The sequence below is a fragment of the Microcebus murinus genome, chromosome 10, assembly GCF_040939455.1.
Source record: "Microcebus murinus isolate Inina chromosome 10, M.murinus_Inina_mat1.0, whole genome shotgun sequence".
Taxonomy (NCBI): Eukaryota; Metazoa; Chordata; class Mammalia; order Primates; family Cheirogaleidae; genus Microcebus; species Microcebus murinus.
In genome coordinates this window covers 87,664,117-88,217,818 of record NC_134113.1, presented here as the reverse complement: position 1 = coordinate 88,217,818, position 553,702 = coordinate 87,664,117, and the positions used below count along the sequence as shown (strand labels likewise).

The following is a 553,702-nucleotide window of genomic DNA, read 5'->3' as shown; positions in this document are numbered from 1 at the left end:
TCACACCAAGTAGTTCCTCACCAGATGGCCAAACAGATGCCAGCATCATGTGCTTGTACTTCCCAGTCTCCAGAACCATGAGCCAAATAAATCGCTTTTCTTTAACAACTCCCTGGTCTGGGGTATTCCGTTATAGCAGCAGAAAGCAGACTAAGACACCTGTGCACCAGACTGTAAACTCCATGGAGCTTTTGTTCACTCCCATGCTGTATTTCTACTGTCCTAGTTCAGTGCCTGACACAAAATGCTCACTCAGGAAATTTTCGATGAATGAATGAGTGAATACATTTATAAGAGATAGAAATCTCAGTCAACAAATTCCAGTATACAAGAAATACCTCACTGTTTTATATTATATTCATCATTTTAACTTTAACTCTCAACCACAATCCTGCCAGAGTAAAAGTTCAACCCCAGTTATACTGTTGCTTTCACTCAGCGCAGAGTGGAGTCCTATATTCCAGTACCAGTCTGCAGGAGAGGGGCCGTGGGGCTGTGTGGCTGAGGGCTGAGCCAGCCCCTGAGAATCAATCATTTTTCTACACAGGGTACAGCTCAGATGTGCACAACTACTATCTTTTTTTTTTTTTTTTTTTTTTGAGACAGAGTCTCACTTTGCTGCCCTGGCTAGGGTGCCGTGGTATCAGCCTCGCTCACAGCAACCTCAAATTCCTGGGCTCAAGCAATCCTCCTGCCTCAGCCTCCTGAGTAGCTGGGGCTACAGGCATGTGCCACCATGCCCAGCTAATTTTTTTTCTATGTATTTTTAGTTGTCCAATTAATTTACTTCTATTTTTAGTAGAGACAGGGTCTTGCTCTTATTCAGGCTGGTTTCAAACTCCTGACCTTGAGTGATCTGCTTGCCTCGGCCTCCCAAAATGCTAGGATTACAGGCGTGAGCCACCGCACCCAGCCCAATCGGAGGTCTTAATGAAACATCTCATAGCTACATCATTAACTTGGTCTTTGTCCTGAAGCTAAATTGGCCTTTCTAGATAAAATAATTTCTCCTTTTATGTTTTACTAATTGAAGAGGAAGAAAGAGTAGTATCTTTTAACACAGTCTTAAAATTTTTGGATTCTCTCTTACTTTTTAATTCTCCTTGCAAATAGACTAATTTTTTTTTTTCTGAGCTCATTTGTTTCTGATAGTACTCTATGAAATGCAGCTGATATCAGCCCACCCATGCTGTATATACTGCTTTGGAACCTCTTCCCCAAAAGCCATACATTTATTATATAAAAGATCAGTGCAAAGTAGTAGGTTGTGAATGAATGACATGTTTAAGACCTTTTCCATAAAACAAAAAATTGAAGCTATGTTAAGTTTAAAAATTTTAAATAAATAAGCAATCTTGGCAAGCAAGGTGGCTCACACCTGGGAGTTATTAAATCCTAGCACTCTGGGAAGCCAAGGTGGGAGGATCACTTGAGGTTGGGAGTTCAAGACCAGCCTAAGCAAGAGCTAGATCCTGTCTCTATCAAAAATAGAAAAAATTAGCCAGGTGTGGTGGCATGCATCTGTAGTCCCAGCTACTCAGGAGGCTGAGGCAGGAGGATCACTTGAGCCCAGGAGTTTGAGGTTGCATTGAACTATGATGATACACTGCACTCTACCCAGGGTGACAGAGCGAGACTATGTCTCAAAAAAAGAATCTGCAGAACAATGTTTAGCATATGTTACAGTATATATAGGGGGTGAAAGTATGTGTGTGTGTTGTCAACCTACATAACGGACAGAAAGAGATTCTCCAAAGATAATGAGTTTACTGGGGAGTAAGCAGGGGCTTTGCAAATCTGGGATAAGTGGGCTATGGAGACCATAGTCACATCCAAAGAGGTTGAGGCAATGGAAAATTCTTAAAGGCAAAAGAAAAGAGTACTGGTAATTTGTTTTGAAACAAAGAGAACATTGGTTAAATAGGCTTATTGCAGGAGTTGACACCAATTCATTAGTGGAGGCAAAGTATCAGGAAATTATTCTTGTGGATCTGGCTAGGTATCCTTGTGATTCATGTAGCAAGCTGCAGCTTGGAAGTCTTGGCAAAAATTGTTGTTATAGGTATATGTGCATAGGAGCCCTCAGAGAGTCTTTATAATATTCATAATTCTTATCATAGGTGTGTGTGTGAGGGCTCTCTCTTAACCTCCCACCTTTTGTTGTTGTTGTTGTTATGGTTTGACATAGGTGACTCCATTTTGATTTTGACAACTTTCACAGTGTGTGTGTGTGTGTGTGTGTGTGTGTGTGTGTGTGTGTGTGTAAAATTTAATACATAGAATATCTCTGGAAAAATACTTAAGCAACTGAGAACGATAGTTGCTCTTGGGGAACCAGAAGATGGAAGTGGGAGGGAATTTTTCTTTTCACTATACACACACACACACACACATACACACACACATTCCTTTGTATGTTTTGAATTCTGTGCCATGTATGTACATTATAAATTCAAAGTAATTTGTTAGAAGTTGAAATATATGCACAATAACAAAAAGTGAAACTTTCTTCTAGGGTCTGCACAAAAAACACCACAAGTTTAGTAACAGTTTAATATACTGTTAAATATGTGTAAACTGTAGGATATAACACATTTACATTTCTGTGTGGTTTTTTAGTAGTTTGCATTGTTGGGTTTAGTGCTTCATAAATTGTTAAAGCTGTCTTCCAAGAATGAAATTCATATTAAATATTTACAATGAAGCACACCTCCACAGAAGGGGTTCCTTGGAACATGGTTTAGAAACCATTGCAACTCTATACCAACAGGGCAATTGTGGGCTTCTTAGAGACTAGATTGGATTTTGGAAAGATGTATTCAAATGGTCACAGATTGGATTCCCCAGAAAGCAAACTCTAGGGCAGAGATTGAGTGCAGAATGTTTCCTCCACAAGACCAAAACACAAGACCAAACCTCACAAGACCAAAACCTACGGGGACATGAAGAAAATAAAATTGGGCAGACAGAGAAATTGAACTGTGATGTAGTCACAAGAGAGGACTCAGCTAATCTTAAAGGGAGCTCTGGAGACAGGATGACACTTCAGAGTTGCAAGAGGACTGGGCCTTTATGTCCAAAAAACAAGCAGACATTGAGTATAAGCTACTCCTGGGAGCGGGGCAAGACTTTGGGCAAGGTGGCTCTTTGGCAAGGCCTGGAGAAGAACTCAGCTGAGAGCTATTGACTGACAACATGAGGACCTCAGTCCTGGAGGGGGAGCAGCAGAGAACCCACTATAGTCCACACCTGAGCCTCTTGTATACCCTTGCTTCATTTAAGTTCTGAGAGCAGCTCCTCTAGAATTATATAGGGCCTCGTGGAGGTGGAGGGGATGGGGAGAGACTTGTAAGAGAAAAATGAACTCACTTCATCATGTAGCTGATCTCAAGACCATAAATGATACTCATCACCATTGTCTCTTATAACTCTTTTAGACTCCCTTTACCTCTTCCAGCCTAGGTAGCCTACCTAGGTAGGGTTACCCAGATAGTCATCTCTGAGGGGTCTAAGACCCTGGTCATTTTCCCCTTCTCAGGATGTGCCTGTCATCCTTGTCCATTTACCATCACAGCTGGTATCAGTAGTATCACAGTAGTATCAAGAAATTAAGTGGATAGAGCTGTGGGTGCCAAACATATTCTTTCCTGATGATCATGGTTAATTACTTTTTCCAGGATGGTGAATCTCCTCCATGAACACTGCTGTTTTGGCCCAATTAGTCCAAAGTAAATAGGTGGCAGCCATAGTGTGAGGTTTAAGCAACGCTTTCTGTATCTCCTGATGGCAGCGTTCATTCTTTGGGATCAGGATCTGCAAATCTGCAGGTTTGCAGAGTCAGGAAATACAATTTCTCTTGTGAGTTACCAGGGAGTAATGGTTAGTGGAACTCCTGCCTTCATCCATTGGTTCAGATCCATATTTCCACTGCAAAGATTTCTCAAGTTCAGATATCTTAAAGGACTTACCACACTCACTTAAGGCTTTTATTTAAAGACAAATGATGCATTGCAGCAAGAGATGGAGAGTATAGGCAAGCGCTGGAGTCTGAGAGAGAGCGCATACACCACTCCCGGGGTCCTGATTTGTATACACTGCATTCTGAATCTAAGTCAAACCACCAAGATCTGTGCAAGGAACCTTAGCTGTGGGAGAGCTCAACCAGGAAGTTCCCAGTGGAGTTTTTACACCTGCTGGGCCAGACTTGTCAGACTAGTTAGGTCAGTTTAAGACCATCAGTATAGAAACTGGCCCTAGCAGTCAGGAGGGGAGTTTCAGACTTCAAACAGCACATCATAAATTCCACTGCCCTTATCTTGGCTAACAGTAAAAAAACAGACATCCAGGCATCCATAAAGACAAAGAAAGAGCTTTTCCAGTCTAGCTATAAAACAATTCTATCTACCATGCCTACTTATTGGAGATAAAACACCATATAACACTTGTTGATTTAAGATGTATACTGAACTGGGTGTGGTGGCGCATGCCTGTAGTCCCAGATACTCAGGGCAGGGGCTGAGGCAGGAGGATCACTTGAGCCCAGGAGTTCAAATCTAGCCTGGGCAACATAGCAAGACCCCACCTCTAGGGGGCAAAAATGATGTATACTGATTCTAGAGGATGATGACCTCATCTTCTCAGGGTGTTCTCCTACCTGGTACCTTAATAGGTTTCGTCAGAACCATTTTCTTCAAAGCTGTTTCGTCACTCTGTCAGACAGCAGCCTCTGGGTAGAATGGCATGTGACAGGACCAGCGGGTCCTAAGTCAGGTGTGAACTGCTGCATCTCCTATGCTGTTAAGTGGGTCCCTTTGTCCAAGGAGGTGTCAGACAGGATCCCATGTCAGTGGACCACATATTTTGTAAGTCCTCAGAAAGTGATTCTGGGTGAGGCCTTTCAGGCAGGAAACTGAAACCTGTACTTAGAATATGTGTCAATTCCAGTCAAGATAAAATTCCGAAAGGGATCTGTCTTAGCCCATTAGGGCTGCTCTAACAGAATAACATAGGCTGGGTGACTTATAAACAACAGAAATGTGTTTCTCCCGGTTCTGGCAGCTGAGAAGTCCAAGATCAAGATTCAGTGTCTGGTGAGGGCCTGCTGCCTGGCTCATAGAGCGCCTTTTTCTCACTATGTCCTCACGTGGCGGAAGGAACAACACACCCTCTTCTATAAGGACACTAATCCCATCCATGAGGAACCCACTCTTCTGGCCTAATCACTTCCCAAAGGCCCTACCACCTACCACCTTCACCTTAGGAGTTAGGATTTCAACATAATGACTAAGCGTTCAGTCCACTGTGGAATCCAATATAGTTCAGATGCCAGCAAGTGGCTGGTTAGTCTCCTTGAGGGATGGTGCTACATCGGGGGCGCGGGGCTGGTCTCAGCAGCATTCAACAGCAACAATAGCTAGATCAGCCTGGGTGGGTGGACACATGTGTAGACCCTATCCCTGACGCCACGACTGCTCTGTCCATGTACCCAGGGAACCAGCTGTGGAGCGGCCAATGACAGAAACTGCCTGACATCTACCGGATCAATCGTTGCCTACTTGCTTATTTAGGGGGAGAGTTTTCTGCTTGTCTGAAGGGGGAGAATTAGTCTTTGTAAGGGAGGAGTGGACTACTTCTGTAGAAGAATCTCAGGATCCAAGATTTTCAAGCTCATTGCCCCAGATGTCTCCATCCCCTGTCTCAGGAATCCACTTCTCCCCAATTAAAGCTCCTGGTCAGTGCAGGGAACACTTTCCATGGTTGAAAAACCTAAAGTTTTGGAGCTCTGCTTCTCTTATCATCCTGCAGGAGATGAGAGTATATTTTATGCTACCAAGAAGGCCCTCTTGCTCTCACACTTAGGCTTTAATTAATTGATAATAAATACTCCTTTCATTATTTTTCTACAGAATTCAAATGTCCCTCAGCACCACCCATCCAATTTTATAGTCCTTGTATTTACTATGTCCTTTGTCATTCTCAAATGACTGATACATTGTACCAACCAGCACATTCTTTCCATTGGTATATTATCCAAGTTCACTGCTAATGAAAGTTTTAAAAATTGTATAATACTGCTGCTGCCTGCCATGAACTACCTGCTATCTGTGTTCCACCTGCCACCATTGATGGGACCCTCATAGATATTTGGCCTATGAGTGACCCATTTCCAAAATCTGTCCTTAAAGTCTACATTTTCAGACACTCCTTGTACCAACTATTGCAGATTGGGTTCTCCATGAACCAAATTCTGTGGCAGATCCTTACAGTACTGATAGGAGCTTTACTGGGGAATGATCTTAGGATAAACTCCTGCTGGGAAACAAATAAACAAAACAAAATGAAAAAAACCAAGATTGTTTAGATAGAAAAGTTGAACCGGCTGGGCGGGGTGCCTCACACCTGTAATCCTAGCACTCTGGGTGGCCGAGATGGGCGGATTGCTCGAGGTCAGGAGTTTGAAACCAGCCTGAGCAAGAGCGAGACCCCGTCTCTACTATAAATAGAAAGAAATTAATTGGCCAACTAATATATAGAGAACAAATTAGCCGGGCATGGTGGCGCATGCCTGTAGTCCCAGCTACTCGGGAGGCTGAGGCAGGAGGATTGCTTGAGCCCAGGAGTTTGAGGTTGCTGTGAGCTGGGCTGACGCCACGGCACTCACTCTCGCCTGGGCAACAAAGTGAGACTCTGTCTCAAAAAAAAAAAAAGAAAAGTTGAACCATCATTCAGTGAAAACAAAGGCCTCAGCCCATCCTAGTGGGAGCTCTGGAGTTGGGGTGACCCTCCAGATTTGCCCCAATTGAAATAATGGAGCTAGGCTTTATGCCTCTGCATCTACCAGTCTTTGGGTATGAATTGTCTCTTGGGAGGAGGTACGAGCTGGGGCTCGGCAGCTCTCTTTAGCCAAGGACAATTCTAGAAGAGAGACTCAGCTGAGAGCTGCCAACTGCCGGTATTCCCACAGCTGGAGAAACTCTTTAAGACTTGGATGGAAAGCCATATCTGGACAGCACATCACTGCATCCACTAAACAGATTAAATCAGCGCCTCCTACACTGAACAAAGGCAGATTCAGTGTTTATTTTATTTATTTTTTTTGTCTGTGAGGAATCTTTGTGTTTTTTTTTTATTTCAGCATTTTATGGGGGTACAAATGTTTAGGTTACATATGTTGTCCTTGCCCCCCCCCGAGTCAGAGGTTCAAGTGTGTCCAACCCCCAGACGGTGCGTGTCGCACTCATTATGTGTGTATATACCCGTCCCCTCCACCCCCCTCCCATCTGCCCGACGCCTGATGAATGTTATTCCTATATGTCCACTTAGGTGTTGATCAGTGAAACCAATTTACTGGTGAGTACATGTGGTGCTGGTTTTTCCATTCTTGTGACACTTCACTTAGTAGAATGGGTTCCAACTCTATCCAGGAAAATACAAGAGGTGCTATATCACCATTGTTTCTTTTTTTTTGAGACAGAGTCTCGCTTTGTTGCCCAGGCTATAGTGAGTGCCGTGGCGTCAGCCTAGCTCACAGCAACCTCAATCTCCTGTGGGCTCAAGTGATCCTGCTGCCTCAGCCTCCCCAGTAGCTGGGACTACAGGCATGCACCACCATGCCCGGCTAATTTGTTCTATATATATTTTAGTTGGCCAATTAATTTCTTTCTATTTTTAGTAGAGACGGGGTCTCGCTCTTGCTCGAGCTGGTTTCGAACTCCTGACCTCGAGCAATCCGCCCGCCTCGGCCTCCCAGAGTGCTAGGATTACAGGTGTGAGGCACCGCACCGGGCCACCATTGTTTCTTAAAGCTGAATAGTACTCCATGGTATACATATATCACATTTTATTCCACTCATGTATTGATGGGCACTTGGATTATTTCCACAACTTTGCAATTGTGAATTGCACTGCTATAAACATTCGAGTGCAGGTATCTTTTTTGTAGAGTGTCATTTGATCTTTTGGGTAGATGCCCAGTATTTTATATACCCACAATTGCCTGTCTTTTATTCCTTAGCTTAACTCAGCTTTACTTAACATCATTATATTTGCTAGGCGCCAGGAATGTAACAACGAATAACATTTCTGTAACCAAAATACTAATTATTTTCTCCCTGTCTCCATGTCTCCTACAAGAGAATTGCCCACCTCCTGTCCCTAAGAGTCTGCTCCCATAATCCTTTCTAAGTGCTCAGCTGCTACATGTCTCCCATCCTCTTGGCCTCAGCTGCACCTGTCTGGTTTACTCTTCTGGGATTTGGGAACAGGCACATAGGAACCTAAGTCAGTCTTTTCCTAATTTGTTTTAATAGAAACCCATGTAAAGCCAACAGTGCAGTAGACATAACTGGCTCCTATGCCCTGATAAACAGATAAAACAAGTGAAAGAGCAGCACAAACTAGACTTGCAGAAAGGACCAAGGAAAGGAGACCAGGAATATCCTGTGTCAAGATGATTCTGGCTGCAAGTAATATAGAAAATCTCAACTCAATCTTCTTAAACAACAAGAAAATGTATTACCTTATATAAGAGGAAGTCCTCTTAGTGCAGTCCCAGGTACCACTCCATGATGGGATCAAGGTCTCAGGTGCTGTCTCTAGTCCAATCCTCTTGGCATTGGGCTCATCCTAACTGGTTCTCCTTATAGTTGAAAGATAACTACCAGTGGCAATTGGGATTATAGGCTTTCTTTTTAGGTCTGGCAGTAGAGAAAGATAACCTCTCCACCAAGTATGGAATATAAATCCCCCCCTTCAATGGGAGTGGGCAAATTTAGGTCACCATGCTTACCCCTAGACCCATAGTAGCAAGGAGAATGTCATAGAATGATTAGCTCGAGCTATTAAAGATCTACCTCCAGAAATGAGCATGTGGTCACCTACTCTTGGAGTTAGAAGGGAAAAGAATAATTACCTAAATATAATCAAGAATATATTCGGAAGAATCTGTTAGAAAGTGGGGGGAATGGATGCTGGGTAGTCCTGCTATCAAAGCTATAGCCATGAGAAAGAACCTCTAGTGAGGGCATGAAAAGGCAACAGAAACCTATATTACAGCTATTACCTGCCAGCACTTCATCTCTGTCCATTTGCACATCTAAATCAAATTTCACTTTTTATCCCTGTTTCTTTCACCTCTCTTTCCACACCCCTTTCCCCACCAACTTGCCAATGGTCCATAAGGCACCACTAAGGAAATATAAAGCAGCCCCCTCTTCCCCTCCACGGTAGAATTCAGTTTCTAGTGTTATTGAAATCACTAGTTTCTAGAATTCAGTTTCAGCGTTATTGAAAGCACACTAGAAAAGAAGCTTGATGTTTCATAACATGCGTTTTTTTTTTGGAGACAGGGTCTGCAGCCTCAAAGTTCTGAGCTCAAGCAATCCTCCTGCCTCAGCCTCCCTCCCAAGTTGCTGAGACTACAGGCGCATGCCACCATACCTGGCTAAGTTTTCTATTTTTTATAGAGGCGGGGGTGTCACTATGTTGCCAGGCTGGTCTCAAACTTCTGGCCTCAAGCAATCCTTCCACTTCAGCCTCCCAAAGTGTTAGGATTCCAGGCATGAGCCACTGCGCCCAGCCAGAACATGTGTTCTTTATGCTCTTTAGAGTTTTTCAAAGCTTTTGCCCTTCACAGAATTAGAAAAACACAATTCTAAAGTTCATATGGAACCAAAAAGCAGCCTGAATAGCCAAAGCAATCTGGAACAACAACAAAAAAACAAAGCTGGAGGCATCACACTGCCTGACTTCAAATTATAATACAAGCCTATAGTAAACAAAACAGTATGGTACTGGTATAAAATTAGACACATAGATCAACAGAACAGAATAGAGAACCCAGAAATAAAGCCATGTACATAAAGCCAACTAATCTCTGACAAAGTTGACAAGAACATACAGGGGGAAAGGACACCCTTTTCACCAAATAGTACTGGGAAACCTGGATTGCTATATGCAGAAGAATGAAACTAGATCTCTCACCATACACAAAAATCAACTCAACATGGATTAAAAATTTGAATGTATTCAAAGAGTGACCAAGGTTCTAAAAAAAGAAAATGAAAAAAAAAAAAAATTTGAATGTAAGATCTGAAACTATAAAAATATTAGGTTTGGGTGTGGTGGCTCACGCCTATAATCCTAGCACTATGGGAGGCTGAGGCAGGCGGATTGCTCAAGGTCAGGAGTTCCAAACCAGCCTGAGCAAGACCCCATCTCTACCAAAAATAGAAAGAAATTAATTGACCAACTAAAAATATATATACAAAAAATTAGCCGGGCATGGTGGCGCATGCCTGTAGTCCCAGCTACTTGGGAGGCTGAGACAGAAGGATCGCTTGAGCCCAGGAGTTTGAGGTTGCTGTGAGCTACGCTGACACCACAGCATTCACTCTATCCTGGACAACAAAGTGAGACTGTCTCAAAAAAAAATTAAAAATTAAAACAATTTTAAAAATTAAAATATTAGAAGAAAACTTAGAAAACACTCTTCTGGACATTGGTTTAGGCAAAGAATTTATGACTAAGACTTCAAAAGCACAGGCTATAGAAACAAAAATAGACAAGTGAGACTTAATTAAACTACAGAGGTTTTGAACAGCAAAAGAAATAATCAACAGAGCGAACATACAATCTGCAGAATGAGAGAGAAAATATTTGCAGACTATACATTCGACAGCATACTAAGAGCCAGAATTTACTAGGCAGAATTTACCAGGAATTCAAACAACTCAGCAACAATAACAAAAAAATAATAATAATTAAAAAGTGGACTAAGGACATAATGACATGAATAGACATTTTTCAAAAGAAGATAAACACAAATGACCAACAAGCATATGAAAATAATGTTTGACATCACTAATCATCAGAGAAATGCAAATTAAAATCACAATGACACACCATCTTACATCAATCAGATATAAAAAGACAAAAAATAGCAGATGTTGGCAAGGATGCAGAGAAGAAGGATCTCATATACTGTTGGTAGGAATACAAATTAGTGCAACATCTATGAAGAACAGTATGGAGATTTCTCAAAGAACCAAAGATTGAACTATCATTTGATCAAACAATCCCACTATTGGGTATCTAACCTAAAGAAAAAGAAATCAATGTATAAAAACGATACCTGCATTTATATGTTTATCGCAGCACTATTCACAATAGCAAAGACATAAAATCAACCTAAGTGTCCATCAGTGGACGACTGGATAAAGAAAATGTGGTATATATACACAATGGAGTACTATTCAGCCATAAAAAACATGAAATTATAAAAAAAATGAAATCATGTGTTTTGCAGTAGCATGTATGGAACTAGAGGCCACTATCTTTTTCTTTTTCTTTTTTTTTTTTTTAGACACAGTTTCATTCTGTTGCCTGGGCTACAATGCCGTGACATCAGCCTAGCTCACAGCAACCTCAAACTCCTGGGCTCAAGTGATCCTTTTGCTTCAGCCTCCTGAGTAGCTGGGACTACAGGCATGCTCCACCATGCCCGGCTAATTTTTTCTATATATTTTTAGTTGACCAATTAATTTCTTTCTTTCTATTTTTAGTAGAGACGGGTTCTCGCTCTTGCTCAGATTGGTTTCAAATTCCTGACCTTGAGCAATCCGCCTGCCTCGGCCTCCCAGAATGCTAGGATTACAGGCGTGAGCCACCACACCCACGCTAATTATATATATATACACATACATACACACACACATATATATATATATAAATTTTAGTTGTCCAGCTAATTTCTTTCTATTTTTTTACTAGGGATGGGGTCTCGCTCTTGCTCAGGCTGGTCTCAAACTCCTGAGCTCAAACAATCCGCCTGCCTCGGCCTCCCAGAGTGCTGGGATTACAGGCGTGAGCCACCGTGCCCAGCCGGGAGTCGATTATCTCGAGTGAAACAACTGAGACACAGAAAGACAGATACTGCATATTCTCACTTGTAAGTGGGAGCTAAATAATGTGTACACATAGGGACAGAGTATGGAATCGTGGACAATGGAGACTCAGAGAGGAGGAAGGCTGGGGGCGGTGGATGATGGGAGGTTACTTGGGGAGTACGGTGTGCATTGCTCCAGTGACCGCTGCACTGAAGGCCCTGACTCAGCCACAATGCAATATATCACCGTAGCAAAGTTGCACTTGAACCCCATGAATATATACAAATAAAAAATAAATGGGGGGAAAAAAGCTCTTGCCCAAATCCATAATAAATTAACAGGGAAAGCCAGATTTGGTATCACTGACCCTTAGTTCTTCTGGTAGTTGGTTCAGTTCTCCCTTTCCACTTAGCCACACTCCTTCTCATCACTGGTTGTGCCGGGCGCGGTGGCTCACGCCTGTAATCCTAGCACTCTAGGAGGCCGAGGTGGGCGGATCGCTTGAGATCAGGAGTTCGAAACCAGCCTGAGCAAGAGCGAGACCCTGTCTCTACTATAAATAAAAAGAAATTAATTGGCCAACTAATATATATATATAGAAAAAATGAGCCGGGCATGGTGGCGCATGCCTGTAGTCCCAGCTACTCGGGAGGCTGAGGCAGGAGGATTGCTTGAGCCCAGGAGTTTGAGGTTGCTGTGAGCTGGGCTGACACCATGGCACTCACTCTAACCTGGGCAACAAAGCGAAACTCTGTCTCAAAAAAAAAAAAAAAAAGAATCATTGGTTGTGTGTAGATAAGACTCTTGATTTCAGAAAACTGGGAGTCAGTATAAACCCAGATTTTCTTCTGCTCCTTAAAGAGGCACCTGTTCAACAATGAGCAGTATATTTACACTGGAAATATTAATGTATAAAATTAGGTTCCTCACTGGAGATCACATATTGTTAGGTTTAGAAATATTTTCTTTTTCTTTCTGGATGAAAATTTTAATAATCCCTAAATTTGTGTATACATGAGGACTTTTCCACATTTTTTCCAGCTATTGGCTAAAGATTAACTTTTCAGATCACCTTTGAAGCAAGACAGACTAAAGGTCTTTGTTCCTTTCTGAGCATTTGTGGCAATAAAATGTGTACTTTACATATTTAATTGGGTTTGAATGGAAGGGGAGCTCTACTGCAGGTGTGAATTGGCAAATATCAGAGATCACTTTGCTTTGTGCTGGGGACAGGAGTAGGGTTTTGAGGAACTAACATGGATATGAATCTGGATGTGAATGGAAAAAATCAGGGGACGTGACTGTAAACTGGGTCAGCACACGCCTCCATTCTTAAAGAGGCAAGTTGCTCTGCCGTTTTCCTAGTGACCTCAATACAGTCTGTTGAAAAGCTATTTGGCTTCTCATACCGCAGCCTCTGATTTCTATTCCAGAAACTCCTTTCTTTCAGCTTTCCTTGCCTAAGAACTCCCTGCCTTTTCCTTTTACTTCCATCTCAGTGAAGTCAAAGCCCTGCTCTGCTTCTACATGGCCCTAGAGCAGGTTTTGTATTTAGAAACCAGTGCAGAACAGTAGGAAAAGGGGAGGAACGAGGGGTGAGTGGCCAATACTTCCCTCCCCATACCTGACCTTCATCTGCCACTAACCAAGTCCACGTCAGCTTTCCTACTGCAATACACTCTGCAGTGCTCCGTGCCCAGCTCCAGGAGGCCCAGAAGAACCCCTAGATCTGGCTTTCCTCTAAATGCAAATAAATGTTACTCTAGTCCTTTCTTTGCCCAAAGAGTAACGCTCTTAAAACTGCCCTACTCAACCTAAGTAAAAACAAGGAACTGAGAATATAGGACAAAGTGTGTGTGTGTGTGTGTATGTTTCAACTTACTTGTTTTTCATTGTCATTAGCCATAAGATAAAATTATAAAATAATTTAAAAATTCAAATGAAAAATCCCAAAAGTGCTTCAGGATCAGGTGAACAAGGAGAAGGTTTTAGATTTGTTGTTGTTTTGTACCTTTCTGTGCCACAGTGAGCAAGTGAAAGATGCAATACCAGTGGAAGAGGAAAGCAAGGGGGCCGGTCCTTGAGCCCCCCAAAAAGGCTACAGACTGAAAACTATCACCAGGGCTTATATCAACCATTGGCCTAACATAGGCATTGGGATTGACTACCCAATCCATTATATACCAGATTGTAATGTTGTAAATCATGGGAATTCCATACTCTTTGCTACTGTTTCGCTCAGAAATGAACTAATGATCAAATTCTGGCCAATGAGACATAAGGGGAATTTTGCTGAGGGAATTCTGGAAAACTTTTCGTTTGTTTTGCTACCAGCTTAGAAATAAAGTCAATACCTGCAATAGCAGAGCATAAAAACTGAGAGTCTGGGTTCTTGTTAACATAATTAAGCCACTAGGGTAGTCCTTCCCTGGACTTACTGTTAGGTGAGATAATAAAATTTCTCCTTATTTAAGACCTCTGGAGGCATCCTAACAGATATGTGCTCCTTTCTCATAATGCCCTGGAACTCGCTACACACAAATCTGCCCTATTACCGCCATAAGAAGTATCACCAGGCTGGGCACAGTGGCTCACGCCTGTAATCCTAGCACTCTGGGAGGCCGAGGCAGGCGGATTGCTCAAGGTCAGGAGTTCAAGACCAGCCTGAGCAAGAGCGAGAACCCGTCTCTACTAAAAATAGAAAGAAATTAATTGGCCAACTAAAAATATATAGAAAAAATTAGCCAGACATGGTGGAGCGTGCCTGTAATCCCAGCTACTCAGGAGGCTGAGACAGGAAGATTGCTTGAGCCCAGGAGTTTGAGGTTGCTGTGAACTAGGCTGACGCCACGGCACTGTAACCTGAACAACAGAGTTAGACTCTGTCTCAAAAAAAAAGAAAACAACAACAAAAAAAACAACTACCACCATTGACTTAGAATTGGAAAGCGTCTCCTACCATGTCCCCAAAGATGAGCAAAGAATAAAAGGGAGTCCCAGGCTACATCAAGGGACAGTACACAGAACCAAGTTCGTCTATATTGGCAATAGTGCAAGACTATGTCAACTACAGTAATAACAAAACAAACTTTAAAAAATTGCTATTATATGACATGGTTTCCATGGAAAATAGATTTTCAGTTTGAAACCATGACTTAGAGAATACAACCAATGGCAAACTTGAGATTGTGTATGTGTTCTAGATTTCACTGAAATGCTTAAATGAAAAATAATCTAGCCTGACTTAGATGTTTGAAAATTCTTATTCTAATAGCACAGATTCAACTCCATGTCCTCCCTTGCCATTCCCTAGGCAGGGTTTCGCTTGGCCCAGTGTGTGTGCACACACGTGTGTGTGTGTGTGTGTGCACGTGTGTGTATGTAGGGAGTTGGAATGGGGGGGAAGCTGAGACCAATCTCATGGTGTTCCCCTGCATGCCAATGTTGTTATTCAAGCAAAATAAGGTTAAAAGGAACATCTGGGGCTGTCTCGAATGAGTCATTAAAGAGTCACAAAAGACCAGCTATACCCTGATGAAGGTCCACCTCCTACTACTGATGTGATAAAAGAGAGAGAGAGGCTAATTGCATGTATATAAATCTTAGATGTGTCTTTAGATTCAGGCAGAAAAATCTTTTCCTTCTTTGTCTGTCCTATCCCTACCCCAGGATAACAGTGCCCATGAGTAAGAGGAATAGTTTGTATGGCTGAGTGAACCAATTATCAGTCTACAGCAAGTAGACCAAGTCGAAAATAACCTAATTTCTTCCTAATCCTGAAGACAAGGATTTTCTCCCTCACTAAAATATGTCTCAATAATTTTTGGATTCCTCCACCCCTAACCCCAATGTGATAGTAATAGCTACCTTTCATTAAGTGCATGCCAGGCCCCTTTCTTACATTATCTGTTTAATCCTCACACCAACACTGTAATGTGGATGTTATTCTGCTAGTATTATTATGCAGAAATAGAGGAGCAATTTGATTGACTAACTTGATCAAGATCACACAACAAGCATTAGAGTCAGGTCTGAAACCTACTGTTGACAATCCCAAAGTCCATACCTTTATGAAACGACTGTGATGGGGCTTCCCGAGACCACCCTCAGGTTCTACAATTCACTAGAAGGATTCACATAACTCAAAAAAATCTGTCAAACTCACGTTGTTTACTGCAATGAAAGAATAAAGATTTAAACCAGCAAAAAAGTCTGGGAGAGTCTGGGAGAGACAGGAATGCACTTCTAGTTGTCCTTTCCCATTGGAGCCACACAGACAGCACTTAATTCTTCCAGCAGCAATGTGCGGCAACATAGATGGGGTATTGCTGACCAGAGAAGCTCACCTTGGTGCCCAGGGTTTCTATTAGGGATTGGTCATGCAGGCATAGAGCAGCCATATGAGTGACCTTACTCAGTTAAGGTCAGTCCCTCCAAAGGGCAAACCCATTCAGCATGGCCCGCAGCCCCCACCACAAATCACACTGTTGGCATAAACTATCCAGTGTGGCTCAAATGTTTGATAAATTGACTTGAATATCAATTGGGGATCAATAGACATTCCCAGGGCCATAGTCAATTAGGTGAACAATTATATTTCAGGGTCATTGGCAGTTCTTTGTCATTTACAATTCGGAGGCATAAATGAATTTTAAAAAGATATTACAGTCTTCTGAGTTCTGAATAATTGAGAAGAAAACAAAGCATTAGACAAAGAACAATGAAAACATTTTAATGCATGGATGATCAACACAAAAGAAGAAAGAAAGATGCATTTTAAATACCCTTGAAAACAAGTGTGCTTTTTAAAAATTGTAAGATACTCTGGATTTATGAGCTCTATGACTGTGGCATTAAATAAGCTTCAGTTTCCTCATTTATTGAAAAATAATGGGCCGGGCGCCGTGGCTCACGCCTGTAATCCTAGCACTCTGGAAGGCCGAGGCGGGCAGATTGCTTGAGGTCAGGAGTTTGAAACCAGCCTGAGCAAGAACAAGACCCTGTCTCTACTATAAATAGAAAGAAATTGATTGGCCAACTAATACATAGAAAAAATTAGCCAGGCATGGTGGCACATGCCTGTAGTCCCAGCTACTTGAGAGGCTGAGGCAGCAGGATTGCTTGAGCCCAGGAGTTTGAGGTTGCTGTGAGCTAGGCTGATGCCACAGCACTCACTCTAGCCTGGGCAATAAAGCTAGACTCTGTCTCAAAAAAAAAAGAAAAAAAAAAAGAATGATAATAAAATTATATGCACAGACACACACACACACCTTACTGGGATTTTTGCAGTTTAAATTACACAATATTTACCACCTGCCTGCTATGGTCTAGTTACTGAAATAGGCTATGAGAACTTCAGTAAACAAGTTTTCTGCTCTCAAGGAACTTGGTTTTATGGGAAAGATGGAAAATAATTGATTGATCACAGTGATGATTAATTATCAATTTAGATAAGTGTCTTAAAGTGAAGGAACATTATATGATAATATGAGAATGTATACCCATGACTTAAATTGTGGGGAAGGGAGGAGAGTACCAGGTCAGAAAAGGCTTTTATGGGGTAAGATCTAAAGAATGAGGAGGGCCAACTACCCAAGGGGAAGGGGAGGGGAGGAGTGGAGCATTCCAGGCAGTGGAACCTGCAGAGACTATCGAGGCTGGAAGAAGGTCAGTGAGGCTGCAGTAGAGAAAAGGAAGGCCAGTAGCCTTACCAGAGAAGAAGTCTGGAGAGGTAGACATAGCCAGATCATTCAGGTTATTAGAGACTAAGGAGAGAATTTTGGTCTTTCTCTTCAGAGCAATAGGAAGTCTTAGGATTTTAAGCAAAGAAGGGATTAATCAGATTTTCATTTTTAAAAAGTCATTTGGGTTATGGTTTGGAATCATTGGTTGGGGGAGAGAGAGAGAGATGTTGGCTGGAAGGATGCAAGAAAATGAGATCATATCATGAACATGCTAGTAGAGTTTCTAAAATATAGAAAAGAAAATTAAACTAACATTAACTAAATATTTGCTCTGTGCTAAGGGTTTTACATATAATAACTGGGATATTAACCCTCAGTGTGACTCCAACACCCATGTTCTTTCTATTCTATCATATACCCTCAGCAAGCATTATATGAATCCAATTTTTAAATAACAGGATCCTCATCCATAAACTTTTATAATATACTAAATTTTGACATAACACAGAATAGGGACAGAAGAAAAGGAAAAAAAAAAAATTCTAGTTGAGGTTTCCTAAAAGGAAATAGTTCTTCACCTAATTTATCTGACTACGGTAATGGGTCAAATATACTTTGTAGATAGGATATTGATAATTACCCATAAATTGTTAATGAACATGCTTCCATTTTTAAAAAGTCAGAATAATTAAATTTAAAAATCTTAGCACAACTTCTTGAAAGGAAGCTAAAATAACCAGAGTTATCCCGCAATATACTAAAGCAGCCAGGCCTTTATACCTCTACCTTATCACTGAAGGTGGGCTGCCCTGGGAAAGGTGTGACCTTGGTCACACGTACAGGTGACATGGTCCCTGAAGGCACTGGCAGTCCATTGGCAACACTCCCACTAGTTGGGGCAAGAAGCCTCTCACCAAAGGGGGGTCTGGACAGCACGCCCCCACACTACGTTCCCACAAAACATTATCCTTTTAGAGCTCCTTGATGCTATCCCTTTCTACTTGGAAGAGAAGGAATTCCCATAAATAAAAAGGTTTAAAGAAGATTATAGGATAAATTTGGAAGAGATGATAGACTTATTCAACAAGCATTTATTGAACACTTACTTGGTACACAGTGTTGGAACAAGACACAAAGGTATAGAAGATATAGAGTCCGAGTCAAGGCAGATGCACAAATATTTACATAAACACAGAATAGGCTTTTCTAAAACACTGAGGAAAGAGGAGAGGTGCAAGAAAAAAAGCCTTAATGGTAAACTACACTAAATTTATTCTGCCGTTCCTCCATCCCCTGCATCAATCCCCTTTCTGAAATTGTTGGAATAAATACTATCGATAAAGACGCTGCTGAAGTAAGCTTTACTTAGGCAGGATCTCAAAAAAACTTTTTCTAGTCTAACACTCCTAGGTTCTATTATTTTCCTAAATCCATAACAATACCCTTATTCTATGGAGGCCATGCCACGAATTACTGCCACTAACGGCATATTAGAGTGAGAGGAACCTGGGTTTAATATTCAGAGTTGGCCACTTGCTGAGGCAAATTACCCACTTCATATGCTGTGAAATGACAATATTTTTACCCGTATCATATCTTAGATGTATCAGATAAAAATATTTAATGGCTAAATATAGAAGCTCAGCAGAAATGTGTTCTCTTTCTTCCTCTTTCGCCAATTATACGCACTCCTCAGGAAGAGCTAGCCTATGACTAGAGTCCCCACAGACCGCAGTCTTCACAAATTGATCATTTATATAGGTTGTATTTTCGCATGCCTTGCTCATGCCAGTTACGGAATGCTGGGAGTACAAAGCTAAATGAGCCATGGTCCTGACTTCAAGCAGCTTACAGTTTGGTGGGGCGCCAGGGAAGGGGAGAATGAGGTGTGGGTGACAACCAGTATCTGGGTCATTGGAACAGAGCCCGAGTAGTGTTAGAGAGAGGTAAATCTGGAAAGGCGTTCAGAAGAGGAGTGTCAGAGAACAAGGGTGCTAAAATGCCCTAGAGAGCATTTGATTCATCCCATCCTTTAAACATAGCAAAGCTGATGCAAAATGAAGTTAAGTGATAACTCGACTTTGCACATTCACTTATTAGTAGAGTCTAGCTGAAACCAACGATGCCGAAACTCAGCCCAGTGCTCCTTTCCTATTTCTACACTATTCCATCCCCCCCAAAATATAAGGGTTTGTGGAAGGGTTTTCCCAAGTCAGATAATCTGTGTCTGAGGCACTGTCATCTGCAAGTGGTCAAAGACTTTCCCCGAATTTTTCCTCCTCAACACCATCTTGCTTTCATTCCCGCTACCAACACCAGTCCATATACCCGGATGAGAAAAACTCCCAACACATATACTCTTGAAGAAAGCACGTGTTGCAGGTCTTTATACTTTTGGCTTTGTAGCCCCTATGCTGGCCATCAATAAAATCAGTGGACTCAAGGAGTGAACTGTGATTTCCAAGCGTAGAATGTTAAAACCTCAAAAGACAGAGGCTTAATAAAACTTTAAAGAAGAAACACAAAGATCCATGATTTTTTTTCTTTGTTCAATTAGCTCTAAACAGTGGTGGTGCTCAGAGGGGTGTCTAGGACTGGGGTGGAGACTGAGATTCACAAGCACTCTGCTTCTCCACAAGAAGCCAGTGGCAAACCATCTTCCTTTATAACACAGTGAGTGACCACAGCATTACTGAGTTGTCCAGTTAGTTTAGTGCTACATATTTCATACATTATCAACACTAGATTGGGAGGTATTTACAAGTAGGTTACATAAATTAATTTCCTTCTACTTAAAAGTTAGGGCTTTTAGAATCCTCTTTGCAAATATATGTATGATAATAAAGACCAGATGTGTATGAATTCAAATATTTAGTTAAAGAATAAGATTACTCCCCCCACAACCACGCTTGACTAGCTTTAAAAAAATAAAAAAAATAAAAAAATAAAAAAGAATAAGATTAAAATAATGAGCTAATTGAAATTGTTGTGAAATTGGTACAGTGACTTTTGGTTCAAATGTTTACAACTGCTGAGGTTAGTTTTGGTACAGCTATTCTCAGGATTAAATTTATGGCTCTCCTCTAGACAAATTTAGTATACTGACTTTAACAGTGACCCACACAAAAACAAACTAGATTTTTTATGACTGTAATGTATTCTCACTGTAAGAAATGAAATATTTAAAAAGTTCAAAGGTAATATATTACCCATAATTATATGACCAAATAATAACCATTTTAATAGTGTAATATATATATTTATGTGTATATATACATATAAACATACATATTTAAATTATTGTTATACTCTACATAATTATTTCTAACTGTTTTTTATTATATCTTAAAATTCCCTGGGTGAATATCACAGATTAGTGCTAACATCAAAAATTTGAAAGATTCTAGGGTAGTGATTTCTAGTATATTACTATTTAACTTGCCTATGTGGCATGTTCAGAAGGCAGAAGTATTGTGGAGAATGACTATAGATTATCATAAAATGAATTAAGTGGGCTGGCATGATGTTCTGTGGTATTTTTATATAGTCAAGGTCTCTGTGAATTAGGTCAGAGGTTGGTTTTTCTCTTAAGAGCTAGATGGTGAAAATTTTAGGCTTTGTGAGCCAAATACTCTGTATTGTAACTATTCAACTATAGTGTGAAAACAGTCATAAATAATACATGAATAAATGAGTATGACTATGTTCTAATAACCACTGACAGAAAATGAAATTTGAATTTCATACAATTCTTACAGATCTTGAAATATTATTTATTGTTTGATTTTTGTCAACCATTTAAAAATATGAAAACCCCGAGGCGGGCGGATTGCTCAAGGTCAGGAGTTCAAAACCAGCCTGAGCGAGACCCCGTCTCTACTATAAAAAATAGAAAGAAATTAATTGGCCAACTAATATATATATATATATAAAAATTAGCCGGGCATGGTGGCACGTGCCTGTAGTCCCAGCTACTCGGGAGGCTGAGGCAGTAGGATTGCTTGAGCCCAGGAGATTGAGGTTGCTGTGAGCTAGGCTGACGCCACGGCACTCACTCTAGCCAGAGCAACAAAGCGAGACTCTGTCTCAAAAAAAAAAAAAAAAAAAAATATGAAAACCATTCTTAGCTTGTGCATAGTACAAAAATAAGCATCAGGATGAATTTGGTCTGTGGGTTGCTATTGGCTGGGACCTGGATTAGATTATGGCAGACAGCAGGAAAATTGACTTACACACCTGAGCGAAGACCATGAAAGTATATGGCTGGCTCTACCAGGAGGAAGCAAATTGTCCTTGGCGATTGATCCTTATACATTGTTATACAGGAATAAGCATGTAACACATCATTAGCTGCAGACTAGATGCCAGGGGCTGTATTGATTCTTTCCATTAAAGAAACCAGATCTGAGGCCGGGCGCTGTGGCTCACGCCTGTAATCCTAGCTCTTGGGAGGCCGAGGCGGGCGGATTGCTCAAGGTCAGGAGTTCAAAACCAGCCTGAGCAAGAGCGAGACCCCGTCTCTACTATAAATAGAAAGAAATTAATTGGCCAACTGATATATATATAAAAATTAGCCGGGCATGGTGGCGCATGCCTGTAGTCCCAGCTACCCGGGAGGCTGAGGCAGAAGGATCACTTGAGCCCAGGAGTTTGAGGTTGCTGTGAGCTAGGCTGACGCCACGGCACTCACTCTAGCCTGGGCAACAAAGCGAGACTCTGTCTCAAAAAAAAAAAAAAAAAAAAAAAAGAAACCAGATCTGAAACTGTTCCACTCAGCATGATAGATGACATCGCACTTGACACAGAGAAAAAGGAGACACAACATGTTTTGGGTCTTTCTTGACTTGGTGGGCAATAAATAGATATTTGAGTGTGCTGCCCGTATGAATGGGCCCACAAGGAACAAAAAGCTCTGCAGCAGGTCCTGGACAAAACTATTAATAAAAAACTGTACTGACCCATGGGCCTTATGACTGGGCAGACCCAATGACAGTTACCTTTTACAACAGACAGAATGCTATTCAGAGCCACTGGAAAGTGGCCGGAGATGAATCAAAGTGTAGTCATTTAAGGTTTTAGAGTAAAGCCATGCTTTCTTCTGCAGATAACATTTCTTCTTTGGAGAAACATGTCCTGGAGTTCTACTGAGTCCTGAAAAAGATTAAATGCCTGATCCTCAGTCCTCAAACGATCATGGGAACTGAACTGCCCATCACAAAGTGCATATTGAACAGACACAGCAGCCAGTTCATCACCAAGTGGAAATATTAATAGTATATATTATATTAGTCTCAAAAAGGTACTGAGGGCATAACTTGATTGCTTGAACAGGTGATGGCAGATTCTCAGGACACCTATTCCTGCTTCATTGCCTCCCCCAAATACACATGCATGGCCTCATGGAAAACTTTTTATGACCACTTACCTAAAAATACATTTATAGATGGTTTCACACTAAATGCTTGCATAAACTGTGAATTCATTGCTGCAGTATTACTGTGCAGTACAATGTTCCTAAAGACAACAGTTAAGGGAAATTCTGCTAGTGGGCAGAACTTCAAGCTGTACAACCAGTCATGTATCTTTTCTGGACAGAGAAATGGCTGCATCAATTCATGGGCAGTGACTGATGAAGAGAAAAGGATTAAAACATCATTCACAAGAAGCTACAGGAGAAAAGAGGCATGTGGAGGAACTTTTCAGAAAGAATACAAAGCATGAGTATTTTGGGGTCTCATGTAATTACTCACCAAAGGGCACCACATCGGGGAAAGCTCTCAACAACCAGCTGGACAAGTTGACACGATCTGTGAATTTCAGTCAGCCTCTTTCCCTGGGAACCCTCTTCCTTGCTCACTGAACTCACATACAAAGTGGCAAGAGTAGAGGGTATGTAAGGACTTAACCATATGAACATCCCTCTCACGAAGACTAATCCGGCTACTATCACTTCTAAGTGTTCAACCTATGGATAGATAGAGACTTACTTTAAGCCTCCAATGTGACATAGGGTAGCCTTCCTCAGAGGGTCACTTGGTGACAGATTGATTTTATTGTACTCCTTCTATCATGGGAAGAGAAGAAAACAATCTTCGCTGAAATATACTATTATTCAGGATGTGGATTTGCCCTCCTTGCTTGTAATTCTGCTAGAACCACCATTGTAGGCTTAAATGGTCTCCTATTCACCAAGATAATATCCATTTATGTTGCACTTTTCAATTGACTTTGGCTAAATGTTTTTAAACTCCCTTATTTTTAGTCACCTCATATTATTTTAATTGATACATAATAATTGTACATATTTATGGGGTACAGTGTGATATTTTGATACATGTATACAATGGGTAATGGCCAAATCAGAGTAATTAGCATATCCATTACTTCAAACATTTATCATTTCTTCGTGTCGGGGACATTCAAAATCCTTTCTTCTAGCTAATTAAAAATATGCAATAAATTATTGTTAACTATAGTCACCCTGCAATAGAGCATCAGAATGTATTCCTCCTATCTAACTCTAACATTGTACCCATTGGCCAACCTCTCCCCACTCTTTCCTCCTCCCCTCCTCCCCAGCTTGTGGTAACCACTATTCTATTCTCTACTTTTATCAGATCAAGTCTTTTAGATTCCACATGAGCGAGATTACGTGGGGTTTTTCCTTCTCTGCCTGGCTCATCTCAGTTAACATAATGTTCTCCAGGCTCGTCCATGTTGTTGAGAATAATAGGATTTCATTATTTTTTATGGCTGAATAGTATTCCATTGTGTACATATACCACAATTTCTATATTCATTCATCTGTTGATGAACACTTAGGTTGATTTTGTATCTTGGCTATTGTGAATAGTGCTGCAATAAACATGGGAGAGCAGATATCTCTTAAACATACTGATTTCCTTTCCTTTGGATATATACCCAGTAGTAGAATTGCTGTATCATATGGTAATTCTATTTTCAGTTTTTTGAAAACTTCCATACTGTTTTCCATAATGGAGGTACTAATTCACATTTCCAACAAAGTACGTAAGAGTTCCTTTTCCTGTGTATTCTTAACAGCATTTGATTTGGGGGTGGGGGTTGCGGGGGCAGGTGCTTTGTCTTTTTCGATAATAGCCATTCTAACTGGGGTGAGATGATATCTCATTGTGGTTTTATTTTTTTCACATTTTCTTTCTTTTTATTGAAAAAAAGTTTAGAAAATGGCAATTAACAAAGGGCATAAACAAATCAACAGGAAAACAGATAATATAAAAGTGAAAAATGCCATTGGCTTCTTTAATTGGTGAAGACCACAAAATATAACAGGCAGAAGGTCTATTCTAAACAAATTAAAAAGTTGTGCCTTTTTTTAATTCTCCCCAAGTCAGATATATACACACCCACAGAAATGGTGTGTGAAGGAAAGCTGCCATACACAAGAAGCTGTATCCTGAAATCTTCAGGGAAATTGTTGAAATATGAATGAACACAGAGTCGGCAACAGGTTAATAATTTCTTAAAAACTGAGTCTTTGAATGCTGCACGGCACAGTGCTATACTATGTAAAGTACTTCTAGGTATAAGGAAAAAGTCTGTACAGCTTTTAGCAAAAATGCTTTTCCAGAAAAGCAAATCAAAACAACACAATCAGCAGACGAAGGAGGATCCAGCTACACGTCAGAGCTACAACTTCTCATATCTGTGTTGGAAAATCCTTTTTATCCAGAATAGACTAAAATAGAGGACAAAAAAATTTCAGGACAAAATAGAGCTTTTTCTCCTTTTTATCCAGAATAGACTAAAATAGAGGATAAAATTTCAGGACAAAATAGAGCTCTTTTTAACATTTCTCACTTTATCCATTCTAAGTTCTGTTTCTTCCTCCCGCCCACCAAGTAATTCAGCACGATCCAGCAGGAAGAGGACTGCTTTTAGAATCGGCTATTTTTCTTTCTGTGGCGAGACTGTCATGGCCTGGATGTGTCAGGCTTGTACGAGTCCATGACCAGTGTCCCACTGCGGTCAAAAATCTTAACAACGGACTTGGTGAATTTGGCCTCCCGCTGCTGCTTTGTTCTCCCACGGATGAAGGTCACCTTCAGGGTGTATGTGTCACTGAACCTTTTCAGACTGGAGGACAGCTGCCAAATATGATCAGGCTCCATCCCTGAAGGATCTTCCCTGCAGGCCATGAGAAGGATGCGAGATATAAATGGTCAGAATCATCACAAAACAGGATATGATGCACAAAGCCGAAGCAGGCTTAGACTCTGGAAAGGGGTGCATATAATCCCAAATCAAAGCCACTATGGTAAAGAAACAGGAAATCATACCGATGGTGAGGTAACCATCCATTAGAATGAAATTCTCCACATACTTGTACTTTTCCAGAAGTATCTTTTTGGCAGAATCATCCAAAGAGTTTTTCATAGCTGATCCATCCCACTTGCCAATTTTGACAAGTTTATCATCAATCCTCCCTTCATCCGACAAGCCACTATGGCCACTGCCTGTTTGACAGCTGGGACCCCTGCCAGCCCCACCACTGCCTCCCACCACCAGCTTTTCCTGCCTTGTGTAGCCACTACCTGCTTGTCGGCCTCCACCCCATTGTGGTTTTAATTTGCATTTCCCTGATGATTACTGATGTTGAGTGCTTTTTCATATACTTGTTGACCATTTGTATGTCTTCTTTTGAGAAATATCTATTCAGATCATTTGCTCATTTTAAAATCAAATTATGTTTTTTTCCCTGTTGAGTTGCTTGAGTTCCTTATGTATTCTGGATGTCAATCTCTTGCTGCGTGAATAATTTGCAAGTATTTCCTCCCAGTCAACAGGTTGTTTCTTCACTTTTTTGATAGTTTCCTCTGTTGGGCAGAAGCTTTTTCATTTGATATAACACTATTTGTCTATGTTTGCTTTTGTTGCCTGTGCTTTTGAGATCTTATCCATAAAATCTTCACCCAGACCTATGTCCTGAACAATTTAACCTATTTTTTTCTCCCAGTAATTTCAAAGTTTTGGACCTTACATTTAAGTCTTAGTCCATTTTGAGTTGATTTTTCTATATGCTGAGAGATAGGGCTCCAGTTTCATTAATTTGCATATGGATATCCAGTTTGCCCAGCACAATTTATCAAAGAGATTGTCCTTCCCCCGATGTATGTTCTTGGTGTCTTTCTCAAAAATCAATAAGCTGTATTATCCAGGTGTGGTGGTGCATGCCTATAGTGCCAGCTACTCAGGAGGCTGAGGCAGGAGGATCACTTAAGCCCATGAGTTTGAGATTGCAGTGAGCTATGATGATGCCATCGCACTCTAGCTTAGGCAACAGAGTGAAACTCTGTCGAAAGAAAGAAAGAAAGAAAGAAAGAAAGAAAGAAAGAAAGAAAGAAGGAAGGAAGGAAGGAAGGAAGGAAGGAAGGAAGGAAGGAAGGAAGGAAGGAAGGAAGGAAGGAAGGAAGGAAGGAAGGAAGGAAGGAAGGAAGGAAGGAAGGAAGGAAGAAATTGGCTATAAATACATGGATTTATTTATTATTTTTGACAGAGTCTCACTCTGTTGCCCAGGCTAGAGTGCCATGGCGTCAACCTAGCTCACAGCAACTTCAAACTCTTGGGATCATGAGATCCTCCTGCAACAAGCCACGTGTTCAGCTAATTTTTTCTGTTTTTAGTAGAGACAGGGTCTCACTTTTGCTCAGGCTGGTCTCAAACTCCTGACCTCAAGTGATCCTCCTGCCTCGACCTCCCAGAGTGCTAAAATTACAGGCATGAGCCACCATGCCCGGCCAGTACACATGGATTTATTTCTAGGTTCTCTCTTCAGAGAGATATAGATCCTGTTTCATTCTTCTGCATGTGGCTAACCAGTTGTCCCAGCACCATTTATTAAACAGGAATTCTTTTCCCCAGTATATATTGTTGTCCTCTTTGTTACAGATCAGTTGGCTGTATGTGGATGGTTTTATGTTTGGAATTTCTGTTCTGCTTCATTGGTCTATGTCCCTATTTTTCTGTAAATACCATGCTGTTTTAGTTACTATAGCTTTGCAGTATAGATTACAGTCTGATAATGTGATGCCTCCAGTTTTGTTCCTTTTGCTTAAGATTGCTTTGGCTATTCAGGCTCTTTATGGTTCCAAACAAAGTGTAGAATTATTTTTTCTGGATCTGTGCAATATGACGTTGCTATTTTGATGGGGATTGCATTGAATCTGTAAATGACTTTGGGTAGTATGGACATTTTAATAATGTTGATTCTACTGATTAATGAGCATGAGATGTTTTTCCTTTTGTTTGTTTCATCAGTGATTTCTTTTGTCAGTGTTTCACAGCTCTCTTTATAGAGATTTTTCACCTCCTTGGTTAAATATATTCCTAGGTATTTTATTTTCTTTGTTGCTATTGTGAATGGTATTGAATCTTTGATATGACTCTAAACTTGACTGTTATTGGTGTATAGGAATGCTACTGATTTGTGTGCATTGATGTAACTTGAGACTTTGCTGAATGTATAAATTCCAGCAGTCTCTTGATGAAATCTTTGTGGTTTTCTAGATATAAGATCATATCATAAACAAAAAGCAATAGTGTAATCTCCTCTTTCCCAATTTGGATACCCTTAATTTCTTTCTCTGGCTTAATTGCTCTGGCAATTAACATTCAGCACTATGTCCAAAACAAGTGGTGATGGTGGGCATCCTTGTCTTGTTCCAGTTCTTAGTGAGAATGTTTTTAACTTTTCCCCATTCAGGATGATGTTGGCTGTGGGTTTGTCCTATGTGGCTTTTATCATTTTGAGATATGTTCCTTCTGTGCCTAGTTTGTTGAGGGTTTTTAATCATGAAAAGGTGCTGAATTTTGTCACATGCTTTTGCTCCATCTATTGAAATGATCATATGGTCTTTGTTTTTGCTTCTGTTTATGTGGTGAATGACATTTATTGATTTACATATGTTAAACCATCCTTGTATCCGTGAGATGAAGCCCACTTGGTCATGGTGGATTATTATTTTTTTGATTTGTTATTGAATTTGGTTTGATAGTATTTTATTGAGGATTTTTGCAACTATATTCATAGGGGATATTAGTCTGTAGTTTTCTTTCTTTTTTGTCCTTGGCTGGCTTTGGTATCAGGTGATACTGGCTTCATTAAATGAGTTGAGGGGGATTTTCTCCTTCTTGTTGTTATGGAATAATTTCTTCAGTATGGATAGCAGCTGTTCTTTGCAGGTCTGGTAAAATTTAGCTGTGAACCCATCTACTCCAGGGCTTTTCTTTGTTGTTGGAAGATTTTTTTTATACTGCTTCAATTTCACTACTCTTTGTTATTCTGATCAGGAGTTCTATTCTTCCTCATTGAATCTTAGGAGGTTGTGTGTTTCCAGGAATTTGTCTATATCCTCTACTTTTTTGAGTTTATGTGCATAGAGTTTTTCATAGCATTCACAGATGATATTTTGTATTTTCATGGTATCAGTTGTAAAATCTCCTTTTTGGCCGGGCGCAGTGGCTCACGCCTGTAATCCTAGCTCTCTGGGAGGCCGAGGCGAGCCGATTGCTCGAGGTCGGGAGTTCGAAACCAGCCTGAGCAAGAGCAAGACCTCGTCTCTACTATAAATAGAAAGAAACTAATTGGCCAACTAATATATATATAAAAAATTAGCCGGGCATGGTGGCTCATGCCTGTAGTCCCAGCTACTTGGGAGGCTGAGACAGAAGGATCGCTTGAGCCCAGGAGTTTGAGGTTGCTGTGAGCTAGGCTGATGCCACGGCACTCACTCTAGCCTAGGCAACAAAGCGAGACTCTGTCTCAAAAAAAAAAAAAAAATCTCCTTTTTCATTTCTGATTGAGCTTATTTGGGTCCTTTCTTTTCTATTTCTGGTTAATCTAGCAAGAGATCTATCTTTTTTTTTTTTTTTTTTTACCTTTTCAAAGAACCAAATTTTTGTTTCAATGATCCTTTGTATTTGTTGTTTGTTTGTTTGTTTTCCATTTCATTTAGTTCTGCTCTGACCATAGCTATTTCTTTTCTTCTGCTGCCTTTGGGTTTGGTGTGCTCTTACCTTTCTAGTTCCTTGAGACATGTCATTAGATTGTTAATTAGTGATCTTTCTTTCTTTCTGATGTAGGGATTTAAGGCTATAACATTTCCCCTTAGGACTACTTTTGTTGAATCCCATAGATTTTGATAGCTTGTGTCTGTTTTGTCATTCAGTTTGAGGAATCTTTTGATTTCCATTTCAATTTCATTGTTGATCCAATTATTGTTCAGGAGCAGCTTGTTTTATTTCCATAACTTTGTGTAGAATTGAATGTTTCTCTTGAAGTTGATTTCTAGTTTTATTCCACCGTGGTCTGAAAAGACATATTGTAATTTCTATTTTTCTGAATTTGTTGAGACATGTTTTGTGGCCTAAAAAATGATCAATCTTGAAGAATATTCCATATGCTGATTAGAAGAATATATATCCATTAGTTTTCAGGTAAAATATTCTGTAAATGTCTGTTAGGCCCCTTTGTTTTAGAGTTCCATTTTAGTCCAGTTTTTCTTCATTCATTTTCTTCTTGGATGATCTGTCGAGTTCTGTCAGTGAGGTGTTGAGGTCCCCACCAATTACAATGCTGCTGTTTATCTCTTTGCTTAGATCTAGTAGGGTTTGCTTTATGAATCTGGGCACCGTTGTGTTAGGTGCGTAAATACTTAGGATTGTTATGTCTTCTTCTTGAATTGCTCCCTGTATAATTAGATAATGACCATCTTTGTCTTTCCTTACTTTTCTTGATTTAAAGGCAATTTTATCTCATATGAAAATGGCTATACCTGCTTTCTTTTGGTTTCCATTTGCATGGAATATTTTTTTCTGGCCAGCCATGGTGGCTCATGCCAGTAATCCTAGCACTCTGGGAGGCCAAGGCAGAGAGATTGCTTGAGCTCAGGAGTTCAAGACCAACCTGAACAACAGCGAGACGCCTCTCTACCAAAACAAGAAAAATTAGTTGGCCATTGTGGCATGCACCTGTACACCAAGCTACTTGGGAGGCTGAAGCTGGAGAATGCCTTAGGCCCAAGAGTTGGAGGTTACAGTGAACTATGATGATGCTACTGTACTCTACCAAGGACAATAGAGTCAGATTCCATCTCAATAACAAAAACAAAAGGCTAGGCACAGTGGCTCACACCTGTAATCTCCTAGCACTCTGGGAGGCCAAGGCAGGTGGATCACTCAAGGTCAGGAGTTCAAAACCAGCCTGAGCAAGAGTGAGACCCCGTCTCTACTAAAAATAAAAAGAAATTAATTGGCCAGCTAAAAATATATAGAAAAAATTAGCTGGGTATGGTGGTGCATGCCTGTAGTTCCAGCTACTTAGGAAGCTGAGGCAGGAGGATCGCTTGAGCCCAGGAGTTTGAGGTTGCTGTGAGCTAGGCTGGTGCCACATGGCACTCTAGCCAGGGCAACAGAGTGAGACTCTGTCTAAATAAATAAATAACAATAACAACAACAAAGGAAACTGAGTAATTTTTTCCATCCCTTCACCTTGAGTCTATATGAATCCTTGTGGGTTAGATGTGTTTCCTGGAGACAACAGATACTTGGTTTGTATTTTTTATCAATTCAGCCAGCCCATGTCTCTTGAGTGGGGAATTCAAACAATTCATGTTGATTAATAGAATCGATATGTGGGATGTTGTTCTGTTCCTCCTGTTGGATAGCACCTTATTGCTTTGTTTTACCTCTTATGCTATCATTTTATCAATATATTAGCTCTGAGCTTTAGCTTTTGGGTGGTTTTACACTGAGGTGGATGATTCTTGTGCTGATCTATGTATAATTCAGATCTGAGTATTTCCCGCATGGCTGATCTGGTCTAGACAAATCGCCTCAGTGTTTGCTTGTCTGGAAAAGCCTTTATTTCTCCTTCATGTATGAAACTTAGTTTTGTAGGATACAAAATTCTAGGTTGGCAGTTGTTCTGTTTAAGAAGACTGAAGATGGGACCCCAATCCCTTCTGGCTTCTAAGGTCTCTGTTGAGAATTCTGCAATTAGACTGATTGGTTTTCCTTTGTAAATTACATGATGTTTTTGCCTCATGGCTTGCACGAGTTCCTCCTTCGTGTTGACTTTGACAAGTCTGCTAACTATATCTGATAACTTTATCTGATAACTATCCATATGTCTTGATGATTGTCACTTTGTGATGAATCTCCCAGATGTTCAGTTAGCTTGTTGTACTTGGAAATTTAAATCTCTAGCAAGACCAGAAAAGTTTTCCTCAATTATTCCCTCAAATATATTTTCCAGACCCTGTATGTTTTCTTCTTCACCCTCAAGGATGCCTATGATTCTTATATTTGGCCATTTTACATATTCCCTTATTTCTTGTAGGCTTTGTTCATTCCTCTTAATTTTTGGTTCTTTATTTTTGACTGTCTCCGTTAATTCAAGAGTTATCTTCAAGCTCTGAGAGTCTTTTTTCTGCCTCACTAGTCTATTCTTAAAAATTTTCACTGTGTTTTGTATTTCCTTAAATGAATTTTTCATTTCAAGAAGTTCTATTTGATTTTTTAAAAATATGTCACTCTAGTGAATTTTTTATTCATTTCCTGAATTGTTTTTCGAGTTCCTTTGAGTTGGTTTTCCATTTTTTCTTGGATTTTATTGAGCTTCCTTACAACCCATATTTGGAATTCTTTTTCTGTCATTACAATATTTTCAATTTTGTTGGTAGCCATTGCAGAGAGCTGGTGTTCCCTTTTGGGGGTTTCCTTTTCTCTGATTTTTCATACTTTCAGAGTTCTTTCACTGATTCCTTCTCATCTGGAACAGCTGTTGTTCTTATTTTTGGATTTTCTTTTATTTAGATAGGGCTTCCCACATACACACATACACACACACTCACATGGGTGAATGTACCATATGTTGGCTAAGAATCTTTGGCTTTGCTTGTGGCTGCTTCACTGGTGCTCTAGTTTCTGGATGGATGCCTTGGTTATAGATATCCTTAGTATGGTGGTTTTTGCAGTTGCTTGTTTGTAGGCTATAGAGTGATGAGCCATATGAATGGGCAGATTCCCTGTCTCTCTTTGATGAGGTAGAGTGGAGGTCTTTGAAATCCTTTCTCTTTCCCCAGCCCTGTGGTCTTCTTAACAATGTGAATTAGGCCAGGTGTGGTAGCTCACGCCTGTAATTCTAGCACTCTAGGAGGCCGAGGTGGGCGGATCGCTCAAGGTCAGGCGTTTGAAACCAGCCTGAGCAAGAGCGAGAACCCATCTCTACTAAAAATAGAAAGAAATGAATTGGCCAACTAAAAATATACAGAAAAAATTAGCCTGACATGGTGGTGCATGCCTGTAGTACCAGCTACTCGGGAGGCTGAGGCAGAAGGATTGCTTGAGCCCACGAGTTTGAGGTTGCTGTGAGCTAGGTTGACACCATGGCACTCTAGCCAGGGCAACAGAGTGAGACTCTGTCTCAAAAAAAAAAAAAAAAAAAGTGAATTATATTGGCATGCCCAGGTTAATCTCTGAGACAGTGGGTGGTGCTTGTGGGTGAGAATCAACCACACCCTGTATGACTGAGTCAATAAATGCTATAAAAGCTGTGCAGATTGACCTCCCTGTCAGTAGGTGGCACTTGCCAGAAGACACAAGCTGCAGCATCGTTTATGGGATCTGTGATCAGCTCTAGTCCCTCAAGGGAAGCACTTGAATGCTCCACGTGGTGGATGAACCCCTGGAACTTCCATGTGAGTCTTCATTCTCTACCACAGCAAAGGCAGGTAGTGGAGTGATGCTGGGTGGGGCTGGGATGGGTGAGCCCACCCTCAGGCTCCACAAAAGTTGGCAGTGTAGCCATTTTGGCAGGGGTCACAGGTCTGCTCCCAGCTTCTGGGGAAGCTGCTAGGGAGGGCTGAAATGGCCCCACCCAGCCAGAAAGTCTGCTTGTGAAGATGGGGCCTTCTGAGATTCACAGTCTGACTATCAGGAGTGAGTTTCACTCTTCTCTCTCCCCCTGCTCCACAGTTTCCTTCCAACTTCTGCTGGCAGGCAGGTGCTTGATCTAGCCAATCTCCCCCACAATTGCACTGCAGGCTGGGAGCTTTCTCACCCAGGATCCCACCCTGGGCTGAGAGAGCAGCCTTTCTGTGTGGGGAGAGGTGCTCCACAAGTACAGTGAATTTAGGACCCACACTGCACTCTCCTCTCAGTTCTGCCCATGTGGGCTTCCTTGCCTCCCAAGATTAGTTCACATATCTCCCCTCTGTGCCCCCAAGCAACACAATCAAGTCCTGGGGGTATGGGATTTGGCCTGCAAGCCTTCCCCTGCAGGGGAAGGTGAATCCCTCACCATGCCAGGGAGAAACATTCTGGGACAGAGTTGCCTATGGAGTGCTCGAGCAGGTCTGATGTCCCTCCACTTCAGGGTGTGCCCTGCTCTGATGGAGCCACCAGGCACACAGCACCAGAGAGGGCCAGTGAGCAGGGAGCTCACAGTCTACTGCAGGATTTTAAGAGGATAGGTTTAAGCCCCACTCTGTGGAAGCTTTGGTGTGGTAGCTCAATTGTCTCTCTTGGCAGCTCTGTGTGGGGGAGGGCAAGGAGATGAAGAGAGTCTGGATGGAGGACTGATTGTCTCTGTCCCTCTCTTTGGAAGGCAGCCCACCCAGAATGTCTAGGCTCTGGGATCACACAAATCCCCCAGGGCTCACAGGATCCTTGTGGCTCCCATAGTCTAGACCAGAGTTAGAAATTGGTGTGGGAATGAGCAAGCCAAAATCTGAGGGGCTGAAGCCCCCAGGAAAGGACAAAGGTGCAGAGTGGGTAGAGAAGCAATGTCACACCTCAGGGACTAGAAGCCTAGTGATTTGTCCACAAGAAGCTCCCACTTCACTGGTGGCATCAGCTTTTGGGCTTTTTTTTTTTTTTTTTTTTTTTTTTTTTTTTTTTTGAGACAGAGTCTCGCTTTGTTGCCCAGGCTAGAGTGAGTGCCGTGGCGTCAGCCTAGCTCACAGCAACCTCAAACTCCTGGGCTCCAGTGATCCTTCTGCCTCAGCCTCCCGGGTAGCTGGGACTACAGGCATGCGCCACCATGCCCGGCTAATTTTTTTTATATATATATCAGTTGGCCAATTAATTTCTTTCTATTTATAGTAGAGACGGGGTCTCGCTCTTGCTCAGGCTGGTTTTGAACTCCTGACCTTGAGCAATCCGCCCGCCTCGGCCTCCCAAGAGCTAGGATTACAGGCGTGAGCCACAGCGCCCGGCCAGCTTTTGGGCTTTTGAGGGTAGAAAGTCTCACCAGCTGCTCAGAAGCCCACTGACTGTCAGAGATCTGAGGGTGAGAGAAACAAACTGCTCCACCTACCCTTTTCACTGGACTCCAAGCCTCTCAGGAGATGATCTCTGCCAGTAACTTGCTCCTTGTTGTTCTGCTCCACAACTTCTTGCTGTGGAGTCTCTTGGAGGTCTGGCACTCTTTCCTCAGACTTCCACCCAATCTATGTTTGTTCATTTTTTTCTCTTTCATCTAAAATTTTTCCTTCTTACTGAGACACTTTGGCAGCTGGTGTCTCTGATCAGATATCTTGAATCTCTAATGATTTTTTATAATTCTGTAATATTAGTGATAATGTGTCCTTTTTCATCTCTGATTTTATTTGGGTCTTCTCTCTTTTTTTCTTAGTCTAGCTAAAAGTTGGTTGGTTTTGTTTATTTTATCAAAAAATTTTTGTTAATCTGTTTTTCAGTTTCTATTATGTTTATCTCTGCTCTTATCTTTATTATTTTTTATTCTACTAATTTTGAGTTTGATACCTTCTTGCTGTTCTAGTTTCCTGTTGTGTATCATTAAATTGTTTATTTGAAATCTTTAACTTTTTTGATGTAGGTGTTTATTGCTATATATTTTCCACTTATTATTGCTTTTGCTGTATCCTACAGGCTTTGGTATTTTGTGTTTCTATTTTCATTTGATCCAAAATTTTTTAAATTTCCTTCTTAATTTCTTCATTGACCTATTGGTTATTCAGGAGCATTTTGTTTAATTTCAATGTATTTGTACAGTTTCCAAAGTTTCTCTTGTTACTGATTTCTAGTTTTATTGCATTGCAGTCAGAAAAGATAACTATAATGATTCCAATTTCTTAAAAATATGTTGAGATTTGTTTTGTAGACTAACATATGGTCTGTCCTGGAGAATGTTCCATTTGCTGATGAGAATAATGTGTATTCTGTAGTCACTGGATGAAATGTTCTGTAAATGTCTACTAGATCTATTTGGTCTATAGTGCAGTTTAAATACTATGTTTCTTTGTTGATTTTGTGTCTAAATGATCTGTCCAATGCTAAGAGAGGAATGTTGTAGGCACCAACTCTTATTGTACTGGGGTCTATGTCTCCCTTTAGACCTAATAATATTTGCCTTATATATCTGGGTACTCTTGTATTGTGTGCATATATATTTAGAATTGTCATATCCTTTTACTAAATTTATCCTGTTATCATTATATAATGACCTTCTTTGTATTTCTTTATAGCTTTTGACTTGAAGTCTTTTTTGTCTGATGTAAGTATAGTTACTCCTGCTTGCTTTTGGTTTCTGTTTGCATGGAATATTTTTGTTTATCCCTTCACTTTCAGGCTGTGTGTCTTTACAGGTGAAGTGAGTATCTTGTAGGTAGCATATAATTGGGTCTTGATAGTTTATCCATTCAGCCAGTCTGTATCATTTCACTGGGGAATATAATCTGCTTACATTAAGGTTATTAATGATAGGTAAGGACTTACTTCTGTCATTTTGTTAATTGTTTTCTGGTTGTTTTGTATATCTTTTGTTACTTTCTTCCTCTCTTATTGTTTGTCTTTGTGATTTGGTAGTTTTCTACAGCAATAAAGTTGATTACTTTTTCTCTCTTATTTGCTATCTGCTCTATGTGCTATACCTGTGATTTTTATACTTGCACATGTTTTCATGATGGTAGTTATTGTCCTTTTGCTTTTAGATGTAGGACTTCCTTAAACATTTCTTATAAGGCCACTCCCTCAGTTTTTGCTTGCCTGGGGAAGACTTTATTTCTCCTTCATTTCTGAAGGATAATTGTGCTGGATAGAGTATTCTTGGCTGCCATGTTTTTTTGTTTTGTTTTGTTTTCCTTTCAGCACTTTTAATATACCATTCCATTCTCCCCTGGCTTGTAAGGTTCTGCCAAAAAATTTGCTATTAGTCTAATGGTAATTCCCTTATATGTGACTTGACAATTTTCTCTCACTGTCTTTAGAATTCTTTCTTTGTCTTTGACTTTTAACAGTTTGAATATAATGTGTCTCAAAGAGGACCTTTTTTGGATTGAATCTATTTAGAAAACTTAGAGCTTCCTGGATTTGGGTGTCCATATTGCTCACAAGGCTTGGGAAGTTTTCAGCTATTTCTTCATTAAATAGGTTTTCTATGCCTTTTCCCATTTCTTATCCTTAAATTCCAGTAGTATGAATGTTTGTTCACTCAGTGGTGTTGTCCCATAAGTCCCATAGGCTTTCTTAATTCTTTTTATTCTTTTTAATTTTTCTTTTCTTTTCTTTTTTTTTTCATCTAACTAGGTTATTTCAGAAGTCCTGTCTTCAAGTTCAGAAATTCTTTCTTCCACTTCATCTAGTCTATTGTTGAAGCTCTCTATTGTTTTGGGGTTTTGTGGGGTTTTTTTGTTTTGGGGTTTTTTTGTTTGTTTGTTTGTTGAGATGGGTCTCACTCTGTTACTCATGCTGGAGTGCAGTGGCATGATCATAGCTCACCATAGCACCAAACTCTTGGGCTCAGCTGATCCTCCTACCTCAGTAGCTGAGATTATAGGCATGAGCCACTGCACCCAGCTATATTATATTATTTTTATCTCATTCATTAAATTCTTTTTTATGATATTTCTCTTTATTGACTTTCTCATTCAGAACATGAATTATTTTCCTGATTTTTTGAATTGTCTATCTTTATTCTCTTATATCTTGGCGAGTTTCCTTAAGATCATTATTTCAAATTTCTTTTCAGGCATTTCACAGATTTCTTTCTTTTGGACAGTCTATTACTAAATAATTATTGTGTTCCTTTGGAGGTGGCATGTTTCCCTGCTTTTTCATGTTTCTTGTGTTTCTACATTGATATCTGTGTATGCAGTAGGACAGTTACCACTTCTAATTTTATGGAATAGATTCTATAGGGAAAAATTTTCTTCCTGTAGATGTGTCCTGTAGTGTCAGTTAGGTAGGGTGCTTTGGTTTTGATTCTGAGTGGGTGTAGTAGTATAGTCTCCGTGTGATTTCTTTGGCTATAATCAATGTCAGCAATTTCTGTGAGTGTTTTGGTGGTCTAGACTGTGAGCATGTGTGAAGGCAGTGGCACAGCTTTGCTGGAAGTGGGAGTCACTGGGCAGGCTAGTTCTCAGACCCTGGGGGTGGGGGATGTGCACCAGGTGCAAAGTCTTCACCAGTCAAGGGACACCAGCAATGGTGGGTGCCAGTCCTTGGTCTTTGAAGGACATACATGGTGGCTCCACCAGTCAAAGAGGTGGGTTGCCAGCAGTGGCAGGTACTGGATGGGTGAATCTCAGATCCTGGAAAACATGCATGTCAATTCCCCCAGTCTTGGAAGTGGCCTTCTGCTGTGCTGGGCTGCCTGTTCCTTGGGTGCTACATGGGCTCAAGTGCTAAGGTCATCATTTTAATGGTTTTATTTCTGGATCTAGCTGGGATTGTGGCATGTTTTGGCATTGCAGCCCTTTGTGTGGGCATGGTGGGATAATGGCTGGACCCCAGGGATGTCAAGATCCAGGGGCTATTGGGCCCCAGGACAGAATGCACTCTAGCAGTGACTCCATTCTCAAAATGGCACCATGCCATAGCAGCTTGGGTCCCAAGGAGTGTGAGTTCCCTCTCTGGAGCAATGCAGCTGTGTGGACTCCAGGAAGTTCCCTATACTGGGCTCAGGGTCTATGAGGCCTGTGGGGCTGTCCTGTTGCAGGGTTCTATTGTAGGCTTCTATTATGGTAATGGGAACTGCTAATGATCCCCCACTTTCCCTTCCCCTGCAATAGACAGTCTCTCTTGGCTTCAGTCTGATTCTGGTCAGGTGCTTCACTTCCCACTCTATGCTGCCATCCCAAGTTTTCTCCATATTACCCGTTACTAAGGAACTCATTTCACAATGGGGAAAAAAATTCAGCTATACACTTATGTCCATGGAATAGATTTGTCTTACCACATACCATATCACACAGAAACACCTAGACTGATTCATTCAGGTAACAGCAGGGGTTTTTATTTTTTTCCTGCTATAAATCATCCAATTCTTGAAGTTATTCAATCTATAAATACTTTTTTCCTGGCCTTATTTTGCATTTGCCCCCTCGGGATCTGACTTGGATTATTAGCCTAAAGACAAAGGGAAAAGGAACATGAGGAGAATTATCCACTTCTTCCCACAACACTGTCTAAATAGAAAACAGCAACTTAATGCAAGATAAGAAGAGTTTCTTTACACAGGGAGAGCCACTTCCTGGAGCAAGGGAGACGTATTATGTGAGTGTTGGAGGGAATGTTTAAGAGTTTGAACCGGGCGCGGTGGCTCACGCCTATAATCCTAGCTCTCTGGGGGGCCAAGGCGGGTGGATCGTTTGAGCTCAGGAGTTCGAAATCAACCTGAGCAAGATTGAGACCCCGTCTCTACTATAAATAGAAAGAAATTAATTGGCCAACTAATATATATAGAAAAAATTAGCTGGGCATGATGGCGCATGCCTGTAGTCCCAGCTACTCGGGAGGCTGAGGCAGGAGGATTGCTTGAGCCCAGGGAGGTTGCTGTGAGCTAGGTTGATGCCACGACACTCACTCAAGCCTGGGCAACAAAGCGAGACTCTGTCTCAAAAAAAAAAAAAAAAAAAAAGAGTTTGAAGGGTTGGCTCCTCTGAAGGCAGTGAGTTATCTCACTTGATTGTTGACAGTCAGTTACAGATTAAACTCCTTGCTCTACTACTTTTCCCCCTTCTCACTACTGCACTTGACTAGTCTTAAATTTTTTTTAATTAAGTAAAAAAAAAAGAGAGAGAGAGAGAGGCATCTGGGTGTTCCTTATCTTCCAAATTACCCCTGAAAGCACCACTCCCTATAGTGAAGGCCCACTCTGTGCCACACAATGCCTGTCTTACATAGAAGCTCTCTGGTAATGACAGGAATCCAGCAGCCCACAGAATCAAACTCTGGATTTCCATAATCTCAGCCCTACAAGAAATTTTTCATAAAAAATCACCATTGCCATAGAAAATTTCAAAATTTTAGTATATATCTTGTAACTAAAATGTAGGGTTTGACTTTATCTTCCTCTTAATGCTCTGGGGTAGTCTCATAAGTAGCCATCCTACTCCATGAACCTGAAATTTCACAGCCTCTTTATTGTTCCATTCCAACAGTTTCTACTCCTAATTTCTTTTGAGTTTGATACTTGCCTATTATTATTATTTGAAAAAAATGTCCTTGATGTGTCAGTTTACTAGGGCTGCCATAGCAAAGTACCACACTCTGGGTGGCTCAAACAACAGAAATTTAATTTCTCACAATTTTAGAAGCTAGGTGGCTGAGATCAAGGTGTTGGCAGGGTTGTTTCTTCTGAGACTGCTCTCCTTGACCTACGGACGGCCATCTTTTCCCTTTTTATTCACATCATCTTCCCTTTATACATGTCTGTGTCCAGATTTCCTCTTCTTACAAGGATACCAGTCATATTGGATTGGGGCCCGTCCTAATGACCTCAGTTTAAATTAATTACCCCTTTAAAGGCCCTATCTCCAAATGCAGACACTTTCTGAGGTATTGGGGGTATGGTTGAGACCTCAACAATGAATTTTAGGGGAACACAACTCAGCCCATGACAGCTGTGCTATCATGGTCAGAATATGTTCCCCCAAATTCACATGTTGAAAACTGAATCTCCAATATAACAATGTTGGCAGGTGGGACCTAAGGGAGGTGTTTAGATCATGAATGCTCTGCCTTCCTAAGTGGATTAATGGTGCTATAAAAAAGGCTAGTGGGCGTGGGCCTTTCCTCTACTCTTCTGCCAATGTGAGGACACAGTATTCTTCTCTCTTGCACTTCTGCCTTTTGCCATGTAAGGACACAGTAAAAAGATCTATACCCAAGGCCAGTGACTTGATCTTGCCCTTCCCAGTTTTCAGAACTGTGAGAGAATAAGTTTCTGTTCTTTATAAATTACCCAGTCTCAGGTATTCTGTTAGAGCAGAACTGAACAGACTAAGACAAGCTGGCTATAATTCTGTGTGAATACTCCTGTTTATTTGAGTGCATATTAACATAATGAAGCAATGTAGGCATAAACAAGTAGGGGGGAAATACACCCTATAAATTTTGGGTCTCTTTATCACAACCAAGAATGATATCCTTGCCAAATGGTACAAGCCTTTGACAAAAATCATGCCTTCAAATGAATTATTTAATTTACAAATTATAACTATTTTGTCATTTTACCAGGGATTTTCTAACATGTTTATAACTTATTTAATAAATATGTTTTCCCATTATGATAAAATATTCACTGGTGACCACAGATGGGTCACAGATTGTTAAGACTGCCTTGGAAATGACTACTGTGAAATATCATATTCTAGGCACTTTTTAATCAAAAAAATTTTTTTAATTAAGCAACATTTAAATCAAGAAATATTTGTCGGCCGGGCGCGGTGGCTCACGCCTGTAATCCTAGCTCTCTAGGAGGCCAAGGCGGGCGGATTGCTCAAGGTCAGGAGTTCAAAACCAGCCTGAGCAAGAGCGAGACCCCCGTCTCTATTATAAATAGAAAGAAATTAATTGGCCAACTAATATATATATACAAAAAATTAGCCGGGCATGGTGGTGAATGCCTGTAGTCCCAACTACTTGGGAGGCTGAGGCAGGAGGATTGCTTGAGCCCAGGAGTTTGAGGTTGCTGTGAGCTAGGCTGACGCCACGGCACTCACTCTAGCCTGGGCAATAAAGCGAGACTCTGTCTCAAAAAAAAATAAAAAAAATTAAAAAAAAGAAATATTTGTCTATAATCCTATATCATATTTTTTCCTTAGAACTTTGTAAACTTTGATGTCCTCTGGGATAAAATATTAGCATAAGGTCAATCTTTTATTGCCCCTCCTTTAAGGGGAGCTGTTTTGCTTAAAGAATTATTTTTTTTTCATCTCATGTCTTATTGCTCATTCTGTATCAATTTTTCCTTTGTAGCATGAAATTTTGATTCTGCTAATTCAGATATTCTCTTATATCAGAAATGTTTTTCTGTTTTATATTTTTAAATATTTTCTATAAAGATATTTCAATATAAGTATCCCATTTAGGGGGGCTTTTAACCCCTAAAGGAATAGCAATTATCCTAGTATTGGATCATCTTTGTCCTCTATCACTCATTTTCTTTCTAATTGCTTTCATTTGTATCTCTTTTCTTAGCCATTATTTAAGCACTAGTTAAGTTTTAATTTATTTAACCCTTATATAACAAGCCTGTGTGCTAACTGCTATCATTATTCTTATTGTTTTGGTCAGGGGCCCAATATGAAATATATTCAAGTTAGGTAATTTAAGGGCTATTTAATAAAAGAATTATTTACAAAGCTATGGGCAGAATGTGGGATAACCCCAGGAGACAATGAAGTGCTCTCGTTTTCTTAACAGCTAGGGACTGTTACCATTCTTGGCCCTGAAGGATACAAGGAGGAAGTGATTACTACTTCCCTGAGACAGAAGTGAGCTATTTCAGTAAGGGCCTTGCCAGGAGATATGCCCTTCAGTTGAGGGATTGAGCCCTGTGACTACATAGGAAAGGAGCTGAGCTGGAATAAATACTCCGGCTCTGCTCTCTTCTCTCCCTTTAATTTCCCCTTGAATGCTTCCCATTGCCCAGATACAACTTAAAGCTAAACGTCAAGGAAGTTTCTGGATGCATTCCACATAGGTCAGCCTCTGCCTCTTAGGGTACAAGGTAGAGTAGAGAAGAGTGAATATAGGTCTAGAGAGGCAAAATAAAGATATTTATCATACCCATCTTATACTCCAGCACTACACTATTCTGTCTTTGGCGGTAGGTCGTTAATAAAGTAAGTATATAGTATATCAACTACTTTCTGTGGGAAATATAAAAAAATGTATACAAAATATTAAAAATCTAGTTTTTCCAAACTAGATTTTAAAAAGAAAAAAAAGCAGAAAACAATGAAAGGATTTTTTTATATCATATTTATATTTATATCTTATTACTTTTGGAAACCACCATGAAGAACTGCAAGCTCTTTGACTGTTGCAGTGCTTAACAGCATCCAGGAGATGGCAGCATTGGTAAGGTATAGCACCATTTAGCAATCAAATGTTCAAAATATTTTTTCACAATTATCACTGATAGATAATAAACTTCCTAAATGGAAATAACTTTTTAAGGCATAGTTGGTCCTAAGTAATTAAAAATGAAGAAATACTAAATCACTGTCGAATAGCAGTATGGCTTTATGGAAGTGGTTACTCAAGAGTAAACGTGCATGGTCGCTGCAGTTTCGTCAACGACAGGACCGCAATACACAAGGGTGGTCCCCTAAGATTATAATGGAGCTGAAAAATTCTGATCGCCTAGTGACATCGTGATGATCCTGACCGTGTGTAGGTGTAGGATAACGTGTGTGTTTTTCGTTTTTATCAGAAATGCTTTAAAAAAATTTTTTTTTAATTTTTCATTTAAATATAGAAAAAAGCTTATAGAATAAGGATATGCAGAAAGATAATATTTTTCTATAGCTGTGCAATGTGTTTGTGTTTAAGGTTAAGTATTATTGCAAAAGAGTAAAAAGTTTTAAAATATTTTGATGTTTGTAATGTAAAAAATCTATAGTAAGCTAAGGTTCATTTCCTATTAAAGAAAGAAAAATAGTTTTTTATAAATTTACTGTAGCCTAAGTGTTTATAAAGTCGGCAGTAGAGTATGGTAATGCCCTAGGCCTCCACATTCACTCACCACTCACTCACTCACTCACTCACTCACTCACTCACTCACTCACTCACTCACCCAGAGCAACTTTCAGTCCTATAGGGAGCTCCGTTCATGGTAAGTCTCTATACAGATATACCACTTTTGATGTTTTACAAAATATTTTTACTGTACCTTTGCTACATTTAGATACACAAATGCTTACCATTGTATTACAGTTCCTGCAGTATTCAGTACAGTAGCATGCTGTGCAGGTTTGAACCCTAGGAGCAGTAGGCTATATCACATAGCCCAGGTGTGTACTGTGTTTCCCCGAAAATAAGACAGGGTCTTATATTTATTTTTCCCCAAGAAGACACCCTATGGCTTATTTTCATGAGATGTGTTATTTTCTTTAAGTATGGTACAACAGTCTATATTTATTCAAATATAGTTAAGTCATCTCCTTCTGGAACATTATCATCACTCTCCAAACGCCGAATTCCATCCTGAATTTCTTGCAACTCTATTTCCTTTAGAACCATTGGCCCCAGTCCCTCATGTCAAGCAATAAGAGGTCTCATGGGGCACATGAGAAGGGCTGCTCATCTTCTTTACCACTCCACAACAAAATGCATGGGTTGTGCAGATACGCTGTGCAGCCAGGCCCACCACTAGGTCTTATTTTCAATGTAGGGTTTATATTGCGCAAATGCTCAGAAATCCTGCTAGGGCTTATTTTATGGGTAGGTCTTATTTTCAGGGAAACATGGTAGTGGCCTATACCATCTAGGTTTGTGTAAGCACACTCTCTGATGTACCCACAATGACAAAATCCCTAACAACACATTTTGTGAAATGTACCCCCATCATTAATCGACTTATAACGGTACATATGTCCCACTACTTTCCTGATATAATCCTCAAATACAAAAGAGACGCACACCTATAAATATATGTAGTATTAAATGGTGTCTTTACAAAATTTGCATAAATCACCAGCCTGTATTCCCAGCTACTCTGGAGGCTGAGGCAGGAGGATCGCTTGAGCCCAGGAGTTGGAGGTTACGGTGAGGTATGATCAAGCCACTGCACTCCAGCCTGGGAGACAGAATGAGACCCTGTCTCAAAAAAGAAAAAAAAATTGCATAAATCATAAAGTGTTCAAATCTTCAGTTGTAGATAAGCAAGACATAATCTATAAACTGTAATCAAAAGCAAGTTTAATAACAAATCACATAAAAAGTATCATGTTTCTGATGCAATGACTAATTAAAACCTCACATTGACTATAGAAAAAACAATAGATCCACCTTTAAATATCATTTCTAAAGTGCTTCAGCCATATCTAACAATCAAACTTGTAAAATTTTAAAGATACACATAGATGTTGTCAATCTTCTTGGCCAGGTACTTTGTAGAAAGGACAAAATACTTTAAAAAACAAAAAAGTCTGCCCGGTTAATCTCAGTATGCTACGGAGACAGATCCCCCCAGTGAATTAGATACAATGGGATCTTGCTCTAACAAGGCTGGGAGGGCCAGCCTGTCTGACCTCATGTCAGGAGTCACAGAAGCTTCACCAAGGAGGGAGGACTGGCCAGACACTGGGAGATGAGCCCGCGTTTGCCAGGACGACCACGTGGAGAAGGTCACGGCCTGCAGAAAGTAGAGCCGGTTGAGCAAGAGTGGGAAGGCACACATGAAACCCACGCTCTATCCCAGTGGTTAACCACAAGCGATTTTGCTCCCCCCCCCCCCCGGAGATTTCGAAAAGTCTAGAAATATTTTTGGTTGTCACGACTGGAGGAGCACTACTGGCAGCTGGTGGGTTTAAAGGTCAGGGACGCAGCTAAACAGCCCAGAATGCACAGACAGCTGACCACAACAAATATATTACCTGACCCCCAAGAGTGGGGCTGTGGAGGAATTGCTCTAACCACAAACTGCATCTCTTAGAATGACAAGGGTACAGTGAGGGGGACAGGAAAGAGGCCAGCGATGAAGCCAAAAAGGTTGTTTTGTTTTTTTTTTTAAAGGGGCAGGTGGGGAGGACAACATTAGGGAAGACTTATTGACCAAACAAAAAAACGTTTAGATTTTATTCTAAAAGTGAGAGGAAGCTGAACACAGTCAGATCTGCACAGCAGAAGCACTGCTGCGGCTGCAGGAAGAGAATGGATTGGCGGGGACGTTGGGGTTGAGGATGACAAAGAAAATGGTGTTTTAACAATTTCACTTCTGCTTTCTTTATCAAGGGGATAGAATTCAGAATGAAAAACTAGCAGAGGACATTGCAACCCAAGATGGATGACAAGATGCTTAAGAGGGCAAGTATCTGCTCTGGTGATTTCAAGATGAATTCAACTGCCGCGTCTGCGCCTCATGTGCCTGGATCCGGCTCTCCCTCCCTTTGGCTCCATACCTTGGCTCCCGTCCTGTATTTATCCAGCTGGGCTGGCAACCCAGATTCGACTTGTTCTTCCAGTTCTGACTTAGAAACCACCCACTTGCCCTGTGTGCCAGTGAGGAGGAGGGAGGTGCCCCCTCAGGCGCAGGAGACTAACTCCTAAAGGGCGGTGGTTAGGGACAGAGAGGAGACTTTGTGTGAGATTAGCGAAATGCTTTTCTTAGTCCTGGGATCAGGGAAAGAGCCCCGTCGTTTCAGTTTCCTACAGTGTCGCTCCCCCAACCCTCCTCACCTCTGCCTCTGGGTCACTCGGCCTCATGCCTCAAAGAGTGTTCATTGTCTGTTCCACCTAGATGGAAAACAAGTCCTTAGGGAGCTTTCATAAGCGCCCCCAAGTGACCCTTAGCCCCTTTCGTGAGAGGAAGTTATATTTTCCCTTCCGGGTTTGGCTCCTTTTTCTTCTTTCCTTCCCTTTCGCCCACATCAGCACCTCCCCCCACACGGCCCATGTCCACAGCCTTCTCTGTATCTGTCTTATAATGCGTGCTTGCGTGGACTATTTAAGTAAATAAGAAAAAAACTAAGCAAAATAGAAACATGGATGGTACCCCAGCTTTGCTCTTCTCTGCCCCGTCTCCTCTGGGATGCCCGCCGCTAGCTGGCCCCAGGTGCAAGCCAGAGAACAAGGAAGCTCATGGGCGCAGTTCACACAGGGCAGCCTCTGCCTCCCGGGAGGCCTCGCAGGCGAGCTCGGAGGACCTTGAACCTAGAGAGGAAGAGTGAAGACGCTGAAGCCAGCCTTTTCCCAACCGCTAACACCTGCGCGCCACCACGCAACTTAAAGAAACAGAGCACCGCAGATATCACTGAAACTCCCAAGAGACTCCTCTCACATCTCATTTCCCTTTCTCCCTCTCCAAAAGCAACTACTGTCTTGAAGTATGGCTTCTCCTTCCCTGAAATATTTTATATTTATGCTACAAAACCACATAGCTAGACATTGGCAAGATGCTTTTATATGTTTGTAAACTTTATATAAATGGTTATGCGCAACAGTAATTTTTCTGCCGCTTCCTTTTTAGCTCCACTATGTTTTCGAGATGTAGCCACAGTATGCATATAGCTCCAGGTCCTTCATTTTCAAGGGAGTATATTATCTCTCTGTATAAATCGCCACAGTAATACTTAATTGTTTATAAGTGTTTACTATTACAAACAAGGCTATAATGAACATTCTTTTTTTTTTTTTTTTTTTTGAGACAGAGTCTCACTCTGTTGCCCAAGCAAGAATGCCATGGCATCAGCCTAGCTCACAGCAACATCAAACTCCTGGGCTCAAGCAATCCTCCTGCCTCAGCCTCCCGAGTAGCTGGGACTACAGGCATGTGCCACCATGCCCGGCTAATTTTTTCTATATACTTTTAGTTGCCCAATTAATTTTCTTTCTATTTTTAGTAGAGACGGGGTCTCGCTCTTGCTCAGGCTGGTTTTGAATTCCTGACCTTGAGCGACCCTTCTGCCTCGACCTCCAAGAGTGCTAGGATTATAGGCGTGAGCCACCGTAAACATTCTTATAGATAGCACCTTATGCAGCAGTCCCCAACCTTTTTGGCACCAGGGGCTGGTTTCACATAAGACAAATTTTTCCATGGATGGGGGGGGGGGAGGTGGAGCTCAGGCGGTGATGCGAGTGATGGGGAGTGGCTGTAAATACAGATGAAGCTTCCCTCACTTGTCTGCTGCTCACCTCCTGCTGTGCAGCTCAGTTCCTAAGTTTCATGGAAGACAATTTTTCCACGGATGGAGTGGCAGGGGGAGTTGGGAGGGTAGGCGGGGAGCCATCGGAGCTCAGATGGTGATGCACAGCCTGGTTCCTAAAAGGCTGGGACTGGTATTGGGTGTGGACCAGGGGTTAGGGACTGCAGTCCTTATGCATATGTATAAGAGTCACTCTAGGCAGGGGCGGTGACTGACGCCTGTAATCCTAGCACTCTGGGAGGCCAAGGTGGGCGGATTGCTCGAAATCAGGAGTTTGAACCAACCTGAGCAAGAACAAGACCCCATCTCTACTATAAGTAGAAAGAAATTAATTGGCCAACTAATACGTATAGAAAAAATTAGTCGGGCATGGTGGCGCACGCCTGTAGTCCCAGCTACTCCAGAGGGTGAGGCATGAGGATTGCTTGGGCCCAGGAGATTGAGGTTGCTGTGAGCTAGGATGACGCCACGGCACTCACTCTAGCCTGGGCAACAAAGGGAGACTCTGTCTCAAAAAAAAAAAAAAAAAAAAAACAGTCACTCTATAGTTTAGAACTAGGAGTAAAATTCTAAGTATCTTAGGCTGAACCCTCTAGAAAACAGAGCCTGAGGCAAGGATTAAGATGCTGACAATTTAGGAGGCAAAAGCCCAGCATAAGCATAAGGAAAAGGAGAACTGAGGCAAGAAAAGATACATAGCAGTACAATGCAATGCTTTACCGTGCAGGCCAATGCATCGCAGTAAGCCACAGAAAAATAGCTGTCACTCAGCAGATAGGGCCACACAACATGAAAATCTTTTACCAGAATGTCTGAAGGAGAAAGCCCATCACAGCATAATCTACAGAATGAGAAAGGGAGAGGAGACTCACCTGCCCATCTGTCTTCCCCTCTTACTCCTTCCCATAGGTCAAAGTTCACCCCACAAGGAGCTGACTACCTTTCTTAACCCTGCATTTCAGGGGTACACCATCTGGCTTCTTGGCAGCAACTTAAGAAGTCAAATCCCATAACCTGTGTTATACCCAAGTCTACAAGTGGAGAGACGATTTATTGTGAACAGGCTTAACATAAGCAGTACAAGAGCTGTGAAAATCTAGGCTTTCGACTCAAGATTCCAGCCAGCTCAGGGAGCCTGGCAAAGTCACTGGTAAAGGCAGCAATACCAGTGCAAGCTAGGAGGTGGACAGTGCCTTTAGGAAGGAGAAGGCAGTCATGAGAGTCTGAGGAACTGCACAGATTGGTGCCCAATACAGTATGTGTATTTTCAGCTTTCCCCGATGCTGCAAAATTGCTCTTCAAAGTAATTGTGCCAATTTACACTTCCACCAGCAGTGGGAATTCTAGTTGTTCCACATCATTGCCAACACTTACTATTATCATGCTTTGGAAATTTAATTAATTTGACAGATGTGTAATGGTACTTCACATTGTTTTATTTTATTTATTATTTATTTATTTTTTATTTTAGCATATTATGGGGGTACAAGTGTTAAGGTTACATATATTGCTCCCTCCCCCCTCAAGTAAGAGCTTCAAGCGTGTCCATCCCCCAAACGTTGCACATCTTACTCGTTGCTTCACATTGTTTTAATTTGCATTTAACTTATTAACAGTGGGACTGAATGTCTTTTCATTTGGTGAATTACCTGTTCATATCTTTTTCCAATTATTCTTCTGGAGTCTTTGTTTTTTGCACACTGATTTGTAGTTCTTTAAATCTTCTTCATATGAAAATATGAACATTTTTCATTATTGCACACTTTTTACCTCAGTCTGTAGATTATATTTTCATTTTGCATGTAGTATCTTTTGATGAAGAGAAGTTTTTAATTTTAATAGAGTCAAATGTGTCAATTCTTTACTTCAGAGTTTTATTAGGAATGGCTACTGAAGTTTATCAATTATCTCTTCAAAATCTATCAATAAGATTTTTAAAAACTTATTAACATAATTAATTATATTGATAGTTTTCTTGATATTGAACTATCCTTGAATTCCTATGATGAATCCTAATTGGGTATTCTTTATTATTAATATCTAATTCTTAACTACTGGGTTGTATTGATTCATATTTTTATATAATTTTTGCATCTATATTAATATGTGATAATATTCTCTGATTTTGTTTTTTTTTTTTTTGAGACAGAGTCTCCCTTTGTTGCCCAGGCTAGAGTGAATGCCGTGGCATCAGCCTGGCTCACAGCAACCTCAAACTCCTGGGCTCAGCAATCCTACTGCCTCAGCCTCCCGAGTAGCTGGGACTACAGGCATGCACCACCATGCCTGGCTAATTTTTTGTATATATATATATTTTTTTAGTTGGCCAATTAATTTCTTTCTATTTTGGTAGAGACCGGGTCTCGCTCAGGCTGGTTTCGAACTCCTGACTTTGAGCAATCCGCTCGTCTCGGCCTCCCAAAGTGCTAGGATTACAGGTGTGAGCCACCGCGCCCAGTTGATTTTGTTTTTTGTAGTGTCCTTATCAGTCATCAGTATTAAAATCCTCTGGATTCATAAAAATAATTACAGAGTTTTCCAACTTTTCCACATCTGCCTGATGCCAAAGGCCTTAGTTAAATTAAGTTTAACTATATAAAACTATGTTTCTAGAATTCTTTTTCCTGTAAATTTCCTTCCTTTTGCTTCAAATTCCTCAGCTCCAAAAACACTCTGTCTAGGACATACTTTGAAAACACTTCTTCTTGAGAGCCTTAGTAAAATATACCTCTCAATGTAGAAAAAGATATCCTTTCAATGGTAATGTATATGGTGACTATTGGCTATATGGCTAAACGGCTCTCAAAAACAAAGAACAACAACAAAAACCCATGATTTGCAACAATTGCCAATAAACCACCATGGTGAATTTCAGGCTACCAATGTGATATCACTGAATATGGAGTTGGGAAGAAATGCCCACAGCTGGTTCTTGGGAGCAAGGGAAAGCTGGCTTCAGCATACCACTGAATCAAGGTGCTTCTTCCACAACTGTTAAAGAGCTCTGTCAGATTGTGGAGGGATCCAATGTTAAAGAAGGATGAACTTTGCCTTGAAGCTAATAGAAAATCAGTGCCGCCCTAGACAGCAGCAAGTAGAGTTCTCTCCCAAACCCTGAGCCTCAGGGCCTCCCCTCTCTGTCTCCCTTCTTTGAAATACCTTTCTCAGATTTTTCCAAGGTTTGTCCAGTACCTGGGCCCAGGCAAGTAACATTGCTCAAGTGTCCATTTCTTCCCTCAGGGCAATTCTCTAACACCCTACCTGTCATTTCCTCCCTCTCATACCCTCCTCCAAGTGAGGTTGTCCAGATGGCCAGAGGAGTTCCTGTATTCATGATCCCCCTATAGGATCTTCCAGGGGCCCCATGGCTGTGGCCATGGCCAGCCAACTTCTGGAAAGGTCCCTGGTGAAAGTAATATTATTTTGTGGGATACCCACAAGATCGAGCTGCCAGAAAAGGTAGATATGCTGGTTTTTAGTCACTCAAATTGTTTATATGGATAGGGAAGCTCACATAAAAAATATTTGACCAGCCAGTCGAGGTGGCTCACGCCTGTAATCCTAGCACTCTGGGAGGCCAAGGCAGGTTGATTGCTCGAGGTCAGGAGTTCGAAACCAGCCTGAGCAACAGCGAGACCCCATTCTACTATAAATAGAAAGAAATTAATTGGCTAACTAATAAATATACAAAAAATTAGCCGGGCATGGTGGTGCATGCCTGTAGTCCCGGCTACTCAGGAGGCTGAGGCAGGAGGATTGCTTGAGCCCAGAAGTTTGAGGTTGCCATGAGCTAGGATGACACCACCACTCAGTCTAGCCTGGGCAACAAAGTGAGACTCTGTCTCAAAAAAAAATATTTGCTTGTTACAAGTAAGCCAGTTATAAAGCCATAGGGTCAGACTAGTATATATATATATTAAAAAAAAAAAGTAAAGAAGATGACTGAAATGAACTGTAGGGTTTAAGGATTGACTACTAAATGAGAGTGGAGTTAGGGAAGAGACACTTATTTAAGTCATCTATATAGAAGCAACATAAGACGCCCTGACAGCAAATAATTCTCTAAATGAGCTAGCATAAAGAAAGAAAGCAACAGAAGTTAAGGATCAATCTTAGAGGACAAATACATTTGAGAAATGGGAGAAAAGAAGAATTCAAAAAGGATATAAAGCATTGGCAGTTTCTTCTGAAAAGAGACTTAAAAAAGAAAACAAAATTGGTATTCAAAACATTGAGAATTGTTAAGGATATGGAGCAACCCACATCAATGATTGTTTTGTTTTAACTAAATCATCTTCATGATTTTATAAAAAAAACACCTTAGCATACAGTGTATAAAGCAAAATGATGAAAAACTATTCCTGGGAGCATTGTTTATAAAAACTAAAAACTGGAAACAATGAAAATAATAAATTGTGGTTATAATGCAAAACTATAAAGCAATGAATATGTGAGTACACACAACACTATAGATCATTCTGACAGATACAATGTTGTGTGAAAACAAGCCACACACAAGGAATAAAATTTACATAATGTTCCAAATCAGGCTGAATTAATCTATACTGTCAATATTCAGGGTCGTTGTCTCCTCTTGGGGAAGAGCGTCATGATCAGTAGTGTGCAAGGGCAGCTTGAGGTGCTTGGGGGTGGGCAGAGGAGTGTGTTCCCTTTGTGAAAACTCATAAAGCCATTGCTCTATGTACTTAAAAGTCTGTGTACTTTTGTAAGTGTAAACTATACTTTAAAGTATATTTTTTAATATAAAAGATAACTCCAACTTTCCAGGCCACCCTCAACTCTGGTATTAATTCCCAGAGGTGAACAGTTTATTAACAGTATATTGTCCATCATTTCTGTTCACAAATTGTTCTAGACAAAGTAGTGTTTAAGGAGCCATGCCAAATTTCATTCTATTCAATAGAAGTTAACTATCTTGTTACTCAATGTAGCTAGAGACAGAAAATAGGAAAAAATAATCCCCAAAACAAGGTTAGTTTCCTAAAATTTAATTAGGAGTGCATCCTTAATGGAGTACATCTTACTCAAGACACATAGCTCTTATTCTTACTTATGCAGAGAAGAGAAAGGAAGCGACCACACAGAAGTGAAAAGTAAGATTAGAGATTAAATTCATAACTAAGGAAAAGGAGATATTGTATGACACTAACAGCTCATGCTTTATGACAGGAAGTGTTTTATAAACCTTTGCCAAAACATGGGATCTTCTATGTAACTTATAGTTCTCAGGCCGGGTGTGGTGGCTCATGCCTGTAATCCTAGCACTCTGGGAGGCCGAGGCAGGATTGCTCAAGGTCAGGAGTTCAAAATCAGCCTGAGCAAGAGTGAGACCCCGTCTCTACTAAAAATAGAAAGAAATTAATTGGCCAACTAAAAAAAATATATAGATAAAAAAATTAGCCGGGCATGGTGGCACATGCCTGTAGTCCCAGCTACTTGGGAGGCTGAGGCAGAAGGATTGCTTGAGCCTAGGAGTTTGAGGTTGCTGTGAGCTAGGCAGACTTCACGGCACTCTAGCCCAGGCAACAGAGTGAGAATCTGCCTCAAAAATAAATAAATAAATGAATAAATAAAACTTACAGTTCTCAAAACCATTTCACCTCTATCTCATAGCTTACCCTACAGACAACCTAAGTGGTGAAAAGAATATATCCTAATTCCTGAATTTTAACCAACTGTGCTGATACGGCCATGAACAGCAGGAAAACAAATAGTTTATCAAAACAAAGAAGTAGAGTAGCAAATATCCACAGAATCTTTAACCAGAAATTGGAGCTGGAAAAAAAAAAAAAAAGAAATTGGAGCTGAAGAAAATAAAAAAAAGATTTACATGTATAAAGGAGTACAGAGATTTTTCAGAAAAACAGAGAAATAATTACTACTAGATCATCTCTGAATACAGAGATAGCAACATTAATATATTCTGATTAATAAATAAGTGCATTGTTCTTTCCTATGTGAGGGTTAGTGTTCTATTTAAGTGGCATTTGTATGTTTATCGAATTCTATTTTTATGGCTACCAACTGAGAACCATCTTAGAAAACAATCCTCTCAGAATGAGGATCCTTTACAATGATGTTCAACTTTGCACTTCTTAAGTTGAAAGTTTGTGCATGCTTCCTCTGAGGGTCCAATTTAGCATTTTCAGTAGAGGAAGGTACTTCAATACACTTCTGCACTTCAAATTAATTATATGTTTCTTTTACTCTTCCAAGGATTATGAAAGAACACTGAATTTTATATACAATGCCAGCGCTGTCCTGAAAAACAATGAACCAGTATGGCTCAAAATACTCAATGACTCAGGATTAAAGCATAGCATGTTGGCATTAGAAAGAAAATTTAGACATCACAGAGTAATGTTTGTTGGATTTTGCCTGCCATCATCTGTTCCTCATTCTCTTGATAGCAACCTCTTATTTTTCCTTCAGAAAAGTACCCTCTTCCCTATTCTGAGTTTCTGTGGTTCAAGTGGGGTGCTTTACCCCCTTACTGGAGTCCAGGAGTGGGCACATCACCCAAGATTGGACAATAAACTTATCCCCTTGCCCTGGATCTAGTGATTATTCTAAAGATGTGCACATGTCCCACCCCAAGCCAATAGGGGTCAACTGCCAAATTTTTTGCTAAACCATTGAGAAAGAGATGGTTTCGTTCCATTGGCAAGTTATTAGATTACAAGGAGATAACTTAGAGTTGTGAAAGACCAGCACATGGCAGCCTGCTTCAACATGAAACAAGCAGAGAAGTAGAGAGAAGAATTAGACAGTGTCTTAATGACCTCATTTTGGTCCTGAATCCAAATGCATCTCTGAAAATAGTGCTGGTGTAGACAATATTGCGCCTCCCTAAAATTCATATATTGAAGCCCTAATCCCCAATGTGAGTGTATTAGGAGACAGGGCATTTAAAGAGATAATTAAGGTTAAAGCCACAGGGTGGGGCCCTAATCCAATATGACTGGTGTCATAAGAAGAAAAACTCAGGACATACAGAGAAGCAAGGGGCATGTGCTCACAGAGGAAAGACAGGGTGAAGAGGCAAGAAGAGGGCAGCCATCTGCAAGCAGCGGAGAGAAGCCTCAGGAGAAACCAAACGTGCTGACACCTCGACCTTAGACTCCCGGCCTCCAGAGAAATAAATTCTCTCCCTGTGAGAAATAAATTTCTATTATTTAAGCCACCCAGTGTGTGGTATTTTGTTATGGCAGCCCTAGCAAACTAAGACAAGTGCCAGTCCTGGACATTCCAGTTACGAGGGTCAATATATTACCCTTTTTGTATAATACAAATTAGGCTGGGGTTTTGACTGTTTTATCATAGAGACATGATTACTTCCTGTGGTATCTGGAGTAAGGTAGTGAAAATAACAGACTCCTATCGCTCCTCGGCCTTTAGGCTAAGATCAAGTGTAAAAATAACAGACCCCAAACTGTGGAACCGTCTAATGGAAGTGAGGTGCAAGGTAGCAAGAATTCTTCGACCCTCCACATAGGAATGATTACCAATTTGTGAGCTTTGGTAGAAAATGTACCTGGGTATGGCCGGGCGCGGTGGCTCACACCTGTAATCCTAGCACTCTGGGAGGCCAAGGCGGGAGGATTGTTTAAGGTCAGGAGTTCGAAACCAGCCTGAGCAAGAGCGAGACCCTGTCTCTACTAAAAACAGACAGAAATTAATTGGTCAACTAAAAATATATAGAAAAACTTAGCCGGGCATGGTGGCGCATGCCCTGTAGTCCCAGCTACTCGGGAGGCTGAGGCAGAAGGATTGCTTGAGCCCAGGAGTTTGAGGTTGCTGTGAGCAAGGCTGATACCATAGCACTCTAGCCCAGGCAACAGAGTGAGACTCTGTCTCAAAAAAGAAAAGAAAAGAAAACATACCTGGGTAAATTGCTGACTATTTTATCTTAGGACTCTGCAGATATCAAACTAACAAGCTGGATGTTGAGAGACTCTATAGAAAATCCATTGTGTTGAGATGTTTACTTTTTGGTAAGGTCCCACAAGAAAGAGGCAAACTTTGAAGCCAGCTTGTCTGAAGCTGTGAATACTCAGCTTTGCCTCTGGCTACTAATCCAAGATGGCTGAGAGTCAGGCAGTCTTGGGTTTCCAGCAGTTAGAATGTCCAAATTCTATACCCCAAGCTAAAAAGAATGCTAACAAAGCCAGGATACTAATACCCACAGATCACTCCTAGTCACTTCCTGTTATTCATTCTCTGGCTGACAAAAGGGACAATTGTTCTAATTGCAAAGCGCCAGTCAAAGGAGTGTAGCCAGAGAAGAAGGGATTGCTTCACACTGTCTCCTCACCTCCCACAGGACCATGAAGGGAGCCAACAAGCTGCGAGGTAGTCGTGGCCCAAGCTCCAAAGTTCGTTCTCAGAGAGAAGAAAAAAGAAATTCTGGTTTTCGTCACAACCTCAGGGAATATGAATAATAATAATAATAAACCCACTAATATTATAAGTGAGTTGTACTGCCTTAGAAACCCTAAGATTAATAAACAAAGCTGAGATCACTCAACATCTAAGGCAATTAACACCCCAGTCCCTCAAATCTTTCCAAAAGGAATTTAACTGCTAAAGGGGGAAAAAAAGGAGGGAAGGGGACTTGACCCTAATGACCACCTCAGATGTGGTCAGATAGGACAATGGCTATGGAGAAGGGAAAGCTTTTCAGATGGTAGAGCCCATGGCAATCAGACTAGTTGACCAAGGAACTCACACTAGGGCAAGGATTCCTGCTATTCCTGTCCTTCAGCAAGTTCTACATACCATGGATCAGTAGCCATTACATATGGTCTCCCTTTCTTCTCATTTATTTATTTAGTTTGTGTGTTTTGCTTGCCACTGGCCAAACCCATCCCTTTCTTCTCTTTTGAAAACAGTAGTGTTTATTGTGGTAATCCTCTTTTCCCTTCATAATTATGTAATAGATGTATCAGGATGGTCAAATATATTATTTGGCTATAGGTTCCAAAATCATGACACCTCTGAGTCCAAACAAGAGGGATTCATAACACCTGGATATTGTGAACTTTGAGCTGAATAAGTTACTACATGGCAATTTGAGTTACTGTCCCTTGGAGATGTTGCTTTGTGTTTTATTTATGTGAATGGTTGCATTGTGTTATGTGGGGGGACCAGGATATCTTGAGCAGCCAACGATTGACCATTGTGAGCATCTGGTTCTTTTTTTTTTTATTTTTTTTTTGTCTTTTTTGCATCCTCCTACTCTACTCTCAGAACATGTACTTCAAGCGAGGCTGCCTCCACTTGGAGTCCTGCTCCACAGCAAGCTTTGATCTAAGTCTGGCCAAGAATATATTTCATCCACCCAGCTGTACTCATCATATTTGAGATATGCCTAGAATGAACTTTCACTCTAACAATATAGAAAGTAATCCAGGAACGATGGCTCACACCTGTAATCCTAGCACTCTGGGTGGCCGAGGCAGGCGGATTGCTCGAGGTCAGGAGTTCGAAACCAGCCTGAGCAAGAGCGAGACACATCTCTACTATAAATAGAAAGAAATCAATTGGCCAACTAATATATATAGAAAAAAATAGCCAGGCATGGTGGCACATGCCTGTAGTCCCAGCTACTCAGGAGGCTGAGACAGAAGGATTGCTTGAGCCTAGGAGTTTGAGGTTGCTGACGCCACGGCACTCACTCTAGCCTGGGCAACAAAGCGGGACTCTATCTCAAAAAGAAAAAAAAAGAAAAAAGAAAGTAAAGCTCTCCTTCTGCTACAGTGTTTAGCTGTGAGTCTAGAACTGCAGGCACCTGGAAACAGCCTGTTTCAGAAGGAAGCCATAAGGAGGAAAGCAGAGCCAAGAGCTGGAAGGACAGCTTGTCTTAATGAGGTCATTTCAGCTCAAAAATCTAGCTGTGCAATTCTACTCCTCAACTTGTCAGTTATTTTAACCAACATATTCTCTTTTTCTTTAGGTCCTGATGCTCGCAACTAAGAAGTGTTTTAGTTTATAGAGCCCTTTAGGTAGAGCTCCCAGCCAAGGTAGGAATACCTTCTAAACATCACCAAGGTAAGATTGATCAATGCTGCTCCAACTCATGAGCACTGAGACTCAAAGTCCACATGCCCAAAGTCAAAATGGAACTCCTTAAGCTGAGAGTTGGGAGATCAGCAGAGCATCACTAAGAGAAACTATAAGGGAAGGACCTAAATTCTAGTATTATGACTGGTCATTATTTCTAGTATTGGTTATTGGTCCATGAGATTCCCAAGAATCAAGTAAGCCAACAGTGTACTGAGCTTATATGGAGGTTATGTGCATGTTCCAAGTGTGGCAAATAAAAGCCAATGATTGTTCAACCCCTAAGATGATTCTCAAATCCCTATAACTGTGCTAACAAAAAGTGGGCTTCAAAATAATGCAGTCCTTGAAGAGAACTCATCCTTTATACCTCTCTCAGATGTAGTCGCAGAGGAAACAGGAGGCAGAACATGAAACGTCGAGATTTGAAGACCAAGAACAACTAAGGAAGAAAGTTCTTACTGCCCTTGTCCAGCAGTATATGTTTCGTGATATGATAAATATGTAACCATTATGAGCTTGCTCCCATTTTTCTATTTCTCATAGAAAGTTTTTATTGTTGTTATTCCATTTTCGCTTCTTCATTGTATATTTGGCATCTTGAGGAAAGTTAAACTTCCATTTAGCTTCAGGTCATCAGACTAGATGGACTGGCCTGGAGGAATGCACGTCATCCAGAAACCCTGTCTTGGAGCTGTTTGCAGCAACTGGTTATGAAGAGTAAGAAAATGTGCTTGGGCTGTATTGCAGTCGTTACATAATGTTAGATAAGAGCCTTTTGAATTGTACATATGACAAGCACACATGTACACGCTTACTCATATAGGACACCCAGGGGTGGTAATAGCAGAAAGTCATTGCCACTGGTTTTTCTATGCAGGCTGCTTTTCCACATTATTTCTTCTGGTCATAGCACGTCCTTCAGGAGACTCCTCCCTCACTCCATGGGCTCTGAGTAAGACTATCAGTTACAGCAGCGGCCCCCAAACTTTTTGGTGCCAGGGACTGTTTTATGGAAGACAATTTTTCCATGGACGGGAATGGGGGGTGAGAATCAGGCAGGCAGTGGTTTTGGGATGATTCAAGCACATTACATTTATTGTGCACTTTATTTCTATTGTTATTACATTGTAGTATATAATGAAATAATTATACAATTCACCATAATGTAGAATCAGTGGGCTCTGAGCTTGTTTTCCCTCAACTAGACAGTCCCATCTGGGGGTTATGGGAGACAGTGGTTTATTACGGTCTCTGTGCAGTCAAACCTCTCTGCTAATGATAATCTGTATTTGCAAATCTCCAGCGTGAGTATCGCCACCTCAGCTCCACCTCAGACCATCAGGCATTAGATGCTCATAAGGAGCGAGCAACCTAGATCCCTCGCATGCGCAGTTTACAGTAGGGCCCAAGCTCCTATGAGAATCTAATGCCACCGCTGATCTGCCAAGGGGCAGAGCTCAGGCAGTGATGTGATGGATGGGGAGTGGCTGTAAATACAGATGAAGCTTTGCTAGCTCACCTGCTGTCCACCTTCTGGTGTGCAGCCTAGTTCCTAACAGGCCAGGAACAAGTATGGGTCCACAGCCTGGGGGTTGGGGACTGCAGAATTATAGCATCCCTAAGGCCTGATGAGGTGGCTCATGCCTGTAATCCTAGCACTATGGGAGGCTGAGGCAGGAGGATTGCTTGAGAAAAGGCTTCCCGGATCTCCCAGTCTAAATAATATATCCCTTCCATTTTGATCTTAGTATCTCATTGTCATTTTGCTCTATTTTGTTTGTTTTCAGAGCATTCGCACTGTTTGTAATATACAATTATTTGTTTACTTTTTAATTATCTGTCTCCTTTTCTAGACTGCAGACTTCTATCCATATCAGTTTTGTTCATCACTCTTCTCTCAACCAAACACAGGCGCATAATAGGGGCTCAATAAACATTTATTGTATGACTATCACACTTTCTCAGAGAGGAATTTACACTCGCTGTGTCTTTTTTCACTTCTCTCACTATATCAGAGTTCAAACAAAGAAGTAGAACCACTGTGATAGATGAATAGATAGATATGTGTATGCACACACACATGCAATGTGGGATTTATTACAGGAATTTGACCTCATGTAATTGTGTTCTAGGTAAACAGCCTCTGTAAGGCTATTGTCTTCATCCAACGCTGGTGCATGACAGTTGCGGGTCAGGCAACTGGAAAGAGAAAATGGATATAGACTGAGGGAGAGCAAGGACAGGCTGGAACCCAGAGGCACAAACTGGCACTCTTGTCAGTACTCACTGCCTCCAACCTCGGGGATGTGCGTGTCCTGCAGGAGAAGTTGTCGCTCTTCATTACAGAGCTAAACACACACCCAGCATGAAGGAGTTGGGAGAAGTTGGAGCAGTTGCAGGCCTGGTGCTGCCCCACACCCATGAGGTGAACTAGCAGATAAGTGACAACTTACCTGCACTACACAAGTGCCTGCTGCCATCTTCTAAGCATTAAAAACCTCAAAACGGCTACCTTTTCATTTGAGCCTTCAAAATCTTCCAAGTTAATAATGCCTTGTGGCCCATCTTAAATGGAAACATACAGGGAAAAAAATTCTGAGAAATACAGTTCAGCCTAACCAAGCTGACAACATTGCTAAGCCACCGCAGTCATTTAGTCCAAAGTGGCTTCTGCCTGAAACAGTTCAATAACAACCTCCTGGCCGGGCGCGGTGGCTCACGCCTGTAATCCTAGCACTCTGGGAGGCCGAGGCGGGCAGGTTGCTTGAGCTCAGGAGTTCGACACCAGCCTGAGCAAGAGTGAGACCCCGTCTCTACTAATAAATGGAAAGAAATTAGCCAAACAACTAAAATAAGAAAAAAATTTAGCCGGGCATGGTGGCACATGCCTGTAGTCCCAGCTACTCTGGAGGCTGAGGCAGGAGGATGGCTTCAGCCCAGGAGTTTGAGGTTGCTGTGAGCTAGGCTGACACCACGGCACTCACTCTAGCCTGGGCAACACAGTGAGACTCTGCCTCAAAAATAAATAAATAAAATAAAAAAATAAAAATAAAAACAAGCTCCTAATACTATTAATAACTGCACTGATCTTTTCACAGTCCTCATTATGCTCAGCTTCGTCCACATTTGACACTTGGGACCATCCTTTCCTTCTTGAAATGACCTTTCCCATTTTCTTTGATCAAACTACGCTCTCCTGGCTTCCCTCTCCCTAACCCTCCATCTTGACTCCTCTCTCCCTCTCTCCTTCTGTCTCCTCTTGTGTCATATGGGATATGGCTCCTTTTTCGCTTCCCGTCCCTAAGTGTGGATATTCACTAGTATTCTGTGTTTTCTCTCTCTTCTTCCCCTAAGTTCTCATTCCTGCTATCATGTTTACACAGTTTTAATCATTAGTGTCTTCCTGCCTCTGGGGACCTCCCCCTGGATATAATAAACAGGACTGAGGCATTGGATTCAACCAGCCCCGGATCCGAATCCCAGTGGTGCCACTCACTGCTTCACGACCCTGGATAGATGACTTAAACCATCCAAGTTTCGGTTTCTCTGTTAGTGAGATAAGCAATGCCGAGTTAGAAGGCATACCAGGAAGGCATGGAGCACCCCTCTGGAACACAGAGTCGTGCGATAACTATTAGGTCCCTTGTGTTTTCCTTTCCTTTGCTTTCCCATTCCATTCTCCGAACTACCACTGGAGTCATTTTCATGCTAGATGTTAATTCCTGTCTAAAACTAGTGATCAACTCCTCCAAGTTTTAACACTGAAATCTCTTCATCCAGGGGCTCCCCTCCGTTCTAGGCAAACCTAAAACTCTTCAGTGGCTCCACTTTGCCTACTATAATTTTTATGCTATGTTAATTAAATCTCTAGGGTACTATGAGGATGCTTCCAGTGGCTTCTGTAAACAAATGTGTTGGAATTCTATGAAATGTCCATTCTTTGAAAGGAGTGCAATGCTAAAATCCCAGGCTTAGAGGAAGGAGTTCAAATGCCATTGCACAGCACCCGGGGCCTTTCGTAATCTCGTTCTCATGCCTCTCCAGCCTCACTTCCCTGGCTTGCCCCCTTCTACTCTATACTTATAAGGCTTTTTATAGTCCCCAGAGGCAGCATTCTATTTCAGATCTCTGTGCCTTTAATATTCCATTCCCTCTGACCCACATGTCCTTCTCCCTCTTGTTGTTGGCATAAACTCCTGCTCCACCTTCAATACCCAGCTCTAACAACACTTCTGTTCATGCAAAAACAAACAAAGCCCCGCACTTTGCACATTGTAAAAACTCTATGTTTTTTAGAGTATTGTTAAAATTGGGAACTTTCACTATCTGTGCCTAATCTATATTTTCAAACGTATCTCTCCTTATTACTCATCACGCATCCAGCTGTGCACTCCCACTTTCTGCTCCCTCCCCTTCCTCAAGTTTCAATTTAAATGAAACTGCTAAGGGGAAGAAGAAGAAGAAAAAAGAACTCAATTTCCTCTTCTGTGATAGAAAAAGAGCAAATTTCCTTTTAAGTTTATATTTTCTATGTTTACAGCATAACACTATATATTGTGGCTTTTTAGAATAGTGCTGTTCAAAGATTGCAAAGCTATGTTGCACTTTTGCAACCCTGGACATATATGTGACACTTCTGAGAATCTTTATTTATTTAAGCCAAACAAAATAAAGCAAAACACCATAGTCTCTTGAGCTTCGTCACTGTCACTTGTTCATGGCCAAGCCAACATTCTTTGAGAGGAGACAATAGGGAAGATAATATTTCATATAAAGGTGAGAAAATTATGGCTAGCACAGGCTAACTAAATTATGCAAAGGCATATATTGAGATAATCGCACAATGAAGACAGAAATTCAGGGCTTTTTCTTTGTGCATACAGGGGGAGGAAAGGACCAGGCAGCTACTGACAGCCTAGCTTAGTACCCTATCTTTGTGCAGGCTGAATTTTTATTAGGATGACACCAGCGATGGCTCTATACTCCTAGCCCAGGTGAGGGAAAAGAGAGTTGGAGCGAGAAACAAGTAGGGAAGAAGAGATCAAGACAGGAAAGAGAGAAAAAGTGAGTGCTAACTAATTTTCTCCTCTCCTCACTTTGGCAGTGGCCAACTCTTGCTCACTCCCCTTGTGTTCTCTGGCAGAGAAACAGCACATTCCATTTGGCTAAGTCCGTGCCAGTGCAACATGTGTTATTTAACACCATGCAAAAAACAAGGTGGGGATGAGAGTGAGATTCATCAAAGGGATGGTTTTTTTCTTTCTTTTCAAAAATGGCAAGAAACATACTCAAGAAAGGAAATGATGGAACTCATTAATATAGAGAATCATTATTCCCTCAGCGATTAGTCGCGAGAGCTAGAATCTAGTCCTATCTAGTCACACAACACAAATGGTTCAAGCTCTTTGGACTTCCATTTCCTCATCTGAAAAAGCAAGGGGTTGGGGTGGTTCTAAATTTCTACGGTTTTGTATTAAGATACTTCGAGGAAGTAACAAGGGAAGGAAAAAAAAACCTAACATTTATCAACATTTATCTTGTGCCACCCAAATGGCACAAGGGTTTCAAAAGCACAGACTCAAGCAGCCTCGTTTTGTGTGTGTGTTCTGCCACCTACTAGCTGTGTGACATTGGGCAAGTTACCTAACCTCTCTGTGTCTCCATGTCCCTAGCAGTAAAATGGGAACAATGGTACTTTCCCCAAAAGGTGGCTGTAAGGATTAAATGTTTTACACAATGTTGTTTATACATACAACACATACATACATATCAGAACAGTAACTGGCGCAAAGTTATTGCTCTATAAATACCATTATAATGATTATTACAACTCTGTAGAGTTCTCCTTTTTATAGATGAAAAAACAAAAGAGATGAGAAAACCCAGGCTTCAGAGCCTTAAGTTCATCTGATCTCCATATTCAGTCTCTTAACTATTTAATATTTATTACCCTATGCCAATTAAAAAGATGTTAAAGTCACAGCATTTTATAGACGGAAATTCTATCAGTTACACAACCATCAGTCGATTAAAACCATCAGTTACACAACCATCAGTCAATGAATCTAGAATAAAGCCACATCTGTAAAGTCCTTTAACCCCCAGCATAGCTTTTGAAACAGTGTACTGGTAGCTAATTTGCCTAGGTAAAGAAATGCCCCAAAGAGATTACTCTAGTGTTAGGCTGAAGTCCAGTGAACAAGCCTACTTGAAATTCAGGAACATTTAAATCTCTGCTTGGATAAGTCTGTCTCTGGTCAGGAGGAGGAGACTGTTTGGAAGGAGGAGTTGGTAAACTCTTCCTTCCTCCCTAGTCACAAGACAGTTTTGATAAAGGGTGGGAGATGGAACACCATGTGGCCAACTTCAGATTCAGAAATTGAAACCCAGGAAGAATCCCATTTCAGAGTAAAATCAAACACTACAGATGAGAAAACACAGACTGTAAGAATTATAGTACTATTTTATCTTTTTTTAGAGCATAAAATGTAAGAAACTGTGAAATTCCATTCTACTCACTAGCTCTCATTATGGGAAGAGGAACCTCAAAATAAATCAGTAGTTGCTGAGAGTTCCCAAGAGAACAAAAAACAGGCTGAATCTTAAAAGAGCTACGTGGTGTAAAAGAAGAATCCAAGAAGTGGTGAACTGGGACCACAGAAATGGTATTTGAGTTGAACTCATCAGTTCAACCAAGATTGGTTAGTTGCTAACTTTTTACCAGATACGCTGCCAAGAGCTGGTTTTACAGTTTTGATCAAACAGACATGGCCTCAGGGAATTTAGCATACTAGCTGGGGGAGGTAGATATACACGAAAATAAATATATGTAATTTGTAAATTATAGTGGTACTATAACAGGGAAAAAAGAGGATGCCTGTAAGAAGATAACCAAGTGGAAAGCTTGGTTGCTTGGCTCAGGAAGGCTTCTAAGGAAGGCTTGACCAGATTGTAGGGGGAGCTGGGGCCAGGAGGGGGCTGGGGGGGTAGGGGATTTCAAGCATGTGAAATAGAAGATGTGAAGGTCCAAAACTAAGAGCAGCTGTAACCATCACAGGGCAAGTCTGGATCACTTGCCTTCCACCCTTTTTTTCTGTTGTGTTTTTCCTTGAGACAAGGTCTTGCCCAGGCTGGAGTGCAATGGCACGATCACAGCTCACTGTAACCCCAAACTCCTAGGCTAAGCGATCCTCCTGCCTCAGCCTCTCAGGCAGCCAGAACTACAGGCATGCGCGACCAATCTGGCCAACCTCCACGCCTCTTAAATCCGCTCTGATACTGAACATTTTGGAAAATCCTATATAGCATATACTGTGTGTCTTCCCACAATAATAATTTATGATTCTTAAATGTCATAAAAACAATTTCAATGGATGGATTCACATCTTTTTTTTTTTACCTACAGTTTGACGACTTCCTTAGTCCAAACCTGCACTCGCATCTTTCTCAGAGCACTGACTAGACAAAGCCAATCTCTCCCTTCCTGCATGCAAAAATAGCTTTTCCAGATCGACTGTTGTAATTGGCTTTTTTCCAGGGCTTTATGCTCTACTGAAACCAAACACTTAACTAAGCAATTTCACTCTAAGTTTAAACCCAGGAGAAATGACGACGTTTTTTTTTTGTTTCTGTTTTGAGATTTGGGGGTGAATTCTGAAATCATTCATTTATAATTAATCCCCTGTAACATCGTCGAAGGAATACACCTGCGATCCTCTTTCACTACCACATGCGTGAGTTAAGACAAATAAAATGCACATGAAACAGGTACGTTAGAGTCTTAGCACAGCAGCCTCGTATTTGTCCTTCGACATAAATTTGGGACGTTCTGAAAAGGCCTTCCGACACGGTGACACGTTGCTCAGATCGGCCAGCAGAGGGCGACCAGGGCGCCGTGGAGCTCAGATGGAACCACGCCCAGGTTATGGTTGCTTATATCCAAGTGTCTCTTCTCTGAATTTTCGAAACACACAGAAGAAAATGAGAGTTTCTGGAAAAGAAACGCTTCCATTATTTTTATTGGGGTAAAACTCACACAACATAACATTAGCCACTTTAAAGTGTACAATTTAGTGGCACTTACTACAGTCACAATGCTCTGCGATCGTCGCCTCTATCTAGTTCCAAAACGTAAGAAATGTTTAAGTTTTCTAGTAAAAAAAAAAAAAGAACTTACAAAAAGCCCAGCCCTGTCCTACCCTCCTTATTCCGTGTCACCCCAGTTTTGTTTCCACCTGCGCTATGTCAGGAATGGGCCCTGCGCATTCCCCAAACAGCATTCCTCACCCCACAATGCACAGAATCTGAGCCAGGGTTTAAAACTACATGTTCGAAAACCAAAAAAACATCTCAGTTCTTTAGTTCTTTTTCTCTAGGAATTGCACAGTGACAACAATGGATAAGCCAGGATGTGGGTGACCGTTTAAAAAACAACCAAAAAAAAATTCTGTACATACCAGTTTGTCATTTCTCAGCAAAGAAATGAATACATTATTTTAATTGAAATATGGTTCCAAGACGGAAATGAACAAGGTGCTCCATCAAGGTGCTCCAGGTCCAGTCTTTGATGGGAAATTCACAGTTATTTCCACCCAGGGTGAAAATTTAAGTTATTTCTAGGTTAGACCCGGAGCCAAGATTTTGAGGGCACCATGTCAACTGGTTAGATGACAACTTTGAGGAAAGCAGGACTTAATAGTTCATGAAAGGAAAGCAGAAGGTTTGTGCAACCTAAATCCACTTTTTTATTAAAGAAAATTTAATCTACTTCTTGGGGTCTTGGCCCAGGGAAGGGTAAAAAAAAAAAAAAAAAAAAGCCAAACTGGGGGGGGAGGGGAATTGCTGGTGGTGACTCTGGGAAGACAGAAGGGAGGGAAACTGAAGCTCGAATGAGGCCGGATCCGCCCTAACAAAGAGGCAGAAACTGTGTCTCAACAGCCACCAGATCCAGTTCAGGGCGGTTTGAGCCAGTTTCTGAGCTGGATTGAGAACAACAGCCTCGGCTGAGACTTGACTAGGGTGAAACGGAAAACACAAAATGGACTTCCAAAGAAAGAACCGGGTTTGGCCTGGACTCGCTGGAGCCTGAAGCTGTTTCCTGGAGTAGCGAAGTCAGATAAAATGTCAGGCCTGGAGCCGGCGCGGTGGCCTGGGGACAGGAGGAGAACTTACGGAGCACTGCCTGTGTGCCACGATCCGGTCCGCATTTTCTCTCGTACTGCTCCTAATCGTGGCTGGTAAAGGGAAAAAGGGCCTCAGGGTATCAGTTTTCAGAGAGAGCTGGCTGCGGCGTTGGGGGAGGGGAGGATAGTGTGTCACCGGTAGTTCCGTGGGTGGTTTAAGGCGTGTGCGCTGGGGGGAGACGGGAGAGAGGGTCTGAGAGAAAGGGAGCAACACTTCACACCCTGCAGTTCACACCACCTCTGCTGCATTGTTGCTCAACCCCAAAGTGCACTGCGCATAGCTGCGGTGGGAGTGCCCTACCTGCGGTTGTCATCTGTACCCCAATTATCACACCTTCTCAAGCCCTGGGCGTTAAGGGGCAATCTGCCTACTCAAAACTGTCAACATACTCTCCTCATCTGTGTCCCAAAATACGTACAAGCTGTACCCAACCTTCTCGACTAAGAGGCGCAGCAGCGTTAGGTGACACTGGAGTGACAATCCTGCCCTCTGGCTCCCCTCCCCCCACGTGCCAGAACCCCCTGACATCTCGTCAGTCCCACCCTGAAGCGGCTCCTCTCACCGAATGTCTAATCTGAGCCGTGGTCCGCAGCTGTCGAGGGTGTGCACATCCTGCGGCCAAGTTCAGCGCAGAACTTTCCAGAGCTGGGGCATCCCTGCCCCACCCCCCCACCCTCCCCCCCAAAACCCCAAAAGCTTCCTGTGAGTCAAAGTCCAGGTCTGCCTGGTGGGATGGAGGCTGTGTGTGTGTGAGAACTCCCTCTGCCCTGAGTGGCCAAAGATGTTTAGAATCTTCCAGAGAGGCTCCCTCCACACCCCCAGGTCTTCTCTAACCGGAAGTGAGCCCTGGGGCTGGGGAGTGGCGGCCCATGGCGCTTACAGATCTCAGCGACACAGGCTCAACTAGGAATTGTCTGCAGGTTTCAGAAGCACCCTAAGAGATTGGGGGCGGGAGAAATCAGGCTGAAAGATGTCAAAAATGCCATTTTAGTCTTTTTTAGCATAGACACATCTAGAGACAACTGGACCGCAACGCACTCTGCGTTATTTATGTGCGAAAACCCAGCACACACAGAACTTGCTGGCACGTTCTATCTGGTGGTCATTACACAAATAAATAACTTACGAAGCACTTCTGCATGCATTTCATTAACTGTTAGACTCTGGGCTGCTACGGACTGTGCTGGAAGGTCTCTCTGTTGTTTGGGGGGTTTTTTGTTTTGGTAGGAGATGATACATTTACCCCCATGAAGAGAAGATGCAGCAGGCTAGAGAGGAGGTGATGGGAATAGTACTAATCACAGAGCTCCCTGCAAACCGGACACCTACCAAGTGTTTCGTATCTTAAAACGCCTTATTCAGTACTCGCCCTAACTCCCTAGGCTATGATCGGTCCCATTTCAGAGATGAGGAAAATGAAGTTCAGAAAGAGTAGGTATTTTACTGTAAGGTGTCACACGTGGCAGGCAAAGACACTGGCTCCGAAGCTTTTAAACCGGAGTCTACACCGCCACCTCACTGGCAAGCGGTTATATAAACCCTTCTCCAGATCCTACTAGGTGTCAGTGGTCACAGGGAGAGGGGAAGAATTGGTTCTCAGCGGTGAGAATACAGCCGGTTCCTGCCTTCAACGAGCTTTCAGTCTACTGGCTGTTTTTCTCAAGGACAATGCAGAACTGTCTGGCAAGGGATTATTTTTCTTCTGTCTCTGGGCCTCAGAGGCCATCTGGGAAAGGCAGTTTGGAATTTTCCTGCCATTTCCGCGCCGGCCGCGCGGGGAGGAGCGTCTGCACCCGGGCCGGGCTGGCGGCAGCCGGCGGCGCGGGCGGCTCGGGCGGGCGGGGCGGAAGGGGGCAGGGCGAGGCCCCCGGGGAGCCGTCGCCATGGCAACCGGCCTGCTCTGCAGAACGACGTCTCCAACCCGGAAAAACAGCCCGAGAGCGCTTTCCCTCCGCGATCCCCACGGCCTGCCGGGCCAGGGGACGCACACAGGGGGGTTCTTTCTCTGTAGAGAGTTGACTCTTTACTAGGCCAAGAACAAAGGGAGACATTTGTCGTCCGGGGTCTGTCTTTGTAAGGGGCCGGAATAAAACCAACAACGCGAGGTTCCTTAGTTCCTCTCCACCATCCACAGGAAATGAACGCTGTGTTGTCACGCAAGGTTCCTTTTTTGTTTTTTAAAAATGCATTTGTGGTGACTTTTATCCCCATTTTACAGATGAGGGATTAGTAAGCATGAACGGATCTGACGTCTGTAAAACTATCATTTAAAAAACCCGGGCGTCCTTTTCGAAGGGTTCCTGAAGGTGGCCCTGCCGTTGCCTATTTTGTGGTGATAATCCTGCCACAGAATGTGAAGAGGGCTCCTGCCCACGTGCTGGTGGCCTTGGGAGCCACCGGCGCTGGCTGGACTGGCCGCCCGCGCTCCGCTTCCCGCCGCGCGCCCCTCCCCCGCACCGCCGCCGGGGGCAGGAGGAGGAGGAGGAGGAGGAAGGCCGAGGGCATTCCAGCCCCACCCCCGCAAGCCTCCACCGCCACGAGCTCGGAAACTCCTGCTCAGCGGGGCTGAAAGAAGACTGTGAGCAGGCCGCCCCGTGACTGTGCTCCAGGCTTGCCGATGATACACCCCGACTACACCCTGCGCGTGGAAGGCTGTCCCCGCGCTCGGCGGCCCGGGTGTGGCCTCCCTGAAGAGGAGGGCAAGGGTCTCCGTCGTCAGTCCCCACCCGCAAGACTAGGACCAGAGCGGTTGCTGTGAGCGGAATGACAAATGATCTTCCATAAATGCCCGCACTTAACAAGGAATGTAATTTTTTTTTTTAATAGTTACAGGCACCAGAAAGGTTAAGCGTCCCGCGCCTGCGTCTAGGTGTCCTCGAGGAGCCCAATCCGTTATAAAAATCCGCGAGACCAAAATAAAATTGACCTGTACCTCGGCTGGAGTCCGTTTGTGCAGTGGTGACGGAGGGGACGACTATGTAGGAATGCCTGAGGCGCTTCTTCAAACCACACTTTCCACCGCACCCCTGGAGATTTTGTTGCCCTAAGGTACTTAGTGAAAGGAAATGTCACCTCCACTCCTCAGGAACAAAGCTGAGAACCACCGCCAGAGAACCTCTTTAAGGCGTGAATTGGATGAACCATTGATATGAAATGAAGGCCTAAATAGGTTGTCTTTGCCACAGTTATTTGTATTTCAATACTGTTAGCTTACCCTGCTTTAGGAAGTGAAAGCAATGAATCTTTATAGTGAATTTTTAAAGACCCTTACATTGTTATAATTCTCCTCCCCAAAGCTTGAACCTTGTAGTTTTCAATAGTAATTGGACATATCCTTTTTTTTTTTATTATTTGAGACAGAGCCTTGCTTTGTTGCCCAAGCTAGAGTGAGTGCTGCCTCAGCCTCCCCAGTAGCTGGGACTACAGGCATGTGCCACCATGCCCGGCTAATTTGTTCTATATGTATTAGTTGGCCAATTTCTTTCTATTTATAATAGAGACGGGTCTCGCTCTTGCTCAGGCTGGTTTCAAACTCCTGACCTCAAGCAATCTGCCGGCCTCGGCCTCCCAAAGTGCTGGGATTTAAGGCGTGAGCCACCACGCCCAGCCTGGACATAGCCTTGAAAACTCCCTAACAACCAGGGTTACAATACTAATCGCTATGCTAGACTGGTGAATTTTTTAAAAATCACATAAAGCATGGAATTTACTTTCAAATATCTTACAGGCTCAGAAGGAAGATTCACAGGAAATGAGCTATTGTAGAGTGACGTGGCCTGTGCTTTATACTCCTTTATAGGAACAAGAGGATCTGCTATGAGAGAAGAGAGGAGGGACATGGAAAACAAAATAAGGTTGGGGGAAGGAGTGAGATAGCCAGAGAGCTTCTCAGAAAGACTTGAAAAATTAATAAGGAAGACCTTCATCAACCTAATACGAACCTTTTTTTTTGTGAGGCAGAGTCTCACTCTGTTGCCCAGGCTAGAGTGCCATGGCGTCAGCCTAGCTCACAGCAACCTCAAACTCCTGGGCTCAAGCAATCCTTCTGCCTCAGCCTCCTGAGTAGCTGGGACTATAAGCATGCGCCACCATGTCCCACTAATTTTTTCTATATATTTTTAGTTGGCCAATTAATTTATTTCTATTTTTTTAGTAGAGACAGGGGTCTCCCACTTGCTCAGGCTGGTTTGAAACTCCTGACCTTGAGCGATCCTCCCACCTCAGCCTCCCAGAGTGCTACAATTACAGGTGTGAGCCACCACGCCTGGCCGACAAATATTTTATCATCTCAGTTTCAGTGAGTCTGGAATGCAGGAGCAGCTTGGCTAGGTGATCCTGGCTCAGGGTTTCTGATGAGGTTCCAGTCAAGACATTCGCTGGGGCTGCATTTGTTGCAATGAAGTCTTGAGTGGGGCTAGACAATCAGCTTCCAAGATGGCTCACTCACATAGCTGTTGGCAGAAGTTCTCAGTTCACTGCTGGCTCAGAGCAGGAGCCTGCAATCACTTGCCATGTGGGCCTCTCCATAGGGTTACCTGAACGCTCTTATGACATGGTAGCTGGCTTTCCCCAGAGTGATCCAAGGACTAAAACAAGGAGGAAACCATAATGACTTTATATCCTAATTTCAGGAGCAACACACTATCGTTTCTAACATGTTCTATTCATTTAAAAGTGAGTCACTAAGTAGAGCCCACATTTAAGAGGAGGGAAATTAGGCTTCAATTTTGCAGGGAGGGAGGAATATTAAAGAATTTGTGGACATATTTTAAACCAGCGCTGATGTGACGGCAGGAAGTGCTGTGTCCATATTAAGATAATTAGAGGATCCAGCCTAAGGGTAAGCCCTCACATAGAGTAAAGAGAAACAGCCATGGAAAGAATCTTGATGATATTATGAGCCACTGATCTTACCATTCCTGGAACCTACTGTTAGGGACCGACCTTTCACAGCCCCACCGGACAGAAAAGCAGAGACATCGAGGATGCAATCACACAAGAGGAGGTTTATTTTCTGGCTAGCCAGGGTCCAAGCCCCAGAGCACCAACGCAGTGGCCACTCTCGCAGGCAAGGACCCCGACCGGAACAAGGGCATGCCTTTTATCCCCATGGTGCACAAGCTGCCCACAAGCTGACTACGCATGGATCATGCGTTGACCTTTAAAATGATTGGTTGCCCACTATTGCCTTTTGAAATAATTGGCGGGTTGGTTGCCCTCTATTGCCTGATGGGCCAGTCGCCCGTGCTTCAATGACCTCATCCCATAATTCCCCATACAGCGGTGTAGCAACCAAGCAATGACCAGAAGCAAAAGTTTGCGGTTAGCTCATTGCCCCACCCAGGTAAATTCCCGACAATTGGAAAAATTCCTCTGCCCTTCCTCTGTCCTACAAATTCCTCTGCCCTTCCTCTGCCCTACACTACCCTGGGCTACTAGTTATGTAACAAGTAAATTTCTTCTCTTATCATTTCAGCCTATTTGAAATGGGATTGGCTAATATTTGCTGTTGGGGGTGATAGGCAACACATCTAATCATCAGTGTATGTTATAAATGAACCTATATATCTCTGTATAAATGCAAAAAGTTTTGAAAATATATTTCCCATTTCTAAATTATAAAAATTATATTCGTATAAAATTGTTTATTCAATTACATATATAGTTATGTATGTATATGAAACTGCTTACCATGTGATAAAAGTTTAGTGCAATTTTTTCTTCAAGTTATTCTAATAATTTCCAAATAATTTGATTTTTAGAAATCTTTGGTGTTACCTTTTAATGCAATTCTAACTAACTAAATGATGTGTCAGTTTAAGCCATTATTTCACAGAAAGAACTGCATAAAACTCTTCCAACATGTCAATTGAATCGATAGATTATTAGGTGGCTTATCATTTAAAGAAGTCTTCAATTATTCCTAACACCAGTGGTGTTATTCATGATGCTGATGTCTCAGTGTCCGCTGAAATAAAACCAACTCCATTCATAAATCTTCCAGTTAGTCATTATAATAATTGGGTTTTTATATACTCTATATCATCAACAATTAAATATAAAACATTATTGAGAAATTAAGACAAAGGTAATAATCCTTGCCTGGGTTCAAACGCTGGCTTGCCAGATATATTTTAAATATTTCTTTTGTGCCTCACTTTTCTCATTTGTAAAATAGAGTTGATGATGATAATTTTATTTTATTTTGTTTATTTATTGTTTTTGCTAGAAACAGGTTCTCACTCTGTTGCCCAGGCTGGAGTGCAGTGGCTTCATCATAGTTCACTGCAACCGCAAACTCGTGGGCTCAAGTGATTCCCCTGCCTCGACCTCCCAAAATGCTAGAATTATAGCATAAGCCATCATGCCCAGCCAATGATAATAATTTTAATTCTCAAATGCATTAATATACTTTTAGAATGGAACCTGACACAGAGAAAATGTTTGTAGGTGTTAATTTTTTTATTAATAAAATCAATGTTAATGTCTTTGATCAATGGACATTCAGTGACTTTTAACGAACTCATCAAATAGAAGTGAAATTCAACAATGATATTTAAGAGTTGTACCTATACTTCAGGTAACCCTTGGCTCCAAACTGCCCCCAAGATTACCTTATCGTTTCCTGCATCCCACCTCTTGTTTGGGGAGTGTCTGCAATGCCAGCAGCCAATACAGAGCTCTAGCCATGGCTGCACTTGCCCCTGCTAAGACCTGCCCAGCTGCAGTTTCTCTCCCTGTTTTGCACAAAGCCAAAATTAGATTGCAGTTTCCATAAGCAGTCATGTCACTCAGTGGGACGATCAGCAAAGGGTGGGTGACCCTAGCCCCTAAAGGCCAGGTGGCCCCTTGGTGTTTGATGCTCCAGCACCAGTACTGTATAAAAGCCCTGTGTTGTCCCTGAGGGGGCGGGGGGTTGGAGCCACTCTCACCAAGGCAGTGGAGGTGTAGGGAATGTGGAATACCTATTGGGGGCAGAACTCTGTCCCAGTAGTGGCTGGCATGGACATCAACCAATCAGAAAAGACACTGGTCACAGTACTGGAGCAGGTTTGTTAACCCTTAGTTGCTTGACTTTAGGAGGGTCTGAGAGGTGACAGGAATGTACCAGGATGGTTAAGGCTGCAGGAACAGGAGAGGGACTTAGGGCAATGGTTCTGTACTTATTGCCAAAGACGTATTTAAACACACACTAGTGCTTCCATGTCAGTACAGAACAGACCTTGATACAGAAGGACACTTGTGTTTGAGGACCATAGTTGTTAATTTACTTTTACAAATGCTTCAGCACACCTCAGATTGCTGATTGGGAAAAATGTGTGTCATGTGAGGTAGTTCAGAAGATCTCCACATGTAGCTTGCTCTGGTCATGCAATGATTTTTTTAAAAATTCATTTTATTATTTGTTTATATTTTTTAAATTTATAAAGAAAGAGTAATAAAGTATGGAGACTGTTATTTAATTTAATTTATTTATTTTGAGACAGGGTCTCCCTCTGTTGCCCGGGGCAGAGTGCAGTAGTATCATCATAGCTCACAGCAACCTCAAACGCCGGGCTCAAACGATCCTCCTGCCTCAGCCTCCCATGTCGCTGGGACTATAGGTGCAAGCCACCACACCTGGCTAATTTTTTCTATTTTTGGTAGAGATGAGGGGTGGGTCTCACTCTTGCTCAGGCTGTTCTTAAACTCCCCCTCTCGCCTCCACCTCCCAGAGTGCTAGGATTACAGGCGTGAGCCACTCTCACCCAGCTGTGACTGCTACTCTTAAGTAAAGTAGCTCAAGGTCACAGAGCCCTTTCTTGGAATTATTTGCATATCTATGCTAAGGGAGAATAAATAATCTATGCAAATCTACTGCCAGAGGCTCTTTCTCTAAGGCAGATATCTTCCCAAAGAAATAAAAAGAAAACGTGTCCCTTTATATTTCAAATAAAACAAAAGAGATCCAGCAAACTGGTATTAACTGAGTAGCACCTAAGTGGACACATAGGTACTACAGTAATAGGGTATTGGGCAGGGGGGAGGGGGCGGGTATATACATACTTAATGAGTGAGATGTGCACCATCTGGGGGATGGTCATGATGGAGACTCAGACTTGTGGGGGGAGGGGGGGAAATGGGCATTTATCGAAAGCTTTAAATCTGTACCCCTATAATATGCCAGGGGGGAGGGGGGGAGAGAGATGCCCTGAGATTCCACAAGGGTGGAATTTTAATTGGATTTCACCATGACAGGTTCCCCACCATTCAGTAAGCAGTGAGGGGAAAAAAACAAAACAAAACACTCTAGGTATTTCAAGCAGAAGAGATTTAAATGAAGGAATTGGTCGAAGCTGTTGGAAAGTCCGGAGAGGAAGGGAAGGTTACTGAATGAGCAGTAACTACTACCGATTCTAGACTGGGGAAGCAGGATCATTAAGCAGAGGCCAAGGGTGTGTGCAGCCAGGGCTTCTGTTGTCGGAGCCCAGCTGTCTGAGCTGGAGCCCGGGGGCTTGCGAGTGCAGGCTGCTGTCTGAGCCACTGTAGCTTCGTCTGCTCCAGATTTTCACGACCGGTGTTGTCTCTGCCACCAGTACTGTTGCTGCCTCCATTCTTTCATCACCGGTGTGTGCCGTACTGGAACTGGTGGAAATAACTGCTATTATAGCCGCTCAAAAGTGGGAAAAGAGTCACTTCTCCCTCCCTCTTGCCTTTAATTTCCTTCCATTGGCAAAAATCTGACCAAAAAAATCAGCTGGCGGCTATAGATTACAGAATCCAAACACTTTACAACACACAGCAGAGCACAGAAGGGTGAGAATGAGAGTAGAGAACAAATAATTAACCAGCCTAAGAGGTTGCAAGGATGTTGCATTGCATGGATCCTCAATTGGTGAAGACAGTCCCTCACCTTGGCGTGGAAAAGGGTCTCTATAGAGGCTCATTGGTAAACCTGCCAGCAGTCAAGCAGTCCCTCAAGAGTCTTTTCTTTCTTTTTTTAGAAACTGATTTCAATCAATCTTACTTCCATCTTGTTTAAGGGCTCCGGACATTCTGGGAATCCAGAACAACGCCGTATGGGCCCTTCTCTGGGTAGCGGGGAAAGGAAAAGCCCTCAAGAGTCTTCAACCTCAGGCACTGAGGGAACAGTGCTATGTCAGGGGACTAGGAAACTTCATTTTTTTTTTTTTTTTTTGACAGTTGTTGGAGACTAAGACCCTCCACATCCCAACGACTTGTCCTACCCATGGGCCTCGCCTGGAAAATAGCCTAAGACAAAAATAGCACCCAGCCCTCCAGCTATAGTTCCGAGAAGAATGCATTCCATGACATGCTTGCTTCAGGGCATGCTACCTGCAATTGTTCCCGACCCCCTGCCAGGTTGAGGTTGAGTGATCAATCACAAACAGCTTCCGATGCCGATGCCAATGAGAGCTGATTGGGGCTGATTGGCCCACACCCAAGCCTCATCATCCCCCCACTCTATTTTTCTGTTTCTACTTCCTTGTTTCTGTATATAAAACCTACTAAGAATCCAAGTAAAGTAGACCTTGACAACCATTTGCTTGGTCTCGTTCCTTTCTATCGCCCATCTCTTTCAGGCACGGTCCCCCTCGACCCCCGCGAGTAACAGAAGGTCCCGCGGGTCGGGACAGACAGTCTCATTTTGTTGCCCTGGCTAGAGTGCCATGGTGTCAGCCTAGCTCACAGCAACCTCAAATTCCTGGGCTCAAGCAATCCTGCTGCCTCAGCCTCCCGAGTAGCTGGGACTACAGGCACGAGCCACCATGCCCAGCTAATTTCTTCTACATATTTTTGGTTAGCCAATTAATTTCTTTCTATTTTTAGTAGACACGGGGTCTCACTCTTGCTCAGGCTGGTTTTGAACTCTTGACCTTGAGCGATCCTCCCGCTTCAACCTCCCAGAGTGCTAGGATTATAGGCATGAGCCACCACACCCGGCCCCCCTCTGGCCTTTTTCTCTTAGTGGCCTAAAACTTCTGTCTTATTGTTATTAAAATGATCAAAGTGCAATCCTGTCCAGTGATGAAAGGCTTCCTTACTTTTGGAACTCTAAAACAGTATGCAACTCATATTAGGACAATATGGCTGGAGAGGATAAGGTGTACTATCAAATACTAGTCTTAAATAGAATGTTACAAGGGTAGACAGTCTGGGGAAATAAGCTAAGACCAACCAAATGAGAACAAGCAAAGACTATTTATTCAGAGGTTGCTATAACAAAGGAATCAACCACTGTCACTTGTGCATTTGGCAGAGACTCAAAAGCAGGCAGAAGAGTAGGAAAGTTTTACAGTAGAAAAAAGGGAAAGTGTCAACTGTACCCCAATTAGAGGCTGTTGGCATGGAGAAGTTGTAGTCAGGTAAACTAGAAGTGGGGAATCCTATGTGATTCGTTACGGGTGCATATTTGGCTTTCTCTGATTGGTACTAAGTTGGAAGCAGGGACAAAAGTTAAGGAAGCTGTCAGTTATTAATCAAGTCCTGGCCATTTGGCTGTTGTCACAGGGAACAACCGTTAGGCCTCTTGGACTATCACTAGCAGACTGTCCTCCTAGGCAGGTATTATAAATAAGCTGGTTGCTGCACCTTATCAGTGAAGGAAGAAAAAAACCTTTCTCTACCCTCTTAGGTTTTGTACCTGGGGACTGCAAATTAAGCTGACAAGTGATAGATTAACAGGAGAAAAATATATAATTTTATTTGATGTTAATATTCTTACGTGGCAAAAAGGGTTTTATTGAGAAGAAGTGAAAACCTCAAAGACACAGTTAGACTCAGGAGCTTATATACCATTTTAACAAAGAGTGATAAATTGTGGAGATGTGACTAGATAACAGAAAGGTGTGTGGGCTTGTAAGGGTGGTAAACTGTGGGGAATTGAATAGGAAATATATGGGGAAATCTACTGGAAGGTAATGGTTATATTAGTAAGAGTTTGTGTGTGTGCGCAGACTCACGTCAACTCCTCATTTCCAGTGATAAGAATGTTTTCTTCCTGGTTATAGGAGGGCATCTTTCTCATGGAAAATGCATGCTCTGCTTTTAGGCAGAAGGGTGGAAGGCAGAGAGCTTTTGCTATTTCTCTATTGCCTGCATTTTAAAATAATCAATATCTAGCCGGGCGCGGTGGCTCACGCCTGTAATCCTAGCTCTCTGGGAGGCTGAGGCGGGCGGATTGCTCAAGGTCAGGAGTTCAAAACCAGCCTGAGCAAGAGCGAGACCCCGTCTCTACTATAAATAGAAAGAAATTAATTGGCCAACTGATGTATATATAAAAAAAATTAGCCGGGCATGGTGGCGCATGCCTGTAGTCCCAGCTACTCGGGAGGCTGAGGCAGAAGGATCGTTCGAGCCCAGGAGTTTGAGGTTGCTGTGAGCTAGGCTGACGCCATGGCACTCACTCTAGCCTGGACAACAAAGCGAAACTCTGTCTCAAAAAAAAAAAAAAATAAAATAAAATAATCAATATCTTAAAGCAGCATATTTTGGGGTGGTATGCTCTGATTTCTTTCATGGGTCAGAGTTCTATTTTTATATATGGCCTGGCCATTGTCCACTGATACATTCAGTCTTTCAACTCCAAATGCAGGCTTGAGATCACACTCTTCTGACATAGACAACTCTATTAAGCTGCTGCAGAATGAAGCAGTGGGAATTTACTTATTTCATGATGGTTAATGATTCTGTTGAGCAGCACTGTGGCCAGGGTGAATAGTAGTAAGAGGAAAACAATGTAACCAACTAATTTCCCCCAAGATATGAGGAAAAAAAATTATAGTTGCTTTACAACCTTACAGGGGGTATTTGAATTTCCCAAGTTAACACCTGACACCCCATTTGCAACTCTAATGGGTAGAATTTCAAACTTGAAAAAAATGGAGAATTTGGGGCAATTATTTTGGGGCAGGAGTGCTTTCCAGGTCGTTGGGCTCTTGGGCTAGATTTTTTCAGAAGTGTATCCTAAGCAAAAGATGTAAATGCAGGTAGTTTGAGAGGTAATCACAGGAAGCATTGCTGGGGAGAGAGGAAATAAGATGGGAAGGTAAAGGAAGCCTAGATCACTTGGGTTAATTAGCAAGTTACTGGTGGGGGCAATGAGGCTCAGTGATGCTTAGAACACTAGGAGTTGTCCCACTTTAGGGGAGAAGAAGCTAGGGTATTTATCCTCTAATTTTGGTCAGTCATGAATTTATGGTAGCTCCCAGGGCCGCTAATTCTCCAGCATTTAGGATTTGCTCTGCACCTGGGCTGAGAGAATGCCCTCAGGCAGACTGTGCTAGCAGTAGGACACTGTCTGCTTGTAAAAAACAGTGAGTGTTGTGAGTATGGTACTGACAGTATCTTCCACACTGAACAAGAATGAGGGCTCTGATTCCCTAGAAAGTATTGAGATCTAAGCGAATCCAAAAGTAGTAATACATTACAGCAACTGTTCACATCGCCTCCCTTCTTTCTCCCTTCCCTGTAGGTATACGTTTAGTAAATCCCAAAAATATGCCATAGGTCTGACTTCATTTTCATTTACACCCCAATATCAGGCTCTGACCTGTTCTTTAGTTCTTTCAGAATTAATTGTTGCCAACTGAGCATAATGTCTCCCGTGTAGTAGGCAATATGCTACGGGCGTATATCTTTCCTCAGCTTTTAAATACTCAATAAAAAACAAACAAAAACTGGGTCCTAGCCCTTTCCTGGAGTGGAGCTCTACCTGACCAGGGGTTTTGCTTTGGGGGAGCTCAAATGGAAATAGATAAATAGACTATCAATAAAACTAATACTCTCCAAAGCTGTTACCCTGGTGATACAATAGCAATCTTTATTGTTTGCTTTTCAAACATTATGGTTGCCTGATTAGGTAGCATGATTGACTTAAAACACAAAAACATTAAAGCAAGAATCAGAGTAGAATTTCTGAATAGTAAGTGCATATGTATTAAGGTATTGTGGTTAAGCTCTTGGGCTCTAGCAAGAGGCAGATTGGATTACAAACTTGCCTTCCCCACTTACCAGCTGCATGACAGTGAGACTGATACTTCTCTAAACCCATTTCTACGTCTATAAGATGGAGATCACAACGGTGCCACCTTCCCATAGTTCTTAGGTAGATTTAGCAGGATAATGCATGTGACGCTGGTGGAATAAAGGTGACTTACACAGGTCATAAACCCAATGTGTCAGTCAGGGTTCAGTGAGGGAACAGAGCCAGTATGAGGGCTATTAGGCAAGGGATTTATTACAGGGATCAGAGTTTACAAACTGTGGGAGGAGTTGAGAAAGTAAAGATCTGGAAGGGGAAGTTGGAGGAATTGTCACTAAGCAGGCCTCCTAAAGCCCTGGGGTGAGTAAACAAGTTGAAGCTTGCAAGAAAATCTGAGAGGCCCAATCGCCAAAGTGAGACTGCAAATGGGGAGCTTCCCAAGCACTTTATGGGAAGCTGTGCCTCTCTTAGGACACCTCCGTGTGTACACTGCTAAGTGTCTGGCAGTGGGACTGCAGCTACTGTTGGTCAGCAGGCCTAGCAATTGGGAGAAGAGCCTGCTGTAGGACCGAAGCTGAAGAACGCAGACAAATTAGACATGCTCTGCGCCTTGGCAACTCCCTGTCACCACATGGCAGGATGAAGATCCAGCTAAAACTTCCAAGAGGGAGAGAGAACATATCAGGGGACAAGGAGCAGTCCTTGCCACTGTCCTTTCCACATAGTGACCCCCTCCCTGGAAGAGATAACTCCAAAGTGTCACCTGGTTACTGCCTTAAGCTCAGAGTCTGGAAAATTCTGGGTGATATTCAGTCATCTCCATCTTGTCAGGATGTGGCTCTAGTGCTCCAGAAACTCATAACCCAAAGGTTTATTTGCCCTACCTCCTCACTCATACTCAAAATGCCGCATAACGGTGAAACAGGAAGAGAATAAATAACCTTAATTAAAATTTCAAAATTGGATCAGAGGAAAATAGGAAACAGACAATGCGCTCTGGTCCATAGAAATGATCAAACCCTGCTGAGCAGTAATTGCAGAAACTCCCAGGACTGACCATGGAGTTCCTTTATCAGCCTACCAGGCAGCCCCTGACTCTGTCCTCTGTGAGGAACTTTTTCATTTTACTGTCCTTGTGATGCCCTGAATTGTGTCCCACCTAAAATTCATATGTGGAAGCCCTAAACCCTAATGTGACTGGCTTTGGAGATGAGACCTTTAAGGAGGTAATTAAGATTAAATAGGGTCATAAGGGTAGGAGCCTAATCCAATATGACTGTTTCCTTATAAGCAGAGGAAGAGGCAGCAGGGATGTACATGCACACAGGAAGGGCCATGTGAAGACAAAACAAGAAGGTGGCCACCTGCAAGCCAAGGAGAGAGACCTCAAGAGAAACCAAACCTGCTGATAACCTGATCTTGGACTTCCAGCCTCCAGAACCATGAGAAAATAAACTTCTGTTGCATGAGCCACCAATCTGTGGCTATTTTGTTACAGCAGCCATAGAAGACTGATACAGTTCCTCATCGCCCCTAGCTTTTCTAACTCAATAGTTTCTCCTTGCGCGGCATCCTCTACGACCATATCTGACACTGGTTTTGAAGAGTGATGCATTTCTTGGGAGATACATTGTTTATCCAGCCCATTTCCTTTTTGTGCAGGCTTGGGGATCGCTTCAGGGATTGAATAGTCATGGATTTTGTAGGCAATATAATTCTTTCAAATAGGAATTCATTTTTTATTTACTTTATCAATTCCCTGTCCTTATAATCGTGTCTGGGCATAGTTGTTTTTTTTTTTTAAAGACTGAAGACTGGTCTTTTACCTATTGGTTCTAGTACTCTGTCCATTTGTTTATCTCTCAATTTAATGGCAGCTACCTTGGAGTCCTTTGAAAAAGACTTGGGTGGGAGAAAAATACCCCCCAAAATCTACTATTTGCCGGCAAGTTGATGCTTTTGTATGGAGTGGCACTAGTTTTCTCTCTTGCTAAGGTTGTAGGCTTTTAGCCACTACTTGTAACTGGTTCAATTTGGGGTGCAAAAGCAGTTGCCCTTCCATTGCTGCAAGGGACCAAATTGTCAACTCTGATTGCAGGCCTGAGACAGCATCCCTTTGAGCAAAGCTGTGGTCCCTACCATCTCTACTGCCTGCTTCTAACCTGTAAGCCTTTCTGAAAGCATCAAGAAGGACGCTTTCAGAAAAGTCATTAATCTCTCCTCTCACACCCCATAAATCTATAGCTTCTGCCAGCACGTGGTCTCCTTTTCAAGCTAAAGCAAGAAAATGTTTGCCACCAAATTACCAGCCTGCGACACTGAGTCTATACAACCTACCACCCGCCATCTAAGTCCAGTACCATGTGTTTAATTTTTATTAGGTACAGTACCTTACTTCCAAGTACTTAATCCTGTATCTATTAGGAATATATTTAGCATGAAACACAGAAACTTAAAGACACCTGATATTTAAACAAGATGAAAGTTTTCTCTCTTTGACGCATATTGATTTGGACGTCAACAGAGCAGAACCTGAAAGCAGTTCCACAGTCCTCAAGGACTCTGTTCTTTCTACTAACTAGAAGCTTCAGCAGATTTTGGAGGAAGATTTTTGAGGGTGGAAGAGCAATTAGATAGAGAAAAACTAAGTCATGAAGAACATGCCGCCTCCCTTTAAAGACAATTTTCCAAAAGTGGACGTGATTCTACTTTTGCTTACAGTTATTGGTTAGACTGTAATTCTGCGGCCACACCTAGCTGAAAGGGATGCTTTCAGCCAGTTGTGAGAATAGAGCTTAATTGCCAACCTATTAACAGGAAGAGGCCAAAAAAAAAAAGAAGAGTCTCTTTGAGTATACTGCCCAGAAAAAATACTCACCGATTCCAGTTGTGTCCTGTATCTGTGCCAGAAATTTAGTCACCTGGCACACCTACAGGCAAGAGTGGCTAGGAAATGAAGCATTTGTGCCAGTGAGCCAACTACCCAACTAAAAAGTGAGGGCTTTATTGCTAAGGGGAAGACAAGCACAAATATTTGTTGACAAATAGCAGTCTTGGCTCTAGCAGGTAAATCACATGGCACAGTATCTATCATTTTTTTTTCTTTTTTTTTTTTTTGAGACAGAGTCTCACTTTGTTGCCCAGGCTAGAGTGAGTGCTGTGGCGTCAGCCTAGCTCACAGCAACCTCAAACTCCTGGGCTTAATCGATCCTTCTGCCTCAGCCTCCCAAGTGGCTGGGACTACAGGCATGTGCCACCATGCATGGCTAAGTTTTTCTATATAGTTGGCCAATTAATTTCTTTCTATTTATAGTAGAGACGGGGTCTCACCATTGCTCAGGCTGGTTTCAAACTCCTGACCTGGAGCAATCTGCCCACCTCAGCCTCCCAGAGCGCTAGGATTCCAGGCGTGAGCCACCGCATCGCGCCCGGCCTATCAAATTGTTAACAACTCAATAAGCATTAAGTATTATTTGTGTCAAAATGTGGCCAAGGAAAGACTGTACACAGTCAATTCTTTGTTCTCTCACTCCGACTTGGGTAACTCTTTTTCTTAATAGACTTTTTTTTTTTAGAACAGTTTTAGGTTCACAGCAAAATTAAGCGGAAAGTACAGAGAGTTCCTTTGTACCTCCTGCCCCACGCACTCAAGCTCCCCACCTCCAGTGGATAACCTTTTACGTTAACCATATAGAAGTGAAACCTAACCTTCTACTTCTTAATAGTCCTTCACTGTCGTCACCAGCACAAAATCTCAGCTGACATTTTCAGTATGAAGTTACTTCAGTACGACTTGAAAAACTCTTAGGCTATAAATCATAGACATATAGAAAACTAGAGTGGGTTTTTAAGGAATTAAATCAATGTTCTTTCTACTTCCTTACGTTTATATCATTAGCATATTTCATGAATGCTAAGCAATAAAAGCCAAGCACAGCTCAATAGTGTATCTGTTGCAGTGTGAACAAGTATATTCTATATGCTAATTTTTCTATTTGGGGAGCAAATGAAAGTATTGCACTAATAATACAAAGAACAGCATGTTAAACTTGACCAATTCTTTGCTAATGGTAAAAGAGAAAATTTAATGAGTCTCAACCGGCTATCATCCTAGGGGCTGAGACAAGTAACATTTCAAGGTCCCTGGGAAGGTTATCCTATTCACTGCTCCACTCCTCAAACACTCCTCCTTGTCCCTTCGCACCGGAAATTCCTTTGAAAAGAGACAAAGCTTTTTATTTCACAAAGATGTTAAAGAAAAACATAAATCCTAGCACTCTGGGAGACCGAGGCCCGAAGATCGCTCAAGGTCAGGAGTTGGAAACCAGCTTGAGCAAGAGTGAGATCACGTCTCTACTAAAAATAGAAAGAAATTAATTGGCCAACTAAAAATATACAGAAAAAATGAGCCAGGCATGGTGGCACATGCCTGTAGTCCCAGGAGGATCGCTTAAGCCCAGGAGTTTGAGGTTGCTGTGAGCTAGGCTGACGCCACTGCACTCTAGCCCAGGCAACAGAGTCAGACTCTGTCTCAAAAAAAAAAAAAAGAAGAAGAAGAAGAAGAAGAAAAACATAAAGACGATTAAAGACCACAGATTGAGAGTTTAGGAAAAAGTGTTTGCTGCTAAACAGGAAACTCACTTAAGCACTCTAGGCAGGCTTTGGGGAATGAGGCTTTGGAGAGGAGAAATGGGCTAGTTTTTGAAGTCAAAATATGGTAAACTATATTCCGTATTAGAAAAGCAAAGACTGTGAGTGGCATCATTGGCTACTGATTTCCAGGTTTACCAGTTGTGTTAGCACAGGGCTGGTTGAAAGTGGCCTAGTGTGTGCCTTTGGTGCCTGTCTCAGGATTATGCTGTCAAACTACCTCTGCTGAGTACATGAGGTCTCTCCTGGGGTTAGCGTGTCCCCCTTTCATTTGATGTGAATCAGGATTATTTTACTCAGTCAAGTCTGAATCAAGGTCACCAAGGTAGGTGCCCAGGTCTGTTGAATGAAGGTTTATCAGAAACACAAGATGAAGGCATTTAAGTCCGAGAGTGGCAGAATAATGCGAATAAGTTTCAGTCAAGGTATAAATAACTAATCATAGATCCTGCTATATTTTGCTTAGAAGAAAAGAAACAAAGACAAGCACTTAACAAAATTTTTATAATTTATGCTGTAAATGAGCCAATAGCAATTGTGGAAGACTGTGTGCCAGTGGCTAAGCATCCCTCAATAGGAACCAGAAGCATACTAGAATCTGAGAGAGTCAGGCAGAGATAGCTCTTCTACAGGTTGCTGTGTTGCCTGAATTCTAGGACTACTCTTTCCTTTACCCCCTTAGGTGTTTTTGGTGTTTAAGGCTCCACTTTTAAATCATGAATAATTTAGAGAGGAATAACATTACTAGACATTAGCTAACTGAAAAGGACTTAAAAATTAGAGATGTTGGACAGTAGGGAGACATGAAAGGGATGAAAGCATTAGAAAGAGAAGAACATAGGCTTTACCTATTTCATGATGCAATCTACAGCTCTCCTGTATGCCAGGCCTTTGCATACAGACTTCTTCTAAATAACAAAATTTGCAATTCTAAATTTCTTTCTTTTTTTTCTTTCTGTCACCTGGGCTAGAGTGCAGTGGCATCATCATAGTTCACTGCAACCTCAAACTCTTGGGCTCCAGCAATCCTCCTGCCTCAGCCTTCCAAGTAGATGGGACTACAGGCATGGGCTGGGCTAATTTTTCTGTGTTTTGTAGAAATGGGGTCTCACTCTTACTCAAGCTAGTCTCAAAATTCCTGGCCTCAAGCAATCCTCCTGCCTCTTGGCCTCCCAAAAGTGCTGGGTTTACAGACATGAGCCCCGTTAACCAGTTTGCAATTCTAAATTTCAACTGCAACTGAGGTTTTTTTCTTCCACTCTTTCCAAAAGAAGGTAACTAGCTTACTTGAGATTCTTTTGGTCTCCATTTTGCACAGAATATTCTGCCGGGGAAGGAAAAGTTGTAAGGGTTCTGAAAGATATAAATTGTCACTTGTACTTAAGGGATACTTACTGTTGCACCAGTATTTTATCCTCAGGCCTAATTTACATCTAAATGTGGAGCAAGAAGAGAGTGACACAAAAGGAAAACTCACTTTTTCCTCTATTGAAAAAATAAAAGGAAAAGGAAAAATTTTAAAATTGTTTTCCACTTGTTATTTGCTTAGTCGGAAACTGGGTTCCTGTGAGACGGTTGCAACTTCCCTTTTTTCTGTCATGATTTTTCACGCTCATGTGGTTCCTGGTGGTGGTGAATAACAATAAAAGTCTTGAGGAGAAAAAACCCCCTGTCGTTGGTTTGTCTTTAGAGCCTGAAAGAAGAGTGAAGGATGAGGATGCAGGGGAGGAAAGATCATTTTTTTCCTCAACCCTCATAAATTCTTAGTTGGACTGGACCCTGGTAACAAAAAGATACATTAACTAGAGAAATCCAGTTTATCAACACATGCAGTGCACGTCCTGAAGGAGTAACTTCAATGAAAGTAACTCAAAATGCATCTTCAGGAAAGAACAATACATTTAGAGCGAAATGACAGGACAAAAGAAAGTGGTTTTAGGTTACCAAGGTCTGGGAACTATGGGAAGGTAAATATATGGGACAAAACTAATGAAGTGAGGTTCGTTTTCAGATTCCTCTGGTGCTGTCTCTGGGCTGATGGGCGTGTAGAGTTGTCTCTAGTAAATGAGAATTTATATCCAGTTTTCAGGCAGAAAAGCAGGAAAGAGAGACAGAGAGCTTTCTATCCGTTGGCTGCTTTATAATTGCCTTCAGCTCAACCATAATTTTTATGGTAAAGAAATGTATTTGGGGTGCGGTGGCTCACGCCTGTAATCCTAGCACTCTGGGAGGCCGAGGCAAGAGGATCGCTCAAGGTCAGGAGTTCGAAACCAGCCTAAGCAAGAGTGCGACCCCAGTCTCTACTAAAAATAGAAAGACATTAATTGGCCAACTAAAAATATAGAGAAAAAATTAGCCGAGCTTGGTGGCACATGCCTGTAGTCCCAGCTTCTTGGGAGGCTGAGGCAGGAGGATCGCTTGAGCCCAAGAGTTCAAGGTTGCTGTGAGCTAGGCTGACTTCACAGCACTCTAGCCCAGGCAACAGAGTAAGACTCTGTCTTAAAAAAAAAAGCAGCATATTTGAGGGTGACATATTCTAGTTTCCTTCCAAAATCTGTGTTTTCAGACCAGAAGAGAGAGCCACCAGGAGTCGTGTACGGTGGCAGCACCTAAGGGTGAAGAAGAAAGAAGGCTGCAGCCTACACAGCCGGGGAGGAGACCCTGAGACAGAGCCCTTGGCTGAGCAGTCCCAAGACCCGCGTGTGGCTTCTCGACTAGCCATCACAGCATTCTGAGTTTGTTATCTCTGGTCATTAGTCTTACATTTATCTCCCCGGCATGCCTAAGCGTTCACGTACGTAGCCGCTGAAGATGGGGGAAGCGTGGTTAGCAATTGGCCTCCTCGCTCAAACCCGGCCAGCTAACCTCTGGGGAGGACACGCTTTCCCGCCCCCAACAGGGAGCTCCCAGGAAGAGAACTCATTCTTAGCTGCATTGATGTGGGTGCTTAGCAGCCTCCGCTATCAGGTCTCTTTTATCATGTCATGCTAACTGTAGCTTCCTGGGACGGGGGAGAGGGATGGGAAATAGAAGGAAAATGATAGAATCAGCCCATTTTCCCTAGCATTTTTTTTTTTTTTTTTGAGAGAGTCTTACTTCGTCACCCAAGCTAGAGTGCAGTGGCATCATCATAGCTCGCTGCAACCTCCAGCTCTGGGCTCAAGTGATCCTCCTGCCTCAGTTTCCCGAGTAGCTAGGAGGAATACAGGTGTGTGCCGCCATGGGTGGCTAATTTTTTCTATTTTTGGTAGAGATGGGGTCTCACTCTTGCTCAGGCTGGTCTTGAACTCCTGACCTCAAGTGATCTTCCCACCTCAGCCTCTCAGAGCGCTAGGATTACAGGCGTGAACCCCTGCACCCAGCCTCTGCATCTGCGTTGTCTTAGTCCTTTTGGGCTCCTATAACAAAATACTTTAACCTGGGTACCTTATAAACAACAGCAATTTATTTCTCCTAGTTCTGGAGGCTAGGAAGTCCAAGAGCAAGGCACCAGCAGATTCAGTATCTGGTGAGGACTCTCTGCTTTGTAGACAGCACATTCTATGTGTCCTCCCAGGGCGGAAGGGGTGAACAAGCTCCCTTGAGCCTCTTTATAAGCACAGTAATTCCATTCATGAGGGCTCTGCTTTCAGGACTTGATCACCCCGTAAAATCCCCACCTCTTAATATTATTATATTGGGGTTAGGTTTTAACATATGAATTTTGAAGGAACACGAATATTCGAACCATAGCATGGTTCATTCTCTTCTCTTTCAGCAGATTAATTTCTCTGCTTTCCCATGTATGTGGGAGAAATGGCCATCAGAGCCCTAAAGTTACAGAAACTTCTCTCAATTACTCATTCGACAAAAATCTCCTGGGTACTTACTATGCCAGATACTGCTTGCTCTGGCACCACCAGCCAATAGATTAACGTTTCAGTATTCCCATACGCATCTCTGGAAGATAGAATCTTATTGACTCAGCTAGGCCACGTAGCCATTCTAATCAGCTGTGCCCAGGGAGAAATTTCTCTGTGGGAGAGAATTCCCGAGAAGATGTCTAGATAAAGCAGGCCAATGGAGAGATATGTTTTATTCATACATGACACATAAACTACTAACATAATACAGTATTAGATATGTACTGTGTTTTAATTCCAACCGGAGTATATTGCAATACAGTTCTGACACTAAGCACTTGGAATTAGCGCACATGCCACACGTTAAGGGCTCAGTCCTCCACTAGCCAGCCCTTACTTCAGATGCCAGCCACAAATTCCAGAGGTCCCCAGGCCACTCCTGCATCTAACTAACCTGGCTAAAAATTTGTGGTTTTCATAACCTCTTCAGATTATAGTAATTCACTAGAACAACTGAAGAAAATGATACACTTATGGTTAATTTTATTACAAAGGAGACATCTCAGGAACAGTCAGTTGAAGGCATATGTAGGAAAAGATTTGGGAGGAAATGCAGAGTTTCTGTGCCCTCTCCTCAAATAATTCACATGAGTTGCCCTTCTGGTACATCAATATTCACCAACCAGAAAGCTACAGTAAGCTCTGGTGTCCAGAGCTTTTATTGGAGGTTCATTATGTAGGCATGATTGATGAAGTAAATTACTGGCCACATGGTTGAACTCAATCTCCAGCCTCCTCTCACCTTCCTAGAGGTCAGGCTGGCTCAAAGTCACATCTAATCCTCTAATCACATGGTGACATCTTTCTGGTGACCAGTCCCCTTCTTGAGGCTGACTATAAGCCGACAGTGAGTCAACCCACTGGCGTGACAAAGACGCTTCTGTCGCTCAGGGAGTTCCAAGGGTTTTTAAAGCTCTGTGCCAAGAACTGGCACAAAACCCAGATATATTATTTATTATACAGCAGTATATCTTTATATTGTATTAAATATAATAAGAGTTCAGGCATCCACTTCCCATAGGGGATTACTGGCTGATATAAAACGAGCAGGCTTGAGGGAATAGAAATTCCATGAGAGGAAAAGGAAAGCATAAAATAAAATATATGCAGTCTTTTTGTTTGCTAAAGGAGAGTATGTGTGGAAAGTAAGGTGCTAAAGGTACTTGGAACTCAACAGTGAGGAGCGTGAATATCAGGCTAATGACTTTTGAAAATTTACCCTGTTGCTAAGAGGTGTCAGCAAGGAAGGGAGTTAGTGACATAAGTAGTATTTTTAGGAAGACCAGATTGACAGCAGTATGTAGGTTGAATTAAAATAGGGAAATCAGAGAAGCTATTAAGAAGTGTCAAAGTATAATTTTAAAAGTATGCAATTTTTTTAAAAGCATGGCTTTCATACAAATATAGAATGAACACATGTCAATGATTATTATTTAACTCATTAATGAGTTAGATGACAAGTTAGCTTAAAGAAGAATCACAGGAACAGAGGATATATAATAGTCCATCTGGGAAAACATGCAGAAATACATTTTCTAGGTTAGAGATAAAACTTTGGAGGTATTTTTTTCTATAGGAAAGAAAGCATTTGCATTTATCCCTGAAAAAATTCACAACTTAATCCGCAACTTCACAAAACCTGGGCCCTAATCAATGATCAATATTATATTACATAAAGGTACATTCCCTAGAAAATGAAATAATCCTTGGAGGGAATTGTTAGAATTAAAAGGTCATGTGGGCCAGGAGTGATGGCTCACGCCTGTAGTCCTAGCACTCTGGGAGACCGAGACAGGAGGATTGCTTGAGGTCAGGAGCTCAAGACCAGCCTAGGCAAGAGTGAGACTCCATCTCTACTAAAAATAGAAAGAAATTAGCTGGACAACTAAAAATATATAGGAAGAAAAAATTAGGCCAGGCGTGGTGGCTCACGCCTGTAATCCTAGCACTCTGGGAGGCCAAGGTGGGCGGATTGCTCAAGGTCAGGAGTTCAAAACTAGCCTGAGAGAGACCCTGTCTCTACTAAAAATAGAAAGAAATTAATTGACCAACTAAAAATATACATACAAAAAAATTAGCTGGGCATGGTGGTGCATGCCTGTAGTCACAGTTACTTGGGAGGCTGAGGCAGGAGGATTGCTTGAGCCCAGGAGATTGAGGTTGCTGTGAGCTAGGCTGATGCCACAGCACTCACTCTAGCCTGGGCAACAAAGTGAGACTCCGTCTCTAAAAAAATAAAAGATAAATAAATAATAAAAAAAAGAAAAAAGAAAAAATTAGCCAGGCATGGTGGCATATGCCTGTAGTCCCAGCTACTCTGGAGGCTGAGGCAGAAGGATCACTTGAGCCTATGAATTTGAGGTTACTGTGAGCTAGGATGACGCCACGGTACTCTAGCCCGAGCAACAGAGCGAGATTCTGTATCATACAAAAAAAAAGGTCATGTAGTCATTTTATTTTTTGGCTTGTTTCTGAGTTTGGACAATTTTTCTTAATAATTCTCCTTATAATCATAAAAAATTGTAAAGATTAGTCTTGATTTTATATATTTATAAAAGCTGGGCTTATGATATTTTGACCTGATTCATTTATGAGTATTGGTTCCACAGATTAAAAATATATACATGTTCCTTCATGGTAGACTTGTCATACTGGATGAAATGAGATGCATTTTCTAACATGACATTCTAGTATAGCCATGACAAAACAATTGATTTGTTTAATTGTATCTTGATAAAAAGTAGAACAGCTTTTTATTGAATGTATGCAAATTACTGTGTTGGCATTAAAAATAAAATGAAAGAGACTCAACAGTGGTATTTGTTCTTGAATGCTGAGAGGGCAAGGAGAACATAGTACAGTTTAAGGAATGTTTCATTTCAGTTTGTGAGAAGCATAGTGTACTACATTCAGAATTAGAGACAGACTTTGAAGGAAAATAAAGGGCTTCCTTATACATACATCAGAAAATAGAACATTAAGAATAATACAATAATATTCCTCATAAAATAAATGGCCACTATTAGATTATCCTTATCAATTCAATTCTACATAGACCTTGTTCCATAGGATCTTGGATTAGTGAGTTTCCACAAAATCATCTGCTTTCGATCTAAAATAATCTGGAAACCACAGTTTAGTCCCTTGGTACAGTAAGGTAAGATACAAGCAATGCTGGCTCGGAAGCCTGTAGCCATGAGTCTATTCAATGCAGTGCTAATAATTAGAGTATCTGGTACAGTCTTGCTCATAAGGCCCTAAAGCTGTCCTTTGTTGAAGACCCAACTTTTACTGGTAGCTTCTGACAGAGCCCTTAGGCAAGTATGAGAGAAAAGCAGAAACCATATGTTGGAGATAATTCCAAAAGGCTCTGATTAATTAGTAATAGTAGCCAATAATATCAGAATGGAGAATACAATTCTTTACAGGGCAAAATATATAATAATTTCATTAAATACTAATCTATGTTTTCCTGAAGATAAGATATTAGGGGCAATGAAAGCACTGGGCAAAGCTCCTTGCATATAAAGTGCACATAGTGTCTGAAACATAGTTATGTTGAAGATATTTCCCCTGTTCAAAATTAACCAAGGGAAACTTACACTTCCATTTTGATTTGACAGTTCTTACTGATCTGACAGTCTTTACTATACTTAAAATAGTCTTGAAATAATTGCAAAATGTAGAGCATACCAAACAAACTTCAATTTTGGCTTCCTCTTTTAATAGAGTAAAAGAATAAATCTTTGTGATTGCCAAGGGACTCTCTGGAAAACCCCTAAGACAGCAGAAGTGTAAAAGCCATCTTGAATTTCTTTTTTCTGAATTTAGGGTCTGATCTGGCGAAGGAAAACTATCAGAGTAGATTTGACCACTTAGTAAAGATAGGATCATATGTGCCTTTGAACATAAATAGTTATAGCTTGGTTGCTTATTACTAAATGTGACAATAAAATAATTTAAACATGGCAGAAGATAATGTAATTGCAAAGAACTTAGCTCTTTCAGAGTGGGTGTTTTAGTCCATTTTTTGTTGCTAACAACAGAATAGCACAGACTGGGTAATTTATAAAGAAAAGATATTTATTTGGCTAATGGTACTGGGGTCTGAGAACTCCAAAATCCAGAGGCTGCATCTAATGTGGGCTTTCTTGCTATGTCATAACATGGCAGAAAGTATCACATGGAAAGAAAGCACACATGACATGAGAGACTGAGAGATAAAAAGGAGACTTAACTCCAATAATAACTAAGCCACACCTATGATAATAGCATCAATCCATTTATGAAGGCAAAGCCCTCATGACCTAATTACCTCTTAAAGGTCCTACCTCTTACCTCTTAATACTGTCACAATGGCAACTGAATTTCAACATGACTTTTTTTTTTTTTTTTTGAGACAGAGTCTCGCTTTGTTGCCCAGGCTAGAGTGAGTGCCATGGCGTCAGCCTAGCTCACAGCAACCTCAAACTCCTGGGCTCCAGTGATCCTTCTGCCTCAGCCTCCCGGGTAGCTGGGACTACAGGCATGCGCCACCATGCCTGGCTAATTTTTTTTTTATATATATATCAGTTGGCCAATTAATTTCTTTCTATTTGTAGTAGAGACGGGGTCTCGCTCTTGCTCAGGCTGGTTTTGAACTCCTGACCTTGAGCAATCCGCCCGCCTCGGCCTCCCAAGAGCTAGGATTACAGGCGTGAGCCACAGCGCCCGGCCTCAACATGACTTTTGGCAAGGACATTTAAACCATAGCAGTGAGAAACTAAAATAACAACAACACCAACAATAATAATAAGATAGCACAAAACACAGAACAGGATTTTGGTGAGATACCAAATCTCTTCTAAGTGAACATCTCACAAAGAAGGTAAAAAAAAAATCACTTTATTTTTCAGAAATAGAAAAATCCATCCTAAAATTCACATGTAATGTCAAGGGACTCTGAATAGCCAAAATAATCTTGAAAAAGAACAAATGTGAAGGTCTCATACTTATCGATTTCAAAACGTATTACAAAGCTACAATAATCAAAACAGTGTGGTACAGGTTGAATATTTCTTATCTGAAATGCTTGGGACCAGAAGTGTTTTGGATTTCAGATTTTTTTCAGATTTTGGGATATTTGCATTATACTTACTAGTTTAGCATCTCTAATCCAAAAATGCAAAATCTGAAATGCATCATGGTGGTGCTTCAAATTAGGAATGCTCAATGTGTACCAACATAAAGGCAAACATAAAGACCAATAGAATAAAACAGAAAGCCCAGAAATAAAAACCCTTAAATATATGGTCAAATGATTTTCAACAAAAATGCCAAGATCATTCCATGGAGAAAAGACAGTCTTTTCAGCAAATGGTGTTGAGAAAACTGGATATCCACATGCAAAAGAAAAAAGTGGGGGCTGGGCAAAGTGGATCACACCTATAATCCTAGCACTTTGGGAGGCTGAGGCAGGAGAATTGCTTGAGTCCAGGAGTTTGAGGTTGGAGTGAGCTATGATGACAGCACTGCACTCTAGTCTGGGCAACAGAGTGAGGCACTTTTTCCCCCCATATCCCCCCCCAAGAAAGAAAGTTAGAACCTTACACCATATACAAAAATTAACTCAAATGTATTTAGTATCAAATATCTAAGAGCTAAAACTATAAAACTCTTAGAAGGAGTTGTAGGGGGAAAGCTTCAAATTATTGGATTTGGCAATGATTTTTGAGATATACACCAAAAGCACAGACAACGAGGAAAAAATAGATTCATGAAAGGAAATGATCAACAGATTGTAAAGGTCACCAGTGGAATTACAGCAAATATTTGCAAGTCATATACAGTCATGCATCACTTCATTATAGGGATATGTTTTGATAAATGCATCTTTATGCAATTTTATCATTGTTCAAACATCATAGAGTATACTTAAATAAACCTAGATGGGATAGACTACCACGCTCATAGGTTATGTGGTATAGCCTATTGCTCCTAGGCTACAAATCTCCTAGGCTCCTAGGCTACAGCATGCTACTGTACTGAATACTGTAGGCAATTGTAACACAATGGTAAGCATTTGTGTATCTAAACATAGAAAAGGTATAGTAAAAATACAGAATTACAATCTTATGGGACCATTGTTATATTAAATATATGCAGTCTATCATTGACTAAAATGTCATTATGTGGCATGTGACTGTATCTGATAAGGGGGTTAATATCCCAAATATATAAATAACTCCTACAACTCAACAGTAACAATAAAACCTAATTTAAAAATGGGCAAAGAACTTGAACAGACATTTCTCAGCAGAGGATATACGAATGGCCAACTAGTATATGAAAAGATGGTCAAAATCACTAATCATTAGGGGAATGCAAATGAAAACCACAGTGAGATATCACCTTATACCTATTAGGATGGTTACTATTAAAAAAAAAAGTAAAACCAGAAAATAACAAGTGTTGGCAAAAATTGGAATCCTTGTGTACTCTTGGTACACAATGAAGCAATTGGAACCCTTGTGTACTCTTGGTGGGAATGTAAAATGGTGCAGCTTCTATGGAGAACTCTATTTGGTGGTTTCTCTTTTTTATTTATTTATTTTCTTTTTTAATTTTTGAAAAAATATTTTAACTTTTTTTTCATTTTAATTTTTTTACCATGAGAAATTGGTTTGATATTTGGTGGTTTCTCAAAACATTAAAAGTAGAATTACCATATGATCCAGCAATTCCATGTCTGGCTATTTATCTAAAAAAACCTGATAGCAGAGTCTCAAACCCATGTCCATAGCAGCATTATTCACAATAACTAAAATGTAGAAGCAACACAAATGTCCATTGATAGATGAATTGATAAATAAAATGTGGTATACTCATACAATATAATGTTGTTATAATATATTATTATATTTTATATAATATAAAATTATAATATAAAATTATTATATTTTATATTATATAAAATAGCTGCAAAAAGGAAGGAAATTTGATGGCTATTGTCTGAATGTTTGTGTCCTTCCCAAAATGAATATATTGAAATCCTAATCCCCAACGTGATGGTATTAGGAAGTAGGGCCCTTTGGGAGATAATTAGGTCATGAAGGCAAAGCCCTTCTAAATGGAATTAGTGCCCTTATAAAGGAAGCACAAGGGAGTTTGTTCATCCCTTCCCCATGTGAGGACACAGCAAGAAGGTGCCAGCTATGAGAAAGTGGGTCCTCACCTGATACTGAATCTGCTGATATCTTGATCTTGGACTTCCCAGCCCTCAGAACTATGAGAAATAAATTTTGATGTTGATAAGCTACCTGGTTTATGGTATTTTATTAGAACAGCCCTAACAGACTAAGACATCAATACATGCTACAACATGGATGAACCTTGAGACTACTAAGTGAAATTACCCAGTCACAAAAAGACAAATATCATATGATTTCATGTGTGATATACATAGAGTAGTCAAATGCAGAAATAGAAAGGAAAATAGTGATTGCCAGGGGCTGGAGGAGGGAGTGAGGAGTTTCTTAACAGGTATAGAGTTTCAATTTTGTGCACTGCTGCTCTGTACACTCCTTCCCCCCAAAAGTTTCAATTTTGCATGATGAAAAAGTTCTAGAGATGGATGTATATTTTCTCACATTTTAAAAAAAATTTTAAAATAACATTTAACTACCTCTTAATTCTCTATGACTAAACTGTCTTTTTAACACAGAGAAAAATTTCTTTTTATCAATTTCATATTTAGTAGAAAAGGATTAACATGCTCCTTTTTAAAACTTTGTTATGGAGCGAACTTTGGAGACCTTTTGAAAAACACATTCACTGGTGTTTTCCAGATTCATTCCTTCTTTTCAGACATTACAGGTTTTAGAAGCCACAGCAAATAAAGTTCATGTTCTGCATATCATTTGCAATTTTATAACTATTTAAGTTTCATCCTTAGATCTCCTTTCACATTCTGGATCAATCAGGGATATTACTTTAGGACAAAACTATTCTCTCTTTCTCTTGATAAACACAAACACATCCCAATATCTTGCATGCCCAGTTATACTCCTTGGCCTCTATTCTCCTAGAATAGTGTGACAGTTATTAAATTATTGTCTCCCAACTCCAAAACTATCCTTCTATGTTTTGCTGTGTGATGTTAGAGCTGGTATTCTTCAAACCTTTCTGCTTTGCCAGATGGTTCCATTTTAGGCTCTGTCAATAGAAGGTGTTAGAGTATGACCTAGAGGAAGGAGAAGCAAGAGGAAGAAGAAAGGACCTACCCTTAGTGTCTGCTTGTGGTTCCTGTGAACACCGCCCCAGCAGTGCTTCTTCACCTTTGCAGCAGCAGTTCATTTTTATAGCAGCAGCTTAATCTAGCTTGCAGTTTTCCTACAAGTGACAGAATGAATTTCAGCATTTCTCCAATACCCTCAGAGACCCCAGCAACTGACTGGTACCCCCTCACCATCTCCTCCTCAAAAGTCTGAATTTTAGTTCCACAGAACCTTTCCTGTAATCTTCTGCACATTTAATGTGCACATTTTAAATGTGCAGTTCAGTAATGTTAAGTATATTCACATTGTTGTGAACCAGGTCTCCAGAACTTTTTTATCTTGCAATCATTGATTGATTATTAAGGTCATTTTCTTGGTTTTGGCTTGCACGATCATTTTTATGGTGCTTCACTACCATGCAAGGGAAGGGCTACCTTCATGTGTATCAGTTGGAGTCCAACAGGAGATAGAAAACTACCAGTTACTTTAACAAGTAGATCTAACATACAAAACTATTAATATAAATTTCTTAACTAGCCACTGAAAATGAAAAAAAAGAACTCTGAGATAACACGGAGGTAGGAATTGCAATAAGCAGCTAACACCTGGTATTAAAGCAACGAGGGGGCCGGGCGCTGTGGCTCATGCCTGTTGTAATCCTAGCACTCGGGGAGGCCGAGGTGGGAGGATCACTTGAGCTCAGGAGTTCTAGACCAGCCTGAGCAAGAGTGAGACCCCATCTCTACTAAAAAAAAAAAAAAAAAAAAAAAAAATATATATATATATATATATATATATATATATAAAATTAGCCGGGCATGGTGGCGCATGCCTGTAGTCCCAGCTACTCGGGAGGCTGAGGCAGGAGGATTGCTTGAGCCCAGGAGTTTGAGGTTGCTGTGAGCTAGGCTGATGCCATGGCACTCTAGCCCGGGCAACAGAGTGAGACTCTGTCTCAAAAACAATAAATAAATTAATTAATTTAATTAAATGACTATTGTGGGGAGGGAGTTCCGTGGCCAGCAAGGGTTCTGGGAATTGAAAGAAGAGCCAAATGGCAGCAGGTAGATGAGACATACTCTTTATTGTCAGGAAGATGCTGCAGCAGCGAGAATATGGTGAGCACTTGTATATGGCTCGGAACAATAGTAGCAACATGCCAAGCGAAGGCATGATCACTTGGGTTTTCCATAGGAGGTAACATCATGGTTAGCTGAATGTGCTGACTCATGCTTTGCTGGCAGTCATCTTGGTTTGGCCTAGGAAACCTATTACCTGTACAAATAGATTTCCCCTCACAATTATAATGGTAAATTTTATGTGTCTTTTAGCACAATAAAAAAATGGGAAAAATCGAAATTGTTTTTTCACCTTCAAAAAATTGTATTAAGACAATAAAAATTTTCTCACTGTCAATCATAAATGTATATACAGAAATAGGAAGCTAAAACATATATTTTTATTATGCTGTACTTTAAAACATTAGAAATGTTGAAAATTTAGTGTTTTATTTCTTTGTAAAAAAAACTTATCAAGAGCAGTTCGAACAGTGCTTATCTTCTTTTGTTGTATAACTTGCAACATGGAGGAGTATATTTTCTGTGACTTGGTGAATTGTCACGCACCTTTCTAAGTTTGGTAGGCTTCCAATATTTTATACTTTGTGCTTTCAATGTTATGAAATATCTCTGAAATTTCATTTTAATATGAAGATTTTTGGTAGCATCACTTCCTCTGAAACATCTTTATTCTTTTAAAATCACTCTCTTAATTTATGTGGATAAGCTCACATTTGCTAAGTTTCTCTGGCTGCATATCTAGAATCTCTCAAATGGTGGCAATGTCAACCTTCCTGTAGTCAGCTGTTTCTTCAATAACTCCATTATGTTTGATCAGCATTTCACTTCCAGCATCATCAATTTTAGTCTCTTTGCAGCACTTTTTTTTTTTTTTTTTTTTTTGAGACAGAGTCTTGCTCTGTTGCCTGGGCTAGAGTGCCGTGGCGTCCGCCTAGCTCACAGCAACCTCAAACTCCTGGGCTCAAGTGATCCTCCTGCCTCAGCCTATAGAGTAGGTGGGACTACAGGCAGGCGCCACAACCCTGGCTACTTTTTTTTTCTATTTTTAGTAGAGATGGTTCTCACTTTTCTCAGGCTGGTCTGGAACTCCTGAGCTCAAGTGGTCCTCCTGCCTCGGCCTCCCAGAGTGCTAGGATTACAGGCATGAGCCACCACACCTGGTCTGCACTTTCATTTTTGTTGGCCAGATCTCTTTTTTGATTATCTATTTTTTTTTTTTTTTTGAGACAGAGTCTCACTTGTTGCCCAGGCTAGAGTGAGTGCCGTGGCGTCAGCCTAGCTCACAGCAACCTCAAACTCCTGGGCTCAAGCGATCCTCCTGCCTCAGCCTCCTGAGTAGCTGGGACTACAGGCATGTGCCACCATGCCCGGCTAATTTTTTTTTTTCTATATATATTAGTTGGCCAATTAATTTCTTTCTATTTATAGTAGAGACGAGGTCTCGCTCTTGCTCAGGCTGGTTTCAAACTCCTTACCTTGAGCAATCCGCCCGTCTCGGCCTCCCAGAGAGCTAGGATTACAGGCGTGAGCCACTGCGCCCGGCCTTGATTATCTATTTTTGTAAAACACTACAAGGAGGCAAGTGGGAGAGAAGGCGGGAAAACAATTACATGCTTTGCTGTCTGTGCGTAAACTGAACAGAGGCATAGTGACCAAGCTCTGACAGATTTTGAAAGAAGTGACATGATGGATCACTGAACATGATGTGTGTCTGTTATTTACACAGTGATTTTTGGACTGAAGAGCTAGCAGCAAAATTTTTACTTTATGCAATTATTCATAGTTAATATACCACCATAACTGAAATTTAAGCCATGTTGTTGGGGGACTGGCATTATTTAACTAAACCTTGGTGTTATGGGTTGGATTGTGACTCTGGAAAGTAATTTGAGTCCTAACTCTCCATACCTCTGAGTGTGACCTTATTTGGGAATAGGGTCTTTGCAGGTGTCATTAGTTAAGATGAGGATATACTTGAGTAGAGTAATAAGCCCTTAAGCAAATATGACTAATGCCCTTATAAGAAAAGAATGTGAAAATCAGAGAGAAAACCATGCAAAGATGGGAGTCAGAGATTAGATTTATGCAGCTATAAGCGAAGGAACCGCTGGGGCTAAAATAAGTGGAAGAGAAAGGAAGGAGGGCCTTGACACAACCTTGATTTTGGACTTCTAGTATCTATGACTGTGAGAGAATAAGTTTTTATTGTTTTCAGTCACCCAGTTTGTGGTATTTTGTTACAGCAACCATGGGAAGCTAATACACATGGTAATTAAAATTCCTGCATATCAGAACTGCAGAAATCAAAGATTGCCTGTAGTCTCAATTACCCATATTATTATTACTACCATATTACATGTGCATATATATATATTTTTTTGAGACAGAGTCTCACTCTGTTGCCCCAGCTAGAGTGCTGTGATTTCAGCCTAGCTCACAGCAACCTCAATGTCCTGGGCTCAAGCAATCCTTCTGCCTCAGCCTTCCAAGTAGCTGGGACTACAAGCATGTGCCACCATGCCTGGCTATTTTTTCTATGTATTTTTGGTTGGCCAATTAATTTCTTTCTATATTTAGTAGAGACGAGGCGGGAGGGGTCTTGCTCTCACTCAGGCTAGTCTCGAACTCAGGAGCTCAAACAATCCACCCGCCTCATCCTCCCAGAGTGCTAGGATTACAGGCGTGAGCCACCACCCCCGGCATTTGCTCAGTATCTTAAAGTTCTTAGGGATCAGTCTCAAGACTAAGCATCTTGGAGATTAAGTTGACATATTATGGAACATAATGTTATTGATATGAAAAAGTTTGTCAGAATTATAATTCAAATTAGTTGAATCTATAATTTTACATATTTTCTAATCTTAAATGCTTGTATTATTCTCCCTACCAATTAAGTCAAGGATGAGACATATCTTTAAACCAAAATTATCAAATCAGTCCCATTCGTCCAAAGATTCACCATAGTCCTTTAAACTTGGGTTCTTATACAAAATGCTTCTGAGCTAATAGTTTTTATGAGAAGATTTTTTTTCTTCTTAAAGAGCCAGCATATTTAGAGAATTAGAAACTCAGGGGCTTTGCTTTTTTTTAAATTCTTGTGTTTCCTTATAGTTTGTAAGTTTTTTAGTATCTATGAACCAATCAAACTGGAGCTCCTTTAATATTAGAGACTTTATAATCTAATTCATTAACATAAACCAAAGGTAAAATATTCTTTCATATTCATGCAATGGGACATATGGGCTAGTTTAAATTGTACATACTGAGAGCTTGCAGATTCAGTTCCACAACGTCAGCCATGGTTAAAAGTTGTAAACTCAGAAAACAAAAATTCACCAGTCTAGATATTCAATTTTTCAGTGGGTACAAAATATTTGTTTAATTAATTTGAGTTCACAAATAGTTAGACAAGCAAACAGAAACATGGTTAACAAACGAAATTCTCTGCCTTATTACAATCAACAGAGAATAGATTCCCATCAAGTTGATAAAGATCAACAAATAGATCATAGAACCAGATTTCCAATAATTGCTGCCACCCATGTGAAAGAAGTTATCAGCCAATTGCAAACCAGAGCTGGAGCAAAACTTAACCAAGAACCAGAAATATAACAAGACACAATCAGAAAAATAAGAGGAACATGCCAGAACAGTCGGTAAACTTATACTGCTGCTTGGAATTTACTCTGAGGGTCAAAAAAGAGAAATACCTGAAATAAAGAAGGAGGTACACTTCTTAACCAATGCAATTTTTTTTTTCTTTTTTGAGATAGAGTCTCCTTCTGTTGCCTTAGGCTAGCGTGCCGTGATGTCAGCCTAGTTCACAGCAACCTCAAAGTCCTGGGCTCAAGCGATCCTCCTGCCTCAGCCTCCCGAGTAACTGGGACTATAGGCATGTACCACCATGCCTGGCTAATTTTTTCTATTTTAGTTGTCCAGTTAATTTTTTTCTATTTTTAGTAGAGATAGGGGGTCTCACTTTTGCCGAGACTGGTCTCAAACTCCTGACCTCAAGGGATCCTCCTACCTCGGTCTCTCTGAGGGCTAGGTTTACAGGTGTCAGCTACCACATCCAGACAGCAATGCAATTTAATGAGCTCCAGCAGGTAAGTGCACTTGGGCGTCTTGGTGGAAAACTTTCATAATTGTCAAATTTTATTTCCAAAAAGTTAAAAATGACTCAAACACAAATGACACTGTCAACAATTTATTTATTTTCATCAATGAGGAAAATAGAATTGTAAAGCTGATTTAAAGAAAAATTAGAGAAAGAAAAGACATAGTGAAATAAATTTAAGTTTGGAACAACAGTAGTTAATATCCTACTGGTCAATAATACTATAAGCTTTAATGTCATCTTTTCTACTGAACATTATTTGCAACTCTTCCAGGAAAAAAAAGTACCTCCACAGTGCTAAACCATAGCAATTAAATAATCCTAGCATTAGAAAGATCCTGTTACAAGGCTGAAATATAACATTGAGAGACCACGCAACCATTCTTTTGTCTTGGTTCCAAGTTTTGGATAATTTTTCTTAACAGGAGTGAGAACCAGGGTAATGTGTGAAAAAAAAATAGTTCAAATTTATTTCTTCTCTAGACTTTCATGTATTTCTTAGTTACTTCTATTACATTTTTGCCGGTTGCTAACATCCCAAGCCAGGTTGAGCTTGTAGATCATTGAAAATGGCTTTCAGTAAGAATTTTTTCTTAATTTGTTAACAAAGGCAAGAATTCTAACACATTTGATTTCTTTTTAAGCAGATAAATATCAATGTTTCCTTCTGTGGGAAAACTTTTAGCTGAGTTTCTTTTTTTTTTTTTTTTTTTGAGACAGAGTCTCACTTTGTTGTCCAGGCTAGAGTGAGTGCCGTGGCGTCAGCCTAGCTCACAGCAACCTCAATCTCCTGGACTCAAGCAATCCTCCTACCTCAGCCTCTCAAGTAGCTGGGACTACAGGCATGTGCCACCATGCCCAGCTAATTTTTTTCTATATATATTAGTTGGCCAATTAATTTATTTCTATTTATAGTAGAGACGGGGTCTCGCTCTTGCTCACGCTGGTTTCGAACTCCTGACCTCAAGCAATCCACCCACCTCAGCCTCCCAGAGTGCTAGTATTACAGGCGTGAGCCACCGCGCCCGGCCTTTTAGCTGAGTTTCTAAAGATGAAAATGGAATTTGAAGCAGATCAGGTTCTTTTTTTTTCCACTGCAAATCTAAAACAAATTTATTATCTTGCATATACATATCCTTTATAATCACATATTTCTTTGCATTTCTTTATTTTTTTAAATTTTTCATTTTTTCATATTATAGGGGTACAAATACTGTTAGGGTTACATATATTGCCCCTGCCATTCCTCCCCACGCCCACCCCCCTCCCTCGCCTTACCAAACCATCAAGCATTTATCCTCTGGTCTGCTCCAAGGTTCTATGTGGAAACACACAGGGTCTTGGAGCAGACCAGAGGATAAATATGTCACAACATGTAACTAAGTTGTAATTGAGCAGAGCAGCCAAAAATAAGTTTTGTATATGATCCAGGCACAAATAAACATAAAAAAGTATGCATCTGTATTTGTGGGGAGGGGGGGATGTGAGAGTTGTGTTAGAACCTGATCTGTACAGTTACATGTTGTGACATATTTATCCTCTGGTCTGCTCCAAGACCCTGTGTGTTTCCACATAGAACAGCAATTAAGAAGGTAGCAGTGATACTACTGGCTCAGCTCCTTCTAGCTCTGCGATCTTGGATAAGTACATTAACCCTTTTTGCCTCACTTTACCTGGTTTTATGCTGAAATATGTCTTAGTCTGGGCTGCCACAACAATGTACCACGGACTGGGTCTAAACAACAGAAAATTTTTTCTCATAGTTGCAAGGGATGGAAGTCCAAGACCAGAGTGCCAGCACGGTTGGGTTCTGGTGAGGACCCTCTTCTGAGCTGCAGACAGCTGACTTCTTCTTGTGTCCTCACATGGTGGAAAAGGAGCAAGCTAGCTTTCTGGCCTTTTCTTACAAGGGCACTAATTTCATTCATGAGGGCCCCACACTCATTATCTAATTAACTTCCAAAGTTCTCACCTCCAATATCTATATCTAATCACATTGGAGATTAGATGGCAACATATGAATTGAGGGGTGGGGGACAAACATTCATCCTATGACAAAAAAGAAATACAAAGTCTTCCCCAGGAAGGGGGAACCCATCCATCATGGTTCAATTATTCACCCATCTCTCTAGCCATTCATAGTCAATTGTTAAGGGATGCTAGCCAGGCAATGGTTCTTATTATGCATAAGAGTTACATAATGAACTTGTTAAAAATGAACATTCCTCGGGCTTGTACTCATGTACTCTGATTCTGTAGAATTGAGATTAGTTTAGAAGCCTACCTGTTTACCCAGACCTCCTAGGGAATTCTTATATACATGGTCCTTAGAAGACATTTGGAGAATAGAAATTTAAAGCTAGTTTTCTAAGCCAGCTGATATACACAGGCAGAAACCAAAATGTTATTATCATTAACGATAGTATTGGAAGGATTTGGTGTTTGCCTGGCCCGAGGGGCAACTATTAAGCGAACAAAATGGATGTAGTGATCTAGGCATAGGAGTTGCAGAGGTTAAAAGAAAAGCAGCAGATAACTAGGCACAGTAATCTGAATCCTGCCAAAAGATGCCTCAGTCCCAATATTAATGGTTTTAGCTTCAGAACAACGGGATTTGCAAGGAAAAAAAATTGACAACCAGCTTACTAAAATGTTGTTTAATGTATTTGCAGGTTCTGTGGATTAGACAATAAATATATTGAAGGGGGCATTTTTTTCCTACTACATTTCATAGAACTCTTCAAAAATGGGCAGAATGGAGCAGGAAGCTCTAGATTAGTCCTTATTGCTTCGCTAATACTATAAATTTGGATTACTGCTATAACTAGATACATGCATTCTTGAAAAACTCAGTTTGCAAAAATTGTGCACTAAAAATACTCAAAGCTTATGCAACATTTTAACAAAAGCAATAGCAAAAATGCTAATAATGATAGCACAATTTAAAAGATAGATTAAATTCCTAATAAATAAATGCAAAAACAATATATAGTTTAAAAAAAAAAAAAACAACAAAAACAACAAAACCATGAGTAAGTACCATGAAGGAAGAAGCCAAAAGGAAAAGTCCTAAAAGGTTAAATTATGGAGGCAAGGGAAGAGCTACATTGTTTTCAGAATTCCCAAGTGAAGCAGATTTTGCACAAAATGCAGCGATGCCAGAGACTTTGGCTCATTTTATTGTGTTTGTGTATTTGCACAAAGCCTGGGGAAAACATCACATTAAGCACTTTTAAGGCAGAGTCTGTGGCCAGAGAGAGCTAAACAGAACTTGTAACATATGGCCATCTTGTGCTATACACTTCCCTTGTGGCTGGATGCATTCCACTAAGTTAGTGTACTATGTATTAGCTCTTACCCCGTGGCCTAAAGTTAGGGTTGGATCAACTTCTGCTCATTAAAATTGAGAGCCTACCCAGAAGAAGTACCTCCCTCAACTCCATATACAAATACAAATTGAAGTGAAATATAAATAGAAAATAACGAATAAAAGTTATACCAACATTTACTGCAAAATCACTTTTAAAACTGTCCCTTGCATTAGTCCCGCAGAACTTCATTGCATTCCCTTGAAACCAAACATATTAACCCTAGTTTCTCTTTTATGAACCTCTTTAAACATTCCTTCACCTTTTCATTCTCGAAACCTTTTTTCTTAAGTAATTTAGCACAGTACTTTTAAGTGTATCTAAAGACAGACTTATTTATCTTTTTACACACAGTGACATATAGTTGATATATATACATATATGGCTTAAGAAATAAAGTGAATACTCATATACATAAAGCTTTCTTTATATTTGATTCAGCTGAACTGTGATAAAATATCACACATTATCTTTATTTTAAGCTCAAAGCCTGGAGGTAGTCCTGTAATTAATATTTTCATGCCAATTAACAACTTTTCTTTATCTCATTTTACTTTCCTTCTCTCTAGGTAACTGATATAAGGGACCATGATTGAAGGACTCTTTTGCCAATACGCCCATTCTTCAATTAACTATTTGTTTAGGTACCAGAAAAATAAAAATTAATGAACATTAATTAAATATGCTTGAAAAAATATATTATAGTTTCTTATAAGAAAAAGTTAAAAATATGTTTATTCAGTTGAAAAAAATGTTTGTATTTTTCTTAAAAATCATATCAAGACAGTATAAAACATTATGAAAATAAGTAAATAAATAAAATTTTTCATTTACCAAAACAGTAAGTACTGGTAATGTTGGCCTTAATCAAATTAGACTACAATCACTCTCCATATTATTTTCTCTTTCATTATTGAAATATTTGAAGAAAATATTTTTGCCAGACTTCTAAGAGGGTATATGTGGTTTGTATCAGGAATTTCTTATCTTTTTTTTCAATTGGTATATAATCTCTGTTTTGACCCCATTTGAAATAATGCTGTTCACTTCTTACCCAACTCTACTCTCTTCACCGTACCTCTACTTTCCACTAAAACTGCTATTGCTTACATTAGCAGTTCCCTGTGTACTTGGGGGACCAGTCGACTTCCCATGAGTTCAAAACTATTTCCTAATAAAACTAAGATTTTTATTTGCCTCTTTCATGCTCATTCTCTCACAAATAGAAAAGTTTTCCAGGGGCTACACAATGTATAATATCACAACAGATTGAATTCGTAAAAGCGGATATCAGAATCCAGCTGTTGTTTGTTATATTCAAGGGATTTGCAGAAATGTAAAACAATGCCATTTCTCTTAATTTTTTGTTTTGTTTTGGAAAATACAGTTATTTATCCTACTTGGTCATGAGCTAATTTTTTTTGTATATGGCTAGATTTCGTTTGATAATTTTTGTTAAGAAGTTTTTTTTAAAATTTACATTCCACATTTTGCAATTTTTTGGACAATGTTTTTAAAAGGTTTTGGTATTAAGGTTGTCCTGGCCTCATAACATGAATTGAGACATGTTCCTTCCTCCTCAGTGTTCTGAAGGGATTTGTATAATATCAGTATTAGTTCCTCCATAAATGTGTAATAGAATTCATTAGTCGTCTTGGTTTGAAGTTTTCTTTGTGACCTATTCAGATTTTCAATTTATAAAATTTTTTTCTTTTCTTTTTCTTTTTTTGAGACAGAGTCTTGGAGTCTTGTTCTGTTGCCTGGCTAGAGTGCAGTGGCGTCATCATAACTCACAGCAACCTCAAACTCCTGGGCTCAAGCTATCCTCCTGCCTTAGCCTCCCAGAGTGCTAGGATTACAGGCATGAGTCACCTCGCCCAGCCCATTTATAAAATTTTTATTTTTCTGACTATTGGTGATGCTGAGCATTTCTCCGTCTATGAATTACCTGTTCATATCTTTACCTATTTTTCTATTGGAGTTTCTGTCATTTTTTTATTGATTACTAGCACTTTCCTATGTATTCTATATATTAGTCCCTTATCAATTTTAATCATTGATAAATTCCTTACCCATCTGCCTCATATCTGTTTACTTTTTCTGTAGTACCCTTTGTTGATATAGTTTTTTTTTTTTTTTTTTGAGACAGAGTCTCGCTTTGTTGTCCAGGCTAGAGTGAGTGCCGTGGCGTCAGCCTAGCTCACAGCAACCTCAAACTCCTGGGCTCCAGTGATCCTTCTGCCTCAGCCTCCCGAGTAGCTGGGACTACAGGCATGCGCCACCATGCCCGGCTAATTTTTTCTATATATATCAGTTGGCCAATTAATTTCTTTCTATTTATAGTAGAGACGGGGTCTCGCTCTTGCTCAGGCTGGTTTTGAACTCCTGACCTTGAGTAATCCGCCCGCCTCGGCCTCCCAAGAGCTAGGATTACAGGCGTGAGCCACAGCGCCCGGCCGATATAGTTTTGATATTTTAAAAAATCCATCATTTTCCGCTTCAAAACATATATTTTGGGGTTCTTAAGAATCCTCTCTCCCTGTGTTAATGTCATGAATTATTTCTTAACCATTTTCTTTAATTATCCTGATAGCTTTGTTTTACACATTTAAGTTTTTGACTATCATGATTTTATTATTTTAATGATGCAAGATATTGATTCAACTTTTTCTCTTTATAATGAGTTATTTTCATAAAAATTTTTTTTAATTGTTTCCCCCCACCAATTGAACACTGATGCAATCTTAATATATATTAAATTCCTTTTTACATAAGCATCTGTTTCTGGGATCTTTATTTTGATTTATAGATCTATCAGTCTATTCCTATGCCAGTATAATACTGTTTTTATTACTGTAACTTTGCAAAATATCTTAATATCTGGAAAAACGGTATCCTTTCTTTGCTATTTCTTTTCCAAATTGACTTAGCTCTTTTTAGACATTATTTATTTTCCTATATTTCTTTTATAATAACTTTATTTAAATTCCTTAAACCATCTTTATGTGTTTTATTTTTCACATTTTATTATGGAAAATGTTAAACATGTACCAAAGTAGGAAGAATTGGTAAGGATATAATATAATGAAATCCCATGGATTTCATCACCAAACTTCCAAAATGATCAACACATGACCATACTTATCTCACATATTGCCCTCTCCTTTTCTTTACTCCATTGGATTATCTTAACTCAAATCTCAGACATGATATCATTTCTTTATATCAACAAATACTAAGTTATTCAAATTTTGTGTGTGTGTCACTTAAAAAAAAATTAGAGTTGATTTGTTTAAAGTAGCATCCAAATATGGCCCATATTTTTCTTTTGCTTCGTTATGTTCATGATTTTTAAAAGACCTATAATTCTTGTCTCTGTTTTGCTTGGGGGAAAGCACTTTATTGAAATTGTGGATAGACATTATAGAAATGACTTATATTTCATGTATAAAAACCATATTACCCTATTTTAAAGCTATGAACATGTTTATTTGTTCACAGATAACAAATGAACATTTTATTTCAAAGTTGAGCACTGAAGATTGAATATAATATTCCTTTTGGCTAGACTGTAAGTTCCTCTAGGTAAGGAAATATAGCTATTCAGCATTGAATCTCCAGTTTTCAACAGTGTTTTGTACTTAGTAGATCCCCAGCAAAGATTTGTTAAATGATGGACTCTTCCCTTCCATGCTACACTCAAATTTTCCTACTCACTGAAATGCCTATTCAATTGCAGAGAGTTATTTTATAAATGGAATTTACAATCCTATGTCATCATTGCCAAAGAATGTGGTTCTGAGGAGTGGACAAGTTTTGACACATTTTTATGAAGTGATCAGTAATGCTGCAACTCACATAAGGCTTTTTCAACATTACACATACATGTATGTATTTATACAGATATTTAAACACAAAACAGCCTAAAGAGTCTTTACTTTTTGACCCCGCTGATTTAAACAAAGATGATGAAATTCATTTTTATAATAGCCAAGCATTTGATAAGTAAGATTATAGGAGAAATATTTTCTTTTTTATGATAATATTCTTAAATATTTTAGATGCTCTGTTAGTAAACAATTCAAATGATCATTTGTATTATAAATGACCATTAAAAGAGGGTCAGGTTTTTAAAAATCTATTATTATTGACATATAACAATTGTACACCTTTATGGGGTACAGTGTGATATTTTCATACATTACCCATTACAATGGGTAATGATCAAATCAAGGTAATTATGTCCATCACCTCAAACGTTTATCATTTCTTTATGCTGAGAACATTCAAAATTTGTTCTAGCTATTTGAAAATACACAATCAATTGTTATTTATTATAGTCAAGCTATAGAACATTAGAATTATAGTGCTATAGAACACTAGAACTTATTCCTCCTAACTAGCTGTACTTTTGTATTCATTAACCAGCCTCTGACTATTCCCCCCCCACACACACACACACACCTTTCCCAGCCTCTACTATTCTGTGAGATCAACTTTTGTAGATTCCACACAAGTAAAATCTTGTGGTATTTGTTTTTCTGTGCTTGCTTATTTCACTTAACATAATGTCCTTTAGGTCCATCCATGTTGCCACAAATGATAGAATTTTGCTCTTTTTTAAATCACTAAATAGTATTTCATTGTGTATATATACTAAATTTTCTTTGTCCATTCATCTGTTGATGGACACTAAAGTTGATTCCATATCTTGACTATTGTGAATAGTGTTGCAATAAATATGGGTGTTTATTGCACTTCCATCTATAATCCTTGCCTCCCTTTCTCCTCTTTGTCATTTATTTGTTTGAAAAATGCAGTTTAGTTTGCATGTAGAATTTCTCATACTATGGATTTTGCTAATTGCAAACATTTTTTAGCCACTTTATTTCCTTTAAACTTGTTTAATCTAGAAAAATTTTATTAGATTGAGGTTCAATTTATTTGACAAAATTATTTCAGTAATAATGCTGTATATTTCATATTGCATCACATTGTGAGTCAAATTATGTTTCTTTCTTTTCTTTTTTTTTTCTTTTTTGAGAAAGAGTCTCACTCAGTTGCCCAGACTAGAGTGCCATGGTGTCAGCCTAGCTCACTAGCAACCTGAAACTCCTGGGTTCAAGTGATCTTCCTACCTCAGCCTCCTGAGTAGATGGGACTACAGGTGTATGCCACTATACCCAGATAATTTTTCTATTTTTTTTCTTTTTTGTAGGGATGGAGTCTTGCTCTTATTCAGGCTGGTCTTGAACTCCTGGCTTCAAAGCAATCCACCCACCTTGGCCTCCCAGAGTGCTAGGATTATAGGGGTAAGCCACCACGCCCGACCAACTGTGCAATTCTTAAGCTGTTCAGGTTGAAAAGCTAAAAAACAAAGTAGAACACTTCCAAAAACCAGAGTGGATTGTTTGACAGTCTCACGGTGCTGAAGAGGTAAGGATTAGAGTTTATGACTTTCCAGGAAAAGGCCCAAGTTAACACATCAGGCATTTAATTGGAAGCCCTGGAGAAATACATCTTAGATGCAGTGGAAAAACCAAGGGTAGACAGAGAACCTTACCAAAATGACATCCCATTGATTAAATGAGCACCCTTAATAATGTAAGGAAGGGTGAATCTCTCAAGGAAACAATATCAACTGGGGATTTTACAACTTTTATACATGATTCTTGGCTTCCAACCAAATATTACGAGGTTTACTGTGTGCCTGTAGTCCTAGCTACTTGGGAGGGTGAGATGGAGGGTCATTAGAGCCCAGTTTGAGGTTACAGTGAGCTATGATGACATCACTGCATTCCAGCCCAAGTGACAATGTGAGATCCTGACTCAAAAAAAAAAAAAAAATACTAGGTGTACTAAAAGACCATAAAGATAGATAAGTGGAGACAAAATAGAAGGCAAACATATATTCACAGGGCAGGTACAGTGGCTCACACCTGTAATCCCAGCACTCTGGAAGGCTAAGGTGGGCAGATTGCTTAAACTCAGGAGTTTGAGACCAGCCTGAGAAAGAGCAAGACCCTGTATCTACCAAAAATAGAAAAAATTAGCAGAGTATGGTGGTGGGCACCGATAGTCCTAGCTACTCAGGAAGCTGAGGCAGGAGGACACTTGAGCCCAGGAGTTTGAGGTTGCAGTGAGCTGTGATGAAGCCACTGTATATTACTAGGGGTGATGAAGTGAGACTGTCTCTCTCTCTCTCTAAATATATATATATATATATATATATATATATATATATATATATATATCTCCATAGCTGATTTAGACATTGAAAATGCAGACAAGGACTTTAAAATAATTAATAATCATAATATTATAAAATAATATGTTCAAAGAAATGAAAAAAATATATGAAAGAATGAAGAGTTTCATCACAAAACTGGAATCTATATAAAGGAATGGAATGGAAATTCTAATTCTAAACTGTAAAATACAATAACGGACCTCAACAATTCAGAAGGGTCTCACATCTAACAACAGATTAGATACAGAAGAGATCATTAGTGAACTGAATATAGAAGATTCATTCTAAAACACTGAAAGAAAAAAAAATAAAAATTCCAAAACGTTCATAAAAGAAATATGGACACAAATGAAAAGGTCTAACATACATCTAAATGGTGTTCCAGTAGGAGAGGAGAAAGAGTATGTGACAGAAGAAATATTTGAAAAGACAATGGCGGAGAATTTTCCTAAATTTTCTCAATTATTCCCTTCTCTTCCTCTTCCTCTACTTATTCTGACTCTCTCATCCCTTTCTCTTTTTTCCCTGTGATTCAGTTTAGATAATATATTTGGGTTGAGTATCCCTTATCTGAAATATTTGGGGTGAGAAGTGTTTTGGATTTTGGATTTTTTCTAATTTTGGAATATTTGCATATCCATAATGAAATATCATGAGGATAAGAAACAAGTGTAAACATGAAATTCATTTATGTTTCATATACACCATATACACATAGCCTGAAATGAATTTTATATAATATTTTAATTATATTTATGTGTGAAACAAAGTTTTGACTGCAACTCATCATACAAAGTCAGGAGTAAAATTTTCCACTGTGGCATTCTGTTATCACTCAAAAAGTTTTGAATTTTGAAGCATTTGGGATTTTAGGGTTTTGAATTAGAAATGCTCAAATTGTATCGACTTTTCTTCGAGTTCATGAATCCTTACCCTAGGTCTAGTTTGCTGTTAAACCTATATAGTAAGTTCTTAATTTCAGTTATTTTATCTTTCAATTCTAATTTCCCGTTTTCTTTTATTTTTTCTCCTTTTTGTTTTTTCTTATAATTTAATTTTATTTTCCCCTTTTTTAAAAAAAACACATTCATGATACTAATTTGGAAGCCTTTGTCTGCCAATCTGAACATCTAGGTCACTCTATTTGTTTTAATGAGTACATTTTCTCTTGATTACAAGTCATATTTTCCTACATATTTTCATGTCTTGTAATTTTTTATTATATGTTGAACATTCTATATCAAAAATACTATGAGAACTGAAATAGATATTATTTTATCTCAGAGAAAACATGCCTTTTCTACTATAAGTCAGTTAGTATAAGAGACATCTTTGATCCAATCAGGTATTGTGCTCTTTTAAGTTTGGGTTACAGATTTATTTTGAGTTCACCTCAGGTTTTAACCTTCTTGAGTGTGAAATCTAGAGTTCTTTTCTGTGTATATCACAGACCCAATTTTCTAGTAGGACTCTGAGACTGGACACTGTGAGACTGACTACATCATACTTGAAAGAAGAACTACTGCAAATTATTAACAAATTAATAACCTGTTCATGAAAGACAACTTGGAAAATAATCACAAATTTAAAAAGACAAAAATCAATAAATAACAATGCCATCAATAAAGTTCAATAAAGTTCCATCATTATTTTGATATGTTTTCTTACAGAAGTTTTCCCAGGACTAAATAGGTGTTTATAATTGCTTTAATATTTAATCGAGATTCTGAAATTAAGTATATAATTTGATTGAGGGTGAGGCTATGCAAGAAGCATTCTTTTGCCAGATCATAGGGAAAAATTATTTTCATAACACAACTGTTTGCTTCTATTGTTTTCCAAATTCCACTGAAAAGAAGGCATCCATACTTTTGTATTCTTGTGAGATCATTTTTGTGTTAAAATCAAGCTGGCATGGCTTCTTAAATTATTATTCTCAGAATTCTTTTTGGAATTTGTGTGTCGTGCCTATCAAGATCCAGAGGTTTTTTTTGTTTGTTTGTTTCTTTTGTGTGTGTGTGTGAGACAGAGTCTTGCTCTGTCACCCCAGGTAAAGTGCTGTGGCATCATCATAACTCAATGCAACCTCAAACTCCTGGGCTCAAGGGAGCCTCCTGCCTCTTGTTCAGGCTGGTCTTGAACTCCCTGAGCTCAAGCAATCTGCCTGCCTTGGCCTCCTAGAGTGGGTAGGATTACAAGCGTGAGCCTCGGCACCCAGCCAAGAGTTTTTATACATCTTTTTAATACCCAAACTTTTTCTTTCTGGAGGTATTGATTTAAGGAATCTTTTAGGTAAATAAAAGTATGTCTATCAGCAGCTTTTTTTTTTTTTTTTTTTTTGAGACAGAGTCTCGCTTTGTTGCCCAGGCTGGAGTGAGTGCCATGGCGTCAGCCTAGCTCACAGCAACCTCAAACTCCTGGGCTCAAGCAATCCTGCTGCCTCAGCCTCCCAAGTAGCTGGGACTACAGGCATATGCCACCATGCCCGGCTAATTTTTTCTATATATATTAGTTGGCCAATTAATTTCTTTCTATTTATAGTAGAGACAGGGTCTCGCTCTTGCTCAGGCTGGTTTTGAACTCCTGACCTCGAGCAATCCACCCGCCTTAGCCTCCCAGAGTGCTAGGATTACAGGCGTGAGCCACTGCGCCCGGCCAGCAGTTTTTCTAAAAGGATAGCAGGGTCATGTTTTTTCTGAGCCTTTGAGTACTAAGAATATATTTATTACTTTTCTATACGAAAGACAATTTAAATAAAAATTCTAATATCTCATCCTTTCCCTTCAAAATCCTTGTTATATCACCCAATAGTACCAGTAAGTATTTGGTTTTTAATATAACTGAGGAAAAGCTTATGTCAGTGTAATTTTTATTTCTTCAAATATAGCATGTTGGAGCTCCATCCCTCACTCACCCCACCAAATACCCAGCCAGAGCATATACACTCTTTTAACCCCATCTCTAGCTAAAACTCACAGGAGTTCTCTTTATGTCGCCTATTTAATTTAAACATGTTTCCAAGGCCGGGCGCTGTGGCTCACGCCTGTAATCCTAGCTCTTGGGAGGCCGAGGCGGGCGGATTGCTCAAGGTCAGGAGTTCAAAACCAGCCTGAGCAAGAGCGAGACCCCGTCTCTACTATAAATAGAAAGAAATTAATTGGCCAACTGATATATATATAAAAAAAAAAATTAGCCGGGCATGGTGGCGCATGCCTGTAGTCCCAGCTACTCGGGAGGCTGAGGCAGAAGGATCGCTCGAGCCCAGGAGTTTGAGGTTGCTGTGAGCTAGGCTGACGCCATGGCACTCACTCTAGCCTGGACAACAAAGGGAGACTCTGTCTCAAAAAAAAAAAAAATAAAAAAATAAACATGTTTCCAAATGTCATCTAATATAGGCCTCTTTTTTTATGAATACTATTTGAAATTCAGTGAGACTTATAGACTGATAGTCTGAAAACTAGTTCCTTTTTTTTTTATTGTGTTCTCATTTCTTCACCAGAAACATCTATTATTCAAAGATTGGGACTCTATTTTCTACTCTCTGTGACATTTTTCTTTCTTATTATTTTCATCACATTTTTCTTTTCCTCTGTATTCTTGAATGTTTTCTCAAGTTTGTCCTCCATATCACTGGGTGGTAGACTTTCCAGCGTACTCACTTAATTTTAATAATATAGTACTCTGGAGCCAGACTGTTTGATTTTCTTATTTTACCTCTACTATTAAATAGCTGTATGGCCTTGCGCAAGAAGCAAAATGGAGATAGTAGTAATTTCTTCCTCCTAGTGTTGTTGTGAAGATTAAATGCAAAAGGTAAAAGCTAAATAAATGTTAGCAAATAAAATGCAATCAACTTCTCTTTTACTTCTTCCTACTAGCTCATAAATGTTGGTATTTCCCAAGTTTACACGAAGACTTCTTTTATTATGCCCTATATCTCAGGGGATAACCTTGGTTTCAAATACCATCTATGCTAAAAACTACTAAATTTGTATCTCCAATTCAGATCTTTTTCATTTACTGCATCTTTTATGAAGGAAAGAAATTGAAGCCAGAGATGAATTTAGTGTTACAAGATATCCTATTGTAGTTAATGTTATACAATTCAGACTTTTTCAAAACCATGTAATTAGGTGGGGAGTGGCAGGGAAAATGTTTCGTAACATCCAGAGGATTTCTTGTTATTTATATCAAATATTTAAAGGAGCTATTTCTTTTTATAATAAATTACACATTTTCTTTTTTACAAAAAGTTGAGACCCTGTCTCTGGAAAAAAATTTGAAAATGCCTATTAGCAGCATGCTTCTTTATTATCTTTTTGGGGAATAAAACCAATTTGATCTGTCCTTCAAAGTAAGATAAGCTTTTAAAAATATGTGAGAATGTAGCAATATATTTTAAAAATGTGCTGTGGAAAGACATGTTGAAAATGAATGTATGGCCATTATTTCAGTTTGGAATGACTTTGTTGCTAAAAACAATGGCTGTACTCTATAAAGTGTTCATTTATGTATATTAAAAAAACTTGAAAATATAATTATTTAGGCTATTAAAAATTCTTACAAAAAGGAATTTCAATTGGCCTTAAATACATTTGTTAAATATATAAAAGCATAATACTTTTTAATTAGTTTGCATTAACATCTAATTGATACCTGGGAGAGACAGAAATGTGTTAGCCAGATGATGCAAAGAGTCAGCATTATGACTTAATAATACAGCCAATAATGTGCTGCTTATATTTGAATCAGCATATCCCTGTAAAGTCTCCCCTTCAGCTATGACAGCTATTAAAATCACAAACCAGGCCAGGCGCAGTGGCTCACGCCTGTAATCCCAGCACTCTGGGAGGCTGAGGCAGGTGGATTGCTCGAGGTCAGAAGTTCGAAATCAGCCTGAGCAAGAGCAAGACCCCGTCTCTACTATAAAGAGAAAGAAATTAATTGGCCAACTAATATATACAGAAAAAATTAGCCGGGCATGGTGGCGCATGCCTGTAGTCCCAGCTACTTGGGAGGCTGAGGCAGGAGGATTGCTTGAGCCCAGGAGTTTGAGGTTGCTGTGAGCTAGGCTGACGCCACGGCACTCAATCTAGCCTGGGCAACAAAGCGAGAATCTGTCTCAAAAAAAAAAAAAAAATTAATTAAAAAAAATAAAATCACAAACCAAATAATCTAAACTTCAAATTGCAATATCTCAATGTGTTAAAACCCAGCATATAGAATCACATTGTTCTCACTAAAATATGTGAGTGTGTGTATAATTTTAAATGCTTTTGAGCTAATAAATATAATTTTAGAAACTATTTAAAAATATTATGTCATGTTTATCTCGACATTCAAGAATATACTTTTTCCTGAAACTTAACTAATAGATTGTTAATAAACTGCCTGAGTTCAGCCCCTGTAATTTCTTTATAGCTTTGTTTTGCCAAAAGGATTTAGGTCATTCAGTAGCAAGTCCCTTAGTTAGTTTCTCTTCCTTCTTAGAATATTTTTGTTTCTTTATGTCTACATACATAATTGTGGGAAATGGTCATGGGCTTTCAAAATGATGGTCTCTTTGGATGCAAAGAACAGAGAGGCATCCTACTTTCTTCAAGAAAAAGTGATTTTGGCCGGGCGCTGTGGCTCATGCCTGTAATCCTAGCTCTTGGGAGGCCGAGGCGGGCGGATTGCTCAAGGTCAGGAGTTCAAAACCAGCCTGAGCAAGAGCGAGACCCCGTCTCTACTATAAATAGAAAGAAATTAATTGGCCAACTGATATATATATAAAAAATTAGCCGGGCATGGTGGCGCATGCCTGTAGTCCCAGCTACTCGGGAGGCTGAGGCAGAAGGATCACTCAAGCCCAGGAGTTTGAGGTTGCTGTGAGCTAGGCTGACGCCACGGCACTCACTCTGGCCTGGACAACAAAGCGAGACTCTGTCTCAAAAAAAAAAAAAAAAAAAGAAAAAGTGATTTCTTTTGAGGATACCCATGGCTGGAAATAGCTAGAAATCCAATAGAAACTGATCTTGCTCTAATGACCAGGTATTCCTATTGCTTGCCAAACGCCATGTGGTCTTCTTTCATTGTGTCTCTGCTTATCCACATGCATTTACTCTATTCTAGTCTCACCAAAGAATTGGTATATTTTTTCATTTTAGTCTTTTATCTACCTCACATTGCTCTTCCATAACTTGCACATGGCACCTAGTAACCTTACTGTAAAATCCTTCCAACTTTACCACCCACTATCAAATAACTTCACTCTTTAGGTATTTGTTAGTTTAAAACCAGAGCAATAAACATGCTTACCTTGGCTTACCTCATCTATTTGTGCTAGGTCTTATCTAGCACAAAATCATTGCTCATCCAAATGGATTGAATTCCTACCTCTGGTGTAATAGTCTTATGTGTGTGTGGAGGGCTAGAATGTGGACATGGTCCCTGTGGAGTAATCTTTTCAGCAGAAATATGAATGGGACAGTGTATTAATCTTTTGTGTATAAGTAATAGGTATTTAATTCAAACTTGCTTAACCAAAAAAAAAAAAGTATTGGTTCATTTATTTAAACATTCATCAAACACTGACTATCCAATATATTTCAAGCACTCTTCTCACATATTGAAAAATCCAAGGATGGATAAGACTTCATTTAGATCCAGTTGCTCAAATAATATTAGGTGTCCATCATTCTCCATTTTTTAGCTTTCTGGCTATTGGTTTTATTTCTAGGCAAGTAAAGATGGGCAGAAGCAACATTAATTATACATTCTGAAAGTTTATTGATAATGCCAGAGGAGAGAAAACTGTTTCTTTAGTAAATTTAGGAAAAGTTTCAGGGCTAAGATGAATTATATTTCCATTGCTGAACCAATCAATATAACTGTGGTTAGACAGGCCTGATTCAGATGTTAAGGCCCAAAGTCAGGCTAAGAATGAGGAGGAATGATACTCAAAAGGAAATGGAGGTACTTAGGGTGGTTGGACTGCATTCAACTTGTTTAATATGAAATTAATTTTTCATACTTTCTCTTCTCTGCATTTTTCTGTGCCAGTATTGGTCAAAAGAGGACCCCACACAATATTTGGAAAGCAGAAATAAAGCACTGGCCATTACTCTTTGAAGGTCATCCTAGTCAGATGTGGTGACGACCAAAGAGGTGGTTGGTAAATTCCAGATTGTCCTCATTCTCCGTCATTTCACCTCCAGCTTGTCTTTCTATCTACAAAATATGTTGACCAACAACAGCCCCAGCCCCACCAACAGACAATTGGTGTGGACTCACAAAGGTGATAACTATACAGAGGCAATAGATATCCTTCCTTTTGCAGTCCCACTCTGGCAATTGTATGTGCTTGACTTTTCAGATTAATTAGTTGATATTTCCTTCTCTGTTCCTCCAAAGAGCTCACCTAAATTAATACTTCCTCAGCTCTTGCTACAGGAATAGAAAGCTTAAATACTACAATAAATATCTTATCTCATAAGACTCATTAGGGTCTCCTCCTTTTTTTTTTTTTTTTTTTTTTTTACTAAATCCTAGCTGATACTGTTATTTTTATAGAAAGTGGGTCTGGAAGAATGGAAATATGATGATAGGATTCTAAAATTGGTTCTCTGATATGCCTAAATTTAAAGGATTAATGATACTATTGTCAGTAGTAAAATGATAGTTCATGGTACAAATTGGCAAAATTATAACCCATGGAAAACTAAATATTTACACACAGACAATGAAATTAGACCCTTATCTCACACCATACACAAAAATCAACTCAAAATTGATTAAATACTTAAACATAAGACCTGAAACTGTAAAACTACTAGAAGAAAACAGAGGAAAAGCTTCATGTCATTGGTTTTGGCAATGAATTCATGGATATGACACAAAAGGCACAGTCAACAAAACAAATAAGCAAGTGGGACAACATTAAACTAAAAGCTTCTGCACAGCAAAGAAATCAATCAACAGAGTAAAGAGACAACTTATGGAGTGGGAGAAAATATTTGCAAAACAAACATCTGATGAGGAGTTCATATCCAAAATATGTAAGGAACTTAAACAACTCAACAATAAAAGAAACCAAACAACACAATTAAAAAATTGGCAAGAGACCTGAATAGACATTTCTGAAAAGAAGACATACAAGTGATCAATAGGTATATGAAAAAAATGTACAATATCACTAATCTTCAGAAAACACAAATTAAAACTAAAATGAGTTATTACTTCACACCTGTTAGAATGGCCATTATCAAAAAGATGAAAGATAGTGTTGGAGAGAATGTGGAGAAAAGGGGACTCTTAAACATTGTTGGTGGGAATGTAAATTAGTACATCTAGTATGGGAAACAATATGGAGATTCCTCAAAAAATTAAAAATACAAGTACCATACGATCCAGCAATTCCAGTACTGAGTATATATCAAAAAGAAATGAAATCAGTATGTCAAAGAAATATCTGTACTCCCAAGTTTATTAAAGCATTATTCACAAGCCAAGATACGGAATTTTTGCTGAAAGCTCGGCCACTTGTCCACGAGGCGGAATCAGAAGGATGAAGACAAGTAATTTGAGGAGGAAGGAAATAGGTATTTTATTACTTTGCCAGCAAAGGGGGAAAAATAGTAGACCTTGTCTCAAAATCCAAATTTTCTGAACATGGGCAGAAATACAGAGCTTTTAAAGGATGGGTTTAGGCAATTACTTCAGGCAATTACTGTCCAAGTACAGTTGATGATTCTGATCATCCCTTCTCCAGTGAAGACAATCACATGACCTCTGCCCAGGACCTCCCTTTACCAGGTCTGGGCTGGGCCATCTCCTGTTGCACAAGTAAACAAAAGACTTACCCTGCCCCTCCCAACCGCTGGCCTGAGGCAGGGATGCAAGCTTTTGTTCTCAAAAAGGAGTGGAGGATGTTTGAAAGAGACCAAGTTTTTTTTTCCAGGACATTCCCTTTGTTGTATGTTTCCCACTCTCAATATTTCCCATCCATATCTATGGGAGGAGGGGTGACTACTCTGTTACAGAATCAACTTAAATGTCCATCAACAGCTGAATGAATGAAGAAAATGTGGTATAAATAGCCAATGAAATACTATTCATTTTTTTAAGAAGAAGAAAATCCTATCATGTTGATAATGTAGATGAACCTAGAGGATATTATATTAAGTGAAAAAAGCCAGGAACAGAAAGACAAAGACTACATAATCTCTCTGTCTTTATTCAGGACTGTTAAAAAATAAAATAGAATAATAAAATAAAATAGAAAGACTACAATGATCTCACTTATATGTGAAATCTAAAAAAGTTCAACATATAGAAGCTGAGAGTAGAATGGTAGATACCAGAGGCTACCAGGAAGGGAGGTTAGGGAGAGGGTGGTCAAAGGATATAAAATTTCAGTTAGGAGTAAATTCAAGAGCTCTGTTGTTCAACATAGTCGCTATAGCTAATAACAATGTATTGCACTCTTAAAAATTGCCAAGAGAGTAGATTTTAAGTGTTCACCACACACAAAAAAATGATAAGTATGCAAGGTAATGCATACATTAATTAACTTGATTTAGCCATTCCTGATGTATGCATATTTCAAAACTTCATGTTATGCGCCCAGCATGGTGGCTCACACCTGTAGTGCAAGAAATGGGATTATAAGAAAAGCTCAAAGCTAACAGCTTATTTTAGCTTCTGTCCCCTCAGCTTGCTTGCTTACAATATATAGCTTAAGTAAAGCCATGACAGGCTTCAGCAGGTGCTGGGCATCAGAAGGTGGTAACCGCAGGTCATTTCCTGATAAGAGGTTGAAAAGCCCCGGGACAGGGGGAGGGGGCCAAACACTGGATGACTCTGTAGTAAAATGCTGAAATAAAATGCAGAGGGAAAGCCCTAACGCCAGAACCAATCAGCTGGTAAGAGGAACCAACCAGAGCCAACCAGAAAAGAGATAAAATAAACTGCTGAAGAAGACTGCGAGAAGGGGGAGGGGGGAAAACTACTTAAGGGACACCCATAACCCAAGCTGGGGTCCTTGTCAGAATAGAGTCCACTTCGTTGGCACTCTGAGACTGGGACTCTAGCTTGAGCTAGTCATTAAAACTCCTTTTGATGATTTCAGCCTCAGTGACTCTGTCTCTTTGTTCTGTGATACTGCGGTTCCCGCTCTAACAGTAGTCGTAGTTACACAGGAGGATCCCTTGAGGCCCAGAGCTCTAGACGAGCCTGGGCAACATAGTGAGGCAGTGTCTCTAAAAATTATCAAGGTGTGGTGGTGCACCCGTACTCTCAGCTATTATACTCGGGAGGCTGAGGTGGGAGAATCCCTTGAGCCCAGGGGTTCTGGCTGCAACGAGCTCTGATGGCACCACTGTACTCCAGCCTGGGCAGCAAAGTGAAACTTTGTCTCTAAAATAAATAAATAAATAAAGTCATACCTGATAAATAGATCCAATTTACATTTGTCACTTAAAATAATTATTAATTTAAAAAATTATAATCCATGGTCCCAATATCAAGTGCCTAAAGAAATGGCTGTTGCTATCTATCATTTCTGGGTAAATACAAAAAATAATAGGGTTGCTTGCTTGCTTCTAAGTGCACTGTAGAAGTTTGAGAAGGAAATTAATGAGTTCAGAACTTTAAGTTCCGAGCTCTAGATCCAAGTAAAAAACCGGATGGCTTCTGTAAATGCCCTAAAATAAACCTTTAGCTCTGTTTTTTTTGTTGTTGTTGTTGTTGTTTTTGAGACAGAGCTCTGTTGCCCTGGCTAGAGTGCCGTGGCGTCAGCCTAGCTCACAGCAACCTCAAACTCCTGGGCTCAAGCAATCCTCCTGCCTCAGCCTCCCGAGTAGCTGGGACTACAGGCATGCACCACCATGCCTGGCTAATTTTTTCTATATATTTTTAGTTGGCCAATTAATTTCTTTCTATTTATAGTAGAGACGGGGTCTCGCTCTTGCTCAGGCTGGTTCAAACTCCTGACCTTGAGCAATCCTCCCCCCTCAGCCTTCCAGCGTGTTAGGATTACAGGCGTGAGCCACCGTCTCTGGCTAACCTTTAGCTCTTTTAGGTGCAGAGTGTAAAGATTTCTGACCAAGCCAGAAGTCTAATTATGTGGATGGCTAAGTTACAATGTAAATTGAATTTATGTCTCTTACACTCTTACACATAGTCTCTTACACTAACATTAGGGCATTGACTAGGAACGAGTGAGAAAATTGCAGTGGGAACATAGAGAAGATTTCAATGAGACTGAAGACACCAAATTCCCAATTTTGCCTAGCATCTTTTGCTAGAGAAATAGCCTTTTGTGTTCTGTATGTGCAAAATTAGTCTTCTCTTGTCTGAAGAACCAGTAATGACCTGATTGCTTTGGTCGCTTTGTAGGGTGCAGTGATGCAGGGTATAAACTTCAAAGGTATCCCTTTCAAGGTAAACGTAAGTTGTTCCATCTTATCTCTTCTATCAGTAAAAAAGAGACACAAGGCCTGATGGGCCTCTTTGGATTTTGGGGGCAACATGTGTTCCCTGTTTACTGGCTAACCCAAAGGCTGCTGTCTTGGTGTGGCTATCAGAGGAAGAGGAATCTCAGCATCAGATCTGGCTGCTGAACAATCTGCTCTGCCACTTGGTCCGTATTGACCCAGCAGATATGACAGTGCTTGTATCATGTCTGATAGATATGGATACCATGTGGAGCCTTGGGGGCATGGTCCCATAGGATTCAGAAGCAAAGCTTTGCCATCTTTACATATTGCTATTGTCCGTTTGAGAAATAGCTTCTACACACCTCTGTTGGCTCTAATACAGACTGATAGCTTGACTGTGGGACATTCAGATACCCTGTGACCTAAGCTGCCCATTATGACCTGAGTGTTGCATGACTTAGCAAACCATAAAATTAAGTGTGCTCAGCAACTCTCTATCAATAATCTAGATCAGCCTTCAGAAACTCCTATAGGAAGAAGTAAGTTGTATGAGTCTGGCTCTGACTCCTCCTACATTGTTTCCTCTCAATTCGTACCATAGGGATTCCCATAGCTAAGGAAGAAAAAAGTTGGGCATGATTGATTCTACGTTATATGCTGGCATCAGCACTGCGGTACTACAGTCCCACTTTGGGGTGGACCTGAAGAATACTGGTGAACAAACCTTTAATTGTCCACTGCACCTGGATCAAAGACTGGGCAAGAAGTATAGATATATATCAATTTATGGTCATTTGCTGACATTTGGCTAGAAGGTCAGGGGCATGTGAGGAATAGAATTGGAAGATTGCTAGTCTGGGATAAAATTATGTGATTAGACCTCTCCAGTGGGCACAGAATAGGAGATATTTGTGCTATTTGTGAATGTCACCAAAAAGCAACCTCAGTAAAGGAAGATCTTTATAATAAAGTGGAAAAGGTGATAAGATAATAAGGTCTGTAATTGTTAGACATTATATTTCCCCAGGTATCCCTATCTTTGCCCAGTGGGATTTTACACAAAATAGTCATTTGGGAAGGGATAGAGGTTATTCATGGATTTAGCAACATGAATTTTCACTAACCCAAACTATAGCAATGAGCCCAAGCTACCAACAGCAGAGACCAATGGTGAACCCCTGATTTAGCACCATTTTGGGGAGGACAAGACAATCCTGGTAACAGGTTGATTACATTAGATGGCTTCATCATTCAAAGGCTAAACTTTGTTCTCATTGAACTAAACTATTACTATGGAAGTGTATTTGCTTCCTTGCCTGCAATGTTTCTGCCAAAACCACCACAATCCCTGGATTTACAGAATGCTGTAAACATAATATGCCAAGGAAGAAACTCATTTTATAGCAAGTGAAGTGTGGTGATATGGTCATGCTCATAGAATTCATTGATCTTACCATGTTCCCCATTACTTGAAATAACTGTCCTGTTGGAATGGTAGAATGACCTTTTGCTTTATACATTGTTATCTTTTAAAATGTTTTACCTCGGCCTGGCGCAGTGGCTCACGCCAGTAATCCTAGCACTCTGGGAGGCCAAGGCGGGTGGATAGCTCGAAGTCAGGAGTTTGAAACCAGCCTGAGCAAGAGCGAGACCCCGTCTCTACTATAAATAGAAAGAAATTAATTGGCCAACTAATATATAGAGAAAAAATTAGCCAGGCATGGTGGCACATGCCTATAGTCCCAGCTCCTGGGGAGGCTGAGGCAGCAGGATTGCTTGAGCCCAGGAATTTGAGGTTGCTGTGAGCTAGGCTGATGCCACAGCACTCACTCTAGCCTGGGCAACAAAGTGAGACTCTGTCTCAAAAAAAAATATATATATGTATATATATATATTTTACCTGCATTTATTCCATTTCTTATGCTCTTCATTTATTTGAATATGTCCAAGTTTCTGACCTATATTATAGTCTCTTTCCCCGAAGAACTTTTAAAAACATTTCATGTAGAATAGTTCTACTGGCAGTGAATTCTCTTGGTTTTGACTTGTTTGAGAAAATTTTTATTTCCTCTTTATTTTTTAAGGGTACTTTAGCTGGGTATAGAATTCTCAGTTGACCTTTTTTTTCATCATTTGAAAAATGTTACTTTGTTTTCTTCCTATTTGTATAATTTGGGATGAAACATTTGTTATAATTCTAATATTTGTCCCTCTATAGCTGATATGTCTTTTTTTTCTGCCTGCCTTCAAGATTTTTGTTTTTCTTTGGTTTGTAGCTATTTGAATGTGTTATGCCTGAGTTGCTGGGTTTTGGTATTCTGTTTGGTGTTCTCTGAGCCTCTTGGTTCAGTGTCTTTCGCTAATTTTGGAAAAATTTTGGTCATTATTTACTCAAACATTCATTCTCACTTTTTCTCTCTTTTCCTTCTGGGATTCTAGCTATGCAAATATCAGTCCACTTGATGTCTCACATCTCTCTGTTTTTTCATATGCCTTTTTGCTATTTGCATTTTAGTTTGGATACTTTCCATTTACCCATCTTCAAGTTTACTGATTCTTTGCTTCCTGTGTTGAGTCTGTTGATGAGCTTATCAAAGGCATAGCATATTTTCATCTCAATTACTGTTTTTTAATTTTGATCATATGGGTTTCCTCTTCACACTGCTCCTCAAGAAGAACCTGCCTCTTGTAGCTCTCCTAACCATATTCCATTGTTATTTGTAAAATCAACCATTTTTAGCATGGAGGTGTTGGATAAGCAAGAGAGGCATTCTATGATGTTCAGATTAAATCATAGCCTTTACAGTAGGCACTATAAGTTTGGGTCTTGAGATATGGGGTTCTTAAGTGTTCTCATCTCTCCTGCAGATCTAGCACTAGGCCTACCATGTCTCTTGCTCTCCTCTAGGAGTAGTGGCTTCTTTCGATCCTGCAATTTTTTGTTGCTTTTTCCATTGCAAATTAAGGCTTTTGATCCATAGGGTAGACAGGAGAGATAGGTTTCAGAAGTGGCTACTGTTCCACTCTCCTAGCCAGGACTGTGAGGGACTCTTTTCCAGGATTCTCCTTGATCTCCTTTGTGGGTGCCTAGTTGTATTCTTGGAGGAAAAATCCACAAGAGTATGCAATCCCCTACATGTCTGTGTCCCTCAGGAGCCTCATGCTACCCTATCTCATAGCTTTAGGCTCTACTGGTCTGGAAGTATTGATTCCCAAGGAAAGAATGCTCCAACCAGTGGATACACTGATTCCATTAAACTGGAAATCCACTGGCTTTTTGGGCTTCACATGCAAGTGAACCAACAGGCAAAAGGAAATTACTGTGTTGAGTGTGGAAATTGATATTATTAAGGAGAAATTAGGTGGTTGTTACATAAGGAACATAAAGATAAGTATGTTTGGAAGATAGGAGATGCCCTGGGGGTGCCTCTTACTCTTCCTACATGTGGTAAAAATTAAGAGAACACTACAACAAACCAGTAAAGTCAGGACTGTTAATGGTACAGACCCTTCAAGAATAAAGGTTTAGACAAGCCCATCAGGTAAGGAAACACAATCTGTTGAGGGTAATGGCAATATATAATAGGTCGTAGAAGAAGGAAGTTGTAAATGCCATTTATGACTACGTGACTAACTACAGAAACAAGGAACAGGAGTATTTATTTCTTACTTTGATATAAATTATTTTTCTTTATTCCTCATTCACATTTTATCTAACAAAAATATGCTAATAAAAGGTGTGACCCAGCTGGAAGACAAACAAATATCTTATAAAGATGAATATAATGGGCTGAGCACAGTGGTCCATGTCTGTAATCCTAGCACTTTGGGAGGCCGAGGTAGGAGGATTGTTTGAGCTCAGGAGTTCAAAACCAGCCCGAGCAAGCGTGAGACCCCATCTCTACTAAAAATAGAAAGAAATTAGCCGGACAACTCAAAATATATAGAAAAAATTAGCTGGGCATGGTGATGCATGCCTGTAGTCCCAGCTACTTGGGAGGCTGAGGCAGGAGAATTGCTTAAGCCCAGGAGTCAGAGGTTGCTGTGGGCTAGGCTGACACCACAGCACTTTAGCCCTGGCAACAGAGCAAGACTCTGTCTCAACAAACAAACAAACAAAAAGGTGAATATAATGACTTTATATCTGATTTGGGTAAGAGCTGGCATGTTTTTGATTATAGGAAGGATTGCCGTATTATATTTGCTACTGTGTTCAGAAGGTAAATATGGTTAAAAATGGTGTATATGAATGCTAAGTTGACAAGAGATGGACATTTGTGGAGTGCACTATGTCATCATGGTTAATATGGAATTATATATATATATATATTTTTTTTTTTTTTTTTTTTTTTGAGACAGAGTCTCGCTTGTTGCCCAGGCTAGAGTGAGTGCCGTGGCGTCAGCCTAGCTCACAGCAACCTCAAACTCCTGGGCTTAAGCAATCCTACTGCCTCAGCCTCCCGAGTAGCTGGGACTACAGGCACGTGCCACCATGCCCAGCTAATATATATATATATATATTAATTGGCCAATTAATTTCTTTCTATTTTTTTATAGTAGAGACGGGGTCTCACTCAGGCTGGTTTTGAACTCCTGACCTTGAGCAATCCGCCCGCCTCGGCCTCCCAGAGAGCTAGGATTACAGGCGTGAGCCACAGCGCCCGGCCTGGAATTATATTTTTTATCCTGAAGAACAGTGGTGATTGAAATCCTCCAACAGGTAGAACTATGAGTGGTACATTTGGTTGCACATTTTCTGAGAAGGCAGAAGTGAAAGAGTGGCATTACTTTGTAAAGATCATCTTACATGCAGTGACAGAGATACAGAGGTACCCAGCAGGTTCCAGCTTGTGCTCCTTCCGCTATGCTTCGCACCCAGTTCTTCTTCATGACTGTTTGTGATGCTGAGCAACACAAGCTCCAAGTTTACTACTAGACTTTGGTCGTGGACCCACAGAGGTGGAAGTACATAAAGAGGCAAGAGTTTCCCTTCTCGGTTCCTCTTCAGTGACTAGCTTCTCAGACTGATTGGCAGCTCCTTCACCCATTTCCCAATGGGCTCCTCTTGGGCTTTTATATTTCCCAAGTTTCTACAATTTTATCAGCCCTAATTCCTATAACAAATCTCTTATCCTATATCACTTATTAGTTATTCTTCTCTTTTGGCTGAGCCTAGAATTATGCAATTCTATCACCAGACAAAAGCAATTATTGTGAACTATAGAAATTTTCATTAGAAGGCGTTATAGATTGGCTGGCTTTGTGCTTCACATCTGTAATTCAACCTTACAGTCACGAAGACAGATTCAAATTACCACTCTTATGTCTAGGCATGTTATTTTACCTTGGAATTTTATCTCCTCGTTTTAAATTAGAGATAATAGTGTGTACTATGCATTATTAGTCATAATTTTTTAAAGCATCCAGTATAGGGCCTAGCATATAGTATTTTAGTTTCTTTGTACCTTCCCCTTGCTAACACTACTGATTATATATTTCAGTGGTTTATAACATGTAAAAACTATATAGCATATAACAGATATTTGCTGAATATATATTTCAAATAAATATAAAATATATACAACTCACATGTTATATATATAATACACAATTATATATATAACATATTATATACATACATATTATCTTTTAGCATCCTGGAAAACCTTCTTCTTTTTCTCTAGTTTGTTCTTTTTTCCCCCTACAAACAAATACAGAGCTTCCTTTTTGTAGAAAAAATATTATTAATAATTTGTGCCTTATAGATTAGAGCTTTTTAACTAATGTACCAAAGTACAATGATGTGTAAGGTTCATTGATGTGCCATGTATAGGTCACAGATATGGAAATACACTGACCCTCTCAGCTATCATTGCAGTCAGCTGGGGGCTGGGGCAGCTGATGCCCCAGTTATCTTTGTTTTCCTCAGGCCATGGGCAGTCTTTGTCATTTACCACAGTGTTCTACACAAAAGCAGTATTGTCAAATTTTTGATTTGCACTATAACTGAAAACACTGTAATTTTACACAGGCGAATGAGGCAGCTTGATTTTTGTAATTAATTCAATTTTCCAAAGGTGATTTTTTTCAAAATACATTGGATGAGAGCTGTGATATGCAAATTATGCAAAATGCTTTGATGCCATTTTGATACGGCTCTTTGAGAGCATTTTGTGACGAGAATATTTGGACTCTGCAATTTTATTCTACATATTTTATAACCTATCAAATTATTCTATATTCTTCTCACTATACAGCAGTTAAGCAGAAACATTGCTTAACATGTGTCAAATGAAAATAACTACAAAGACCCTACTTTAAGAAATTCCTCAACCTTTGGGATGTCTGCTGCATACATAATTTAGTTCAGTATTGTCACTTTACTAGTGATTGTAGAAGCCCTATAATTATTATTACTATTATTTTTTAGACAGGTTCTCACTCTGTTGCCCAGGTTAGAGTGCTGTGGCGTCAGCCTAGCTCACAGCAACCTCAAACTCCTGGGCTCAAGCAATCCTGCTGCCTCAGCCTCCCAAGTAGCTGGGACTACAGGCATGCGCCACCATGCCCGGCTAATTTTTCCTATATATTTTTTTAGTTGGCCAATTAATTTCTTTCTATTTTTAGTTGAGACGGCGTCTCGCTTTTGCTCAGGTTGGTTTTGAACTCCTGACCCTGAGTGATCCACCTGCCTTGGCCTCCCAGAGTGCTGGGATTACAGGAATGAGCCATCAAGTCCGGCCCTCTATAATTCTTGATAGCTGAACATTTAATATTTTATTCTTTTTATCCTATTTATATTTCTTTTCATTTGCTGAATTTATTAAAATAATTCAGTTTTTATTTTATCAAACTAATACATGTACATAGCTTAAAAAACCTAGCAGTACTAAAAATTTTGTAATAAAAATAGCAGCCTACTGTTCTTCCTCTCCATATCCACCTCTTTCTCCAAAATCAATCATTTATAATTTTTAGGCTCTATTTTATCTTATATGGCTACATATTTCTAAGTGACATATATATGTCACTATTTCTATCTTCACTAATTTATGAACTTACTGATATGGTAGATTAGGATTTATCTCACTTATGTCCTTTCCCCACTCCCTATTCTTCCACACTACTCTTGTCTTTATTCTTTCAGTATAGCTATATCATTATGAATTCAACATTCAGTATTTACATTATTAAGAACAGGTAAATATTATTTGCTCTTGAACCAAATAGTGTTGACATTGTTAGAGCCAGAAAATATTATTTGATGCTGAATCAAATAGTGCCCTATTATTATATTTTTTCTTCTCTAACTTTATTACTCCTACAGATAATAATTGTTTTGTTCTTCATTTGTTTGCTGTTCTTTTTATCAGGGTTATCTTTCCATATCCTTAGAAATCCTCTAATGATAGCTTTTAACAGGGATAAATATATCAGATTACCTAATATTTCTATTATTTTCCTCTGGAGATGCCCATCATGTTCTGCTCCAAGCAGGGCTTGTTCTTTTTCTTTGTATTCATCCTCAGAATTTTCCTCATTTCCTATTATATTGGGATCTATTTCCTGAAGCCTACTGTCTTCTGTTTGGTTTATGTTGTCATTTTGGTAGATGGCATCCTTAATTAAGATTCCTATGAAATTGTGTATCAGAGTTAAAAGTTTTAAGATTTAGCACATCTGAAAAGTCTCTATTCTCACTTCATATTTAATTGATAGTTTAGCTAGTTATAGAATGATCTGAATTATTAGTTTGTATGAGAAAAAAATTTTTAAATAATTAAATCTTGAGAAGCATTTTTATTCAGAATTTTGAAGTTAATGCTAGCCTTTGATATTATAATTGAGGAGTCCAATATAATTTTTATTTTTGATCTTGTGTATATGTGGCCGCTTATACTCCTATTTTCCTCCACCATAAGCTTTTAGGAGATTTCCTCTATTCTCAGGATTTTGAAATTTCAAGGTGAAGTGCTCAGGTGCATGTCTTATACTTTGTACTGTTAGTGACACTTTGAATTTTGAGACTTGTATCCTTCAGTTATGGAAATTTTTTTGCATGTATTTTGATAATTCTCTCCCCTGTTAGATATTTTCTTTTTATTTTGAACTATTAGTTGGATGTTATACCTCCTGGACTGATTTTCCTTCTGTTAAAAAATTCTTTCTCTTCTATTTTTTACTCTTTCTCTTTATTGAATTTGTTAATATGACAAGTATGTTTTAATTGTTTTATCTTATTTTATATTTATTTGTGCTTTTTTTACATGATTTTTTTTTTTTTGAGACAGAGTCTCGCTTTGTTTCCCAGGCTAGAGTGAGTGCTATGGCATCAGCCTAGCTCACAGCAACCTCAAACTCCTGGGCTCAAGCAATCCTCCTGCCTCAGCCTCCCGAGTAGCTGGGACTACAGGCATGCGCCACCATGCCTGGCTAATTATATATATATATATATATTAGTTGGCCAATTAATTTCTATTTATAGTAGAGACGGGGTCTCACTCTTACTCAGGCTGGTTTCGAACTCCTGACCTTGAGCAATCCGCCCGCCTCAGCCTCCCAGAGAGCTAGGATTACAGGTGTGAGCCATCAAGTCTGGACTACATGATTTTTTAATTTCAAAATATTATGGAAGTACAATTGTTTTTGGTTAGATATATTCATTTTGTTATGCTTGAGTCAGGGTTATAAGTTTGCCCATAACCCATATAGTTTTCATTTTATACTTTAGGTGAGTTTTGGCCCAACCCTTGCTCCTCCCCCCTCCCGGATTGATTTCCACTGAGTTTTACTTCCCTCTGTGCACATGTGTGCTCATTGGTCACTTCCAATTTAATAATGAGTACATGTAGTGTTTGTTTTTCTATTCTTTAGATACTTCACTTATGATAATGGCCTCCTTGTTGCAAAAGGCCTTAATTCATCTCTCTTCATGGCTGCATAGTATTCCATAGTATACATGTACCACATTTTGTTAATGCATTCATAAATTGCTAGTCACTTGGGTTGATTTCACATATTTGCAATTGAGAATAGTGCTGCAATAAACATTCAAGTGCCAGTGTCTTTTTGATCAAAAGAATTCTTTTCTTTTGGGTAAGTACCCAGTAGTGGGACTGCTGGATCAAATAGTAGGTCTACTTTTCATTCTTTGAGGAATCTCCATGCTGTTTTTGATAGATGTTATAATAATTTGCAGTCCCACCAATTTCTCTCTGCATAGATGCTGCTCTCCACGCCAGCATCTATTGTGTCTGGACTTTTTAATAAAAGCCATTCTAACTGGGGTAAGGTGATATCTCATTCTGGTTTTAATTTGCATTTCCCTGATAATTAGTGATATTGAGTATTTTTTCATTTGTTTATTGGCCATTTGTCTATCTGCTTTTGAAAAGTTTCTGATCATGTCTTTTGGCCTCTTTTTAATGTTTTTTTTTTTTTTCTTGTTGATTTGCTTGAGTTCTTTGTAGATTCTGGTTATTAGCTCTTTATCAGATGCATAGCTTGCGAGTATTTTTTCCCATTCTGTAGGTTTTCTATTTGCCCTGTCGATGTTTCCTTGTCTGTGCAGAAGCTTTTTAATGTAATCAAGTCACATTTATTTGTTTTTGTTGTTGCTGTGATTGCCATTGGGGTCTCCTTCATAATTTCTTTGCCTAGGTTGATATCCAGAAGAGTTTTTCCAAGATTTTCTTCTAGAATTCTCATGGTTTCATATCTTATAGTCAAGTCTTTTATCCATCTCAAATTAATTTTTGTGAGTGGTGAGAGATATGGATCCTATTTCATTCTTTTGCATGTAGTTATCCGATTTTCCCATCACCATTTATTGAATAGGGTTTCCTTCCCACTGTTTATATTGTTGTCTGCTTTGTCAAATATCAGCTGGCTATATATGGATCGTTTTATATCTGGGTTCTCATTTTTGTTCTCTATTTTTGTACCAACATCTTGTTGTTTTGGTTACTATAGCCTTGTAGTATAGCTTCAAGTCTGGTAATGCTATGCCTCCAGATTTGTTCTTTTTTGCTTAAGATTTCATTCACTATTGGGGTTCTTTTCTGGTCCCAAACAAACCATAGAATTATTTCTTCTAGATCTGAGTTATATGACATTGGTATTTTGATGGGGATTGCATTGAATCTGTAAATATTTTGGGGGTAGTATGGAGATTTTAACAATGTTGATTCTGCCAATCCATGAGCATGAAATGTTTTTCATTTTGTTTGTGTCGTCTGTGATTTCTTTCCTCCAGGTTCCATAGTTCTCTTTATATAGGTTGTTCACCTCCTTGGTTAAGTATATTCATGGGTTTTTTTATTTTCTTTGTAGCTATTGTGAATGATATTCAGTCTTTGACTCTAAACTTGACTGTTATTGGTGTATAGCAATGCTACTGATTAGTGTACACTGAATTTGTAAACTGAGACTTTGCTGAAATTTTATATCAATATAAATCTCCATTTATATTGGAGTCTCTTGGTAGTCTTTGTGGTTTTCTAGATATAAGATCATATCATCAGCAAGATGTGATAATTTGACCTCCTCTTTCCCTAGTTGGTTACCTTTAATTTCTTTCTCTTGTCTGATTGCTCTGGCTAGAACATCCAGCACTATGTTGAATACAAGTTGTGACAGTGGGTACCTTTGTTTTCTTCCAGTTCTTAGTGGGAATGCTTTCAACTTTTCCCCATTCAGTATGTTTTACATGTGCTTTTCTCATATACAGCTTTTATAATTTGAGATGTGTTCCTTCTATGTCTATTTTGTTGAGGCATGAAACAGTGCTGAATTATGTCAAATGCGTTTTCTGCAATTATTTGAGATGATCATATGGTCGTTGCTTTTGCTTATGTTTATGTGGTGAATCACATTTATTGACTTATGTATGTTGAACCATCCTTGCATCACTGGAATTAAGCTCACTTTGTCATGGTGGATTCTTTTTTTCATTTGTTGTTAAATTCTGTTTACTATTACTTTACTGAGGATTTTGGCATCATGTTCAAATGGTATATTGGTCTGTAGTGTTCTATTTTTGTTGTGTCCTTTCTTGGTTTTGGTATCAAGGTGATACTGGCTTTGTAGAATGGTTGGGGAGGGTTCCTTTCTTGTTGATGTTATGGACAATATCTGCAGAATGGGTACCAGCTCTTCTTTGTAAGTCTGGTAAAATTCAGCTGTGTATCCATCTGATCTGGGGCTTTTATTCTTAGAAGACTTTTTATCATGTTACTCATTATTGGTCATATTGGGAGTTCTATTTCTTCCTGACTGAGTCTTGGAAGATTGTGTGTTTCTAGGAATTTTCTATTTCCTCTATGTTTTCATCTATGTGCAGAGAGATTTTCACAGTATTCACAGATGATATTTTGTATTTCTGTGGTATCAGTTGTAATATTTCCTTTTTCATTTCTGATTGAGCTTATTTGGGTCCTTTCTCTTCTATTCCTGGTTAATCTAGAAAGAGGTCTATCAATTCTTTTCAAAGAAGCAACTTTTTGTTTCATTGATACTTAGTATTTTCGTTTTGTTTTGTTTTGTTTCCATGTTGTCAGTTCTGCTCTGACCTTAGTTTTTTCTTTTCTTCTTCTGGCTTTGGGTTTAGTATGCTCTTCCTTTTCTAGTTCCTTGAGACATATCATAGATTATTAATTAGTGATCTTCTTGTCTTTTCAATGTAGGCATTTAAGACTATGAGTTTTCCCCTTAGTACTGCTTTTGCTGAATCACACAGATTTTGGTAACTTGTATCCCCTTTGATGTTCTATTTAAGAAATCTTTTCATTTTCATCTTAATTTTATTATTGACCCAATAATCATTCAGCAGGAGGTTGTTTAATTTACATGACTTTGTGTTGAATTGAGTGCTTCTCTGGGACTTGATTTCTAGTTTTATTCCACTGTTGTCTGAGAAGATACATGTTGTGATTTCTAGTATTTTGAATTTGTTGAGACATGTTTTGTGGCCTAAGATATGATCAATCTTGGAGAATGGTCTATGTGCTGATGGGTAGAATATATTCAGTAGTTTTGTTTTGTTTTGTTTTGTGAGACAGGGTCTCACTCGTTTGCCCAGGCTAGAGTGCCATGGCGTCAGCCTAGCTCACAGAAACCGCAAACTCCTGGGCTCAAGTGATCCTCCTGCCCCAGCCTCCCATGTAGCTGGGACTACAGGCACACGCCACCATGCCCAGCTAATTTTTTCTATATATTTTTAGTTGGCCAATTAATTTCTTTCTATTTTTAGTAGAGATGGGGTCTTGCTCTTGCTCCTGACCTTGAGTGATCTGCCCACTTCAGCCTCCCAGAGTGCTAGGATTACAGGTGTGAGCCACCACGCCTGGCCCTATTTAGTAGTTTTTGAGTAAAATGTTCTATAAATGCTTACTAGGCCCATTTGTTCTAGAGTCCTGTTTAAGTCTAGTGTTTATTTATTTTCTTTTTGTATGATCCATCCAGTTCTGTTATTGTGGTGTTAAAGTCTCTGGCACTTACAATACTGCTATTTATCTCTTTGCTCAGATATAGTAAGATTCGCTTTATGAATCTGGGTGCTCCTGTGTTAGATGTATAAATATTGAAGATTGTTATGTCTTCTTATTGAATTGTACCCTCTATCATTATATAATGACCATCTTTTTCTTTACTATTGTTGTTTGAAAGTCAATTTTGTTTGATATGAGAATGGCTACAGCTGCTTTCTTTTTTTTCCACTTATATGAAACATTTTTTTCCATTTCTTCACTTCGAGTCTGTATGAGTCCTTGTGGGTTAGAAGTGTTTCCTGGAGACAGAAGATAATTGGGTTGTATTTTTTTCACCCATTCAGCCAGCCTTCGTCTCTTGAGTGGGGCATTCAGACTGTTCATGTTGATTGATAGAATTGATGTGTGGGCTGCTGTTCTGTTCATCCTGTTAGGTAGTATTTTATTTCTTTGTTTTACCTCTTGTGCTATTGTTTTATCTGAATTCTGAGCTTCAGCTTTTGGTTGGTTTTACACTGGTGGGTGCCTATTGTGCTGCGCCATATATAATACAGTGCTGAGAATTTCCTGCAGGGAACATCTGGTTTTGACAGTTTCTGTCAGTGTTTGATTGTCTAGAAAAGTCTTTATTTTTTTTTCATACATGAAACTTAGTTTTGCGGTATACAAAATCCTAATTTGGCAGTTCTTGGGTTTATGAAGAATGAAGATGGGGCCCCAATCTCTTCTGCCTTGTAGGATCTCCATTAAGAACTCTGCAATTAGACTGATGGATTTTCCTTTGTAAGTTACTTAATGTTTTCACCTCATGGCTCACTGGAGTTGCCCTTAGTGTTGACTTTGGCCTCTCTGATGACTATGTGATTGCCTCTTTGCAATGAATCTCTCAGGTGTTTGTTGAGCTTCTTGTACCTTGATGTCTAAATTTCTAGCAAGACCAGGGGAGTTTTCAACAATTATTGCCTCAAATAGGTTTTCCAGCCCTTGTACATTTTTCTTCTTCACCCTTAGGGATGCCTATGATTCTTATATTTGTCTGTTTTACATGATTTCATATTTCTATAGGCTTGTTCATTCCTCTTAATTTTCTGTTCTTTATTTTTGACTGAGTTAATTTGAAAGAGTTGTCTTCAAGCTCCGAGATTCTTTGTTCTCCCTGGGTTAGTCTATTCTTAAAACTTTCCAATGTGTTCTGTATTTTCTTAAATGAATTCTTCATTTCCAGAAGTTGTGATATTTTTTAATATGTTACTTTCTTTAGTGAATTTTTTCATTCAATTCCTGAATTTTTTCAGGTTTCTTTAAGCTGGTTTTCCATTTTCTTTTGTCAGTAGGTGGTGCTTGCCAGAAGAAACACGCTGCAATGTTGTTTTTACTACCAGTGACTAGCTCTAGGAGAAGCACTCAAATGCCCCAGGTGGTGGGTGGGGCCCTAGAACTTCCAGGTGAATCCTTATTCCCCAGGATAGCAGAGGTGGGTGGGGGAGTGAGGCTGGGTGGGTTTGGGTCAGGTGAGCCTGCCCTCAGACTGCATAAAATCTGGTAAGATAGCTATTTTAACATGGGTCAAAAACCCTCTCCAATGAACACGTTGTGACTTTTCATTTATTTCTTATTTAATTACTTTTAAAAATATTTTGTAGAGACAGAGTCTTGTTATGTACCTCTGCTGGTCTTTAACTCCTGGCCTCAGCCTATCCTTTTGCCTTGGCATTCCAAAGTGCTGGGATTACAGGTCTTTTGTAGCAATGTTTTGTAGTTTTCAGTGTACAAGTCTGCTTCCTTGGTTAAATTTATTCTTACACATTGTATTCTTTTTGATGCCATCATAAATCTCTTCTACTTTAAGTAGAATATTTTTCCTATGGATACAGTATTAAGGGAACATATTTTTCTTTTAATTTGTGCACTTTTACTCCATCCTGCCTACTTTTCTTTGACCAGCACCTATTACTACACTTATATCACCATTTAAAATGTTGACATGAACTGTAGTGAATGTAGAGCCCTGTGCATACAAATAAAGACTTCCATTCATTTTGAGTAGCAGTGCAAAATATCCAAGATGACTGAATTTATTATTACAGATGTGCAGATATTCTACCAATGAGCTAGAATTTTTTTCCATAAGCAATAATAAAAAGACAAACATAAGTTATAAAATATTATATATTTATTCCACTAAATATTTTTGTCTTCATTTCAGCAGTATCACAAAATATTGCTGAAATCAATATTTTTGCATAATGTGAGTTCTAGTGAAAATATAGCAAAATGAAGTAACATTTCTGTAGGTCAGCATAGTTTATTATTTTTATTATTTTTGAGACAGAGTCTCACTCTGTTTCCTGGGCTAGAGTGCCATGGCATCAGCCAACTCACAGCAACGTCAAACTTCTGGGCTCAAGGAATCCTCCTGCCTTAGCGTCCCGAGTAGCTGGGACTATAAGCATGCACCACCATGCCTGGCTAATTTTTTCTATATATTTTTAGTTGACCAATTGATTTCTTTCTGTTTTTAGTAGAGATGGGGTCTCACTCTTCCTCAGGCTGGCTTGAACTCCTGACCTTGAGCGATTCTCCCTCCTCGGCCTCCCAGAGTGCTAGGATTATAGGCGTGAGCCACTGTGCCCAGCCAGTATAGTTTTTTTTATTTCCCCTACAGCAATCAATTTTTATTAACTTTATGATGTTGTAACACTTGGAATTGTCAACAAAATTCTTTTCCAGGTGCAGTGGCTTCTACCTTTCACCATAGGGTAATGCAGCCAGAAGGCCCTTGCCAGATGTGGGCTCCACCACCTTTGACTTCCCAGCCTCCAGAATTGTAAGAAATAAATGTCTGTTCTTTATAAATTACCCAGTCTCAGGTATTCTGTTATAGGATCAGAAAATAGACTAACGCAGAAAATTATAGGTTGTTGTTATAACAAATACCTGAAAATGTGGAAGTGGCTTTGGAATTGGGTGACGGGTAGAGGCTGAAAGAATTTGGAAGAGCAGGCTAGAAAAAGCCATTTCTGAGAATGGAGCTTTAGCAATTCTAGTTAGTGCTCACAAGAAGTTAAGCTACAGAGAGAGCCTAAATAAAAACATAAGTTATAAAATATTGTATATTTATTCCACTAATTTTTGTCTTCATTTTAGCAATATCACAAAATATTGCTAAAATCAATATTTTTGCATAATTTGAGTTCTAATGAAAATATAGCAAAATGAAATAACATTTCTGTAGGTCAGCATAGTTTATTTTTTAAATTTTTTTTGAGACAGAGTCTCACTCTTGTCCTCAATAAATATGATGGCCATTCTGATGAGATAAAGGTCATGAAATAAAGGCCATTCTGATGAAATCTCAGATGGAACTGAGGAAGAAGGTATTGGAAACTGCAGTAAAGACTATTGTTACTATTCAGTTGCAAAGAACTTGGCAAAATTTTGTCCATGTCTTAGGACTTTGTGGAAGGCAGAACTTAAGAACAGTAAAGTAGGATATCTGGCAAAAGAAACATCCAAGCAGCAAAGACTTCAAGCTGCTGTATGGCTTCTTTAGGCCACTTAAAGTAAAATGAGAGAAGAGAAAAATTATTTAAAGACAAAATGTATAAGTAAAAGGGAAGCCAAATGGAAAGGGTTGGAAAACTCTCAGCCTGGCCATGAAATATAGAAGTATGTTGAGAAGAAAATACCAAGGGTGCAACCAAGCAAAGGTTTGCTAAAGAGATTACTATGGATAAAAAGGAAGCAAGGCTGGGCGTGGTGGCTCACGCCTGTAATCCTAGCACTCTGGGAGGCCGAGGTGGGAGGATGGCTCAAGGTCAGGAGTTCAAAACCAGCTTGAGCAAGAGTGAGACCCTGTCTCTACTAAAAATAGAAACAAATTAATTGGCTATATATATATATATATATATATATATATATATATATATATATAATTACCCAGGCATGGTGGTGCATGCCTGTAGTCCCAGCTACTCGGGAGGTTGAGGCAGGAGGATCGCTTCAGCCCAGGAGTTTGAGGTTGCTGTGAGTTAGGCTGATGCCACGGCACTCTAGCCTGAGCAACAAAGTGAGACTCTGTCTCAAAAAAAACCAAAAAACAAAAGAAGCAACTTTTTTTTTTTTTTAATCAAGACAATGGGACAATGACCCCAAAGGCATTTCAGAGATTTTCCAAGGAAGCTAAGACCTTGAAGGCAAGGTTTCCGGAGAGGCAACCATGGGACCTCAGCATTCAATGTGCTGCACTGCCTTGGGACTCTGTTCCTTGAGTTCTGGTGCAGTGCCCCTCAGCCATTCCAGCCATGGCTCAATTAGGCTGAGGTATAACTCTACCCACTGCTCTAAAAGCCATAAACCTTGGTGGTGTTCACCAGGTGCTCTCTCTGCAGGCATGCAGAATGCAAGAGCTGTGGGGCAGCCCTCAATTTCACAGAACTGTAGGGCCACTAGCATGCGACTTCAGTTTTCCCCGCCTGGGAAAGTTACAGGTAGGAAACTCCAACATTTAGGGGCTGATGGGAAGACTGAGACCAGCAAGACATAAGGGTGGGGCTTCTTTAGGCTTTGGGTACCCAACTGCTACCCTAGTGTGCCTAGGATACAGGCATGGAGCCATAGGAGAGTATTTTTCTGCTTTTTTTTCCCCTGTTGGGTTTTTTTTTTTTTTTTTTTTTTTGAGACAGAGTCTCACTTTGTTGTCCAGGCTAGAGTGAGTGCCGTGGCGTCAGCCTAGCTCACAGCAACCTCAAACTCCTGGGCTCGAGTGATCCTTCTGCCTCAGCCTCCCGAGTAGCTGGGACTACAGGCATGCGCTACCATGCCCGGCTAATTTTTTATATATATATTAGTTGGCCAATTAATTTCTTTCTATTTATAGTAGAGACGGGGTCTCGCTCTTGCTCAGGCTGGTTTTGAACTCCTGACCTTGAGCAATCCGCCCGCCTCGGCCTCCCAAGAGCTAGGATTACAGGCGTGAGCCACAGCGCCCGGCCCCTGTTGGGTTTTTACTTGGGATCTATTACCCCATTCTTCTTGGCTCTTTCTCCCTTTTGGGATGGGAATGTCTATCCTATGTCTGTCCTACCATTGTATCTTGGAAGCATGTAACTTGTTAATTTCACAGGCAGGCTTGCAGCTAGAAAAATATTTGCTGCAGAATGAATTATGCCTTGAGTCTCACCCATATATGACTCAGATGAGGCTCTGGACTTTTGAATGGTGCTGGAACATATTAAGGCTTTGGGGGTCTTGGGATGGGATGAATGTATTTTGTGCATGAGAAGGACATGAATTTGGGGGGCCAGGGGGAAAATGCTATGGTTTGAATATGTCCCCCAATGTTCATGTGTTGAAAACTTAATCTGCAATGCAACAGCATTGAGATGTGGGACCCTTTAAGAGGTGACAATAAGGTCATGAAGGCTCTGCCCTCATGAATGGATTAATGCTATAGTTACTGAGGAAGTAGGTTCCTGATAAAAGGATGAGTTTGATCCCCTTGTCCACCTCTCCCGTTTGCACGTGCTCTCTTTCCATTTTCTGTCATGGGTTGATGAAGCAAGAAGATCAGACATGGGCCACTTGACTTTGGACTTCCTAGCCTCCAGAACTGTAAGAAATAAATCTGGTCTTTATAAATTACTGAGTCTCAGGTACTTTGTTATAGCAGCACAAAATTGACAAAGACACAGGGATTTCACTGATTTATTAAGAATTTGATGGAATTACCTTTTCTCATTTCTCCATTTTGATCATTAATTTTCCATTAAATAAAATTTGTATAACATTCTTTCACAGATTTTATGTGGTTTATGCTTGACAGAAGTCTACTCAATTTTATTCTTTCCAGTTTTTAAAAAATTTAAGCAAAAGTTCTGTGAAGATTTTCTATTTTCCTTTGTCTATTTCTACTCTGAGGTCCACATTCATGTCCTTTATTTCTTTTTCAAACTCACTTTGTACAGATTATTAATGTTCTAAAGGTTTAGAAAAAACCCTAAAATGTAATTGTTTTCAGTGCATATCAAATTTGAATATATTTTATCAAAAGATAAACATAAAAACATCACAATTTAAATTAGTTATTAGGTTGGTGCAAAAGTAATTGTGGCTTCGGACTGTGAATTTTAAATCATTATAACTAGGCTCAAACACATCTGTATTGATCAAAACAGGAACTATTATAATCAACACATTTTTTGCCAATGAGGAATAAGTTTGTTTATTTCTGTAGCATAAAAATCCATGCTTCAGGATTCCATGAACTTTTGGAAAGCATTTTGTGTATCCTGTTGGTTGTGGAAACATTTTCCCTGCAAAAAGTTGTCAAGATACCTGAAGAAGTGGTAGATGGCTGGTGAGAGGTCAGGTGAATATGGCAGATGAGACAAAACTTTGCAGCCCAATTCCTTCAACTTTTTAAGTGTTGGTTGTGCAACATGTGGTCAGGTGTTGTCCTGGAGAAGAATTGGCCCTTTCTGTTGGCCAATGCCAGCTGCAGGCATTGCAGTTTTCAGTGTAGCTCATGGAATTGCTGAGCATACTTCTCAGATATAAAGGTTTCACCAAGATTCAGAAAGCTGTAGTAGGTCAGACTGGCAGTAGATCACCAAACAGTGACCATGAGCTTTTTTTGGTGTAAGTTTGGCTTTGGGCATTGCTTTGGAACTTCTTCTCGGTCCAACCACTGAGCTGGCCATTGCTGGTTGTTGTATAAAATCCATTTTTCATTGCAGGTCATAATTTGATCAAGAAATGGTTCATTGTTGTTGAGTACAATAAGAGAAGACAACACTTCAAAACAATGACTTTTTTGATTTTTGGTCAGCTCAGCTATAATGATTGTTCTCAGTAGGTTGTTGTCAACTCCCAATAGCCAGCCACTGCGCTCCTCATCTTCAAGGCTTTCATCTTCTTTGCAAAACTTCTTGAACCACCACTGCACTGTACATTCCTTAGCAGTTCCTAGGCCAAATGTGTTGTTGATGCTGCAAGTTGTCTCCACCACTTTACGATGACCCATTTTGAACTCGAATAAGAAAACTGCTCAAATTTGCTTCTTGTCTAACATCATTTCCATAGTCCAAAGCAAATATAAAATAAACAGCAAGTAATAAGTCATTAGCAAAAAAAATATAAATCGAGAGATGTGCATTAAAATGATGTAAACATAACCACATTTAAGAACGTATTCCAATATTAAGTGACAAATTTCAACAATGCTAAAACTGCAATTACTTTTGTACCAACCTAATATATATTTTTTAAAACTTGTTTTTCTTATAATTGTTCAAAATATTATAACTAAGTGGGAAAATATAAACTATAAGGAATATTAAACTTTTAAATCAAAATTATTGAAATGTAGCTGCCCAATATTCTTTTTTTTTTTTTTGAGACAGAGTCTCACTCTATTGCCTGGCTAGAGTGCCATGGCCCATACCTTCTTTTAAATGTATGTATATATGGTTATAATATGTACGGGCTCTCTTAAAATGTGGGGACCAGGGCAGAGGTTCCTTTTGCTCAGCTGTAAGTGCAATTTCTATCTTTTTCAGCAAATGCTAGTGAATGATTTTTTAAAATGGAAACCATTTTATGTACTTATTTAGCCTATATATAGTGGAAGATGATTGCAATGGCCTTTGTCTTCTCTGATTATCGCCTGTATTGTTTTTCTATTGCTGAGTAACAGATTACTACAGATTTAGTACCCAAACAATACAAAATTATTATCTCATAGTTTCTGTGGATCAAAAGCTTAAGCCTTAGATGGATCCTATGCTCAGGGTCTCACAAGGCTATAATCAAGTTGTTAGCTGAACTATATTTTCATCTGAGGGCTTGATTGGTGAGAAATCTGTTTGTAAGGTCATTCAGTTTGTCAGCAGAATTTATTTCTTCATGATTATGTGACCGAGGGTCCTGCTTTTTTGCTGGCTGTTCTCTCCTCTTAGGTCCTGGAGGTCACCCACAGAGCCTATGGGCCACCTGTAATAACTTTCCATAGGGGCTTCTCCAACATGGCTGCTTTATTCATCAAGCCAGCAAAGATAATCTCTCCCCTCAGGGAGGTCCCAGTTCCTTTTTAAAGGGCTTTTCCCAGGTTAAGTTCAATCCACTCAAGATAATCTCTTTTTTTTTTTTTTTTTTTGAGACAGAGTCTCACTTTGTTGTCCAGGCTAGAGTGAGTGCCGTGGCGTCAGCCTAGCTCACAGCAACCTCAAACTCCTGGGCTCAAGCGATCCTCCTGCCTCAGCCTCCCAAGTAGCTGGGACTACAGGCATGCGCCACCATGCCCGGCTAATTTTTTATATATATATCAGTTGGCCAATTAATTTCTTTCTATTTATAGTAGAGACGGGGTCTCGCTCTTGCTCAGGCTGGTTTCGAACTCCTGACCTTGAGCAATCCGCCCGCCTCGGCCTCCCAAGAGCTAGGATTACAGGCGTGAGCCACAGCGCCCGGCCAAGATAATCTCTTTTGGTTAACTCAAAAGCAATTTATTTTGGATCTTAATTATATCTGCAAAATTCATTCACTTTTGCTATAGTCTATTGGCTAGAATCAAGTTACAGGTTACGTCCACACTCAAGCTAAAGGGATTATACATTGTGTGAATACCAGAGGGTGAGAATCATGGAGGCCATTTTAGGATTCTGACTCCCATACTTCCTATTCTCAAGAGTTACTTGTTGAGTTTTCCTAGGTTTGCCTGCTTAACTCTTTATTAAGCTTCTCTGCAAATTGGAGGACAATATAAAAATTATCAGGTTGTGGTTGATTCATATTCTTTCTTAATGATAGTGTGGGAAATGCATATACAAACTTCAATCTGAGCTATGTTTGTATTCCTCCTCCTACTACTAGTACTACTGCTACTATTATTCTTGGTTAATTCTTATTGAGCTGTCACTATATATTCAGTATTATTCCAAGTATTTTACTAGAATTTAGTCTTCATAATAACCTTATGAGTTTGGGGCTATTTTTATTATACCCATTTCACAGACTGGGAAGCATATGCATAAAACATTTCAGGACATGAAGCAAGTAAGAAGCAGAGCCAGGATTCCAATTTGGGTAATAAGCCTTCAGAGCCTGAAAGATTAAGCTTTCTCTTATAGTACTCAGAAACTTCAGTATTCCTCTTTAGCTCTTCCTGTAAGTAGCTGCCCCATCCCTGTCTGTCTCAGTCCCCAGATGAAGAACCTGTGGATCACATCACAGTGAAACTAACAGATTAATATCTGACAAAGTAGGAGGTCTTCAAGCTTGCTTCTATTCTGACTGGTCAGTGCCTGGTGCCATAGGGATTGATAAATATTTTGAATATTATCCAATCTAGAGTCAATCCTTTTTCATTCTTCAGTGTGTTTGCATTTTCTGTTTCATCTAACTTGAATTCTCTTTCTTTTGTACCTAGTCTGACAGCAACTTTAATTTCTACATCATGATAAAGGTCAAGTATCATTTCCTCTGTGAAGATTTCCCATATGCTATGAAGAACATTTAGGTACTCTTGTTTTAGATTTCCTTTATTTTATTTATTTATTTTTTTTGGAGGCAGAGTCTTGCTCTGTTGCCTGAGCTAGAGTGCCATGGCATCAGCCTAACTCACAGCAACCTCAAACTCCTGGACCTCAGCCTCTGACGTAGCTGGGACTAGAGGCGCATGCCACCATACCCAGCTAATTTTTTCTTTTTTCTATATTTAGTAGAATCAGTGGTGTCTCACTCTTGCTCAGGCTGGTCTTGAACTCCTGACTTCAAGCGATCCTCCTGCCTTAGTGTAAGGGAAAATGCAATTGTATAGGCAATAGGTTTTTAAGGCCAACTTAAATGACTTCTGCAGTGTTTTTTCCGGACCAGCCCAGCCCACCAGCTAGCCAACCTTCTGAGGAGGCATGAGTCAGCATACTTATGTAACCAAGGTGTTAATTCCTATGTGAATCCATGTGATCACACTTTCCATGGTATGTTGCCACTATTGTTCAGAGCCATATATAAGCACTTGCCATGTTCTCCACATGCTTTTCTCTGTTGCTATATCCCCAACAATAAAAAGCATGTCTCATCTGCCAGTTGCCACTTGACTTTTCTTCCAATTTCTGAAGCCTGTGCCAGAGCACGTGCTAGCCACGGAGCTTCCTCCTCACACTCGGCCTCCCGGAGTGCTAGGATTATAGGCATGAGCCACCATGCCCTTCCTAGATTTCCTTTATTCTTAATTCATACCTCCAAAATATTAATTATCTCATAATGTTTATCTGTATTTATGACTCTTTCCCCATTAGAAGCAGTATCATTTCCTCTAGGCATCTCTAGAGTCTAGAATAGAGTGTGAATACAATACAAATACTGCACTTGGTGAATGAATATATGAATAATTTGTCAGATTAACCAGCAGGTAGCACGGCTGAAGAGACTGTCAAGGTGTGGTTGAGGATATCTGGAGATATTCAAATCCAATATAACTGTCCAGTTGGAGTCTTCAGGAGGCAAATCTAGAATATGAGTGTATCTAAGATAATTGATAAATCAGGAGCTTAATGCTGAATTATTTTTCCCTTTGATATTAGCATAGATCATTGAGAATAGACTATCACAAAAATGATTCCTTTTTTCTGCTTATTAAAGACATACAAAGAGAAACCTAATAGGCTCCATTATTCTAATCATATTCCTCTTATTATTATAGAGTGGAACATTTGATATTGATATTGATATTTATAATTTCTGAGCATGTATTTAAAATTGAGCACCTACATGTACTGAGTAAATGATAATAAATAACAACTTATAATTGAACATCTATAATTTGTTGAGCACCTATGTAATATGTTCTGTGCTAAGCACTTTTTACAAAGAAATTAAGCAATGCAAACCTAATTGTGTCATTTCCTGACCTAAAACCCCCTTTTTTTTTTTGAGACAGAGTCTCACTCTGTTGCCCCAGCTGGAGTGCTGTGCCATCAGCCTAGCTCACAGCAACCTCAAACTCCTTGACTCAAGCAATCCTTCTGCCTCAGCCTCCAGAGTAGCTGGGACTACAGGCATGCGCCACCATTCCCGGGTAATTTTTTCTATATATTTTTAGGTGGCCAATTTCTTTCTTTCTATTTTTAGTAGAGACGGGGTCTTGCTCTTGCTCAGGCTGGTGTAGAACTCCTGACCTCGAGTGATCTGTCCACCTCGGCCTCCCAGAATGCTAGGATTACAGGCATGAGCCTGACCTAAAACCTTTTAAGTGATTCCTCATTGCTCTCACAATGAAGTCCAGCTTTTAGTCAAGACATTTATTAAATCAGCCTCATGTTAGAGATGACCTCTTCTAGGAAAGCTTTCATGATTCTCCAAGTCTGGATTAGGTGATACTCATAAAAGCCACCTTATATTTCAAGTAAGCTGAAAGGTCTAAGTTATAAAAACAAGCATTAATCACCCTATGCTAATTTCTTATTACTTACAACAATTTCCTATTTATTTTTTTGTCTCCTCCAGTAGAGTATAGACTTCTTGAGGACAGGCACCTAACTTAGGTATGGAATGTGGTATTTGCTAAATAGATACTGAATGAATACAGCGATTTAAGGGAGAAATTATATTAAAAAAACCCCCGAATAACCAAACCTCACCTAACATTTTTTTTTAAGTCTCTTCTTGCCTTGGAAAACACATTTACATTTATTCTATCACTTCGTCCTCCCAACTGAGTTGAACTACAGTCATTATCACCGTTGCAGAGTGCAGAGGTGAGAAAAGTGAGCGGCACACTTTCTCCAAGGAATAGGCAAGTCAGCTGCAGAACCTGGGTAGGAGCCCAGGTCGCCCAGCCAACCGGGTGGCGACTTCTCCACTACTTCCTGCGGGCGTGGACTTCCCTGAACGTTGACTCCCAACGTGATATCCAACGCCATGAATACAACTTCCGGTGGGCGAGTATGATTTAAACTGCCTTCTCTGTCACCCAACTGAAAGAAAAGATGTGTTTTCTCTTTTCCCCATGATTAATACAGTTAAAAACATATTTTGTGAATTTAGAAGAAGTAAAAATGATGAATAAGTCAACAGGCTCTAGGCTTTTTTGAAAATCTTTCCTTCTGCCCTTTCACTCTCACCTACCTACTTCCTTTCTTCTTTTCCAAGCCTCATAGAGGGCGCTCACAAAGTGCTACTCACTGATTGAGGAAGCTCCACTGAAAAACACACATCGCACTGCAACTCAGAGGCGCAGCGCCACCACCTCAGACCATCTCTTTTTCACGGCAGGAGGCGGGGCCAAGGTCCCTCATTCAAATAAAAAACCAGAGATTTGCATGGGGAAATGGCTAGTCCGTGAGCTTATTGGCTGACAGCATGGTGGGCGTGGTACATATTACGATCACCGAGCCCCGCCTCCATAATTTGCATAACGGCCTCGACGCGTGCAAGGGAGAAGCGGGTTTGTTTTTGAATCTGCGGAGGCGGCGGCGGTGGCAGCGGCGGCGCGGCGACTGAAGCGCGCAAGACTGAAGCGGCAGCGTTGGGGACGGCTCCGCGGGACGGCTCTGTAGGAAGGAACTTGGTTTCCCCCTCCCTCATCTCCCGCCCCAAAAGGTATATTTGAATCCCAGGGGCTGTTATAACCACATTTTGTTAAATTACTATTGTATTTGTGAAGAGTCAAGTCCGCATTATGGCGGCTGCGGGAGTTGTGTTTGCGCCTGCGCGGCTGCCGAGCTGCGGGCGGCGCTGCATGGGAGCACGTGATTTTGCGGGGTCGGGCTCTAGCTGCAGTTGTGCAGCTGGCGGGGCGGTGGCTGCGCAAGCGCAATATTCATTTTCAAGATCTAATGTTCTTGTCGGACGCCATTTGGGTTCTAGATTTAATTTTGCTCGTTCTTGAAGGGTTTCATTTTGTTATCCCCCAATTCTCACATTTTTCAAGAAAAACGTTTCTGTTATGTTAGACTCCTGTACTGACCTCTAGCCCTTCTCTGTTTCTCCGATTTTTTTAGAAGCTGTGACTTAATTTTCTGTAAAAAGGATTGTCACTCGTGGTTCTTGATTATAATTTCACTTTTAGAGTATTGCTGGATTCAGGTTTATATGTAGGGAGGTAAAGATCAGCACCTAGTGGTATTCTCACGGGAAGTGCATTTATTTGAACTGCATGTGTGGAAATACATTTTTAACCCTGTTTTTACCAGTTCTGTTATCACGGATGTATGAAATGTTTACAAAACAATTTTAATTTGGAAATATTAGGTGGGAGGCGGGGAGGCAGTGGAAGGAATTACAGTGTAATTTGAAATGAAATCTGATTCTGTTTGGGTATTTTTAAAAAAATATTTGATCTTAAGTCAACCAAGTTTTAATTTTAATCAGTTTGTATGTTTGTGAGCATTTGAATCTCATATGTTTTCAGTCCCTTTGATCACTTGTCCCCTGATGCTTCAGTTAGATAATTAATGTTACTCTTTAAATTAATCAATTCATTTTCTTAGCATTTTTGTTTGCCATGATATATGTAATATAATACTTGGTACATTTTTCTGATGAAGAATTGTACAAAGAACACCAAATTACACTGTGGCCCTTATGAGGGAATCAAGGAACCATCAGTAAAAAAAAACTGTTGAGATATATATCTCTCTATATATTTAAACATTGCACCATATATATGTGTATAAGATACAATAGTTATGCTTGACTTTTTAATTTTAAGTGTTCTCCTGGTGTTAGTTTCTTAAAGAAGGTAATTACAAATATGCTACTGATTATTTTGGTTAAAAATGGTAGTGTTACTATATTCTTATATAACACATCTGGGGGAAGTTATATAAGATTTGATATGATTCTCACATTGTGCAAATTGTTTCTTACTAGGCAAGAAGCTTGTAAATGTTTCTCATAAACTTCATCTGTGGTTCATATATACAACAATTGGTTTCTTGGTTGGTTATATAACTCGTAAGTTTGAGTCAGTCTACTGTCAAATGAAGAAGTGACTGTTGCTTTTATAATCTTGGTTAGTTTAGGGACATTTTTATTTCCTAAAGCAAAAACCGTTAGTAAACAGTAGCTAGATGTAATTGAAAGTAATACTTCTGGTTGGTGGATTTTAAAATGACATCACATCTGAGGTAGAATGAAGTTGTAGGAAAGATTCTTTTTTTCCTCAACAGAATCTTTATTTGTCCTGATGTAATTCCTTAACCTCTGAAGTCTTCTACACAGAAATATATTTAGAGAGCAGTTGTGTAATTTTGCCCCTTAAATACTTCTGGGTTGGTTACCCAGCAGCCTCTCTCTTCACGTGCTATTTCAGGTGTTTTAGAGTTAAAAATGTGCTAAATTTTCTATATGCTTATGTATGTGTATATACACAAATATTTAGGTTAAGCAGAAAGTTTATCTTAGAGTATGGTATACTTTTCACTTACGGAAAAATGAAATAGTCTGGTTTATCTATTTAAGCTTACGTTTTCATTTGAATATACAGATGATTGCTTCTTAGGTTAATACTGAAGGTTGTAAAAGCTATTTGCTGAAGAACATAATAATGTATAATGTATAAATATTTATCCAGTGTAAATAGGACAATTTTGCTGTCATGTTTCTTACAAGGCAAATATAACATTATAAATTTACTAAGATTAATGAATTGTCTGAATAACATTAATTATCTGTTCATTAGTAATCTGTCAATAAGCATATTTTGAAATTTTAGTTTGGTAGTTATGATGGTACAAAATTTTGACACATACCCAGCGTATATAAATATTAAGATTGAGTTACTGAAGTTATTTAAAATCTTTAAAATATGATTTGAATATGTGATAAATATATTTATTTTTAACTTATTCATTATAGAACATTCGAAAAATGTTGAAAATTAATTAGCAACATTTACAAATAACCACATTAAATGTTTTTGTGATTTTTGTGACTTCACTTTTCCATGGTTTATTAATCTATAAAAGTTTATTAAGCTATTTATGAATTAGTTTTTCATTGGTACCATAATTTCATTCCTGCTTTTTAAATTTAGTATTATGAATATTTTTCCATTTTATTGTTCCTCTAACATATGTTTTTTACTGGCTACACAATAGTGTATCCTGAAAATATCCTAAATGATCAAATATTTGTTTTAAATAGCTACAAATTATTATTTCTAGGAAGAATGTACTATGACTTATTAAACCTTTCTTTTTTGTTGACCATTTGGTTTGTTGCTCATTTCTTTACTATAAATAAAGCTATAGTGAACATTCTTGTACATAAGTCATGATCTATATTTCAGAATATTTCTTTGAAACTACAATTTCAAAGGGTTTTTTAAAGTAATTTGCAAAATTGATAAAAGCTTAATTTTCTTGAAAAGAATTTTCCACACCACCATCAATTAGATAGGTGAAAAATAGTAGCTCTTTAACTTTTTTTTGATAACTAATGAAGTTGAATTTGTTAATGTTTATATATGCATATTCTCATTTTTTTTGTGAATTAGCAGTTTGAGGATTTTTTGAGTATTTTTCTATGGTATGTGTTAATGTTTTTCTTATTTGTTGGTAAGAGCTATTTATGGATATTAGCCTTTAGCTTTCATATTTCTTGCAGTACTTTTTTGAGTTATATTCAACCTATTTTTTTGTTTATTACCTTTTAAATTGTTTAAATTATGATTCTATGTGTTCATAAGTTTTCCATTTTTATGTAGTGAAATGTACCATCTTGTTCATTTGTGATTTCTTTCAGTTCTTTTCTGCTTAGAAAATATTATTTATTAGTTTATTTCGTTTATTTTTTTCTAGAACTTTATTTTTTCCTGGAAATTTTAATATGTATATATTTTGACATATTATGTGTAAAGATGGGTTGCTAGTTTTCATTTTTTCCAAATACCTAGTTTTCTCAGAATTTTATGTTGATCCATTTTTTATTGCTTTGGTTGTTTCTTTTATATAACTTATATGTTAGGTTTGAGCAAACAATTATGGCCCATTTACTAGGGATATTTAAGCTGGGTCCATTATCTTCTAAGGATTCTGTAAATAAGCTTAAAAGAGTTCCAGGGATCTCTTAATGTATATGATTTTATGTGAGTCCACATATTTGCATTTTTCTGGGGAAAACATTATAGCTTTTATTAAATTCTCAAAAGACTATATAATATAAAATTTAAAACCACGTAAATAGCTAGTATATCTGGGTCTTATTCTTGCAGCATTACTGTATTACTTTTTTTGTTGTAGGGCTATACACATGTATATGTACGTTTGTAGTGCTGTATACTCTCTAAAATGCAATACCTACTCGCAATTCCATTTCACAGTTTCGTTAACTAATATGTCTGATTTTGCAGATGAACGTTAGGTTCATTGGTTAAATTTTTTACAAAGTCAATTAATCGTTTTGTTTATAATTTTATTAAACCTAAATTGGGGTGAACTTACATCTTTATACTGTTTGTTTTTCTTGGATCTTATAAACTCCCACAATATTTTTAGGAACTGAGAAAATTTATGACATTTCAATAAGATATTATTTTACTGGTTTCCTGGTGCTGATACAATGTTAATAAGGATGACTTAGGGCCGGGCTTGGTGGCTCACACCTGTAATTCTAGGACTCTGGGAGACTGAGGCGGGAGGATTGCTTGAGCTCAGGAGTTCGAGACCAGCCTGAGCTAGAGTGAGACCCTGTCTCTACTATAAATAGAAAGAAATTAGCCAAACAACTAAAAATAGAAAAAATTAGCCTGGCGTGGTGGCACGTGCCTGTAGTCTCAGCTACTCAGGAGGCTGAGGCAGAAAGATTGCTTGAGCCCAGGAGTTTGAGGTTGCTGTGAGCTAGGCTGACATCATGGCACTCTAGCCCAGGCAACAGAGTGAGACTCTGTCTCAATAAATAAATAAATAAATAAATAAAAAATAACAAAATAAGGATGGCTTAGGAGAGGATATAAGACTACATTTCTGTTTTTAATCTGCTTTAGGACTGGGTGACGTGAAAGTAGTGCCTATATGAAATTACAAATGGGGAAAATAGGTTACAAGATAAAGTATAATATTTGAAACCAAATCTCTTTTTGTTTCCCATAGACTATTATTTTTTAAATGGAAGATTTTGAAAAGTCATGTAATTTCTCTTCTGGCCAGGATGGAGCTTAATCTCATAATAAAAATCTTTCATTTTAGTTTTCTTGGTAGCATTAATTTATTGTATTTTCTCATAGGGATGTTTTTCTAATTATTAGCATAAATTTATTCTTCATTAAATCTCTTCTTTATGATGATAGTGGTGGAAAATATGATCTTGATTAATAGGGATGTATTTCAGTTTTAATTTTGGTATCTTTTAAGAATGGGTTCAGGAAAGAGGTTATTGCCAAAATGTCATTTTTATTGAACTAGTTAAACTTGAAAATTAGTGAAGGCATGAAAAGTAGAAATTAAGACAATATAGAACTCAAATGAGTAAAATATTATTAGCTTTATGAAAATAAATCTAGGAAATAGATATCGCATGTTAAGATATTATTGACTTTTCTTAAGCATTTTATCTTTTTTAATGAAAAATTCCTGTCTTTGAGCCTTATAAGTTTAGATATTTTGCTTTTTTTATGTGATCTTTGCCCATAGTTGAGAACTTTTCTTAGATCTGGTGAATTAGGATATTTGGTTTCTCGGACTGTAACAGATAAGAAGTAGCAAATTAGGGACGGAAGAAATGCTACTAGAGAAATGCATTTGGCTAGGGCCAAGAAATGGTGACCAGCATCATGACAGTGAAGGAGGGTCATATTTCAAGTGTTAGAAGCAAGAATTTATAAACCTAGTTAATTGCTTAGTTTGTGAATCAGTATTCCTAGAGCAGAATCAGTATATAGAATGTTCATTATGGCAGTTGATGATTTTATTAATGATTTATTAGTGGTTTTTATTAATTAATGATAATCACAGAGAATATTCAGTTATATTTAACCTATTTGAGAAGGCAAAGTACTATGTGATTTAGTTTAGAAAGATTTTTATTATAATTTTTTAAGAAAAGTTTTGAGGCTTGTGGAAAATTTATATGTTGCCATACCTGGTTTTTCAAGGGAGTCACATGTAGAAAGTTTGAAAATAACCTTCCTGCCTTTGGGTTCCCAACAGTTGTTTGGTATGTTATAGATAAAAAAAATTAGGTTGTGTTTAACATTTAAACAGTAGATTGCCAAAATATCATTAATTAACTCTGGGAAGTCATAGTCCTTGTTGCTTCCCTAGAGTACTTGGAAATTACCTATCCGTTAATGGAGCTTCTTTTTAAAAATTTTATGTTTATTTGATCTTCTTATGTTTTATCAGAGAGCCCACAACTATTTAAACATTATTTTGTAATGTTCTTTCTCAGATTGTCCTGCCATCTATAGAGTAAATAAATCAGGAGTTTCTCTGACATTTTAATTTGTTCAAAACAGATGTGAATTTCACAAAGTTAAACTTTGTTTACATATAATCCAGGTTGTATGGTGGTGACCATTTTGTATTGGTGACAGAGAATGAGTGCTGGGGAGTATTTCCAGTCTTTTAATAATCAGTGGACCCAGGGCTACTAGTTCTTATTTATATAGTGTGAATGTTTTCAGTTTTGAATTTTGATCATTTGGATTTTAGAGTCTTTAAGAAAATGACTCAGGCATTTCCTTGGCCACCTTTTAGAAAAAATGTGAGAGGACTGAAGGTACAGTTGATAGTGCTTTCCTGAGGCTTTATAATTGAATCTGTAATAAACATGGAAGTCTGGGAAATGAAGATGATTTATTAACTTTGCCATCAGAAATAGTCACTTATTCATGTCTGCAGTTTTCTATTGCTCAGAATATAATAAACATTTTGTATGTAATTACTGGAAATAACCAACTGTATATCCCTAGTTTGGGAGAGAGGACCCTTTGTATGATGGTGATGTAAGGTGGTAGTGTCATAATTTCTTATTATATGATCCTTTTTCCCTTTGTTATTTAGATAGCCCTGTGCTACTTTGGGGAACTTTTATCTTGGTGGGTATATAGAAATTATGTGTCCATCACTCTATGGCACTTTTACATTCTAGGAGGAGATTTTAGTTGTGTGTTAGAATAGTGATCCTCAGAACTGTCAAAGCCACAAAATGATCTCTCTTTGGGTCAGTAATTCTCAACAATAATGACTTACATTTTGTAGAAGGGTTAACCTTGAATATGGGGAGGGAATCTGCTATTTCAGGAGAAAAGGAGTTTGATGGAATAATAAAAAATGACTGCTGCTACTCATTCCCAGCTAAGCCTTAGGAGTATATCTGTACTGTTACCCTTATTAGGTAGCATGCCTTAAGAGAAGGAAGAAATGGGAAGAAGCATGGAAGGGAAAAGGAGGACTACTTTTGGATTTCTGTCTTTTATTTCCTTTTAGGTGGTAAATGTCAGAAGTAAACTGGATTAGAGTAAAGGCTAAGCTGCTACAGTATAAGAGACTCCATTACTTTTGTTTAAAGATGACGACTGTTTTCTCTCATGTAACAGTACAGAGTAAGATGGTTTAGAGTTTATTGATGACTTTGCCTTAACATATGGCTTCCATATTACTAGCCAGGGGCAAGGGAGAAAGGGCAATGAGAGTGTACACTCATTCTTTTGAAAGCATGGTATGGAAGTGACACATCTTACTTTGACTCATGTTTATGGATGATCATTTTGTCATTGGGACATATTTAGCTGGGAAAAGAAGCCTGGGAAATGCATTGTCAAAATGGATAATCATGTACTCAGCTAAAATTAGAGACTTTTATAAAATAAAGAGAAATGGATATTAATGAATAGCATTTTTTGCTATAAGGAAGCTGGAGAAGTGGTCTCTCAAAGTAATTCATAATTGGATGCTAAAAATTGGTTCTCTGTTTTCAGAGTTAGGTCCAGTTAATGATGTAACTTTGTGTATCTTCTTTTGAAATGGTATTTTTGGACCTTCATGTTTGTGATTTGTGGCTGAGGGTCCCACATATTAGAAATATTTATCTTATTTGATAGAATTCTTCCCCACTCTGCTTGCCTTTGAAAACATTAAATCATAAGTTTTATGAGAATTGGAATTTTTAATTTTTAAAACTCAGTGTAGTATTTTTTAGCTTTGCAGGTTAACTTGCTTAATTTAAAAGGACTTCGGGCCAGGCGCGGTGGCTCACGCCTGTAATCCTAGCTCTCTGGGAGGCCGAGGCGGGTGGATCGTTTGAGCTCAGGAGTTCGAAACCAACCTGAGCAAGAGCGAGACCCCGTCTCTACTATAAATAGAAAGAAATTAATTGGCCAACTAATATATATATAGAAAAAATTAGCCGGGCATGGTGGCGCATGCCTGTAGTCCCAGCTACTCGGGAGGCTGAGGCAGGTGGATTGCTTGAGCCCAGGAGTTTGAGGTTGCTGTGAGCTAGGCTGACGCCACGGCACTCACTCTGGCCTGGGCAACAAAGCGAGACTCTGTCTCAAAAAAAAAAAAAAAAAAAAAAAAAAAGGACTTCGGATAAAATGAGTGACAATTGCTTGAATTGCTTATTTTACACTCAAAGTTATGTGCATAAAATATACATCTTCATGGTAGAAAATATGATTTTTAAGGACCTTGTATTATACACAAGTAAAAAGATTGAATTCTCTATAGACAAAATTTACTTGATTAATAAATAAATGACTTTTTGGAGAATATGATAAAGCAATAGATATTTGTGTAGGGCACAGAAAGTGAGACTAGTAGGAAGAGATCAAGAAAAGTTTCCTAGAAGGCCATTACAATAAACATTATTTATTTATTAGTAAAGTATTAGTATTAGTAAAGTATTATTAGTATTTCAGAGGGGAGAAAGAAGGTCATAGTAGGTTAGGAGAACTCTAGCTCTCTGATACAAATCCTTGATTTTTGAAGGTAAGACTCATTGCTGCCATGATACCTACATATTAAATAATGTGTCCAATAAAATGTGTTGTTATTCTCAGCTGGAAGTTCTCTAATTTCCCTTTGGTTTATTTTGTATCTCTTTTAAAGTCATTTATTTCTTTCCACTTTTATGTTTGGTGTAGTACTTTATAAGCTTCCTGGGGTTAGGAACTACATTTTATTGAATAATTTGACAAATGTCACATTTATTTTTTTTATTTTAGCGTATTATGGGGACACAAGTGTTAAGGTTATGTATCTTGCCCATGCCCCCCACCTCGAGTCAGAGCCTCAAGCGTGACCATCCCCCAAACGTTGCACATCTCCCTCATTGTGTTTGTATATACCCATCTCCTCCTCCCCCCTCCCACATGTCCGACACCCGATAAATGTTATTCCTGTATGTCCACTGAGGTGTTGATCCATTAATACCAATTTGCTGGGGAGTACATGTGGTGCTTGTTTTTCCATTCTTGAGATACTTCACTTAGTAGAATGGGTTCCAGCTCTATCCAGGAAAATACAAGAGTTGGTATATCACCATTGTTTCTTAAAGCTGAGCAGTACTCCATGGTATACATATTCTACATTTTATTAATCCACTCATGAATTGATGGGCACTTGGGTTATTTCCACAGCTTTGCAATTGTGAATTGTGCTGCTATAAACATTCGCGTGCAGGTGTCTTTTTCATAAAATGACTTTTGATCTTTTGGGTAGATGTCACATTTTAAAGAAAAATTCCAAATGTCACATTTTAAAGAAAACTTTCTTCTAGTCAGGTATAAGACCGCTATTAAAAGTATAAGATTGCTTTCCACTGTGCTTAACTTAATATTCAATAAATATTGCTTATTGACAGAACAGAATTTCTACATTTTAGGTGGAGGTACAACAAAAATGGAGTAAGATATTCTAATTCCTTTAAGTCATCCATAGATTTCAGAACTTTTAAAAAAATGAACATGTAATTTACTTAAATGGCAGGCATCCACTAGATAAATTGTCAAATGATTTGACAGTCAAGGTTTGTCACATTTCTTCAGACAGTCATCATTGCCAGATAGGGATGAAATAATTTATTTTGGGGACTAGATCTACACAGGATTTCTCTCCACCCTCTTATTTTTAATCTCTCGCTAGACATGCTCACCCAAAATTGAGGCAAAGTGTCATTTTTCTTCCATAACCTTTTTTGTGATCAAGCTTCTCTGCCTCTTAAGGTACAAATTTGGCTGTATAAGTCTGTTTAGTGATTTTCTGATTCAGTTTATTTTGATGTTTGGCCATTTAATTCATATAGGTCTAATGAGGTATTGATTAATTTAGAAAGACCTTCCTATTGTCTGATAAACAAAACTATATCAATATGATATGAGGGTAAGAGTTTAACTTCTGTCTGGATATTCTGTAAATTGTTATGATTTATCTATCAGCTTATTTATATAATCAGGAGCCAAGCCATTTGATTTATCTCAATCAACATTCATCTATAGTACCTATAATTGTAGGGTATCTTGGTTCTCTGAGATTCTCACATTTGTCAGTGTCTCTGGCCTGTTAGGAAGTACTGTTCTTTATTCCCTTTAAATCTTGAAATGCATAAGCTATAGAAGAGATACTAAATTGATTTTCCTGTGAAGATTTAGTAGGCATAATTTCTACGTTTGAGATGTAGTCCATGTTCCCTGTCATACCTAATTAAGAGATTTGTTTTTAAATGTCACAGTTCTTGTGTGGTCATGGTCACAAATTTGATTTATCCAATTTTATGCTGGTGGGAGGGAAAACAGATTCTTATAAACTATCTAAACTGATTCATAAAAAGTAAAAAGAGTGAGTTATGCTTTATATAATATTAATTATTGAAATATCTAATCAATTTCTGGACAAAGTCAATATATTCAGTATTTTTTTACAGAATCATTCTTAAAATGTTACTGGTAGTTTATTAGCTAATAACTTATATTAAGATCTTTCATAGGATATTTTTCCCCCATGAATTCTGAGGATATTAGATCAAGAGATTACTTAAATTACTATTTATACAAAATTATTAAATTAAGGACTAGAGATAAAAAAGAAAGTATTTTTCTGTTATGACTATTCAAAATATTAATCACAATTAAGTCACTCATTTAGTCTTAGGTGATTCCTCTTTTGTTAGTTTTGTATTAAGTAATCTACTTACACAGAATTGACTACTCTGCAAAACAGAATCATGAAAATCTTGACCCATTTCCTTGATACAGTTTATAATAGTTGTTGCTCATGAAGATGATGTTAGCTTTATATCAGTGTACCTGCATTCATGAGTCTCTTCTATATAATATAATGGTAAAGATGATTTGGTACAGTTCTTTACTGAGGATCTTTTGATATTTATTTAGAAGAATTAATTTAGAAGACAGTTATTTCCACAAGTCCAGTAGCAGCAGATCTTGACTTATGTTTGGGGTGTTTTTTTTTTTTTTGAGATGGGGCCTTGCTCTGTTGCCTAGGCTAGAGTGACATCATCATAGTTCACAGCCTCCCGAGTAGCTGGGAGTACAGGTGCACGCCACCATACCTGGCTAATTTTTAAATTTTTTGTCAAGACGGGGTCTTGCTATGTTGCTGGATTGGTCTCTTAATTCATGGCTTCAAATGATCTTCCTGCTTCAATCTCCCAGAGTGCTAGGATTGCAGGTGTGAGTCATTGTGCTGGCCTCATGTTTGTTTTTTAAGTGTCATTCATTGCTCCAGTCTGGCCTAGTTGCTCTTCATATCTTGTATATGACTGTCATCTTTAGAATTTTATTCACCATTGTGGGGATTTCCTTCACTCATCTTCTAGGATCTTTGTTTTCCATATGCCATGTCTTTTTATTGGCTTATTTTGTCTTTGTGGGGAGGGGACCACATTCTCTGGTGGCTTTGAGAAAGGGTGCATGGGAGGTATATTTTTTTAAAACCATATAGGTTTGAAAAATGTCATTTTCTATTTTATGCTTGATTGATAGTTTGGCTGGGTATAGAATCTAGTTTAAAATTATTTTCCTTTACAATTTTAAAGGCACTGTTCTGTTATCTTCTTGCTTTTATTAGTATTACTGAGAAATCTGATGTCATTCTTATTTTTGATTTCCCCTCTCAGTGGAAGCTCATAGACTCTATTAATCTCTAGTGTTCTGAAATTTCATTGTAACATGTATTGGTGTAGATCTGATTACTATTGTCTGTTGACTTTCATTGGCTCTTTTGGTCTGGCAACTCTTGTTTTTCTATTCTGGAAAGTTTTCTTACATGATTTCATTGGTGAAGTCCTTCTTTTGCTATTCTGTTATTCCAATTTGAATTTCTGGATAGATACTCCAATTATATTTTTCCTCCTATATAAGATTTTGTCTTTTTGCTAAAGTAGATTTCTTCAACTTTTATCATCCAGTTCTTCTGAAATTGAATTTTTTATTTTTCCTATCATGTTCTTAATTTCTGTTTTTAATTTCTTGTCTATAGTATTCTGTTTTTGATTCAAGAATGCAGTATCTTTTCTGTGTCAATTAATTTCTTTGAAAGTTTTCTTACTCCTGCATAGTCTACTGCTTTGTGTAGTTTATGGGGTGGGCAGGTTTGTCTTTGTCTTTTATGTTAGACTTTTCTCAGTTGCCTTGGCTCACTGCATATTGTGATTTGGAAGATTAAAAAGTTGATTGAAATATCTAAATTTGGCAGTGTTGAACTTCCCTATAGGCTGCTCTGGGTGGGCCATTCTGGGGGAGCTCCCCACAAAACCTTAGGTTTTGTGTCTACAGTATCTGAGTATCTTCTATTTTCACATGTAGAGAATAAGAGTCTGTTCTGGTTCTGAAAGATTAATGAAGGAAGAGGACTAGGTAATCTCTGCAGTCAGCACTGAGTCCCTCTCTTTTTGGTATAATACTTTAGGCTTTTGCTAGGGTTGGGGAGAACAGATATTTACTGTAATATGTTTGGTAAGGTCATCTAGAGTATTTTACTGCTTTCCAAACAGCTTTCACTAGTATTCTTTTCTTTTAGCCACAGTGTCTTACTCTTTGCTCCCTTTGCCCCAATTTCCAAAGGTATGTTGGTTCTTTTAATTCCCATGTCTTTTGAGGTTTCTTCCATGTAAAACAGATTGGTTCTTAACTTGTCACCATTGCACCTTGGAATAGGGTGTCTTAGGGACTAAGTTAGGTACCTCAGGTTCTTCTTGGTTTCCAGCTTCCCAGCTTACTTTGTAGCTATTGTCTCTTACTTTTCTTTCTGTTTTTTAGGACTTATGCCTAAAAAAATCCCCTTTATTGGAGTTTTACTGGGATTTGAGGGAGTGAAATCAGCTGTTTTCATTTCATCATCTTAACATTCTTGTAATGTGCCTTTTTCTTAAAAAAATGTGTTAATAATAACATAATTAAAGCATCTTAACTTAAAAAAGTGAAATGTGTATTTACTTCCCACCAAATACAGCAAAACATTTAAGTTCTATGGGATTTTCATATGCAAAGTTTTCAAATAGTGTGATATATAAAAAATGTAGCAGTTGACTAGAGTTAATTCTCTTCTAGGTTTTTTTTTTCCATTGCTACTTGTGACTCCTGGAAAATGATTATTCTCTGATCATAAAAATTACAGATTGTAGCACTCCTATTTTAGATGGTCATTGTAAGAGTGAAATGAAAACTTTTGTGAAAATGCTAGTTTTTATGTAGGAAGAGATTAAACATTGGATAGTCATGAAAATGTTTATCTAACATTAGAAATCATTTCTGTGCATGCTGAGAACCAGGTGAAAAGAAAAAGAAAAGAAATTGTTTCCAAATATGTATACTTTTACAAATAAATGATTATTGGGTCCATTACAGATGACCCTTTCAAAAACAAATTTTTTCCAAGATAATCTGTGACATTATACAGTCAAGCTGCATCCTACTTTCTTAGTAATATTAATAAAATTTAAAGCTAAATATAATTATGTTCTATAGTTTCCTATAGAATGGCTAGTCTAAGCACATAGTAGCTCCTGTGTAGTGCCTATAAAAACATTCTAAAAACTGAAAATGCCATAAAAAAGATACTTTTTTTCCATTTTTAATTCTGAAGTGCAGATTTCTTTTAAGCCAAGACTAAAAACTTTATTGACTTGGTAGTTGACTACTTCTTCCTAGAAAATAAGAGTTGAGATCCTAAAAATGAAGGTTCTTAAAGATGTAGAATTTTATGAGATTTTTGTGCTAGAAACAAAAACACTGGGAATTAATTTCAGCACACCATCTATTGAGCAAATGTTGTGTTTCATGTTATGGAAGAGAGTGAAAATGAATTAAGATAAAGACATAAGTAATGAAATATGGTGAGTATAATGATGATATGCATAAAAGGTCTTGAGAGACCAATTACATCTGATTTGGAAATGGGCATAGTAAGGAGAAAGGAGAGTAAGGAAAGGATTGTCAGTGATTAAGGTAGTGTAGGTTGAATCATGAGTAGGATTATCAGGTGAAATAGGATAGTTTCCATGGGACATAGAGTGAAGGATGTTGGCAGTGGCACCAGTTATCTGAATAGTAGAGCAATCATTTTTCTTTCCTAAACTATTTTATCAGACACAGAAACAGAGCCAATGTGTGAAGGGGTGGATAAAGCTCTGTGGGCTGGGGCTAAGTGTAATCGGTGTTGTATTTCAGCTCTTACCAGTTTTATAAAGTTACTTAACCTCAACTCAGCCTGTTTCCTCTATCACAAATTGGGGAAAAAACTTTACCTTTAGGGTTAGTGTGAAAATTAATTGAAATGTATGTAAAACTTACCTGAAGGCTTGATACATATTAATGTACCTTTCTACTCCTTTGTCTTCCAAAGCATCTTGCATGTGGTGGGCAGTTGGCATATTTATTAATTTGACTTACCTGCGTTGATATAGTAGAGAAAATTTAGCAGATTGTTAGTAAGATAATTGTAGTAGCTGGAGGAGGAAGGGTACAATGATGGAATCTAAATTAGGTGAAAAGTAGCGCTTATAGCCACTATAGGTTGAGTATCCTTTATCTGAAATGCTTGGGACCAGAAGTGTTTATGATTTTAGATATTTTTGCAGAATTGATAATGTTTGAGCATCTCTAATCTGAAAATCTGAAGTCCAGAGTGCTCCAACATTCAAAATTTTTTAAGTGCCAACATGATGTTCAAAGCAAATGCTTGTGGGAGCGTTATGGATTTTCAGATTAGGGATGCTCAACTGTAGCCATCAGCTTTCCCTTGTTAGACTAAGTTTAGACTAAGAAAAAAGTAGCCAGGATTTACTTTGGAAAGGTATTGGGCAAGACAAGGGAGGAAGCTTGAAAGGGGGGGGGGGGTATCATCTATTTGAGGGTGTGTTACATAATTTAAGTCTTTGTAGACCAGACTTCCAAAAAAATCTGCTTCCAGAATGTTAGAAGCTGTTCATCAGGCAGCTCTGAGGGTTTTGGCTATTTGTGCAACCTCCCTCCCCCAGCAGTTAAACTTAGATTCCAGGGCTACAGCAATGTCTTTCCTGTTCCAGTCTTTCCCAGTTTGCCAAATCTTGCTTTTAATGAATAGACTTTGCTTGAGACACCCTCAGAAAATCAGTTATATTTTTGAAGAATTAATATGGCTTGAATCAAGTATAACTTTTTTTTCTGATGCAGTACTTAAAGCAGTTATTACATTATCCAGTTTGCCTCATGGAAAATAAATAAGGACCTTTTAAAGATGAGTAATTTTAAAAAACCCTTTTATTAGGAAAGTTTCAAATATGTATAGAAATAGAATGACATAATGGATCCTCTGTGTCCATTGCTTGGCTTGAACCATTATCAAATCATAGGGCCAATCTCCTTTTAGCTATATCCCTACTACCCCCATATACCCTTGAAAAAGTTTTAATAAATACCTATATTTAGCGATAGACAAGCCAGCACAGAGTAGCTAAATTTTAGGATGGTAGACTGAGGAAGATAGAAGGAAAATGTGGATTCCATCACTGACATTCTTTCTGTGCTTTTGCCCTTGCTTTCTCTTGATGGCTATGTTACTGCCAAGCCAAATTTGTTGAATCTCTTTTAAATTTGTCTTGTTAATGTACTCAATTTTAGGCTGGATTTTACTCTTTTGTGCTCCCTACTTTTTTCAAGTGTCTACATTCTTTGTTTTTATTCGCGTTTCACTTGTATCAAAATGTTAGGAGGTCTATGTCAGGGCATGAAGTGTAATTTGCCCTGAGACCAAACACTCACCTGGGGATATGAATGTTTGTGACCATATGTATGTACTAAGAAAGAGAAGGGGGTGTTTTTATCTTTATGATAAATTACTCAAAATAAGCTTTGTTGCCATACTAGTTGCAAAGACTCCATTGTCAATATTCAGAAATTTGATTATAGGCTTTGACCATTCTGCTAGATTTGAGCACTTTGGGGTTTAGATTCTGTGGAGAAAATCTTTGGCTGTATCTATAAATTGAAATTAACTTGATCAAATGACTCTCAAGATTTAAGCTTAACTTTCAAGAATTATAAAATTGAAATTCTTTTCATGATAAAAGTACTATAAAAGGTAAAAAAAAAAAAAGGCCTTGAGCAGGGTTTAACATTTTTTTTCTGGACTGAAATGGAGGCTTTCTTTCAGGCGAATTCCCTGATGTTTGCTCTGTGTGATTTGGCTCTATCTCTGTAACTGCTAATATGTGGCATGGACTTAAAGTTGTCTGGGATCTGGCTGTGCCTAAAGTCTGTATTGCAAGTCCGGATTCACAGGCATTATGTTACAAAACTGGCTTGCTGTCTTCCGATTTCTTTTTCAGTGTCCTGAGTAGCTGCATTGTTTGTTGCAGTATATGCATTAGCTGTTGTCTGTGTTCAGTTTCCTGCAGGCTGACAAAATGGGGGAGGGAGGGCTTTGATACATAGCTGAGTTTTCACTGTGTGAGTTCTTGAGTGCACATTGCAGCCATTTTAATTACACTTTTGTGCAACTGAGACTGTGCAGCTGTCTCAAAATGGCTGCTAACCTGGTCTTTGTAGCTGCTTAGGCAGCAAATATGCCAGTGAGGAGCCTTGTCACATGCATCAGGACCAGAGGTAAGAACCAGTACTCTTTATCTTTACGTTAAAAAAACATTGAATTTAACTGAGTTTACATAGGAAGGCGAACTTAGAGCTTGTTTGCTAAAAAGTTGCTATCTTTGCTAGAACCTTTAAGCCTCTATTGTAAAAACAGTACATAGGATGGTGAGGTAGGTCAAAGGTTAAATTCCTGTAATTTCTCACCAATTTCTGTTCTGTTCTGCTAGAACATTTGATCATCATAGTAATGTTTTTCTGGCTCTGATTAACTTAATATTCTCTTTTATATTGGATATTTTAATATGTTTGATATTTGTAGAAATTAAAACAACATATTATTTACATAGATTTTTTTTAAAAAGTTGTAAATAAGCCTTGTTTTGCACGAAGAGTATGAGTTTTCTTGGTTTTTGTTAGGTATTGTTTGGACGCTTTTTGAGAAGATGGTAATTCTCTATATAAGTCATAGTTAGAAATTTTTTTTAATACTGTCTTTTTTTTTTGGTATTATGGGTTCCAATTCTTTCTCATCATGCTGCTGCCTGCTTCTGGCATTCAACTCTTTCACATTTTTAATGCTTTTTCACTTTTTTGTTCTAATTACTCTTTGCTTAAATTGGCATTACGATTCAGATTTTGAATATAGAAATAAGTTCATGTGTAGGCCTGGATACCTCTATTTTTAATGTCTAATGTATTCACATGCCATCAGAGCTGAAGTAAATAATTGTTTCAGTTAACTAAGTGTTATTGTTATATTTATTTTACTCTTAGTTTAAACCTCTGGTATACTTAAAAGTAATAAAACTTAATGATTTTATAAATTTAATTTCAGAATTCTCAAAAAGCTTTCTTAACATTGTTCTGCAATAGAGAGGTTTATTGAGATACTACCCGTGATTATCCAGAAAGGTGGGAGAATGAAATTCTTATTCACATAATGTTTCAGATAGCAGAACAGTTATACTTTAAGCACCAATGCTTAAATTGTAGTGCTTATAAACATTTTTTAAATGGTATAGCACTCGCCTCTGACTTCGACAGTAGAATATTATGAATATATCCCTGACTTATATGACATAGAACAGTAGGTTCTAAACTTTTTGAATAGAGCAATTTTCTAAAAACAGCAACTTTTTTGCAAATTAGATCTTAGGGAGGACCCTGATATATAAAAGGGATACATATGGTATTTTATTGTTGTGTACTTATTTTATAGTATAAGTTTATAGTATTTGTCATGGGTATTTAATAAAATGGAAACAATTAGGCTATTATGAGGAATACAACTTTGAAATGAGATTATATATGATAATTATAATCTTACATTAGTGTCAGACCTAGTTTACTTATTTGTAGACCTGTAGCCTCTAAGGCACTGTGGAATTCAGTTTGAAAATTATTCTAGAATGTATCTTTATGTTCTTTTTTATGTTCATGAAGGTAGAGTATAAAATCCACATGTATATGACTTGATTAAAATTGCTGCTTTGTCACAACCTTGTGTTTATTATGCCTGTTGCTAGTTATTCTTTTTTAAACAAAATAATTGTATTTCTTAACTTAATCAGTGTCTTTCAGTTTCATCAACAGCTTTTAGCATTTTTTCACTTTTATTAACTTACTACATTGTAAGGTTGTTAGGACTGTCTTATATGAGGTATAGTGAATTCCCATAATCTGAACATTAATTTAGGTGAATCATCCAGTCATATGAATTTGCCCCTAAAAGAGAAAAAAAAAATCAGTATGTGTGAGGGATTCTATCAGTCATTACTTTCTGTAAGTTTGTGCTTTGGAGTAAGTATGACATAGGAAAGAAAGTGAATGTGCTGTGACTTCAGTCACTCTTATTTTCATCTCTCTTGTAAGAATAGCTCACTGTCTTGGTGGCAGGGGTGGGGAGGAGAAGATTCTAGTGTTTAAAATATGTGTCTTTCAAACATTAAAAAAATTTTTTTTGGTAGAGACTAGGTCTCTCCTGGTCTTGAACTTCTGGCCTCAAGTGATCCTCCTACTTTGGCCTCCCAAAGTGCTGGGATTATAGGCGTAAGCCACTGTGCCTGGCTTCAAAAAATTTTATGTGAGCATGCCAGCTACTTGGTTTGGTATTCTTTTTATCATTTTTTAAAAAATATACAATGAGACAGGATGGTATTCTATAATGCTGGAGAAAAACTGGCTAGGTTGCAATTATTGAGCGATTTATGTTGGTCTTCAGAGTGAGACATAGGGAAATATTAGCGACTCACTTTTTTTTTTTTTTGCCTTCTACTGCTAACTCTAAAATTTACCTTCACCCTCCACAACAAGATCATTACTTTTACATGAGGAAGTGCTAACAGCCTGTGGTTATTCAAGATATTATTGCTAATGCTTTCACTGCCATGTTGCATTTTGGCAGTTGTAAGCATTAACTACACCTCACTGGGATTATTATTTTTGGGATCGGTGACAGTTTTCAAGTTTTCTGTGCTGAATTCCAAGTTAACTATTATGCTGGATAATTGGGGGCGGAATAAATTTGGGAGCTGGGTAATTAAGGCTTTATGACAAAATATATAATATTTTGTCACTTCTCTTTTCTTCTTCTCCTTTGTTTACTCTTTTTCACAAACCATTTGTTAGCATAAGCCTCTAAGAGAAATATTGGGATGGTGATATTGGCTAGTAGTCCAAACCTGAATTTGAATCCTGTTTTGGCCACATTTTACTAATATTGACCAGCTCATTCTATTTTCTGATTTTTGTTTCCTCATCTATAAAATGGTAGAAACTTCCTATCTATTTGGCAAGAATATGCTAAGAACCAGTTTACATAATGATCATGAATAGTATCATGAAATACTGGGAAAATACTTCACATGCTGATTTTCCCCTCATGTGCTAATTGTCCCAGTAATATTTGAATGTTTTCCAGCGTATTTGCTTGTCAAGTGTGATTGGAGCAGTGTATATTTAAAAAGTATGGTAAATTTCTCATGTAACATTCTCAGATGTAAGATGTGCTAATATCTGTATCTACTTAGTAATGTATATATTCATGTTTGTACTACTGACCTACTCTGTTACATAAATTAGCCATTGTTTGCTGTGTGTGGGTAGTGGCAGATTTATTTATTAGGTAAAGCCAATCTAGAATGTTGACATTACAGAATTAGAAGAGTAGGATAAATCTTTTAGTTCTAGTCTTGCTGAGCCCTCCATACATAATTTGAGAAAATAATTTCTCTAAAGAAGTGACTTGAATTCAGGGCCAGAGTTTTCTGTGTTTCAGTACAGATGAGAATCTAAGAAACAGTAGTAGTATTAAAGTGCTGCTTCAGTGGCCACTAATTGGCAACCAACAGACTTATCCTTTAGCCACTCCCCAATTTCCCTAGTTGCTAACATTTAAAGTTGTCAGATTGCATATAAAAACCTTGATGTCTTGCCTCATAAAAAACAGAAGGGTGGGCAGTACTAGGCCTGCAATTTTGCTTGAGAACAATAATCCACAGTTGAGTAGATGCTATCTCCTTCAGATAGGGCTTTTGCTTAATCTCTTGTCCTCTTCACTGAATCACATTATGCGCCCAGCCCCTGAAGGCACTTCCTTTTAAATCCCTATTCTGTTATTTGATAGATTATTGGCAACCTTAAATATGTAAAATACAGTTTCCTATCCAGAAGAAAGTAAACATAAGTAAAATCTAGCCTATTTTATTTGGTAGGAGAGGCTTAATATATGTAAAGTCAGTTTACTCTTTAGAAGCTAGGGCACGTTTGGTAAACCTTTCGCCTTGTAATGATTTTTATATAGATTACCATGGTACAATTGGAAGAGATCCAGTGACATTGGCAAAAAGTGATAATTGAAAGTAAAGAGACTAAAGAAATACTAATTAGAAACATAAACACCTTGAGATATCTTCTATGTGGTAATTGGTTCTCTTTTCAATGTTACCACTGTGTTAAAAGATGTCACTATCAACTTGATGTTCTTCATGGTGATACTGAATAAGAAAAAGTTAAATTGTATTTAAAGTAAGCAATTTATTGAACAGGTCAATGAAAAAACATTTTATAAATGATTTTTGCCCAGATAGTTTGAGCCAAGAAGTCTTAGCACTTAAAATAATGAGTAAGTTTCCTAATTGAAAATTTTCTTAACTACGGATGTACACTAGACTAGATAATATTAGAGACCATTACAAACTTGTTTTTGTTGAAAATTTACATCTGTTTACATATTAATTTAACATTCACTATGCCAATGATGCCTTGATGATGCATGAAACATGATACTTTATAATCTTAATCTGATTTAAATTTGAATTCTACATTTCCCAGAGTGAGAGCCAGCTTCTTAACATTCATAACATGACATTGGTAACTCCAAAGAAATGCTAAAACAATGTTACTCCTTTTTTGGAAAATGACTTTCACATTAATGGTAAAACTGGAGTGAAAACTGAAAAAATGACTAACTTGCACAGGAAATGTTGACTCCCCTGCTTTACTACTCTTTTTTTTTGAGACAGAGTCTCACTTTGTTGTCCAGGCTAGAGTGAGTGCCGTGGCGTCAGCCTAGCTCACAGCAACCTCAAACTCCTGGGCTCGAGTGATCCTTCTGCCTCAGCCTCCCGAGTAGCTGGGACTACAGGCATGTGCCACTATGCCCGGCTAATTTTTTATATATATATATCAGTTGGCCAATTAATTTCTTTGTATTTATAGTAGAGACGGGGTCTTGCTCTTGCTCAGGCTGGTTTTGAACTCCTGACCTTGAGCAATCCGCCCGCCTCGGCCTCCCAAGAGCTAGGATTACAGGCGTGAGCCACAGCGCCCGGCCCTGCTTTACTACTCTTTATACTCCCCAAAGAGAAAGTGATTTGGGAAAAAGCCTAATGTTTATTCAAATAAGTGATTTGTAATTGCTCAGGTTAGAATTTTCACAAAATGTTGTCTGTGGATGATTTGTAACTGTTTGTGAATATGGAAATGGTGAAAACAGTGCTGATTGTCTCTGTTAATCTTTATGAGTTCAATGAAAGAGAGAATTTAACAGTAGAGGTCTGAGTTGATTCTGCATCTGCCTGAAGATGATCTGTTTTCTGAAGAAAGCCAGATACAACTAACTGCCAGAAGTCTCTGACCTGATGCAAAGGAAAGCATTTCTGTACCATGACGTGTATAATGGAAAGCATTAGAATAGAAGTCAAGAATATATTTAAACTCTGGCATTGTTATTAAAGTAATTGTATAGTTTGGATAAATTATGTAACCTCTTTGTGTGCCATTCCCTGACCATTAAATGTGAGAGGTGGTTTGACTAGATAAAGAGTCAGGAAAGAACACCAACTGTGGTGTCAAACAGTCAGGGTGAATCCATATTCTTCTACTCACTAGTTAGAGGTCATGTGAAAAAATGGATATATAGTACTTAAAAGTACAATGCCTATTTACAGGTAAGTGTTCAGAAATTCTTAAGTATTATTTTGATGGGATGAAACAAATTACTTATTTTTAGAACCTCAGTTTTTCGTATTTTTAAAATGGGGATTTGGAATGGCTGGATACTGTAGAAAAAAAATAAAATGGGGATAATCTTTATCATACAGAGTTAATATTGGGATTTAAATGAAGGTGACATATATAAAGTGACTAGTGCAGGGTATGTAACAGATAATAAGTTTGAGTTAAATATTGGTTGCTTTTTCCTCTAGTTCAGATATTTTTTTCTTTTTCTTTTTAAAATCATTATTTCTGGAAGAATGGACTTGGGGAGAAATCTGGGCTACTGGATACTTTAGAAAAGGATCTTTAGGGAGAGGGGGTTGTTAGGGGCCTGGCTGATGTGCATTAGAAATGTCAGAGAGGAAGGTATTTAGAATCTCAAAGTAAAGACTTTGAAGAGTCAAAAGGGGACAAAACAAGACTTCTTATTTGTGCTGAGGCAGCATGGTAGAAAGAAAACAAAAATTGACTGAATTGATCAATGGACTCAACAAAGCACAAGCATTTATTGTGCACTTATTATTTGCCAGGTGCTGTTTTGTTGCTTGGCATACAAAACCCCTGCCCTCGTGGAGTTTACATTTGTAGAGAGAGTAGGAAGTCGAAGATGATAAATAATAGAGAAGGTTCCAAATACTAAGTGATTGTGTATAATGAGGCATGGGGTAGAATAGGTGGCTAAAAGCTAGATAAACATTCCTCAAAATCTGGAAGTCTAAGAACTGTTTGTTTCTGATCCTTCATGAGATGATAACTGAAATTGAGAGTGTCTAGAAATTTTTGTATCAATCTAATAAAGTAATTTTGTCATTTGAATCAAATAATAAAATAATTGAGGCTCATAATTTTTATGTCTTTTTTATTTCCTTTTTCAAGTAATTCATTGTCATTGTATTTTACAAAAGTATTGATCTGTAGTGGATTAGAAATAGAACACTAGACCTTTACTGTTATTCATTTGAGAAGTAGTAAACTAGATTAATCACTTCTGTAGTTGGTACTTTTAGTAAGCAGGTTGCAGAGATTTTGAGTTTCTTTTGATTAATTATTTTGCTGTCAGATAATTAGCTTTCGTGGCTTTTAAAAATAATTAAATACTTGTTATTTACATTGTATTTTATGCTAGACTAAATTTTTTTAGGTTCTTTGATTTTCAAAGGACCTAAAATTTCCAACTTTTATTCAGAGTAGGGTACGTGATACAAGTAGAGAGACAGAGGAAGCATCCAAAAATTTAAAACTTATAAAGAATATAATACTTAGATGATTTCTAAGGTTTCTTTCCCAACTCTGAGATTTTATGATCAGTACATGGTACATAGAAAGCTCTTTTGATATAAGACCTTTATTTCCACAAAGTGTTAATTTCTATAGCATTTACTACATGAATTATATTTTATTTGTCCCTGTCACTTTATCTGTTGCTGGTGGGGCACAGATCCTGAGAAAAGAACATAGTTGTTTGAGGAAGTCTATCAAACCTAGGTGACATTATGATTATCTACATATTAGAAGTCTACTGTTTGCTATAGCTTTATCATTCCCCTCATTTAGAGCCCCATTATCTTTATATATAGGAAGGGTAACTTAAAAAGTATGTTTTAAAACAGCTGAAAATAAGATAAAAAATAAGAAACAGTTTGGATAACTCCTAGTTAGTATTTTAAAAAATATCTTTTCATTTTATTATCATTTCAGATATGGCACTAAAATAGTTTCTGGATAGTTATTTGAAAATACAATTTAATATATCTATACTCATAACAAAATAAGTGGAAAAATAGCAGTGGAGATATAGAAGTATGTACTAGTAGGTCTTAAAATAACTAAAAAAAAATTTAAACAAAGGACCTCATAGATAATAACTCAACTCTTGCCCAGTCAGATCTGGCCAATAAAAACAATACATGAATGATACAGTTTTGAAAAGAATGTGGCACTGACAGAATGTGTTCTTATGAAGATATTTGTAATTTAACATGCCGGTTTTGATACTGAGCATAGGCTTTCATAATATTAACTAGTGATAAATGTGTTGAATTATTTTATTTAACCATCATAATAGTTATACCTGAAGATGCACAAATATTATTATTTGGTGAAATGTTAGACGATATGGTTCTAAGACCAAATCTGTTTAAAGATATTTACTATTGATTAGTTGACAAAATTTGAAAGGTAGTTGTAGAGTAGCATGAGAATAGCTTTTAAATAATATGAGTTGTAATTTGTATTTTTAATGATTGTTAAGAACAGCAACCGTTGCATTTATGTAATCATATTGGTCTATGTTACAAGTAAGCTAAGGCTTTTGAATATCTCTGGGGGCTAAAAATATATTTTGTGTGGTGGGAGTGGAATTTTAGTTATATAAGAATTATGTTAATTTTCTCTTATTACCTGGATTTGGATTATATTAGTAAATAGATAACTAGATATATTCTAGAACCAGTCAGTGCATGTTGGGGAGCAAATGGGGAGGGTTTACTCAGCAGTACTTTCCTTTAGTTTGGTCATGAAAAGAGAATTGCTTTATGTAAATTGTTCTTACTGGCGCCAGCTAGCTGTAACTGCAGTCTGGCTGTGCTACGGCAGCAAATAATATGTGTCATGGATTTTCTGTTTGGAATGTATAAGAATTCAGCCTTTTGGACTGAAAGAACAGAGTTGATGCATTAGAATAGGAGTAGTGAGACCACAATTGACGGTGAATATGTGGAATAGTGAGAAGCTATAAGCCTTTTAAGCTGTTAGTTCTGCTTTTATAGATTTATACCTATTGATGCTATTGGGTAATATGTGGGAGGTACTTAACTGCACACAGTTGCTGCAGACCTAATAGTTGGCAGCATAGAAAGCAGTACAAAGAATTCTGATTCTAGGCATTTTCACTTGAAACAGTCATTTTGAAGATATACTTTATGTGTTCTGTGAGCTTCATTGACATACTGTCTTGACGTTTTCTGGCTTTTGTGGCTAATGGGATGTTTGCTGCACAAACTACACAACAGATGTAAACCACTGTTTGAAAGGAATTTTAATATGTAGCCACCTACTATATTCCTGTTTCTTTTTTTATGAATATGAACCAAACAAGAAATTTAGACTCAAGAAGCCTGACCTAGAAGTCTGCATTAAGCTTTTAATGTTTATACAAATGAATTAAATAGCAGTGGTTTACAGAAGAGGAAGTCCTTTTCACAGTATCAAGCTGCCCACAGGTAAGAGATTCAGGTCCTTTTTCTGTGACACCTCCCTAACTCCCAGGTTTTATATTTCTCTCTCACCATTGAGAAGTTTTAAAAAATTTGTTTGTTTTTAGTTCTAGTGATAACAAGATTGGTAGGTCTTTTAATGTTAACTATTCAGGAGATTTTGAATGCCATATTTGAATTTGGTCTTTTAAAAAAATGTCATTTTTATTTTCTCAAATTTTCTCGCATCTGAATTGAAATGAACTAGCAGTAGGCTTCATATATGAATATTACTCATGCATACAATATGTTCATATTACATAGAAATCGGTTGTAGGTCTTTTTTCATTATAGTCTGTTACTATAGTCTCAGTTGTAGTGACACCAACTGGTATGTGCAGAGATGACATTTTGTAACCTTACCTAACTATAAAATTTTAATTTAAATTTACCACTTTTAATTCACCATTACAAATCATAGTGCTTGTTCTTTTACTTTAGGCTCATTGATATTAGATAATTTGAATTTATACATGTAACGTGGTTAAGTTTTCTGGTTCTACCCTTATTCTTCCTATTTCCACATATTTAAACTTATTACCATTTTAGCAAAGTGAATTGAAAGCATCTCAAATGAATCTATTATTTTATTTCTTAAACTGAGTTAAGGGTATATAGGCACTTGTTATTCTTTTTTTGTATGCCTGAAATACTGTATACAGAAAAACAAAATCCCATTGAAATAAAAATAAAGCACTATATAAGATAAAGAATATATTACCACTACTGTGAAGATATCAGGGTATATGCTTATAAAGAAATGCAAGTATGTGTGTTCATTCATATCAGTAAGGCCAGAGATGAAATATATTACTGATTGATGTAAGAAGGGGGAATAGGTGTGAGGAGTTAAGTGAGTAGGATAAAGAGAAGAGTGGTAGTGGGGTTAGTTTAGAGAAGTGGAAGAAAGGAATTATGTTAGCTCTTTGCTTTTTACCTTCCTCTTTAGAAGTTAAGCAGCAGCCTCTTTCTGTAATCTTAAAGTGTTAGTTTTAGGTGGGACTTCCAGTTCTCTAGCTTCTGAAGGGCAATTGGTCATTTATTACTACATGGTTGTGTACTTTAAAACTGGGGCCAGATATGATATAAGCTGCACTTCATGTTCAGGGACACATGCTGTTGTTACTTTTTGCCTTTTGACAGTGTTGCTTGGATTTAAAAAAAAGTTGTGTTAACGTATATTCCATTAAACTATAGAAATGTATGTGTTTTTGTGTGTTTTATCTCAGTAAACTATTTCAGTATGATTGGTTAATGGTGATAGTAGAAAGAAACCAATTTTGCTTAATATGTTTGAGGTCATGCTTCTCTCATGTATGTGTGTAGGACATACATGTCTGAAAACAGGGAAATGTTTTTTGAAACTTCTCTTGAGCCTTTATATTGTTTGGAAGAATATTGGGCTGGGTAGATAATTGAGATGGACTGTTTTTACATATAGAAAAAAAGGAAAGGAGTTGTTAGACGAAAACAGGAATTTATTGAATGCTATTAAATAGCAAAGGAAGATAAGGGAAAGTAGGACAGAAGTGTATTTTGTGTATAGACAAACCTAAAAAGAAGCATGTAGGATCTTGAGACTATTGAAATTGAGTGCGAGTGATCCAAATTTGGGGGTTTAAAGTTTTTAGTTTTTATATTACTGTTAGATAATAAAATTTATTTAGCAAGTAATGTATAATCACAAAATCTTTGAAATGAAATGAACCTAAGTGGTCAGGAGTCTAATATTGCACTTTGCACAGGAATCTACTGTTTGATATTCCTGACAGGTAATTATCTAGTTTCTGCTTCAACATTTCTACTGACAGAAGGGAGAGTCTATAATTTCTTAAGGCAGTTCCTTCTTTTGTTGGGCATCTGAACAAATTAACATTTGTTGATTTTGAGATGAAGTTGCCTTTCATTATTTTTATTTTTGCCTCCCATAGCCCCTGTCTGTCTATCTGTATCTCATTCTCTTTTTCTGTATCTGTATGTCTTTTACTTGACAGATTTGTACTATTTAAAGACAGCCCATTAAAATGTCTTTGTTTTCTAGGCTAAATATCCTCCATTTTTTCCAGTTACTTTTCTTACAACATGTTCCAGATTAGCATGTTCATCCTCTCAGTCTACAGTTATTAAAACTTCGAAGTCATTCCCTTGCTATACATTCTAAGAAGTGACAATTAAAAAAAAGTCCTTCTTTATCTGTTATGCTCAGAACCAAACATAATACTTTAAAAATATCCCCCTTCTCCTTGACTATATGCTTGTTCTGCAGTTTAACTTTACATTAACATTTTTGGCAGCCACCTTGCACAGTTGAATTTTTTGAGTTTGCAGTGAGTTAAAATCCCTCAGTCTTTATATTCCATTGATAACCTTTAATATACTTGAATATTTGAACTAAGTATATTATATTTATAGTTATATCTCCCTCGTAATTTCTAATATTGTCTGTGTATTATGCTTTCTCTGGATCTTCTATGATAAATTTCCCTCATTTTTTGTTTTGTTTTTTTGACACAGGATCTTGCTCTGTCACCCGCTCTAGAGTGCAGTAGTATGATCATAGCTCACTACAACCTCAAACTCCTGGGCTCAACTGATTCTCCTGGCTCAGCCTCCTGAGTAGTTAGGTTTACAGACAACCGCTGCCATGCTGTGCTAATTAAAAAAAATTGTTTTTTGTATAGATGGAGGTCTTGCTGTGTTGCCCAGGCTCCTGGGCTCAAGTAGTTCTCCTGCCTTGGCATCCCAAAGTTCTAGGATTACAGATGTGAGCCACTATGCCTGGCTTAAATTTCCTCCATTTTAATAGCCTTTTCAAAGAACTAGATTTTGGTTTCATTCATTGCTTGCTATTTTGTTGGGTCTTTTCTTATAATTTTCTTTTATTGTATATTTCCTTGCTTTGTGATTATACTTTTTTGCCTTAAATAGTGTTTTTGACTTTGTATTTTTTTGTTAAGATATGCATTTGAGACTATCAGTTTTCATCTGAGTATCGTAGTTGAACTCCCTAGATTGTATTCTGCTAGTGCTTTGTTGTTACTATTTTACCACTGATTTCTGCCTTAATCTAAAAGGTTTAAAAAATTGTTTTTTTTTTTTTTTAATTTATAGGGAGACAACTGTCTCTCGTCTTTTTGGTATATCTAACTTTATTAATTATGGCAATGGAGTATGGCCTGGTGTGATTTTTTTTCTTTGGTTTTTTTGTTTGTTTTTTGAATTTATTAAGATTTTCTTCTCATCATATACATAGTCAGTATTCATGTATGTGGAGTGTATTTGTGAAAAATTTATATTTTGGGTTTATTGAGTATGTACAATATTTTTTATTCTAAATGTTATTTGGAACATGCATTCTTTATTTTCTTTATCTGAAGATTTTAGAAAAAGGCATGTTTATCTCTGATTGTGGATTTATTAGTTTCTTCCTGAATTCTTTAAACCTGTTTTTGCTTTATGTGATTTTAAGTGATATTATTTAGGCACATTAAAGATACACATCTCTAGTGGATTGTACTTTTTTTTTTTAAGACAGAGTCTCACTTTGTTGCCCAGGCTAGAGTGAGTGCCCTGGTGTCAGCCTAGCTCACAGCAACCTCAAACTCCTGGGCTCAAGCAGTCCTGCTGCCTCAGCCTCCCGAGTAGCTGGAATTACAGGCATGCGCCACCATGCCCGGCTAATTTTTTCTGTATATATTAGTTGGCCAATTAATTTCTTTCTATTTATAGTATAGACAGGGTCTTGCTCTTGCTCAAGCTGGTTTCGAACTCCTGACCTCGAGCAATCCGCCCTCCTCAGCCTTCCAGAGTGCTAGGATTACAGGCGTGAGCCACTGCGCCCTTTTTTTGTCCCATTATATGATTTTCAATTTGAATTCTTTTTAAATATGTTTTTTTTTTTTTTTTTTGAGACAGAGTCTCACTTTGTTGCCCAGGCTAGAGTGAGTGCCGTGGCATCAGCCTGGCTCACAGCAACCTCAATCTCCAGGGCTCAGCGATCCTACTGCCTCAGCCTCCCGAGTAGCTGGGACTACAGGCATGCGCCACCATGCCCGGCTAATTTTTTCTGTATATATTTTTAGTTGGTCAATTAATTTGTTTCTATTTTTGGTAGAGACAGGGTCTCGCTCAGGCTGGTTTCGAACTCCTGACCTTGAGCAATCCGCCCGCCTCGGCCTCCCAAAGTGCTAGGATTACAGGCGTGAGCCACCGCGCCCGGCCTAAATATGTTTTATATAGATTTTATATATATACCCCTACCCTCTTTTTGGGTTAGCATTTGCCTAATACATCATTTTTTATCCCTAAATTTTTAACTTTTCTATGCTACTTTATTATAAGGTGTGTCTCTTGTTTATCATACATATATAATGACATTTTTGTCATTTGACCCATCTTGAAACTTGCCAGGTTTTTCTGTGATTGATAGTTTTATTTCTGTCACATATTCTGCAACCCTTAAATCTGCTAATGACTCCTATGTTGTAATTATCTGGGACAGATAACTTATTTATAATAAAGATGATTCAGCCTCAATTATTTTAGGCTGCCCATGAGTTTTTCTTATATTTTGGAGCTTTGCTGGTTTACTTATCTGAGATCCTTCTTAGGGTCTTTTGCTGTTTTGTACCTGTAATATAACTTCATATAATTGTTTTAGCAAGAGTGTCTTTTCTCTGTCTTTGCTTGGAATTAATATCTTTATTTCTCCATTCTTGCTTATAGTTTAGCTAGCAATAGAATTCCAGGGTAAAGATAACTTTTCCCCTGAACTTTGAGGGTATTTGTCATTTTTGTTTAGCATTCAGTATTGCTGATGACAAGTCTGATGTCAGTTTAGTTCTTATTCCTTTGTAGTTAAATGATGTTTTTTACTGTCTTCTAAATTACTAATATTTCCTTATATTGACTTTCTGAAATCTTATATCTAGGTGTCAAAAATTTCTATTTTGCTCGTTTTAATTTAGTCTGTTTTGGTATTCAGTAGTCCTTTATTATTGGAAAACTTGTACATTTTTTTCAGCTCTCTGAATTTGTTTTAATCTTTTCCCTCCTTTTTTTCTTGGTTGTTTTTTCCTAAAATTCCTTTTAAGTGAAAGTTGTCACTTCTAAGTATATCCCCCATGTCTCTTAGCTTGTATGTTCTTCTGGGCTTGATTAACTAGGTCACTACAACTGTGTTCATATAGTTCATATAGCTCATATTTTGAATTTCTAAGATTTCAGATTGATTTCTTTTTATATCTACTCGTTATTGTGGGCAAAATAGGATCTCACACACTTTGAGGATTTTTTAAATATACTATTTTAAAATGTCTTGTGTTCATTCTACACTGACTACTAATTTGCTTGTGCTTTTGTGGGCTTTGGCAGCCTAATCTTTTTCTTTTTGGAGGGTTCTTGGTTATATTTTTTTCTGTATTTGAGATTTCCTATTTTATTTTAGTTGGATGCTAATGATTCAGATGATTATGAGGGATGGGGAAGTGGTACTTGATGTACATGGGATATGCTGGTAATTTGTCATTTGGATGGTAGCTTCCTTGTCTCTTCTGAGGCATAGTATTTGTGTCAGTCACTTCCCCAACTACTTTCATAAATGACACTGCTACCTTGGCCTAGCACTAGCATGGAAGAGAGAAAGTCTGATGAATTTAACTGTTCAAACACAATTATATGAATGTTTTCATGTGACAATTTAAACTGGCGTATCAGGTCTAAGCTAAAGCTATATTTATATCTCCTTGTCTTTACACAGTGAACTGCTTTAACTAGTTTGACATTTATCCTTCTAGATTTTAAAAATATCATTTGGGTGCCTATGTACATGTTTAGATTTTTTTGTATATTTAAAAATGTAATGGCATAAATACAGGAAACATTTATTGACCGGTTATATAACTACTTTCTATTTATGTCATTTAATTCCCATAGCATTTCTATTAGGACATATGTTATCAGCATCAATTTCATAGATGAGGATACTGAGGCAAGGAGAGGATATATATCTTGGACAGGTAACTTTACCAGGAAACGATAGTATTGGTGTTTAAAAAGATATGTCTAGCCTCAGAGTTTGTACTTTTAATTACTAAGAGTTGTGCCACTGATTTTTTTTTTTTGTACATGTAATATTTTTTATTCCTCAGAGAGTTTTTTTATGGCCATGAAAGGGATCTACATTTTAGAAAACTCCTTAATGTTCTTTAGTGTGGATGCTCCAGTAGATTTTTAAAACTTTTCTCTTAGTGGTAGATACTAAGTTTTTTTGTTTTTTTGCTATTATAGTACAGCAGTGGGCATCTTGATACATTCTCTTGTAAAACATGCTAGTATATCTTAAGATGCCTTAAAGTGCCTTTGCTGACAGTGATGAACAGTTCCTGCTTTTCTGTCCTTAAAAATGGTTATGACAGTTAACTCTTCTACTACCAGTATGAAGCTACTCACTTCTATACATTAACACTCACCACAAATAGCTACCAATCTGATGTATAAAAATGTATTTTATCTTTTTTGTTTTGTCTTTCTCTGATTATTAGTGAAGTTGAATGTCTTTTCTTATATTTGTTGTTTAAGAATTGTCTTTTGGCCGGGCGCGGTGGCTCACGCCTGTAATCCTAGCACTCTGGGAGGCCGAGGCGGGCGGATTGCTCGAGGTCAGGAGTTCGAAATCAGCCTGAGCAAGAGCGAGACCCCGTCTCTACTATAAGTAGAAAGAAATTAATTGGCCAACTAATATATATAGAAAAAATTAGCTGGGCATGGTGGCGCATGCCTGTAATCCCAGCTACTCAGGAGGCTGAGGCAGTAGGATTGCTTGAGCCCAGGAGATTGAGGTTGCTGTGAGTGAGGCTGACGCCATGGCACTCACTCTAGCCTGGGCAACAAAGCGAGACTGTGTCTCAAAAAAAAAAAAAAAAAAAAGAATTGTCTTTTGATGTTTATTTTTCTTTTGAATTATTTGTTTTTTTAATTCACTGATAGATGTTCTTTTTTATTCTGGATATTAATCCTAGATAATTATGCCTTTTGTTTTTTCAAGTGTTTCTCAAAATTTGTGGGTATCTGGAGTACTTTCTGTGCCTTTGAAATTTTCCATTATTTTATATCTAGTCTGTTTGATACTGTACTCATATACTCACCTGCTGTTTTGATCCATTCTCAACCATTCATTTCAAAATCCATTTCTTCCTTATTAATTTGTGATACTTTGTCATATTTTCTTTTATTGTTTGTCTTTGTCTTTTGGATAATTCTGTTGTACTCATTTTTAAAATACTTATGATAATTTTTGCTCTGTCATGTGCTCTCACATACGAGAGGGCAAACATCATTTTTCATTACTTTTGATTTCAATTTTTTTCCTATATTTAGCATTCTTTCCCTTATAGATTAAAGTTTGTCATGTTACAGAATAGCTAAGTGAAGTTTTCTTAGAATTGCTTTTAATAAATTTTATCCAGTAAGTTCAGATCCTAGCTAGGCAAAAAAGAAAAAAAATTATCCAGGAAGAACTGATTTTTTTTTTTTTTTTACATTGAGTCTTAGCTCTAATATTTTATAAGAGACGTCTAATATTTAGCATATTTTCTTACCTCTGTTAATTTTTTTTCATATAAATGGTTCTGGATGCCTTTTTCTTGCAATTCTGAATGTTTTCTTTATTTTATCTCCTATTTGAGCTCTTACTACTTTGGTCAGGATTTCTGTAACAATATTGAATATAGTATCACACTCTTTGTTTTTGCCTTTAATAGAAATGCCTATATCACTTTACCACTACATATGAAGTTTCCTGTTGGTTTAAAGTGATTTTTATCAGATTAAAGAGCAATTTACGTTTTTAATTTTTATTTCCATCAGTGGATATTGAAAGATACTTAGTGCCTTTTCAATTTCTGTTGAAAAATGACAGTTAATTTTTGTAACCCTTTGGGGTTATCAATAAATTTCCTAATACACCCATTTTTTAAGTTGCTTAACATTGAAAAATAGTACTATTTGGGTTGAAAAGTTATTTTTTAGTAGTTAACCAGGTATATAAGGGTAAAGGAATTTGAAGAAAATATATAATTTGTCCCCTGGTCTTAAAGATCTAAGAGTCACAACCAGTTCCCACAAACTGCTCTCCTAGTCTCTCTTAAGTGCTGTTCTTTGCCCAATATGTATATTGAATTGATTGTTGTGCTGTTGACAGTGATGTGGCTGATAGAATTTTTTTCTGTTTATAGTAGAATAGCTTCAGAGTCATTATCTCAACATATGAAGTGTAATAAAAAATTTAAAAGAGAAATACAGTATTTGGAAATACCAAAACAGGTCCTAGATCTGAATTTGTGAACCCTTGAAAGAGCTTAGTTATCTGTACCAGGTGGCTTATTCCATTTCTTACTGAATTTCCTTGTGAGTTTTTTTCCTTTTTTTTTTCCTCCTTTCCCCCTCCCCTCTTTCATTCCTATCCTCTCCCCCTCCCCCTCTTCTACCACCCCCATGTTCTTTTTTAAATTCTGGAGGCTCTAGGCTCAGTTAAATAATATTTTCATGTGGCAGATAGCCAGATTTCCAATAGCCCTGAACTCAGCATGCTGCTGTTGCTTAGCAACTACTTGTGAAGTCTTGTGACTATAACTGAATTATAAATAGGGTTATGAGCAGAAGTGCCATTGAAATTGAGATTGGAAAGAAAGGCATACTCTTCCTCCCCCATTTGTATTGAATGATTTTTTTTTTTTTAATGCAGAGTGAGTTTTCAGAAATCTGGGTCATAAAAATTGGGAGTACTAACCCTATTAGAAAGACAACAGGGCTCTGTAGAGGTCTTGTTTGCAATTACACATTTGAAAACATTTTTTGGTTACTAGGATTAAACAGTCTGTAATGAAGACATGGCAGTTAATTGAAATCACAGAACTTCTAATTTTCATGGTCCTACATGTAGAAAAATATCCATACATTGTATTACTGCCTGTATTTCTCTTCCACATGTATATTCAAATCTACATAAAGTAGCACTTTATTATTAGACTATATTTTTATACTTTTAATCACACCGTTTCTTTGGAGTAGCTTAAAAATTGTCTTATAATAATGACCAGGTATGCATTCGATGAATATCGAATACATGAATAAATCTATCTGTCTTTGCCATTGTTTATAGAGCAATGCATTTTGGGGTGGAATTTATTAAAATGTTATTAGGGAACCAAAACTTGAAGCATTCTTTAAGGTCTTCTGATTTAATTTTTTTATATTTCTAATGGAAAACTTTAGACCTAAAGATGTTAAATGATTTGCCTAAGATCTCTCATACCTAGTCTGTGTTTTTTTTTTCCATCTGTCTCTCTTGTGGATACTTATTTTATCTCTCTCTTTTTTTGCACTCATATTTCATCAGTTTACACAGAATTTAATTGAATTCTGTAATTTATAATAAAAATGTACTACTGAATTCAGTAACAAGCACAACTCATGGACAGGTTTAGTTGAGAGCTGAAGAATGTGAACTATCAGTATTTATGGGTATCAATGAATACATTTGTAGAACTGATGGGGAACATTGGCTCATTTGGTATGATAATTAGGATGAGAGAGATTAAGAGAATTTCCAGAGTATAGTATTTCTTGGTCATAGCTCTACAGATGTTTTTAGGTTCTAAAAGATAAAACTAAGTGGTAATTTTTGGTTTTGGATAAAAGAAACTGTATTTTCTTAAAATACATCATAAACTTTTGATAATACCGTCTAACGGCATAACCTATGAAACTAAGCCAATTACAAGCATTGGCCAGAAATAAGGAGATTGTATTCTTGCATTGTTGCTAGGAAAATTTTAGAGTGGGAACATAATATTTTTTCTTTTGCTCCCAGAGGAGATGCTGGTCTATTCCTTGTTGTATGCCCAGTAGAGATCTTGCTATCAAAAGCATATTTTTTTTGGAAGGTCTACCTTAAGAAAGATGTAGATTTATAAACAGAATTGGCTGGAAAAATTGTGGTAAAAATAATTTTAATTAAATTTTCAAGGAGGGATAACCAGCAATATTGTTCTGCTATAGAAAAGAAAAATAGTTGGTACAAAGTTTCCTTCAGAATCTGGAAGAGGATTAAGGTTATTTCTTTAGTTATGTTTGTTATTAAAGTTAGACTTCTATATACAAAGGTTAGGGCCTCAAAACATCTGACTCTCAGCTGCCATTTTGAACTCCTGTGGGATTTTTATTTTATTTTTTTTAGTGTGGGGAGGGGTAGAAGGGGAGAGAAGAGAATAGAGATTCAGGATGATATTTCTGGAACTCTCTAAATTTCCCTAGGGCATTTTAGTTACTCATACTAATTGTTCTAAAGTGCCCTGATTATTCACTTCCCCACAAATTCTGATTGGTATGTGATGTGTGACTACTTGAATAATATTCTGCAAACATCATGCTTTTTCATTTTTTTTGGAAACAAAACTGGCCAAGATAAGTAAAAAACTTTTAGAAAAACATTTTAACTGCTTTAGATACTACTTAAGAAAATATGAAGTGCTGAGACTTACATTTAAGGTGATATTTGATATCTGGGATTATTAAAGAATTTTCTCACTTGTGCTTTATTAGCAGTATTTGGTATATTTATTTGTGATATATTTTCCTACTAATTGTAACTCATAGGTTGATTCATACTGTTTTTTTTTCGGTGATGAGGACAATAGTTTATTTTTTTAGATAAGTAAACAAGATTTATATAAATATAAGATTTAAGATATTTTAAAGATATAAATACAGTTGAATTAGATTCTGGATGTTCATCACATATGAATATAACATTAAGGGAAAGAAAGCTGCTTCTCATGTAGACCAATGTTTAAAATAACAGCATTTATGTTTTTAAAAGTTTGGTTAAACCTAATTTTAAAATGTAACCACTGTTAGACGTTTAGATTAAAAAGAGTATTTGTTAATAGATTGATTATTTAATTTTTTTTTTTTTTTGAGACAGTCTGACGCTGTCACCTGGGCTAGAGTGCCCGTGGTGTCAGCTTAGCTCACAGCAACCTCAAACTCCTGGGCTCAGGCGATCCTCCTGCCTCAGCCTCCCAAGTAGCTGGGACTACACACATGCACCGCCATGCCTGGCTAAGTTTTTCTATATATTTTAGTTGGCCAATTAATTTGTTTCTATTTTTAGTAGAAACAGGGTCTCGCTCTTGCTCAGGCTGGTCTTGAACTCCTGACCTTGAATGATCCTCCTGCCTCAGCCTTCTAGAGTGCTAAGATTACAGGCATGAACAACTGTGCCCAGCCTGATTATTTAATTTTTATCCTTCCTGTAGTAGAGCTTTTGTTACTTAAAACTGCTCTGTGTTCCTGTTTTTTTTCCCAATAGAAATCATTTTATTATTTTCAGATATCTTTTTTTTTTTAATAGACAAGTTCTTGCTTTGTCACCTGGGCTAGAGTGCGGTGATATCATCATAGCTCATATAACCTCAGATTCCTGGGCTAAAGAGATTCTCTTGCCTTAGCCTCCTGATTAGCTGGGACTACAGGCTAGAGACAGGTGTGTGTGTGGGGGTCCCCACTCTTGCTCAGGCTTGTCTCTAACTCCTGGCCTCAAGCAGTCCTCCTGCCTAGGCCTCCCAAAGTACTAGGACTACAGACATGAGCCTCTATGCCCAACCCCTATATGTTTTAAAGACATTGTTTTCAAGCTTTGTTCATGATCAAAATAGTCCATTACATATAATTTTCATATTAAGTGTTTAAACTTTTATAGTGTCATAATAAGAAAGGGTGTCAAATTAATATTTTAGGTCATGAAATGCAAGGCACATATTTTTTCCTCAAGAAAATAAAGTGTTTTGGTTGCTGGTTTTGCTCTTTTATACACATATATTCTAGGATTCATACTAGCATATTGTTTCTATTTTTAGGCTGTTGCCAGGCAGATTTAAAATTTCTCCTCTTATGTGGTTGCCCAACTTCTAGTTTCCTGATTGGTTACATGACCCTGCTTTCATTAGCCAACCATAGTGACTATGCAAATTGTATTTCAGTTTCTGTTGCTATGAAAGAACTGATAAGATGGCTGCAGGGGGCTCCCTTTGGGGTATGTTTTTTATTTTAAAGAGGGTTTTCATCATTATATAGTGATAAGCAAATGTAGATTTCTTTTAAAGGGGTATTTTATATTTGAAATGGAAAATCAAACTAAGCAAGCTTTATAAGCCTGAAAAATGCCTTTCTTTTGTCAGATTTGATTAATTTTAATGGTGCTATGTTTTGCCTCTTCTAGGCAATGTATCAATGGGTATATTTTATTACTTTTTATATGTAAACATGCCAGTATATTAATTTACAAGTTTGTTAAAGTGTCCTAGATTATTGTCTTTGCTTTCTAAGAGTTTTTTCACTTAAGAATTATTTTAGATGTCAGTTTTATTTTATAGTGTATCATTCTTTTAGCCAATATTTAGTAAGTATATCCTATGTTTCCAACACTGTGTAGCTCATTAATATATCAGAATACTTCCTCTTGTTCTTTTGTGAAATGACTTTAGAAGCACATCATAATGATATTATCATATTTAAGATGTTTTCTGACATCAAACCTTTGATACTTAAAGTGTATTAATCTTATACTAGGTACTTGGTAAAAAGTGCCAAGTATTTCATTAAACAATATGTAAATCTAAGCATTAGAGTCCATTTATAATAATTATTACTAAAAGGGTACCTTTAAAGTACTGGCAAATACAGTAAATGGTGGCAAGATAAGTCATCTGATTAAAGACAATATTGCTAAGATGTGTCAAAGCCATATGTAACTTTAGAAAGTTCAAGAAGTATATCTCATTTTAAAACAAATTTATCAGCATTAATTACATATAACCTTTTGATTATAGTACCGTCTTATAATAGAAGAGAATGTTTCTGTTTCAGTTGAGACTTTCTAGTCCTTCTGCTAAAAGATAGTTGCATTTTCCATGTGTAGAAGACTTTATTAATATTTGTACTTGGTGTATTCACCTGTATCATCCTCAGTACTACTTTTGGGCTTGTTTTGTCTTGTCTGGGTAACTCATGCCAATTACTAAAATCCTGCGAAATCAATATACTGTGGAATTATGTACCATTTAGGTCAGGGAAAAAGAGTAAGTGGCTTATCTAAGATGAGGAGACAGGGAACAAGGTTGGTGCTATTTAATGTATAATGCCTTTCATCACCGTTACAATTACAGATATACTTTTTGGCCTAGAAATGTGAACTCTTTAAGGTATACACCAACATTCAGTTCTCTTAGTATAGTTGTTTTGTCGATGTTGGAAGTGTGACTCAGTAGTGTTAAGAAGAAATGAAAGACAAAGACTCAACTGAAGTTCCATTTTTTAAAAATAATCAGGTTTATTGACATACAATTTACATTTCATACCACTAACCTGTTTAAAGTGTACAATTCAGTGATTTGTAGCATATTCACAGAGTTGTATAACCTTCACCACAATCAATGTTGTTAGAACATTCTCATTCCCCCATAAGGAAAAGCCTCTCCTTTTAGTAGCACCCTTTATTTCCTCCCAAACCCTATAATCCTAGGCAATCACTTAATCTCTTTTCTGTCTCAATGTATTTCCCTATTCTGGAAATTTCATATACGGTAGTCTCTTCTTATCTGCGGTTTTCTTTTCTGCTCTTTTAACTACTCATGGGCAACCACAGGTATATTACATAGAAAATTCCAGAAATAAACAACTCATAAATTTAAAATTTGGTGCAATTCTGATTAGCATGATAAAAATCTCATGCTGTCCTGCTCTGACCCACCCAGGATGTGAATCATCCTTTTGTCTAGCATGTTCAGTGTAGCCACAAGTATATGCTACCCACTCATTAGTCACTTAGGTTATTAGATTGGCTGTTTGAGGTATCACAGTGCTGTGTTCAAGTTACCTTTATTTTACTTAATAATGGAATAAGAGTAGTGATGCTGGCAATTTGAATATGCCAAAGAGAAGCTGTAAAGTGCTTCCTTTAATTGTAAGGGTTAAAGTTCTTGTTTTCTTTTTTGAAGGAAAGGAAAAAAAATCATATGCTGAGGTTGGTAAGATCTACCGTAAAAAGAATCTTCTATTCATGAATTGTTGATTGGTATATTGTTAAAATTATTCTATTTTATTATGAGTTATTGTTGTTAATCTCTTCCTGTGCCTAAGTTGTAAATTAAACGTTATCATAGGTATGTATGTATAGGAGAAAACATAGTGTATATAGAGTTTAGTACTGTCTACAGCAGGCGTCCTCAAACTACGGCCCGCGGGCCACATGCGGGTGTTTTTGCCCGTTTGTTTTTTTACTTCAAGATAAGTCATGTGCAGTTGCATAGGAATTTGCTCATAGTTTTTTTTTAAACTATAGTCTGGCCCTCCAACAGTCTGAGGGACAGTGAACTGGCCCCCTGTTTAAAAAGTTTGAGGACCCCTGGTCTACAGTTTCAGGCATCTGTTGAGGGTCTTGGAATGTATCTCCTGTGTATAAGGGGACTGTCAGTGGAATCTTTAAGTGTGTGGCCTTTTGTAACTAGCTTCTTTTATGCAGCATGTTTTCAAGGTTCATTCATGTTGAAGCATATATCAGTACTTCATTTCTTTTTGTGGCTGAATGATATTCCATTGTATGGATAATACCACATTTTATTTATCCATTCACATTCATTAGTTGCTAGACATTTGGGTTGTTTTCAGTTTTGGGCCATTATGAGTAGTGCTTCTGTGAGTATTTGTATATGGGTTTTGTGTCGACATATGTTTTTATTTCTGTTGGGTATATAGCTAGGAATCAAATTGCTGGGTCATATGGCAATTCTAGGTTTAATATGTTGAGGAACGGCCTGTTTTCCAAAGCAGCTGCACCACTTTATAATCCCACCAGCCTTTTATAAAGGTCCCAGTTTTTCCACATCCTTGCCAGTACTCACACTTCTCTTTTTTTATTTTTTGGAGGCAGAGTCTCACTCTGTTGTCCAAGCTGGAGTGCCATGACATCAGTCTAGCTCACAGCAACCTCAAACTCCTGGGCTCAAGCGATCCTCCTGCCTTAGCCTCCCAAGTAGCAGGGACTACAGGCATGCAGCACCATGCCCGGCTAATTTTTTCTATATTTTTGTAGTTGTCCAGATAATTTCTTTCTGTTTTTTTAGTAGAGAAGAGGTCTCGCTCTTGTTCAGGCTGGTCTTGAACACCTGACATCTAGCCAATTCCTGCCTCGGCCTCCCGGAGTGCTAGGATTACAGGTGTGAGACACCACGCATGGCCTCTCATACTTCATGACTTTTGCATTTCTTTATGAATTTTAGAATCAGCTTATCAATTTCTGCAAAGAAGCTAGCTGTGATTTTGATAGGGATTATTTTGAATTTGTAGCTCTGTTGGAAGATCATTGGCTTCTTAACAGTATTAGTTTTTGATTCATGAGTATGGGATATCTTTCCATTTATTTAGGTCATCTTTAAAAATATTTTTTTTTTTTTTTTTTTGTGGGACCAAACAACGTGGCTTTATTTAGTGTTCCCGGATGAGGTTCTGGGGCCCCAAGAGAGGGGAGGCCCCAGAAGTCCCCCTAAAATCTTAATGTTTTATAGTTTTGAGAATATTTAAATTTTATGCTTCTTTTGCTAAATGAATTGTTTTTGATACTTTCATAAATGAAATTATTTTCTTTATTTTTGGTTTGTTTCAAGGATATAGAAACAATGGATTTTTATATATCAATATCTTAATATCCTACAAGCATGTTAAACTCTTTTATATTAGTTCTAATAATTTTTTAGTTGATTCCTTACTATTTCCTACATATAGGATTTTGTTATCTGCAAATAGTTTCATTTCTTTTTTTTTTCAAGTTGTATAATTTTATTTTATTTTTCTTTTGGCCTAATTCCCCTGGCTAGAACTTCTAGTTTGAAGCTGATTAGAAGTAGTAAGAGTAGACATCTTTTTTTATTCCTGATCTTAGGGTGAAAAACTTAAAATCTTTCACCATTAAGTATGACGTTAGCTGTGGTTTTTTCCATGATGCCCTTTATCATATTGAGGACATTCCCTTTTATTTTTAGTTTGGTGGATTAATTCTGCTATTGATTGTTATTTTAAGTTGAGGATAAGTTACTTTTTATAAGATAATTGAATATTTAGAAAGCTGCTGGTAATACTATTGTAACTAATACATGAAGCAGTCAACAGACTGGTCAAATTGGGGAAGGGGTATACTGTATACTGTCAAGTCTCATTTACTGAGTAGATAAGCCTTACCAATGATCTTAACTGACTTCTCCATTTTTAAAGAGATAGTGAAGAAAATTGTGGCAAAAACCATGTAGTTTGTTGCTCAATAGTCTGATAAAATGCTATCAAAATTTAGAGAATAAAATGCATAAAATGGTGTCTAAACTGATGAAAACGTGGTGCTGAATTAGGTGACTGTTTACCAAGTTAAAATTATTATGTGTGTAATGGATGATAGCAGCATGATTATTGATTTATTACTTCAGATATATAAAGTTGAGTTTATATAAATTGCCAAATAAATGAGAAAAGAATATGCCTTGGGTGTTGGACACTAATTGTTCCTTGATAAGCATCAGTTGCTTTTTCTCTTTTCAATATATATAGTTTAGTTAGTTAAAAGGGGAGGTTTATCAGGCATACTTGGGAATAATAAACACCAAATTCAAGTTTATGCTTATTATCTTTGCATTTAGGAGTCAGGGATAGAGAAGGAGTATTCTATTTTGTTATAAAAGGGACTTTATTTCTTTTAAAAAGTATTGTTTTTAGAAACAGAGTTTTGCTATGTTGCCAAGGCTGATCTTAAACTCCTGGCCTCAAGCAATGCTCCCACTTCAGTCTCCCACAGTGCTGTGATTCCAGGTGTGAGCTACTGCACCTGGCCTATTTTTTTTATTTACAGTATTTTAATTCTTATTTGAGTGTTGGATATACTGATGTTCATTATATTAGACTTCATGTCTTATTGCATGCTTTTCATAATGAAAAAGAAATTGTAAAAGTGTCCGTGTAGCTAGACATTAGTAAATAATACAAAATTTGAGCTAGTATGGAACTTGGCAAGCAAGAATTCAGTCTAACTTCTTCAGTTTTACAGTTGAGGAAACTAAAATCTAGAGAGTTAAAGTAATTTATCCAGTGTTGATTGCTGTGCTAATGTTAGAATGTGGAGTAGAACCCAGTTTTGTTAATCCAGAAGTCTTTCTGTTATGCTAAGCTTTTTATAATTATGTATTTTAAAGTGTGGTAGATTATATGATATTTCACAATTATTCTCTCTTCCTGCAAGAGGATTATATATCCTGCCTTTTGCTTTGTGACATGAAGTGGGAGCCTTTTGTTTCTCCATCACCTTAATGACTATTAATAATTTGACTTTAGCCAATGAAATGTGAGTGAAAGTGATGTATACCATGTCTAATCAAAAGTTTTAAAAGCCATTGTATATTGTTTGACTGTCATACTTGTCTTTTCCACCTGCCACAGGACCTAGTTGCAGGGTAGGGGCTGTTCCTTTTCAGACTAATGTCCTCCAATGAAGAAGAATGTTCTTATTAGCCAATGAAATTTTGTGTTGTTTCTTTCTTCTTGTTGTTATTGCGTTACTGCCTGGTAACATGTTAAGAAAGTAAGCTCTCAAATTTTTCTCCTTGGGTTGAGTTATTAAGAAAACTAAGAGCTATTTCCTGGCATTTGTACTTATGAATCAACTTCTTATAAATCATTCTGGGTGTTTTAATTCACCCAAGCAAAATGTGAAAAATACGGTGGAACAGATGATTTCTTAAATTCTTGAATTCTTAAATTCTTAAATTCTTGAAGAAATAAATAAATACAATTACAAATTGTAATTTGACTCCTTGTCTGCATAGATGGTGGTGGAGTTTGTTGAGATATTGGGTAGGGCCCTAATGGATAATTAGCTAATTTCCTAAGGAGGTATAATTTGATCAATATATCCCAAATTGGCATTTGTTGCATCAGATCAGTTAGTTTTAATTTGCCCTTGTAACAGAATGATCCCCAAAATAGACTTAGAGACTTAAGGTATCTTGCATTTTTTCATGTGGACCACCCTAGAATTTCTCAAAACATAGCAGTGAATGCAATAAGTTAGAGTGTAATAACTATTGTGGTTTTGATGTAACCAGAATTTCAAGGGCATGATTTACTTCTGTCTTGTTCAAATAATTGTTGGTAAAACAAATTCCCTATTTCCTTTGTTGTTGGTTATTTTTTATGGTTATTTTTTAAAATTTAGTTTTGGGGATATTCCATTCCATATTTTGATATCTGAGCTAATATCAGTAGGTTTATGATAGGAGGGGTAATTTGTTGAGGTATCACATATTATGATCACTCAGTAATTTACTCAATAATTGAGTTTGTGAGTATTTGATAGATAAGGAACAGATTTCATCACTTACTGTTTTTTTAAAACATGGCAGAATATCTATTAACAGTTCTTTTTTGCTAATCAAGAGACTCATAGCTAACAACATAACAAAAAATAATGCAAATGAAAAACAGTACAGTATAACAACTATTGTGCTTGTTTTGGCAGCACATATACTAAAATTGTAACGATAAAGAGAAGATTAGCATGGCCCCTGCACAAGGAGGACAAAAATTTTTTAATTAAAAAAATTCCAGCTATTTACATAGCATTTACATTGTATTAGGGATCATAAGTAATTTAGAGATGATTTAAAGTATACAGGAGGATATGTGCAGGCTATATGCAAATACTACACCATTTTATATAAGGAACTTGAGCACTCTAAGATTTTGATATCCATGGGGAGTCCTGGAACCAATCCCTCATGGATACTGAGGGACAACTATATTTATGAAAAAAATTTAAAAATCTATATTCTAAAGTTGAGCAGGTAAGTGAGAGAGCCATTGCATTGTCAGGTTCACCAGTAAATAGCAAAGTAGATTATTAGCATTTATTGTACAGCACACTATTCTTTATGATTTTATTTTCAGGAGTATTACAGAATTCAGAAGCAAAATTTATTTGTGCAAAATAAAATCATATAGTTTTCAACTGAGAATGGAGTTCTTAAATTAGTAACAGTTGCATTTCTAATCATAAGCATAAGGTCATTATTACTCAGTCCTATTGACTAATATTTAGTTAAACCATTTAATGAAAACCAATTTGGATAAAATTATTTTTGACATTCCATCATTCAGAAAAATGTTATACCAATGTCAGCTAATAGCGTGAATATAATTAGGAGCGACTTTGTCAAAGATAGAAGTACCACATCTACTTAAGTGGTTTTGCTTAATGTTTTCTAAGTATTTAGTTTTTATTTTTAAGTATATTTAATCAGATGTGCATTACTTTGAATTAATATAGTATTTGTGTTTGTATGCTTTTTGACTCAACAATCTTAGTACCTAATTAAGGCTGTTCTTGGAAAGCAGTACGGACCCTAGTTATTTAATCAGAGATATCCTACCATAGACCTGTTTTTCAAACAGAGCATCCAGGGTTATATTACTAATATGTTTCATTTTCATTGTTTATCTTTATTTTCACATTCTTTGGATTTTTGGTAGAGCACTTGCCCTCATCTGCTTCCCTTGTTGCTGGGCAAGGTTTGTGATGCTGATGTCTGATTGGCTTTAGACAGCTATAGCTTTGAGCCAATCAGACCGTGAATTTCAGTTCTCTCACTGGACTGAAGCATTGAAGCAGCTGTTGATTTATTTTTCCTGTGGGGAGATTATATAACTAAGAGTATGGCTGCAGCAAGCTCCCTCTTGGGTATGTTTGAAAAATTACAAGGTTCATCTGTAATGAAGGGGGAAAAATGAGGTTTATTTTTTAAAACTTGTTAATAGGTAGTGGATTTGAGAAAAATATTCTGATCACAGATTTTCTATTTATGACACTTAAAGAACTATAGAATAATAGAATAATTTTAATTTACATAAATATTTACGTTGTAAATCACATCTTTGTTTTTGCAGCTTCAAAAGGACAACTGATAACCTTTTTATAACCTGCTGCAAAAGGCAGTTAAGGGGAAAAGGATATGTTAATTGTACTTATACTATTCAATATAAGTTGTCAAGAATCAGACATTTTAATTTCACCGGATGAATTAAACTAAATTAAGTTAGTTCAGTGCAATAGATAACACAACACTTTATTTGTATAAAGTTATGGGCACAAGTGCAATTTTGTTACATGCATAGATTGCATAATTGTCAAGTAAGGGCTTTAGGGTGTCTATCACCCAAATAATGGACTTTATACCAATTAATTTCTCATCATCCATCCACTTTCATCACCTGACTATTCTGAGTCTTCATTGCCTATCATTTTACTCTCTATATCCATATACATTTTTATAAATTTGTATAAACATTTTTTAGCACCCACTTATGAAGGAGAACATGGGATATGTGACTTTCTGTGTAACACAACATTTTGTAATGCTATCCCTAGTAATCCTTTGGATCCAGAATACTGTTAATTTTTGGAATAGGAAATCTATAATAGTAATGGTAGGTGGGTGTGAAGGTAATTGTTAGTTATTCAGATTTAAGGCTTTGCTGGAGTTTGTTATGAATGTTTTGTAAGCGTAGGGACTACAGGGTTTTCTTTTAGAAATTTACATTTGTGTTTTGCATTGTTTAGAAAAATATGTTCTTATATATTGTCAATGTTTGATTCATTTCCCAAGTAGGAAATTAATTTATATTTCTGGAAACATTCAAAAATATTTATTAAAGCAAGATAAAGTAGCATAAAAGATAAAAGAAATATTCATTTATGTGTATAATATATTTAATGCATATATGGATTTAGGATTTTATGTAAATTATGTTCTAGATTACTTATTTCAGACAAAGAACCACACTGAAGTATTGCAGATACAGGTGTTTTTCTTTTTTCTTTCTTTCTTTTTTTTTTAACTATGTTTCTCTGACCTTATTGTTTTGTCTCCTGTTGCTGGGCAGGAATCAGAATGCTGCCTGCTGATTGGCTGAGTTAGTGAGCAGCTCTTGAACAGCCACTTAAATTCTTGAGCTTTTTGAGCAGGCAGATTTTAGGCTAAGACATAACAGCTTCCCTTTGTTTCTTTGCTGTGATCTCTTTGCTAGAAAGAGGAGTGAAAGGAGTGAGTGGAGGGGGATGAAGCAGAAAAGAAAATAGTGTTTGGCTTATTGGGCTTTCCTTAAAAATAATTTACCAAAAATTTGAAAAAAAATTTCTAAGCCATAGAGACTTACTTGCAGGTAATACAACCCTTCTCTGGTTATTTAAATATAAATTCTTGTAGAAAGATTTTATTAGTGGTAATATTTCCCTGCCTCTCCCCAACCCCCAATTCTTGAATCTGAATATATAATATATAGAGTAGGGACTTAAAAACATTTTTTCAAACTCTTTTACTCATGAAAAAAAAATACTTTCAGGAGAAACTAGTTTATCATGTTTTGCAGTTACTTCTAACTATGGCAGACATTTTTTGCTGTAAAATACAAATGCTTTTTCTGTAAAAATGAATTACAGTCATTTGAAAGCTTCATGTTTCTAGTGTTGCCATGTAAAAAAGTGGTATTTATTTTGTAGAATTGTTTTATGAATGGCGTTGTAGCCCCAGACGGCAGAATTAAATATTTTATTCCGGTACTATAGCCATGGAGACTTGTTTGCAGGTAATACACCCTTCTCTAATGTGTATCTTTCTTAAATATGCTCTGCTTATGCAAAATAGATTTCTAAGAGCAGACTGTTGATTGGTTTGCACAGATATGGCTGAACTAGTTTGAACTGGTTGTTCATGCTACTTCCTTACTGCTTTGTCTGTTTTTCTTTAGAACCCATAAAAGATCTGGTAAATGGCTGTAGTGTGCTCCCTTGTGGGTATGGGTGGTAGTTATTTTGTAATTCTTTTTACAGTATTTTGTTATTACTGAATTTAATGGCAACTTTGTTGATAAAACCAGTTTGCTTTGGATTATATTTATTTTTATTAAATATTATTTGGTGGTAGCAATTTAATATTAAATGTGACTTTTTTACATGTTGGATTTTCTGATTCATATATGAAATACCAAAAGTATTTAAGAGAAATTTGTCTCAGACTCTTTATGCCTAAAATCATTATCCTGAATATATATAGATGGCAAGGATGGCCATAGTATTTATTGAGTGCTGAAGTACATTCTAAGTGCTTAACATATAGAATCTCATTTAATCCTCACCACAACCTCTGTGACAGTTACTGAAATTATTCCCCTTTTAAGGTAGCTGAAACTAAGAAATTGAAATGTTAAGTAACTTGCCTGGTGTCACACAGTAAGTACCTGGAGAAGCTGGAATTCAAAACCGTGAGTCTCTCCACAGGCTAGGGAGTTCATGTTTTTTTTTTTTTTTGTCATTTTGCATGGTATGGTCTTCCGGTGAGGACCAGAAAACCTGCTAGACAAATTCTAAAAGAGCGGTAACACTAGAATTCATGTTCTTAATTGGATTACTAAAAGGTATGAAAGCAAATTTTTAAAGGAAGGTTACTTTTAATGCATCTGGTGCCAGCTATTCATACCACATCTGAGAAATGTGGAAATTATGACATCAGAGCCCAAAAGAATGACAGTTCAGTATTTGAAAATATTTAAAGGGTAACCATACTGCTTATATTAATGTTATAAATTTAATTATTTTGTATGTTTGGAATCAGCAAGGAAAAGTGACAAAATTTGCATTGTATTTTATTCGTAGAAAATTTTGCAGTTAACGTGACTTTGTAATGGATGGGGAGGGAAAAACATTGAAGGAGAAATTTTAAACTTAATTTAATAACCCTTAAAATAATGCCTGTTATAATTTTGCATTGAGGTTTCTGTTTAATTGAAAAGTAATTTTTCTAAGTAGATTTATTTAGTTTCATAATTTAAATAAAATAACTAGGAAGACTAAGAAATGTGTTTTAAGTAATCAGGTTGATGTGAGAGAATGAAGATAGAATGTACCACAAAATTATGTGGCAAAGTGATAAGATTCTCAAGCTGTATTGGCCTCCAGCAAGGTGGCTAGGCTTATTGTTTTATGCCTTTTAGCCAAGAATACCAGGAACACACTTGTAATTTAACAAGTTAGGTTTACTTTTTGTTGCAGGGAGGGAAGAGTGTTTACAATAGGGAAACTGTAAAGCACATATCAGTAAGAGGATAATAGAAAAAGCCTAGCATAGGATTTGGTTATAGTATAGTATAGGTTGGGTTAATTTGAGGAGAGTTTAAGGAAGCCGATTTTACTCTGGTTTGGGTGACATTAGGAAATGGGGGCAGTTCTATACTTCAGTATCTCAGTAAGTCTTATCTATATAAGGAGGACAGACTCTTGTGAGGATAAAGCTGTAATTGGTGAAAAATTTCCTGTCCCTCATTTAGTGGCGGTTGGGGGTATTGGTATTTTGTGAGTTGCACAGTGACCTTGACTGACTTGAATGTTCTGTGAGATGGTTTTATGTCCTACAGTAGAACAACATGGCTTAGCAAGCAGCAAGTACCAGACTAGTTTTAACAACACTGAGCCTTAGCTATGTCAGTTAAGCCCAGACATCAGGGGCTGCTTTTTTTTTCTTTCTCAGGCCAAAGCAAGTGTATGCTGCTATCATTCCTATTGGTGATGGTGATGGTGATGGTAAGTGAATATCCAATATGAAAGTAATATTCTTGATTCCTGTACATCTTAGTCCTGAAAGGACTTTCGTTTTATTCCACTATTGATGGTAGCATTGTCTTTCTTCAAGACTAAATCCTTGCCCTCTTTTGCTTGCCTTTATTGCACTGATCCTGGTGTTAACATGGAAATGGTTACAGAGAATTTCCTTGTCTTGGTTCTGATCTTGTTTCACCATTAAGTATGATATATGTAGTTTTCTTTGTAGATAACCTTTATCAAATTTGAATAAGTTTCCTTCATTTCTTAGTTTCCTGAGAGTTTAAATTATGAATCAGTGTTGAATTCTATCAGATAAATATTCTTTATCTGTTGAGATGATCCTTTGTTTTCCCCCTCTGTTTTGTTTATGTGGTAAATTAAATTGCTTGATTTTTTAAAATTTTTAATTATTTTGTTGCTTAAATAACAGACATTTATTGTCTCACAGTCTGGAGGCTAGAAGTTTGAAATCAAGGTATTGCCAGGGCCATGCTAAGGAAGGCTCCAAGGAAGGATCTATTTCAGGCCTCTTCCTAGCTTCTGGTAGTTCCTTGACTTGTGTCAGCATGACCCCAGTCTTCCCATGGCATTGCCCTTGTGTGCATGTCTGTCTGTGTCCAGATTTTCTCCTTTTTATAAGGATGCCAATCATATTGGATTAGGGCCTGCCCAAATAACTTTATTTTAACTTGATAGGGCCTCTGTAAAGGCCTTATCCAAAGAAGGTCATTTTCTGAGGTACTGGGGCTTAGGACTCCAATATATCTTTTTTTGAGTGGAGAAGCTGCACATTTTAGCCAATAACAACCTGATATTAGACATTCATTCAGTTTAGGCAAAATTTACCTGTTGTTTGGGATGAAGTAAAGCCAGAATGCTTTATGACATGCTCATGATAGACATTGCTTGATTTTTGGATGTGAAACCAACCTTCTTTTTTTTAAATGAGCTTCCCTTGGTCATAATGTATTATCTTTTTAAGAAACACTTCTAAATAACTCACAGATAAAAGAGGAAATCACAGTGGAAATTTGAAAATATTTTAACAGAATAATGATGAAAATGTGATACATTAAAATGTGAGATGCAACTAAAGCAGCTCTTAGAGGGAAATTTATAGCTTTATATGCATACATTCTAAAAGAGGAAAGATTGAAAACTAAGGAGTAAGCTTGAACCTCAAGGAAACAGATGGCAAATTAAACCCTTTCAAAAAAAAGTAAGGAAAAAGAAATAAATATTAGAGGGGAAATCACTGAAACTAGAAAGCAGATGAAAAACGAGAAAGTTCACCCAAGATAAGAGTTCATTCTTTGATAAATAAATAGAATTGATAAAACTATAGCAAAACTTAACCAAAAAAGAGAACACATTACAATATATTTTTAAAACCTTTTCTTCTTTTTTTGTAACAACTTATACTGAGATATAATCACATACAAATAATTTACCTATTTAAAGTATACAATTTAGTAGTTTTTAGCATATTGACAGTTGTGTAACCATCACCACAGTCAATGTTAGAACATTTTCATTACCCCCTAAAGAAATCCTGTACCCTTTAGCAGCCACCCCTCATTTCTTCCCAAACCCTCCAACCCTAGGTAATTGCTAATTTACTTTGTCACTATGGATTTGTCTATTTTTGGCATTTCATATAAGTAGAATCGTTTAGTATGTGTGGCCTTTTGTTACTGGCTTCTTTCACTCGCATGTTTTCAAGGTTCATTCATGTTGCAGCATGTATCAGTACTTCATTTCTTTTTGTGGCTGAGTGATATTCCATTGTATGGATAATACCACATTTTATTTATCCATTTATCAGTTGCTGGACATTTGGGTTGTTTTCAGGGGCCATTATAGGGCCATTATGAGTAGTGCTTCTGTCAGTATTTGTATATGGTTTTTTGTGTTGACATATGTTTTTATTTCTGTTGGGTATATAGCTACGAGTGAAATTGCTGGATGGTATGGTAACTCTAGGTTTAATATGTTAAACCTAGAGTTTAACATATGTTAAATGGCCTGTTTTCAAAGCAGCTGCACCACTTTACAATCCCACTAGCCTTCTATGAAGGTTCTAGTTTCTCCACCCTTGCCAATACTCATACTTCTCTTTGATTACAGCTGACCTAATATATATGAAGTGTTATCTTATTGTGGTTTTGATTTGCATTTCTCTGATGTCTAAGGATGTTTATTGCTCACGTACTATTTGCCTTATTGGCCTATTTGTGGAAATGTCTATTCAAGTCCTTTGCCCATTTTAAAATTGGGTTATTTGGTTTTTTATTACTGTTTTCATATAGTTTATATATAACAGTTTTTATATATTTTAGATGCAAATCTTTTATCAGATATATGATTTGCAAATATTTTCTTCTGTTGTGAGTAGTCTTCACTTTCTTTTGGGTAGTGTTTTGTTAACATATGTTTACATTCTGTCAATCTAAATATGCCTGGTTGTAAATGTTGTCTTTCCCTACTTCTTCCTTAATTTTTCTTTTTCCTTATTTCTATATCTGTTTTTCATTCCTCCACTGCTTTTATTCCTACACTTTTATTTTTCTTTTCCTTTTCTTCATGTACTTTTTTTTTTGGACAAGGTCTAACTCTGTTGCCCTGGATAGCATACAGTGGTGTGATTGTAGCTCACTGTAACTTCCAACACCTGAACTCAAGGGTTCTCCCACTTTAGCCTCCCAGTAGTTGGGACTGCAGGCATACACCACCATGCCCAGTCTTCATGTACTTTTTAACTTCATCTACAATTTTTGTTTATTAATTTCTCTTATACTCTGAATTCCAATATTGAGAATGAAAATTAGTCCTTTTTTTTTTTTTTGAAACAGAGTCTTGCTCTGTTACCCCAGCTAGAGTGCAGTGGCATGAACACAGATAGCAGATAACTCACTGGGCTCAAGTGATCCTCCTTCCTTAGCCTTCCAAAGTGCTAAGATTACAGGCATGAACCACCATGCCTGGCTGAAAATTAGTCCCTTTTTCCCTAATATTTCCTAGTAATTGATTTACTAGTATAGACTGTAGACATTATCAATTTTGTATTACATAAATCAAATAAATAATGAAAATTAATCGATAGCAAGGATTATTAAGTTTTCTGTATGTCTTTATTTAAAAATTACATGAAATATGCTGGTTGTTTCTCTTATAAGATAAATTTGCTGTGAATCTACAGTTAGATAGTTTCTGTTCTAATTAAACTCTCTTTCTTTTTTTAAAGATTCACAATGGACAGTATAGAAGAACCTCAGAAAAAAGTCTTTAAAGCTCGAAAAACGATGAGAGTGAGTGATCGTCAACAACTTGAAGTGGTATACAAGGTCAAAGAAGAACTTATGAAAACTGATGTCAAGCTGTTAAATGGCAACCATGAAAATGGAGATTTGGACCCAACCTCACCTTTGGAAAATATGGATTATATTAAAGACAAGGAAGAAGTAAATGGCATTGAAGAGATTTGTTTTGACCCTGAAGAAGGTAAAACAGAATGGAAAGAAACACCCTGTATCCTAAATGTTAATATAAAAAACAAGCAGGATGATGATTCAAATTGTGAACCTTTGTCTCCTAATAACATAACTCCTGAACCAGTCTCTAAAACGACTGCTGACCCAGCTTCTGGAGATCTAGCCCCTGTTGATCTGACTGTTGGAGTTCTAGCTTCCGGAGTACTGGCCTCTGGTGATCCCACGTCTGGTGAGCCCATTTCTAATGATTGCTCCCCCGGTGATCCCACCTCTGGTGATTGCTCCCCTGGTGATCCCACCTCTGGTGATTCCCACTCTGGTGATGCCACCTCTGGTGATACTGCCTTAGATGATGCCACCCCTGGTGATGCCAGCTCTGGTGAACTCTTCTCTGGTGAACCAGTCTCTGGCGATTGTGCCTGTGATGATCCAGCCTCTGGTGACCTGGCCCCTGGAGCACTGGCCTCTGTTGATTTGGGGTCTGGAGAAACGGCCTCTTGTGATCAGGCCTCTGGTGATCAGGCCTCTGGTGATCCAGCCTCTGGTGATCCAGCTTGTGGTGATCTGGCCTCTGGTGATCCTGCCTCTGGTGATCCTGCCTCTGGTGAACTGGCCTCTGATAATCTGGCCACTGGTGAACTGACTTCTGAATCAGCCTTTGATCCCACCTTTGAACCAAGTTCTATACCAGTTGGTGAACCAGTTCCTGAAACTGGCGATGTAGAACCAAGTAGCAATAATGATGATGATTTTCTTGAAAAAAATGGGCATGATGAAAAGTTAGAGCAAATTCAAAGTAAGGACTCAATTGATGAGAAAAATAAAGCTGATAGTAATGTTGATGCTAATGAAGAAACTTTAGAAACAGATGGTACAATTATTTGTTCAGATCTACCTCCTGAAAATGAAAAGAAGGTAGAGGAAGATACTATTACAGAGCTTGCTCTTAGAGAAGAGGCTATATCAAGCAGTATGGAAATTGATCAAGGTGAAAAGAATGAAGATGAAAATTCTGCAGACCTTGTAGAAACCATTAGTGAAAGTGTTATAAAAGATGACAAAAATGAGAATATCTTAGACAATACTGATTCTATGGAAACAGATGAAATCATTCCTATTTTGGAAAAGCTTGCACCTGCTGAGGATGAACTTACTTGCTTTTCTAAAGCTTCTCTCCTCCCAATTGATGAGACAAATCCAGATTTGGAAGAGAAAATGGAAGGTTCTTTTGGTTCACCATCTAAACAAGAAAGTAGTGAGAGTTTGCCGAAAGAAGCCTTTTTGGTCCTCTCTGATGAAGAGGATATTTCAGGTGAAAAAGATGAGTCTGAAGTTATATCACAGAATGAAACGTGCTCTCCAGGTTAGCATATTATTTAAATTTTTAAGATTTTTATTAACTTTAATGAATTGTTTAGTAAAACATTATTATACAGTTTTAAATTTCTTTTAGTTGTTGAGAATGGTGGTAACTCTACAGAAGGATCTAATTTCATAGATTCTTAACTTCATAGAATTCAGAATTACAAAGTACCCACTCTATAAGCAACATGTGCTAAGTGCTAAAAGGGAGATAAAATAAATAGAAAATATGGCCCTTATAGTCTGAGAATAGAGATAAAATGGACCACCATAATGCTGAGATAGTGAGTCAGCACATAATTGATCAGAGTCCTAGCAATTGTTCTTTCTTGCTGTCACTTAGGGAACAAATAATTTAGAATCCAAAAGCCTGCTACTTTGTTGCAAGTATAAAATATCATATTTTCAATTAATTTTACCAATGAAATCTTCTTCTTTAATATTCTGTGTCCAGGGAATGACATCACCATTGTTGTAAGCCGGAAAGCTTAAAGCTTGATTATCTATTCAATAAAGACTTTACCCAGCTGGGCATGGTGGCTCACGCCTGTAATCCTAGCACTCTGGGAGGCTGAGGCAGGCGGATTGCTTGAGGTCAGGAGTTCGAAACTAGCCTGAGCAAGAGCGAGACCCCGTCTCTATAAATAGAAAGAAATTAATTGGCCAAGTAATATATATAGAAAAAATCAGCCGGACATGGTGGCGCATGCCTGTAGTCCCAGCTACTTGGGAGGCTAAGGCAGTAGGATTGCTTGAGCCCAGGAGTTTGAGGTTGCTGTGAGCTATGCCACAGCATTCACTCTAGCCTGGGCAACAAAGTGAGACTCTGTCTCAAAAAAATAAAAATAAAGACTTTACCCATTTGCTTCCTCAGCCCTCTTGATTCTTCCTACTCAACCTGCTCTCTTCCCCTCATCTTCCGAAATCTCCCTATAACCAATTCTTTTGTTTGATTGTCTCTCTCTTTCATTAGATCCCTTTTACTTTTAAGTTGATTCAAATCCCTTAGGTAAAAGGTATGTAAACTTCATGATTTGTTTAATATCTATCTCTCCCATCTCTTTTATTATTCCCAGAGAAAAAGAGAATGGGAAAAATTCTACTTTGCTTTCATGGTCACATTCAAAAACATTATTGCTGCATGAAACCTTCTCAGTCTTCCTCAGATTGGCATGAATACCTTTCTGTTCCTATTGTATCACATTCTCTCAGATTTAGACATCTATGAAAGGAGTTACCTTGCTTACGTGAAACACTGCTTTGTTCAAGGATTAGAAAACAAAAACAGTGGCAGAGCAAGGAGACATAGAAAAATTTCTTTCCCAGTATATCATACCAGCTTTTGGAGGTAGAAATTTTTTCTTATTTAAAGATGACATTTTATTTCCAAAGTGCATTCAACTAAACTTACAGAGAGAGACAGTTAAGGCCTTTCTTGGTTCTAGAGATTTGAAGATAAAATTTAGTATTTGCCCTCAGGATGCACACAAAAATTAAATCACAGATCATTAAATACAAGGCTGTGAATACGATGATAATGTTAAATTGGTATTCTGGGAGTGTGGAGAAGGATAAACTTTAAGAGAGCACAAGATGTAGTCAGGGAAGCCAAGCCTTTCAATATTTGTATAATATAGGGTTTTAATGAGTCTAATTTCCTTTTAGTAGTAGCTGCATCCTACTTGCTCAGGCCGGAAACCTTGAAAACCATTCTTTCTTTTTTCTTTTTCCCCCTTTCATGCCCCATATTCAATCTATCAGGAAATCCTATTGCTACTATCTTCAGAATACATCTAGATTTCAGTTCATAACTATTATCGCCCTTGCTCTGAGCCACCATCATCAGGTCAGAACAGTACATGGCACACAGTAAATGCCCAGGATATATTTGTAACTTGAATGAATAATTGATGATATAAGAGAAGTATATAATGGAGGACCTTGGTTACAATGCCAAAGCTTTGGCACTAGGGAGCCATTGAAAGATTTTAAGCAGAGGAGAATGATATGATAAAACTTACATTTTAGAAAGATAATAGATGACTGTTTAGGGTGAACTTCACCCATTCATTCAATAAATATTTATACAGAATGTGACACTGGAGTAAGTTCTTTAAAAGCCTTAAAATCCTATTTGTATGAGAAAGTCATAGCAAATTGCAGCTTACAGTTTAATAAGTTTATACATTTTAACTTTATGTCAGAATCTTGGTATTGGAGACCATACCAAACAATGCTATTAAGTATAGAGAGACGAATATTAAGCCATCCGTATTATACACTTTGAAAATTCAAAGTTGGGTTTAGTTTTGGTTATTTGCCTTTAGTTTGATTTGATGGAATGCTATTAGCACGGTAAGTTTAATGATAGATTTAATTTCTTAGCTGGTAACTAAACTTTTATTTTGTGTCTTTTTTTTTTCCTTCAAAGGGAATTTTGTGTATTGTGGGTTTAATTGGCTCTTAAACTGTACTCTTTATTTATTTATTTATTTGAGACAGAGTCTCACTCTGTTGCCTGGGCTAGAGTGCTGTGGCATCAGCCTAGCTCACAGCAACCTCAAACTCCTGGGCTCAAGCGATCCTCTGCCTCATATTCCCGAGTAGCTAGAACTACAGGCATGCACCACTATGCCCAGCTGATTTTTTTCAATATATATATATATATTTTAGTTTTCCAGCTAATTTCTTTCTAATTTTTTAGTAGAGACAGTGTCTCACTTTTGCTTAGGCTGGTCTCAAACTCCTGAGCTCAAACAATCCTCTTGCCTCTGCTTCCCAGAGTGCAAGGATTATAGGCGTGAGCCACCAGGCCTGGCCTCTATTCTCTGTATATGGCAGCAGAATCTGTTGCATGTCTTCTGTCGCTGTGCATTTACTAAGTGATTACTTTAATCAGTTTCTTTTCTTGACCATTTTTTTGGAGGCAGAGTGTTGCTTTGTCACCTAGGCTGCTGTGCAGTGGTCTCACCATGGTTCACTGCAGACTTGTACTCCTGGACTTAAACGATCCTCCTGCCTCAGCCTCCAGATTTGCTGGGAATACAGGTGTGAAACACCATGCTGAATAATTTTTCTAATTTTTTGTCTCTCTCTTGCTTAGTTAGGCTGGCCTCAAACTCCTGGCCTCCTGATCTTGCCTCAGCTTCCCAAAGTTCTAAGATTACAGGGCGTGAGCCACCACTCTCATCTGACCAATTTTTAATGTCTTCAGAACACAGTCTTATTAGCTGAAGTACTTAAGTCTGGTTTCAGTAGGGGCTCTTCCTTCTAGCTATTAAACATTTATGTGTATATTAATAGGAAAATATCATAAACCTGTCATTTTAGTCACTTATTTAGCAAATTTGTTTTAATTTTTTTATTTTTTAGAGACAGAGTCTCACTTTGTTGCCCAGGCTAGAGTGAGTGCCATGGCATCAGCCTAGCTCACAGCAACCTCAATCTCCTGGGCTCAAGTGATCCTCCTGCCTCAGCCTCCTGAGTAGCTGGGACTACAGGCATGCGCATCATGCCCGGCTAATTTTTTGTATGTATTCTTTTAGTTGGTCAATTAATTTCTTTCTATTTTTAGTAGAAATGGGGTCTCGCTCAGGCTGGTTTCGAACTCCTGACCTCGAGCAATCCGCCCACCTCGGTCTTCCAGAGTGCTAGGATTACAGGTGTGAGCCACCACGCCCGGCCAGCAAATTTGTTTTAAATGTAGCAAGTTAGGATGTGTATGAGCAGCAACAAAAATAATGGAAGATATCAGAAGGCAAATAGAAAAACAATTTTAATTTTACAAAAGTAGGAGAAAGAACTAAAAAAGTATTGCAGATACTTTAATAGGCCTGAAGACACTACAAATTGTGACATAATATAATGAGTAATATCTGATAATAAATTATTAAAATCATAGTCTATTTAAGAAGGTTAGCAAAATAAAGATTTCTCTCTCTGGGAAACTTCAGACAACACTAGAGGAAGTATATCTATTAGTCATTCTTCCATGTACTCTCCATACCATGTACTTTCCTCTAGCTACAATTCCATGTCTTTCCTCTTAAGGCCATTCTTCAAGTTATGTTAGCAAAGCTAGCACCATTTCTTCTTCTATTAACCTCCTCTACTCGCTGTTTAAAAAAATACTACTATTTCTTAGTAAGATTTTTGAGAAGAAAAGTCTGTTTTAGAGTAAACCAGATTTTAAACTCTGACATAATTTCCTTGCAAATTTTTATTCCAGATTTAAAAAAATCTGTGGTTGATTTTTTCCCCCCTGTCTCTTGAATCTTTAAGATAAATAAGATGAACATGAAATGAGGCTAATAAGGATAATTGCATGGGAATAGAATTCAGGGTTTCCTTTTATTTTTGCTTTAGGTTAGTAGTGATAGAAATGGCATGATTTAATTAATCAATCAAAGTTTACTAATTATTTGTTGTCACTATTCAGCTAAAATCCTTTATCATCTCAACCCATTTATATTAGCTATTATTTAGATGTTTGGCTTTTCTTTGTGGAGCTTCTTAGTCCTATACACTGGTGTATAAGTTGCGGATTTTTCTTTTTAGAATTGAGGGAGACCAAAAATAAAGCAGGTTTTGGAAGGAGAAATACAGGAGGAAGATCAGTTTCAAATGACTTCTATTGCCCAAATTAGATATATAAGTCTGGATTTCTGAGCAGAGGCTTGAATTGTATAGAAAAATTTAGGAGTAGGTAGCATATAGACATTAGTTGAAGTGGAATGACTAGATGAAATCACCTTGGACAGAGTGAGTATAAATGGAGAAGAGAAAAGATCCAAGAATTGAGCTCATGTTTAGAGGTTGGGGAGATAAGGAAGAACTAGCAAAGGAGACCAAGAAAGAACAGCTGTTGAGGTAGGAAGAAAACCAAGACATTTTGATATTACAAAAGCTGAGTAAAGAGACTATTTTGAGGAGGGAATAATTAACTGTTTAGTATATCAAATGTTGCTATGTGTCTGCGTTGGGTGGCAGAGAAAAATTTAACAACCTGGACATGGGTGACTTTGACAAAAGGCAGTTTTGGTGAATGATAGAATGGAAAGCCTGATTTGGATTTTGCAGAGAATGGGGGGAGGGGGGGATGTGAGATAATAAAATGTAACTTTTTTTCTCTGAGTTTTGCTTTAACAAGTAGCACAAAAATTCATATAGAGGATATTATTTGCAACTTTGTATTGGTTAAATAAGACTTTAAGAAATTTCTGGAAGAAATTGCCAGTCATGCCACATTTTTCTGATATGTCTGTGAGGTTGAGAATCTTAATATGTTAATTGCCTTATTGTAGTTTCTTATCTATGAATTGCCTTTTCATCTCCTTTGCCCATTTTTCTGATGGGTATGCTGTCTTTAATTAGTCTGTAGGAATTTCTTGTTTTGTTTTAGATATTTTCATGGAACCAGTAATCTAAGGCAGGGAATTGGCATACTATGGGCCTGTGGGCCCCATTTGTTTTTGTAAATAAAGTTTTATTGGAACATACCCATGATCATTTGTTTACATATTACATATTGCTTATTGCTGATTCCTGCCATAAGTACAGAATTAAGTAGCTATATCAGATACCATGTGGCCCACTGAAAATACTTGTTTTTTTTTGCCATTTACAAAACAAGTTTTTTTTTGTTTTTTTTTTTTTGAGACAGAGTCTCACTTTGTTGCCCAGGCTAGAGTGAGTGCCGTGGCATCAGCCTAGCTCACAGCAACCTCAAACTCCTAGGCTCGAGCGATCCTTCTGCCTCAGCCTCCCAAGTAGCTGGGACTACAGGCATGCGCCACCATGCCTGGCTAATTTTTATATATATATATCAGTTGGCCAATTAATTTCTTTGTATTTATAGAGACGGGGTCTCACTCTTGCTCAGGCTGGTTTTGAACTCCTGACCTTGAGTAATCCGCCCGCCTCAGCCTCCCAAGAGCTAGGATTACAGGCGTGAGCCACCGCGCCCGGCTTACAAAACAAGTTTTTTAACCCTTGACCTAAGGCAGCTGTTTTTTTTTTTTGTTGTTGTTGTTTTTTTGAGACAGAGTCTCGCTTTGTTGTCCAGGCTAGAGTGAGTGCCCTGGCGTCAGCCTAGCTCACAGCAACCTCAAGCTCCTGGGCTTGAGTGATCCTTCTGCCTCAGCCTCCCGAGTAGCTGGGACTACAGGCATGCGCCACCATGCCCGGCTAATTTTTTATATATATATCAGTTGGCCAATTAATTTCTTTCTATTTATAGTAGAGACGGGGTCTCGCTCTTGCTCAGGCTGGTTTTGAACTCCTGACCTTGAGCAATCCGCCCGCCTCGGCCTCCCAAGAGCTAGGATTACAGGCGTGAAGGCAGCTGTTTTTGTCTGTATTTCCTTAAGATAAAGTTCTATATGGTATAATTCTGAAAATGAGAAACCTAAGTTTCCTAATATAAATTCTATCTTGTAATCCTTTACAAATATACTTTTTTACCTTTACTTAATGGAATCTTATTAAAGATAACAGGCATCAGATAGGTATTAAATGGATAGGCATTAAATTTGCCTTAGTTCTTTCTCAAAGTTTTTAGGGTTACCAAAATTACAAGATCTGGTTACCTGTTCTTAGTGAGCTTACTGTCTAGTATGGTTGTAAGGAAAGAATACCACACATAGAACCATGAAAACTTGCCAACTTGTGATGAGGCTATACTCAAGAAGACCAGAGGGATTAAAACAGAAACTTACCTGTGAATAAGAATGGACTCTAGAAAAGACATTATTAATCTAATTATTTAGATGAGTTTCAAGAATCCTGAGAACTACCTGAAATTATATATAAAATTGTTTGTGTGCAAGGGCCTTTGATTATTACTCTGGGTTGAAGAGGGCCCACTCTCAGATTCTCTAGAGGCTTTATGGACAAAAAAAATTAAAGAAATAAAGCACCTTATCCCTCTCTGTAGAATCTGTTAATACCATTTTTCTTATCCCAAGTTCTTTCCATTACATAAAACTTTGTCATAACTTTTAGTTCTGTGAATCTATTCTATAGTCTCAATGAGTGTATTTATTTAAGTATTGAGAATCTGGTAGTATCATCTAGGTATATTTGGAAAATGGTAATTGGATGATAGGAGAAAGTTTTGAGTAAAATGAAGGAATCTCAAGCTAAACTTCACATATCTATAAGAAGAAAGGGAACTAACATATGCATAAAAGAGGCAGATCAAACCAGGCCAATTTACTCTGCTATGTTCTGGATGCTATGGCTTGTAGTTATTCTAATTGGAGTCATGGCTAATTTTGTGCTTTGGGTGATGTGAGGATTTGCTAAATAAAGACTATGTAAACCTTTTATCTCAAGCAACCCAATTACTCTGTGACTCTGGAAACTCTGGGGACTAGAAAGTTCAGGAGTTTCTGTCAGTGTAAAATCAGGAAGAAACGGAAAAAAATATAGAAAAAAAATATGTTGTGATGAGTTTGTGATCTATCTACAAGAAAGCAAAACAAATTTTCATTTCATTTAAACTGGAGTTGAGAGATGAGATCTTAAAATATTTATAATGAACAAACAGTAGTAAATGGAAACTTAATTTTCTAATACTCATTTATTTTAAAGTTCAAAATAGTTACAGTAATCTTTAGTACTGTGTTAGCTTTTTTTGTTTTATCTTAGTGTGAATAAAATATTTATAGAATCTTAATAGGTTCATCAGTGATCCTATTTTCTGCCTATTTTCACCTAAAAGATCTAATTTTTTTTAACCTTGACTTCTGTCCTCAGGACTGTTATGATTAAAACCCTGATATTTGGAGAAGAAATGTCATATCAAAGTCTTTATATAGTGTGACATACTTTATGTTGCTTATTTAATATTAGTTGTAGAATATGATGAAACAGCATACCTTATTGAAGCCACTGAGAAGCTAGTTGCAGTGATATGTGGGGGAAAAATAGGAGTTCAAACATTAGTAATCTATTATAGCCCGATTATCTCCCATTTAATGATTAATGTTATTTGAGGAGACTGATTGATTGATCAAAGGCCATTTCTGGTACCTCTGAGATTTTGTTTGTTGTAACATAGTATAATTCCATAGACATTTTTTAGCAGTCTTTCTGGTAGCATTCTTTGTTATGTCTTATATACCTCTTGTGAAAATTACTCTTAACCTTTGTGAATTTTACTTTCCTCATCTATATGATGGCAAAAAATACTGTTTACAGTGTAGAATTATATTGAGGCTATGAAGTTATACATATCAAGAGCCTGCCTCGGTTGTTGGCATTGTTAGCAAAGTAAGTATTATTTTTAAGTAAAGTTTTTATTATATTTATGATAGCTTTTCAATTCCTTGTTTATGAACTAGCCCATAACCATTAAAGTAACCTAATGATGCAACCTGTCTGGTCAAAATATTAGGTATTTTGTATTTGTAGTAGTTCGTAATTTTTTTTTTATAATTGTCATAGCCACTATTCTAGTTTTAGTAGTTGAATGTAAAGGAATCTAAATGCTTTCACATTTTATTAATCTTATTGGTGACAGAAAATTACTGAATATGATTCTTTATTTTAAAATCTATACTGATAATTTTTTCACATGTTTAATTTGTAATGAATTGTAGAACAGTTGAATGTGGACTTGGTCATTCATTTCTATCAGTTTCTGCTCCCTTTCTCCCGAAAAATTTTACATTTTGGGACTCAGATTTCATAAAAGGTTAGTTTGGTAACTGGGTAGTAACCAAAAATGTAAATTAATGAGCTGTTATGAATCCCAATCAAAGTAAGATTTCCTTTTTTATATTTGTTACAGCACAAGTAGAAAGTAATGAAAAGGACAGCAAACCTGAGGAAGAAGAACAAGTAATACATGAAGAAGAGGAAAGACCTTCTGAGAAAAGTATGCATGAATAAAACAAACTTGCATTAGTTTGAAAAATAATAATTAATTTTTCTGTATTTAGAGCCATGGAATATCTTTTTCTGCCCATGAAATGATTGTTAACTTTTGCAGTTTAAGCCACAGTTAAATCATTTGTTGATGGCTAACTCAAGAATCTCTGAAAGTATTCCTTCATACACTTTGATATTTTATTTTGTTTATTTGTATATTTTAGTGTTCCACAAGAAAGATTTAGCTTAACATATAATAAGGTATTGAGTATCTTGAGAAATTGTTTTAGATATATATTTAGAATGGGACTATAGAATATAGAATTTAGAATTTTGTCTAGGCTGATATAAGTAAATGGAAGTATGTGTTTCAGTCTACTTAAGATTCTTAAGCTTCATGAGGGGAAGCTTAAAGGGGAAATAGACTATTATTAGGTTTATATATAGAAAGATTGGACTAGAAGTCAGGAAACCAGGGTTCTGTAACTCTCCCTGTCATGCTGCTCTCCATGTATGAACATGGGTAAGTGTTAATTATGAGAAGTTGTAGAATAGAACTAGATTTTAAGAAATAGGCATATAGATAGGGATATAGAGTGAGATAGACAAGGATAACTATAGTCATATAATAGCATTTGCCTTTAAAAAGTGTGGAGATGTTAGTGTTTTAATTTTTTTAGATATTGCAAAAGAAACCAGATAAAATTTACCTGATCTCTTGAATATTAACAATATTTGAAATAGAAATTTTCTAAGTGAAGATTTTTGAGTATATGTTCTTTGCCAAATGTACTTTTATAATGATATTAATTTTATTACTTTTATATAGTTGAAATTCATTAGGATATGTTCAGAATATCTATTATTATGTTATTTTCCTAAGGTGATGATTATTTTTTATGTATTTACTGAGGATGAAGAATTAAATGTTATTAGAAATCTATGATAGAACAAATAATTTATCAGAGGATTCATATATGCACTATGAAATTTAGCTAAGGGAATGAATATGAGATGATTTTTTTTTTTACCTTCTGCCTGACATAATTGTTAGGTAGTTCTCCATCTTAATATATTTTCAAGGAACGAATGTACTATGTTCACAGTGTGCATTGCTTAACCGTTTCGAGGTTCTTATTTAGCATATTGAAATCATTTGAGGTTTAAAGCTAAAAGCTGTACATCTATTTTTATGATCTCAAAAACAATTTATAAAGTAATTGGTTAAGAATGCCATTGTAATAGATAGAAATAATATTTTCCTGAGGATAGATAATAGGCATTAAAGTCTATAATAAAAACACCTGACTGATCATTGTGGGTTTTGTTCTCAGATGAGTTTTCCAGAAGAAAACGTTCTAAATCAGAGGACATGGACAATGTACAGTCCAAACGTCGACGATACATGGAAGAAGAATATGAGGCAGAATTTCAAGTAAAGATTACAGCCAAAGGAGACATTAACCAGAAGCTTCAAAAGGTATTATTGGTTATGTAAAAAGCCATATAAAAGCCACCACTGTCTTTCTTTTAGGTTTTGACATTATTTTGTATTTTACTGTCATATGTGGTTTCTCATAGAAAGAACTTAAAGAAAGTGGTTGAGCTTAAAGTACATTTTTTCTGTAATAATTTAATTTTAAAATTCTTTTTGACTTCTTTCTGGCTATATAATTTTTTTTATAGATGATAATGATTATCAGAAAGGTTCTGGAGATATGATGGCTTCTTCCTTTATTTGCTTTAATAATAAAAGTAAATATCATTTTTTAGTTTTTCTTTTTTTCTTCCCGTATTGAACTTTAGCTCATAATGAAAAAGAAATATTAGAATTTTACATACTGACATTTTGTTTCATTAAAAAATTTTTTTAGCTCTGCTTCATCCATGTTGATACACATATATATTAAAATTTAATCTTTATAATAAGCTGATTTTATGGTTGTAAGTCTGTACATTCTAAGCTCTTTTTTATGTACTTTAGGGTTAGTATTAAAAATGGTAGAGTCAATTAGTGGTGGACAGATGACTTAAAATAGCAACTACTCTCAAAACTGCTAATGGAAGAAAATACTCCTTAACTTTCTAATAATTTAGATAAACAAAATATGGATCTTTTTCACAATACTCTATGATTTTTAGACTAGGCTCTAGTGTTCAGAATTCACAATTATCCATGGTTGAAAACCAGTTATAAAAATCATGTAATTCAAGGGTAACATTGTTATCTTAAGCCTTATATAATACTGTAACTTGCTTACATCCATACCAGGATTTGGGCTGAAATACTTAATGGTCTTTCCATTGGAAATGATGGGGAGTTTTGAAGTTTTTTCTTGGTTGTACAGTATCAAATGAAACAATATTATCTTAATTTTGCATATACTGCATTTGCTGGTGCTATTTTTATACAGTGAGCAACAGCTTTGCAGCAAAATAATAAAATATTCAACTTCAAAAAAAAAATGGTAGAGTCAGTGCTTTAGAAGGACTACAGAGAGGAACATTTAAAGTACAGACTTTAAAAACCTCCCCCTGTATCTGTTAGACTAGAGATAGAATTAATTAAAATATTCAGTATGCAGTCGGGTGCATTGCATGCCTGTAATCCCAGCACTTTGGGGTCAAGGTAAGAGGATTGCTTGAGGCCAGGAGTTTGACAGCAGCCTGGGCAGCATAGCAAGACTGCATCACTATGAAACATTGAAAAATTGGCTGGACGTGGTGGGGGCATGCCTATGATCCCAGCTACTCAGGAGGCTGAGGTGAGAAGATCGCTTGAGCCCCCAGGAGTTGGAGGTTACATGTAAGCCATGGTCACACCACTGCACTCTAACTTGAGTGACAGAGTAAAACCCTATCTCAGAAAAGAATAAATAAAATACTCAGTATTTTTCATATTTTTCAAAGCATATTCACAAATGTTTATGGCAAATTCTTTTTGTAAGAGAGGGATACGAAATGCAAGTGATACTAGTTTTTTAAGGTATTACATATTTAATGATGAAATTATAAATAAGTGTTAGACCAACATTCTTCCACTAAGATCAAATATCTGCACTTTCTAGAAAAAGGATTAGTGGGGCAGTAAAAAATTGGCTTTTTTTCTTCTCCATTTCTTTTCTTAGGCATATGGAGTTAATAATGCTTACTCATTCTTTCTTATAGAGCTGCTAGAATAATGAAGGTAGCTATGTGAAAGAATTTTGAAAACTTTCATGTGTACCGAGAGTTTAATTCTTTAGAATAGTATTACCCAAGCATGCTTCATGGACATGTACCAGTATCCTGTTTGTTGTGGGTCCATCATGAGATAATATGGAAATTTTGAGTAGGCATTTAGAAATGTTATAGAAATTTGATATTGCAGTGACATTCTTAGTGTATCTCACAAAAATATCAATCTGTAACAGAAGTTTTAAAAGCTGATCCTTTAAGTAGTTTGAACATGAAATATTATACCTTGAAATTATTTTCAAAATTTTACTGTCTAGAAATCTTCTATTTTTAGTATATATTCACCTCTTGGAGGTAGATATTATATATGTAGAAGTGGAGAATTTTAGCAGAATTTTATTCATTAAATTAGTTAATACATCATTACTGTCTTATCTGTACTTAAGGATATTCTTTGCTGCTTGCTGGAATGCCTTCTTTGCATAACAAAGGAATGTATATTTCTTTAGGTTATACAGTGGTTGCTGGAAGAAAAATTGTGTGCGTTACAGTGTGCTGTATTTGATAAGACTTTGGCAGAATTGAAAACACGAGTGGAAAAGATTGAATGTAACAAGAGGCATAAAACAGTTCTTACTGAACTGCAGGTTTGTATACTGATTTGAATTACATACCCATGTGTCATCATGTTTATAACTTATTTTCTGGGATATATATTTGAAGTTGACTGTAAAATAAATTTAAATTCTAAATATAAGCTTGTATTAGTTTGCTAGAGCTGCTATAAGGAAAGTACTATAAACTGGGTGGTTTAAACAACAGAAATGTATTGTTTGATAGTTCTGGAGGCTAAAAGTCCAAGATAAGGTGTCAGCAATATTAGTTCTTTCTGAGGGCTGTACTGGAAGGAAGAATCTGATCCATCCTTTCCTTTCGCTTCTGTTGGTTTGCTGACAATAGTTGGTGGTCCTTGGCTTGTAGAAACATCACCCCGATCTCTTTCTTTATTTCCATATGGAGTTATCCCTATATGTGTCCAAATTTCCCGTCAGATTAGCAGACTCACCTTACTCCAGTATGACTAATTATGAGTCTTCTTAACTAATTATCTTTGCAATGACCCTGTTTCCAAATAAAGTCACATTCTGAGGTACCAAAGGTTCAGACTTATGAACTTTTAGGAGGACACAGTTGAACCTACAATAGAGATTCAGAAATTACTGTACTTTGTGTTTCTTAATTTTTTTTTCCATCACTGAAAAAAGGCTAGCATTTAGCATGCCATAATAACTACTAAATAAATATTTGCGAGGGAATCTTTTTATATTAGTCTGCTTCATTTTGTGGACCTTATGTTTCAAAGATGTTAGTACTAATCTGTATTAGTTAATTACTACTTTTCATTTTTTATTAAATAGAGCGATATATTAACATAGAGTGCCAGAGCTGGTTAGCTGAAATGAGCATGTAGTTACATGCTATAGTAATGTAATCTATTTTATTCCAAAATTTCTTAACTAGAAATTTGAATCAGTATATTCATTCTGTCATAAATAAAAGTATCATTTCTATTAGGCTATTTTATTTTATTTTATTTTATTTTTTTTATTTTTTCTTCACAGAATGTTTGGAAATAGGCTATTTTAAATATGAACATAGTCTAAAGATGCTGAGTTGTAAAACCACTTATAGGGCCTTATTTTATAAATGAGAGAAAAGTGATCCATGAAAGTTAAATCACCATTTCAGTTATGAATCAAATTGTAGCCAAATATGACTAGAATTGGGTGTATTATATCTCTCAGGCTAAAGTTATTTCCTTGATTTCATACTGTTAATTTTGTTTGATATACTTTATTAATAATAAGGCCTTTGTATTTTTAAGACATCATTTAGGGTAAAACTAGCCCTGTGTCTCATATTTAGCAGGTATTTTTAAAACTTCATTTTACTAGTACTATTGAAAATCTTCAATTAAATCTGAAAATGTCTGAATATATAAAATAATAATTTCATTAATTGTTTCTCATCAGTCCCATGGCTTCAATTATGATTTCATGTTTTTAAAACCTGAGTTTTTGACTCCTATATTCTCACTTAAGGTGCAAGTCCAGATTCTCTTAACATTTAACAGGCATTGCACTTGGTTGTTTTCTCTGTAGTCTCAGACTCTGAATCTTTCCAACACCAAACCAGACATCTTCGCTACAAGTGTTCCTCTTAGTGACAATTTCTGAATTCTTGGAAAACTCTTGAGGGAATGTCTTCACATTACTTCTCTTATTGAGAGTTCAGAGTTCTTATAAAATGATCCCTCTCAATCACTTCACATACACATTGAGTTGCCAAATTACAACTTATTCATTTTCTAAAAAAATCTATCTCAATTCTTTTCACTTTTCACTAGGCCATCATTACCCAATTCCTTGACTATAGTAACAACCTTTTACATGACCACTCTGGTACTAGTTTTTAAGTTTTTTCTGGTCCTTCTTTAGACTTGTACTAATCTTTCTATAATACTGCTTTTTTCTTTCTCTTCTGTATAGTCCAGGTTTCTCAATTGTGTACCAGTCAATCCAGTATTCATTTTTGATTTTTAATTTGAATCTGCTAGTTTTTGATCTACTCTTCCTAATACCTACCAGTTCCTTCATTGTCCTACAGAGTATTATTAATGTTCATACGGACTTTTGACTTCATATTGTTTTCTATATTCAATCTCCTAGCCTCAAGTGATCCTCCCACATAAGCCTCCTAAAGTGCTGGGATTACAGGTGTGAGCCACCCTGCCCAGCCTGGCTACACCATTTTATATTCCCACCAGCAAGGGTTCCACTTCTCTACATCCTCACCAACACTTATTATTATTATTATTATTTTTTTTTTTTCTTGAAACAGAGTCTCACTCTGACCCCATGCTAGAGTGCCGTGGGCTCAGCCTAGCTGACAGCAACCTCAAACTCCTGGGCTCAAGCGATCCTTCTGTCTCAGCTTCTCAAGTAGCTGGGACTACAGGCATGCACCACCATGCCCGGCTAATTTTTTCTATATATTTTTAGTTGACCAATTAATTTCTTTCTATTTTTAGTAGAGATGGGGCACTTACTATTTTTTATTTTTGTTTGTTGTTGTTGTTTATTATTGTAGCATCCTATTTGGTACAAAGTAATATCTCATTGTAGTTTTGATTTGCATTTCCCTAATAACTAATGATGGTGATCATCTTTTCCTGTGCTCATTGAACATTTGTATACCTTTTATAGAGAAATGTTAAATCCTTTTGCTCATTTTTAATTTGGATTTTTTGCCTTTTTGTTGTTGAGTTGTAAGAGTTCTTTGTGTATTCTGGATGTTAAACTTTTATCAGATATATAATTTGCAAATATTTCCTCCCATTCTGTAAATTGCTTGTAATTTCTTTTTTTTTAATTTTATTTAATTATTTATTTTTCTTTTTATCAGAGTGATGTGTTGTCTACAATTTCTTCATAATGTCTTTTGATACACAGAAGTTTTAAGTTTTCATGAAGTCTTAGAATCTCTACCTTTAAATTATTGTGTTTAATCTATTTACATTTAAAATAGTTATTGATAGAGACTTCTGCCATTTTATTTTTTTTCTGTATGTCTTACACCTTTTTTGTTCCTCAGTTCCTCCATTACTACTGCTTTCGTGATTGATTTTTCCTAGTGTATCATTTTGATTCCCTCTTCTCTTTCTATGTTTTCAGTATTTTCTTTAGTAGTTTACCCTGGAGATTACACTTAACATGTTAATTTTATAGCAATTAGGTTTGAATTAATATCTACTTATTTTCAATAGCATATAAAACTCTTGTTTCTTTACAGATCTGTCCTCAAATGTACTGTGTTTTTTTTTCACATTTAAAGGTAAATTGTTGAAAAATTCAAACTATAAAATTCATTATCTGCCATTATTACATCAACAAAAAAATGTCATTTTTAACAAAAAAAGTTTGATATTTAACAACTAAAAATAGGAAAGAGAGCTTTTACAATGTTGATGAGCTCATCTTGGAGGGCGTGTATTATAAATAAATATATCCATGCATACTTTTACAGTGATAGCTACTGGAAGAATAACTTTTAAAAAGCCCGTCTAGACAGATTCCTTCTCATTCCACCTGCCTCTTTCTGTTGATAATACCAGGAGTCTTAAGAGAGTTACTGTGGTCTGTGTCACATCCATCCCAGCCTCCTTTCTAAGCCTGTAGTTGATGACGAAAATGTGATAAATCTTCTGCCTTAGCCTTGATGCTTTTTCATTAATTCACTTCTGGTAGTAAACTGTGGCAGGTCTTCCACTTCAATCCCATCAGCCATTTCCATCACCTTGTCTAAAAGGTCTTTATTGTAATCGCAGCCCAGGAAGAGGTGGTTGGCCCAGACCATGGAGAGGGACAGCAGCTGGTCCAGGCGGCCGCCACCGTCGGGCGGGTCACGTGGGCAGGTGGCGCAGGATGAACTCAATGCGGGCCTTACGTTGCTTCTCGCTCTCTGAGTAGGAGCGGAACTGCTCAGCGAAGTCGGCTGCCTGCCGCACCCCCCCCCCCAGCCTCCACCGAGGCAGCAGCCTTGCTGCCCACCATGGTGCCCGCCGCAGCCAAGGGCCGGCCCCTCAAATGTACTGTTGAGCCCTTCTCATGACTTTCAGTTATTGTACTTTTTAGTTCCAGAATTGTCATTGTGTTCCTTATATAACTTCTTTTTATTACTCATATTCTCCATTGGTGAGACCTAATTTTTCTATTTTTTATAAAACATTATTTGTCCATGTTGTCCGTTAGCTTTTTTGAGCAGATTTAAAAGTCAGTTTGTCTTTATCTAGTAAGTCCAATGCCTGAGCTTCCTTTAATTCTTTTTTTCCTGTAAATGAGCCATACTGTCTTGTTTCTTTGCATACTTCCGATTTTTTTTTGTTTTTGTTGCTGAGAATTGGACATTTCTAATACTATTAATAGGTTGAGTATCCCTTATCTGAAAATCTAAAATCTGAAGCCTCCGAAGTCTGAAACTTTTTGAGCACTGACATGATGTGAAAAGGAACTGCTAACTGGAGCATTTCAGATTTTGCATTTTTTAAACTAGGAATGCTCAATCAGTAATCATATTGCAAATATTACAAAACCAGAAAAAATCCCAAATCCTGGATCCACTTCTGGTCCCAAGCATTTAGGTTAAGGGATACTCAACTTGTATTATAATGTGGCAACTCTGGAAATCAGATTTTTTCCCCCTTCCCAGGGTTTGGCTTTGCTGCTCATTGAGGGTTGTTGTTTAATGACTTTTCTAGACTAATTTTTTAACTTTTTTTTTTTTTCTAAACTAGCTTTTCTAATGTTTTGGAAAGTATGTATATTCTTTGTCATGTGTGTCCACTGAAAAGTCTGTGTTTCATTATCCCAGCAGGCAGGAGGTGTTACCTTAAATGCCTGAATCCAAAAGAAAAAATATGTTCTTTCATTCTTTGTAGATTGGCTCTGTGTTGGGGTACTCCTTCAAGGCTTAGCCAAGCCATTTACAAGTTGCCTTATCCAACCTGCCTTATCTTTTATTACTTGTTTGTCTTTAATCTGAAGGCCAGGCAGAGCTTGAAAACTTAGGGTATTTAAAGGCCTTTTCTGAGCTCTGCATCCTACTCTGGTCTCGCTATAGTCTTCTCCATTTCTTGGTATGTGAAAGAGTTTTACAAACCTCTCTTCGCCCATATATCTCTTTTCTCATCCTTTTCCTTCCCAGGCCTTTTTGTTTATTGCTTTTCTCCATCTTTGTCCTTTGTTCCAGACTGCTGTAGACAACATCTGTGCCTTTAAATATTTTGGGGAAAAGCTGTTAGGGAGAGCTGCATTGGCCTTGGGAGTTGCTCAGAGTTTGGATGAAGCAAAGGCCAGCTTTTGTGTTGGTCCTTGAAGGAGTTACTGGTTAGGTCAGCCAATACTCACAACCACAATTCTTTGGAAATTAAGGTCTATATTGCTTCCTTTGGCACTAGCAACCTGCACTAGGTGTCCCAGTTGCCATGCACACAGTCGTTGCTGAGCTGGGTGTGGGGAATGATAAATAGGCAATTTAAAAGGCCACAGTGCTCTCTTATCACAAAACAGCAGTTTCATCCTCCCCAAGTCTTCCTCTGGTGGTTGTAAGTTTTGACTGGATTCCAGAGTTGTGTAAAACTTGATTCTGACAATGTTGGCATGCTCGTTAGTTGCTTTGGGAAGGGCCTGACTCCTAGGGTTCCCTACTCAGCCATCTTTTGGTGACATCACTCATTCTGTTCCAATATTTTTTGATAATTATTACTTTTAGGTTCTCCACCATTTAAAGTCTATATCACATACTTCAGCAAATAATTATATACTGTGTTAATTATTTACTATTTTTAGGTTCAACTAACAATAAACTTCTTAAAAATATTACCATGTATGTATACTACTCTATATCTCACTTTAGTAGTTGAGCACATGTTCCTGTTTGGCATGTATATTCATTTGTGTATTACATCTGACTGACTTTGGCAAAAGACAGAAAGAATTTTGTAAAATTCAAAGTTAAAACACATTTGAAAATAAATAATCAAGTATGGCTTAGATGTTTTGCTTTAATGAATAAATAATTTAACATACATAATCATCAATTTTAGTATTAGTGACCTCTTTTTTAACACTAGTTACAATAAAAGACTTTTAAAGGACTTATGATCATTTTGCTGTTGTGTAAAAATTTACTATATGTTTAAAAATTTGATGAGAAATAGAATTGAGTAATAGACTTTAGAGCAAAGATCATAAAGTTCTTTATTCTGCTGTGATGTTTAATGTGCAGAATTCTCTGTAGATAAATTAGATTTTTATGGATTTTTAAACTATTTGTTTTTATGTATTTTTTAAAGGGACTAGTTTGGGACTATTTAAAGTCATTTAAATGTTTTGAATCATGATTGGCTTGATATGACTTTTGTTTACCTGACTTATTAAACCCTGGTTTTAATAATTAGCTCTTTTTCTCTATAGCAAAAAAGTTTTTAAAAGCAGGAACCATTTTCAACATTGGAATATATGGCTAAAGCCAGTAGATTTTATGACAAATGAAAAGTGCTAAACATAGAGAATTAGTTATAGATAATAATTTTTTCTATACTTTAGGAATTGGTTGTTTCCTAAATAGTGAAAATTTTATGTATTTTAACTTTTTCAGAGATATTAAATTGTAAGGTAAGTCCCAACAGTTATTTCCATGATTTTTATTATTTAAGCAGAAGGATGTATAATTTTTAGGTTTATATGTCTTTGTTGCATTGTCAGATTAGAACTGTAGTAACTTCTATGAAAGTCCTAAAGTGCTAACAATTGTCATTTTTTGTTCATTCAGTAGCAACTATGTAGTGCAATTACCAAGAAATAGTTAGCTTTTCTATCCCTTCCAGGCCTTGCCTCCCTCTAAAACATACTTCCAGATAATTCCAAAGAAGAAACAAAATGGAAATTCTCAACTCTTTAGAATAGAACTATAATTAAAGAATGGCATATAGAATTGCAAAACCTATAGGTTAAAGCTAAAGCAATATTAAAAGGGATATTTATAACCTTAAATTCATTATTCACAAACAGAAAAGGTAGAGAAACATTGTGTGTTCATCTCCTGTTCTAGGGTAAAACAGTAATAACAAATGGAACCTCAAGCTTATGGAAAGAATTAGTGAAAATAACAAAAACGAAGCCCTTTTTGAAGAATAAAGCAAGAGCTTATTATTTTGTGAGATTAAAGGTAGATAGATCAATTGAACAGTTCTTCCCTACAGGTGAAAGTCTTCAGTTAAACTGTTTGTCCATATGTGTCCTGATAGTCCTACAGATCATTTCCTCAATTGTGATCAACCCTTGTGGGTCTAATTTAAATTTTACTTATTTTTTTTTTAGTGGTTTTATTTTTGAGAAAATTTCCATTTCATCTCTCCCAATGGATAGTTTATTTCAAGATGTACTGCAGCCTGTTATTGTCAACACTTCAAAAATCCATTCAAAAAGCCATTGATTTCCATTAATAAGTGAGGAAATCAGAATTTGAACCTCAGTGTGTGAAACTCCAGAATTTGAATGTCATACCACTTTCCATTGACCAGGAACTTATGATTCTCTTCCAGGTACCCAAGCTTCCACCTTAAAGATACAGCCCCAATAATTTGGAGGAATGGGATGAGGAGAGGTGTAGGTCTGGCATTTACCAAGGTTTCCTAGCTTCCTTCTAGGAAGCTTTTGCTATTGGTGGCTCCTAAATGTTCCTTATGTCACCAACTCTTTTAGTGGATGGTACAATGCCAATGCAACGACAGCTATTTGTAGAAATAGGTTCCTAGTCATCATGGGTCTCCTTCTGAAAGGGAATTTTTTTCCAAAATTTCAAATTTCCCTTAACATGTGGCTTCATCTTCTATTCTTATGGTCTATGGAAGTCACAGAGAAAGCGACTCTGGCTGTTACTGTAATTTCAGCCCATCCTGTAGTCGATATCTATAATTTCTGTTGTGAAGCATGCAAGCATTTCTTTGAACTGAATCTGTTATAGCTTGGTGGTCCAGGTCATTACTTGCAAATTGATGAGTCCTGTTTTAGCCACAAAATCAAGTATCATTATGGTCATGTTCTGGATAAGGAAATCTGGGCTTTTAGTATTGTAGGTACTAACCATTATACAGTTATTGGTTATTTAGAAATTGTTGGTGACCATTCTGCCCAAACATTGCTTCCTATTTTGCAACATGTAATTCAGCCTAATTCTACCATTCACTTTGATGGACTGTGTATAATAATTTTGAGTACATCCAGTCCTATGGGAACAAATGTAAAGCAAAGTGTGAGACCATGAGACCATTGAGATATGTTAGACTCATATTTGACTGAATTTATGTGGCATTTTCAATTTGAACATAATGCTTTCATTTCTCTTTTATTGTACATATCAGAACAATTTTCTGTTAACTAATGTGATATTTTGAGTTTCATGTTTTAGTACTGTTTGTAACAGGGACAAATTCTTCAATTGAATACATCTAAGACAAATTGTTCAGTTGGTTCAATAAATCTTTCACCTAGAAACGAGTACAAATAAACTACACAAGGATTGGAAAAGGAGACAAGTAAAGATCCAGGGGAGATTCTATAAGAACATTTTTATGTTATAATCTTATACCAATGAAATATATTTTATCTAAAAAGGAAGTAGAAAACTTAAAATTTTGAGTGCCTCTATTAAAATTGTGGTCAGAGATTATTTCTGAAGAAGTCATTGGGCCCAGAAAGCTTTGGCAGAAAATTTTGACAAATCTGTGAGGAACAGACAATTCACATCTCATATCTACTGGTCCAGAGTATTCAGAAAGATGAGGCTTCATTTTATGACGCAAACTTTACTATGAAGTTCTATAGCACAAGAAGAAAACATAGTCCAGTTTTACTCCTGAACATGGATTCCTTTCATGAATGTAAGGCTGGTTCAGTATTAACAATTATATTTGACTGTGCTAACAGCAAAAAGGTGAAAAATAGTATGATTGCCTTAGTAGATGCCAAGTAAAGATTTGTTAAAATTAACCAGCCATTCATGGAAAAAATAATAGGAGGGAAATGCCTTGAACCTTATAAAGGGTAGCTATGGAAACCAGTTAAAAATATTATATTTAATTGCAAATATTTCCATTAAAGTTGAGAATTAGTGCTATTAATAAATGCTGCTGTTTAGAGCATTGATGACAGTCTTGGGTAATATAGTGAGACAAAAAAAATGTAATGATTGGTAAATGAGAACCTAATAGAATTAACTTGCCAAACTGCTGAATGAAGAAGGAAATTTACCAACTGCCTCATATAAGTATAACATACTCTAGTAGCTTTCTTATACATCAATAACCAATTAGAAAATATAATGAGAAAAAGGTTTCTTCACATATGGTAGTTATTTAAAAGTAAGTCAGTACTTAAGAATAAGCCTAAAAAGAAATTTTTAAGATGCTTATGAAGAAAAGGACAGAAAAAGAAAACATGAGTCACCAATGATATACCATGTTCCTAGACAGGAGAACTTGGTTCTTTTCAAATCACTATACAGTACAAATTCAGAATACTTAAAATTTCAACTGGATTTTTTAAGGAAATAGAAAAGCTGCGAACACACCTTAGAGTACAGTATTCCATTGTTTATGACTTAGAAAATGCAATTTTAAGTAGTTTTAATAGACAATAGCTATTTTACTTTTTCTTTCAGTCTCTCTCTATCCTCCCCACCAATGAAGTAAATCTATAGCAGCCTACTACAGAAGATAGTTTTGAATAACAGATAATGTGTGTTGGTTTATTCACTTACTTTTTTGGCTACTAATATTTTGTTATTAGGCCAAACTTGATTCAAGATTAACTTGTTTTAAGCAGTTGTTTCCTAGGAGATTTTGCAGTACATATGCAAAGAAATTGTTGGTTTATCCATTTTAGCTAAACAAGGCCCAATGTGTCAGATTCCAAACAATTTATGTGACTTATATTTAAACAGCTACCATTGTTCCATTACATAAGAAATTATAAGGAAGAAACCAAGAATAAAGGAAATAGAAGTAGTAACCAAAGGCAAAATAGAATATTACTTTTCTGAACTTAAAAAAAGACCTGTTTATACGTTTTTAAAAAGTCTCACAGAATACTTGCCAAAGTAGAGACCCACTCTTAGACACGTTATGGTAGATATTTTTCATCAGAATAAAAATTGTACAGTTTCCTATGTAAAACTAAAAAAAGGCTGCTTTTTGATTTTTTAATAATGTTAAATGTCAGAAGACAGTAAGTTAATGTCCACATTTTGAGTTTCATTTTTTGCTACTGGTTTAGTTTTTTTCTAAGTGATAATTCTTTTAAAAAATATTTGAATACTACATATGTATATGACGTGAAAGTAAAGTCCTTCTGTTTACCTTCTCCTTCACTTCCTTTCAATCTTGGCCTCCAGAGGTAATTGCTTTTAACTTTGGAATGTATCTTTTTCCATATACTTAACATACACAAAATGATTTTTTTTATTTTCACGTTTAATAACAAAATAATGATGATACTATACATACTATGCAATTTATAGATATCTAGATAATCTGACTAAAGAAAATAAGAAAGACATTTAGTCACCACAAAGATAAACCCATATTCAGGAATATGAAATTATGCTGTATGTTCTTGGCCCTTAAATATATGTATAAATATAAGACAAAGAAAAGAACAAAAAAAGAAAAAACAAACAAAAGATATGCATAAATAATTAAGTCCTGAGGAAAACCTTCATCTTTGAGAGTCATATGACTGATTGCCTAGGCCATATTATTGGACTTAAATTAACATACATTATAAGATCTGAGGTCTCCTTTAGAAGTGGCTGATTTCTGAAAGAAACTTTAAAAGTAAGGGATATCTTTTTCTCATTTTTGTGAAATGAATGCCTTTATATTGAATAAAAGAAATTCTGTGGCAGAGCTCTTTGTTAGGCAGGCCTATGAACACACTGAAAAGTTTACTTTAATATTCTTGAAAATATATTTAATTTAAAATGGTAGCTGCAGCAATAGCAACTGAAACAATTGAATATCACATCTATACCTTAGTAAAAGACTGAAAGGAAATACAACCAAATATTCATGTGATAATGAATATTTTTCTTTTTCTTTTTATTCTACTTTTTCTTTTTATTCTACTTTTTATTTTCAATTTTCCTTTAAATATATATTTGGGCAAAATATGTAATCAAGCACTTTATATAAGCAGACAAATGATTAATAATTTCAGTGACAAATGTTGATACCAACAGGTTAACATTTTTATCAGATTATTAGAGATTAACAGAATATGGAATTAAGTATTTCAAAAAGTAATATATGAGCATGCCTCTGCACTGCTGTTGTGCCTACATTCATAAGTAGTATTGGCAAGGGAGCTTTTATGATTTACAGATATGCCCACTTTATAATTTCAGTGAGAAAATGAAGTGTGGTTACAACTATTTTAAAAAATAACACAAAACACAAGCTCAGGAATGTACTGATAATATCAGCAGCACCCACAGTTCTAGGAGGAAACCAGCTAACCTAGTTAAGAGTATTTACATCTGGATATTGAGTTCAGGGGCCACTTAAGTTTTCATTAAGATTTTCTATATTTTCCAAGTATATATTTTATAATCAGCTTAACTTAAATTTTTTACTCATATCTTCTGAGGATCCTGTTATCTGTGGGTTTCTTGTTATGTGTGCATGGGTTATTTTTAAACGTTATATTGCCACTTGATTTCATTTTCTTTCTTTTTTTGTTTTTTTCAGGCCAAGATAGCCAGGTTAACCAAACGGTTTGGAGCAGCCAAAGAAGATCTTAAAAAAAGACAAGAAGTAAGAATTTTTATTCTTGCATAATTAATGTTTAGCTCTATGTGGTAATCTTGGGAAATACTGGATTAGAAGGAAAATCTTTTATTACAAGTCTTAAGTTTGCTTTTATACTATGTACTCCTATATGTTATTTCTGGGTCTACAGCTCTAGAACTAATTAATTCTCACTATTCCCATATTGCAACATTTATATTATTTTATGTTATGGTATTCTCAAATCTGTATTTTTTATACGTCTTTAAAATTATGTTTTTGGGATTTGTTTTACCTTGTTTCTTTTATATTTTTGCCAGTTTTCTAGTCTAGTCTCTGATTTTCCTCAAGGTATTTCAGTATTCCACAGCTTGTAGCATTCCTATTCTTAGCCTCTTTTCTTCCTTGTGTAGTCAGTCCTCTGTTATGCTCTAATTGTAATATTTAGGGATTAGATTAAGTCACTTTATTGCCTTAAACACTGCAAATGTTTTTTAGTATATAGCATTAAGTTCAAATATCACAGCATAAATTGTCTTCTTTTAACAAATTTGCTTTGTTTTTTTTGTTGTTGTTTGCCTTATTTATTATCTTGTCATTCTTCTATTTTTTTTATTATTTATTCATTTTTTAACATAGCACTTGTATGTTGCATTGTAGTTTTAAGTTGGATTTCTTTACTTTTCCTCTTGAATTTTTTTGAGGAAGTTACATTTCTTTGTCTTTTTAGCTCCATTGTCTGGCACATAGTAATTGCCAATAACAATAATAATTTCAATAGTTATTATTCCTAGAGATTTTTCCATATTGATGCATTTTCATATCTTCTTTACTTCTTAAAATAAATTTTAGTTTAAAGTAATTGTAGACTCATGAGAAGTTGCAACAACTATACATAGACATAATCCTATAAACTCTTTACCTAGTTTGTCTTAGTAGTTAAGTCTTATATCAGTGTAGGATAGTATCAAAACCAAAAACTTGATACAACTTTGTTAAGTAGTTTATAGTTCTTATTAGTGGTCACCAGTTTTTATGTGAATTCATTGTATATGTGTGTGCATGCTTGTCTGTGTGTCTAGTTCTATGCAATTTGATCATGTGTATAGATTTATGTAGCCCCCATGCACCACAGTTAAGATATAGAACTGTTTTGTCACCATAAAGGGACCTTCTCATGTTATCCTTTTATGGTTTTACCCTCACTAATCTGTTCTCCCTCTCCCTCTCTTTTTTACTACTTAAGCCAACTGATAGTTGTTTTTTGTCTTTATTCTGTAAAGACTAATCTCATCAAACATTTTTGTTTGGTCAGACTCAAAGATTTTTTTCATTATAGTCTTCTTAAATGATGTAATTAACTGTCTATTTCTAAACTCCATTTCTTAGTTTTGTTTCTTTGTTATAATGTAAAAGCTGAGCTATTTCATTTTTTATATTAGAATATGGGTGTAAACCTTTTATTTAAAAAAATCTAATTTTGCTATGTCTGAATCAAACATTTGTCTTTGAAACTTTTCTATTTGTTTTGTACAGTATGAATTTCCACTTTTTTTTCTTTCATTCCTGTCAGAACTAAGCAGTGTCCAGCCCACTGTGTACTTTTCAGTTTTAGTGCATGTCAAATTTGTTCTCAAAACTACTTTCCAGTTCTTCTTGTCTATTAGGCAAACACTCTAAGGAAGAAAGATGAAAGTATTGTGGTCCCTGAAGAGTTTCCATTTTGGAGAACTAGAAGTAGTATTGAAACAAGGAATAAATACTATATATTATAATTCCTTAAGATTGGAAATGATTAACTTGATGAGTTAGGGTGCGTGGTACTTAAAGAAAAATGTTAAAGTGGTCTTGAATCTTTGAAATTTTGTGCCTTTTTTTATTAGCTTGTGGTTAATGTTATCTTTCTGCCTATTCTTGTTAATATTTTTCTCCTTTCCAGTCAGATTTTTAGAAAGTCCAAGAATTTTTTTCTTTCATTTCTTAATTCCTACAAAGGTGACTTATATGCATGGAATGTACTCCTGCTGATTTTTTAAAGTATACTTGATTACGTATAACCGTTTTAATTGTCAGTTATCACACTGCCTCATGTTTGTTTATGATGATTTAAATTCTTTATTGTCCTTCATTGTCTCTTTAGACAATGTAGTTTTTGACTTAAAGTCTGTTTTGTCTTACATAAATATGGCCACCCTTACTCTCTTCATTACTAGTTGCCTGAAATATCTTTTCCATCCTTTCCCTTTCATTCTCTGTGTGTCTTTAATCTAAAGTGAGGCTATTATGGACAGCATATGGTTGGATTTTTTTGTGTGTGTGTGTGTGCATTAAGCTAATCTATGTTTTGATTGGGTAGTTTCTTCCATTTGCATTTAAAGTAATTACTAATTAGACGGGACTTACTATTTTCATTTTGCCTTTTTTTATTATTTTGTTCCTCTCTTGATCCCTTTACATTTTGAAGTTATAACTATATAAATATAGATATAGATATATTTATATCTGTTTTAATCTGTTAATAACATAACTTTAATCACATACCAGAGCTCTACTCCTTTACATCTGTCTTACCACAACCTGATGTTATTGATGCCACATCCCACATTTTTATATTGTGTATTCATTAACATATTTTAATAGTTATTTTTAATGCTTTTGTCTTTTAAATTCTATACCAGAATTAAAAGTTATTTATGCACTAATATAACAAGAATTCAGGATTCTGTATTTGTCTCTGTATTAACTTTTACTAGAGAGGTTTACATTTTTGTATAGTTACGTTATTGTGTAGTATGCTTTCATTTACAATTGAATGGCTTCATTTAGCAACTTCTTATAGGACTGGTCTAGTGGTGATGAATTTCTTCATATTTTCTTTCTCTGGTAAAGTCTTAATTTCTCCATTTTTGAGGGACAGTATTGCTGGATATAGTATTCTTGATTGTCAGTTCTTTCATTAAGCACTTTGAATATAGCATTTCACTCCTTTAGGCCTGCAGGGTTTCTGCTGAAAAATCTGCTCATAATGTTATGAGAACTCCCTTGTATATTATAAATCACTTTTCTCTTGCTACTTTTAAGATTATTTAACTGTAACTCTGACAGCTTGATTATAATGTATCTTAGTGTAGGTGTTTTGGGGTTAATGATAGAGTTATTTGAGCTGCTTTAATTTATTTTTTATCTCCTCCTTCCAATTTGGGAGGAGTCAGCAATTATTTCTATAAATGGGCTCCCTGCCCCTTTCTGTCTGTCTGTCTTCCCTCATGCATATATATTGGTTGGCCTATTGTGTCCCATAAGTCCTTTAGGCTCTCTTTGCTTTTCTTCATTTCTTCATTCTTTTTTCTTTTTGTTCCTCTGGTGGCTTGGTAATTTCAACTGACCTGTCTTCAGAATTGCTGACTTATTCTTCTACTTGATCCAATCTGCTTTTGATCCCCTACAGAGAATTTTTATTTCCATTGTATTCTTTAGCTTCAGAATTTGTATTTGATTCTTTTTTTATAGTTTCCATATCTTTGTTGATATTCTCATTTTATTCATGTCCCATTTTCCTGATTTCTTATTTCACTTCTCTCTTCTCTTCTCTTCTCTTCTCTTCTCTTCTCTTCTCTTCTCTTCTCTTCTCTTCTCTTCTCTTCTCTTCTCTTCTCTTCTCCTCCTTCCTTTCCTTCCTTTCCTTTCCTTCTCCTTCCCCTTTTTCTTTCCCTTTCCCTTCTTTTTTCCTCTTGTTTTGAGACAGGGTCTTGCTATATTGCCTGGGTTAGAGTACAGTGGTGTCATAGCTCACTGCAACCTCAGACTCCTGCCTCAGCCTCCCAAAGTGCTAGGATTACAGGCGTGAGCCACCATGTTCAGCTTTACTTAGTTTTCTATCTGTGTTCTTCTTTTTTTTTTTTTTTTTAACCTCATTGGGTATTTTAATGACAGTTATTTTGAATTCTGTGGTGGATAATTTATAGATCTCTGTTTCTTTATGATTTATTTCTAGAGATTTATTTCTCTGATTGGGTAATATTTCCATTTTTCTTTGTATGCCTTTTTATCTTTTGTTGAAATTTGACCATTTGAAAAAAACAGACCCTTTCTCCAAGTCTCTTTATACGGTCTTTCTACACAGAAAGATCTTCACTAATCATCCTGGCTAGAGATTCTGTGGGCCTCTAAAACCTTATTTTAGAGGTGTGTCATCTTTGGACTTTTGCTCGGGCTACAATTTCCCATCTGAAGAGGTTTGACTGATTTTACTCTGGAGCTCCCCCTAGTGTCTGTCTTTGGTATTGCAGCCTCCGATGTTTAAGCAAACAGGGTTTTTTTTTGTTTTGTTTTGTTTTGGCACTCCCTATGCTATCTGCCTGTATTTCTGCAATTTCTCTGGTGCCATAGCAAGCTCGGGGGCTTGCCTTTGTTCTCTGAGGCCCACTAGGTGACCGAAGTGATCAGGGGCATCTGCTCAATGTAATTCTAAGCACTAATCACTTTTGGTTTAATATCTGTCATTCCTACATTTGATTTAATTTTAAGTGGAGTTATGTTATTTATTCCTATCATTTTAAGAAAGAAATGATTCTAGTATTATTGATGATAGAGGCCTAAATAATGGCAATTAATACATACGTCTTAAATTCCATTTCTATATTTCCTGGTTTTGGGGAAAAAGGTGAAATAAGTTGTTACTGAAGCTTAGAATTTTGACATCTTTTTATGAAATTATTTAAGTCCCATAGTGGCAGGTAGTATGTTTTCAAATAAAATCTTACAAATTATTTTGATTGAGAATTTTGATTTGTGACCTTGGACACCATTTAGCTTTGTTTGTTGGATTCTGGTACTAACGTGCTTGTTATGCCTGCTACATATATAGTAGGCATTTACTAGCTATTTGTTGAATGAATGACTCTAATTATTCTCTAGATTTATTAATATATTGTTAATGTTTATTGAGCCCGTATAGCATGTGAGCCATTTTCACATTCTTTATCTTATTTAATCTTTACAAGAACACTTAGATGTAGGAATTATTTTATTTATCTTTCAAATCATAAGCAGTTGCTTTCAGCAGAGTAAATTATTTACTTGAGATACAACTAACCAGTGGCAAAGCCAAGATTCAAATTCTTATCTCAGTTGGTGATGTTTTCTACTATATTATAAAAGTAACAGATCATATATTGACAAAGCATTTAAAGGTCTTTTATATATTTTTAAGATTCCTCATATGTTCAGTTTTATTTTTACTTTGATGTTTTTCCCCCTAGAATCCACCAAACCCACCTCTATCACCAGGAAAGTCTATAAATGATGTCAACAGCAATAATAGTATGCCTTACAGGTGAGAATTATAAGTGGTCTGTTTGTCTAGTTTTTACATAGCAGAACAGAGTTCTGATTTTCTTTATTTTATAGAAGAATCTTGGAATGTAATCATATGTATTTATGTAGAGATAAGTGTTTGATATACGTAAGTATATTTCCTACTTTGTTATATTGTTCATCTATGGATGTTACTTTTACTTCATTATTGTAAGGCTTTCATTGGTCACTACATAAGTTTCAGCCACTTGTCATAAATAGTGTTCTCTCAAATAATGGAGAAATGTTTCTGTTAGGGGTGAGAAAGACTAATGTCTATATATTAGGGCCTAAGTTTGGTCTTCAAGGTAAGTATTGTTATTAGAATAAAAGAAGAAGGCTCTTCACTAATGCTATAGAACCCAGCATTTAGAAGTCTGTGTGCCAGCTATGCCTCAGTGCATTTGCTTGCAATTTAGGGTTGCAAAACCCAAGTCTATCCACCCCTTTTCCATTTGTGCCACTGCTTTTTCTATACATTAATTGGTGTCCCCCAGAGTGGCATACCATTGACTATTTGTGTGTATATATATTTCATAGAAATGCAGGCACAGTGAGACAGATGCTGGAGTCCAAAAGAAATGTAAGCGAGAGTGCACCACCATCCTTTCAAACTCCTATGAATACAGGTAACTTTTTAAAACACTAAAATACATTTTCTTAGGAATTGAAAGCTTTGGTTCTCTTTTCTTACATTCTTTTGTGGTTGAAATGGATTTAAAAACTGGGCACATTGGTCTAAGTACAAAATTTTATTAAAAATTCAGAATCGAGCTGGGTGTAGTGGCACACACCTACAGTGCCAGCTACTCAGGAGGCTGAGTTGGAAGGATTGCTTGATCCTAGGAACTCAAATCCAGCCTGGGCAACATAGTGAGACTCTGTCTCTTAAAAAAAATTCAGGATCACAGATAAGTATGCATGAAAATACAGTATAGATACTCAAATCTCTATCATAGTAGTTCTCAAACTTTCTTGTTTCCAGATCCCTTTACAATCTTAAGAAATTATTAAGAACCCCAAAGAGCTTTTATTTGTGTTATGTCAATTGATATTTACTATCAGTGAAACAAAACAAATTAAATAGAAATTAAAATGAATTTTTAAAATGTTTATTCATTTAAGCATAATAAGCCCATAATATCTAACACAAAAACACTTTTTTAATGAAAAAGAATTGTATCTTCCAAGCTTAAAAATATCAGTGGAAAGAATGTTACTGTCTTATATTTTAAAATCTCTTTAATATTTTGCTTAAGACAGCTAAGATAGCTTAGCTGGATTCTCATCTTTATCTACTTTCAGTCTGTTTTAATATGTTGATTTGGCTGAAGTATATGAAGGAAATCCAGGCTCATATAAATATATAGGTGCAAAGCACCGGTCCTTATAGATAATTATGGATATTATTTGATACTGTTAATTATTAGTTTCTTTAAAGGCTAGTTGCAAAATGGAATCTGAAATCATACTGATGAACCTTTCTGACTCTTCCATTAATATCCATTCATCTACCTTGCACTTGGGTGGATCTTATGCTAATATCATTCATTAATTATTTGAAAAATATTCCAAATCTTTCAAATTATGCAAATCTTCCAAATGTTGATACATTTCATTAATAATTTTTTTCAATCATATTAATTTCACTATCAGTTCTTCTTAGAAAACTCTTTAGGGATTTAGGAAGCTGTCATTTCATGCTCCCAATGACAGATGTAAGTTTTCCCCAAAGTTCTAATGTTTGTTTTTAAAGCTTGAATTTTAGTATTGCCAATAAATACTGTTGGGTTTTTTCTTTGAAGTGACTGCCTTACTTGTTTTATTTTTAAGAAAAAATCTGTAAAATACTTAAATGTGAATAATCAGTATATCTGTAAGTCATTGTTTTAAGTAAAAATAGTCTACCTAGAAAAAGGATGCTAGTTTAGCTTATAATTCAGTCGCACAAGCACTTTTCCTTGAATCAACCAAGCAGAATCTACTACTGCTTTGGTATGTAGCAGTAGTGTTTTTTTAAGTACTGCCTGTTTGTTCATACAGAATATTAAGAAGAACTCTTACTCAAGTTTGAAATATAATAAAATTAATAGTTTTTACTGTTTCATCATGGACATTCTTAAGTGAAACAGACTTTGTCTTTTACTGTAAGCATGAAGAATGCAGTGACAGTTGATCTCTACACTACCTTGATTTTTGTACTAAGGCATCAGAAGTTTTGCGTATCATTGCTTTTGCTCCATCAATACAAATGTGCACTCATTTAAAAAGTCAAATGATGTCATTATTGTTATGAAAATAGTCTTGACATTGCAGACTCCCTGAAAGAGTCTCAGAAAACCCTAAGCATCCCCCTGGACCATATTTAGAGAATTGTTATTTTAGTGTGCCTGTGATTTTGGAAAAACTATACACCAATGAGAAAGACATTTGGTCTTGTATTTCAAAACTGTTCCAATAAGAATAAACACAACTAGTTGAAGCAAAATTACTGTAAAACTCTAGTGACTAGCATTTCGAGTTCTTCTGCTCTTTTGTATATGCTTCCTCGTTTCTTAATTCATCTCTCATCTTCACTCAGTGCTGTCTTCCATAACATAAAATGTTGATAGTGTTAATAGAGGGAAGCTTCCCTCAATAGTTCTTCTCCTAGGGAATTTAGTAAAACTCATTCACAGACACAGGTTTTACATGGCCTCAATGATAAAATACGATGATTAAGTTTGCCTATTATTCATTAATGGTCTTGATTGTTTCTAGATTTACTATTTGAGATTATATATTACTGGTGTTGTAATGCATTTGTAATGTTTTTAGCATAGTTTCAAAAATATCTATACATTTTTACTTAATTAGTTTTCAGTATATTTTTGATTGTTTTTCCAGTTAGCTACTCTGAAGGATTGTAACAAATTTTAGAGACTATTTTGATACCCAGATAGCTGTCTTCCATGGTAATCATAAATCATGTGTGGTTTTCATTATATACCAAGTATACAAAGCAAAATGCTTCTAAGAATTTAAGAATGTCCAGAATTTAAATCTGGAAAAAATTTTATTATAAAGACTTTACTGTACTTAATGCAATGTATTATCTTAGCTGATAAATTGAGATAGCCATTTAAATTGAGACTTCTGTTTTTTTTCTGTAGTATCTTCAACCAATCTTGTCACTCCTCCAACAGTTGTCAGTAGTCAACCTAAATTGCAGACTCCAGTGACCTCGGGTTCTCTGACAACGACGACAGTTCTTCCAGCACCCAGCACAGCTACAGTAGTTGCTACTGCTCAGGTGCCTAGTGGAAATCCCCAACCTACAATCTCCTTACAACCTTTGCCAGTGATTTTGCACGTACCCGTTGCGGTATCCTCCCAGCCTCAGCTACTGCAAAGCCATCCAGGGACTTTGGTGACAAATCAACCATCTGGCAATGTTGAATTCATTTCTGTGCAAAGCCCACCTGCAGTGAGTGGTCTTACCAAAAATCCAGTATCCTTGCCATCCTTGCCAAATCCCACAAAACCAAACAACGTTCCTTCTGTGCCCAGTCCTAGTATTCAGAGGAACCCTCCTGCCAGTGCTGCACCATTAGGAACAACACTTGCTGTGCAGGCTGTTCCAACAGCACATTCTATTGTACAAGCCACAAGGACTTCTTTACCCACAGTAGGTCCATCAGGACTCTATAGTCCACCAAATAATCGAGGTCCTATACAGATGAAAATTCCAATTTCTGCATTTAGTACTTCATCTCCTGCAGAACAGAACAGTACTGCCACCCCAAGAATTGGTAAGTCACCGCGTAGATTTAATAATAGAAATGCGAGCATGCCTTTAAATGGCTGTACTTTTTTTGGTTAAGTGGCTAGCATTATTTGAAGAACAAAATAGAATTGCCTTGAGATTGTTTTTAGTAATTTTTAGATACCTAAGAGAAATGATGTTACAATGAGGTTAAAATATTTTTTATTTGTCATGTAGCCATTAGAAATGTGCTAACTCCCTAAGTGTGTTTTCTCATATAAAATAGCGATGATATTTCAAAGAGTTGTCAAGAAAGTAAATGAGTGGCAGATCAAAATTAATATTGGGCTGAAGCTGAGTATCACCCTCATAGAATGAACATCTGGGATATAAGAATAAATTGGTTTGAGAGGGGGTTTATTTTGAGTGAGAAGTTAGCATTAGCATTTTATCTTTTAGTAATTTTCCTAATTTTGGTGAGTTTTTAATTTTGTCTTTGTAGCAAGAATCATGAATTACTTCTATGATACATTTGCCAGGAGTATCTGAATAAAACATATTTTAAAGTATCTAATTTACATAATATATGCTTATAAGAGAAAAATATAAAGCACATTATCTTCCTTACCCATTTGGGAAAATCCTTTGTGCATTCGTACTCAACATCTTCCAAATTTGAACAATGTAAAAATAGGTTCTTTCCTGTCTCATTTACTATAAAATGTTTGCTTCCTCTTTTTTTTATCTGTGTTTTCCTATATGACATATGATTATGTTTATATTTTACTTAGAAATATTGCAAAAAAGGGAGGACTTGAATTGTATATATGTATTTAAAATCTGCCACACTTTGTTTTCTTTGTTCCTAGAAAACATAATTTGTGTGTATTCTTGAACTTGATTATTCATTTCTGACTTCACATATCTCCACTACTTTTGGAAAGACAGGCAAAGAATGGGTAGATAGCATGTGTATATGAAATTGCTATAGGATCTTGCCTATTGATGTAGTAAATGACCAGGGAGTATATGAAACAGATTCAAAAGTACAAAGTTACTTTTGTAAGTGAGATACACAAGCCTTACTTTTTATTTGTCATGTAGTCATTAGAAATGTGCTAACTCCCTAAGTGTGTTTTCTCATATAAAATAATGATGGTATTTCAAAGAGTTGTCAAGAAAGTAAATGAGTGGCAGATCAAAATTACTACTGGCTGAAGCTGAATATCACCCTCATAGAATGAACATCTGGGATATAAGAATAAACTGATTTTATATGAAAATGCAATTATTAATAATATTTATAATTTAAATGTTTATGTAGTACAAGGACAATGTTTCTTAGTATTATCTGCTACCACATTATTCTTTGGACACTTTCATGTTGCAACACTAAGACATGCTTACTTTTACTTGAGGTCAGTGGATAAGCAAGATTTTTCGGTGACACTTTATTTTTCTGTAGTTTCCTTTTCTTGAAGTCTTAGTATTTTTTAATATGTCAGATGATTTATTGATGGACATTGTTTTATATAATTTTGGAGTTTTTCCTCTTTGGAAGTTTTGAGGCAAAGTTGATACTATTTTTAATTCATGGTCACAAGATGAATTCTATTCCTAACTATAGAAGTTGGAAAACCATGGCTTGAGTAACTTAAAAGACTGTTTTGTTTAATGTTATGAATACTCATACTCTGAACACGTGTACAAATCTTAGAATTATAATTTCATTATTCTGTTCTCTTAAAATTTATGAGCATTTGATAGAACAAAAAGGGTATCATTCTCAAAATTGTGTAGTTGATGCATTCTATTAGTAATATGCATACTATTAGTAATAGTAATATAGTACCTATTACTATTAAACAGTGTGCTTAATATGACTGTTCTTAACTTTTTTATATATAAAATTAATAGTTTTCACAATCATTAATTAGTATAGCATTCTATTAATACTTTTGTGATAATATACTTTTATACTAAAATATGAAATTTTATATTTTAACATGAATATTTAACATATTTTAATGTTTAAATTATGTTAAGGAGATCTTCATTTCAAGTTCCATTTAGAATGCTTACCTACATTTGAAAATGAATAAGTGTGAATTGCAATCTTTATATGTTGTTTTCATGTTAATTAAAATATCATGTAAAAACATATGTTTTTTGATTATATTCAAAAGCTGTAATTTCAAGGGTGCCATAAATGAATGATGTTAAAATAGGCATTTGGCTGTTTAGCTTCCCAAAACCTAGCTGAAGCCAGTTAACAAATTTTGGGTAAATATGAAAGTTGAAGCCAACTGTAATACATCCCTGATATGATAAAGTAGTAATTAGGTTATATAATTAAAAGTTTCTAAGTCCTATACTTATGCAGGTATAATTTACTTTTATTTTTATATTTTTACTTTACTTTTAATAAGAACATATGCTCTATAACTAGACTGCATTCATTTTATTAAGTATAAAATGTCTGATTTCTTTATGTACTAAGGTTGACAGTTGGTATCTCTGACATCTTCTTGTTTTATTTTTATTGTGAAGGTACATCTTCATTCTTGCAAATGCCTGGTTTGGCTTGTGATTATCTTTCAAAATTCTAGAGCAATTTTTGTGAAACCATAGATAAGTCAAAAATTTGTGTCATTTTCAAATATGAGTTCCATCATGGAACCAATGCTGTGCAGTCAGCTCGAAATATCAACGGTTTAGGAAAGATATGGCTGATGAACGCACAGGACATCTATGGTTTGAGAAGTTCCATTCTGGTGATTTTGATCTTGCAAATGAGCCACGTGGGCGACCTGTGACCAGGGTCGCAGAATGATGCGACCATAATGATGTGATCCATAATGATGAGCTGAAAGCTGTAGTGGAAGCAAATCCATCCCAAACCTATGCGTGAATTAGCAGCAAGGTTCTATATTACTATTCCAGCAGTATTGGACCATTTGAAACAAATTGGCAGGGTAAAGAAGCTGGGGATCACATGACTTAAATGAGCATCAGAAGAGAAATCGTCTTGAAGCCTTCCTTTCTTTGCTGTCATGACACAAAGGCAAACCATGTCTACACCATATTGTCCCGTGTGATGAAATATGGATTCTTTTTGATAATAGCAAGCATTGGGCACAAGGGTTGGACAAAGATGAAGTGCTGAAACATAGTGTGAAACCGAATATTCATCAACAAAAAAGCTAATGGTTTCTGTTTGGTGGTTTAGCTCTGCCATTATCCCACTGCCGTTTCATGAAACCTGGTCAATCAATTACAGCAGTATCTACTGCAATCAGTTGGATGAAATGATGAGGATGCTTACAATTAAGCAGCTGAGAGTGGTCAATAGAGACAGACCAGTTCTCTTGCAAGGCAAAGCTCCACCACATGTCCCATAACTAATGCTGCTCAAACCATAGAGACTGGACTTGGAAACTCTCTGTCATCTACCATATTTACCAGACCTCGCACCAACTGAATACCACTTCTTCCTGGCTGTGAACCACTTCTTGCAAGGAAAAATATTCAGTTCTCAACAAGCTGTGAAAAATGCCTTTCATGATTTTATTGCCACTTGCTCTCCAGGCTTCTTTGCTGCTGGCATAAACAAGCTACTCTTAAGATGGCAAAACTGTGTTGATAGTTTAGGTGGATACTTTGATTAATTGTACTTCTTTGAGATATAATAAACTATACTTTTCATTTGAAATCAACATTTCATATTTAATGACCTAATATTATATTTCAATATATACTTATGGATTTTAAGTCAGTATTTTCTGTTTATAGTAAAGTAAATGTACTCCTAGGGGCTGCTTGGAAATTTAGGGCTCAGATTGTGGCTAATTTCATTCATTCATGAACTAGTGAATGCCTATGTTGTTCTAAGGTCCTACAGACACACAGAAATACAAAATAGTCCCTCTTCTCGCCAAGCTTACAATCAAATAGGGAACATTGCCATTCAAGAAGTAATTAATTACAAATATGATGAGTGTTAAGATATACAGGTTTCTTTGAGAGGACATGGGAGATCTGGAAAGGTTTGAGATAATGAATGGAAGAATGGGGGAAGTAGGGGTTAAAGTATTTTTGTGGGGTGTGGGGGGTAGCTAATATTTATAAATCCTGGCCACTATGTGGAGAATGGTTTGGAGGGGTAAGAATGGAGTTAGAACAGTTAGGAAGCTGGAGGTTCTTGTAGTGAGCTAGATGTGAGATGGTGATCATGTAAAAGATGTAAAAGTTATTTAGGAGGTAGAATTGGCAGTACTCGCAGTTTATTGATAAAGTTTAGGTGTGGGTAAGAGAGATGGAGAACTCAAAAGCGGACTCAGATTTCTAAGACTTTTTAAAATGCTAATGCTATTTACCACGCTAGACATTAAAGGAAGAATAGATTTGGGGGAGAGTTTTATATAATTTATATATAATGTATGCTGTCAGGTTTCACTAAATATCTCTTATTCCAAGAATATAAGAAAACTAGAGTTTAAACAAGCAATTACTTCTTCAACCATAATTTCCTTTGAGTTTCTTCAAGGACAGAGTTAAATAAATGAACATTTTACCTTCTATTTTTGTTTCTATAACAATTTTCCAGGCCTACTAAGAGATACTGCTAGTTTACTTCTTATAAAATAGTTTTATGACGATGGTAAAATGTGGTGTTGGTTAAAAGTGACAATAACTTTTAAGGATAACAAGGTAGATAGAGATGTGACCCATATTACATAAGGATTTTAAACTGCAGTTTCTGATTTTTGCATCCTGACCAATTTTGTTGAGTGATAGATTGAGTTATAACTTTTTCCTTTCAGAAGTCATCCAAGGTAGATAACAGTAGAAGAAAACAAAAACAATGTAGTGAAACTGTAAAATGTTACATTAGGAATCAAGGGGCTGGGCACCGTGGTTCAGGTCAGTAATCCTAGTACTTTGGGAGGCCATGGTGGAAGGAGTACAGGAGTTCAAAGACCAGCCTGAGCAAGAGTGAGACCCTGTCTCTACAAAAAATAGAAACATTAGCCAGGCATGGTGATGTGTGTCTATATTCCCAGCTACTTGGGAGGCTGAGGCAATAGGATTGCTTGAGCCCAGGAATTTGAAGTTGTAGTGAGCTATGGTGATGCTACTGTACTCTAGCCATCGTGACAGAATGAGACCCTGTCAAAAAAAGAGAAAAAACATTTGTAATAAAAGTATGGATCCTGCAACTATATAGATCAGAAAAAGAAATAAAAAAAAAAAAAGTATGGAGAATGTTAATTGAAAATATAGAACAATGAATATTGTTATAGTTGTATGAATAATTAACTCATAGCTATGAGACAATTGAGTCTAAGAGTCATGCTAGGTAACAAAATTCATATAATAAATATACTTTAAATTTTATTTTACAATTTTAAAACATTTTATTTTATAATTTTAGAAAATTACAAAAAATATTTTTAAAATATTACTTTTAAAAAATGTGTATTTCTAACATTTTATTCAGCAGTACAAATCTTTCCTGAATCTTGAGGAATTTTTTTAAGAGGATGTTACAATAGAAAATAAAAATGAAACTTTCTCATAATACTTTTTATGTAAAGTTACCTTTTATTTTTATTTAAAAATGAAAGTGGTTCAAAGTCTAATGTATGTGTTTTAACATTATGTATAAGAAAGTTTGGTAGTAAATCACTGATGTTTTGGTAATGTCACTAGTATATCCTAGTACTCACTGTGTAGGATCAGTAATCTGGAATTTGTTTTGTGTTAGTCTTTCAGGAACTTCATAGTCCAAACACATGTTTATTTATAATAATTGAAGTAATTTAAATGTTTTTGAAAAAGTAAATAATGTGTTAATGTAGTCTTCCTACAAAAGGAATTAAAATAATTCAGGCACAAGTAGGGAGAAATTGGAAAGGCTTCATTTTTATTTCTCTACCCTGGAATATCTCTTTTTACCAGTTGAATGTTTATTCTACCTGATTTTTTAGATGTTCAGATTTATATAGGCACCTTTGGAGCTACATAGATAGTTTTATCTTCTATTTTTTTAAAAAAACATTATGGGTTTAGTTTATAGGTGTTATGAAAATTTGCAAATTAAAGTAATGCCTTATTTTGACCAAGAAGGTTTTATCTCCAGAATGAAAGGAGGGGATGTTTCAACATTAGAAAACTCCAGATAATAAGCCACATTACCAAAGAGGAAAAGCTAAGTAATTTCCTCAGTAGATTCAAAAGACATTTGCTAAAATTTAATACCTTCTCTCTTTTTCTCCCTTTAGAAATTGGGGCAAAACATACTTGGTTTATTTTCTGTCCTCTGTTGGAAGTAACTTTATTTTTTCTTTTAACCACAAACTCTGTACAACTTTATTGAAAAATGAAGAAGCAGAGAAAAATCATGTGATTGAACTATTAAGAAATATGCTAGTATATTTCCTCAGAATCACTGCAACTATTTCTACTGAATTTATTACAAATATTTTTGACATACTAAATTTTTTTTCAATGTCTTAAAAGGGCCAGAGTATAGAGGAATTATATTTTGTTTAACCATTTCCTCATGTTAGAATATTTAAGTTATGTTTGAGTTATGTGTATCTTAAGTTATTTCTCCAAGGTGTTCCTTAGGATAGAGTTTAAATTGCTAGGTCAATGGGAAGTTTTTTGATCTATATTGTAAATTTATTGTATTGATCTATATTGTAATATATTGCCTCTCTGCAAAATACTGTAGCAGTGATCTATGAAAGAGTTCATTTACCTATGTGACATGTTGACAGAAAAATAGTTGGGGAAAATTTTATGAATTATTATATGTAAAGCAGCCTAACCTTTCACATTTTATAGATGTTTTAAAAAATTGGTCTTTTCTTTTTTCTTTTCTTTTCTTTTTTTTTCCCCACTTCTTAGAAAACCAGACAAACAAAACAATAGATGCTTCTGTTAACAAGAAAGCAGCTGATAGCACATCACAGGTAAGATTTGTTTCCTTCTGCTTCAAAGTAAAATTCTAATTATAGCCCACAGCATGATGGATGTCCTTCATTATTCTTAGATACAGTGAAAATTGTTGTATGTCTGTTGTTTTTTTTTTTTTACAACTGTCCAGTTTCTTACAGCCTCTTTGTAATGTTTGACGAGAATTAAGATTTTTTTGCTTAGTAGTTCTGTTAGAGATAATGTTATATTTATTATATTAACTAACTGGTTGGATTATACAGTTGACATTCTTGTCATTTCTTCATTTACTATAAAGATTCTCTGCAAAAGGAAAACACATGGAATTTCTTCCAGGTCCAACTTTTTGAGAAGGTCTGACTGGCTTACTTTCACTTACACCGCCCCACCTCTTCTTTACCACTATTTTAGTTTCCTTAAAGGTGATCAGAAATGTCATTTGGGAAGAAGTTTTTTGTTTTTCTGATAGCTTATTAGCACTACGCCAGTCTTGATACTTTTTCATATTAAATATTATCCACCTAGTAATGGAGTAACTACTTTTTCCCTGTATTAACAGTGTTCTTCCTTGTTCTTGCTTTAGGTTTATTAGATTTTTAGCAAAGTCATTAGACTATTGATAGTTTTATTTTGTTTCCTTCCTCTTATTTTAAGAAACTCATATTATTTCTGGAAAAACAAAAAGTCTTAAGTATATCATGCATGATATGGATGTAGATTTTAAAACAAGGGCATAATAATCTTTGATTATAGCTATTTTTCTTCAAAATGATACATTTTTGCTGGGCATGGTGGCTCACACCTGTAATCCCAGTGCTTTGGGAGACTGAGGTGGAAGGACCACTTGAGGTCGGAATTCAGACCAGCCTAGGCAACATAGTGAGGCCCCATCTGTACAAAAAAATATAAAAAATTAGCCGGGTGTAGTGGCACATGCCTGTAGTCCTAGCTATGGGAGACTGAGGTAGGAAAATCACTTGAGCCCCAGGAGTTTGAGCTATGATTGAGCCATTGTACTCTAACCTGGTCAACAGAAGGAGACCCTGACTCTAAAAAATTAAATAAATTAATAAATAAATAAAATTAAAATTGAATTAAAATTTTAGTTGCTCAGTCACAGTAACCCCATTTCAAGTCTCAGTAGCCACATGTGGCTAGTGACTACCATTTTGGACAGCGCAGATATAGAATATTTTCATCATTGCTAAAAGTTCTATTAGACTGTACTGTTAATAGAGCTTTTTAGCTGAAATATAGTGTATGTGATATAAATACATAGGTAAAATTAAAATAAATATAAAAGTTTGCTACACTTTTAAAATTGAAGAAAAATTTTTAAAAATCCCAAATTTGGTTATACCCAACTGCTTATTATATTCTAGGAAATCTAAACCTCATGTAGTACTCTATACTTCACAGCTTTTAGAATCTAAAATATTTTAATTTACACTGTGCTATTATTGATATGAATAAAAAATATAGTAGGAGAGTTTTATTATGGAATAAGAAAGCCTTTTGGAACTGTGCTTTCAGTTATAAATTCATGCTTGTAAGCTTGAATTTTTTGGTACAAATATAATTTTTGTCATTGTGATGAATACCTTCATTAATATTACATTATTGGTTTTTTGAAAATATATTAAGCAATTCTTGTTAGCTTTTTACCCTAATATGCCTCTTATTAACAGGTAGAAACTAGTATGAAAACTACATGTGATTCTTTGAATTGTCACTTTTTAACACATTGACTGCCACAGTAGAAAAAAATTTTCTTTCCTTGGGGCCACAGTGTTTTATTACAAAAATAGAATAAAAACTTTGAAAACAAAACAGTTCTTTCTAATTCAATGAAAAATTTGTTATTTTTTTATTGTTTTCTATGCATGAGTTATATGCAACTTGAAAAATAGTTCTCGAGGCTCCCAAGGTGAGAAGAAACATGTGATATTACATATGTTTCACAAAGCCCCAGGCTCAAAACTAGCTCGAGTTAAATACAACTCACATGGCAGTGAATGTGTTAAGCACCGTTGGCTAACATCTTTTTTCTTTACCAAGCCTACTTAGTTGTACTTCATAACATTTTTTTAAATTGTTTTTTTCTTTCAATTTTTTATTTTATTTTATTTTATTTTATTTTATTTTATTTTATTTTATTTTATTTTATTTTCAGTCACTAGAGAGGTGAAGGAATCATAACATTTTAAGGCTGTTTAGATTAAAAGAAATCTAGATGTCTAGTGTGGAAATTATTGTTGATTAGACATAGCTAATTAGGAAATAATTACATATGTAAAATATTCTTTTAAATTCTTTGAAGATTTTTCTGTCCCCCAAATAAGTATTTATTAACATATTTGTATAATGAATTATTATATATTTTATTCATATATATCATTTTATATAATGATTGCTAATATATTTTATATAGTGAATGCATTTATTCATTTATTAAAATTATCAGTACATGTTATAAAACAGTACAGAATTCTTTATGTTGTTAGCTGTAGTTATATTGTTGTTTTAAAGGACTGAAGATTACTTGAAGTTTGCTGATTTGCTATAACGACTCATAAATCCCAAGAGTAGCAGGTTATACTCATGGTTGACAGGAAAAAAATATGCAGTGAGTAGAGTTGAAAGAAGTCAGGCACAAGCTTCCAAGTCCTCCTTTGTCTGGGATCACACAGGATTTGCTTTTTCTCTGGCTTTATTAACCTCTGGGACATGTGCTAAGAGTCTTTGCCCAGAGAAGCCTGATAGGGACTCAGGGTCTGAAGTTTTCTGGAGGGCTGGTCACATAGCCACATTTTTCTATGTAACTAGTCATGGCATTGGAAACTCCAGACTCCAACAATGAAACCCAAGTATGTAGATAATCTATATTGATATTTGTACAAAGCAATCCTAATGAGCCAATATGGCACAGTCAACTGTTGAAGGTGTATATAAGAAAATTATTAATCATTAATATGATCTTCCAAGGGTCACATTACTGATAATTGACCAAGCCTCAATCATGGTTTCAAGTTTCCTTGGAGAGATGTTCAAGGAGTGAGCAACCAGGTCTTTTGTGTTAATAATTGCTGAAGTACCCTACCCCGACCTTTCAGATATGTTCTTATTTGTTTAATTATCAAACCAAACCAAATAAAACAAAAAACCAAAAAAAACCCAAAAAACTACAAAGCCAGTATCTTTGCTTTCTTGAAATTTTCTTTGTGTTTACTAAATGAGACCGATCATTTTGGCGAATAACACATGTTAAGCTTATTATTTTTTATTTTTTTAAAGCCAGTCAAATTTAGCAGTGGAGGGTTGAATACCAACTTTAGTGATTAACACAAATGTTAATAAGTTCTGATAACCTACTACCATCGGACCAGCCAGCTAACTTATTAATAAAATAAATTTGTAGTGTTAAAAACTGTTTGATACAACTATTATTTTTTTTGATGGTTTAAACTGAAGCCTTTAGTAATAACAGATATAAACATGTCTCTGATTAGGTAAGGTTTCTCAGATACAATGTTTTGTCAGGAAAAAAATGTAAAGATACATGTATTTGTATATGTTTGTTTGTTGATCTCCACCTAGTGGCATAGAAATAATAAGCTCTATAGTCAGACAGTCTGGTGCCTGTCACTTAATAGTGGGTGCTTAGACAAGTTATTTAACACCTTAGATTTTTCACCTATAAAATGGAGCTAATGCTAGTACTTACCTCATAGGATTATTATGAAGATTAAATTTATTAATGAATGCAAATCATTTCGTACAAAGTCTGATAGGAATAGTGCTAGTTATCATGACTATCTTATAAATACAGTTAATAATTATTCAAATAATTACCAATTTTTTTTCTGAAAAATAAAATCTAGGAGACTACCTGTAGTGTGTGATAATATATGAATTGTATCAGTCAGGTTCGATTAATAAAAATCATAATTCATAGCTTAGATTAATGATTGTAGATTTTTCCTTCTTGTTCTGTATAAGCATTTAATGATATAAATTTTCCTCTAAGCACTGCAAGCCACAAATTTTTATACGTTGCATCGTTGCATTTCTTTTCCTTTTTTTTTTTTGAGACAGGGTCTTACTCTGTTACCCAGGCTAGAGTGCTGTGGCGTCAGCCTAGCTCACAGCAACCTTAAACTCCTGGGCTCAAGCAGTCCTCCTGCCCCAGCCTCCCGAGTAGCTGGGACTACAGGCATGTGCCACCATGCCTGGCTAATTTTTTCTATATATTTTTAGTTGGCCAACTAATTTCTTTCTTTTTTAAGTAGAGATGGGGTCTCACTCTTGCTCAGGCTGATCTCGAACTCCTGAACTCAAACAATCCACCACCTCCGGCCTCCCAGAGTGCTAGGATTATAGGGGTGAGCCACTGCTTCCAGCCCTACATTGCATTTTCATATCATTTAGTTTCTTATTATTTCCTTTTGGGTCTTAGATTGTTTAGTGTGTTTAATTTCATAGTAGTTGGGGATTTTGCAAATATCTTTTTTTTTGTTGATTTCTCACTTAATGCTGTTGTGTTTAGAAAATATAATATTAGATGTGTATTGTGGTATAGTGTATCATTTACACTTCAAAAGAATATGTATTTGTTTCATAGCGTTCAGATAAGTTAGTGTGATTGATAGTGTCTTTTGGATATTCTGTATGTTTACTGTTTATTGGTTTTTATTCTAGTGGTTTTATCTATACTTGTTGAGAGTGATCATTTAGTCTCCAACATGATTGTGAATTTGTCTATTTCCCTAATTTTGTCAGTTTTGTTTCATATGTTTTGATGCTCTATTATGAGGTATATATATTTTTTGTAATTTATCTATTATCTTGATGCTTTTCTGATATAGAGACCCATTCATCATCATAAAGTTTCCCTCTTTGTTTTCTGATATTAACATAATCACAGCAGCATTTTTATGCTTACTATTTGCATGTTATCTCTTTTTTCAACCTTTTAGTGTCAGTCTGTGTCGCGCCCGCCTCGCCAGCAAGGAGGACGCGGCAAGTGGAGTTCTTCTGACAGTGCTTTAATGGGGTTCCCTTTAGACTTACATGATGCGGAAGACGCTGAGCACAAGCTCTCACACACTTATATACTCTAAGGAAGGAGGGAAGTGATGAGGATAGGTTAAAAGCGCGCGAGGGTTATTACTGATAGGCCAAACTAAGATCCTTCATATGCATACTTGATGAGACAGGAAAAGCCCCTACACCTGCGCGGTTCACCCTGTTTATCAGTCCTGTAGTATCGGCGTGACCAGAAAGCCAGCGCCATCTTGCAATGGTGTTAACACCGCGCCCCACAAGTCTGTGTCTTTGTATTTAAAGTGAATCTCTAAGGCCGGGCGCTGTGGCTCACGCCTGTAATCCTAGCTCTTGGGAGGCCGAGGCGGGCGGATTGCTCAAGGTCAGGAGTTCAAAACCAGCCTGAGCAAGAGCGAGACCCCGTCTCTACTATAAATAGAAAGAAATTAATTGGCCAACTGATATATATATAAAAAATTAGCCGGGCATAGTGGCGCATGCCTGTAGTCCCAGCTACTCGGGAGGCTGAGGCAGAAGGATCACTGGAGCCCAGGAGTTTGAGGTTGCTGTGAGCTAGGCTGACGCCACGGCACTCACTCTAGCCTGGACAACAAAGCGAGACTCTGTCTCAAAAAAAAAAAAACAAAAAAAAAAACCCAGCCTGAGCAAGAATGAGACCCCATCTCTACTATAAGAAATTAATTGGCCAACTAATATATATAGAAAAAAAAAAATTAGCTAGGCATGGTGGTGCATGCCTGTAGTCCCAGCTACTTGGGAGACTGAGGCAGGAGGATCGCTTGAGCCCAGGAGTTGGAGGTTGCTGTGAGCTAGGCTGACGCCACGGCACTCACTCTAGCCTGAGAGTGAGACCCTGTCTCAAAAAAAAAAAAAATAAATAAATAAAATAAAAAAAACAAACAAAATAAAGTGAATCTCTAGGTTAAAAAAACATTTTTTTTTGATTCTTGATTTCTTGCTGTATTATCCATATGACAATCTCTACAGTTTGATAGTTTTTAGTCCATTACAGTTAATATAATTATTAATATAGTTGTGCTTAGATCTATTTTGCTATTTGATTTTTGTTTTTCATCTGTTTTGTTGTTTCTGTGTGCTTTCTTTCCTTTATCTCATGTCAGTTTTTTTAAAGTATTCTATTTTAAATTCCTCTGGCTTTCTACCTACATGTGTTTTCTTTCTTTCTTTTTTTTTTTGAGACAGAGTCTCGCTTTGTTGTCCAGGCTACAGTGAGTGCCATGGCGTCAGCCTAGCTCACAGCAACCTCAAACTCCTGGGCTCAAGCGATTCTACTGCCTCAGCCTCCCGAGTAGCTGGGACTACAGGCATGTGCCACGATGCCCGGCTAATTTTTTATATATATATCAGTTGGTCAATTAATTTCTTTCTATTTATAGTAGAGATGGGGTCTCACTCTTGCTCAGGCTGGTTTTGAACTCCTGACCTCGAGCAATCCGCCCGCCTCGGCCTCCCAGAGAGCTAGGATTACAGGCGTGAGCCACCGCGACCGGCTCTTTCTTTTTTCTTTAGGGGTTACTCTGGCAGTTTATAATATGGATCTATCTTAAAATTATATCAGTATACTTAGAATTAATATTGAATTACTTAGTTAAGTTATAGAAACTTTGCAATTTTATATTTACATTTACCCCAGTAATGCTCTTGCTTTACTTGTGTGTCATATTCTTGTTTTCATATATATTGTGGTCTTATTTTCATGTCTGTTATACTCTACTGCTTCTATGTATGTTATAAATCTATAAATGCATTGTTTTCAACTGTTGAATTTTAAAACAGAATTTTATAGAATTTTAGAACAGAAAAGATATATAGTCTTGAATATTAATATTTATCCTCATGTTTACCTTGTTTGGTCCTCTTTTGTCCTTCCTGTGAATGTGAATTGGTATTTCCTTTCAAACTAAAGAATTTCCTTGAGGTTTTCTTACAGTATAGATTTGCTGTTGATGCCTTCTCTTGGTTTTATATATCTAAAAATGTACTTTTGTCTCTGTTGCCTTGTTTTCTCAGAGAGAGCTTCATTGGATATAGAATTTACTTTAAAGTGTTTTTTTTTTTTTAAATCAGCATTTTGAATATATTGTTCCAGTGTCTTCTTGCTTCCATAATTTCTGATCAATAGTTAGCAATTACTCTTTGGTCCTCTGTAAGATGTAATTTTCTGTGGTTGCTTTCAAAATTTTCTTTTCATTTCAGTAGTTTGACTCTAGTGTGTATAGGAGTGAATTTTTTAGTGTTTGTCCTGCTTGGGTGAGGTTCACTGAACCTCTTGGATTTTTAAATTAATGTTTTCCACCAAATTTGGTAAGTTTTGGTTATTCTTCAAAGTAAAAAAATTTATCTTAGCCCTTTTTTATTTTCTCTCATTAAAAGCTTTGCTGAAGCCTTAAATGAACTGCCATTTTGTTGAACTTTTTTATTATTGCACAAATTTCTGGTTCTTTTTATATTTCTTCTGTTTTTCTTTCTGTTCTATGGACTGGGAAATTTCTATAGATCTAGCTTGAATTTCACTGAGATTTTTCAGCTCCCTACAATCTGCTTTTGTGCGTACCTTACTAATTTTTATTAATCATTCGTTTCAGCCTTATTTTTTACATTTTTGTTTTTCAGATTCTGCTTCTTTTTTGAAATTTACTATTTGTGCATTCATTAATGTTATATTTTCCTTTAATTCTTTGAACATATTTCTAAAAGGTACTTTGAAATTTTTATCTGCTGAATGCAACATCTGGCTCTGGAGATGTTGGAGTCATTTTCTATTGACTTATCTTTTATCCCTAAGTTGGCTTCCACTTTACTGGTCTTTGCATACTTATTTGATAATTTTTTTAAAAAATTCCAAAATTTAGTACATTTTGAAAACTGGACCTTACAGATAATGTGTCATAGTGAGTAGATTCTTTTTATATTCTTTGAGGTTTGTTGAGGACTTTTCAGTTTTGATTTTATAGATTTTATTGTTTGTTTATAAATTTTCTGTGAATTCATTATTATAGAAAGATTTATAAGATTTAGAAATGAATTATCATCTTGGGATTGGGCCAGGATTTTCTAAAATCAAAGATTTATTTTCTTCAATTTTAATAAAATTTGAGTTTTGCCTATGAAAACCTTAATCATTTGGAGTTGATCTCAGTATAAAGTATCAAAGTAAATTGTGATTATTACTTATTAAACAGTTGTCATGTGTCATATGTGGTGTTAAGCACCTTATATACATATTTGGATTAATCCTTATAATATCCTCAATATCCACATTTTGGAAATTGAGAACAGTATGTCTTCACATAAATTCACATAGCTAACAGTTGGAACTATAAAGATGTACTCAATCTTTCTGACTTCAGAATCTTGGCTCGTTAGGTCTGCATTGTCCTTTCTTCTTTTTTTTGTTGTTGTCATGTGGTTTTTAAAAGTTGTTTTTTATCCTAATATTTCTAATGCTTTTAAACAACGGGTTGACTTTGGTCAAATTGGATGTCCAGTAAATAGCATATCATACAATAACTATTAATATTTTTATCATTCCATTTCATACCATACTATTTTTTAGGGGAAAAAAAAGATTTAGATTCTTTTATTCTAATTCTGGCTTTAAACATTGCCTTTGGTGTTTTGGTGGATTAATATTGATACTTCAGAGTGGGATTGATCAACATTTTAAATGTCAGAAAATGAATAATATTTGTGTTTAATCACTTATCACTTAAAGCATCTAATTGCTTTAATAGCTCTGTGCCACACACAGCTTAAATTTTTTTAAAAAACTTCTAGAATTTCCTTTCAGAATTATATTTCATGTGGCAGATGTTTAACTCATGGGTATCCTGGGGTGTTTATCTGATAAACTCCATTTCTTCAGGTAAAGCCATTTAGGTGTCCAGATTGAACTAAGCCACTCATTGTTCTCATTTCACTTTACTATTACTATATTTTTTTGTTATGTGTAATATGTACGAGAGGTTCATTTGCAAAATTCAGAAGTTTTGTTTTTCAGAGTGGAAAACCTGCTGGCAGTGATTCAGGTGGTGTCATTGATCTCACAATGGATGATGAAGAGAGTGCAGCTTCTCAAGGTATTTAAATAGTAATCATACTGAGGAATGCTTTGATACCTTTTTTTTACTCTTAATACAATACAACATTATATGAAGACACATCTTTCCAGCAATATGCTTGATATATTTGTATCCCTTTTAGAATGAAAGTTTTTAGGTTAGAATTAAAAACTAGAAATCAAATCTTGAATGACTATGAACAAGCTATAGAGGAAAACAGTAATTAGAGGAATATTTAATTTGTGGAGCACCTCTGTTTTTATATCTGTTATAGTTAAGGGAACTTAATATTAGACTTAGAGAGAACAAGTCAGAGTCAGTAAAGAGCCTGGGAATCCAGTCCACATTCTCAGACTCTACATTAAATGTTTGTGTGTGTGCATGTTAATGTAGGAACTTGTAAGTGTGTATACATTTAATTTTGGTCATTTGAACTAATTTCTTTTATTTAGAATTATATAAAGGAAAATGAAAGTAATTTTAAAAAGCATGCACATTCAAAATACTCAATACTGAGTTACAGTATTTAGAAGTTATATTAGATAGATATTAAACTATATTCTCAGTTTTCTACAGTGTTAATAGGTGTTTCATGAATAAAAAGTCCCATATTATCATGCTTGGGAAAATGCTGATTTAAAGTTAAATGGCTTTTTTTCTTGGGCAGATGTCTCTGAGCCTTTACTATGCTAATTTATAGCATAAATCTCCAATAACTATTTAAGATATAAAGTATTTCTCAAACTTATTTGACTGCACAGAATAACTTTGTATACAGACATGTCTGTAAAACTCTGTGGTGATAATTAATGCATATGGAAAATGTAGTTAAGATCAGGAGCTAAGTTAATTATTATTACTTTAAAGACATTAAATTTCTAAAAATCCCAACGATTTAAAAGGTCATATTTTTGAGAATAGATAGTTTTGTTGGGTTTAGGAAAGCAAAGTTAAATTATTACAAAGTTATATTTATTACAGTTTATTTAAAGTCAGTTTTGTTGTATAAAACTGAAGTAAAACTGGGAGTTTACACCATCCTCTAGCAGGGTTGAACTCATAGCAATATGATTATTTTTAAAAATTTCAAATTATCCATATTACTTTCACTAATTTTTTATAGACAGAGTTGACCATCCATTGATCCCTATAGGACAAAATAAATACAGGTTATTTTTTAGAGGACACAAGTAGGGCTGATTCTGGGTCAAAAAGTAAAGTAAGCAAAGTTTGTTTTCAGTGCTCTTGCCATTTCCTTTTTTAGCATCCATGCTTTGTGGAGCCTCTTTCCATTGCCCCACCTTTCGGTCTGTCTCAAGTTGTCCCATTCTAAAGTACATTGTTCTCCAGTAGCACCAAATTAAAGTATCAGTTGCTAAAGCCTTAAATAAAAGCCTAAATTTTATTTATATTTTAGTGAGGAATTCCATAGGATGGAAATCAATGGTGATCATTTTGGATAGAAGGGCTTTTGGCTCACCTTCTTCATAGTGGTTTTCTATTTTTAAGGGTTTTATCAGAGATGTACACATTTATTTTATATGCAAACATTTATTTATTTTATAGCAACTATCTGTGTTATCAAACAAAAGAATCTAAACAACAGTAGTGTAATTGAAATTCAAGATCATGGTGAAAGACTTATCAATTTATAGGTATTTTTCTAGAAAAATGTTCTTGACATTATAGGCATATGGATATATAAATATATATGCAAGCAATGAAATTATGCTAATTGATGTGATATATTGAATCCAGAAGTAAGATTCTTTCATAAAAAATAAAACATAAAACTGAATTCCTATAAATGTGAATTAGAATCTGTGATAGAACCAGTAGTGAATTATATATGTTCCTGACCTTATTTTCAAATCAGCAAAAAATGCAAGTAGGTAAAATAGAAAGAAATTGTTCTCTTATAGGTAAATGTGATACCCAGGTAGCAAGCAAAAGTAAAGTTGACCCAAAAAGGAAAGACCCTTATTCTAAAGTTTTTCCTGTCAGTCATAACATCTTGCTTTTAATTAACAGACCCCAAAAAGCTAAACCACACTCCTGTATCAACCATGGGTTCTTCTCAGCCTGTATCACGACCGTTGCAACCCATACAACCAGCACCGCCTCTTCAGCCATCTGGGGTACCAACAAGTGGACCATCTCAGACAACTATACACTTACTACCTACAGGTAAATTTGCTGAATGATTGAGCAGAAGCTTTAGTTTTGCCTAACTATGACTATGGAATTGAGTGGAAAGATAAAGACAGAAAATTAAGAATAATTCTCATTGTTAATTTGAAGACAATGTATGTGTTTTTGAACATGGTATAACTTAGTGTCGCTCACTGTCTTTAAGTAGTAGCACTGGTAGAGAATGGTTATAAAGAAGACTTAACCTATATATATGTTTTTGTCATCTGCCAGCAGATGTCCTGTAAACAGCAGAAATGAATGTAGCTTCTCTAGAAGGGATGAATATCATGATTTGTTCAGAGTATAACCAAGAGCTTATAATCAATCAAACAAATTTTAAATGAGTCTTACCTTGAAATAGTTTTAACTGGCCTAACATGACTGTCAGGAAGTATGCGCTAATATTTTGCTTACTACCTTTCAAGAAGCTGTAAATCAGATGTTTTCAAGGTGTAACCTGCATTTCCTAAATTGTTTAGAAACCAATCAAGACAATTTGTCTTCTGCAAAACAGTCTATTGCTTGGGATTTATCTGCAAAATACTTATATAAGCACTCTTCTCATTAAGGAAAATATTCAGTAAAATGGGATTTTATCCAGTGAAATTTATATTTAAATTACCAGAGTGACTTACAGGAATAAGGAGCAGACCATTTGTTAATTAATCTTTGAATTATGAAATTATTGTTGATACCTTAAATGCCTGATAGCTATGGTAGTTACTGTTTAGATTTGGATTTGAGAATTCTAGATGCTTATCCAGAATTTCCTACCAAGTTAAACTACATTTTACCTTGTTGGCATTGCCAGGCAAAAGAATGTGCTTATATGACTTTATTAAGTTAGGATATGTAAAGACTGAGGAGTCTTTCTTTAGTAAAGAAACCTTTTAATAATCTTTGTTATATCTAATATTTTTCTCCAAATTTATTTTATTGTAAAACCTATTTTTTTCTATATGAAAGTAGATTTATTACTGTTTCATTGCATAATTACTATACTACATGTTTATTTGTAAAATGTGATTCCAGTTCAGAGAGTTGTTATTAGCAAAGTGTTAACTCTTTAAAAAATTTTTGTTATTGTAGTTCTATGCTGTCAGTGAATGTTTAGGACTCATTTTTTGATAATTATCAAAGTAACATTACTCAAGATATTAATGCTCTTTGGAACATACATTAGGAGGAATACTAGAGTGAAGGGGGGGAAGTCTATATTTTAATGGATATTTTACTGTTTTAAATAAAAGATAGGTTATCTGAACAAAATGTGAATTATAATTGCCAGGCAGTTTCTTGAACTGTGGGAATACAATGATACTCTTTTAGATTTATACTCCCTTGGCAGAAGGCCTGGAGGGCCTATAATTCCACTGTGCTAAGAACAATTTAAAATTGAGGAAGGATAAATTGCTGTAAGTCACTCCTGTGGTATCATACTCTCTCCTGCAAACCCCCCCCCCCCCTTTTTTTTTTTTTGCTTATTATCTAGTCAAACTAAAGAGTGGGAAGGGGATTGAATGTGTTAAGTTTGTTCTCTTTTTCTGAGTCTCGGATTTTAATATTACTAATTTTAGCTGGCTCTATCATTTTTATCTTGTAAGATTATAAAAGGAGACTATTAATTTCTATTTCTTTCCTTGTTATAGTTAATTAGATTCTATGCAAAGTAATTACCATTTAATACAGTTTGCTTAATATAGAATTTACTGCATTGTTAATCTCTTTTTCTGCCTTCCATTAGCTCCAACTACCGTGAATGTAACACATCGTCCAGTAACTCAGGTGACCACAAGACTCCCTGTACCAAGAGCTCCTGCAAACCACCAAGTGGTTTATACAACTCTCCCAGCACCACCAGCTCAGGCTCCATTGCGAGGAGCTGTTATGCAGGCTCCTGCTGTTCGGCAGGTCAATCCCCAAAATAGTAAGAGACTTTTCTTGTATATTGCCCCAAGATAAATGTAGCTCTCTCCAGCATTTAGTTGGAGTGGCTTATATTGACATTAGATTTTGCAAAATGTTCTTATATTTATTAAAACTATTAATATAAGTTTGAGATTTATTATACAACACATTGACTGCAGTCTAGTTAATAACAATGTATTATATATTCGCAAATAGCTGATAGAGCAGATTTTAATTGTTGTCACCACAAAAAAAAATATGTGTATGAGGTAATACATATGCTAATTAGCTTCCTTTAGCCATTCTGCAATGTCTGCATATTTCAAAACATAATGTGCATACCATAAATATATATAATTTTTGTCATTTAAAAAATAATTTTAAAAAGCAATGACAAGAGAACCAAAAAACCCTATTATTAGTTCATTTTTCCTCTTTTAGGAGAGTTAACCAGAGAAAATTGGACATGTATACTACTTGATTTGTGCTATATGTGTTATCTTTCATTTAACTTTAATTATTTATGGTCTGTACTATTACAGTACCCTATTTGATGTTGGTTTATTCTCCACTTTATTAAGAGGCACCCTACCTAATTTAAGAGGGAGTCATCAATTGTGACTTAGCCTAGTGACAGAAATCATGGTAGAGGGAGCCACTAATGAATCTTAAAGATATGGAAGGTGGCTGAGAAATAAAAGAAGAGAAGGTATTAAAGGGAACTTGTGGTTTCATATATATAGATATATATAAAATATGTTAGTTACATATATGTTATGTATGTATGCAACTAATATATATTATAATTATGTTTTAACATATACTATATATATTAGCAATAGTAGACTATATCATATAAACACAAGTTTATATAAAAGGTATACTTAAAGTTTAAGGAAAAATAATAAAATGAACCTTCTATGAACTCTTCACCAGGTTAAGAAATAGAACTGTATCAGTATCCTACAAGTCCTCCTGCAGGCCCTTCCTTAATTGCCTCTCTCTCCCTTTCCATTAGAGGTAATCAACACCCTTTTCTATCAGACATTCTGCTTTTCTTTATCCCTATTTGCTACCAATATAGGGATCACTAATACACACACACACACACACACACACACACATTACTTAGTTTTGCAAAATTTAATAGCAAGAATAAATCTAACTGTTTAAAGAAATTGTGCCATTATTAGATGATAGTTTCCAGGAGAAAGTAAACAGTCTCTGGATTATAGTCTGGTTTTAACTTTCTTATGTTTACCAAGATCCTTGTCTCAGAAAATTGGTTGACAGGGTCAGGAATGAGTTCTGGGAAACTAGGCTCACCACAGTCAGAGCACCTGGCAGAACTATAGCGTGGGCCAGGTAATGAATATATGGCAAGAAAATATGGTCAAGGCAGTAGGTGACTCTAAATTTTCTGCTTCTTTTGCCCCGGTGTATGTCACAGCAGTTTTCTGTGGGGTGAGATGAGTATCCTTAGCTGATCAGCTGAGCGTGGAGAGAAAGAAAGGAACCTCATTAACACAAATCAAAGATGACTTACTTGAGCTTTCTGTCCTGCTTAAAAAGATGAGACAGCAGGGATCCTTATGAAGATACTTTTAATATGTCTAACCTCTGAATAACAGTATTTCATTTTGACCTATTTGCCTTCTCTGCATGTGGTGCACAACCAGTCAGTGTTCTAGGATTTTTTTTATTCATAGCCTTCCTAGTGGGGATCCATTTATTTCTACCCACGCTGGACCTCCTGTTTCTTGTACCTTATGTTTTCTTCTTTCTGTATTTTCTCTCTGATATTGGTGGCACACATCCTCCAGTGACTACTTGAGAAAGGGTTCATGGAAGTTATATTTATTTTGAGTGCTTGCATACATGAAAATTTCTTTATCCTCATGTTTAAATGATAGTTTGGCTGAATATATATAGACTTCTAGGTTGGGAATAGTTTTCTTTTCATATTTTGAAAACATTGCCTCACTGACTTCAAGTTTTTAATCAGTGTTCCACGAAATTAACAATAAAATTCTGATTTTATTCCTTAATTTTCTTTTGTAGGTGTTACAGTTCGAGTGCCTCAAACAACTACATATGTTGTAAACAATGGACTAACCTTGGGATCAACAGGACCTCAGCTCACAGTGCATCACCGACCACCACAAGTGCATACTGTAAGTGTTCATGCTTGGCTTTACAAAACTCTCAATTGTAAAGCTATCAAATAATATTGTAGTTAACATTTTTCTTTAACATAGTTATATCAAAGGGAAATGATAGGTCTTTCTCATTTTCCAGCAGAAGTTTAAGAAAATTGATCTTAGCATTATGAACAAATGTTGCTAGGGATGAGGATCATTAAGAATTATTCAGTTTGCTTGTGGTATACATGGTACAAAAGCAGGTGCACGGTTGGGACATGTGAAGTGAAATAGACTATTTCTAACTCATGGTTAAATTAAGAAGGGGGCTGGGCACAGTAACTCATGCTTATAATCCTAGCACTCTGGGAGGATAAGGTGGGAGGATCCCTTCAACCAGATGTTCTAGACTAGCCTGAACAATGTAGTGAGACCCCATCTGTACAAATAATACAAATATTAGCTGGCATGCTGGCATACCCGTGTCATCCCAGCTGCTCAGGAGGCTGAGGGAGGAGAATTGCTTGAGCCTAGGAATTTGAGGTTGCAGTGAGCTACGATGACACCACTGCACTCTACCTGGGGCAGCAGAGCAAGACTGTGCCTCAAAATAAATACATAAATACATTAATTAAATTAAGACAGGTATTTTCTTTGTTCTAGCTTTTTTTTCCTTCAAACCTGTACCACTTCTAGCTGCTGTGTTGTCATCAATTTATTGTTTTAAGTAATCCAATGCTATTGGGAAATCATTTATTAAGAGATAATAGAGAAAAACAAAGATTTCTCTTTAGATTTAGCCTCCAAAGCAATGTCACATTATCCTGTGACATGATTATGGCAGTATTTGGTGTGAAATATCATGTAAATGGTCATGCTGGCTTTATGAGATAAGTGAGGGGGAGATTGTAAAGCTATCACATATTATTGTAGTTAGCATTTTTCTTTAAAGATGTTATATCAAAATGGTTGTATCAGCTTTATAGCTGATATTACTTTTTACCTAACAAACATCCTTTTTTTTTAAATGCTTGTAATAATTTATTGAGTGCTTCCCACGTACTAAGCACTATTAATATACTTGATCCTCACACAGGAGTCCTTTAGGAGGACTTTGGCTAGACCTTTTTTTTTTTTTTTTTTTTTTATCTTTTATTACAGATATGGCAACTTATACCCAGAGAAGTTGAGTAACCAACCCAAGATCATACCTCTCAAGAACCCATGCATTCCAGGTCTAGAGATTATGCTCTTAAATACCTATTATTTTTATTGTTCCACTGCAATGAAAAAATTATCATTAATGGAGCACCATGTAATAGGCACTCCACTAAGTTGTTTTCTTTCTTTTTTTTTTTTTTTCTTTTTTAGGCCTTGTTCTAAGTGATCTACTAAGTTATTTACATGTATTATTTTATTTAATCCTCACAACCCTATGAGAATTAGAATTATTATTTTCCTTCTGATAGAAGAGGATACTGTATAAGATGTTAAATTGTTGGTCATTGTCATTACCCAACCTAGTGTCAGAGCTAGAGCCCTTTAAAAACTCAGGTTGCCTGAGCTCAGCACTTCCAGAGTGTTTCCACAGTGCTGCAGATCTGGCCCTATTAGAGTATACGGCAAATATGCCATTACTTTTGTTTGCAACTACAAATAAGTTCTTTCATTCCATATTTCTTCAAAAAATATGTGGCAAAAATCTATTTATAGCATACTTTTGCAAATTTTATAACCCATCAGAGCTTTTTAAATTTTTATTTAAAAAAAACAGCATTCCATGTGTATTGTCTTAGAATATACTGGAGAAATAGTCTTTCTTTTAATGCAACTTTTAATAACTTTTTAAATGGAAAATTTCAAACATACATGAAAGAAAAAATAGTATAAAGATCCCCACATACCCATCACTCATTTTCAACAATTATCAGCACATGGCCAATCTTATTTTGTCTATGTTGCCATTCACCTATTCCCACAACTCATGCAAACACTTGATTATTTTTAAGCACATCCTTGATGTCATATTATTTTATTTGCAGAACTTCAGTAGAATTCTCCACTGCAGTGTTGAAAACAATACAAAGACTTATTTTATTTTGTTTTGTTTTATTTTATTATTTTTTTGAGATAGAGTCTTTCTCTGTCACCCTAGATAAAGTGCAGTGGCGTCATCATAACTCACTGCAACCTCAATCTCCTGGGCTCCCAAGGCGATCCTCTTGCTTCAGCCTCCAAAGTAGCTGGAACTATAGATGTGAGCCACTGCGCCTGGCTAATTTTTTTTTTTTTTTTTCCTATTTTTGGTAGAGACGGAGTCTCGTTCTTGCTCAGGCTGGTCTCAAACTCCTGATCTCAAGCAAGCAATCCTCCTGCCTTGGCCCCCAGAGTCTATTACAGGCACCCAGCCTAAAAACTCATTGATTTAACTAGTTTTGTGGTATGAGCAGATCTAGAAACCTAAAATTTTAAGAAATAGAAGGGATATTGCAGGCCATTTAAGCCCTTTTCAAACACCTTAAACTCCTGTGCTCCCTCTAGTCAAAGATCATGGCTTTAGCCATCTTCTCTTAGATCTTACTAGCTTTATGTTTAATTTAATGTTATTTACTTGAGCGATTAACTCCTTTTAGGAAAAAGGATAATTTGAGAGAGGAAATACATGGCCAGTATTCAAATAAATTCTGCTTCTTCAGCTTTCAGTGTTTTATTTGATTAAGTTTTGTTTCTTTTTTCTCTAACTTTATTTCTTTGGCTTTTTAACAGTAGGTTTGCCTTTTTCCAGATATGTATATAAATATTTTCCCACTAGGTATATCCATTTTATCAAAAGATTTACATTCCTTGAAATTATCAGCATATCCTTTTTGCGTTTTTACCACGTGCAAGGCACTGGTTGGTACTAAGCTTTAAAAAAATCATGGAGATTTTGCTGGGTGCAGTGGCTCACACCTGTAATCCTAGCACTCTGGGAGGCCAAGGCTGGAGGATCACTTAATGTCAGGAGTTCAAGAAAGCATGGAGATTTTAAAAGATGTCATCAGATCTTTACAGAATTCACCATATACAAACCACCTACTTAATGAAATACATACGAAAGCATATTTTTGTTAGATGAATTTCAGTTAAGGTGATCTTATTTGCTTTCTAATATAAATTGGTGACCAATGATATGTTCCACTTAAAAGATCACTCATATTTTGAAGAAATTGTTATTCTGTTATCTTAAAACCCAGATATAATGATGATGATGATAATGTTCTAGTGTTTAACAAGTCAGTAGGGCTTCCTAAGATTAGTACCATGCTTTGTCATTATCTGTCTTAGCATCCCTTTCCAAATTATCTTTCACTGTTCTTCCTCATGTGCCCTATGTCCAAGAAAAAGGTAGCATTTGTTCTTGCCCATAAGTCCCTTCACTTTCTTATCTCCATGCCTTTGCTCATGCTTTACCTATTGGCTGAAAGATAAGTAACTATTTCTGCATCTCTAAATCCTATCTTTCACAGTCCAATTTAAATATTAACTTTTTCATGTAGACTGGCCAAGAACATAGTACACATTAAGTGTTAATGTGCTTATTAATAAGAATATGCTACTGTCTTTATATTACAAACAACTTAAAAATGAAAGTATAGCTGTGCATACCAATATCATATGATATTGGCTGCCACACATGATATTGAAAAATGTTACACAATACTAAAATGAGAATCTGTAGCATAGAAAACTAAATCTTAAATTATTTTGTTATAAGTAGATGATTATTTCAATGTCTTTCACAATGATGTTCCATCAGCAAGGGCTTTTTATTTTTATTTATTTCACAGTGTATATATATTTATATAATATTATATATTATTCCATGGGATGTGTATGTGTGTGTGTGTATCACATTGTCTTTATCCAGTCATCCATTGATGGACACTTAGGTTGATTCCATATCATTGCTATTGTGAATAGTGCTGCAATAAACATACGAGTGCAAGTACCTTTTTGATATGATTTGTTTTCTTTGGGCAGATACCCTGTAGTAGGATTGCTGGATCAAATGGGAATTCTATTTTTAGTTCTTTGAGAAATCTGTACTGTTTTCCATAAAGGTTTTACTGGTTTACATTCTCACCAACAGTTTATAAGCATTTCCTTTTCTCCACATCCTTGCCAACATCTGTTATTTTTTGTCTTTTTAAGAATAGCTCTTTTGACTGGTGTAAGACAGTATTTCATTGTGGTTTTAATTTGGGTTTTCCTGATGATTACTGATGTTGAGCATTGTTTCATATACTAGTTGGCCATTTGTATATCTTTTAAAAAATGTCTGTTCATGTCTTTAGCCCACTTTTTAATGGGGTTATTTTGTTGTTGTTGAGTTGTTTGAGCTCCTTGTATATTCTGGATATTAGTTCATTGTTGGATGCATAGTTTGCAAATATTTTCTCCCATTCTACAGGATGTCTTTTCACTCTTGTTGATTATTTCTTTTGCTGTGCAGAAGCTTTGTAGTTTAAGTCCCATTTGTCTATTTTTGTTTTTGTTGTGTTTGCTTTTGATGTTTTTTTAGTCATGAATTCTTTGCCTAGGCCAATGTCCAAAAGACTTCTGCTTAGGTTTTCTTCTAGTATTTTTATAGTTGCAGCTTTTACACTCAAGTCTTTAATCCATCTTGAATTAATTTTTGTATCTGGTGAGAGATAGGGGTCCAGTTTCATTCTTCTGCATATAGCAATCCAACTTTCCCACCACCATTTATTGTATAGGGTCTCCTTTCCTCAGTGTATATTCTTTTCACCTTTGTCAGGTCATGTAGCTTTATCATCTGTTCCATTGATCCATGTGTCTATTTTTATACCAATACCATGCTGTTTTGGTTAATATAGTCTTGAGGTATATAATTTGAAGTCAGGTAATGTGATGCCTTCAGCTTTGTTCTTTTCGCTTAGGATTGCTTTGGCTGTTTGGGCTCTTTTTTGTTTCCATGTAATTTTAGGATTGCTCTTTTCTGAATCTGAAAAATGACATCAGTATTTTGATATGAATTGCATTGAATATGTAGATTGCTTTGGGCAGTATGGTCATTTTTAACAACATTGAGTCTTCTGATCCATTGGATGGGATGTTTTTCCATTTGTTTGTGTCATCTACAGTTTCTTTCATCAGTGTTTTGTAGTTTTCCTTGTAGAGATCCTTCACCTCCTTGGTTAAATATATTCCTGGGTGTGTGTGTGTGTGTGTGTGTGTTGGTGGGTTTTTATTATTTTTTTATTTTTATTTTTTGTAGCTGTTGTTAACCACTTCCGTACCGAGTTCACCGGCCATGAAACCTTGCCCACAGCTGGCACTCATAGTCCGCACGGTAGTTTGTGCTGTGCATTGACGATGAATCTGTTTTGCTCTTGTGTGATGAGGAAAGCTTTAAAGCACTGAAAGCTTGTTTTATGTTACAGGCAGCTTTACTTGTTATGTAAATCAGAATAGGTACATGTACATGTATGTTTTCATTATGTTATTTTTAAATGTTCACAATTTTATTTTGATAAATGAAAAAATAGAAAAGTCATATCATGGCTGTTGGCTAAAGTCGCTGTGCGCATTCATCTGTGGCTATCGACTATAGTCGACGCTGGGACTGAAGTGGTTAATGAGATTGACTTCCTGATTTGGTTCTCAGCTTGATTATTATTGGCATATAGAAATAATACTGATTTTTGTATGTTGATTTTGTATCCTGAAACTTTGCTTAATTCATTTATCAAATACAGGAGTCTTTTGGAGAAATCTTTAGGGCTTTCTAGGTATAAGATTGTATTGTCAGCAAACAGATAATTTGACTTCTTTTTTCCAATTTGGATGCCTTTTATTCCTTTTTTTTTGGCTAGGACTTCCAATTCTATATTGAATAGGGGTGGTGAAAATGGGCTTCCTTGTGTTGTTGCAGTTCTTGGGGGAATGCTTTTTAACTTTTATTTGTTCAGTATGATGTTGGCTGTGGGTTTGTCATATATGGCTTTTGTTACTTTGAGGTATATTCCTTCTATGCCTAGTTTATTGAGGGTTTTTTATCATAAAGGGTTGCTGAATTTTATCAAATGCTTTTTCTGCATCTGTTGAGATGATCATATCATTTTTGTTTTTAATTCTGTTGATGTGGTGAATCACATTTATTGATTTGCATATGTTGAACCATCCCAAAACTCAATATTTTAGGTCTAGGAATTATAGTAGGAATAAGCTTAATACCATTGTTTGGGGCATATTGGTTACAATTCACCAACTAGAACTTGCCAGTTTGGCTATGATATTTGTTACTTCCTAGAATTCTTTTTTTTTTTTTTTTTTTTTTTTTTTTAGTGACTTGTTTCCTTCACATTCCCAAAATTCTTGCAGTAAAATGATATCTCTCTGTATGATCTCCACGTTCTCTTAGTTCTAGCCTTCTAAAATAGTTCTTTCTTAGATCATTATAAGTCATTGTGACTATTCTTTTTTTAGGAGCCCCCACGCCCTGTGCACCCAGCACCCTTACCAGAAGCCCCACAGCCACAGCGTCTGCCCCCAGAAGCTGCCAACACATCTCTGCCTCAGAAGCCACACTTGAAGTTAGCACGAGTTCAGAGTCAAAATGGCATAGTACTGTCATGGAGTGTCCTGGAGGTGGATCGAAGCTGTGCCACTGTTGATAGCTACCATCTCTATGCTTACCATGAGGAACCCAGTGCCACTGTGCCCTCACAATGGAAAAAGATTGGGGAAGTAAAGGCACTTCCCTTGCCTATGGCATGTACTCTCACCCAGTTTGTATCAGGCAGCAAATACTACTTTGCAGTACGAGCCAAGGATATTTATGGACGTTTTGGACCTTTCTGTGATCCTCAGTCAACAGATGTGATCTCTTCTTCCCAGAGCAGTTAAACCTTGGAGCCTTTACTCTTCCTCTTTTAAAAGTTCCACTTTTGATCTTGTTTTTAATCTTGTGCATGATACCCAATGTAAAATCCACATTGTGCAAGATTTCTTGGACAGATGTGTGTATACACTACATTTGTTTATAACCAGAAGTAAAATAAACTCAGCCCACAAAGCAAGAATCTTTTCCTGGACAATTTAAGCTTAAGGATTTTGAAATGTAAATGTGTATCTTGCTTTAGTTTTGAGGCTGGGGAATATGTGTGGGTGTTTGTGTGTTTTTTCCCTATTTATGTGTTATTGCATTGGAATCTCCCATTTTTATTCTCAAATTTATCTCTTTCAGTATGAAGTAAGTATATCAAAAGATCTGAGATATGTAACTGGCATGATTCTGCTTCTAAGGGATTTATAAGATCATAGTTAAGTAATTTAAACTGAACCTAAACAAAACACAAAGAAATAAATAAAAAGCAAAATGGCTAAATAGTTTAAAATAGGTTAATTTGAACACAGGAAAGGATCTGTTCATCTTTTCTTTTGTCTCTACTCCTGGGTTAAATAGGTGAAAAAAAGATCTGCAATGGCCCCTCCCTTTTCTAATCTGGCTTACACTTTTATTATTTTGTGCCTTAAAAATTAACTGCAAAAATAAACATGGCCATATGTTCGTCATTGTTTACTCTTCCCTTTCAGCCTTTCACTCTTTATTTCTCCTTCATCTCTACGATAGCACACCCCCAAATAATTTTTAAACCAAGGCATGCATATATTCATACATACGTATATACATACATATATATATTTTTTATATATATATATATTTATTCTCATCTGTGGCATCACTACATTTAACTCCAGAAATTTGACTTGCTATTTTCTTCTAAAAATATAGATGCTTTTATTTTTGGTCACTATTTAACTCTGTGTAAAGGGGACCAGGAGAAAACCATATTATGTAAGAAAATTTTCCTTCAAACCTGTTTTAGTATCCATGTTGAACACCGTGTTAGAGATTATGAAAGCAATTCTAGTTCATTTTACCTCCCAAATCTATCAATACTAATTCCTTAGTATTCTTTCAAAGAAAGTAAATAATGAAGTTCACAAAATAGAGTGAGCTAAAATATCAAGGGGAAAGTTTCATTTCCTCTCTACTTTCATATCATCCTTCCTGTTTTAACTTTTTAACTTTGTTTTTGATGGTGCCAAGTTAAGTCCGATTTACCCTATGTCAGCTTTGGATAGAATTTAAAGTGTATCCTTTCAGGTCATTTTACATAACAATTAGATATAACCTCCTGTGTATCTCTATTCCTCTTCAAAGTTAATAAAATTCAGCTTAGGTCGTGGATTTTCAATATGAATGCCAGCTATACTGATGTCAGGTGGGTATTTTGAGTATAGATAGTTTAGGACTGGAGGGCTGGGCTCTTTTAGGAATAAGGATGTGGTTGAGAATATTTTGAAAGGAATTCATGAAATTTGTGAAATAACTTTCTCTAGTTATCTTCTCTTATAATATTTGAATTCATATTTTTACCTTCTCAAAATAAATTCGTCATTCATTTTCCTGGAATTGCAGGAGGGAACGATCCCTTTTGTTAATGCTGTTTTGTTTCCAACTTTGATGGCTTGTAATAATAGGAAGTATTCTAGCTGTAAAGAAGCTCTCTTTAGAGACTTTTTCATTGGTCAGTGTACTGTCATCTTAGGTATAAGGTTTGATTGATGATGGAGAAAGCCTACAAATTGCCAAAAAGTAAATGCTCCAAACCTTCCTTTCACTTTCAGAAAATGAGGCCACAGTGAGAATAGAGTTTTCCATGAATCAAATTTTCCAATCAACTATGTCAATATTGCTCATTTTAGGATTAATGATGGTGGTAAAGAAGTTGCCAATGTCACAACAGTGAACATTTTGAAAGGAAGGAATTGATGATCTCAATGTATGTGAACACCTATCTATATCTGCATGTATATATGTTTTTACGTGCAGCGGCTCAATGTTGTTATGTATTCAAGGTCATTCCTGTCTACAGAATTGAAGCCCCATGTTCAAATAATTCTTTATTAGCCATTTTTATGGTCACATGGTAACAATTTGCTTAGGTAGCCTACAAAAGTTTCCCTTGATAAACATCTTTATTTGTATTTACTAAAAAAACTTTAATAGCATTATATAATCAAGTGAGAAAGCCCACTATAATGAAAACATTTCATTGTTTTAGCCTATATTATGTTTTCTGTTAAAGGAAAAAAAATTCTCAAATGGTAACCCTAAAAATAGATTACGATAAAATAAGTACTTAAAATATTTTATTCTAGATGGTGGAAGGAAGGTACAAAGAGACTCTGTAATTATTTAAGGAAAAAGTATATTTATTATAACATGGTCTCCTCAAATTAGCCTGCTTTGGGAGTTAGGGGCAACAGGCTATACTGGATTTACTGAAAGTGTTAGGTTATAACACTAGACTTTTATTTGGGGCAAGTTTCAATGTTGATGAATGCTGACTTTTTATTTGGCTGTTTCCTTAGTGAGAGAGAATGGAAGACTCAACCAGAAATAGCTACTGATAACAGATTTTTTAGTAGCAGTTTACACTCTCTGTGGTTACCTTTTTAAAAATTTAATGGTATCTTTTCACAAAGTATTAAAAATACGCTTGATTATCCCATTTGGGGAATGCACGTTTGCTACATTTTTAGCCTGACAATACTAAGGTATTGCCTTATTGGAAATCCTGGAAACCTCTGATATTTCAGCCTGAAATGTAGAATGTTTATGTGGCATTTAATCGTAATGGTGATGTTTGTTACTTTGCACTTTGTCAGAGTAGTTTTCACCCTGTTTTAAGTGTGAGTAAGCCTCTTTTTAAAATTATGTTCTTGCTGGTAAATTTATAAGTTGCATACAAAGACATCTGTTGTTAACAGTTAACTTTATGAGGTAACTATATCCTTCTATTTCTTTAGACTCACTTTTTAAAATATGCAGAATACTGTGTACTATTTAACACAGTATATAAATTTATGAGAGAAGTGGAGAATTTTCTTCCTAGAAAAGTGAAAATTTATTGAGATACTATTTGCCTCACAGAGAGGTGTTCCTTACTCTCCCCATCCCCATTGCTAGATAATGAATATATCTTGAAAAAAATGACCTAAAATCTTGGGTACATCAGTCTGAAGGACTTCTTAGGCAGACTGCACCTTACAGTTTTCTTACTGCATTGGGTAAGTGTTAACTTAGTTTTTGTTGTTTTGTTTTAAATATTCTCCAAATCATCATTTATGCAGCAAGGTTAGTGTTGTTATTGTATGGTAGCATTTAATTTGTTCCATGAGTTTTCCAGTACTGTACAAGATCAACAAAGTAATGCCTGTGGTATCCTCATTTCTCACTTTTATACACTGTGATCTTAGCACAGTAGGGTACTGCAAAGACCTTCCAAGTGTTCTCCCTGACTTTCCTTCTTGGGCCATTTCAGTATCCTTAGTATCCTATGATTTTTGTTGTATGTTATTTTATCACTGACCTGTGGTTGGCCTGTTTTATTCTAATTTCTGGAAAAAACATGTCCCAGTATTAGAATACTGCAAATAACTCTACCTAAAACCAATGTACGATTCTACCTTCCTTACTATTTACTGGGTAAATGCCTTTTTTCTCTTTTAGTTTTGGGAGGCGCACACACACACACAAATCAGAGCAATTCTCATGAGGAGTTTTTTAGTGTGGCAGACTTATCTAATTCCTGAAACTCATTCATCCCCCTGAGCCAGCCAATGGGGAGGAATACAATAATACAAACACATTTTGTCTTGTCATATTCAAATAATTTTATCATGTTAAAATAAGCTTTCCTTTTTTTATTTGTAGAATCAGCTAAGTACTTGTCATTTATATTTAAATGCTGTCTTTTGGGGGGGGCAAATAAGGTAACTGGGCAATCAAACACCTTTTGGGGATCCTGGCTTTAGTATTTTATCAGCCATTTCAAATTAAATATAAAAATAAATCCTTTGTAGGAAACTTGCACCCTGATTTTTGTTTATTGCAGTTCAAAGTGTAAATAGTAAGGCGATGTAAGACCTTCCTAATGTCTAATATAAACTGGGCTTTAGCAAGTTGCCCTATTTTTATTAGGTTTTGAAGGTTTTTGTGGGGTTTTTCCTTTCTTTTTTAAATGTACAATAGAGTGGTGTCTGTATAAGTGTTAACTGTAGTGGGGTTTTGTCCAGCAAGCCTGAAATTTATACTTTGAAATAAAACTACTGGATTTTTAACATTCTGAGTACTCTGATTCATTCTGATTATTCACAGCCCTTGTGTTCTTTCTTTTGAGAGTCTCCCACCTTGTTTAGAATCACCCATTATATACTGTACAATATGGCTTCTTTAACTTGCTTGGAAATTCCATGGCACTCAAACCACATGTAACTCTCCAGCTTTTAAAGAAAGTTGCTATTTAGAGTTCTTGCCAGATTGCATGGGTGCATTTAACTAATGGGAGTTAAACAAGTTAGTTAGTTAGTTAGTTAGTTAAACTAGTGAGCTTGACTGTATTGTATCCCTTACCTACACCACGAAAAGACTCAGATGATGAGAGACTCCTTTGAAAACCACTCCACTGTCTCCTAGGCTTTTGTCATTAAGCATATCCAGCCGGAGGAAGGGGCATGAGCATGGGAAGAGTACAGGTTCTTAGGGCCAAGCCTGGAAGTGGCACTCATCTCAGGAGCCGTAGGCTAGGACTGTCACATGGCACAACTACCTAAGGGACCCTGGGAGATGTGGTCTGCGTGGGCAAGCATAAAAGGAGAATACAGATTTTGGTGAATAAAGAAGCAGTTTCTGCCACATCCTCTTGTTTATTAGCTTGTGTGCTAAAGCCTAGTACTGTTAATTTATCACACACAATGTTTCTTCTACAGTGCTCTACCCTATAGTGAATGCTTGCTGTTAAAATCAGTGGAAAATGAAAGTGACAAATGAATTTACTGTATTTTATTAATTCTGACAGAAAAAACATAGCTAAAATAATGCCTTTGGTATATTATTTGCAGCCTTTAATTCCCTTCTATTCCTTCATCTTCCTCCTTCATTTTATGTCAAGTTTCAAAATTGGTTTCATGGTAATAAAATCAAAGTTGTAAGCCTCTGGCATGCCCTGATGGAGAGTTTTGTTGAAACGGTGCCAGTGAAAAACAGGGAGGCCGCCTTGTACTGTGGGACCGCTAATGGCATAGGCCGTGAACTGAGATGCTAGGTAGATATCCGACACCTGGAAAAACAGGAGGGGGGACATTTTAGAAAATCATTTGGGGAAAAAAACCTCAACTAAATTCATGACTCCCCCCCCCCTTTTGTTTCCAAAGTCACAATATTAGCCCCTTTAAACATTTTTCTTGCAAACCTCCACATGTCTTTACATGGTACACTCTTCTGTATCCATTTGGCATTTAAATGTGAATTGACCAGTAGAAGTGTGTTAAATGAACATTGTAGCCAAAAATGAAATCTTTATTCAGATTACTCAGAATTTTAGCTCCAAAACTTATTTAAAAATCACTTAACCCTTCTGTGACTTAGTTTTCTCATTTGTAGAGTGGGCTTCATAGAGTTGTCATAAGGACTGAGGCGAGCAGTGCTCAGAGCAGTGCCTAGAATATATTAAGTCCTCAAGAAAAGTTGTTATTCAATAGGGCAGTAACAAGAGTTTTAAAGTAAAAGGAGCTCACTATCAAAAACACTTAACAATTGAGTAGCAGCAGATCTTAGAGGAGAAAGAAAATCTCTGAGCTTCTGATTTTCCCCATATTCAAAATGACTTCTAAAGAGAGAAATTATATTTTTAAAGTATAGACTTCAACAGAACCTTTTTTGATGAAAAAATAGCAGGCCCCGTCTCCAGGCATGAAACTTGGCAGATGGAAGCCTGAGTTGGGTTCCCCCAGGAAAGGCAGCAGAGGTGATTTTCTTTGTGTATTCTGGGATGGATATAACACTTCACACACTTTACTGAATGTTTGAAAATATGAATACCATTAAAAAAAATACGAAGGCATATGTCGGGGCTTCCTCTGTGCCGGATTCTCTACGGCCACTTTTTTACATCTGCTGTTTAGGTATTAGACCCATAGAAAATAGTGTGGAGGTGGGGCTGGCATTCCTACGATTCTGAGCTGCAGACGGGGTTCTTCCAGAATTTAAGACAGGCAATGCAAAAGAAAAGACACATGCCCACCCCAAAATTGCAAAAGGATGTGAAAGAATGATTCTTTCCACCAACCAAATGGCTACCTCATACCCTCAGACATCCCAAATCCAGCAGTGTGCAGATACATTTTTAACAACCAGTTCTCTGAAGAAAAAATTTTAAAAGGCCCTGATTTGTGGTATTTGCCAATTTCCATGATGTGAATACTCCCACCATGGCTGATTTCAGGCTGTCAACATGGTATCCACTGACTTTCACAATTAGTTCTCACACACCTACCAGCACCAGCCTCAGCAGAATATGTTCTTTGGACATTGGGTCAATCTGGTAAAACTTAAGACAATAATACCACCATCATCATCGTTGTCATGACTGTGTATATTTACAAATAACTAAGTACTACTGTTCTAAACTTTTTACAGATTTAAAGGTTTAGTCTTTACAAAACCCTATGAGGCATGCAGTTATTTCCACTTTACAGATGAGGGAACAGAAACACTACAAAATTACGTGATTTGCTACTAAGTAGCAAAACAGGGACTGGAAGTTAGACAATGGGACCTACTGCCAGAATCTCTGAAAAAGCTGATTGCTGAATCAAGTTTATGGGTAGAGACATCATTGTGCTTAATGCCACAAAATCCTCTGCAGTTTTGCCTTCGAAGAAGCCTATGTGCTGGTGGAAATTAAATCCAAAAGCCAGTAGTATGTTAATTACCTTCGTGTCATAGCAACCTCCGGGACTCGGGCTAGGTGAGTTCAGGTCTTCACGGCAGCAGATGGTATTGCAGGGATCACCCTTACTATAAGGATCCTTCTTATAATCTAGGAAACAAAGAGTGATGGGGAAAAGAATGACCATTGGCTATTCTGAGACACGCTCATCCCCAGTAAGGTTTTCGGACTTGTTAAAGCCCAGATCATCAGAGAGGATACCCCCACCAGCCTCCTCGGCCCAGCCTGCTTCCAGATACGGACGTCTCCTTTGGCTTGTTAGGAAGGAGCAACTGCAAGTCCTCTGCCCCAGCCTGCGCTCGGGAACCTTGCACAGTGAAGGGTGGATGGAAGAGAGATAATAGAAGATAAATGTGCATCAATTTTTTTCCAATAAAAGAAGTTCAAATTTGACTTTCATACTGTTCATCAAAAATAAAGTATTTATGAATAATTTCTGTTTTATTTGCTGCCTTTATCCTTGGAAGGAAAGGTGTAAGGGAAGGAGGGGCAGGATCCAGCCTAGGTCATTTCTTCTGTGTTTTACATATTTTTTCAATTAAAGAAATCTGTAGACTTTTCTCTGTCATTTTATAAATGAGGCCAAAATTCTACTTGTCAAGTATAAAATATAGAGTTGAATACTGACTACTTAATTCAAGTAACTTCTTATAATTCCTTCTAGTACAGAGATGATAAACTTACATGGATTCTTTATCCATGGGGAAGAAAAGGAGTTTTGAAGAATGATTCTTGAGAAATGTGCTACGTACTGTTGTATCGCATGATATATTTCATGGATGCCATATCAGTCACTTTCCCTTGGTCACGCCGGAAGATTTTGGCTCGTGGAGCTAAATCATAAGAGTAGTCCAAACCCAACTTCTGAACCAACAATGGATAGCCACTCCAGTTGTAGATTGTTTCATGGAAAGGAATGTTGTAGGAGGGCCAGTATCCTGATTTGGAATGGAAGGCAAGAAGGAGGGAGACAGATGAGAGAGGGAACAAGAGAAAGAAATTATGAATGATGGCTTATTTTGAAAATTGGCCCAGGTGTTTAATTACAAAATGATTGCCTAGAAAATAAAGCTTTGAATGTGAACCCTGGCAGCCAAACTGAGCCTTTTCAATTTCCTGAATCGGTATACTTTTAGATGATTTCACTATGGGAAGAAGAGCATTATAATTCTTTGGTTTTTACCCAGCATTCTTAAAGCATTCTATAAATCAGAAAATAGCCTAATTTTTTATACAGCAAAATAAAGTATGATGCAAAGTGGTTTGGGGACCTCTCCTAAGTGGACTTGGTTACAGAAATGCCAAAAGATGGTTCACAATGTGGCCCTAAAGGGGAAGATGCCAGATAGTAATCACAGGATAGTGGAAGAACACAGCGCTGGGAACCAGAAGTCCTAACTTCTAGGCTCAGGGCTGAATAGCTAGGTTTTAGGCAGTTAACCTCATGTTACCCTTTTTGAGGGGGAGTCCATAATGTGAGAGGGTTGAGGAGGATCTTTGCAGTTCTAGCTGGCTTTTAACTGCTTCGCCTCTAAGCTTCACATGTGCCAAGGCCACCCAGCCCACCAGCCACCAAACACCAAGCATGAGAGACAGCTCTAGAACTCTAGCAGCATTCCAGAAATATCCTAGATGACACTGGATGGGGTTATTGCCTATAGGACAGTCAGCATATCATGTCTCCAGCATTCAGTGATTTCCCACCTCCATACTCCTGGCCTTCATCTGCCTTTTCTCCCTTTTACTGCTCCTCTGACTCAGGGTTGAGGTTATTGAGGGAAAACAAAAACAAATGGCAAGACATTCTACCTTGCTAGTTTGGGGACACACAGCCAGTATAAGGAAGAATTGAGATAAGAATAGCATTGAAATTATGATGTTAAAAACCGATTCGTTGCTAAAACACACCTAGGTTATAGAGATGTCAAAATTACAAATAAGTGGTTGTGAACCTACACCAGGACTGTTCTGTTTTACAGATGAAGAATGTGAGGCTTGGAGAGATTGGATAATTTACCTGAGATCTGAAGGAGCTGCGATTTGAATCAAGGCAGTGAAACTCCTGGTTTCCAATGTCTGGGCTCTGTTCTTGCCCTCCAGAACTGCCCCCTCTTCAGTCCTGCCCGTGAACCAACGCTACCCTATTACTGTCACCACCGGGCTGGGAACACCAGACCTTACTACGGCTCTGCCCATCCTGGGTTCTGACGGCTGCTTTGCGTGCCCTGCCTCCCTTCTAGACTACTGAGTTCCTCGAGGACAGGGATTTTGTATCCTTGCTTTCCCAGGCCCTAAGCCGGAGTAGCAGTCCATAAATATTAACTGTACTGAACTTAAAGCTTTAACCAGGGACACAGAGGAGAAGGTGATAGTAGAGCCATGAGAGGTCGCAGGGTCGTGAATGCCTGACTTGTGTCCCAATCTGCACATTGTCTCTTAAGAGTTTATGGTGTAGGTTTCATGCTAGGCTAAACCTGGTAACACTCCCAGTGTCACTAGCAGTGGCTTCCCTACCCTTTCTGTCCCCCACAAACTCCCCCATCACACATTCACACATGTGCATTCCCCTACTGTGTACACACACACACACACACACACACGCATCAGTCCTCCCGACTTACAACATGAAGAAAGTACCTTTCCGTAGAATCTCCGTTTTTTCAGAATATTCTACGTATGCAGGAATTTGCTCCACAATGTACAGAGTGCCTTTGCCAAGGCTGTGGTTCAGCTTTACCTTCTTCAGGTCCAGGACCATGTACTGATTGTTATAGGTGCCTGGAATGTCAGGAGACAGGAAGGCAGGACATGGCTGTAGCTTTACTGGTTAACTCTAGTCTAAATCTAAACACATGTCCATGCCTAACGGTGAGTCCACTAGGGCCACTTACCAGAGTTGTATTTTGAAAAGATCTCTGCCCAGCTCTTGCCATCATCTGCCATCATATTGGCCACACGGACCCTCTGCCAGGCCAGAAGAGTCTCGGGTTTCACCTGCTTTAGCAGCGTTTTATTATACACACTGTTCGTAGTCTGCAGCAATATCAGGCCATTGCTGAGAATGTAAAAGTCATCCAGAGACTCCAAAAATCCTACAGGAAAGAAAAATATACACAACAGCATATGCATGCCTGCAATATTGAACCATCACCTGTAGCACAGAGCTTTACACACACAATGTGTTTTGCAGAGTACGGTTGTCACCATCCTTGATCTGCAGTGGCCTTTTCCTGCTGTGGCTCACCTCTAAGGCAGTCGCCCAAGTGTTAAGTGTTGCTTATGCACGTGACGGTAGACCTCCACGCTTAAATTCTGCATTGACAATTTCTGATTTTATGATTTGGGATAGCAAATATATATGAAATCAGGAATATTCCAAGTTTCCAGAATGATAAACAGAAATAGATCCCCACTTGCTAGGATTTTGCAAAACTTTTAATTAGGGAGGATATGAGAAGTGTTCATTGTTGGAAAGCAAGACTATGAATGCCTTTGTTCTTATCTTTCTACTTTTCTGTATTTTTCAAATTTTACATGTGTCTACATAATTTTTATAAACGGGAAAACATCTACATTTATAAAAAACAAACATGGTTTTGAAACTAGGACATTGATGCTCTTGGTCAATGCTTTTTATAAATGTTGCAGGCAACACAGGAAAATCAATGAAGCCATAGTTTCCTGAAGGCCTATTTTGTGGTTTATATTGGGATGATTATGCAAGGGATAGAACATCAGGCACAGCTGTAATAGTAAGAGAGGGTATATTGTCATCAGTATTCACAGTAATAGGGGACCTGTCAGTGCTAAAGAAGTGTCAGATTAGGGCCCCAGTGGGAGAGTTAGAAGGGGCCAGAGTGATAAGTTCCTCTGGTATATCCCTCATGAATAGGATTAATGCCCTTATAAAGAAGGCCTGAGGAGGTTAGGTAGCCCCTTCTACTATGTGAAGTCACAGCAAGAAGGTTTGTTTTTTTTAGAGACAGGATCTCACTTTATCACCCAAGCTGGAGCACATTGGTGCAATCATAGCTCACTGCCGCCTCGAATTCCTGGGCTCAAGTAGTCCTCCTGCCTCCTGAGTAGCTGGGACTACACTGCATGCCACTATGCAGAGATAATTTTTATTTAAAAAAATTAAAAAATAAATAGTGAGATGGGGTCTTGTTATGTTGTCCAGGCTAGTCTCAAATTCCAAGCATCAAGCAATCCTCCCACCTTGGCTGCCCAAAGTGCTGGAATTACAGGCATAAGCCATCACTCTGGCCTTTTATACCACTTTAATCATTTTTGTCATATCTGAGTACGATCTAAACTATTGTGCACTTAATTTTTTATTTTATTTTTAATTGACAAGAAAAATGACATATATTTATGGTATACAACATGATATTTATATATATATATATATATATACACACACACAGTGGAATGGCTAAATCAAGTTAAAACATATGCATTACTTAAGATTTTTCTTATTATTCCCTTTTCAGACTTAAAATATTTAACCTTGTCATATATAATAATATCTAAGGAACCATGGGTTTAATGTTTTTGTATTTTCCCCCCAAATACATTAAAACAAATGCATTTCTACTAATGTGCAAAACTGTCCGGATACCATCTGAAACCACGTGACCAGCACCATGCGTGCTATGGCATGTCTGCTCTAGGCCTGGGCTGGAACAGGCAAGGTGAGGTCAGATAAACGGGTCACTTAACGCTAAAGATAAGGCTTCAGAGCGTGGAGTGGGAGTCGAGGGTCTGCATTTTAGTTCCCTGCACTGCCTCTAATGAACTTGACAATTATCACTTTGCCTCTCTGTTCCTTATTTCCTTCCTCTGATAGTCTGGGATGAAGTGATGTCATCCAGCGCCAACAAATCTAATTTTAATTTTTTGAAATTTCTTAGTAGGAAAGTTACGTGAGTTACAGTCCAACGAACTCTCGATGGGCCTATATAAGGCTGCCATTAAGCTCTGCAGAGGTTTGTGTAAAGTAGAGGCCAGGTGCACAGGCCAGGTGTTACAAGGCTTGATGGCACCTTGAATGACATTTGAATGGGTAACTTCTCTGGGAAGACAACAGCCTGAACATAGCATACATGGTTTGACAAGAGTGTAGAATGGATTTCCATGACTATTCATTCATCTCTCGGGCTGGGGTCACTTTGCAGGGCTCAATCTGTACAACTATACTTGGCAAGTCTTGAGCAAGCTCCCTGGTAGGAAAATCCCTATAGGAAAGAATGTTCTATTTCTGGGTTAAGTTTGCTAATTCACTTCTTCCTGTAGCAGCCTCTCTGGACACAAGAGGGCAGGCGTTCTTTATGTGTAAGTGAACGACTACGGCAGGTACTAATGTTTAAGGAGTGATCTTTCATTTCAGAGCAAGACTCTTTATTAAAGAGCTTGGAAGATGGAAAAATATAGATCATCCAGAGTTCTGGAATAAAGAAAATAAACTGGCTTGCAAATATTATAGTCGAGAAGGCTAATTCTATAGTTTAGAGTTAAAGATAATAAAGAAAAAGCCCAGAAAGGGGGCAGTACCTTATAAAAGAAACAAATGTTCTTTAACTATGTAAAATTGTATTCCTGCTCTCATCTGTCATTAACAGCTTTGGAAGGCAGATTCTTTGAGATCAGAAAAAAGTGGTCCATTCCAGTGTTGTATGTACAACAGCCTGCAAATAATATTTCATGATAAGCTTTTTGCTAAATTTAAGGAAAAAAAGGGAACATTTTTCAGTTAATAAATTGTATTTCCAGCCTTTAAAAAAACCACTTGAATCACAAAAATAAAGAGTGACCACTACCCCTGATGTCATTTAGACATATTGCTTAGTACAGTCCAGAAAAGTTTACTCTTATTATCCTATCAAGTGCATTTATAATGTGCCCATTTGCACGTTGCATGTGTTAGCTGCTCCAAAGCCCATAGATGCAAACCAAACACACTCCTTTCTAGAAGAATAGAATCAGTGTTGACTGAGGATATAAATAATGGGCAATTCAGGGCCTGTTGTACAGATCATGACTGTAAAAATAGCTGTGCTGCATTTCTTCAACACCCCCCTCCTCCTTCTAGCCACAGTCTCTGCAGTGTGACTTTGCAGCATTTCCCATTGAGCGCTGTCTGTCTTCCCACCTCTTAAATCTGGGCTGGTTTTGGAACCTGCTTCAGCTACCAGAATGTGTCAGGTCTGAGTTTAGGTTTCAAGAGACATTGCACACTTCTGCTCACTCTTGAACCCTCGTAAACAAGCCCGATCTAGGCTGGTCTCTAGGAGGAGAGATCACGTGAGGAGGACCCAGTCATCTCAGCCAACCCCAAATGTGCAAGAGAGTTCATCAATGTCCGCAGAGCTGCCTGCCCAAGCCATAGCCAACCGTGGATGCTGAGACACATAGAAGGAACCACTTAGCTGACCTGTGGACTCAAAAGCAATAATAATCACATATTGCTTTCAGCCACAAAGTTTTGGGGGTTATATTTTTATGCGGCCATAACCAACTAATACAATAACAGTCATTCAATGATACTAGGATATGTGTTTTGCTCTGAAATGTCTTGCTGCCACTTGATTTTAACACAGATGGATGTGACACTTTGGAAACTCTTCTTTCTTTACCTTTCCAAAGAAGAAAACAAAGTAACAACTTTGCACAACATTTAGCCTTTTCTGCTCAGCTTCCTCCCACTGCTGAGGACGGACAGTATTGCTTCTCAGACTTGTGGAAAGCACCAACCTGCCCTGAGCTGCCTGATATTTTTTAAGCCAGTCTGACGGTTAGTGAACACCTGTCATCCCAGCTACTTGAGAGAATCGCTTGAGCCCAGGAGTCCGAGACAGCCCAGCCCAGGTAACACAGCGAGACCCCGTCTCAAAACGAAACAAAACAAAACAAATCACAAATATTGCAAAGGCAAAGCAGTTGATCAAAAAAAAAAAAAAAGAATTAAAAAAAAACCCCAAATAAACAAAACCCACAAATATTTATCAAATGCCCACTAAATGTCAAACACTGTGCAATCGTTCCTAGCCCAGAGATTTTATCAGAATTCCCTCAGCTGTGTCAAAAGTCTCGTGCCCAGGCCACCTTTCCTGCCTGTGTGGCTCCCCTCTGAGTCTCCATCAAAACCCCTGCTCTAAGATTGCTGTCTGCATTGGGAAAATATTCTAATTGCTCACTCCAAGAAAAGGAAGCCGTAGGCTCCCTGCTACCCCAGGACACAAATCGTACAGCCCCTTTCTATTGCCTCCCACCTTCCAGAATGATATTCCTTTGCTTCCCCACCTGCCAACATCCTAACTGATACCAATCAATTTTGACTTCTCCTTCCAGTGATTATTCTTCAATCAATTCAGTATTTATCGAGCACACTTCTGTCTAATCCCGCAGGAGGAATGTGGTCAACTGGAGGAATCGACTACTGTGTATTCAAGCCCTTACTGTGGAATCTGGATAATCTGGAGTGTCCACATAGGGAATTCATAAGCCTCTTAAAGGTTATATAAAGTAGATGTAAAGACAGTGAGTTTGTATTTAATCAGCATTCTGTTATTATCATACACATCAAAATGAAATTTGTTTTTCTTTAATAATAAATTATTTAATTTAGATTATATTGATTATTTACTATTTTCTTTTCTATCTACTTCATAGCATCTAAAACCCACTGGAGTAAAGACTTTTTCTCCTTTGCTTACTGGTGCTTGTTCACTTCAGCACCAAGAAAAAAGTTTGACACATAGTAGGTGCTCAATAAGTAATCGTGAAATCTAAGGGAGAAAGAGAAGACAGCAGTGACTAACAAGTATTGTGCACCTACTACGTGCTGGATACCTGGCTTTAGAAGGATGGAGGCCATCATTTGATTTTCACAAAAAGAGCTTAGATGAACTATTTAAACCATTAAAAGCAAATAGACAGCCTTGTCAGAAATGAACCTAAGACCAGCTCCCAACACATGCCGTTTTCACTACACCACATCCCGACAAATGTGATGGGAACGGACACGCGGTCATGCAAATGGCGACAATATTTACTCAACACACACAAAGGAACAAATACACTAGAAACAATTAAGATGATTGAGACATGGGGAGTTGCATGTTGAGATAGGGTGGAGTTGAGGGAAATCGCCTTATGACCAGTTAATCAAGAAAAGTATGGAAAATAAGGTGGGATTTCTGGAAAGATAGAAGGGAGGGAACTTCCTGAACTAGGTGGGGAAGGGCAATCATGACAGGTGTGACCTGGCAAAAGACATCAGAGTCCTGGCTGGAATGGTGCCCAAGGGGAGATAAAGAATTATTAAAAGGTACTTAAGAAAACAAAAATTAAGTACTACAAAAATCTATGTATAATCCTTTGGATTATGTGCCCTAATTTTGGTTTTATTTTATTTTCTTCCCTTGATTCTACTTTTTAAAAATAAAGGACAGGATTCTGGTACGTACTAACTTGTGAACTGTTTGTATACACTTCAGCTTTATGACCAACTTACCTAAGATCAAAGAGGTAACATGAAATTCATGAAAGTAATTATAGTATATTAAAAAAGGTTTACAACATACATTATTAAATAGGCAATTTTATAATTATAGCCTATGGAAATGATCACATTCTGGATTATGAAGACTTGGTTCAATTTTCCTGGGGCTTTAGCCTATTCTTTTATCTTTGTGTGCACCTGCCTTTGACTACATGAACTTCAAACAAGAAAAGACTAAGCAAAGTGTTTGCTACCTAGACCACCAGGGCTGTCGTAGTCTCACAGGATAGGCTATGGGCTCAGTATGCTAGAATCTCCTAAGGTGCTTGTTACAGATGCCCAAGCCCAGATCCAAGAAATGAGAATGTCTATGGGTGGCACTTTGAGATTTGCCTTTTTAGCAAGCTCCATGGGGAAATTTGAGGAACATTTAAGAAGCATGTATAGGTCTGTGGGAGAAATGACAGGATGCCTGGACATAATGCAAAGCAGGAACACACATATACTTGCTAAGTGCATTCCAGAGAGCCTCACTTAAGATAATTGAGCTTGAAGCCTCGGTCTCATGAGGAACATCATTACTGGAGTCCTCAATTAAATAGGATCCAGCTTTTGTGCCCACACGAGAGAGAGAGCTCCACCCACTTGGCATGCCAGGAGGCCCTTTGAGTTCATCGCTCTTTTAGTTTTAATCATTCCACTTAAAAGCAAACTGAATCATTTCTGGGGAAAAAAGTGGATATTTATTATCAGATATATATTCTGTTTGAACCCAGTCCTCAACAGTTGAGTTATGTGAACTTGACCATTTAACTTCTCTGAACCTGTTTCCATTGCTTTATTTGAAAAAAATGCAGATAAAATATCCTCCTTGTTAGGTTTTAATGAAAATTAGATGACACAACACACACTAAATGTTTTCCATAGTGTCAGACACAGAGCCAGGCACATAGTGGAGACTAAACAAATATTAGGGTGTTTTATTTCCTTTTTACTTAATGACAAGGTGAGCGCAAACAAGTTTATAGTAATTAAAAACTTGAGCGTTACCAAATTCCTGTAAAACTATTTAGATCCTATTCATATCATTTATCATCAGGTGACTACAAAGGATTAGCTTCAAGACAGAACTTGAACGCATAGATTTGCATCTGAAGTCCTTTGCTAACAATTCCTGAACATTTTGGATTCCTGTTTGCAAATCCAGGGTATGAAAGGAGGACGGTATGGGTAGAAAGCAATGAGGTTACGACAGGAACTGTGATCTCTTAGGCAGCTCTTACCCCTCCTCTCACTCGATTGCCTCTTTTTCCTTCTTGCAGTCCCTACCACACCCACATGGTAGTGGGACACCCATAATCTGTCTCCTATCGCCTTCCTCTCTGTTCTTCCTACCATCCTTCTTTTTTTCCTTCCTTCTTTTCCTCCTTTTCTTTGTCTTTCCTTCCATAGATACTTATTCAATGACTACACTATAAAAAGAATATGGGCTTTGAGGAAATTACACCCATGGTATCCAGGAAGCTCAAAGGAAGGATGCTTGCTCAGCCTGAAGGTTAGTAAAGGCTTCCAGAAGGAGCTCTTGTGTTACTTTTTGTTAATATGGAAAGCACTTGGGTGATATGTATTAACTGGCAATAAAAATGCTCATACCAAGGGTGAATATTCCAGTATTGGCAGCATGATGAAATTGAGTGATTTCTCCTACATATAACAGTTGTAAAAACTGAAGATGATTGTGCTTGAGGCCTTAGGCTCCTGGGGAGCATCATTACTGGAATCCTCAACGAAAAGCACTTTGAATGGATTCCAGCTTTTCCTCCCACGTGAGACCTCCACCTGCCTGACATGCCAGGGAGCCCTTTAAAATTATTTAAAACAACTATTGGAAGGTACTGAAAATGATCAAAGGCAGGGAGAAACTAAACATTAGTACAGCGTTGTTAAGAATGAGCATGAGCCTTCCTTGCTTGACTATACTCCTAACCTCTCGTTGTGGACTGAATTGTGTTTTCCCAAAATTCATATGTTGAAGTCTTAACCCCCAGTACCTGAGAATGTGCCCATATTTGGAGACAGGGCCTTAAGAGAGGCAATTAAGGTTAACTGAGGTCATATGGGTGAGCTTTAATCCAATATAACTGGTGTCCACATGAGAGGAGGAAGATATGCCAGGTATGTGCACACACAGGAAAAGGTCATGTGAGGACACGGTGAGAAGGTGGCCATTTACAAGCCAAGAGGAGAGGCCTCGGGATAAACCAAACCGGCCAGCAACTTGATCTTGGACTTACAGCTGTGAGAAAATATTCATGTTGTTATAGTATAGTCATTATAGTGTACTATTTTTTAAGTCCAAATTTCATCCAAAATTAGTAGACTAGACACTGAAAGAAACAGGGAAGCATGACCCTGTTCTAAGTGACACTTAAGAAAGCTGTTAGAAACTGTTTTCAAGTAGGCCTAGATGTTGGGTTTAGCAGATGGAGGCCAGTTTTCAAAAAGAAAACATGGCATTAAGAGTTACCAGAGAGAGGATCTCAACATAAAATTGGAAACTAAAGAGAAAATGGACATTCTAGACTAGAGAAGTACAATAACTGATGTGAGAAATTCATTGTATAGTTCAACAGTAAATCTGAGATGGCAGAAGAAGGAATCAGAAAACTTGAAGGCAGATCAGTGGAAATCATCTAATCTGAAGAACAGAGAGAATAAAACACTAAGTTAAAATTCACAAAGCCCCAAAGACTTATATTTATCATCTGACAGATAAGTGGAATGCTAGAGGGAAAGGAGAGAGAAAAGGTGATAGAAAAAAATACGTGAAGGTATAACTGCTGAAAAATCCTTAAATTTAATGAAAAACATTAATTTACAGGTCCTATAAGCACAACAAACCCAAAGTAGAGTCCACACTAAGAAAACCAGAGTTAGTTCACTACAAAGCCAAGGATATAAATCTAAATGCAGGAAAAAAAATGCAATTAGAGAAGAAAATGGTATAATTAACAGCTTCTTTCTCAAACACACACACCCATTTCTTGTTTTAATTTTGTTCAAATAAAAAATGTAATACCATATTGTATTTACAACATATATGCATGTAATATAGAGATGATTACAGTAGCACAAAGGATAGGAGACACTAAATGGAACTATTACCATTGCAAAGTTCCTATATTTTTTTTAGTAGACATAATTAAATGTTACTTTGATGTAAATTGGGATAAATTAAAGATGCATATTACAATCCCTAGAACAAGTAATAAAAACCACTGCAAACAAATATAACTAGAAAGCCAACTGGAGTATTAAAATAAAGAATATTTTGTTAGCGTTCTTGTGTTAAATTGTTTAATATAAAAGAAGAACGGAAAGGAGGAACAGAGAGACAAAACAGCGATGAAATAAACTAAATAGAGAAATAGCTGTCAAAATATACAAATATTTACATTAAATGTAAATGGACTAAAGATTTCCATCAAAAGTCAGAGATCATCAAGCTTGATTAAAACACAAAAAGCACAACCCACCAATTTGCTGTCTGCAAAAGACAGGCACTAAACACAAAGACACAAATAGTTTGAAAGTATTTAATAAATGGGTAGAAAAAGTAGAAGAATCAAACGGTAAATATAAGAAAGCTGGAGTGGCTATATTAATATCAGACAATATTAAGACAAGGAGCTGTACTAGAGACAAAAAGAGACATTTCATAATGATAAAAATGTCAATATAATACTTATATATATATAAATGCTGAATGACAGAGCATCAAAATGTATGAAGCAAAACTTTCAGAAATGAAATGAGAAATAAGATCAGTTAACAATTATGGTGGGAGTTATGAATATTCCTTTCTTAGTAACTAATAGAACAAGTAGACAAAAAATCAATAGAAGGCTTGAATCACACTATCAGTTGACGTGGTCTGATTGACTTTACAGAACATTACACCTAGAAATATCAGAATTTGCACTCTTTTTCTACAACGTATGGAATATTCATTGAGATAGAGCCATACTGGGCAATAAATAAAACAGATCTTACTAAAGTTAAAAAATTTGAAATTATACGGAGTATGCTCTCTGATCATAACAGAATAAATTAGAAAATGGAATTAAATTAGAAAACAATGACAGAAAGTTCTCAAATATCTCCAAATTTTTGGAAATTAAATGATACACTTCCAAATAAGCTTATGGATCAAAGAAATCATGTGATAAATTAGAAAATATTCTAAATTGAATTAAAATGAAAACAAAACATATCAAAATTTGTCACATGCACTGAAAGCGGTGCTTAAGTGGGAGGGAAATATATAGATTTATTTACTTATAGTAGAAAGAGATCAAAATCAATTATCTAAGCTTCTACTTTAAGAAGCTAGAAAAAAAGTGCAAATTAAACACAAAGTAGAAGAAAGAAAATAATAACAATAAAAATGAAATTAGTGAAGAAGAAACATGGAAAATAGGAAACAAATTGATGGAATTAATATCTAGTTCATCAGAAATACCAATAAAATCAATACAGTTCCAGCTAGACTGATCAAGGAAAAAGAATGATGATATAATATCATGAATGATAAAGAGGACTTTACAGATCTCCAACATTAAGAGGCTAAGAAAAATATTATCTATAACTCCATGTTAATAAATGATAACTTGGAAGGAATAAATAAATTTCTTGAAAGACAAAAATTTTCAAAATCGACTCAAGAAGAATTAGAAAACTGGAATAGTCCTATATCAATGAAAGAAATTAAATTTATAATTAAGTTTATTTTCAACAAATAAAACTCCATATCCAGATGGCTTCACTGGTGAATTCCATTAAATATTTAAAGAAGAAAATAATATGTATCTTACATAAACTTTTTAAGGAAACTTGGAAGAAATAATTCCAAATTTAGAATATAAAGATTAGCTTATCTTGATACCAAAACCATCATCAGAGAAGGAAACTGCAAACCAATATCTCTCATTAATATAGACAAAAAAATTCTTAACAAAATGTTAGTAAATTTAATCAAAAGATAAATAAAAATAATAATGTATCGTGACTAAGTGAAGGTTAACCCAGGAATGGTAAGTTGGTTTTAACATCTGATAATCAATCAATATAACTCATCATATTAATAAAGGGGAAAAGTCATACGATCCTTTCAGTAGATGCTAAGAAAGAATTTGGCAAAAGGCAACACTCTTTTACTGATAAAAACATTAAGCAAGCACAAAAAGAAGGGACCTTCCTTAATATTATAAACATTATAACATTGTAAAAATGGTCTCCAAAAACGCTACCAACAGCATCATATTTAATGGTGAAAGACAGAATACTTTTCACTGAAGATCAGGAATTGGGCAAGGATTTCCATGCCCATCGCTTGTAATCTACATTATTCTATTATTCTAATGTAGAATAATCTACATTATTCTATTCTTGTCCAGTGTAACCGTGCAAGAAAACAATCCAAAGACATACAAGGAAAGGAAGAAGCAAAACTGTCTTTATTCAGAGATGACATGATTGTGTACATAGAAAACCCCAAGAAATCTACAAAAAAGCTATTAGAACTGATAAATGAATTTAGAAAGATCACAGGATAATAATATACCCAAAAAAAAAATCATCTTTCTATATTGTGGTAGTTTTAAATTTTCCATAAATTCCCTTGTCTTTGAAAGGTGGATCATCATAATTCCCTTTCCTGGAATGTGGGCTGGTCATAATACCTTGCTTCTAATGAATAGAATCTGGTGGAAGTGACAATGTGTGACTTTTGAGGCGAGGTCACAATAGGCATTACTGTTTCTGCCTCATTCTTTTGGATCACTTGGTTTGGAGGAAGCCTTGTTGTGAGGATACTCGAGCAGTTCTGAGGAGAGGCCCGAGTGGAGAGGAGCCACTTTGCCAGCACTACTTTGTCGGCTATGTAAGTGAGTCACGTTGGAAGTGCATCCTCCAGCTTCAGTTAAGCTATCAAAGATTTCAGCCCTCAGTCTTTGAGTCTTCCAGCTGAGGCCCCAGACATAGCGGAGTAGAAACAAACTCTCCTCCCTGTGCCCTCTCTAAATTCCTGATCCACAGAAACCATGAGTTACTAAAAGATTATTGCTGTTTTTAGCCACTAACTGAGGTTCAAAGCAGTTGGACTTCATATGTTGGAAAATAGTTTAGCAGATGTCCGAGCTCTTCCTTTTTCCTTCCTATACACTTCACGAAAACCATAAAATGTCATGTCTTAAAGCTTTCATGTTTTTCATGGTAATCATCTTGACGATTACTTCAAAAATCTCTAATCTGTGATTCAGATTTTTGCTCTCAACAGAAAACAGGAAAAACATGTAGAGTCTTATTTATATCACAAACTGTTTGATTAAGGGATCGGCCACATTGGATTCACCCCACAGACATGGAGCTATGCTTTGCTGTGCAGGTCATGCCATGTGAGCTGTTGATCCCCCGACAAAGCTGGGTACCTTCTTTGTTTTTGTCTGGTGGAGAAGAGAGTGGAGGGAGAGTGGAGCTATTTCTGTATAGAAGGGGGCAGAGCCTGGAGGCTCTTCATGATCTGGACAAGGATATGGAGAATTCCTAAGTCAATAGTTAATAATTACATATTGTGTTTTTGAAATTTGCTAAAAGAGTAGATCTTAAGTATTCTCACCACACAAAAAAGTAACTATGTGAGGTGATGGATATGTTAATTAGCTGGATCGTGGTACTCATTTGACAATGTATATGTACGTCCAAACATTACGTAAACCTTGAAGGTATACCATTTTTATTTGTCAATTATACCTCAATGACATTGAGTTAGAGAAAATCCGAATCACAGTGTTCCACCGGTTCCTGTAAAAACACCTTGGAGTAGGAAAGTGTCTTTTGTTCTCTGGCAGTTTCAATTGCTCTAAAAAGCTCTTTATTTTGTCTATGTTATCTATCTATGTATCTATTCTGGAAAGATATATATGCAAATGTTAACAGGGTCCTAAATTCCATAGGAAAACCTCGCCCATGTCCTCCACCACTATCTCTAGAATCCAGGACTGTTAAGACTACTGAAAAATGTCATATCCCACAGACATTTCAAAACAGAACATTGCATTTTGTCACAAATAAATGGAAGAGGAAGAATTTTTGACTGGTCTCAGTCTCTTGCTGTCCTTAAATGTAGGTCTAATGGGATGTAAAAGAATCAAAGCACAGTCTAACTCAGAGAGGGGAGTCCCCAGACCCCCCTCAATGCTAAAACAATTACACAAACTAAGACAAAGATGAAATCAAAGTAATGTCAAAGGAAAAAGCAGGACACAAGGACAGGAAAACATTGGGACACACTCCTGATCAGTATTTCTAATAGAGGGGTGTTAATACTATCAGGGCAATAATATCAAAAAGGCTAATCCTATACTAACAGAGGTAGATAGGTATGGCAAATGTTTGGTATAACCACCCCATACATTATAGACGTGTAGTTAAAAGATCACAATTGTCCACGCTGCATCTGTGTTGGACTCACATGTTTGCTAAGTGTTTTCTCCTTGCCTTTGTTTAGGACTTTTCCCAGGCAGGTTGCAAACCCCCAACTGGGGGCGGAGGGAGCAATTCCAGCTAGCAGACCTACTTTGTTGGGTTCACACAGTAGCTTTTGTTTTTTAAAGCCATCGTTCTATGTTAAGAAGTTGGAGGATCTGGAAACCCTGGTCTCCACATTCCTGGAGGAGGACAGTCTGTGGGCGCTGAGTGGTTGCCTCCTTTGGATGGGGTCATGTGTTTGCTACGGTGGTTTCCACTTTCTGTTTTCTTATACCAGTCCTGCTTTCTTCATTTACATCACCTGCCTGTCTCCTTTAGGGACAAGAGTTTGCAACTGCTGCTCTACAGAAACTATCCCCCCGTCCATCTCTGCCTGTTCAAATTCCAGCCATTGTTCATGGTCCATCTCAAATGTCAGCCTCTTTCCTTTCCCCAACAATCAGGTGTGAGTTCTCCCTCTTTGGAATATTCATAACATTTGTTACATTTCTTTTATAGCATACACAGTATCCAGTAATATTATTATTCTTATCTGTATCGTACTTATCTTGTTCTCCTGACTATAGCATACGTTTTATAAAGCTTACACGTTCATCAATCCATTCATTGCACAATTTATTAAAGTACTAGGTGCCACACACTAGGTTAAGTGCTGTGGATATTACAGTGAATAGGAGAAAAAAAGTACAAGCCCTCAGGGAGATAAATGAGTGCAGAATCTGTTGTGCTTTTCTTTGCATCCACTGAAGAGCTTAGGAAAGTGTCTCGTACTTAATAAATACTCAGTTGACATTTGTTGAAGTCAATTTAAATGCAGCCATTTACACTTACAAAGTGTCTTCTATTTGGCAACTCCATTAACCTAGTTTATGTCATTCTATTAAACTATTAGAACGATATTTCTTCAAAAAACTACTCTAAAGATCAGAATTTTCATTAATGTGTACTAAGCACTAAACATTCCTTCTCCCATTCCGGTTAACTCTGAATCACCAAGGCTTTATTCTGAAATAGTATTCAAAATATTCAGATGGCCCTCTAAATTTATTTACCTGGGTAACTGCTGAAAGAGAGGCGACTACTGCTGGTGTCTTCATCCTTGATGTTGAAGTCCCAGTGTTTATATATCCTGAGCATGGCTGCGTATGTGTACCAGCTTGAGTGAGCAAAATAGATGTTCTCAAATCCAGGAAGAACCTATAGCCATAGTGGATGACACAGAGGTACATAGATAACTGACTACAATTGTAAGGGTAGGAGGCATACAGGAATTGTGTCAACTCAGGTAAGTACTTATTGCTATACGTGGTGCTGAAAAATATGGCTGAGGAATCCAAGATTGACCTTTAACATGCACAAAAAAGACTCTAACATCCAGAATGGAAGATTCTAGAAGGTGGGAGTAGCAGGTGCATACAGCATGGGAGGAATGGTGGAAGGAACAGAGGTATAACATCGTGTACTTCCAATTCCTTCCATCAGAGGATATTCCTTCCAGTTCTTAACTCTTACCATAAAGGAACCCAAAGGAACCCATGAGCTGATGATATACAGCTATAGCCAGGGGTGATGAGATGTTGCCATACTTGAGTGGCACATAGAAAAAGCCTGTGTGAACCAGAACAAGGAAAAAGGAGCTTGGATGTTTTACCTTAATAAGGGCAGAGCAATGTCCCATGTCCCATCTCTTAAAAAACTTCAGACTGGTGTTTTTTGTGGGCGAGAGTGAGGGAATTAGATCCAATAGATCTCCAACAGCATTCAGAAACTGGATCTGGAACAAGGTCATGGGCTGGGAAAAGACAAAGACTGTATTTAACATTGATTTGTCATTCTCTGTTTTTCCTCTTGTTAGGGATTCATTAAATAATTCCCTTGTGAATTATGTAACAGATAGTGTAGCAGATGTCTCTCATATAACAGATGTACTAGATTTTACTTCAGCTTATAAAGTAATTTTTATGGCTTTATAGTTTAGAGAAGATGTGTTAGCATGTTTTGATGGCCACAGATTTGGGGAGTGGCTCCTTAGTAAAACAAACAGAGCTTTCTCTTTGCATTCTTCTAAAGCAGGGTTTCTCAACCGTGGTGACGTTGATATTTTGAGCCAGATAATTCTTTCTTTTGGAGGGTTGTATTTTAGGATGTTTAGCAGCATCCCTGGCCTCTACCTTCTATCTGTCAGTATAGAATATATTCCCAGTTATGACAACCAAATATCTCTCCAGATATTGCCAAATATCCTCTGGAGAGAAATCACCCCTCAATGAGAACCACTACTTTACTGCAAAAACAGTCAACTAAGATGCTTTTGATTTTGATTCTGTGCTTAATACAGGCCATCTGACTAGGCAGCGTTAACCCTGAAGGAATTATCAGATATTTGAACATGAACTTTGTGCTGACCGGAGAACACTGCTCTAGCAAGATTTAATCTAACAGAGTAGCCCAGGGTTAGGCTACAAATTTTTTTTTTAATTTTAATTTTTTTTCTACAAATTTTTTTAAATTTTTAATTATTATGGGCACATAATAGTTGTATATATAAATTGGTTTTTAGGTAGAAGTGCTGAGAAGATAAACACAAATGATGTTTTAACCAAAAAAACGAAAACAAAAAACTCAATCCAATTTTTATTTATATAAATATTTTTCTTTATTTTTTGAATAAGGTGTACATTCATTATTCAAGATTTAAAAAAATTATAACAAGGTCTACAGTGGAAAATCTCCTCCCCTTCCTGTTCTTCATTTGCTAACATCCCACCTTGTCTCCAGTTGACCACTTTCACTGTTTTTTCACATATCTCTAAAGTTTTCTAAACTTTTACAAGACAATTTTACAATAGTCTTGTAAATAAAATTTTTAGAACATAAATGGTAGTATATTACATGTACTGTTCCTTGCCTTGTTTTTTTTTTCCTCTTAATATTTTTCACTTAATATCTTGGGGAGCTTTCCATATTAGATGCAAAATTTTCCTCACTCTTTTAAGCAGTATTCTAACAAATAGATGTATTATAATATTTTTAACCAGTATTTTGTTGATGGTTTTTAAGTGGTTTCTAGTCCTTTGCTATTATAAACAATGTCACAATAATTAATCCTGGACACACAATGTTGTATGTGTGTGAATCTATGTATAGGACAAATTCCTAGAAGTGATTGTGATTTTGATAGATACTGCCAAATTGTCCTCATAGGAGTTGTTTCAATTACACTCTTCCATATTTAACAACATACTAAACATGTCATTTATTTCCAATCTGATAGGCGCAATACAGTATCCCAATGTGATTTATACTTGCATTTTTTTGTTAATGGTAAGACTGAACATATCTTTAAAAACCTTTGTGTTTGTTTTTTGTAAACTGTTCACACGCTTAATTTTTCTACTAGGTCGTTCTTTTTTCTATTGACTTTTAGGAGCTCTTTAAGTATTAGGGAGATTAGCTCTTTGTTTCTGTGTTGAAAATGTTTTTTTTTTTCAGTTTATAATTTACCTTAATTTTAAAAATTAAGAAGGATATCATACATGTGAAAGAATAAAGATATATACACACAATTAAAGGAAAAATAATAAAAATAAACACCTATGTAGTCATCTCATATTTTAAGAAATGGAACATTAGCAGAGTCCAAGAGGTCTGCAATCTCATCTCCCTCCTTTCCTATCAGCAGTAAGTAAAAATTGTGCTAAATTTTGTGTTACTCATTACCTGCTTCTCTATTATTTTATCATCTATATATGAATCCCTAAGCAATACTTTTAAAAAATATGCTTATTTTTGAATTTGCACAAACAGAATCATATTGTGTGCATTCTTTTGTGACGCATTTCTTTCACTTGATTTTTTTTCACATTTAACAATGTGTGGAAATTGTTCATTAATTTTCATTGCTATATGACATTCCATTGTGTGAATATCTATATAGTATTACGTTATACTTCTGATGAGGATTTGAGATGTTTCCAGTTCACAACAAAACAATGCTACTGTGAACTTTTATGTATATGGACCCCAAACACAAGAGTGTCTCTAATCTCTTAGTGGAATTGCTAGGTTGTAGAATATGCATTGTCTTCAAATGTTTCGAGAAACGTCCATTTTTTTCTCCAAAGTGGTTATAATAATTTACTCCAGCAGCAACTGAGGTTTCCTAATTCTGACATGTAATAGGATCTCAATGAGGTTTTAGTATGCATTTCCTTAAAATTGAGCATTTCTTCACATATTTATGGGTCATTGCATTTCCTCTTTTGTGAAATTCCTATCGATGTTTTTTTTTTTTTTTGCCCATTGCCCATTTTTCTATTGAGCGTTTTCTGTTTTTATGATTTATTTGTTGATGTTCTATATGTATTTTAGATACGAAGCCTTTATTAGTTAAAAATACTACAAATATCTTCTCCTGGCTTATATTTTCACTCTCTTTATGTCTTTTGATAAAAAGAAATTCTTCATTTTAGTTAGCTGAATTTATCAATCTTTTTCTTCATGGTTAGTGCATTTGTGTTTTAAGACATTGTTACCTATCCTAAGTCATATTCTCCTGGGAAACAAACAAACCTACCGGGTTTTCATTACTCCTAGGCCTTTTTAGGAGACAAAGTGAGGAAATATGTATTATTAAAGGAAGCTAAGAGTAATGATTTCCTACCTATATTTCAATCTTAAAAACCACAGTGTCTTTACTTCATTGATTTTTCCTATGTTTAAAATCCTAGCTAACATAATTATTTATTTGCTTTATTTTACTATATCTGTCTATTCATCTAACTCTATTAAATTTCAAAATAACAATATCAATATTATTACTCAAGTGAGATTACTGCATACAGTTTAAGGAGTTTTTGTATGTTTGGTTTTTTTGTTTTATTTTGTTTTGTTTTGTTTTGTTGGTGGTTCTTCTTGTCTTTAGTATCTATCCCACTAAGGATGTATGGCAATAACTATTTTCATGTTATTTGAAATTTGTTCTCTGTGTGGTTATGCCATCAACCTGTTATACAGCTAAATATATTTGTGTCAATTTGTTTTCAATTTTTAGGGATTGCTTTCTTTTTTGTGATTTAATTGTGTTTTATAATTAGAAACAGCATTTACATGGTTCCAAAGTCAAATCTATCACGTTTCCTACTCCTGAGCACAGTTATTATGGAAGATTGAAAACATAGAGCCAAGTTGTTCTATTTGTACGTTGAGCTTGAATTTTGTGCTGTAATATTACAGATATGACAGTGCTTGTCCTCAAGGAATTTATATGCTAGTCCTACTTTGATCTGCTTTTAAATTAGAATATTATTTTAAAGATGATTTTCAATATTATTGCCATACCATATGAATTCTGAGCAGCTTCTTAAAAATCTTACCTTCGTCCCTTCTAATAGAGCCTTCTTCATTGCCCCTACATATAGTCCATCCAGTTGTGACATAACATAGCCCGTGTGTCTCCAAAATGGGTCATCCCTGTATTTTTTGATGTTTTTCCGGGTCCACTGATCTTGCTTCCTGGAACAGAAATTAGATTTGTACTAGAGGTCTCAGTGGTTGCTCATCTGTAGCTGACAAAAACCAGGCATTTAGAAATTATATGCCCACTTAGGCTAGTATAATTTAAATTCTAGGTCTTGTAATGTTACAGTTACTCAAGGATGTCAGAGAAAATCCTCTAAATGATTTTTAACTTCTCCCTAGGACTATGTAGTTTCTCTTGTGCTCTATCTAAAACCCAAACACAAGTGTGGTATTTACCTGCCTGTGATGCTGAGACCTAAAAATGACAAGGACAGAATATCCAAATACATTTCATATAAAATCATAATGTCTCACTAGGTCAACAAAGATAAGCTGATTAACTTTACTTTGGTATGTAGAAGTGGTAAAGTTAAACAATAAGAAAAAAATTTCTTGCCAGGCTGGGTGGCTCATGCCTGTAACTCTAGTACTCTGGGAGGCCGAGGCAGGAGGATTGCTTGAGCTCAGGAGTTCGAGACCAGCCTGAGCAAGAGTGAGACCCCTGTATCTAAAACAAAACAAAACAAAATGAAAACAAACAGACAAAAAACTCTTAAGGAAAAGATGGTTTATAACTGTATTTCTCTCAGGTCATCGTCATAGCTTATGGTTCATTCCATTTCAGTCATTATTAATAATTGCCTCGCCCCAGTAGACCAATGGATAAGGCATTGGGCACCCTAAGCCACAGATTGTGGGTTTGTGTCCCATCTGGGGTGCCATCCAATTAAAAAAATAATAATAACTGCCTCAATGCCTCTGTCCAACCATAATTAGCAAAAAAGTCTTATTTCTTTTATTGTCCTTTCATTCTAACTTCTTTCTGTTCTCTGCCTTTGTAAGAGATGATTGAATCTAACTTTGTATACTGAAGGCTATTTTTGATTTGTCTGGGCTCTCTCTAGATCAGTCTTAGAATAATATTATACAGTGTCATTGCTTCATGGGGTCCAGCCCAGTGGCTTTGTGACACTCTGTAGGACTTTGAGCATTTCATGAAGAGGTTGCTTAGCACGTGATTTGAAGAGTCAAACCTTACTGTTTCCAAATTTAAACACATATAAAATGTAAGTCTTCAGAAAACTTTATTTAAATAGAAATATTCTCAGAGAGTGTTAAGAATTATGACTTTAGATATTAGCTAACACCCCAGCCATGATGAGTCACCAGGCCCATGAAAAGAACACACTTTTGAGAGGGAGAAGTGATCCTTGCAAGTAAGAGAGGGATCTCCATGTGGAAGGGATCCAGGGATTTAACTGCCTGTTTTTGCACTGATGGTGTAATTCCTCTAGCCGTGTTAGCAACTGAAAATATGATCTCGAACCTGACCTTTGAAAGAGCCAAGATTAGGGGACATGTTGTCTGCAACCAATTTTCATGCCATTACCAAAACATGCTAAACCCTACTAGAAGAACAACACTAGAGTCCTGCTAAAGAGATAGGAAAAGATATTGGCAAAAAAAAATTTTTTTGCTGTTTGAAATTACAGGTTCAAGCCTTCAAGCCTCCATAACGACAAGAAGAAGAAAGTTATTGTACGTACCCCATAAAATCCTGAACTTTATCCACGATGGAAGGTTTCTTGATCAGCTGAGGGTAGAGGTTTGTGAAGTGGTCATACATATGTCTGAAACAATAGATGAAAATCGTTACATTTCTAGTTTATTTGGATTTCTCCATCACAGTAAATTACTCAATCTTTTGACTAATGAGAATGTCCCCTATTACAAATCTTCCCTACTATACGAGGTCTGTCTGTGAAGTATCCAGTTGCGGATATGAAAAATAGAGACATTCATTGAAGAAGATACAAGATACAAGAAACATTGTACTAGGACAGTGACTCCTCAAAGTAGGCACCTGGGGACCTCACAGAGTTCTCCCAGCGTCTCTGAACCTAACCCGTACACGTTCAACATGCTCAGGTGTTCTGCTTGGTGCAGGCCTTCCAGAACATGGATTATTTTCAACAGATTCTCAACCATCTTTGAAGCTTTTGTGCCATACTTTTATTTGTGCTGCTGTACTCATTGCATCATCCCTGAAATCCTTCTGAATCATCCAAATAGTTTCCACGGAGGAATGTCCAAGCTCAATGCAAAATTTGATGTAGATTAGTTGCTCTACTCGCTCAGTCATTTTTGAGTGTGAGGGCCACACACCTTCCCTCAATGGCCACCAAGCACCCCACTAATAACACAGTGCCATCATTGTTCATGCATGCACATTACAGTCCACTCTCTATGGCTGCCAAATTACTAGATGTGATGCAAACCATTCTCGTTATATCATTAACAACAGTGGCTGGGTACTCTCTGGACATACCTCGTGTGTGTGTGTGTGTATAAATAAATTAAATGCATAATTTAAAATTGAAAAATATTTCCAACATATAGAAAAGGATAGATAAAACAAACACCAAGTACCCATCACCCAACTTTATTAAATCATATTTTGCCATATTTGCTATGTATATTTTAAAAAATAAAACAAAATATTAGAATTGAAGTCCCTTTGCACAACTTCCCAATGTGAATTTCCCTCCCTTCTCCCAAAAGATAACTATAATCCTGAATCTGATTTATTATCCTCATTTTATATTATATAATCATTAGGTATATATTTAATCATAAATAATGTATGGTATTATTTATCATGTTTCAGAACAAAATATAATAAGATCATAACTGATCTATCACTCATTTGTTTATTTCCCATGATTTTTTAGAAGAAATATTTATATTATAATCTGCTGCTTAAACTTATTCATTTCAACTGCTGATAGTATTCTATGGTATGACTATACAATAGTCCATGTATGCATTTCTATGATGGACATTTAACTGGTTTTAGGTTTGTCACTACCATTATGCAACTTCCAATATTGTTGTCTGTCTCTTTTTACACATTCGCATCTTCTTCTAAGATACATACGTACACACAGATACATACATATGAATTATTTATAAGATTGCTGGGGTGAATATTCTACTATATATTAAAAAGTTATCAGATATTGCTGTATTGTTCTCCACAATAATTGTATCAATTTACATTCCTACCAACTATACGTTAGATTTCCCCTTCCTCCACAGCCCCACCACTTGTTATTGTCAGACTTTTCAATTTCCAACAATTTTGATGGGTTTTTAATAGTTTCTCCACTTAATTTCTATTCCCCATAAAATTACTGGGTATTGGGGTTTTTTATTTTAAAACTTACTTTAAAAAATTAAAAATGTCTCATATGCTGTATACTAAAATTTTGTAATCGATGAAAATAATCTGTTTATATTCATTGTTATTTTACTATCCTTGGATTTATTTCTATAATCTTTTCTGTTTTCCATTACCATCTCTTTCTTTGTCTCTTTTTATTTTTTTTGTTTAGACAACACTGTTATTGTTTTCACTTCTGATTCAGAAACTATAGAATGTATTTCTATTCTTTTGATGATAATGATTTAAAAACACTTGTAACTATGTATTTTCTTATAAAGTCTAAATGAATTTAATATTTCTCTTTTTCCAAACATGAAGCATATTTTAGCAATCTTTACCCATTGATATTCTTCATCATGTTATTGTTCAAAGATTTAGTGTTACCTTTGTAATTCAAAAAATTTCTATTTTAAAAATTATTTTTATTTTTTAACTTTACAACAAAATTTTATTAATTTCTTTGTTTCTTGTATTAACTATTGCGCTTTAGATCCCAAACTTTCTTACCTGTTATTCTTGCTAAAGTATATCCTTTAATAGTTTAATAGTTTTAATTTATATATCTGAACATATGCTTATTTTGCCCTCAGTCTTGGATAATTTAAATGGTTATAAAATTCTAGTTAGATATTTTCCATCAGTACTTTTAAGATACTATCTTGAAGGCCAGGGTTGGTGGCTCATGCTTGTAATCTTAGCACTTTGGGGGCTGAGGGGCAGGATTGCTTGAGGCTAGGAGTTCAAGACTAGCTAAGCAAGAGCCAGACCCTGTCTTTACAAAAAATAGAAAAATTAGCTAGGCATGGTGACTCATGCCTGTAGTTCCAGATACTCAGGAGGTTGAGGCAGGAGGATTGATTGAGCCCAGGAGTTTGAGGTTGCTGTGAGCTAGGCTGTCGCCACTGCACTCTAGTCTGGGAGACAGAGCAAGACTGTTTAAAAAAAATAAAAAAAAATAATAAAAAAAAAATATATATATATATAAAATCTTGATATCTTATTGTTGGTATGAGAAAAGTACGCTGTCTGAGATTCCTTCGTAGTCGATGTCTTTTCTTTCTGATAGCTTTTGAGATTATTCTTTATCCACAGTTTTCTATAGTTTCGTCCACTGTGTTGTAGCAATTTAATAGGCTGTGTCTTTCAACTAAGGATCCTTAGTCTTTTTTCAATTTGGACAAATTCTCAGCGATGCCCTGTCAATCATTGCTTCTCTGCAATTCTCTCTAGTCTCTTTTGAGGGCTCCTAATAGACCTATGTTGAAGTTTCTCAATCTAACTTCTATGTCTAACAACAGCTCTTTTAACATTTTTACCCCTTTATCTCTTTGAGCTATGTATTATGTAAATCTCTCTCAATAACTAATATTTGATTCAGAATTTTTTTCTCTGATTGTGTCCAGTCTAGGGTTTGTATATTTATTGAGGTTTTTAAAAGTTAATTTCAATAATTTTGTTTTATATCTCTAACAGTTTATTTTAAAATATCTGCCTTTCTTCCTTTTTGTTTCACGAATTCTCTTTTAACTTTTGTTTCATTTATAACTTAAAGTACCCTAAGCAAATTTAAAGTCTTTGTTAAAACACTCTATAAAATTAATCTGGAGTGTATTCATGATTTGATTGTTGATTTTATTGACTATCTTTCAATTTCTTTGTGTATGTTGGAACTTTGGTACGAAGGCGTTTTTATTTACCTCTCATCCCACCCCCTTTTGTTCTCTCATTTTTCTGTGTCCAAATGCCTCCATATGAGTCCTGGGAACCACATCTTATAGTGCCTTTTGGGGACTTCTGTCTTATGGAATATTGTAGATACATCTATAGCTGTTACTGAACCAGCTTGTGGATAATTTGGTTGTTAGATGCCATACCCCACTCCCAAGCTCTCAGTTTCTTATTCATCTGTAGGCTATCAACAGACATTATTCTACAGTCTCCTATACATAGTTAAAAGCAGCAAGGCTACTAGCAGTTCCCAGCCTTGACCCAGCTCACTGAGCACTGAGGCCCTCACCCATCAGCAGGTAGCTGCCTCTGCCTGGTTCAGGCCAAGGACCCCAGATCCATATTTTATCGCTTTGTTTTCTGTTCCATTTCTGGTTCAAGAGATGTTTAATCTTGTTTTTGGGGCCCAGCTATGGTACTATGAGGTTTTCTTTCTGTATATTTTATCTAGCATTTGCTATAAGTTTAGAGCAGAGTGGGTACATCAAAGTGTGGGCCCCCTGTACCCTCTGGACTGAATATTTACCTAAAGTCCATTCTCCTTTTTATTTGATGCTTTTTTACTGATCTAAGGAGTTCAGAATTGGAAGCAATTCTAGGTTCTAAAAATGGGATTTCAGCTCCCTATACTGTGGAACTTTAAATATCCTTTATCTAGTAGTTTCCAGAACTGAAACTAATAAACTGAGAATAGAGTTTTATTGCTAGTTAGGTAAACGTTAAAATCCTTTGAAATCTTTTATTTTATGGTCCTTGAACTTAATAAAGTTCAAGTTTCATAGTTTGATAGTTTTTTCTTCAAATTATTTGTGTATGTATATATATATATTTTTTAATTGAATCATTGCATTTAGCTTTTGCTTACATATTTTTATGCTACCATATACCTTTTCTCTCATTAGTTTGGTCACTTTTTCCTTTCTACCACCTCTAAAAATGAGAGTGAGGACAGCAATAAAGCTAGACAGGTGTGTAGGTGACAAGGAAAGGACCCTCTGTCCTGGTCTCATACTTCAGGTGAGTGAACCGCAGAAACCCCAGGTGGGCTTGACGATTTGAGTTCGTTGCCCATCGGGGAACAACCTTACAGCTTCCTCGCTCCAACGGAGCCTGGGAAAGTGGAGACAGCACCTGGACTCTCTGGGCTCATAAGGCAAATGTAAGACCCCTACACACTTCAGTGAACTTCAGGGAGCAGCAAATATCTCTCATTATGGCCCAGGGTGGAGTAAGTAGGCACCGAGGCCCAGGGACCTGCTGGAGGCAGGGGACTTACACTTGTGACGAATATAGCAACCTCAGGTGGCAGTGATCATGCATTTGGAGATCAGGGAGGCCACGCAAGTCTCATCAGATGTCTGATGGTGAAACACCCAAGCCAAAGACTAAATGAGATTGTTCCACTTTGGTGGATGCCAGGGAAGGACAGAAGACACCCTCATTAAATATCTCCCCTCCCTCCAAAATGCCTCAGGAAGCGGTTGGAGGAAGAGTGGGACACTCTGAGTTGACTCAGTTTAAATGATGCATGATTTTGTTTCTGTAGAAATAACTATTCTACCATCTGCCATGAGGAGGAATGGGCTCTTAAAATTAAAATGAGCTATATGAAAATAAAGTATTTTTTGGAAAAAAAAATTTGTGGGCTATTGATTTATAATGCCCACTCAGGCAAGGAAACAAAAAATGCATCCTTTTTACTCAAAGTCTCTATCACTGCACCATGCCTGGCTCCGTCCAGCGTTCCGGATCCCCCCAGTGTCTCAGTCTATTTCAAGATGGGGCAGTGGATTCCAACTGGAGCCACTCTGCCCTCCAGAGGGCATTCATTTCTGGAGACATTTTTTGGTTGTTACACTGAGTGGGGGAGGTGCCGCAAATTGTGTCTAGCTGGTAAATGCCAAAGATGTCACTAAAGACCCTACAATGTACAGGACAGCTTCCTGCAGCAAAGGATTCTCCCACCCAAAATGTCCATAGTGCTGAGATGGAGAAATCTGAAACAGAAGGACATTAGTCCTGACTTGGGGGTGATTGCTGAGGATGTCTGCAGAATGGTAGACAAGATGCATAGAAACACAGGAGGGCAACCGAGCCAGAATTATTAAAAAGTTCCTTCTTTCTTTGTGGAGACTAGCTTTCCTGATTCTGACATTCAGAGCAGGGGAAGAGAAGCCTCCACCGTGGGATGAGGAGTGGAGCCCTCTAGAATCAGCCAGGCCAGGAGCTCTGAAGGACATCCCTCCCCAGGCTGCAGCCCCTCCCTTATCTCTGGTGTGGAGGAGCAATGTAGTGCAACATTAAAGAATACAGGCTTTGAGTTCTGAGTTCAAAGCTTAACCGTACTCCTTCCAGGCTAGATGACCGAAAGCAAGACTCCTGACTTCTCCGTGCCTCTGAATTCTCATCAAACAGCAACAACACTAACATCTGCTTCATGGATGTGTCAGATTTCATTTCAACTCCCGTGATGTAAGTTTCCTCCCAAGCTGCCTGGGACTTTGCTCACCTTCACATCTTTGACACACATTCATATGTTGAGAATCATGAAGACACATGCACACCCATCGTTTCCTGAATCTTTTGCATTATGTCAATACCTCATCATTTAGCACTCGTCATGGACTATCTCCTACTCTTTTCTGTTCGGACTGCCTGAGTCAGAGATCGTATTGGGCTCCTACAGTGTTCCCATAGTGATGAATCCATTTGTGTACATGTGCGTGTGTGCAGACTCTGTAGCTAGACAGCCTGGATTCCAATCTTGGCTCCTACTTACTAGCTTTGTGACTTTCAGCTAGTTGCTTAACTTCCCTGTGCCCAAGTTTTCACATTAATATTATGAAGATAATCATGATACACACCTCACAGTGTTGTAGATTAAATACTTACCATATGTAAAATACTGAGAACAATATCTGGTACATTATAAATGCTACATAAGTGCTAGTTATCATCATCATCATCAATCATATTTCATCATTATTTTGTGGTCTATTTTAAGTTCCAAATAGTTACTAGTTGATAGGTCATTGGATTTTTTGGAGGGTGAGGCTGTGTCTTACTTATTTTTGCTTTGCCCATGGCCTTGACCTGGAAGCATATTCAGTTTCTAACATCAAAAGGAGCAAGTTGGGAGTGTGGGGGAGATACTGGAGGTATTTCTTGGTGGTTGCCCAAACACAAAAGAGATAGAAATTTTGACTACTCTCTCTAATCTGCCATAGTTCTTGCTAGAAACTCCTTTCATCATACTCTTAGCAACTGTTGTCTGAACATATTAAAAGGAGTCCCCTTTGAAGAATGTACTTGGGAACTGTCACTCCTCCCTACCTTTCTTCCTATCCTCTCTCGGCAGCTGCTCAGCAACCAAGGGACCAGAGGCTTCATTAAAAACTAGAGCAGATCGGGTCTCCACACCCACATTGCCATTCTTTCCAGAAAGGTGTCATGCCTCGTTTTATTAAAAATCAATCCATGACTATTTATCAGCTTTTACATCATAAGTGAGACATCAGAAACTGAATTTGCAATTCTTAGGGAGCCGCCCCGTGGAGTTAACAAAGGAAGAAGCTCCAATTTAGCCAAGGTTGCTATGACCATGCTGGGTTGCATGGAAATATGTACCTCACGCTTCTGATTCATCTCCAATAGAATCGGAACAACAACAGATTCCATTAAACCTAATAAGCATGTAATTAAGTAACCGCTGGGGACAAAGCACTGTGCCAGATGTCTGGGGTATGTGAAGATGAATAAGATAGGGACCCTGAGCTCAGGGCACTAACAGTTGGTGGAGGGGAGAGGTGAGCTCTAATCCAGTGGGAAGAGAATCATAAAAAGCTCTATGGAGAAGACGGCATCTGGGATGGTCTTGGAGGATTTGCAATGTCTCAAAAGGTGGAGACAAAGAAGCAGCATCTGGCTCTCAGGAATCGTGGTTCTAAGAGATGCTGGGGAGGAAGGGACTGCGTGAAAGGCCTGGTAGCAGAAGCCACTCTGCACTCAGTCTAGGTCCCTTGGGGACAAAGGGGCATCACAGCAAGGCTCAGGGAACCCTCTGAGGGGAGTGTTTCCATTGTAATGTCAACATCCTGCAGTGAGTGGTTCTGGAGGAGGGCACAGTAGAAGAAGAGAAAGGAAGGGAGGGTGAGGGAAGGCAGGACAGTGAGAAGCCCCTGGACATATCTAGCACCCACTCCAAGCTGTGGCCCCAGCAGTCTCTGGCCGCTGCAGCTGGTGAGACAATTCTGCAGGGGCAGCCACAGGTGATGACCTTGAGTGTCAGGATAAGCTATAAAGGGCTGGGCCCAGGACCCAATTGTTATCTGGGGAGCATGGTAAAAGTTCAAGGAAGCCAAAAAAAAAAAAATATTATTGAATACTTCAAAGGAAATATCTCTGAGGATTTGAGGATGTGATATTTCTTTGCCTGTTTTTCATGCTTGGGATCTCAAATTGAAGTTGCTATCTTGGACGTGAGGGCAATCTGGCTGCGACATCTGTCACCCCATTGATTGCCAGGCTCAATTCGGCCGATTTGGCTGGCCAGGCGGGTGTCCCCTTCCTCCCTCACTGCTCCATGTGCGTCCCTCCTGAAGCTCCGTGCTGGGTCGAAGAGGACGACCTTCCCCACTAGAGGAGGAACGGTCTTCCGTCAAGGGTATACGAGTAGCTTCGCTCCCCTGCTAGACCCTCCAAACAGGCTCTCAAAGTTGCTTTCCTAAGTCGCTAGGAGTGAATGACATCGTCCAAGGCGGTCAAACTCATCTCCTTTATTCGAGTAGCTGAGAATCTCAGTTGTTCATCCTATAATATCTGTCCTTAGCACACCTCTTCCCCGGAAGGTGAAAGAGATAGAAGGAACACCTTTTGCAATGTGGTCACGTGGGAAAAGGTGGCAGCCCTAAACCGCTCCCTGCTTTTGGCGACTGCATGAGCATCCAGCAGAGGGGAAAATGACGAAACGTTCTTTCTTTTGGCATCTGGTGCAAACTCGCCTTCCCAGCCCAGGCTGAGACACCCCTGCTTTACGGCTGTGTCTCAGTAGGTAGGCTCGAATCTTGCAAAGCAACCCCAAGCAACAGTCCCCAGCAGTATGTGTTTTAAGTTAATAAGTGATGTTTGTGTGTGAGAAACAATTGCTTCTCAGACAATTGGCCACAGGTAGCTGAAAAACAAAGAACACCTAGCCTGTATAACTGATATTCCTTCTCCACTACTGGTTTGTAGCTATTGTTACAGCTTCCAGATGGTTGGCATTTTAAGGTCTCCTGCTGATACCTTGCTTTGAGGGAGCCGCGCTGCCTCTCCATGCTTGGCTGAGACAGTGTGCGGTGGGCCATGCAGCTGTGGTGCTAATTGCAGCAGTTCTTGGTGATGCCTTTGGTCTGGGAGTCCCAATCCCACGAATCCTTCCAGAATCTCCTCTGTTCTGTCTCCCTGCTGGAGTTCTTGCCCCTGTGAGCCCAGCTTCTCTACTCCATTTAGAATATTCCTTTCTCCAAAATAAACTCTTGGGCATCCAAATGTGTCATGGGCCTTCATCTCCCGTGCCACATCAGGAGAGGAGGAAGGAAAGAGCCCCTCGTCCCCAACCTGTCACCAGGAGGCTGTTTTAAGCATGCTTGGTCATCAGTGGTTCATTCCACTCTTCCTAGCTTTCCGTCAGGCACAGCGCAGGCCCTATAAATGCACGCTGACTCAGAAATTCCCCTCCTATATTTGATTTTTCAGTAATGCAATTAGAATGACAGCCTATGCAAAGCGGCTTATGGGAAAGGCTCTTCTAAAGATAGTTTTGATTGTAATTCTTCCTCCTCCTCTCTATTGTCTTCTCTTCCCCTTCCTCCCACCCTCCCCTTCTTTTTCTTCTCCTCCTCCTCCTCTTACACAAATGCTGCCTCTCTTTCCCACCCTCCCCCTTCAGTTCTTTACAATCCCCCTTCTTGCTCACCAGCACCTGCTCCTGGGCAATGAACTATATGGAAGTCTCTGCAGAGCAAACGTCCTCTCGGACTCTTGGTACCACATGTTTGGGAAGCCCGCCCTTGAGGAGGTTGGGGGAATCACCACAGTCACAAAGACAGGTGGAGATGAACAGAGAGGTCGTCTTTCAAATTCAAAAAGCCTCCGAGCACTCTATGCTTGGAGTAGAGGCAGACTGTTGAAAAGGGCCTCCATCCAAATCCTCTGCTGGTTCAACTGGAGCCTCCACTCCTGGCTCATTGTAAATGCAACTTACTCCTTTCAGACTCGGGGCCTTTAATCAGTACTCTGTTCTGTTTCATTCTACCCAGAGTGACTTTATCCCTCTTTCCAGCCTGGCCAAATGGCTCTCATCTCTCAAGCACAGACCCACAACTCACATCTTCCACAAAACCTCCTTTGACTGTTCCGGCCACTGGGGAGCTTCCCTCTCTTGGGCTCTGTCGTATTTAATATTTATGGCTAAGGAACTCTTTTGAAGTTGTTCTCTGCAGCGGAGATGCTGCCAAAAGTGGCCTAACTTTTCCTGAAGGATCTAGCAATAGACTGAGATTCCTAGACCTCCTTTCCCTCACTCTTGATCATTCACCTGCGGGCTGCTGCTACTGGGCTGAAGGGAAGATTCAAATCCTCAAAGCATGGGTCACAATTTGTAGGAAGTGCTTTGGGGGTTTGTTTTTTAATCTTCAAAGGCTGTCTTGTACATGTCAAATTTTCTTTTTGAAAGGACATGGCAGAAAAGCGAATTAAGCAAGAAAACAGTTACTCAATAGTAGCCGAGCATCTTTTTTTTTAAGAAACAAAATTTAATGTGTATTCTAATACAGAAGTCTTTTTAAAAGTTATTAATAGAATGGCTTCTTTTTCTATGGATTTTTTTTTTTTTTTGGTAAGGGGATAAAGTTACTCAAGGATAGGTCAATACTTTATATAAAAAATGAAAGTGAAATGATGAAGCCACTTCCAAAGTGGCTGCTATGCGATGTTAAAGTTTATTTGTTTCTGAGACATAAGAACATCGGAAGTGCCAGCTTGGCCAGCTCTCTCAAACCCCGCAAGCCCTCCCTAATAGCAATACCTACAGAAATGTCCAAGGAAGACGTGATCGTCCTCAGAACATTCTCACAGCTTAGAGCTGTTCCCTCCAAATCAGTTTCCCTCCATAACCCATCAGACATGTCACTTAGGAGTTAATCTGGTCTCTACTCACACAAATTTGGTTTGGATTATTTCTCCAAACTTGCAACTCAGTGTAAATAACACAATCAGAACTCAGTGAATACAGAAGATTTGGAGAAGTTCAGAATTCCGCATGTGTAATGTGGTTCAAGCACGTTTTAAAAATCTTACGTAGTTTACGAAGTTTGATACATCTCTGAATAGTACACTGTTAAGGAGACTTATATGGTAGAGTAACAAAAATTGGGCATAAAAGTAAAAACATAATTTTGTAGTTTGAATAAAAGAAGAGCAGGGCTTTAAAACAAATTTTTTTTTTTTTTTTAATTTTTAAAGACGGGGTCTCGCTCTTGCTCAGGCTGGTCTCGAACTCCTGAGCTCAAGTGATTACCCCCACCCTGGCCTCCCAGAGTGTTAGGATTATAGGCATGAGCCACCACACCTGGCCTGAGCAGGGCTTTTTGCTACAATAAGAGGCCCATTCACCTTTCTGTGGTGAATATATCTTGCTCTTATTCTGTAAACTTATATCTTGCTCTTGCTCTGTCAACCTATCTTGTCCTTCCTCAATAAACTTCATTTTAGGCTTGCAAAAAAAAAAAAAAAAAAAAAAAAGAGCAGCCAGAGCCCACAACTAGCCATTCCACATCTGATATAATCTCTAGCACTCAGACATAGATTACGATCAACACCTCACTTACTATGACTAAGGCAGTAACAGCCCAAATAAGCTCTGGTTAAACTGCACTCGACAATCTAGGTCACTGAGAATAAAAGAAGCAAGCCAAGTCACCAAGACACTTTTTAAACCAATGGAGGGAGGAGGCTTGGGTAAATGAGTTGCAACTTTATTTTCATTAAAGAGCTTTTCTCTAAAAAGCATGTATCTTGATTGCATTATTATTAATTACATCCTTATTATTTTTGTAAGACAAGGAAAGGACACCAGAAACAATAATAATAGAAATGGAGCAAACATTTATATTAGACTCATTAAAATTTTAATTTAAAATCTCTTTGTAGCTCATGCCTGTAATCCCAGCAATCTCCCTTTGGGAGGTTGAGTTACGAGGATCACTTGAGGCCAAGAGTTAGAGACCAGCCTGATCAATATAGTGAGACCCCATTTCTACAAAAAATAAGAAAATTAGCTAGGTGTGGTGGCGCATGCCTGTAGTCCCAGCTACTTGGGAGGCTGAGGCAGGAGGATCTCTTGAGCCCAGGAATTTGAGGTTGCTGTGAGCTATGATGACACTACTGCACTCCAGCTTGGGTGACAAAGTGAGACCCTGTCTCAAAAAAAAAAAATCTTTGCCCACATGGAAGTATTGTTTCAAGATGATTAGAAATAAATGTGATTACATTTTGCTTTCTACCAGATAGCAAATGACTAGTAGGAAGAAATGACTTCACTGTCTTTTAAAATAATTTCATGAAAAGATGGGCACAGTGGCATGCGCCTCCAATCCCAGCTACTCAGGAGGTTGAGGCAAGAGGATGGCTTGAGTCCAGGAAGTTGAGACTAGCCTGGGCAACATAGGGAAACTCTGTCTCAAAAAACAAGAGAAAACAAAAACAAATCAAAAAAGTTTCATAAAAAGGAAGGATTTTTTAAAAGTGCCATGAGAATTGAAGAGTGCTACACCTGGGTGGTTTATACCTTCTAGGAAAGTACTGATTATGGGAAAAACTGAAATTCTGATAATGTCTCTATCACATGCAAAGGACCTCGGCTACTTTTCAGCTCTAACATGTGATGTCAGAAGACAAGGGCCACCGCTGGATAAGGAAAGTATGGGGGTTGCCTGGCAGTAGCTCCACCAAGACTCGGGTACTTACGCGGCAGTGAGGTAACCTTCCAAAAAGCCAGCCACAAACATGATGTCCTCATTGCTCAGGGCCTGAACACCATACCCAGCTCGGATCTCCAGGATGCCCCAGCCTGTGGTTTTCACAGAGTTATTGTAAAAGCCGTAGGCATCCCCACTCTTGTCTATCACATTTTTCACTTGTACTGTCTTCTCGTCAGGCATCCAATACGCAGTGGCGTAGTAGACTTCTGGAAGAAAAGGGCATAATGATAGAACGCTATTCAGCCGGGTTTGCTGCTGATGCATTTTTTTTCTGTGTAACTGACAATCCCAACACATTTACTTTTAAAGATTTTCATTCAATTGGAATTGGGAAAGCTGCCATTGTGATTTGCCCTTATTCCAAATGAGGGGGGGGGGAACGAGAGCCTCCATCAAGGTAGACGAGCTCAGAGCACAGAGAACCAGGTCAAAGGTAGGGGTGTAGTTATAGTACCACAGAGATGGGCCTAAGAGCTTCATCCCTAGAGGGTGGGATTCTGGGCAGGGCTGGAGCTGGACCTCTTAGCTCAGACAAAGATAGGTTCTTGCCCCTAGTCAGCAACTTCTACCATACCCCTCAGCAATTGGACCAATCATTCTCAGGCTCCTTATCCTTTATCTCCTGCCCAATTCTTCTCACATGACATTAGATCCCTGCTTTGCAGAAAAAAAAGTAGAAGCTGTCACCCATGACTCCTCAAGGTCTTGATAATTTCATGGATCCATCCCCACAAACCCTGTACTCATCAAGGCCATCTCTCCTTTCTGTCACCTCAACCCTTTGACCCATGCTCAGTATCTCACCCCTCTCACCTTCTTTTTTTTCTTATCTTTCTTTTTTTTTTCTATACTTGTTTTCCATAGATCCTTTCACCTTCTTTAGGAACTTGGTCCCACCCTATATCTTCTAGCTCCTGTACCCTAAAGCAGCGATCCCCAACCTTTTTGGCACCGGGGACTGGTTTCATGGAAGACAGCTGTTTTATGGACAGGGTAGGGAGGCAGAGCTCAGGTGGTGATCATAAGACGCTCATGTGAGAGGTGTCCACACTGTACCCTGAGGAAAGGAAAATTCTTATCTACGAAGACACATGGATACAGAAAAGAATCTGATTAAACCGGACTTGCTAATTTATCCCCAGTTTATTACCATTAGCTCAGACCTTCTTCTGTTCAATCATACTACTTCACAACTATATACTTCTTCATCAAATTTAGCATAAAAATACACAGTTTCCCTGTGTATTGTTTTTGTGATGGGGAACAGCTGTAAATACAGATGAAGCTCACTCACTCGCTTGCCTCCTGCTGCGTGGCCTAGTGCCTAAGTGTCCTGGGATACAATTTTGCTGCAGATGGGGGGTGGCAGGGATGAGGGGAGATGGTGAAGTGAGGCCTGGTTCTTAACAGGCTGTGGACAGGTACTGGGCCACAGCCCCAGGTTGGGGGGGGGGGTTGGTGACCACATCCCTAAAGTGTGCCCTTTCTCCCTCTTTCTCTCTCTCTCTTTCTCTCTTTCTCTCTCTCTCCCTTTCTCCCCCTCTGCAGTGACTCCTTCCCCTTCAGCATAGTTAACATGCTCCACTGTCTCATAGCTAAAAACAAACTGACTACGGAAGCCATCTGGGTCCTGTGGCCCGAGGTAGCTGTTCTTGGAAACTCTCACTCCCTTTGTGAAACTATTACAAAGTTGACAGAGCATCTGTGCTGTGTCAGGGACTATGGCACATACCAGTGACAGAGCTGTGAGCAGGAGAGTGCAGCCTCATCTTTTGGGAAGAGGAGTGCAAGGAAATCGTCAAGTCACATGAATATCTGAAAGCATCGGACCCTGGTGACCCTTTATTCTTAAAGCTCTTTCCTCCCATGGCACCTGGGACAACACTCTCCCTGAAACCTCCTTCGCTGCCCTTGTCCTCATTCTCCCCACGGATTCCTCTTTAGCCCGTGCGCCCCACAGCACACTGGGTGGCACGGTCTGGACGATTGTCACATTCCTGCCCTCCCCAACCTCCATCCTCTGCTTCTGTCTCTGCAATCTTCCAACCTGAAGCCTGAGTCCACCCCATCCCCCTCTCTCTCTCTCCCTCCCAACTCACGTTTACTCAAAACCTCTTACATACCTCTCCCTCCAGTCTCTGCCTCTTTACCTAGACACTTCTCTGCTAGTCGAGGTAACACAACTACCTTAACTAAAGACGAGGCCTCTTTCAAGAGTCTTCTGACCTTTAATCTATTCTTCATTCTCTGCCAGGGTAACTTTTCCAAAAGGCAAACTGATTTTGTTAGCTTGCCTGCTAAACATCCGCACTGGCTTCTGCTTCCTATAAAAAAGAGTTCTTCAGCTCATTCTCTTGGCCCTCATGACCTGGTTTCTGCCTACTAGTCAGCTTCCTCACTCCCGCCACACACACTTTGTGATCCAGAAACCATCACGAGCGGCTCGCACCTGCCAGAACCCGGGCCAACACCTCTGACTTGGCATGTGCTATTTCTCCTGCCTGAGACTGTTTCTCTCTTGTGAGCCATCCAGCAAACTCAACATTGGTATTGAGGACTCAGGAATCAGTACCCCTTTTGTAGGAGCTGACTTTCCCTGTGAGCTCGGTGTACCTTGTATGCACATCTTCTCTGCCCCTGGTCACCTTGTGCTATAACATACTTGGCTGCCCTAGACTATGAACTCCTTGAGGCCGGACACTTTTTTCTCAGCACTTGGTGGAGTGCCTGGCCCATACAGGTACTCAATAAATATTTGTGGCCAGACACGGTGGCTCACTCTTGTAATCCTAGCACTCTGGGAGGCCGAGGTGGGAGGGTTGCTTGAGCTCAGGAGTTCCAGACCAGCCTGAGCAAGAGTGAGACCCTGCCTCTACTAAAAATAGAAGAAATTAGCCAAACAACTAAAAATAGAAAAAAGTAGCCGGGCATGGTGGCGCATGCCTGTAGTCCCAGCTACTTGGGAGGCTGAGGCAGGAGGATGGCTTGAGCCCAGGAGTTTGAGGTTGTTGTGAGCTGGGCTGATGCCATGGCACTCTAGCCCAGACAAGACAGCGAGACTCTGTCTCAAAATAAAATAAAATAAAATAAAATAAACATTTGTGAAAGGAAGAGAGACTTAGGAAGGAGGAAAGAGAGAGAAAAGGAAATAAGAAATGGAAAAGGAAACGGCATACAGAGCATTTTTTTCTCTGTCTGGGAAACCATTTCAAGTGTGCTCTAGTTAAAGACAAACTGTACATTCATGCTGGTCATTAAAGAGGAAGGAGGTGGCCAGAAAGACTCTCAGGTTCTAGGTTGAGACTCAGTGGATGGCTGTTGTATGATTCAGCAAGAGAGGCAGCAGCTGGGGAATAGGTCTGGGAGGGAATACGAGTCTAATTTTAGACGTACTGACTTTTTAGTACTTAACAGGCTGGAAATTTCAGATGAAACATTTATATAGGATTATCTATATAAACATTTATATAGGATTATTTGTTGGCAGCATTCAAAACTGAACCAACATTTTTTTTTTTTTACATTTTTTTTTAGCCTAAAACTATGGTGTTCAATAACATTTTGTTTTTTGATGTTAAGTTTGTCTATCAAATAATCACTAAAAGTATAATCTTAACACTACAGCATCATGGTATCTTGACCCAGGAAACTCAGTAATAGGCTGAGACTTGGTCAGGCTTAGAAACTAATCCTAGGCTGGGTGTGGTGACTCACACCTGTAATCCTAGCACTCTGGGAGGCTGATCACTTGAGGTCAGGAGTTTGAGACCAGCCTGACCAAGAGCAACACCCTGTCTCTACTAAAATAGAAAAAATTAGCCGGGCGTGGTGGCATGCGCCTGTAGTCCCAGCTACTCAGGAGGCTGAGGCAGGAGGATTGCTTGAGCCCAGAAGTTTGAGGTCGCTGTGAGGTAGGCTGACACCACAGCACTGTAGCCCGGGCAACAAAGTGAGACTCTGTCTCAAAAAAATAAAATAAAATAAATATTGTGAAAAGAAGAGAGACTTAGGAAGGGAGAGAAAATAAATAGATAGATAAATAAATAAATTCACTTAGAATATATTTTATTTAATAAGTTAAAATTCTTTTGGCACACTATTAAATGAGAAATTCCTTTCAAAAAAAAAGAACTACCTTATATTTGACATTTAATGTTCTTTGTCTCTGCTATGTCTACACAACATACTGAGTACAGTAAGGTGTCCAAGACTGCCCTGTGTGAGTAGACACGTGCATTCCTTCCAGGAGTGGGCACTGATTCCAGACTATAGATGCCTATTACTAGTTAGGCTTCTGAGCTTGCAATCATATGGAATGTATGAAGAACAAAATAAAATCAAAATCTTATTTTTGTGCAGTTTTGAAGTTTATACTTAGAACTGACCACCTCCCCGGCCATGTGCAGAGCTGTACTATGTATAAATCTGCCTTTACCTTGCATTGACTGGTACAGTATTTTTGCATCTCATACGATCTACTTTTTTGTTCAGTAGTTTGAACTATATTTAAACTGTACAATCTGTAAAGTTTTTATAGAATAAATATTCAGCTGTGAAAACTGGTTAAATAAACTAATATTTCTTAACACACAAAAAAGCCAATCAACCAAACAAAAAAAAAAACCTAATCCTGACCACAACCCTTAAAAATGATCCTGAGTAGATCTAAGTCAATTTACTTCTGAGTAAAATCATCACATGATGACAGCCTTTCTTTAACAATGGTTAAGTGGAAGTAACGACATTAATAAGCATAGGGAGGTGCTGAATACTTCACCAGTAAACTTCCGGTGACAAATAATTGTTTCATCGTTAATGAAACCAATTGGCCACAGTTTGAGACTTGTGGGCAGCATCCGTAGAAACCTCTCCCCTCAAAGACAGTAAATGTGTGCTCCAAATTGATTTTTGATCACAAATGCCACTGTCTGAGCCCTTCCTCAGCTTTTCTCACATATTCCCTCCCCCCCTCACCTCCAGTGAGCTGTGTAGGGCAATGAGGAAGCACGGCTGGCTGAATTCAAGGTAGCCATAAACAGCTGTGCAGGGGAAGGGCGGTAAACAGGAACCAAAAAAGAAAAAAGGAAAGTGGGAAGACTTTGTGCGTTTTTTCTCTTTCAGTTCTACCCACAAAGCATGATCTTAGGTTTGTCTTCTTCTTCAAAACCTTGGTATTTTTCATCCCAAGCACCCTGGCCCTCTACCCCCGCCCCCTTCCATTCTAGCAACCCATTTTTGCTGTCAACCTGGGGCTTGCTCGAGCAATCTAAGTGCTATACTCAAGTGCTGTGCTTTCACTGCTCCTGATGTTGCCCAATTTCCTGACCCCAAAACTAAACTTCTACAAATACATGCTTTTTGACATTAATGTACCTCTATGCATGAAAACACCTTTCCCCAGTCCGCAAGAGAATTTGGTGCTAAAACTTTACTGCTAACAGGTTAGCATATACTTTGAAAATCTGAGTTTTCACTCTGTCCCTAATGATGTCCTCCATTCCTCAATGTTTCTCTATGTTTCAACTCTTTCTGGTTTTTCCCAGTATCCATGTTATTTTCTGATTTTCTTAAATCCTTTAATAGTTTAAGTCATTATACTTTTCTATTTGTTTGTTTGTTTGTTTGTTTGTTTGCTTGCACACTAAGCAAGTGGATAGACTTTTCTAATTTTTAAAAACATCGCCATGGGCCGAGCATGGTGGCTCATGCCAATAATCCTAGCACTCTGGGAGGCCGAGGCCTGAGGATCGCTTGAGCTCTGGAGTTCAAGACCAGCCTGAGCAAGAGCAAGACCCTGTCACTACTAAAAATAGAAAAATTAGCCAGATGTGGTAGTGTGCGCCTGTAGTCCTGTAGCTACTTGGGAGGCTGAGGCAGGAGCATGGCTTGAGCCCAGGAGTTTGAGGTTGCCATGAGGTAGGCTGACCCAGTGGCACTCTAGTCTGGGCAACAGAGTGCGAGACTCTATCTCAAAAAACAAAACAAAACAAACAAAACAATCTCCATGTTGGGAGATGGAATGTGTGAAAGGTGTAAGAGTGAAAAGGGAGAAAAATAGTACATAATACGAATTCTAACCTAGTTTTATACAAGCTCTGGGAAAGCTAGGACCATGTGTGCTTACCACTCCATATACTGGGAGTGCTGTACCTGACAAAGTCAGGTTTCTGTGATGAATCAAGGTTAATTGTGTGTGTTCTTTAAATGAAGGGAGTTTATCAGAGCATTCACCATGGAAGACAGTCCGAAATAACTCAAGCAATGGTATCTTCGGGCTTGAGTAAAAGGCCCACAGGACAGTTCAGATTCTCAGCTCAAGTCCATCCAGCACACGGGGCAAGTGCCATTTGTTGACATTTTTTTAGAGTTGTGAAAATGAAAAATCAGATGTAAACATTTCTAACAGCAATGTCCTCAAAATCTTTTAATATTTCTCTCTATGTAAAAGCTCAAACACTCCAATTAAATTTGTTTCCTTGTGTGCTCTAAATTTCAGTTGAAAGAAATTCCTAACCCTATCTTAGAAAGAAAGAATTTATAAAATAGTCATAAGTGGCTTAAATAACTCCCTCCCATGTTTGGAACCTAACTTCCCTAACACCTCATTTCTGAAAGAGTAAGCAGTTTTCAGCCTTGAGCAATGAATGTTTGCCTCATATATGCAGTACAAGTCAGAGAGAGAACGAGAGAAAGAATTGTGAGAGAGAGCGAGAGCAAGAGAGGGAGAGAGAAAGAGAGAGAGAGAGCAGGCAAAAGATGTGACAGAAATAGAAAAAAATTATCATTGAAATTTAATCTATTCAGATTGGGGTTAGCTAAAAATTCCCTGATTCTGGTCCTCACATCATGTTTCTCTGTTAGGTCCACTGTATTAGTCTCTCTCTCTCTATGGACCTTGGTCTTGCACTTCCCTTCTTTGAAAGGGCTCTCAGCAAATTGATATTTAGTTTTTGGTATTTTCTAAGAAAAAAACTGATTCATGACTGAAACAACCCCCAGGCAGCCCAGTTATAAGTAGGTGTTTTAGCCTTGGCTCTCTCTAGAGATCAAGCCTAAGACTTGCTGAAAGGAGGATTATTTTGGCAAATGCTCCCAGGGAGCAAGAGTGAGGGGCTGGAAGAGTGAAAGGGGAAAGAGGGAAAGCCAATTCAAGGTGCATTCTGAGCTGGTCTCTACTGTGGACACCAGGTTGATCCCATTGGGACCCTCTGCAGAGGTGTCTGGAACAAGCTTCAGAAGTCTTCTTCCCAGGGATGGGAGAGGGAGCAGATATTCGCCTGCTCCTGTCCTGCATAGGGCAAAAGTTGCCCTGTGAAGTGTTGACTCCCTCACTCTCAGGCCTGCATGTGCTCCAGCTCTACATGGTCACGATTTCAGAGATCCTCCAAGTGGAAAGCAAGAGCCCCCCAGTGTGGCTGAGGGGAGGCACCTCAGGTCACAGCTGCAGGAAGCTAGACTAAAAGGCAAGTGAGAGGATGTAGGCCTGGATGCATAATGTGTCTGGCACATTAGCTAACTAGAAAGGGACACAGCTTAAAAAAATAGCTTCAAGGCAACAAAACACTAATGCAGAGAAATGACGGAGATTTGCTGAGATCTGATCCCTTTCCTCCCTCCCTCCCCGAACATGCCTCTTCTTCACTGCCAGCTGAAATCAAAGTTCCTGCCAAAAGTCCTATCAGCAGCAAGTCAACTTTGCCCCATTTTGGTTTGACATTCTTGGCTCACTCCTCATCTAGACCATTTATTAGTTATATATTTTTGTGTCTGTGGTCCAGTACATTTGATTACAAGCTCCTTGAGAATGAGACGTGGCATCTGGCATTATTGTGTCCATTCCCTTGGGCCTAGCACAATGCTTAATGGATTACGTGGCCACCTAAATCCCAAACTTGCACACTAGCTGGGAAGGTCACACCTGGTGGCAGACTTGTATCAAGTTCATAGTATGCTAATTCTTGATTTCTAATTATGAATTAGAACTTGGGTATCTTAAGTTTGCAAATGACCTCAGAAAGAATGGCACTGGTTTGAACACTACCTTAGGCCAACATTAATACTGCATGGGCAAGGCCTATGGACACATTACAGAGAAAGCCTGTCTCTTTCAGTGATTTGCTCATTCTGCTTTCAAATCTCTCAATCAAGAGACTTCCATAATTTTCTCTAGGAAGATTGTAACATGATATTTGTTAACTGTGTAGACACAGTGTTTCAATTTTTAGACTGAAATTTCCTCATAATTTCACTACCTCTATTTCATTTTTTAGCACATTAAGTAAATTCCTGTTTTGCAGTAGCACAAAGAAGCTACATAACAACATTTTAATAAGTTTTATGGCCATATTTTAAAGCTAAACTTTCAAAAGCTTATGAAGTATAAGTTACAAGAGCAACTGGGACCCACTCCATTAAAAAAAAGAGATATGACTTAAATTCATTTAAAAAACCTTAAAATGTTCAAGAAAGTAAATCCTTTGAGATTCTTTCTATGATTAGTGCTGCTACCTCTTTTCTTCTTCTGTTTTAATAGTTAATGCTTTATCATTTGAAATCCAACAAAAGCAAAAGATAACAAGTGACTATGTAAATGCCTTCTTCAACGCCTAAAGAAGTTTGAAAACAAAAGTTTCTGTTCTGCATATCAGAACAAACTCCCAGGACAAAGTCCACATGTTTCATAGTTTACATATTACGAAACTAAATCACCATGAAAATTAAAAAAAAAAAAATTTGTTCTACCTCAATGTAAACACTAAAGTAGGATTCTTTTTAATTTTCTTCTAGAGGAAGATTTTCATCTCTGCTATCAGATTCATGCTTCCAGAAGGACCATAAAATGAAGTTTAATAATAAAGATAAATGGGGACTTCTTCTAAGAATTCTTCTGGAACTTGTGTACATTTTTCCCAACTGATAAAGGGAGCACACAAGCAAGTGTTCAGTTTTACATAGAGCTCTAGTTGCTTTTGGATCTGAAACACCAAAGCGATAGGAATGAGCCGGAGGAAGATTTAGCACAGCTCTGAAAGAAAGAAGAGTGGGGAAATTCTAAAGCAGGTGCACAGTTAAAAAAATTCATTTAGGAAAAAATGATCAAGGTGATTTCAGTCAGTCAGCTATAACTTAGGAAAGTGACCCAAGACACTGCTCACTGTTTTTTGAAACACCTACTTAATGTGCGGGTGGCATGTACCCTAAATCCCTGAAATGCTGGGCCATGATTGAGGAAACATCCTACTTTGACAACAAGTGATTATTTCCAAACACAGAAATTACCATCTGCAATCCTGCTGGCCTTATAAAGTATCCATGATGCCTTTCCTAAGGAAAGCAACTCCAATAGCCACTCAGTTATATAGCACTTACTCACCACCCGCCAGGTTCTGTCCCTCACAATGACACTGTGAGACAGAGACTATTATAATACCCATTTTACAGATGGAGAAACTGAGGCATAGAAAAATTAAATAACTGACTATAGAGGTCACACAGTTAGTGTTGGAGCCAAGATGATAACACAGGCAGTCAAGTTCCAGGGGCTTTTCTGTTTCTGGAATTCTATGCTACCTTTCTAATACTATGCTTCGAAGAATGAAGAACTTACATATAATGAATAAGCATATAGAGCAACTATGAGGCTCTCTCTCAAGTGAATTTGGAAGTAAGGATGCCCTCAGAGCTAAAGGATCAGCTGAGACTGGCCCCAACCATAGGTCTGCCAAGACACCTTACAGAGACTGAATCACTCCCAGGACTGTAAACTCCTTGACAACCAGATGAAGGTCTTAACCTTTCTAGAGAGGAATCTGTTAGTGTCAAGCGGGCACTAGTGAGCCATGGAAGTGTGGACAAGGCAGGGACAGGGGCCAGCTGTGCCAGGCAAGTGCTGGCCAGTGGAGGGGCACCCGTGGGCTGATCTAAGTGTTCAATACCTACTGGGAGACAGAGCCATCAAACCTCCAGGCTGAAAACCCTTGATATTATCTACCCCACGTGGTTTGATTACAGTGAGAACACGCTTGGGCCAGGCCACACAAATACCCAGTCTGCCTGACAGTTATGTTTCCAACTAAAAATTAACAATAAGTCTGGTGAATAGACTTGGGTGTGTATCAGGGTGAAGCAGCTTCCTTGGAACTGATCAGATCTGGGGCACCGGAACAAGTGAGTTTCTAAAGCCTAGCCTGCAAGACTGAGGGCAGACTTTGAACCAGTTTTACCAAGGCAGCTGCCACCTTATGAGGCTCTCAGCAGCCAGTCCATTTCTTTCCCTAGTGACAACCTGACTTCGCTACACATACCACTTAGAAAAAATTACACAAAGATTCTAAAACTCAAATATCTTTTCAGTCTGGAGAGATAAAGGTAACACAATTATATGTCTGAAGTCTATAATAGCTAGAAAGATATGGCAAGGAAGAACGTGCAATTATTTGCCAATTTCTGGAATAATGAAAAGATTGTACAAAGTAACCTTTAAAAATTGAAGAAGTTGTATGCATCTACAGTATTATGGTGGTAAGAAACATTTTTAAAAAAAACTAAAGAAGTTGGTTTTGGATACATAGATGCATATTGGTGGATATAAAATTCATTCCAAGGGGCTGAAAATGCAATCCCTTTATTGTTTATTGAATCCCTTTTAAGTTCAAAGTACTGAGCTGGGTAGTTCAGAGAACACATGACAAGCAAGAGGTAGCAAAGTCCCTGTTTTCTACTCTCAAGTTGTTGGCAGGCTAGTAGAAGGTGAAGAAAAAGATCCAAAAAGCTGCTGCAGAAAACACATTAATAAGAGTGGAACAAAGGAAACAGAAATCACATCTATTTGGAATAGTCAATGTGGCATCACCAGACATCCTTTATCCCTATGATAAGAAGCCTTTCTAGATTGCTGGACGCGGTGCAGTCGGGATTGCTTCGCATCAGAAATGTCCTCACTTTCTAACCTGGCTCCAGACCCTCCAGGTATGGAGTCAGCTTCCTGTTTGGGGAATTCAGTTTAAGATGTAGTTTCTTACAAGGTGGTATCTTCTTGAATAAACAATTCTTTGGAAAAACAATATCTCCACCCCATTTAAAGCAATCTCAACAGTCCAAAAAAAAACAGAAAAGGAAGGAAGATTTCAGCTGGTGTTCCAAACACAAAAGCCATTCGCATTTCCCGGTCCCTCTTCCCAAGATACGTCTGAATGAGCAGTCTCTCTGGACTAAAGGTAGGCAGGCACCAAGGCCACCTCCATAGTTCAGGCAAAGAAGAGGATGTGCAATGAGTAGAGAGTCAGGAGCCTGTAGTGCCTCTGATCCCATGGGCTTGCACAGATTGGAAGGATTTAAGATTGCAGAGTGATAACTGGGCATTTCAGAAAGCAAAGACCTTGAAATCTGGCGATTGTAAGATACTTGCTGATGAAAGGTGGTGTAACAAGAATCTGTACACACATCTGAGAAGGAGCACCTTTCCCAAACTCCACCCTACTCTTGCACAAGGTCAGCAGAGAAAAGGGATTAAGAAATAAAACAAAATTAATCCTCTCTTGTTACTTTTAAGTCTTTTAAGCTCCTATAGTTCACAATCTTGGCTTTACTCATTGGGAATGGAAGTGATTTTTTTTTTCTTTTCTTTTCTTTTTTTCTTTTTTTTTTTTTTTTGCATAGGGTGTACTTTGCATCAATACTTGCAGGAATAAAACCTGTTTTTCCATGAGGGGAGTGGTTACGCAAACGCCCTCTGGCATCCCAGCTCAGTCTTCACTTACTGTCTTGTCTTTATGAAAATTACTGACGTCTTCCTAATCTCAGTGTTCTCATCTCTAGAATGGGGATTGCAATTCTCTTTAGGAGTATAGTGAGCATTTTATCGAAACACATAAACCCCTTCAGCACACTGCCTGGCACCCATCAAGCTGACAATACCAGGTTGCAACCCTTCTTTTAAGCCTAAGTCACTGTCAGCTTTTGAAAACAAAACAGTTGGTTGCCCGGAATCCTACCTCCCCCCCATGATCTAGATGAATATATTTAGATGTCCTCTGGCTGGAGTTTTTAGGACCAGCCGAAGCTCTGTGGGCCAAGCGTTGGTGCAGAAGTGAGCTGATCTGTCGGCCAAGAACTCTGGCCAAAACTTTTTACGCCCGCAGCGCAGCCCCGTGCGTGCCCGTCTCAAGTGCCACCGCTGCGCCACCGCGGGGCTGGTGCCAGGCTGGGCCCGTCTCCCGGCAGGAGCGCGTTCCTTGGCGTCCGCGCAGACACAAGGCACCCGCGGCAGGCGAGCTCGGCCGGGCTGCGGCAGGGGCGGGACGCGCGGTGCCCAGGGCCCCTCCCCGCGCCCCCCGCCCGCTCACCTGCCGGGTCCGTCTGCGCCGCGGTGGCCAGCAGCAGCGGCGGCGGCAGCAGGAGCAGCAGCAGCGGCGGCGGCAGCCCGAGGCGCCTGCCCGGCGTGCGGCGGGCCATCGCTCCGCGGCGCCCGCGACCTCCGCCCGGCTGGACAAGGCGGCCGCTGTGGCCCGCGGTGGCAGCTGTTGCAAGAGCGGCTCCTGGGGTGGCAGCGGGGTTCCGCGTCTCAGAGATTGGGGCGCCCTTAAATGTCCTCTCTCCTGAGCCCTGCCTGCCTGGGGCCTTTAGGGGCGAGGAAGCTTCACGTGGCCTTGGGAACAGCCTTCCTCCTACTGGGCCCCAGTCTGGGAAAGGCGGGTCCTTTCGGTCTGACCCTCTAGCCACCTGTGGGCCGGGCTGGGAAAGTTCCCGGGCTGCACTTCTGGGAAGCGCAGAGAGACTGCCGGCAGCCTTCTGTAGACTCCTCGGGCAGTTTTGCCGGCCAAGGCTTGAAAGAATCTGATCAGTTCACATCAACACCATTAGCCTCTGCCTCCGGGGCCGGCCATTCCGTGGTCGCAGCGAACGAGGCACCCAGAGCAATGGTGAAATGCATGCCCCTGCCTACACGCAGCTCCCAGTCGGGGAGGTCTTGCTATCCCTCTGGGATGGGGATCACTGCCCCTCCATCCCACGCTGTTTAACCCAAGTCCATCTGTTGCAGCTCAAGACTTTCGGTTCCTTGCCTCTCTTCATTCATTGGCTGGAGCCACCACTGAAGAGTGATTCAGACAGGGCTGAAACTAGATACACCCCTAAGTCCCTGTGAGGTCCCCATTTCTGTGTAGGGTCAGTTGAAAGTGGCATTGTGAAGCAGGCAAAAAATGATGCCTGCTTCATTGCATTGTGAAGCACTGTGCACATTGCATTGCACTGTGACATTGTGAAGTTGGCAGAGGGTGCCCTAGGTGACATTGTGAAGTAGGTGAAAGGCATTTTATTCATTCAATAGGCATTGATTGAGCCCATCCTGTGCTCCAGGTACAGGGATATTAAGAGTGTACCCTACCACAGGTAAGGAAGGACAAAGCCATACAGATAAACAGGTACATAGACGTTGCCATTAGTGCTGTAACAGAGCTATGCTTAAGGTACAGTTGGGGGGAGGGGCAGGAGGGAAGGGACAGAGGTACCTCACTCTTCTTCCTGGCCTTTCTTCTAAGCTTAACTGAGGCATCAAGGAGCAACGAGAAGAGAGAACAAGGGGCATCTTTCCTAGAGAGGAGATGCATTTGTAGTTGTTAAAAAAAGATACAAAACAATTAAAAGCACATCTCTGTGCAAATTGTGAAATACAAACCGCAATTTTGTTTGTTTGTTTTTGGTGCCATTCATTTAATCAATGAAGGAATTGAGGACGTTGTAAAAGTTGCACATTATTCCTTCAAGTTAGAAAATCAAAATGAAGGAAAATTATGAACATTTTGGCTTTGTCATGGGGGAAGAGAACCACATTAGGAGATTGGAGGAAGTTGTGCCACCCTAGATATTTCAGTCTTGCTGCATTATACCGCCCCCCTTCGCCTTCCTACACCTTCTAAGCCAAGGCACCAAGTGTCCTGTTGAAGTAACGCAGGGGTCCTCAAACTTTTTAAGCAGGGGGCCATTTCCCTGTCCCTCAGACCGTTGGAGGGCCGGGCTACAGTTTAAAAAAAACTATGAACAAATTCCTGTGCACACTGGATATGTCTTATGTTGAAGTAAAAGAACCAAAGGGGCAAAAACACACGCATGTGGCCCGAGGGCCGCAGTTAGAGGACATCTGAAGTAGCGTATATAAAAATGCCTGATGTGAACTATGAGGCATTCATTCATCTATTATTTAGTCATCATCAAATATTTGTTGACTAACGTGTCCCAGGCACAGAGCAGTAAACAAGACAGAGTCCCTTCCCGCCCAGAACTCACATTCCAGCAGGGGGAGCAAACTTTACATATAAACAAATGCATTGGATCAGGGTTTCTCAACCTCAGCACTACTGAAATTTTGGACCCAATAATCCTTTGTTGTGGGGGGTTGGTTGTCCTGTGCAACCCTTAGCCTTTGGCCACTGGAGGCCAGCAGCACGTCCCACCTGCTGGTTGTGACCGTCAATAATGCCTCCAGACATTGTGAAATGTTTCCCTGGGGGTGGAGGGCAAATGGAAACTACTGAAATGGAGGGTGATAAATCCTCGTTCTTTAGGTTGTGCAGGTTTTACCTATCTGAGAAGGAAATGAGCAGTAAAATGCCTTCCTGCTAAGCCTGAGGTGGGGAGGACCGAAGAAGACGTTGGCTGTGAAATGTTCTCGTCATTTCTATCACGGACAAGTGTGTTTTCTGGCTACTCATTATCTATTATCTCATTCTTGTACTGCCTCTTTATGAATCTGGACTCTACTGGTGTAGAGGTTTTAGTGAGCGTGGGTGGAGGAATGTTCCCAACAAGAGACACAGTATTGTAGTTCTACTGGAATTTGAAAGTGCTACCTAGTCTTTTTTGAGCTCCTCTGAAAAAAAAGAGGTAAGAATAGGATTATAGTGTTGGTTAGAGCAATTGAGCCTGTCACAAGGAAATGGCGCTCTTCCACAGCAGGAGTGGGGAGCAGTAGAAGGAACTCAGGGGAGCCCTTTGTATCACCATGTCCTAGGGGAGTGGTTCATGAAAGTTCTGTAACCCCACCCAGGCAGCACCACCAGGGTTCAGGCTCTTCATTCCAATGGCCAAAGAACCCCAGCCAGCTGAGGTGCTGGCCCAAAGCAAGGGGAACATGGGAAAAAAGTGGAGAAGAGAAGTCATACATGTAATCTGTGGCCAGTGACCACTTGCAGGAACAGGCACATCTCTATCAGCCACTATGTTTCTTTCCTTGCTGTAACCTATGTGGTGGATTGAAAATTTCACAGTTCCAGAATGAAATATGCAAAATGTAAATCTGTTTCTTTTCAAAAAGAAAGTATCATCAACTTAGCACTCAAACACTTGTCCACTGATGGTAAAAATTTTTAAATGCCAAAGTTAAGGTTACTCCATCTCATTTGTGCCAAATCCCTAGCATCCTTTGCCTTCTCCCTGCCCTTCCCCTTTTTCCTTGAGGTTGATCTTAGTTTCAGGAGGTTTGTATATCGATGAGGTATTGGGTGAGAGACATCTACTCTATGAGTCATGCTCTTGGCTTAGTGGCCTGCACTAAGATGGAGTTTTGTCTCATATGGTCTGCAGGAATGGTGGTGTGCAGGAATCTGCTGTTGATATCTGCAGCTCTTGCTTGACCTCAGGTTTAGACTCCCATATACTCTTATATATTAGTCAGTGTCATGCTAGCTGTGATGACAAATAAACTCTAAAAGTTCAATTGAATAATGCAACAGAAGTCTATTTCCAGCTCAAATCCTAGTCCAGTGTAACAGTTCTTAATTGGTAAGTACCTTTCCCTCATGCAGAAATTTGGGAACCCAGACCCCTTTCACCTGTGGTTCCACCATTCCCTAAGGCCAAGGTTCCCACACTTTCTTGGCTTATAGTGCTGTTGGAGTCTCAATAATATATTTTCGGGGCTGCAGACCAAAAGAAATACCTAACAGCTCTTTTTATTAAGTAGCTAGGGCCAAAGGATTTAATAGTAGCCATTTGCTCAGTGTTCTGCAGTGGTCCCCAACCTTTTTGGTACTAGGGACTGGTTTCATGGGGGATGGGCGGAGCTCAGGCGGTGATGCAAGCAACGGGGAGCGGCTGTCAATACAGATGAAAATACAGATGAAGGTGAAACTTCGCTCCCTCACCTGCCGCTCACCTCCTGCTGTCTCCCCCTCCTCACACCCCCTTCCTAAGTTTCATGGAAGAAAATTTTTTTCCATGGAGGGTGGAGGTGGGGGGAGTGGCAGAGTTCTGTGGCCTGGTCCCTAAATAGGTTGTGGACTTTGGCCCAGGGATTGGGGATCTCAGCTCTACAGACAGTGCTCCTTTTCTCTCAAAAATTCAAAGTGTCCCAAAGACTCCGTTTGGTTCATTATGGTGTGTTCTGCTACTGCTATTTCTCATGAATATTTACTACATCCTTAGGCACCCTCTGGGAATTCACTGTGGCTGCAGGACTGCATGCAGGAACCATGGCCCTACGGCCTTGGCGTCTTTTCTTCTGGCCGTAGGAAGGGGAAAGGGTCTGGGGGAAGCATTCCTGCTTCTCATTCACTTCTGCTTGCTCACCTTCCATTGGCAAGGGCTAGACTTGCTGCCACACCTCCACGCCAACAAGGCTGGGGAATGCAGCCTGTTCTGGGATGTCACCTGTCCGCCTGGAAATGAGAACCGCAAAGTTTGGGGCAGGCAGCCAGCTGTTTTCTGACACACTTGGCGACCTCTTCATCCTAAATTAGATTCTGTCGGGTCCTTTGGCTCCTCCTCAGACCCCTCTGAGCCCTGGGGGATTGGCAGTAGGGGCGTAAAGGCAGCCTGCTCTAGCGAGCCTGCCCGTGGTGGCTTCACCTGCCCAAATATCTTGCTCAGTTATTGCCACTCTACAGCTCAGGTGCCATGTGGGGCATGTGGCTCCTTTTCAAGGCGTGCGGGCTCAAACATTACATTCTGAAAAGCTTAAACGTAATCTCCTCTCGATGTGGTGACATCATGTTCTCCTGGCCCTCAAGCCACGCGCCAGGCGAGGGACCCGTCCCCGGAGAATGGGACGCCCTCCCCGGGGAGCAGGGGTGCAGAATCTGGACGTCTCTCCCTCCCCGCTGCCTCCTGGCGTGGGCTGGGGTCCGTGGTCCTCTTGCCTCCTGCAGCCCTCGATCGCCTTGTGGTTGTTGCCTTGTGGGCGACCCTTCCCGCGGCCGGGGTGTTTGTGGGGGGACCGGTCTGCTGCCCTGTCCCCCTCTGCCCGCGGGTGTTGGGTATGGGCCCCTTGAGGTGCCCATAAAGATTTTTAAATTTTTTAATTTAAAAGTAAAAATAAATAAATAAAAATAAAAGTAAAAAAAAAAAGAAAAAATAAGAAAGAAAAAAGAAAAGAAGAAAGGAAAGAAAAAAATTTAAAAAGGAGAAAAAATAAACATAATCTTTTCTGTTCTGATAATTCTCCACCTAGCCTGAGTTTCTATTAGCAAATATTTCGGAACCCGGCCTCACCCATCCAGTAGGTGACTCCACCCCTAGAAGAAGAATGATCCTGGGCCATTCACATGGGCCCATAACGTATTTCTCTTATTCAGCTCTTCAAACTTTTTATTTCTGTGGATAGGAACTTATTCAATGTTGGCATACATTCTTATCCCAGTTTATTGTTCTCCAGTATACTGCATGCCATTTTATTTCAGTGTGTTCTTCTATCATCCAAACCAAGTTTAGAATATTTCAAAACCTTTTTTTTTTTTCCCTCTCAGATGCCTCGATCTTTTAATGAGTCTGAAGACTCTTGTCTTTGTATACACAAGACCTCAAAAAACAACAAATTTTACTTTTGGTCTTCCAATATTTTTGTTTTCTTCTCCCTTGAGCAAGAAGCCTTAGCCTTTTGGAATAAATCTAGTGGCAGGAGATCTACGAGGTTAAACAAGAATTTCTCAGAAGAAAAATGTGTAGGGTAATATTTTAGACTACATCTAGCTATTCTTGTGTACGTTTACCTCTGCAATTGATTTTCCTTTTCTTTTCCTCCATTATTGTGTGCAGGTTGTGTTGGCAGTTAACTAACTCTACCATTGGATCCATGAGGAACAGAATACTGAGACTAAATTACTGCAGAGCCAAAGAAAGGATGAACATTCCTCAGAAATCCTGGGCTGTTGCCTGATGCCAGTGGAGCTTGTCTGGACCACTGACAGCACAGTCTATACTGTCCGCCTATCCTCCTTTCTACCCACTTGCCTGCCCTTTTTGTATGTTTCCATCTATTGTAATTTCCAGCCTGTGAGTGCCTTGTAAATTGGGTACACAAAGGAGGGGTTGCCACTGGCCAATGATCGTAAGTCTATTAGCATATCTTGGCTTTAGGACAGTGGTATTAGGGGTGACACGTGAATCAAGAATGGATTGACTATAGCAACAGAGGCAGAGGTTAAGAAGGAAGTTTCTGTGCAAGTTGAATACTGATTAAACAGTTTATTGCTATTATTTTTCTACAGACTGCAAAGTCATGAATCTTTTACCCTACTGATAGGCATCGTCTTTTCTATCCTTACCTCCAGAGAGGCTGAAAAAGGCATTCCTGAATACATTTACTGCGTTACTTAAAGGATATCATTTTTACATGACTGTTCTTTTTTCATAATTTCCCTGAACCTCTTTCTCCAGCTCTTTCCTAAGTTGGGTGTCTACATCCTCGAGCAGTTGCCACTGACTTCCTCTATTTACTTTTCTTCTCCCACTCTTATTCTCTTATATCTTCTCTTCATTTTACAGAAAGAAGTACAAATGCCAAATAAAACCATCAAGACACACCATCCTATTCTTCATGGTATTGAACTTTGACTGCAGATGCAAAATATTCCTGTATTAAATGTCCACAGCTCTTTTTTCAGGTTATAAGAAAAGATTTAAGCCTTAATGGAACTGGTATAACAATGAATTAAAGAAAAGTAGTTGATAAATCTGGCTACTACTAATTAATGAAGACATTAAGAAGAAAAATCTTAGGCAGTTAATTCTTGAAAAGTGGCTAGAAATTAACATTTAAATAGAATCCAGGGTCAGAACGCCAGAAAAAGTTTACATTTCAGTCCAGATGAACATCTTCTGTATACAGCCAATTGAGTTAGAAACAGTGCATATCAATCTTCTGTACAATTGTAATCTGAGAAGGGAGTTCTAAGGAGCAGAAATTGAATACTCTCTTTGCTGAGAAACACACACTGCTAGCTCTTTTAATTTTAAGATGAATGATCAGAAACAAGAACCAGAATGTGATGGTGTCTTTGAAAAATACTGCAGAATGAGGGCAAAGGTGCATCATTCTGAAATCTTAGATTTCTAAAAACTATCAATTCTAGGAAACAAAAGAATATCTTAGAAAATGTTTGGTGAGACTGCTAACTAGTGCAACCTCTGTGGAAAGCAATATGGAGATAACTTAAAGAGATATAAGTAGATCTACCACTTGATCCAGCAATCCCATTACTGGGCATCTACCCAAAAGAACAAAAGATATTGTATAAAAAAGACATCTGCACTCGAATGTTTATAGCAGCACAATTGCAAAGATGTGGAAACAACCCAAGTGCCCATCAATACATGAGTGGATTAATAAAATGTGGTATCTGTATACCATGGAGTACTATTCATCTCTAAGAAACAGTGGTGGTATAGCACCTCTTGTATTTTCCTGGATAGAGCTGGAACCCATTCTAATAAGTGAAGTATCCCAAGAATTGAAAAATAAGCACCACATGTACTCACCAGCAAATTGGTTTCACTGATCAACACCTAAATGGTCATATAGGAATAACATTTAATGGGTGTCGGGCAGATGGGAGGGGAGAGGAGGGGATAGGTATATACATACATAATGAGTGCAATGTGCACCATCTGGGGGATGATCATGCTTAAAGCTCTGACTCGGGGTGGGGGGCAAGGCAATATACATAACCTAAACATTTGTACCCCTGTAACATGCTGAAATAAAAAAAAGGAAAACAAAACAAAACAAAACAAAATGTTTGGCATATTCCATAGAGTGTGAGAAAACATAGCCTGCATTTACTAAGACAAGAGTATTTATAAATAAAAACAGATTTTAAAAAACGCATAAGATGAGAAGGGATATAAATAGAAAAAGAATGGGTTGATAGAAAACCAAAAATTGGGCTGGGTATGATGGCTAACACCTCTAATCCCAGGACCTCAGGAGGCTGAGGTGAAAGGATTGCTTGAAGCCAGGAATTTGAGACTAGCCTGGGTAATACAAGCAAGATCCTGTCTGTCTCTACAAAAATATTCTACCAAAATGGTCTTTAAATTATCCAGATGTTGTGGTGTGCACCTATAGTCCCACCTACTTGGGAGAAGAAGGGTCACTTGAGCCCAGGAGTTCGAGGTTACTGTGAGCTATGATCATGCTACTACATTCCATCATTCCATTCCAGGCTGAGTGACAGAGTAAGACTCTATCTCAAAAAAAAAAAAAAAGAAAGAAAGAAAGAAAAGAAAAAAGAAAGAAAGAAAGAGAGAGAGGGAGGGAGGGAGACAGAGAAAGAAAACTAAAAATTTAATTTAATATTGTAACACAGAAAATGGCCTAAAAAAAAGGGTGGTAAAATGTTTTCTGTCTCTTCAAAACCCCTCTTACCCTTTTTGAGAACTAAAACCTATATCCCTGCCTCAGGCCAGTTGACCCAATTGACCCAATGGGCAGGGGAATGTCCTTTGTTCTTTGTGCCGCAGGGGAAGAACACAAAAGAGTAATCATACCACCAGGACCCCATTACCAGCACTGGAGTCTTATCGTCTGGGGTAATCTAGGTTTATCATCATGGGTAATCTCAACACCGTGGAGGGAGGCTAATCAACATGGGCAGCCGCAGGCAGCAGCAAAGGCAACAACAGGCTGGAATATCAAGCAGGTAGTCAGCAGCACACCAACAGGTTGAATAGGAAAATATGGCGGCCCCCTGAGGCTTTTCCATGCTGTTTATAGAGGGGTTGGAACAAAGGAAGGCTTTGGCACCAGGCATATGCTCTGGTCACCGGATCTGGCCAGGAGCCAGGGCCTATAGTGACTGGTCTCACATAATGCTTCTGGGCATGAGCCTAGGATAAAGATTCCTGGATAGCCTAAAATAAACATTCCTAGGCAGTCCAGGATAAACATTCCCAGGCATAGAGCTCAGAGCTATCAATTCCCATTCCCTCAAGAAACGGCCGGCTTTTCCAGGGAATGGGTGCATACCTTGGGCCTTATAAATTTATATGACCCCAAGCAGGCCTTAATATTCTGTACCTCAGTACAATGATATATGTTTCTGAAGATAAAATCAAGCTAATTAGCAAAGAAGCACTGATCAAAACACTCTAGGAAAACTTTTCATGAGTTGAAAAAACAAATCCAAGTATTTCTCCTGATATAATTGTGATAGGAGGAGCACAATATCACGTATGTGGAAGTCTTGGCAAAAATACTTAACCTAAATCAAATCATGAGGATAAAATCTGTCTAGGGCCAACTCATGGGTATGTATATGACATGTTCAGTTGAACAGGACCTCCTGCTTTGAAGGGACGTAGGCTTGGTTTAATGTTCTGCTGCCACCATCTTGAAATTGTTAGTCATTTTTGAACAAAGTGTTCTGCATGTTTATTTTACATTAGACCTCACAAATTATGCATATGTTCCTGAATCTGGCAAATCCAGATTGAGGGACATTCTGTAAGACAACTGGCCTACATTCTTTTTAAAAATATTGGTTACTTAATGGACACCCTCAACATCCCCCCAACTTCTGCCAGAAAAACTATGAAGGACCTACTTCCTTCATAGTTACTTCCTTCATAGTTACTTCCTTCATAGTTACTTCCTTCATAGTTACTACTCCTGTAACTTAAAGGCAACTAAAGAGACATGACAACCAAAAGCAATGAATTGAACTTTAACTGAACCTTGAGTAGGGTGTGTGTGTGTGTGTGTGTGTGTGTGTGTGTGTGTGTGTGGTGGAATATTTATAAAAGATGTTTTGGGGGAATATTTGGAGTTATCTGAGTAAGGACTGTATATACAAGATGGTATTATATATTCTTTAAATTTGGGGGCGGTGTGAAGATAGTATTGTGGCTATGCAGAAGGACATCCTCAATTTTGTGGAACACACATGTAGTAAAGTGTCATGATGTTTGCAACTTACTTTCCAATGGATTCATAAAAATAAATGTTTGTATGGCTGGAAAGCAGTAAAATAAAGGTAGCCAAAACAAACAAACAAACACCCCCAAGTCTTTCAGCAAACATTTTTTTTCTTTGACTTAAGGATGGTGGTTTTAAATAAACATTTGTTCATTGGTTTCCTAGCTGGCTTTCTCCCATCGAGAATCTCCCATTCTAAGCTCCTCTGGTGCCTAAGCTGTAGGCACTCCTTCCCTGTCCCTCCCAGCAGTCAGCATGTTCCTTCTCTTATCATAGATCTCAAGCCTAGATCCATCAGGCTACTTTGCCCTGGGTGCTAAATCTGCACTCTGTGGACTTTTAAAAGTGTTCTCTCCACAAAGGTGGGCCTCTCCCTAGGGGTAATTGCATATCAGCTATGAAGAAAATAGTAGGTTTGGAGTTGGCACCTACAAAAAAGTATACTGTGAACATTCCAGTGGAGGGAGATAAGGGGAAATATTACCTGCAAAGTATTAATAATGGACTGATTTTGACTTCTCTGCAATGTTAAATGCTGGAAGACAATGGAGCACTATCTATAGACATTTCGAGGGAAAAAGATATGATGAAGACATTTTATACTAAGTTAATTTTAGTTCATCTGTGAAAGTAACACATTTTCAAGGACTCAGAAAATAATTCTAAAAATAATTTTTGAAAGAATTAGTTTGATACACTTCAACTGTCAAGTCAAATTAAGACCTGAAGAATAGGGAAGTCATAATGTCAAAATTTAAAGGAGAATCTTTCATTCATTTTAGTAAATGCAGGACCCCAGCGTCAGGAATCAAGTTGGTTTGTTATTATCAGGTGGATTCTGCGATCTTGGGGCAGCTTGCCTCTCAGAGCTTCCATCAGCAGGACTGTTTTTTTCTTCTGCTTCCTTTGTGCCTTGTGCATTTCTCAAGCTACATTGCTCGTAACACAGCTCAGATCAATTCCTTGCTATGGCTGATGACCACATAAAGCACTTGCAAGTGCTTTTCTGTACAACACTTGCTACCAAGTAACTTAGTTGGAACACTACTATCAACAGGAATTACATAACAGAAGCAAAGTTACACAAAAACCAAAGTGGTCATTTTCCTTGCCAAATAAATTGAGCAATGATTTCCTACATCCTGACAACTCCTATTCGATAATGAATCATGTTTTTAAAAAAGTGGCTATGGAAAACAAATGACTAAGAGGCAATGTATGGATAGTCATGAAGCCCATCTTATTGTTCATTTTCCAGGGAATGATCCTAGGTGCTTAGGTAAGTGTGAGATCTTTAGCTGAGCTAAAGTAGGATTCATATTTGGATGTGTCTGATGAATGCATGAGTCTACATCTATCCGTTTGCCTGAGTTGACCTGTACTGAGGAAGCCAACTGGGGAAGTAGGCTAGTGTGTGGGCACGGGTAGTGGGGGAAAGCAGAATGTGTCTGAAGAAGGAAGAGGGGATGGGAAGAAAAGCATGGTGTCTCTCCCATAATTTGTCTGCCTTCTTAACTCAGTTTGAGCTCTTGAAAGAGAAAAGGGCTTCAGGCAGAGGCAGAAGAGGCAGATTTCAAGAAGGAATTTGTGATAGGGAAGGGCCATTAAAGCATTGTTCTCATGCCACATGGCATGGGCCACGGAGTGGGGAAGAAAACCAAACTTTCCACATCAGTAGGGTTTCTACTAAGTAAAAACCACAAGGAAGGCCAAATTGCACTGACACCACTTAAGAGAAAATGTGGGCCAGACATGATGGCTCACACCTGTAATTCTAGCAGTCTGAGAGGCTGAGATGGGTGGATCATAAGAGTGAGACCCCCTCTTTACTAAAAATAGAAAGAAATTAACTGGACAACTAAACATATACAGAAAAAATTAGCTGGGCATAGCGGTGCATGTCTGTAGTCGCAGCTACTTGGGAGGCTGAGGCAGGAGGATTGCTTGAGCCCTGAAGTTTGAGGTTGCTGTGAGCTAGGCCGTCGCTATGCCACTCTAGCCTGGGCAACAGAGTGAGACCGTGTCTCAAAAAAAAAAAAAAAGAAAAAGATAAAATGTGTACATATGGCAAAACCCCACCATAATGCTATGAGCAAAGCCCCCAAATTAAATAGTTTAATATGAGGGACACATTTTTACAAGGTTAATGGAGTGAAAATGGTGGCTTTTCAGAGGTTGGGATCCATTGCCAATTGTAGCATACCAAATTTGTTTTACTGGAGCAAGGGGAAGAATAATGAGAACATGTTATAATGAATGTCTCTGTATTGTGGGATTTGGGGTGATTTTTCCTCCGTATGTCAGTATTTTCCAAAATTTTTATGATAATTTTTCTCATTTAAAATTTTTAATTTTAAAATATCCATAGGAAATTTCATTTGACATAAAATCAAAATATCTGAAGGTGTCCTGATTGAACAAATCCTCTTAATAGACTTAATTAGACTAACTGGAATCAGGAGTTTTAAATTAGCTCTTGTACACTTTGAAATGAAATGTTTCAGATGAAGCATTTTCACTTTGAATAAATGCTTTGATTAACAGCGCTGTTCATGTCGTGACTGTAGGTTTTGTGGTTTTTTTTGTTTTTGTTTTTTTTTTCAAAGCCTCCCCATGGCCAAAAGCAACAGTTGAGTGTGTGAATCATCCAGGAAGTATTTTCAATACTTAACGGTTGTTTAATTCCCCACTATGCACCTCTTTCAATCTGATCCTATCTGGACTGGAATTAAAATTATTTTTCCAAAAAACTTGTATTTCCTCTACACTGTATTGTTGAAAGCCACCAGCTTATATGAGAAAGTTAACATTTTATAGCTTAGCCTTCACAATTCGGTTCTCTATGCCTTTCTATCCAATTTTCTCTCTCCTAGGTCAACTCTCTGCTGGTCTACCACAGGGTCTGTTTGTTCTAGTTCTTTCTGTTTTTCATGAGATCATTTCCCCGGCTTATCTGCCTCCTGGATTCCTCTCCCAGAAAACCTGGTGTTCAAGGGTCAGTTCTAGATCCAAGTCAGATGTATTCATCAAGCTCTCTTGAGGTCCTAGTCAAAAAATTAGTCCCTTTGCTGGATACTATAACGATCCCCAGTTGGAAAGCTTGCATCTACTGCCCTGAAGGAAGAACTCGCTATTTGGTAGTGAGATTTAGGGAAGCATACAAATTACTACAACACTAGACAGAGTAATACGAAGTACCACACAAGTACAAGTCCTATCAGGACCAAAGAGGGACGAGTAAACTCTACCCTGAAGCTTCCCTCAGTGGCTTTAATCCATGCTAGCCTTTCCCTTTCCTGAATCACATTTATTGCGTTTATTATCTAGACTACCTGCTTTGGTCCTTAGTTATCTATTTCATGTGTGTTTTAGGCTTGTGTCTTCTCCTTAAATTCCTTGAAATCAGGGTAAGTCTTAAGTGAGTTTCATTTTCCCCAGAGAGTAGTAGTGTGGAACAGTAGGGTACCTGGGTTGTAGGTAGCTAATTTCCAGCTAAGGTGGGCCATCCGCAGCATGAATGGTGGACTAGTGAAACGACTTTAAATGCCCCACCCTCCAAAAAAGAGACTCCACACACACAATAAGTGTGTGCTAAGCCTTTCCACACACACAATAAGTCAAAGCAGTAAGCTTTCTCTCTCTCAACTCCAACACAGGTTCCTGGCTCCTCCTCTCAACATCTCTACCTCCACATGAGGAAATTCTGATACCCCTGAGAGAATGACAAGGAGTTTTGCCTTTGGATCCATTATACTTGTCATGCAACACCCACTGTTGACACTAGGATTTGATGGCCTACCAGGAGACCACTTACTTTTACTTCCCTCCTTGCCTCTTTCATTGTGATTGGTGAAACATAGTGGTTAAGATGTGTGGTTTCTAGAACAAAATCATATGATTTCAAATCTTCACTTTGCCACTAACTAGGCAAGTGACTTTACATTAATACCTCTGTGCCTCTGTTTCCTCTTCTGTATAATGGTAATAGAAATGATAGTAACTACTTCACGGGTGTTTTGATGTTAACAAATAACATGCACTAATAGAGTCAAGTGATTTGAATAACACATGTGTAATATAATATTTCTCAAGTGCTATTCTGACCTAATTTTGAATTCATGGCTAAAAACTCTCAATTCCCCTTCCTGGGCAGTTTGCTCAATCCTCTCTCCCCACCCCCACTACTTCCCTTATCAGGTTCAGGTTCTGGTTCTAACCCCCTTGGGTTATGATATCCAATATTCGGCTGCCAGAGGCTCCCGGACACCTATCACCCAGGGATGGCCTCTTCTTCCTTGGACCTGTGCAATTATTCAAAATACCCAATCCCAGAAAGCCACAAAACCTAGCTAACCCCACCCTGCTTGCCATAAATAAACTCCTCACTCCTCCTATTATACAATGCTAGCTTGCGGTTATTTTGGCCCCAGATGCAACCTGCTGTGTGGTCTTGCATGGCAGCCTCCTCTAGTTTGCAGCTATGCATAAAAAAGTTCTGCTTGTTGTCTATCTGAATGTCATTGTGTTGTGTCCAGCCATCCAAAGAACCTATAATCATACCTAATATCATAGAATTTTGAAACAACCTGGTATGTGCTAAGCATTCAATAAATGTTACCCTTTTTTAAAAAAATGGGCTTTCAAGCCGGGCGCAGTGGCTCACGCCTGTAATCCTAGCACTCTGGGAGGCCGAGGCGGGCAGATTGCTCAAGTTAAGGAGTTCAAAACCAGCCTGAGCAAGAGTGAGACCCCATCTCTACTATAAATAGAAATAAATTAATTGGTCAACTAATTATATTGGCCAACTAAATTGGCCAACTAAAAATTAGCCAGGCATGGTGGCGCATGCCTGTAGTCCCAGCTACTTGGGAGGCTGAGGCAGCAGGATTGCTTGAGCCCAGGAGTTTGAGGTTGCTGTGAGCTAGGCTGACGCCACGGCACTCACGCTAGCCTGGGCGACAAAGTGAAACTCTGTCTCAAAAAAAAAGAAAAAAAAAAAGGGCTTTCTAGTCTCAATTTCTGTAAAATTTTTGCACATATATTGCAAGACTATTTCTGAGAGCAAATCATACTTCATGATGCAATTCTTTTTAAGCATTCAAACTATTTATTAATAATCTTTATATTACATCTAATCTTAGAAAAACATCTTTTCAGTTTTAATTTAGTGTGACTATATTGTATCCCAATATAGAAACTGAAATATAACAGTGGAAAATACAATTTACATATCTAAAATACAGTTTATTATTTCTAAATTTAGATACAATTCTTTGCATTTTCTTTTTTTTCAGAGATAGAGTCTCGCTACAGAGCCCAGAAGAGAGTGCAGTGGCTACTCATAGGCACGATCACAGCACGCTGCAGCCTTGAACTTGGGGCTCAAGTGCTCCTCCCACCTCAGCCTCCTGACTAGCTGGAGCTATAGGCATGAACCACCGTACCTGGTTTTAGATACAGTTCTTAAAACTTTTTTATTATGAAAAATGTTCATCTTAAACAAGATTGGAATAAAAGCATGTGTACCCATCAGCAGCTTCAATAGCTTGGCCAATATGTATCTATTAATAAATCCCATATCCTCTTCCTTCTAAATGATAGTTTTTTCTAAAAATATAGTAACAATACCACTATCATATGTGCAAAATTGACAATTTCTTAATATCATCAACTATCCAGTTTCCATATTCCTCCAATTATCTAATAGATTCTTTTTTTCTTTTGGCTTTATTTCTTTGGATCAGGATCCAAACAAGAGTCCAGATATTACATTTCACCAGTATGTGTCCTAAGTTGCTTTTAATCTATCTGGCACTTCCCCTTCCTCTTTATTTTTCCTTATTATTTATTTGTTGAAGACACCAGATTGCTGTCGTATACAGTTTCCATATTCTGACTTGCTGATTAGATCACTGCTGGGTCACTTTTGGTTTCTAAATGGCATTGCCAAGGTATAACTGGCATATAATAAACTGCACGTATTTAAAGGGTACAGTTTGATGTGTTTTAACATAGGTATGCACACATGAAACCATTATCACAATCAAGAATCTATCCCACTCAAACGTTTCCCAGTTTCCCTTCGCCATCCCTCCCTCCCACCACTTCCCACGTCTCCTCCCTGAATCACTAATCTGCTTTCTGTCACTGCAGTTTGCATTTTCCAGAAGTTTATGTAAATTATAAATCATATATTATGTATTCCTCTTTTTTTTGAGACAGAGTCTCACTCTGTTGCCTAGACATCAGCCTAGCTCACAGCAACCTCAAACTCCTGGGCTCAAGCAATCCTCCTGCCTCAGCCTCTGGAGTAGCTGGGACTACAGGCATGCGCCACCATGCCCGGCTAACTTTTTCTATATATTTTTAAGTTGTCCAGCTAATTTCTTTCTATATTTTTAGTAGAGACAGGGTCTCACTCTTGCTCAGGCTGGTCTTGAACACCTGACCTGGAGCGATCCTCCTGCCTCAGCCTCCCAGAGTGCTAGGATTACAGGCATGGGCCACCGCACCCGGCCCTATGTATTCCTTTTGTCTGGCTACTTTCATTTAACATAATTACTTTGAAATCCATCCATGTTGTTCTTTTTTAATTGCTGAGTAATATTCCATTATATGGATATACCAAATTTGTTTGTTCATGTATCTATTTATGGATATTTGGGTTGTATATAGTATTTTTCTATTAAAAATAAAGGTTCTATGAATAGTTGTTCTTTTAAAATTCATTTTTAATTAATTTTTTTTTTGAGACAAGTTCTTGCTCTGTCACCTAGGCTAGAATGCAGTTGCCTCATCATAGCTCACTAAAAAACCTCAAATTCCTGGACTCAAGTGATCCTCCTGCCTCAGCCTCCTGAGTAGCTGGGACTATAGGTACACACCATCAAGCCCTGCTAATTTTTTGGGTTTTTTTTTTTTTTTTTTTTTTTTTAGAGATGGGATCTTGCTTTTGTTTGGGCTAGTCTCAAACTTCTGGCCTCAAATGATCCTCCCACTTTGGTCTCCCAAAGTGCTAGGATCATAGGTGTGAGCCCCCATTCCCAGTCAATATGTATATAAGTATTTGTATGGACATTGGCTTTCATTTTTTTTTCTTAGAAAATTACTTAGGAGTGGAATGGCTGAGTTATATGATTGGTATAAGTTTAACTTTTTCAGGATCTGCCAAACTGATTTTCAAAGAGGTTATACTGTTTTACATTTCCACCAGCAACGTATGAGTGTTTGTTCTTCCACATGTTTGCCAATACTTGTTATGGTCAGTTCTTAATTTTAGCCATTCTGTCCATGTATGTATTGATTACTGTAGCTTTATAATATGCTGTGAAATCAGGAAGTGTGAAGCCTTCAACTTTGTTCTTCTTTTTCAGGATTATTTTGGTAATTCAGGATCTCTTGGGATTTCATATGAATTTCAGGATCTTTTTTCTATTTTGGCCACAAAATGCTATTGGGTTATTGATAAGGGTTGCATTAATCTTCAGAATGCTGTGGGTAGTGTGGAAATTTTAACAATATTAAATTCTAATCCACGGTCATGGAATGTCTCTCCATTTGTGTCTTCTTTAATCTCTTTCATCAATGTTTTGTATTTGGGGCATAAAACTCTTTCTTCTCCTTGGTTAAATTTATTCCTAAGTATTTTGTTCTTTTTGATGCTGTTGTAAATGGGGATTGCTTTCTTAATTTATTTTTTCAACTAGTTCATTGTTAGTATATAGAAATAACTGATTTTTGAGTGATGATTTTGTATCTTGCAATTTCAATGAGTTTGTTTATTAGTTCTAACAGTTTCTTTTTTTGTGGAATCTTTAGGGTTTCCTACATGTAAGATTATGTCATCTTTGACCAGAGGTAATAGTTGGATCTTTTTTTTTTTTAATCTATTTGGCTTCTCTATCCTTTTGTTTTTTTTTTAGACAGGCTCTCACTCTGTCACCCAGGCGAGAGTGCAGTGGCCTTGTCACTGCTCATTACAACTTCATACTCCTAGGCTCAAGTAATTCTCCTGCTTCAGCCTTCCAAGTAGCTGGGACTATAGGCACATGACACTATGCCCAGCTGATTTTTCTATTTTTTGCTCTTGCTCAAGCTGGTTTCGAACTCTTGGCCTCAAGCAAGTCTCTTATCTTGTCGCGCCCGCCTCGCCAGCAAGGAAGACGCGGCAACAGGAGTTCTTCTGACCGTGCTTTAATGGGGTTCCCTTTAGACTTGCATGATGCGGAAGACCCAGCCTGGCAGCGCGCAGGCCACTATATACCCCAGAAGTACAACCCCTAAGCTGCGATAGGCCGCTCAACTGTCGAGCCCCCAAAGCATTAGCCCATATCAGGACCCTTTGTTTGCATTCTCCCGCCACAGGGCAACCGACAATTATGCGTGCGCTGAACTTGTTAGCTGCTCTAGGCAAAGCCGGAAACAGGCGCCAACTTGTAATGGCGTTGACACCGCGCCCCACATCTCCCCCTGTTTTATTAATTTAATGAGAGCTGAGCAACCGTTCAGCACCGTCCTTCGACCGTGCGATCAAGGTTGCAGAGCCTCACTTTCACCAGCAACCACCTATCCTCGTGCAATGAGCACAACTCGGAGGTGTGCAAAGGCTGGCTGTGGGATAGGAGACATGCCTTATTTGGTGCAATGGGAGAGACCCCTCAGAGTGCAAAGGCCATGTCTGCTAAAATATCTGGGGGTAGGAGCGGGTGCAACCCAAAACTAGGCTAACCTTTTAGCATGGTCAACCACACCTGTGCAGACTGTCTCAGTTCAAGCGCAGCAAATGTCTGTGCCAATACCACATGGTCCGTGGCTGCAAGACTGAAACAAAGTCATAGAGCTAAGAGCTTCAACAGGAACAGGAATGTATCTAGGCAAGTAGGTAACAATGGCAGAGGGGTGAGGCACGGCATTTTAACACAATGTATAATTGCACGTATTAGAGGAACAATTTACATGTGTACCAGAGGGTTTTTCCGTGGATACCACCCAGATAAACGGGGGCCAAACACAGACAAGTATAGGGGCAAAGGTCGCATTTTGCCCTCCCGCAATCACCCTCACAGAACCTTTAAAAGAGTCGCTAAGATTTCATGCGAAACTAGCATTCCTTGCCATACCCCCAGCCACCAATGGACAGGGGGGCCAAGTCCGTGCAGCTTCCGTTAACCCCACACAAAACACAAAGTCCCCTTCAAGGAGAAGGATCTATTTTCCTCCAGTTTACTACTCTGCGTGTCCAACGGCATGTACGCAGTGTCCAAGGAAACATTAGTAGAAAAGAAGCGAGGAAAATTGGTGAGTTATGTGTCACAGGCATCAGCAGGGGAAGCACTGACAGGATCCTCCAGCGTGGCTCCGCTGCCATCCTCGCGATCATCCATGCTGTCGTCAGGAGGAGTAGCCACTGGGTCCCCATGCTGCTCTGGAGGCTGCTGCACCGTTCTGGTCAGCCGCGTGGGCACCCAGATGGGATTGTCCTGGTCCTGTGGAAAAATACAAATAGCTCCCCTGGATCTCATTAACACTGGATCCGGGCCTTTCCATAGATTAGACAACACATCTTTCCACTTCACTAATTCTTTCTGTGGCGGAGCAGGCATGACATGCCTGTCTGCTGCCGAACGTCCCTTGACATCTAAATTTAAAAAATTTAAAGTAAAGAGAGCAAAGGAGAGGCGTCCTTTGGGTGATAGCCCTAGCTGTAGGGCATCTCCCCCTTTTTGTTTTTGTAAGTACATTTTGAGCGTGCCGTGAGCACGTTCCACGATGCCTTGCGCTTGAGGGTTGTAGGGAAGACCGGTACGGTGCTCCACACCCAAGCGAGTGCAAAACTGCTGAAAAGATTTTGAGGTATAAGCCGGGCCATTATCTGTCTTAATAACCTGGGGCTTGCCCCAGGCTGCCCAAGCTTCTAGGCAGTGAATGATGACGTAACTTGCCTTTTCTCCAGCCAGAGGCGTGGCATGAAGGACGCCTGAGCACGTGTCAACAGACACGTGAACATACTGAAGCTTCCCAAAGGATGGGACATGAGTTACATCTATTTGCCACAGTTGTAGAGGATGCAAACCCCTAGGATTTACGCCTGTATGAACAATAGTGCGATAAGGAGCACAACTTGGACATTGCAGTACAATCTCACGAGCATCTGCACGCGTGATGCTGAACTTAAGTCGTAAGGTTTTAGCTGGCACATGATAAAGTTTATGAAAGTCTATGGCGGCGGCGTGGCCATTAGACACCCAGAGGGCGCGAGTGGCGCGATCTGCCATAGCATTTCCCGCAGCCATAGGTCCAGGTAACAAGGAATGAGCTCTGATATGCTGAATGGAAAATGGGTTTTTCCTATTTTGAATAGTATTCCTAATTTCTGTAAATACAGAAAAGACTGTACTCTTGGCAAGAATGTGAAAGGAGTTCTCTAACTGTTTAACTGCGTTGACCACATAAAAGGAGTCTGAGATGATGTTGATAGGTTCAGTGATGGTACTGAGAACCAGACCGACTACGGCACACTCTACTAGCTGAGGAGAAGAATAGTTAAACTGTTTGGTATACACCTTGTCCTGAATGACATAGCTCCCAATACCTGTCTTAGAGCCATCGGTATACACATCTAAGGCATTAACCAAAGGTAACAGTGAAGTTACTCTTGGGAAAATAAGCTCATTCCTCATTGCAAACTGCAACAAGGCATGTCTGGGATAATGGTTATCAATGCTCCCTGGGAAGGTGCATCTCAATATGGCCCATGCATCAAGATTGGCACATAAGGTGTTTACCTGATTGGCAGTATATGGACAAATCAGGCTATCAGGGTGACGCCCAAAATGGGACACAGCCAAACTAATACCCTTTAAAGCTATCTCGGCTACACAGGTAGGATAATGGCCAATCACCTTTCCTGGAGAGGCTTGAGGATGCACCCATAAAAGTGGACCATCCTGCCAAAGCACTGCCGTAGGGAGCGTGGGAGTAGGGAGTACACAGAGGGAGAAAGGATCATGGTGTTGAATGCGCACTAGTTGCGCCTTTTGAATGGCTTCTTCTACCTTATGAAGAGCCTTAAGGGCCTCAGGAGTCAAAGTTCTAGGAGACATGATGTGTGAGTCTCCCTCTAGAATCTGAAATAATGGCTTCAGTTCTGCTGTGGTAAGACATAGGAAAGGTCGAAGCCAATTAATATCCCCTAGCAGTTTTTGAAAATCGTTTAAGGTCCTCAAAGCATCTCTTCGGATGGACAGTCTTTGAGGCACAATTTTGTCAGGGAGAATGCTACTACCAAGAAACGCGCCTACTTCTCCCTCTTGCACCTTTTCTGGAGCGACCAGCAAGCCTTTTTCCCTTAAGTGAGCCTGGAGAGACGTATAAGCTTGGCGAAGTACGCCATTATCACAATGACACAAGAGAATATCATCCATATAATGTATAATTTTTACCTTTGAAAACTTCTGCCTAACCGGCTGGATAGCTGAGGCCACATAAAGTTGGCACATAGTGGGACTGTTAGCCATGCCCTGAGGCAAAACCTGCCATTGATATCTTGCATCAGGCTGCTCATGGTTTATGGAAGGAAGCGTGAATGCAAATTTGCTTTTATCTTGAGGGTGCAAGGGAATAGAGAAAAAACAGTCTTTAATGTCCAAGATAATTAGACTCCAATGTTTAGGCAAAGCTGAGAGAAGGGGCAGTCCTCTTTGAACAGGCCCCATAAGCTGCATCTGGGCATTAATTGCTCTAAGGTCATGCAACAGTCTCCATTTACCAGACCTTTTCTTAATCACAAAAATAGGAGTATTCCAAGGAGAATGAGAGGGTTCAAGATGCCCAAGAGTAAGCTGCTCTTGCACTAGATTATGGGCCGCGAGTAACTTTTCAGAGGGTAAGGGCCACTGGGGCACCCACACTGGCTCCTCTGTATTCCAGGGTATGGGCAGAGGATCCCCAGCGGCGAGTGGCCCCCAAGAAAAACCCAGCCCTTCCCAAGGCGGGGCATGCGGAGGTGGGCGGTACCGCTCACAACCTGCCGCTTCCTGAAAAACCGGTTCCTCTTTCTTTTCTAGTTCTTCCCCCGCCTCCTCCCCTGAACTTGAGGAAGTAAGAGAAGAGGAAGAAGAGGAATCATCCTCAGAAATATTTAATTTTTTAAATTCTGACAGAAAAAGGCTATCTCCTCTGTCTTCTGTCCTGTCCTTTCCTTTGTTATTTTTATTCCTGGTACTTTTACATTTCTTTCTCTCCCTTTTCTTCTTTCTCTCCCTTTTCTTCTTTCTCTCCCTTTTCTTCTTTCTCTCCCTTTTCTCCTTTCTTCTTTCTCTCCCTTTTCTCCTTTCTTCTTTCTCTCCCTTTTCTCCTTTCTTCTTTCTCTCCCTTTTTCTCCTTCTTTCTCTCCCTTTTTCTCCTTCTTTCTCTCCCTTTTTCTCCTTTCTTTCTCTCCCCTTTCTTCTTTCTTTCTCCCTTTTCTTCTTTCTCTCCCTTTGCAGGTCGGGCTGCGCTATCCCTCCCTGCATTTTCCTTTTTTGAGCTCTATATTCCTTTTTTCCACCTTTTACCGCGGTACTTCCCTTACTGCTTCTCCCTGAGCTTGCGTCTTGCAAGTCACTCAGTGCACTTTGGCTAGCTGCTACGCGCGGGCCTGAAGTCTCATCATACAGGCATTTTATGATAATAGGCCACAAAAAGCGCCGCAGCAGAATATTACCCATTTTTTGGAAGCAGGGGAGTTTTGGCCGTCTCACACGTCAGTTCTGAACTCACCTCTGTCGAGGTCGTCTCCGCTGGTGCTTCAAAGTTGTTTTGAGTCCCGGGTTTCGGCACCACTTGTCGCGCCCGCCTCGCCAGCAAGGAAGACGCGGCAACAGGAGTTCTTCTGACCGTGCTTTAATGTGGTTCCCTTTAGACTTGCATGATGCGGAAGACCCAGCCTGGCAGCGCGCAGGCCACTATATACCCCAGAAGTACAACCCCTAAGCTGCGATAGGCCGCTCAACTGTCGAGCCCCCAAAGCATTAGCCCATATCAGGACCCTTTGTTTGCATTCTCGGGCCACAGGGCAACCGACAATTATGCGTGCGCTGAACTTGTTAGCTGCTCTAGGCAAAGCCGGAAACAGGCGCCAACTTGTAATGGCGTTGACACCGCGCCCCACATTATCTCAGCCTCCTAAAGTGCTAGGATTACAGACATGAGCCACCATGCCTGGCCTTGCTCTATGCTTTTTGATTGCTGAGTTAAAGTAAATGCACATTTAAAGTAATTATTCATAGGGAAGGATTTACTATTGCAATTATATTATTTTATGTCTTATAGCTCTTTTGTCCCTCTTTTACTCTCTTGCTGTGTTGTTTGTATTTCATTGATTTTTTTGTGTGTTGATATGTTTTGATTATTTCTTTTGTGTAACTTCTATAGAGATTTTCTTTGTGGTAACCATTAGGCTTGCATAAAATATCTTATATTTATAACACTCTATTTTTTTAACACTCTATTTTGATCTGATAATTTAATTTCAACCATTTACAAAAAATCTAGACTTTTACTTCACCCACACACTTTACGTTATTGATGCCATAATTTATATCTATTTATATTGTATAGCCATTACAATATTTTTTAGTTTTAGGTAGTTTTAATACCTTTGTTGTTTAATTTTTATACTAGAATTAAAAATAATTTATCCACTATAATTATAATACAGTATTCTATATTTGACTATAAATTTACCATTACTGAGTTTTATACTTTCTTATGTACTCAGGTTGCTATTTAATGTCCTTTCATTTCAAGTTGAAGTACTTTCTTGAGCATTTCTTGTAAGGCAGATGTACTGGTGAACTTCCTCAGGCATTGTTTGAGAAAGTCTGTCTTTCCTTAATTTTGAAGAAATATATATATTTTTGCCAAATATACTTTTTTTTCCACATTGATTATATTGTCATCCAATTCCCTGCTGGCCTGCCAGGATTCTGCTAAGAAATCTGCTTATAGTCTTATAAAAGTTCCCTTGTAGGTGACAAGTTGTTTTTAACTTATTGCTTCCAAAATTCTCTCTTTGTCCTTGACTTTTGACAGTTTTATTATAAGGTGTCTTGGTGTAGATTTTCTTGCATTCATCTCAATTGGTCTTCTTTGGGCTTCCCAGATCTGGATGTCCATTTCTTTTCCCAGATTTGGGAAGTATTCGGCATTATATTTTTGTGGGGTTTTTAAATTTTTTTTGCTTTTTGTTTTTTGAGACAGAGTCTCACTCTGTTGCCCTGGCTAGAGTGCTGTGGCGTCAGCCTAGTTTACAGCAACCTCAAATTTCTGGTCTCAAGCAATCCTTCTGCCTCAGCCTGCCTAGTAGCTGGGACTACAGGCATGCACCACCATGACCAGCTATTTTTTTCTATTTTTGGCAGAGACGGGGGTCTCACTCTTGCTCAGGCTGGTCTTGAACTCCTGTAAGCATTTAAGGCTATGAATTCTCCTCTTAGCACTGACTTTGCTGTATCCTGTAGATTTTCTTTTTTATTGAGACACAGTCTCACTTTGTTGCCCAGGCTAGAGTCCCATGGTGTCAGCATAGCTCACAGCAACCTCAAACTCCTGGGCTCAAGCAATCCTCTTGCCTCAGCCTCCCGAGTACCTACTACTACAGGCATGCGCCACAATGCCTGGCTAATTTTTCCTATATATATATTTTAGCTGTCCAATTACTTTCTATTTTTAGTATAGAGGGGGTCTCACTCTTGCTCAGGCTGGTCTCAAACTCCTGAGCTCAAATGATCTGCCCACCTCAGCCTCCCAGAGTGCTAGGATTTCAGGCATGAGCCACTGCTCCCAGCTAGTATTATATCTTTGAATGAGATTTCTGGTCCTTTCTCTCTCTTCTCCTTTTTAGACTCCCATAATGCATATAATTTCCCTATTGGTGGCATCCCTTAAGTCTTTGAAGGTTTTTTCACTCTTTTTTTTTTTTTTTTTGCTCCTCTAACTAGATAATTTCAAATGACCTTTCTTCAAGTTTGCTGACTCTTCCCTCTGTTATCTCTAGTCTGAATATTCCAGTTCAGTTATTGTATTCTTCAGCTCTAAAAGTTGTTTGATTCTTTGAAAGAAATTTAAATCTCTGTTGAAGTTCTCACTTTGTTCATGCATTATTCTTCTGACTTGTTGAGCATTTTCATAATGGTTATTTTAAATTATCTTTTAGGAATTTTTTATATCTCTGTTTCATTAGGGTTGGTTTCTGTTAATTTATCTTGTATCTTTGTTTGGGCTGTGTCTTCTTGTGTGTTCATTTTCCTTGACTCTTTTTGTTGGCATATGCACATTAGAAAAAAAAACAGCCACTTTTCTCAGTCTTTACAGATTGGGCTCAGACAGGTGAAGTCCCTTACCATCAGCTCAGCCAGAAATTCTGGGGGCCCCTCAAACCTTTTCATGTGTGTTTTCTCTGGGTTTGTGCATATAAATTCCCAATCAGAGAGATTTGCCAGTCTTTTATTTCAGGAGTTTGTGATTTCTTGCTCTCTTTAGTGTCTGTCTGCTGTACTGTGGGTCTTCTGGAGCAGTAGCATGCCCTGAGCTCTTTTTTGTTGTTCTCAGTGGCCCCTGTGCATCTGGAGTATGCTGGTCTTATCAGCACTTTGAACTGGAAGCCAGTTTCTCTGTTCGTCCCCTGAAAAGCTGGAACTCTGGATACACGGTCCAACTCTTTCTCTCCTAAGGGAAAAGGTGGAATTGGGGATTTTCACTTGTTCATTCTGTGTGAAGCCATGAGAAGGGACTATGGTGAGTAATTGTCTGCTAGTCCAAACAGCTGCCTTCGTTCTGAGCGGTCCTCAGGCATCTAGACTGTGCCGTACCCCTAAGCACTCTGAGACAGACGAGACAGAAGATAGTCCTTTGGGCAAGCTTGTGAAAAGTTGCAACATTGGATGCATGTTCCAACTCCTTACCTCTCCAGGAAGAAGCTAGAACATGCGGATTTCTGCCTACTCATTCTGCCCTGAGCCAGAGGTGGGAGTTGTGTGCCCACGGTTAGTGTGTGTGTGCTAGTCCAAACTGCTGCCTTTTTCTCAGCAACTTCAGAACTAGGGCCCTTTGCTGTTGGTATTCAGATTCAGATAAGAGAGAAGCCAGTTCCTCAGGTAGCCTCCAAAAAGTCAGAATTTTAAATGTATTGTTCTGTCCCATCTCTTCCCTTCCCATAGAGAAGCTAGGAGCCAGGGTTTTTCTCCTGTGTTGTGCTCTGCCAGAGGGAGTGATCATGGCAAGATAGTACCTCAGATTTTCTTTCCAGCCTTGATGCTGCTGGTTTCACTCTCAGTCATTGTGTAGGAGACTCTAAATTGTTTTCTGAATTTCTCACAAACGGAATTGGTCTGTGTATTGTTGTTGAATTTGTGAACTAAAATCCTCAACCCCTACCGGTTGACTGAATGGACCCCCTCGTGGCCAGAGGAATATTCAAGGACAAAGTTGCCTGCCAGGAGGAGGGAGGTCAGACAGGCCTTATCATGCCCCCCTCCCTTCTTGGAGACTTCCTTTGTAACCCATTAACAGGCCTGAGGGTATGCAAGACAAACCTGCAGGCCTTCTATTTGCAACAAATGGTGGCTTACCTCTGGTAAACAGTTTATGTTAAAACATTCCACCTCTTTAGACAAAGCTTCATGTCTTTAGCCAATTACGATCTAAAGAATCTTTAAACCCACCTATAACCTGTAAGCCCCCCCCCCCTTCAAGATGGCCCTCCTTTTTGGGCCAAACCAATGTATACCTCCCACACATTGATTGATGGCTTTACCCATAACCCTTGTCTCTAAAATGTATAAAACCCAAACTGTAACCCAGCCACAGTGAGTCCACTTGCCCAAGGCCTCTTGGCAGTGGCTGCGGGTCATGGTCCTCAAATTTGGCTCAGAATAAATCTCTTTAAAATTATTTTGCAGACTTGGCTTTTTTTTCCGTCGACAATTTTGGCGTAGCCGGCAGGACCTCAGAGAAGACTCAGGGCCGCCTAAGGAGCAGCGCGGACTCGGCGCCAGGTACCGGCATGGCCCTTTTAGGCCTCCGACTCCCAGCTTCTCCTTTGGCGGGAACTGGTAAGTCCTCCTGAGATCCGGACCTCCCGTTTTTGGTTGATGGTCTTGGTTTATTCTGAGCTGGTTCTTTTCCTAGGAATTGTTGTTTGGGATCCTAATTTAGGTTTAGAGGTGCATTCTAAAGGGCTTTCTCCGTTGCCTTTTTTCCTCTCAAAACTAGTTTCAATTGGCTTGTCTATGAAAAACAAATTCCTTAAGAGTGAGGAAGGGCAAGGAAAATGACTCCTGTTGGGGCACCCCAGTTGGTTTGTGGTGTCTCTACTTGCAAGTATTTTTGTAAATGAAAAGATTCAAAGGCATGCCAGGTTTTCTAGGGCTCCAGCTGGTTATAGTTAATTCTTGTGCACAAGTTTTTAAGAAAGGGCAAAATTACATCAAAAAAAAATTCAGAGCTGAAATGGTCGACCCTCCACTATTAAAATGTCTCAAACTATCTCTCTCTTCCTTTCTGGCTACTCTAAAATCTGCTAACTTTTTCTAGTGATGTTAAGATAACTCATTGTTTGTGGTATTTACAATTGAAAGGCTACCTGGAGACCTTGCAGCCAGTTCTAGCTAAAATGCTAACATAGAAAACTCATTTTGCACTGAAGAAAAAAAATCAAACTGCCGTAGAAACTGCTTTACCCAAAACTTTGATCCACAGGCCTAATTAAGTTACCTATCAGGTCAACTAAAATTTGCCAGGTGAACAAGTTCCAGTCTCATCAAAAGAAATTTAGATCCAGCTTTCTTTTACAGATCCAGCTTTACTCTTTTACAGTGAGTTTGTGTTACCATTTCATGGGTAACATTCTAGGGTAAAATTTATCAGAACTTTGTGTTGTTAGGGACCGGCTTCCTGCACCCCGCCAGGCAGACGAACAAAGACACCAAGGATGCAATCACTCAAGAGGAGCTTTATTTTCTGGCTAGCCAGGGTCCAGGCCCAAGAGTGCCAGCGCAGTGGCCGCTCTTACAGGCAAGGACCCTGACCAAAGCTGGGGCTCCCCTTTTATCCCCCCTCCCTCTTGAACACCCGCGCTGCACAAGCTGATTGTGCATGGTAGTCTTTAAAATGATTGGTGGACTGGTAGCCCGCCGGCGGCAAAGGGGGCTTTTTCCCTTATCTGGCACCGTACCTATGCGTCCAGCTGCAAGCAAGCGATTCTCAGAAGCAGAAATATGCGTTTAGCCTATAGCTCTACCTTTGGGCCCCAAGCTAGCAGTTTCCAGCAGCCGATTACTCCTCCCCTGGGCCAATTTTCTGTTATCCGGGCTCGCACAAGTGAGCCAGCAGCTTTGGGCTGCAATCAGGCCCTTACAGTGTGTATGTATGTGTCTGAGAGAGAGTATATGTTTGGGTATGTTTTATGTCTGTCCATGTATCACATGTTTGTGCTTATAGGTTTCGGATTGTTTTAAAATTAAAAAAGCGCTCATAAATTAAACCCAAATGCTTCATGTGAATTTAGTAACCGTTGGTAAATAAGCTGTGTTATTATTAATAAATAAGAAGGTGTTATTAGTAAAGTAATCATAAAAATGCTTTCAAACTGTCAGCATACATTTGTTTTTGCCTGGGTTTTACTGGACACTTTTAAGTTCTTGAGGTGTAAAGGTTTGATAAAAATGTAAACTCAGCCAAAGACAAAGTAATGGGTGATTTTTGATAAGTAAAGTAAATTTAATATTTGGTCAAATGATATTAACTGAATCTGGGTTACCAACAAAAATACTTATGTGTTTAAGGTAAAAATGCAAATGTGCCTGAGTCAGCAAATTAGAATAAATAAAACAACAAATAGAGGGAAAAAAACCCAAATTTAATCGTTAAAGGTGTATAAAAAAAAAACATTTTGGTTTTGATCTTTTAATCCTAACAGAAATAGTTTACCTCCACTCATTCAATGCCTGTAGAGAGGTGCACAAGGTGTGTTCAACTCATTTAACAGTACTGTTAGGGATTCAAAGTTGTCCTGAAAGTTGTAAAAAACTTAAATTAAAAGCTTTAGTTTTACCTTGGTCTTGTCCATTTTTGTCCTACTCTTTACAATCTAGCTGGTTATGATTACACTGTGTTACTGTAATAGAGTTTTTGCCTAAAAAAAAATTCTAAATTATTAATTTTTATATAACAATTTATTTTAAGATAAAAAGTAAATGATGGTTAAAATCCATGAGAATCTCAAAGTAATCTTACTCTATAAATGTGCTCAAGTTTATGCACTAAACATTGTTTTGAGACCATTTAGATAGTTTTTTTTAAAAAAACAGCTTAATCTTGAGTCTCATGTAAAAAGCATGTTAACCGCTTTGTATCATTGTTTAAGGTGCTAATAATTGATGCTGAAAGTTTTCTTTTCTTCAGTCTACAGCCAGGAGATCTTATGTTGATGGGATTAAAAAAAAAAAAACTAGCTTAAAATAAAGGCTTTTGGAAGGATCTAATTAGCTAATACCTTTAAACAAGATATTCTAAAATGACTACTATATTTACAAAATTTAAAAGTGATGTTATATTTGTTTAATAGAACAAGTCTTATTAAAATGCTTATTTTTGATAAGATTTGAGTTTGTATTTTAATCCATGTTCTGTTATATATATCTAATTTACAGGGTATAAAAATGGTTAATAAAAAAGTAACTTAAACTTTTAATAGCGAGGATCTAAGTAAGCTGCTAATATAGATGAATTAGGTAAATACAAATGCAATAAATACAAATAAAGTTTTCATGTAATTTAAAATCTTAGTCATTATGTTAAGTTAAAAAAAGATGATCCTAAAATGTCATTATATGTCCCTTATAAATGGGTCATTTATAAGGTAAAATACTAAAACATCAGTTCTTAAATATAAGTTTATATACCTTCATAGCTTTATATTTAGAAATACTAATAAAATTAGTGACTAACAGTTCAAAGTTTAACTTCCTAAATTTTTCTAAGAGTTGACATTATGATTAGCTCGTGTAATTAAAACTTCTAGATAAAAGAAAAACAACCCTATACAAAAATTCTTTTAATAAAAATGTTATACAACATAAGTATTAGTTTTGTTAAAAGATAATTTTGTTTATAGGCATTTATGAAAATAAACTTTCCTCCCACAAGTTTTGATAACTTGTGTTGTCATTTAGTTAAAAAAAAAAAATCTTTTGGTTTCCATCTTGATTTCCTCATTTATAAAGTGATCATTTAGTAGAAGGTTGTTTAGTTTCCATGATTTTGTGTAAAAATGAGAGTTCCTGTTAGGGTTGATTTCTACATTTACTCCATTGTGATCTGAAAAGAGACATGGTATAATTTCTATTTTTTTTTTAAATTGTTTGAGACATGCTTTGTGTCCTAGGATATGGTCAGTCTTAGAGAATGACCCATGAGCTGATAAAAAGAATGTGTATTCAGTGGTTTTGAGGTAAAATGTCCTATAAATGTCAGTCAGGCCCATTTGTTCTAGAGTTCTGTTTAAATCCATTATTTTGTTTAATTTATTGTTTTTTTAAACTACTTATTCAATATGTAAATGATCATTAAAAATTAAGTGTATATAAAAGTTAAAGGTTATAAAAGGTTTATAAAAGTCTTATAGGTTAAAATTAAATAGATTTGTTTATAAAATTTTATTAAAATTAACTTTGATCATTGGTACACTAATACAATAAAATTTGGTTTTCTCTTTTAAACTAGATTGTCATATGATATTAATAGTGTAGGGCGGAGGAATTTGTAGGACAGAGGAAGGGCAGAGGAATTCTTCCAATTGTCGGGAATTTACTTGGGTGGGGCAATGAGCTAACCGCAAACCTTTGCTTCTGGTCATTGCTCGCTTGCTGTACCGCTGTATGGGGAATTATGGGATGAGGTCATTAAAGCACGGGCGACTGGCCCATCAGGCAATAGAGGCAACCAACCCGCCAATTATTTCAAAAGGCAATAGTGGGCAACCAATCATTTTAAAGGTCAATGCATGATCCATGCGTAGTCGGCTTGTGCGCAGCTTGTGCACCATGGGGATAAAAGGCATGCCCTTGTTCCGGTCGGGGTCCTTGCCTGCGAGAGTGGCCACTGCGTTGGTGCTCTGGGGCTTGGACCCTGGCTAGCCAGAAAATAAACCTCCTCTTGTGTGATTGCATCCTCGATGTCTCTGCTTTTCTGTCCGGTGGGGCTGTGGAAGTTCGGTCCCTAACAAATAGGAATAACAAAAGATTTTTTATTCACCTTTTAATAAACTGCAAAAAAAAGACACCGATTCAGCTTTCTTATTAACTTATACTGCAGTCTGTCTATTATAGGTCTTATACTTGTTTGAGACACTGAGTCTCCTTTCTCAAAAAATAGGATTTGGGCACTTAAAAAAATATATATATATATTTGAACTATTAATTTGGCTATGATTTTACAGTAACCTACAATCTTGTTTCATGACAAGTGTCTTATGATAAACAATTCATGACTTCCTACTTTTTAAAGTTTTCACTAAAATTTAAAGTTACTAAAAATAAAAATTCTAGTCATTGTATGTAATTCTACATATAAGGTGTACCAAAAAATAAGATTTTTTAATAAGAAAAATTATAAAACAATGTTCTTATTAAAATGTATAACTTTGTCTAATAAGGGGTGAATAAATTTAGAAAGAAAATAAAAACAAAATTCCACTTGTGTAAGAAAAAAATGTAAAGGGACAATAAATATAAAAATATGTTTTTGGTAAAAAAGGTTAATGTAAGGTAAGAAAGGTTAACAAAAAGTAATGTAAAAAAAGGATCTTGCATAAAATTTTTGTCCTAAAATAAATGGTTATTTAAAAAAAGAAAATGTTAGGACAAAATCAAAAGTTTTAAGGTATGTTTTGTAAATGGTGTATGGTATGTGCAGGTAAAAATAAAGTTTATAAAAGAAAATTTATTAAAGAATTTTGGCTAAAACAAAGATTTCTGTCAATATTAATTTACTCTTAATGAAATAACATGATGTGTACTCAATTTTATAACATTTTTTTTCTTTTAATATAAAAAATAGTATAGTACAAAAGGTTTTTGTTTAATTTTGGTAATTGGCATTTTATGCTTTGGTAAAACATTTTATACTTTGTCAGATAATCCCTGTGCTCTCTTTATTAGGTTCTGACTAACTAAAAAAACTAAAAAAAAAAAGGGTTAAGATTTATATCCATATAACTTTATCACCTTTAGATTTATTTAAGGTCTCTCTTTCTTTGTTAAATTATTTTATAGTGGTTTGTGATTATATATGAATCACCTTTAGATTTATTTGATGTCTCTCTTTGTTAAATTATTTTATAGTGGTTTGTGATTATATATGAATCACCTTTAGATTTATTTGATGTCTCTCTTTCTTTGTTAAATTATTTTATAGTGGTTTGTGATTATATATAAACAAATGCTTTAAGCCTTTGATATTTGATGACCTTTCCAAAAGTTAAATTCTATTTTTTTTTTTTTTTTTTTTTTTTATTTTCGATTGGCTACATCTGTGGAACAAAAGTTAAATTCTAAATCCAGCCTTTTGACCTTAAACTAGCTTTTTATACATTAGGATCACTAAAAGTCTAAAAAAGACATTAGATTTATTTAATGTGTCAAAACCATCCAGGAAACATTGTCAAATATAAAATGGTGTTTAATTTTCTTTGGGCTGTACTTATATAATTATGTTATTAATATACTAGTTTTATAAATTATTGGCATGTCTTGGTATGTGTATCAATAATAATTATGGTTATGTAAATTGCTATATGTCACATAATAACCAATTTGGTTTGTCAACTGTCTGTAACCATGGCTGGTCAAGTTTTATCATCTTTTAAGTTATTATTTTACTTTGATTCATTTCAGAGAGTGGTTCTTTCTGGCTAAGTCTAAAATTGGCTTCTTCAAGTAAAGGCCATGGAAAGGACTGACAAATCCACTTAAATACTGGTTTCTAATAACTTTAGAGATTATATATACCACTGGACTAAAACAAACCAAAGTTCCAAGACTTTAATTAAAAATCTGATATGACCATGAGTATAGCTAACTCAAACCTCATGAAACAAAACTAAATTTTCATATAAAGATTCTTTATTTAAAACATTACTAGATGAGGGCCGCGGTGGTTGCCAGCGTGGGGCTGAGCGAGGGGCCCGTGGACTCCCGGAGCGGCCGCCTCCTCCGCCCGCCAAGCCCCGCTCCGGCGGCGCCGGGGGCCCGGCTGTTGCGGCTCCCAGGGAGCGGAGCCGGGCAAGCCGCGAGCCCCGAGCGCGCCGGCTGGACCGAGGCGCTGCGGGCCGCCGTGGCCGAGCTGCGCGCGGGCGCCGTGTTGGCCGTCCCCACCGATACGCTGTACGGCCTGGCCTGCTCGGCGAGTTGCTCGACGGCACTGCGCGATGTGTACCGCCTCAAGGGCCGCAGCGAGGCCAAGCCGCTGGCCGTGTGCCTGGGCCGCGTGGCCGACGTCTACAGGTACTGCCATGTGAGAGTACCTGAGGAGCTCCTGAAAGACCTGTTGCCAGGCCCAGTGACCCTGGTGATGGAACGCTCCGAGGCTCTCAACAAGGATCTGAACCCCTTTACTCCCCTTGTAGGCATCCGGATTCCTGACCATGCCTTTATGCAAGACTTGGCCCAGATGTTTGGGGGACCTCTTGCTCTCACTAGTGCCAACCTCAGCTCCCAGAGCAGTTCTCTGAATGTCGAGGAGTTCCAAGACCTCTGGCCTCATTTGTCCTTGGTCATTGATGGGGGACCAATTGGGGATGGCCAGAGCCCTGAGTGTCGCCTTGGCTCCACTGTGGTTGATTTATCTGTACCTGGAAAGTTTGGCATCATTCGTCCAGGCTGTGCCCTGGAAAGTACGACAGCCATCCTCCAACAGAAATATGGGCTGCTTCCCTCACATGGATCCTGCTAGTGAAACTCGGAGGGAAGGCCCGAGGACTGGTGCTGGATACTATGTGTCTGTCCACTGGTGGTTGGCGAGGCCTCGTTTGCAGAGGCCGCTGGAGCTACATCACTAGCCTGACCCGTTAGGCATTGTATCTTTCCAAACACTGTAGACCAAGCCCCAGAAGCTGCTGGGGAAAAGGCTATATTTATTATTTATAGTTTAATATGTCAGTCAAAAGCCAAATGGGGAGGTTAAGAACATTCCTAGGTGGCCTTGTTCTGATAAGTTTCTTCTCTTTTTTTTTTTTGAGATAGTCTCACTCTGTTGCCTGGGTTAGAGTGCCATGGCATCAGCTTAGCTCACATCAACCTCAAACTCCTGGGCTCAGGTGATCCTCCTGACTCAGCCTCCCGAATAACTGGGACTACAGGCACATGCCACCATGCCCAGCTAATTTTTTCTATTTTTTAATAGAGACGGGGTCTCCCTCTTGCTCAGGCTAATCTCAAACTCCTGAGCTCAATCCATCTATCCACCCGCCTTGGCCTCCCAGAGTGCTAGGATTACAGGCATGAGCCACTTCTCTCCTCTTTTTTAACTGAAAATGGATTTTTTTAACAGACTTGGAATCTTGTAAGACCCTCCACTTCGTTCGGTGGTGGCATTTAAGGTTCAAACCAACTAGAGGTGCCACTGCTGTTTAAAAGTCTCAGGTAACCAAAGGCATGGACGGGGCTCCTAAAGTTGGAACCAGGTTAGGATTAAAAGTGTGGAGCCACGGGCCAAACACTTTTTCTGAGCCAGCAGAGCTAGTGGTCCAGTGTGGTATTGCCTGGTGGGGAAAGCCTAAGTTATAGTTAATTATACCCATGTGCTTCTAATACCTTTATTTAAATCCAGTTTAGCAGCTTTTTGTCTTTATTCATATGTGTACTGAGTGTTAAATGTAATTGTTGGGCATTTGAACTTTTTCTTTAATATAAAAAATCCTGCTATTAAACATGTTTGTAAATGGTTTATTTTTCTTTTGAATTATTTCCTTAGGGTGTGCATATTAGGTCAGTATATGAACGTGTTTATGGCTCTTGATAGAGATTAGCCTTCAGAAGAACTGAATTCCAGTTATGCTGCCATCAGCAATGTGTGAGAATGATTAAATTGTATATTTGTGAAATGAAAAAAAAAAAAAAAAAAAACATTACTAATTCTTTTGTTTTGTTTTCCAGAGTCCTGACAAATTTTAGGTAATTAGCAAGTTTACCTGATCTCTGGGACCTTAAAACCATGGAATCTGCCAGAGCCTTATTCAAATATCCTCCCTCTGAGCCCAGGGAATATCGTGGAAGAGGGGGCGTGCCAGATTGTAAGGGCCAATTCTGAGGGATGGAATTAGTTACCCTCCAGATATAGGAGGGACACACAAAAGCCTAAAGAAATACTAAAAGAAATACTTTGTCTTTTCAGGCCACATGCTGCAGATATCCATCCCAATCATAAAAGTTCTTTTTTCCTGCTTTTTATAAACTTAAAACTTACTGAGTGTAATTTTTATCAGTTATAGATTATACAAAAGAAAATATAATGAGTAATTTATCAGCCACCTTAGTATAAATTACTAAACTCCCTTAGCTTAAATGTTAATTAATGATGCTTATATTTGCTACAAGTCTACCACTAAACCCAAGAATATAGTAATTCTCAATACTTGTAGGTAAATTAGTTTTATAGCCTTGCCTTTAATATTTTACATTTTACTCTTATGTCATCTAAAGAATTTTAGCGTATTAATTAGTGCCTGTCTACCTCCCATCCTGTATGGCTTATTTAATTGGCTATAAGCCCCAGTTTGGCTCTTCGGTCCTCTTGACCACAAGGGTCCCACCGAGGGACTAGATGGACCCAGGGCAGGTAGCCACACCACCCTGGCAACGGATGGGACAAAATAAAAGTTTGGCCATAGATGCTGCCTATAACAGATCTTGGCCAAAAGGGAGAAATTGTGAACTAAAATCCTCAACCCCTATCGGGTGACTGAATGGACCCCCTCGTGGCCAGAGGAATATTCAAGGGCAAAGTTGCCTGCCAGGAGGAGGGAGGTCAGACAGGCCTTATCATGCCCCCCTCCCTTCTTGGAGACTTCCTTTGTAACCCATTAACAGGCCTGAGGGTATGCAAGACAAACCTGCAGGCCTTCTATTTGCAACAAATGGTGGCTTACCTCTGGTAAACAGTTTATGTTAAAACATTCCACCTCTTTAGACAAAGCTTCATGTCTTTAGCCAATTACGATCTAAAGAATCTTTAAACCCACCTATAACCTGTAAGCCCCCCCCCTTCAAGATGGCCCTCCTTTTTGGGCCAAACCAATGTATACCTCCCACACATTGATTGATGGCTTTACCCATAACCCTTGCCTCTAAAATGTATAAAACCCAAACTGTAACCCAGCCACAGTGAGTCCACTTGCCCAAGGCCTCTTGGCAGTGGCTGCGGGTCATGGTCCTCAAATTTGGCTCAGAATAAATCTCTTTAAAATTATTTTGCAGACTTGGCTTTTTTTTCCGTCGACAAATTGGTACATCCATAGAAGGACGGAGGATCAAGGATTCTTATTACATCATCTTGCTGACATCACTCGGTGTTAATTCTTTTTGAGTTTTGAGAGTTCTTTATATATTATAGATATAAGATATCTGAACTGCAATATTATCTTGTGGTTTGTCTTTTCATTCTTTTAAGTGTCTTTCAAAAAAGAGAAAGTCTTAATTTTGATGAAATTCCAATGTTTTCATCTAGAAGTTGTTTGGGTTTTTTTGACAGGGTCTCACTCTGTTGTCCGGACTAGAGTGCCATGACGTCAGCCTAGCTCACAGCAATCTCAAACTCCTGGGCTCAAGCGATCCTCCTGCTGAGGCTGAGGCCTCCCGAGTAGGTGGAACTACAGGCATGTGCCACCATGCCCGGCTAATTTTTTCTATATATTTTTAGTTGGCCAGATAATTTCTTTCTATTTTTAGTAGAGATGGGGTCTCACTCTTGCTCAGGCTGGTCTTGAACTCCTGACCTTGAGTGATCCTCCCACCTTGGCCTCTCAGAGTGCTAGGATTACAGGTGTGAGCCACCATGCCCGGCCTATTCAGGGTAAATTCTTAGAAGTAGAATTTGTCGATCAAAAGGTAAGTACATATGTAGTTTTCTTTTACTAACTGGTTTGCCAAATTCTCCTCTACAAGGATTGTACCAGTGTGTATTTCCACTATCAATTATGAAAGTGCCTACTTCTTCCAAGCTTACCAACAAATGAGTGCCAATGTGATAGGTAAAAATTGGCATCTCAGTATTGCTTTAATTTATATTTCCCTATTAGTGAGTTTGAACATCATTTCATATACCTACAAGTCATTCGAATAACATTTTTGTTAATTATCTGTTCATGTCTTTTTCCCATTTTCCTATCATGTATTAAGTTATTTGTTCCTGAAATTTAAGAGTTCTTTATATATTAGAGATATTAGGTCATTATCTATGATACATGTTGCAAATATTTTTTCTGAGTTTGCAGTTATCTGTTGGCTTTGTTTATGGTGACTTTTTGCTGTGCAAACTTTCGTATTTTTGCACAGTTGTATTTATAAATCTTTGATTTTATTGCATCTGGATTTTGATAATTTAATAATTTTGATAATTTCAAAGCTCATCCCTGTATCAATGGTAAAGAGGAGTCTCTCCATGTTTTATTCTAATGCTTGCATGGCTCCCTTTTTTACTTTTAGATTCCTGGCACATTTGAAGTTTACTTTTGTGTATATCATGAATCAAGGATATAATTTAATTTTTTTTCTAAATGACTACCCAGTTGTCCCAGCAATGTTTATTATAAAATTCCATCTTTGCCCCAATAATTTGAGATGTCATTTTTATCATACACTAATTCCATAATTACTGGGATCTATTTCTCATCTATTCTATTCCACTGGTCTATCATGCTGTTTCAATTAAAAAGGCTTTGTAATATACTTTATTCTTTATTTTTTAATCCCATGACAGATTATATAACATGCTTTAATATTTGTTAGAGCTGGTCTCCTTTGCCTTTAATTTATTTTTTAACTATTTTTTTGTTAATAAAATATTTGTTCTATTCATTTTATTTTTTATTTTTATTTTTTAGCGTATTATGGGGCTACAAGTGTTAAGGTTACATATATTGCCCATGCCTCCCTCCCCCCTTGAGTAAGAGCTTCAAGTATGTCCATCCCCTAAACATTGCACATCTTACTCATTGTGGTTGTATATACCCATCCCCTCCTCCCCCCTCCCACCCTCCCGACACCCGATAAATGTTACTCCTATATGTCCACTTAGGTGTTGATCCATTAATACCAATTTGGTGGTGAGTACATGTGGTGCTTGTTTTTCCATTCTTGAGATACTGCACTTAGTAGAATGGGTTCCAGCTCTATCCAGGAATATACAAGAGGTGCTATATCACCATTGTTTCTTAAAGCGGAGTAGTACTCCATGGTATACATATACCACATTTTATTAATCCACTCATGAATTGATGGGCACTTGGGTTGTTTCCATAGCTTTACAATTATGAATTGTGCTGCTATAAACATTCGAGTGCATGTGTCTTTTTCATAAAGTGACTTTTGATCTTTTGAGTAGATGCCCAGTAGTGGAATTGCTGGATCAAATGGTAGATCTACTTGTATTGCTTTGAGGTATCTCCATATTGCTTTCCACAGAGGTTGAACTAGTTTGCAATCCCACCAGCAGCGTAGGAGTGTTCCTCTCTCTCTGCATCCACGCCACCATTTGTTGTTTGGGGACTTTTTCATAAAGGCCATTCTCACTGGAGTTAAGTGATATCTCATTGTGGTTTTGCTTTGCATTTCCCTGATGATTAGAGATGTTGAACATTTTTTTTATATGTTTGTTGGCCATTATTCTGTCTTCTTTTGAGTAGTTTCTGTTCATGTCCTTTGCCCATTTTTTGATAGGGTTGTTTGACTTTTTCTCGCTGATTTTCCTGAGTTCTAAGTAGATTCTAGTTATCAGCCCTTTATCAGATGTGTAGCTTGCAAAAATTTTCTCCCATTCTGTGGGTTGTTTGTTTGCTCTCTTGACAGTTTCTTTGGCTGTGCAGAAGCTTTTTAATTTGATCAGGTCCCATTTGTTTATTTTTGTTGCTGTTGTGATTGCCTTTGGGGTCTTCTTCATAAATTCTTTGCCTAGGCCAATGTCTAGAAGAGTATTTCCAACATTTTCCTCTAGAATTCTAATAGTTTCGCACCTAAGGTTCAAGTCTGTTACCCAGATTGAGTTAATTTTTGTGAGAGGTGAAAGGTGTTGGTCTTGTTTCAGTCTTCTACATGTGGCTATTCAGTTTTCCCAGCACCATTTATTGAATAAGGATTCTTTTCCCCAGTTGTATGTTTTTGGCTGCTTTGTCGAAGATTAGTTGGCTATATGAGGATGGTTTTATATCTGGGTTCTCTGTTCTGTTCCACTGGTCAATGTCCCTGTTCTTGTGCCATTAAAAAGCTGTCTTAATGACTATAGCCTTGTAGTATAGTTTGAAGTCTGGTAAATTGATACCTCCTACTTTGTTTTTATTGCCTAGGATTGATTTTGCTATACGGGGTCTTCTCTGGTTCCATACAAAACATAAAATTATTTTTTCTATATCTGGGAAAAATGATGATGGTATTTTGATAGGGATTGCATTGACTTTGTAGGTCACTTTGGGTAGTATAGACATTTTAACAATGTTGATTCTGCCAACCCATGAGCATGGTATATTCTTCTATCTGTTTACGTCCTCTGCTATTTCCTTCTTCAGTGTTTCATACTTCTCCCTGTAGAGGTCTTTTACCTCCTTAGTTAAATATATTCCAAGGTACTTTATTTTCTTTGTTGCTATTTTGAAGGGAATTGAGTCTTTGATTTGGTTCTCACTTGTACTGTTGTTGGCATATATGAATGCCTCTGACTTCTGTGTATTGATTTTGTATCCTGAGACTTTAACAAATTCATTTATCAGATCAAGGAGTCTCTTGGTTGAATCCTTGGGGTTTTCTAGGTATAATATCATGTCATGAGCAAAGAGTGAGAGTTTGATCTCTTCTGCTCCCATTTGGACGCCCTTAATTCTGCTCTCTTGTCTGATTGCTGTAGTGAGGACTTCCAGCACTATGTTGAAGAGAAGTGGAGAGAGTGGGCAATCTTGTCTTGTTCCAGTTCTAAGTGGGAATGCTTTCAATTTTTCCCTATTCAGTATGATATTGGCTGTGGGTTTGTCATATATGGCTTGTATCATTTTTAGGTAAGCCCCGTCTATACCTATTTTGTTGAGCGTTCTTATCATAAAATGGTGTTGAATTTTGTCAAATACTTTATCTTCATCTATTGAGAGGATCATATGGTCTTTGTTTTTGCTTCTGTTTATATGGTGAATTACATTTATAGATTTGCATATGTTGAACCATCCCTGCATCCCTAGGATGAAGCCCACTTGGTTGTGATGAATTATTTTTTTGATAAGCACCTGGATTTGATTGGCTAGGATTTTGTTGAGAATTTTTGCATCTATATTCATAAGGGATATTGGTCTGTAGTTTTCTTTTTTGTTGCATCCTTTACTGGTTTTGGTATCAGGGTTATGTTTGCTTCATAAAATGTGTCGGGGAGAATTCCATCCTTCTCGATGTTGTGGAATAATTTCTGCAGGATAGGCACCAGTTCTTCTTTGTAGCTGTGGTAAAATTTGGGTGTGAAACCATCTGGTCCAGGACTTTTCTTTTTAGGAAGGTTTTTTATTGCTATTTCAATTTCAGTACTTGATATTGGTCTGTTCAGGAATTCTATTTCTTCCTGGTTGAGCCTAAGGTGCCTGTGTGTTTCTAAGAAATTGTCCATTTCCTCCACATTTTCCAGTTTGTGTGCATAAAGGTTTTTGTAGTATTCATAAATTATATCTTGTATCTCCGTGGCATCAGTCATAATTTCTCCTTTATTTTCTTGATGGAGCTTATTAGAGATTTTTTTTTTTCTGCTTTTCGTTAGTCTAGCCAATGGTGTGTCAATTTTATTTATTTTTTCAAAGAACCAACTTTTTGTTTTATTAATCTTCCTTATAGTTTCCCTGTTATCATTCATTTAGTTCTGATTGGATCTTAATGAGTTCACTTCTTCTGCTGGGTTTGGGGTTAGTTTGTTCTTCTTTTTCCAGCTCTTTGAGACAATTCATTAGGTTGTCTATTTGTGATCTTTTCGACTTTTGGATATAGGCATTTATGGAAATAAACTTTCCTCTCAGGACTGCTTTAGCTGTGTCACACAGGTTTTGGCAACTTGTGTCACTTTTGTCGTTTAGTTCAAAGAATCTTTTGATTTCCATCTTGATTTCCTTGTTTATGAAGTGATCATTCAGCAGAAGGTTGTTTAGTTTCCATGACTTTGTGTAGAAATGAGGATGCCTGTAAGGATCGATTTTTACATTTATTCCACTGTGATCTGAAAAGATACATGGTATAATTTCTATTTTTTAAAATTGTTTGAGACGTGCTTTGTGTCCTAGGATATGGTCAATCTTAGAGAATGACCCATGAGCTGATGAGAAGAACGTTTATTCAGTGGTTTTGGGGTAGAATGTCCTGTAAATGTCACTCAGGCCCATTTGTTCTTGAGTTCTGTTTAAGTCCATTATTTCTTTGTTGATTTTCTGTTTGGAGGATCTGTCCTGTGCTGTCAGTGGGGTGTTAAAGTCTCCAACTATTATGGTGTTGTTGTTTATCCATTTGTTTAGATCCAGTAGAGTTTGATTTATAAATCTGGGTGCACCAAGGTTGGGTGCATATATATTTAGATGCTATGTCTTCTTTAGATGTTATGTCTTCTTGTTGAACTGTACCCTTCACCATTATATAGTGACCTTCTTTGTCTTTTATTGCTTTTGTTGATTTAAAAGCTAAGTTATCTATAATCAGCACCGCCATGCCAGCTTTCTTTTGGCTTCCATTTGCTTGAAATATCGTTCTCCACCCCTTTACCTTTAGTCTAATTGCATCCTTGCAGGTTAGATGTGTCTCCTGAAGGCAGCAGATACTTGGCTTGTGTTTTTTTTTTTTATCCATTCAGCCAGCCTATGTTTCTTGAGCGGGGAGTTCAAGCCATTCACATTTATAGAGATAACTGATAGGTGGGGCAGATTTCTGTTCATTATGTTGGGTTAAAATTTGTTGCTTTGTTTTCTCTCTTGAGCCATTGTGGTATCTGGGCTTTGATCTTTAGCTTTGAGTAGATTTACATTCGTGAGTATTTATTGTGCTGATCTGTGGGTACCACTGTTTTGAGTACTTCTTGTAGGGCTGGTCTTGTCTTGGTGAATTCCCTCAGTCTTTGCTTATCTGAGAATGTCTTGATTTCTCCTTCATATACAAAACTTAGTTTTGGAGGGAATAAGATTCTAGACTGGGCATTGTTCTGTTTCAGAAGAGTGAGAAGGGGGCCTAGTCTCTCCTTGCTTGTAAAGTCTCATTAGAGAAGTCTGGTGTTATTCAGATTGGCTTTCCTTTGTATGTTACTTGCTTCTTTTGTCTTACAGCTCTTAGAAGGGCCTCTTTAGTTGATATTTTGGTCAATCTGATGACTGCATGTTGTGATGTCTTCCTGTTTGCATTGACTCTTGCAGGGGTCCTCTGAGCTTCTTGAACTTGTATATCAAGATTTTGAGCAAGGCTTGGGAAATATTCCTCTATTATATCTTCAAAAAGCTTGTCCAACCCTTAAGTGTTTTCTTCTACCCCTCTGGTAACCCTATGACCCTCACATTAGGTTTCTTCACATAATCCCACATCTCTTGTAGGCTTTGCTGTTTTCTCTTGTTTCTCTGCTCTATCTCTGGGACTGATTTATTTAATTGGAAGGTGTTATCTTCAATCTCTGAGATTCTTTCTTCTGTTTGATCTACCCTGTTCTGGAGGCTTTCCACTGAATTTTGTAGTTTCCTGAATTGATTCTTCATTTCCAGGAGTTTGGTTAAACTCTTCTTCATTGTATCGATTTCTTTAGTGAACTTTTGTTCCAGGTCCTGGAGGCTTTTTGTGGTTTCTTTGTGTTGGTTATGGAGTTGTTCTTGCAGGTTGTTGAACTGTCTTATGATCCACATTTGAAGGTCCTCTTCTGTCATTTTGGTTGCCCGATTTTGGTTGGTGTCCATTTTTAAGGGGCTGGTGCTCCTCTTTGGGAGTGTGGTTTCCATTTGTTTCTTCATATTTCCAGAGTTCCTTCCCTGATTTCTTCTCATGTCGATCAGTTGTTGCTTCTTTCCTTTAGGTTTTCGTTTGGGTATTCACACACCTTGTTTAGTTTCTGAGCTGGTAGGTGGTGTCTGTGGGTGAGATTTGACCACTCCCTGTATGATGAGTCAGTAGGTGCCATGAAAAGGGTGTGCAGAATGTCCTCCCTGTCAGTAGGTGGCGCTTGCTTGGAGGAACAGGCTATGCTGTTGTTTTTGTGTCCTGTAACCAGCTCTTGTTCCTCTAGAGAGGCACTCTTGTGCCTCAGGTGGTCAGTGGGGCCCTGGGACTTCCAGGTGTGTCCTTTTCTCCCCCTCAGTGAGGGCTGGTCTGGGAGTGAGTCTGGGTGGAGCTGGGTTGGGTAAGCCTGCCCTCAGGCACCACCAATGCCATTAGCAGGGGTCAAAGTTCTGTTCTCTGCTTCCAGGGAAAGCTGTCAGGGCGGGGCTGGAATGGCCCGGCTCAGTCAGAGAGTCTGCGTGTGGGGGTGGGGCTGTCTGAGACTCGCAGTCTGGAGTGGGCCTGGCTTCTTTCCACCCTCCCCAACTCCGCAGCTACTCCTGGGCCTCTGCCAACAGGCCAGACCACAGGCCACCAGGCCTCCCCGCGTTGTGATGCCGGCGGGGAGGTTCCCTGTGCAGAAACGCCACCGAGGCTGGACACACGGCCTCCCTTTGGGAGGAGGGTTGCCCTCTAGAACACTGATCTGCCCCTAAAGGTACACAAACCTCAATAGGCTGTTCGTGTATATCCCTTCTGTGCCCCAGGCAATGCAAGACTTGGGCACATGGGATCTGGTCTGCAGGTCTGACCTCTGGGTCCCAGAGTTCAAACTATATCCCCACCAGGGAGAGGAGTGCCAATCTTAATTCACCCACAGGGAGCCCAGGGTGGGTCTATGTCTCTCAGCCTCAGGGTCTGCCCCATTCTCCTGGGATCCCCATGCCAGCAGCACTTGGGAGCGCTGGCAAGTAGGGAGCTCACTGTCTGAGTTCCCCTCAGTCAGCTGTAGGGCCCCCCAAAAGAAGGTCCCGTTCCCTGGAGGTGCCTCTGGCTGGTGACTATATTGTCTCTCTGGGCAGCCGCACGTAGGGTCGGGGGAGGAGAGAAGGAGGCAATATGGCGCCTGCCGCCCGGCTCAGGTCTGTGCTCAGGGAAGCGCCCTGCGGGAGTTGGGAGCCTGGTGCTGCGTGCACTACAGGCTCACCGCTCACTGGTGGTGGCCGTCTCTGGGCAGGTGTCCGCAGGTCTCTCCACCCGCTGGGGAGCCCACCAGCAGTCTGAGATGCAGGGGAGGGGAAAGTTAACTGCTGTACCTACCCTTGCCGCTGGTCTCCAGGCTGCTCCGGTGGTCTCAGCTTCCAGTTCTCCTCTGCAACTTCCTCCCGTGGAGTCTCCCGTGGTCTCAGGTACCCTCCTTCTGACCCTCGTCCGATATATGCTTGTCTTCTTGCTTCTTTCTTCTAATTTCTGCTAGAATCTGTCTTTTCTGCAGAGACACTCTGTCTGGCGGTGTTTCTCATCCGCCATCTTGATCTGTTCTATTCATTTTAGTAACCTCTACACCACCAGGGAAGCTAGTCTCCTTTGCTTTTGTTAGTTTGTTTTAGTATTTTTTTGTATAGCCTGGCAAATTTATTTTTTTCATGTGAACTTCAGTAAACTCTTGTCTAAATCCATAAAACTTTTGTTAGTATTTCATTAAAATTTTGTTAATTTTATAAGTTAATTTAAGGAGACGGACATCTTTATGATACTGAGTCATCTTATCCAAGAACACAGATGCTAAGAACGCTTTTACTATCACACAGCAAGTCATATTGTCACAGACATTCACAAAACACTTATTATACATTTAACATGTATCGTGTACTGTACTGATTATTGGAGATATGGTAGTAAGTTAGTTTTAGATTTTTATATAACTTATAGATAAATGAAAGCACACATGTCTCCATTAAAGTTAAAATATACATATTGAAATAACTAGGTCTTTCAACCTGTGATGTTTAATTTGGTGAACATTTGCCTTGGTTCTATTTTATGTCCACACTTTAAAAAACTAACTTCTTTGCATTGGAATGGCTTGTATTGTTTTGAAAATGACTGAACTGGCATTATTGAGTTGCAGGAGCATCAGCAGGACAAACTTGTATCACAGTGGACCTAGTGAGGCCATTCTTAATGGCATCACAATTACTAGTTTAACCCAGCCAACGAAATACCTGGATGAATTCAGCTATGTGTTTTTCCATGCCTCTACTCCACTCGCTTAACTCTGATGGAGAAAACCAATCCGCAGAAAAGTCTGGTGCCATTAAGCACTGAGTCCCAACCTCAAACAGATCCTCAACTCTACCTAGCCATGCTGCCAGTGTTTCTTTGGTCAGCTTGCTTTCTCACTTCCTCAAAGACTATTTCAAACTCTTTTCACTCTCTTCAAACTTCCCTTATCATTGCTCTTGTTCTGACTGATGCCTTGCCTCCTACTACAGGGAGAAAGTAGAAGCCATAGTGTGGGAACTCCCTTAACTTCCCTCTAGCAATCTTACACAAGTACTTGAATTTCTACCCACATCTCTTTGTTCCAGCCTATCACAATGAAAGAGGTATTCTTTCTCTCACCCTCTAAGATCAATCCCTCCACCTGTTTTCTGGTCCTCATATCACTTGCCTTTTCTCTCTTCCTTATCTTTGGCCTTTCTCTTTACTCTTTCCTTTTGCAAAATATGCACACTTGCCAAAGTCTGTCACTAAAACCAAATCAAAACAAAATCCTTATTTTGCCCTATTTTCCTTTCTAGCAATGGTTGTATTTTTCTCCTCTCCTTCATAACCTAAATTCTGAAGTCATAGGTCTAGGACTTTTGAGGCAAAACAGAGACCACCCACGGGGATGCCCAAGTGTATAGACCCTGAGAAGAGGGAGAGCTTGAAGAAAGCATGAGGACAGTGGCAGTCCACCACAGTGTACCCACGCTGTGGGGACAGGTTTAATCTGAGGAGCTGGGTGCCAAAGCTGACACCATAAGAAATGCTTGTCTGGGGTTTGGTGAACTATACAATATGAACAATATGGCATAAGTGTGGGTCTGGAATTCATTTCTGTATTTAAAAATTTAAAGTGATAATAGTTATGTCACAGCATTATTTTGAAGATTAAATGAGCTAATGAATATAAAGCAATGAATCATGGTATATACCTATTATTATCTTTGTAACTGTCATTACAAAATTAATTACAGTCAGAAGGCAGGAATGCTCAACCAAATGTGAAAGCATACATATTCAAAATGTAAACGAATATAAAATAATACAACTGCCTTTGACCTACAAGTTTGTCTAGCATATGGCATTCATTCATTCATAAAGAAAAATATGTATCAGGAACTTAGCTAGGCATCAGGGATACAAAGAAGAATGAGACAATAGCTGTGCTCTCAATCAACTCTATCTTAGGACAGTCAAGGCATAACCACACAATTAGAACACAGTGTGGTAAACGCAGTGATTGATAAGCAGGTGGTATTCTGGGAGTTCAAAGAAGGAAGCACATAGCTTGGGGTGAGGTGCATCAAAGAAGTCTTCCTGGTTGAGGTGAAACTGGAGCTGATTCTTAAAGTGAGCAGGTGTTAGCAGCCAGAAGAGAGGACAGGCAAAGGAAAGCTTTTACAGTTCCACGTCCACATAGTTCAACTCAAAGACATTGGAATTCTATTCTTTATTTAGTTAAAAAAAAAAAAAAAAAGCAACCATAGTACTAAAAGGTTATTTGAAACTCATTGACCTATTTGAATGATATGTAAAGAACAAGGTATTACATGATAATACAAGTATGAGGCAAAGCTTTCTTCATTGGGAGTGGACCACAGCAGGAAATGCTGTAGGCAGCACGATGACACAGTACATTTAAAGTAACCTGGTGGCTGGGAGCCCAGGTATGGCTACTTCCAATGGTGAAATTACCTAGGTGATGTTATCATGGTCTAGAACCTTGGGTCTCAGCTTTGATGGTGCAGAAAGTTGATTGTCAGCTAAAAAGAGATGGCAAATCTCTTGGGGACTAGTTCAATTTAAAAAACAGGAGATGAATATATAAGCTACAATGCATTCACTTATAATGAACATAAAATTTGTGTAAACTGAAATACTCATGTTGTCATGATTGGTATATTTGCCACACATGGGGAAGCTAAGCAGGGCCATGAGATCCTGAAGTCAGAACAAAAGGAGTTAGCTGGAGTGAGCAGCTGTCTGGTTCAGACAAGGATCTGAGCAACATGGGCTCAATTTTCTGTTCTGATTCTTCAAAGTCTCAATCTGTGTGATTTCATAGGTTTCAAAATTCTCTTTATTGTGGTTATTTGAAAGATGAGATCTGGAAATAAGGGCAGATCTTAGGCTGATAAGCATCCAGTGAGAATACATTTTGGAAAAGATGCTGTTAGTACGTGCTGAGGCAGCATTTTGAGCCCAGACCATGTTAAGACATGTGGGGAGAGAAATTAACAAGAGAACACATATCTGCAAATAATAAGTGCTATACAGGCTGTGAAGGTGAAATAAGTATGAACCTTTGAGAGCTAGATAAGTTACAGTAACATATATTCTGAGTATTATGCATATTATTCTTTTATGTAAAAATAATTACATGTATATGCATAGGAAAAGGTATGGAAGCTCATATACAGTATCAAGAGTGGTTCTTTCCTATATAGCAGAAACGCAAGTGTTCCTTATTTTACTTTTGCTTTATCTGTGATTTGGAAATTTTCTATAATAAAGATATGCTAGTTATGCAATAAACAAATATGAATTTAGAAAAAACTAACACAAGAGGAAAAAAAGATTGAATGTTTTCCACATTCACCGAAATAATTATTAGCAATTTAGCCTGAATGATGTTGGACACGAATAAGTTAAGACTGATAGGAAATACCAGGAGGATAGCAGACAGGGAGACTGTTTAAAGGAGAATAGGCAAGGTGATGGTGCTGCATGAAAGGGAATTTCTTTCCAGTTTGACCTAAAAACAGGAAGGGGCTATTTTAATGAAATGCCCCTCCTACTGCCACATCCTGCACTGAAAATATTTATCTTGGCAGGGCAAAGTGGCTAACACCTGTAATCCTAGCACTCTGGGAGGCTGAGACGGGAGGATCACTTGAGCTCAGGAGGTCGAGACCAGCTTGAGCAAGAACAAGATCCCATCTCTACAGAAAACAGAAAAATTAGCTGGGTATGGTGGTCTGTGCCTATAGTCCCAGCTACTCAGGAGGCTGAGGCAGGAGGATCACTTGAGCCCAGGAGTTGGAGGTTGCAATGAACTATCATGATACTACTGCACTCTACCAGGGGTGACAGAGTGACACTGTCTAAAAAAAAGAAAGAAAGAAAGAAAAGAAAACTGGGCTGGGTGCGTGGCTCATGCCTATAATCCTAACACTCTGGGAGGCCAAGGCAGGCAGATTGTTTGAGCTCAGGAGTTCGAGACCAGCCTGAGTAAGAGTGAGACCCCATCTCTACTAAAAATAGAAAGAAATTAGCTGGACAACTAAAAATATATATATATATATAAAAAATTAGCCGGGCATGGTGGCACATGCCTGTAGCTACTTGGGAAGCTGAGGCAGGAGGATCACTTGAGCCCAGGAGTTTGAGGTTGCTGTGAGCTAGGCTGACACCACGGCACTGTAGCCTGGGCAACAGAGTGAGACTCTGTCTCAAAAAAAAAAAAAAAAAAAAAACAACAAAAAACAGAAAGAAAAGAAAACTGAATCCCCCTCTTCACTCCCCCATATAAAAAAAGAAAATATTTATCTTGCGTAAAGAATTCACATTAGAATCATTTATAAAAATTAAGCATGCTCTAGGCTAGAAGGCAAGTATCCACAATTTACAGAGAATTAACCGGATATAGATTATAGTGCAATTAAATCAGAATCACTAACAGAACAGTAATTCTCCCCCAAACATTTAAAAATAAAAACCCCTATGCATTTAAATAATTCATAGATGATAGAAGAAATTAAAAGCAAACTTTGAAAATACTTACAACTCAGTGATATTAAAAATACTACTTCTCACAACTTGTGGGAAGCAGCCCCTCACCGTCTGTGCACGTTTCCCGAAGGAGGTGATGGAGAGGGGCTTACAATGTGTGCCAGGCATTTTACTTACGCCATATCATTTTTATTTTCTGTATTATTTACATTTATATATAAAATGGAACCTAGTATATATTATTTTTCGAAATAAAAAATTAATTTGTAGGGGCCAATTATTGATGTTAGTTTCTGAGTTCAATTAGAAGTTATATGGCAGTTATGTGCCTGCTGCACTTTTTCCTTGGGGGTGAGGGTGGGGGAGACGAATTCTCTCTTAGGACTCACTTCTAAGGAGTTTAGACGTTGCCATGTGCCCTGGTTTATTCTGCGCTGCTATGATGGAATACCACTGACTGGGTAAGTTATAACGAGTTTCAGAAATGCATTTCTCACAGTTCTAGAGGCGGAGGTATCTGAGACCGAGTAGCTGACATCTGGTGAGGGCTTTCTTGCCCTGTGATCCCATGGCGAAGGGCAAAGACAGGGCGAAAGAGAGAGGGAAAGGAGCCAAACTCATTCTTTTACGAGGAACCCACTCCCACAAAAACGGCATTAATCCATTTGTGGGGGCAGAGCCCTCATACCTGATCACCTTTTCAATGTCCCATCTCTCAACACATTGCATTGGGGACTAAGTTTCCAACATGCGAAATTTGACAGACACATTCATACCATAGCATTCTGCCCCTGGCTCCCAAAATACATGTTCTTCTTACACATAAACTACATTGCACTCCATTCCAATAACCCCCAAAGTCATAACTCAGGCTAATGCAGGGATAAGGCAGAAAACAAAGGTCAAGTGAGCCTGAGTGCAGCCATCTTGACTGATGCCTGCCTGACCTTAACCACTTTGAACGAGGAAGTCACCAGCAAGTCACCGGCCAGGGACCAACTGAAGATGGATGAATTACTAAACCAGATGCCTTACAAAATGTTTGCACTTACCATTCTGTGACAGCAGTTTATGATTAACCTTTATGGCCTGACAACAAGACGATGCTGGTTGAGTACCGCTGTTTCCCAACAGGGTTTTTGGATATTTAAAAACATTACCATTGTCCCATAACGGGTCTCCTCTTGCTCGGGAGAGGACTTCTACTCTGTCTGTGAGCAGGATCTGTTGTCCATCTCTGTCTCAATAAACTTTCCTGTTGCTAGTTGACTTGTACTTGAATTCTTTCCTGTGTGAAACCAAGAACCCACTTGGTGGGTTCAGGGGGGCTTTCCTCCCATCACTGAGACACTCCCTGCATCAATCCTACCACCCACTCAAAAGCCCAGAGTCTGAAGTCTCATCTAAATCAGATATGGGTGAGAGACTCAAGGCATGATTCGTCCTGAGGCAAATTTTTCTCCAGCTGTGAACCTACGACAGTCAACAAGTTACTTGTGTCTAAAATGCGATAATGAGACGGGCATAGGATAAACATTCCTATTCCAAAAGGGAGAAATAGGCAAGAATTCCTTTGAATAATGGGCCCCCAGTAACTCCAAAACCCAACAGGGTCGACATTAAATCTTAGACTTCAGAATAATCTGCCATTCCATTCCATGTCTGCCTTCTGGACATACTGGGGTTGGGACTGGGCCCCAAGGCCGTGGGCAGCCCTGCACCCAGGTTTCACTGGGCTCAACCCATGCAGGAGCTCTTTGAGGACAGAGTCTCATGACTGCAATTGGCCCAGGCTGTTGCCCCATGCTGGGAGCTTTGTAGGTCTGGAATCTTGGAGGTGGCTCTACTCCCATGGCTCCATTAGGCATTGCCTTACTGGGGACTCTCTGGCAGCTCCATCCCTGTGAAAGGTTTCTGCCTGGAGCTCCAGGCTGCTTGATGCATTCTTTGAAATCTGGGTGGAGGCTGCCATGCCCTCACAGTTCTTGCGTTCTGCTTGTCTGCAGAATTAGCGTCGCATGGTTGTTATCAAGGCCTACTGCTTGCACCCTCCGAAGCAGCAGCCTGAGCTGCACCTGGGCCAGCATGAGCCAGGGCTGAGGTAGCCAAGGAATGCTGTGTCAGAATGCATCGAGTGGAGTTCCAAGGCTTCCCTGAACAGTAAGCCCAGGGGGAATGGGGCGCCCTGAGCTTGTCCCCTGAATCCATCCTGCCCTCCTAGAGCTCTGGGCCTGTGATGGGAGAGAAAATATCAAAGACCTCAAATGCCTTCAGGATCATCCTCCCACTGTCTTGATGAATAGCACCTGGCTCCCTTTTATGCCAGGAACAACAATGAAAGCCTCAAACACACAACCCTGTTAATTTCTGATTGATGGGGTTCTCCTACAGAAAGATTCAGGGTTGCTGGTAGATCCCAAAGGGGCAGGAAGCAGAGGCAGACTTTTTGAGAACTTGGACACTTAGAGACTGTAATAAACCTGATTTTCAGGGGCGGTGTGATCTCTCCTCCCTGCTTGGCTTAGGGTATTTGCTTCATACCTCTTGTGGTGTTCACTGATTAGTTTCTTTCCCTTCTGTCTGCATACAATAGGAAAATTTCAGTTCCAGCCATAGCTCTAGGTAACCTGCCATCTTCATCACTCAACTCTGATTGACTTGTGACTTTGTGCTTCATTTCCCAGAAAATTGAATCAGCCTTGCAGTGGTTAGTGTTTTACTTTATTCCAATCAGCTGTGGCCAGGGGAGCAGGTTTACAACCGTGCATACTGCAGTTTCCGACCTTTTGGCATGGGGTAGGTGAGGGGTAGTTTACAGAGAAGGTCTAAGAACCCAATGGTTCATTGAAAGATATAACACCATTTCTATAGCTTTGCAGCTAGGATTCTGTATATGATCTAGCTTCTGCCAAGCAGATCATCTTGGAAACCTTGGAGCAATGTGAAGAGGTGGCCATGCTTGGAGAGATGGCATTTTCGGCAGGCACGTGTCAGAGGCAACAACTTCTTCCGGGGCATCTATGGTGCCGTTTCCGGTATATAATCCCCGATGGTACAAGGCGCTAAGTAGCGGGTGCTGTAATGCTTTGCTGAAACAGCTCTCTTTCGTGACTAGGTATGGTTTCTGGATTTTCCTGGCTCTGTGAGAGTAAGCGTTTGGAAACTTTTATGGCAGTTGGACTTGCCACAACATCCAAGCATGTGAATTTGTGGTTTATAAAAGTGTCATTCTGTGACAGATTTGAAATGGGGGGAAAGGTCCTCTCCATGACACACTGAGAAGCACTGCTCCACACTGTTTCTGTTCCTGAGCTGAGTGAGTGACTGCGTAATCTACACTCTCTGCAGAAACTGAAGAGGCTTCTGTGCAGTTCTCACTCTTACAAAATATCTGTACTTTTGTAAACTTCAGGATAGGATGTATTTCAAAGAAATATAGAACTGAAAGTGATAACTCATATTTTTTGTAACAAATATGAGTTGTAAGTCATGAGTATGTCCCAATATTTGAGCTAGGACAGTGTCTCTTGTTTCTATGCCATGAAATCTAACTACCCTGGGGTTGGTTTAATACATTATATGATTCCACATTGGAGTAAGCTACCCAGTGCTACACTGCAGCTATATGAAAGTGCAAGGTAAGATGTATTTTAACTGGGATTGCATTGTATGTGTATGTGTTCACACATGCATAAAGTTTTATATTCCATAAAGGCACAGGAAAAATATAATGGCATTTTATATTTATAACATGAAAACAATGTGCTGTTTTTGCAAATACAGAGCCATTTTACAGGGGAATTCTAGACTAAAAATTATTATATTTCTATAATGTTTATCACCACTACTGGAACAAGGATATTTTTCAAAACAATATCCAACAGCTGGTCTGCCATGTGCTGGCTGAATAAAATTCATGGGACTTACGCATAATAGGAACAATTTCTCAAATTATTTTTTGTTGTTCTTTTTTCGATCATAAAAACAAAGACTAGATGTTCATTAAAAAGATGCTCTCTGAAAGACAGGAATACTTCACTTTGTACAATAGGTGGGTTTCTGAAAAAAAATTGTATGGGTTAATTTTTCTTTCTATACTTGAGTGTCATTTTGTACTCATGGAAAACATTCAATTTTTGAAGAAATTTATTTCTGAATTTTTTATAAATATAATCATCTCCAATTTTAGAATGTTCTCCAATTCGAGTTTGCTAAATGTACTCTCACAGTAAGATTGAGGTTGTGCATTTTAGGGAAGAGTATTACAGAGGTGTTAGAACCTTCTCAGTGAATCATAGCAGGAGTACCTGATGTTAATACGTCATTACCAGTGAAGTTAATCTTAAGTATTTGGTTAGGGCAATAACTGAAAGTTTTTCCACTTTAAATTACTATTTTTCCCTGTGTAATAATAAATGTATGAGGGACAGTACTTTGAAATTATGCAAATGTCCTCTTTCTCCCTAAACTTTAACCCACTAATTTTAGCATTAATTGATGGATCTGGCCTGTAGCAATGATTACTGTAGTGTTCTGATATTCATATTCTATTTTCTTCATTTCTCCTGCACTTATTAGTAGAATTTTCCTGTAAGGAAGAGTTGCCTCTTTCTATCATATATTTATATATTTAATCATTTATGTATTTATATCAGTATGGAATCATGGATATTTACTTTATTCTTTAGGTTATAATTCAGTACTCTCATTATTTATTTTATTAATTTTTTTTTCAACTTTGACCATTGGAAGCTCTTTTAGGTTGGCTTCTGTGTCATTTTGACATGCCCCTACTTTTTTTTTTTAAAGTACTTCATTCCTTTCTGGCTAGATGAGATGCTCTAGGCTTACCTTATATTTTTCTTATCACACCCCTAAAATCAATCATTTTTCTAAGGAGTCTTAGTTCTTTTTGAGATTGGTATTTAAATTCAAAGGTGTTGTCTTCTAGCACTGAGATTTTCTTCTGCCTGATCTAGCCTACTCTTAAGGATTTCCACTGTGTTTTGTATTTCCTTGAGTGAATTTTTCATTTCCAGAAGCTCTGCTTGATTTTTTAAAAATAATTCAATTTCTTTAGTGAATTTGTGGTTTCTTTATGCTGGGTTTCTATTTTCTCATGTATTTCATTGAGCTTCCTTACAATCCATATTCAAAATTCTTTACCAGTCATTTCAATATTTTTATTTTGGTTGGTTTCCATTGGTATAAAATTATTGTTTTCTTTTGGGGGTGTCCTTTCTCTCTGATTTTTAATGTATACAGAGATCTTTCACTGATTCCTTTTCATCTGAAGCAGCTTTACTTCTTATTTTTGGATTTTCTTTTGATTAGATAATGGCATGCCCAGTTTAATTTCTGAGACAGTGGATGGTACTGGGGGGTGAGACTCAACTATACCCTGTATAATTGAGTCAGTAAATGCTGTAAAAGGTGTGCAAATTGACCTCCCTGTCAGTATATGGTGCTTACCTGGAAAAACAAGCTGCAATGTTGTTTTGGGGTCCTGTGACTGGCTCTGGACCCCCTGAAGAAGCACTTGATTGCCTCAGATAGTGGGTGGGACCCTAGAACTTCAGGTGAATCCTTACTCTCTATAACAACAGAGGCAGGCGGAGGATTGTGACTGGGAGGGTCTGGGTTGGGTGAGCTTGCCCTCAGGCTCCACTAAAACTGGCAAGGGATCTGCTTCAGCAGAGGCTAAAGGTCTGCTCCCAGCTTCTAGGCAAAGCTGCCAGGGAGGGGCTGTAGTGGTCTCATGCACTCACAAATCCTCCATCCTTGCCCCCGAGCAATGTGATTGAGACCTGGGGAAGTGGGATCTGACTTGTGGGCCTGTCTCTGGGTCCCTGAAAATGAATCCCTGACCATGCCATGGTCCCGAGTTGCACATTGGGTGCCCAAGCAGGTGCAATGTCCCCCTGCCTCAGGGTGTGCCCCGCACTGATGGAGTTGCTGGGCAAGTTGCACCAGGGAGGGCCAGGGGGCAGGGAGCTCACAGTCTCAGAACCCTTCAGTGTGCTGCAGGACCCATAGAGGAAAAGTCTGTGCCCCATTTTCTGTGGTGGCTCTATTGTCTCCCTCAGCAGCCACAGGTGGGGGAGGGGAAGGGGAGAAAAGGAGCCTGGAAAGGTTCGAGCCCCACTCTCTGTGGAAGGCCCAGTGTGGTGGATGTACCAACAGAGAGGAGAAGCAGTTCCTGTGAGCCCTGGCTCAGTGGTCTCTCAGCAGTCATGGGTGGCGCAGGGGAAAGGGAGAGAAAGAGTCTGGATGGGGGAAAGCTAGCACTCTGGTCATCTCTGTCCCTCTCTCCAGGAGGACAGCTCACCCGGAGTGTCTAGACTCTGGGGTCATGCAGATCCCCTGGGGCCCACGTAAAATGCTGTTTCCCAGAATTACTTATGACAGTTCCTTTCTTCATCACCCTTTTCAACGAGGGTATGCCATTCTGTGTAATAAAGCTAGATTTATTTTTACAGTCTGTATTCCATTTTGGGTTCCATCCACAATAAAAGTCTTCCTTTGTGATATAGAGTTCTAGGATTTCGAAAGGTGCGTAGAGTCATGTGTTTGCCAACACAGTACCATTCAGGATGATTACATTATCCTCTAGATTTATTTGTTCTATCCCTTTATAGTCAAACACTCCCAGCACAACTCCTAGAAACCAGTGACCTGGTTTCCATCCCTATAATTTTACCTTTGCCACAGAGTCATATAAATGAAATTAAACAATATAGTCTTTTGGGTCTGGCCTCTTTCTCTTAGGAAATTGCATTTAAGAAGCCATTCATATTGTTTTTTTAACATTTATTTTTTAATTTATTTTTTAATTTTTATAAATACATAATAGTTGTGCATATTTATGGGGTACCTATGATATTTGGATATAAGCATACAGTGTATAATGATCAAATATGGGTAATTAGGTATCTATCACCTCAAATATTTATTATTTGTGTTGGGAACATTTCACATTTTCTCTTCTACTTGTTTTTGTTTTTTTGTTTTTTTTGGGGGGGGAGACAAGAGTCTTGCTGTGTTGCCTGGGCTAGAGTGCCGTGGTGTCATCCTAGCTCACAGCAACCTCAAACTCCTGGGCTCAAGCGATCCTTCTACCTCAGCCTCCCAAGTAGATGGGATTACAGGCATGTGCCACCATGCCCAGCTAATTTTTTTAATATATATGTATTTTTAGTTGACCAATTAATTTCTTTCTATTTTTAGTAGAGACAGGGTCTCACTCTTGCTCAGACTGGTTTCGAACTCCTGACCTTGAGGGATCTGCCTGCCTCGGCCTCCCAGAGTGCTAGGATTACAGGTGTGAGCCACCGCACCTGGCCTCTTCTACGTATTTTGAAATATACAATAAGTTATTGTGAACTATAGTTGCCCTATTGTTGACTGAACACTAGATCTTATTCCTTCTATCTAACTGCATTTTTGTATCTGTTAACCAACCACACTTTATCCCTCTGTCCCCACTACTCTACTAGCTATTCACTACCTCCACGAGATCAACTTTTTTAGCTTTGACATGTGAATGAGAACATATAATATTTGTCTTTCCATGCCTGGCTTATTTTCACGTAACATAATGCCCTCCAGTTCCATCTAGGTTACTGTAAATGACAGGATTTTATTATTTTTCATGGGTAAATAATATTCAATTGTGTATATCTACCATATTTCTTTATCTATTCATCCATTGATGGACACTTAGGTTGATTCTATTATCTTTGCTATTATGAATAGTGCTGCAATAAACTTGAAAGTGCATATACCTCTGCCATAGACTGATTTCCTTTCTTTTGAATATATGCCCAGAATAGGATTGCTGGATCATATGGTAGTTCTATTTTTACTTTTTGAGGAAGCTCCATATTGTTTACCATAGGATGGTACTAATTTATATTTCCATCAACAGTATATAAGAGTTCCCGTTTCTCCATATCCTCACAGTATTTTTTATTTTATGTCTTTTTGATAAAACCATTTAAATAAGGGTGAGATGATATCTCATTGTGGTTCTGATTTGCATTTCCCTGGTCATTAGTGATGTTGAGCATTTTTATTTTCATTTTTTTAAAACCATTTTATTTTTATTTTTTAATTGAGACAAGGTCTTGCTCTGTCACCTGGCCAAGAGTGCAGTGGCATCATCATAGCTCACTGTAACTTCAAACTCCTGGGCTCAAGCAATTCTCCTGCCTCAGCCTCCCAAGTAGCTGGGACTACAGATGTTTGCCACTGTGCTGGGCTAATTTTTTCTGATTTTTAGTGGAGATGGGGTCTCACTTTGCTCAGGCTGGTCTTGAACTCCTAAGCTGAACAATCTTCCCACCTCAGACTCCCAAAGTGCTAGGATTACGGGCATAAGCCACTGCACCCAGCCAGTGAATGATACTTTAAAATGTGCGGTTGAATTTGGTTTGCTAGTATCTTGTTGAGGATTTTTACATATATATTCATCAGTTATATTGGCCTTAGTTTTCTTTTTATGTTGTGTCTTTGATTTTAGAATCAGGATAGTGCTCACCTTGTAGAATGAGTTTGGCAGTATTCCCTCCTCTTCAATTCTTTTGAAATAATTTGAGAAGAGTTGGTATTAGTTCTTCTTTAAATGTTTAATAGAATTTTGCAGTGAAGCCATCAGGTCCTGGAGTTTTCTGTGATGGCAGACTTTTTTGTTGTTGTTTTTTTTTTCATTTGACAGTCTTATTCCATTGCCCCAGGTAGAGTGAGGTGGCATCAGCCTAGCTCACAGCAACTTCAAGCTCCTAGCCTCAAGCAATCCTCCTGCCTCAGTCTCCAGAGTAGCTGAGACTACAGGCGCATTCCACCACGTGGCTAATTTTTCTATTTTTAGTAGAGATGGGGTCTAAGTCTTGCCTAGGCTGGTCCCAAACTCGTGGCCTAAAGCAATCCTCCCACCTCAGCCTACTAATGTGGTGGGACTATGGGTACAAGCCACACCTCACAAAGGTGAGTTTTTTGTAGCTAGTGTATAGCTGGGTCCCCCCCCCTTTTCTTTCCCTATTAATAAATCCATGTTTCAACCCCTCTATGTGTTTTAATTGGAGAATCTAATCCATTTGCATTCAGGTTGTTATTGATAGGGAAGGGCTTGCTACTGCCATTGTGTTACTTGTTTTCTGGTTGTTATGTAGATGCTTTCTATTTTTTCCCCCATCTTATTGTTTTCCTTTGTGGTTAAATAATTTTCTCTAGTAGTATGTTTTGATTTTGTGGTATTTATTTTCAGAGTATTTTATAGTTACAATGAGGCTTACATATAATATCTTATAACAGGTTATTTTAAACTGCTAACAATTTCACTTTGAGTCCAAAGAAAAGAAAAATAACAAAAACAAACTCTTCACTTTAACACCAGCCCCTCCATATTTTGACCTTTTGATGTTTCAACTTTACTTTCTTTATATTGCCTCCTAACCAATTGTTTTAGTTATTATTGTCTTTAATAGTTTTTAATCTTCATACATAAGATGTAAGTGGTTTATATACCACAATTACAGTATTATTCTAAATTTGTATTCTTACTTTGATCTGTGAGTTTTATACTTAAAATTTTTTTTGTTACATATTAGCATCTTTATCTTTCAGATTGAAGGACTACCTTTAGTATTTCTTATAAAACAATTCTGGTGTTGATGAATTTTCTCAGCTTTTGTCTGTCTGCAAAAGTCTGTCCTTCGTGTTTGAAAAGCTTTGCTGGGTCCAGTATTTTTGGCTGACAGTTTTTTTCCCCCACAGTATTTTGAATATATCATCCCTCTCTCTCCTGGCCTTCAGGGTTTCTGCTGAGAAATTCACTGCAAACTGTATTGAGGCTCTGTTGAATGGGATGTTTCTTTTCTCCTGCTGCTTTGACTATTCTTTGTCTTTGATTTTTGATAATTTGATTATGATGTGCTGGGGAATGACTCTTTGGATTGAATTTGATTGGTGGCCTCTGGCCTCTGAGCTTCCTGTACCCAAATGTTGTCATCTTTCTCCAGATTTGGGAAAATTTCAGCCACTATTTCTTTAAATATGCTTTCTAGGCCTTTTTCTCTCTCATTTCCTTTGGAAACTCTCATTATTTGTGGAGATTAGTTTGCTGGATGGTGTCCCATAGTTCTCATAGATCTTATTCACTCTTTTCCTTTTTTTGTATTTCTGATTGGGTAAATCCATATGTTCTGTCTTCAAGCTTGTTGATTCTTTCCTCAGTTTGATCAAGTATTCTGTTGAAACTTTCTAATGACATTTTCAGTTGAATTATTGTATTATTTATTTCTAGGATTTCTATATATATTTTTATAAATTGTTTCTATTTCTTTGACATATTTATCTTTTTGTTCCTGGTTTGTTTTCCAAATTTCATTTAATTTTCTATCTGTACTTTCTTGTGACTCCCTGAACTTCTTTAACACATTGACTGCCACACTAGAAAAAGAATTTCCTTGGCGCCATGGTGTTTTATTACAAAAATAGACTGAAAACTTTAAAAAACAAAATGATCCTTTCTGTCCAGTCTACAGTCCTCTGCTCTACCAGCTGAGCTATCAAAGGGTGTGCAATCGTTTCTAATTCAATGAAAGACAAAATTTATTGACTTTTATTCATTTAATCCATATTTTTAGAATTGATTTTTCAATATTAAGTGTAACAATAAAAACATTAACAAGTAAGATTTTCATGAACCAATTTCAGGGTTTTGCCCAGGTTTTCCTTCACGATATCCCAGGCTCAAAAATAGTATGAGTTAAGTATAACTCACATGGCAGCTAATGTGGTAAGATGATTATCCTGAATTCTTTTTCAGACATATTATAGGTCTTTATTTCTCCTGAATCCACTACTGGAGACTTGTTGGTTTCTTTTGGTGGTATTGTATTTCCCTGAGTTTTCAAAATCCGTATGCCTTTACTTTGATGCAAGCATGTTGAGGAGATGGCCACTTCTTCCAGTTTTTTCAGGTGTTCTTTTGTGGTGTTGGACATTTACTACTTAATATTGGAACTTAATCACTGGCCTGCTGTTGCTTCTCAGTCTGGGGAAGATTTATAATGAGCACAGGAACTTAAACACTGTACAAGAACTATATTACTGCCTGCTATTGTTTTTCAACCTGGGGAAGACTTAACTGAGCACTAGAACTTAATCACTGACCTTTTAGCTGTTTCCAGGTCAAAGAAAGGCTCCATGTCAGCCCCTGGGCTTTGTGGGAAATCTGACCAGAGATTCAACTTTTGTGTGGATTATGTCCCCAGCAGTGCTGTGGTGCCAGCCAGTCTCCTCACCATGGCATTCCTGCTGATTAGAGCACAGAGCAGCTGCCAAGGTCTGCACCCAAGTTGCTGCAATCAATGTCTCCATTTTTTGTCCCCAATTCACCCTAAGTGTGTGAGCCCTTCTGGCACTCCCAAGGGTTCCCGTGAGATGGGTCCAGAGTGGGCTTCTCATGAAGAGTCTGACTTGTGGGGAGGTCAAAAGTCCACCTCCAATTCTCCCCTTCTACCTCAGAAACCATGGCTCTGTGTGTGGTATTTTGCTGGCTCAGGGGAGACGGTGGCACAGTCTAAAATGACTGTTTCTCTTACAAGTTGCAGTTTCTCTTGATTCTGTGGGCCTAGGGGGTTCTTGACTTCTCTCCCAAATTCTGGTAAATTCAGGGTGGTATTCTTGTCTCGAATGATTTCTAGTTGTACTTTTGTGAGGGGAATGATGCCAAGGGATCTTGTATTCCACCATCTTGCTGATGTCCTTTGCCATCTGTTTTTGTAAATAAATTATTTTTTGGAACCCAGCACACCTATTTGCTTACGATTGTCTATGGTGGCTTTTGTGCTACGATATCAGAGATGAGTGATTACAGAGGAGACAGTCTGGTCTGCAAAGCCTAAAATATTTACTATCTGGCCCTTTGCAGAAAAATTTTGTTCAATCCTGTGTTAAAAGGACAAACTAAGATGTGATATTTGGAATTTTCCTTTAAAATAATCTGGCAAAACAAAGTTGGTAGGAGATAGATGAAACAAGACTGGGAAAAAATTGATAGTTCTTGAAACTTATGATGAACATATGAGGATTCAGTAATGATTCCCTCTATTTCTGTGTACATTTGAAAAATTCTATAATCAATTGTTAAAAAAATTTCTCTTATGTATATTTAGCATACATGAGGTCCTGGGTTTGAAAATTTTTGGTTCTGACTTATGAAGCATATAGAGAGGCCAGGTGCAGTGGCTCATGCCTGTAATTCCAGCACTTTGGGAGGCCAAGGCAGGGGGATTGCTTGAGGCCAGCAGTTAGAGACCATCCAAGCAACATAGTGAGACCCCATCTCTGGTGAAAATAGAAAAAATTAGCTGCGTGTGGTGGCGCATGCCTGTAGGCCCAGCTACTCTGGAGGCTGAGTAAGGAGGATTACTTGAGCCCAGGAGTCTGAGGTTGCAGTGAGCTACAGTGATGCCACTGCACTCTAACCTGAGAACAGAGCGAGACCCTGTCTCAAAACAAACAAACAAACAAACAAACAAAAGAAAACACAAAACAACAACAAAAAAACCAAAACAGATAGGGAGAGAAATAAAATAGAAGATAGAGATTATTTTAAGGTGGATATTTTGACTCATAATTTACCGATGAAAGATCAGGAGCTTAGGGACATTGATTGCAGCTAGAAAAGAGCAGAACTGGAATTTGACCCTTGCCAGAGTCCCATTCTTAGGTCATTATCATTATTGATATCACATGTTCACATCGCTAAGCGTGACAAGCCAAGGGAACACCTCTATTTAAAGGTCAAAAATTCCCTCCTATATAGCAGGTGACACTAACACTCAAGGTTCTTACCTCTCAGCAACAACACTAGCTTTGCCATGCTTCAGTGTGGGGAAATTTAGGCAGTTTTTCAGCAAATACAAGATGACGACTGGTGTGTTCCAGGAAAATGGACAGAATACAGAGATGCACATAGACTCTGGAAACTTTTAACTTTTATTCTTGCTTAATATATAGCATACTTTCTACAAAAAAAATTATGAGTTAAGTATATTTTAATGGATATAAGATATTTAAAATATAATTATGACAATTTAAAAAATCCTAACATGAATATAGAAGAGCAAGGAACCAGTAAACAAAACAGACAAAAACAAAATAAATGAAATAAGAATAAAATCTCCCCCAAAGTTCTAGATAGCCTAATCATTTCTTTTCTTTTCCAGGTGGAAGTTCTCTAGAACAACTATTGGGATAAGGCTCAGAGTCGAAGGCAGTTATTTCACTGAGAACACATGTCTGACTCATGGAAGGAAGTCTATGTTCCAGACGGGGCAGCCAAGGCCAAGCACTTTCCTGTTTCATTTGAGGTCTCAGGAAAATGCAGGCTTTCAAGGCACTTGAGGCCACTGCCTAAGTCCAGCTGTATTTAATTCGCATGAGTCCTTACACCTCATTTAGGTTTAAAGATAGGTGCTGTCCCTGTCTGTGATATCCAGCTGCAAGTATTCCAGACTGCCTTTTTTGTAGCTGGCTACCCGTCGCGGTTTTCGGCTTCTTATCCCTGCAGCCTGTCTTTTCTGTAAGGAGTTGGCGATCATGTCTGAAAACTCTGCTTGCAAGCGCTGTTGATTCTCCCTGGAAATAAGGTGGGGAGAGAAAATAGAAGTTCTCAGCAATTCATACGGAATATTCCTTAGCTCCAGAATAATCAGTTCAGTACTCATTCCTCATTGAATGCCTATTCTGTGCTAGACACAGGAAGTCCAAAGAATACAAAATGATCCTTGCCTTTGATGAGCTTAAAGAGCTGTCATTCCTGCTATGTGTAGTTGTAGAATAAGCGGAATGTATTCTAAGTAAGCAATTAGACTTCAATTTCAAAGTGAAACAACATGCTGTTAGAATTCATAGGCACGGTTAGGAGGGTCTAGGTTTGCATATGCCACTGTAGGAAGGGGGAAAATGCTGGAAGGATGCCAGGCAACTGCTGCAAACCCTGAAAACTCATTTGCCCCACACATAACTAAGAGTGTGGATCTTGTTTCGGGGGCTCAGAATGGTGGAGGGTTTCAAGAGTTTAGACTGGATTTGGGGTACTCCCAGTAAGGAGCCAGTTTTCCCAGACCCCAGGGAAGATCTGGGTTATTTTGACTTCTCTAGAAGTTTGCCATCTGTCTGGATCTGGCATCTAGATCTCTCCAGGACAGGGTTTCTCACCCATAGCAAAAGCCATGACAACAGCCACATGACCGATTACCACAGCATCTACTGCTATGTAACTGGACGACGACTTGACTCACCTTTGGGAGAACTGAAACCTGTCAGTTAGAACTGAAACTGTGTCTTCCCCATCTCAGGGAGAACACGGACTCCATGTGAAGACCCAGAACTAGTCTTGGGCTGGGGAGTTCCTGTTTTTAGCAGGTGGCTCAGCAGAAAGATGAGGACAGGAGTGCAAATGCAGAAAGCCTCTTTGCTTTCAGTATGCTCCACTCTTGGGAGAACCAGACATGCAAGAGATGAGCTCTAAAGTGTCTTCTGTTCTCCTGAGCAAGCCTACAATGCAGTGATAGCTTTGCTGTGCTTCAGTGCAGGGGAATTTAGTCAGTTATTATTATTATTATTATTATTGAGACAGAGTCTTACTCTGTTGCCCAGGCTAGAGTGCTATGGTATCAGCCTAGCTCACAGCAACCTCAAACTCCTGGGCTCAAGCAATCCTTCTGCCTCAGCCTCCTGAGTAGCTGGGACTACAGGCATGCACCACCATGCCTGGCTCATATTTTTATATATATATTTTAGTTGGCCAATTAATTTCTTTCTATTTTTAGTAGAGATGGGGTTTCACTCTTGCTCAGGCTGGTTTCAAACTCCTGACCTTGAGCGATCCACCTCCCTCAGCCTCCCAGAGTACTAGAATTACAGGCATGAGCCACTGCGCCCGGCCAACCTAGGTTTTAAATGAGCACAGGATGATGACTGGTGCATTCCAGGAAAATGGGCAGAATAGGTTGAAGCACATGCACAGACTCAGGAAATTTTAACTTTTATTCTTGCCTAATAGCACATTTTCTTTAAAAAAAATTTTTTTTTTTTTTGAGACAGAGTCTCACTTTGTTGCCCAGGCTAGAGTGAGTGCCGTGGCATCAGCCTAGCTCACAGCAACCTCAAACTCCTGGGCTCAAGCAATCCTGCTGCCTCAGCTTCCCAAGTAGCTGGGACTACAGGCATGCGCCACCATGCCCGGTTAATTTTTTCTATATATAAGTTGGCCAATTAATTTCTTTCTATTTATATGTAGAGACAGAGTCTCGATTTTGCTCAGGCTGCTTTCGAACTCCTCACCTCGAGCAACCTGCCCACCTCAGCCTCCCAGAGTGCTAGGATTACAGACGTGAGCCACTGTGCCCGGCCTTCTTTTAAAAATTTTGAGTTAAGTATGCCTTCGTGGACACAAGGTATTTAAAATAAAATTGTGACAGTTAAAAAAATCCTAACATGAATATAGAGGAAGAAAGAGCCAGTAAATAAAGCAAAACAAGAAAACCAAAATAGATGAACTAAGAACAAAATCTCCTCACATTGCAGATGGCCTATTCATTCCTACTCTTTTCCAGGTGGAAGTTCCCTAGAACAACTACCAGACTAAGGGGCCAGAGTCAGAGGTTTCACCGAGAACACATATCTGGCTCAGGGAAGAAAGTCTATGTTCCAGACAGGGCAGCCAAGGCCAAGCACTTTCTGTCTCACAGAGACCTCAGGAAAATGCAGGCTTTCAGGACACGCAAGTTTCTAGCAATCTGAGAAGGGAGGTTCCTAAACCTTCTTATGTGTGTGGTTCCTGGCCCTGTATTCAATATGTCATTGCTGCTTGCGACATAAACTGGCTTAGAAAGCCAAGACCTCCAACTCCCCTCTCCCCGCCTGCCACAGCCAGAAGCTTACACAGTGGGCGGGGTTGGCAGGTTGAACTTCTGGTCCTTCATCCCGGTCAGCCAGTAGGTGATCTCATTGCCTCTTCCCTAGTGAGACAAAAGAGTTAGGTACGACAAAGACTAATGCACCAGTTCAGTTCTAGCCCACTATTCCTACAATGATCTGTTTCCAGATCTTTCACCTCTGTATTTCTCACCCCTGCCAATATTTAGGTCCATCACACATCCCTGGTATGATTTGCATTATCTCTATACGGATCTTTATTTCCAAGTGCCATTTGAGAAATAAGTCTCTCATTCACCAGACATGCTTTTCTCGAATTGGAGTTTTCTTTCTTTTCTCCAAGAAACATTTCAAAATATCATTCTAGCAACATTACAAGAACACTAACTTGAAAAAGGAAGAAAATTCACCTACAATTCTGCTATACCAATACATCCAACTGATTTTTATTGTCCACATTTTCTTCTAGCCCTACGTACAACAAAATTTTTTTTTTTTTTTTTGAGACAGAGTCTCGCTTTGTTGCCCAGGCTAGAGTGAGTGCCGTGGCGTCAGCCTAGCTCACAGCAACCTCAAACTCTTGGGCTCCAGTGATCCTTCTGCCTCAGCCTCCCAGGTAGCTGGGACTACAGGTATGCGCCACTATGCCCGGCTAATTTTTTTTTTATATATATATCAGTTGGCCAATTAATTTCTTTCTATTTATAGTAGAGACGGGGTCTCGCTCTTGCTCAGGCTGGTTTTGAACTCCTGACCTTGAGCAATCCGCCCGCCTCGGCCTCCCAAGAGCTAGGATTACAGGCGTGAGCCACAGCGCCCGGCCCGTACAACAAAATTTTGCCACAAAACTTTTGCCACAGTTTTCCTACGTTAAGTGTGTCAATTATAAACACATATGCATCATAATAAACATTCATTAAGTGATCTTTCTTGGGCCCACCTGGAGGCTATGCAATGTATAAAAACTTACTAGAAAACCTGTTTTTGCTAATGCTTGTATTTGGAAAGGAGAGTGGATGGTTATATATATTTAAAAATCACCCTTTAAAAAAATAGTGGTTTGCTGGACGTGTTTGGACTGTGGTAATCCAGAAACCACTTCTATTTTGGGGGTAGTGCTCCATGTGGAAAATGGAGGACTCGAAGAACAAATGCAATATTAGGGCATTTTTAGGTAAGAGGAAGCTTTTCCAAGTTGAAATCAAAGTGGAAAGGCCAGAAGCATTATGGCTACTGGAGACAGATCATATTGCAGTTGACAGTTGGCTTTAGACCAATTATGAGAAGGTTGTGATAACTTTCAGAAAGCAACCTGAGAACCAACTAGAGACAGTTGCTGGCTTTGGAGGGCAGTTGTTTCCAATGTAAGGAACAGCACGGAGAATTTAGAGTAGTGATTCTCAAACTTCAGATCACAGACACATAAAATGTTTGTTACAAATATAGATTCGTGATCTGCACCTACAAAGAGTCTTTTTATTTATTTATTTTTTGAGACAGAGTCTTGCTTTGCTGTCCAGGCTAGAGTGAGTGCCGTGGCGTCAGCCTAGCTCACAGCAACCTCAAACTCCTGGGCTCAAGCAATCCTGTTGCCTCAGCTTCCCAAGTAGCTGGGACTACAGGCATGAGCCACCATGCCCGGCTAATTTTTTCTATATATATTAGTTGGCCAATTAATTTCTTTCTATTTATAGTAGAGACAGGGTCTCGCTCTTGCTCTGGCTGGTTTCGAACTCCTGACCTCGAGCATTATGCCCGCCTCAACCTCCCAGAGTGCTAGGATTACAGGCGTGAGCCACCGTGCCTGGCCGAGAAGACGGGGGTTTTGACTTAAATAAGTCCTGGACCAGATTGTAGCTCCTGGGATTGGAGGAGGAACTGGGGACAAAACTTGGAGATGTGTGAAGGAAATGGTGCCGGCATTTTATAACATATTGGTTAGAGTTTAAAATATAGAAAGGGCTCTTTGGAGTAAAGGAAAGCTCTGAGTTCACATTCTTCGGTGGTGGTTTCTCCTACACAGGATGCTGGGTGGTCATTATGGGGAGTGCAGAAAAGGGTTTTTCACCTGCATGTCCTCAGCTCTCCTGGCTAGGGCTCAGAGGAGGTGGGCCACGTGTGCCTGAGAGCTTTCTCTGTGCACTGTCTCTCTGGGGAATTCCTTACCTTTAAGTACGTTTCCCCTCTCACTTCATACAGGAACTGGCACTCGGTTCTCTTCAGGATGGCTATAGTGGAGCCACTCACATGAATTCTCAAGGCTGCAAATACAAAAATATTTTAATAGATAAATAAAAATCTCATCCATTTTGTTACCTATCTTATGGCCACATTTGTTACCCTTTGGTTCAGGATATCAGGAACACCTGATACAAGTATCCTAAAGCAAGGAGAAACAAATATGGCTATTTTAGTGAACGAACACTTAAAAGTATTATCATCACACATGGGAAGAAAGGGTCTGGCATCAGCTTTCAGGATCCTGAGTGACAAAGCTTCCCAGGTGCCACTCCATAGCAGGCGTCCTCAAACGACGGCCCTGGGGCCACATGCGGCCCGCCAAGGACATTTATCCGGCCAGCCGGGTGTTTTTTTTTGCCACCGCTGCCTGTCCTGCTTAGCAGCCTACTCATCCCGGGCCCACAGTGTGCATTCTCCAACGGTCTGAGGAACAGTGAACTGGCCCCCTGTTTAAAAGTTTGAGGACCCCTGCCATAGAGTCTCATTCCAGCTCTGAGTGGTATGGACTGTGGACCTAGTTTTGGATTTGGTTTGTAGTACCAAGCTAGGGAGTTGTTATTTTGTTTGGGCTCCCTGGATAAAAGTTCAAGTAAGTAGCTGAAGTATTGGAGGCAAGGTGAAGATTCAGGAGAGAGTTACCGGGTCGTTTTTTTTTGTTTTTTTTTTAATAAGAGACAGGGTTCCTCTCTGTTCCCCAGGCTGGAATGCAGTGGTGTAATCACAGCTCACTACAGCCTTGAACTCCTGGGCCCAAGTGATCCTCCTGCTTCAGCCTCCCTAGTAGCTATGACTACAGGTGCATGCCACCATGCCTGGCTAATTTTTAAATTTTTTATAGAGACAGGGTCTTGCTATGTTCCCTATGCTAGTGACCAACTCTTAGCCTCCAAGTGATCCTCCTGCCTCTGCCTCCCAAAGTGCTGGGATTACAGGTTTGAGCCACTGTGCCTGGCCCAGGGTCTTGATTTCCTCAAATTTTCCTCTTCAGAAACATTGTTTTCCTTTTGACAAACAAGTGGTGAAGACATTCCCATTCATGGGTCCAGTGCTGTCTACCACCTTTCCTGCTATGGGTGCCTAATGGCCACACCACAAACGATAACAATAGTAGGAATAATGGCAATGCCAAATTACACACCTACTGTATACCAAAGGATTGCTAAATGCTTGGTGTGACATCATCCCAAATCCTTCTAGAAACCTTCCCAGCAAGGTTTGTATCTCATCCTCAATTTATATCTTTGTCTTTCTGAAGCCTAGAAAAATCAGATGACTTCCCCTCAATTTATGCTGACAGTGATTAGCATAATTAGAATTTTAACCCAAGTCTGTCTGATCCCCATCTTATTCTTTTCTTTACATCATGATTTTTCCTCTACAAACTAGTAGCCGATTGTCAGTAGACTACCAAAATACCATCACACCTCCTATGTCCTTGTAAGCCCCACCCACATCTACCAATGCTTCTTTCTCCCTTCTAGATATTTCTATTACTATCATTGTCATCAATATTTATTGAGCATCTACTTCCTGCAGTACACTGTGCTTCCACCTTGCCAGTCAAATACTATATGTTCCTTTGCCTATAACAAATACCTAGATTCTTCTTTACTAAAATCCATTCCCAGAAAAAACAAATAAAAGGGAAATAAGAATGTGAACCAGGGTGTATATTCCTTATCTAGCCCACTGGATTTTTTTTAATTTATAAGGATCTATGCTAAATGTCATGACTATTCCATATAAAACGTGCCAGAATTCATTGCAAGTGAACCAAAAACATGAAAATAGCCTAAAACTGAGCAAAAGGGAGGAATAAAATAATTATCAGTAAAGGACAATGAAAGCAAATGTAGCAAAAACTGGATTGACACAAGTCTTTTGTTCAGTCCATGTGGAGGGTCATCAACACCTCACTGGCACTTTGTATCTCCTTATTCTGCATTTTATCCTACAGTTGCCCTCTGCTGGAAGACAGAATCTTTGTCCTCTGAGAACAATCTCCCTCCTTACGGAGGCCGGTGGATTCCATCCTGGAGGCTGTGTTGACCGTGTCTCCAAACAGGCAATAACGAGGCATCTTGATTCCCACAACTCCAGCAGCGCAGGGACCTGAAAGGAAGACAGAAAGCAGGAAGTGGAGGCGATGGAGACTGCAGAGTGGAGTGAAGGTGGGTAAATCTCTTCTCTGGGGCATGAGGCTAAATCCTTCATGTCATGGAGAAGTGGCTGAGGATGAGAAATGCAAGCTGGACTTTGTGTTTTACATGGATGCATCCAACGAGGGAAGCATCATTACTGAATGCTTGCTTTCAGGAAGTATTTTTGCCCTAACAAAAACAGAAACAACAAAAAAAGGACATTTGCACTAAACAGGAAGACATCCAGAGATCCAGGTCACAAAGGTGGTAAGCCCTTCTTAATATTTTAATGCCATCCCTCTGCTTTCTTACTGTGTCAGGCCACGCGACCCTGAACTCCACTCGGCTGGAGGACACCATGCACTTGAGGGTTCAATGGCCCAAGTTTGTTTTGTTTTTCTTTTAGGGTGGCATTTCTGGGATTGGTGACACAATAATGGAAGACCCAGAAGACAAGGACTGGCATAATCTTCTCTAAGCATTTCATGGGCCCTGTGAATGCAGCTGGTAGGGGGAGCAGGGGGCACAAGGAAATTCTAACAGGCAGAACAAAAGCCAAGGCAAGACTGCACTATGGCATATTAGGTAGGAAAGAATGGCTGATTTGTCAGGTATTTGCATGGAATGAATGAATGCAAGGAGTTAAAGATTTTAGAAGTTAAAGATTAATTCAGAAACTGCAAAACTGAGTTTTGGGTAGAGGAAACTATTAATTTTCTAGTTGGCTTTCTGGGTTTTGATCTATAAGAGTTTTTTTTTATAGATTTATCCTACCAATACTCTACTTATGAACATTGAAAAAAATCAAAATGCTGGATCTTCCCCTGAGTCCTGAGCCTTTCACTGTCCAGGATTGATGCAAAACAAAACAAAAGCAAATAAGCAGAACAAAACAAAACAAAAAAACCCCGAAAACATAAAGAAAACAGAAAACAAAATGAAACACCAGAAAACCTTACAGAAGGGAAGACACAGTAGAGGCAACTATGTGATCAGATCTCTGAGCTCCCCAGCCCCACCGGGGCAGTAGGTCTATGCACAATTGACTCCTTATGTCAAATGCAGGGTGATGAAGCTGGGAAGGGCTTGTTGGTGGAAAAACCCTTGAAGATATAATGTCTTATTCTCAATGACCAATATTTAACTTTGCAACCTTTCGATTTCTTAGGCCTAAATCCCTCTAGGTGTGTGTGCCTAATAGCTTCCCCCAGGCCAGTGGGGTGGTGCCCGGGCCCTGGCAGTCAGCTCAGGCACTGAGCAAGTCACAGAGGAAAAGAGGCCGGGCAGAGCTCCATTCTCCTGCACTTGGTTCAGTCAGTCCTGCTGCTACCCCTTCCTGCAGACCCAGCAATTTGTGATGGGTCAGAAGAGAGATAATATGCTGCTTCTGTGGCCAGGGAGATGCCAAGACATTCCCTCACATGTGTATGGAAACATCTATGACGTTTGGCTGTGGACATGATTTGGAGATGGTCACAGCTGTGCTCCTGGCTAGCCAAGATATGGCAGCAGTTCTTAACTTTCATTTACTGTCACTTTGAGAATCTCACCGTTTCATTACTCAGTCAACAAATATTTACTGTCAGACTCTGTGCTAGGCCCTGTGGATACAGGATGACTTTTGCAAGCATAGTTGTCTGGTCCTTGCCACAAAGCCTGGAGTGATCTCATGGGTTTTCTGTACTCTGGGTCTTCTGTAAGGCTTGGCGAGCAGACAAAGGAGCAATGACAAATTATACAGCAAAGAAAAACACAAGGTTTAGCACAAGGAAAATGTTAAAGATTTAACACAAGGAAAAACTGTGTAACGACTATTGCAACTATTCAACAAGGGAGTGAGTTAGCTTGGGAAACGGTGAGTTTTCAGGGAGTCCTGGGATTATTGCAAAACTGGCTATATTATTACTTATCTTGGAACCTACAAAGGCAATTTATGTCCTGCAAAGAATAAATCAGATGACTTCTGAGTTCCTCACCAACTATGTTTTTCTGTAACACCTGTAACTCATCTTTTCAAATCTCTGTGTTCAAGACTATTAAATTAACTAAACTTAGTTTGTTAAACTAAACTAAATTTGGTTTGCCTCATAGGAGTCCCTACATAACCAACTGCAACCTAGCTTGGTACATAAAGAAACTAAAAGCCTAACTTAGGAGTATACTTTTGTAAGAAATAGCTGAGTCTCAGCCAGGCACAGGCTGCTAACCCATCAGACTTACATGAATAAGGCAAACATGGAGCTGTAACCAATCAAAGCTGTTTCTATATTCATTTCTGTTTTCTGTCTATAAACACTGCCTAACCACATTACCCACTGGTGTTCTTTGAACCTCTTTCAGTTTTAAGGGTCATCAATTTGAAAATCATTCTTTCCTCAATTAAACTCTGTTAAGTTTAATTTTCCTAAAGTTTTTCTTTTAACAAGGCCAAATACTTTTCATAGTCTTTGAAGCGACCCTTGCACTTTCTGTACCACTGCAATGGGGTTGGGGGTATAAACATCATAGGAATTTGACCAGCTATTTTTTCCCCCTGTAGATAATCTAATCTACTTAAGATACTATAATATTTTAGTGGAATAAATATACAGAAGGTGGAGGGAAGGGGGAGGAAATAGACGAAACAGTAGATATGGTGACTTCAATGGGAAGTCTGGAGCTTCTTGTTTTTGTATGTGGTTGGTGTTTATCATTCCAGGAGTCAAAGGTGTTGTTCCTAGAGCTCTTTAGGCACTGGGTCTAAATATGTCAGGATGTGTAGTGAGACCCCATATCTGGCATGCAGAATTCAAGAGTAAACCTTATGTGAAAATGGATCACATTCGAAGACCCTTTATCCTTTCTGATTTAGCGCATGCACAGAGGTACACGTGGTTCCCATTTGCTAAGATGCTCAACTCCATACCAGAGTGAACTCCAATGCGAATCCATATTGGGAGGCCAGGAAGATGCTCCAGCTCAAAGGTCCCCATGAAGCTGAGGATTTCCAAGGCCATCTTGGCAATGTCTATAGCATGGCGATTGCCATTTCTCTTAGGCAAGCCACTCGCCACCATATAGGCATCGCCAATGGTTTCCACCTGCGGAAATAGTTTCTCATCAGTGGTCCTTCCCCTTCCAAAGACACAGAAATTAAACAGAAGCAGTAATCACATGTCAAACACAAAAGATTTTTTGGGAAACTTAGTATGAGCCTAGCCCTTTACAGTTTTTTGGGGGCCAGTTGTATGCTGGTTTTGTCAGGGTTTTTAGAGTCTAGTTAATGGATGATAAAATAGCTATAAAGGATTTTAGCCATTTAAAAGTACTTCATAATTATATAAATTGTCCAGATGTGGTGATAACTCTATATATTTTTAAATAATCTGAATGGTTTTATGTAATTTTAGGAATGATTTTAATTATCAGAAAAGTCATCTATAGCACTTATAATTTTCTAAATATTAATACTATTTGAAAAAAATAATTGTAAGTTCCTCCAAGACATACTCTTGTAGTATGGTGTTCTATTTATTATAACTTCAGTGTCTTCTCTACTTCATTTGCAGTCAGCCTAAACACTGCCCATTTTTTGGGAGGTGATTTGAGGGTATGCCATTTTCCCCAAATTTAATACCCTAAAATTCATTTCTGCTGAACTTCCTGTTGTTTGTTTTATGCTGCTTTTTAAAGTTAAATGGTAATTTTGATTTCTGACCCTTCTAATTCTTCTACTTCTCTTCACTTTTAGCTTGGATTCAACCACCAATTCATTATATGTTAAATTAGAGAGGACAAGACTGATAATGGCAACAACCAATTCAGGCTCTGATAACCTCGGGTTGTATAATTGTTTCAGCCTGTTAGGTGACCTTCTTACCTTGTAGACATCATGGTGATCGACAATGTGGTCAAAACTCTTATAGATGTCATTAAGCATGTCCACCACTTCCATAGGGGTGCTGTATTTGCAGATAGTAGTGAAACCTACAATGTCACTGAAGTAGATTGTCACTTCCTCATAGAGTTCCGGCTCCACAAAGCCTTTCTCCTTCAGAGACTTCACCACTAGCCTATACATGAAGAAGGAAAAAAAAGATGCTTTCAACTTGAGTAAATTTTTCTTATCTTACATAAGTCTTTCAGATAGTAGTATTTGTCTACGAGGAACTCTAGAATTTGGGATTTCCAGTTAATTGAGTGGCAAGGAAGCAAAGATAGGTTGCATATGCTATATAGAATATATTATATACATACACATATAATACATGTGAACATAGATGAACATAAGCAAATTCAGCATTAACTTAGTATGTGATTATTAACCCTAATATTCATATATTGCTAACCTTAATACCAGCATAAGCCAAATTCATATACATATTATTTGCCCACTTTTTACCTCTCCATTTATAAGCAAATTCTTGCAGATGTAGCTCTACATACAGAAGCTGAGAAGTGTGTTATTAATGTAAGAGTTTGAATCACCATAGCTATCAGACCTGACTTTCTCATCGAAGTCGATAGTTTTACTTCCCTGGCATATTTAACATGGCCTGGTTTCATATCACCATGAAGGAATAATGCATTAAAAAAACCCCAATTTTGATATATTCTGAACCAGAATTTATTTGGTATATTTTGAAGCAGATCTGGGTCCTTTAAAAAGCAAAGTCAATTATTATGCGAACGAGTTAAAATTATGCTGAAACTGTAGGCGTCGAATAGAAGCAACTTAGAACATCTTTGTAGAAGAGCTATAAACAGCAGCACATCAGACTGAGGATTAGGAGAGAAGAACCACAAGGAGCAACTCCGTACTTCCTTTGTGTGCTGAGTTGCCATTTCCTTGAGAAAAGGTAGTGGGGGCTGCCGTGAAGCGGGATGCTCCCTGTCTGACCTTGGCATCTCTTTTAGTGGCCTTGAGTATGGAACCACTGGAATCAGAACCTGGAAACTGGGAGGTGCCAAGAGGTCACTGAGAATCAATTCCTCATTTTCACAGATGAGAAAGCTGAGGCCTACAGAGGAAGTATGGCTTTCATAAGTTCCCACACCCCACTAAGGACAGGGCTGGAGTAGAACTCGGCAATATCTGAACCCGTCAGTCGTTTTATTGCACCCCACTTCCTCCACAACCCAGGCCTTGGGTGTTCAGGGGAAGATTTGGAGGTGTGCTGACGGTGGCAAAGGAAGAATGCCCAGGACTCTGCTGGAAAACAAACAGCCCCATCAACCATGAAGCTTCACGGACACTAATGAGGACAGCCTCCGGGCCATCAAGGGAGGTCTTTCCAGTTGGTACAGTGACACCTTGGGACCTTTGTAGCAACACTCCCTGGTGTGGCGTGTTGGATTCACGGGGGCAAATCTGGAGGCTACATACATGTAATGAATAAATTGGATAATCTGCCCTTCATTTTACTGATTATATCTGAAAAGTCATATGAACTTAGAAAATAGCGTATTGGCCCGGCACGGTGGCTAACACCTGTAATCCTAGCACTCTGGGAGGCCGAGGTGGGTGGATCCCTCGAGGTCAGGGGTTTGAAACCAACCTGAGCAAGACCCCGCCTCTACTAAAAGTAGAAAGAAACTAATTGATCAACTAAAAATAGATATACAAAAAATTAGCCGGCATGGTGGCACATGCCTGTAGTCCCAGCTACTCGGGAGGCTGAAGCAGCAGGATCGCCTGAGCCCAGGAGATTGAGGTTGCTGTGAGCTAGGCTGACACCACGGCACTCACTCTAGCCTGAGCAACAAAGTGAGACTCTGTCTCAAAAAAAAAAAAAAGAAAATAGCGTGTTACCCGGAGAGAGAAACTAATGTTGGGAGATAAATGAAGGAAGGGCTGTCACTTAACACAATGAGCTTTGATAACAGGTTGTTGCCGACATAGAATTAGTGTACGGAGTAGGTACCTTAGAAAGCCTTCTCACAAGAAGAGAAAAAATTCTGTTTTAATCTGTTTCGAAACCCCAAGGGGTGCTGTGCAAGTGTTTAGGTGATACCTGGTGCATATCTAACACATGCAGTCTTATTTGCCCTTTAGCTATAAATATTTTTGATTCTCCTAGTTATTGCTTGTGTGTGTTTTAATTTTGTTTTGCAAGTATAAAGAATTTTTACATAAATAATCAAAGCGAGTTGTGCCAGAGCCATGATGTATTGTTGCTCTTGAAGAGACTCGTGTTATATAATCTTTGGCAATCCAATAAAAACGTCTACCATCTAGTGGTCAAAACGGCATATTGAACCAGGGTTAGAAAAAAGGTGAGGTGGTGAGCCAGCTGTTTTAAACCATTTGAATGACAATTGTTAAAACTGCTGCTGTTGAAACCCCAGGAAGGCAACCAGATAACCAGGATGCTGTTTCGGTCACAATTCAGCATGAAAAACCAGGCAAGGAATTGTGCACTATACAATCAACATTTATGGAGCTCTGACAGAAACTGCCATCCCTGAAGTGAACAGAGAGAGTTCCAGTCTATTCCCAGGCTACTATGGGAATGTCCCCAGCCTGTCCCCAGGTCTGAGGGCATGTGAGTTTTGCGGTAGGATGTCCTCAAGCCCAGATAACTAACTGGACAGAGGACCAGTGTAACACCTACTGCTCGACTCAGGCTTATAGAAGAGAAATTGTTTCTTTATTTAGAAAACAGCTAGTATGATCTCAAAATCTTTCCCTTACTCAGCAATATCCTACCTTTCAGTCTTTTTATTGCACCACCCTGACATGAGAGCTGATATTCTAAATGAAGCAAAGGTTAAAAATAATGATCAATACAAGTAACATATAAAAGCCATAGTTGCCATACATAATAATAACCACCATGGATGTTTCAGGCATTGTGCTAAGTACCTTATATCCTGCACATTGTCTCAAGGAATTCTTAGAGCCACCCTGGAAGACAGATGGGAAACTGAGGCTTGGAGCATTGAGGAAACTTGCCTGGGATGGTGGATCAGGAGTAGGTGGTAAACCACGCTTTGAAGTCAGGCCTAGCTGACCTCAATTTCTACGATTTTACCCAAAGCTATGGACTGCCTAGTTTATTCTCAATCTGCTAGCACAGCTTGACACACTTTAATGAGAAGAGAATACCACCTCTCACTTGTGCACAGTTGTAGGGGGAGCCTACTTCCTAGCTCGTCACATTTTAATTCCCAGCTTCTCTTAATATTCCTCAGTTAGTACCTGAGTACCAACACTTAAAAACCTTTAGACCATTTGGGAGTTTCAATCTTACTTCCCTTCTCCTCTGTCATGGCTGTAATATCGCTTCACAAAATGGAGGTCGGCCCATAGATACCCCCGAGGTGAGACATCTGACCAGGCCTCCTCAAACTATGGCCCTCGGGCCACATGCACGTGTTTTTGCCCGCTTGTTTTTTTACTTCAAAATAAGATATGTGCAGTGTGCGTAGGAATTTGTTCATAGTTTTTTTAAAACTATAGTCCGGCCCTCCAACGGTCTGAGGGACAGTGAACTGGCCCCCTGTTTAAAAAGTTTGAGGACCCCTGTCTGACGCGTTTGCCCTACCTCCTCCACCAAAGCTGGCTTCCTCTCTTGTCACTTGGCTTCTACTTGTGGTGAAAAAAGGAAAGCCAAGAAACTACCACTTACTTCCCCAAAGTGTCTTATAGCTCACATATCCTGTAGGAAAACTTTGATTTCTATTTTGAGACTGAGAGGCAGATTGTGACTTGCCTAAGGTCATAGACCAATAAAAGTGACAAAAACATAATGGACATTTTTGTTGGTCAGTTGGACTCCACAGTCCATGTTCCTCCCGTGGTACCACAATACCATTTGAAAATGAACTTTTTCTTCTTGGTATGCAGAGTACAAACTGGAACAGCATTTAGCAAGGTACATGCATTTTTAATCCTAATAATTACAAAGGGAAAATACACAAAAGGAAAAATTCTACATAGATACAAAGAAAAATCATGCTAGACAGATACGCTGAAGGTTGCAGCCTTGAACTATGAAGCCTGGCTGTAGAACTGTGGAAAACCACAGCAGCAGGAGGACTTGCCTTACCTTGGGAGCAACATAAAGTTGAGTCTGTCAGCTCTGTCCCTCTCTGCCTTGTACAGCTGCGTCCTTTCCTCTACCAGGTGTTCCAGGTTTCGAGAATATAGCTGTAGACGTCGGATCAAAGTATCCATATAACTTTCATTTTTTTGATCATGAAAAAGGCTGTAGGTGGTAATAGATAAAGAGCTCTTATTCATTATTAAGAAAACATGAAACATTCAATAAAACAGTGGGCAAATATGGGGAACAGGTCATTCAACAGTGAAAAATAAAAGGTGGGGGCCAACAAACATAACAAGAAAAAGTTAACCTCAGGAGAGATCAAAAAAGTCAAAATAAAAATAAGATTTAAAAAAGAAAAACAAATGCTGGAATGATGGTCATAAATGTAGGAGAAGGAGGAAATATATACAGCACAACCTTCCTGGAGAGCAATCTGGTAAAAATGTGTCACACAAGCTTTAAGGATGCACATAGCTATCAGCTCACCAACTCTACTTTTTGGAAATAATCACAAACATATTTCACAGGACAAATTGGGACAGACAGCAAAATAAGGAAACAAAACAAAACAACAAAAAAACCCAAACGTATTTCAAGTTCACTACAAAGAAAATCACAGCATTCTTTACAAAACCAAACATTTGAAAATAACCAAAAATGTAGTTAAAATATTATGGTGGAATAGAATATTAACATCTCAAAAAATATGGATTAGAATAGTTAAATACACAGAAAGCTGCTACCTTGATATTATTAAGTGAAAAACATCAGCTTATAAAACAACAAACATAATCCCAACTTTATTTTTTGAAGACAGGTGGTCATCTATTGGAAAACAGGTGATATTTTCACTTTCTAGCTTATTTATGTTTGCTAAAATTTTAATAATAAACAATTTGTGATAAAGAAAAACCTCTTTAAAAAATGGTCTAGAAGTGATAAATGGAAGTGTAAGAAAATGACCAAGAAGAGCCAAGTCAAGCCTTTCATTATCTCCTTAGAACAGAGATCATGGAAGGGGTCCTACAGCCAAAACCTCAACTCTGGGTTACTTTGTTAGACTGAGGAGACTTGGATTAGATGCCAGCTTTGTGTGACATTGGGAGGTCTGACAAGCTTTGGTGCAGAGGGCAGGGAGGAGAGACATTGAGTTCTTCTGCCATTGTGAGGGTCAGAGAGAACGTTCGCAATACCTAAGGCACAGCTGAAGGTGCTGAACAATCACGGCCACTTCATTATTGCAATAACAAGTTGTCACTCTGTTCCCTGGAGAAGATGGCCTACGTTATAATCCCCTGGGATGGGGAGGGATGTTTGTTAAGAATCCAGTACATTTCTGAGTCCTACCCCAGACCTATGTGGCTGAAATTGCTGGGCTTGGGATTAAGAAACAACATTTTTTAACAAGCTCCCTGGGGGATTCTTGCTTGAAACTACCAGTACCAAGTCTAGTTGAGCAGAATGGGTGAGAAAGCAGACATAGGGGATGAAGATGTATTATCTTACTCCATGAGGAACTGATTCAATTAAAAGTTTTTTCAACATACACGGTATATTTTAATCACCTGGGGAGCTATTAAAAATCCTGATACCATCCTGCATCCCAGACCAGGCAGACTTTTTAGGGTTGAACCCCAGCATTAGTGTTTTTGAATGTTCCTCAGTTGATTCCATTGTACAGCCAAGTTTGAGAAACCCCACACTGAAGGCTAAATGTCAGAGGCCCGGTTTATTTTCATGAGTTTGCATTTCACCAGTCACCCATACGGTCTCATCTGACTTTAGCAACAGCCCTGGGAAGGAGTGGGAAAGGAGCTGGAATTAAATCCTTTATAATTTCCTACAACCATTCCCACAGCCAATAGCTTAGTACTACCAATCAATGACTACACTTTCATTAAGCTCATTCTACCTCATCTCCAGCCCTGGACTTTTAGCCTCATTAAATATCCAAATCTTTTGATCTAATGAGAACTACAGAAAGTTAAATCTGGAAGGAATTGTAGAAATCATCTGGTTCAATCTAGTTTTCCTAATAAGCAAATTGATACCCAGTGAGGGTAAGTGTTTTGCTCAATGTCCCACAGCAAGCTATTATCAGACCCTAGTCTAGAAATTGGATCACCAAACTCTTAATTAAGGTAATTTTTCTCATTCTGCAGTGTATTCACTGAAGACATGAAGCATCTAAAATTCAACCTTCCAGGGTGTGTGCTTTTTTATTCAGACCTTGAATTATCACACTCTGACACATGACATAAGTATCTAGGGCCAAAGCTGGTGATTTTAAGACTTTAAGAAACATGCTAATTTTAAGAATTATTAATATCTAGGGGCTTCACAGATTCTCAGGACCCATGTTATACTTCTAAATCCTAATCAGCTGCAGAAGGCTCTGGAAGCTATATTTTAAACAGATTTAGGATTAGTCAAATTTATTTTTTAATCAGAAAAGTTTTGACCTTGAGCATTTAACTTTTCCCTGAGAAAATGATCTGTTAGTCTCCATATCATTTAAAATTGTACAAGGCAGGTGTTGGTTGCAGCCTGGGACTTTTTCGTTGGAACAGATATTTTTATTTTTAGGTGCCAGTGAATGTCAACTATCATTGAAAAATATAAAATTAGTGAAGAAAAGTAAAAATTTCAGCAGTACCCAAATATCTTGCCCAGTGTGGTCTCAATTTTTTTGAAATCTGGTCTCTTTTCTGGATCTTCTTCCCAACAGTTTTTGACAAGTAGATACACCTGGAAGAAAGAAGTGGCAGATTAGCTCAGGGGATGGTAAAGTCAATCAAGATAGAACCCTATCCTATTCTCCTTGAAGGGAGTAATTAAAGTAGGGAGTAGTTTGAAAATATTTCCAACTCTGACAATGAGGATAAGATCCCCAGTTCTCTGCAGTTTCTGTCTCAAGCATCACCACCTGCACTATCTTACCCAGCCATTCTGTTGGGAGAAATCAACTTAAAAAATGTGATAACAATTTGGATGAGGCTGGATGGATGGGAAAGGCTAAATGCAGGGTTTATGTTGGAGAGGGCAAAACTATAGTGAGGCTCAGTGAGTATGAGACAAGTGGCTCTAAATGAGAATCGAAGCCTGACTGTCAGTGGTTCTCAGCCACAGCTAAGTAAAATCACCTGGGGAACATTTACATAAATTATGCCCAAGCTCTATCCCAAGAGATTCTGATTTAACTGTCTTACAGAGTGGCCTTAGTAGGGCTCCCAGATTAGCACATAAAAATACAGGACACCTAGTTAAATCTGGATTTCAGATAAACGGTGAATAATTCATTAATATAAATGTGTCCCAAATATTGCATAAGCAAAGGGAAGTGCTATTTGTTAAAGTTCCCTAGGTGACTGCAATGCACAGCTACCATGGAGAAGTGACACGGAGAAAAGGCAGGTATGGGGGCAGAGGGAGGAAGACAGGAGGAAGTCCGTGGAACCCCATCTCATCTGCTGCCACTTGTTTGCAGCTTTTGTTTGATCAAAAGTGTGGTGAAAACCAGTGGCTTTAAATAAAGTATATTCTTCATTCTGGCTAAAACAGGATTATAAGTGGTACTAAACACAATCCCTATCCCTGTACTTCACTGGAATGATTCCCTGGGAGGGGACTAGAGCCATGGAATACCCTGGGGTTGCCTATATTCACCACTAGATGATGCTCCTAGTGGCGAATTTTCTGCTGACTACCTGTGAACAGGATTGACAGAAACAACAAACAACAGGGTTGATACGGCACCACAGAATGCAATATAGTCAGCCCTCCATATCCGTGGGTGGAAAGAAGTATTGGGGGGAAAAAAGGGATGGCTGTGTCTGTACTGAACATGTGCAGACTTTTCTTTCTTGTCATTCTTCCCTAAACAATCCAATATCACAACTAATCACATAGCATTTACATTGTATTAGGTGTTATAAGTAATCTAAAGATGATTTAAAATGTACGGGAGGATGTGTGTGGCTTTTATGCAAAAACGACACCATTTTATGCAAAGGACTTGAGCACCTGTGGATTTGGGTATTTCTGGGGCTTCCTGGAACCACTTCTCCACAGATAGAGAGGGATGATTACACTGGGTGCTTTTTGAGCATTGGTGAGTGATATATGAATAGTTTCAGGCCTGTATTCTATTGGAACAAGCTATTAGACATGAAATCTTACTCCTCATTTCCAATTCCAGAACTGTCCAACTATACAAATTGAGGATGATGGTAATTTGGTAAAAAAGGTTTTAAACATGGATATACTCAGAATAGAAAAGGGAGTTTGGGAAGTGATATCCTCATGTGTGGGGAAGAGTCCCTGGATCCAGAAAACTGGGAGGAAAAAAAGAATGAGGAGAAACAGGGATAGGAGCAGTTGTATCCCAGAAACTTGGGGCTATAACATGTCTTTACCATTGAAAAAGAGAGAAAAGAGGCAAGGAAAAAGTGTGGTCATAAAACTCATCTGGCAGAGTCCTTATAAATTGAAGGAAAATGTTTCTACTTTTATCCTGCAAAATGTGTAAGACAATAAATATCTTAAAATATTTTATTCACTATCTTTTTGGATTATTAAATCTCAGGTAAGATTCTAAAAGAAAAAAATAAGAAAATTTTCATGGGCCTTAAAAGCAGTTTTGAAAGATTATTTAAAAGAAAGAAAAGCTTCATTTCCTTCACAGAAAGGGTAAGATGAGTGAACATACATTTCTATATTTCTTCTAGATGTTGGCTTACTTATTTTTAAATCAGTAGATAGTATTTGTAAGCCTAAAAAGTATATCACATGGACATCTTGTTCTTTTAGCTCATAAAAATTGAGAATGGTCCCTGCTGACCACAATCAGTGTCTACACACACCCCTGGGGGTCTGAGGATAAGTCTGCCCAGCCGGCTCTGCCCTCTCAGTGCCCAAGCATGCCATGGAGGGGCTTGAGGACGAATCAGCCCCATTCACCCACCATTGGCAACAGAACACCCCATTCACCCACCATTGGCAACAGAACACTCCCTCATGGACTGTCCCTTTATGACATATGGGACACCATAAAGTGACCACATTTTTGGTGTCCCAGAAGGTGAAGAAAAAATGAAAGGGACAGAAAACCTATTTAACAAAATAATACCTAAAAACTTCTCAAGTCTAGAAGTCAGTTAGATTCATGATGCTCAGAGATTCCCAAATAAATACAATTCAAATAGGTCTTCTCCATGGCACATTATAGTCAAACTGTTAAAGTCAAAGACAGAATTCTCAAAACAGCAAGAGAAAAACATCTAGTCACTTATAAGGGAAGCCCCATGAGTCTAACAGCAGATTTCTCAGCAGAAACCTTATAGGCCAGGAATGAATGGGATGCTATATTCAAAGTACTGAAAGAAAAAGAAATCAGTCAAGGATACTATACCCACCAAAGTTACCCTTCATAAATGAAGGAGAAATAAAGTCTTTTCTGGACAAGCAAAAGCTGAGGGGATTCATCATCTCTAGACTGGCCCTACAAGAAATGCTAAAGGGGGTCCTACATTTAGAAATGAAATGTATGAAACCCAATGGTAAAGCAAACAAACAAGGAAGAGAAAAGACTCAAATGTTACCGTTACACAAAATCACCAAATTACAATGATAGTAAGAGAGAAAAAAAGGAGCAAAGGATATACAAAACAATCAGAAATCAATTAATAAAATGACAGGAATAAGCTCTCATATATCAATATATATCAATAACCTTGAATGTAAACAGATTAAACTTTCCACATAAAGTATAGACTGGCCGAATGGATTTTTAAAAATAACCCAAATATATGCTGCCTACAAGAAACTCATGTCACTTGTAGAGACACATATAAACTGAAAGTAAAGGGATGGGAAAAGATATTCCATGCAAACAGAAACCAAAAGCAAGCAAGAGTAGCTATACTTATAACAGACAAAACAGACTTCAAGTAAAATGACGAAGAAGGTCATTATATAATGAAAAAAGGATGAATTTAGTAAGAAGACATAACCATAGTAAACATATGTACACCCAACACCCAGGCCCCCAGATATATAAAGCAAATATTATTAGATCTAAAGGAAGAGATAGACTGCAATACAATAATATTTGGGGACAGTAACAACCCATTCTTAGCATTAGACAAATCATCTAGACAGAAAATCAGCAAAGAAGCACTGGATTTAAACTGCACATTAAACCAAATAGGACTAACAGACATTTACAGAGCACTTCATTCAGCAGCTATAGAATACACATTCTTCAGCACATGAAACATTTTCCAGGACAGACCAAATGTTAGACCATAAAACAAGTCTCAACAAATTTTAAAAAATTGAAAGTATATCAAGTATCTTCTCAGACCTCAGCAGAACAAAACTAGAAATCAAAACAAGAGGAACTTTGAAAACTGTACAAATACATGGAAATTAAACAACATGCTTTGAATGACCACTGGGCCAAAGAAGAAATTAAAGAGGAAATTTAAAAAGTTCTTGAAACAAATAGAAATACAATATACTAAAACCTATGGGATATAGCAAAAGTAGTGCTAAGAGAGAAGTTTATAATAATAAATGTCCACATCAAAAAAGTAGAAAGATTTCAAATAAACAATCTAATGATGCACTTCAAGGAGCTAGAAATGCAAGAAAAAACCAAACCCAAAAGTGGTGGAATGAAAGAAATAATAAAGATCAGAATAGAACTAAATGAAATAGAGATTAAAAAGGAAAAAAAATGCAAAGAATTAACAAAACAAAAAGTTGTGTTTTTTTTAAAATATAAACAAAATCAATAAACCACTAACCAGACTATCCAAGAAAAAAAAGGAGAATACCTAAGTAAAAGGAGAATATCTAAGTTACTTAGGAGAATACCTAAGTAAAATCAGACATGAAAAAGGATGCATTACATTTGATACCACAGAAATGCAAAGGACAATCAAAAACTATTAAGAACAACTATACACTAACAAACTATAAAACCTAGAAGAAATGGATAAATTCCTGGACACATACATCCTGCCAAAACTGAATCATGAAGAAACAGAAAATCTGAACAGACCAGACCGATAACAAGTCATGAGATTGAATCAGTAATAAAGACTCTTACAGCAAAGTCCAGGACAAGATGGTTTCATTTCCAAATTCTACCAAACTTCTAAAAAAGAATTTATACCATTTCTCCTCAAACTATTCCAAAAAATTAAAGAACAGGGAATTCTCCCTAATTCATTCTATGAGGTCAGCATTACCTTGATACCAAAACCAGACAGAGATGTAGCAAAAAATAAAACTAGATGCCAACATCCCTGATGAATATAGATGCAAGAATCCTCAACTATGTATTAGTAAACCAAATCCAACAGCACATCAAAAAGGTAATACAACCTAAGTGGACATATAGAAGTAACATTTATCGGGTGTCAGGAGGGTGGGAGGGGGGAGGAGGGACGGGCATATACAACCACAACGAGTAAGATGTGCAACATTTGGGGGATGGACATGCTTGAAGCTCTTACTGGAGGAGGGAGGGGGGCATGGACAATATAAGTAACCTTAACACTTGTACCCCCATAATGCGCTAAAATAAAAATAAATAAATAACAACAACAACAAAAAAGGTAATACATGATGATCAAGTGGGATGTATTCCAGGAATGCAAGGATGGTTCAATATAAGCTAAGCAAGAAATGTGACACATCACATCAACAGAATGAAGGATAAAAACCATATGATCACCTCAATAGACACAGAAAAAGCATTTAATAAAATTCAACATCCTTTTGTATAAAAACTCTCAACAAACTAGGCATAGAAGGAACATGCTTCATTATAAAAGCCATATATGATGAACATACAGCTAATATCATACTGATGAGGAAAAGCTGAAAGCCTTTTCTCTAAGAACTGGAACAAGAAAAGGATGCCCACTTTCACCACTCCTAATCAATATAATACTATAAGTTCTAGCCTGAGCAATCAGGCAAGAGAAAGAAATAAAAGGCATTAAAATTGGAAAAGAAGAAATTAAATCATTCTTCTCTGCAGACCACATGATTATGACTTCAGATCTAGAAAGCCTAAAGGCACCACCAAAAAACTCTTAGATCTGATAAATAAATTCCGTAAAGTTTCAGGACACAAAATCAAAATGAAAATAGATCAGTAAATCAGAGGGATACCTGCACTCCCATGTTTATGGCAACAGTATCCACAACAGCCAAGATATGGAATCTACCTAAGTGTCCATCAATAGAAACACACACACACACACACACACACACACAGTGGAATATTATTCAGTCTTAAGAAAGAATGAAATCCTGTCATTTGCAGCAACATGGATGAAACTGGGATCAGTATGTTAAGTGAAATAAGTCAAGCACATGAAGACAAATATTGCATGTTTTCACTTAAATGTGGGGGCTAAAAAAGTTGATCCCATAGAGGTAGAGAGTAAAAAGTACAAGAGGCTGGGAAGGGAGTGGGGGTGTGTAGGGTTGAAGAGAGATTGGTTAATGGGTACAAACACACAGTCAGATAGAAGAAATAAGTTCTATTAATAATGTTCAATAGCGGAATAGGGTGACTATAGTTAACAACAATGTACTGTGCATTTCAAAAGAGCTAGAAGGGAGGACTTGAAATGTTCCCAATACATAGAAATAATTAACACTTGAGGGATGGATATGCCAAATACGTGATCATTACACATTCTGTGTATATAAAAACAAATCACATGTATGCCATAAATATGTACAATTTTTTTTTCTTTTTAAATCCTTTTTTTTTTTAGACAGGGTCTTGCTCTGTCACCCAGGCTGGGGTGCAGTGGCAGGATCATAGCTCACTGAAGTCTCTAATTCCTGGGCTCAATCCTCCTGCTTCAGCCTCCCAAGTAGCTGGGACTACAGGCACACACCACCACACCCAGCTAAGTTTTCTTAGTTTTTATAGAGATGGGGTCTTGCAATAGCCCAAGCTTATCTCAAACTCCTGACCTCAAGTGATCCTCCCACTTTGGCCTCCCAAAGTGCTGGGATTACAGGCATTAGCCACTGTGCCCAGTCAATATGTACAAATATTATATACCAATTTAAAAAAGAAAAAAAATTGCAGAGAATGAGATGTGTACTTTAGGAGCCAGTTGGGGAGGGGCAAGGGCATGGAGAGTGTGAAAGGCTGAGGATGGCTCCCAAAGGCACTTCTAATCCCTGGAATCTGTAAACGTTACCTTCTTTGGAAAAAGGGTCTTTGCAGATGAAATTGAATTAAGGGTCTTGAGATGGGGCAGTTATTCTGGATTATGTGGGTGGGACCCCCTGCAATCACATGTGCCCTAATAGGAAGGAGACAGAGAATTGACAGAAGAGAAGATGTGATCAAAGGCAGGGATTGGAGTGTGTGGCCACAGCCAAGGAATGTCCATAGCCGTCAGAGGCTTCTGGAAGAAATAAGGAATGGATTATTTCCCTTTAGAGCCTCTGGAGGGAGCATGGCCTTGGTGAGAACTTGATTTTGGACTTCTAGCCTCCAAAACTTTAAGTGAATAAATTTTTATTGTTTCAATCTCCAAAGTTTTTGGGGGGCCAAAGAAAGGAACACAAGGAGGATATACTCACTTCGAGCTCTTTTTCCTCTGCTGTTTCCAGGAATAGATCTGGGCGGAAGGGTTTTATTCCGTTGGAATTTTCAACTCTGAAAATCTTCTCTGATCGGATGAGGAAAATGCAAATTACAAGGGTGAATACAGCATGAAGAAATTTCAGCAGACTCTGAATTTGTTCACTGCACTCCCTTCACCCTCCGCCAAGGCTCTTCAGCCCAGTGAGAGTGTTGTCAAGTCGAGGTCAGCACTCAGTAGATAGATGCTGAATGAATGAGGCACAGGGCGGAGGGGTTTTATCCCACCATAACCAGGAGATGACCTTAAGGTTAGGCTACTCACCCTTTAACTCAATGCAGACACCCCTTCCTTTAGTAGGCTCCCTCTGTCTATGCTTTGGCTCCAACCTCTCTACGTCCCTTAGTCTCCCTACCCTCTCCCAATCAGTTAAGCACTGGCACATACTGTGTTTCTTCAAAAAGATGACCTACTCATAAAATAAGCCCTAGCAGGATTTTTAAGCATTTGTGCAATATAAGCCCTACCCCAAAAATAAGACCTAGTGATGGGCGTGGCTACACAGTGTATCTGCACAACCCATGCATTTCGTTTCGGAGCTAAAGAAAACAGGCAGCCTTTCTCATCTGCCCAGTGAGAGCTCTACCGCTTGACATGAGAGATTGGGGCCCATGGTTCCAAAGGAAATAGAGTCGCAAGAAATTCAGGATGGATTTTGGGGTTTGGAGAGTTATGATGATGTTCCAGAAGAAGACGACTTAACTATATTTGAATAAATGTAGATTGTTGTACTGTACTTAAAAAAAATAACACATTCACTGAAAATAAGTCCTTGGGTGTCTTCTTGAGGAAAAATAAACATAAGACCCTGTCTTATTTTCAGGGAAACATGGTAAGAAATGCTCAGTAAGTCAGGATTGGATGGATGAAATGAAGGATTTTTCCCTGCAAGGACATGTGACAAAAACCTATAGATCTTCTCTTAGTAAGAACTAAACTATGTATGTTTTTCTGCTAGAGTGCTCTAGTTTAAGTGTTAAGCAGACACATTCCCTTATTGGAATCAGTAAGAAAGGGGGAAATTGTAGGGAAGATTCTTAATAATAATACTAGCAATAGCAACACCTGGCAGCATGCATCATCTTGTGCTTTTCAGAGCTCTCTAACCCTCAATCCTTCCAATTCCTCCGTCAAAGGAGTAGTGCAGATGAGAAGTCATTACTCGTGCAGAAGATGGGATTGAGACGTGGGCACAAACAAGTCAGGGTCTCGGGGAGCCTGGGGTGCAGGTTGGCCAGCTCCCGGCGGGGGCAGATGAAGGGGTTCAGACTTACCATTCTTGTCCCGGCAGCTCAGCGTGTAGAAGGTTTCTTTCCGCAGGATGATCTCCTGAGCGATAATCCCGTAGCTGTACACGTCTCCCTTCTGAGAGACGCTGGCCTGGCGGAGGTGCTCCGGAGCTGTCCACAGGTCTGTGCGTTCAGACATGGGGATCGCAAAGTTGAGGGGAGCGAGTGGCCCGCAGGTCTCTAACCTGCTTTTGTTTAAGTCCCTACACCAGCTACCCTGGATATGGGTGTTCTTGAATTGATAGGGTTCTAAACTTTTGAGGAGTTTGTGCTAATTCTAGTGATCAATCGTAGAACACACACTTAAATTTTAAGGGGACTATGAAATTCCAGGATTTGGGTGATGCCACCTGGCAATACGCTATCCAAAACTGCTAGAATCCTAGTCCTGAAACCTCCAGGCCCACCTGGAACAGGGCTTGGTGTATAGTAAGTGCTAAGTAAATATATATTTAATAAATGCAGTAGAATATGAGAGGCTGAGGAATTTAATAGCTTATTGGACATACGGAATGAACCTATGAACGGCTTTATAAATAAATATATATTGTATACATATGAAAATACACTTTAGATATATATTTTCCTTAAATTATTATAATTAATTATTTTATATATAATATATATTTACTAAAAGAAGATAAAGACAGCACATTTAAACAAAGAGACTATCACTGATATTTTCCAAGCATGATATACTGGTAGCCTCCAAGCCAGCTAGTGCACACTGAGGTGTTTTCCCAGAATTCTTCTAGAAAAAAATTGCATGTAATTTACTTGCATTTTACTCTTGTCTCTGCTGCTCCCTAATGCTTTGCATCTAGTCGACTTTAACCCAAGTGCAATGCTCCTGTGTCCTGTGTTTAGCTTCTATAGACACTTGGGTTTTGGACCTCTATCACATATCTTATTTAGCAATAACAGGGGAATACAATTAATTTTCCTTTGGAAATTTTTCAGGATCACCTAGCTACTTGTAAACTTTTTGAGATTTCCATCTTCAGCAGCTTCAGTGAAAAATGTATCAATTCAAGTCATTACGTACAATGATATGTTTATGATGAAGCATGTTTTCCTCATCTGGTTCTCCATCCAAACATAACTTGCCTTTTCGAATTCATGTCTTATGAATTTTTGTGACTTGTGATTCAAGTACAATTGATCCAATATCATATTGTGATATATTATGATTGAGTCCAATATCATATTATGCTTGACATGATTGTAGAAGTAAGGGCAGAATTGTGATTTTCCTTTTATTAAGGAAAAACTAAAGGATTGCAAAAATAGAATTAGAAATAGAATATCGTTTTTGGATCTAGGTGGTATTTTCAGGCCACAGGAGTGCTAAGTATCTGAGGCTGTTTATTATGAGTTGTAATAAAGAATAGGATAAACATTCAACAGGAAATGTCCTTTATGTTTTACAATCACTTTTCTTTATGTTACCTCTTTTTTGACCCTCATCACAATCTTGAAGGAGATAAGTGGGAATATATTTTACTGATAAGAATTGTTTCCTTATCGTTTCTTATTATTATAGTAATAAATGACTAATGGGTAGAATGGGAAATGGGTCTTCTGCTTTGTATTCTATTTTCTTGGGCAAATCTTTTAGCCTCTCAATTCTGTCTTCTATTAATGTAAAGTGTTAGACCAGATAACGTCTAAGTGAGATCTCTTCCTGCTCTTCTAATTTTTTTTTTTACTCAGTTCTGCTTCCACAAACCAGTAAGTTTTTCACAATTTCTCAGTGATATCAAGGGACACACAGATGAAGGAAATCCACAGGGGACATTTGTTTAATCAAGAAGCACATGTTCGCTGACAAGCATGAGTGCTGTTGCCTCTTGTGGCTCCAAGTATTTGTTTTCTGATTAATATCACCCTTTCCTGAGCAGTCTACATGGGTTTGAGAGAAAATTTTTTAAAAACCTAAACAACTAAATGGGAAATGAGTAAACATGTCATTTGTTACAGACCTTTCTTGGGAGGTAAAATGGAATTGCATCCAAAATCTGTGATCTTCACTACCATTCTGCTGTCTACCACGCAGTTGGTGGACTTCAGACGACCATGGACTTCAGTCTTACTGGAGTGCAGATATGACATCCCCTGTTATTTTTTCAGATAACAGGAAAACAAAGAAATGCGACATGCTTGATTATTTTAAAGAAAGAAGTGACGTTTTGAAATCATTTTGGCATAGACATAGTCACATCATCAGATTTTAAATTTAATGCCATTGATTCTACTTTTAAAAATATTGTTAAAGCCCTAATATATGCTTACACACTGTATCTAGTTTTGAAGTCTATGTAAGTGGCAGAGTAAAAAAGGTAATTGTCTGAAAACTTTGGATTAGTGGTTGTATATAATATAATATGAGGTGAAGGGTTGATTTGGAAAAATAAATCTGCGTACTGCTTATTTGGTCTTTGACGCTGGGTATGTCTGGTCCGCTATTACTTCAGTTTGAAAATATGATAATAAAACCTTGCTGTTCTGAAAGGAGGGGCTAGGCTATATTTATTCAAAAAATGGAATTGGTTTCAGCCTATTTTGAAATAGAATGTTTCTTTCCTTTTGTTTGTAAAGAGGAAGCCCATTGTTGGCGGGTGTGCTGCCCCCTGGTGGTTAGAGGCGTCTCAGCAGAACCTGGTTTTCAGCCCGGATCGCCTGTGTGTAGCAAATGGACTACTGTAACATTTTTTTGAACTGACTCTAAGCCTCTGTGGCTTTCAGGTGATTTATAACTGTATCAAACAGCTCACTCTCAGGACCAACTTTTCTTCATTCTTGAATGAGGCCCCAGTTACTGGTGTCCTTTTCTGTTTTCACTTGTGGGAATATACATGTCCAAATTTATCATTTGTGTAAAATGGCTAACATTTTCTCTTATAAAGTAGAGAATTCAGTTGTCACACCTAAAGTTTTATGTTTCTGATTTCCGGAAAATCTGTGGAAATGCATTCCCTACACCCAAGATACAAAGAATATAATAATAATAAAAGAAAACACCCAACAATACATATGAAACCAGGCTTTGCAGTAAGCACATGCATTATTTCATAAAGTTCTCACAACAGCTCTGTGACATGGCTCCTATTATTATTATCATTTCACAGATGAAGAAACCAATGCACAGAGGTTGAATAACATGCTTGATCTGTATTCCTATATTTAATATTCACAATTTTTTTTCATGTTTGTTGGTCTCTTACCTTAGCAATGTCATACAAGACAGAAATCTTAAATTCCCAATCCATGAAAGTACCATCAGGGTAGGAAATTGTGTCATTTAAAACTTCCTGAATGGGGAGGGGCAGAGAAAAAAGATGCATTGTTGAAAGGAAGGAAGGATATTGTGGAGAGATGATTATGAGCCAGAGAATGACCTTCTAATCATGAAACCTTAGGATCAGGAACAAATTGGAACGCCATCGTCCTGGTCTTCATGAACACCTATTCTTTTCTTCTCTGTGTAAGAAGTGTTGAGTGGTTTTACCACAAGGAGGTGAGCAGGAGGTACGCATAGCATCCTGAATCCCAGTTCTTTCATCAGATGGGATAAAGGAACGAGCAGCCCCCACTTGGAGAGTGGGCAAGCCTGCTTGACAAATGGCTGCACTTTGTGTTCTGTCTCATCCAAATTGGACTATTGCTTTTGTTTTTTGAGACTAGGTCTTGCTCTGTCTCCTGGGCTAGAGTGTGGTGGTGTCATCATAGCTCACTGCAACCTCAAACTTCTTGGCTCAATCAATCCTCCTGCCTTCGTCTCCCAAGTAGCTGGGACTACATGTACCATAATGCCCTGCTAATTTTTTGTAGAGATGGGGTCTTGCTATGTTACTCAGGCTGGTCTCGAACTCCTGGCCTCAAATGATCTTCCTGCCTTAGGCTCCCAAAGTTGCTAGGATTTCAGGCGTGAGCTACTGTACCTGGCTTAGACTATTGTTTTTTAACTAGGAATTGGTATTATTGGTATTAGAAAATTTCTTCATTGGGCTTATGTTTTTACTCACATTATCAGTTGAATCCAGAAACATAATCACTCTTATTTTTATTTATTTATTTTTTTTACATTTACTAAGTCCTTTGTCAATGAGAGAGAGATTTTACATTTTTTGTGTGAATTGTATGACCTGGAATTTTGAAATCACTATTTTAACATGATGATGATTCCATCAGGATACAGGGTTTTAATTAATCTAATAAATAACTGTTTTTCCTCTAAACAAGGCTCTTACTGATAACCTAACTATAGTTTCTTATTTTAGGAAAAAGCTCACTTTGACCTTAAGTTTTAACTCAGGCACTGTATGAAGAATTTCCAAGCAAGGGTCTAAAGTCATTAATCAGGCCGGGCATGGTGGCGCATGCCTGTAGTCCCAGCTACTCAGGAGGCTGAGGCAGCAGGATTGCTTGAGCCCAGGAGTTTGAGGTTGCTGTGAGCTAGGCTGACACCAGGGCACTCTAGCCCGGACAACAGAGTGAGACTCTGTCTCAAAAAAAAAAAAAAAAAAAAAAAAAAAAAGTCATTAATCATTTCAGATAAAACTGGCCAGGCTGTGATAACTAGATCAAGTTAAGGGAGGGTAGTTGTGAACAGACAGACTCTAAATCTCTCCCTTCCTACCCTTTTTCTCCCTTTGTCTCCCTATCTCTTACCCTGTTCTCATCTGCCAAATTGTAAAAGTTGATTATAAAAGGAATACATTTATTATGGGGAAAATGTGAAAAAAAATTACAAAATGTAAAAAAGAAGAAAATAAAACCACCACTAATTGTACTATCTAATCTAGTCTCATTTTGGTATTTTCCTCTAGTCTTCTTTGATGTATCTATATAGAATATATGTAATATATTTCACAAAATTGGGACCACAACTCATAGTCAAGTTTATATGCAATTTCTGAGCAATTTTAATAGGTGGCTTACTTCGGGTTTTTTTGGGAAAAGTTATTGAATGTAACCTCTAGAGCAGGCACAGTGTTTGGCGCTGAGATTACAGTGGGACCTCTGATGGAGTTCACAGTCTGGTGGAGAAAACTGACATTCATAAAATAATGAGACCAATAAATATATAATTATAACTGTGAGAAGTACTATGAAAAGAGCCTAAAATCTGGGGATTTGTTATTTCATTTGTTAGATCAAATGAAGTAAGAAAGCAAAAGTTTTGGGAAGAGAGAATTGCATGGGAAAAGAGCCTCTTGTGGAAGGGAGAATGAAAAGTTTGGGCCGGGCGCAGTGGCTCATGCCTGTAATCCCAGCACTTTGGGAGGCTGAGGTGCGAGGATCTTTTGAGGCCGAGAGTTGAAACCAGTCTGGGCAACATAGAGAGGCCCCATCTTTACTAAAAAAAAAAAAAATTAACCATTGGTGGTGCACACCTGTAGTTGCAGCTACTTGAAAGGCTGAGGATCGCTTGAGGCCAGTTCACAGCTGCAGTGAGCTATCATCACACCCCTGCACTCCAGCCTGGGTGCCTTTAAAAAATTTTTTTAAATTAAAAAAAAAAAAACCAGAAAGGTTTGAAGGTCCTATTATCTCAGTACTATTTATTAAATTATCGTCTTTAATCACATTTGTTATACACTTAATGATATTCTTGGCCCATATATTTTTCTTCCATAAATCATCTGATTATTCATGAGCCATCACTACACTGTTTTAATTATAATAACTTTCTGGCAAGTAATCTCTCATCCTTTTTCAAAAACATTTTGGTTATTATTGCTCCTTTATTTTTCTTCCTGATGATCTTTGTTAATTAATAAAAAGGGGGGTGTCTTTGTCTTTGATTGGAAGTCCATCGTTTTCAGAGGAATTTATATCTTTTCAATATGAACTACAGTTACTGGTGTGCTGGTAAACTGGTTTGCAACAGCCCTGATTTACAGTATGATTGCTGACTACCATGATGAAATAGTCCCGCCCTGCATGGTTTGAAGCTACCAAGAGTTTAACACTGCCCAACTCGAAAATTCCTGAATGTTTAGCAATCAGCTGTGAATCAGTCCTAGCCAGCTCCAGCACGCCTCTGATTCCTATCTAGGAACGTAACTCTAAGTTCTGCTTAGTTAAGATTCGATATCTTAGAAAATTTTCAGTGTTCTTAGCTGATTCTTTGCATTTCACGTTGTTTCGAAATAAATATTTTTTGTTATTAAGAAAGTGATTTTTTGAGTTATGTTTTCTAACTGACTTTCTGGTATATATGATATATGTATTATATATGTAAATTATTTTCTATATACTTATTTTATATATAATCATACAAAACTTCTAGAATTGTTTTATTTCACTCTTTTGCATTTTCTATGCAAATAAAAAAATCATCTGCAAATTGAAGAAAGATCTATTCTTTTGTGAAAGTTGTCCAAATCCAACTGGAGAGTCAGCTAATGTTAAAGCACTGAAAAATGGGGCCAGGTCATTAAAAGAGGGTTCTTATGCTAGTATGCCTGATAAAAACTATCACAAAAGACTCAACAAAAACCTCAACCTTGCAGAAAGGCCACTGCAACCTTGCACAAAAAATACTTTTGCAAGGATATCTGCCTACCATTTGCCTGTCCAACCTCAGACTGACATCACCCTTATTATTAATCTTCATAACAAAACAATTACATGATTGTTATAATTGTTATTGTTAAATAATCTCATTTTTTCCTTTAAGAACTTTTGTCTTCCTTTAACTCCTGAATATACACATAATTTACTGTAGCATGTTTATTCCCTTTACAATGCTCTATTTCCAGATAAATATCTTTTCTTTTAGAGAGCCTCTCTCTGTAACTTAGGTTGACACTTTCTGATAATTGGGTATCTTACTTCTGTTTTATGCATTAGTGTTTTGGCTAGAATTTTCAGAATGTTAACCAGTAGTAGTACAGGGATGGAGACAGGGAGACTTTGCATTAAGGATGAGGTTAGTTTTTATTTTAATGATAGATAATCTTTGCCATGTTGAAGAAGTATTGTTTAGGTCTTTACTAAGAGTTGTTATGATGGGGGACTCCTAAAACGATTTCTGCAATGAGGTCTGATAATTCTCTTATATATCACGATTTAATCACTTTTTCCTTCTTGGGAACAGGTTATGAATATTAAACTTACTATCCTCTTCTTCTCTAAGCTATGGTTTCACAGCCTCATTTCTTACCCCAATTACCAGAGACTCTTCCCTGTCATATCTTTTGTTTGTTTGTGTTTTTTAATTTGTTTTTTTATTTTTGCATTTATTTCTTTTATTCTTTTCCTAACAAGAAAGTTGCATTCTAAGTCTTCCCTGTCATATCTTTTTTTTTTTTGAGACAGAGTCTCACTTCTGTTGCCTGGACTAGAGTGAGTGCCATGGCATCAGCCTAGCTCACAGCAACCTCAAACTCCTGGGCTCAAGTGATCCTCCTGCCTCAGCCTCCCAGGTAGCTGGGACTACAGGCATGTGCCACCATGCCCGGCTAATTTTTTCTACATATTTTGTTAGTTTTCCTGCTAATTTCTTTCTATTTTTAGTAGAGATGGGGTCTCACTCTTGCTCAGGCTGTTCTCAAACTCCTGACGTTGACCGATCCTCCACCTCGGCCTCCCAGAGTGCTAGGATTACAGGCGTGAGCCACCCCCCACCTGGCATGTGTCATATCTTAAATAGCATCTTCAGCCCACTACCTTCTCTCCATAGCACCTGGCATAGCTTATATTTTATTTGTTTATTGTCTCTTCTCCTTTTGAAAATGTAAACTCTGTGATGATTTTTGTTCATTAGTATATCTTCAACATTTTAGTACAGTGTCTGGCATGTAATAGGTGCTTAATAAATATTTGTTGCATGAGTCAATCAACTGTTCTAAACAAGATTAGCCAAGGTTGTATATGTAAAAGATGGGAAGCATATTGTGTTTAATCTGCCCGGGGAGAGACTTTCTCAAATGTTTCTCTGCAAAAATAGGTTCTGATAGGATTTGTCATGGATTGAAGCCTAAAGGGATCACACCAGGGAGAGACTGGAAGTTTGCCTTGGGAACGACAGCCTTTGCCTTTAGATTGATCATAAAAGCAGTGGTTTCCTGTGGAATTTTCCATTGGTATCTGCTCCAAGCATAAGTAGCAATGCCAGAAGGGGGCTCATCACCACTAAATACTTAAAAAGTTTCCTACCTCAGGGTAGAGAGTCAAAACAGTCAAAAACAGTATGGGTATGAATCTAATTGTTGAGTGAATGCTGTGTTTTAGAGAATAAAAAGCCACACGAAACTCTTTGACTAGCTTCTGTTAATTGACGTTCTAAAATTTCTGTCTTATTTAAATTAAATGAATCAGAGTATATCCCTCATGTGGAAAATATTTCTAATTTTGAAATACTTGAACTAATTATTATTAGAAATATATGTTCATTTTATTAGTATCAATTAAAATAATCACTTTCATCATCAATTAAAATGATCATATGATGTTTTTCCTATGACCTTTTGATATGGTACATTTTAATAATATTTTTCCATTCATAGTATTAACCATACCCAATTGTTTTTGTTGTGCTTTCGTATACAACTGGCTTAGCATTTCTGGTATTTTATTTATATTTTTGCATCTATATTCATAAGTGTAGTTAGCCTTTAATCAGATTTTAGTATCAATCTTATGCTAACCTTGTTAAATGAATTTGGAGTATGTTCATGTTTTTGTTTAACTATAGAATAGTATTTATATAGACAGTGAGAATTACTCACTGAAGTTTAGAAGAATTAAGCTGAATCTGGTATTCTCTATATGGAAATTATAATTTCTTCTATTGTTGTGATATGTGATATTGTTGTGATATGTGATATCAATATCAATGTGATATTGATATCACATATCAATAATCATATATGATTATTGATGTGATATGTGATAGTATAAGAAATATATTTGGTCTTCATCTCTGGTTCCTGGCACAGAGCTCCTAAAACCCTTGTAAATTTCATGAGTGATAAGGATGAGAAAAGCTCTTTTGTTATTCATAATAAGCCCTTTTCAAACATACCTGAGTTACGCTAATGAGATAGCTGTTGTTACCCTTCTATATAGCTTCAGAATGGGGGCTGGTTGCTAGAGGAACCAATTGTATGATTAGAGAAGTGGAACTTTTGGTCGCACCCCTTCTTCTCCACATCAAGGGAGAGGAAAAGGGCTGGAGATTGAATCAAACACCAAAGTCAATGATTTAATCAATCATGCCTACATGATTTAGAACCTCCATGAAACATACTAAACAAAGGGGTTCAAAGAGTTTCCGGGTTGGTGAACATATCCTTGGGCCAGGAGGGTGGCACACCCGAACTCTACGGGGACAGAAGCTCCTACCTGTGGGACTCTTTGGACCTCACCCTATGTTATCTCTTGATTTGGCCATTCGTGTCCTATATAGCTGTGGTCCCCAACCCCCCAGGGCTGGGGACCATACTGGTCCATAGCCTGTTAGGGACCTGGTGCAGAGCTCTGCTACCCCCTACCCCCATCCATGGAAAAATTATCTTCATGAAAGTTAGGAAGGGGATGAGCAGCAGGCAAACAAGCTTCATCTGTATTTACAGCTGCTCCCCATCACTCCCATCACCGCCTGAGCTCCACCCCCAACCTCACCTCCGTGGAAAAATTGTCTTGCATGAAACTGGTACCTAGTGCCAAAAAAATTGGTGACCATTGCTTTATAGTATCTTTTGTAATAAACTGGTAATAGGAAGTGAACTGTTTTCCCTGAGTTCTGTGAGTCATTCTAGCAGATTATCAAACCCAAGGACAGGGTGACGGGAACTCACCATTTATAGCTGGTTGGTCAGAAGTATGGAATTAGTATTGCAATTAGTTCTGAGGTGGGGGCAGTCTTGTGGGATTGAGCCCTTAACCTGTGTAGTCTATTGCTGACTCTGACCAGTTAGTGTCAGAATTGAATTGAATACCCAGTTGGTATCCAGAGAGTTGGAGAATTGGTTGTTGGTATAGAAAAAAAAAACTCATATATTTGGTGTCAAAAAAGTGACTGAAGCTGGTTCAGAATTGGCCCACTTACATTTTTACTTTTTGAGTCAAAATTTTCCCTTCTCAAAGACTATAATTTAATAGTCATGAAATATTCTTTTATAATTAAAAATATCTTTTCACTGGTTTTTCATTTCCAATTTTGTGTATTTGTACATTTGCTTTAAAAGTTATAATTAGGCTGGGTGCGATGGCTCACATCTGTAATTCTAGCACGTTGGGAGGCTGAGGCAGGAGGACTGCTTGAGGTCAGGAGTTGGTGACCAACCTAATCAAAACAGTGAGATCTTGTCTCTACAAAAGAAAATTTTTTTAATTAGCTGGGCATAGGGCTCACATAGAGTCCTAGCTACTTGGTAGGCCGAGGTGGGAGTATCACCTGAGCCCAAGAGTTCAAAAGTTGGGGGCTGCAATGAGCTCTGATCATGCCACTGCACTCCAACCTGGACAACAGAGTGAGACCCCATCTCTAAACATACATATAAAATAGAAGTGAGAAGCTTGTGTGTTCTAAAAGTTTTTTAAAACTCATGAGTGTATTTTTAAATTCTATCCTATTTTATTTGTTTTATAATGATTGATATTTAAAAATTTCCTTATGTCATAGTTATTCTTCTAAATTTCACATTGAATATTTACATTATTTATTATTTTTTAAAGAAAGAGATAGTAGCATTTAGGATTATGATTTTTTTCTTTGAGGACAGATTTGAGTTTATACCACACATTTTGAAAGAGAGTATTTTTGCCTTTTTTAAAAAATTGAAACTTATTAGAAAATTAAAGATTTCCAAATCATTAGTTTTAACAAATTATTATTTCTAAATATTTTTGAATATGAATATTTGGATGTCTTTGAAGCTGCCAGAGCTTCTGCTGACACTGGTCTTAGGATTCTAGCTTTGTTATGGGGGAGGACATGCAGTTACTAAGAGTACTAGGTCTGAATGTAGTCCACACATCCTGGTTTGCTTGGGCCAGTTACAGTTTATGTTTACTGTTTCAACATAACTACTTTAGTATACCCTTCACTCTTAAAATATTATGATAAATCATATAGTCACTCTACCCAAAGGTACCTAAAAGGCTGAAAGCCCTCACTGCACATGCTCAGGGTGAGGTGCAAATGTTTCAGTGCTCTTTGAATCCATCAATGCTCTTTCAATCCATCATCCTGGATTCCTGGATTCATTCATTCATCCTGGATTCATTCCTGTTCTTGCTCTTTTCCCAGTCCAGTCCTGTTTCTGCTTGATACCTGACTTTGTTGATTGTTGTATGTGAACTACACTTGCCCATCTGAATGATGTGATGATTGGATATTCTTAGCTTAATGCTTGGCTCTTCTCATGAACTTGACTCAGCCCTGTCCTAATTCTTCTGCCTGCTTTGGACTTGCTCAGCCGGGATACCTGACCTTATCTGGCAACTCCCAGGCTCTCCTCAGTCCCTCTTGGGAGAGAGCAGGGTAGGAATTTAGACAGTAGCAGAACCAGGACTTAGGAACAATTCTTCCAATGCTTATTTGGTGCTATTATAACAGCTATTCATTTCTCTTTTATTACAAAAGTAAGTTTTCAAGTAAAATAAAATATATTTGGAGGTAATCACTTACTTTTCCACTTCTGTTCTCCATTTCTTTTCCCCTCAAATCTGCTATTCTTTTCTGAATATTTGTTGGTTTGTTTGTAAAGGTATAACAGAACTGAGTGATAAAATCCGAGTGATCTAATTTGGAAAGCATGTGCACTCACCAACTTTTCCTTACAATTCTCTAACATTATTTCACTGGGTGAATATTTTAAAAGGCCTGCTGAATACTTTTTAATATGATCGACTACTTAGGAAATTGGAAACGACCATGGTTTCTTACCCGGAGGGATCCTCTCTCACAGTATTCGATCACCCCAAAGATCATGGTGTCCAGCTTCACTGTGCCGTAGAACTTGGTCAGGTTGTAATAGTCAATCTGAAGCAACTAGGAGAACATGTTTGTTTATAAAGCAAATCAGCCAGAATGGGGTACCAGAGTAAACATTAATATGCCAGTAAAATGCGTTTTGCCTTAGATCTTTAAAAAGGCTGTATTGCTCTTAATAAATCGAGTGTCAGTACCCAGTTCTTACTACACATTACATCTTACCTAACAGTCTTTCCCTTGTTTGCAAGGGGACTTGAGTACAGACTTTGAACACCTTCAGATACTACCAGGGCCATATTGTAGGAAACACTAGTAGATTTCCAAAGTGCTTTACACAATCCAACCTCACTCTTCACTATCTCTTGGTTGAATTTTCAACGAGAAGCACGGTCATCCATGTCTTAGTCTGAGGGCTTCTCTGTCCACACCCGCAGGAGCACCTTACTCTGCTGGACCTCCGTGTTGAGGAAGAATGAAGTGAAATTACTTCCCAAGGGTTTGAAGGAAAGGATACATACCTTGTTCAATTCTATCTTCTGTTTCTCCGTGAAATTGCCGTCATTGTGCTTGAAGTCTTTGAGAATCACTCGCTGCAAAGATCAATTGAATGAAGGAGATACTGTTGCAGTGTCATTCCTTAACGTGCATATTATAACAATTTGCTTGCATGTCCCATTAGACTGTACGGCTCTTGAGAGTAGTGACAGTATTTGACTGATGTTTATATCCCTGGTGCTTAGTACCTGGGATATGGTAGGCTCAGGTTTGAATGTTTCTTAAAGAAAAACTAAATGAAATGGAAGAAAGAAAGGAAGGACACAACCGCCCCCCACATATGAGATTGTCATATTTCTTAGCAATGAGCCAAAATGTAATAGCAGGATTGCCCTGACTGTGCTGAATCTCTTTTATATTTCCTTTTCCTTCCTGTATGCCAACCCTCCCCCAAATTTGATTTGTCCTTCAATTTCTCCAGGATTGTGAGTTTTGCAACCCTTGAAGCATAGCCCTGTCCAGCCCTGTGACGCTCCAGGAACCACCCTCCATAGCAACCCGGGCACCCGCACCGTCAGGATGTGGACATCAGGAACTGGGACAGTGAGGGCTCAGAAGGCCCAGAGCATACCCCAGTTGAAAGTTCAGAGAAGTGGGACAGGTCACCTTTTTGTCGTATTTGCACTGTCGTAGCCTCTGGATTGTATCTCGTCTCCTGTCATCGTCGATCTGGTACAAGAAAAGGCTAATTATTGCATAAGCTTCATTTCTTCTCCTATCTCCTACCAAAGGCTGAGAGGCTCTTCCAGGTGGGCTGGATCTGCTGTTTGCTCAACAGCTTGCGGGACAGGCTCCAAGAAAAACCGTTCTGATTCACTTGTCTTTCCCTCTCCCCGCTCACATTCTCACTCCAACATCTTCCCAGGCATCTACCACCGTCCCGTTTGACTCTGGGTTCCCTTCCTTCCTCTTGCAGCCTTACTTCAGCCGGAGATTTTCTTTGCTCCCTTCCCTCCCATCTCCTTTTTATTGGGAATCATGGTCTGTGGCTACAGTCACATGCTCTTAGAGAAGGGTGCTGTGCATTTGAGCTGCAAACTCCTGTCTAAAGGCCCCTATAAGCAATGCAAAGGAGGAAACTGGCTGTGTCCAAGGGGAGCAGTCTCATTAGCTCTGGGTCCAGCCTGCAGTTGCCAGTTCACCTGATTTGTCAAAAGAGGCTGGTAATACGGATATACTGGCAAGGAACTTAAAAAGTTAAATGTTGAACAAAATTGCACATGCGCACACTGCTGCAGGCTAGGTAAGGCTCTCGACTCACCAGTTAATGACTTCTCTGGTCTAGAGACAGAAAAGGTTGGGAACTTTTGCATCTTTCAATTTGATTCCCATAAAAACCTGGGATTTACTATTATCTGTGTTAAAATTTACCTTACAAGGCTGTTTTGAAATGTGAGTGATATAATTACATCAAGTTCCTAGTATGAAGCCTGACACAGTGCCGATTAATGAGCGTCAGTTGTCATCACGTCAACCTCTCATTTAACAAATGAGGTATAGAAGGGTTAAATGGCATTAAATGCCATGTAAGAAGAGAGGGGCAGGCAGGACCTAGGCTTGTCTGCTTATCTTGTGTTCTTTTTACCGTTTCAGATCTCAATGAGGTCATTTAAACTATTTGAACCTCAGTTCCTTCCTGTGCAATTCTAACTCACAGGGATACTTAGGGATCCAAAGAGACAAAGTTTGTGAAATTTTCTTGCAAGCTAAAGGACTTCTCTATTTTCTCCTCAAATGACTTATTATCATCTTTTATAATTTTTTTTCTGTTTATTAGTCCATCCCTTGGACTCTCCTGACTTCTCTTCCTGTCTGGATTCCTTGGTCTGTTTTTCTGACCCTGTCTGTTCTAGTTCTGGGATGTTTAACTCTTTTTCACCTCATTGCTTAGTCTTTCTTCCTTATTTGCCTTCAGTGAATACCCAGAACTTGAACCACTACCTGTCTGACTGTCCACTCATTCTGACCTTGGCCGACCTTGGGCTTTCTCCATGTTCTACCTGAGTCGTGGCATCTGATGGCCCCTCTGGACAACCAGTTTCTGGTCTGCCTGCTCCCCAGCCTGTCTGAACTTCAGAGTAACAATGGTACCCCATGCTCTGAATCGTTTCTGACTTCCCTCCTTTGAGAAGGGAAGTCCTAAAGACCTTTTCCTTAGCCAACTGAGTGGCTAATCTGAAGAATTAACTTAATAAAAATTATGTACTCATAAAAATTCTATACAGAACCTGACAAGGGATAGGTGGGTTATACTTCTGGGAATATTTACATTTTAAGAAAACACAGAGACATACATGTTTTAAGATTAATTCAAAAGAACAAATATGAAATATGGGGGTTTGAGCAGTGGAGAAGTATCCGAGAAGTGGAGCCAGGTGTCCTACAGAGAGACAGGAGCACCTACTCCTAAAGGTCTCTCCTCTTCCTGGTATTAAATTAAATAAACAGGAGCCCACTGACATGAGGGTTTCTCTGTATTTCGAGTTCCTGTATAACAGCTACCTAACTTATCACATAAACAAACTCAAACCTAATTTAGGAGTTTACTTTTGTAACAAATAGCTGGATTTCAGCCATTCAAAGGCAGCCAACTGACCAGACCATACCCAAATTAGACAAATGCCTGGCTGCAACCAGCCAGTTTATTTGTGTACTCGACTTCCTTGTACAACCTATAAAAGTTTATTACCCATGCTGCAGAGTGCAGCGTTCTGAATCTCTTTCAGTCTTGAGTGCTGCCCAGTTCATGAGTCACTTTTTGCTCAAATAAATTTTGCTTAATCTGTCTAACTCTTTTCTTTCAATACTAGGTACTTCCCATTAGTCATTTATGTCAACAAATTCTGTCTCCAGAAATCCAATAGTCTTATGATCATTTCCACCTTACCATGAACAACTGCAAGACTGATGTTATCCTGACGCTTATATGTGATAGATTGGTCTTTGTGAATGAAAGTTGTATGCATGAGGTTCAGAATGCAGCAGGAGGGTTACTTTAGAGCATGTAGTATTTCTGAAGGAAAGGAAGATTTAGTCCAGGTGTAGCTGTGGGGGCTCCGGATCATTAAAGAGCAGTACACAGACTTGGGGAGGAGTGTCAAGAACTGGCAGAGAAGCTCCAAAGACAAACCTACCCAGGCTACAATTTTATCCTTGCTGATTTTAGGCAAGGAGGCATCTCAAATTACACCACCCTATTGGTTTTTCCCTACTCTGAGGGAGTCCACGAATTCCCTTCTGTGGAGGTTCTGGGTCTTCATATCTTCTTAGTATGCTTTGGTATAAAAACTCCGATAATTGCATGATGTAGGGTAGGTGCTAGGATCTTCGTTAGACAGACTGGGTTCAAATTGTAGCTATGTTATTGGAATCTAGCTCTGTTACCTCATAGGGCACAGTGGAAGATGAAATGAGTTAATGCATGTGGCACATAGTAAGTGCTCAGGAAGTGTTACCTATTATTACTTGCAGTAATCTTACTCACTAGTTGTATGTGACACTGTGCTGTTCTTTAATCCTTTGTTCTTAAGTTTCCTCATCAGCAAAATTGTGATGATAAAGCTTAACTCATGAGTTTCTCGTCAGGAGTAGATGAGACAACATACATCCAGCATTGACTGCAGTAAATGGGAGTAAGTTATTATTGGCTGCTGCTGGTATTTACTGGCTGAGGGAGATTGTGGGCAAATATAGGTGGCAACTTCTTTCTTCAGCAATGAGTAAGGCAGTCATAGGTCCTAAATAAGGGTAGATGAGCATCTAAGGTTTAGGAGAACCCATTCCTGCATCCCTTCCATGACAAATTCCTAGTATGTGCATTTCTCTTCTGGGTCAGATGCAAGGAATTAGAACAGACCACATCTCAGCCTCCACCGAAGTGTTCATTGGGTCAACTAGCTGACATTTGGGGCAATGAAGAATCAAGGGAAAGGTAGGAAACTGAAAATTGGAAAATATCTATGTCTTGGATTCTAGAGCAAACTATCCCTGCTTGGTACATTTCCTACCATGCTATCAAAGTCTTGTCAAATACCTGGCAAATTGCACCATTACCTTTCAATAGGTAAGGTAGACTTTACCTTCAGGCTAACATGATTGGTCTCATTGGTCTCCAGAGGAAAGATATTTTCAGGAGGAATGTGGGACCATTTTTTCTGACGAAGCTCATTATCTTTTCTATATTTTCTGTGGAAAAAAAAAAAGAGAGAACTAGTTAATAGGTTCTTATTAGTATCCATACCATTCAACTTCCAAACACTGGGAAAAATGTAGAACCCTGGTATTCTCAGGCAGATGTGTTGTGAGGGAAAGTAGCCCAATGCTGTAACTCCATGTTCTCCAAACCATCAAGTGCTGGCCATGAGTGGACCTGCAAGGACTCCTGATGGGTGTTTATATTCTTTCTTTTCTTTCCATTTCACTCTCCCAGGTACTTCACTAAAGTAGTCCTTCACTATAATAAAGGATCTGAACTGATGACATGGAAATAGTGAAGAAAAAAACAGAGGAAAAAAATTTAAAACTGATAACCTTGAGAGCCAAAAATATTAATTTTTGAAAAACCAGAGAATACACAGAATCCTAAATTAGCCAATTCCTCTTATGTCTCTGTGGCTTAGAAGATTTTTTCTTTTAAAAAATAAAAAGTACAGGCCGGGCGTGGTGGCTCATGCCTGTAATCCTAGCACTCTGGGAGGCTGAGGCGGGCGGATTGCTCAAGGTCAGGAGTTCGAAACCAGCCTGAGCAAGAGTGAGATCCCCATCTCTACTATAAATAGAAAGAAATTAATTGGCCAACTAATATATATAGAGAAAAAAAATTAGCCGGGCATGGTGGCGCATGCCTGTAGTCCCAGCTACTTGGGAGGCTGAAGCGGAAGGATCACTTGAGCCAGGAGATTGAGGTTGCTGTGAGCTAGGCTGACATCATGACACTCACTCCAGCCTGAGCAACAAAGTGAGACTCTGTCTCAAAAAAAAAAAAAAAAATAAGATAAAAAGTACAGAGAAAATGTAATAACATGTATCCCAACATACAAAATTTCATACTTGTTTCATTCAGATAGTATAGATGAAGCAGAATTCTTGGCTTGTAGGGGACATACACTTTCAATTTTACAGATATGACAAATTGCTTCTCAAAGTGGTGGTATCATTTTATCCTCCCATCTTGAGCATCCAAGTTTTCCATGTGCTTGGAAGCATTTGGGATTGCCAAACTTTACCTTTATGGTGTATGTGAAATGGAGTTTCATTGTCCCTTTACTCTGCATTTTCTTGATTACCACAGAAATTATCTTTTCAAACATTTTCTAGCTATTTTATAGAATATATAGAAAATTTGCCCATTTTTCCTATTGCATAATTTTTTTCTTATCCTGACTAACTTACCTGAGTTCTTTATACATTCTGAAAAACAAATTCTTTGTCTTTTAGTGTTGCAAATACCTTCTTCTAGTTTATTGCTTCTTTCAACTTTGTTATATGGAAAATTTTGGTCTTATTATGGCCATATTTATATATTTTTTTCTTCCATGACTTCTCGTTTTTATCTTGACTGAGAATTACTTTTCTAACCTGAGATCATAAAGTCATTTTCTATTAATTTCTTCTAAGTTTTGAAGTTTGATTTTCTCATTTTGGTCTTTACCATTTAAAACTCCATATAGAATGGACTGAGTCTTTGTGTGTTGTTTCAAGTATGGTTTTAATTTATTTTTTACATGTGGAAAACCTACTGTTCCAACATCATTTACTAACTGACTTATAATATCATCTCCGGCATATTCCCAAGTTCCCATACTTGTGTCTGATTCTGGAGTCGATATTCTTTTCCATTGACCTGTTTGTCCCTGAGTTTGCCTTTGCTTTTTAGCCAGTTGATAAACCCCCACTCACCTTCTCAAGGTCATTCATAATGCCTTTATTAACATTTCCTAAGCAGAAATGGTTATTCCATTCCTATGTTTCCATCTAACTTTGAGTATTCTTCTGTTAAATACATATAGACTAGCATATTATTGACCAATTATTATGGTCCTAAGACCTAGAGGTAAGTAGGATGGATATCAAGACCTTGAAGGTTCCCAGCCTCTCATCTCTTTACTCCAAGAGATTCTTGGGACTCAGAAGGGCCAACTGTCATTCATATTGAATAAGGGGATCCCATAAATTACTATTAATACTTTTCTTGCATAGGCTGTATAATGGAAAACTACACAAGTAACATCTGTCTTCCAAGTCAGATGGACACATCATTGCTCTGGCCATTAGGAAGCCCTGTCTCTGTCATCCATGCTCAGAGACAATGGGAAATCCCTGCTACCATTTTTCATCTTGTGCTTTACCCCTATCTTAATCTGATCCCCATTTGGACTTGGTTTCTGAGGGAAATTTGGGGTTCTGCTTACTTTTAACTAAATAGTCACCACACACTGTAGACCATCTCCTATATTTCTGAGCAACACAGTTGCAAGAGCCAAGTTCTGCTTTTAGATTGAAGAAAATAGTCTTCTTCCTTTCCTGGAGAAAATGTCAACTGGCATGTGGCAGGGTGGGCACTCAAATGATGAGAAAATACAGTGGCACACAGACCAAAGTGTGTGACGCACAAAGCAAATTGTTGTCTGGTTTAGTTAGGAAATGCAGTTGATCCTGATGATATTAGGTACAGAAAATTCTGTGTTTAACATACACAGATTAGGAAGTGGTGTGGTATTTACTCACTCACTTATATATTCAACACATATTTCTTAGTACACACCATCCCTCTGGCTAGGCACTTGATATACCCAAGTTGAGTAGAAAAATCATAGAATTGACGGTCAGAGTCCTGAGTTCTAGTTCTGGCCCTACCCTCTCTACCTGGCAATATGATTCTAGACAAGCCACTTTGCTTTCTGGATTCTATTTTCCCCATGCTATTAACATAAGAGACTTGGAACAGATTATTTCTAAAACCTCTTCTGATCAACATATCTTGTAATATAATGATTTTTGAAATCTCCCACAATATACAAATACAACTGTAAAAATAACTATTTTCATTGCTCTAATGCTTATTATATGGTAGTCTTTACACATGCCCCATTTCTAATCCTCAGCTGAGATGAAGAAATCGAAGCTAAGTAACCTGTTTAGGTTGCTAAGTAACATGCTTAAGACCACAGAACTAGTAAATCACAGAGCTGGGATTTGAGTTCAGGTGCCTCTGGCTCCAAAGCCTTAATCTATACTCTTAGCAATATTCTGCCCTGGATATAGTCTTTGATGCAGAAGCCTTCATTATCTTAGGTCGGTCTAGAGACCTCTTTGTGCACATATGTTATCATCAACAGACATTAGACCTCTCCCCTTGCCCCCTCCCTCTCTGGATGATGAGCATGGGCAGGAGAGGGGTACCTGAGCACCAGGAGAGCGATGAGCAGGAGCAGTATCACAGTCCCGGCGAGGGTGAAGACTGCAATCAGCAGGATCTGAGGGCCTGGGGAGGTCAAGACAGTGCACAGTGCATTAGTAAAGATCTTTGACAAGAGAGCAAAAGCATTTCCAAGATTCTAGTTGTATAATGTAATTTGGAGACAGGAAAGAGAGAGAGCTGTTTAAAAAATATTTATCTTTTATTAATCTCTTCATTGGTAATATAGGTCCTGGGTCCCCAGTGTATGAAGAAAACTGTCCGGCATGTGCCCAGGGCAAGTAGTTTTCATTGTCAGCTATCCTTGTAGCCTGTACATCTCTTTTCTTTCTAACAGGAATCAGCCAATGTTACAAGAACATAAAAGCACACAAATAATTTTGGTGGAAGAAGTCTACCTGGTATCCTTGAAATCAATACACCTAAGGAGGTTTCACAGAGGAAGAAAGAGAACTATTTTTAAATACAGAGCACACATCAGAAGAAAAGTATATTATTAAATGGCAGTGTAGCATGTTGGCTGTTTCCAAGTTCTCCTAGGCTGTTCAGAGAAGTCAATAAAGAATGTGATCGTATGTATTAGAACACGAGTGTGTGGGTGGGTGGAGTTGTGTAGGTCTAGCAAGGTGAGACTCTCGGAAGAGTAAGTGAAATCCAGGAACATGTGGGTCCAACCCAGGAAAGCACTGATACAGAGACTCAGTATGCAAAGGAATATGCCTGGGTTGAGAAGGAGAGCCACAATAATAAAATTGCACAAGAAAGTCATGGTTCATACACGCCACAACAAATTCCTACTAGAAAAGGAAATTAGTAGGTTCAAGAAGAAAAAAAAAAAATGGAATGGATTCCAGGCAATAGACAGAATGTGTAAGAAGCTGGGAAATATTAATAACAGCAGTAGGGGAAGAAGACGTGTTTTTTCTTACAGCAAGGGAAAAAAAGAGACCCAATCAGAAACTTTAGCAAAAACTATTCAAGGACTACTACTGGGCATGGAAAGAAAAGAGAATCCATTTTCTCTTGTGCAGCACAAAAGGGAGACATTGGAGCTATATAGAAAGAAATGTTATCACGGTATACTATTTAGCTTTGTATAAACAATATTTACATCACACTAATAATAATAATGTTTGCCAGTTTCAACTTATAGAATCAACTTACAGGTAAGACACAGAGGTCTTTATTATGGTTACCAAATAAATATTATCAACTCTGACAAATGAAAGAAAAATACAGGAAAATTTAGGAGACGAAAAGGAGAAGAAAGGATTAGGGAGCTAACATCTTCATCTTACAAAGTAGGGGAGCAAGACCTTTTACATACAGTTGATAGACCAACGGTAGAAGCTCATGCATATTAATTACAATGAAAAAGGAATCCAATAAACTTACTAACAAAGGAGATACAACTATATTGGGAAGAAATGAGAAAGAAAGAGGGCGGATGAGGATGTGAGGATAAACTAAATCTTCATTTATCGTACAAAAAATAAACATATAATATCTAAAGTTTATAAATAAAAAACCAGCATATTACTTAGAAATATGCAAAGAACTAAAAGCAGAAATAGCTGAGAGACCAGGAATGCTCTGAGTGGGAGTAGGCACATTCACTTTTCATCACGAACTATTGGATTTTAAAATTATTTGCATGAATTTTCTTTGCTAAAAATATAGCTAATGTAGGTGCCCTTAAAAAGGAAATACCTAGACCTCATTATGAAAGTAGCACCCCGAGCCTTCATACTGTATTCTCTGTCATGGCACCATAAACTCCTTGAGGACATGGTCCATGTCCTACTTTTCATCCTTGTACCTTTAGCACCCAGTACGTGGCAAAGTATCAATAAAAAATGGCTGACTGAGAAAAAATAATGGAATAAAAACTTAGCCCTGTTTATCTTGCTGTCTGAAAGGAGGCAAGGAAAAAGTGTCCAAACATTAAAATACGTAAATAAATCCATTATAAAAGAACTCCTATGCCATTAAGCTTATCTCACATGTCCCAGGTATTTTTAAATTGTTTTCATTTCATCACACTATGTCCTTCAAATGACCTAACCATTTTTTTTTTCTGAAGTAGAGAGTTTAGCTTGGGGTGAATACTGCAGCATCTTTCTATAAGGGCTGAATTTGAAAAGTATGTGTTTTGCTAACATGTGACTTTGCCTCTTACTACCTATTATCTTGTTTTATGCTAAGGGGAAACTTTCTACAGTGAAAATGTGAGCTCTAGATTTTTACTCTTATCTGGGAAGAAATAAATTCATACCTTGGAGCCGAGGTTGCATCATGAGCACATTTGCCTTTGGTGAATTCTGTTTGTTGCTACGATCACCACTTCCATCGCTAACGCCACCATTGCCACTACCACCACTATCACACTTCCAACTCCAGACAAAAACCAAAAGTGACTACAAGAAATACGACTTCAACAGTGCAGAGGATTCCACTCACCAGTCTACTAAAATGACACATCCCTGAGACTAGAGCATGATTTGGAAGGAGATGAGGGACTTCTCAGCCCACCTAATTCCTACTGCCTCCCACAGTGTGAACATCTCCCTGCACTAGACCTAATTATGATATTTACATGCGGTATTTAAAAATACTGTATACTACTTAAAAATAGTAGTTTTAAATTTTACATAGTTTTTAGTGTGCTTGTTAGATAAGTCAGGTACGTTCTACATTCTGAGGTTAAGCTTTTGCTGTCCTCTGGTGGCTGCTTGTAGTTATCACATTTTGTCTAACTCATTTCACAATGAATGAGAATGAATTTATAACCCTAAGGTTGTATGACGTTATGGAAGGAAGGAACCTGTTAAACCTCCTGATTTAACAGAGGAAGAAACTCACACTTAGAGAAGAAAAAGGAATTGGCTGAAATTAACACAGTATAGATAAGTGCTAGAGTACAGATAGAAATACATTCACCGTTCTGTTGTCATTCACTCATTCATTCATTCATTCATTTTAAGGCACTGTGTTAAGGTAAGGAGATATAAACAAAGAATAGACCTTACACTTACAAGGCGTATGGTATAAAAAGATGTGTAAATAAATAAGTATGATATGAGTACTATGCTAGAAGTTGGGTATGGTAAGACCAAGATTAATAACCTCTCCTAGGATGCTAAGAAAAAGCTTAGGGAAGGTGAAATTCAAGTTAAATCTTGAAAATGAGTACATGTTTAACAGTTGTATGGGGAAGTGATACATTCTAGTCAGAGGGAGTAGCATAAATAAGGACATAGTGACATAAAGTTGCATGATCTTTTTTAAGGGAAGTAGAAGGAAGTTGAGAGTGTAGGGAAGGGATTCCAGATAAAATGAGAGAGACGGTTGGAGAAATAGGAAGATCATGGACATTTTGTGCTGTATCAAGTGATTTGAACTTTTATTCTGTAGGTAAAGTGGAGCTGCCAATGGAAATGTTGGCAACAGTGCGGTGACAAGACTGGATTTGTGCCTTCATTCTGGTGGCAGGGCAGCATGTGTTGGAATGGAGGTGGGTGGGATTGGCTTCAGGGAGTCAGTGGGACGTTATCGCTGTAACCCAGGAAGCAGATGATGAGGGTCTGGGTGAGGACAGGAACCAAATCGTCCTCCTGTATTGCTGTATCACAGGCACTTAAAACATTGGCATTAAGCAAATCTTTGTTAAATGCATGAAAAGACAGTGATGTTGTAATCTCCAGTAGAAACATTCTGTTACTTAGTTGGTAGTTGTGTGCCCAGATAAAAGGCCAGACATCATATTTTATTGGTAACTATTTGAAAGATTAAGTTGCTTTACTTGTAAAATTGAAAATTAAATGTAATAACAGCTAAGTAATGAAAAGCTCTGGCCAACTGTTTTTTTTGGTTAACTGAGGACAAAGACAATGATTCTCTTTATCATGTTAAAAAAGTTTTAATACTTTTTAAAAATGATAACTAATGCAGGGTTATTGTGGAAAATTTGAAAAATTCAGGAAAAAAGTATTAATACTTTTTAAAAATGATAAACTAATACAGAGTCATTGTGGCAAATTTGGAAAATTCAGGAAAAAAAAAGCAAAAAAATATCTTCAGAAATCCTATTACTCAGAGGCCACTACCGTTAACATTTTAATATATTTCTTTTCAGTCTTATTTTTGACCTATTATTTTACAAAGTTAGAATTTCATTAAATAAAAAGCTGTATTTTTCTATTACTTTACATCATTAGTTTTCCAAAGCCAGTTAAAATTCTTTGTAAATAATTTTAACTGGTTGTATGATGCTTCATTTATGAGTATATCATAACTTTCTAAATAATTTTATTAATGGTGTTTCCACTCTATTTTTTTTTTCATTTTGGGGCATATCTGTTCCACATTCAAGATTATTTTCTAGAGATAGATTAGGAACATGGAATTACTGCTCATCATGGGAAGCCCTGACTAAACCAGTCATGGACAGACTGCCCTGAGACCCTGCTGCCCAGAAGATACCTCACTGGCCATGCCTGCTGAGGGTCAATGTCATATAGTTGCATTGCAACGTTCACAATTGTGAAAGCTGTGAAAGTTTCACAGTTGTGAAAGTGGCGAAGGTCTAGCCACTTTTGGGCTTTTCATGCCATGATGGGACCTCAGCGTAAGACAGTGGGTAGCCATCTTGCAACCAAATGCGCATCCTATGAGGAAATGGGAAGACTTGAAAGGCCATGATCACTGGCCCTCTCAGCCTGATACATCAATTATTTCTTGCTGAAGTAGGTGTCTTTTGATCTTATTGCAGTAAAATGTCAATGGAATAAGAATGTAGGCCGGGCGCGGTGGCTCACGCCTGTAATCCTAGCACTCTGGGAGGCCGAGGCGGGTGGATTGCTCGAGGTTGGGAGTTCGAAACCAGCCTGAGTGAGACCCCGTCTCTACTAAAAATAGAAAGAAATTAATTGACCAACTAAAAATATATATACAAAAAAATTGGCCGGGCATGGTGGTGCATGCCTGTAGTCCCAGCTACTTGGGAGGCTGAGGCAGGAGGATTGCTTGAGCCCAGGAGTTTGAGGTTGCTGTGAGCTAGGCTGATGCCACGGCACTCACTCTAGCCTGGGCAACAAAGTGAGACCCTGTCTCAAAAAAAAAAAAAAAAAAAGAATGTATGTCTCGTGCTCATTTCTGATAATTGCCTAATCCCATAGTTTTCTATGGGATTATTTCTGTCAAAGGGTAGGACACATTTTAAAGACAGCTATAACTAAATTAGAATAGAAATATTTTCAGTGTTTAGTCATAACTATAGTATCATTCACCGCACAGAGAAGTAAAGTCCACAGTTGCAAACCTGACAAATCTAATTGGGACAACAAATGAAACGAAACAAAAAGCACAGGCTGATTGCATAAACCACAAGAGTTTGTGCTCTTTACCAGAAAAAGAATTTCGGGGAAAGAAAATTCCCTAAGGATATCTTACCCTGGCCTGGAACATCGTTAGGAAGTTTAGAGTTCTGCCAGATGAATATGGGGTCCGACTTCACTGGGATAGTCTTATTTTCATGGGTGTCATAGGTCAACAGAGTTTCGTACTGGGGCAGGGAATGGAAAAGGAAAAGGATGAACAGAAAAAAGACATTTTAGAACAGCTTCTAATGAGATTGATCATCCTGCTCAACAACACTAGCATTTCATAACACTCCTCAGTGCAGCAAGGTAATTGCTAACTAGCTGGTTAGGATCTGATTATCTGTTCACAGCATGAACACAGATTTAAACTCCAGATGGGCTGATTAGTTTTCTATTTCTTTATGGACATACACTACACCATTAATCACTGCCCAACACAGATTCTTTGGGTCTTTCGAGAACTAGTTCAAGTCTTTCATTTTACAAATATTAAAATGGAGGCCAAGAAATATTAAATGGCTAAGTCTAAGCCACATGACAGATGAATCACCAGTGTTTTCCATATTAAGTTGCTTTTGAAAACAATCTCTCAAGAAAATGCACCACAAAATGCATGTCATTTTGATACCTGTCAAGGGGCCGTGAAATAATTTTACATTTCTTAACTGCTATCAATTATATGATTTTCTAATCTCTTTTTCCCCTTTGCTCTAATGTGCTTTCTTATACATGACACTAATTGGGTTTCGAAGATAAAAGTTTTCTTTTTCAAGTAATTTAGCAATGAAAATATTAATATATTCTTAAATTACAGCTGCATATATTGAGTCAATTTGGTAAGGGACATCTGAAAAAAATGACCATCTTTCTAAATTCATCATTGTTCCTTCAAAATGTTCTGGACAAAAGTTTTGCATTTTCATTTTTTTTTTTCCTGTCTCTCTCCTTTTTCCTTTCAAGGAACAAAACCCCTTTGTGAGCCCTGGACTGGGACCTGGTTGGGGAGCAAGGAAAGGGCTCCCTCAGCCTCAAACTTCACTCATAACTTGAGGCAAAGTCTATAATTGCATATACTGAGGATAAGACATATCCTATATGTGAGGGTATGGCATATTAAAACTCTATTTGGAGGCCTGCCCCAGATATAGATTACTGTCTCTCTGGCCCTATGTTTTGGGAACTAATCCTTGGTTTCCCCAAATATACATATATGTTATATTTGATGCACAATTGATGGCATTACATTACTGAAAAATTCAACCAAATTTGCATTTAGAGGGAGTAAGTGCAAAGAACAACATTTTTCATTTTGAAGAGCAGTCATGAAGCTAACATAAGATATCTCCCCATATGTATGGCCTCTCTCCATGGGAGTCAGGGGACATCCTCCCAGGTGCAAACTCAGAGGGGAACGTAGGTAACTTTGTAGTTACTATTAGTAACTGAAACATTAGAGGGATTTATTTTAAGCTATTCCTGTAGAATATATGCCAAATATAGCATTATATTAAAGGTTCAATATAGTAACTAAAAACTACGGATTACTCTTTTGAAATGCTGCTCCCAAATTTCTGGTTAACTTTTTCAATCTGGACATCTTTTCTCTGGTTTTTCACATTTGCCATTGCAGATATCTTTTACAAATCTGGGTCAATATGTATACTCAATATATGACTTAAGGTGTCATAATGCTCACATTGGATAATGAAAAGATGAATAACGTTTTCTCCTAAATTCCTAGTTGTGTCAGGACCTGACCTCCTGAAAAAAAAAAAAAGGCATTCTACTGACCACTTGGTTGGCTGGAACAGCAGCTTTCACAGTTTGGATGGGCACAACTTTGGATGACATAGAGATAGGTGCTTTGTGGTTTTGTTTTGTTTTTATACAGACTCTGGCTCTGTTGCCCAGGCTAGAGTGCCATGGCATCAGCCTAGCTCACAGCAACCTCAAAGTCTTGGGCTCAACTAATCCTTCTGCCTCAGCCTCCCGAGTAGCTGGGACTACAGGCATGCACCACCATGCCTGCCTAATTTTCATATATATATATATATATATATATATATATATATATATATATATGTTTTTTTAGTTGTCCAGATAATTTCTTTCTATTTTTAGTAGAGACGGGGTCTTGCTCTTGCTCAAGCTGGTCTCGAACTTCTGACCTTGAGCGATCCTCCTGCCTCAGCCTCCCAGAGTGCTAAAATTACAGGCGTGAGCCACCACATCCAGCCTAGGTGTTTTGTTTTTAAACTAAATACTGATCAGCCATCAACTATGTACCAAGAAACAAGCTAAGCACTGGAGAAATGGAGAGGTGAGTAGAACCACTCTCTTTCTTTAAAGAACCTACTGTGAACCTACTACTACCTAAAGAACCTACTACCTAAAGAACCTACTACTTTAAAGAACCTAAAAAAGACATATAATGTAAATGAAAGCATAACATTATAGGGCTGTTTATGTGGGCTTCAGGGACTACACAGTTAATGATTTTCATGAGAGTTCAAATGAATAGAACAGGGAATATTTCGTTGAAATCTTTAGTTGTGAAAATGAATAAACAACTTTTAGGAAAGACCTGTTATCTTCTCATTGGTATCCCATAATAGTCTGGTCATTATATTGCATAATTTATTCTGAGTGGGTATTTTATATATATATATATATATATATATATATATATATAGTACTATTTACTATATATATAGTATATATATAGTATATATATACTATATATATATATAGTAAATAGAGTAGGTATTCTGAGTAAGAAGTTTTTATGAGTCAAAATGATTAAGGAATACTGCCCAAGCGGGGCATAATTGTAAAGCTAAAATGAATTGTCTTCAGAGCCTAAGCATAATTTATCTAATTCCTTTGCTGTTGTTCCTTTTCCAAGTCATCTTTTCTCACCCAATCACATCACCCTGCATTTCCTGATAAGCAGTGAGACATACTTTGTTGGTTTTCAGAGAGGTATAAAGAAGTGTCATGGTTGCGTCAACATCTCCACTGTCATCCAAGGTCACTGGACCCCCATACCCTAGGGCAAAATTAGAGCATGTTAGAGGCCATTGTTGACTTCTTACTTGACAGACTGGTTGGACCCCGACAGAGAATGTAAAATGGGTTCAAATTGCTCTGTTTCAAATTTCCTGAAAAATTGTTGACCCTAATGGTCTAATTAGAGGGCACCTGGATTGGTTTCTTGACCTTGAGATCCCTGAAGGGTATTTTCATGGGACATGTTATTTAATTGAAGGAAAAATCTTTTTTTATTACATTTAGGATGGCACTAAAAGTAATCAGTTAATAAATCCCTCTATTATTAAGGATTCATTTTTGCTAAGAATATTTCCTAAACTAGTAGCGCAGTGTTTAGGTCACTGCACAATCTGACTTAGATTATAAGAAAATCAAAATTTTTTCACTATCACTTATGGGCTGAAGACATTGAAAAAATTACTTAAGTTCTCTGAGTTCCAGTTTTCTCATCTATGAAACAGCAGTATTGGATAAACCTATGAAATGGCTGTTTAGGTAAAAAATGATCAAATCAGCTATTTCACATGGCTCAACATAATAGCTAACATTTATTTCATGTTCATTATATACCAGGATCTGTGCTAAGTGCTTTATATCATAGAGAATAATTTACCAAATTATTCTCCCTGGAATACCATGATATAGAAATCATTATTATCTCCACTTTATTGATGAGAAATAATTTGTTGAATGTATAGGTATTAAATAATTTGCCCAGGGTTGTACAGGTGGTAGGTGGCTAAACCAGGACACAAACAAATGTCTCTTGGCTCTAAGCCTGTGCTAGTGGCCATTAGGATGTTTCACCATGATCATGGATATAGGAAATATTAAGAATGCACATAAATTTCCTGGTAGAACACATGGGATGACCAATAAATGATCATGACTCCCTCTTTGCTTCTTCAGTGAAGCAGACGTGGTCTCTTCCTGTCATTACCATTCACATAGCCCTTGCTACCGTCTTCAGCCCTTATGCTGGGCATCTGCTGCCTTCTGTAGCCAACAGAGGAAGACCCACCTTGCACTAGGACAAAGATTTCCCAGAGTAAGACGTAAGCCAGACAAGGCAACTATCATTCGTCTTTTACTTAGTATACATCAGATTTGAAAGAATATTTCTTTGTCATCTCTGGATGAGATCTGGGAAACGAAAGATGGGAATTTTAATAGGGGTTTGTGGGAAAGGGGAATGTTGTTGATCTGCATGGTTTAGAGGGGTATGTATTGTTTCGGGCGGTATTGTTATGAGGGGTTTCAGTGGTTACATGTTTAACACAGGGTCCCAGATCCTTGAAGGACAGAAAGGGAGATGTGAAGGGAACAAAATCAAACTGCAAATATTTCTTTTCTTGCTAGTCTCCAAACATAGTGAGGACATAACTGCTCAAAATGTCCTGCAATGAGCTTGCTTATAAGTATGGAAACTGAGCTTCATGTTCTTTCTATGATATCCAAAGATCATGAAAGTCCACAGCATAAATGGCAGTCCGCTTATCAATAATAGCGTGGCCAAAGTGTACGCAATGATGTTTGCCTCCAGTTGAGTTCAAAGGTAGTTATTAATAGCTATTAAACCATCTATTGCCAAACCCTTCACCATCTCCCAAAGTCCATTCAGAAAGCCCACATTTCCTCAGCTTTCTGGTTGTTTGCTCTTTGGAGACCAGTACCTTCAAAAGTGAGGTTCCTGAAGGCATAAGCAAATTTGTGGGTGAGAACTTCTTCTCCATTTTCAAGAAATGTCTTCACCACGTGTCCAAAAAGCAAGATTCCATTCAAGTAGGAAAGAGCAAAGTCTCTTCTTCCCTGAAGGAGAAAGAAAACTCTTAAAATGCATCCCCAAAAAGAGATTCCAGTCTTGAGACTGGAGCAAAAGGTTCTTGGGATCAGCAGAGTAACTGGAAAGTTAAAAGGATATTAAAGGAGTTGGATGTTATTAAAGGAGACTTCTCTTCTTGGGTCCCAGTACTCTTTTTTATCCCATGTCACAATTCTGCCTTCTCTTGGGATCAATAACATAAGAACACTGTCTTTAGGGTAGTAACTATAAGCAGTTATATTTCCTTCCCACAATGATAAAATATACAATTGCCACCAGGAAAGACAACGTGAAGCATTTTCATAATTTCTATAAGATTTTATATGGAGATAATGTTTGCTTATAGTTGAATATTTTCATTAAAGTGCAAAAGAGAAAAAAACAGAAACAATCCCTGCCTTTCAGTGTCCTGAATGGGACTTGAGCAGCTTTGATTGCATGATACCATTGAACTTGCTTTGGAGATAGTTCTGGTTGGGTATTACTTCAGGCCCCAAATGTCTGCCCTGGGAAAGCAATGGAGCTGGTGCATGGTGGACTTCACAGAGCTGAGCTATAAATTATTAATAAAAGCTCTTGCCCTACTGAGACCAAGTGAGTACTGTTACCTTGAGCATTTCAAACTGCCCACTTGTGAAGAATCATACTTTTGTCAGAGCCGAGAATATGGTCAAGTGCTATCTGGTTACTACACCCAGGATTATATTTGCTAGGAAATATAAAAAAGAAAAATAAAACTCTTCCACTGGTTTCCTTTTTTTTTTTTTTTTTTTTGCTGAAGTCATCATGTCATGAAATGAAAAGAATCCAGTTAAGACACAGTCCCTAATTTTGGCAGGGTCATAAATTGGAGGGCTTAGAATTGCTAGTCTCGGAAGAAAAACCCAGAGGTATCCAACTGTCCTTATAGCCTTTTGGGCCTGACCCTTGACTCGCCCTCCCAAAGTTGTCTAGGCTCCTCAGGATTGCCCCTTCCTTTTCCTCGTACTCCAAATCTGCTCTTACCTGTTAGTCTCTGAGGGGCAGAATGCATCCAATAAATTTAATCAGATTAAGGCACAGTGACTGACAAAGCCCAATGTGCTATTATTGTCAGGGGCCCTGCATCCTATAGTAAGGTGCCCATGATTTAATGTCCAAATGGAAGCCCTTTTGCCAGGACAAATGCTAAACCAGATGAGATACTGAGGTAACAAAAATAAACCAGGACTGTCCTGGGCAAATTTGGATAGTGGTCAACTGAATTGTAATGGAGGACAATGTCTTAACCTAGGAACACACACATGTAAAGGTAGAATCTTGGCATCAGTGACAGGAAAAAAATGCTTTAGGATGTAGAGAACTTTCCAGTAACGCTTTATTTTACACTACTTTTTTTTTTTTTTTGAAACAGAGTCTCACTCTGTTGCCCAGGCTACAGTGCTGTGGCGTCAGCTGAACTCACAGCAACCTCAAACTCCTGGGCTCAAGCGATCCTCCTGCCTCAGCCTCCCAAGTAGCTGGGACTACAGGCATGCCACCATGCCCGGCTAATTTTTTTTTGTATATATATTAGTTGGCCAATTAATTTCTTTCTATTTTTAGTAGAAACAGGGTCTCGCTCTTGCTCAGGCTGGTTTCGAACTCCTGACCTCGAGTGACCCACCTGCCTCGGCCTCCCAGAGTGTTAGGATTACACATGCGTGAGCCGCCGCGCCAGGCCTTATTTTACACTATTTAATTTTTACCTCCCCTAAGTGCAAGAATATCCCTCAATGGCAGGGCTTCTTCCTCTCTTTCCATATTGTCACTTCCACTCTGATATTGCAGAAGGGTCCCCCGTTGTGCTGGTCTAGAGTCTAGCAGAGTGACCTCCAGTAGGAGTTTCGGTAGGGGCTCTGCTCTTGCAAACTGCTGTACTCGTAGTTGGTCTCAGTTAACATTTGTTGAGTGAATTGGAAAGAGTAAAACTAATTTCTCATTTTAGAATTTGGGTTCTGAATGGAAGAACAATTATATTATCCCCGACAAAGAAAATAATAGCATATTATTTATACTATAATATAAAATAAGAGCTTACCGGTGAAAAGTTACCGGAGAAAGAGTAATTCAGTCTGGAATTTTCAGGAGGCAGTGTCAGAACAAGGACATTTTTCATATAGTCAGGGGCTTTGGCATGGTCCTCAAAGTAGTAGTCACTGTAATAAAAAGCATGGGTTCCTCATGAAAATTAAGTTCCTCCAAAAATAGAGATGCACCTTCAGCCATTCACAGAAACTATAACACCAGCCTTGAAAATAGTTTAAAACATGTTTTTCCAGTAACCTGCAAAACTTTCTACTTCCCCCAGATAGGATTATTTTCTTCTGTGCTTGCTAAGTTGAATAAGAGAACTTAGGCAGCTACGGTTAACATAAACACGTGGAGAGGAAAATAAGAATACAGATACTTCTTTGAGGGAAATTGTTTGGTCCCTGGACATGTGAGCTAGTACTTGCTTTTAAGGCTTGGTTTATACCTGGAAACTTTCTCTTCTGTAAGTGCTCTTAACACTTTAGAGATAGTGGGACATAGTAGAGAGAAATTTTATCATTAAACTTACTTTTTAGATGGTGAAATATAAGCATAAAAAGACTAACCATTTTCTCTAACACTGTAAGCTTCTTGACTTATGGGACATTAGCTTACTGATCCTTGTATCCTCAACTCTTAGATAATGCTTGGCACTTTGTAGACTTTCAATACTGTCTGAGATTACTCTGTAAATCATATGGTTTCTAAGGTTCCTAATTATTTGGATGTTTTAATATGCAAAGAATTTAACATGTTTGAACTGCTATAATTAGGGTGATCATTATTTAATCTCTTTTAAGAGACAGAGGTCTCACTATGTTGCCCAGGCTGGTCTTGAACGCCTGGGCTCGAGTGATCCTCTGGGCTCAGCCTCCCGAGCAGCTGGGCAGGTACATGCCACTGCTCCTGGAATATTTAATGTTTAAACACTTCTACTATGTGCTAAGGACTGTGTGGAATATTTTGCTCCCATTATCACATCTAACCCTGAAAGCACCCCTAGAAAGAGGACATGTTAATTCTCATTTTACAAATGAGAAGATTTAATCTGAAGATGCTAAAAAAAAACCAAAAAAAAGAGTTAAAAGAATTGGGAGTGTTAAAATTAGAATTCAAATACAAGTTATGTCTAGTTTTGAGTCTCATGATCTTTCTAAAACATAGCCAGGTATCCTTTGAGAATAGTGGCAAAGGAATGCCAGCACTTTGGTGGTTGATCGAGGATGTGCTGAAGATAAAATTAAACCGACGTGGCTACCCCGAGGATTCCTTCTAGAAGGCAAAGCAGATATTGAAATCAGTATGGTTATTGGAGGGAGATATTGATAACTTTGCCCTCTTTTCTGTACTTCTGTAACTGAAAGGCTGTGTTGGTTGATTAAATTATCTTCATGACCATCTAGCCAACGAACAGGACTACAGTTCCTATGCCTCATCTCCCTTCGTGCTGAAGTACAGTTAGTGTAGGTGAAATGACTAGACAAATTATGGGAAAGTTCTAGAGCAGTGACAGCCTCTGGACTGAATACAGACAGGTAATGATTAATGATCAGGTCAGATAAGTGAAATCATGTGATGTAGCTGCTGAAGACAAGGGGCACAGGTACACCTGTGACACCTTCTTTAAGCCTAATCGGACTCTAATGCTTCCGTGGCACAGTTTGTTAGTGGGGTCTCCACCCTTATCAGAAGATGAGTGGTAAAAGATGGGACGTGACAAAAGGTGGTTTCTGCTCTCTGAAATTTTCTCTCGTTAGTCCCAGAGAAGTGTGTAGGAAAATATCACTACCTAGTGCTACAGAGGGCAAAGAATAATTATGTAAATCAGACACATACACCTGAAACTCTGCCCTTATCAGAGGCAAAAGTAATCTAGGACCAAAGGCCATTAGCAACTGAAGCTCCAGGGATAACATTATGGAGTCATTAGTTGATTTCTCATTTCTTGGAAATCAGGATCCTATGTTGACTGAGTGGGTCTAGTAAATGAATGGACATTTAGGTTTAATGGGGCTTTTATAAAACTTTTATATGTAGACATGATAGAGGTGTCAAAGGAATGCATCTCTGCTAAGGCCACAATAGATTAAACAAGAATGAGGGTGTGATTAAGAAAGAATGAGACTTTGCTTCAAATATTATCATTATACTGAACTCTGTAAGAGGCTGTGTAAAGAAGAGAAGAGAGGATTTGTCTTCTGCAAATCCCTGGAATACTTCATTTTTGAAAGTAGGTAGTTTCTTCCAAATATTATACCTACTTGAATAGATCCACTAGAATAATGACAATGTCTTCATCCACTGCTTGGTCACCCTTGAGGTTGTTGACAGTTTCTGGTGTTCCACACATAACAATCACTGGAGAAGGGAGCAAGGCACGGAGAGAAATACATGACAGTCTACACACAAACTGGAGGGAACCAGTTGCCGGAATTTGAACCCAGCATGTACATGTTACATTTATTTTTAAGATTAACACCAATGCTCCAAATCCCCCCTCCCTTATTTTATTTTTTGTCATTTACAGTTATAGATTCAGAATACAGCTGCATGGGATCTTTAAAAAAAAAATCCCCTAGCCCATTCCTTTAATTTTTATAGATTTAAGGGGGCTGACGCCAATATACCAAAGGGTCAAAGAACCAGTAGATGACAAAGATAGCTTTAGTAGTCAAGTTTGTGAGTCTTGGTTTAGTATTTATACCATTATACTAGGCTGGAGTGGTTCCAAAAGCTATTTTCATAGAGAAGTGATGTGCACCTCACTATTTGTAAAAGTGGTTGAAAAAGATATAGTATAAGTGAATGTGAGAAGAATTTATAAAATCTGCCTAAACAACTTTTCTTGGGCTTTGTCTGTATCTTAACTTAAAACTCCATCTTAGTAATTGCAGTGACAGAGTCCAAACTGAAGCTGTACCACGAATTTCAGCCAGCTGCCTACTGAATGCATGGCTTTATGAGTACGAGGAGTTGGGGGACGCCACTTTTTTATGCTGTGCTGTTTAGTTGAATTGTAAACTCTTTAGGGACATGAATAATTTTATACTTCTCCTCCCTCATATCTTGGTTAATGTTTTGGCAACTGGTAGATTCTTAATATAGCATAATGTTTGATACTGGCAGAAGATGATTTGAGAGATATCAGGAAATCCATCAAGCAAGCATCTTGCCTTGTAGGAAATTCCTACAATTGATTCCTTTGCTACTGATATATTTTCATTTGTAGACAGAAATATGTGGAAAGTATAACAAATCCCCTAATAACTTAGTTAGAATAATTTTATCCCATTAGCTTTGGATACTTGGCCTCTAGCTGGGATATCATTGGGCAGTTGAGATACAGACAGATTAGGAAAGTGAGACAATCTTTGCTTTTCTTATAATTTTTCCTGAGGCCATATAATCAATAAATTTATCCTCTTGGGCACCTGAGGGATCAGGGTTCGGAATGTGTGAGGATTAATCACAAATCCAGTAATATATTGGATTGAGGTAAACTTAAAAAGCAGTTTACTGATGGTGGGTCATGATATTCTTTTGGTTTGTAAAAGCTGGAATTTAGCATTATCATTACTTTCACTATGTTAATATATTTATTCAATACTACTTTTGTATTTTCTCTCAGAGTGTAAGGTTTTAGTCAATGAAAGGAACGATAAAACAATGAAGTTGCGTGCAACTATACATCTTCTCCAATATACAAAATATATACAGGCAATGATGATAGCTTTGCAGTGGCAGATTCGTCAAAATGACTCATAAGGAGGTGGTACTCGTGAGGAAGAAATTGGCAAAAAAAATGTCTTCATGTTTTCTTACCATTGCTTTTCCTATTGCGGTCTGTTAAGATAGACTGAAACTGGTCCTTTTTTCTCAACGTGTCCTTAAAGCTGAGTTCCTGGGAAAAATAGGAAACTCCAGCCTCCAGAGCATTGAGGTACCTAGAACAGGAAAAGAGAAACTAAGAAACCAGCTTCAATCCCTCATGGGCTTCTACACCTTTCACTTATTATTGGCAGAGCTATCTGGGGACTCCTTCATTTAAAATTCATTTCTGCTATTAACACGATAGACAGTACACATCATGGTACCACTAGTTTGGATTGTGAACATCTAATTAAGTGAAAGTATGGGGGAAGTTTTAGGGAGTCTTCCTGTATATATACAAATAGTAGACATTTGGTGGGTCCCGTATGAAGGCTTACTGCTCCTTGCTGAAGGAAGGTTCTGCTCTGCTCTATAAATCAGTCCCATTATCATGGAGAAGTTGAAACCTTTAAATCTACAGTACAAAAATTCAGAACTGGTAGGAATAATTTCTACTCTCATGTGAAATGGACTTTTGCATGTTCCAAGTTCACCCCAAAGTTTCTAGGATGGAGGTCTTAAGGTTGATTCTTGCAGTTCCCTAGATGTGACCCCTGGTGGTTTTCCACCTTAGTCTTCTGCATACTTAGGTGGAGAGAGACTGCAGAACTAAGTAGCATCCTGGAAGTAACAGACAGCAACCCAACCAGAAGATTCCCTCTGCCACTTTTGTTGGAGTTGAGTGAACCTTGCAATTTTCTTTTAGCAATGGAACCCATTATTCCTGTTCTCCCTGCCCCTTGTTCCTCTGAAAAGGTGTGAAAGAATTTTTTCTTTCTAACTACTTGTAGGTGTGAACAGAATGCACATTCTCTGGTATCACATCTTACACAGCAGTTGGAAAGCACTAACTTGTGGTTTCATTTTCCTTATCTGTAAAATGGGGATCCTACTACTTGTTTTCTTTTCTTCAGAGAATTTACTGTGGGGAATCAATCAAACTAATGTGAAAGTAGTCACAAAACTATAAAAGTGTTGCAAATGCAATATATGCTGATGACTTTTATAGCTCTATATTTACTTTGGCCCCTTTGCTTCTACATGTGTGTAAGGAAGTGGGCTGGTTTTCACTCCCAACACTGTGACATCCGGTAATAACCTGGCAGTCTGCCTTGAGTCTACAGCTTCTCTACACAGAAAGTGCTAGCAGAATATTCATGATCCTGCTTACCAGAAACAATCCTCAGACTCTTCGTTGCCATCCTTGTAAACATATGAAGAGTTCCAGGAAAATGTTTTAAATGGCAGATTGTTGATCTTCCAAAAGTTAACCAAGAAGTACATCAATTTCCTGGCTGGAGACATCAGCCTGGTTAAGGTTTCTTTATAGTCACATGACAATCCAAAACTTCCAGCTGAAATCATGGGGTAGCTCAACTCTGTGTCAAGGCTATATGCCAAGAGGTGAGAAAGAAACCAGTGTCAGGATTCACTTCAGCAGCACAAATAAGCTCCCTCTTTAACCTGTTTCAACATGTGTGTGTCAGTGGCAAGAATGACATAAGGTCATTAAAGCAGTTTTCCCATTTATATAGGTGTCCCTTCCACATAGATGAATTTAAAAGCAACACTCATTGAGCAGCATGCTATGTTTCAAGCGCATTGTAGGTGGTTTCATGAATATGTGGCTTGGTTGATTTGACTTATTCTAAAATGAGTTGCCGTGATATCTGAGCTGGGACACAAGGGCTTTGGGAAGTAATGCTAAGAAAATAGAGGGTGGGCCACCACAGCCACCATTAACTGTCATACAGCCAGAAAGGTGCCATCTACGCTTTTCCTTCCATGCATTTATTGCTTTCTTCCCAGCTCTGCTCTGGACTACCTCTGAGACAGGCATCAGCTGAGGCTTTGAGAGGCTTTCCTTCCCCTGCTCAGCACCTGGACCTTCTAGTAGTTTCCTAAATAAACCAAGCTTCATTCCCAACCAGAACTTCACAAATGCCAGGAACGATATTCCCCTGCCTCTTTGCCAGAATGACTCTTACTCTTGTCTCAGGTCCTAGATTTCATATCTCTTTATCTATCAGGAAAACTGTCCACAATATCTAAGACCAGGTAATTATTTGGATGAGTCTCTGTTTAATATCTGTCTTCTCCACTTGACTGTAAGCTCCTTGAAGGCAGGGGTCGTGCCTGGCTGTTCACCTGGGTAGCTCCAGTCTGCCTGACTCAAGGGCTGATGCTCAATATGTACTTAATGAAGGAAGAAAAACAACACCCCCTTCCATCTTCAGGGCTCCACTGAAAGGTTTTACAGGGTGTCCTGCTTGCATCTCAAACTCACCATGTTCACAGTCAGATTCATCATTTCTTTTTTTCTTTAAAACTGCTCCTTACCTTGATTTTTAAATTTCTTTTAATGTTCTGATATCTCAAAGGCTTCTTTGACTTCTCTCCATCCCTCATCCCAACAGCCAATGTTATCCAATACTACTGATTCTATCTTCCAATCTCTTTGCAGCCATCCTCCTTTTCCATGCCCACAGCTTCCTCCCTAATTACTAATTCAGGCCCTTCTCCCCTGCTGACTTTCCTGTCGTCAGTCCCTGCCTGTGTCTCTCCTACACACTGTGGTCAATCATTCTTCCCAAAGTTGAGCTTCTTCTCATGACACTCCCAGGCTCAAAACCGTAGTAATTTCTGATGCAAATCTCACTAATGCAACTTCCTTCCCCTGGACTTCCCTCCCACGAACTTCCAAATATGGACTGACTTAATTTTTCTAGTCTTGTCTCTTTTATTCCCCTATACATTCCCTGGGCTCCAGATAATACAGACATTCATAAAAGTCTTTCACTTTCCTGCTTCTTTGCTTTTTGCACATACCTCTCCCTCTGCCTGGCTAGAAAGTTTACCCCCTCATCCCTACCCATTAAAAATTTACCCATTCCTCAACGCACAAAACATACCACCTCCTTCATGAAGTCTCTCTTTCTCTTGAAGCTTAGCCCCCTCAACCAGACGTGATCCTTTTCTTCTGTGCACGCTGCAGCTTCTTGTTTGTATTTCTCTGGTGGAATCTATCTCACTCTGCCTTGTACTGGTCACCAGAGCCCTTGGCACCTTCTCTATTTGTCTAGGCAGAGGCTGTTTTTTTTGTTTTGTTTTGTTTTGTTTTAATTCTCTCTACTCTGACAACTAAAATGCCTCTTTGCACATAGAAGGGCTTCATCAATGGTGAAGCAATTTTCCCAATCCTCTGTGCCTTCCGATCGTACCCAATAGCAATATTAGTAAGTGATCGGATGACAGGCGGGAAGGAGTGCAGGAGGAGTAAGGAGCTGTACCTGTCTGAGTTTTTTTACAGAAGCTGGGCTCAAGAAGTGCTCCTGTGTCGTGCCTGTGGCATGCGGTGGGCCTGGGCATCCGAGTCTGTTGGTACTGTGGGTGTGAGGGGATCAAAAGCAGACTTTGCAATAGAAATCTCAAAGGTCTTTTTACCCTCCAAAATGTATTGCAAAGGCTCCTTCCGCGCAATTTCCTCTGTGTACACGAAGGGCGATTCTTGATTCAGGGTCAGATTGAACGGGTGAAAGAAAGGCATGAGACAGGGATTTTGATTGGCAAAGGTGTGATCAGGGGAACAAAATGTTTTGTGCTGATGCAAATCACACCGCGTGGAATGAATGTAAGGGATAAGAGTAATTTTCCCAAAGTTAAAAATTTTTTTCATTCTGAAATGTATTGAAAGCTTTTTTCTAAGATGGTAATAGTACTGTACCAAGTACTTTCAACATGTAGTTTATATAATCCTCAACTCTATGAAATAAATGCCTTGTCATCTTACTTTCACAGACCCAGAGTAGAACAGACCCCTGCTAACACGCTGAGGGGCGGTACTTCCCTTTGTGTTTCCCTCTCCTCTGCCCATACTTCGGTGAATATTTTATTTATGAAACTCCTCCAGTTGTCCAAGTTCACTGCCTCCCCTGCTTCCTGTCAAAACTCTGACTTTCTACCTATACCATGGTGTCAGTAGCTCAACCTGAACGGCTACAGTAATTCACCTCCCCTGGGCAAAGATGAAGTTATCTGGATAAGGGAACAAAAGTTACAGAGAGATGGCAGAATGCTATCAGCCTCAGCACCCCTGATTGCGATGCCTTGACTAGACTGTTGTTTGGTGAATCATTTAAATGGCAATGTCTTGTCTTGACTTCAATTCACAGTAGCATTAAAACAACAGCAAACCAAGCTACTTACTACATCTGGTAGGTAGAATATGTGCATGAGGGTCCCATGAGGGCACAGCCCATTTTTTTTTCTCTCTGTAGAAGAAAAAAAAAAAAACACAGCTAATCTCTAAAACTAAAAAACAAAAATTATTTGATAGGCAGGAAAGAAGTGGCAAGGGGAAGGCTCCCAGAAGATTAGAAAGTGGGCCTCCCAAAATGCCCGAATGCAGAGCAGAGAGGAGCAGCATAGGGTGGCTTGGGCTGGGCAGGGCCAACCAAGGCAGGGAGAGGTCTGCGAGGGAAGACATGCTGAGAGAGGAGCCGAAAGTGTTCTGCAAAGGTGGGCTGTCTGCAGGTGAAGCTGGATTGCTTATCAAGCGGAGGATAGGAAGAAGCGGCAGAGGGACTGGCAGGCTGTACCGTGAGCAGGCTGTACCATTAGCAATCTGTAGGCCAGATCGTGGGGAGATGAGATTTGGAGATGCTTTGAAGGGAGAGGGCAAATTTCAATTTTAAGGAGAGCTACAAGGCAGGGCCACAGAGAACAAAATGCAGTATGATCGATTGGGTCATTATTGATCTTATTTGCTCCAATTTCTCAAGGGGAAACTAGTTAGGAACACACCACCCCTGGTTTTGGAGAACCAGGGCATACCTCTCTCTGCAGAGGCAGAGCGAAGAAGCACACACTCCTGGCATTGTGACATGGAGTTTATCCAACTACCCTTGCCCACTCCTCACCCTCCCAAGATCGAGAATCACTGCTCTGATCAGCCACTCTTCCGGACACCAGGACAGCCTATCTGGTCCGTGTGAAGTTATCGATTGAAGTTTTGGAGCCATGGCTCTACACCCAGTGCTCTGCTTCGTGGACAGCCTTTGCAGTTTCTGTAGTACGGGGCAGGGGGTGCCTTGCACCCCTACTTGTCTCTTGAGAGCTTGTGACACTCATTAGCTCCTTAAAGCTCTGACTAGGTCTAGAGGTTTGGAGTTGGGAGCTAGGAGCAAGGCAAGATTCTGGCCAAGAATCTCTCTTCCCATTTCCATCCTCTGGCATGCATTCACTACTTTAAATTTAGCTGCCAGATTCAGGCCTTAAGCAATTACTTTGTGTCCTGACATAGGGCGATGACTTGACACAGGGATTTCTGGTGTGAGCCTTGAAATATGGTTTCAAACATGGCTCACCTGGTATTTCTTGAGGGACACCAAGACAAACCCGTTTAGACCAACATTTAAATTTTTAAAAATTTTAAAAACAACTTAAAATGAAATAATTCCCCTCCATACCACTGAAAGTGTACAGACGGCACATGCTGAAGTTCTCCCCACTTTCCTGGATTCTGGAGGGCCCTTGTCACTTGGGAAGCCTATGGGAGTCAAGCCGGGGGTCAAGCCGGCCTTCAAATCACAGCTGGGGATGACAGGACGTGTGCGCAGGTTTTGCGCTGCTCACCCAGAGTGGAGAGGCTATGGCTGCCTCTGCACTGCGGTTACTTACTGAGATGGCCCTGAGCAGGTCGAGGCCTTCACACGTGCTGCTCCGGCAGTCCCCTGACGTGTGGAACAGGCCGTCCGAATAGATAAAGGAGGCATTCACAGTCACGTTAATGCCTGTTATTGGGAAATGAGGGGAAATAGAAAACTAGCATGACTTCTCAGTAGTTTATACCAGCCATGAGACTCATCCTGGGAAAAAATGGATATCCATGTTCAGGCCTAGGAATATTTGAGTTCTGAGTCTTTGTTTTACTCATAGTCACTTCTTTCCTTTCTCTCTCTCTGTTTTTCTCTCTCTCTCAGCAGATTTATTGTGGCATAATGTGCCCACCCTAAAACTGATCCATTTTAAGTGTACAATTCAATGACTTTTAGTAAATATGCGGAGTTGGGCCACTATCCCCACAATCCGGTTTTAGAAGATTTTCATTACATTCACTGCTGTCTTCATCCTCTTCTCACAACCTCAGACTCAGCAGGTTTCCTGTGTGGCACTGGCGAGTGTCAGGAGAGCAAAAAGACACAGACGCTATGGAACCCTGTTCTTTCATGTTCCCAAGATGCTGGTTCTGTTTGCTGCCAATGTGCACGAGGCTGCAGTCTTCCCTGGTCTCCGATCTTCATCCACCATCCAGTCAACAAATAGTTACGAGTTGCTGCCATGTGCAGGCACTGGCTCGTCCTTGTGCTCGTGAGGCAGCATTGGACAGAAGTCCTGCCTTCCCAAGGCTTCCGTGTTCCTTGGGGGCTCAGGCGGAAGAGTTATTTCTGAAAGGGTGGGCATGGACGCCTCTATGGGGAGCCAGGACCTGAGAGAAGTCAGAGTGAGCCATGCAGGTATGTGGCTTCTGGTCAGAGGGGACAGCAGGGGCGAAAGTCCTGGACAGGGTCATTCTTGGCATGGTGTAGAAGGAGCAAGGAGGACAACGTGTCATGGCAGAGTAAGCGAGGGGCAGTCAGGACGGGAGGTGAGCTTAGAGGGAGGCCTCTAGTAAGGACTTTCGACTTATTCTGGAATGGAATGTCTTTGGAGGATTTTGAGCAGAGAAATTATATATTGTCTGGCCATCATTTTAAGAGGATATTTCTGGATTCTGATGCAGAGAATAGATTATGGGGACAAGAACAGAAGCAGGAAGACTAGTGAGGAGGCTATTCATAAGCTAGGGTAGCTTGGACTGGAGTAGTGGTAGCAAAAGTAGAGAAAAATGGCTGCATTTTGGATATGGTTTGAAGGTAGGAAACTGCTGATGGATGGGATGTGAAGTATGAGAAAAAGAGGACTCAGGATGACTCGAGTATTTTTGGGCTGAGCAAGTAGGTGCAGGGAACTGCTACTGACCAAGATGGAAAAGAATGTGGGAGGAGTAGGTGTGTCAATGTGGTGTGGTCAGGGGGAATCAAGAGTCAGTAGACTTGTCAGGCGTGAGATGTTCACCAGACCCTGAACAGAGATGACAGGTATGCAATTGAAAATAGACCCATCAGAAATTATTATTAATGCAGTCATACGTATTGATAGACAACCGTCACACCTGTCTCTTAGATTTATAATTTTTGCACAAAAGGGATGTCTTGGTCAGTTTTCTAGAAAACAGAGCCTGAGACAAAAGCTCTATTGGGTTTGTCACCCCAGAGTGCATATACATAAATAGTGGGATCTGAAATTTTATCTATAGTTGTATTATCCAAAATCTATTATACATTTTTGATTTCACAGATCCAAACTCATGCATGAGGGAAAGAACTTTTACCAGCTAAATGATCCACCAAGATGTTAAAACTAAAATTTATCAATGGGGTAAGACTGCTTGCTCTCAACTAATCTTGCTGTGTCACAAATTTTAGCCCCTTTCTCTAGTGAAGCATTCAAGATATAGAGTAAGTAGTTTATGGGAACAACACATGTGTATGCTCAGGAAGTCCCCGGTTGGGTCTGAGCAACCATAGCCACACTTCTCAGATGAAATGAATATTGTTAACAGTCTGTCATCTATTTTTCATGGAGAAAGTGCCACAAGGTTATGTTTCCTTTTATAGTAGACAAAAAAAAAAGAGGTTGCAAAATCCCCAGAAGATCCCCTCTTGGTTTTGAAAATCTGTTCCCTTATGTTAAAATGTTTCTCATGAAGGATAAAGAAAAAAAAATATGTTCTTGGAATGTCCATTTCTCTGAGGAAAATAAAAATATCCTCATTTGTGTCCTAAATGAGATGAGAGTCTTGATTGGATTTCACTCTGGTTCACAAATTTCTCCTCTTAGAAAGCAATACAAGAATTCCCTTTGAAATATTTGCTTAGCCACAAGGGTGGTTGGTTTTACTGACTGGAACACCATTCTTGATGATGAGCATTTCCTGTTTGGTCTACTAACAAAGCCAATGTGAACTGTGTTTATTCTGGCCTGGGATCTTCGGATAATGGAGAACTTCCATCTCTAGATGAAAGTGAGGATCTTGGTGTTGATATTCCTGGGCCTTGCCAGGCACCATATTTGGGAAGGCAATAAAAAGATAACAGAATCATCTGACCAAGTTGTATCTCTCACATTTTGATCCCCTCCCAATAAAAGGTGATCAGAAGGTCAGATGTGATGGCTCATGCCTGTGATGCTAGCACTCTGGGAGGCTGGGGTGGGAGGATAACCTGAAATCAGGAGTTTGAGACCAGACTGAGCAAGAACAAGACCTGGTCTCTACAAAAAAAATAAAAAGTTAGCTGGGTTTGATGGTGCATGCCTGTGAGGCAGGAGCGTCACTTGAGCCCAGGACATTGAGGTTGCAGTGAGCTATGATGATGCCACTGCACTCTAGCCTGGGCAATAGAATAAGACTCTGACTCAAAAAAAAAAAAAAAAAAGTTAACCAGGTCAAATGTCTCATTCCTAAGCAGAGATGTCCTTAATTTTGCCAACCATACAGTGAGTCTGAGGACCTCAGTCTTTAGTCTGGCATTATGAGTGACTTTCTATGTGTTCTTACACAAGCCTTTTTAATTTCTCTGACTTGCTTTCCTTACATGTAAAATGAGGTTAGAGCCAAGTTTTTCAAATGGAATAGTTTTTAATGATTATTATTTTATGATGATGTATGTAAAAAGGGAACCAACAACTGTTGAGTGTGACCTTGGACAAGTGACTTCACCACTGGGGCCCCAGTTCCTCATCCATGGATTGATAGAATAGAGCCAGGTATTCTCTTTTGCTGAGTGCCTGGCATTGGGCTATGAGTTTTTACCTGCAGTATTTTTTTTTTTTTGAGACAGTGTCTCGCTCTGTTGCCCGGGCTAGAGTGCCATGGCGTCAGCCTAGCTCACAGCCACCTCAAACTCCTGGGCTCAAGCAATCCTCCTGCTTCAGCCTCCCGAGTAGCTGGGACAAGAGGCATGCAGCACCATGTCCAGCTATTGTTTTTTTTTTTTTTTACATATTTTTAGTTGTTCAGCTAATTTCTTTCTATTTTTAGTAGAGACGGGATCTCGCTCTTGCTCAGGTTGGTCTCGAACTCCTGAGCTCAAATGATCCACCCACCTGGGTCTCCCAGAGTGCTAGGATTACAGGCCTGAGCCACCGCACTCAGCCTACCTACAGTATTTCATTTAATCCTCCCTGAATCCTTCCAGGTAACTAATATTTTATCATCCTAATTAAAATGAGAAAATGGAGGTCTAGAGAGATAGATTAACCTGCTTACGGTTACACTGTTAGCAAGTAGTGGAGCTGGTATTTGAACCTAGAGCAATCTGATTATAGAACTTGGTATATTAAGCAACAGCAGTTCTCAAAGTGTGAGCAATTGAGGGTCCTGAGTCCTTTTTAGGAGATCCATGAGGTCAAAGCTATCTTCATAATTAAACTAAGATATTCTTTGCTTTTTCCACTCTCCTTCTCTCATGAGCAGATGAGATCTCCAGAGGCTACATGACATATGTTATTGCAAAAGATTGAATGTAGAAGCTGATATGAAAACGTAGGCATCTTCCATTAAAACTGACATTAAAGAGATTGCAAAAGTGTAAGCCTCTCTTCTTGTCCATTTTTCTTTTGGCTTGAGAAATACAAAGTTTCCTTAATAAAAATATTATTTATGTTAATAAAGTGTTTGTTATTTTTTAAATGAATTTATAAGCAAAATTTAAAATATTTCTCAGTTTTGATTTCTCAAAGAACTAAAAATAGAACTACCATACAATCCAGCAATCTCACTACTGAGTATCTACCCAAAGGAAAAGAAAACAATGTATAAAAAAAACCCACATATATATTTATTACAGCACTATTCACAACAGCAAAGATATGGAATCTACCTAAGTGTCCATCAACAGAGAATTAGATAAAGAAAATGTGGTATATATACATCATGGAATACCTTATTCAGCCATAAAAATGAATGAAATCGTCTTTTGTAGCAACATGGATGGAACTAGAGATCATTATCTTAAGTAAAACAACTCAGACACAGAAAGACAAATACCACATGTTCTCACTTATAAGTGAGAGCTAAATAATGGTTATACACAGAAGAAGAGTGTGGAATGATGGATAATGGAGATTGGGGAGGGTTGTGGGGTGGATGATGGGAGGTCGCTTGGTGAGTACAATGTGCATAGCTCCAGTGATGGATGCACTAAGGCTCTGACATCACCACATGCAATGTATCAATGTGGTGAAATTGTAACTTGTACCCCATGAAATATATACCAATAAAAAATAAATTTAAAAAATAAAGAATGAGTGAAAAAAATTTCTGTTTTAATTTCTAATGCAATAAATATTCATACACATAACCACATAAATGAAACTCTCCAGAGCCCTCAATAATTTTTAAGAGTTTAAAGAAGTCCTGAGACCAAAACGTTTGAGAACCACTTCTGCAGAACATACTGTAACATGTTCCCCCTCCCTAGTTTACAGTTATGTGTACCATTTTGTTTCAGTTTTTAATTTGGTGAGGGAGATAGATTGCCTTTTATCTCTCCAAATCTCAAATGATTTCTCAAGAATATACTGAATGTATTTCAGACAATGGCATAACTTCAAAGTTTAATTTGTAAAACAAGTTCTTTCCCCAACTGCTCCTTTTCATCTCTCTACTACCTGTGCTCTCTCCTCCACTGTGATATCTCAGTCCTAGGAAGATGGTAGAAAGCTGAACAATATAGTGTGATCTCAGAACTCTCCTTCTGCTATCTGGGGTTTTAAAGAAGGCCTTGGACCAGCATGAAGCTGGAGTAGGAGAGAGCCCCCCTTCAGGACTTGGAAGCACGCATAAGGTATGGACCATGAGATTAGCCTTGTAACATACATCCCCAAGGAAGTGATGTCCTGAGATTGAAGGAATCTCTTTTATTATGTTGTTTTCCAACAAATTCTGTTCTTCAAGACCTACAAAGCTTTCCTAAGTCCTAGAAAAAACATTGATCACTTCCTTTTGAATATCACCCACAACCTCTGAACTGTTAAGTTTCTTCAATTTAGCCCTCAGATATATTGTCTTAGAATTGTTCCCAAATAATAATGCTCAATAGAACATGAACTATCTTTTCCCCCAAATCTGCTCCTTCTGTGTTTATTATTCATAAATATCCATCCAACAAAATACATAACAAATTCAAAAATCTGGGCATCATTCTTTATTCCTCCGTCTCCATAGAACTCCCACTCGCCACTTGTATAATCCATTCAACAACCTCACCAACAATAACTTTATTTTACAAATGACATGAGTGAAACTTAGAGAGGATAAATAGCTCACCCAATGTCACTCAGCTGGTTAAGTGACAGAGTAGGTTTTCAAACCCAGGTTGTATGAGTTCAGAGACCAAGACTTTAACTACTTCATACTACTTATTTTATGTGCTTGGCAATGTGTTCTCCTAACATTAACATCCATAACAACAATGATAGCAACAACAATAAAAACAACTACCATTTATTGAGTTCTTAATATCCTTCACTCAGTGTATGGGGTACTTTATATGAATTTTGTGATTGAATCCACATTCTATTCACATGAGGTAATTACTACTTATCCTGATTTTATAGGTGAGGGAACTGAAGTTCAGAAAACCTAAGGAACTTGCTTAAGGTCATACCTGTGGTAAATGATCTGACAGGAATACGAGCCAAGAGCTGTCAGGTTCCAAATCTCTGCGTCTAACCATAATGTTCCACTGCCTTGTTTTAATGAGAAGGTTAGTTCATGCTGTGTAAAGATTTTACAGTGGATTCCAAAAGAGTGCATGGTCAAAGAGTGGCCAGATAGATATGGCTTGGAATTTCACTTCAGACAATCTGTATGACCTTTGCAAAGCTGTTAAACCTCTTCTCGTGAAAGAAGTGCCAACTATGCTCACCTCCCAGAGCCGTGGGATTAAGGAGATGATGTAATTAAAGTACCTAGAACTCACCTAGCATATGACAGGTACCTAATAAATAGGGAAACCGAGTCTCAGAGAGACTAAGGGGGACCTTACCTTTCTAGCATCACAGAGAGAGAAAACTTTGGTGTAGGGACCCCAATCCTGATCCTCAAATCCAATGTTCTGTCTACTATACCACACTGCCTTGGTACATGAGCTACTTGTTATAGCTTTAGATCAGATCTATTCATTTACATCTGAATCTAGTTTCAGACAAAATTGAAAAGATGTATGTGCACAAAAGGAAGTTATTATACACATCTGAACTGTTGCCCTTATTTCCATAAGATTTCAAATAGAGAAAATCAAAATATACCACCTTTAAAACCACAAATAACCATTAAGATATATTAAATACTCATTGACTCGGTGATTCTACTGCTGGTAATCTAGTTTCAGGGTGTGGAGAAAAACTACATACATGAAATGTTTCTTGTAGTATTACAAAAACAATCATGAGAAATTAAAAACAAATGAACTATCCCACAATAGGAAATTACTAGGTAATTTGGGAGGTATATATTCCAAAATGATATTTTCCATCCATTCACATGATGACTATGAAGAGTAAGCAACTATATGAAACTCACTTGTGGGAAAATATGAACTGAACCAGAAGGATACAAAATTGTTTCTATGCCATAGTGATCACCAATCATGTTCTTAAAAACAGGAAACTAAGAAGCATATGAAAGTAGACTGGAAACATCCAGGTAGCTGGAAATTATCATGGATGGTTTTTCCCCTTTATTTTTTGTAGCATTCTAAAATTTATGCTCATAGTTAAAAGATACAATGAAGAACTGCAACAATGAATTTCTTCTTACCAGCCTTTTGCAGACGTTCTCTCACTATTTCCAGCCCACCATTCACCGCATCTCTCAAGTTTTCCAGGGGCTCTGGGAAGGCTGAGTTGTTCATCATCAGGACGCTGATCTCGTAGCTGCCATTATGGCAGTTTTGACTCACCTGGTTGGACCATGATGTCAGCCCGGGCTGGAGAAGCAGTGACCACAAAGCCAAGCCCAACAGTGGTGTCTTCATGACCTTGGGTACGTCAGAACCATACTCCTTGTGCCCACTTGCTTTGCTCTGGGCTTCAAGGGAGGCAGAAAATCCAGACAGACAGCCTCCAGCTGAGTCCCTCAGTCCGCTGTTCTCGGTGCTCCGTTCTGGTCAAGCCCCACCAGTCACGTGGGTGGTGGAGTACAGCCTGCTGCCAGTAATTAGCAGCTACATTATGGTAGGAGATAAACCAAAGTTCACTTTGTGTGTTTGCACACAGAAAGGTCAGAGCTATAAACAGGGAGATTACTGGGCCTCACCCAATAAAAATACATCAATTTGTGACATATCATTGAGAAGACGGAAAAGAGGAAGAGGGTAGTATGTTATACACATAACAAGCTTTGTGAAATGGAAAATAAAGGTCGAAGGGCTTTAGGAAAGCACAAATATGATGCATTATGGTGCTTAGGTTTTAGCTGGATTGCAAATGGAATCCTTAACTAGGAAGAGCTGTGTTTCAGTCACCTAATCGGCAACTCTTTATTGAGACTTGACTCTGTGTTGGGCATCGTCAAGGCCCTGCAGTGGCAGCCATGAATGATATAGACACATTAGTGTCCTCATGGAACAGGTATTCTAACGGAAGAAGAAGAATGTTAAATAACTAAGTTCAACAATAAAAAAAAAAAGCACAGAGTGCTATGGGGAGCACATGGTAGATTAACATAACCTATTGTAGAAAGTCAAGGAAGCTTTCCTGAGACAGTGTCCCCTATGCCGAGCTCAGAAGGATGAACAGGCATTAGATTAGGGGTCCTCAAACTTTTTAAACAGGGGGCCAGTTCACTGTCCCTCAGACCGTTGGAGGGCCGGACTATATTTTAAAAAAAACTATGAACAAACTCCTATGCACGCTGCACATGTCTTATTTTGAAGTACAAAAACAAACGGGCAAAAACACCCGCATGTGGCCCTCAGGCCGTAGTTTGAGGACGCCTGCATTAGATGAATGGAAAGAAAAGAGGGCATATCAGGCAGGGGACAGCTCGTGCCAAGACCCAGGGGTGGGAAAGCGCATAGTGTGTTTGAGGAAGTGAAGAGACACAGCGCGGCTGCAGTGCGGAGAGCTAGGAGTCCTGTGGCAATGGGGAGGCCAGAAAAGTAGGCCAGGGCAGGCCATGGAGTTTCCTGCAAGCCGTTAAGGATTTGAGACTTTATCCTAAGAGTCAAGAAAGGGACATGATGATATGAATTTTGAAAAAGACTATTTAGGCTGCAGTGGAAGGAACGCCCTGGAGGGAGGCAGTGGAGATGGTTCAAGGAATATCTGAAAGGTAAAATGGGAGGGACTTGATATTCGATTGGATTTCAGGCATTAGGAAGAGGAAGGAATTTAGGGAGACCCCTGGTATTCTCATCTAGGTAGAGGGTAAAGCTGTTTACTGGGCTCTGGAATCCTGGGAGGGAAGCAGGTTTGAGGGAGAAGATCATGACTTCTGTCTTTGGACCTGCTGACTTTAAGGTGTCTGTGCAGGTATGAGAGCAGCCCCCATGGAGCCTTGAGAAGAAAACCTGGATTTATTTATTTATTTATTGAGACAGAGTCTCACTCTGTTGTCTGGGCTAGAGTGCCATGGCATCAGCCTAGCTCACAGCAACCTCAAACTCCTGGGCTCAAGTGATCCTCCTGCCTCAGCTTCCCGAGTAGCTGGGACTACGGACATGTGCGACCGTGCCCGGCTAAATTTTTCTTTTAGATTTTTGGTTGTCCAGCTAATTTCTTTCTATTTTTAGTAGAGACAGGGTCTCACTCTTGCTCAGGCTGGTCTTGAACTCCTGATCTTGAGCAATCCTCCCACCTCGGCCTCCCAGAGTGCTAGGATTACAGGCGTGAGCCATCGCACCCAGCTGAGAACCCGGATTTAAATGAGGCCTGGGAGATAAAGTCAGAGGTATAGTGTGATTGATCAAATAATGTTGTTTACACCATGCACTTGAGGACCCCTTACGGCGAAATTTGTATTTTAAACTCAGATTGTGAAAAATAAGTGTGTTAATTAGCACTACAATTCTTCCCCAGAAGCAGCTCTATTTATCTAATTTAAACCTCATTAAATAAAATATATGAATAGCTGATGAGTTCAACCAATCCAAATGAAGGTGACCAACCAAAAAAAAAAAAAATCTATGAAACCTGGATAGCCACATATCAGGTCACTTCAGTGGCCTTTCAGGGACCTTTTGTTTCTCAGCGGATGCATGGGAAGTTGTATCCCACATTACAGGGACAACAAGGAGGATGGACTTACTCAGGACACAACTCAGAACAGACTCTACAAGTGATTATAGAGATTTTGCCTCCAGGGACAGGACAAGGATTGCTTTTTATAACACCAGCTCCCTGGGCTTAGCCTGGCTGGTTCTACTGTTCACCCCAGGTAAAAGAAGAAATGTATTTTGGGCTGTTCAATAAATCAAATATCAATGGATACAATTAGTAAAATTGAACAGTACAGTAATCATGGTTTTTATCATTTTATGTGAACCTGATGAATAGGCTGGTTCTGATGATAAAAACCAAACCTCCTGCATTGATTAGCCTTCCTGCTGATTTCATGCTCATGTTCCTACCTGCCCTTGCAGCTTCCTTTCTAAATTTTTTCCAAGAATCCTCAAGAACCTTCACGTTCACATCGAAACTAGCCTGAGCAAGAGCGAGACTCACCCCAGGCCTCTACTACAAAATAGATAGAAATTAGCCGGACATCTAAAAATATAGAAAAAATTAGCCAGGCATGGTGGCACATACCTGTAGTTCTAGCTACTCAAGAGGCTGAGGCAAAAGGATTGCTTAAGCCCAGGAGTCTGAGGTTGCTGTGAGCTAGGCTGACATCAAGGCACTCTAGCCCAAGCAACAGAGTGAGACTCTGTCTCAAAAATAAATAAATAAGAAACTAGTAAGACTGTGGGTCCTTACTGTCACCTTGTATATAAGGTCTGATACAGGACTGGGCAAGAAAGAAGCATGGGATCTCTGAGTATGAGGCTATTAGTCACACCCTATAGATGCTCCCAGAGAGCAGTTTTTGCAAATTCAGAAATCATATACAGGAATACCAAATGAGGTTTTGGATGGCAAACCCAGCAGTGAGACTGATCAGCAGAAGAGGTGATAACCTCGAGTTGTCTCTCCATCCTATAGACAGAGCAAATAACCAAAGAAAGGTTAGCAAAAATATCAACATTTTCATTTTTCCTTCTTCTAATACAGATACTTTAGATCACCTAAAGGTTGGCCAATCCCCTGGGGGTATGGGTCCTTTTCTTCCATGGGACACCTCTTTACTCTGGAATGATGGACCCAAGGTTTTTACTCCTGACAATTTTAATGGGGTGTGAGTTGTCAGAGGGACTTCATAGGGTTCCTTCTACTTTTCTGCCAGTTGTTGTTTGGGTCACCTGGTCTTCTGGTTTAAAAAGGGTGGAGGGGTGCCTCCAACATGTGAGGACATGAAAGAGGCAAACTCATATTAGCGGTTAGTACTTACCTTGTGTCACTAGGAAGGGTCTCTCATAAACTGCTTCTTAGGGGCTTCACTTAAGCCTGTTTCTAGAGGCTACCCTTATCCCAAGTTGCTAGGATATAGGCGTGACCCACCAAACCTGGCCCATTATGTGGCTTTTTAAAAGACAAAAAATGGTTGTCATTTCTGCCACAATTTACAGGACTCAGATAAGATGGTTTTTTAAATCATATAGTCCAGGGATGTTTTGAATAACCAAATGCTCTTTAGTAGATTAAATTTATCAATGCAATTGTGATATATAAGCATCTACTTCCTTAGCTATAATATATTACCAGTATATCCTAGAACCAAAGGAAGATGGTTTTCTTGTTCCCATAATCCACATAATTGTTTTAAAATATGATATTCATAATTGCAAGGCTGTGGAAACAGCCCAAGTGCCCATCAATCTAAGAGCAGATTAATAAAATGTGGTCTATGTATACCATGGAGTACTATTCAGCTCTAAGAAACAATGGTGATATAGCACATCTTGTATTTTCCTGGTTAGAGCTGGAACCCATACTACTAAGTGAAGTTTCCCAAGAATGGAAAAACAAGCATCACATATACTCACCAGCAAACTGGTATTAACTGAGCAGCACCTAAGTGGACACATAGGAACTACAGTAATAGGGTATTGGGCAGGGGGGCAGGGGGAGGGGGGCGGGTATATACATATATAATGAGTGAGATGTGCACCATCTGGGGGATGGTCATGCTGGAAACTCAGACTTGTGGGGGAAGGGGAGAAAGGGCATTGTTTGAAACCTTAAAATTTGTACCCCCATAATATGCCAAAATAAAAAAAATCTGATATTTCCATCATTTATAATTTGTATTTTGGATGATAATTCTGACCACCACTGTTTTATGACTGCTTGAAGCCCATTTAGGCCAACTCTTAATATATTCTTCAAATTTGCTTTTAAGTAATGACTTTACTAGAGGCAATAGTCTATATACAGCAGCCAAGTGAGAGGTATTGTTTTCCTTCTTGTAAACTATTGGTGAGTAATAGTAAAGTAATAGTAAAGTAAACTATTGGTGAGTAATAGTAATAGTACTTTAGTAAATAGTAATAGTATTTTACTATTACTATTTACTAAAGTACTATTACTATAGTAAAGTACTATTACTAGTATAGTAAAGTATAGTATAGTAAAGTATAGTAAAGTATAGTAAAGTAGTATAGTAAAGTATAGTAAAGTACTATTACTATTTACTAAAGTACTATTACTATTACTAATTTACTATTACTATTACTCACCAATAGTTTACAAGATCTATCCTCATCAAGTAAGCTACGAGTTCACTAATATTAGTACTTCTCTTTCTCAAGAAAGTTAAAGCTACATTTGATCTCAAATTCCTGCTTAACAAAACTTGGGCCACTGTTTCATGGTCCTGAGGAATCTCAGGAGAAAACTCACCATATTTTGATTATGGGGTTTCTCTCTGTGAAGAACCAGAATCACTGGAGTTAACCAAATATGACCAACTATCATGGTGTGATTTTTCAGGCAGGTGGCCTACACAAACTATTTCATTTTTTTTATTTGCTATGTCACAGCCCCTACTTTTAAAGGACTATTTTTTTTTCTGTCACAAGGGGTGACAGAACTTTCTTTCTGCAATAGATCACCTTATGCAGTTTATCTGTGCTCTTCACAGCTTGTCCAACTGTTCTATTTATGAAAGCAGCCAACTGTTTTGGCACTTATAAGAACATAGTCTTCATGTTCTTATTAATGAAACTAGAGATTCTTATTTTTTTGGAAGATCAAAGGAATGATCCTCAATATCATTGCAAAAGTTGTTTTTTTTTTTTTTTTTTATAACATTGTGGGTTTCAGATGCCATAATCTCTTAAATACTGGAGACTTGTGGTACCAAGTCACCTCAACCCAGCCAGGCATTGATGAACCATACCTGGAGTGTCCCTCAGCTTCCACTCAGGGACATTCAAATGCAGCCATTTGCCTTTCTTTACATTTTTGCAAATCTCTTTGTTGCCTCTTTATTAGAAGACACATTCTTACATCTACTTCTGTATTCAGTCTATTGTAATTTGTTGTTTGGGTTGAAATGTATGAAGAAAACCTGGCCTTACATAGATATGGAGCTGAAAAAAGGGAGGAATATTTTAGTAGTGCTTTCAGAAATCATAGTTATTCTATAATACCATACCCAAACTTGACAAATGGTATTTTTTTTATTTCAGCATATTATGGGGGTACAAATGCTAAGGTTACGTATATTGCCCATGCCCTCCATTCCCCCCTTGAGTCAGAGCTTTAAGCGTGGCCACGCCCCAAACGTTGCACATCTCACTCATTGTGTTTTGTATATAGACAAACAGTATTTTCTTAAAGATTTGTTGCAATTTGAAATCTGGAACCCTATGGAGGAACTTTCATACTCTGATATATTGAAATCTATTGGGCTAACTTGCACTTCTGTGAGCAGCCTCCAAGTGGAGGTTTGTCCAGGTTCTTGGTGACTAAGGGGAAAAGAATTTCAGGATGCACTAGTAGTAAGCCAAAACAACACTTTTTGTTTTGCTTTTTTTTTTTTTTATTTTGAATGACGGAAAGCGAAAGTGTACTCTCCAAAGACAAGAAAGAGAGTGGGCAGGCTGGAAAGGAACAGCTGCCCCAGAAGGAAATGGATTTTGATCTTTTGAAGTCCTAGAATTGGATTCCCTCCCGTTTTCCTACTTTATAGGGTTGTCTGGAACTGTCCTGGTGACTTCAAGGGCAGACAAATTTTAAAGCCACCATGCAAATGATATTATAATTAGCCAAAGTTCATGTAAGGTGGCAGAGATAGCTGACAAGCTGGATGAAGCCAGTTCTTGCCTGTGGTTATCAGCTCCTCTAGTTATTTTCTGCCTGAGAGTTGTTTATTTTAACACCTGTGCCCAATTGGTAAGCCCCTGCATCTGCTCTCAGCCCTGTCTTCTAGTCTCCTCCTCTAATACTTTGAATGGATTTTACACACCTGAATGATTGCTAATATCATGCATTGGTTAATTTGGAAAATATTTCACTAAGTTATGCAGCTTTTAAAAATGTTGACACATTTCATTATGCAATGTCAAAATGTCACATTTGTTATATCACTATTGATCTCATTAGAAAAGTCTTTTATTTTTTTGAGACAGAGTCTCATCTCACTCTGTTGCTCCGGCTAGAGTGCCGTGGCATCAGCCTAGCTCATAGCAACTTCTCAAACTCCTGCACTCAAGCAATCCTTCTGCCTCAGCCTCCTGAAAGCTGGGACTATAGGCATGCACCACCATGCCCAGGCAATTTTTCTAAACAATTAATTTCTTTCTATTTTTAGTAGAGATGTGGTCTTGCTCTTGCTCAGGGTGGTTTCAAACTCCTGACCTTGAGTGATCCACCCGCCTCAGCTTCCCAGAGTGCCAGGATTACAGGCTAGCCCTGCCCTCATTAGAAAAGTCTTTTAAGGATCAGGAAGATAGCAAGCTTATGGTGGCAGATCCAAGTTTTCCAAAATTTTAATTTCACTTGTAAGCTTGAATATTATCATTGGTGACAAATACTGTCAGTTGCATTCTTTGAAGTGACAGGCTCACTTGGTTTATTTTTAAGAAAATGTCTGCCAAGCACCCAAGTCTGAAAAACCATAGTTTGTCCTTTAAGTAAAAATAATTTTCATTAAAAAGTGTCTAGTTCAGCTTGCACTCCAACCATACAAATGATATGCAGAGAGTGAGGGATGTAAATGACCACCGGCATAGTTTAGAACCACTTCCTTGATTTGTGCTGAGGTTACAGTGGTTTTACCCATCATTGTTTTTATACTGTTAACACTAACATTAACACAGAAAAAGGCAAATAACATTTTAGTATTCTTATGATACAGTTTTGATCCTGTTAACTCCTTTAAGTGCCTTGGGGGACCCTCACCCAATGGGTCTATGGACCACAGTTTGAGAACCACTACCTATTTGATCTTGCCCATATTGCAGGTCTCTCCTATGGCTCTGCATGACTCTCTAAGTTCCACCCACTAAAGGCTAGTTGTGTCAGCTATTTCCTCTGCCTGGAAAACTCTGCCCTCTGCTGTCCTTGCTGGTATCGGATCTCAGCTCAAATGGCTATTTGCAGAGACCATTCTTGTGATCACCCTGTTTAGGAACACCCCTTTCTTCTAGTCATTTTCTATTATATTATCCTTCTTTATTTTATTTATAAAATTTGGCTGGTGCAGTGGCTCACATCTGTAGTACTAGCACTTTGGGAAGCCAAGGCAGGAGGTTCCCCTGAGGCCAGGAGTTCAAGATCAGCCTGGGCAATAGTGAGACCCTGCCTTTATACAATAACAACAAAAACCATAAAATGTATCATCATTTGATATTATTTTGTTTACTAATTAATGTATTTGCCTTCCCCCTGGTGATTTCAACTGTATGAATTGGAATTGAACTATCTTGTTCATTTCTGTATCCCTTTCTCCTAGAACAGTGTAGTCAAAATTCAGTAAATATTGAATAAATGGATTTTTCAAAAGACATCAAGGAATTAAAAGAAAAGGTGGATATGACAGTGATTGAAAAATACAAAGCCTTACAAAGGGGTTTACTGTAGTTTTCAATGTTAATTTCCTGATAACTATGATCTGATGATTATTTCCCATTTTTTATTATAATCAGACATATATTCTTCCCACATCAATATGGAACCTGTATTCTTCTATCCCCCCTGCCCATTATTATGCTTAGGTGGAGTGCAAAATATTTAAGGTATAACAATAATTTGTTTCCTTATTTGGTAAGATGAAATGTCTGATTTTGAATCAAAATTGTAGTTTATTATATTTCAATCAAGAAACAGTACAATTAATCAAAGTAGCACCTAAACTATCAACATACTTTTGCCATCTTAAGGGTAGCTTGTTTATGCCAGCAGCAAAGAAGCCTGGAGATTGAGTAGCTATGAAATCGCAAAAGGCGTTTTCCACAACTTGGTGAGAATTGAATATTTTTCCTTGCGAGAAGTGGCCCAAAGCCTGGAAGAAGGGGTAGTCACTTGGTGCAAGATCTGGTGAATACGGTGGTTTCCAAGTCTAGCCTCTGTAGTTTGAGCAGCATTGTTTTTTGTGACACGTGGCCTTGCGAGAGGATTGGCCTGTCTCTATTCACAAATCTCAGCTGCTTAATTGCAAGCACACTCATCATTTCATCCAACTGGTTGCAGTAGACATCCGCTGTGATTTATTGACCAGGTTTCATGAAGTTATAGTGGATAATACCAGCGCTGGATCACCAAATAGACACCATTAGCTTTTTTTGATGAATATTTGATGTTGGACTCTGTTTTGGCACTTGATCTTTATCCCATCATTGTGCTAAAAGTTTGCAATTGTCAGCAAGCATCTGTTTTTCATTGGATGTAACAATACAGTATAGACATGGTTTGCCTTTATGTTGTGACAGCAAAGCAAGGCAAGCTTCAAGATGATTTCTCATCTGATGCTTATTTAATTCATGCAGTATTCATCTGTCCAGCTTATTCACCTTGTCAATTTGTTTCAAATGGTCCAATATTATTGGAATAGTAACATCAAACCTTGCTACTAATTCATGCATAGGTTAAGCAGATTCACTTCCATTACAGCTTTCAGCTAATCATTGTCCACCTCGGTCTCAGGTCACCTACATGGCTCACTTTCAAAATTAAAATCACCAGAACTAGAACTTCTCAAACCATTGATGTACTGTGTGTTCATTAGCCACATCCTTCCCAAAAACTTTGATGATATTTCAAGCTGTCTGCACTGCATTTGTTCTATGATGGAACTCATATTCGAAAATAACATGAATTTTTGACTTATCAATGGTTTCAGAAAAATTGCCCTAAAAATGTGAAAGGTAATCACAAGCCAAAACATGTATTTGAAAGACTGAGGACATACCTTCACAATAGGGAAAAAAACCAAGAATTATCTAAGTGAAATGTCAGAGATGTTGACTGTCAAATTTAGTACTTAAGGAAATCAGACATTTCATACTTAATGACCTAATAAGAAGCTGAGTGGACATCTCATGGAAATCACACAGATGCCTAAAATTAATGTATCCATAATTTAATAACTGTCATCCCCTATTCTGCTATTTCTTCAGCATTTTATTCTTGGATGTGTGGCTTCGCCATCCATCTTTAGCCAAGCCAGAGATTCTCTTTCATTTCTCATTCCAATTCATAAAACAATTTCTACTTCAACTCTCCTCTAATCACTCTTCACAAATTCTCTGCTTCAGCCGTACTCACATTTTTCTCTCTGTTTTCCCTGGGCCTTTCCTCTTTGGGAGGCTTTCTTTTTTATTTCCATGGATTTTTATCAGTAAGTTTCAGGCGATTTTAACACACAGAGAATCATTTTATTGAGATTCATTTCCATGACTTATACTTTGTGCAGCTATACTTATATCTTACACCTTTCCTTCAGTTTTGGTGGTTGATACATTCCTTCCTGTTGGAGGTCAGTTCCTCCTTCTGCACTCTGGGTGGAATTCCTTCTCTGCCACTCAACAACAGCACCCCTATAGTTACTCCCCTCCTCTGCTCCTGCATCGATTTTTATCTCTCCCCTTGATCATTGCACCAGCATACAAACATGTTGCCGTGGCTTCCTGTTGAACAACAACAACAAAAAAAATAAAATACCTTTCAGTTGTCTTTCTATGCTTTATGAACCCTTCAAAAGCATTACCTATATTCATTCCCCTCCTTTTCTTTCTTGATACTCTCTTTAAATCCACACCAATCAGTCTTTTATTCTCTCCACTTCCTGAAAATTACTCACTGTTGAGACGCTTTTTTCTTGATGTTTTCTTTACGTTTATGGTCTCCATATCTTGGTGTGGCTTAGGGATCTGTCATTTGTCCTCTTTTATTTTTTAGATATGGTCACTGTTTTACTGATATTATATAGCTCGAAGGCTTAAATACTGTCTAAATACACACTGGTGACACTGAAATACATATATCTAGCTTTGACCTATCCCCTTACCTCAAGGCTTTTGTGTACAACTGCCTGGCTGTTGGGAGCAGGTTTTGCTCTCCATCCCCCTCCCTTGCTCTGTGGTCTCCTTCCAGTGTCTGCCGGCAGGCAGGGGCTCAAACTAGCTGAGCTCCCCAGTGATGGGGCTGTGGGCTGCGAGCTTCCCTGCCCAGGATCCCACCCTGGGTTGAGAGCATGGCTCTCCTGTCGGGGGAGGCGAACTCCACAAGTGCACTGAGGCTGAGACCCACACTGAGCTCTCTTTTCAGTTCTGCCCATGGGGCTCCCTCTCCTCCCAAGATTAGTTCACACATCTCCCCTCCATGCCTCTGAGCAACACAGATGCCTAATTAACACAGTTGATTCCTGAGGGTATGGGATCTGGCCTGTGGGCCTGTCCCCAGGTCCCTCAAGATCAATCCTGGACCATGCCAGGAAGAAGCCTGAGGGTCCTGAGTTGCATATGCGTTGTCAAACAGATTTGATGTCCCTGTGCTTCAGGGTGTGCCCTGTTTTAATGGAGCAGCTGGGCAGGCAGCACTAGGGAGGGCTGGTGATCAAGGTGCTCACCATCCAAGCACCCCTTAGTCCTCTTCGGGTCTTTAAGAAGAAAGATTTTATTAGGTAGTTAGCAAGGGATTCTGGGTCTCCTAGGGATGAAAGTGGGTGCTTTGCCTTGGTGCAATTGCCCCCCACCCTCGGAAGAAGGACAAGGGTGAGCCTGAGGACCCATCTTGGTCCTGCCCCACTTTGATCCTGCCCTGAGCTACTGCCATACCTGGGGGATGAGGGAATACCCTACAGATCTGCCAATCGACTTAGTGCACCAGCTGCAGAAGAATGCAGAGGACTCTCTAGCCCACTAGCCAAGCAGCATAGGTACCACAGAGTCCAGAAATTGATCTACAACAACCCACATGCATAATAACGCAATTCTCAACCGTCTAATAAAAGTGGTTCCATGGTGACTTCTGAGCCACTAGGGAGGTTCCAATCTGAGCACTATAAAACAAGATGCAGACCATAACCAACCCCATTTGGCCCCTTTCTTTGGCTTTCCCTTTGTTGTGACAATGGGTCTGGTCATCATCTGTGGCACATGTATTATGCTCTGTAAACCTATACCTTGCTCTTGCCCTATAATCCTATCTTTCTCTCCTCAATAAACCTCATTTTCATGCTTGCCTCACTTTGGTGTGTCTGCTCATTCTTCAACCATGAGTACGCCAAGAACTGATATTTCAGACTGAAACCTGACAATCTGAGCCCTACTCTCTGTGGCAGTCCCAACAGAGGGGAAGCAGCAGCTCCTGAGAGCCCTGGTTCAAGCATCTCCTTTGACAGCCACAGGTGGCAGAGGGGCAGGGAAGGAAAAGAGTCTGAATGGAGGAGAGAAGGCACTCTGTCCATCTCTGTCCTTCTCTGTGGAAGCCAGCCCACCTGAAATGTCCAGGCTCTGGAGTCATGCAGATCCGTAGGACCTACCAGCCCACTGTGGATCCCATAGTCTGGGCCGGCATTGGGAAATGTTTGTGTGGGAATGAGCAAGACAAAAACGGATGGGCTGAAGCCCCATGGGGCCAAGAAAGTCACACAGTGGGTGGAGAAGCAATATGGCACCTGCCATCTTGGCTCAGGTCTGTGGTGATAGAAAGTGCCCAAGGGGGCCGGCAGCCTGGTCTTTTGTCCACAAGAAGCTCCCAGTTCACTGGCAGCAGCAGTTTTGGGGCTCGTGAGGGTAGAAAGGCTCTCCAGCAGCTCGGGGGCCTGCTAGTTGCCAGAGATGTGAGGGAGGGAGAAATAATACACTTCACCTACCCTTTTTGCTGGGCTCCTAGCCTCTCAGCGTTGACCCCTGCCAATATCTTGCTGCTTCTTGTTCTGTTCTACAACTTCTTCCCATGGAATCTCTTGTAGGTTCTGGCACTTTTCCCTTGGAATTACACTTGATCTATTTTTGTTCGTTTCTTTCTTTCTTTCTTTTTCATCTAAAACTTTTCCTTCTTTTTGGTCTGGCTCCTGGTGTCTCTGGTCAGCTATCTTCCCCAATCAATAAATATGTTTTCTATTCCACATTTTCTCCCAGTAAATTTTTCTTTTGGAGCTAGGGGGAATTGTCTTAAAGGTATAGAATAATTTAGGAGAATTTATATGTTTACAATATTAGGGCTTTAAAAATAAAATCAGGGTATGTCACTTCATGTATTTCAACTATTTTTTCCCTTTCATACTTGTACTTTAAAATCAATCTCATTTACTTACGGTGCGTGATCCTTTTAATGTACTACTGGATAATTTTTGCTGTTTTATTTAGAATTAGTTTTATAAATTTGCATATGTAGAATTAGTCTATAATTTTGTTTTGCTTTGTTTTGTTTCAGGGGCTCTAGGGCAAATTTCCTGTGGCCTACCCCTCTATCTGTGCACTGAATCTCATCATTTTTCTACCTATGGAATTTTATTTCTATAATTATTGGTTTGCAAATTAATTTGGACTGCATGTCATTTTCTAAGCACATCCCTAAATTTCTCCTCCCTGAAAGAATTGTCTACACTTATATTGCCACTTGGTTACCTCTCTCTCTCAGTCTTGAACTCATTCCAAACAATTTTTAATCCCACAACTATTCTAGATCACCAAGACCTTAATGTTTTAAATCCAAAAGACAAATTTTCAGACTGGCTTATTCAACCTCGCAGCAGCATTTGACACAGCTGTTCACGCATTTCTTACAATACTTTTGCCCCCTCCCCCCAGCTTCTAGAACACCACAATCTTCCACCTGAGAACATTCTTACTGTCTGTTCTTGGCTCCAGAAACTCTTACTGACCTCTGTGTTTTGGAAGTCAGTGTGGCAAAATTAGCAGAATTAGAAGAAGTTGTTTAATATACAGATTCGAAAATTTAGGTTGACACACACACACACACACAAAACTTAAAAAAAAAATGATGAGAACGCCAGACATCATGGCTTATTCCTATAATCTCTGCACTTTGGGAGGCCTAGGTGGAAGGATTGCTTGAGGCCAGGAGTTTAAGATCAGCTTGGGCAATATAGCAAGACCCCATCTCTACAAAAAATTAAAAAATTAGCTGGGCATGGTGATGCATTGCCTGTAGTCCCAGCTACTCAGGAGGCTAAAGTGGGTGGATTGCTTGAGCCTAGGAGTTCGAGGCTGCAGTGAGCTATGGTTGAGACACTGCACTCCAGCCTGGGTGACAGAGCAAGACAGTGTCTCTAAAAAAAATAATAATAATAAATTTTCGAAAATAATGAGAGCTACCCCATAATGATACATGATGCCATAAAACATTGCATATTGTCCTCTGGAAATATTCAAATAAAGACTGTTGGCTATTTTTTAGGGATAGGGTAGGTACTACCACCTTAGAAAGTCTGTTGAACGAAAGGAACTATAAGTGCCAACATAACTCTAAAATTTTAAGACTATATATTTTTCAATTTTAATTTTATTTCTTATTTTAATGTTTAAATTTTAAGTTGTTATCAACTGCCTTGTAAAATCAGTCCTTAAGACTGTTAAATCATTGTGTTCATTTTTAGTGTGAATTGACTGTTCTTTAATATGTTAAAAAAATACAAAAAAAATTATTCTTAGATGTAGTTTTGAAAATCATGAGTTCATGCACACTACCTTACTATTTAAAGGTAGACTAATAACTCTTCAAATTGTTTAATTATAAAAAAGAAAATCCTTTAGTGAGATTATTTTTTCAAATCTTGATACCCACTGAAGAACATGTATATGATTTATTGTAAAAATCCAGTGTGTACACAGATCTGCTTCTTTTTCACTTAACAAAGTATAAGCATAATTAGTATAGACTGGTCAAAGTTGAGAAGTCATCAGCAAGTCTGTGAATTGGTTAGATACGGAGGTAGTTATATATTCTATATGCAAGGCGATGCGTTTTATTCTTGAAACCAGACTGCTTGATTCTGTTCTAGGCTCTCACGTTTATCAACCATGTGACCTTGACTAAATCACTTAATCTCTGTGTCTAAATGTCCTAGATGTAAATAGGTTAATATTACATACCTCATAAGGTTGTAATGGGGACTAAATGCATTATATTTGTAGAGTATTTAAAACAGTTAGTGTGTACAGTTAAGTACTACATTAAATGTTCTTTAAATAGAAACTCTCAGTTAACTAGGAATGGAGGGGAACTTCCTCAATTTGATAAAGAATAGCTACCAAAACCCTACAGCTAAGATGAGAATTAATGGTGAGAAACTAGCAGCTTTCCCACTAAGATCAGGAACAAGATAAAGATGTTCCTACTCCTCACTGCTTTTCAACATCATACTAAAAATCCTAGCTAATGCAGTAAGACAATAACAAAAAAAGGTATACAGTTTGGGAAAGAAGAAATAAAACTATCTTTGTTCTCAGATGACATGATTATCTATGTAGAAAATCCAAAAGAATTGACAAAAAGAGAACATCATGCAAGTAATAATTCATTATAGCAAAGTTGCAGGATACAAGGTCAATATACAAAAGTCAATTGCTTTCCTATACGCTAGCAATGAACAAGTGGAATTTGAAATTAAAAACATAATACCACTTACATTAGCAACCCCTAAAGATAAATTACTTAGGTATAAATCTAACAAAATACTTACAGTATCCATATGAAGAAAACTGCAAAGCTCTGATAAATGAAATCAAAAGAGAACTAAATAAACAGAGATATTTTCATGTTTATGGATAGGAGGACTCAATATTGTCAAGATGTCTGTTCTTTCCGACTTGATATATACACATTCAATGCAATCCTAAATAAAATTCTAGCAAGTTCTTTTTTAGATATTGGTAAACTGATTCTAAAGTTTATATGGAGAGGAAAAAGACCCAGAATAGAATATATACTATAGAAGGAGAAGAACAAAGTTGGAGGACTGACACTACTGAACTTCAAGACTTACTATAAAGGTACAATAATGAAGACAGTGTGGTATTGGTGAAAGAATAGACAAATAGATCAGTGGAACAGAATAGACAGCCCAGCAATAGACCCATATAAATATAGTCAGCTGAACTTTGACATAGTCTTTTCAAGAAATGGCACTGTCACAACTGGATATTCACATGTAAAAAAAAAAATGAATCTGGACATAGACTTTATAATTCTCACAATATTAACTCAAATTGGATCATGGACCTAAATGTAAAATGCAAACCTATAAAATTTCTAGAAGATAACTTAGAAAAAAACCTAGATGATCTTGGATATAGTGATGACTTTTTAGATACGATACCAAAGACACAATCAGTAAAAGAAATCATTGATAAGCTTTATTAAAATTAAAAAATTCTGCTCTGAGAAAAACACTGTCAAGAGAATGTGAAGACAAGCCACAGACTAGGAGAAAATATTTGCAAAGAGAGATCTCATAGAGGACTGTTACCAAAAATATGCAATGAACTCTTAAAACTCCACGATAAGATAAAAAAATAACCCAATTAAAAAATGGGCAAAAGATATGAACAGACACTTTACCAAAGAAAATATATAGATGGCAAATAAGCATAAGAACAAAAATGTCCACATCATATGTCATCAAGGAAATGCAAATGAAAACAAGATACAACTACACACCTATTAAAATGGCCAAAATCCCAAACATTGATAAAATCAAATGCTGAAGAAGCCACTGCACCCAGCCAAATCTGTGATATTAAAAAAATAATAATAAAGTAAAATAAAGGCTGGGTGTGGTGGCTCACGCCTGTAATCCTAGCACTCTGGGAGGCCAACGCGGGAGGATTGCTTGAGGCCAGGAGTTTGAGACCAGCCTGAGCAAGAATGAGACCCCATCTCTACAAAAAATAGAAAAATTAGCCCAGTGTGGTAGCAGGTGCCTGTAGTCCCAGCTACTCAGGAGGCTGAGGCAGGAGGATCACTTTGAGCCCAAGAGTTTGAGGTTGCTGAGAGCTATGATGATGCCGCTGCACTTACCCAGAGCAATGAAACGAGACCCTTTCTCAATGTTTCAAAAAGAAAAAAAAATTCAATAAAATGAACAATATTGAGAGCCATTTCAGCAAATATATAGTGCTGAAATCTGGCAAAAGGTTTTGTCTCTTTAGAAAAAAATAATTTATAAAATCTGTCAGCTAAAATCAGAATTTCATATGCCAAATGCTATGGGTCATCAAAATTTGAACTGCTGAAAGACATAGAAGACAATTAATTTAACTATCATGTGTTCTTTGCCAATGTTTGGCAAAGAGTTGAGTTGTGGAAGAGTTATGCTAAGAACTACTGTACTGTTAATTTTAATTCAATATTTTCTTGAAAGGAAAGGAATGTTGAAAACAATTTTTAAAGGACCTGAGTCTTTAAGTTTAGTCAACTCTAAAACAGCTTGTGTCTTGCATAAAAAGACAATTTTTAGATGGAGATATGAGGAAATTATTTCAATTATGGACATTTTGTCAGCAAATTACGAGAAAAAGACTGTAAAAGGTATTACACAAAAAGCAAAGATCTTCAATTAAGTCACCAAACAATTGCCCATAGAATGCAAGACCTTTTTATCACATCAAAGATCAATTAATTTCGACTTTGAAAGTTTGCAAGCACTTTTCTTTTTGGCTTTTTATTTTTAGAGGAATCATGTGAAATAAAAATCACTGCCAAATTTTTAGTTGGGTATGTATTATGTCAAAGGATATCCAAATTTACAAAAAAAAAAAAATAGTCAATTAATGGCCTAAGAAATGGAACTCATGGCATAGATAATTTTTATTTTTTTATGTCTGAAAAAATCAGTTTCTATTACTACAGAGGGTGCTCCATCTATATTAAGTCCAAAGTCCAGATTTATTGGAATTTTAAAACAAAAAACATGATTTCCTTACTTCTTTGGTTCTAATGATGGATACGTATTGGAAATATGTATGCCCAGTTTTCTGCACGAAACTGTGAAAACTGTTCAGAAATGCAGTTACCATCATTCAGGGAATATGTGCAAATGCTATGGGTCATCAAAATTTTTTAGAACTGCTGAAAGACATAGAAGACAATTAATTTAACTATCATGTGTTCTTTGCCCATGTTTGTTAGTTGAGTTGTGGAAGAGTTGTGCTAAGAATTACTGTACTGTTAATTTTAATTCAATATTTTCTTGAAAGGAAAGGAATGTTAGGCAAATATTAAAAATTCAAAGATAAGGATTGGCGTCTGATTTATGTTCTCTTACTGTTCCATCACACTGCATATGAATGAGCTACAGTGGAAGCTGCAACAAAGAAAAAGCTTATTTGTGACCAAACCATACAGATACAAACATACACAACTTATGCTGAAATTAAATCTTTGCATAATACAAATCAATAATGGTTTTATATGTTATTTAACATGAATCAACATGAAGCTTTTCATTGTGATTCACAGCATTAGGTAAATTGGCTACATAGACTACAAGAAAAATTTGAAGCAGGCTTTGTTGATATTGGTAAATTTAGAGTTGATTTTCAAATGATGCAGTACTCTTTTAGATTCAATGTTAATAATACCGGATTAACACAAGACTTAATGAATTTACCTAACTTGGATGGACATCGATTTGAATTTGAAATGTTTTTACTTCAAAGTTAAGTCAATTCTTTAAAAACATGAAGAACAAGTTTGATATTTTATAAAAGAGTAGAGAAGTGTGGTTTGACTATGCATGCCACAGAAGAGAATGTAACAACCAATGAAGTAGAAAAATAAAGCATTACTTATAAATTAACAAGGAAGAAAAGGGAAAGACATATTCTACCAGTTTGGTATCACTTTTGGGAGATTAGTAACAGAGAGCTGAAATAGCAAGGGCTTAAATATAAGAGCTTATTAGTCTCTCATGTGCAGTATGTCTGAAGGTGGACTACTGACACAGTGGCCTCAGGATGTCATGAATGTCCAGATTCCTTCTATCTTTTTGTTCCAGTATCATTTTGTTCCAGTGTCAATATTCAACTGCCATCTTCAATGTCACCCTATGAGTGTTGTATGGCCATTAATATTAATACTTCCACATTCCAAGCAGAAAAAAGGAGGAAGATGGTACCACAAACTTTCTCTCATCTGAGTTATCCCCCTTTTGGGGAGGGTTTTGCAGAGGCCCCATCCAACAACTTCCACCCACATACACGGAGCTCGGCCACTCTCCTCAGCACAAAGGCCCGAGAAATACAATTTTCCTACTAAGTGTTTTCCCACTCCCAACACAATTTAGGTTCTGAAATTGAGAACAAAGGAGAAAACAGATAATGGATGGGTCACTAGGAATGTTTGTCACAAATAGCGTCTTGATAAAATCAGTAAAAATGAGAGAAACAATAGGAGAAAAATATGACGATGGAAGTAAAAAAATCAGTTTATAGTTGTTAAACTAAATGTGAATGGGCTGAATTCTCCTACTAAAAGAAAAAGACTGCCAGATTAAGTTACAAATACAAAAACTTCTATAAATTGCTTAGAAACAAAATTGTAACAAAATTATTTTATAAGAAGACTGAACTCAGGCAGCACCCAGTTTCTTCATCTTACCATTAAATGAGTAAACAAGAGTTCAGAGCCAGTGAAGAGAAAGATGAGTAAAGACGATGCAGGAATGTTGATATTTAATTAAAAATATACAAAGTACTTCCTTTTGTATATCTAGGGTGGCTAATTCAACAATTTAGCAAATAACAGGATTAACATAAATTTATCTCTAAGATAACTCATTTTTTATTTTTATTTTTTGAGTCAGAGTCTCACTCTGTTGCCCAGGCTAGAGTGCCCTGGTGTCAGCCTAGCTCATAACAACCTCAAACTCCTGGGCTCAAGCAATCCTTCTGCCTCAGCCTCCCGGGTAGCTGGGACTACAGGCATGTGCCACCATGCCCAGCTAATTTTTTCTATATATTTTTAGTTGGCCACTTAATTTCTTTCTATTTATAGTAGAGATGGGGTCTTGCTCTCGCTCAGGCTGGTTTCGAACTCCTGACCTTGAGCGATCTGCCCAGCCGCCTCGGCCTCCCAGAGTGCTAGGATTACAGGAGTGAGCCACCATGCCTGGCCAGATAACTCTTTTTTAATCAAACTGCATATATCCCATAAAGAAGTATGACACCAAGTACTTGTAGACATTGATATGCATCATGTGTTAGTCTATTTTCTGATGAATATAACAGAATACCCAAGATTAAGCAATTTAGAAAGAAAAGGAATTTATTTCTTACAGTTATAGAAGGTGAGAAGTCCAAGGTCAAGAGGCCATATCTGGTAAGAGCCTTCTTGGTGGGGACTCTGTGTCAAGCCGTGAGATGGCACAGAGTATCTCATGGTGAGGGAGCTGACAGTGCTAGTTTAGGCCTCTCTTCCTTTTCTTATAAAGCCACCAATCCCACCCCCAGGAGAACCCTTTAACCCATTACAGTTCACAAATGGATTAATCCATTCACGAGGAAAGAGCCCTCATGACCTAATCACCTCTTAAGGGCACACCTCTAAATACTGCCACATTGGGGATTAAATTCCAACATGCATTTTGCCGGGGACAAATATTCAAACCACAGCACTTTTACAACCTTTAAGATTGTAAAGCTGCTGTGTATATTTTGGGATGTTATAATTTGAGTGAGATTGGGGGTAAGACTTGGGTGGTAGATTATCCTGTAACTACAAAAATATGCACATATGATTCTAGATTTGATATGGAAAAAATTCATTTATCAGAATATGATCATTATCATATGAATCAATGCCAGTTGTTAAAGAATTACTTAAGGGTAATTAAAACATCAGCTTGTAAATTTTGCAAAGTAATGATAGAAAAGACAAAATCTACATTTAAAATAAAGTATGTAATAAAAGGCTTTGAAGTGCCAGAAGGAAGTGTGAAGGTGTTGGGTGCTTGAAAGTTGGAATAGGTACAGAAAGAGAGAAAGATCAAGGGCATATCTATCATACTGCGAACAAAATTTTATTAAGGACCTCCAAACCGGATTGCAAACTTAGTTTTCCAACTGCCACAATTGTTATCAAGTCACTGTAACTCCAATGATGCCCTTGATGGGCCAGGTTTGACCTTTGTTTACACAAGGAAATTACATCATGTGTTGACTTTGTAATATAGCTCTAACTGTTCCCAGAGCTTGGAAAGTAGAGAATATAGTAATCAACGTTCAGATGATTTAGAATAATGAAAGCCATGAAATGTAATACTTGATCTGATCACACCAAAGGAAAAATGTCAGTTTTACTAGCAAATCTTGACACAAGGAACTGGAAAGGCTATTTATCTGTATTAGTTTCATGAAAGTAATGACACATAAAGGAAATCAGAATTTTTTTCAGTAATTATTAATAATGACAATTTAGTCCATTAATAACACCTTGCTTTTTATTTTACTAAGTTCTTTTTTTTATTTATTTCGGCATATTATGGGGGTACAAATTTTAAGGTTTTAAAAAGTGCTCCTCTCCCCCCCCATTTTACTAAGTTCTTTACATAGGCTGTCTCATTGAATAAAACGACAATCTTGCTGAGTAGATTGTATTATCTTCTCTTTATAGAGAAAACTGAAGAGAGGTGTAAGTGGTCTGCCTGAGCTTACACCGCATAGTGTCAGAACTAAGCTTCACATGAAGATTTTCTAATTCCGGGTCCAGTATTGTTTATCAGACACTACACTGCACATTAACCAAGTTTTCTTAACTGGACGGCCATGAATCTCTTGAAAATATGTGCAAACATGTGTGGTGTGTGCAATGGGGAATAGTGGTATAATATTCTTGTATTAGATTTTCAAAGGAATTGGTTCCTTTGAAAAATGCTAAGAATCACTGGCCTATAAGTTCCTTGAAACAGGATCATGTTTTGTTCTTGACTGTACCCTTAGCATTACTATAATTAAAGGTGATAAGGACTCAGTAAATTTGTGGGTGAATGAATAGAATATGTCAAATAATTTAAGACTATTTTCCAATGTTATTTGTATAATGTTAAATTGTTCTTACAATTTTATTTTCCCTGAATTATAATAACAGATACAGATATTTTACATATTTTTCCAAATAATCAAAATAAAATTGTTAAAATTGGGGGAGATAAACATTTTAATTAGACAATCAGTGTATTTGGTGGCATGTGCCAAACAGTACCTGAGGAAGGTAAAAACAAAAATAACTAATTAGAATTCAATTTAACTGATACTCAAGGGACAAAAAAAGTTATTCACGTTGATAAAAGTTATAACTCATAAAGAAGGTATGGCAGTCATGAAGTTTAGATACTAACTCACATGCAATCAAATTATATAAAAGTAAATATGATTTAAAAATACAATAAATTGACAGAAACAAAAATATAGTGGGAGGTAACACGATACTATCAAGCACAATATATATCAAGTATACAAAAACGGTGGTATAGTTTTCACTTTCAAAACATAATTAACAACATTGAATACAGCTATAAATTAAATGTCATATTTTGAAGCATATACTATGCTTCCTTGTCCAGGATCTGTGAGATAGTTTCATATACTGGTCACAAATAAAACTTCAACAATATCCAAAAAAAAAGAAATTGCACAGGTCACATTCTCGAGTCCAAATTTATAACTAGACATTAATATTGATAACGAAAAGAGAAAAACATTTCAAGTACCTAAAATTTTAATGTCTTTACTAACTGGGTTAAGATGAAATAAAAATAAAATTATAGATTACTTATAACATTTCAAAAGTTCAGATGTGGCCAACACTGTAACAGAAATAGCTACATATGCTGTTATTTTAAAAATAAAGAATCTGAAATAAATTGTGGAAATGGGAGAATTGGTAAAAGATAACAATCAAGAAAATTAGGGCCGGGCGCAGTGGCTCACGCCTGTAATCCTAGCTCTTGGGAGGCCGAGGCGGGCGGATTGCTCAAGGTCAGGAGTTCAAAACCAGCCTGAGCAAGAGCGAGACCCCGTCTCTACTATAAATAGAAAGAAATTAATTGGCCAACTGATATATATATATAAAAATTAGCCGGGCATGGTGGCGCATGCCTGTAGTCCCAGCTACTCGGGAGGCTGAGGCAGCAGGATTGCTTGAGCCCAGGAGATTGAGGTTGCTGTGAGCTAGGCTGGCGCCACGGCACTCACTCTAGCCTGGGCAACAAAGCGAGACTCTGTCTCAAAAAAAAAAAAAAAAAAAAGAAAATTAGAAGAAATAATACAATTAAAAGTTTCTAAGAGGATAAATTGGTAAATAATTTTTTGATGAAGCTAATAAATTTCTGAAAAAATATAATCAGAAGATAGAGTTAGAATCAAGCAAGGTAACAGACACAAAGTTTTTAATATTAGAAAATACCAAGTGATTAGAGACCAGCCTGAGCAAGCACGAGACCCCCCAAATAGAAAAAATCAGCTGGGCATGGTTGCACAGGCATGTAGTCCCAGCTATTCAGGAAACTGAGGCAGGATTGCTTGAGCCCAGGAGTTTAAGGCGGCAGTGAGCTAGGATGACACCACTGCACTCTACCCACGGTGATAGAGCAAGACCCTGTCTCGAATAAATAAGAAAGAAAGAAAATGCCATGTGAGTATAAGTTTGTTCTAGTAATTTTTTGATAAAATATATGCCTTTATAGGAGAATGTAAATTACCAAATTTAACTCAGGAAAAAAGTAGGAAATCTAAATAGACAAAAATAAAAATAGTGAAAAGATCTGAAAACGAAAATATTACCTCCAGGGCAGAAACAGGTAGTTGTCACGGTACATAATTTTTCAGAAAATAGAAATATATGGAAAGTAACTCAGTTTATTAAAATGTTACTATAATATCCAAGTAAATAATTTCCCTTAAACTTTAATAAGTCCCTATGTATTCAAAATTCTAGGCCAGAGGTCTAGAGGCTCTATGTGAATTAAATTCCTGCTTTCAAGCTGTTCATAGACCAGTCAGGAAAGACATATAAAATCAAATGTTATAGTTAGCAAAATCTATTTCCAGCAGTGTGGCAAACACAATCTGAATAAACCTTTTTCCACAAATGATGCATTACTGTGGTCACAAGAAAATAAGGCAACTCTCCCAAAGGGCAAAAAGTAAAAAATAAAATGACAGTGAAACAAAAACTGAAGTTGAGGGTTCAGCAAGCATAAAATCTAGGGTTGTACTGGAGAGTAAGCGTTGGGCCTCCTGTAGGAAATACAACTTGAGACTCTTCTGTCAAGCTGTCACACTCAAACCAGCTAGTGGTCCAGTACTTAGCAGCATCTGGCCCAAAGGATAAGCAAATGCTAATTCTCTCTGGACGGCAGCATTCTCAATTTAGTTTCACAGGACTCCCACGGATGATCTCCAAAATTAAGAATAAAATTTTGCAAAATATATTAAGACAAGTCTTCATAAGTCTTCATGTGTATCAACAGAAAAAAAAACAGAGCAGAACATGTAGACCACCATTAACTCATGTTGGATTTATCAGTTCATTCTGACTGCTATATATAACATATATATTAATATATAATAACACATATAGGAACATTTCACTATAATTTGTTCATCCATTCTATTATGAATGTGCATTTGGTTTCTTGTTGCTACTGTGAACAGAACTTTAGTGACCATGTCTCCTGGGGCATTCCTTTTCTTTAGGTAAACACCCAGAGGTGAAATGTATCTTAAAGTTCACAAGATAACGCCAACCCATTGTTTCAGAAACAGTTGAAGCAATCTATACTCCTACCAGCAATATAAGAGGGACTCCTGTCTGACACTTGATATTGTCATTTGTTAATTTCTGCCAACTGCTTGAGTACAAAATTGTATCTCATTATGGTCTTGATTTGCATTTCCTTGATGACTAATCAAGCTGAACATCTTTCTATGTTTATTGCTTATTGGCCATGTTTTCCCACTGTCTTTTGCCCATTTTTCTATTGGCTTGTTTGGTTTCGATTCTTATCCAACGATTTCCCTAGTCCATTGCATTATTTTGGGGTAAAGGACAAATTAAATATCCAACATTAGGAGGATCCCCAGACACATCATTCCTGGAAACTACTCTGGCAGTTGTTTATGTTATTTGTTCCCCAAACTTGGTGTGGCCCCTCTCCTTCTTCAACCTGCTGTTAGTTAGCTCAAAACAGATGTCACCTGCTCTTTGAAGATACCCATAGGCCTGGCATAAAAAATTTGTTCTTCTGTACAGCGATAGCCTTGAATTCATACCACTCTTATTAGAGCAAACCATGTGTATAACTACACGTCTTTTCCTTTCCTTTTTCTTTATTTGGAATATAGGAGCTTCTTGGTGGCAGGAACTGTGCTTATTTGTCTCTGAATAGTCAAAAGACAATACATTGATACAAAAGAAGCATTAAATAAATGTTCAAAATTCAAAAGGTATGATTTTACTACAGGGTCTATTAATAATTTCAACAACATTCCATTCACATTGTAAGGGAGGCATTAAAGATTTGAAATCAAGTTCTTTGTTTAACAAACATTTGTAATAAGCCATTTTACTAGGCAGGTATAAAGAATACAGAGACCATTATTAAAAATCAAAAAATTTAAACAACTCTAGATAAGTGAAATACTTAATAGATATTCTGAATTGTCACACAATCCTCCAATAATTTATGTTAAATCCAATTCACTCATTTGGTCACACAACAAACATTAAGGGTACAGTAGTGCGCCAGACACTGCTTTTTAAGTAACTCAAATTGTCACTTGTATTGAAAAAACTTGAGCTTCTGGGACTATTTCACCATCCTAGAAATTAAATCAACATCAGCATCATGCACATATTTGAGTCTTTATGGAGTAGAAAATAAAGTACCTTGGACCGGGCGAGGTGGCTCACCTGTAATCCTAGCACTCTGGGAGGCTGAGGCCGGTGGATTGCTCAAGGTCAGGAGTGCAAAACCAGCCTGAGCAAGAGCGAGACCTCCTCTCTACTAAAAATAGAAAGAAATTAATTGGCCAACTAAAAAATATATAGAAAAATTAGCCAGGCATGGTGGCACATGCCTGTAGTCCCAGCTACCTGGGAGGCTGAGGCAGAAGGATCACTTGAGCCCAGGAGTTTGAGGTTGCTGTGAGCTAGGCTAACATCACGGAGTGCGGGAGCAACAGAGTGAGACTCTGTCTCAAAGAGAAAAAAAAAATAAAGTACCTCAAAGTGAAATGTCACCAAAAAGGAACAGGAGAGCTTCTATGGCAGAAGAGGCGGCTCCCAATATTAAGATGGACAGATGCAGAATCCAACAGGGCTGGGTTCAAACCCTGGTTCCAGTTCCTTAACCCCTAGTGCCACGAACTTCCCCGGAACGACTCCAGCCCACCACCCCCAGGAAGCGAAGTGACTTCTCCCTGTCTAGAAAAGCTAGAGTTGGGGGGGAGTGGTTAACGTTGTGTTGTGTGGATCCGCCCCAACTCCTTCAGGTAGAGACTGGGAGGGGCAGAGCTGGCGCAGAGAGACCCCCACACCGAGTTCGGTTCCCGCCTCGCCTCCCTGCCGGCCGCCGCAGCTGGGTCCCCGGGACTTCAGCCCCTTCCCCTGCGTCGGGAAAGCGCGCGACAGGCCGCGGCCGCGCACCTGGCTTTCGGGGACCTCGCAGCTCTCTCTCGCGCGCATTTCCGCTTATGGGGACCCAGCCCGCCGCGCATCTCCCGTCGGGAGCCCCACGGGAGGCCTGAGCAGGGCCTTCACCCCGAAGCTGGGGCTTATCTCCCCGCTGCGACCGGGTCGCTTGTGACCGGCTGGGGACCCGGCGTTTCTTGCCCACGGGAGCCGCACCCCAGGCCGGACGCCCCCGGGTGGAGAACCGCCCCGCGGCCGCGGGAAGCTGGCTAAGCCGGGACTTGCGTAGACGCCACCCTGCACGTGGTGGCGGCTCCGCACTGAGCAGCCGGGGACGCCTTCTGAACTTGACCTTCACGGGGTGGAGACGCCCCCTAAGGCAGGCGTCCTGCGGCGCACTTCCCCGGCGCGCGGCGGCGCTGGTCCCCTGCCCCCCGCCCGAAGCCCAGCTCGGAGCCCGCGCTTCCTGGGCGCCAGGCCTGCTCGTGGCGTGCGGGACGCCGCGCCCACGGCGCCCTTCCGGCCGCGCTCGGCAGCCGACACGCGTCCCGCGCCACAGAACGTCGGCCGCTCTCTTCGTGACATTTTGCAGGCCCTGGAAAGGGTGCGCCCTTGCCGCTTCGGGGCGTACACCACGCCCGTGGCCGTGACCGTCCTGCGCTCGGCGCGCTCCGTGTGAGTCACCGCGTCCCCGGTCACGTTCTCCAGAGAGACCCCGAGCACCCCCCGGGTCTCCTCGTAGATGAGCCCGGAGATGCGCTTGACGCCCCGCCACGGGCTAGGCGGCGGATGGCGGGTCGGTGATGCCCTGAATGTTGTCCCGCAGGACTTTGCGGTGGCGCGTGGCGCCCCCCTTGCCCATTCCTGTTGCCGCCTTTACCTCGCCCAGACATTTTCGCGTTACAGCAGTCTCCAAACCAAGAAAAGAAGCGGGTAGCTGCAATCTGAATCTCACAGGAGTTGTGGGACCCGTTTGAAACTCTCATGAAAGTGGACGGAGCTCCTTAGGCCCCCTCCCCTGGAGCCTTCCTTCCTGCGGTTGTAAGTAAGCAGAAGCTGAACAAGCTGGATTTTTTTTGTTTGTTTGTTTACTTTTATGGAAAAGCCTCTGCACATTCTTGCCATAAATTCGAAGAAAGATTCATCATGCTCTGTTTGAAAGTTTAAACAATATGAGCTAACATAATAGAATTTATGTTGCCTTTTCTCAGCACTTAAAAGCAGGGCAGATCCTATACAACGGTGTCTGTCCCTGTCTCTTACTCCTTCCTTTCTTCTAATTCTAATTCTACGGTTCTTCAAACGAAATGCACATTCTTATAATACCATTCCTGACCTACCTTGAAAATCAATAGGAACCAGAAACGCTTTACGTCTTACTGGATTTCAAAGAAATTACAATTTTTCACATGTGGATCTTTTTAAGTCACCAGTAAGGGGAGAGGTTTTTGTTTGGTTTTGTTTTAATTAAAGAGCCCTCAGAACAGTGTACGTCTAGAAAAAAATCCTGAATGGTCAAACTTCACTGCATGATTTTAATCCTTGACTCAGAGAAGAAGAAACGTCTACCAATCTTGAAGAGGTAAGGATTCTTGTAATGGCAAATAGGTTGCCTTGTTTATAGTTACACTTCTAAGAAATTAAGGTTAGAACATTTTCAAGTTAGAAATCTCTTGCTTACAAGAATAAAAGGAAAAATTGTGTCCAAAATAATAATTTTAAAAACTCTTTTTAAAATTACCCATGATATAAGCAAAAATTTAAGCTAGTTTACGAACTCATTGCAGGAATATCTTGTTAAAAATTGCATCAGAGAGACAAGCAGGCTGCTGAGATGAGCACAAACCAAGCTGTGGAGAGCCTTCTGGCTTTGAGCCAACAGGAAGATCTAGTGGATTTGCCAAAAGACTACCCCTTGAGTGCCAGTGAAGATGAGGGGGACAGTGATGGAGAGAGAAAACATCAAAAGCTTCTGGAAGCAATCAGTTCCCTTGGTGGAAAGAATAGGCAGAAATTGGCTGAGAGATCTGAGGCTAGTCTGAAAGTGTCAGAGTTCAATGTCAGTTCTGAAGGATTAGGAGAAAAGCTGGTCCTTGCAGATCTGCTTGAGCCTGTTAAAACTTCATCCTCATTGGCCACTGTGAGAAAGCACCTGAATAGAGTCAAATCAAAGAAGACTGTGGAGGTACCCCTTAACAAAGAAGAGGTTGAACGGATCCACAGAGAAGTTGCATTCAATAAAACCTCACATGTCCTCTCCAAATGGGATCCTATCATCCTGAAGAACCGGCAGGCAGAGCAGCTGGTTTTTCCCCTGGAGAAGGAGCAGCCAGCCTTTGCTCCCATTGAACATATGCTCAGTGGCTGGAAGGCAAGAAGTCCACTGGAGCAAGAAATTTTTAACCTCCTCCATAAGAACAAGCAGCCAGTGACAGACCCTTTACTGAATCCCGTGGAAAAGGCCTCTCTCAAAGCCATGAGCCTGGAAGAGGCAAAGATGCGCCGAGCAGAGCTTCAGAGGGCCCGGGCTCTACAGTCCTACTATGAAGCCAGGACTCGAAGAGAGAAGAAAATCAAAAGCAAAAAGTATCACAGAGTCATGAAGAAAGCAAAGGGCAAGCAAGCCCTAAAAGAGTTTGAGCAGCTGCAGAAGGTCAATCCGACTGCAGCTTTGGAAGAACTGGAAAAAATTGAAAAGGCCAGAATGATGGAGCGAATGAGCCTTAAGCACCAGAACAGTGGAAAGTGGGCCAAGTCAAAGGCAATTATGGCCAAATATGACCTGGAGGCTCGAAAAGCTATGCAGGAACAACTGGCCAAGAACAAAGAACTAACGCAGAGACTCCAGGTAGCCTCAGAGAGTGAGGAAGAAGAGGGAGGCACAGAAGTGGAGGAACTCCTTGTCCCTGATGCAGTGAATGAAGCACAGATGAATGCAGAGGAACCGAATCCCTGGATGCTCAGGAGTTGCACCAGTGATGCAAAAGAGGCTGGAATCCAGGAGGACGCTGAACAACTGCCAGAACTTTTGGACCACAATGTTTCTGAAAGTGAGGGAGATGAAAGACCGGTGGCAGAAGAAGAAATTTTGTTGAAAGAATTTGAGGAAAGGCGATCCCTTAGGAAAAGGTCCAAGCTCAACCAGGATGCTGAGTCAGTGGGCAGTCAAGAAACAAAAGATTCTATCAGCCAAGAGGTGCTATTTGAATTGAGAACATTGTCTCAGAAACTCAAGGAAAACCATCAGTCCGGGAAGCAAAAAGCAAGTTCAGTGGGGACTTTCCCCCAGGTCCAGAGAGAGGAACCTGTCCCAGAAGAAGAAGAATCTCTGTTGCTGCAGAGGCCAGAGAGAGTACAGACTCTGGAAGAGCTAGAAGAGCTGGAGAAAGAGGAATGTTTTCAAAATAAGGAGCTCCCCAGTCCTATTTTAGAAGGGCATTGGTTGAAGAAGAACCCAAATAATCAGACTGATGCCCCTAAGAAGAAAAAGAAGGAGCAAATGATTGACCTGCAGAACCTCCTAACCACAAAATCTCCTTCTGTGAAGTCTTTGGCAGTTCCCACAACAATAGAAGAGTTGGAAGATGAAGCAGAGACAGACCAAAAGCAGATGATAAAGGAAGCTTTTGCTGGGGATGATGTCATCAGAGACTTCTTGAAAGAGAAGAGGGAGGCTATGGAGGCGAGTAAGCCACAGGATGTAGACCTGACGCTACCTGGCTGGGGCGAGTGGGGTGGTATGGGCCTGAAGCCCAGTGCCAAGAAAAGATGCCAGTTTCTCATAAAAGCCCCTGAGGGTCCTCCAAGGAAAGACAAGAATTTGCCAAATGTGATTATCAGTGAGAAGCGCAACATCCACGCAGCAGCTCATCAGGTGCGCGCGCTCCCATATCCATTCACCCACCATCAGCAATTTGAAAGGACCATCCAGACCCCTATAGGATCTACGTGGAACACCCAGAGGGCCTTCCAAAAACTGACTACTCCCAAGATTGTCACCAAGGCAGGCCATACCATTAAACCCATAAAAGCAGAGGACGTGGGTTACCGGTCTTCCGCAAGGTCCGACCTCTCTGTCATACAGAGGAATCCAAAACGACTCTCTGCACATCACAAAAAACAGTTGAAGAAAAACTCTATAGACTGAGTTGCTGGAAGAGTGACATCTTGCTGCCTAGGACCAGGAGCCCTGACGGCTCCTGCTTTGGCCCAGTTTTATTCTGCTGAAGGATGGATTCTAAAACTGGCTTGGCACACTGTGGGTGTAATTAAGCTACATTTTAGAAATAAGGCATTTTTATCTATTAAAAAAGTTGCATCAGACATTTGTATGTCCAATTATTCAGTATATCTGTTATTGGGTGCTTATTAACATTTAATTTAATTAACATTTAATTTTCAAGACACTTTGAGATAGGTGCAGAAGTTAAATAACTTACCGAAGGTCAGCTACTAAGAGACCTTTGACAAATTTCTTTAACTTCAGACTTAGGGCGGAATCAGTCTGGCTCCAGAATGACCACCTTAACCATGACAATATGCTGCTTCCCAGCTCCAAAGACATTGAGGTTAATCATTGTGGTAGGCACTAAGGACATACATAAATACTTGATAACGTTATTTCCGTAAAATCAAATCTTTATTAGGATATTGAGATGGTAAATTTGTTTTACTTTTAATTAAATGGATACTATAATTCACATTAAATATTGTTTAATAAGCAGGTGTTTAACATTATATAATATAGGAGTGTAACTAAAATTAAGAAAAATGTTAAGATAATTAAAATTACCTCAAGGAATTAGTAGAAAGTAATTTCTAATGTAAACAAAAAACTTACTTGTTTCAAATACTATGGGTCCGCAAATCGAGTACATAAGAAGTTGCTGCCATTCTTCCTTTAGTCTCTGGGCTCATGTATAAAGAGACCCCGTGGTCCTCCAAGTCTTCAGGGAGAAGGTGATCCGCTGATTGGTTGCACCGGGACCTGCAGGGAGCAAGCTAAGGCCAGGACTTTCAGCGAAATGTTAAGTTCTGGCCAGGCCATCTTGTCTCCCCGGTCAGTTCAGGAAGCATTCATGTCACAGCCCTTAGAAGTGAACACGCAGCAGAACTTGGCCAGATGGTCGGGGTCATCTGGTGTGTAGTAAAGACGGGTCAGATGGCCCACTAGCCAGCTCCCTCACAGTGCTGGGTCGCAGGAGGCAAGGCACTTGTACACAGGCACAGGCGACATACCTGTACTGGGCAGGCAGAACTCGGCAGAGGCTGTGATTGCGCTTAAGCAGCAGCTGCCGGCTCCGGAGTCTGGAGTCGGAGAACTATCTCACTAGGACGCTGTTTTGTGTACGGGGAAACTCCGCCTAGAAAGCATGGCAACGTCTGGCACCCGGTGTGACTTCACTTGCTAGGGGCACCCCTTGCAGCTCTAATTCCAGATTTTTTCTGTTTCCGACCACGTTTCCTTATTTCTTAAGAGTTTCATTCCCTGGGAGCGAGTGTGAGCGTGGAAGCCCCAGCGCCTCCCAAATTCCGTACCCACTCAATCCCTCGGGGGTCCCCAAACGCGCAGCGGGCTGTCCCGGGGTATTTATAGGGGAGATTATGTAAATGAGGAATAAGGGTTTGCTCTTTTGATTGGCGAGTGAGGGAGGGGGCAGTCCCTCTGCCAGAGCGCCGGTTGGGAGCGGAGCCTGCTAGTCATTGGTCACCGGAGCCGAGGGCGGTGCGGCCCCCGCTGGGAAGGCGCTTCCTAGTGGCAGCCAAGAGTTTGCGGCGACAGTTCCGGTGTGGCGCGCGGCGTGCCTGTGCCAGTCCCCGGTCGCAGTTTCTCTCCCTCTCCGGTGCTTCAGGCGAGAGGACATGTCGGGTCGCGGAAAGCAGGGCGGCAAGGTGCGCGCCAAGGCCAAGTCCCGCTCCTCCCGCGCGGGCCTGCAGTTCCCGGTGGGCCGCGTGCACAGGCTGCTGCGCAAGGGCAACTACGCCGAGCGGGTGGGCGCTGGGGCGCCGGTGTACCTGGCGGCCGTGTTGGAGTACCTGACGGCGGAGATCCTGGAGTTGGCCGGCAACGCGGCGCGGGACAACAAGAAGACCAGGATAATCCCCCGCCACCTGCAGCTGGCCATCCGCAACGACGAGGAGCTGAACAAGCTGCTGGGGAAAGTGACCATCGCTCAGGGCGGCGTCCTGCCCAACATCCAGGCCGTGCTGCTGCCCAAGAAGACGGAGAGTCAGAAGGCGAAGAGCAAGTGACCCTGCCGGCGCCCCGGGGGGGCCCCGCTTCCCCAGCAAGAGGCTCTTTTCCTAGCCGTCCCGCGGTGATTTGGGGACGTGCTGGATGGATGTCTTGGGGGGCCGGCGCGATCTAGCGGGGAGGTGGGCGGCGAGGGGCCGGGCGGGCTCGAGGGCTAATAAAGTCGGTGAAAAGCGTGTGGTGGAGAAAGCTGTGTAGTTGCGGGGACCTGCCGGCAGACCCCGGGGCTGGCGGGCGGAGGCGACCAGGGAAGCTCTGGAGCAGGTGCTGGAGGGCTGGCTCGAGCCTCTGGGAACGCCTTTGGTTTGCAGATCGCGCTTGAGGCTTTACGGGAGGATGGGGGAGACAGGGCGGGGGCTGCCTTTTGCTCAAGTCGAGGCCAAGGCGACGCCGAGTAGGTGCGGCGGGGCCTGCTCTGGAATTATTTTGACTTCCCTTCCTCGGGGCCTTCGCTCGCCTGCCCTTCGTTTGTGGGCGGTCACGACCAAGTTCTGGGAAGAGGACTATCAAGTCGAGCTGGTCTCCCGGCAGGAAGTTGTCGCTCCGGCCATACTTTTCAAAAGGTGGCGTTAACTTTCTGTCCTCGCCTTGGTGGCCCTGATGACACGGTGTCGACTTATGCAGTCTCAGCCTAATAGCTGTTATGCTTTCTTTCATGATGCGAATGTCAGATATCTTTATATAGCACTTTTATGTTCACAATTTTTTAAAATGAGAAAACATGCAATAATATGTGTAAAACAGAAGCATGAGTCATAAGGTTGGAAATTCGTTCCCCTGACACTGTTGCGTAACAGTATGGTGCCTTTAGTCATGAGTTACACATGCTCATGAGCTTTTAAAATGAAAGTGCCTAGCTTCATAATGGTGTTGTCTCCATATTATATTCCTTTGGGAATCAGTTTGACTTTGCTTCATAAGAAAAAAAAAACACCTCTTGCTTTTAGGAGTTATTTTTACTCAACAAATAACCTGTGTGAAATCTCTTATATTCTCCCACTAGTCTGAAGTGATACCCTCATTCCAGTGATGCCTATGGGAGTTGCATTGCTTAATGGCACAGTATTACTTTAGTAAATATGTAAGGAAAGATAGGGCCAAATTATTTAAGTGCAGGGAGAAACACATTTCAGATCAGGAAGCCGCATTTAAAAGTTCAACACTAGTTCCATTTCATCCTTCTTGGCAGACTTCATCCTGGTCCACACAGGCCCCACAAAAAAGATCCCAATTTAGTTTCACATCTTTGGATTCATCTTTCCTGTTAGAGTTGAAGTCTTCCTGAAAGAAAAAAAAACAGCAAGTCTTCATCCTTAGTAGTGGCTGCCCCATCTTCCCATATGGACTTTATTTCATCCTCCTGTTTATTGAACACTTCTATGCTGTGCTCTGTACTAAGTGATGGGAGTATAGCTGTGAATGAGGCCAACCAGATTTCCAGGTTCTTGAAATGCCCACACCATTTTTTTTATTGGTTCCTGATGGCAGGACAAAGGACAGGTACATATGTTAATATCGGGGATCAGCTTCTGTTAGTACTTGTGTTGTCTCTCTGTGTTTGTGGAATGAATATTGGAATTTTTTCTCCTATGTGGTCACCTTTGAAGTGTAAAAAGATCAGACTACACACCTTTCTTCTGGGAGGCAGATTATTGTCTCCTAATTCTGGGGAGAATAGACTACAAAGACACTGTGGGCAAGTTCCAGAATGCTCAGCTAGTAACTCCTCTCTACAGTTTCCTCACATTTAAAATAGGCATTAGGTCTGTTTTGAGGATTGAGATTGTTCACTTACTATGAGCCACATGTTAGGCACCCAATAAATTGAAAAAAGTACTATTTCCTACAGGGATGAGGTTTTCCCTTATAGATCATAATATAGGTAACATTCGGTGATAGGATTTTTAAAAAATGCCCAAGTATTAGAATTAGTTCTCAATGTTACCACAGTGGAACAAAATATATATGTATATATTGTGTTGATTTTGACATTTGAGTCTAATTTCTTAAAGATATGAGGCATCCGAGAGATCACTACCAAAGTGATGAAGAAAAGAGGACAAGGGCCATCAAATCATTTGTAAGAAAAAATCACTTTTGCCTTTCCCCCTGAAGATTCACAGGAGTCTGCCTAACCCTGTTACCTAAGAGCGACATAGGTACAAAATATAGTAACTGCCCATCCCCCACCACCACTGCCCTGGGGATTGGTAGGATCCCCTCAAATACTTCTCCTGCCTTAAAGTTCAGTCAGCCCCTCACCATTTTTGAGAGTTTCTTTTTTTTAACTTGAATAATTTATTGGCAGCTATAAATGCATACCACCTAGAAAATCAGCTCAGGCTGTGATCCTTGATGAACAAATACTAGTTCTTGCTGACCTGTGATTGTTAATTTAAAATGCCAGTATTTCTTCAAGCACTAGACTATAAGGAAGAAGACGTAGGACAAGAACTGGTGGGAACCAAATTCTGATTTTTAGTAGATTTGTACTCCATAGTTTTCTTTACACGTGCATATACTATTTCCTGCAGAGAGAAGCCATTCAGTGTGGCAAGCTGTGGATTTGTTTGATCTTTGTTTTTCTTGCAAGGCCAGTCTTGTTTGTGTCCCTGAGGACTGGTCTGTTTAGTTTTGTCTGCCTGGAATCAAATGGTTTAGTGGGGCCCCGTAACTGGTGATGACCGGCTTACTATGTGCAAACTCTTCACAAAGCCCCTTCCAATGGTTGAAAGGTCAAATATCACAGTGTTTAAGAACTCAAGCTCTCTGAAATGAGACTTAGATTCCCATCCACTCTGCTCCTTACTAGTTATCTGATTTTGGAAAAGTTACTCAATCTTTTTAAACCTCAGTTTTATCTTTAAAATGGGCATAGTAATAGTTTATCTCAGAGGGTTTTGGGGAGGATTCAATGAGATAATGTGAATGAGGGCACTAAGTTTTCGATATAGAAATGTGCTCAATGAATAGAGGCTTTTCTTATTTCTATGTGAAACTGGATTTAGAGTGAGTAGCAGTAGTTATAGGACCTAGGTAAATATATAGTAAATAGGTAAACATACAGCATTCTGGAAATCCTGTGACTTTTGTGATAGTAAACCATAAAAACAATTTGGGTGGCTGTTTTACTAATTACAGGACATCTACAATTCAATGTATAACAAAAAAGAAACTAATAAATGATTAAAGTTTGTGAACCCGAGTTTGCATTTTTTTTCTTTTTGTCCCTGAAGATAACCTAGTTTAGAATTTATGGCTTGTTAAGTGCACCCACGAAGATTAGAAATGGAACCTGTTTGTTCTATGTTTTACTGAGCAACATTATGTGTTACACCTATGATTGATAACCAGTTGTCAAGAAACGTGCTCTCTATTGTGGAACGCTCATTGAAAGGAAGATAGTAATGTAACATGTAAAGACAGGGAGATGAGGGGATGGGATACCTGTGTCACTTCAGCCTGGTCAAAACGCTGGCTGGTGGGAAGGGTGACACCTGAAATAGGAGAGAGGAAGTTAGCACGAGAAGCAGCCTCCACAAAGGCATGGGGGTCAATCCTGCAGTTGGATTTGAATCTGAATCTAGGAAAAAAGTCTAGCCTGGAGATAAGAATTTGGAGTCAGGACTTAAAATGGCCAGAGTGGATCAAGTCATCCAGGGAGAATGTACAGGTTTACAGACAAATCTATAGAAAATAGCCACAGCCAGCAGGATTTGGGGATCTATGAGATTTAATCGATTGGCAGAGGAAGAGGCGTCAGTAAGGAGATGAGAAGATGTGCCTGGAAGGACACCAGGACAAAAAGTGGCAATGCACAGAGATTTTTCCATTATTTGGATCATGACGCTTCTTGAGACCCCCTAGTTAGTTTATATTTCGCCATATCACTAGAAAATAGTCTTTAAAAATTATCACTTTTTTCCACACACAGAAATGCTGACGAGGTGGCTCACATTACTAATGGAATTGGAATAGACATTCATTTTTACCCTCTACATTTTTTAATTTCAAGATATTAAGGGGGTACAAATGTTTTTGTTACATGGATAGTTTTTATAATCCTTAAGTTGGGGCTTTTAGTGTGCTCATTACCCAAATAGTGTTCATTGTACCCGATAGATAGTTTTTTACCCCTCTCCTCCTCCACCCCACTTCTTGATTTCCAATGAACTTTACATTTCTTTGTGCCCGTGTGTACCCATCAGTTAGCTCCCAATTATTAAAAAGTTCATGTGGTGTTTGTGTTTCCATTCCTGAGATATTTCACTTAAGATAATGGTCTCCAGTTCCATCCAGTTGCTACAAAAGACAGTATTTCATTTCTTTTTATGGCTTAGCAATATTCCATGGTGTGTGTGTGTGTATGTGTGTATATATATATGTATATATATATATATATATATATATATATATATATGCCACATTTTCTTAATTCACTCATGAATTGATGTGCACTTGGATTGATTCCATACCTTTGCATTTCTGAATTGTGCTGCAATAACATTCTAGTGCAGGTAAAATGACTTCTTTCCTATGAGTAAATACCCAATAGTGAGATTGCAGGTGGAATGGTACCCTTTACATTTTTACATTGCACATACAAAAATTCAAGGTATATAGAGTGACAGAGAAAACTTTAAAGAAAAACTAAGAAGAATATTGGTAAAGAACTATTTAAAAAGATGTTCTTTATTATTATTCTATTTAGTTGAATATAACTTTTTTACATAGAAGTTTTAATTTTAAAGAAGTTTTAGAAACAGTGATAGCTTATTAATTCATAAAACCAATGTAGGCATATTAGAATGTTTAAAACATTAGGAATTTGACCCTGACAAATGAATTTTTTAAATCAATACATGTTTAGTTTCCCAAGAGGGGAATGGAGAGTAAGAGGAACAACAAAAAAAGAAAAAAAAGAAGAAGGTGGTGAGGAAGAAGAAATGAAGCTGGCTTTGCACAGTTATGAAATTATCACTGCAAAGCTTTATTTTGTTTTCCCTAGAAGAAGAAAGAGAGAGAGAGAGAGAGAGACAGAGAGCCATACTCTGCCATGGGCTGCTTTTCCCTTGCTCAGTAGCTAAAGAAATAATGTGACACACAGGAGAGGGGTTGCTCAGCAGTGCAACTAGCCAAGGATATCTCAAAGATGTAAAGCTTTGTTTTTGTTTTCTCTACAAGGAAAGGAAAGTTTACATGTTGGAAATCAGATTTTATCATATACATACATGGGAGAGAATGGCAGCTTGTTTGGACAGTAATTGGATCCTTGATTATTTTATCCAGCCATGCAATTAAAAAGCCAGCCTGGCTTAACCCCAAAGTATGGAATTGAAGGAGGGATGAGCCCTACATTCAACAAAAATATCTTTCTTTCCAACAAACAAGATAAGCAATCAACTCATGAGGGTTTATTTGATTTCTGGTTTAAAGTACTTCTCAAATGAATTATCTTTTTCATGTCAAAAGCTCAAGTGGTCACTACAATTCCAAAATATCCCTTATGAAATTGAGCCTGTTAGAGTGCAAGTGTACAGATTAGCTTTATAATGAGATAACATGAAAGAATCATGCGTTTCGCCTGAAAGAGGTGCAGTTTTAGATTGTGAAGACTAGGAGAAATGCAATGGTCTGTAAATATGTGTAACTTCTAACCCCCAGAGTTTGCCCAAAAGCCAGTTTGGGGTCCAGACAAACAGCACTTAATGGACCAGTTCTCAGGAGCACTAGGGCAAAAATGAGGAATAAGTCTTTATCAGGTTTAGAAATGGTGACCCAAAGAAAAAATTTGTTCTACAGTCACTGGTCTGGAGACCCTCTGAACTCCTCATCCCTTAGAGGGCACTTGCAAACAGATCTATCAGACCTATGTCCATCCCTTAGCCTATAGACAACATTAAATATTAAGCAAGTTAAAAAGCAGTAGACGTAGAGTATAGAAGACTAAAAATGATTTCGTGAAAGAATGTAAATCTGATTAGATAATCAAAAAAGTTCCTAGAGATCTTCCTAGGGAGACAGAAAAAAGTCAACACTAAGTGCTTCAACAAAATATAGGGACTCAATTCATCATGAACTTAGCTCCTAGCCTTGAGCAGGTGGTACCACATACCGCTAAAATCACAAGGGGTTAAGGAGAACTCTCCAAGAAGTATAGATAAAAATAACAACAAACATAGTATGAGAAAAAAAATCTCCTGGTTTGGACTCCATCTCTAGGCCTGGGCACAAAAAAAAAAAAAAAAAAAAAAAAAGAAAGTAAGAAAAAGAAAACAAGAGTTAAAAATAGTAACAACAACAACAAAAATATCACAAGAGGTCTGAGATGTGCACACTGTTGTTGAGTTTTGAGTTATGGTCCAAGCAAGGAACTCTAGCTGAACCTGTATTTTTGTCTATGTCACCTCAGCCAAAGACCACCAGGAACACCCATGTAGTTGAACAAGTTGGGTTTATTGCTCTTTGCAGCAAGGAAAAATACACACCCTGGGGAAGCGTGGGGTGTCTCAGGAATAGGGTGTTAGGATTTATTATGAAATTGGGGGTTTTGTTGGTTGGTTTTGGACCTTTGCTCAGGACTGCATGCTGTCAGGAAGCAAGGAATGCTGAAATGTGTGGGAAGAAGTAAAGCTCAAGCTGTAATTGGTAAATATGCTAGTGCCTATTAGCTGGGACAGGGGGCTCTTTATTCATTTTTGTGGCTTGGACAATGTTCATGTTTGTGTTCAGACATGATTACACAGTGGTCTTGCTTTCGTTTTGATTTTTCAGTCATTCAGTGGCCTTGTCTGGTGTCGGTGTTCTGTGAAATTGCTTGTGTTCAAAAGATCACCGCAGTGTCACTATGTCAGGCCAACTCCTAGCAACACCAGGACCCATCTCATAGTCCGGGCCTGTTGCTCTGTCATGGGCTGCTTTCCTCTTGCTCAGTAGCTAATGAAATCATGTGTCACCCAGAAGAGGGGTTGCTCAGCAATGGAAATAGACAGACAGCTCAAGGCAAATGGTGTCCAAGCACCATGCAAGAGGGAGACATTGAAGTTTATTCTCTGAATTTGCCTAGGGTCCATGCGGTTAGGGATCTCATCTGATTTTGCTCATCACTGTATTCCCAGCACCTAGCTCACAGTAGGCTCTTAGTAACTCTGTGGAATAAGCAAACTTTATCCTCTGACTCTTATACCCCCCAAATCCTCCTCAGGCACCTCATTCCACCAATTACACCCCCTCCCCCCCATACTCTCACCTCTCCTTCTCTACTGGCTATTTTGCCTTGAGGAAAATGAGTTTGCCAATCAAACAAAACCTTTTCATTCACCCAGTCCATAGCCACCTGCCCTCTGTCCTCTCTCTCCTTCATAGCCAAACTGTTAACACACGGGCCTCTTAGAAAACTGAAGCAGGGAGGCAGTTATTTCAGCCTCACTGAAGTTCCAGTTCAAGCCTTTGCTAAAAGCTCTTATTTTTACAGATGTAAAATTTTTTTCCAGCAATTCATTCATACCTTCCTGAACCAAGGACCTGGATGTGTAGAAATGATGTGTAGCTCTGCTGGGCGACAGCTTTGAGCCCCAGGAGTCCTGCAATAAGCTCTGTCCTCCAAGTTATTTCTGGCTGAAGAACAATTTCAGACATTAGACCTGCTCCAGTTTGAGTTAAGGATAAAAACATAAGCTGTGAAGTTCTACATGGAGTGGTGATTGTGGCATCTTCTGTAGTCTTGAACAATTACTTGAATGCAATAAAAAATAATTTAAAAAATAACCTTCCCCACCTAAGGAGATATTTTAAAGAGCACAAACTAGAATATACGAAATGAGAATTGAAACTAAACAGAACGTTAAATAACATCTAGAGCTCTATGTTGATTCCATGCCATGGCAAAGTATTATTGTGGTCATCCTTAATTCACATTTTATAGTACCTTAAGGCTCAGGAAAAAGAGTAAAAGGAATTTCAAAATGATTTTAAGGGGCGATTGCTCTGTAATACAGTGAGTGACACTTTGATAAAGCAGTACCAAGCCTATCTATATACCTGATCGAAGATTTGCATCCAACTTACATTTCACAGCTATGATCTAACCATTTTTGATACCATGACATAAATCATGACAACAAATGTCTACCCAGAATCTTAACTGTTGATTCCCCTTTCCTGCAGATGTGGCTGATGTATTAAATGTGTCAGATTTTACCACTAATTTTCAGAAAATAAAACTAGCAATATTAGGAAATGACTTTATGATAAACTGTCAATAGCTTCCTTTTATTAACATGAGTCAGAAATCTCTCAGAAAGAATATAAATTTCAAGAAAAAGCATTAAAAACATTGCATCCAAATTCTGAAAAGTAACTGTTTATGCTGAGACTGTTAATTACAATTACAATATTGATTTGAGGATGAGGTAATTGTGCTCAATCCTTTCATCTAGATGATCAAAAATTCAATTCACCTGCTGAACTATACACTAAAAACAAACTCAAAATGATCTATTTAGTATCTTAGCAGGATTTGCTTTAATCTTAAATAACTTCCAAGCAAAGTCAGATACACAAAAGATCTCAGAATAGAAACTTTAAAAATTCACCAAAGAAATAAACTCTGAGAAAATAAAAGCCTTGTATTATTACACATTTTAGGATATCACCAATTTTTGATGGTATGAGATTCTCATGAAAGGCATTTAACATATGGTGAAAAGGTGTGCTTAGCCTAAACACAACACATACATTATGTATGTATGTGTGTATGTGTACATAAAATACACACTTTGGGCTACTAGATAAATCATGAGTCCTGTATAAGTTTTAATACACTCAAGTGTAAAATGGGGAAAATTTCTGTGAAAGTCATCTCCCCGAGTTACTGGGTGGATGTGTTAAAGTACTTTGTAAAGAAAATGATACCTTCTGTAGGAGCTAGATTTAAAAAAAAAAAAAAAAAAAAATCAATGTAAATAGTGTTAAGCATTCTTAATATTTTAATATAAAAGCATATAAAGCACACCTAGTCAAAAAAAAGTTAACCTTTTCTGATTCTTTAATAGTTCAGAAATGGCTTAACATGGCCTTTCTCATTCAATTAGTATCAGTTTACCAAACTCTGGAAGAAATAAGTAATCACTAAGGATAAGACACTCTTCCAAGCAAAAACAGCTGAGTCATACTATTTGTAATACCTCTCAATTTCTCTAAAGCCAATATAATAATCTTAAAGGAAAAATTTATTCCTTTTTAATCCCTTAAAATTAAAACTTAGTTTTTACCAAGTTTTCAGTAAGATTCTCATTCTGTACCAGAAATGATAATTCCTTAAAACCCAAGTTTCAAATACTTGCTTTTTTTCTGCCCATAAAACAGGTATCATGTTTATACATTATCAGTAACACAGAGTATCTTGGTGTAGAACATTTATTTATTTTTTCCATGAAACACTCAAAGTTTAGGTCAGTGGGAAATAATTTTAATCAAAGAATTGTACATTTTCTTCCCACATATCCTGCTTTGTATTAATAGGAAATGACATTGTGATCCATTTCACTACAAGTAAAATATTACAAAATATTTACAGGAAAATATTAAAAATAACTCAAACACAAAAGGCAAGATGAAATAAACTGGTTTTTCAGAAATCTCTACTCCAGTGCCCACAGCACACAAGAAGAGAGTCAAAACAAATAAGGAACTCAGATCCCCCTGATCACAAATTTCCAAAGAACTGGAGGAGAACTGGGATGAAAATGATGGTGTGAAAGGGAATGGATGGTAGCAGCACAGCTTTAATAACCAATCTATTCTGAATGAAATACTCTCTCTTAATGCAGTAAATTCTGAACAAGGCTAAACTTTAGGATATTCCTTGAACTGAAATTAGAAAATACCCTGACAGTGGAAGCAGTTCTTTCACCTAAGTTTAATAAAAGCATCTTTCTTCATGGGCCACTGTTGTGAACAGAAGCCTGTTCTGGCATCAAAATCTATCACAGTAGTCCTTCCATCTCTTTCATGAAAGCTTCATACACATCATCCTTAGTTTGTACTGAGACAGGAACAGAAGGACCAGATTTGGAGGCTGCTTTGGCAAGAGGTACAGCAGAATCATCCTCTGACTTTCTTTGGGGAGCAGTGGTAGCCCCTTTATTTTCCCGACGTACTCTCAGTGCAGTGGGCACAAATCGAGTAATCTCTGCCTTGGGATTAGTGATCTGTGGCTTGGCACTGATGGTTGCTGTGGCTTTCTTCTCAATGGTGGCTGCACTTGTATCATCCGCCTTGGGTCGCTGAATCAAGTTGGGCGGGGCACTTAAAACCCCAGGGTTCGGCAAGGGAGCTGGTGGGAAAAGCCCAGGGGGGGCAGGTCCAAGTGGAGGCACCAAAGGTGGGCGCATCATGCCGGGACGGGGTGGAGGGATACCTAAATGATGACAAAAACAGGCAGAATGAATACCACAGGAACTAATAAAATTTAACTACTATTAAGGTTGTTTAAATATAGATTGACAATTTTTAAAAAATGGATAATGACTTACAGAAAATAAGTTGAACTCATGCTGTTGGCTATTTGAAACTCAGAAATATATTCTGGTAGTAAGGAGTATAAAACAGTATTCACCTTCAGCCTGTATTTCTGTACTTAAGTAACATGGGATTTTCCTCTCTAAATAATGCCCTACTTTAAAATATAAAGTAAAACTGACAACACCAACCAGTTTCAAATACTATTTCAACACTGACAGTCTAAGATTCTAGTTTAGCTGTATAGTGCAGATATTATTAAGGTCAAGATCAGGAGGTTGATCTCCATGCATTATCTACTTATTTCCATACCAGCTTCTCTGCTAAAAAAGTAACTCAATGGGTGGGAAATAACAGTTTAACCTTGGTCATTAAATGCACATGGAATGAAAGAATATAATTAATCATAATCTGTCATCATTGCTAGAAAAGAATTCATGTCCTATTGATGGTTCAGACATTCAATCTTCATATGCTAAGAACTGCAGATTTGAAATTCTTCAAATGCCACTTTAAATTAAAGTAGTATACTTCATCAAATCCAAGAGGCTAATGATTATATAGACTCATAATTACTCCATGTACCACTAAGACAGAAAAGAAAAAGCCCAAGCTGGGGCACTTAAAAGCAGACCTTCATATTAAACTGGGACATTTAATTTAGTAAACCGGAAATATATATATCTACCACATTAAACAAGCCCATAGAAAATGCATGTCTAACCTTGACGCTGGGTAGAAGGAGGAGGGAAAAAAATCTCCCCTGCGATTTTAAACTTTAGGTTGGTACGAATACAGATACATGGAACACTTCATAATTACAACAAAAAATCTCAAATAGATAATTCAATCAAATGTGTTCTCTGGCTGAGAGGAGTACTTCAAGTGACTGGCAGAATCAAATGCAAATACTAACTGGAAAAACTATTTCAATTCAAGCCAACAGCAATTAAAAACCACCACTAATTGTAAGATACCTCTGGATTTCAGAATATTAAAATCTGACAATGTCTTATATCAAATGAAACATGTAGTAGGCTAGGATTTTGTTACAGAAATTGAAAGCTTCACCTGGAGGTGCAGGGGGAGGTAGCCTTGGTGGAGGTCCCCGAGGAGGAGGACCAGGAGGCAGACCTGGAGGTGGACCTGGGGGAGGACCAGGGGGTCGGCCTGGTGGTGGTCCCGGAGGTAAAAGTCGAGGTAAAGGCCCTCGGAGTCCTGGCATTCCAGGTGGTCTCAGGAATGGAGGAGCTCCTAAAAAGAGAAAAATGATAGAACAAATAAACATTAAGCAATAATTATGGTATAAAGGTAACTCAGTGACTTATCATTTTAACCTGTAATCAGAATTAACTTCAAAAGCTTAATGAAACATGCATAGAAGCAGAAGTCATTCAACAAATATTTGAGCACCAGAAAAAGGGTATTGGATTTGTTATAGATCATTTATTTTTATTCCCAGCACTAATAGAAAGCATGCTTAATCACGGCTCTGAGAGGCTGAAAATATACAAAGGTGATTAAGAATTCATAAATGGTTCCAGTATAAGCTGAAATGGAATATAAAGCATGATGCTTTAAGGACCCCCTGAAACTCATTAAGATATAGATAAGGACCCCTGAGAATGATGTAAGATAGATAATTTCACTTTGCACTAATCAGAAAAGTATTAGCTAAATTGAAGAAAACTTAATTAGCTGACTGTAGGATGAAGGATTAAGATCATAAATAGCTGAAATGTTCTTTATGCTGTTTTAAATTATAAATAAACCTTTTATACCTTCAAGCTGAATACTTGATAAAATAGACTGATCACCTTTGTCTTTATGAAAGAACTACAACTAAAAAGCTATATATATATTATATGTATTTTTTCAGGTCAACAGGATAATTTTAATTAAAAAACCATAAAGATTACGCTGACAGTCAGTAACAACCTAAGAACAACACAAATAGTATTAACTGTGCCCTAGTCCCATCAGCTACCAATTTACAACTGGGACAGCCTGTCATATTAAAAAGTAACACTAAAGAAGTATCAGGTATATGTGCAAGTCTCTGCCTGCTATAACCAGAAATAAGAACCCTGAAAAAGGGAAAGAAAACCTGGAGAAAAACGGTAGCTGTTAGAAGAACTATAAGTTGCAAATAATGCCTTAGGAATCAACAAGTTTCACTTATCCTTTGAGAATCTTTGATATCTTAGAGAATTCCACTATGAAGACAGAGAAACATCAATACTAACGATATTTTTTGGAATGACTTCATTCTAACCTCATTTACACTTTATTTATTCACATCATGTAAGTGCTTACCTGGAGGTGGTCCAGGAGGAAGGCCTGTAGGTGGTCCAGGAGGCCGTAAAGGTGGAGCAGGTGGTGGTCCAAGAGGAGGTGGTCCTGGCATGGGAGGTGCTTGTATCTGAGAAGGAGGAACAGACTGTGGGGGAGCCTGCTGCTGTGAAGAAGCAGTAGATGTGCCATCAGAATGAGCTTCCTCTTTATGCTGTTTTTGTGATTGCTTTTCTGCTTCAGAGTCATCAGAATCATCTTCATCATCATCCTCTGAAAATTCCTCTACTTCCCGTCCCTCCTCAGGGATTTCCTGACCTGAAATACATTTTAAACGAGGTGAATGGAGTTGATTCAGTTTTTTACAGCTTGGAGAACAGCAATGACTTATGACACATGCTCAATATATGTGTCTTAAAATAACAACCAAGTAGTCTTCTTCAATAAAATACTCAGATGTGGAGGAATAAAATAGTATTCTCCTCCTCTATGCTAGTGTAGCACAGTGGAATGAACCCGGCTATAGAATAAGAAAGACCTCAGTATAAATGACAGCCCAAACATTTATTAGCTACGTAACTTTGGGCAGCTATGTAACTTTGAGCAGTCTGCATAATGGCTCCAAACCTTAATTTTTGTAAAACAAGGGCTTATTATTTACTTCAGGGTTGAGATACCAAATGGAAAAAGGTATGTAAAGCAACTGGCATGGAAGTGATTCACTATTCTTTCCCTGCCTTACCAGCCATGCGAAGCATCATCGCTTGAAGAGGAGTCAGCTCCTTCATGTTCTTCTTTTTCTTCCTTGATTTTCCAGGCATATCTGCAAATCGTACACTTAGACCTAAGTGGGAACAAGGGAGTGAGGTAGATTGGGATCAACAAAATTCAGTAAATGTTTCATATATAACACACTATAATGTACTAGCTATGATTGCTACCCAGAAGTGCAGGAAGAGATAGCCATGTTAATGATAGCAAATGGAGTGCCAACTAGTAAATTTAAAAAATTTAATACTATTAGCGAGAATACTGTCAGTGTCTTTATGTCAATGAAATTGAACACACAGATGAAAAAACAATTTTCTAGAAAAATACGAATTACTAAAATTGGGTAAAGAAGTAATAAGCACAGAACATACAAAATTAAAATGGTAGTTGAAGGTCTACACCCTTAAAAGCGACAAATAATTTTATGAGGAAATTCAGCCAAACATTAAGTTACAGAAATCTCCTGATAAAGGACATAGGAAAAGATGGAATGCTATCCAACTTATGAAGCTAGTGTAATTCTGATCCCCAAATTACCCTGCTGGCAAATATAAAATATAAGCAAACTGAATCCAATAGTGCTTTAAAAGAAAACTACATCATAAGCACATAAGGTTGGTCCCACAAATTTAAGATGGTTTAATATTAGAAAAGCCAGCAATTTAATTCATAAAAAAAACCCAACATAATAACATCCTAACAGAAGTTTAAAAAGTATTTATGATAAAAACTACTCTTAGCAAACTAGGAATAGAAAGGAACTTCTTAACCTGACAAAGGCTATCTATTATACGGTGTTAAACACCATGTTAATGGTACAGTATTAGAAGCATTCTTAGTTGATAAACATTTACAGAAGAATAGTTGTTCCATATGTGCAGGGCTTTAGTTTTGTTTACCCTGTATTTCTAGTGCCTAGAAAAATGCCTTGTGTATAATAAAAACTCAATTATTAGCTGAAGATCAATTCATTGTTGAAATAGCCACCTTTAGCACGTGTATGCAGATGATTATATATAAGAAAAAAAAGTTGGCAGAAAAAAGAAGGCAAGAGACCACACCGTCCCAGAGAAGAATGGAGCTGCCATGGCCCTAATGGCTTTCTACTTTCTAGTATTGGTTCCTACCTAAGAGTCCTCTGTAATTTTTCATTACCAGTTCTCCCCATCCATTCTTTTTAACTAGCTTTTTCATTTGCAACCATGATTCTTAAGGCGTAGCAAGAGAAAAATTTGTCATCATTATAAATAGTAATAGTAACATTATATATTAATATATAAGTTCTGGGTTGTAGGCTTCAAAAACAATCCCCAAACTACTGAGGTTTGATAGGAATTAGTGTACATTTTGCATTGTTCAGTATCTACTATGATGCTTAAAATGTTGTTGACAAATGTCATATCTGCTTTTAAAAAAGAGTACATGTAATTCAATTTGAATGTGTAATTATCAAATAAACATATAACATACATTATGGATGTAATATATTTTGTGATTCACTTACAGGGGTACCTGAGTTATAAGTGTGCTCCTGGTTAATATAAGATATAACGAAAGGGCTTCACATGTACATATTTAAAATAGACTTATTAAAAAATAGTAACAATGTGGTTTTCTCAATACAGTTATTCTCTTTTCTTTCCTAAACATGCCCATGACTGTCTATCTTTGTGCTGTTGAAGAGCTATTATCTTTTCCCCCCAAAGTGGACTTTATTAGACTTTTACATTATATACACTGTTTAATACTTTTCCTCACAAACATCCATTTAGTGCTTATTATGTGTCAAAAACTTTCAAAATTTCAAGATATGAAGACAAATATAGCTATGATCCCCCCTTTCAAAATCTCACAATTGCTTGCATAGATTCACAAATAAATCAGGATCCTTAGCTTGTGTGCTTTTTATTGATCAAAATCAAGGAACTGTCATCTGCACATACCTGACTTTTTTTCTTCATTGTTGTCTCTTTCATTATCATCACGATGTACAAATTCATCCCCCTCACTTTCTCCATCTGATCTGTCAGTGTCACTGTCATCAGTACTGTCATCATGCTTATCTTGATCCATGTCCTCAGGATAGCCGTCATCTTCACTGGTGCTGGAAACATCATCGTCATGACCCCGCTGAGCTGAAAATGGGGAGGGATTATAGAACAAGTTATATGATTGGATCCTCCACTACATGGTACCCAAAAACACAGAAAATTTTGCTATTTAACTCACAATATAACAACCTAATTGGTTAAAAAAATCCTGTACACTGCTTTTCATAGTCTGACAATATTTTCATTTGGCAATAAAATATATATATATATACATACACACACACACATGCAGTCAATGTATTCAATGACTCTAATCTGATGACCAAAAAGTTGAAAGGGAAACTGGTATACAAGTCTTAAGGGATTAGCAGTTAAGACATCTCTAAGAAAAGCCTTATTTAAAACACATAAACATTTCTATACTTCCCTTATTTATGATGATTTTACTTGAGCAGATCCTATGATTTATCTATCTGTATGTACATTAGTATATATATAGTACCCTCATTTATTTCCTAAGTTCTGAGGGTGGTAAACAATATGTTAAATAGGACCAACATAAAAAATGATAGTGAAAAGGTTGTAAGAGCAAAAGGAATAGTCACTCCTTACCAAGTTCAGGACTATATAACATGTCTTCATCTCGCCTACGAGAAGGAAGATCTAGGGCAAAGCCCACTTTACGGCCATACATCTGCAAAACTTGAGGTGGTGGTGGACCAGGGGGAGGGCCAGGAGGTTTTCTGCCTGGGGGCAAACGTGGAACACCATGTCCAAGAAGAGGAAGGATAGAAACAGCCCGAGTCGGAGGTCTGTAAAAAAATATTTCACAGTGATCAATCATCTAACAGTAATGAGATATTTAATTCCTCTTCTAAACAATTTTCAAGGGATTTCTTATCTCACATTTAATTAAATGGCACACTGCTTACATCCACCTTGTCCTTTATTTCCCACCGCATTCATTTTGGCACTGAATAGACAATATATGTTTTTAATAAATGCTCTGATTATGACATTGCTTTCTTACCCATAGGCTGAGGTTTTCTTAAGGATGGAGGGTGGCTGGGCACCAGGAAGTGGAATATCCTGGATCAAAATGTTGGATGGAGCATGTGGCATATCTGGCAAAGGAATACTCTCCACTTCCACATGCTGAGCATTCTGAAACAGAGAGAATCTTTCAGTAGTACGATAAAAAAGTAATCTACATACTCGACACTAAAAATGACAGGTTAGCTGTTTCATAACTTGGATTTCCTTTCCAACTAACATAAATATCACAAAAAAAAACTAAGCTAGAATGCCTCGATACTTTCAAAGACTGTTAAAGAACTGAAAGAAATCTGTCTCTATAAAAACCAAAATGCAACTGTTCCCCCCCTCCCTTATTATCAGCTGATTCTTCTTGAATATAATTTGAAATAGCTGCTGTTTATGGAAATCCTACTGTTAAAAGTATCTAGCACCAAAGCTACCCTATTTAATAGTCTGGGTGACAGAACCCATACTACCTACTTTACAAAAATTACACCATTTGATTTTTTTCCACTTTTATTTTGATGTAATACTTACAATGAAATGTACAAATTCAGTAAGTTTTGACAAATGCATACACCTCACACTCCCTCCCAATCAATCCCTAACACCAACTCAAGGCAACCACTGCTACAATTTTCTTCCCTGCACATATTAGTTTTGCTTATTCTACAGCTTTATAAAAATGGAATTTTAACTATGAAATCTTAGCATATTTTCAAGATTTATCCATGTTTTTTTCTTTCATTTTTTATTCCATGTTGTTTTGAGGATTAGTAGATAATTCCTTTTTATTGTTGAATATTATCACTGAATAGTATCTATTATAGAAATATACTACACTCTGATTACCCAATATCCTATTAATGGGCACCTGGGCTGTTTCTAGTTTTTGGCTATTACTATTGGGTTGATAGATGAATTAATTTCCCCCCTGTAATCAGAGGTTAGCTGGCTCACGGGGTAAGTGTATGTTTAGGTTTGTAAGGAATTGCCATGAGGAAGAGGTTCAATGTGATCAATTTTCCCATTAGCTTTTAAGAGCAAATCGAAGTACAGGGTTGAACATCCCTAATTTGAAAATCTGAAATGCTCCAAAATCCGAAACTTTGAGCACCACAATGATGCCACAAATGGAAAAATTCTACATGTGATAGGTTGCAGTCAAAATGTTGTTTCATGTAAAAAATTATTTAAAATATTGTATAAAATTACCATCAGGCTATTTGCATAGGAAACATAAATAAATTTCATGTTTAGACTTGGGTTCCATACCCAAGATATCTCATTAGGTATAAGCAAATATTCCAAAATGTGAAAAAAAATCACAAATTCAAAACACTTCTGGTGCTAAGCATTTCATATAAGGGATACTCCATTCTGTACAACATTTTAGTTTCCCTCTCAAAACAAACTTGATTACCTTGACAGCATCAAAATACTGGCTAAGTTGAGCCCTCTTCTGTTCATATTCTACTTCTAGCTTTCTCAGTTCTTTGTAAATATCTGGATTCTCTTTTTCATAGAGTCGTAGAATACGTTCAAAGGTTTCACGCAGCTTTTTACGCTTGTCTTTCAGTACTTTCTCATTTAACTGTGGCTGTTGCACTGGGTTAAATTCTGAGAGAAAAAGCAGATTATAGAATTAAATACAAAAGGCTACTTGATTTAGGTATAAAAGGTTACAAAATTCAACAAAAACCTCCTTATATACTAAAACTTTTTAAAAGGGATCCAGACACCTAGATACTCTTTTGATTTTATTCAAAGAACTTATTTATTAAAAATTTATTAAGTTTATTAAAATTCTACCTTAAAGATGGCCATTCATTTTACTTTCTTTTCTCAAAAATGTCACCTATTTGACTTTTATCTTCATTATAATAAAAATAAATTTTCACTTCTCTATGCTGAAAACCTAGCATAGTGAAGTTTCCCTCAGACAGACCTGCATTTACGTACAATACTAGTTCTGTCATTTAATTCTGAAACTTCGGGCATTTTACTTGAATTCCCTGGTCTTTAGCTTCCTCATCTGGAAAATGGGGACATCAATTATTTTATAACAGCACTCTGATGATAAAATGGAGTTACAAATAAAATATTCAGTGGTGTTTGGCTCACCATTTAACTATTATTTTTATAACAGACCTATATTCCTTGTTTGGCTATCACATAACCTTTTTCTCCCCAACTGATCAGATGCGGCTTAATTTGAGGTCTTCTGTCCCACAAGGAATGAGCAGGCCTGCTTGGTCAATGTTAGCCCTGCACCTTCCTTTTTAGTGACTGACTCAGAGATCAATTGGCTTATCTTAGTTGGGACCAGATCATTCTGGGATCTTAAATGTAGATGTGGGAGAGAGAAGCTCTCAGATTTTTTTCCTTATAGATATTAAGCAGGGATAAAACAAATCTAGAGCTGCCTGCGGCATTGTATCCCAATTACCACTAATTCCACATGCATATTCAACATTCTATTCCAAGAAGAAGTCTGTCAGCAGTATGCTAAATGTGGTCAAAAGAGAGTAGACTAGACAGATGGTCAGTACTGATGATGATATCTGGGTTTTCAAAGCTGGCTTCCCTTGGGGATTTCTCAATTGGGAACCAATGGTTACTTCTTTCTGCTTTAACTAGTTTGTATTGAGTTTCATAAATTGTAACCAGAACCCTGATGAACAGTGTTCCTTTCTCCCCTTTCCCTGAAGAGTAACAAGTTTAATTTCCCTTAAATCCTATTAACTATCAATCTTGATAATTCATTCAAATCTGAAGGTATATTGTTACACCATACTATTCCTAGTATGATTAATAAAAGTGTTGAATGCTTGAGTTTTAATCCCAGCTTTGCTATCACATACCAGTGTGACCTTAAGAAAGGTACAGAATCTTTCTGTGCCTGAGTTTCCTCACCTGTAAAATGAGGACAGTCCACCCACCCTACAAAGTTGTTGTGAGGATTAGATGATAACACGTAGAAAAAACTGGTGCATAGCAAGGTAAGTGTTTAATAAACCTCAGTTATTATTATAATCTCCTTCAAAAATAACAATTTTGGGTCATTTAATAGAGGATTCTCTGATACCCTAAGGAAAGTAACTATCCCTGCTGACACTTAGATGGGAGGCAATAAGTGGAATCAGTTACAGCTGAAGTAGGAAAGATTTGGGATTCTGTAGCCTGACCCAGAACTCTTGTCCAGGTTAGCTGCACAGGCTCTTCCACATTATTTCAGAAACCTTGTAATACCATTATGCCACATGACTCAGTGTTTTTGAATCCCATTTAGTGCACCATTGAGGAGTTTCACTTACTACTCTGTGTTTTGGGGGAAACTACAGAACTTGCAAAGATCACTTCAAAATACAAAAAAAAAAAAAAAGGTGGCAAAGGGTAGATGACAGAATTGGCAAAAACTTGACAGGAAAAAAGAATATGGGATTTAACTATTTTGTTTTTTGCATATTTGAAAACTTCTATAAAAAAAGACAAAATACTCTACATGTTCTAATATTAAGAGAAAGGGTATTTGTGGGTTAGGATAAAAATTCCATTGGCAGCATCAATAATACTCAAACAACTTGGATGCAAAGAAAGATAACATGCAGCTATTTCATGGATTCCACTTATAACTGAGTGATACTGAAGACGCATATGAAGAAACTAAAGAAAATTATTCCATTAAATGTGAAGAAGATAGGCAAATCCTAGTATGATATTTTATATAATTTGATTTTAGGTATTTGATGTTTTCTTCTATATCCTTACCAAATGGTCAAATGATTTTTTGGATCTCTTGGCTGGAAAAATAGAAAATTGCCTTATATTCATGGTGCCTAATATTTAGATTTACATGGTAGTTGCCAGCATTAAAAAACAAATCAGGACAAACAAAAAAACCCAATATGACTTCATAAACCAGATTTCAGTCTTACCTAGAAAATCAAGCTGACCAAACTGGGCTTTTGTTACATCATAACTAGCTGAAGCCAAGTAATACCTTCCCTCTTATTCCAGTATATGGGAACTCTAGTTTGCAATAACCTGTCATCACCCCATTTTTGTTTCCTTGACACTAAAACTAAATCCAAGTGTCACATGCCATCATGCTGTTCTGTTTTTCTTAGGCCTATATTGCTTCACTCATTACCTGCCTGCCTCCACATATATCAGATTGTTATATCTACCTTTATGTAAATTCTTACCCATTTCATCCAATTTCTCCATGTCCCGGATAATCTGTTTGGGATCCTTCATCTTCAAAACTGCAGCTCGTACCATCATGCGCTGTTTTTTGTTCTTAGAAAAATAAAAGAGCAGAATGTCAAGAAGCTGGACACTCATGAGTTTTTATTTTAATCTTCTTTAAGAATCTATTTAAGCTGAATTTTGAACTTCTCCCTGGTTTCTGATAACTTGTAACCACCAGAAACAAAGATATGTAATTTCTTGCTCTCAAAAATGTTTAGACTTTAGTAAATAAAATAAAGACATGTTAATTATTAGATATGTTTTCTTAAAGTATTTCTTTTAACCCTGTGAGATCTTTAGCAGTTAAACAAAAAACACTGTAAGTTTCTTTAAAAAAAAAAAAAGGTACAAACGTTGCAATTAAATTCTAAAATTATATTAGAATAAAATATTGCAGGATTTTATGCTAAACAATCAAACAAAACAATTGAAAATTATTAAATATCTAAGTTTTCAATGTGTTAAAGCATGATCCATCCTATAAAGTAAATCCTTTCTTATTCTGTTGAAGTATTTTGCCACAAACAATAGCTAACTAGTCAGGAAAACGAACATACAAAGCTATTACTATCTAGTGTCACATTTATTTCCAGTCTCTAATTCATTACCTTTTAAAGCAGTTATGTTTTGACAAACAGCAATAAAAAGAAGTTTAAAAGTATATTTTCACTCACTGGTAAAGGTAGTCAAATAAGGCCATTATAACCGGTTATAAACCTATTTACTAAGTTATTTTGGCTCAGTTTCTAAGTATGGTAATTTTTGGCTTAGAAAATTTTATGGTTTTTATAAGAAGCATAAACTATCTTTTCTGGAAAATAACTGGAAATGCTATTTTGAAATCCACGAATCCCAAATCACAAGATGTGCCAAACACCACGTGAAATTACCAATGATGCTTTTGAAATCATACCTTCTTTAATTCTCTTTTCCGGGCTTCCTTTCCTTAAAAGGGAGAGAGGGAGAGATAATAAAACTTTCAAATCTTGAACATTAGCATTTTCTCCAACTCAATATAGATAATATTTAGCAGCATCCTTGGCCTTTCTACCCACTAGATGTTAATTGCATCCCTCTAATCATGGCAACCAAAAATGTCAAAACATTTTTATGTTTCTTCAAAAATAACTAAGAATCGGAAGGAAAAAGATAACATAAAATACTAAACAAGAGCTTATAAAACTAATTTGTTCAAAATTCAAGACCACAAAAGAAAGTTTTAAGCCAATTTCACTTTTCAAGTCAATCAAAAAATAAGAGTACTAATTTCTTTCCATGTTAAAATTCTAATCATGCGCCCATAAGAACACTGGATAACTTTACACAATTTACTCTTCCTATCACTGCTGATCTTATAATTAAGCAGAATGAAATAGATTCCCTACTATTTGCAATTTTTAATACTCCTCTACTTTATTATTCCACGCTAATGGACACTTACGAGCTTGGTCTGTAGGGTTCATAAATTTTCCACTCTTGGTGGATGATGTAGATCTCCGTCCCATGTTGACAATCTGTGTGGTTTACTTGTTCATTAAAAGAAAACAAAAAACCTGGGAAGATGAAGAAATAGCTTATATTTCTTATAACATTTTTTCTTTTTTAGAGTCCCTACCAATCTTCTGAAAAGAAACACTCCATTAATTCTTGATTTAGTGAGACTTTGTTCTTTCCTTAGGTGTTTTATTTTTCTTTTTTCTTTTTGAGACGGGGTCTCACTATGTTGCTCAGGCTGGTCTCAAGCCATCCTCCCACCTTGGCCTCCCAAGTAGCTGAGATTACAGGTGTGCACCACTGTGCCTGGCTTCTTTCCTTAATTTTGATCTTAGTATCCAAGAAAGAGGGCCTCAACTTTCTTGACCATAAACAATTAGATCTCTATTATTCTTTAGAAACATAACAGGTATGAAGATCACTTTAAATATCATTGAATCATCAATTTAACTTTTTCCTTATGGGATCACAGCACTGACTGTCAACTGAAAAAATCAACTAAAAATGCTTTTTAACAGTAGGGCACAAACCATAAACAGGACAAGCCATTAGTCCTTTTTCTACATTCTCCCTTTCTTCACATGCAGAGTAAAAGATGAATCAAAAGGGTATGGGGGTAATAGATATGAGCTCAAAGACGAATAGCCCACCCTTGCCACTATCCATGGTTTTACTTGTCATGTACCTATACATTTCCAACGCTTGTGAGACAGTAAAAACTCATTAATTTAACTATATTTTATTCTAATTCAGATATAATTCCTGAATCTCAAGAGCCCAAAACATAACTAAAAATGTCAACATTCGAAATTAGAACCGTATTAAGAGACCTCTCCAAAACTTTTTTTTTTTTTGAGACTGAGTCTCACTCTGTTGCCCGGCTAAGTGCCCTGGCATCAGCCTAGCTCACAGCAACCTCAAACTCCCGCGCTCAACCAATCTTCCTGCCTCAGCCTCCTGAGTAGCTGGGACTACAGGCATGCGCCACCATGCCCGGATAATTTTTTCTATATATTTTTAGCTGTCCAAATAATTTCCTTCTATTTTTAGTAGAGATGGGTCTCGTTCTTGCTCAGGCTGGTCTCGAACTCCTGAGCTCAAATAATTCTGTCGCCTCGGCCTCCGAGAGTGCTAGGATTTTTTAAGACTCAGATATATATTTTTCTTACTAGTACTTAACTCCTGATTTGCATTTTTTTGAGGTAACTAAAAGGAATAGTTGTGTTTGAGGGAAAATATTTTGTAACCTAAAACTTTTATTAACATTATACATTATTACATGACTTCTTCCTCTTACTCCAAAAGGAGGAGGCTTAACTTTTTGAAACCCAGTCTTTCCAATAACAAAGGTTGACAAATTTGTTTCCTTTTGAAAGCAGACACCTTTTTAATGGTGAGAAGGGAAGATTATGAAGTAAATCTTTTGGTAGACCATACAATTATATCTTTCCTTCTCCCTTTTATGAAGATTTAGTCAGACGAGTTTATTAATGTATCTTTCACCAAGTGTTCAACTGGCCCGATTTCTACTACATGTTTCAGAGTTGTTCCAGTGGCTGTTATTGTATTTTACCCTGTCAAGTGCCTCCTTCTCAGAAAACAGGGGGTTGGGGAGTAGGGAGTAGGGGGTAAAGAAGGGTGGGAACGAGCAAACTGCAAACTCAGTACAAATACAAACTCCTCTATCTTTGATTGCCTGTGTCTTTTGTGCTTTCCTGTCTCAATTCTCCTCACGCTCATATTTTGACCCTTCTCTCACAGCGCAAACACAGAACAGATACGAATTACAGAGAATTTTACAGAAGACACTGGAGCCCTAGGCTACACAAACTACTTCTTTGCCTAAAAGCAGAGGCGAGCGAAAAATCAAGCAAAAAAACCGTTGTGGAACTCTAAATAGCCAAAGAAGCTTCAGTGGGACAGGGTCCAGGTCCACGAAAGGAGGCAACAGCAGCAACTGCCGAAACCATAACGACGGTTGACCCTGACTCGAGGTACAAGACGTCAAAACCAAGGCTACCACTCAACGTGCATAGGAGGCGGTCCTAACCGACCCAGGCGAGCCAGCCGCGCAAACCCCTGGAAGCCTCGCCGCCCCAGGCTCAGGGATACCCCAGTCTGCGATCCAGGAGACCTCAACCGGGGAAAGGAAGAGCGGGGCAAAGAGGCCTGGTGTCCCCAAGGCAAACGCGCAGGCCCCGGGAAGGGACGAGAGAGATGAAGAAACGGAGTAAAGCAATTCCGTACACTCACACTTCTGCTGGGCTCCCAGAGCTGTGAGAAGCAAGGAGGGGACGACTCCCAGCCTCTTTTACTTTTTAGGGCCTTCAAGTCAGCCTCTCGGTCAACCAACAAGCCACCGCCATCTTGAAACCTCGCGCCCCTCCGCAATCCCTACGTCATTTCCTATCCCCTGCGCCGGCGGTCTCCGCGTTGCTAGGCCCTGGAACCATAGAGAGCACCCAAGAACTCCAAGACCAGAGTCTTTTCCGCTCCGTTACAATATCTAATTGGTTGAGTATTGAGAGCCCGCCCCATTAAGCATAAAGACGCCACGTCGATTGACACTTATCTAATCCAATAGAAATAATTAGAAGAAATCCGCTCTCTGATTGGCTGGCTGCCCCGCTTCTCCGGTTGGAGGCGTTCTGACCCGGTTTCCGGGAGCCCAGAATATTTAGATGGCGGGGCAGGTAAATTCCGAAGATAACAGAACTGTTTTGCGTCGTTTCTCTGCCCTGGAATTGTGTTAGTTTTTGGGTTTTCATGTTTCGTATGACGTAGGCGGGTACGATCCTTTGGCACCGTCTCCGTTGGGAAACAGGTGTCCATATAACACTTTCCCCCTGAGTTTAATGCGCTTTGCAAGCATCAATTTACCCCACGTGGGCGCTTGGTGCCTGTGGAAATTTAATAGCGGTTCCTAGACACACAGAACATTTGTAGACCTAAAAAATAGGTCAGGGCCCATGTTAGAGTCCCAAATTGCTAATTTACAGGAGTGAGTTTTTTTGGTTTTGAAGAGGAAATGTAGGGATACACAGTTTTAAATTTATGGGTGGTAAGGTCGATAAATATTGGCTCAATTCCCGACTCGTCTTCAACACCACACAAAACTCCTTTGTGATGTCACTACACGAACGGAATTACTCACTTAGCTGGTCTTCGTCTTTCCCTTACCTTCTGTCTCCTTCCCCAAGACACTTCCCCCATCTTTTCCCCTTAAAGGTAAGCTTAAATATTTTAAACATTCAGCGCTTAAAGGACACTCCTGGTTATTTCTGATCTTAATCTGAGTATATCCCTTATAGGAAAAACAGTTTGAAATAGGCCCATTCTTAATATCAACTATAAATACTTAAAAATATTGGTCGGGGTAGATGTTAATTTTGAGCAGAATATTTGTGTGCCCTTAACGGTATAAAATTGGTCCCATACTTAAACTAACCTTTGTCTTAGTAAATTCTTGATTTGATTTTAGACTGAATTTGAGTCTCAGAAAGTAATAAAAAGATCTTGCAGGTTAAACATCATAAACCAGTAATAAAGAAAATAAGATTTAATTTTGAAGGTGAACTAAATTTTGATGTTTTGCAACTAAAACAAGCAATGCTAGAAGAGAAAGAAAAAGTGAAGAGTACATTGGAAAAATTAAAGTCTTTCATATAGCTAATATTTTTCACCTAGGTAGTTAAGATTTTTTAGATATGATGAGCAGTTTTTATTTCTTGTACTTGGATGCAAGAATCAACTATAACAAACACATTCTTACATCAACAGCATATTAATAATTTTGTACATGTGCACTAAAAGAGTCCCGCTGGGAATTATTCATTAGTGATGGATTTAGGAAACAAACACTTGCATCTCCAGAGATTCAGCTGAATCATTAGGACTCCATACCCCCTGGATTTTTCTGAAATTAGGTAATTAGAGAAATGGACTGACTACCTAATGCTTCATGTAAAAATAGCTGCCACCTTTTTGCTAGTATTGAAAATGAAATTATATTCTCTTTTTTCTGAAAATTGATAATGTAATAAATTATGACTTTCCTTTAAATGACAAATTCTTAAAGAGTTCTATTCTACATCCTAAATGCATTTTACGCATGTATAGCTGTGGTTTCCTTGCTTGTTTTTTACATGTTCCAGAGTGTAGAAACATTCACTTAAGTGATATTTAACCATCACAGTTGGTCAAAGTTGATTGTAATTATAGAAACAGAACCTTTATCTTTTTAGTTTTAACTTTTGCCTTTTAAAAATCCATCCATATTACATTGTATGATTAGTAAAAGTTTACAGATCCATTGCTTCCTTTCATCATTGAAGGAAATTGTTACAAACCATTTTTCAGTCTTCTCCCGTTTACAGAAAATTGGATTTAATCTGATGGTCAAAAATATGATAGTATTTCTATTCCATTTGCGGGCCCAGAGATTGTGTCCAGGCAGAATTTGCTAAGTAGTCCCTGAGAACTAAATGATATTTGAAGCTAGTGGTAGAAATGAAAGTCTCTGTATTCAGTGTAAATTTTAAGGATTTTGGCTGGAAATTAGAAAAGGAAAAGGTAACCCCTATACTTGCTTCTCTACAATGGCATTTGCGCCAGTGTTGATCTGGGAGAACAGGGTAAGAAAACATCCTAGGATGTAATTTTTTACTACTCAGGAGTAGCACCAACTATCCAGGCATTTATTGTTGGTCCAAAACACAAAAGACGTCTACTTTTGGCATCTTCAATTCCCCTTTCAAAATTGTTTACCCTATTTAAGTCCCTATTAGAAGCGTATAGAAAATGAGCCTAATCAAAGAAGCAAACACAATTATTGAGAGGGAAGCAGAAAAATATTCCAGGGGCAGATAAAATGTTCATTTCATTTGGTGTTTCACTGTATTAGAGACCTCAGTAATGGCATGATGATATTTTTCTGAGGCTGACTGGAACTCCACCAGATGCTTCTCATAACTTTTGATGGCTGCTTGAAGCTGCGTTTTCTCTACTGCTCCCAGGATGGCACGGAAGATCATATCTATGCCAAGGCCAAGAACGGCAACTCCAATACTACCAAGGAGAGAAGCACCAATTTGAGCTAACACAGTGACCAACTTGTTAATTATGCCAGTTGTGACATTTGAGCCTACAAGTTTAACAGCCACTGCACTGGCTGCAGATGTTGCTTCTCCTAGAATGACTGAGATCACCTTTTGTACTATCGCAATTTTCTCTGTTTCCCTTTCCTTAATATCCTGAAGTTTTCTGTAAAGCGTTGGCTCTAGTTTGTCTTTTAGTGCTTCATCAACCTTTTGCAATTCCTTTTGGATTTCCATAATGGCTTGGATGATGATATCGCAGTTTTCTTTGATGGTCCCATCTCTTCTCATCTCAATGGAGGGCAGCCTGCACCCCAAGTGCATATTTAGAACCCCAGTCAACTTATTGGTGACATGGAAGCTGTCAGATAAGCAGTCAAGGAGCTGCTGGTGAAGACGGTTTACTTCCTGCCGCCTCTTTGGGTTCTCTGGGTAGAGGAAGTCACTATGAGCCATAGTTCAAATGTGATCTCTGAAAAATAAAATAGTAAATCTTCACTTAAAGTCTTGAAAAATATCTGCTAACTGTGTAGATTTGACTAGGAAATCTTTTGCTTCATGCATAGCAAAGTAGTAATATGTTATTTAGGGAATTCCTCAGAAAACTCAACATCTTCTTTATTTTTATTTTTTGTAGAGACAGGATCTTGCCATGTTATCCAGGCTGCTCTTGAACTCTTGGGCTCAAGCAGTCCTCCTACCTCTGCCTCCCAAAGTGCTGGGATTACAGGCATGATCCACCACACCTGCTCAAAATAAATTTCCATTGTTTTTTCCTTTTTTTTTTTTAAACACGGAGTCACCCAGGCTGGAATGCAGTGGCATGATCATAGCTCACTGCAGCCTCGAACTCCTGGGCTCAAGTGATCCTCTCACATCAGCCTTCTGAGTAGCTGGGATTACATGTGTGAGCCATCACACACTTCTCCAGGTTCTTTAAAACAGTTGTTTTTATGAAACTTGGAGTTAGCATGTGGAAAATGTGGGTAACAATATAATCCATTGATGCATAAGTTATTGGATTTTTTGGTGATGGGAAATCCTAGGAAATATTCATGTTTATCAAGCATCTGGTTATTAATAAATAAACATGATTATTTTCAGGTGATATTTAATAACTTTTATTTGAAACAGACCCCAAATTTGAAATGGTTAGCTCTTGATTACCAGTGTTCCTTAATTTCCTCAACTCCTGGTCACCACATTGAATATACCTGCCAGACTGACTTATCTATAACTACTAAATTAGTAGTTAGGGCTAGAAGAGTATTAAAATCTATGAATTTTCAGGGCTATTTTTTGTGTTTATATACTTGGTTACCTTAATTTAAAATATTCAAATCACTATATCTCTTTACAGGCAAATTATTTATTTTCTGAACCTAAGGGACATCCAAAGCAGTACACATATAATATTAGAATCTTTTAAAACAATTTCTCCTGATAAGGGAATATATTCAAGACTCTTCAGATAAAATTTCATTTGGGATGAAGATGGGCATTGTACAGGGGACAGTGCAGTGAGGAATACCTGTGTGATTCTCCATTTGCACAACTTATAAATTCAGTTATCTAGAATGATCTATATTGTGCTAGAGTTAGTGTCAGGAAGAAAATAACACCATTTTATTATATGAAAATATTAATAAGTAGTGAGAATACACCATAAATTGAATAAAATAAACCCAATAGGAGACTTTCTGTGTTTGTACTTCTGGCCTACAGTACCATTTAGAGAACAAAGGAAGTCATGCTCTTCAGAGTTTATTTGGGTGAAAAAAATCTAAATTTGAACCCAGCAAAAACAATGTTACTCCATATGCATATCTTGAGACAACTTCCTGTGTCCCTGGAAGTTTTATTTTTTTTATTTTTATTTATTTATTTATTTTTGAGACAGAGTCTCACTTTGTTGCCCAGGCTAGAGTGAGTGCCGTGGCGTCAGCCTGGCTCACAGCAACCTCAATCTCCGGGGCTCAGCGATCCTTCTGCCTCAGCCTCCCAAGTAGCTGGGACTACAGGCATGCGCCACCATGCCCGGCTAATTTTTTGTATATATATATTTTTAGTTGGCCAATTAATTTATTTCTATTTTTGGTAGAGACGGGGTCTCACTCAGGCTGGTTTCGAACTCCTGACCTTGAGCAATCCGCCCGCCTCGGCCTCCCAAAGTGCTAGGATTACAGGCGTGAGCCACCACGCCCGGCCTTGGAAGTTTTATTTTTCTATTAAAGTCTTGGGAGAAAAGAAAGAAAAAATGGAGTCCTCTATCTATACCAGTGATGGATCTGATCTGGAGCATTATTTTTTTGAGTCATCAACATCCTGATTAATTTGGGTCCTATGTCTTCTAGCACCATGGTTCTTAGTGTGGATGCGGGGAATCTCAGAAGTATGGGAAGCGGGAATGAAGATGTTTTGCTCTCAAGAAAGTAAACATGAAAATAACCTATCCCGCAAGTCATACAGATATAATTTGGAAATGGAAAATTTTTGTAAAATGGATTAGTACTATAAATAACCATTTATGTTGTTAGATTTAGAAAAAATGCACTGGAAACTCCTGATAGAATAAACTACCATGGTCAGAAATTTCTTTTTATCTTTGATTTGGATCCACAGCGTGCGAGCACACACACACACACACACACACACACATACACACACATACACACAGACACGTGTGACAGACACAAATTGCCACAAAATGATACTTAGAAAATTTTCTACTCCAATTCCATTTAAGGAAATTGCTCATTGAGGATCTATTAAATATTCCACAAACTCATTAATGGGTTGCAAACTGCAATTTGATAAGCACACATTTGGACTTTGGATTTTCTTTTTTCTTCTAGGAATTTCTCATTAAACATTTGTCTTTTTTTTTTTCTTTTTGGCTCCTGGTTTTCAGATCTTATGAAAACTCCAGTTTCTGACTTCGAATTCAGAAGATAATCAACTATATCTCTATTCAGAGATTTAAGCGAGAGGCCTCTTTCTTATCCTAAAAAAAAAGGAAAATAGCTCTAGCAGTTATCATACACCATTATATGAGGGCATAGTTTCCAGAAAAGGTGTGAGGTTCTTTCTACCTTAAGATAAACAAATGGAGAAATGAACCGTTCTCCTGAATGGAAAGTGGAATGCTTCTAAGTGGTCGGCTCCTTTTCTGTTAACTCATTGTTCTATCACATCTTCGCAAATTAATCATAAAATGTCTATCTGAAAGACTAAGCAGGTAAGACTACTTATTTTTTCAGGAAAAGAAATGATGGGACTCCCTCCCATATTAAAACACCATGAGAACACAATATTAAACAGTACTGCACAGTGCAAGAGTAGATGGATTCATGGAAAAAATTAGTCCCTAAAACAGACCCTTCTGTCTGTTTAATAATAATAAATGTAGAATTTCACATCAATAATAATTGAAATTATTACTCCATAAATGGTCCTGGCATAATGGGCTAGTCTTTGGAATTAAAAGTTAATAAAAAAATGTATTAATGTAATATATGTAAAAATCAAATAATAAATTAGAGGAAAACACAATTTCCAAACGTCTGTCTGAAGGAGGATTTTATAAGCGTAAAACCAATGGAAAAAAGTTACATGCAAAAATTTAAGTAATAAAGATGGCAATGTAGAAAGAACTGAAAGCAAGCTGGGAAAAATACAAGAAAAAAGTATTAATTTCTAAAGAGTATTATTATTAATAATAAAAACAGTAATAATCTAATACCTAAAAAAGCAAACACCCCTAAGCAGACAGTAAGAAAAGAAATAGTAGCTAGTCAAATGATGGGGAAAGTTCAGTCTTACCAGAAATCAAAAAAAGATCTAGTATGTTTTAAACTATAAAAGTGACATTTCCCCTGGACTTTAAATACTCATGCCTCTGCACTTGTACTCTTATACTCTTCTTTGTGGGAGAAGACATCAGTCTATGATTTTGTTCCAATAACAAGTTTGAGTAAGAGACATCATAATGTGCTCAGAATTATTTTTCCCTTTTAATGCAAAGGGATTTTTCTTTTTCTGAGTCAGGCTTACTTTCCTACTTTTTATCCCTTGTAGGGGAGGATGGGAAAGGTTTCTTATGCAAACAGATCTTCAGCTGCCCTGCCATCATACCTGCTCAGGTATGTCTGAGCTCTAGTATTGAATACAGTTCAAGGTATTTCCACCCCCCAAAGGAGATAAGAAGTACTGGAGAATTTGGAAGAGGAGAGGTGAGGACTGAAGGTACCATTGAATTGTATTTGGGGCAGGTGAAGTTTGAAAAGCCTGGAGAAGAAAGCAAGTATTAATCCAGTAACAATTTATCTAATAGGCCGGTACTTCACTTTGTGTAAGGTTGTATGCTAGCACCACTCTGTAAAGCACACTGAGATGAAAAAGACAAAAGTCCCTGCGTTTTTGGAATTTCTAATTTAGCTAGGGAGTTAAGACAGATTTATAACTACAATGTTAAGTTGAAAGTAATATAAAAAATTATAGGTACATTTGGTATTTGAGTCATGCAAATTCAAATTTTAAATAATACACAATACTAATATATATTGACACTGTGGCTTTATAGAGGCATTTGATTATCCAGAGATTGTCAGTAATTGTACCCTTTCAAATTGATACTCTTAAAAATGTGCTTGATAGTTAAGGAGATGTTAAACAGCACATGAACCATAGTTGGCAATGTGCAGTATTTCCACTATTGCCCTTAACAATTTAGTTCTGACTCCCAGAGTGATGAGTCCAGTTGGCAAAACAAAAGCCCTACAGTTCATCAGAGTCACCCTTCTTAAAGATCATAGTTGTTACTCAGGCATGCTTCAAGTGATATCTTACAAACAATATCTACATATCTATACCTTCTCTGAGAGGAATTCTGGGTCATATACGTTTTCCCGTATTATCCCATTTTTGTGATGACCCGGTGACGTTTATAGATTGTGGCCTCAGCAAGGAGCTAAGTGGTAGGTTTAGTCTTGCTCTGATTAACTACACCTTCTTGTATGGCAAATTTGAACTTTACGTAATTTGACTTATCACATGATCATGCTCCCCGTCAGTGAAAAGTTCTATTTAAGGAGTTACCATTCGCTTCTGTACAGAGTTTGTGCTATTTACTTGCAGCATGTTTTATTGTAGTGGTCCATTAAGCAGGTTCTAAAGAGCCTGGAGCAGCCCGATGGGGAATTTCTAGCCAGCAGGTGGAGCTCCTGAGCCCTGGGAGTCCTATTCCACCCAAGCCCTTGCTGGAGCAGTTGTGCTTTCTCTGGTTCTACAAGTATGGGCTCTGGGTGGGTATAATTTTGTTTGATGAGAGAGTTCTGTTGCTAAAACAAAGCTTAGAAATATCTGACTTGTTATTTCATAAAAATGACAAGAAAAATACATCTGGAAGTGCCATTACTAGTGATCAGCCCATCTTAGGAAATTCAAATGGAAACCAAGATGAGCTTGAGATGAATGTTTATCGAACCTAATCTCCTCAATTTTCCTGAACTGAGAAGTAAACATTCAAGATTAAAGTGCATATAAGATATGGTAGAAATATATTAATGATTGTATTTAAAAGTTAATGTTTAGTTAGAGATATTATACAGTTGTTTCAGTTTTTCCAGGAAAGGAACCACTTTACAAAAGGAAAATGGATTGTCATATATTCAAACAAAACTTTTCAGGCTTCTTTAATGAATAACAGTAGTGCACTGACTGTCAAGTACTATAGAAATTTAAAGAGAAACTAATATCGAGGTGATTAGAAAAAGCTTCATGGAGAAAGCAACATGATTTATGTTTTGATAGATTGTAGAATTATAACATAGAGAAAAAAATGAAAAGGTTGTTAAAACAAAGTATTTTAAATACAAAGTCATTATCACTAATACATAAAGGTTTTAAAATAGAGGAGGAAGCCTACTATCTTAATTGTTTTTGTTTTTATTATCTTTCTAAATTTTTATATGTATAAGTATCTTTACAAAGTTGTAATAATAGTGTCAATAAAATTCATCTTACATTAATTCACTTAACACTTGCCTATATTTCTAGTTTTATAAGTGTTTTATTGGTTATATAAACTATTCTACATCTTTACCATGATTTAGTAAGTCCCTAATTGTTTCTTTATCACAATGTTCTAATGAACATTTTGAGATAGATGTTTTCCCCCCTCCATCATCTGGATTAATAGGTAGAAGAATTATATAACTAAAGGTAATTAAATGTTTTATTACTTTTGATATATATTGCAAACCGCATTCTAAAAGCTTTTATCCTGCCACCAAAAATACATTTTCGTAGCAGAATACTGGGTATCTTTGAAAGTCAAATACGGTCCTGTTTAAATATTGTTGATGTGGGCAGCATAAGGTTAAATTTTCAACGAGAGGAGCTCTTAGTTCTTGCCTTTTTAGAAATACCTACTGAAAATGTTAAAGATGAAATGATACCATCTCTGAGATTTGCTTCCAAATAATCTGAAAGGAGTAGTAGGGTAGGGTTATGGAGGAAATAAGATTGGCCTTGTTTTGATATTTTTTAAAGCTGGATTATGGGTACATAGGAATTTATTATATTATTGTCTCCACTTTTGTGCATGGTTGAACTTTTCTCATAATCACAAAAAAAGAAAGAAAAACAAAAACATGACCCTGTCTGAATTTCTGGTGTTTAGTCATGATGCTCTCCGAGGCTTTACGGTTCTTTCTGCTCTCACTTTTCCTCACTGTCCAAATTGTGTCCTGCTGTCACGCAGCTCATTTGGGAGTATGCAAAATAGGGAATAGATAAAGGCGGGAGCCTCTCAGGAGAAACATAACAGCTACTAACTAGTTCTGAGCCTTCTTAAATTCAAATCAAAACCATGGCCTTTCATTTAGAAAAAAGTTGATCATGATGTGATGATACATTTCCTAATGTCAATTCTTTTAAAGAATATTTCTGACCAGAGTGCAGAATATCAAGGTCATTCATCAATATTTATTAATACTCACTTGTGAAGCCTGCACTATACATCTTGAGGCATTTGGAAAAACAAATAGACAATATTCCTTGCTCTCAAGAAAATAATAGTTTATTTGGAGACATGCAGCAAATGCCCAGTGGTTTTTTTTTTAATATGATGTAACTTAGAAGGAGTGTAAGGAATATATATTAACTAGTGTTAGACTGCATGTTCATTCTTTCACAAATAGATATTGAATGCCTATATCAATGTTAATGATGGAAGGAAATGTTACCATCCATATAAACAACACATTCATATGGGTGTCATTTTATCCTTAATTCTCTCTAAATCGATGTCTTTACTGCTTCCCTTCTCCTCTGATTTAATCAGACCTAGAAGTTGTTAATCTTCTTTCTTCCTTGGTGTCTTCAGAGAAACAATCACAAGGAACATGTCGTGGGATCCTCTTATAACAAAACAGTTTTGTTACTTTATTTATGGCTGGGATTCAAGACACATGCTATTTCAAATTCCCTTTGCTATTGAGAAACAAAGCATGATATTAATACTAGTGGAAATATCCATATTGCTTACCTTGCTGTGTCTGTGAGTTCTGTAGTCCCAGCAGTTGTTTAGGAGTTGTTGAAGTGCTTTTTCATCTGGTTTTATCTGGATATTTCTGATGGAATGTGATGACTTGCAGGCTTTGCTGGTCTCTGCTGGGTCCCTCTGCCTGTCTGTTTTATAGGTTATTTCTGCATGGATTAGTCCTCAGAATTCTTCTTTTTCCTATATTAATATAAACTTGGTATATATGTTTAAGTAATATAATTTGAAAGACTAATAATGTGGTAAAACATATTTTTAATTTCCTGTTCTCTAATGAACTTTTTATTGTTAAAAAGTGCTATACAACTGAACTAATTCAATTCAGTAGAGAAAATGGCTCTTTGATTGCAGCTCTCATATTTTGGGATTTTATCTTGTCAACTCTTCCAGACATTGTTTCCTTTAGCTTCTGTTACATTTGTACCTCTAACTGTTGCTAATTGCTTTGTTTAGTTTCTCAAGAGATATAAATCCAGATATTTGCAGCCAAATGTTTTATTTTTTGCTCTTCTTTTCAGCTGGGAGCTCTACTCTTTATCATTACCTCTATCTTGTCTTAGTGAATTGTCTTGACAACATAAAAACCTTAAGGACCAACTTGACTCCTTTCCCTTAAAGCTCAGATCAGAGTCTTCCATGCTTCCTCCTCTGGATTCTGCCCTAATCCTGATCGATTCCTCGACAGCAAAGACACTCAGAATCAGGGGAATCATTCAGCCTCAGTACGACTTAGTTGAAAGACCACAGACTTTACAATAAGACAGCCCTGGTTTTGTGTACCCAAAGTGCCACTTACTAGTCATGTAACCCTGGAAAAGTCACTTAACCTAAGTTTTTCCATTGGTGTAATGTGAGTGTTAATACATAAGCCATGGATTGTCATAAGGGTTAAATGAGATAATGCACGTAAAGCACTTGGCATTCTGGCGGATGTATGGCAACATCATTTTTGTGTGTGTGTGTGGTTGAATTGATCTTATTTTATTATTATTATTTTTTAAATATTTATTTTTTTAATTTAGCATATTATGGGGGTACAAGTGTTAAGGTTACTTATATTGCCCATGCCCCCCTCCCCCTCGAGTAAGAGCTTCAAGCATGTCCATCCCCCAACCGTTATGGCAACATCTTATGAAATGGTAGCTATTCTTCTTATATTAACAGCAGTATCTCCTTGTGTGGGTGAGGAGGTTGTGGGTGGGTAGAGGGTACGGGACCAAGATGCCAGACAGGTGACTTGTAAAATCTAAATGAGCTTCCCTGTGGTTTCAAAGAAGGGCTAAGGGGGGCAATTTTTTACTTTTAGCCCAGTGCGTCATTTTGCATTTGATGTATCCTGGGGCCCCACTGTGTAGGGTTGTGTGGCCAGTGTATCTGAGCTAGGTATGGATGAAACAGAGGATTTCAACAGATGTGTGTGTGTGGAGTGAGGTATTGGAGGAGATAAAGCAGATGGAAGGAGCACAGAGAGCGAAGCAGCTGAACCAAAAGTTATCGAGCATTTTCAGGGAACAAAGTTAATCCACTGTGCCGGTGATACAGGATATACATACAAGAGCAGTTAAGGGAAGGTAAATAGTGGAAAATTGAGAGCAGTTTGCCTTAAATGCCATGCTAAGAAATTGTATTTTATTCTGTAGGTAATATTGAAGGTTTTTTAAAATTATTATTATGGGGTAATATTCATAGCTTTGGATTTGAAGAAGGTCACTTTATATAAACTAGATTAGTGGGTATTGAGAATAAAGCATGGATCACCAATCCAGTGTCCACGGTAGCTGGATGAGAGATGTCAGTCACCCTATCTTAAAACAGTTGTATTTCATTTCTGAAGAGAGTATTGTTAAGGAGTGCCATTTAACCCACTTGTTCCTAAATTGGTGTTTGTTTCTCTTGTGTTTCTGTTTCTGCCCCTCTTAACATTTCCTGCCTACTCAGCAGCTCATTTCTCTCCCACCACGTAGCAGCCTGATGGGACTTGCCATAACTGAGATACAAACAGAAACAATGCAAACGAGCTGGGCACATTGCGCTAGTCCCCTTTTCAGAGTCATCAGAGAAAAACTAGAAATAGTATTGACTTTATAAGAAGCCTCTTTATTATAAAGATAACCAACTTGAACTTCTTAAATGCTCCTTGACTAAAGTTAGTATTGGTGTCAAACCAATAGTCAGGACTGAACCTTAAGCAGGAGGCAAATTTTTCTAGGGTAGGTCTTGGAGTCGGGGTGGTGGCAGAGAATCAGGATGGCTGATTTGACAAGTTTGACTGCTGGGTTGAGGGTGGTGGTGAAGAGTGGAAGGTCAATGATGTCTCCAAATTTATCTGCATTTAACTTCTCTTTTGATGGTTTCTTTCATGTAGAATGCTTTCCTCCCCCCTTTATTCTAAAGCTCACTCCTTCTTTTCCTGAAAAACTCTACTCAAAAAACCATATATTGCATGACTCTTTCCAAGAATAATCTGCCTGGTTCAGTTATAATTGTTTCAGCAACTCACCAGCACTTATGAATATCGCATTTAAAAAAAGTCAAACAAACCTAAAAAAAAATCAACTTTTTGACCCTATAGCTTCTCTTCTCTCTCCTCTTCACAGTCAGACTTCCCACTTGGGAAGTGTGCATGTACCGTCTTGACTTCATTTTCTCCATTAATTTTTCAATATTTGTTACCTAGCTTCTGTACATATTCCCACCTCTTGCAAAATTGCTCTGTAGCATCACCAATGGCATTGTAATGACTAAACTTAATGACTAATGTACAGCATTCATCTTATTTGCAGCATTTGCCGTTGTTGGCCAGTTCTTACTTTAAACCGTCTTCTCTTAGAGAAGTATGATTCCATTGGGTTTCCTGTCTTTTCAAACATTCCTTCAATTTCTATATGGGCTCTTCTTCATTCATATGCTTGTTAAGTATTTATGCTCTCTTGGTTTCCATGTTTAGCTCTTTTTTTACTCCATATATTCTCCCTGGGCAATTTCATTTAATTTCATGGTTCTGTTACCACTTGGTTGTTGATGTATCCCAAATATATAGCTGCTATTCAATAATTTTTCCTGTACTCCCAGTACCTATCTCTAACCAGCCTTCTAGACATCTCTATGTGGATGGCTATAGTACCTCAAAAAGTTAGAATAAGATGTATTTTATTATCTTGAGCTGCCAATCCACTCATCCACTATGTCTTAATTTTTGCAAATCGACTTTTCACATATGCTTACAAAAATATGACAAAGATTCCTTGTATACTTTTCCCAGATTCTCCTGATGGTAATATCTTGCAAATCTATGGTACACCACATCCAGAATATTCACTTTGATATAGTCCACTAATCTACTCAGATTTCTTCAGATTTACTTATACTAATTTGTGTTAATATTAAATTCTACACAATTTTGTCACCTGTGGAAGTTTATGTTTCTGCCCCCATAGTCAAGTTACTGAACATTATAACACTCAAGGATCCCTGGACACAAGTCTTTTGTCAGAAGTGTGTTTGCAGTGTTTTCTCCCAGGTTATGAGTTGGCTTATTGTTCTGGGTAGGGCAACATTGCAGAGCAAATATTTTTAATTTTGGTGGAGTCCAGCTTATCATTTTTTTAAATTCATGTGCTTTGGTGTCATAGCAAATAAATTGTTGGCTAACCAAAAGTTAGACACTTTTCTCCTGCATTTTCTTCTAAGAGTTTTATGGCTTTATATTTTTATATTTATGCCTATGTTCCATTTTGAGTTAATTTTCATATATATAACATAAATCAAGTTTCATAGTTTTACATATAGATATCTGGTTGTTGTAGCATAGTTTTTTGAAAAATACCTAAACTTTCTCTATTAAATTACTTTTATATCTTTGTTAAAAATAAATTGACCACATTTGTGGGTCTATTTATAGACTTTTCATTCCATTATGTTGGTCTACACATCACCAATACCACACTGTCTTGACTAGTATGGTTTTATAGTATCTCTTAATATTAGTGTGAGTCCTTCAACTTTGTTCCTTTTAAAAATTTTGTTTATTCCTGTTCCTTCACATTTTCACATATATTTTAGAATTCATTTTTCTGTATCTATAAAGAAACTTGATGGCATTTTGATTATAATTGCATTAACTCTATGGATCACTTTGGGAACAATTGACATCTTAATTACATAGAGTATTCCAATTTATGGAGAGAGTTTGAATTGACATCTTTACTAAATAAAGTCTTAATCCATGGGCAAGGTTTTTTTCTCCATTTATTTAGGTTTTCTTTGATTTTTTTTACTTTAGAATTTCATATATTTTTGAATCTTAGTATACCGATTATGCACATATTTTTTAGATTTGTACCTAAGTATTTTACTGAGAGGGTGTTATAAATGATACTTATAAAATGATTGGTTTCCTATTATCCATTCCTAGTGAATAGTAATATAATGGATATTCATATATTGATCTTGTATCTGATAAATTTACTTATAGCTCTAAGAACTTTTGTGTAAATTCCTTGGGATTTTGTATGTAGACAATCATGTTGTCTGCAAATAGAGTTTTATTCCTTCCTTCTCAATTTAAATACTTTCTTTGTCTTGTCCTACATCACTTTCTAGGACTTCCAGTATGATATTGAATAGGACTAGTGAAAGTGGACTTCCCTGCCTAGTTCCTGATCATGGTGAGGGAGGGGGATAACATTTAGTCTTTTACAATATTAGCTGTAGTTTTTTATAAGAGCCTTTGATGATGGAGGAAGTTTTCTTATATCCTAGTTTACTGAGAGTTTTATTATTATTATTATTATTAATGGATATTGAATATTTAAAAATGCTTTTTCTGCATCTACTGATAAGATTATGTGTTTTTTTTTGTTTGTTTGTTTAGTCTGATTTTTGAATGTTGAACCAGGCTTGCATTTTTGGGATAAACCTTAAATTGGTTGTGATGTATTATTCTTTTTGTATATTGTTGGATTGGATTTGATAATATTTTGTTGAGGATTTTTGTGTCTATATTCTTAAAGGATATTGGTCTTCAGTTTTCTTTTTCATGTGTATTTATGGTGGCCTCATAAAATGAGTTGAGAAGTATTCTCTCTTCTATTTTATGGAAGGTATTGTGTAGAATAGTTATTTATTCTTCTTTAAATGTTTGTTTGAATTTGCTAATGAAACAATCTGGGACTTGAATTTTCTTTTCTGTAAGGTGTTTAACTACAGATGCAATTTCTTTAAAAGATGTAGCTTTATTCAAGTTTTCAACTTCTTGGGTGAGTTATCATAGCTTGTGTCTTTCAATGAATAGATTCATTTTATTTAGGTCGTTGAATTTATGTGAATAGTTGTTCGTAGTGTTCTACTCTCATGTTTAGACTATACTTTTAGTCTCTTTACTGTTACCAAATTTACTTTTAGTTTTCATTTGGATTACTGTTTTGTTTTGCAGTATTGAAACTGCTTTGCTGGAGAAATGTCTTCAGAGTCAGAAAACGATAAAGAGAGGCTGGTTCAAGCTGCCAAAACGTTCTTCTTTCACATAAAAGATCTTACTTTCTTCACAAACACACTGACCGAATTGTTTAACAACAACATGAATACCCAGATCCTCTCGATGGCCGTGAAGGACAATAGTACCATTAAGGATTCCTTTGAACATATGCTCAGAATTTTTAAGGATATGCAATCTGTAGTGAAAGAAAAATACAACGAAATGCAAAAGGAGTCTTTATGTTCCAAGTTTGCATCGGCTATGTGCTCTATGGTTGAGAAGAGTACCAATGTAAAGGAGTTGCAAGAGTCAGCTAAAGAAGTATTCAAAAACGTCCACACACCAGTCATTGTCTCTCTGCTGCATAATGGTAACATCCTTGGGAATTTGGAGTCTTCTCTTTCACTCTTGATGACATTACCCATCATGAATCTTCAATTAAGTGACTTCTATAGGGAAGACAACAAAGAACAATCAGAAGCTACCACATCTGAAAAAACCAAGAGTCCAGGTCCTACCAAAGCCATGAGTCCAGGTCTTTCCAAACCCACGAGTCCAGGTCTTTCCAAACCCATGAGTCCAGGTCTTTCCAAGCCCACGAGTCCAGCTCCTTCCAAGCCCACGAGTCCAGGTCCCTCCAAACCCGCAAGTCCAGGTCCTTCCAAGCCCACGAGTCCAGCTCCTTCCAAGCCCACAAGTCCAGGTCCCTCCAAACCCGCAAGTCCAGGTCCTTCCAACCCCACGAGTCCAGGTCCTTCCAAACCCACGAGTCCAAGTCCTTCCAAACCCACGAGTCCAGGTCCTTCCAAACCCTCGAGTCCAGGTCCTTCCAAGACCACAAGTCCAGGTCCTTCCAAAGCCACTAGTCCAGGTCCTACCCAAACTACGAGTCCAGGTCCTTCCAGAGCCACTGTGGTAGACATCTTGAAAAAGTTGCAGGATGCACTAAAACCCAAGAATGCCAACAATCCCACTGAGTCAGCAGCAGATTTATTGGAACAGATTGTCAAGGATATGGGACCAATCTTAGAGATCCTCCAAAAAGTCACCAACAGTATAGAAACTGATATTTCTATGTCGTTTAAAAAGGTCAATGACAAGTAGGAGTGGAATACTCATTCTGTCAGAAAATAAATTCAAATCTCATGATTTATCATAGTGCTTTCTTTCATCTTTTGATGCCAGATGTGTGGTATGTTAGAACATAAGTGCTGCATAATAGTCATCTGGCAAACCATTTACCTATAGTTTTGCTTTATTAAAATAACAAAGAAATGATCAAAGAAAGTCTGCTTGAAATGGCAATTACTAAGAATATATTGTTGAAAAAAATCAAGGTGTTATTACATTTGAGGATGTTTCTAAATACTATATTTCATCTTAAAGCATAATTTAACCCTAAACTAATTTTGACTCTTAACAATTCTATTTCCAGTTACTGTAGTGTGAAGGAGTCCAGGTAAATATACATTTTATTTATTTATTTATTTTTATTTCAGCATATTATGGGAGTACAAATGTTTAGGTTATATATACTGCCTTTTCCTTACCTGAGTCAGAGTTTCAAGTATGTCCATTCCCCAGATAGTGCACACTGCACCCATTAAGTGTGAATATACCCATCTCCCTCCCCAACCTGCTCAACACCAGATGAATGTTATGATTATATGTGCACATAAGTGTTGATCAGTTAGTACCAATTTTATGGTGAGTACATGTGGTGCTTGTTTTTCCAGTCTTGTGATACTAAGTAAATGTAAATATTATCATTAGACAATCTGTTAGATATCTGTTTAGGCCTGGGAACATAAAATAAACTCCATGTTTATCACTTCTATACCAATTTTTATATACTTCACTGCCTTGACTATCATAAGCCATTGCTAAATATTTTTTATATGACCTATCCAGAAGTAAATAAGAACAATGAATGAGCAATAATAAAATTTTCTTTCTTATGTGAATAAGACCAGAGTAGATAGTTCATTCTCATTTGCCTCCTATTGGGGTTTTATGATTAGGAGATATTAGAGGATGAAAAATGGAGGTACTCTAACCTTTCACAGAGAAAAGACCATAATACTTGCAGAAGAAGGATTAGGAAAGTCCATTTGCCTACTGTAAGTCTTTGGCTCTCATGCATCGTAAATGAGTATATACTGTCAAGATTGCCCTTGAAGTTACTATTTCATGTGACAGGAACTTTGTTGAGAATAAGAAAAGCGATAACTCCAAGCCAAGGCTATCACTGACTGTAATTACCATTGTTATTTTAAATAAGGAATCCTCCATCCACCTCCAGACAAATAGTAAGACTTTCAGAATGTTCTTTGGGGATGGTCAAGTAGGTTTTGACAATTTCCAGAGCTCGGAAGTTCTGGAAAAAAATGAATTTCAATATATTAACTCTGTGTTTTCTCTCAGCACCAAAGCTGAAAGCTTGTTCATTTGTAGTGGGTTTCTATTAATAACTGTTTTATTTTTGAGGAGGATCTTGAGCTGATTCATTTGCTACTCTCCCCTTATATATACACTCTCACTTTGCTGCTTTTTCTAAACCTGTATGTGTCCAGGGTTTCACTCTCCTTAGTCTTAGGATTGTGCTCCAGGATGTCACAACAGCTAGGAGGATGCTCATGGAGATGATTGAGATGAGGACCAAGAAGAGTTTTGGGGCAGAGTCTTTTGTGAAATGACTGGAAGAATGACTAGTAGTTGTTCAAGCAAGTTCTCACCCGATGACAGTGGGAATGGCAGGTGGGATAGTCCTTTGACGTTAGAGGTACGTGGTGCCCACTTTAATACAGATGAGTGGTCTTCAGGCGCTGGTGGCTCTGGTGAGGCTGGCCATCACTCACAGTCTCTCCCACGTTTTCCCACCACTGGACACCACCAGTCTGCTCACTCTGATAACATCTTGTCTGCTGCTGCTGCTGCTTAGCTTGTGGATGTATTGTGGGAAAGCTCCATTCTCAAGCCAATTACTCTTGTTGAATCTTTCTCTCAAATGCTTTGGTTTTGGGTTCCTCTCATTTTCTCTAAAGTCCTTCAGGTCTTGAAAAACAAAGTGCAACAGACTCATGTGTTTTTGTGTTATGCTTAGTTTCATTCTTCCTCTGAGGCCAGGAGCACAGGATGGCCGAGCTGTTTGAGCATGAGTGGGGAGGAAAAAGTCAACTGCCACAAAACAAAACAACAAAACACAACACAGGATCATTTACTATCAAAAAAAGAAAGAAAGAAAGAACAAAGTCCTATAATATTTGTGTGCCCTTTTTCCTACTTTTTATCAGTTGCCAACATTTGCTGCATCTTGGGATCTCTGAAAGTACCTACCTAGTTCAATAAATGTTTGCTGAATTTTACCAAGTCAGGAATGAACTAGTTTATTCAGTGTAAATCAGTTTGATTCAGATCATTAGACAACCTGATTTCCCAAACAAAATTCTAGTACCTACCTAGTTCAATAAATGTTTGCTGAATTTTGCCAAGTCAGGAAAGAACTAGTTTATTCAGTGTAAATCAGTTTGATTCAGATCATTAGACAACCTGATTCCCCAAACAAAATTCTAGTGAAATTTTCTTTCACTGGATTTTTTGTTTGTTTGTTTGTTTTGTTTTAGAGAAGAGGTCTATGTTGCCCAGGCTGGTCTCAAACTTGTGGGCTCAAGTGATCCTCCCAAAGTGCTAGGATTACAGACCTGAGCCACTGTACCTGGCTGGATTTTTTTTTTAAAGAAAGAGTAAACAGAGAACTTCAGGGCAATCAGATAGGCATATTAGAGAGAACACTGTATTATAAGATAAAAATAAAATATTAAATGGCTACAGAGTAGTTTTGTACACACAAAAAAGAGAGATGCATGTATTTCTTTGATAAAATTACTGTAGGAGATAAAAACTATGCAACCTTATAAAGAATATAGTCTCTTTTAACAATTGTGTAAATTTACACATAATCAAGCATCCATTCTATCTTCAGAAGATATACTGACCCAACAAAGGAGGAGAAATAACAGTAAAATTTCTGAAACTGGTTTCTTATAGTTTCATGAACATGTAACTTAGATTTTGAAGCAACTTAAGTCAATGGCCCCCAGATTTCTTGCTCAAAAACTTGACTACAGGGAGAGATTGAGGGAATGTAAACTATGTACATTTATCTTTAACCAAAGTCACCTATCTACATAGAATAATTTTAATAGTTTGTGTCTCCAGAGATTCGTCCCATAAAACAGCAGTGAGAAGAGGAAAAACTAGGTTATCTTTTAAAAAACTTGGTCATTCCCTTAAGGATCATAACCACATGAGTTGTACAATATTCTCAAATGCTGGTATGTAGCCAAATCATCTAAAGAGCTTATTAAAACAGATTGCCAGGTTTCTGATTTGGTAGATTTGGGATCAGGCCCTGGAATTCACATTTCTAACAAGGTCTTGAGAGATGCTGATGCTGCCTATGCCTGGGACACATTTTAAGAGTCACCAATTTAGAAGAATTTTATACTCAGAGAACTATGATTTCTCCTGAAGATCAAATGATTTAGGCAGACTCTTTAGCTTCACTAAGTGGCTTCAACTTTCCTCTCCAGCCCACATTACTCCTTCACTCTCTGCCAGGCACATTTACTTCCTGACTCTACGCGGTATATGCATCCATCATTCCTGTCTCCTGCCTCTCATTTCTGCCCCCACCTAAAAAAAGCCTCATCTCTGATAGAAAGCTTTACCTAACTACAGGCCAGAGGAATCTCATTTTTCTCTCAATTGCATGTATGTATTATTTGTACTTGTTTTGGGGACTAAGCCCTTGGCACATAGTTTTTTTTTTTTGTTTTTTTTTATTGTTTTTTATCCTTCCCGTCATCCTTTGCTTCCACCCATTGCCTCAAGGTCCAGCTCAAATGCTGCCTCCTAAGTATTCCTGGCTTCTCCTTTTGCCTCAATTAGAAGAAATGTCTCTTTTGAACTCCCATGAATGGAAAACTTGATTTCCCCCTTTCGTTTGGTATTTCCTTTGTGACTTGCTTGTGTTCCTAATTTCTTCTAATAGAGTGTAAACTCATGAGAGATCTGGCCTAGTGTATTCAACTTTTAATCCCCAAAGTGCTTTGTACATAGCATGGCCCAATAAATGCATTTATAATATATGGCACAGGAAAAACATATGTGCAAGATATTGGGTGACTTTTCCTAACAGGGCATGTCACTGTTGCTTTACTGAGGCTCACTGCAAAGCTTGCTTCGGGAGCTGTGTCCCCAGGACTCTACTACTGGCCTACTGGCAGGCCACCAACCTGCCAAAGATACTATGCAAATCATAGAAATTGTCTGTCTGTCAAAATTCTTTGTTTGCTTTATTGGATGTAGAGCCCAGTGCAGCTAGGTGACAGAGGTGCACTTGGCCCTGTTAGTGTTAAAATCCCAATTTAAAAAATGATATCATATATAGATGCCTGAACTTTCTGCTCGGTGATTTTGTGTAGTTAATTCCCCATTTAGTTTTTTTTTTTTTTTTAGATTATGACACAGACCCTTCAGGAAGTCCTATGGGGAGTAGATGAACTGATCTCCACTTTTTCTGCATATCCCAAATCTCAAAAGAGATAAGAAGCATGGACTTTCAGAACCCAAAGTTATGGAGCTAACCCCATTTAGCCCAATTCTAGGGTCTTTGGAGATCAGGTTAAATAATTCTCCATGTCCCCCCTTAAGTTATATACTATCTAAGGGAAGAGTTGGAGAAGATTTACAACTGTAAGATGCAATACTTTGTACTTTTTTGCATCTCATAGTTTTTACATAATGGCAACTCAATATATCTTTGATATATATTTGCTTGGTAATCAGTTGTTTTTTTCTCCCATCTTCTCTCCTTTATCTTCACACACTTCCACATGTTTTCCTAATACATATACTTACATTTGCTTTGAAGACTTAAAATCAAATTTGCCAACAAGTCCTCTCCAAATTAACACATGATTTTAAATTTTAACTTTTGTAATATCTTAGGAACATATGTGCAACACCCATTATTGGCAATAAATGAGATTTCACTAACATCTTTTCATTAATTTTCCCTTTTATTTCTCGAATTCCCATGTTTCTTTCCATCTGAGACCAACTAGTTTGATCTTAAATGCTGATAAAAATCTTGGAAGAAAATTCACACTTTGATTAGGTCTCTGGGGCTCAAAGCTTTTCCATTTGGCGAACAATTTGTCCTTTGCTTTGTAACTTGATCTTCTTTGATTTGTTCCTATTTAGAATTACTAAATAAAAAATATAAGGGTGAGTCCTTGTATTCAATCAGAACTCCTTCAATTGCTTGAGATAGAGAATCCAATTTAAATTATGTAAGCAAAACCATAATTTATTGATTTATGTAATGAAAAGGCTTGGGGTATTCAGCTTCAGGCAAAGTTGGATCTAAAAGCTCATACATTCCCATTGGGACTCAGTTTCTTTTCATTTCTCCACTCTTCCTTTATTGCATTAGCACTTTTCTCAGGGATGAGAAATCCCCTTTGCTGGTCGCAGGGTAGCCGCTAGCAGCTATAAGCTCATACCCTGTTTTCATCAATATCCACCCCAAAAAGAGGCTCTCATTTTACTCCCAATCCCAATTCTAAAAAAGCACTCTGATCATATCTCACAGGCTCTGACTGGTTGTTTTCTATTACAGCATGAATCTCCATGTCCACAGAGAAGGAATATACTGGTTGGCTAAGGCCTGAGTTACAGGCCCAGTCATAGGCAGTGGGCTGAGCCAGCTCTGCATTCATTGATAGCTGGGCAGAGTGATTTCTGCAAAGGTATTCAGGGTGCCTTGATTGGAATATGGCTAAAAGGCGTAGGGAAGGCAAAACAGAATTAGCAACGAGGAAACCATGCACTGGTTTCAGCAAAAAGTATGATGGGATCATCCTTCCTGCCAAATAAATTCTCATTTCTTGCCAAAAGGTGAATAAAAAGTTTTCATTTGAATATTAAAAACAACAAAAAAGAGTCCTTTAAACTCCACTTAGGAAAGAGATGATGATACTGGTCAAAAAGGAGAGAGAAGTAATAACTATGGCAGCAGGGGCGCACTTCTTGTTGGCAGCTGTGAAAAACAAAACAAAATGAAACAAAAGTTAGAGATGTTTTAGGTAGCAGGGATTTAAAAAAAAAAAACTGCCTCATTTCTCCTTTGATTCACTTATGTAACTTAGAAAATTCCTAATAAAAACATTGGAAGTTAGCTACTTCTTAAAAAATGTTCTCTTAGATCTTTCTAACAGAGCTCAACTTGCTCATTTTGCAGATGATGAAGCAGGCACCAGAAGGTTAAGAGATTTACCGCAGGTTACCCAGCCGGTTGGTGGCAGGCATCTCCTGATTCTCCATCTTAAGCATCACCATCACCATTCCCCTATCTTAACTATCATCATCTTCCTCACCGTGATGAAAGCCAACATCATTAAGTACTTATACTCTGTGCTAGGATCTGTTTTAAGTCCTTGCTCTATATTAACTTATTTAATCCTCCTAACAAATCTATGAAGTATTTATTCTCATTATACTTATTTTTTAGTTGATGAAACTATGACACAGATGTGAAGAAACTTGCTAAACGTCACACACCTAGTAAGTAGTGTAGGCAGCTTTCAAACTCAGGCAGTTTGACTCAACCCTTTGTTCGTAACCACTGTATTGTCTGTCCATATATTGCATGTCCATTGATAGAATTTTTTTTTTTATTAAAAGGTGGGCAAGAAGTATTCACACAGTCGTGCTTGGGGTGTGTGTATGGGTGTGTGTATGTACACGCGCACGTGCACGCATACTGCCTGTACATACAGATTTTTCTCAGGAAGTTTGGAAATGTTAGCAGCCAGTGAGGTGTGGCTGAAGGAAGCAAAACTGGAAAACAAATATTCTTGTCAGATATCACTACTAATAGGGAATACAATGAGATGGGGGATAAGGTGAGACATGAGATGGAAACCTTCTAAAAATTGCCTCAATAAAGATCAGAATCTCCTTTTCAACCAGTCTACACTGGCCATTTGTTTAGGGTAGGAAGAGAATTAACCCTGATTGCCTCCATATTTGCCCATATTTTATAGAATAAACAGGTGAGAGAGAAATATATCTCCATGATTTTCACATATGAAATCTTTTGAGTTTCCTGGAATTTCTATGTGGAATTTTACATATATATTTATATATGTGTGTGTGTATGTTACATATGTATCAACAGAAATTTTCTTTTCTTTCCTTTTCTTTTTTTTTTTTTTTTTTTTGAGACAGAGTCTCGCTTTGTTGCCCAGGCTAGAGTGAGTGCCGTGGCATCAGCCTAGCTCACAGCAACCTCAAACTCCTGGGCTCAAGCAATCCTGCTGCCTCAGCCTCCTGAGTAGCTGGGACTACAGGCATGCGCCACCATGCCCGGCTAATTTTTTCTATATATATTAGTTGGCCAATTAATTTCTTGCTATTTATAGTAGAGACGGGGTCTCGCTCTTGCTCAGGCTGGTTTTGAACTCCTGACCTCGAGCAATCCTCCCGCCTTGGCCTCCCAGAGTGCTAGGATTACAGGCGTGAGCCACCGCACCCACCTGAACAGAAATTTTCAAAACTCCATTTTTTACCAATAAGAGTAAGCAAAGAAAAATTAATAGAGCATACATCTTTCTAAACTTTTGTCATAGTTTGTGCTAAGATTGTATGATCTGAATCCCCACAAAGACCTGCGTCATTTTAGCCTAGGTCAATCATTAGAATGGTTCTCAAACATTTTTGGTTTTGTTTTTTCCTTCATTGAGGCTAGATATTATAAGGACCTTCAGCTCCATACTTTCCCACTTTTTTAATCGGATAAGATTCTACTGAAGAGTGTTATCAGAAAATATTGATTGACAGAGCAGCAGAATAACAGAAGGATGGTTTTTGGAGGTAATTAGCTTTGATGTTGAAGCTCTGACCCCAGCTGTTTGACCTTGACCAGGTTAATTCCTTTCATCGAGCCTCAGTTTTCTCATCTGTAAAATGAGAGCATCTCAAAAATACTATTATCACTACCACTATTACTATTACTACTACTACCACCACTACCACCACAACCTCTAACACTTACACAGAGTTTGCTATGCATCATATACAGTAATAGACACACTTACCAATGTAATCCTCATAACAACCTTATGAGATCGATGCTTTTATCTCTATTTTGCAGATGAAGAAAAGTGAGGCAAGGAGAGCTTAAGGATCTCTGTTAGGTCACACAGGAAATGGCAGAGCCAGTATTTAACTTAGAGAGTCTAACTCAAGAAATCATATGTTGAACTTTCTGGAATGTAAACGTCAATTGTCAGTCATTCATTGTATTTGACCTATCAACCATGACTTTATCATAGCGAATCACTTCTTCCTCCTTGATATGTACTCTTTGCTCCTGGGTCACCAGCTCTCTTGGTTTTTCTCCTCCCTCGCTGGCCCTTCCTTCTCAGTCTTCTTTGCTCCCGATATTTTAAAATTGGAGTGTCCTGGGGTTCGGTCCTGGGACATCTTCTCTCCTTTATTTACACACTTTTGTTCAGGGCTCACCAAGTCTTATGGCTTTAAATATCACCCATATCCCACTGACTCCAAATTTTTATTTCCAGCCTGGGTCACTCCCCCAAATTCCAGACTCATACATCCAACTGTCCACTCAATATCTCTCCTGGGGTGACTATTCTCAACTGTAATAAGTAAAGAGGGAATAAAAACTTTTGAAGAGAGAGTCTAGTGGAAAACTAAAGAAAAAAACAAAAGTAAAAATAATATGAGGTATCCTTGGATAAAAAGTTTTTTAGATTATAATTCATTTAATTCACAGATGTTTTCCTTTTATTCCCCTAAATGTAGTGTCACGTAAAAATAATAATAATGGGAGGTAAAATGAGAATGGCCATAAGTAGAGAAAAAGAATCAAGAGAGTTAGGAAGGAAACATCACTTTAACCTGAGGGAATAAAATAAAAAATAAGATATTTTTTAACATCCTAATTATTGTGAAGAAGGTTTAAGAGTTGGTTTTTGAAGGATGAGTATGATTGCAACATAGTAGTGTCTGTTTATCTCTTATTTAAGGATCATTATAATAGCAGCTATAATTCATTCATTCAAAAGAAGAATTTATTGAGTACTTACCCATTTCCCATCTCCTATATAACATATGTAACACCAAACTCCTGCTGTTTGTGCCCAAATCTACTCCATCCACAGGCTTCTTCATCTCAGTCAATGCCAACTTCATCCTTTCAGATACTCAAGCCAAGATGTAGAGTCATCTTTCACTCTTCTTTTACCCTGACTCATCACATTTAGTATGTCAGGAAATCTCTTTAGCTCTCATCTACACAATGTGTCCTGAATCTGGTCACATCTCACTACCGCCACTGCTACCACCTTCATCTCTTTTCTGAGTAATTGAAATGGCCTTCTGACTGGTTTCTCTGCTTTAACCTTACCTCATTACAGTTTATTCTCAACTGACCTATTCAATCAATTCTAATGAAATGTAAATAGACTATGTTCTGTGTTCTGTGCCCAAAACCTGTCAGTGGTTTTCCACCTTGACTAAGAGGAAAAGCCAGAGTCCTCACAACTGCCTTCAAGGCCACAGTGTAGATTTGAGCTCATCTATATTATCCTCTGTCTTCACTTTCTGTTACCTTCCCTTTCGTTCATTCTCACATGCTGATCTTCTTGGTGTTGTTCCTGCCTCAGGGCCTTTGCACTTGCTGTATTTTCTTCTCATGATGCTCTCTCCTCAGATAGCCATAGTATTTGCTCTGTTACTCATCTCCTTTCGACCCTTGCTCAAATGTCATCCTGTCAGTGAAGTTTTCCCCAATCACCCAATTTAACTTCCCAACTCCCTCCCTCCTGTGGAATTCTCCATCCCCTTGCTCTGCTTTACTTTTCTCCTTACTACCTACCACTTACTAACGAACCACATAATTTACGCATTTATTTTGTTAATTTTTGCGTCCTATCACTAGAATATAAATTTCATGAGAGCAGGGATTTTCACCTATTTTATTTCCTACACCTAGGATAGGACCTAGCACACAGTAAGTACTCAATAAATTCTTCTTTTAAATGAATGAATTATAGCTGCTATTATAATGATCCTTAAATAAGAGATAAACAGACACTACTTGCAATCAGACACTTGTTGCAATCATACTCATCCTTCAAAAACCAACTCTTAAACCTTCTTCACAATAATTAGGATGTTAAAAAAGAGCTTATTTTTTATTTTATTCCCTCAGGTTAAAGTGATGTTTCCTTCCTAACTCTCTTGATTCTTTTTCTCTACTTATGGCCATTCTCATTTTACCTCCCATTATTATTATTTTTACATGACACTACATTTAGGGGAATAAAAGGAAAACATCTGTGAATTAAATGAATTATAATCTAAAAAACTTTTTATCCAAGGATACCTCATATTATTTTTACTTTTGTTTTTTTCTTTAGTTTTCCACTAGACTCTCTCTTCAAAAGTTTTTATTCCCTCTTTACTTATTACAGTATTTTTCAAATTGGAAGTTGTGATCCATTAATGGGTTGTGACATCAGTTTGGTAGGTCAAAACTGTCATTGTTTAAAAATGTAATAAAAAGGTTAGAAAACACTAGTGTTATACTGCATGCAAAAGGGATAACTATTGTCATATATATGAATTTGTGTGTGTATTTGTATATTTGTGCGTGCATGAACTGAGTTATAATGTAAATAGTCACAAGTGAAGAAGCTTGAAACTTATGGTAGTTTCTCAGTAACATTTGCTAAAGGACAAATCAATCCCCTGAAACCATTCTATAGAGATAATGGTCCTATAATTCTTGTCAGAAAACATAGAAAGGGTCCTACTTTTGCCATTTGTAAATTGTGTGAATAATATTGCACAAATCACTTATTTTCTCTGAACCTCAGCATTCACATCAGTACAATGGGGTCAACTTACAGGGTGGTGGTAAGAATTAAACAGACGATGGGTGTGAAAGCACTTTGTAAACTAAATTGCCACACAAACATCATCTTATTTGTGTGTTATAACCTAATTTTGGTTATCTCTGCCTTAGGCTATAAAGCCTGGAAGAAATACATAATTATTCTAGCTTTTATTTTGTAAAGTCTGCATCTGAATTTTATCAGACGGCTCAGAAGTAAATATTAAATCTCTTGAAAAAAGCAGAAAAAGGTAAAACTGGCATGCAATACATCTAGCTAGTCTAGTATTTGCAGCACATGCTGTCTATAGCCCATTTCTGTCAAAATGCAGAGAGTAATCTGTGTTAATATTTGAGAATATTACTTGGCAAAAAGTTGGCACTTGAAAAATAGAAAGCATTATTCCTTGTGTCTCTTCTTTGGTTTCTATTCTTATTGTCACTCTTACTGAAGCACACATTTGTGCCATTAAATCATTGTCTTGCTTGCACGTACAAAGTACTGTTCCAGAGTTTGTCAGTAGTGTTTGAGAGGGCGGATGGACACCAAGTGCTATCACAACATTCCCACAAGGCAACCATCACTCCTGTTTTATACACAAAGAAACAGGCTCAGAGGTTAAGTCATTTACACAAGGTCACCTAGCTACTAATGTATGGCCACATCTTTCTGGCTCCAAAGTCTATTCACTTTCCACTATGGCCTCCCATATTCTTTCAATTACTGATTCTTTTCATCCATTTGTCTGAGACAGACACTATACTTCAAGGTCATTGTGATTCCACAAATCGGGCAAACTAATTTTAGAGTAAAAGAAAAAGCCCAGAGTAAAAGAAAACAGGAAAGAAATAGGAAGTTCATAAAATAAATAATGACAATGGTAATAATAGTCTCTACTAAGTGAAGTATCTCAAGAATGGAAAAACAAGCACCACATGTACTCACAAGCAAATTGGTATTAATGGATCAACACCTAAGTGGACATATAGGAATAACACTTATCGGGTGTCGGGAGGGTGGGAGGGGGGAGGAGGGGATGGGTATATACAACCACAATGAGTAAGATGTGCAACGTTTGGGGGATGGACACGCTTGAAGCTCTTACTCGAGGGGGGAGGGGGGCATGGGCAATATATGTAACCTTAACACTTGTACCCCCATAATACGCTAAAATAAAAATAAAAAATAAAAAAAAAAAAGGAAAAAAGATTACATGCATAAATTGGCAGCTAACGAAAACAAAGCATTTCCCAGAAAAATAATTAGGTTTTGTAAGATTCTTTTGTTAGTAAATTAAAGTTTTGGTGACACATACTTATATTGTCTGTCATTGAAGATAATGTTTAAAAACAAAATAATAGTCTCTAAAAAGTTTTGAGTGCCTACATGTTCTAAGAGCTTTTACATGCATTAATTCATTTTCTCCTCACCAGAATCTTATAAGGTAGGTTTAAAAAAATTTCCTCTTTTGCATGTAAAGAAACTGAGGCACAGAAAGACTAAGCCATTGCCCACGTTATCACTGCTAGTAACTGGCAAAGTTTACGTGTGAAACCAGGCTTACTACGAACAATTGGCTATATTTTCCTAGAAACATGTCAAGAATTTTGATTATGTAAAACATTTTAACAAATAAATCCCTCTTCTTTGTGAATCCAATGATATAGAACAGAGCATGTATTTATGTGTCTGCAGATTTTGGCCTAGATTATTTTGCTGAAGAAACAATATTGAAGGGCAAATAACTAATTACCATTCCTGTTAACATAATTTGAGTCTTCTAATGGGCATGAAAACATCTGTTTCTATGGTAACCAGTACAGGGCATGTGAGAGAGGATAGAAGAATTAGAGGGGGAAGATGTTAGTTTAGAATAACTTAATTTTTCTTTTGTAAATTTTACTCCCTTAAATTTATCATTGTACCAATTTGACCTTTTATCCTCTGAAGGCAACAGATTACCTGGAAACTCTTTGAGCTTGGGTTATAAATCAATGGGATCAATTGTAGCATAAATTGAAGGACTGGGGAAGCTATGCTCTTTAATGTATTATCTCTTCACTGGGGGGATTGCAGTATCCCAGCTGGCTCATTTTAAAGGTCTTATGTTGCTTTTCAAGTATTATGTCTACCAGATTAAGAGGGAACAGGAGAGGAAACATAATTTCACCTGGTTTTTAGGGACTTTTGAGGACATAGAATAGCTTGTGGTTTCTGCTCATGAACAAAACAAAACTGAAAGAATGGAAAACAGCCTCCTGAGAAGACTTGCAGTTTCATGGGGACTGTGATATCAGTGCTCCAGGGCACCACCTGTGAATCGCCTAGGCTGGGTCAATGGAGAAGTGAAGTGGGCAAGAGCAGCCACCGGAAACCCAGGTCTGGGCAGAGTCTACTGATCTTATTCCCTGCCAGTGAGGGACCCCCAGATAAGAAAGACACACCACCTCCCTCCTCTTATTGTTCGTGTATGGATCGGTCCAATACTACACCAGGAGGTTGGGGAAAGCAGAATATTACTCATCAATTAATAAGACTTAAGGAATGTTTCAGGTGTTCCTTAGCTTACTGATTGAGGGGGATAAAGAAGGACTGTAGCAAATAACTGAAACCATTCTGAAGCCAATCAAAGTTTTTTTTTAATCAGTAGAGATAGATATAGTGTCCAACTCAAGACTTTATACAGTAGTCCCCCGTTATCCTTGAGGGATAAGTTCCAAGACCCTCAGGGATGCCTGAAACTGCCGATGGTACTGAACCCTATACATACTATGTTATTTCCTATACATACGTACTCATGATAAAGTTTGAGTTGTTACAGCAAAACTAGCATGAATTTCTTGTTCCTTCCTCACAATTCTACGGATAGAAGATTCATTATTCCTGTAGATTTTAGCAATCTCAGCATACGGTTTCTTTCCATTCCTTATTAAGTCAAGAACTTTATAACCTTTTCATTTCAAGGAAGCACTATGAGGCTTCTCTTTGGCATAATCGAATTGCCAGCATCACTACTCTTGGAGTTTGAGACCATTATAAAGCCAAATATGGGTGACTTGAACACAAGTAGTGCCATACCACGAAAGCACATCTGATAACCTAGACTGCTGCTAAGTGACTTTCGGGTGAGCAGTGTATGTAGTGTGGATGATTCGCATCCCTGGCCTGATAGTGTGAGATTTTTTATCACATTACTCAGAACTGCATGCTATTTGCAACTTAGGAATTGTTTATTTCTGGAATTTTCCATTTAATATTTTCTGTGAGTAACTGAAACCACAGAGAGCAGAACCACGGATAAAGGGGGACTACAATAATTTTCTTGTCCTCAACGAAAGTGACTGTGCTAACAACCAGCCAGTGGCAGATGAGGCTTAGATGGGTAAGGTGGAACCAGAGAACGGGCCAGCCATTAGTCAAAGTCTAGGGTCAAAGGAAGAAAGGCATCCCTGCACCTTGACCTTATGCTTTTCCCTCCTTCCCTCTCCCAGGTCGTTTCATAGCTGTGGTGGCCGAGAAGATGCTCTACTTCCAGCTGTTGGCTGATCATGTGACCCCTGATCTGTTTCTTCCCTCTTTACTTCAACTTATAAGGAAAATATCACCCTCTATGACCAGTGGTATTTTTGTTCTGCCATTTACAACCCTTTTCCCAAAGCTACACAAGCTTCTAATCGATGAATTTCTAGGAACAATTTAGTTACTGTAACTCACTTTGCAAGTGATCACATTGCAGATCATTTACATTGTAACTGCAGCTACTTACTTTTGACTAGGAGTTGAACCTTCTAGAATTTTTGCCTTCTCTAGGTCTTCAAATAACAGAACTGTTTTTAGTCAATTGAGTTATGTGGTCATCTGATTGAAGGCCCAGGTCACTCAGAGGTGTGGAAGAGGATGCTTGATCCATCACCGTTATTCATTCGCTCATTCAACAAAAATAGGTTGAGCAACTCTATGTGCTAAGGGATTCAAGTTAATAATATCTAACACGAGTTTATCATTTATTAAATGCCTGGGAATGTATAAATAATTGTTTTATTTTATCTTCACAATGGTCCTATGGAGTTTTATTATGATGCCCGTTGTGTAGACAAACTTACAGAGTTTAAACAACTTGATTGAGAACACATAGCTTATTAGTAGTACAGGTTGGATACAAATTTAGACAGGGTGGATCTGGGGGCAAACAGCCTAAATTCCATACTTAGCTCTTAAATTCTGTGCAGTCAATTTCCTTTTTGCAAAGAACTTACAGAGCAATACGAGATTATTGATTCTCTTAAGTATGATTTGTGATTTCAAATATCTAATCAAGATCAACCAAACTTCTAGAATCTGATAATACATATGGCTAACGTAGCTAAGCCTTCACTCAAAACTGAGTTAAAGTTATGTTTGGGTAGTTTCACCACAGGAAAGAAAAGATCATTAATTTGTGTGTGGGTATGTTTGTGTGTGGGGGGGGTGAGGGGGTGTCCTGAAATATTTTTTTGAGGTTTGTAGTGTCAGAACATAATAATAGCTTCTATTACATACTCCTTTCCCTCAATTTCCCACTCACTTCTTGATGTAAATGTCCTATTATTTTTTTATTGAATATATTTTACTGTGTTCATTATCCTAGTAGAAGAATTATATGTCCCAAATTCCTGAGGAGAATGAAGGAGTAGTGTCCTAGTCAGGTATAGTTCCAACTATTCTGGAATCTACCTATGAATGTCTCATTTATTATCAAAATCTTACTGTTTTCTCCACATTCTACTGTAGTATTTTTTTTTTTTTTTTGAGACAGAGTCTCGCTTTCTTGCCTAGGCTAGAGTGAGTGCCGTAGTGTCAGCCTAGCTCACAGCAACCTCAAACTCCTGGGCTCAAGCGATCCTCCTGCCTCAGCCTCCTGAGTAGCTGGGACTACAGGCACGAGCCACCATGCCCGGCTGATTTTTATATATATATTAGTTGGCCAATTAATTACTTTTTATTTTTATGGTAGAGATGGGGTCTCGCTCAGGCTGGTTTTGAACTCCTGACCTTGAGCAATCCGCCCACATCAGCCTCCCAGAGTGCTAGGATTACAGGCGTGAGCCACCGCGCCCGGCCTTCTACTGTAGTATTTTATCCTCTACAAACACTAGACTCTTGGGTCTATGGGAAAGATACTCATTTCTCTTATATCGCCACCATGCTGCCAAGGAGAGGGGGGAGGAGATAGTAGTATTTATAGGTCACCTTTTCCTGGTCCGTATTTATAGATAGAACAGAGTGAGCAGACTCCAGACCTTAGTGTGGATGCCAGTTTGAAGACCTTTGCAACACTACATCCCTGCAACGTTGAGAAATGCTGATAACCTGTTATAAACAGTGGCAATAATGATGGAGTGGAGACAGATTTGGGGATATTTCAAAGGTAGACCCTGCAGCTGAGTTCCAGTTAGCTGTGAGTGTGAAAGAAGTCATATGTGGGTAAGGACAGTTTTCTCCCTGCTAAATCAAACAGGGCACAGTATTTGCTACAGAACTCTCCCTCTGTGAAATGACTTGGTAGCAACGTAAAGGGGTAAAATTGAATGGGCCATGTTTTGTTTTAAAAAAAGAGCTTAACAAATTTTTTTTTTTGTGTGTGTGTTGTGATAGTTCTAATTTCTCCTGCTCGTGATATCATTAGAGCTCTTTGTAAAATATTGATTGAATTCATGTTCCACTTCTTAAAAACTTCTAATGACTTCTTATTACAAACAGCATGAAGTTTCGAAGACCTAAGCATGGAATACAAGAACTTTTATAGTCAGGCCCCATCAGAACTCTGGATAATTTACTTCATCCTTTTCTATACCTATACTCTCCCTGCGTCCTACACTTCCTACTCTCCAGCCACCCAGAATTCCAGAGACTCCCTGAAGACACCAGCCTGTCTGAACTCCTTCTGATTTAGCACACACTGTGTCTTAGTCCATTTTCTGTTAACCAACAGAATACCACAGACTGGGTAATTTATAAAGAAAATAAATTTACTTCTCACAACTCTGAAGGCTGGAAAGCCCAAGAGCATGGCTCCAGCACCTGGCAAGGGCCTTTGTGTTGTACCATAACACGCTGAGAAGCAAGCAAGTGCACAAGATCGAGAGAGACACCAGAGGCCAGACTTGCTTTACAATAACCCAACCTCATGATAACTAACCTCCTCCCGTGATACATCAGTAATCCATTCATTAAATCATCTCGTATTAGGAGAGATCCAATCATCTCTTATTAGGCCCCACCTCTCAACACTGTTGCATTGAGGATTAAGTGTCCAACAGAGGAACTTATGGGGGATACACTGAAACCACAGCATGCTATTCTCCACTTAAAATGATTTTTCCCCTCTTATTTCACTGAAAACCCCCATTCCCACTTGAAGTCCCATGTGGCCCTATTTGGAAGCCTTCCTTGCTTTCCCGAGAGGGACTGAGCATCTCCCTGCATTGAGCAGCTGTGCACCCATTGCTTAAACCTCTGGTGTATCACTTAGTACCTGTGAGTATCTACATTTGTTCATGTTTCCCTTTCTTGTTAGATTAAAAATCCTCCCAGGTCAATGATGTTATGTTATTCATTCTATATCATCAGAACCTCCTAACACAATGGTTGGAAGATGGTTGAGGAATTAAAAATTAATGAATACATCTTGCCTCCTGCTTTACTTTTAGAACTCCTTATCTATGTAATAACTGTGAAGAAAGAATGAGTTTGAGGGAGAAGGTAAAGGTGCTATATTTTATGCTCTGTCTTTTCTAGTCAAGATTTACTCTCCCTGTCTAGAATTCCCTATGTAATAATGCCATTGCAGAAACTCATTTTCCTGGAGGTAGTGGAGGAGAAAGGAGAGAGAGGAAACCAAAAAATCAAATGGGTTTTCACTCATCAGTCAATTCTAACATTACTGAAGGCCAATTTCCATGTTTTCCGCCTTTTTCTTATAAACCCACTCAGAAAAAAAATACTTTTTATAAAAGAGTAGTGGTCTGTGACCCTAAGAGGTGATTTAATTTAGATCAAGAGTACCTTTTAGCAGCTGACAGTTATATGTGCTCAGGTTCCCAGCTGACCGCAATTGCAACCAATTTCCTCTTGGGTGGTAACTCATATTTACAACTTTAAACAACTCATAGGGAGGGATCAGGACTTCCTTCTTGAGGGAGAAGTCTTGTACAGATGCACCCAGGCAGGTAACTATGGTAAATACTGTCTGGTCCCCAAACTTCTGTGCCTCTTCTTTTAGGAGGGAGGTGGAGAGGAATTGGCCAAATCGAATGGTGGCACCTAGGTAGGCTTCGAAGTGGACATCTTTCGTCTCATGGTGGACTTCATAGCACAGAGTGTCATTCTCCGTGGTGATGTCCTTCCTCAGCAGCTGGATTGCTGTGGTCAGATAGTAGTGTAAATATTTGAAATGGAATGAATGTTCATACTGCTGTGGAGTCTTGGCGTCACTGGCCATGGCTTTAGATAAGTCAGAGCGAACATGGCCGTTCAATGTGTAAACCAAGAGAGCCACGGCATGTGGAGTAGTCAAGGTCGTGGGGAAAGCGTGTTCTTGGTTCCTCCAGGTTAAGTGAGCTTTCTGCCACACCCCGAAGTAGTTCTTATGGGCTTCTAGGTCTTTTGTGAAATAATCTCCTTGATTTAGTTTCTCCATGACCTGTTTGCTACAACCTTGGTACTGATCATCGAAGGAACCTGGTGCCAAGTCAAAGTCGATTTTAATTGCAACCTATAAGGAAAGATCAATCTTGATTTTAATTTTTCAACACAGGTGGTGAGTGTGGCTGCAGATTTGCTATATCCTATAAGCCCACATCTCCTCAAAACCAAAATTTGCTGAAATAAGTTTCACTCAAAACCATGAGATTGCTCCAATCTTTCCTATATCAGCGACCTGTGTAAGAGACTGAATTTGGTTCTGTAAATATTACTGAAAGGTGAAAAACTCATCTCCCCAGGGAGAAAGTAACCCTTTTCATATCACTAAAATCACAGCATTTTTTGCATATTGAGTACTTTGAAGAAAAAAAATTAATAACCTTATAATTTAATTATACTTTCTGTTTCCTCTACCCCCCATTTTGTATCTTCTCATAGGTGTTATAAGGATTAATGCCTAAAATCTATATTAAACTCTTTAAACTTTATTTAAGAAAAGGTTTAAGTGATGAGTAGTGTTGGGTTTCCCAAGGGAGTCTCCAACAAATAACAGCCCTCTTGTTTACCCAGATTCTGAAAAAATTGAGAAGAAAAAGAGAAAAATGTCATTTTTCTTACGGAATGAGGACATGTTGGGGCACACCAGCTTTAGGTCTGACGGCACGTGGCTTGTTAAGAGTAAATTCCAGAATGAGGAAGGTTTGCCCCTCAGTCACAGGCAGTACTAGCCTGGGGCCCACCCAGGTATGATTTTTGTTATGGAGGAACACAGAACTGATGCCCTTTGCCATCAGGCTAACTCCCAGGAAGAAGAACAGAGCCAAACTCAGCACACTCAGTTATTCTTCCTGACATTACCAATCAAGGAAATTTGTCCACCTCTGGGGGAGTGGAGTGAGGTCTGGACAGTAGTCAGGAATGTGCCCAGAAAAGTCCTGCCTCTTGGAAAAAGACATTCCTTTCTAATGAGTAGCCCACTGAATATTATTTACTGATATCTAGTGTGTGCGAAACTGAAGTTAGAGATTTGAATGAAAGTTCACTAAATATCATCCGTCAATCATTTAGAGCCATATATGAATGATCTAAATTCCAAAACATTTATTTCTTGGCAAAGAAATGATGCTTTTCTAACAAACAGTACTCATTAAGGAATACATTAAAGGGTAAGATTCCATCCAGTCAATGTTAAGGATGTTGGAACTGGAAATCAAAAAACAAGACCTAAAGGTAACACCTGAAACCATAAAAATTCTGGGAAGGAACTATAGAAAAAACTCTTCTAGACATCAGCCTAGGCAAAGAATTTATGAAGAAGACCCCAAAGGCAATCACAGCAACAACAAAAATAAATAAATGGAACCTGATTAAACTAAAAAGCTTCTGCACATCCAAGGAAACAATCAATAGAGCGAATAGACAACCTACAGAATGGGAGAAAATATTTGTATGCTGTACATCCGATAAAGGGCTAAGAACTAGGATCTACAAAGAACTCAAGCAAATCAGCAAGAAAACATCAAACAACCCTATTACAAAACGGGCAAAAGACATGAACGGAGTTTTTCAAAAGAAGATGTACAAAAGGCTAATAGACATCTGAAAAACTGCTCAACATCACTAATCATCAGGGAAGTGCAGTTAAAACTACAATGAGATGCTACCTTACCACTATCAGAATGGCCATTATTAAAAAAATAAAAAAAAACAATAGATGTTGGCATGGATAGAGTGAAAAAAAGAACACTTATACACTATTGGTGGGACTGTAGATTAGTGCAACCTCTATGGAAAGCAATATGGAGATTCCTCACAGAACCAAAAGTAGACCTACCATTCAATCCAGCAATCCCACCACTGGGTATCTACCCAAAGGAAAAGAAGTCATTGTATCAAAAAGACACTTGTACTTGAATGTTTATTGCAGCACAATTCACAATTTTAAAGATGTGGAATTAACCTAAGTGCCTATCAATGGATGAGTGGACAAAGAAAATGTGGTATGTATGTAACATGGAGTACTACTCAGCCATAAAAAAGGAATGAAATAATGTCATTTGCAGGAACTTGGATGGAACTGGAGTTCAGTATCTTAGGCATGGAAGAACAAACATCACATGTTTTCAATAATAAGTGGGTGCTAAACAATGGGTACACACAGTCATCAAGTGGTGTAAAGGCCCTTGGAAACCAAGAAGGGGGAAGGTTAAGAGGGGGACGAGAGCTTAAAAACTTACCTACTAGGTACAATGTACACTATTCTGGTGACAGGCATGCTAAAAGCCCCGACTTCAGCATTATATTAATACAGTTCATCCATGTGACAAGAACACTTGTACCTCCTAATATTTTGAAATAAAAATTTGATTGAAAATAACATTTGGTATTTTTACTGTTACTTATGGTGAGACCTCATCTAGTAGTGTATAAACTAGAACAAAATTTTAAGACTAATTGAATAATTCTAACCAAAAACTCTTTACAGCAGGTTTTAAAATAGGTCTACAGACTCTATTTAAGTTAAAACAAACCAAACAAAAAATATCATGTTCTGTCTAATCTCATGACGAACTCCAAAACCTTGTTAATATAGTACTAGATCTCAAAGATGTACTCTGTCATCTCTTAACATTAGTTTGTTTTTCGTGAGCTAGAACTTTAAAATCGGAATACTTAGAGCTTGAGTCAATCTGTATGATACAGTTTAAGGCCAAATAGACTTGGTTCATTTGCTGCATTATTTGCCCTATGGAAGCAGTATTTTACTTAATTTCTATGGAGATCAAGAAAATGACTATGCCACTAGCTTCCATAATGCCACGTTTCTAAACTATAAAGAATTCTTCAGTTTTTAATCATTGTCTGCAAACTCTTCACTAATGTTATTTGTTAAAATGTCTGAATGGAAGCAGATAGCAAGCACCTGAGGTTGGGGTCATCTAAAGGCAGATGCTCTGGTTGGAGGATTGGTCATAAGGCGGTCTCCTCTGTGGTCCTTACCTCGGAGCTCTCGGTGGGTCTCTGCAGGCCAGAGAGGAGCAGCAGCAGGGACAGCGGCCCCCCAGGGAGCCGGGTTCTCTTCACAGGAGCTGCAGAGGTTGGGAGGAGAGTCCTCTTGCATCTGTTGATCAATGGACAGCATTCGTTCGTATTAAGAATACTCCTCCTTTGCTCGTGCAGCCTCATCCTGCAATGAGCTCTCAGCGTTCTCCGGTGGGGTTTTCTTTGAGCGAGCCTTTGCCCCCAGAGTGTGCTGAAACTTCTGTGGACCCCTGACAACTCCCAGCTTTTCTCGGGGAAGAAATCGATTGCAACTTTTCTTTGCAAAACGGAAACGTCCGCGAAATAGCCAGATATGCACACCAAATAAGGATTTCTAAAGCGGACCCGTTACTCTCCAATTAAAAAAAAAAATAAAAAAAATGCCTGTCTAATCGGTATTCGGGGGAGTGCCAAAGTCCTGCTGCGTGTCAGACTCAGCAGTTCAGCCTTCGCTTTCCCAGCCTGACAGCAAAAAGCATGGTCCGTCCAAGGCCAAGTGCCATTATCTCGATCCCCAGGCTTCCACTGAGAGTGACAAGATTGGCACGTGCAGGGCGTCTGGAAACGCGCCACCTCGACGCGGGTCGTCTGCAGGCCCGTCTGGCGTCGCTGATACGCCCCGCCCAGGTCAGGGAGCAGCAGCGTTTTAGGGTTATTGTCAAAGGGAAGACTCTTTTCGCTGCTTTCCCACGGGACGTTAGAAACTCCCCCATCCAGAGATGTGTCTCTGGATTCAGAGCTCTTCCCTGTTTCCTC

The 553,702-nt window shown here is 38.4% G+C and overlaps 11 protein-coding genes, 2 long non-coding RNA genes, 2 other non-coding genes and 4 pseudogenes across 25 annotated transcripts; 6 read left to right on the top strand and 13 right to left on the bottom strand.

Moving 5' to 3' along the window:
* Positions 1-25,454: 25,454 nt before the first annotated feature.
* LOC105876707 (signal peptidase complex subunit 2 pseudogene) lies at positions 25,455-60,290 on the bottom strand (annotated as a pseudogene).
* Positions 60,291-65,019: 4,729 nt separating this feature from the next.
* Positions 65,020-67,644, bottom strand: LOC105876683 (uncharacterized). Its single transcript, XR_012921342.1, has 3 exons — positions 67,556-67,644; positions 65,894-65,960; positions 65,020-65,800 (listed from the first exon to the last, which is right to left on the bottom strand). It is a non-coding gene; the product is annotated as an uncharacterized LOC105876683 (long non-coding RNA).
* A 7,651-nt stretch (positions 67,645-75,295) lies between these two features.
* LOC109730890 (uncharacterized) lies at positions 75,296-147,840 on the bottom strand. 2 transcript variants are annotated; one of them, XR_012921475.1, is made up of 4 exons: positions 147,691-147,840; positions 96,792-96,900; positions 83,694-83,787; positions 75,296-75,618 (listed from the first exon to the last, which is right to left on the bottom strand). It is a non-coding gene; the product is annotated as an uncharacterized LOC109730890 (long non-coding RNA). The 2 variants fall into 2 exon arrangements; XR_002224010.2 differs by lacking the exon at positions 83,694-83,787.
* An 84-nt stretch (positions 147,841-147,924) lies between these two features.
* ATF7IP (activating transcription factor 7 interacting protein) lies at positions 147,925-269,000 on the top strand. 7 transcript variants are annotated; one of them, XM_076007638.1, is made up of 16 exons: positions 147,925-148,107; positions 196,965-197,017; positions 200,283-201,892; positions 210,686-210,772; positions 212,100-212,245; positions 214,452-214,589; positions 226,310-226,375; positions 231,610-231,683; positions 232,244-232,332; positions 234,856-235,494; positions 242,364-242,428; positions 251,497-251,575; positions 253,589-253,744; positions 255,495-255,677; positions 257,720-257,832; positions 264,292-269,000. In XM_076007638.1, the coding sequence occupies exons 3-16, from the start codon at positions 200,290-200,292 to the stop codon at positions 264,709-264,711; spliced, it is 3,858 nt and encodes a 1,285-aa protein (XP_075863753.1). In that variant the 5' UTR covers positions 147,925-148,107; positions 196,965-197,017; positions 200,283-200,289; the 3' UTR covers positions 264,712-269,000. The 7 variants fall into 7 exon arrangements, with proteins under 7 accessions (XP_075863753.1, XP_020143208.2, XP_020143211.2 ...); XM_020287622.2 differs by lacking the exons at positions 147,925-148,107; positions 196,965-197,017 and adding exons at positions 151,353-164,554; positions 258,961-259,034 and having other exon boundaries at positions 264,292-264,414; XM_012753724.3 differs by lacking the exon at positions 147,925-148,107 and adding an exon at positions 180,906-185,386.
* On the top strand, positions 191,890-192,000 carry LOC142873534 (U6 spliceosomal RNA). The gene has a single exon (XR_012921552.1). It is a non-coding gene; the product is annotated as a U6 spliceosomal RNA (small nuclear RNA).
* On the bottom strand, positions 195,763-195,824 carry LOC142873571 (U7 small nuclear RNA). Its single transcript, XR_012921576.1, has one exon. It is a non-coding gene; the product is annotated as a U7 small nuclear RNA (small nuclear RNA).
* LOC105865283 (CDKN2AIP N-terminal-like protein pseudogene) lies at positions 217,996-218,555 on the bottom strand (annotated as a pseudogene).
* Positions 269,001-269,704: 704 nt separating the features above from the next.
* Positions 269,705-320,239, bottom strand: PLBD1 (phospholipase B domain containing 1). Its single transcript, XM_012753730.3, has 11 exons — positions 319,557-320,239; positions 307,199-307,418; positions 294,786-294,869; positions 293,094-293,232; positions 289,370-289,510; positions 288,771-288,915; positions 274,559-274,759; positions 274,305-274,445; positions 272,420-272,605; positions 271,651-271,757; positions 269,705-269,996 (listed from the first exon to the last, which is right to left on the bottom strand). Exons 1-11 carry the CDS (start codon positions 319,663-319,665, stop codon positions 269,814-269,816), a joined length of 1,656 nt encoding a protein of 551 aa, XP_012609184.1. The 5' UTR covers positions 319,666-320,239; the 3' UTR covers positions 269,705-269,813.
* Positions 320,240-337,557: 17,318 nt separating this feature from the next.
* Positions 337,558-342,196, bottom strand: LOC142873410 (uncharacterized). Of its 2 annotated transcripts, none has more exons than XM_076007637.1 (2): positions 340,840-342,128; positions 337,558-338,883 (listed from the first exon to the last, which is right to left on the bottom strand). In XM_076007637.1, the coding sequence occupies exons 1-2, from the start codon at positions 342,103-342,105 to the stop codon at positions 338,701-338,703; spliced, it is 1,449 nt and encodes a 482-aa protein (XP_075863752.1). In that variant the 5' UTR covers positions 342,106-342,128; the 3' UTR covers positions 337,558-338,700. The 2 variants fall into 2 exon arrangements, 1 of the variants encoding a protein (XP_075863752.1); XR_012921474.1 differs by lacking the exon at positions 340,840-342,128 and adding an exon at positions 342,158-342,196 and having other exon boundaries at positions 338,775-338,883.
* Positions 342,197-352,579: 10,383 nt separating this feature from the next.
* Positions 352,580-354,380, top strand: LOC142873409 (threonylcarbamoyl-AMP synthase pseudogene; annotated as a pseudogene).
* A 27,283-nt stretch (positions 354,381-381,663) lies between these two features.
* GUCY2C (guanylate cyclase 2C) lies at positions 381,664-458,104 on the bottom strand. Its single transcript, XM_012753729.3, has 27 exons — positions 457,038-458,104; positions 449,792-449,904; positions 448,319-448,383; positions 445,284-445,502; positions 444,065-444,186; positions 442,504-442,600; positions 440,250-440,367; positions 438,042-438,177; positions 436,281-436,366; positions 433,388-433,499; positions 427,921-428,002; positions 424,599-424,704; positions 421,126-421,188; positions 420,483-420,554; positions 419,917-420,021; positions 411,239-411,325; positions 409,997-410,129; positions 408,000-408,137; positions 406,664-406,752; positions 399,693-399,784; positions 397,037-397,195; positions 392,866-393,058; positions 391,912-392,086; positions 388,879-388,977; positions 386,791-386,885; positions 384,631-384,707; positions 381,664-382,320 (listed from the first exon to the last, which is right to left on the bottom strand). The coding sequence occupies exons 1-27, from the start codon at positions 457,252-457,254 to the stop codon at positions 382,146-382,148; spliced, it is 3,225 nt and encodes a 1,074-aa protein (XP_012609183.2). The 5' UTR covers positions 457,255-458,104; the 3' UTR covers positions 381,664-382,145.
* A 3,946-nt stretch (positions 458,105-462,050) lies between these two features.
* On the bottom strand, positions 462,051-489,069 carry LOC105865275 (KATNB1-like protein 1 pseudogene; annotated as a pseudogene).
* H4C16 (H4 histone 16) lies at positions 483,776-484,572 on the bottom strand. Its single transcript, XM_012753721.3, is given in 4 exon segments — positions 483,776-484,194; positions 484,197-484,220; positions 484,223-484,286; positions 484,288-484,572. Coding segments are annotated over 4 exon segments (627 nt in total). The 5' UTR covers positions 484,408-484,572.
* On the top strand, positions 483,951-488,153 carry LOC105865286 (U3 small nucleolar RNA-associated protein 14 homolog A-like). 2 transcript variants are annotated; one of them, XM_012753732.3, is made up of 2 exons: positions 485,353-485,428; positions 485,494-487,568. In XM_012753732.3, the coding sequence occupies exons 1-2, from the start codon at positions 485,353-485,355 to the stop codon at positions 487,566-487,568; spliced, it is 2,151 nt and encodes a 716-aa protein (XP_012609186.2). The 2 variants fall into 2 exon arrangements, with proteins under 2 accessions (XP_075863751.1, XP_012609186.2); XM_076007636.1 differs by having other exon boundaries at positions 483,951-488,153.
* A 37-nt stretch (positions 489,070-489,106) lies between the features above and the next one.
* H2AJ (H2A.J histone) lies at positions 489,107-489,850 on the top strand. The gene has a single exon (XM_012753733.3). The coding sequence runs from the start codon at positions 489,284-489,286 to the stop codon at positions 489,671-489,673; it is 390 nt and encodes a 129-aa protein (XP_012609187.1). The 5' UTR covers positions 489,107-489,283; the 3' UTR covers positions 489,674-489,850.
* A 9,225-nt stretch (positions 489,851-499,075) lies between these two features.
* Positions 499,076-514,497, bottom strand: WBP11 (WW domain binding protein 11). 2 transcript variants are annotated; one of them, XM_012753736.3, is made up of 12 exons: positions 514,343-514,497; positions 512,043-512,154; positions 511,515-511,546; positions 510,556-510,649; positions 507,771-507,967; positions 506,340-506,473; positions 505,922-506,121; positions 505,202-505,393; positions 503,230-503,331; positions 502,512-502,805; positions 501,267-501,449; positions 499,076-500,094 (listed from the first exon to the last, which is right to left on the bottom strand). In XM_012753736.3, exons 2-12 carry the CDS (start codon positions 512,104-512,106, stop codon positions 499,661-499,663), a joined length of 1,926 nt encoding a protein of 641 aa, XP_012609190.2. In that variant the 5' UTR covers positions 512,107-512,154; positions 514,343-514,497; the 3' UTR covers positions 499,076-499,660. The 2 variants fall into 2 exon arrangements, with proteins under 2 accessions (XP_012609190.2, XP_012609189.2); XM_012753735.3 differs by having other exon boundaries at positions 514,349-514,497.
* Positions 514,498-514,745: 248 nt separating this feature from the next.
* C10H12orf60 (chromosome 10 C12orf60 homolog) lies at positions 514,746-531,382 on the top strand. The gene is made up of 4 exons (XM_076007635.1): positions 514,746-514,788; positions 521,269-521,333; positions 530,190-530,736; positions 531,103-531,382. Exons 3-4 carry the CDS (start codon positions 530,214-530,216, stop codon positions 531,333-531,335), a joined length of 756 nt encoding a protein of 251 aa, XP_075863750.1. The 5' UTR covers positions 514,746-514,788; positions 521,269-521,333; positions 530,190-530,213; the 3' UTR covers positions 531,336-531,382.
* On the bottom strand, positions 515,672-524,788 carry SMCO3 (single-pass membrane protein with coiled-coil domains 3). Its single transcript, XM_012753742.3, has 2 exons — positions 524,741-524,788; positions 515,672-517,663 (listed from the first exon to the last, which is right to left on the bottom strand). The coding sequence occupies exon 2, from the start codon at positions 517,645-517,647 to the stop codon at positions 516,970-516,972; it is 678 nt and encodes a 225-aa protein (XP_012609196.2). The 5' UTR covers positions 517,648-517,663; positions 524,741-524,788; the 3' UTR covers positions 515,672-516,969.
* Positions 531,383-536,586: 5,204 nt separating the features above from the next.
* ART4 (ADP-ribosyltransferase 4 (inactive) (Dombrock blood group)) lies at positions 536,587-553,292 on the bottom strand. The gene is made up of 3 exons (XM_012753744.2): positions 552,905-553,292; positions 549,266-549,974; positions 536,587-537,336 (listed from the first exon to the last, which is right to left on the bottom strand). Exons 1-3 carry the CDS (start codon positions 553,088-553,090, stop codon positions 537,245-537,247), a joined length of 987 nt encoding a protein of 328 aa, XP_012609198.2. The 5' UTR covers positions 553,091-553,292; the 3' UTR covers positions 536,587-537,244.
* Positions 553,293-553,702: the final 410 nt, after the last annotated feature.

Bases quoted from the DNA above. Each gene is read 5' to 3' on its own strand.
- ATF7IP (XM_020287618.2), top strand. The intron at 201,893-210,685 runs GTTAGCATATTA...TATTTGTTACAG, and splicing joins GAATGAAACGTGCTCTCCAG to CACAAGTAGAAAGTAATGAA. The intron at 212,246-214,451 runs GTATTATTGGTT...ATATTTCTTTAG, and splicing joins TTAACCAGAAGCTTCAAAAG to GTTATACAGTGGTTGCTGGA.
- PLBD1 (XM_012753730.3), bottom strand. From the start codon at position 319,665: ATGGCCCGCCGCACGCCGGGCAGGCGCCTCGGGCTGCCGCCGCCGCTG. The intron at 307,419-319,556 runs GTGAGCGGGCGG...CTTTTCTTCCAG, and splicing joins GGCGCAGACGGACCCGGCAG to AAGTCTACTACGCCACTGCG. The intron at 274,760-288,770 runs GTAAATAAATTT...TCTTTCCTGTAG, and splicing joins CTCTTTCAGCAGTTACCCAG to GATTTTTGGAGTCTCTGGAT.
- LOC142873410 (XM_076007637.1), bottom strand. From the start codon at position 342,105: ATGGGTAATATTCTGCTGCGGCGCTTTTTGTGGCCTATTATCATAAAA. The intron at 338,884-340,839 runs GTAAAAATTATA...ATTTTTCCACAG, and splicing joins TTAGGCAGAAGTTTTCAAAG to GACCAGGACAATCCCATCTG.
- GUCY2C (XM_012753729.3), bottom strand. From the start codon at position 457,254: ATGAAGACACCACTGTTGGGCTTGGCTTTGTGGTCACTGCTTCTCCAG. The intron at 410,130-411,238 runs GTAAGAGACCAA...AAAAAATAACAG, and splicing joins TCTTGTATGACATTGCTAAG to GGGATGTCATATCTGCACTC. The intron at 386,886-388,878 runs GTAAGGAGGGAG...TTGTATTTGCAG, and splicing joins GATGGAATCCACCGGCCTCC to CCTTGAGAATTCATGTGAGT.
- LOC105865286 (XM_076007636.1), top strand. From the start codon at position 485,256: ATGAGCACAAACCAAGCTGTGGAGAGCCTTCTGGCTTTGAGCCAACAG.
- H2AJ (XM_012753733.3), top strand. From the start codon at position 489,284: ATGTCGGGTCGCGGAAAGCAGGGCGGCAAGGTGCGCGCCAAGGCCAAG.
- WBP11 (XM_012753736.3), bottom strand. From the start codon at position 512,106: ATGGGACGGAGATCTACATCATCCACCAAGAGTGGAAAATTTATGAAC. The intron at 505,394-505,921 runs GTAAGGAGTGAC...CCCCATTTTCAG, and splicing joins GTTATATAGTCCTGAACTTG to CTCAGCGGGGTCATGACGAT. The intron at 501,450-502,511 runs GTAAGCACTTAC...TTCTCTTTTTAG, and splicing joins TCCTCCTGGACCACCTCCAG to GAGCTCCTCCATTCCTGAGA.
- SMCO3 (XM_012753742.3), bottom strand. From the start codon at position 517,647: ATGGCTCATAGTGACTTCCTCTACCCAGAGAACCCAAAGAGGCGGCAG.
- C10H12orf60 (XM_076007635.1), top strand. From the start codon at position 530,214: ATGTCTTCAGAGTCAGAAAACGATAAAGAGAGGCTGGTTCAAGCTGCC. The intron at 530,737-531,102 runs GTCCAGGTCCTA...CCACTAGTCCAG, and splicing joins CACATCTGAAAAAACCAAGA to GTCCTACCCAAACTACGAGT.
- ART4 (XM_012753744.2), bottom strand. From the start codon at position 553,090: ATGAGGCTGCACGAGCAAAGGAGGAGTATTCTTAATACGAACGAATGC. The intron at 549,975-552,904 runs GTAAGGACCACA...CTTTCCTTATAG, and splicing joins GACCCACCGAGAGCTCCGAG to GTTGCAATTAAAATCGACTT. The intron at 537,337-549,265 runs GTACTCTTGATC...TGTTTTTCACAG, and splicing joins TAACTGTCAGCTGCTAAAAG to CTGCCAACAAGAAGTGCGCC.